General features: G+C 45.8%; 25 protein-coding genes and 2 long non-coding RNA genes across 121 annotated transcripts; 15 read left to right on the plus strand and 12 right to left on the minus strand.

The window, feature by feature from the left end:
* The first annotated feature begins 60,370 nt into the window (after positions 1-60,370).
* LOC107320879 (interleukin-20 receptor subunit beta) lies at positions 60,371-69,463 on the plus strand. Of its 2 annotated transcripts, none has more exons than XM_015877164.3 (7): positions 60,371-60,431; positions 63,330-63,465; positions 64,139-64,329; positions 66,943-67,067; positions 67,926-68,076; positions 68,531-68,676; positions 69,338-69,463. In XM_015877164.3, exons 1-7 carry the CDS (start codon positions 60,374-60,376, stop codon positions 69,461-69,463), a joined length of 933 nt encoding a protein of 310 aa, XP_015732650.2. In that variant the 5' UTR covers positions 60,371-60,373. The 2 variants fall into 2 exon arrangements, with proteins under 2 accessions (XP_015732650.2, XP_085370427.1); XM_085514301.1 differs by having other exon boundaries at positions 63,339-63,465.
* A 12,296-nt stretch (positions 69,464-81,759) lies between these two features.
* Positions 81,760-130,987, plus strand: GSG1L (GSG1 like). Its single transcript, XM_015877310.3, is given in 8 exon segments — positions 81,760-82,570; positions 97,593-97,640; positions 111,744-111,896; positions 114,363-114,474; positions 117,937-118,104; positions 128,874-129,025; positions 129,028-129,475; positions 130,152-130,987. Coding segments are annotated over 8 exon segments (1,794 nt in total). The 5' UTR covers positions 81,760-82,269; the 3' UTR covers positions 130,564-130,987.
* On the minus strand, positions 99,205-117,942 carry LOC107320940 (uncharacterized). Its single transcript, XR_014933931.1, has 7 exons — positions 117,122-117,942; positions 114,043-116,067; positions 113,309-113,390; positions 112,924-112,998; positions 111,687-111,914; positions 111,100-111,206; positions 99,205-107,640 (listed from the first exon to the last, which is right to left on the minus strand). It is a non-coding gene; the product is annotated as an uncharacterized LOC107320940 (long non-coding RNA).
* A 6,803-nt stretch (positions 130,988-137,790) lies between the features above and the next one.
* Positions 137,791-179,863, minus strand: KATNIP (katanin interacting protein). 19 transcript variants are annotated; one of them, XM_085514254.1, is made up of 26 exons: positions 179,640-179,863; positions 178,436-178,512; positions 177,305-177,474; positions 176,014-176,096; positions 175,447-175,581; positions 173,407-173,668; positions 171,299-171,370; positions 170,109-170,272; positions 168,670-168,779; positions 168,138-168,252; positions 167,222-167,428; positions 165,666-165,803; positions 162,705-163,578; positions 158,165-158,899; positions 157,422-157,630; positions 156,380-156,455; positions 153,392-153,569; positions 151,433-151,598; positions 147,540-147,697; positions 147,243-147,307; positions 146,113-146,223; positions 144,700-144,839; positions 142,841-142,942; positions 142,107-142,264; positions 140,595-140,683; positions 137,791-139,040 (listed from the first exon to the last, which is right to left on the minus strand). In XM_085514254.1, exons 2-26 carry the CDS (start codon positions 178,495-178,497, stop codon positions 138,985-138,987), a joined length of 4,635 nt encoding a protein of 1,544 aa, XP_085370380.1. In that variant the 5' UTR covers positions 178,498-178,512; positions 179,640-179,863; the 3' UTR covers positions 137,791-138,984. The 19 variants fall into 19 exon arrangements, 18 of the variants coding, with proteins under 18 accessions (XP_085370380.1, XP_085370377.1, XP_015732784.2 ...); XM_085514251.1 differs by having other exon boundaries at positions 171,221-171,370; XM_015877298.2 differs by having other exon boundaries at positions 171,221-171,370; positions 179,654-179,861.
* A 29-nt stretch (positions 179,864-179,892) lies between these two features.
* GTF3C1 (general transcription factor IIIC subunit 1) lies at positions 179,893-205,177 on the plus strand. Of its 7 annotated transcripts, none has more exons than XM_015877290.3 (37): positions 179,893-180,128; positions 180,203-180,412; positions 180,766-180,942; positions 181,970-182,113; positions 182,697-182,793; positions 183,367-183,490; positions 183,755-183,910; positions 184,621-184,736; positions 185,855-186,179; positions 186,432-186,643; positions 187,368-187,507; positions 187,736-187,889; positions 188,323-188,426; positions 189,717-189,898; positions 190,131-190,391; positions 190,953-191,098; positions 191,531-191,628; positions 192,371-192,467; positions 192,596-192,773; positions 193,530-193,659; positions 193,999-194,134; positions 194,475-194,556; positions 195,120-195,305; positions 196,772-196,932; positions 197,068-197,210; positions 197,787-197,868; positions 198,318-198,430; positions 198,794-198,856; positions 199,119-199,212; positions 199,389-199,561; positions 199,715-199,999; positions 200,459-200,712; positions 201,765-202,051; positions 202,578-203,229; positions 204,260-204,299; positions 204,597-204,789; positions 204,878-205,177. In XM_015877290.3, exons 1-37 carry the CDS (start codon positions 179,908-179,910, stop codon positions 205,097-205,099), a joined length of 6,438 nt encoding a protein of 2,145 aa, XP_015732776.2. In that variant the 5' UTR covers positions 179,893-179,907; the 3' UTR covers positions 205,100-205,177. The 7 variants fall into 7 exon arrangements, 6 of the variants coding, with proteins under 6 accessions (XP_015732776.2, XP_015732779.2, XP_015732778.2 ...); XM_015877293.3 differs by having other exon boundaries at positions 196,775-196,932; XM_015877292.3 differs by having other exon boundaries at positions 187,371-187,507.
* A 157-nt stretch (positions 205,178-205,334) lies between these two features.
* On the minus strand, positions 205,335-205,935 carry POLR3K (RNA polymerase III subunit K). Its single transcript, XM_085514300.1, has 3 exons — positions 205,813-205,935; positions 205,645-205,732; positions 205,335-205,549 (listed from the first exon to the last, which is right to left on the minus strand). Exons 1-3 carry the CDS (start codon positions 205,921-205,923, stop codon positions 205,422-205,424), a joined length of 327 nt encoding a protein of 108 aa, XP_085370426.1. The 5' UTR covers positions 205,924-205,935; the 3' UTR covers positions 205,335-205,421.
* Positions 205,936-205,948: 13 nt separating this feature from the next.
* Positions 205,949-208,487, plus strand: SNRNP25 (small nuclear ribonucleoprotein U11/U12 subunit 25). 3 transcript variants are annotated; one of them, XM_085514296.1, is made up of 6 exons: positions 205,949-206,060; positions 206,316-206,406; positions 206,481-206,586; positions 206,661-206,735; positions 207,406-207,468; positions 208,278-208,487. In XM_085514296.1, exons 1-5 carry the CDS (start codon positions 205,953-205,955, stop codon positions 207,458-207,460), a joined length of 435 nt encoding a protein of 144 aa, XP_085370422.1. In that variant the 5' UTR covers positions 205,949-205,952; the 3' UTR covers positions 207,461-207,468; positions 208,278-208,487. The 3 variants fall into 3 exon arrangements, with proteins under 3 accessions (XP_085370422.1, XP_085370424.1, XP_085370423.1); XM_085514298.1 differs by having other exon boundaries at positions 206,661-206,690; XM_085514297.1 differs by having other exon boundaries at positions 206,316-206,400.
* Positions 208,488-208,583: 96 nt separating this feature from the next.
* On the minus strand, positions 208,584-261,970 carry RHBDF1 (rhomboid 5 homolog 1). Of its 11 annotated transcripts, XM_085514265.1 has the most exons (20): positions 226,869-236,237; positions 226,586-226,754; positions 225,104-225,239; positions 223,272-223,402; positions 222,208-222,312; positions 220,061-220,274; positions 218,339-218,545; positions 217,539-217,661; positions 217,261-217,421; positions 215,140-215,391; positions 214,508-214,619; positions 213,631-213,705; positions 213,010-213,171; positions 212,797-212,897; positions 212,212-212,275; positions 211,783-211,877; positions 210,912-210,987; positions 210,537-210,637; positions 210,112-210,265; positions 208,584-209,342 (listed from the first exon to the last, which is right to left on the minus strand). In XM_085514265.1, the coding sequence occupies exons 3-20, from the start codon at positions 225,215-225,217 to the stop codon at positions 208,923-208,925; spliced, it is 2,667 nt and encodes an 888-aa protein (XP_085370391.1). In that variant the 5' UTR covers positions 225,218-225,239; positions 226,586-226,754; positions 226,869-236,237; the 3' UTR covers positions 208,584-208,922. The 11 variants fall into 11 exon arrangements, with proteins under 11 accessions (XP_085370391.1, XP_085370393.1, XP_085370389.1 ...); XM_085514267.1 differs by lacking the exons at positions 226,586-226,754; positions 226,869-236,237 and adding an exon at positions 261,832-261,970 and having other exon boundaries at positions 222,208-222,309; XM_085514263.1 differs by lacking the exons at positions 226,586-226,754; positions 226,869-236,237 and adding an exon at positions 261,832-261,970.
* On the plus strand, positions 253,605-260,315 carry MPG (N-methylpurine DNA glycosylase). Of its 4 annotated transcripts, none has more exons than XM_015877320.3 (4): positions 253,605-253,726; positions 255,018-255,249; positions 256,356-256,560; positions 259,804-260,315. In XM_015877320.3, exons 2-4 carry the CDS (start codon positions 255,022-255,024, stop codon positions 260,196-260,198), a joined length of 828 nt encoding a protein of 275 aa, XP_015732806.2. In that variant the 5' UTR covers positions 253,605-253,726; positions 255,018-255,021; the 3' UTR covers positions 260,199-260,315. The 4 variants fall into 4 exon arrangements, with proteins under 4 accessions (XP_015732806.2, XP_015732805.2, XP_015732803.2 ...); XM_015877319.3 differs by having other exon boundaries at positions 253,691-254,023; XM_015877317.3 differs by having other exon boundaries at positions 253,691-253,917.
* Positions 256,517-291,122, minus strand: NPRL3 (NPR3 like, GATOR1 complex subunit). 29 transcript variants are annotated; one of them, XR_014933922.1, is made up of 16 exons: positions 290,939-291,122; positions 289,967-290,036; positions 286,686-286,724; positions 284,216-284,345; positions 281,400-281,474; positions 278,904-279,057; positions 278,033-278,114; positions 273,516-273,653; positions 272,867-273,023; positions 270,403-270,532; positions 268,986-269,120; positions 268,460-268,605; positions 264,944-265,133; positions 263,998-264,190; positions 262,030-262,246; positions 256,517-256,891 (listed from the first exon to the last, which is right to left on the minus strand). XR_014933922.1 is itself a non-coding variant. In XM_085514277.1 (15 exons), the coding sequence occupies exons 1-15, from the start codon at positions 291,054-291,056 to the stop codon at positions 262,081-262,083; spliced, it is 1,923 nt and encodes a 640-aa protein (XP_085370403.1). In that variant the 5' UTR covers positions 291,057-291,122; the 3' UTR covers positions 261,546-262,080. The 29 variants fall into 29 exon arrangements, 21 of the variants coding, with proteins under 21 accessions (XP_085370403.1, XP_085370404.1, XP_015732800.2 ...); XR_014933921.1 differs by lacking the exon at positions 256,517-256,891 and adding an exon at positions 258,041-258,624; XR_014933920.1 differs by lacking the exon at positions 256,517-256,891 and adding an exon at positions 261,546-261,924.
* Positions 276,047-285,470, plus strand: LOC146758708 (uncharacterized). The gene is made up of 3 exons (XR_014933932.1): positions 276,047-277,029; positions 277,369-277,447; positions 284,863-285,470. It is a non-coding gene; the product is annotated as an uncharacterized LOC146758708 (long non-coding RNA).
* Positions 291,123-294,081: 2,959 nt separating the features above from the next.
* LOC107320994 (hemoglobin subunit pi) lies at positions 294,082-295,461 on the plus strand. Its single transcript, XM_015877449.3, has 3 exons — positions 294,082-294,231; positions 294,689-294,893; positions 295,189-295,461. Exons 1-3 carry the CDS (start codon positions 294,137-294,139, stop codon positions 295,315-295,317), a joined length of 429 nt encoding a protein of 142 aa, XP_015732935.1. The 5' UTR covers positions 294,082-294,136; the 3' UTR covers positions 295,318-295,461.
* Positions 295,462-297,315: 1,854 nt separating this feature from the next.
* On the plus strand, positions 297,316-298,266 carry LOC107320986 (hemoglobin subunit alpha-D). Its single transcript, XM_015877437.2, has 3 exons — positions 297,316-297,453; positions 297,602-297,806; positions 298,091-298,266. Exons 1-3 carry the CDS (start codon positions 297,362-297,364, stop codon positions 298,217-298,219), a joined length of 426 nt encoding a protein of 141 aa, XP_015732923.1. The 5' UTR covers positions 297,316-297,361; the 3' UTR covers positions 298,220-298,266.
* A 1,908-nt stretch (positions 298,267-300,174) lies between these two features.
* Positions 300,175-300,983, plus strand: LOC107320982 (hemoglobin subunit alpha-A). The gene is made up of 3 exons (XM_015877433.2): positions 300,175-300,309; positions 300,450-300,654; positions 300,756-300,983. Exons 1-3 carry the CDS (start codon positions 300,215-300,217, stop codon positions 300,882-300,884), a joined length of 429 nt encoding a protein of 142 aa, XP_015732919.2. The 5' UTR covers positions 300,175-300,214; the 3' UTR covers positions 300,885-300,983.
* Positions 300,984-305,571: 4,588 nt separating this feature from the next.
* On the plus strand, positions 305,572-320,713 carry PGAP6 (post-GPI attachment to proteins 6). 10 transcript variants are annotated; one of them, XM_085514275.1, is made up of 15 exons: positions 305,572-305,732; positions 308,625-308,968; positions 309,313-309,490; positions 309,583-310,021; positions 310,510-310,717; positions 310,808-310,941; positions 311,322-311,587; positions 312,162-312,472; positions 313,247-313,340; positions 314,232-314,355; positions 315,115-315,251; positions 316,462-316,640; positions 317,106-317,252; positions 317,688-317,804; positions 318,200-320,713. In XM_085514275.1, exons 6-15 carry the CDS (start codon positions 310,832-310,834, stop codon positions 318,494-318,496), a joined length of 1,782 nt encoding a protein of 593 aa, XP_085370401.1. In that variant the 5' UTR covers positions 305,572-305,732; positions 308,625-308,968; positions 309,313-309,490; positions 309,583-310,021; positions 310,510-310,717; positions 310,808-310,831; the 3' UTR covers positions 318,497-320,713. The 10 variants fall into 10 exon arrangements, 7 of the variants coding, with proteins under 7 accessions (XP_085370401.1, XP_085370397.1, XP_085370398.1 ...); XM_085514271.1 differs by having other exon boundaries at positions 309,583-309,900; XR_014933917.1 differs by lacking the exons at positions 308,625-308,968; positions 309,583-310,021 and adding an exon at positions 317,449-317,564 and having other exon boundaries at positions 318,200-318,214.
* Positions 320,714-320,856: 143 nt separating this feature from the next.
* MRPL28 (mitochondrial ribosomal protein L28) lies at positions 320,857-323,077 on the plus strand. Its single transcript, XM_015877352.2, has 5 exons — positions 320,857-321,170; positions 321,271-321,423; positions 321,943-322,077; positions 322,447-322,533; positions 322,665-323,077. Exons 1-5 carry the CDS (start codon positions 320,883-320,885, stop codon positions 322,758-322,760), a joined length of 759 nt encoding a protein of 252 aa, XP_015732838.1. The 5' UTR covers positions 320,857-320,882; the 3' UTR covers positions 322,761-323,077.
* Positions 323,078-326,952: 3,875 nt separating this feature from the next.
* On the plus strand, positions 326,953-390,365 carry AXIN1 (axin 1). 7 transcript variants are annotated; one of them, XM_032447557.2, is made up of 11 exons: positions 326,953-327,077; positions 330,212-330,322; positions 336,319-337,281; positions 365,147-365,287; positions 371,237-371,333; positions 377,075-377,212; positions 381,088-381,641; positions 383,602-383,778; positions 384,571-384,816; positions 389,259-389,426; positions 389,913-390,365. In XM_032447557.2, the coding sequence occupies exons 3-11, from the start codon at positions 336,404-336,406 to the stop codon at positions 390,037-390,039; spliced, it is 2,526 nt and encodes an 841-aa protein (XP_032303448.2). In that variant the 5' UTR covers positions 326,953-327,077; positions 330,212-330,322; positions 336,319-336,403; the 3' UTR covers positions 390,040-390,365. The 7 variants fall into 7 exon arrangements, with proteins under 7 accessions (XP_032303448.2, XP_085370428.1, XP_085370431.1 ...); XM_085514302.1 differs by lacking the exons at positions 326,953-327,077; positions 330,212-330,322 and adding an exon at positions 334,393-334,698 and having other exon boundaries at positions 336,316-337,281; XM_085514305.1 differs by lacking the exons at positions 326,953-327,077; positions 330,212-330,322 and adding an exon at positions 334,393-334,698.
* A 2,183-nt stretch (positions 390,366-392,548) lies between these two features.
* PDIA2 (protein disulfide isomerase family A member 2) lies at positions 392,549-395,446 on the minus strand. Its single transcript, XM_015877447.3, has 11 exons — positions 395,154-395,446; positions 394,640-394,846; positions 394,344-394,477; positions 394,138-394,275; positions 393,957-394,073; positions 393,757-393,882; positions 393,487-393,681; positions 393,292-393,412; positions 392,972-393,153; positions 392,784-392,870; positions 392,549-392,668 (listed from the first exon to the last, which is right to left on the minus strand). The coding sequence occupies exons 1-11, from the start codon at positions 395,389-395,391 to the stop codon at positions 392,594-392,596; spliced, it is 1,620 nt and encodes a 539-aa protein (XP_015732933.2). The 5' UTR covers positions 395,392-395,446; the 3' UTR covers positions 392,549-392,593.
* A 140-nt stretch (positions 395,447-395,586) lies between these two features.
* ARHGDIG (Rho GDP dissociation inhibitor gamma) lies at positions 395,587-398,581 on the minus strand. Its single transcript, XM_015877446.3, has 6 exons — positions 398,249-398,581; positions 397,326-397,511; positions 396,645-396,728; positions 396,447-396,523; positions 396,147-396,210; positions 395,587-396,070 (listed from the first exon to the last, which is right to left on the minus strand). Exons 1-6 carry the CDS (start codon positions 398,529-398,531, stop codon positions 395,871-395,873), a joined length of 894 nt encoding a protein of 297 aa, XP_015732932.2. The 5' UTR covers positions 398,532-398,581; the 3' UTR covers positions 395,587-395,870.
* A 597-nt stretch (positions 398,582-399,178) lies between these two features.
* RGS11 (regulator of G protein signaling 11) lies at positions 399,179-403,127 on the plus strand. 4 transcript variants are annotated; one of them, XR_014933933.1, is made up of 18 exons: positions 399,179-399,328; positions 399,508-399,604; positions 399,882-399,932; positions 400,014-400,120; positions 400,204-400,255; positions 400,324-400,382; positions 400,532-400,608; positions 400,698-400,779; positions 400,873-400,941; positions 401,159-401,190; positions 401,286-401,315; positions 401,390-401,451; positions 401,603-401,716; positions 401,829-401,944; positions 402,213-402,300; positions 402,403-402,541; positions 402,601-402,683; positions 402,824-403,127. XR_014933933.1 is itself a non-coding variant. In XM_015877358.3 (17 exons), the coding sequence occupies exons 1-17, from the start codon at positions 399,266-399,268 to the stop codon at positions 402,954-402,956; spliced, it is 1,416 nt and encodes a 471-aa protein (XP_015732844.2). In that variant the 5' UTR covers positions 399,180-399,265; the 3' UTR covers positions 402,957-403,127. The 4 variants fall into 4 exon arrangements, 3 of the variants coding, with proteins under 3 accessions (XP_085370433.1, XP_015732844.2, XP_085370434.1); XM_015877358.3 differs by lacking the exon at positions 401,159-401,190 and having other exon boundaries at positions 399,180-399,328; positions 401,292-401,315; XM_085514307.1 differs by lacking the exon at positions 401,159-401,190 and having other exon boundaries at positions 401,292-401,315; positions 402,403-402,683.
* A 220-nt stretch (positions 403,128-403,347) lies between these two features.
* On the minus strand, positions 403,348-404,355 carry LOC146758709 (uncharacterized). Its single transcript, XM_085514314.1, has 2 exons — positions 404,209-404,355; positions 403,348-403,777 (listed from the first exon to the last, which is right to left on the minus strand). The coding sequence occupies exons 1-2, from the start codon at positions 404,320-404,322 to the stop codon at positions 403,412-403,414; spliced, it is 480 nt and encodes a 159-aa protein (XP_085370440.1). The 5' UTR covers positions 404,323-404,355; the 3' UTR covers positions 403,348-403,411.
* A 13-nt stretch (positions 404,356-404,368) lies between these two features.
* FAM234A (family with sequence similarity 234 member A) lies at positions 404,369-422,269 on the minus strand. Of its 3 annotated transcripts, none has more exons than XM_015877357.2 (12): positions 422,240-422,269; positions 416,532-416,842; positions 415,339-415,455; positions 414,855-415,037; positions 411,177-411,307; positions 409,689-409,818; positions 409,099-409,237; positions 408,569-408,709; positions 408,269-408,347; positions 407,685-407,837; positions 406,727-406,829; positions 404,369-406,588 (listed from the first exon to the last, which is right to left on the minus strand). In XM_015877357.2, exons 2-12 carry the CDS (start codon positions 416,794-416,796, stop codon positions 406,377-406,379), a joined length of 1,653 nt encoding a protein of 550 aa, XP_015732843.1. In that variant the 5' UTR covers positions 416,797-416,842; positions 422,240-422,269; the 3' UTR covers positions 404,369-406,376. The 3 variants fall into 3 exon arrangements, with proteins under 3 accessions (XP_015732843.1, XP_032303434.1, XP_085370432.1); XM_032447543.2 differs by lacking the exon at positions 422,240-422,269 and adding an exon at positions 418,206-418,770; XM_085514306.1 differs by lacking the exon at positions 422,240-422,269 and adding an exon at positions 417,900-418,151.
* Positions 422,270-422,853: 584 nt separating this feature from the next.
* LUC7L (LUC7 like) lies at positions 422,854-437,185 on the minus strand. Of its 6 annotated transcripts, XM_085514310.1 has the most exons (12): positions 437,022-437,185; positions 436,535-436,605; positions 435,302-436,015; positions 433,369-433,492; positions 431,279-431,377; positions 430,527-430,637; positions 429,727-429,870; positions 429,149-429,325; positions 428,846-428,934; positions 426,677-426,706; positions 425,641-425,805; positions 422,854-423,231 (listed from the first exon to the last, which is right to left on the minus strand). In XM_085514310.1, the coding sequence occupies exons 4-12, from the start codon at positions 433,405-433,407 to the stop codon at positions 423,090-423,092; spliced, it is 996 nt and encodes a 331-aa protein (XP_085370436.1). In that variant the 5' UTR covers positions 433,408-433,492; positions 435,302-436,015; positions 436,535-436,605; positions 437,022-437,185; the 3' UTR covers positions 422,854-423,089. The 6 variants fall into 6 exon arrangements, with proteins under 6 accessions (XP_085370436.1, XP_015732846.1, XP_085370437.1 ...); XM_015877360.3 differs by lacking the exons at positions 433,369-433,492; positions 436,535-436,605 and adding an exon at positions 424,547-424,608 and having other exon boundaries at positions 435,302-435,396; XM_085514311.1 differs by lacking the exon at positions 436,535-436,605 and having other exon boundaries at positions 433,369-433,621; positions 435,302-435,396.
* A 2,048-nt stretch (positions 437,186-439,233) lies between these two features.
* On the plus strand, positions 439,234-441,534 carry PERCC1 (proline and glutamate rich with coiled coil 1). 2 transcript variants are annotated; one of them, XM_085514313.1, is made up of 3 exons: positions 439,234-439,536; positions 439,661-439,762; positions 440,635-441,534. In XM_085514313.1, the coding sequence occupies exons 2-3, from the start codon at positions 439,737-439,739 to the stop codon at positions 441,416-441,418; spliced, it is 810 nt and encodes a 269-aa protein (XP_085370439.1). In that variant the 5' UTR covers positions 439,234-439,536; positions 439,661-439,736; the 3' UTR covers positions 441,419-441,534. The 2 variants fall into 2 exon arrangements, with proteins under 2 accessions (XP_085370439.1, XP_015732722.1); XM_015877236.3 differs by having other exon boundaries at positions 439,234-439,762.
* A 675-nt stretch (positions 441,535-442,209) lies between these two features.
* CLCN7 (Cl-/H+ antiporter 7) lies at positions 442,210-458,131 on the minus strand. The gene is made up of 25 exons (XM_015877423.3): positions 457,946-458,131; positions 454,172-454,243; positions 453,252-453,323; positions 453,022-453,087; positions 452,312-452,444; positions 451,916-452,025; positions 451,097-451,177; positions 450,844-450,906; positions 450,659-450,742; positions 450,271-450,364; positions 449,632-449,696; positions 449,039-449,155; positions 448,694-448,748; positions 448,227-448,287; positions 447,479-447,617; positions 446,999-447,092; positions 445,857-446,026; positions 445,465-445,516; positions 444,872-444,999; positions 444,575-444,660; positions 444,236-444,368; positions 444,082-444,141; positions 443,726-443,902; positions 443,542-443,622; positions 442,210-443,449 (listed from the first exon to the last, which is right to left on the minus strand). Exons 1-25 carry the CDS (start codon positions 458,072-458,074, stop codon positions 443,363-443,365), a joined length of 2,409 nt encoding a protein of 802 aa, XP_015732909.1. The 5' UTR covers positions 458,075-458,131; the 3' UTR covers positions 442,210-443,362.
* A 399-nt stretch (positions 458,132-458,530) lies between these two features.
* Positions 458,531-462,686, plus strand: ECI1 (enoyl-CoA delta isomerase 1). Its single transcript, XM_015877434.3, has 7 exons — positions 458,531-458,592; positions 459,238-459,366; positions 459,768-459,895; positions 459,973-460,119; positions 461,011-461,132; positions 461,380-461,558; positions 462,181-462,686. The coding sequence occupies exons 1-7, from the start codon at positions 458,547-458,549 to the stop codon at positions 462,345-462,347; spliced, it is 918 nt and encodes a 305-aa protein (XP_015732920.1). The 5' UTR covers positions 458,531-458,546; the 3' UTR covers positions 462,348-462,686.
* Positions 462,293-465,971, minus strand: LOC107320985 (deoxyribonuclease-1-like 2). The gene is made up of 8 exons (XM_085514776.1): positions 465,825-465,971; positions 465,440-465,528; positions 464,492-464,575; positions 464,234-464,334; positions 464,016-464,128; positions 463,711-463,865; positions 463,522-463,618; positions 462,293-462,985 (listed from the first exon to the last, which is right to left on the minus strand). Exons 1-8 carry the CDS (start codon positions 465,969-465,971, stop codon positions 462,935-462,937), a joined length of 837 nt encoding a protein of 278 aa, XP_085370902.1. The 3' UTR covers positions 462,293-462,934.
* Between the last annotated feature and the right edge of the window lie 1,951 nt (positions 465,972-467,922).

The following is a 467,922-nucleotide window of genomic DNA, read 5'->3' on the forward strand; positions in this document are numbered from 1 at the left end:
CTGACATGGTTGTGAGGATGAAGCAATGATGTGTCACTGAATTCCTCCATGTGGAAAAAATGGCATCCATTGACATTCATCAACACTCGCTGAATTTTTAAGGAGAATGAAAAGTGGCTGTGAGTGCAGCGAGGTGGTGGATGGTGCATTTCAGCAGTAGGTCACCTCTTACAATACAGAAAATAGGTTTACCAAGACTTGCTTCTAGTTGCCTATACTGGCTTGGAATCATGAGCTATATTTAGGAATATAAAGAAAAGAAATAAAATCTGTGTTTGCATTATTAAAACAACAACCACCACCACCCTACTTGCTGTCTTATAATTAATATGGAAATCTAAAAGCCATACAAGTGGAGTATTGGCTGGCTTGGGAATTTCTGAGACAGATATATCCTCTTCTTCCAGGAAAGCTTTCTGCTTCTTAATCTATTTCTGGCACTGTATCTGAAAATAATATTTCTAAAGGAAATGCAGATTTGCTCTGTCTATTGAAAATGCATCATTTTTTTTTTTGCACCACATTCAAAACAATGAAAGAGCTGGAAGCTGAAAACGGTTCTTCAACTCCATAATATAAGCCTAAAAAGAAACACTTAAGTGTATAACATTCTCATTTACAATTAAAAATGCATTTTGCCAAGTGAAAATAACAAGGAACTAAATAGACATCATATCCAAATTGTTCCTCAGAGAGGCAAGAAAATATAACTACGTCACTGAATATTACAGATTCCCCCACCTCAGAAGTTAACAAATGAACTCATTTGCTTTACAAAAACTTAAATTGCCTTTTTGTTCAAATGGACGCAACAGATGAGTCAAACAATGGCAAAGTGTAGCCCAACCACCCCTAGGTCTTGAATTTCTAGTTTCAGTGCAGAAGCAGGCACCAGAGGCAATATCACAGACAGAAAAACATTACTAACTAAAGTTCCATAGTTACTCCAACTGCATTCTTGTAATGTTTAATGGGATCTGATTATTACTGAGAGGTTTTCTGCAGTAATACCACATGCAATGTTTTCATCAGCTGCCCTTCCTCTTGCCCATGTATGCAAACCAGCAGTGCCGAATTAAAATGAACAAATGCGCAATTTGTTTTCACGCTGCAGTTGATAATTTGCATCACAAAAGTGGTAGATATCTCAAAAATTCCTCTCCACATCTAGCACTGAAAATTTTCTTTGTCACTATCTTTGAAGACTAATCTCACCACCAACACCTTTACTGGAAGTTCTCCCAGTAGCTCTCACACAGTAGACAGGTATATTAAAAACAATGAATAAGTTAAATTTTAATGATCATTTTCCAAGGCGTATTTAAAATGCATGATTTCAATAGTCATGTCTATTAAATCAAAAATAGTGCAACATTTCATTGACGTGAGCTATGGGCACCTCTCAAAATAGAAACTTCTGCAGTTGAATTTACCGTATCTCCATAGGACAAACTAAACACTGTTAAGCATTTCCTTGAGTCAAGATCGTGAACGCATAAAGAAACTGAGCGGCATAACTGCTTCCAATATGTTTTTCTGATGGTATATTCCAGCAAAAAAGGTATAATAGTGCATGCATCTTCCATTTCTTTACAAGTAGATATGCAAGAAGATGTAAGATCAAAACACAATCCTTACTAGATCTGGAAAGTCCATAGCTGTGATTAAACAAGGATGCTACTACTAGGGAATAACATGGTTTGCTTGAAAGGCATATAACATAGGCCAAAACTGCCTCTGTAATTCTTCCAAATGTTATCAAGTAACACTTTTCATTAACATTTTTTGCTGAAGGATGACAAGCCAACCTAGACAGAGAAAACCTTTTGGCTTTGCTATTCCCAAAATAATACTATTCCACAAGAACACCGATCTGCACCTGATGTGTTTACAGAATGAACAGATGATTGGATACCCTACAAAAAAGAACAAGAATAGTTCTTTGAAGAAGCAGATGAGGTAGGCCACATGTGATGACAAAAAGGGTTTTAAAATGCAAATAATTATGTTTGCCATTTGGGAAACCCTTCCTCTGTGCATAATAACGAGTTCACGTATAAATCACATTTAGAAATACTTACGATGAAACTCCTATTCAAAATAAAACAGACAAATGTCTTCAACTTAATGAAATCGCACTGTAAATTATTTCCAAGAACATTCCAATGTCAAAGTAACTCACTTAATTATCCATTATCATAGAAATGTAGACATAATGTTAATTAAAATGGAGGGGCAAAACCATTTCCATTTTTTATTAAGATCCATTGGCCTCTTGAACAGCTATTAGCCTTGCTGCCAGGGTGAGGTGTAGGACAAAAGTTGCCCTGGTGGGTAGACCGTTGCACGCCAATTTCAACAGCTTAGGGACTGCAATGTCATAATGAGAGGCAATTGAAAGACTATCTGCAAGCCATTTGTATTGACAGCACACAGGAAGCTTTTCTGTGACAACCATTATTTCTGCAGTGTATTTTGCAGCTGCAGCACAGTCACCTCTAACAATGAGAAGAATTATCCATGCCTATAGCTGAGAATACAAATACACCTGCGTAGTGTTGGCCGTTGGAAGTGACATTCTGCAAACAAAATCTTCCAGCAATACACTCGTCTTAGTTAGAACTTTGTCAGATTAATTACAGTGTTTGCACACTCCATTATTTGTTTTAGGACTGGATTATCATATGGTGTAGGAAGTTTTACCTTCAGGGGGTGAGCAGTGTAGCTGAAGGAGAATGAAAGGCCTGCGTGCCTTAGAACGTGCTTTCCATATTCTGGTTCAAGTCAGCCACTTGGAGGAAAGAAGTTGGCAAATTGGGGAAACTTCTACATTCCCTTGTATCTGCACATTTCATCACAGTTCCAAAGGAGATGTTCTCTTCATGTGACTGGCACCACTATTAAAATATCACTAGTATTAAGTCGGGTTTATTGTCTACTTCTTTCACATTCAGGGCACAATCACAGACAACAGAAAGTTTCACTGAAGTGCATGAATGTTTCCAAATTGTTTTTATAATCCTCTCTCACACGGCCAACTAACCTGCCACACTTGAAGAAGTTTGGTGTGCCGCCGGCCCTTTCTGAATGCCTCAGCCTTTTCATTTTTTAATCAGAATTACTCTTGAACATTATGTGACTAAAGATTTGGAAGAAAAACAACCAACCAACCACTATCCTTCTGATTACTCCATAGTAAGCGTTATTTTGCCATTTTTCCAGTTCTGAAACACCAGCTTTCCCTACCCTGTATGAGACGTTTGCGTGGCATTTTATCTCTAATAATCTACTTAATCACATCTCAAGTTTTCTTAAAATACTCTGTGTTTAGGTGCCTGTATTGCAGAGTTTCTGTTTCTATGGTTACCCGCACAGTCCACGTTTCAGAACTGCCACAGAAAGACAATGATAAAAATGAGCCAACTTAGCATAATACAAGTCCCTGCACATCTAACATTTTCTCCTCCTTTCATGCCTCCTCCTGCACTTTGTAAAGCTCTCTCAGATCTCTCGCCATACACAGCCTTTCAAGGAAGGCAAACACCTCTTTTACTGAAAATGCCCAATTACTGACAAATTTCTTGCCTCCCCCCAAGTAACTTTTCAACTCCTGTATACCTCTAATGATGAGGTGTAACGGTTACTATAGCAACATTGCTCTAGTAATAAATAACACAATCATGCTTCTTATTCCTTTCAACAAATTAAAAAAAAAATAGAGAGAGAGCACACTCTGGATTAATGGCATAATTTACTTAGAAGTTTCCATAGATCATTATTTATATTCAAAACCCTCAGCTTGTTTTGGTTCAGCATATTCTCTGCATAATCAGGACTACATGAAATAAACAAGATATTCTTATTGCAATGGTGTTACCGCCTCATTTGTCTCGAGAATGCCTCAAGTGACAGTCCTGAATTCAGGTAAAAACATGCTACATGTCTTGAGGTCAACAGTAGGTTTTCATGGCTCTGAGCTCCCTTGTGACTTGGACAGGAGCTACCATCAACCCCAGGCCTTGTCCCTGCAAACAGGATAGCAAAACTGAAAAACCAGTTGTTATGAGCTCTGTATTGGGCAGTGCTTGCATGGAGAGCCAGATCTCTCCAATACATGATCACATTACAAGAGCAGTCTACGTTGCAAGTATGCTACCAGTGGCATCTCCTAAGGGAAAGAAAGAACTCCACGAAGCACAGTTCTGAGCAATTCTTATCTGCTGCTAGATCCATGGCCCTTTGTGATCACTTTAGTAAATGCACAATGAATTTCTGATCTTACATAAATTGGAAAACATCCAGCTAGCCTAACCATCCACAAAAGACTGCCCTCTGTTATTATACCTGCACTGGCACTATGAGGTTCTGCTGATTGCCTACCAGCCCCCTTCCAGTCAGGTCCCTTCTGCAGCAAGAGCAGCCTCGAAGGTCTCCTGGGGACAGGTCTGGGACTGGGATTTTTCACCCAGCAAATTCACAGGCACACTGACACACATGAATTGGTGTATGCACAGCTGGGAAAGCCTTGGGGGAATCTGAGGCTGTTTTACAACTCCCAGTATGACAGCTCCAGTAGCGGTTAGTCATTTGGTTCGCTGTGCAGGCCCCAGGCACTTCAGTCAATCATTCAGTCCAACTCCCCCAAACGCTCCATTTCTCTCCCACAGGCAGCAGCTGGGGAATTCCTGACCACACAAAGAACTGGGGGCTTGAGAGCTTTTAGTGCACACACAGCAATAACCCCAATGCCCAGCTGCCCCTTTCTGCCCCTATAGGACCAACCTCAGTTTGTCCTTGTACATCACTCTGTCTAAATACCATGGCTCCTGACACATTTCCAAAAAGCAAAATTTAAATAGAACATGTATACTGGACACAACACATAGCTTTTTGATAGCATTTAACTGAAATTTAGTTTAGAAGGATATTTACTGTAGTATCTCAAAGTAATAATAAATGGAGATTATACCAGAAATCACAGATGTACTTTGGATCGCCACATAAGAATCATCAGTTATTATGCAATCAAGGCTATTATCTATAGGCTATAATCACCTTACTGGTGGTGCAAATTGTACAAGATGGACACTGCTCACATTCTACTCTTGCAGGAATTCTGATTATTATGGGTTTGTTGTTGTTTGCTTTTTAAAGTTTGTCTGCATTTGTCTTGTCAGCTTTAATCACTCTTAATCCTGTGACAAGAGGTGAGTTTCACCCTAAGGCCAACTCAGGGTCCATGAAAAAAAAAAAATGCTACTGCTTTTATGCATAAGAGAGTGCGTGTACTGACATCAGATTCACTATGGTCAAATAACTACTGCACTTTCCAAATATCAAGCTTTTTTCACAAAAAAAAAGCAATGAACAATTAGCTAATCTCATACACACCTTCTAAGAAGACCAGGTGTAAAGGTCTGTTTGTATAGCTTTCTACAACAAATCCTCTCTGCCTATACATACAGCAATAGACTAAAAAAGAATAATCACATTAAGACCATGAATAAACACTACAGACAGCCACATTAAAACCACTGAGGATTCTGCAATGAGCACTTTGTGATGAACGATCATAGACTGAACACAACCATCAACTGAATGCAATCACATACTGAATAAAACACCTTGGCCTTGGTTGTTCAGCCCTAGATTGCAATGAAGGACTGAAAAAGGGTCCCATGGTGATTCAATTGGGTCTGCTGCTCATAGCAAACAATGCAAGGACATTAGAACAATTCTGGAAAGCATGAAAAAACCTTTTCTGTGTACTGAAATTACAATCCACTGGAAGGCTGCCTATAATATGAAAGTGAAAAATGCATGCCACTGTGGGAAGAAAGGAAGTTGTGAACATCAATGAGAGACAAGGACAGTTGAACTGAAACTCATGGGTAAGCAGCTCACCCTGAAACATGTTGGTGTTACAGAGGCAACCTGACAACAATGAGAAAATGCTGATGTAAAATTGGCTGCCAAAGACTGACAGGAGAAAATGTCTGCCAGCCTGGGAGCTCAGCCAGCAGGTATGTTCTTCTCCTGGTGTTTAAGAACTCAGTCCAGGAACTAGGGATGTCCTTCTCATTGACTTATTTGGCACCCTGAGAAATGGAGATGTCCTAAAAGTACCATCAATAAGAGCAAAACAAGATATGAAGAACAATATACTGTTAAGAGTAGAATCAGTTTGGGGAAATAAAGTTTAAGAAAATAAGAATAAGAAAATAAGAAACTAAAACAACTATCCTCTTTGGTGATTGGTTTGCAATAATGATTTTATAAATATACAGATGCACATAGATGTACATATAAACTATTATAAGTACATTCTTGATAACTATAACCCATCATTAGTGTATCTGGTGTAACAGTATTGATAGTTGCAATGCACAGTAAGTACATTCGCTGTCATACTATTATTGGTAAGTTTTGTTGGACCTATAATACTGTTGTTGCTGTAACACTGATTTTTACTATCTCTAATTGCTGCTACTATTAAATAGCACTGTACTCTTAATATCCTGGTAATATCTATAATAGCTTGCTATTCAGCTAGACTCAAATCATTCTATTCAAGAAGAGAACACTTGAAAGGACAGTATATACCATTTGCTTGCAGCAAAAGAAAAGTCTGATCAAAATCAACACATAAATAAAAGGCAGGAGTAACAAATGAGCGCTGCACAATTTCAGTCCTTGTTAAAGCACTCCAAAACTGAATTTCAGGCTGATGCTTTTTTTACAAGAGACAAAAGAAAAATGCTCACTTTTGGCGTATTAAAGCAACTCTACATTAAAAAATAAAAAACAAACAGAAATTGCAGAAATGCTACAACCGAAGTCTTTGCCAGTTTTTATACTCATGGTCAGAACTAGATCAACAAATGTCCTAAAGCTAAGACAAACAAGAGTAACCCAATGACAAAAGACAAGTTATAAAAAATACACAGATTGTTGAAGAAACGGAAAACACATGAGCTTCCATGTCTAATTCCAAACATCCTACTTCTGCTTGTAAAGAAGATAAATAAGCAAGATAGCGGCTGGAAAACTTTGATATGACTTAATATTGCTGCAGATCAGATATCAGTGTTTAAGGAACTTTAAGTAGATTCGGAGCTAATGCAAGTAACTCTGGGCTTCCTTCTGAAATACATAAAGCTTATAATATAACCTGTAGTATTAGGAAGGAAATAGATCTGGAAATGCACTGAAAGTTTTTACTGTGGAGTATCCAGGTATTGCATACTATCAACAGAGCCCATGTAAAATGCCCTCAGTCATTATTTACGTAGCTCACACAAAGCGTACAAGACACAGAAACAGTCTCCAAAATTGCTTAATTACGCCTGTTAAAATGCTCTGATACATGAAATGACCTCCGTTAATTCAGTTATTACAAAAAAAAAAAATCCAACAGGATTACACAAAGAATGATGTTTTTAGAAATGTGATATTTCATAAGTAGATGCACAGACTCTACAGTAGGAATTTCAGTGCATCTGCACAGTTGTATTCTTGAATATTCTGATTCATATTTCATCATTTTCAGCTTTTTCATTTTCAGTTATAATTACAGAAACTTCCACAAAACACTGCATCTAAGTAATTCTTGTAGCTCCCAAGTTTCCACTACTTGTGTCCTAAATGTATAACCAAGCATAAAATCTCTACAATATTGAGATGTCCTTCAAGGGCAAAGCAGTTTTCCTCTAGACCACAAATAGTAGAAATTATCTGCTTATTGGGCAAAAATATAATTCCTTGTGCAAATGCCAACAGCAGTCATATTTTTGTTCATGATGAAGAACAGCTAAAAACAATTATGATTTATTTCATATTAGCAGTGAAAATAAACAGTCTGGTATTAATGAAATGGGAAAACAGAATCGTGTAATTGCAATTAGCACGTAGAAAGCCATTTCCATTTGTTTACATAAACACGTTTCCCTGCCCCCCTTTTCAGCTAATCCTTAAATCCAACTTTAAATGATTAAAAGAAAGAAAAAAAAAATGCAGCTCCTATGAGGGTATGCTGTAGGAATCTTTGTTTAAATTCTGCCTGAGCTACAATAACTGCTCCCAAAGCACCGCTGTATTTTCTATCAAGACCTCTTCAGATAAAACAATCCCACTGAGATGCAGCATTATGCTTCTAGAAGCATTCGGTCAGCAGAAACAACAACAATCTACGTAAGTCTCAACCCAGCAGAAAGCAGCCTTGGCAAAACCAACCCCACCTCTGGGGACTCTGCTTCATTGACAGCTGCAGGATTTCTCCCTTTTATATCACACAAGGCCAAGGCACCACGACAGGGCATTGCTCCAAGGACACACAAACTGCTTGGCAATGACTCATATGGAAATTCTCTTGCAGAAGACAAGAACTCATTGACCCCCCGACTTTGTGTAGAAAGGTGCGGCTCTAGAACAACAAGCTCAGGGAAGGAGGGATGGTAAGATGTTCTACTGCCAGAACACCAGGAGAGCAATTTGCCCATGAACATCTCACTGACATGAGGGGGGATTTTCATTTGATTAAATTTACCAGGTCTGTTCCTGCCTGCAACAAAGAAAGGTTTGTTTTAGAGAAACTAAAAAGCAGTGGCAGGATTTGTTGGAAACTCTAAAAGAATGCAAATGCAGTGAGGGTACTTCTCTCAAAAAGCAATAGAGAGTTTATCTTCCCAAGTAATGTGTGATAGAACTCTGCTTTCCAGGAAGGGGCTGAATGTCTCCCTGCTATCGGGAATGCTCAACAAATTCTATGAATTCACCATTCATTCTACAATTCTATAAAACTCCACATTTTGCTTTGATTCCATGTGTAGCTTTGTTTTATATGTTAAACTGTTTTTATCTCAATACATGAGTTTTCTCACTTTCTTCTAGTTCTGTTCCCCATCCTTCTGGCAGGGAGTGAGCAAGTACCTGGTTGATGTTCAGCTGCCTACTGGTGTTAACCCACAGCAGTCTTTTTTGGCATCCAGAGGCTCAAAGGGTTTGATATAACAGCAAATTTAATTAGAGTGTGCTAAACCAAATTTATAGCTATTATGTCTGTTTAGCTTCTAACTGGCAGGCTCATGTGTTTGCTTGCCTTACTGTATATTAGTGTCTATTGCTTGTTAGTGGCAGCTTTTTGCTTTTGCTGTTTGCTGTGCTCCTTATCATCTTGCTCTGCTATGCCTGGGAACATTTTGATAACTGCAGTGGGATGTGCATGGTCTGGCAGATGGTCAGAGTATTTCTGCTGATCCTGTTCTACTCTACAGGATTCCACCATGAGAACTTGAGTTGAATAGAGTCCAACCTGCGGATAAATCCACAGGAGAACAGGTACACCCCAAAGCATGGCCACAGCTCCATCCACGCTGCCTCGGTTAGAAAGGTAATGTCTACTGGCCCAACCACACATCAGCATTTAAAGGCACAAGAGTGCAGGGAAACGCTATCATTAATGAAACAGTAGATAATAAAAATACTATCTTTTAAAGAATATCCAAACTTGGTTTTAACACTGCTACCAATAAATATCTTTCTGTAGCCTTTCCTGGGTGACCATCCCAAACAACAAATCACATTTACAATTTCAAAACTTACACTTTTCCTAAAATGAATTCCTTAAGTTTCAACTCCCTGTCAGCAGCTTTTGTGATTTTTTTTTCCCCTAGCAGAATGTAAAAACTCCATTAGCAAAGTTTTGTTCACGATGCGAGTTCTCATAATTTGTGATCCCATAACCTTCTCCTGGTTAACCTCATCAGACTGTGCTCCCAGAACGTCTCACTACAATTGAAATTGAAGGGTAATTTAAGTTGGTTGAAAGTAATTACATGAGTTAGTCAGATCCATCGTGCTAACAAGCCACTTTGTATGGAAAGTCCTGTGGCATCACTAATGACCACAAGCCCTCAAGGTCTCTCAGTTTTTACTTTAAAGAGGGCTTTGAGTAGAGCAGCACCCCTGTGAACTTCGCTGAGACACAGGTATAGTAGTCTCTAATTTTGTAACAAAAAGTCAGCTTTCTTTTTCTCACTTTATTTTTGACTTTGCCAGGAGCACTTGGCTGATACTCCTTTCTCTTCAGCCTGTGAAACTTTTAGCTGTGGAGCTGCGTGCATGTTAAAAAAAAGTGCAGTTGAACTAAATGATGACATACTCAATACTGTAACGCTGAAATTAGTGTAGTTTGATATTACATTTGTATCTTTGCACCATGCCCCATCACAACACTGCAATCCCTATATTCTGAGCTGCTCTTGTAACAGTGCATTGTTCCACACTTACTGACACTATGGATGAGTTCTGTTCTGATTCTGTGTGGAAAGGAACAAAAAAAATGTAACTTGTCTTGTGCTCACTGCCTGTGCCAAAGCAGTGCAAAAGACAGGAACATAAGGTTCCCAATTTAGAAGGGAGAGACAACCTATCACAATAAATTAGGTTATGTGCTTGTATTCCCAATTTAGAGAATCTAGATCAAATCCTCCAAATCCAAGAAGCAGTTTGGGTGAGCTATAATAATAAATAATGGATGCATTGGTTTTAAGAAATCTTATGCACTTAAAGCAAGAGAAATTTTGGCGCTGTACTCTGATAGCTTTCCTGGGTGAAGTCTGCAGCCTCTATTCCATAAATCAATTTACTAACAACGACTTCTGTCCCTGCTGTTTCAATCTATGTGGAAAAAGATAAAGACTAAACAATCTTTAGATACTCTTCAATATTCAGGATACAAAACTGTCTTCTCTTTTCTTAAGCTATTTAGTTAAATTATATATTCCCACCTCTTGAAATGTAAATTTGAAACACACATAAAAAAAAAAAGTCATCAGCTGTAGCCCTTTCTCTGTAATCTCTGCTGTGAGCTTCCTCCCACCACAGCCAGGGAGTGTGCCACGAAACCACAGTTCATCTCTGAACCTTCACAAGTACCCAACTTCTACTGAGACTGCTGAGAAATAGCTGTGGGAAGTTAAATAGAGAAGCAAGAAAGGTAAACATTAGAGATGCAGAGGTAGATATGGGACTTTTAGGGCAGAATCAAAGACTCGATTCAATGGGGAAAACATCAGCATATAATAAGATCCCAACAGGGCAAAGAAATTAAAAAAGAAAATATGAAGAGCAGTGAAGAGCAGTCAGTTGAGTCAGGTGATCACATGTGTTGGTACCATCAGTTTCAACTGACCTTATGGAAAATAACAACTTGGCAATGCAGAGCTGTGTGTGGAGGCCAAGCATTCCTCTCCCAGATGATGTTTGTTGAGAAAGCAAAGACCCTTCAGGTGCCTTAGGATGTTAATTATTACACTAATAGCTCATTATATTCTGCCCAGATTTTGTGTGCTAGTCAGAAAATAATTGCTTTATAATTTCAAGCGTTGTATACCATGCTTCACTTTGAACCTGTTTGAAGTAGCCTACGCAAATAAAGCCCAGAAGTGAGGGGGAACACAGTGTGTCTCATTCAAGTGACTGGATTTATTGAGAGCAGATAAAAGACACTTTTTCTTCACCTACATCTTAAATCTTAAAAAAGTTTTTACTCCAAGTTTCACTTTCAGTATAAAATATGCCCTTGTGGAAGCTGTTACAAATGTCAACACTTTAAGGAGCAGGAATTTATGGTGGCATTGAATTTTAATGGCACTATAAATGTCTATAGTAATGGTGATATATCTGTAGCAATAAATTGCTATGGAGAAATATAAAAATAAATGTGAGATAAAAGATTGTGTATAAAATATGTTTTTACATACTCTTTAATGATTAAAAATCATAGGAAACTAGAGGTTATAAATCACTGAAAACTGCAGTTATATTTTACATGCTGTTTTCCACATATAACATAGAGATACTATTCTTTGGTCAGAAAGGCATTAACTTTAATGAGGACGGTCCAGGTGATTTTTTTGTTATTGACTTGAACAAAACTTACTGACATTAAGGACCATGGAAATAGTGATATGAATGACCCTCATCACCAAAACCATGCCTGCTATGAAAAACAAAGTTATAAATAGTTGGTAATTCTTCCTGCCTGCTCCCTTCCACCACCCACCTTCCCATTATTCACTCTCATCTCATTCTAGCTGAAAATAAAATGTTCACAGGACAAAGGTATAGGCACGAAATGATGAAAAGAAAACATTAAAACAAGAAATACATGCAGAATATACAGATTTTTTTCTGTGTACCTCAAAAGTAGCACTGGATACAATGAATGATCAGTCTGCACCTCCATTAATTCACTGCCTTAAAACCTTTACGTCCTTCATTTATTTTCTTAAAATGGGGGCAGCTGGAAGTTATGAAGTAGTTTCTTGACAGTCACTGATGCCGACATCAATAAAATCTACAACTCCAGGAGTGTCAATGGAAAAAATAAGAGCCAAACATTGCTTGGTAAGGGAAGAATATTAGATCGGCAAAGCAAACAACTGGAATCCCAATAAATGCTCCAGGCTGAGGAAAGGAGGTGGGGAGGGAGAAGCAACTTGATAGGTTTTGTCTTATTTTTACGTACACTACAATGACTTGATGCAAGAAACTGGCTTAGAGAAAAACTGTAGTAGTTTTTCCTAAGAATTCATTGAAGTCTGAGAGATGGAAAAACAATCTGGAAGATTGAACAGCATTGGTGTAATTTATGTGCACAAAGAATTGTGATGACTGGGTAGAACTGAGTCCATGTATTTTACTTATTTCAGACAAGGAGAGTTGAGGTAGGAAGTGATACTGGGATATCAACAGTTGCAACAGAACACATTTTAAACCATGAGTTTTAAAACCCATTATGTTTACCTTTCCTTCATTCTGAGGGAAAACAAAAAACAAAAAAATCAAAGGCTAATAGTATTAATGAGTTGCTTATCAGCAACATTTCTGTCTACCTTAATCAAAACTTAAGTGAACAATTATTAGACTAGATGTTGCCAGCTAAATAAATAGCTGCAAATGAAAAGTCTATAACCTGACACAGTATTGTCAGCTGTTGCCATGCACAGGGTTTCAAAAATCACTGTAAAGGGTGTTCCTGCCATGCTGGAATCAGGACTACAATGCTGAAGTTGTAAAATTTTGGAGTAGGAACTCTGCTTACTTCATGTTATTATAACAGCTCCCTACGTGCAAGTGAATTCTGCAGGTACCTACGGATGTTCATGGAAAAATAGTTGCCAGAAAACAGCAGGCTTCAGAGCAGAAAGATGTGTGAAGGTCTCCCAAGAGCAGATAAGCTCCAGAGATTAGTAATGTTGCTGGACCTGCAAGAGCTGATAAACTGAGAACACCAAGCATCTGCCAAAACTGCCCAAGGCCACCAGTATACACTAGCATCAACAACAGATTGTACAGCTTGGACCATGTCCAAGACAGTGGCAGCTATATGCAAGCAAAGGCAACAAGATTATACATGCATCTGATGGAACAAAGGATGCTCTGAGGGACTTTCTGAACACCTACTTGCAAGCCACTGGCATGACATTGGTCTGATCCTCTGCTTTTTGAGTATCCAGCTGGTACTGGAATCCCAGCTGCAGCTCCAACCAGGCAGCTGTGAATGACTGCACATGTGTCTACCTGTCTGTCTGCAGGAATAGGTAAATACACTGTGAGAGCTGATACCTGCTATTAATAATTACAGCTTAAAGCTGTTAACTGCTTAATCAATAAAAGGTGTTCTAAAGACCTCAGCTGCAATTTTTGTCTCCTCTTGTCTCAATCTGCTGTCAAGGAAAAGAGACAATACAGCAATATAGCACTAAGAAACCTCTGTATAAACTGTGTGGGACTGGGGTAGGATCCTGAAAAACACTGTCAGGGCTCCCTAGAATTTTATTCAATATTTTTGAGGACTGATTTAATTTTAAGGAAATAAGGAAAGCTGTGCTAAGTGCTTTTTAAAATCCCATCTTCTTGTTTCTATCTCTAAAAATTGAGATGAAAGTTGTGAAGACTTTCAACCAGCACATAAGAGGGTCAGCGTCAACAGGGAAAGCAATGCTGACCTAAGATGTACAAAGATACCAATTACAAATGCAGAAAGAAAATAAAATAGAGGTTCAAAGAAAAGTAAGTTTTCTAGCAAATCAAGCTTTTCAAACTATCTAGTAAAGAAAATTTGAGGACTTATCTGTGATACTGACTATAAATTACTGTTATTTGCACTGCATATTCTTGATTCATATACTGCCATCTGGTATCACATTCCTTCTGAAACTTGATTGCATTAGAAAGAGTACAGTACATGTAAAGCTACATACTCATTTTCCACATCAATCCCTTTGCTTCTTGTGCCTCAATTCTTTTCCATCCCTTGCAAAAAAAAAGGAATGCAACCATGTCACTTCAAGACTCATGCAAGGAAGACATCTGCAGAAAGTTATCACTGTGCATTTCATTGTCCTGTACATTATCAGTGATACTCAGGCATACGATGAGAATCAACGCTACACACTCTCTGGGGATATGCTGAAGTGGAAAGCAAGGAAGAAAGGTCACCCTTTGCCTGCTCTGCCTTCTGCTTCTCAGCTTTCAGAAAACTGGTGTGGCTTTCCTGCTTCCATGAGACATCTCTGAACTTGTCAGTGGATGTATTCCTTATATAAAAATATAACCTAAAGAGTCTGTTTTTCGCTTTTGTTTTTACAATACTGTGTGAAACACCTGAACTTTTTCCCTCATTTTATTATCATCTTTGGCCATTACTTTAATTAACATTAAACAGGAGTTTGACAGTGCTCTTGCAGTTGCTAGAAAGAAGTGCTCAGCAGCAGAATCCCAATCAGCTCTAAAGAAATGCCTGTACATGTATTTGCATGAAGAGAAGACCAGATATATTTTTCACTGATTGCCAGTTTCTCTCTTAATTTGGACAGACATGTTCTACATTTGTCATATTTCACCTCCATTCTACGTTAGCCGGTGCTTCACAAAGGAAAAAGGTCAAGCCTCCACACTGTCCACTCGCTTTTAAAAAGGCAAAATTACTGCCCTCTATGCTGTTCAAGTTATTAAAATCCTGGCAAGAATCCCCAGGGAAGAACGAGCCCTATTCTATATGAACAGGTAGGTGCCAATTTAGCCAGGCTGACTTCCTAAAATTACTGCTTGTACAACCTAAGCCAAAAAAGGGACATAAAACATAAATAAGAAAACTATGTACAGTTTTCAACATGTTCAATTCAAAACTGATATTGGATTCCAAACTTCCAGAAAACAACTGGCACAGATACATGCTTTATCACTTTTGTCAATCCCATCTTATTCTACACAACCTTAAATTAGTTAACCAATATTCAGTTGCCTCATGCTCAAGCATTTACTCTGGCAAAACAACAGCACAGAAGAAAGCTTTGAGCAATAATATCTCATGGCTGGATGAAGAGGTATCTGCAGAAAGACGTTCTCCTACAAGAACCCATAAGGTTTTCAATTTGGAAAACATTCCCAGATGAAGCTTTCCCTTTCAGTCTAATTAGCAAAAGGAAGTATCTTTCTCATCAGTTACGCTGCAGACTCAAAATATATAAAGTGACCCATTTGATGACAGTTGTTATAATTTCTGTGGTACTCGCACAGCATAAGAGTTCTACGGATGCCTGCCCTAAGATCTGCATTTATAGAACACCATCTGGTACTTCACACAGATCAAGTTTTGTGATTACCGCCATACCACAAAGGCCTTGTCTCCCTAAATATAGGAATATCAGAATTATCCACAGTTATTCATCTGTTACACTGAGCTCCCACTGATTTGTGATTTTTTGTTATTGTTTTCTTAAAATGTATTCACAGTGTAAAATTTCACCATTTCAAGGCACTGTTTGATCACAACTATATATGGATGCTTTTGGACTGCCGCTTTCAGCAGTGTCTGAAATAGAAATTCCTAAGCTGCAATTTGAAAATTGAATTTTTTTGGAGGGCACGTGACCAAAGCACATCACCACCATCAGCATTTGCAGTTCTGTCACAGACTAACACGTGCTCTGGGTCAGAAGTCACAGAGACATCAAAATACTGACTTGGAGAAAGACTGCCATGCTCCTTTCTCTACTGTACACAGATATAACTGAAGCACCTCTGAAAAGGCTTCAGAAAAGAAATTCTAGATGAAGCCTAAAGTTCTAATTAACACTGAGAAGCTGTTAGGAACAGTGTATTGGCAGGACTGACATAGACTGGAGAGGATAACTAAGCATGCTGTGCTGGTACAGCCATGAGATCTCTCTTAGCTTAGTGATAGGTAAGTATTTATGTACTTATGTCTCAGTGTATGTAGTTGTATCTGTGATTCAATTATAGCTAAGAAATGTGGGTGGTTGTTTTTTTTGTTGTTGTTGTTTTTTGTTGTTTTTTTTTTTTAACTACTCATAGCTGAACACTATTATTCCCATTTTATTCTTTAAAAGTATTCTAAGAATTTAGTCTGGTATATTGAAGAATACATTACTGCCAAAGTATAATGATCTGCCTTTAGATTTTTTTTCTTTCAACACCAATTTTAAAGTCAATTTCTCTATTCTCTGTAGGCTAGTAAAGCTTCTCCTCAGCTTTAAGATAACAATCTACACTGGAAATGATATTCAAGTTTTATCTGGTACTGTGCTGGTCAAACTAATGCACTCCAGGTATTAACATCAGAATGTGACCGACCAGATATGCAGGGGTGGAATGATGGACAAGGGTCTCATGCCCATAGAGTTCAAGGAATAGCACAGGTTGTGGCTGACCACGGAGAACAGCAATGGAAGTCACCATTATACTGTGACATAGCTGCATACTGCAATTGCTATATTGTGCTTGTAGAGGAATTTCCATACCTTGCTGTATCACTTTTCTAAGTCATAACCATTTACAATATCAAGTACCTTTCACTAAGTCCATCACACCCCCCACATATGGAATACCTAAAAGAACCCCATCAGACTGCATAGATGCTTGCACAGGATAACACTGTTTCCTTCCATTAACCTTTCCGCAAGAACAACCTGAGTACTCATTGAAGAATAAAGAGCTAAGGGATTAACAGCTTCCAAATCATGCAAGTACGGAAAGGTTACGCTGCAATAGTCTCTGACCAACCTAGATACAAGAATTGCAATTATCCACATATGTTTGCTCACGTGTGCTTATCTGAGAAAAATGGAGAAAAGTTAAGTGTGAATGAGGGGGTGATATGCATAACAGAAGGTTCACATGCATGACATTTTGCCTTTAACCTACAAGCCACAGAAAAGAGTAAGCAGTAGGTAGGAATACACATTGAAAATGAAGCACATAAAGAAGGAAATATGGTACTATGTTTTAAAGGAGGACAAAGTAGAAAGCTTTGGTGATTAAAATATAACAGCGAGAGAGGCATGATTGAAATAACACAATGAGATTACTTAAAACAATTAGAAATCGCCCCAGTACTACAGCCATTGTTTTGAAGTCTGCTGATGCTTACATGAGGTCTACAACACTGTGCCCCTACTCACTGTGCTATACTACATAGCATAACTGATATCAAACATGAACCAGAAACCAAAATGCAATTAAACAGAACTACGATCTGCAGGATTCAGTCACTGCTGCCTACCAAGTTTCCAGCATACAGAAAGATTTGTAATAATTACATACACATCTCATATTCTCCCACTGCAATACATTCACGAGGGTGGCACACAGCCCTAATCCAACCTGAAGAGACTACATAACCCATCTGATGTTTGATCCCATAGCTGGGAGCAGATGCCCACTACTGGATGGGTGTGAGGGGGATATGGAATCCCTCTCATAAACCCCCGCCTCCAAAGGAACAATCCACCCAGTCCAGCATTCTGCCTCTGATGATTTCTGATAACTGCTTCCAAAGCAAAGCACTTCATTAGGCTTTTACTTAAGCCTAATTATTTAAAAAGTTTTCAGGTTCCCTTCAAATGAAGATTAGTTAATAACCTTATTCTCAAGAGTTATTAAGGTTTTTGTAGGCCTTGGTAATTCACATGTTAGTATTAAAATCTGGTTAATTCTGGCAGCCAGCCGAGGCCAGGCAAACAGCAGTCTCACAAGGAATGACTGTGAAGCCTTTGCTGACATTAAGACTCCAAGAGCTGACCTAGCACCAAACAGCACATTATTACATCATTTATATCTACTATCCACTCCTCTTCTGGTGACTCCCTGGAGTCGCACAGTGCCTGTGCAAAGCCCTCTGTGATAGCAAACTGAAAGGAAGATGATGCATTCCTGCCTGCAAAAACAAGGAGCCTATTTATGTTACTGACTCATTTCAGTTCTCTAAAAATTCCTTCCAGCAAGATGATTGAGTTACATAATATAAAACCCCAGAAGTCAGCAAAGTAAATTCAGCTTTGTTTAGAATAGATCTCTTTGAAAATCACTTCCCAGATGAGACAGCACCATCCCCAAAAATATCTTTTTAAAGCACCTTTTTATGATAACAAAAATAAAACCCACCTCAAAAAGCCTCAACCAAAAATTAAAATAATTTAAAAAAACACAATTAAACATTCTACCAACATCTGTTTGCTGAATATTCAGATATTATTTGCACTACTCGCATTTTTTTAAATATTATTCCTCCCGAAAAGTTGCAAAGACCATCTAATCATTGAAGTACGGAAATACACTTATATGCATGATAGCTAACAAACACTGGAATCCTTCATTTTAAAGTTAGTCATTTAAAATTTCTATTTTTCTTCCATAACCACTACCTTGGTATTCAGTGCTAAACTACAAATGACCCAGAACAGCTTTGAAAGCAAACCGCAGATGGTGCCCCTTGACTTGCTTACACAAGAGACAGAGTTTGAGGTCAACTTACATAAGTTACTGGCACATTCAGGATCAGACTCCAATTTGTTTTCTGCAAGTTTAATGACTAAACTATTGTAAAATTTTATGCTTAAGCACCAAGACAACAGTTTTCAGGCTCACTGACTTCACAAACAGTAGTGTTCTCACTTTGCTGCACGTTACTATAAATCTGCTTATTATAAGCTGGGTTCCTAAACTGAAATTGAGCGAGAACATTTTCTATTCTTTAAACCTACAATTTTGTTTTTAATCAACTTTTATGTAAGAAAAGAAAGCAACTTCTCAAATTTTCCTTAAAAAAAAATGTTATGTTTACATGAGTGTCTTCCTCATTCCTGGAAGACCGGGCTGGCCATATACATCTCTTTTCTCTCAGACTATTAGCCAATAGATTATTAGTAATCTTAGATTTTGAAATGGTTACTCTTTAGATAACGATGACCATGAGAATAAAACTGCATTCATTAGTCTGTTCTTGTCAATCAGAGCTGGTTTTAATCCATTGCACATTTAAGCATCTTTGATTTTCTTCTCTCCAACAAATTCTAAACATAATCATGGAAACAGAATAATCAAGATTGCCGTTTAATACTGAATTCTTCTGATTATTTTTCAGGAAATGATCTTCTTAATTCAGAAAGAAAGTAAAACTCATCATTGCACAACTTCTCTCGATGCTAACCCTCTCCCTGAGCCTAAACCTACTATTACCTGAGTTAGAAAGTGCCTGCTCTGATGCTGCCCACATAACAAAAATGTTCACAGCCAACTTCTCTTGACAGCCTGCACTTCCCTTGGTAGATCCTAAGGTGACTCAAGGGTTTGACTGTATGCAGTAGATGTCAAGGAAAGAAAGTAATCCATCACAGATATCGATCGCTGCTCCAGCTGCTACACTTTCCATTCCAGAGATGGATTTCCACAGAAATGTGAAATCAAAACACAAAATCCAAAAACTGCACTAGGATTTTAAGATCTTGTGGAATGTATTTACTTAAATCTGTGGATGGAGACTTAAAAGCCCTAGATAAAGGAAAAACCAGACAAACAAGCAAGTAGACAAACAACAAAAACATGAAAAATCAATTAAAGAACAAATTAAAAACCAATCTGTTACTATCTACATTTTTACTATAGAATTCTTCAGGCCTGGGGGCTTATTTGACTCTTGTTTCTCAGTACAAACAGACTGTGTTCCATCCCAAACCCAATGGCTATTTTGATCCACAGTCTATGTTTTCTATAGAAAAACTGCCTTGGCCCAGACCTAGGAAACCTGCTGTAGGTTCGAGTGCCCCAACATCACCACACCATTTTAGCATGCCAGGCCATTAAGCTGTTTGTAACTAAGAAATAAGGCGCTATAAGACACACACCTCCTTTTAACTGGATAGTGAGATCAGAACAGCACAAAAGGGCTGTGCTTTACAATAAAATGCCAGTCGGTCCCTCAGATCACAGTGCTTGCTTCCCTACATAGGAGCAGAACGTCCTGGCTTCATAAGGAGACATACTTTTGGCTCTAGTCTCTCCCTTCAGCAACAGACACAAAAACCACTGTGGTGGCTCATTTGTTTTGCTCTAGCTTAGCCTACCTGAGGATTTCAGTCTCTCTGACCTTGCCCAGGTCACTTAATACTTTCCCTCATAGTGAGAACTAAAGGCTGCCACCACGGTAACCCAAATCTCAGGCAGAAACCATGGCAACAGGATCATCCTTCAGGCACACTACCTGAAACACTCAGCACAATTTCAAAATATTCCATTTGAAATAAACCCCTTTCAAGCATTTCAACTTCCTGACGCTCATTCCTTCAAATTATTACAATACAGATTTTCAATATGGTCTCCGGTTCCTGTAAGAACTTCAAAGGATAAATTCTCCAAAGCAGTTGACCAGTTTTCTTGATACATCAAAGAACAGTTAGAAGAATCTGCCCTAAACTTCCCTGGAAACAAAGGTACATAAGAATTTCCATCTATCCAGCTGTGGATGCTCTTCTGAGTCTTTTCTGTTAGTTCCTACTTTACTGCAGGACACTACAGGAAATACCAGTTATGCAGCGGAACCAAAGTGAAGAAAACACAGCAAGAAAAAGCCTTTTCACACCGACCAGCTCCTTCCAGTTTCATTAATTTTAACATCATTTGTAGCAAAAACAAGTGCAAGAATTTCAGAGTTATGATTTTCATGTGATGCTTTTCCTTTAAGCAACCAGTAATCAAGAGGAAAAAGTAGCCTTCCTCTTCAAGCTTTCCTGCAGGCTCTGCAGTAATTAATTAGAGATCTGCCTATGTTTTATCAGGCGTCTATAAGAGAATGTAGGGATCACAGTGTGTTATGTCTTGTGGATCTCAGAACCCTAACAGAGTCATACAGAGGTTTTCTAATTAAAATGTGTGGTGAGACGTGTACACAGCCATAGCAGCAAGTGGGACAGGGGGAACAATATTGGCTAGAGCTGGGTTAGCTAATTTGCAGCAATCTAGTAACCATATATTCAAACACAAAGATCATTTATATAAATGTAAGCAGTCCATTAAACATAACGGAAGGAACAGTATAATTTAGTGATTTTTTTAAAATACAGAATACTGTGAGAGTTCTCAGTAACTTAATGCCAGATAGTTTTTAAAGGTATTTAATTGCCTGAGTTGCACTGAATTATTACAGAACAGCTTGCCAGTAGGAGATGACTTATGCTAATGATAGTTGGTATACACTTTTAAGAGAGTTTCTTTCACAAAATAATTCTTAAAAATCTCTAACGTTACTGTCAATATTTTATTATCCACATAAATGTCAAATCTTATTCTGAATCGTTAATTTGTTGGCACCAAACTTCTGGGAAGCAGCAAGACATGTTAATTATGCATTGCATACTATTTCTCTTAATCAGTTACAACCTTGCTTCTAAGTTAATGTCCTTGATTCTTTATATTGTTAGAAAGGGTACACCAAAGCACACCACCTCATTGCCTGCTATTTGTTTAAAAAGTATTTCTCCCATTGTGTCTCTATTTTTTCTTGATATACTAAATAAAGAGTAAGGGAGTATCTCTAGATCAGCTGTTCTTGCCCTTGTAGGAGACTAACTTCCCAACTATTAACCATGAAAAACACACAGCAGAACAAACAGGTGCAGGAAATTCCTGAGGCACAATGAAGCCAAATTCTTGGCATAGATAATAAAGGAGCTAACCAAGAACACTGCCCTCCTGGGCTTGTTCCTTGCAAAGAAAGAGTCTCATCACCACGAGTCAAGTGACTGACGGCCGCCTTGGCCATAGTGACCATGAAGTGACCAAATCTTTGCTGTTGGGTGCCAGTGAAAATCTAACCCCCAAGATGGGGAGATATGGTATGTATACACTCACCAAAAGCATTAGCAAAATGCACTTTGACTGTGACCTGGAGCTTCAGAAGTACAACTCCAAATGCCAGCTCAAGCCACAGAAAAGCACTTATGTAAAGGATCTCATTGGTATGGATAGCACAAAGGATTCTTCTCAGTTGAAAGATAATTTTCAAAAATGTTTCTTCTTCTGAGCTTTACACAATTCCCTACTCTAAAAACGACTGCAATTTGACTCCTTTAACAGGCCTGCCAGTGCTGCTGCAGCCAACAACAGGAAATTATTGGGATTGCTTTATTCGCCTTGCACCATGGGCTCCTCCTATCCATGCTGCATGCTGACTGCACCAATAGTGCATCCTGAGAAGCTCAAACAGTATCTGAATAGACTGACCTATATATACACAAGCCTACTGGGGGCTAAAAATCTCCCCTCCCTTCACTTTTGGAATGACATTATTATATGCATTTGAGCTCTTTTTAGATCAAATTTATCTGCAGGTAAACACAAAACAAACCTGATGAATCTCCTGCAAATAAGGCATTTCAAGCAAAAATAAATAGAATTTGCAATCTGACAGGTAAGCTCTTTTGCTCAAGTTCTGAAGCTGTTATTACGGTTGGAAAAACAGTTATACAGACTGTTCAGAAATTCACCTTGCTCTACTGCCCATCCAATATCTTATTTCTCTGATGGATTCTCATTTCAATGTAATCATATTCCCAGTAAAAACTGAGTAGTGCTGGAATGGAAGATTTGACACAAGTTATTCGGTTCAAAATATATGAAACAATATTAAACCTGGCCATAGGGCTTTTCAAGAGGGGGAAGGGAACATCTGCTTGGCTTGCATTTAAAATACATTCCATGTGAAATTTTGATTTTATAGAAAATATTCTTGCTGATCCCTTTGCTGCTTCTTCCCATAGTAAACACGATCATGGGGAAACTTGAGGCTTATTTGAAATCCTTAAAGGTAATTAAAGCTGAGACAGTTCAAGAAAAAAAAAAAGAAGTTTCCTAAGTAGAAATGGTTCACCAATGGTTCCCCTGTGCCCAAGGGAAGTTTTAATTAAGAGTCACAGGAAAATAATCTGCAAGAAACAAAACCAAGGTGGGCGCCTAAGTCTCAAGCAGATAAGCAATAAATATTCAACAACAAAATTTGCTGTGGTTTTGTTCATTTTTAACACTTACTGGAAAAAAATCTGTTCCCTTGTCTTCATCCTCCTGACAGCTCCTTGGCAATACAACTGTTTGCCCAGAACTGGAGCTGGAAATATCATGGTATACATTTGTATGGCTTTTCTTCTGTAGTGTATACTGAGCAAGGCACCCTGTGCTGTGTATTTTCACCACTGTCATTTCCTTTGGAAGGAGGAAGGATTCCTAAAGGAGAATTTACTGAAATATTCTGAAGCAACGAAACCCAAAATAAGCATGATTTTCATCCTAGAAGTAAGATTTTACTACTCCCCTTTATTTTTTCCTGTCTCCACAGCAATTTTGAGTCTTAACAGAAGGGCAACTCCACTTATAATTCAGACATTTCTAGATAAAATAAGCAGAGAATCAGTTCTTCCTACAGCGAACGCTGAATTGTGCTATTATCCTACACACGGCAGGTGCCAATTTTCTACAAAATCATGAAGTGTCATAATTATAAGCAGAATTACTTGTTAAAATTCAAGAAGCAGATAAATAACAAATGGGAATGTTGATTATCCAACAGACACATAAAGAAGATAATATCTGCATCCGATGAAACCGGCATATTATTTTTGCTCTATGGGGCAAGATGTATTTCTTCAAAATGGAGGGGTTGCTTTAGAACTTTTAAAAACATTATTTTAAGTATTTAATTTAATTGTTTCTCAGCATTCCTGTATAAGTATTTTTCCCGTGAAATGTTTACAGATACCGTCATTAAATCTTTGGAAACTGAAAAACAAATCGATGCTGCAACCACTTATTCTTGTTAGCTATGATTTGAGAAACCTAAGAGAAAGAGGCAGTGCCCAAATGTGGCTCTCCCATACTATCTTATTTATCTTCTTAGCTTTTCTCCTTAACTTTTCCCCTTTCGTCAGAAAGACCTGATTCCAAACCCACCTTTATGGGGTGAAACTGATACACCCAGCCAAAAATACTGGAAACAAGGTAAGTGTGGCTGAGCTCAAAACCTGCTCCTGCCTCTTCCCTGCTGTAACCATTGTCTTTCTCTGGATTCTCCTATTATCTTTAGCAGTGGTGTGGCCCGATTTGCCTTCTGCCTAGAACACACTGTGCTGTTGAATTCACCCCCCCTTCCCCCTTTTTTTAATGGGAACTTAGTTTCTACTGTAACTTCCTATTAGCCTCAAATTCCATTGCAGTCAGTCCTAGTAAGCTTTCTTCCCTTTGTATTACTTATAGGTGGTATTAATGCAGTCTACATCCCTTATTCTGATAAGGTCATTTCCTTAGCATCAACTAGAAAAAGCAACTCCTAGAATACAACACAACTGCAAAAAATCATACTGCATATAACATCACAGCTTCTCCTGATCCACCGCTCTGCTCTCTGAAGCCACAGTACACATAGGGCATCATTAATATGCTATTTTCGACATGACCATGGCTAAGAGGTGAAAAAGTTATTCATCACCATCAGTTTAATGCAGTGAGATGAAGATTTTGACAGAATGATATTTTCACTGCAAGAGAGGAAGTGCTTAGATGTCCGTATAAGGGCCACAAATGTTAGAACTTGAAAAAGCAGCAATGTACAAATCCTCTACAGGATTTTAACCATCTTGTCTGAAAGCAAACATTAACATGTTTACAGAAATAAATGTTAAGCTAACTTGAAACCAGATGCAAGCTCATCGATTCACAGATACAAATCACGTCACAGCGGAGAAGAACAGCAGTTCACTTCCCTGCTTCTGCTGCAGGCAGTCGGATGCTCTCAGAGAGCTCTGCACGATCTGCCTTTGGGATGCACGCCCCCTACGTCCTTAATTACAGAGTATCACTCTCACGGAGGAAGCCTTCCCAAACACTCTAAGTAGGAAATTGTTTTAATCCTCTATTAGGTTGCAAAAGAACTCAGAAGGCATACATCACTCCGAGCTGAAAAACCTCAGCTTTTAAGTTGTTAAAATAACATTCCAGCTCATTTTGTGCAGCCATGTTCTGCAAAACAAACAAACTGCAAGAGTCGAGCAGAGAAAGAGACACTCTTTGATCATATTTGCATCATTTTAAATGACTGGCCATACATTTAACCCACAAAAACTCCAAAACTACATTTCTCATTATGCAGGCACCTGTAAGGAAGCATTCTAAGCAGCTCCCTTTTAACCACAGATGGATAACCAATACTGAATAAGCAACACACATCACGAAGATGAGCACTCAGCTGTAACAGTAAAAACTGGAAACAGTGGATAAAGGAAGTTTCTGCTCTATCAGAGCTGATACATTAATGAGGCAATTATAGCCCATGGCAGGAGGGTTGGAACTAGATGATCTCTAACATCTCATCCAACCCAAACCATTCTATGATTCTATAAATATTAAATAAGTGTAACTATTCTAACTATTAAACACTGACAAAGCTCCAGGTGAATTACAACCAAGAAATCTGTAGTAAATTGGCAAGGGGAAAAGGAAAGCCCACAGCAGGTCTCTGATAAATTACTCAGGATGGAAGGGACTGTAAGAGTGGACAATCAGAAGGAAAGGCATAACCTTCAGGAGATGCCATTAGCATCCAAGCTGCAGCAGATGTTACCTTCTGCTTTCATATGAATATTCAGATTTCATATACACCAGGCTGCTGATTGCACTGCATATTACGTCCTTACCTTCACCAATAAAGCCTATAGTGATAATTTTAGCAAAGTTGTTACCCGATGACTTTCAAATAAAATGAAAAGCATATTTGGATATAAACTTTTTTTTTTTGCCAAAGTTAAATACATCCCAGCTAAAGTGAAATTAACCTTCAAGTGGTACTCGAGTTACAGTAAACCAAAAGGCTACATAGAAGGTTAGATATACTGTAGTTTAATTAGGTTACAATAATTCACCTCATTAATCTTCTAAGAAACAATAACCACAACAGTTAAACACTGTAATTAATAAAACCTATTTCAAGCCTTATTTTATTCTTATACCCAGTATTTTCAAGTGCAAATAACCAAAAGGCGAACAAAGCATCAAGCATCAAGTTCCCTGAATAGGGATGTAACAAACATCCTCACCCCTTCAACACATGATAGGAGAGAAACAATGAAAGCACTGCTGACGCTCCTCATTCAACTACAGTTTTCAAATTAAGATAAATAATCTTAAGCTTTGCTTACTTTGATTTTAGGATTTTTTTGTTCATAATAAACTTACAAAAAGGTTGTGTCCTCATAGAATGCAATAGAACAGAATCAAAGTGTTGAGAAAGTCAAGCTGAAATATGTAAGCGTTGCAATGAACAAAACTCATTCATTTGTAACATTTTTCCATTAAAACAATGGAGTAAGTACTGAAGTTCAAATGATACATGGCTGTTTCCTTGAAGATGATTTTCTGTACATCTGATAAACCATAAGCACAATAAAATTCACCTCAGGCAGAACAAGCACATTTTTGCTGAGTGATCTTGGAAATATACAGTGTATATATAAGGATTAGTTATCAAGGTGAATGAATTTAATATATCTAGTTGCTTGGATATCATTACCATCCTTTATATGCTTCCAGCATCTTAAGCACAACAAGAACAACAGACTGTGAAACAAAGAGGTCTCCAGCACTGCCAAGTGAATACAGAGAAAACATCCCATCATAGACACTACACTAGGAGAGAATTTCCTGCGCACCATTGTACAAACAGTGTTTCTTGATGTAATCCACCTAGTTTCATGTCTTTAAGTTTAAAACTACTAATTATAGTATTTAGGATTTGTGTGAGAGCTGACCAAGAACAAGATATTATCACAGTTTGTTACATTCATTCTGCTGACACCTAGAGGATCCCTTACACACAAAGTTTAAAGCAAACAAAAATGCAGCGCAGGATTTCAAGTGTGTGTGATGGAGTCCCTGGTTCTTGCCAGGGAACCCACAGAATGGTGATGCACCTTTTGCTCTATTGATCTGGGGAAGGTTCTGAGCCCCCATGCTAGTTCCAAGGCAAGCTACAAGAAATACTTCAGAGTTGTAAGAACAATCATGGCAATACTGCCCATTGAAAATAGAAGACTTATAAAACGCTCTACACGTTGGATGCCCATTGTTCTAATACATGGTCACACGGGTTACAGGAACTATCAGAAAGCACGTCGGAATCGTTTTAAGCCAGGACAGGGGAGGTTTAGGTTGGATATTAGAAGGAAGTTTTTCACTCAGAGGGTAGTGACACACTGGAACAGGTTGCCCAAGGAGGCTGTGGATGCCCCATCCCTGCAGGCATTCAAGGCCAGGCTGGATGTGGCTCTGGGCAGCCTGGTCTGGTGGTTGAACGACCCTGCACACAGCAGGAGGGTTGGAACGAGGTAAGCATTGTGGTCCTTTTCAACCCAGGCCATTCTGTGATTCTATGATTCTATTTAACAAACACTGCTTTAACAAAAATCTTTTTCCCTTGGAAGCCAACATTGTAGGAGCTCCTTTCAGATGCTGTAATAGAAAGAAAGGGAAAAAAAAGTCTAACATCACATTCCCGTTAACCCCAAAGTGTTCTTGCTCTGCCTATTATCACTGAAACCTTTAGAAACACCACTATATCATAAAGGCTGTCTTATTTCTTCCCAAAAGACAATCACATAGCAAGATCTCTAATAAAAAAGGAAAAGATTAATTGGAGAGCTGCCTTCAGAGACCAAATGTTCCAGACCTGACAGTTTTATAATGTAAGTAATTAGGGCAACATTATGAGTTATGTTATCAGAGCCAGCAGTACGATCAGCAATTGTTTGTATTTCAGGGTCTATTCACAAGTACAGTATACAGAAAGAGCACTAAAGGCAGAAGAAGCAGATGTTGATGGAATAGAGCTGACTTCTCAGCTGAGTGCTGTTCACCCCCTGCAAATGCCTTCAGTGAACGTATCTTCATTAAAAGAAATTTAATCTTGAACAAAACCAAGAAAGCTGTTGCCTATCAATGCAGTCTGTACAAGTAACAAACACTGCGCTTCTGCAGATGTCGGAGCAAGTCGAATCCTTTTCTAAAGCAGAAATTATAGATGAAAAATAGCAGTTCGGGGAGAAAAAACAACAGTCATTTGCACTAACCTCTGCTCATTTCTTCAGCTGAATCTGAGCTGTGCTTTTGTGCTAAGCAACTGTTCCTTCTGTGGGGGAATGCACATGGCTCCTCCTCTAGGCTAAGGGCCTACAGAACAACAGCTGGAAAGATACAAGAGCCCAAACTCCCCAGCCTGAAAGAGCCTTTCAATCCATACTGGCAATCATCAAATGCATCAGGATTACAGATGTAGCAAAAACATGGGGTTATTATTAAAAAAAATCATAACTGTTACACATTATTTGTCCACCAACCTATTAAAACATTTTCATATATCAGATTCCAAATCACACACAAATTTCTACAAGTGCATACTGTGCTTTCCTACAGCAAGAGTTAACACACCAACACAGATGGAAGTAACTTAAGTGAGTTAACCTGGGCTGGAGCACTCGGTGTGCAACCAGTGTGTTGGTGGCAGTGGTACATCCACAAAAGCACTGAGAAAGAAAGAGATCATTCCTTCTCATATACAGCTGAAAAGTTTAAAAGCTCAATTTTCATTTAACTTCATAGTTCTCAAAAATCTCTTGTCATATTATCCACTTTTACTGATGATGTCCCATTGGCATTAAGGATTTTTATCTGTAAATACTTTTGATGAGACGTAAGAATCAGGGTCAAGACTACAATTAAAAATAAAACATCCCCAAGCCTGTCGAAAATTCTGCTTTATATCTGATTCTCTTATTCCTGTGATACGCAACAATGATGAGAAAATGCATTTAGAAACCTAATCTTAGTCTTTTTTAGTCTTAAAGGGGAAAAATGTGTGAAACGTTCTTGCTGCATTCTCATTTCCTATGGAGGGGGGGGAGGGAAACTACCCATAGTTTTGGATATCACAGGTGAAACAAGAATGTATCTTTCCATTTGAAATATCTGCTTTGGCCTCATTATTTCTCATATCTCAAAATTCAGCTGAAGAAGCGTTATAATTCCAGAGAGACAACAAGAAAGCACAGAAATAATCCCTTATGGGAAAATCGCAACTACCTGAAAAGTAGCTAATTTAAGTTCATCTGGCAGTTAACGATCCAAAATGAAAACAGTATTGAGTTTTCAACTTTGCTTTCCACTTGCTGAAAACTCCAGAGACAATTAAAGCAATGCAAGTTTCAATTATTAAGACTTTTTCTTTCTTGTAGAATATTCCAGTCAAAATGGTGATATAAACAAACTCCTTGGGAAAATACATCTTGAATGAAGAAATTCTACAAAAACTGTATTTTAAGTTATTCCTTTGTTATAAGAACCATTCTTTATAATCTTATGAATAACTGGAGGAATACACTGGGGAAATAAAAGGTATGCTTTATTTTGCAGGAGTAAAGTAGGAGCCAGTGGCTTCAGGCTGAGTAGAGGTGAGAGATAGACTTGTGGTGACTTGAAAGTAATGTTAATACTCTGATCTATGCCTGCATAAGAAGCTCAACTTTGACTAAAGCCACTAAAGAAGACACGGAAGTAGATAAATGTCTTTTTTACAACACGTATACAAAATTTCTTCAAAAAATGATGGAAAGTGAATGGTTCCTGAGCATCTAGTCCTATGCAACTGCTTCAATCCTTGTAATATAAACGGAAAAATATAAAGGCAATATGCATCACACCAACAACGCAAGAAGTAAAGTCGTGTTCCATAGCTGAACTGGAGGTTTAGAATAGTTTAAACAGCGAAAAGTAAATAAAGAAGCAACAATTCATCTCAAAGGAATATTACTGTAACCACTGAGTAATAACTAGCACCAATCTTTATCAGTATGCAAAGAAACCAGATCTGTTTTGCTTCCAGAGCAGCTCTCAGGATAAAACGATAAGAAAGTGGTACACATTATAATAAATCACACACAAAACTCCCTGTTTGTTTCAATGAATATCTTCCCTCTGGAGGCACAGAACGCAGAGATTCTTCCTGAGAATGAAGAAAGAACTCTGTTTAACTTATATTTCCGCTGATGCATTGCGCCCTCGGAGCGTATTCAGTTGAAAAAGTAAGAAGGTTTCCGTTTACAGAAGTTTTGTCAAAATGATTACAGAACTTGTCATAGAACAATTTATATAACAAAACTGTGTTATTTTCCTTTTATGGTCCCCTTGACATTTTAGTTCTTTCGCTGCTTCCCAGTTCCTGTTTTCACAGGAGTGGCATTGTTTCCTCTGATAAATAACAAATAAGAAAAAAAATCACAGGCATCTGTGCCTGTATGAAAAGCCAGTGCCATTAACTGCTTTGTGCTTCTATGCATAAACACACACACATAGAAGAAATAAATGAAATAACAGAAGGAAGAAAACATTTCTGAGGCGTTTTTAAAGTAGTTTCCTAAATAAAGAAAATCTTTCATAAAGGAGTGATTAAGTCCAAGATGCCCTGGTCTGCAAGAAAGATGACTACAGAAGTCTGAAGTGCAGTGCAGAAGGCACAGGGCGGCTCATATTGAATCTCCTTTCCCAGGGTGAGAGCTAAGGATCATAAAAGGAAGCCAAGCTGTGGCTCCTGATACAGCAAAAATAAGCAAAACTAGAAGTTTACACAGATGAACAACAGGCTGAACCATCAATGGTTTCTGAAGACATTAAGACTGTATTTGGCTCTGAAAATTGACAAGCTACAAGGGATTGGAGCATTGTGGCTACCCTCCTTCCACCTTTCTTTGGAAGGATAACAAGTGTATGTCCTTTTCTTATACCACCCCTTAATTATATAAAGGCCACTCTTCATCATCATCTCAGAACACTACATTAGGTGCACTGTTTAACAGACTCTATATTACCTTCCCCATTCTTCTGCAACAGCAACTGAAATAGGAAGTCTTCAGTTGCAGTACACAAGCTGCTAGGGACAATGATTTAAATCAGGGCCCCATTGGGTTAAAACCCATCAAAAATTGAGTACCGACTACAATAACGCTCAGCCAGATTTTCCACTAGTTGCAATAAAGAAGAGTTTCTTTCATAAAATGATCCACAGATCAGTCTGGAGATACAGACTGTTGTTTATAATGATCATTTCTAACAGGACATGAAGCAACACAATACATTGTGAAAATGAGTAGTTTAAACAGTGCCATAGACCCTTTGCCATTAAAAAAGTAAGCTGTTAAATCAAGCTATGACAGCTGGAAAGGGAGTTAAGAATTCAATATAAATATTTTTTCTATGAAAAATAATACTAAATGAATATTAAAAAATAATGTAAATGCTTGCAGTCACCTCAAGAAAACCCTGCAAACTGCTCAGATGCTGTAAGATGCTCAAAGTGTAGTTTCTTTACATATTAACGGGCAGCATGTCTCACAGAAGTACTAACCACACTACAAAACTGCAGCCTGTCAGACTAAAGGGAACCTCAGGGGATATGCATCCTGCAGTGCCTGCAAGATGAGTTACTCACTGTCTCAGCAGGTTTAAAGAAATGAAACCAATCTTGGAAATATCCTGATGGAACATTTAGCACCTGACCCAAGGGATGCTACTGGCAGTTCACCTTTTGCAAGAGAACCGAAGAGGAGCTGGCTTCCCCAGCCTGTCAGCCAGACTGGCCTCTCATGCTGTTCTCCCAGTCTGTCTCATTTATCTTTTGCCTTCAGAGAGAAGAGAATGAAATAGTTGGCTTCCACAATCTACCATTTTGTGCTCCTTACAGACGCGCAGCTGTAGAACAACATAGCTTGGAGGACACCACCAGAAATAGTCCACTCCAACCTTCTATGAGCAGAGGTAGTCAGAGCACTGTGTTCTGACCTGTCATGGGCCCAGTGGATGTTTGGCCATCTCCAAGAACTGCATGTCCATCCTGCTCCCTCCCCCTACACTGCCTCAGCAGCCTGGTCTAGTTTCCAAACACCTTTTTTCGTACTTGGATTATTTATTGCATATATGCCAACAGAACAAGCAAACTGGAAACTTCATTTCTACGTGTACTTTTATTTTCAGAAAAGCTATTTTTCCATTACCCGCTTCTGTTGAGATTCCTTATCCTCTTCTGTAATTGCAAAAATCCTCAGTATGTGCAGCAAACTCCCCAGTTACAATTATTTTTAACTAGCTTTCAGTACCCTGTCGAATCTAACAGCTTAACAGCTTCAATTGCACTTTTTGAACTTCCTGTCCCTATAAAAAACAGGCACTTCTTAAAAGGACTTCCAGTTTAATATAACCTGGGTTGCAATGCCAGAAGGATTACTTAAATCATTGAAATTTATTTTTAAGTCATTGTGGATTTGATCACGTAGCTGAAGAGGCTTTACTCAGTATTGTAATAAGACACACCATGCCACACAGGTCTTTTACACATCAGAAAGTTTAGAAAAACAGCAGCTGTAGGGCAGGCTGATTATAGCTCAGTTTTTTTGGACTGTGGGTTTAAGACTCTAATATCACAGTTTCACATGTTTCTATTTAACCAAATATTCTAAGGGTCAAGATTAAGCCATCCCTCGGTCTCTAAATCTGAAAGTAAGAATGAGGATAAATAATGGAACAGTTTATCAGATTTATCATGTTACCAGCATCTACTCCACCAGGCAGTCAAATCACCTGGCAGGAATTTTCAGGGTTCCAGAGGAGAGCTTTGCTCATTTTGCAGCAAACACAAAAGAGAAAAAACAACAAAATATAGATACAAGGAACAGTGTTCCTTGAAGTACAAGACGGGAAAGCATGAGGAATGTACAGTACAGGAAGACTATATGATGCATGCATTCAGGAGCTGATAGAAAAGATTCTTAAATGATTAAACAGCCAACACCAACGGGAAGTCCAAGAGAACTGACTGCCCAAGTCTGTTTCTAAGCCAAGACATACTGATGTTTCTCTAAGAACATATTTTTGTGTTGACAGAAGGTTGTCAGTCTCACATCACGTCAAAAGTATATGTGATACTTAAACCACAATCAGATCAGTAACCACAAAGTCCAGTACAACAGGTTATCCCTATTCACATGTAAAAATCCTTTCATAAAGGTAATATTTACTAACAGCGATCATCCTCATTCCTTCAAGCAAAGGGAATTTAATAGCCTACTTGATAAAATGAGATTTTACTGCACTTTTTTTTTTTTTAGATTTGTAATCATCAGCTGTAGTATTTCTTAAAGCTAATAATGGACCAATCAATTTCCTCCTTTGTGATAATTCAACATATTAAGCACAATCCCAGAAGGAAATTACCTCAATGAATAATAGGTCAAAATAATGCAACACATTTGAGCTTATATTCTTGCTGATGGATTTAATACCAGTCTTTAGGAAATGATAATGTTGTTCTGAAGATGAATCTACTCGTAACTGACAACTACAACAAATGATTTATTTTCAAAGCAGCGATTTATGAGGGCCAGATGAAAGATGATAAAAAGTTAATAAAAGTTTGAAAACATTACGGGACTGAAAGCAGAGCATCGATATCTGAATCTCCAATCAAGAAAGTAATGTCCTCGTTGTTTTCTTTCTAGAGCTCTGTCTCTCAGAGCTGCAATGTTACATTATCCAGCTCATGCGGCTCCAATTTTTCCTGTCTTGGTTTTCTCCTGTGTGAGATTATGAAATTCATTTATCTTAACCCTGTAGAATGCTGTAGCTGTAGACACAACACATGCTGCTATCAAAGAAACACAGTGCAGTGGAAAGCTTTCTGATATATTTATTAGCTGTTTAGTGTTACTTTATTAGACAGAAAAGATAAACTCAGACATAGAAAATCTCCAAGGATTCACTTAAAATTGATTGAAGTGTGTTATTGCAATGAACTCTTAAAAATGTAGTTTATTTTCACCACAGGGAAATATCCCCAAGTCTCAACATTTCAGTTATCTACCAAAAAGGGATACAAACCAAATCCTGACTCTAATAACATATTCCATATCCACCCTATTCAATTTTGATACGGAAATCCTACGAAGTTCTCATGAGAAGGCCTCAGTAACAATATGAACCCAGTCCAACTTCTTCCAGATCACAAAAATCTCACTCACCAGGAGTGCTTCAAACAATAGGACCACTATGCTTATATTTCAGGGCTACGTGGACAGTGATCAGCACCTACCAGCAGAAATGTCTGAGTGATTTTTTTTTTTTAATTCCTGGACCCCTGATAGAGGTCACACACACAGAATCACAGAATTACCCGGGTTGGAAGGGACCTCAAGGATCATGTAGTTCCAACCCCCCTGCCTAGCAGGGCCACCAAACATACGCCTTTACTAGATCAGGTTGCCCAGGGCCCCGTCCAACCTGGCCTTGAACACCTCCAAGGACGGGGCATCCACAACCTCACTGGGCAGCCTGTTCCAGGACCTAACCACTCTTCTAGTAAAGAACTTTCCCCTAACATCCAACCTAAATCTTCCCTCCTTCAACTTAAAACCATTTCCCCTAGTCCTGCTATTATCAGCCCTTTCGAAGAGTTTACTCCCTTCCTGGGAGTAAGTTCCCTTCAGGTACTGAAAGGCTGCAATGAGGTCAATAGTTCATAGTCAATGATAAGGCTTTTAATGCATGCAAATTTGAAAGGCATGATGCATTTAATAATCCCTCATCTGAGTAAGCTGTAAAGATGCCAGCAGGAGAAATAATTAATTTACATTAATAGCTCTCAGTGTGGTTTGCTGTAGTGCCTAAGTCAAAAAAAAAAAACCAAAAAAACTCTGAAGAGCTCGAAGTAAGAGTTCACTCTGCAACAACTATTTGCATTTTGATTCTCTGAAAACCTATAAGTGCATAATTAACAGAGAGCAAGATGCGCCAACAGCAAACTATAGTAACATCATAATTTGCCAAAGAGTGGCAAAAATTGCTCTTCATAGGCACCGAGTTTACAATTAGAGAATAATTTCACAGAGAGTCCCCATTATTTTGCATGATGGCAACTGATGGATCATTCTCATAAGGTGATTTTTGAAGTAAAAATAGTGATGGAATAATTGTATCACAATAAATTGCATTAAATTGAATACATATATTGTAAAGCAACATTATCCTTGTGAACTTTATGCCTTTCTAAAATCACTTAAAAGAATTCTTACATGGAAACGTGGTTAACACCTAGAATAGTCATTAACTCCCAGTTACAAATGTTTAATCTCTAAATTTCATTTGGTTCACACTTTCCTCACTCCACACTCTGCTTTGTGTAGTTATCCATAAGGAAGCAGTCTGTACAAAAGCACCTCTAGAATAACAGTGTATAAGTGCCTCACGCTCTAGTATAAAGCAATAGCATGTGTGCCCTCCACTGGTCTGCTTTTGGGTGAACCTACATGTCTTACATAGTCCTTTTCAGGCTCATTAGCACTCATAAAGCTAATCCTACAGTAACTACAATAAAGATATTACTCATATTGCTTGAACCTCAACTAATGATATTACTCCAGTGTTTCAGATGAAATAGTGATTATTGGGAAATATATTTCTTACAATTTGGTATCAGTTTTGAAACAGCAACTAAACAAGACAGCATTTAATAAGGCTTCTTGCCCAGACAAGATGCATTAGTATTAAATAATTAAATATTTTTCCACTGAAATCTAAGAGTCTAATTCTAATCAACATTTCAAGATTAAAATATTGTAAACATTCCGCAAGAAATCTACATTTGTAATCAGGATCAACATTTTCTCCTGACAAAGATAATTACAATAACACAGAGCCTATCTATTGACACAAGTTTTACAGAAGCAACCATAAATATTTGTTTAACACACCGCCTAATTTTGAGCCAAGTTGAGTGATGATTTACCTTAAAATTCCCAACCTTCTAATATTAATAGAATAACATGAAATTAAGCATTTAATTCAGATAACAACATTCCACTGCAGCATGAGAACACATTTCCTAATTTTGATTCTCCATATGGCAGGCTTTGTCTTGATTTCCAGTATGCAATGTTACATAGAAGTCATTGTATCAGACACTATTTCCAGAAGATGGATATTTGATATTATCTAGCACACAGCAGCAGCAGCCAGCGAGATAAATGGATGCATTTGGTAGTTGCTTTCTAATGAAAACAATATGCTCACATGCTTTTTAAAATCATCACGGTTGCAGAAGGCTGAATTACATTTTCCTACCTATGGTAAATATTATCTTAATGGGATATAGAGTTCAAGTGAAATCAGTGGGATGCAAGTTAAAGATGTGACAAGAGATAGGGTCAGGGTTAGGTAGGTTGCTCTTCAGGTACATATTGACATATTCATTCATGGGAAAAAATGTTGCTAAGCAACAATTTCTTCTCCATTTGAGTAGCTGAGTCTTTTTACAATATTCCTAGAAAACCATCTCTGAAGCACTGCAATTGTGTCAATGTCAATGGAGCCATTTTTATCTAAGAGCAATGAATGTAACAGCATGAAGCTTCTTCACAAATCTCTCTCACTACTCTTCCACTTATAATACATACATCTTTTGAATTGCCTGAATTCAAGCTTTACTTTTCCTCTTGTTGGCCCTGGCCATCACACTGTCCCTGCTGGATTAGCAGAATTTCTTTATAGATGTTGTTGAAGGCAACAACCAGTTCTTCTCGGGCAGCTGAACATAAACTAACACAGATCATTTCTTATATTCCTTACTTCTACCCATAATTTTGCAGGACACGACTAATTCCTTTTGTGCTACTCTGTACAGATTTCAGCACGGTCATGTTTTTCATAAAATAACTGTCACTAATGCAAGATGCATATACAGTTTTTCTAAATCACAACTTCCTTTCCTTGCAGATCAATAAGTTACTGTCTGTGACAACAAATGCTTTATAAATATTCACTAAGATATACAATAGGGAATTGACTCGATTCAACAATCTTGCAGTATGATGAAATAAGAAGAGAATCTTAAATCATATGCAGGTAAAAATTAGGGTTTTTTAAACACAAAGTAGAGTACATTACCAGATGCCTGATTGTACTGCTTAAGGAAAGTGTACAAACAAAAACAAATTACAATTCCATAGTCTTTTGACTATCATGTCCTATAATTACTTCATATTACTCAGGTAATGCTAAATACAGACATGAGAAACCTCGAAACTTCTTAACTTTGCTTAGCTATTTCACTCGTTATTCTGCTGCAATATTTGCAGCACCTATCTCATGCACTGCTGTACATCATAGAATACCCTGAGTCTGAAGGGACCCATAAGATGTTCCAGTCTGAGTCACACAGCCAGGGAGTTTCAGGCAAATGGAACTTTCATCATTCATATCATTAGTGTTAGAGCTAAGGTCTTAGATGAGAATTCCAAAGGACTTCAGCAAAGCTCTATAAATGCAGCAATAAACTTCATCATTTCCATTTCATTCACACAAAACCTAGCTTATTTTTCAAGTGTTCCTAGAATTCAATTCTAGATTCAGTCTAACCAAACTACTTCTGCTCCCAACCACTCTTAAATAAAATATTTACAAGCGGAAGTGCATATGTTGTTTCTAGTCATTCTACAGTTGCCTAATCAGAAGTTAATTGCATCCTCAGTCAGGACACCTCAGTTTCGTACCACTAATTTACCTCAATTATTCAAATAGAATTTAACTGATTTCTAAAGCATTACTCAAATGCAAATGCAGCTCAAGCCTGATGTTTTCCTTCTGCAAAAGAAAAAAAAAAAATCTCAGACTGTTTTTGATTTGCATGACTTTGTGAGGACTTTTCTTTGTTATGAATGATGGCAACAAATTTTTAGCATACTTAATAAAATGGGTGCAGTTTTTTTGTTGTTGCTTTTTTTTTTTTTTTAAACACTTCAGAATCAAAGGTAGCTCAGTACTGTCTGCAGGGCTTGCTAATGGCACCATCTTTCCTTCCTAGTGGTTTACAATCTTTGCAAGTTACGTGATAATTTTTCTGGTGGAAAGGAAACCCCCGTAGAGCAAATTTAAGTGGCCATGAATATGGTTAATGTAGTTTTTAATCATATATGCCTCACACCAGCTTGCAGATCAGTTTGAAAACCGTTACTCAGAAACTCAGCAGCAAGCAACATGGAATTCCAACTCTCCTGGAAAAAAAAAAAAAAAAAATAGCAATATTCAGGTGGAAGCCAACACCAGCATCCAGCTCAGTCAATGACTGGGTAAACTCCATTAAGTTGATTTTGCTTCATCATGCCAAAATTGCCATTTGTGAAATGAGGGTAATTCACAGAACATGCGAAGTCCTTGGGGTGAAAAGCACTGAAAAGGAGACATATCCTACTATTGATGAATTAGATGTGGCAACAGATCTTTGAAAACAAAATTTCAAACATCCAAAACTTTCTCTAGAAACTGCATCCCATTCACCGGGATTTGCATTAGCACTTTGATAACAAGCCCATCAAACTGTGCATTTCTTTAGAGGGAACAAAGAACAGCTTGTCTCCACAGTCTATTATAATTACCACCAAACTGCACTGGAAACTTGGCAGTTTTGAATTTCATAACACCCATGACTGACATCCCTAATTAATACTATTGTTTTTCTCCTCTGGCTGAATTTTCTGAGTGCCAACATGCATAGCATACACAATAAACAGACATTAAAGAAAATAACATCAATGTTAATCCCTAGCACAAATACATCAAATGCCTCAGTGAAGTGCACTGAAAAGGACAGCATTCCTATAAATAATGGATCGTTGCAGTCTGATAATCTTTACCCTCCTACGCTAATAAGATGATAATCTTTCTCCTCCTGTGTCCTTGCCTTTGAATTTCAGTGCAGCATTGGCTAAAGTGCACTACCAGCTCATCTTGTCACATTGCTTTGAAATCTGAAAATGAACAAACCTTTCAAAAGGGGGAACGAAAACGGTCTAATGACAAACAGTCAAAGGAGCAAAATGCTCTGCGTGTTAATTCTTTATTAATCCTGATGCCAATTTCTTCTTTTTGCTTCTGCACTCCTCAGTAGTTCTAAGGCCAGAAAAATTCACATGGATTTGTATTTGGTTCATGCTAGCTCACTGTGGGCACATCTCTGATGAGCAGTAGAGCTCAGAGATCTCCAGGGTATCCCAAAGTAACTCCAGAAGCAGAATTAGCATATTTGAATACAACATCAACACCCAGCTGACAACTGCCCACACATCATTTATCAGGAGAGCTGGTTTCCATTTCTGCATAGCTCTGTACTGAACAACGTGGACATTACAGCATTATTAAGAATATTAATAGCTACTGATTTCAGAGCCAGAGACTGTATGGTGAGATAGCAAATGGATTCTTACTGGTGAAAGCTTATTAGTAAATGTTGTATTGACGCGGCCTTGCAAACTGGCCCCTGAAAACATTCAGGTGGAACCTAGAGCACCCTTCAAGCACATGAAATCCCCAGATTGGATGAAACAAATTCACCTTGACGAGATTCGGACATCACTGTGGTGACCTTAACAATCCAAACCACACAGCAGAGACCCTAAAGAACATACAGTATATGTCAATCAAAAATACCTAAATTGCAATTCCCTAAACAAGAACTGTATCAACAGCCACTATCAGCATAAAGAAACACAATGATGTTACACATATGTGCTCTTCTAAATTGGACAGCTTTCCCATGCCAGATCCCCCAGTAAAATAAACCTGCTAGAATTTTCATACATAAATCTCTCTGAAGTCATGATCGTAAGAGGGAAATACTCTCTTAACTATCGTGAACAAAAATGGACTTTTAAGCACTTAAGCTACGGTCCCTAAGCCCATACTTAAGTGTTGGAGTATGGAAGGATGCATGGAAATCTGTGCTTTTTGACTCTGCAGACTGCTTTTGAATTTCTCACTTGTGAGAACCAACAAAAACAAGAAATGAACAGTGTGATCTGCAAGCCAGATTCAGAAATGGATGCAACTGTCAGAGTCTGTTCCTCAGTACTTTTCAGCGAAACTAATGTATGTCTGATTGACTGCAAAATCTGTTCTTCTGGAGATTGAGTAGAAAATGTTTTTTCTAGCCCATGAATATGTTAAAAATACCAGAATTGCAGTAAAATGTCAATTCTCAATGCACTGAGTCATTGGATAGCTTTGATATGCTTTGGACTTAAATTTCCATTTTGTCTTTAAAACGTCTAAATTGAAGTTTTAAAATAGAATAATTAAATCAAGATGAGAAGCATGCCATTTGAAAGTATATGGAAAGTACCGTAAATGCTTCTACAACTTCAGATTTTTCTTTACTTTAGATGTTAGGAGTTGGGATAAGGACAAGATTGAGACTGCCGATAATCGAGAATTTAAGTTCTGCAAGTTACTTTTTGTTTAAATGACCTCACAACATTTCAAAATGCATTCTAATTTCACTTTTAAGTCACGTGGGAAAGCAAGGAGTGCCACATACACTTAATCCTAACAACTGAGTTATTGATAACCTTGCTAACATCCAGCAAGGTGCCTATCTACGGATTTTGTCTTGAACACATTTATTACAAGGTTATTCAGTTGGTAATTCTTTCTTTCTTTGAACACAACATTCAAAGTTCAAAAGCTGGTGTGTGTCACATGTCTTTTTTCACCTGTAATGTCCTCTTCATCAAAGTCCGCAAAGAGCTCGGAAGAGGCTGCAGTCTCCTGGTAGCCTTGTGTTTCATGTTGTGTGGTTTAAAAGAAATGCTTTTATCAGGGAAAGTGTCACAAAATGTCTTTATGAAGCCCTTCAAGTTCTCTGCTTTAGTATCAATACAGTCCTAGAAACATCAGCTTGAATATTTCTCTTTTAAAGCCTTGACAGGCTTGAGCACATGGCAGTTCTACTGACTTAGTTTTACCCTTTTCACCTCGTGACACTTTCTACCCTTACATCTCTCTCAATATTGCCACATCCACAGCCCCATTTTTGGCAAATTTCTCTGAAAAAAAACTCAGTGCTGTTGACAGCAACCTCTCTTCTTATTTTATTAGATATGTACTTCCAGGAGGCAGAGACAAATTGTCCCTTAAGCTGTCTATGGTGACTGGATCAAAAGAAGAATGACAGACATGACACCAGGGACAAAAACATTTTCATCAGGTTCTAGGATAAACATCTGTAATTCAAAAGTGTTTGTTTGGTTTGGTTGTTAAATAGAAACCCAAACTCCACACCCCAGGCTATTGGCTATAGGTCTTGAAGTCATCGAAATGGCAAATTCTAATATACGTATCTGACTGACATACTTACAGATAACTACAGCACAGGGACGAGCACCCTTATGCAGGGACACTGCAAACAAAATCACCAGCAGAAAGCAATGAAGCATTAAAAAAAAAAATACATTCCTCCTGATGAGCATTGCCATAACTGCCTCATCTCAGTCTCACCCACCCCTGCAAGCACTGTTCGTACATTGAGGTGTAATTCACAACAATTTACAGATGCTTGCCTTATCAGTTTAGCTTCAAATAGATAATTTGAGCATATTTTTTCCCACTGCAGAAAAACTGTAGTATTTCTGAACACAGAAGACTTGCAACCAATCCAAGCTCACTCTGCAGTCTAAAGGAAACAAAACAAAACCCAGGAAAATGATATAATGAGGGAATAACAAACTGTAGAAACCTAAACAATAACCGCAAAATTGTGCAAGTATGCATTGCTGCATCCACCCTTCAGGATAATTATGTCCCTTGGACACGGGAGCCATTATTTCATTTTTATTTTAGATCCAATGCTCCTGTGTGAATGTCAGTTAAGATAATGCAGGCTGATGGTCAGGTCTGAACTGTCATCGCTTTCAACAGCATTTCCCTCAGAAGGTTCCATTGTGTGATATGACAGTTCAACACTCTGCACTCATAATACTGGCGCTTTGGGGAAGGAATAGGCTTTTAAGAATTATCTATTTAATACATCCCTTTGAATGTAACTGTTCCATAAAACCTAGAGAGAATTGTGTTGATAGGGATCATTTTTTGTCTTCAACACTACTGAAATCAGTGCTGTCATAGGAATTCTAGTTCTTCATGGCTAAGCACAAGGAGAGTAACAGCAGTGCTCTCTCTTTTCATGAGAGGGGACCATTACACCCAAAGGGTTCTGCAGCTTGACTAATATGAAACAACGAAAAAAATTCATTCTTGAATTCAATATCACAAACAGAGATCAGTGACATACAGCTCCTACTGTCCATTTAGACAACTTAAACCTGTTAGGAACACCCTAATTAGGATTTTTCTTCTAAATGAACAACTTTGTGTGCAATCAACTGGATCACAGCCTCGATCTCTTTGTCACAATTGGCTTACTTCAGCACATCCTATTCCACAAAGACTTCAAGAGGCTTCAGCTCACTGCCTGTGCTGATGCACTGCAGTCCAACAGCACTTCAAAAGAGCACCATATTTAATTTACACCTACAAACATTAAAACAACCTTTTAAATTGAATTTGCGATACTCATCAATCCTAGAAAGTAGGGCAGTTATATTAAGGTACATAAACATCGATCCATCCCCACTCAGGAACCAGACTGCAAAGTTTTACCACTTGCTTTTCTTTTTCACAGTACATCTTAAAATACATCATAATATGGTAGAAACGCTTTGAAATTAACAAAATTTCTGCTCTCTTGCTCATGCATCGCCCAGTAAATAACCACAAATGGTTGTTAGCCTATTCAGTTTGTTAATGGGATCATGCCAAATTCAGAAAACATTGCAAATAATTATAACCCACAATTCAGCACCCCACCCATCCTCATCTTTTCTCAGTCTCTTTTATTCCTTTTGTTTTTCCCTCACTGATTGCCATCTGCTAGTTCAGATGTCATTTCCTGCCAGATGTTTCCATAAAAACCTCTATTAGTATCTAACAGATGAGAAAGCTATAGAATCTCAGAGTTGCACAGACTTCCAGAGTCCAAAATCCAGACTTTGGACATATAAGAGACTTAATGAGACCCAATTGCTCCTGATGTATTGGTTTACCCAATGATTATTTCTCACAAGTGAGGATTTCATCTGTTTGATTCTAACTGAAATGAGCAAGCCAGAAGTCTACTTTCAAAACTAGGTGTAGTAACAGAAAGATACTCAACCCTGCATCAAAGGAAGAAAATCAAAAAACGAACACAGAGGCTGCAGTCAGCCCATGCTAGTTCCTTCCATAGCTCCTTCCTTCCCAGGTATTACAGTATGGATGTGAGAATCAGAACATCTAGATAAAGAGAACAGCCAAAGATTCAAATGCAGGCAAACAAATGCATGCTCAAGAAAGTCAGCAGACTTGCTTAAGAACCAGATTTTACTCCATCCTGATAATAAGCCACAGCAAGGACATAAAACATCCCAGCAATAAAAACTGAGTTTATAGGAAAATTAGCATAACTAGAATTAAACAAGAGAGGAGTTGAATACAGAATTTCTCACAATAATCTATTTTAAACTGTCAGTCTTTTAACTTACAAATTACTGCAGAGCGTGGCCATGTAAGACACTACCTGACCAACCAGCCTTGCTCCATTACAACAACAGCTTTAATAAAGAAATGAAGTTTAAAGCGTCACCTTCCTCAGCATCTGAGAATACAGAGATAATTAAACCTGATTCTCTTCAAAGCATTCTACCTTCCTAATGAGGTCTAATGAATTCAGCACTGCAGATTTAACAACAGGTGTCTTTACGTTAGGACAGGCTGTACAGACACAAACAGCACCTGCAGTGCTTTTCCTCAAGAATGCTAAAAAAAAGGTTCCATAACTCCCTCCAAAAACAGCTACCTTGCCAAATACATAAATAAGTAAATAAGAGTATTAGGTAACATAAACAGCCCATCAGTGGGGCCTCAGCCCTAGCTCTCAAGTATCTGCATCTATCACAAGCACTGATGCACTCACACAACACACACGTGCTTCCCAGCTCTCGGTCTCCACTTGGACTGCTTGATACAGGTAGGTAGGATGGTTTTATCCCTTGTCCTGAGTCAGCATGAAGAGACTTCTTAGTAACTCCTAGATGGTGGTTTATTGAGAAATATAATGCTTCTCCTGGATCACAACAATGAGATTATCACACAACTTTCTCAGTATCACAAAGGAAGCCTGAGAAAGAATCAGAAACTGAACAGTACCTCAGGCCAGCCCTTAATCCCTGAGACCACGATGCTTTTTCCAGGCAAGTACAGGAGCTTCTTACTCTAAAAAGATCAAAACCAGAAACTCCCAAGGTCATTTCACGGACCTGCACTGACAGCTGATTCAACAGTGAAGAAAGTAATGATGGCAATACACAAGTTCAGTTACCACCAGCCTTTGTTGCCCATTTTTGCATGTTTAAATATCTACACAGTGAACTATACATTCTTGAGACTAAAACCTCCAATGTGGCTTAATATGCTACTAGAAGGTCTAATTTATGTTACAACATAGAAAACATTCTCTACTATAATAAACATGCTTGCACTCCAAATAACTCGCATAATTTATTTTTATGAAATTGTTTTCACCATAGATGGCAACAACTGGAAGAAAATAAGTATAACAAGTTCTCATCCAGAGTGACACACCTGAAATACCCAGACATCAGCCTCTTTCTCCCCACACACTCCTAACCCGAAGGCTCCCACTGGAGCTGTAGAAACACAATAAGCATCAATAGCATCATGGTCACTGTTCAGTTGCTGTGACACATTCCACTTGCAGCTTCAGGTTTGGAAGGTACAACGGCCGAGTGTGATTAATCAGAGTCTATTTGTTGCAGAAGCTAATGGAAGAAACAGTGCTAAGCATTTTTCAAAAATGAATAATAACCCAGGTACCTGGCACCTGCATGTGAAGTGAAGCATTGCAAACAAATGAGGAGTAATAGAGCTTACTAGGCATATAATGTTATTGTTTTATTAAAAAAAGTGCAGAATAGGCAAAGTAGAAGTAATCAACCTGAACACTTTCACCAACTAAATAACCTTTAAACTTTCTGAAGTCCTATGAAATAACATGATTGATTAGCATCTGCATGAGCCTGTAAAGGAGAACGGGACATTTATGTTGTGAAATTATATAAGAATTTTACTCACACCTTAACTCTGCAAAAAGGTAGACTATCATTCAACCACTAAACACTGAGTTAATTATTTTGATGGCCTCAATTTTGCTACTGTAAATTCATAAATTTCTCCTTCTTAGAACTTGAAATAAAGAATAGTTAAAATAAACTTTAAAGGAAACCAAAACTGGTGCATACACAGGTGGCAGGCTTACAACAGGACAGCGATACACTGCTTAGACAGGTGAGCATAACTGTATTTGATGGGTAAAAACGTTGCCAATTTGCTGACAGCTCATTTCTGTGGAGCCAGAAAGTTTATTCTGCCAATTGAATAAATCTCACACTAGAAACACACACACAAAAAAACAAACAAACAAAAAAAACCACTGAACATTACTGCTAGTTTCATAACTTCCTATTACTTTTCATTTCTCCTATGGATCCCTGTGAAATAAGATTACACACAGGCACTGCCTCCACCTGTAATCCTTCTGAGCTCAGAGACTTCCTCCTGATGCATCCTAACATATGGAAGGACTACAGGGAGTCTCTCCTATAGAAGTACTTTTGGTTTACCACTTGAAAAAGAACAGGAAAGATCCTGGTTACCAATTCCATCCATACACAATAAATCCAATTTTTAAAGGAGAATTAGTTCACAGTAGGGATGACAGAGCACCCCAAAAATAGGATTGCTAACAACATACTTAGAGTTCTGAACTACAGTCTCAAGACTTGAGAGTCTGATTCACTGATTTTTAGAATGTTAGAGTCAGAAAGTTGAGGGTTTGGGGTCAAGAAGTTATACAGAAGTAGAAACATAAAGTTCATACAATCACAGAATGGCTTGGGTTGGAAAGGACCTCAAAGATCATCAGGCTCTAAACCCCATACAGCATGCAGGGCTGCCAACCTCTGCATTTAATACCAGCCAGGGCTGCCATGGCTCCATCCAAGCCTTATACACCTCCAGGGACAGGGTATTGAATGATGTACTGAGGCCTAAGCATTGCGCATCATTGTTTATCCAAACAATGTTTATTGTATATCCAAATTTATCCTTATAGTGCTTATTTAAAGCACTAAATAAGGTTTTCCTAATGTCATTACTGTGACGATTACCATCCATTTTTCACACTTACAAAAATCATTCCTGAAATTTAAGAATGAATTGAACTCCCCCCACTATAATTAATTACTCCACACCCAATTGGAGGAAGTTGCATATTTTTCCCCCAACTCCACACGTGCAAATTAGCAGTTTAATTCTGCTTCTTTTCCTCTTCTATTGGAAATTTGCATTAGCAAACCCCATAGCGTCAGGATGATAAAATAACTGCTCCTGGCCTTCTCAGTTTATAAAGCAAGTTCTACCATACTGCATCTCATCCTCAAGATTAGGAAAGTGGCTGCTTTTGAGTTTTGAAGGAACTCCAGGGAAAAGACAGGATGGTTTAAAAAAATAATTGCTATGGTTTAACAAGCACAGGCAAACTTTCTGCTGGTCACAAATAAAGCTTCTGTGTGGGTATGAGACAGCAGGGGTCAGCGGGGCTGCAGTCCATCAAATAAGCATTTGAGAGAAAATCTCTATGCAGAGTGAAAGAGTAAACTGCTAAGGATATATTTAATAACCATATATTTCTGTTTGAGAAACTTTTGGTCTTTGTTAAACATCTCTTGACAGGGAGAGAAGAGAAATAGTGACTGTTGTTCCCTGCTCTACAGCTGTGAGCCTTTCATGGTGAGATTCCATAAATGATATAATGACGAGTCCTACTATTTAACATACAGTTTTTTCTCTTCATTTTTGATATGCTACACTTAAACACCAACAATACTGGAACATTCTGTAGCACCACTTCCATAGCATATATTACTGCAAAACATTAGAAATAGTGGCTCAAGCCTATATCAATACATTGAAGTGTTCTGTATACCACTAGAAACCTCTGTGAAAAAAGAAAACATTGGCTTTGAGATCCAACATTCAACTCCCCACACACAAAATACTGTGAAGCCAGTTCACTACACATATAGGTACACCCTTTGTGTTAGTGAGATTAAGAAGCCCCTAACTACAACACAGAACATTGAATTGATTACTTTTTATTATTAATCTTCCCACCTTCACATATTTGAACATCTTAACCTATAAATAAATGCAGCACTAAAGAAATATAATATTCATCTTCTCTCTGCAGTCAAGAATCAAAATCCAGTTGTGCTAAACTCCAAAAAAATCCATATAGTTCATCACCCTGAGCTGCTTATTATGCAAAGTTACAATGACACTGGTAAAACATAGGGAGAAAAAGCAGATTAACAAGCAAATTGCTCTGAACAGAGACTCCAGCAGCAGATACATTACATTTTAACATCATATCCCACACCTCATAATTAATTCATTGTGTTATCCAGAAATTCAGTAACCCTTTCTATATGTTGACACACCTTCAGAGAACAAAGTAGAACAAAGTCTCTGTGTAAGAACATGTTTCCAGAACCAGACTTCAGCAATGACTGAAGAGGAAAAGTGAAGGTGCACCGACTAAAGAGCTCCTAAGAACTCTCAATAAGGATGATATTGGATGCAAATTAAGGCATAACTGTCCTTCCTGAAAACCATTTAGTTTCTGCAGGCTGGGATTCACTTTCCTCAGCACATTCTCCCCTTGCATTTAAAAAGCCACCCTCTGTAATTACAGACGCTCTTACTCGCACAAATCTGGAGCTGCACATTTTTAATATGGCATTATTTCCTCTTCTAAAAATGCTAATTTATTTTAGATAAATAGCATTCTTGTGTCACATGTCAATTCATTCTGCAGGAAATAAAAGAAACCAAAGAAAACAATCAGTGCACGTACTTTTACTACAATAATATTAAATTGCACCTTCTGAAAAGCTTTGATTGTTTCCTTACCATGACCTTTTGCCTTTTTGAATTGCTAATTCCATTAATGGATTCATTCTGCTCTGAAATTTGCATCATGGAAATTACCAGCCTTAACAAGGTCCCTCCATGTACAACACAGTTTGCATATTTTTGTTACAAAGGTTGCACTTCTACATTGGAAAACAGTAGGATGCCTCGAAAAGGTAAGAACATAAGAAGTTACATTAGGGTCAATGGTATAACATAGTGCTTGTTAATTTTTATTATGTATTTGATTTTTAAGGCAACATGAAGTCCTGAATCTCCAGCTCCCCATCACAGTCAGGGCCACCAACCTCTGCATTTAATACCTGCCCAGGCTGCCCAGGGCCCCATCCAACCCAGCCTTAAACACCTCCAAGGACGGGACATCCACAGCCTCACTGGGCAGCTATTCCAGCACCTCACCATTCTCATAGTAATGAGCTTCACCCTGACATCCAACCTAAACCTTCCATCCATAAACTTAAAGCCACTTCCCCTCACTTTACTGTTATCTACCTTTTCAAAGAGTTGACTCCCCTCCTGTTTATAGACTCCCTAAATATGATCAGACCCTATTCTTTCTTTTTCTATTTTATGTCCAATTTCTTTGCACTTATTCCAGTAACTCAATTTACTGGTGCACAAGAAGGTGTTTTTCTCTTTCAGGATAGTACAGAAACAGGAATTGTCATTATTAACAGATCTTCCTTCTGCTGAGGCAATGTTCTATATTCAAAGCGGCTTCTTTCCTACCTTTATCACAGATACCCTCTGCCAGATAAAAGAGCTGCAAAAATTCATCCTGATGAAACACCACAAAATACGTTTTACGCCATTGCTGGTCTCTCTGGTAAGCATATTTCTAACACAGTATTTGGCTTTATAATGCAAAACAAGAGGAAAACATAATACTACCACTGTCAACCAATGTCCTTCATTTAATCTATCAGAAGTGAAATCTAATACCAAAAGTAGTCTAGAAAAACTGCTACTGGCTAATGATGATGGTCAAACTTCGGCTCAAAGCATCTCTCTGAACAAAGATTGGGAACTAAGACTTCCAGTAAAGTATCACTAGATGGCATCTCGTCATCGCACTTCAAACTGAGTTCATTACTGTTTTGTCATGAAGGAATGACAGTTGTGAACACAAAAAGTCCTGAAGACATTTCAATTCACTGTAACTCTTGAAATACTGTCTTCACTGCTGCGCTCTATGTATTGTTCTACTGCGAGTCACTTAGAATTGAAGAAGATCCATATTCACAGGTTGCTCATCAACACACATACATGAAAGTTCGCAAAATCATGAATGTGAAAAGGACTTTTCTTTTCAAACCTGTACTTAAAATACAATCTTACATCGTGAATCCACTGAACAGTTCCCTCCTGTATGCTTGCCAAATTCCAGTATGTAGAACAACCAAACATCAAGTTAAGAACTTAAAAATCAAGAGCAAACGGTTTCATGATATCAGAAGATTCCTGCACAGTGTACTTTCCCCTTCTCTCCTGTGCAGAAGCCTTTCCAAACAGCGTGTGATGATTTTTAATGAGTAGTTCTGGTTTGGGTTTCTTTCAGTTTTATGTCTGTCCCTGATAGTGACAAATCTTAATATCTTATTAAGCTTTCATTTGTTCCTCTTCTTTTTTTTCCCCCTTTTTATTTCTCTTTTGTTTTCCACAGAAAAGGCTCTAAGATGCATTTAGTGTTACAGAAACCCAAAATTTCAATCTATTTTTCCCCCCACACACCGTTATCTTCAGCTAATAGATATCTTTCCCCAAAGAAGCAATATAGATAAGGTAACTTCAGGTAGCTAGCACATTTCTATTCCGATCACAGGCAGCAATTCTTGCAGCAATTTTATTTCTCAGCAAAAATCATTATTGTCCCTATTGAATTACCCTGAAGAGTCTTATTTTACGCACAATATCTTTTCTCAGCATTTCTTGATTAAGAACATTCTTACCAAATATCAATATATAGGCACGAATTTTAAGAGATGGAGACTGGGGATAAAGCAAAATCCTCTTAGTAAGATGCAAACCTTTATATAAGCTACAAATTTTACAATACCTTCGAGTACGAAACCATGAAGAGTACATCACTTGGAGAAAGCATATAAGGCATAAAAGAAAAAAAAACATTACAGAAGCCAAGCCCAAGTACACACCTCTAGAGTCTGGCAGTTAGTAGCTTAATCATCTCCATAAGCTTCCCAACAGCCATATTTTCTTAGCTCCACAGTCATAACTGATCACTTTATGAGACTTAACAGCCAAAGACTTTTAAAGACAAACTCAGCTTCCATACATACTGGATTGTTTATCTATTAAGTAGCTATACCTATCAAGAAACACCATATTGGATAGGTCTAATTCACCACCGAGCTCCCACCGTAGGTAGTTCTGCATCACTAACTTCAGTGATTCCAGTGAAGTCTCCATTTCATAACAGAGAAGTGAATTCATTGTACAAGCTTTAGCTGTATAAGATTCCCATACAGGTTCTGTCATCAAGAGCAGTAGAAGCTCTTGAATTAAGAATTAGGCCTGGAAATCAGCCTTTCAAGCTTTGGAACTGGGAAATTACTCAATAATTTGTTCTCAGCTCCATTTGAATTCTTATCTGTCAACTGTCCTTTTATTACCACATTGTTCTGTAAGTAATGATCACGTACCACACTTGAAATATCTTTGTGCTCCCTCTCATCCATCACAACAAACAATTTTCCAAGCAATGAGAGAGAAAGTGTGATTTCAAGAGAGATTTGCTCAACACTTAACTCATTATTTTTGATGCCATGATTGTGTGGCATCAGAAACATCATGGCAATTACGAAGCTCCTTTGTCTTTCCATCACACCCCTTCTCATCAAATCCAAGCGTGGTGCTCAAATCTACCTTTAAATCAATGATTAGCAAAAAAGCAGAATTAAAAGTTTGTACACTATTGAGGCTTAAGTGAGGCAACTGAAATTCTGTTTTATAGATACTTACTGAGGACATCTTACAAGCAACAGCAACCAAAAGATTAAATCACGAAGTAAAAAAAACAGCAGACCTTCCAGGTTTAATATGGCCAAGAAATACTATAAAACCATCCTCCTTTCCCTTCTCTCCGTCTTTTTAGAGGGAAGAAAGATATATTCAATTTAAAATGACAGATGTCTAATGAGACTTGTCCTGCACTTGTAATCAGATCGTATTCTCTGTTAGAAAAATACATTCAGATGAAAAATACACCACAAACAACTACTTTAAAAGGTTTGCTTTCCACAGACACAAACCCAATTTCAATGCTAACACAATAAGCCACAGGAGTTTCAAAAAGAACAAGCCTTTGCCTCTCACAATATTATTTTAAAGCTCATCAGATGTTAGCCTCTATGAAAAAGGCTGTAACTTTCCAGTTGCTGTGAAAGCTTACCAAAGCAGTTCTAGTCAGAAGATCAGATCAGAAGGACTTACTGAAATAAGCTATTTTTCTATACTACTTCTGATGCCACAGTATTTAAATTCATTTTCCAACTTACATACATTATGCCCACAAATAGGAAAAAAATACCCTTGCCAAAAACAGCTTCAGTATTTCTTAAGAACAAAAAAGAGAACAAGGAACACTGAATTTCTTTTCAAGCAAACAGTGGCATTACTGTTGCGAACTCTATGGTCTCGCACACCACCGAATTTGTCTCAGCTTCTGCTTTTTAATTCCCTATCTATCCTCAGTAGGGGACATCATTACCAAATGGAATGTGGGGAGCAGGTTTGTACCTGCAACACATCCTGCAACTTATTCAGATACCCCCCTCCTCAGCACAACAGCAAGACACAACCTGAAGCCATGTCTGTATTTAATGATGCTGACAGTAGCACACCAGACAACCTGATAGAGCTGTCAGTGAACTTAGATTTCATGACTCAAATCAGTGTTATTCTGTTCAGTAAAACAGATCTTGGCTATAATATTAAGCGAATTCGACAGCCAATTCACTTTTCTACATCCCACGTTTGTACCCAAAAAGGAACTTCAAGTCTACAGTGCCTCAAACTTGCAGTGTGTTTCACATTCATAATACTCTCATCAGCTGTAATAAACCAGGGCACACTGAACCAGATAAGACTATGTAAACTAGATAAAACTAGCAAAGACAAAGGTGATTTTTAGGGAGACAGAATTCCAGGGCCAAAATTAACCTGAGCCTGCTAACTGGGGCTGGAGTCCCTTCCCCAGCAGAGCCAGACACCTGGCCTGGACCCACCAGGGTCTGCCAAACACCAATCTCCTCCTCTCCTCTCAGCAAAGCTGAGATAATTGCTCATTCTCTACAGCTGCATTAATAGCATTCAGGTGCAGATTTCTGATGGCCAAAGAGATTAATTCCCCCACTCACAACCCGAGGCTGATCACAATGGTTTTCATGTATGTGACGCTTTCCTATACACTATTCAAAACAAAGCAAAAAAAAAAAGAAAAAGTGGATTTGCATTCACATTTGCTCTCATGCAATATGAGATAATAATAGCTCATACGTTCAAGGCCTGCAAAGTATCAGGCCACCAACAAATCACTTAGCTATACGCTTGCTTAGGAATCTGCAGGAAATGGAAATAATTCTGTTTCAGCATTGCAGTATCCATGATTGCACAATAAAAACTCTCTCACACACACACAGAATTAGAGTTAATGATCCTTTTGGTGCTTTCTACAGGTAATTCCTTGTAGTTCCATATTTTCATGAACATCTGTATTGGAAATTATTTCTATTTGGCACTCAAAGTTGGAATTGCATCAGCCATTTACAGGCTATTACCGAGGCCAACTGTGTTACAACAGGCATCTATGCTGCCGACACATCTGTTGTAACCAAAGTTGTAGACTTCCCTCTGCACTTAAAGGAATGGTGAAAAAGCATTAAAACACTCTCCATACACAATTCCTCCCCATTCTTCCAGATGAAAGTTACAAGTGAACGCCAGCTTGCAGCCATTACTATCCACTCTTCTGCCTTCCATGTGAGAAACAGATTTCAGTAGTCTTCCCCCATGTTAGAAATCTTAGCAGCTCCCCAGGGGATGAAGAGAGTCAATGCAAGTAAGATGCTTCTCTTTCTTCCCCTCTTTGGAACACTACCACTTCCAGCAATTTATTTGACTGACTGTGCCTTCCATTACCATGTAAATTGTTTCAGGCTGAAGGAAAAAAAGTATTAATCTCCCCTCAGTAAGTCATAAAATAAAGAAATCAATTTCAAGGTCAATTTAGTCTAAATAACACCTGCTGCCCTTTTTGTAACATGCAGACTCCTCTGAAACACTAACTTACTGTCTATAAAGGCATCAATATGTGATGTTTCACATAAATCAAGGTAACACATACACAGGATAGACTATTTTAACCATACATCTGAGGCTTAAGAGAGATTCAGAACAGATCACTTGTCATCACAGAACTTCCAACATACGCATGAAGCTCTTGTGTGAATAAGGGTCTGAATTTGCAAGAAACTCCACTTTTCTAAGACCTTCCTGACCCTTCACAGCCCTCCTTTGAGCACTCGCTTGTGGTTTTGTTTTACACTGAGATGCCCAAAACCACACACAGCAATCAAGGTGAGGATGCAGCAGCACAAAATGGAGCAGGACAACAACACCGAAAGCATTTGAATTGTTCCTTTCATTTTTTGTTTCATCACTACCTCACCTCTCCAGCGTGTTTCCATGAAGAAACTTAGCAATGGGAACTCGGGCTCACAAAAACAAACAGAAAGTCATTCTGAACAGATCAGGAGGTGTCACAGCCCGCAATTGCAAAGGCTGCAGGCTGTGCAATATCAGCCACAGTTGCTCTCCCACTGCCTTCAATTCCTGTTCTTCAACTACAGCCCAGTAGCAGTTTTTCTAGTGAAGGCTTTTAAACACAAACACTGCAGGATATTCCAGGTGGGTAAATCAGTGCAGGAACTGCTGTGCGTTCAAGTTGAAAATAAAAACATCTGGAAATTTAAATACTAAATAATCACAGATACAAGCACTAAGATTGTGATGTACTACATTAACTGTTTATCTCTTAAGTAGAATCACTTTAGGTTTACGGAGGCAGAAGCTTTCCACAACCTGTGAGTCTACCAGGGACATTTATCCAGGAGAGATAAAGGCAATCAGGAATAGAACCAGTAGAGTAATCATAGTCATAGCTGGAGTCTCATGCATACCAGCAGCTCACCCTCACACTGCAGTAGCCAGTAAGTAACTCCACATAGCTTGGAAAATCAGTGCTGCCCTTGGATATAGGTAACATTAACAGGCAGACTTCCAAAATTTCAGGTCAGTTTAGATAAGAAATAAACTTTCCCTTTGTGTAATGCTCAGGAACGCAGCTTGGCAGCAGTTCTACAGAAAATCCCATCAAACAGCCTATCCAGCAATTCTTGGTTTGCCCCAACTCAAAAAAAATACCATGCCAGGAGCCCTATAAAAACATACACCATAGCACTCCATCACTAGAACATACCATCAGGTATTACTGAACTCACAAACAGTCAAACAATTTCTATAACAAAACTTAAAGAGAAAGCAATACATCCCAACAAGTTTTCCAAGCGTGTAAAGAATTCCTTTATATCCTGCTCACAAAGGAGTCAAATTTGTCAACAGATTCTTAGCAATATCAGACAAGCCAATAGTCATAGACAGAAAAAAGCAATGAACTCACCCAACTGGTGACAGGGATCTCCAGCCACACAGCACTACCCCCAAGAAACAACCAACGTCCACATGATGCTCTCTTCTCTGTGGCTGACCCTTATATAAGCCATGGGGGGCTCCAACCTGGGCCTACCCCCTTCTGGTCACCTGGGAAGCACAGGTGCAAACCATCTGCCTTTGCTCCCTGGCCCAGCCACAGTGCTTCCCCAGGTGCTCAATCACCACTTCAGCCATTACCTAACACTTCACCTACATTTTATGACATGATTTTTGGTCAATTAAGTAGTTAAATTCAAACACATGTGCAGTTAGAGATGAACTGGTTGGTTTCTTTTGCATTCCCTTTTTTTTCTATTATAAATTCAATAAAACAGTGAAAAACTACAATCCCTGCACTGTTGGCACATCACTGTGAAGGCCAACCAACAGGCACACCACTTTTCTTCTGTTTAGTAAGCTATCAACGCATGAACTTCAGGAACTTCAGGAACATTTGGATAAAAATAACAGCTACAGAATAAAACTACCTTGACAAGTACAATCCTGATTCCAGCCTCAGCCGATAAAAAGCCATCTCAATAAGAACCTCCAAGCTACACAGATAATTAGTGTTCAATCCACCTGGCGATGTATTGGTTTTTGCAGACACTGAAACAACCATATGGGTTCTGGGGACCAAGGAAGGCTTTTTGTGCAGGTCTCTAAACTTCCATTGGCTCACACAGTACTACATGAAGATGTTGAACTTGAGCCCTCTCAGGATACACAGTTAAGTAGCTGCTGAAAGAAGCTCCAAAACATTTAGAAAAGGAAAAGCTGCAACATAACCAAGCTCACTGCAGAGACACAAACAGCTGAATCACATACAACTAATTAGATCAAAAGCAGTTCTCACAGACAAAACAAGATGGGGTAGTTGGATTAGGACTAAGCAGTGATTGTGCACACTCTGAACAACCCTAGTAGGTGGAAACAACAGCTGACTTTCGTAAGCATAAACAAAAGAAAGCAGAAGAAATGACTTCGATCATTGAAATTTCCCATCTACAAAAAGCAAACCAGAAATTCAGTCTATCCACAGCCTGATCAATGAGACATATTGTAAACAATAAAGGAGAAAGAAGTCAAAATCAAACCAATAAAATATTTCTCGCTGGCACGTGATCCATGTCTACTGTGTGCACAGAATAGCTACTAAAAAGCCCTCAGGAGGAAAACACAAACACACTGAGTACTAATGAGGAATTTCACAGTCTGCCATTATATGTTTATTTAAATTTCAGGGTAGCATGCATGCTACTATGGGAAGAGGTAGAATAAAAGGTCAATAACACCAGGAAATAATAATCTAATGGATAATAATTTGTATATTAAGCAAATATTATTTTAAAATGTTTCCTCAAGTCAGTGACTGTTTAACTCTGCCCAGAGTCAGAGTGCAGATAGGATAATTCTCCTTTTCTGCAACAGTAAACCACCAGATGGGATTGCCAGCTATTTGCCTACTGTTATAACTGTGGCACGAACACCAGAAACAATGGGGACAATGCAGGTATTCCCTAGTCCTTCAAATACCAAAATTCATTCTGTTGTTGGAACTTATGTTGAAACACTATTCATCTATTTTATAAGGTGCTGGAGAGACCCACAAATGGAATTTGCCTTATTTCTGCCTCATGCCAGAGCACTATTGGATCAGGGACACTGTCCTACATCTGTTCAATTTCCTTCTGTCTATACTGAGCTTGGTAAGAAAGCATGTCCAAATGAGACACTGAAACACTTCATCTTTTTTTTTCTCATTTAAGTGGGAAAGAGGTTTTCCTTCACTTTTTGCCCAGATCAAAATGTCTGTGAAAGTGTCTTTTCAAACCAGCTCTAATTGTAACTCACTACATGGCGCCTGCATTTAAAGCATCTTGAAATTTCTGAAAGCTTCTATGGGAACGTTTTATGCACTTTGCCTGGTGCAGGCATCAAAATAGGATGAAATCATTCATTAAAGAGGAGAAAGTCAAAAACAACCATAACACCAAGAAAGTGAAAACAGATCCACAATGTTCAGTAACTTCAGTCAACTCAGTTGACTAATAAAGACATGAGCAGGGCACGTGAAGCTTCTTTCACTCAGGTTCCTGTTCAATGATGGGACAAAATATAGGAGCCCTGCAGCAAAATTATCCCGACTTAAATGATCTCAATCTGTTCTCTATCGATTTTTCTTACATAGCAGTAAGTTTTGATTAACTTTAGTAATAGCAGTGACTGCTTCAGAATGTCTTGAATTGATCAGACATAAGGATTTCCTATTAAGCAGAAATTAAAGACATATTTCTTCCGGTATCACAATTAAAAAGTGCCTCCTTCTTTGCAAAGGTATAAATGAAAAAAACCTCAGTGCTGCACTACCCATTTTGTTGACTTGGAAGGTCATCAGGACATGTGTTCCAAATGGGTGATCTAAACACAATGATCATTTTTTCTCCATCAATATATTCGCACCAGTGTCCTTTGTAGCTTCCATGGCTCATCTTGTTACAGGTACCAGAAGTTACCACACTTGTAGGAAGTGGAAACTACATAAGAGTAACAAGAACCCAACACATCAAACTAGAAACATATGGGCAAGGCTTTGGGAATAAAAGGTACCACAGGATGCTTCAGTGCGGCATTACTGTGTCAAATAAGCATCTTCAAAAAGCATTTTGTCAATCTGATATGCATCAAACTATCTAATAGGAAATATTTTACCTCTTTGGAATTGTAAATTTTGGCTGATGCTGCAAATCTACACTTTTTTTTTTTTTTTTTTTTTTTTTTTTTTCAGGAGAAAATAGCTCATCATCCTGTTTTTTCGTTCTGTAGCTGCTCGATGCTCTTACCTATATTCATTTTTTTTCTCTATGATGGATAACAAAATCAGAAGCCAAAGGTATTCCTGGGGCAGGACACAGCTTCCCTAAAAAGAAAAAGAAATACAAAAAATATGCACAACATCCATTTAGATGCACATAATTATACAGAAGTTCATTTACACCACAGGAGATCCTGTGACTTACAGTTTTTGCTTTGCACAAGATACTCTTGCTCTCCCCATATGTTATTATGGAAGGTTTATCATCAATATTAAACTTTAATTCCCCCAAAGCAGTGCATTAACAGATTCATAAACTTTAACACCTTCAGCTTTGTGCCATCCTCACTATATGTTGAACACAGTTGTTAAGCGGCAGTTCCATGCTTTTCTGTAGATCTTTTTCATAATAAAGAGATTTCAGAAATATTTCAAAAAGCACATTTTGATACACTCTATTTTCCCTAATTTTAAATGTCTGTCATGTAGAAAATTGAGTTTTATGGTTTTAAAGGTAAAAACGAAGAATGCAGACCCCTTGCTCTCACAGTTCATTCTTTTCAAAGCATTTTTCTAATCATACATGGAACTTTCAATGCATTCATTATTTACTGCTTTCCCCTGAAGCCTGCTTTCAAGTTCACAAATAATTATTTGTTTTTATGCTTTTTCATGATTTAAAAGTCATCTTAATGATGGGAGACATTTTCCATTAAAGATCATTCCACTATTGCAAATGCTGTAAATACTTCTAAGAGGAAGATACTTGTTATAAGAATCCCCTTACGCTTCTCATTCGTGCTAAGGTATTGGGAAGAGGAAATAAGATGTCTTATCAAGAAGCTAATTAGCATGATGGCACATAATTAAGGAAAGAGACTTAAAAAAAAAAAAGAAAAAAGAAAAAAAAAGGAAATTAATTTACTGCAGATTGTTGAAAGAAAAGAGATGAAGACAGAAGAGTAAGATAGAAAGGGGAATAAGGAGCCTGCTTCCACTAGAAAATCAATTCAAGAGCTAATATTGCAGAAGAACTAAATGCAGACTTCATCTCTGCCATGGACTCCCAATATATGCAGTATTTAGGTAGTGCACAGTGGGAACATTGATTGAACCTGAAGGCTTTTTCATGTTACGTCATCATAGGCAGCACATTTATAATGGGGGGGGGGAAATAAAATAGATACTCCCAAAAGAAAAATCAGCACTAAAAATCATCTGTCAGAATTGTTACTGATCTTTCCTTATACAGAAGCAAGCAGGGGGAAATCAGAGATTATCAGGAGAGCTTCCAAACTTGCTTTTGTCATTCGCTATAGACACAGACTACAACAGCAACAGATAACAGACTTTTTATAAGTAAAGCATTAATTCGGCATATAATGTATTTCATTTGGCTTCTGTTGCTTAGAATTGGTTCAGTCCTCAACAACAGCTGGCTGACACAGAGAGAAAAAAACATATCTGGGATAGCAGCATAGAGGGGCTGAATCAGTGTTCAAATTCTCTGCATTTTATTTAGCTTCTGCTGCCATCTACAGTAGCCGTCGCCAACCTGCACCAAGGGCTGGTACAGCAGTGAGAGGAACAAGATAAACCTTCAGCCTAGTAACAAGCTGAGCTAGAAAGAACAGAGGTACTTCAGTTAACAGTCACTGAGGAGCCTAAGGAGTTCTCTTTGTAGATAGCATCTCTCAGTTCATTCACAGCTGCTCTGTAAATGAGTTAACTCATCTGCATAGCACACAGATGAAAGCACAGACCTCATCAGTCCATGTACATCAACACAGCAGTGGGGCTGCCTATGAAGTGATGAAAGTTTTAATTTCTCTTGGTAAGACTGGTACATGGGTAACCATGTGGAATATGGTGGGCACTGGAAGATGGGAAAACCTTGGGATTCCTACACCGAATAACACCCTGCTCAGCACAGCCCAATGCAGCTGCCTTCAAAATACCATTGGAAGATAAAACAGAGAACAAACCTCCTTCCTGCCAACCCACAGGTTGTGCAAAGCTTACAGCCATGCCTCACTGTGGGAAGCACTGGGAAACTTTCCAGGTACTTGAAAGCATCTGGATTTACCCAACTTGGAGGCTGAGCATATACAGCTGTATAAGCTACAGAGAAATAGCCAGTTAATCCCATCTCCTCCTCACAGTGAGATTTAATGCACATAATCACTGGGTGAAACTGTGCTACGCTGTCTAGGTGAGTGGTTGCAGGGACCTGTAAAGAAATGCTGGCACCTAATCACCTGCCCCTCCCTTGACTACACCCTCACAAAGCATGCACGTGTGCCTTCAGCATGGGCTCAGGCAGGCAGAGAAGCAGTGTCTGCAACACTCCCCAGTTCACCATGTCTTGCACAGGCACGGCTCTCCATCTGGGAAGGGAAAATTCTGAGCTGCATACCTGGGTGTGAATGTGGGAAAAAGGCAGCAGGCGTGAGCAAAATGCCACTAAAACTCATCTGCTTCGTCCTCTGCACTCTGATTGCATCCAGTCTCACAGGTAAACCTCTGAAACAGCTTCAGTTGACAGAAGCCAAATGACCAAGGGGTTGTGAGGAACTAAAAGTCTTTTGTCCTTCTGTCAAACCTGTCTCTGCAAAGCAACGCAGCATGCTGTCAGATGACCCTGAATTTTAATTACTAGAAGTAAATGAAAAAGAAGTCCATATATTTTACGTTCTACAAGGCGATAATTTAAGGGGACGTTTCAAAGTGAAGGAAATTGATGTATTAATACTGTGCTTGCCTTTGCTTTTTGCTGCTCCGTGAGAAGCTGTACAAGTCCTCTTTAACTGCTATTATCTCTGAGCACAGGGGAACACACTGCCTGTAGTGTGGATGCAGGGTCAGGGAGTTAGAAAGTTTTAATTACTGGCTCAATTATGTTCACTGAGAGTCTCCTTTGCCCTGGAAGATGGTTGTGCATTTTTCAATTTGCTTCTCCAAGTAGATGCTTGTCTCCAAGCACATCACCTAGATACGCTTGGTCTCCTAATTACACTTCAGTGCTCTTGCAATGGTCAGTACTCCAGAAAGGAAGCACAACTTGCAGGTGTGCTGATTTTGCTCAGTGATGTCTTCCAAAACTTCCTTCTTTGCTCCTGAATTCAAGTTCTCTGCCAGAAAAGGTAATTTTACAGCTTGCTTGGCCAGCAGAACACTTTGAACTGTTATTTATAATTCTCAGTTGCTTAATATGGAAACCTCAGCTCCACATTGTGTGTTCTCTGCAGGTTTATTCTGCAGAATAAGGAGGATTGTGACAAATCTGATGTCTGGATGTGGACGTCTGTCCAAAAGTACCTTGTTTTGAAAGACTAGCCTGCCTTTTCCTATAAAGCTTTTGTGTTTGTTATTGCTATTTGCAGCTACTTGCTATTGGTATTGCTTGTGAATACAAAATCAAATGGAAGCAGTAAGCAGCCCAAGGCTAACAGCTCTCTGGATCCTGCTGGCTGTATCTGCCCAGTTGTCTCCTGTGCACTGTGTGGCTGCTCTTTATTTTCCCTTACAATAACTAAAGATAATGGAATATGTTAGTACTGACACAGCATACTTCACTGTTCATACTTCGTGCCTTCTCTATACTGCCTGCAATCATCTTTCCTCCCACTTTTAAATGTATTTGTTTACAGGCTTCACTGTGCCAATATAAGAACAATCACAGATTTGGTCAACAAAATAGTAACACAGTGTAGCAAGGTAAGTGCAGTCTGGAAATGAAGATTGGTCTCAATTAGACAAAAAAATAGTTTAAGGGCCAACAAAAGGTTCCATTCCCATTCCATCCCAATTGAGATCAATTCTCTCCTTGTAAAATTCTTTCCTAGTATATAGTAGGAAGGAGTTCCATATCTCTGAATGCAATACATTATATATCCCCAGTGCAAACCACCTCTGTTCAGACCTGGATCAACATTGCATGTGTGAGTCATAGGGAAAATCTGGTGCCTGGTCATGTAATTAAAGTTTGTTATGTAATTCACACACCTAGATATTCCAACTAGAGAAATTCACATGGGAGAGTACAAGGAATAGTAGGAGCAAACAGCCTAAGTGTCAGGAAGCACAGAGAATTGAACAAGAGACCAAACAAGTCTCTGAGCTGCAAAGTGAAAGGCAATAAAGACAGTCAAGAAAAGAAACAAAAAAATCTGTTGGTTTTTGTTGTTGTTGATGATGATGAGACGTGTCTTGTCTGTAGTACAGAGCCCCAACCAGACAGAAGTGACAGAACTGCTGATAGAGCAGGCAGCAAGTCTTTCACTATCTGAATGGCAAGGAAGAAATCATCTCATCCCAGAGATCTCTGTCATTCAGTTTAAAGAAAGGCCAAGCATTATCTCAACAGATTCAAAGCATCACAAACATCTTGCAAAGTATCACATCATAAGCTACGAATATGGGGAATATTATAAGGGGGAAAATGTGTTTTTCCAGTGCTTTAAAGAATAATCACCATGTAAACATTGCTTGTGGACTTGTCAACTCGGTTTTGATCTTGGGTAGAACAACTGACATTAACTGGTTAGCTTTATAATCACAGCTTTTAAGAGGCACCCTTTATTGCAAGTTATATTAAAATTTAAAAATAAGAAATTAAAAGGGAAAATAAAAAGGGAAACACTTACAAGGGAAGCCATTTTCTTGGGACTGGAAAACAGCAGAGCAGGGATACGACCATTCTTATCATGCTATGAAGGGCGTACCCATGGGGAAGCCTTCCTCTTGTGCTCTTGTCCAAACTCTGGTAGGGATTTTACATTAAGATAAAAGGATAAGTGAAAGGATAAAATCTATCAACTGTGTGGTAGGCATCATCCCAAACTTAGGCTTTGCTGGAGAAACATTTTAACTTCATTAGTCCTTTAAATAAGTTTATCCAAGAACTTAATGAGGTAATTTGATTACAGCCTACAAGCATTTACGTTATTAGAATCCTGAAACATGAAAAAATTCTGTACTAAAGCCAGAATCTTCAAATGTCCAGTCCAGCCAAGCCTGGAAATAAATTGTACATTTCTAACCATGATGGGAATTGTTCATTGGAACAGACTGTCGAGCATAACGGAGTATCTGTTATTTGGCTTCATTAAAATAAATTGGATAGCTTTCTAAAAGCTTTGCCTTTTCTCACTATTTTATTTATATATTTAAAACCTCTGAAATAACAAAAAAAGACATGCTTTGCCTTTCTGTGAGCAGTGGCAGCTAAGTGCTCTGCCGCTTGCTCTTTAGTTGTCATTCCTCTTTGTAAAATGCCTTCAAAGACTTAAATGACAGTGTCAAAATGCAGAGTATTCCTGATGCAAAGCACAGTATTGCACAATTCTTTTACTTTTTTTTTTTCCAGTACATTCATATGTGGTTTTTTTTCTTTGTTTCATTTTTTTCCTAGGACTTTTAGGTGAAGATGCTCCACTGCCAGCACCTCACAATATCTCTATTCTTTCTACCAACATGAAACATTTCCTAATGTGGAGTCCTGTGATCGGCCAGGGAGAAACTGTGAGATACTCTGTTGAGTTTCAGGGGTAACTTCTGTTTAGTTTTCATTATGATTTTTTTTTTTCCTTCTTTGCTTTTTGTCACCAATTACAATCCCACACTGCTTGGATTTCATGGATACTGCTCAGTTCACAAGTGTAGAAATTTGATGCTCCAGCACTGTTAATAGTGAGTTGGAAGAATACTCACATTTGGCCTAATTCTGAGATTATTTACAGACCAGGCTTTACCAACTGCATAATCCAAGGCACTAACCCCATAGTTGAAAACTGCCTCTGCCTAAAGAATTAGGAAGATTAGCAGAAGTTTGTTTAGAAAAGGAAAGAGAAAAGGCTTAATTTTTTTTCAGTGTTATTCCTTTAAACATAGTATATACATTTATTTTTCTACAGGAAACATAAGAAATTCTGATGGAACTCAAGCTGTGACTCGTGTCATAGTTTGGCCTTTGAAATGTGATTCACCAGGGATGATCAAGTGACTGGGCAGCATCTGAGGCATCAACTCTGGGTTGCTATTCCCACTTCCCACAGTATTGTGGGAAAGTATTGTGATGCTTTTGGCTGATGAACAAGCTGAGTCTGGGTGAATTTCTCTAATTATGAAACCATTTCATACTGGTTTCATAAACTCCCAATAATCAACCTACTGTATTCCAGTACTGGTCAGAATGCTGCCTCTTTGCTTTCTTTTCACCAGGGAGTATGAACGAGAGTACGCTAATGAGAGCTGGATCCCCATCTGTGAGTGTTCCCTCATCACAGTCACCGTATGTAACATCACAGAGGATATCTCAGCCACCGTGGCCTATAACCTGCGTGTAAGGGCAGACAATGGTGCTCAAAGATCAGAGTGGGGCACCCTGAAAGGTTTCTTCATTCGAAACACAAGTAAGTCCTGACATCTGTGTTAAGCTGCACCAGTTACGTTCATTTCTTGATGTCTGATAATAAGGGTCAGCTCTCACGCATGTCTGTGTATTGTGCATGTGACTTGAAGCCCATAAATGCACAGAGCACATCCTACTTCTTAACTCTTCTCATGCTTAGTTGGGACGTTTCACTCCTAGACTGCCATGTTATGATATTGGATATCATTCCCTCCATAGGCATGGCAATATTTACCAGGGCTTAAATTTCAAGGGCTTCAAAGAAAGCTAAGACTCCAGGCATTTCTCTTAGCAGGCTGGCCAGTCCTGCTGATGATTTCAAGGAGTACTGATCAACAGGGGTTGTTGTCAATGCTCTACCTAATCCGTTTAGCCTAGTCATTTTTAGGGTCCAGAACCTGATCCTAGAGAAGCAGATACTCTAGAAAACACCCACGTCTGCTTTGTGCTGCCATGGAAATCCAGCTCCCTTCAAGCCACAATTATTTCCAACCATGCTGTCAGATGAAACTGCCTGTCTGAAGCCAGAGCTGACCTTAAACATTCATGGATCACTGGAAGTTACTGCCTCACGAGTGAGCAGCCCTCACCCACAGAGAGCACTGAGTCAAAGCAGCACCCTTAGAAATACCACATGAAATACCGAGTGCGTCTGTTTGTGTAGTAGCGATTTCAAGGTGATGCTTTGGATGACAAATCTTTCCCTTTTCCACTTTAGCACAGAATTGAGTGCAGTCCACGCTGTCAAGCAGAGACAGAGGGAGGATATTCCTTAGCTTAATTCTATGGACAAGAACAGCAGCTTCCTCACTTTTCTTGCTATTCCTTTTCCCAAGCAGATCTCAGAACGGAGCAGTCTTTTTATCAGGGGATAAATTACGATTTTGACACAGCACCTGCAGTTGGCATCAGATCTTTTCTAGTTATTAGAAATGAGATACTAATGTGCCAGAGATTGCATTTATCCTGAGATTCGAACTGTTCACGCACTGGTAGTTATACAGCTTCCTTCTTCAGTTCAATCAAAACTCCCCATCTAACATGTTTAAAAGCTAGCTAATATAATTGGAAAATCTGTTCTTTTGTCATGCCCTGACTGATAGAGTGGATTATCTCACAAGTGGTCAGGAAGGATAATAATCAGGCTTCTGAGGGTTTCTACAGCTTTGATCATAATGCAACAGACCTCCAGCATTCAAGGACCTTACAGTTTTCCACAGCAAATTGTCAGGTCCACAGCAGATTATCAGACAGAAGTTGCTTCAAACAATTCAGGATTTCAGATTAGCCCCATCAGTCTGCTCTTGACTGGAGCATCTTCCCTTTCTGTAAGCAGCTCTGCCTCATCAGCTCTTGCCAGCTCTAGCATTGCTGAAGGACTCATGGCAGACAATGGATGACCTTTATAAAGTCCAGAATTTTTCATTTCCCAAACTGCTGGAGCCATCAGCATCTCCCAAGATTTGAACTGTATATTCATATATTCATCTGTTAATACCCAATATTATTTTTAACCTCAGAATGGCGTTCCTTTTTTCCTCGAGACATCATCATGTTAAGCATGTTATCAGCTTTTAAAAGTACAAAGTGGTTTTCTAAGCCTCACTTTTGTGGCACATTAATCATAAACATACTCTCATTTCATATTTTCATATTGTTCAGTATCAACAGCAATTCACTTTGTGCAAGAGCAAATTATATTAAGAACATCTCTTTTGTATGTTCTGTATGCTCTACTTCCCTTCTTGAAAGCAAGAGGGCTGAAACCAATTTCAGCTACAACAGAGTGGTAAGGAATGGCGTAGGTAAGTAGTGCAAACATGATCCTTGTATTCCCTTGATTCCAAACTCATGAATGTACAGTGCATAGTTTCATCCATGCTTCATTGATTCTGATTGTTCCTCACAGCAGAATCCCAGACCAAACCAAGCTTTGAATATGAAAGTAAGCATTAAGCACATCACCAACAGATTTACTCGCACACTGGCTACAAAAACACATCACAGCAGGCAGCAGGTCATCAGCTCACCAAAGTCCTTCTAGAAGTGTGCAGATACTGAAACATAATAAAGATTCATGTGAACAGATTATCCTAGAGCTTTAGTTGCCTTCTTTTCCACCTATGAATAACTGCCAAAATTCACATGAAGGAGCTGTGGTTTCACAGCTCCTGCTCTGTGTGCTAGCACTAAGCTAATACCCAAAAGCAGAACTGGCCTAGCATGGTGTCTCAACTTCTGGTTGCCCAGCTGGTTCTGCTGCTGATCACATGGGACCCTCAGGCCAGATGCTTCATCCACTGGAGTAAATTCAAAACCTTTCAAGCCTATGCAAGTCTGCTATTGCCAAATTCCCATTGACAATGCCAGTCACAGACCCCCCTCCTACTCAAAATCTGCTGCAAAATCTAGACAAGCTGGTAAGCAGGGCAGAGAGGTTTCTCCCCCATTGAAGAAAGCAGCTATTATTCCAGATAATTGTTAGTGTGCTGACGGAGGTAGCTGGAGGACAGCCACAGCAGGAGCTTCTCCTTTTCCTAACTGGGCCCAAGCAGACTTTTTTTTTGGAAGATTTACTTCTGATGTGGTAACTCTGCTCTCTCTCCTTTGGCAGCTTCCCTGACCCCACCTCTGATGAAGGTCATAGCAGATGGGTATCATTTATTAGTGGAGCTGGAAGACATGGGACCTACCTTTCAGTTCCGCGTCTTCTACTGGGAGAAGAGCCAGGAGAGCAGGGTGAGTTTACCCTTGGATTTTGGCATGAAAAAAAGAGCCCATGTGTCTTAGAGCAAAAGCATAAAAACACTTAAAAACAGGCACTGTTTTTCAAGTTCAAGCTGCTGCTGCAAGGCTGGAGCACCTGCCTGGTGTCAGCATGTGCCATACTCCTCTGCACTGCAGGCTGGTGCTTTACTATTCCACAGCTGTTAGCTTAATGGGCTTTTGAAATGGATTTCCTTCCTTTTTGGAAATCCAAGTAAATTGGTCAAACCAAGTCCACGGGTTAGAGAGAATCCTACAGGCTCGTGTCTCATTTCCTTTCGCAAATGAAACGCTAACTCTTTGATATATATGATATTAATGACCTAAACATTAATTCCAAGCTTCACAATAGCTTCTACCAACTGAACTGTCACCAACACCAGGTTTACTGCTCAGTACACATCCAGATCTCTACCAGGTTTCTTTTCATTTTTGACTAATTATCACATAGGATATGCCTGATACGAGCCCTGCTGGCTCCCCTACCATATCATGCTAGAACAGGCAGGATCCTGGCACCTCCAGAATGACTTAAGACCCCATATCAAACTGAGAAGTAGGTCATGGGCTAGTGTTGTGGCTGACCACCATCAATAAGCTCATGGCTCTTCCTTTATGCCCTTCCTACTCTTCCAAGCATGAGTGATCTGCACTCCACTGTACTTCTTTTTCTATCTCTTCCTATCCAGGCAATCCTCTCTGACACCACCTGTTTCTGTTATTCTCCTCTTTTCTCCCAGAAATGTCAGGGCTGGCATCACATTAGAACTCCTGCCCTCATTTAGGTCCTAGTCCAACATTCTGATGTTGTCTTTTCTGGGCCTATGGCAGATGCAACAGAAGATGGTGAAGGAGGTCAGCTCTGCAATTCATCTGGCCACCATGGAGGCAGCAGCTGAATATTGTGTAAAAGCCCAGACGTACGTTGAGACGATCAACAGAAGCAGTAGCTTCAGCCAAACACAGTGTGTGAGGGCACAAGGTAACAGCCAGCCTTCTCTCATCTTCCAGTCTTGTAGTCATGCCCAATAGGATACAACAGCATTTATTTGGTTTGCAGCCAGTAATTCAAGGTCAGGCTGGACCAGGAGGCTGGATTAGGCTCTGAGCAACCTGACGAGATGCAGATGTCCCTATTCATTTGCAGGGGAGTTGAACTAGATGACCTTTAAGGATCTCTTCCAACTCAAATAATTGTATGATTCTGTGATCTATGGTTTCCTGTCTCGTTTGTAAACGTGCCACCCATTTGTTCTCCAAGGAAGGTTTGGAGTGCAGCCCCCCTATAGTAGCATGGGTATCCCTCCATGGATCATGGTGACAAAAAAAATCTCACCAGGGTGTGTTGGAATGGCAGCCACAGAGGGCTGAGCCTGATTGTGTTGAGTAGTTTGTTCTCATGAGCTGAAAAATTTCATTGCTTCTCTTGTTTGTAGGCAGCGGATCCATGTGGCTCATCACTGTCCTTATGTCCTGTGCTGGCTTTGCTGCGGCTGCCTTGACTCTGCCTTTCCTTGTCTGGAAAACAAGGAAAATCTTCCAGTATTCCTGCTGCCCCATTGCAGTCCTGCCTGATGCACTGGTGACGTTTTCACTTTGTTTCCAGGGCGCTGGATATTCACAGAATCATGGGGCAGGCAGAAAAAGCAGACACATAGATAGGAAGACTTGCTTTTCACATTGCAATGAAGAGTAGGAATTTAGGAGAAAGAGCAAGCACATCTTTCAACATAGCTTCATAAACCGGCAGCAAAGAGTTCATGTGATCAGACAGCTGAGCTGTAGGATCAGGCAGCCCACATGGGGTGGCTTTTACGGCTGCCACTGCCTTCTGCTTAGAGCACTGAACAGGGACGGTGCTCCTGCTTCTTGTAGGGAAGCAGCTTGGGAAGCATGGACTGACCAGCCGTTCCTCAAGCAAAACAGCTGTGTCATTGGCAACACAGCTCCATGTCCTCTGGTACCAGCAATGAGCTCTTAATTCCTTGTTGAGGAGCATCCAGTAATCAAAAACACCTTCTTCTCTTCCTCATGCAGGAGGAGTATATTTAAGTCAGTAGCTTAAATGTGCTTAAATTCTTAGGTGAGAATGTAAGGCAGCATCTTTTGTGGTCGTGATCTGAGCCCCAAGACTCCAGCTGGTTGCAGCAGGCAGGATGAGAGGAGGCCTATGGGGGAAGGCAGAAGTAAGAGACCAGGCTCATCAGTCTGAGGGGGTTTGAATGAGTGAATTTGCTTTACAGAAAGTACCAGAGCTCCCCACCCAGCTGATACTGCAAAGGAGGGAAGAAGCTGAGGAATGTGATCTGATGGTGCACGTGATCCCCTCAGAAGAGGTTCTCTGCCTATGGATTCAAGAAACACTTTAGAGTATCCTATAAAAAAATCTTCTGCAGACCAGGCAGAATGTGCTTCAGTGTCTACAGAGTGCCAGCAAGCAACGTTGTTCTTTTTGTGCCAAGCCTGCTGCAAGGAAGCATTCTGTATGAACACATGGCTGGCCCTCATCCTCTTCCTAACTTCATTCATCTAGAGAAAAGCCAGAAACGGCCACAGGTGACAGCTGCCAGTTTCTGTACTTCTCCTTCATATCCATACCTATGAGCACACATAGGTTAACTCATGTTTCCTTCGCAGTCACATCGATGGTCCCAAGGCAAAGCCCACACTTCAGCTACAACAGAGCAATGTATGTAGAGCTCAGTACAGAGCCCCAAACCACTTCACTGTCAGTAATTTTGCCTCAGATGTTTGTGTTTTTTAATGAAATGAACCTTCCAGGAAGAGTTCCTTGCACAGCTAAAAGAGGTGAAATGAACAGAGATAAAATGCTATCGGGGCTGCAGGCCCAAAGATAGGAGATGAGAATTGGTTCCATGTGACAGATACTGACATATGATGCCATAGAGGAGAAAGGTAGTTAAGGATGAGTTGTTTAAGTGGGAGGTGACTGGAGCTGAAAAATCAGGGGGAAAAGTAGACTCAAGAAAAGGGGAAAAGAAACAGAAAGAGGGATAGAAAGATACAAAGATCATGCAGTCAGGGCCATGTGGGGTGCATGCTGGGCAGCCCCATGGTTCAGCAACACAGCTGAAGCTGCTGACTGCACTGTGCACAGCAAACCTGATTCTGTGGCCAGGAGGGCTGGGGGGATCAACAGGAATGCTTACATAGAGGGGAATATCAGGAAGGATGAATCAAGCATCCCAGCATGACCACATCACTGCCTATTTCAGACCTGATGACACCATTTTGTTCCAGATAGCTTATTATCATTTCCACCTTCAGGAAGGAAATCTAAAAAGTGAAAGTCCTGCTAAACAGAAATAAGATACAGGTGTTTTTTTTTCACATATACTGCAGCTATGGCTGTTACTGCAAGGATAAATGGTTTAACACCTGCTCAGCAGAGACTTATGCTGGGAGGGCACGGGAAGGCTTTGATCTGGAGAGATGCTTTTACAACTACCAGCGGAACAAATGCAACCATAGCAGAGCTTTTCCTCGCCTCGACTTTCATTCTTGCAATGTCAGCTAAGGCCACCCGGTGGCATTAAAGCACCACGAGAACAGCAGAACCGAAGGATCTGAGCTCTGCGTTCCCTACCAGCTTCTGTCTGGACTAGGCAAGAATCTGGCCACTAGGAGTTAAGTCACCATTCGGTTGGTGATGGGTGCATAGCAGAATGTAGGATAAGAAAATCTGTGCTAGCCTGAGCACTGGCTCAGTGTGATGCTCAGGTTATCGCTAATTAATTGGGAAATGATGAGTTGCAAGCACATACATAACAGCAGCTCCAGACAACTGTCGCTGCAAGTCTTTGCTGCCTGAGCTGAGCTGGGGGCTGCAGCAGGGGACAAGCAGCTGGGTGATGTGGGGAGCGATGGGCAAGGAGGGAAGTCAGCATGTAACTGGTGTGGGCTCTTCATCAAACATCTCCTCGAATGGCTTTGCCCAGATCCGTCTTACAGGCAGTGACCTTGGTGGTAAAGCTGGTTTAGTGAGCTCCCAGCGCTTCACATCTGTCCTGATTTTATTTCCATGGGTTTGGATCGTTCAGCATCTTGGTTCCCAGTGTGCCTCACAGTGGTGTTCCCATAAAAGAAATTGTCCTGTTGCTTGTCCAGCCCGTGGCTGTTATCTGAAAAGCCTTAGCATTTCCTCCTATCTCTTCCCCCTCCTACACAGTTGCATTACAGCACTACAAGCCACCGCTAAGGGAAACAGGGGGAAAAAAAAGCAGGAAAAGGCTTTGTTAATTTGGACAGGAATGGCTTCAGAAAATTATTTAAATGCATATTTCCCAGCAGCATATTAAGCATAGCGAATATGTTTCTTTCTCATTGCAATAACAGATTTTATGACCTTCCCCACTGCCAGTAAAGTGGTTGAACAATTGCACAAAAATACCCAGGCAATTTTCAAAGATGCATCTGAAAAGAAAAGAATCTGACAGCAGAGAGACAGGAAGGAACTGTTTACGTGTTGCTGCCATCTTAGCAAGACTGTGCTCCGTTTACATCAGGATGTGCCTGTTTGTGTCTGTGGAGACGTGAAACTAAATCTGAGATGCTGATTGAAAGAGTCTGGAAAGTTTCCAGCTCTGAAGTACACGCTGCATTTTGCTGTGCCTGAAAATTAGGGGATAGAACAAAAGCAATTGTTTTGCCATCCCCACATGTAGAATCACAGTGGCACCACATTAAGGAGCTGCCATCAGTCACTCCTGCCATTCACTACCATGCACTGAAAGAGTTAACTGTGCCTTAGCAGTCATGGCAACGGCTGCCTTTGATAACTGATTTTGCTCCCACGACCATAATGCCACATTTCAGAGACAGGATCAGACAAGTAATCGCAGCAAAAAGCCGTGATGAACTTTGTTTGTTCCCAATGGGGTGGTGGTAAGTGATTCCATTTCTTTCTAAATACACATTTCTTTGCTACTCTCCTCATAAAGTGTCACATGGAAATCAAGTACAAACTTGCATCACCTTGTCACCGCATTTGGTTCTTAAGCTGCATATAACCTGTGGGATGCAATTCCTCCATACAGCCTTTCCCTGCAGACTTTCTAAGAGCGGAACAGAAGAAATGTCCATCAGATCTTTTATCAAAGAAAAACCATCCAGTCCATGGAACACAGGTCAGCACAACATGCTGATTACATGAACTTTTAGAAGGGTTACATGATATGATTCGATTGACAAGTAGATGAGAAATTCAGTTACCTGATCCATAACACTACCTGCCTGGAATACAGTCTAATTTTTCCTCTAAGTATATTTCCCTAGAAGTACATTATTGCTGGCAATTCTTAAGGGCTGCTGACATTAATAAACAACCCAGCATTTGAGTCTCCCCTTGAGATCTTTAATTTGATAAATTGTCATTTTCTTTATAAGGAAAAAGAAACCAAGATCACTGCTTTTTCAGGACTATAAATTGATTCCAGTTTCCTGGGAAGGTGATATACTGCAAATGGAGCACTACAGAGATCAAAAACATTTAATGTTGCGTGTAAAGATGTTTATTATTTAAAGACTTTTCTACATAAGTCTACTGCTATCAGAACACAACTGCAGAAACAATATACAGCTCAGTTCAGACCCACTGTGGGCTTCTCAATAAAATGAACTATGAAAGTACACAAAAGTCTCTATATCCAAGTATAAGCAGACTTAAAAGATGGGAAGGTTAAGTGAAATTGTGCAAATAAATACTGCACACAGAGCTCTAATTTGGTTTCCTTCATTCTATGGGCTGTAAGTCAGCTCTTAGTTCAGAAGTGGCTATTTCTGAGAGTTCGTGCTCCTGATTCACTGACGGTCACAGACACACATGTACAGCTGAGGATATGCTCCCACAGCACAGACCAGCAGGTGGGCATCCTGCTCCCCTCTGTCCACAGGAAGAGAGGAGTGGGTCCAGACACATGGAATAATCAACAGCAGTGAATGAGGGCTAGGACACGAGCTCAAATGCAGTTTCCTGCAGGAGGGAGATGGGTAATAAGCCTCATCACAGCTCTCTCACACAATCTGACCACAGGAAACATAGGTGCACCACATCAGAACTGGCTTGGACACAAGCCCATGACCTACTGATTCCACATGTTCGCAGCCTCCTTTATAAGCAAGCTGAAGTCTTCATTTTCCCTTAGAACATAAACAGCATTTGATATTTTATTTTTCCAAGACACAAATCTCTACAATATCCTTTGATTTACTAGAAATCTGAATCAAGGGAACTGCCCTAACTGACCAGTTTGGGATGAACACACATACAGTTCACCAGGGGTTGGCCTCAGGTCTACAACACTGCTACCACCAGCCAACCTCACATGGCATGGCATTTTAAGTGAACAAAAACAGGCTCAGCACCCATGATAGAAATAAAGAACAAAATACTGGACATTGTTGTGTTGACTTCAAGCAATGGTATCACGGGAACATTAGGTAGTTTATTAAAAACAAGAGGGAAGGGAAAAACAAAAGGAAAACCTTAGCAAATAGATTGAGGCCTTTTTAAAGACACAGAGACTTAAAGTGTATTCTACCTGTCAGAAAACCTTAATAAGAACAGAGGAAACTTGTCATGGTGAAATAGCAAGGTGAGGGAAGATGATAGAAGCGACAAGGCACCCTTCAGAAACCTGAAGTCATGTCCAAGTGAGAAAAAAGGAGGGATCCCAATTTCTGTCTGATTAAAAGTAAACACACAATAAATCAAGATAAAAAGAATTTGAGATACATCTTCTTAAAAACAACTAAACTAATAATAAATCCTTTTCCAATTACATTAGAAATGGGATGCTTGCCAAGTAGTCTACAGGGCCAACAGATGGTGGTGTTAACACGCAGCTCTCAGAGGAGTTAGAACAAAGAACTCATAGACTATCCCAAGCTGGAAGAGACCCATATGGATCATAGAGTCTAAATCCTGGCTGCACACAGGACCATCCAAAAAGCAGACCATATGACTGAGAGTGTTGTCTAGATACTTCTTTAACTCTTAACAAACACAGTGCTATGACTCTAGGGAGACTATTCCATACCCAGATTGACCACCCTCTCAGTGAAGGATCTTCTATGATAACTGAGAGGTCTCAACAACACTGGTCAATTCTGACTACCCTGAAACAAGTCCTGTCAGGCTCCATGGATTTCTACACGTCCAGGTAGAGCAGCAAATCCCACACAGCCCTCTTGCTCAGGGCACCTGGTGTTCCAGAGCCCATCACTGGTGTTGAAGACAGAGGCAAAGAAGGCATCAAACATCTCTGCTCTGTGTTTCTATTTGTAAGGTGACCATTCACATCAATGGAAATCATTCGCCCTGGTCCCCCTTTTGTTGTTACATTTAATAGCAGACAAGGAAACTGGACCTTCTAACAACTTTGTTAGCTGCCAAGAACTTTACTAAGGTTTCTGTGCTGAATCTGTACGCCTGAAAACACAGGATTACCTTTCACGAGTGGGTGTGCATGGATTGTTTGTTCATTAGGAAGAAAATTAATAAATTGCACAATCTTGAAAGTATTCAGTCTGAGTTACAGCATGTGGGTGGGATATTTGAGTACTAGCTGTGGTGCATGGCTCCTCATGTGATCTCAGGAGAATTTAGGCTGTGACAGAACTCAGAAGGTCTTTAATCCAACCTCCTGCTCATAGCCCGGCCAACTGCTGTCAGTGCAAGCTGCTCAGGGCTTTATTCATTCTAGGCTTGGACATCTCTAGACATACAGACTGCAAAACCTCTCTCAGCAAATGCTCACCTTCATGTCCTCCCAGTGAAAAAAGTGACTCCTTGTCACTCACCCCTTGTATTATTTTGGCCATAATACTGAACTTATTGAGGCCCAGTAGTTCCACTATAGGAAAGATACATTTAGTTAACTCCATGTTAGCGGGGAGCTTAGGGTTGGATTAAATGACCTCCAGAGATTCATTCCAATTAAAAATATTCTGCAGTTCGCTTTTGGCAGAGCTAATTTAATTGAATGCTCTTATGTCTCTATCAAATTATGCAGTCTATTTTGTTTCATGGGAATTATATTAACAAATGGAGAATAACAGACTTCTGTGAAACCTGAATAATACAGAGCCTCCTAGGAGAGCATATCGTGGAGAAATGGGGATCTCTTCAAAGATGCACATGGCTTTAAAGGCCAAGCAGACAGGTGGCCTGAATTCAGACATTCCAGGAAACAGAACTGAAAGGATTTTTCCTGACACAAAACTCAATGGAGGAAGAGGTGACAAAGAACTTAGTTGGGATCAGCTGTGAGCCCACAACTTCTACCCCAGGATCCCAAGCTGTACAGACAGATCTGCTACTGCTGAGCTTTTTCCCCCTCCCACAAGCTTCACTCTCAAGTTCCCAGAAGATTTAATGCATTTTTCTTTTGAACATTTGCTCTTTCATTTTGCACCCCTGCTGAGGTCACAGAGTTCATATAGTCCTGTGAAAGTGGACTTTGATACAAACCAGCTTAATCTCTATAGTTTTTCCTCATATTGTGGTCTTCAAACCTATCTTCCGCTTTTTAGATGTATAACCTCTATCTGCTGTGCTTTCATTCTTTTAAATAGCATCCTGTTTGTCCTCCAGGTTGCTCATATATCTCATCCCTCCTGCTGCTATCCAGGCAGGTGGATGGCTAACGTTTTTCCTTCTCTTTGCCAAGTTTTGGTCCTGACTCTCTCTCCTGCCACCTGGTACTACTTCATCGTTAATTTCTACATTGTTCTCATCATATCACTGTATTTGATACTACTCCCAATACTGTACCAAACTAAACCACTTTAGCATATGTCTCTCACCATCACTGTATGTTATGTTGGAATAGCCTTATCCAGGCCTTCTCAGCTTCTCATACTCGTACAATTTGGCATTTTCATAGCTACTACTTCAGAGGCATTTGCTTTTCTTCCAAAGCACTGTGATATATTGTTGTCTGCCAGGCACAAGCTTTCTGCGCATCAGTCTGTCATCCTCCCATTGACCTATTCCCTTCCACTTGGAACAGTTATGCAACTATATAGCTCTTCCACAAAGACATATTTTTTTTTCCTCTCTGTTTTGCATTTACTACCAATCTCTTGGTTTTTTCTTTTGTTGTTTTACCTTCCTCTGCCTTCCCAGAGGGAAAGACTTCTGCTCAAATTGAGATTTGGCACTGAAACGTTTAAAATCTGCTTGCTGAATGAATAAATTTGTTATGTTCTAAAGCTCCTGTCTCAACATAAACCGCAGCCTCTGCATTCAACCTGACCATCCTGATGACCCATTGCTGCCGTGCTTAGCACTTAGCTTCAGGATAACTACCCAGCTCCCATTTGTCTCTGAGCCAGTGCCACTACTTGGGATCATGACCACAGCCTCAGCGCTCCCAATCCATTGGTTTGGAATAGCCCTACATATCCTAACTGAATCGTGAGCCAGTGTTGACTTAGTGTTCTACCATATAAAGGATACGCGTAAATCACATCAGAGTCAAAACAAGAACCTGGTTTTAGTCAACAAACACTTTCTGCCATCCATTTTCTTTCCCTCAAAAACTCATAGGACAAAGTTGGTTTGTACACCTCCATATCTTCATTACTGCTGCACATTCATAATCCCATTTCCTTCATCAACAGCAGCACAGTGAAGTAGCTAGGAAGATGTATATGCTATAGCATATTCCCTTCTTTACAGCACACGGTAACAAGCAGCAATTAAGTAACATTAATGCATTCCAAATACAAATCTAATTCGAACAAATTTGCCCTTTTTAAATCTTATTGCCAAATCATGTCCTACCATTGGTCCTTAGAAGCACTCAAATTACATCTGATAAGTTCTTTGTGATAAAAAGATCAGGGAAAGCATCATCAGAAATATCAATAACATATGTAGAAGAAGTTGACTCACCCAACCAGCAATGAGAGTCTGTCCAGCTGTCGAACACACCTTCCCAGCAAAACAGCCTTCACCTAAAAGACATTTTCTCTTTGGAAGCTAGTCCTTAAATGAGCCCAGGGAAGGGTGACCCTTCCCCTCTGGTGGGAAGCACCGGTGAATTGAATGCACCTGTGCTCCCTGGACCAGCCACCTTCTTCACCTGGTGTTCAATCATCAGTTCAGGCCATGACGTAACAGTTCCCCTACATGCACTGGTAAATCACAGTGCATGGCCATATGGATGAATTCTAGTTATGGCAATAAAATACAAAGATACATGATTAAACAACATTGTTGTTCTTCCCACAAATGCTATCAAATGTACATGCCAGACAGAGTCAGAAAACTACATCATTTAAACTTTTTAGCTTCTGTCCATAAAAATATATTGATAATAATAATAATAAAGTACTTGAAATAAGAAATGGAAGAGTTCTGGGGGCAACTATTTTGTGAGGCCAAGGAGTCTATGAATATTGGAAGGCTTAATACCTGCCAATAAGGCTTGGATGTGCAAGAATGCTTCTTTAATTTTAGCAGTGAAGAACATGAATTCTGCTTCAAGAGTTCCGCTTAAGTAAGCCTGTAACTTCTTGTAATAATTTAAACACGTCTGAGCAAAGCTAGCATTGGAGAAGTTACAAAAATTAGTTAAATGTTTATCTTACCCAATCTAACTGCCAGCATCTTGATTGTGAGGAAACAATACTTGTAATTCAAACACAGTAGGATTTATAATTCGGGGTCAGAAATGGATAACAAAGTCTCTTGCAGCAAATTAAAGAATGAAAGATGTAGCTGGGAAGCAAGCATGCTTTATGTTGGAAATATTTCTTCTGAGGATGAAGAAAGGCTTCCTTTTTACCCAGTAAGTATGAGATCAAAATATCTATGAATCAATTTAACAAAAGGTGTAACTCAAGAAATGGAGGGATATAAAATTACTCAGTGTGACATAGAGTAGGAGTGCATCTTTGCACTGGTCTGTTTTGGAGGATTTCACCCTGGTCACAGCTCCAACCCAAACCCAGCCATGTCTAGTCCCTTTTTATGAGGCAACTGTTGGCATCAACTTTCAGCTCTACTCAGTGCCATAACAAAGCACTTGGAACAGATAATCACTACAGCTGCATTGACACTGCTCTGTTGTAGCTCTACTTGTGCCACCTGCAGTACCACAACCTGAGGCTGCCCAGCCTGTTTTCTGCCAAATTGCTCAGTAATGTGAAAGCTGCCTGCTCTGGGGAATGAATACAGAAGCTGCAGCCCTCCTAATTTCCAGCATGCTTCTACGTGGTGTCTGGCTGCCCTGGCTTTGGGACTGATGCTGGTAAACCTGTCCGGTTCAACCAAATGCAGCATGATTTGCATTGCTGTGTCATTGTGTGCTGATGTCTTTGTGCATAGTCTACTTCTTCTAAACCTGAAACACAAGCAGAGGCACATTATGAAATGACAACGTGGATGTGCTACCATGCAAACACATCCTCCAATGAAAGAGGGTAAGAAATAATCTGCTCTCTGACCTCAAGGAGATCTCTGGGGAAAACGGTGCCAAGACATTCCATATGACAATTTTTTTCAGGAGAAAGCATGCTTTTAGATCTAATCTTGGTGGTTAAAATACCTATACTTTGCTATGTCTTACCTACTGAATCAAGGTAATTGTAGTTGGAAAGCAATAAAAAAAAACCCTGTTGATTATACTGTTTGTTTTTTTATGAGACCTTTCTGTTGAGACTTCTGAAGGTCTTTGCTAATATAATGTCAGAAAAGATTTTTATCTGCTCAGATCAGGAAAAAGTTCCTGAGCAGCTTTGTTGGGCTTGACTCAGTGCCACAAAGTGCACGAGAGACACATCCTTAGTGAAAAGTCAAAAGTTAAACTGAAGACTATGATAACTCATTTTGCCACAGTAAAACAGCAAGAAAAGGATGAATTATTCTGATATCTAGGCTAAAGGAAGAAAATCCTGTCTGGAAAAGGAGAATTTGATGCAGAGGAAAAGAGATCAGCTACTTGGAGGGGTCCATCCCAAGGTGGAAAGAAGTGAGAAGCCCAGTCCAGTGACTGCTGAAAAAGATATTTACAAACACATGGGAAAAGCTCAGGAGGATGGACCTGTAAGAAATGAGAAGCTGATGAAAAGCTGTAGCTTCTTTCAACTATTGATTTAGAAACAGCATATAATCCCATGTAGTTGACAGTGCTAAACTAAACTAAGCACGTCAAGCACCTCCCACCCCCCAACTTCATTAGGGGACCCAAAAGTCCTCTTATTCTATTGAATGTTTCTTTTTTTTCAACTAGTGAAAAACATCCTCACTGAAACATTTCCTTTGCAAACACTATGATTAATTTAAATTCCCTGCAAAATTCTTTTTGTGCTCAAGAAAATACTAAGCAATAACAATTTGCACTGTAGGAAATAGTAAAGCAAAAGGAAGATATCTATTACTCACAAAGGCAGTTGTACTTACAACATCTGATAAGAACTATTGCTGCAAAAAGGATTTTTAAAGTTCTTGTGGCCACAATATAAAAACTACTTCTCCATAGCATTCAAACCCTTCTGCTTTACTATGCAAGATAATACCACATAAATACAATTTAATCCAGGCATCTGAACTGCTTTCTGTAACATATGTATGACCTTTCCATTTTTATACACACCAGATCTGATAAACAGAGATTATATAAAGAGGAATCATTTGAGCTTTACTGCGTGAGTGTAGCAAAGATTGTTTTCCCCTTTTTTTAGGCGATCCTAACATCCAGTGGAGTCTAACAATTAGTGAGGAACTGACTTCTGTCAGTGGTTGGAAGGTTCCCTGACTGTGAGCATGCTTTACTTTGTGCCGAATACTTCCAATTCTCAAGGCTTTAAAAGCTCTGTATCACAAATCACAAAAGAAACCAAACCTCTTCTTTATTTTGATTTCCTTTTTTTTTCTTCCATACTGTCCCTGTGTTTCTTCTCAGCGGACCCGTCTGCCCAAAACAAGAAAAAAGGTGAGAAACAGAAATATCTGCTAGGATTAAGAGTAAAAACAAAATCTTGAAAGCATTTAGAACAAAAGTTACCACAGTAAACCAAACTCTTGGATGCCCAGTTCCCTGGGAGAAGAAACAGCGTCCAAAAGTTGATGCTGGGATCAGAAAACACAGGTGATAGAGCAGCAGACAGAGGAGATTGGTGAGAAAAGGTCTGTAAGGATGTGTGTTCACACTTGGAAAAGTGTGATGAGTCAGGTGCTGACAACCACTTGGAAGATAATCCTGCAGAGCACTAGCTATCCCATGAAGGTGTGCTGTCAAACTTTAAGGTACACTGTTTCCCTAAGCAGCTGGCATGTCTTAGAATGCAGAAATGTCTAAATTCATTGCTAAGTGAAATGCCCCGTAATATAAAAATAATTGAAGTAATAATCCTGCGGTCATCTAAATAACCATCATTTGTATTTCTTACATGCAGTTGATAATAATGTTGATTATTTGGCTTTGTGATGACATACTCAAAGGGCTGGAGGGGCACGGTGCAATTATCATACCATCACAGAACTGTTAAGGTTGGAAAAGACCACTAAGATCAACCCCATCCCAACATGTCCCTCATTGCCACGCACCCTTCTGAACACCTCTAGGGATGATGACTCCACCACCTCTCTGGGCACAACTTAAGGCCATCACATCTCATCCTACCAGTTACCCAGGAGCACAAACCAACCCCCACCTCACCACAGCCTCCTTTCAGGAGTTGTAGGGAGCAATAACATCTCCCATGAGCTCCCTGAAGACTAAACAACCCCATTCCCTCAGCTGCTCCCCATCAGACTTGTGCTCCAGGCACCTCATAGCACCACTGCCCATCTCTGGGCACACTCCAGGGCCTCAGTGTCTTTCTTGAAGTGAGGGTCCCAAAATTACCACTGCACAGAAGCACTCCTCCAGCACAGGACACTGAAATAAAAGAAGATCTGGTGCTGAGGAAGCAGTTGTAGATGACAAGATGGCAAGAGAGGGCAAAGCGAAGTCCGCTAAGGCAAGGAATTATCTGCTCTACCAAGCATTACCTTTGCAGATTTGACGTCATAACTGTTCTCACAGAGCAGCATCTCTTAAGGACTTCCTACATTATTTTTAAGAGAACAAGGCTGGAGCCCAGTGATTCTGTATAAAGGACCCCCCAGGGTCCTTGCAGGGTGGAAGGAAGGGTCACTCAATCCAAAGACCAGCAAGTAAATGCAAACTTCCTCACCACAGATAATTGTGCTCATCTATGGAGCACACAAAAACAGCATGACAAACATCACCAGCCTCAGTGCTTGGGTACAGGGTCTGTGCCCTATGCACACAGACCATGCTCACAGCACATCAACCAGCAGCGTCCTACAGACCCATTTCACTTGGTATTGTGACAGACATCACTTCTACTTATTACATACTTTAAAATTCGAATTCCTCTGGGGCTTTGATGACCTCCAGAGCAAACCCTGATAGACAGAGAATTACACTGCCATACCCATAGCAAAATCAGCCTTTCAATTTGTTCCTCATCAGCTTAGAATAGAAAAGCCAAAGCATTATTCCATCCCCTCCTTCTCCCGGTCACATCCCTGCCAGGCTGGTACACGACCAACGCATTTCGCAGCCACACTGATCCCTTTGGGAAGGAAGGTGTGACTCTGCCCCAGTCCTGCTCAGCCGTCAGCATGATGCAGTCTCCTCCGAGGGATGCTCAGGAGCGCGGTGGCACAGCATCTGTCCCTGTCGCCCGGCTCCTGCTGAGCATCCCCTGTCTCTCCGTGCTGGAAGAGAACAGCGAGTCCTGCAGCCTGCAGGTGTCTCCCAGCAGAGGAAGCTGCAGAGCCCCTGGGGATCATGTGTGGTACCCGAGCAGATGTTGACTTGCTCTCGGTGCTCTTGGTGAGACAGACCCTCTCTGATCCTCTCACTGCCTGCAAGAGGACGGCCGCACTCCGGCGCCTGCAGCTGCTCCTTTAACATACAAAGGCAGGATTTCAAGTGAAGAGAAGAATGGGAGTCTGGCTGCAGCGTTTCCTTCGCTGCTACAACAGCAGATTGGAAGAAACTGAGAGTTTCGGTGCCTGGAAAACTGGATTCTGAATCGTGAGAGGCTTTGAAACACCACCCCCGCCCCCCAAATAAAACAAAAACCTTTGACTTCTTCTCTCAGCAGGAGGGGGAGGGAGGGCGGATTTACCATGAAGACAAATCGAAGATGCAGAGCCCTGCTAGCAGTGAGTCTGAATCTGATGGCTCTCCTCTTCTCTACAACAGCTTTTATCACGACCCACTGGTGTGAGGGCACGCAGAGGGTCCCCAAGCCGAGCTGTGGGAAAGAGAAGAAGACAAACTGCCTCAACTACAGTGGGAATGAGACTGCCAATGAGACAAACCAGAATGTGGTTCATTACAGCTGGGAGACGGGAGATGACCGCTTCCTTTTCAGGTATTTCCATACTGGGATCTGGTACTCCTGTGAGGAAAATATCAACGCTGCTGGTAAGTGTAAAACAACTTCCTTCCAGCTTGTGTTGTTTTGTGTTTGGCTCAGTGTAATGAACACACAGACAAGCTGTTCTGTGCTGTAGCTAACACAGATTTTGCCCTGCAGAGAGAGGCAGAATTTTAACAGTTGTTCGTTGAAACACAACCTGTTCCAAACGAGAGCAGAAATTTGCTTGTTTACCTGCTGGCTGATGCAGGGTCTAAGCTTTGTGTGCTATCCCCCTTAGCGGGCACTGCAGCTGGGCACTGCTCAGAGCTTCGCCTCCCAGAGCTGCTCCATGCAGCGCACTAAAGGCACCGGCTGTTAGTTGTTATGGAGATTCTGACATTTACCCTATCGGATTGAGATTGCCCCCTAAATAACCCAAAGGGCAGTGGTCTGAATGACGGGAAAAGCGCAGCGCTCCCGATTTTTATCAGGCTGTAGCCTAGAGTTCCTCTTTTCTAAGTAAATGAGCGCTCGGATCCTTCCTGGTGTCTAGATTATACACGGTATATACTGGAGCAGAGAAAAGGTAGTTAAAGGGCAGAACTGGGCACAGAAAAGCTCATTTCTGTTGGCTGCTCAGCCATTTACTTACTGAGAACCACTAGAGAAGACGGCTTCAGTTTATCAGTGAATTCATTTCCCTTTCTGTACCCTGGAATTTACCAACAAATAAAACACTGGAGGATGGATGGAAGGCAGTCCTGCTTCCAGAGTTCTCAAAGCTCACATCCAGACTCGGATGTGAAGGAGCTGTCCTGCCATTACCCAAAGAGTGAATCAAGAGCAGCTCACCACTGTGGGGAGAGGAGAACAGCACATCATCCCATCACTACCCTGTGAGCATCTGCTATACAGCGGGGCAAACTTAGTGAGCAGCTCACAGTCCACTTCATCCCAAGGCGATGGTGAACACTCACTGGTAGTTTGGGGTTAGCACTTCAAGTTGGCCATTACAACTCAATTTGATGTAAGAAAAAAGAAGCTGAGGAACTCCAGCCTTCAGAGTGTCAACAAGTGACCCCATGCTAAAATAAGAGCACCAAAGTAACCCTTTTGGCATTATGGGGAGGGGGGGGGAAGAAAAAGGAACATTTTTCTTATGGATTTGGAAATAAACTCAGGCCACAGCAGACTATGTGAGTAGTTTAAGATCCCCCAACATTATAAGCATCTTGTTGTTTTTATATCACAGACAAACATGCCTGATTCCTTGCGGATATTGCAAGCTTTCCAAGCCAAGCTTTATGTTTAGCATAACCTGTGACAATGGGGCTCTAATCTGAAACCTGAATTATCTGTGGGCAAAGAGAAATATGGTGATCAGTTCTGTGTTGAGTAAACAAAGCCATGCTGTAGTGAGTGATTTTAGGAGGTGGCTGAAAGCCAGCTTTAGAAAGTTGTGGTGAAAGCAGGAGAGAGGTTTGTTTCTCCTCTCCAGCACACCACCACAGCAGCCTCATCATGGATGTTTTATCTTACTTATAACACTAACTTGGTGAAAAGAACTTTTCAACTAGCAGATAAGGAGCAGGCAACCTTTAGAATCCAACCAGGTATAAGGTTATGTTGGCTTAGACAAACAGTTGCTTTGTTTGGGTTTTACAATAGATTTTCTGGTAAAGACAGGAACGGTGTGATGGACACAGATCTGAATTTGGCCCATAAGAGTGTCAACACATGAAAGGTCTTCATCCAGACTTAGTGGTCTCGGCCTGTGGTCATTGCTTATACATACAGTCCCTCTGCTCAATACATCTGCAAGTAAACAATTCCATAGGTTTACTGCACTGCTCACAGTACATTTTTTGACCACAGTTCTGTAAGTATTGCAAGTCACCATGTCATCAATAAACACCCTTGGATGCCAGGAGAATGCCAAGAATATGCCACTTATCATACAGAAAATCGTAGTATTAAATCCATCCAAATCAGTACCTAAAAGGCACCACATACTTCTGATACTGTTTTTCTTAAAGCTTTACAAACACAATACTGAAAGTGACTGCATAGGAAATTTATCAACCCCTAATCATCTTTGAGGTCCTTTGCTGGACTCTCTCTGGAACTTCCCTGTCTTTCTTGAACCGAAGTGCATAGGACACAGTGCTCCAGTACGGCTTCACCATGGCAGAGCAGAGGGGGAGGATTACCCCCTCAACCTGCTGGCCACGCTCTTTTTAATGCACTCCAGGATATCATTGGCCTTCCTGGACACAAGAACACACTGTTGACTCATGGTCAACCTGTTGTCCATCAGTAAACCCAAGTTGTTCTCTGCAGAACTCCTCTTCAGCAGAACTCTCTCAGCCTCTTATCAGAAGGTTCAATTCCAGTCAGTTCTCCATCCAATTCTTGGTCTTTCTGAATGGCAAGATGTCCAAGATTCTCACACAATCCACATACTGAATGCATAATTACCAGCATATTCCATTTAGCCGAAGTGCTGTTCCTAACAGGTCTTGTATGTCTACTGTGCTGCTAACAGTGTTATCCAGTGTCTTGGAGACCCTTCACCCCATGTTTCAATAACACTATACACTAAGAACTGTTCTGAACAACCTACATGGGACATTCTCATAAACATAATGCTTGCTTAACAGTCTTCTTTTAGCCCACTTTTGATGTCATCAACAGCCACTAGCTAGGCAGAGTCCTTTCAGTAACCGCTCCATAACTTTACACCAGTCAGTATACAGTACATATGGCCACAGACTACAGGGAGTACCATCCCTACAGCTCCTAACCTTTCCCTGAACACTCACTGCAGATGTCTGAATGAATCCCACCGGCAGTGCCAGTAATTGTCTGTGTTGTTGTGATACCGTCAAAACAAAAATGGTTTGAGTTTCTTTCCACTGCTTATTCAAAACATCTGCTTAAATTCCAGATGTAGGGCTGCAAAAACATGCCTGTATGGAGACCAGCAAAGTGAGCCCTCCTCTCGTTCCTAGGTTTCACTAACATCTCTAACAGATGTTGAATGTTTGTGATTATTTCTGAAATATTTTGTGAACATAAAGTTTATTTTTATCCAGCATCCTCAGGTCTGCTACAGAATCTGAAAAACATTTTGGACCTGAGAAATAACATTTTTGAATTCTCTCTGGGAAAAGAGGCACTTGAGCAGATATATCCCTCCTGTAGTTGAATCCTGTAACTACTTAGCACAGCTTCTGACTCAAAAGTATGCTGAATTCCAACCTCCTTGAAGGAGGATGGTGGTTCTCCTTTCCAGAGTGGGTTCAATGCTTTGGATACCAAACAAGTGAAGAAAACTGTATTTCTAGTCTTGTTTTGCATTACTGGAATCCTATTTCAAAAGCAAGATGTGTTGTGCCACCAGATATCCATTAGCACTCTTCAAAGAGTAAATCATTGAACGGTTTGTGTTGGGATCATCTACTTCTAATCCCGCTGCCACAAATAGGGTTACCAGCAACTCTACAAGACATGAGATCAGGCTGCCCAGGACCCCATCCAGACTTGAACACCACCAGGGCTGGAGCACAGGAGAGTAGAACTGACCTGATATACAAAGATGCATCAAAGTGGACCACAAATATAGCCACTAAAAGCATAGAATCCCATCTGCGGAAGGAGCCAGAGAAATGGAGAGGGGCATCCTGCAGTATTGAATAAATCTGTAACATATGAAGACAAAAGCTCGCCATACATTTTTGCAGCATGAAGTATAGAAACAGCACTGCTTCACCCTTCTCTCTCCAACAACATGATAATAAGAATATGTGACTCACCATAGGCAGCTGTCCAGGGCAAAAGTACCTGTGAATAAATAATTAAAAAGCAAGGGGAATTGGGAAATCTTATTGCATTATGAAAAATGTAATATAATTGGTATAACTGAAACCTGGTGGGTCTATTCACAACTGGAACGTAAAAATTGCTAGTTACAAATTGCTTAGGAAGGAAAGAGTGGGTAAAAGAAATTGAGGAGGTTTAGCTTTGTATTAAAGAGATAATTTCCAGCGATAGAGGAACTGAACTCAGGGGGCACAGATAGTTTCCATCTGAGAATGCTGAAATAATTGGCACATGAAAATGCAGTTTTGGTAGTAATAATCTTTCATGAATCTTCACATTTCTGTATTCAGAGAGGAAGATGGGTAAAAATAATAGAGACCACCTGACTCGGCAACATTAGGACAGGTTTTAGGGAAAGCAGTCAGTACAAGGCAACAACTGGATACCGTCAAAGGTGCAATTTTATCTAAGGTAGAACTAGACAAGAGTAATGTACTAGAGCCAGCCTCTGTGGATTTTCACAAAGCATCTGATGGAATGTCCCACTGAAAATTCTTCATAGAGCTGCAGACTGCAGAGGGAATGGTAACAGCAGGTTGCTAGGTATCCACATATTTCCACAGTGGAAAACAGCCAGAGCCTCTTCAAACTGGAGAAAAAGCACAAAGCACAGAGAACTATAACAGTGATATTGATGGGGAATGACAGGGTTCAAACAAAAAATATCATTGACTTCTTCTACAATTTAAGAACGAGAGGCATAACAGATAAATAGAAATATTTCCTTCTAAAGAGTACCCTGCCATAGAATGATGTGAAGGTGAAAACTGAGGACTGCAAGCTGAGGCAATTAATATAAAAAGAGCAAAGAACACAGTGGAGATCAGATACATCAAGCAGTCCTCAGGTTTGGTCTTGAGACTGATTTGATTATAGCTGAGATTAGCAATCTACAGAAAAGAACCAGAGACACAATTAACATCATCCAGTTTCTTTAAATAAAAGTAAAACAGAAATCAAAACCAATGCAAAACCCACAGCAAACCAATGGACATTAACAAAGCAGGTGTATGTGCCTCTACTGATCAACATCATCATTACAGTCAATAGAGAGTAATGAATACTTTGAGGGGAGGTTTCAGTCTTCCTGGAGTGGGATGAACAAAGCCCTGTGATGACCTGTTCTCCTCACTGGCCAGAAAAGGAATCTGTCCAAGAAGTTGCCATTCTAACATGGGAATCTTAATCTGAAGTGAACAATCTTACTTTAAACGCACTCCTCACATACGCTGTGTCACAAAGTCTGATATTATATTGCTGTTACAAAGATTTATCTCCATAACTAAAAACATGAGCTGACATCACAGAGCAGTAAGAATAGTATTGAAGTAAATAAATCTAAAAGCATAAATTATGCAGTTCTGTGAGGTCACAAGAACTCAACGGTAGGGAAAAAGAAACAAGATGTGGGCCAGCATTTGTCTGCGAGGTGGCCGCCAGCTGCCAGAGTGCTTCAATAGAAAGTAAAAGTGTTATTCTGTGGATGAATCAGCAGCACTGTGCATTTGGTTAACACCATGAATTGTTAGGGTAAGAAAAGGGGAGTGCAGAATAGATGCACTGTGGGATTTCTAAGGTAGTTGAGAAGAGAATTTCCTTCAAGACAAGAAAAGAAAGAAGCTGTCCTCTTTAGCAGAACAAATCAAATATCAAGAGGGGCTATAATAGTACCATATAAACACATATACATATATATATATTCAAATATTGACGTAATAATGTGATTTAAGTTACTTATCACTGAGAAGAAACATGAAGATGCAAGGAGGGGCTCTCAGAAACAGAGTGCCTGGAATTCACCGCCACAGAGGGCAGTGTGAGCAAAGGAAATGACTGAAATAGTGATAGTTTTAAATTTGCAGAAAGAGCCGTGTGACAAAAGAGCAATGTTTCTGGCACGAGGAAGCTTGGAGTGAATCCTGCATAACTGATTTGTTGGTATCTTGAGGAGGTTTGAAAGAAGCCATCTTGGTCTGACTGCCTTTTGTCACACTATGTTTATATTGTATTAAATTATATAGCATCCATGCTTCAGGGTTTCCACTGGTCATTGGTAGGAGCCAAGAAAAAATAGCTGCTGGCTTGATGCACATCGTATTTTCTGGAGGGTTTTATGCCTTCTCTAAAGCATCAGAAATTGGCTACAGATGGAGATTGTGCAAGGGTGCTTTGCTGCTCTCCACATTATTACAGCTTCTCAGAATCTAATTGGTATGTCTGTTCATACACTGAACATTAAATTGATGATCTAATTTGCTATCAGAAGAGAAACCTCCTCCAGGTTAGATAACAAGGATGGTAATGGATTTTTGCCTTCTTTTAGAACAAGGGGAAAGGTCCATTTCAGGAAAGCACCTGCGACTCCTATTAACAAATGCTGAGGTTTTGCTTGTAAGGTAGGATTATGCTGGCCATAGGAATTTAACCGGTGTAATAGGAGTCCTCATAATGATTCTTGTTCTTCTTTCCCTCTTGTACATAACAGCTGTGGTTTCTGGGGTCATTGCTTTATTACAGACCTTCAGGTTTCTGTACAGTAATGGGGATGTTTTGTGGGAATTCTGGATTTGAGGTCCTCCTGATCCTGCTATACACAGGATAGCTGTATAAACATGTATCATAAATTGTGAATATAAAGATGAGGCTAGCACGGTAAATGCTGAGACTGGCAATAAAGCAAAGGGACAAGGCAAGGCACCAATCCTACCTTGCTAAATTTCTCCATCTCACAAACAAAAACTACAAACTACATCACTTTCTCCTTGAATGAGTCCATCCTCCCATCCTCGGACACTTACCCCATCAGTCTTAAAGAAGCTGTCTAGTTGCTTGTAGATGGAATAAACTTCAAAGAATTAGAAGATAAACAAACAGGTCCCATATAATATATAATTGAGACTGTTACCTCAGTAACAGTTACTGCAAAATATGATCAGATGCATTCAAGACTACAGATCAGATGGAATATCAATCACCACAATATCCTCCTGGATTTAAACTACACCATACTAATTCCTGATTTTAAGTTTTCCCTTATGTGGAATTAGCGGAGCTAAAATAGGTAAAATTAAAAATTGACTTACCTGACAGATCTCAAAGAAAGGAATTATCAGGGAGTAGGGTCACTTCTAGCATGATCCCCTGTTAATCATGCTTTGCTGTAATGTTATTCAGTATTCTTGTTGGTAATCTAAATGGTAATATAAATCTTCACTGATCTAACTTGCCAATGACTTAAAGACTACAGACGGTAGCAAATAATGAGAAGCAGATGTTTTTACTGTGGAATGACATGGCCTGTATGAATAATCACAGTCAAGCAAAAATTTACTTTAAGCTGTTCCACCTTGCACTTGGCTGCCTCATGGGGCACAGGGAGAGAAGGGCATAAGCCACGCTTACTGGGAATCGGGTTCATTCCACTATGTTCAGACTCATTAGATTTAGAGACAAAAACACCATATCATACTGTCACTCAGACTGATTTCATTCTGCGTTATCTGACCAGACCAAAGAATGTTAAATGAATTAATGCAACCCCTCTTTGCTTCCTGTGCTTTTAGTAGATACTTTAAAAGTTTAGAAAGCAAGCTAACAAAAAAGAATGATGTACTTTAAGCCTTTTAAATCACAACTCTCTTTACAGGATCAATTACTTAATCTGTCAAGGAAAGGCTTCATCTGGAGATGGTGTCTAGATGCAGGACTCCAACATATGCTAAGTTTGAGGAGGAGAAGGCGACTCCTTCCAGGATAGCGAGGCCTTGCAGAGAGATCCTGACAAAAGTAAGGGCTGGGCAATCACCAAGTGTAGGTCCCTTCCAAATTAGGATACTCTCTGGTTCTTTCTAGTGACTCATGTTCACAGCAACATGCCATGCCTTGCCATTGTAGTAACACTCTGTTCTGAATCTGTCCTTTCCTCCATTTTTAGCGCACATTAGCTTTTGATGTTTTCATTTTCTGAAGTAATCCTAACCGTGAAACAGAGTTTCCTTCTTTGCTCTCAGAGACTTTCATCTCTGCTTGCTCTGCTTATGCATTTCTGTGGCTAGGGCACAGATCCAATACGAATACTCTGGCTGGGCGTTATCTGGAGAGAAGTGCTGGCACGGTTAAAAGAGGATCCATGCTGACCCACAGCTACTAATTGGAAAGAGTGGAAGATACTCCTTTGATCTTTCCTAATCACCAGCCTGAAGGGAACTGCTAATGCAGTCACATAAGAAACTGTAGAAGACATCATGCATATATATACAGTGAGGTATATATCAGCTACATTTTCTGTCAGAAGCATTATTTCTGGTCATCCACGGTTTCCTGGAAACCTGATAGTCCCCCAGATAATGGACTCCCTGATAACTAGCACGTTTTGGCATATTTACATTAGCAAGATTACTCTTCACAGCACTTACTCACAAATGACAGCAAACGGGAAGCGGACAAAATGGCAGCTTTGCGCCCTGAGGTCCCCACAGAGCCAGTGAGTAGGAAACAACTCTGCTTTCCCATTAGCTGTCTGGAATGGCACCTTAGCATCTGGAAAGAGATGAGTTTTGTAGAGCCATTGAGGTTTCAAGCTAAGTGCAATGTTTCTGATCACAAAGGGTCAAAGTCGTCACCTCTGCAATGGACAGGTACAAATTCTCATCTTTCCATTCTTTGGTTTGAATCAAAACCATGCCCGATTTCATGCTTTCCATCTGATAAAGTCAGGTCTAACTTGAGATCAGAATCACTGAAAGCCTCTCTTGGCACCATTGTGCTCTCAAGTTCTGTTTTTCATCTACTCAAATTATGCCCATCTATATGCGTGTACACAAAGGGCCCATCAACCCATTGGGCCTTACAAAGATAGTCAGATGAGACTTGTGACTTCCATGTGTTTCAATTAGACGTGAGCATGATGAAGCAGCTTTCTTTCAGCAACTGTGAAGGATTTTCCCATCAGTCAGGGTTTTTGGTGCAGAAAACACAGTTGCCATGGCACACAGTCTGACTTAGCACAGCACGCTGTATGTTCCCTGTTCCACCTGCACCCAGTGCCCCTGCACAGCCATCTGCTGCTCCAAAGAAGAGAAAGGGAAACTGCAGCGTGCACATGCCCTCTCTGATAAGACTATTAGCATTTCATTTTGAATATGGGAATTGAGGGGGAAAAAAATGCATGACTGAAATGAGAAAAGCAGAAAGCTTAAAGAAGTGGTCTTCTGCTATAAAAGGTAGGAAGGTTTAAGAGTTTGAGTTCATTGAAAGAAACAGAAATGAGAATTGGAGCAAATTCCCACATTACTTGGAAGCAAGAGAAATGTTGACGGGCAACAGCTATAAATGAAAGCTGATGGAGTGGTAGAAAACAGTTATTTGCATAGCTCAATACATATTTGAGTGCAACTCTGTAAAAACTGGTTTGTTTTCCAGCAGAAAATATTGTTCCAGCAAAATCAACACTGTTCACAGTTGGCTTTGGAGATTAAGGCTTGATTTTCATTACGGGGGAAAAAAAGCCAGTTAAGTGCTTTGTCTGGGATAAGTTTAATCAAAATTGCAACGTTTCACTTGTTAATTAACCCGATAAACTCAGTTTCAGTGAGCTCATTAACCTATATTTTTCCTCATGTAGTATTTTAATTGACAGAAGTAGAGATGCAATCCTCATCCACTCCTTCAGACTCCTGGAGGGCTACCTCATTTTTTCAGATACACACAATGATTTCACTCTCCATAGACGACGTGGAATCTTGTTAAAATCACACAGCTCCAGATATAGTTGGAGAGACAAAGGCCTGCTAGGGCCTATTGGGAAAAAAAGGGACCTTGTCTTTCATAGGCTGGGAGCCAACGTATTTCTAAAAGGGAATGCTGTTCAAATGAAATTTAATCATTTAACAAAACTGTACTCCTGAGCTCATGAAATTTTATGCAGGGTAAGTGAACACAGACAGCTTTTTCTTGCTTTTTTTTTCCCCCCTAAGAGTTCTAATGGAGCTCCTCCATTCACCCAGAGTTACTACATTTGTCTTAAAGACAAATTATTTATCAGAATATTTTGAAACAGCATAGTTGGAAGACAAACCAGTTAGGATTTTACAGAATTGCTTTTTATATTATTGCCTTAATTGTTAATGAGGCATTTAGCGCTGACCTCTAAAGAGAGAAAGAACAAAGGACTAATAAATGTGATCCAGGATAACAACTTCTGGTCCTTGCTACTGCAACAGGTGCATTATACTCTCAGCATATTGGCACAAAGCCTGTGTTTTTTTCTGTGTGTTTTCTGCCCTCTTCCTGATTTCTAGCTCAAACCATCAGTTTATATTCTGAAGTGTATCCTGGACCAGTTCAGCCACTGTTGCATTGACCTGAAGACAGTGACTGAAACTGTGACAGGGGAGGGTAGAAATCTGAACTCTCCATCTGTGGAGTGGGAAAGGAATGAACAAACCAGACATTTTAGGGAACTCACAGAAGAAAAAGTGCATCTGTATGCTATAGTTTAGATGCAATCTACGTGCACAGCTGCATCTCCAGCTGTTTTATATAGCTGTGCACTTGCTGTCTAGTGTCTACCAATTCCCTACAGAAGGATCTCAACCTGAGCTGTTGCACTGTGCCAGTGACAAGATGTGCACAGCATAAAGGGAAAAGCAGCGCACTGCCATGAAGCTGATATACAGTGCAGTCCTGATGGCTCTGGAGGCCCTTGCTTTTCTTAATTTTCTGGCAGGGTTGAATTGTTAGGATTTGGAATAGCCACTTCCCTTTTTTCCTGAAGTGATTTGATTTCTCAGACATAAGAAAAATTTTTATTACAATTATTTGCTGGAAGCTCCAGAATTCTGACTGCATTAGGAGCAGGAGAAGGCAAAGAACTGTAGAAAGATCATGGGGCTCACCTTGCAAGTTAGACAGAGAGATCATCTGATGCTGCCATAACTCTCTCTCATTCCCTGAGGCCAGCACTTCTTACCATACACCAATTCCTCAGAACAGAAGCCCAAAGCCAAGCTTTCTACAGTAGAAACCACTGAGGAGCTGACAATCATTTGACTTCTGCGCTACGGGTGCTTGCACAGCTATAGAGCCATGAAATGGGAAAAGTTCCGATGAGCCTGTGTGAGAAAATGCTGTGTGTGCTCCTGGGAACCAGAAGCTGAGCCCAGGGGACTTAAAGACCCAGGGGATTTCTCCCCTCTTGCCTGTTTGCCACTTCCCAGTTCAGGCTGAGCAGGTACTCAAGATGCAAGTTCACACATACGTGTACACGCATACAAAGGCCTGTGTGATGCTTACCTTCTGGCCACGCAGACCAATGCAGAGAGCAGACCCATAGCAGCACCCACAGAAACATGAGCAGCACTCCACCAACTTCTTTTCCTCACCATCTGAGCAAGTGTCAAGGTCACTGCCGATAAACTGCCCACTCCTCTCTGTAGACACACAAGCACATCATACCACTGGCTTCAGATACTGTCATGGGCTCTAGGTCTGTTGTCAATACCAAGACCTCAGGATGCTCATCCAGGTACCAGCTCAGACTGTGGGTATTTCCAGATATATCTTCTAGTCTCTGCCTGGTTCATTCTGAAGATCCCTACTAAATTACAAATACATGCATATCTGCACAATTCAGTAATATTAACTGGAGAAAAACACAAATTTATTGTGTTCAGTTGCTAGTACCTAGACCTGTAGGTCATTATGACCTCCTAAAGAAGTCCAGATAGACACAAGTGAGCCTGTGCACAGCCAGCATGATTAGGGTGGAATGCATTTGCCAGGGCTTGCACAGATGGCATCACAGATTTCTACCTCATCCTTAGGAAGCCGTAGGAGGAGTTGGAACCATGTAGTTTCCCTCCTGTTGATGTTTGGGTAGTCAGTCTTTTATCCTCAACCTGCAGCAACTCCCTGAGCTCCAGAGAGCTTCACATACCATGCAGCAGTGTTGAAGCCAAGTTGCACCTCCTCCATCTATGCAAGAGAGTTATGTACAGGAGAGACCACTCCTTGGCTTTCCTGTCTGTTGGAATCACTGAGACAAGATGGGTGAGGACTATTAAGGGAAGGAACCTTAGACAATATTCTTGTCGCAGCACTAAATGACAGCCTTTTCTGTATTCTCCAAAGACTCTGCAGGACCTAGTTATTAGGTGACGATGCATCTGGAAAAGGGCGGCACAGCAGGATAAACTCTGCAAAGTCTAAAATTAAACTTAAGAGGGCTTAAGAGATCGGTTATACAAGATATCCCAAAATAACTTAGAATAAATCCTAAGAGGAGCAGTGAAAACACTGCTGACATACTCAGTTCTCAGATAGATGCACGTCTGCATGTCCAAGCACAAACAGTCTATAAATGCCACTGGTGGTTACCTCTGAAAATGGAGGAAGGAACTCCTATGTCTAGAGACAGGAACAAGAGAGGGAAGAGTCCTTGATCGAGAACTTCTTACGTAGCTCTGAGCATAACCTCTAGCACTAAGGCCATCACAATCTGGAAATTAGCAGCTGAAAGTAAAGTTACCTCATCCTCCATGCTTTTCTTTTCTCAGTCCCCTGTCTGCCACCAGTCTTTGCATCATGGCCCCAAAAGGCCTTTTTCTGATCATTCCAGCATTTTCTGTCCTTGCTTTTTAAGCCTGAGGCCTTTTCACAGAATGTTTTCCATTCATTGTTGGCTTTCTTGGGGTAACATGGGGGCGAGTCAGGTATTTGTTAAAGGCTTCCAGTAATACAGCTTCAGGTTCACTGCAGCCTTGGGAGAGCCATGACTCAGAGAAGTCAGGTTAAGATAATATTGAAATAAAATTAATAGATTACGTCTGAAAACAAACAAAAAAAATGCAGATCCATATGGCCAGAATGAAAAATCCAGCTTAATCTGCTTATATCAAATTCAAATCTAAAGGTCATTCTCCCTATATTAACTTGATATCAGCGCATCCCTGACAGACGTCATGCCTTATCACGCAGACTGACTGAGAATGATTCCTACTCACAGCACAGTATCTTTTATAGCCCGCCTGCTTGCCTGAATTTCTTGATCAGGTTCCTAAGAACACCATGCGTGAAAAAAACTTGAAGGAGCCGGTCTTGCTCATGTCTCTACAAATATAGAAAGAATGGCTACAAAGAGAAGCTAGAGGAGTTCCAGTTGGAAGCACTTCTCCAGAAGCTGCAGCCCTGGGAGGTATATACAGAAGGTATATCACCATTCATCAGGTCAGATAAAGTCAGAGGTGAGCTGATCTGGCCCCAGAAATAGTCCTACTCTGAGCACAAGGCTGAAAGGAGACCAAAGTCCTGTCAACACAGAGCTTCTGAGATGCTGTGGTTTCTGTGATACACCGAGTATCTTTCAGACTGTTTCATAGCAAAATTTGTTCACCTGACATTCCCTCTGTTCAGATACGGACCTCTTTTGGAAATAGAGATGTTGCTTCGATAAGTTGTTTTCTTTTCTAGACTGTCCTTTTAACGCATGGATTCACAGAGGACAAGTCCTTCGCTCAGACACAGGGTTACAGAAATGTTCATTTCAATACCAAGTATTCTTTTGTAGTGGCTCACATTTCCTCAGTCTTTTAACTGTGCAACAAGAATTAAAGAAAACTAATAAAAAACTTTAGCTGTCTTTCCATAAATTCAAGTCTGAATGGGCAAAATACATTCTTCTCCATTACCTGTAGCAGGCATGCCATGCTCTGATTACTCAGGAGAGAGCAGGTAAGTTACTGGCCACTTTGTAATGCATCTTATTGAAAAAAACACAGTTATTCATTGGACGGATGCACCAAAGCACAGGAATTATTTTATAATTTCTTCAATTGCCTGAAGAAATAAAGAAGAAAAAAGTCAAAGCATCCGTCTTGAAGATACATTTTGCTGAGGTAGAGTCCTAAAGAGAGAAGGTTTAATTTACAGTGATAAATGGATGAGGCAGCCACAAGGCAGAGGGAGTGACACAGGGCTGTGAGGCTGTCACGGCAACACATTAGCCTGCTTTATAATAATGGGTCTTAAAAGACTTGAAAATGCTATGCAATATTTTTTAGCTTGCTTTGTGCCTTTGTCTTTCATACCCACATTTCATACCTAAATCAGGGCCTGATCCATCCCATTTGGAAGACTGGGGTGAGTGAAGCTTAAATGTCTGCACCCAGGTAGCCAGAGCTGGATGAATCCCTTTGTTCAGTCCTCCCAAAAGATGAAGTTCTCCATCTCTCCAGTGAATAGTCCTGAATGTCAGATTCTTGTAGAAAATGACTGCTTCTTCGCTTTCTGCTGTAATATCAAGTGCCCAACCAGAATTCCATGTTGATTCTGAAAGTATTTAATGACAGGCTGCTAACAACATGAGTCTACTAATGTCTACAAGTAGGATCAGCAGGATTTTTGCTCTGCTTAGTCTGTTCCCTGAGAACATGCTTTTATGGTATGGCCTATAAAATGAATTCAGCCATTCTCTGCTCACTCACTTTCTCCCTTCAGAGAAGAATATGTTGCTCGTGGCACTGAGAAAGTGCAGCTGCAGCGTGAATATTGGTCCCCATTCAAGTGAGCCAAGTGTGTCCCCTCAAGTTGGTTCCTCAAGTCTGTTGGAATCAAATCTATCAACATCCTTCAAAACGTAGCATGGAAAAGTCGTCCAAATGAATTCAAATTCCAAATAAGTTTCTTTATCCTTAAGTAATTATACAGAACTCTGGCTGTTTGGCTGGAGTCTTAGCTGAAAATACTATGACTGGGACTCAAAACTTGCTGTTGATGGTGGTGGTGTTTCTTTTCTTTGATAGACAGCTTTAGATAAGCATTATAAAACTGATTATTTTTAGATAACAGCTACCTATCATATGCAGAATCTGCGGAGTCCTGCTCATCCATGCTTGTAAATGACAGTCCAGTGTTGGTGAGCTGTGAATGATGTGGCTCCTTCTCTGCTATCAAGTAGTTTTCTCTTGATAAAAGGCACAGGAACATCCTTTTTTCAGAACCAAAACCTAGATGGGCTTTTTCATACACTTCATCAAAGGTGACTCCTGCCTTGTGAGGAGGGCCAGTAAACGTCTGCTCTGTGGCTGAGAACAAGTGGTGGTCCATAGAGTCTCAGGTGGGAGTGATGGCAGGAACACCAGCCAGAAAGAGGAGGCAGAGCAAAACCAAACACCTTCTGTCTCCTAAAATAATCCTTTTCTTTTAAAGGTGAAAAATGCCGAAGTTTTATTGACCTTGCTCCGGCTTCTGAAAAAGGTAAGACAATACAGTTAAGGCTTCTTCCCTTTTTTACAAATTGTGCCAGTACTGTTTCTTGTCATACTTCAGTGCCAGGGGAAACATTACTTCCTAAGCACACAAGAACTTACATGTCATCCAGATTACTTTCAGCTGAGGGGTTAAGACAGCTGTTTACTCAGTTCCTGCAGACCTGTCATTCCTCTGATGCATTCCTTTCTCATTCAGCTGTTTGGTGGGGTGTTTTTTTTTCCAAGTAAATTAAGATTTATATTGTAATACAGACATTTCCCTGCTTCCTTTAGTAAGGAAGGACACACTGCATAGTTTCCTCAGGCCATGGAGACATTTATAGTCAGAAAATTGCAGTGACACTTACTTTCAGGTCCCAAATGTCTCTTTGTGAGGGGGAACCACGTAGCTGCTTGTGTGACCCAGCATCAAGGAAAGAAGAGCGGGGGAAATAATCAGGTGCAAAGAAAGGGCAGGCTGCAAAGCTTTCCTTTACCCCTGTACCAGAGGTGCACAACCCCCATAGCAATTTAATCCATATTTCCCAATTCATCATCAGAAACATAAAACAAAAGGTAGAATTCAATTAACTAACAAGTTGGGCAGCTGAGCACATCCTGCTTCCAGCTCAAGACTGAGCACTCTGCCCACAGAGGCGCACGACCCTTGTGCTGCCCTCCGTGCTCAGAATGAATTAATGGAGAATCTAAAAGATGAGGAAACTCACATTTGTACAGAGGAGCAACACCATTTTTTAGGTCACATGAGACAGACCCAAAGCCTTTTGAGCAGATGGTACCTTCATGAAGTCTGACAGAGGCAGAGAGGGGTGTAAGGAACAATTGATCTCAGTCTGAATTGCTGATCAGCTGGACAGCTTGAAAGACGAGGACGATTTCTGTTAATAAACTAGTGGGGCATTCAGTGAGAGAAATACTAACAGCCTCTATGAAGGTCACTGTAAGCAAACTTGAACATATTATGCACAAAGGGAACAACAAGCCTGGGATTACTAACACTGATGAGCTGTGAGCTAAACCTTATGTACAGAAATGTGACCTTGGGACTGAATAGATTTGAAACCACAAACTCCACACTGTAAAGGGCAAAACGCAAACTGGATGTTAGGAATCCCAAGGAAAGGGTCTGAGAACAGAGCAGAGAATATCCTGTTGCAGATTGACCACACATGACCAAGAGCCTCTCCCATATACAGAACACACAGAGGTATTTCTTTTCACTTCTAGTCCAGTTCACAGAATGGCAGCAAGAGTTCTAGAAAGTTCTGTACAAGAAAGACTAAGATCCTTTAGCCTGAAGGAGAGAAATGTGGATTTGAGACAAGCACAGCCCGTCTGTTAGAAAGGCACGAGGATGGTTTTGTGCTTTATCCATTTTCTGTGCAAGTTCATTACAGTTCATAATGCCTCACCCACACTCATTCCAAAACAGCACTTAGTACTTTAAGTTGGTATTTTTTTGGTGGTGCTAAATGCTGTCAGCAATTTTTTTTCCATAAGTACTTTTAGAGTTGCTGCGTGGTGCCAGTGTATATTTCTAGGCTGTTTCATTTTTCGTTTCTGAAGCAGTCAAGCTCTTCTGGGGCAGTTTTAGTGAAGAAAAATATTGTTGTTTCTGAAGCTTTTCTGTGCAGTTCTATGACACGTTCACAGAAGGGGGAATGCTCAGCTGGAGCCTGATTTCTTCACCATCAGCCTTGTACTGTCCTGAGATACTTACACCACACGTGGAAAGAAAGCAGTGGCAGTGATGCCCAGCTGACTTTCACTGCAAATTATTTAACTTATAGACCTATTCTGTTCCTTCGTAAATAGAAAGAACTTCCAACTCCTTTAATTTCTTCATCCTGTCACTCAGCATTGATCTTGTGAGTATCCCTTGTGCTGTTATAATATTCCAACAGAAATCTGCATTTTAACATGTATCGCTCAAGCAAGCAATGAAGTTATTCAGAGCAGATGATTGCAGAGAGAGATGATTTCCCAATTCCAAAGTGAAAACCTGTTTAGGAAAGGTATATAGCTGGATAACTGTGCTCAGCTGCTGGCAAGGGGCAGGAGACAGATTTCCCCACTTCTGGAGCACTTAGAAACCTGCATACAACTCCAGGTTCTTGTGGTGTTGACTGGGTCTGTGCTCAGGGCAGAAGCTTGCAGCTATTCAGTAGCACCTGGTGCTGGGACAGATACTTGATTCCTCTTCAAGTAATTGAGATATGATAAAAATGCAGCAAATATATAGAAACTGAGAATCTTTTTCTGAGCTCAGTTGTACTAATATGCTTTGGTTTTCACAGAACATTGTGTAACTGGGAACACAACTTGTCTTTACAATGAGACTTCTGCTTACTCATTTTCTTTACACATTCTTAGCATCTATCACCACTAAAAAGTGGTTGTTCAAGGCTTTTTTATTATCCAAAATGTCTCTAGGTATGCATGCTCAATTACTGCAGCTGGGGACTCAGCTTTCCAGAGTTTTCTTTCAAGTTGGCTTTCCCTGCTCCAAATCAGGCCTGTGTCTCACCAACTTCTCAGCTAAGTACAGGTTGTTGGAGTCTGTCAAAACACCTCCAAAGCACATCATCTCTCACTTTGAAGGCAAGCTAGAAGGAAGCCTAAGTACAGACTTAGTCTGGTTGTATAACAAGTTTTTCTACAGCCCATCACCAATTAGCAACAAGTCACAGTAAAACCCCATCAGAATATTTACAACCTTTTTAACAGAGAAAAGTTGATCACTGAAACATTTACAGTAAACTAAATTTAAAACTACGTGCTGGGGCCCAGGTGCAGATCTTACATTCATAAATGAAAACCTGTTTCTTATTTCACCCTTAAAACATAAGGATCCACGATTTAGAGCTCCCTATCTTTAGTCTGCTTATGCAGAACTGGATATAGTGTTTCTGTTCAGCTATTACAGCTTTTGTATATATTGCACCTACTAAAAGGAGGCAGATCTGAGCAGCAAGATTTGGGGCCAACAGACCCACAGTGTGGTATAAATAAACATTTCCAACCTACAGTAGGAGAGCCCTTCCCTGCTCTAAAGACAGCTGCCAACAATCTGTCAGAATCCTGTAAGCCTAACATTGAATTTATTAGCTATTGCTGGTTGTTAGTGCTAAATCTGCTTAACAAAATCAGCTTTGTGATGGCAGATCTAATGAGAAAAAAATATATTTTCCGTGTGCACATTTATTATGACATTATTCATTCACTAATGGTGAAGGAAGGTAGGATAATAGGTTACCAACTAGGTTACTTTGGACTTTTAAAGGGCTCTCACTGAGCAGTTGGTTTTGGGTCCCATGCAGCCTTCTATTTTCTAAATCTCATTACAGAAATGAGTAATAAGATGGCAAGTATTTCCAAAAGGAGCTGGAAGAAAGCTGCCACCTGAGCTTTAAGTCCTGGATTGTTCCTGGAATTCTCTCAACAAAGCAAATCAAAAGTTCATTCTTGCTGATTATTTTGACATCAAAAAGGGGTAGCTGGTTTAGTAAGGGGTGCTGATCTGTTACTGAAAAACACATCCAGTTTTTAGCTACTTGGTTCATCTTTTAATGTTCCTCCCAGCCATTCCTCTGCCTACGGGCTACTCAAGACCTCACTTGTTCAACACAGCTTGCTTTTCATCAGGCACCTGCCACAATGTCCACCCAGCACACTGGGCTGCAACACACTCCATAATACTCCCTTTCTCATCAGCCATTCTGGGCTCACCTCCTAACTGCCCTCTCCCATCCCTGTAGATCTGACCTCATGAATGACACACAATTACACACAAATACAGGCCTGTTCCTCCCCATGCATAAAACTGTGTGGAAGTTTGAACTCCCTCAGCCTTCTCTAAATAACATAAATGTCAGCCATCAACCACAATGACAGTGAGGGCAGAAGGAGAATGAGGTGCTCCAACCTGATGAGTCCTGTTGGGAAGCTGCTTCAGGAGCAAGCTGAAAGATCATTGTGCTCAACAAGCTCAAAACTGAGATGGTTGCACCCACATAGGGCGAGATTCACACGTGGGATTCACAGGACAATCTCTTTACAAGGATGGTACAATTTAAACTACTTTAGTGTTCTGTAAAAACTCACTTGCTTCAAACGTCAAATCCATGGAACAATCCCCACAAAAAATAACAGCAGGTCATGGGCAACTGCCTGCACAGCACTGCTTTTTACTTATCCATGGGGAAATTCACGTGCATAAAGTAAACAAGGCCTTTTAGACACCGTGAAAATTGAGGCAGCATAAAATCTTACAGAAGGAAAATGTTCATTGCTGGTGAGTATTTAACGCTCAAAAATGTTACAGGGGACTTTTTAAATTATAGACTACACTGGCAGAGATAGAAAACGACTCCTGTATGTCCTCTACACAGCTCACAATGATGCATCCTGCAGAGATGAAAAATAAAAGTCTGTGCTGTCTGAAAAGTAGCTGGCAAAACTAGGATGACAAACAAGAAGTAAATAAAGTCTCACCTAAACAAAGCACAGGGAAAAAAAGAGAAAGCTTAGCTAAATCTATACATGCTTTTAAGCCAGCGCTACAATAGCGGCTAATGAGAAGGAAAACGAGATGCCTGATTTTAATGGGTACTGACATAACTGGTGTATCAGAAATTTGACAAGAGAAAGATAACTAGAAGGACAGTAATGTCATGGCACTGATTGCACTGAAAGTCAAAGCAGATGTCTTGTGCTAAAGCTGAACAAGAACAACAAGGTAAAACCATTAACAATCTCTGTAGATTATTCCATGCTCAGACTAAAAGCACAGAATTAAAGACGCAATCACCCATTGGGTTGGCTGTCAACAGCGGGGTCAAATTTGGGAGCAGGGATGGGATGAGGACAAGCAAGAAAATATCAGGGGAAAACTTCAAAACTCTGCACACAGGCTGAGAAAACATCCCTCTAGATATGATGCACAGACTAAAATTTGAAGAAACTTAATGAACACGGAGAAAGGAGTTGAGAAACTTGTAACTCTTTGCTTTTTTCCTGAGCAGAGAACTTAGTTCAAAGTGTTACCAGGAGATGCTTCACATCTGTGACTAATAAACACACATTTAGCATCCTTGCTAAAGCAGCAAGTGAAATAAAATAAAATAAAGCCTTGGGAAGGAGAGGATGTAATAAAACCAAGAGCTGATGAAAAGAAACCAATGGATCAGCTAAAACCTCTCCATGGGCAATGACACAGGAGCCACTGCTCTCCCACACAGACAAAACTGCTTGAGAAAATGGACAAGCAGCTTATTGCTGATAATGGGCTGTTCATGGCACTGAAAAAAAAAAAAGGAATTGCAGGAAAATGAGATTGCAATTACTGAGAAAGAGATCGACAGATAATATTCTATGTTGATAAATGCAAATAATCCTACCTTTACATATACAGTGATGGGTTCTGAATTAGCTTTAACCACTCAGGATAGAGTTCTTGGGCTGGTGACAGACACTTGTATGAAAACATCAATTCACTGCTCTGCAGAGCTTAAGAAAAGATGAAAAGAAACATTAGGATCCCTGTAGGAAATAAAGAACAAAACAAAAAAGATCTCCCTAACACCACATGTATTCATGATGTACCACCCACAGCACTCTGTGTGCTCTTCGCATCCCTCCCTTGCCACCCCCAGCTCAAAAAAGGATATAATAACATTTAAAGAAACAGAGAGGAGAATGACAGCTATACTCCAAGATAAGGAATGCTCTTTTGCACAGGATGGACAACACAAAGCAAATTTCAGGCTGGAAAACAGATAAATGATATTCAGAACAGCCAGGATATAATAAAAAACCAACACAATTTTTTGGTGATGTACCGTGTCACTGATAAAAAAGAGGTCAGCTTTTCTATAAGGGCTTCAAATGCCCAGAGACCTCTATGCAGTGAAAAGAAATGACTGGTTTCCCTTCAGGAATTGTACGCATTACCAAACAGTTCCTGTTGTCTTCTGATATATTTCACTTTTGGCTTACGTTGGTTTTAATAGAACTGTAACAGAGTGTATATATGTATGCACTCATGCAAACCAGTACCTGAGCACTCGTATTAAGAGAGTTAAACACAGAGGAGGAAAAAATATGTTACTTACCCTGTTACCTATCTTTTATCAGTGGGGTTTTTTGTTTGGTTGGGTTTTTGTACACATCTGTTATGAATCATTAGTTATATTTAAAAGCCGAGCAAATACACAAAGATGAAACCATGCTTAAGAGCAGAATTCCAGCTACATTTGCATCAGGAAGCAGTAAGCTTGCTTTTCATGCTGATAATGCAAAAGGTCTGGAGAATATTGCTTCTTGGCTGTGGGGAATGCTAGCTGCAAGGTCTGAGCATAATTCATCCCTCAGCCCAGTACTGAGAAGTACACGACCAGGCCTGAACTGCAGCTCTACAGAGGGAACATTTGGCCAAAATACACTCATCAATGCTTACAGGACAATCCTGATTTAGAGTATTTTTCATGATATTTCACATTATGTTACTCAACTGAGAACACACGGTAGGAAAAAGAATATAGAATCAAGATATTCCACAGTCAGTTCAATGTCACGTACAGGATTAAATGTCAAGTCAAAGCCACAAAAAGATACAGAAACCACATCAGCATGCCAAAGAGAATCTTTTTGTTTAGCTCACAGCAAAACCTCGCCTTTCAAAACAGAGAAACCCACGAAGAACCACAGCTAGACAAAACAGCTGGCATTTCTTCTATCAGCTACACAGATCCCAGCGATTACATTTGTCAAATGGTCTTTCATGTTCTGAGAATGCAGTCTCTTCTCTGAGAGCTTTTTTGACTGCCTTAGTTGCTTTACAAGAGCAGATAGTTTCAGATACCTCCGATGGCTCTTAGGATTATGAAGCTTTATTTGCTTTGGAGGGGAGTTTTACTTAGTTTTGAGGTCTGTCTCTCTCCTTCCACTTTTTCTACACCGCAGCACATGAGGAGCAGGCAGATGGTCTGATATTATGGGACTGCATTAACCAACAGATGGACTGACTGCTCAGAGCTGAGTCCCTATGCCAGCCACAACAGCATGCTCAAGGTTTATTCCTTCCACCAATTTTTATCGATCATTCCAACATTTCTGGCTTTTAATTCCAGTCTTGAAGCAGCAGACGTGAGCAAATGACTCAAACCATCAGAAAGCAAATGGAAGAGAAAGCATGAGATTTACACGACCAATTTAAGATTACATTAACGCTTTTCCCAAACAAGACATACAACATGTCACAATCTGTACCTGTTTGTATATTTTTCCTCTCTTTTCTCTTGCAATGAATGTGAAGCAGAGTAATTAATGTGAGATTCAGGTGTCAGTTCCAACACCGCAGAAATTGAGTCTGGAAAAGCAGAGCTATGACAGAGTGCTTAGAAACACAGGGAGAACAAAACCCAGAGCAGATGAAACAAGAGAGAGGACCAGAAATGCAAAGAAAATATCACTTAAAACCTTAAAAATCAGAAGAGCAAGAAAACCACACATCCAGTAAATCTATGTAGCACTCACCAGAAAAGCAGGATCTATTCTATGAAGGGTGAAGGGGCTGTCAGCGCAGCAGCAGCATCGTGCTACTAGTTCTGGAATTGAATATTAAAGAAAATAATGTTAAAGAAATAACTAGATTTCCACAGCGTGGCAGACACTTTGCTCAGTCTGTTTCTATCACATAGAGTCTTTTTGTCATATGCAGTGTGATGTCAAAAACATACTGCTTGTATCAGAAACTTCCAGACAGATCAAGTTTGAGTTGACAGAGGAGTGATTTGAGATGATGTCACATCATAGCTCAGAAGAATTCCTTCTGACTGTCAGAGCAGATGTTTAGCACTGAATTACAAGGAACCTAGTAAGTATAAAGGTTTTTAAGATTTCTTTAGCTGTCCTCACACTGGCTCAGTATTATGACTTGCACAGGGACAGCGTGGCACACTGTCGCAGCTCAAATGAGGCCACTTTGGTCAGATCCTTGAATCCATCAACCAGGAGAGCAGCTCTACCATTAGAACAGCTGGTGAGCAGTAACCACACTCCACCTTCAGTTCAAGGCAGAGGCAGGAGCTGTTTCCAAGGAGGCTAAAATCCCACTGCAATGTCCTGAATATAGTTTACTACAATAAGGAAGCTGTGTTTCTGTTGGAAAAGGCCCACAGGAATCAATACAGACTCTGGTCCACAGCTCCATGCACATCACTTGTGGAATAGCATGCATTCAGGAAGCAGTGCCACCAGTGTGGCAGGTAGCACACATTTCCAAGCCACCAGCCAAAATATATGATATATCTCCATGCACACAATTACTGCCTGCACCACGTATAACACAGTTAACGTGACTCAGCAGCCTCCTTCAGGAATAGCAGTGAGATTTTCCCAGAAGAGATTCTTTACGAGCAAACAGCTCATGTTTATGGATTAAAAATGCTTTGAACTCTTAACAGCAATTCCTCTGTCAGCCGCCTCTTCAGTGTTGCCTTGAGAACAAGCACTAATATTGGATCTTTGACAGTCAATTTCATGACCTGACCACCTGGAGAAACAGGCCAGGATGGGATTTCAATATCGTTATTTCATCCAGAGACAGGCCTTACAATCTGGCATCGGAAACTGTTGGCACAAGGAGCTGGCATCACAAATCAACGTTCTGAGTTTCCAGCAAGCATATTATCACACACACTGAGCATGGTTGTATATGCATGTGAGAGAAGGCATAGATGTGTTTTTATACTCTTTAGAACTGGTTTTATTCTCAAAAGCAGAGCAGTAGATGAAATTATGCAACTTCATGGTTCTATAAACAGAGGCAAAGGCTTCTTTATCAGCACAGTCTCATTCAGACAGCACTAAACTCTGGCTATTTCAGCTCCAATTGCAAACAAGTCTGGAAATGGCTTTACTAAATCAAGACAGCCAGGAATCATCTTTGCATCCTGTAAGGAAAAAGCACCAAAGTGCACAACAATAACTTCTTCACTTTCTTGAGGTCAGTTTAACCAGAGCTCTCTCATACAAAAGGAGCAGTCACAACTGTTGCCTGTTTTTTAGGACAGGAAATTGCACAGGGTTTGAACAAAGAGTACTCGATGCTTTGATTTGTATTCAGAGTACTCTGAACAGCCCTTAGTTTTTCTTTCTCCAAATGAAAAAAGCCAGATGCAAACCACCAGAACACCCTACAAAGACAGAAGCAGTTACTGCAGTTTCATCTTCAGTTGGGTATTGCAAAGCCTAAACCTGCTCAAAACTTCAAGAAGTCATTGACCACACTGTTCTTCGAGCTGCTTAATCAGGAATTCACCAAAACATGGTCTGATGCTCGGAGTTCTAAGTACAATTTCTGTGACATTTTTCAGGATTCCTTTTTCAAAGGAAGCTCAACATTGAAAACTTCTGATTCAGGATGCTCCTTGCTGAGAGGTAATAGTGTGTTCATTTACAGTGCCTTGCCTGGCGCTCAGGGTTGACATACTTGACTTTATTCAAGTTATATGAAGAATTTTTCAACCTTGAGGCTCATTACAGTCTGAGGTAAAGCCTCTTTATCTCACTGTCAAGAATAAATTCTGCTTGCCTCATTTTTCCATTCCAGAACAGCCTGCAGCATCCTTTTGTTAGCATGTTGTCACTGTGCAGTTACACTCAACACAATCACCACTTTTGAAGATACACACTTAGTATCTATGAATCTATTTGATACTGCCCTCCACTATCTGACAGAAGAACAAGAGACTGATCTTGTCAGATGGTTATGATGTACTCGAGTTCCTCAAGTTTCAGCACTCCTGTGAATAACAATTATCTTGTCACAATGAACAGGATGTTCACCGCGTTTACAGTTGCAAGAAAATACATTTCCTTGGCACCCAATACTGCTGATTCAGAGGCTGAGTCCTTTTCTGGGATGATCTGAAAGGTGGAATTCAGTTCTGTGGGGAGACAGCACTGGTGATTTTCATCAGGACCTGCACAAAGACAACACACTATTAAGGAAACAGTAGTGCAATGCTCAGGGATGCACTAACATCCTAAGAATCTCTAAACAACAACAATCCCACCTGCAAAATATCCCCACACAACACATAGAATGGGAGCAAAGAGCCAAAGTGACCCACAATACACAGATTTCTATCATAGCCAGCTACACTGTTGAGGATGCAATAGGCTTGTTAGTGTAGAGACACCTAGGGGAAAAAAATGGCAAAATAAGGCATATCAGAACAGCAGGTGTTGATGGTAATGAGATTACTAAGTCATCAAAATCCTCCTATCTACATGTAGCTTCTCATGACACCATGCTGGGAGACACAGGACAGCAAGTAAATTGTGATGTGTAATAGAGACATAACAGGGAGACAGACTGCTGTCAGCTCCTGTCTGAGACAAGAACGTAGCACATTGCTGATAACCTGCTAAAAGCCCAGAAGGTGTGAGGTGGACTTGACAGGCAACATCCCTCTCACCCAATATCATTTCAGGGAATCCTGGAAAAACTGTCTGAATACATTTTGCTTGTGAGAATGCACGTATGGGAGTGAAAGGAAAGCAGTTTTGCTTTAATTTTGTTTTAAAGTAGAAAACCATTCTTTGCTAGGAGGTCTCACATTGCTGCCACAGCACTGCAAGGTGAGCAGGGATGACACACTGCCTGACTAATGCTGCACCTTTCCACTGTTACAAGGAAAGTCCTTGGCTTAACACACACATCTTCAGTAAGCTCTGTACATGAGCTCATGGCAACGCTCCGTTGTCACATAACAGCTAGTTTAGTGAAGAAGCAAACTGAAAGCATACACAGCACAAAGACCAAATGTTGAGAGATAGAATACAAACACTCAGGTGAAGGCCATACAGATAGGAGACTCCTAATGAATCCTTTCAGTGCATCACAGTCACCAACATACAGTGCTGTGCAGTACCACACTGACCTGAGCAGAATTTCAGCTCCCTTTTATGCCTCTGTGGCTGTTAGTGCTGTGCTAAATGCCGTGTCCCTGTGTGCTGGGCCCTTCTATAGAGATAAACTGCTTCTCTGTAGTTTCCCATCATTTCTCAAACTCATTACGTTTGTGTCCACAGCACCCAGTTTCAAACACCTTTTCCTAGGTGGGCAATGGGTAGCTTACGTGCAGTTTACATACTTGAAGTAAACTCCAGAAGCCATAATGTAGGAATCCTGATATAACCACATTGGCTTCCCTATCTTCTTAAAGCAATTGGCTCAGATGACTTCTTGATATTTTTATTGAAGCTTGACTTTCTCTCCTACTCCTTGTAAGCTGCTTCAGATGGCTTATTTAATAGCATGAGGTTGAAGCATAGCAATGATGTACAAATATTAATGAATGAATTGCCTGTGCTACTGGTAGACATTCTGGAAGCTTAGAAAACCTCCAAGCTCTTGGTTTCTTTGGGCAGAATAAAATTTACAGGCTGAAAGGTGAATGAATGACAACTGCAGTTCATCATTTGGAACAGGGTGTTGAGGTTGATAAGCCTTGCACTGGAAGCTGGGGAGGAAGCAATAGCAATCAGGCTGGAGAGAGACAGAGCTGAAAGAATCACCAGAACTTTGAAGGTGAAGTTAGTATTTCTGGTTGTATATAACTCTGAACAAAACAGACAATGGGTGGCATGTTTTATTTACCAAATAAATCTGGGTCTGGCTCTCAGGTGAAAATAACTTTTTCATCTGCTCAGGAAATGAATCATGATTACTTTATAAGCTTACATCAAACAATGTTCAGCATCAGGACTTAGTATTGAAGCCTCTTCAATTCCCAGAACACCCAATCTCAAATCTGCGTTTAATTTGGAAGTGAGCCAGAGATTGTTATAATGATACAGTGATATGGGAGGCAGATTGAAGCACTTTTCTTAGAAACATCCATGTTACCAATACTAGTAAGCACTAATATTACAGTGGTGTTGGGAGATGCTGTGCTTGGCACTGTTCTATGCAGCACAAGGAGATTTACTTTTAATGTCCTGGAAAGATGCTGAAGATAATAAGAGCAAATGCAGGCATATGACTATTCAAGAGACCTGAGTCTGTGCAGGGTGAGGGTAGGGGTCACATGTGGAAGAAAAAAAAGAAATCTTGCAAGAAGAAGGGTTGAAACAAGGGGACAGATGACACATCCAGTAAAGTAGAGGACAGAGCCATACCTCAGCCTTGAACTGCAGTCACTGCTACAGCACTACCCTGGTCTGTATGTACCTGCAGTGGGTATCCCCAGAAGTTAAAAAGGGGAATAAACAAACATTGGGTCAGATGTACTTTGTGTTATTCTATCAAGGTTTGGTGGAGGAATTTATGAATTTGAACTAATTAGTCAGGGCTTTCTGCTGCCTCAGGTTACAATTAGGTTTACATAATCTGATCCATTCCAACTCGAAGCATTTCACCATTTCCCTGTTACAGAAACTTATGGTTTTAAGAAAATGAGGTAAAATCTCTCCTTAATCCTGCTGTATCTCAGAACAATACCTTGGCTCTCTCTCTCCTATTTCTTTTCAGAGAAGTGTTGCCAGTTGCCTTGATACCAAATTGACTAATAGACATGAAAGAAACAGCTGTTTGCTGTTGATAGATGCAATACTACGCAAAGGCAGCTGTAAACAAACCTTTTAATTTATTACACTATCTCTGTAGCACTGCTTAAGAGCTCAAAAGATCAGACATGGTGACAACTAATCACACATATGAATCAGATGCAGTTTCTCAGAGAAAATGTGAGCTGGGATCATCCTGGTCACTAACTTACTCAAATATTTGATAAAAGTGAGACTTAGGTATCTGATTCACTAAGCTCAACTACGTATTATTACCATACATGTTCTTACAGTGAGGAGAAAGTGTATAAATAGAAGTGCATTCTTTAGTAGTCTCTATGGTTACAACTAGCATTTTTCTAATATTCACCATTGTCTTCAAATGCTTAATTTTCCATGTTTCAATTGCTGAGGCTGAAATTTTCCATCACCGCTCTTTGTTTCCAGGTGGATTCACTAGCAGTTACACTAGCAAATGTACAGAAGAATTCTAGTAGGTCCTTAATGCTGAAACAGCAATTGGGAATCTGGCAGGGACTTACTATTATCGTCTGTTACCATCCTCTCGAATTTACCCCATGGCTTGCTGCCTTTTAAAGACTCAGCAAATCCTGCCAGAGGCTTTGTGCTGAAACTTCCAAATGTAACACCTAAAAAAACTGCATCAGCCTCACATGGCCACTACCAAAATGCAGCCAGAACCACGTATCTGTGGACAACCCCAAGGAGCTACAAAACAAGGTTCAAAATGGGGCACATCAACTCTTCCCTTCATCTGCAGGGCTGTACCTAAGGGCTGAGAACACAGAAGGCTACACAATTATTATGATTATTACCTGCAGGTCTTCAAATAAATACACTGCACATACCTGGCTCCACCCTTCCAGTATTCTGACAGCTTTCATGTTCATCCCAGCAGGCAGATAGATGAGTGGATCTCCAAAAACTCACAGCAGTGCAATCATTCTGCAAGACACTAACTTGTGTGAAAGGGAATTTCTAAGAATAAAGCCCAAGACAAGCCTGTAATATGTATTTTAAAACCTGGACAGGACATTTTCTTTGAACAGCCTTGCCAAAGAGAGGTATCCAAGACTGGACATCTCCCACCAACCATACTCTTAAATTATGTGTGCCATCACGACCATGCATGCTAGATTCTGCTTATTTAAGTCATGATGTAGTGGGGGGGGGGGGGGGAAATAGACTCTATATCCTACGCTTTGGGTCACAGGAGTCAAGATACTCTAGTTACACCTAAAGAGGTTCTCTAGCCAAGCCGGGATCCTACACAACAGCTTGTTTTTAATCTGACATTTTTATCACCCTTCTGTTCTTCAGATCCTCATTCATCACCTTTTACTATTTCTCAGAGTTTTGGTGGTTGTTAACTAAATTTAAGCTTTTTGAATATCCAATTACTGCTTTTCCTGATTTTCCTAATAGTTTTTATTACCTTTGATCTCATGGAAGTATTTAGCAAGTGACCAGTTGCTCCTCTTGTACATTGCAGGTGTCCTGTGGTTGTCAGTAGTATCTGAGGTGTTATACATCATGCTGTTAGTCGTCGGATTCAGCCTTATGTGCCTCGAGCTCTTTCATTCAAGCAGTGTAATAGATGGGCTCAAGTTAAATGCCTTTGCTGCTGTCTTCACTGTGCTTTCAGGTATGAGTGTTCCTTTCCCTTGTTGCCATAAGAAACAGGACAAATCCAAATGCTAAAACTTTGAAGGGATAAAAACTAGGGGCTACAAGACTCTTTTATCCCCACTGAAAGATCATATTTTCACTGCAAATTGGGAGGCTCTGACCAGGGAGAAGTAAAAAATAAAAAGCAGAGTCCTGATTTTACAATGGCAATGCAGTAATTAGCCTCTCCCATACTCTGCCCAGCCACTTCCAGAGCCTCAACCTCCATTTTCAGCAACATCACTTGGATAATGCAATAGGAAATGAGGAATCTATTGTGTTGAAAACTATTTTCTTTTTCCCCCCATGTCAATCCTAAGAGCATATGAAGTCTTGACACTCCAAACCAAAGAAGGATGTTTATCTTGTTCTTTAGCAAAACTGAGAATGAAAAGGATTCCACAGTAATCACACTTAGGAGAAATCCCAAGAGTAAGTTTGGGACATGTATATCCTTCAGAACAACTGGTTCAGACTGTTTTCATGCCCTGTCTGTACTTGGAGCCTCTCAGTGTATGAACTTAAGGAATTCACTTGTCAAAAAGTTATCAGATCTTACCATGTAATGAAGGTCCATTTCACTTCTATGCTGGCTCAGATCTCCCCTTCCCAGGATTTACACAAGCAACCAGCCACAGGTGGCTTTGGTGAGCACACATGGATGGACTTCTTTGGCAGAAAGAACTTCTGAATTAAGAGGATTTTGTTCTGCTGCGTTTCAAGCTGGAAGACATTATAACATGCGGTGCACATATCTGTGAAAGAGTGTCAATCTTCAGGGACTGCCTCAAACTGAAATACAGTTAGTGATATAAAGCTTTGATCAGAAGTGAATCTGACAGTACAAAAAAAAAGTCTGCTAAAAACTACCAAAGAATGATTTTCTGGTTCAGATGTTGCTCCCAACCCTCTTCCCATTAGGCAGAAGAAGTAATAAGTAATAAGTGCCAGCTTCAATTTCATCCCTGTGTTCCAGCAGTCCTTGTTCACGACCTCCTACTCACCTGAGTCAATGGACTGTCATCTTGGCCTCCCACTCAGCAAACGGGCTGAACATTGCTGAAACATCCATCTAAATTCTTTAGGAAAGAAAAAACAGAACAGCCTTGCCAAAGTTAGTCCTGGCTGTGTCAAACCTCCTGATGACTCTGACTGACAATGACATGCCTCAGGGTAGTCTGTAATATTTTATCAAGGCTGAAAAGCTACCGGCAGAAGTAATAGGAACAGCAAAGCACAAAATTTAACATCAATGTCATAACCATCAGCTGGAGAAAAAAAACATTTACTTAAGTATAACAAACTCCCAGTGAATTCTGGAAATTAAATGTAGCCAGAGACAAGGAAGGTGTGCAGCAGCCTCCCACCCTGCTGAATTCTCAGTTTTACCTGTGGGATCTGCTCTTTCCTCCTCCTGACTACCCGGTGTGTCACACTGACATCAAGCAGCTGAGCAATTCCCTCCAGTTTCCTGTAATAAAATATCTCCGTTCAGCCTGTGCAGCAGTTTGTAGCAAATATGAATGTTATCTTACTGAAGGTCCTGCAACAGAAACACATCATTCCCCTGGCTTCCTCCCCCAGAATTGCCCTACATCATCCACATGTGTGAGACTAATGAAGTGCTTTCAATTCTGGAAGTAAGCAGGAGTTTAAAAAGAGTCAAAATTTGGGTCTAGGGGAGAGAAAAATGGGATCTGCCACCTGGGGGAAAGGCAAGAATGAAAAAAACATGGATGGTCAGAGACAAGAGGTGATTTCAGTTATAGAGCAAAGCGTAATGCACCCTGTTGGGGCAGAACATCCATATTTCAAAGCACCTGGAACTGGTGTTGCAGCACGGTGTGCTTTGAAACATCTATAGGAAAATGGACAATCCTGCCTTACTCTTATCTCAGCAAAATACAGTTGTGCCATAAAGCAAGTATCATCAGAAGCATTCCTGTGATCATCTCACCACACGTTACTAAGAATGCCGTTAACTTTCTTGTGCAGCATCCAAGTGCTTTATATGTGCACAAATTTACATATCTATCAATTATTCAGCTAAAACATAGTTCTGTTTGGAACCGACGCATCCACCCCAGCACTGCCTACAAAAGCATCTCTTCCTGTTCTCTTACCTGAGGCCTGTCTGAGTCGGGCTGTGAGATGCCTTGTGGGTGGTAAACCCTTGTTGTGCAGCAGTGAGGTTGGTGGTGATGCTGATTGTGCCATATTTTCTTCAGCGGTTTTCTTTCTTTAACATTTCTCTTAATTGAGGATTCAGTATGATGTAAAATAGCGAGCTCTCAGTCACACCTTTCCTCTGCACACACCTCCACAGTACAACAGGAGGCATGAAAACGCAGCAAAGCCTGCAGTGGAGCTTTCAGAGCACTTCCAGCAGTAGCTGGAGCTGTAAAAAAAAACCATTTCAGCTGTTCTGCTCTCATCTTCTCAGGTCTCTTGGGGATGGTGGCACACATGATGTATACTCAAGTGTTCCAAGTGACAGTCAGCCTCGGGCCAGAAGACTGGAGGCCACATTCATGGGACTACGGATGGTCCTTCTGGTAAGTGTCACCACCCTCTTAATATCTTTTCATTTCTGACTTGCTCCATCAGTCTGTTGGGAGATTGTACGTATCATCTCCAATTGCTGGGAACACGCATGTGAATTTCCAGCTGCCAAAACACTGCGAGCAAAACTCCACCATAGCCATGCTATCACCGAAGTGTTAGAGGACAGTTATCAGTAACTGTGCAGCAGCAGCTGTGCATATCAGCAGGTACATAGCATTTCTAAATAAACAGCAGCCACAATTACCAACGCAGATTGAGCACTCTCATTAAAGTTCAATTTAGGTACATAATTATTGTGGCATTCCAAAGAGTTTTAGAGGGTTTTTTTTGTTGTTGTTGTTTACAATTAATGTCTCCGTTGAAACATACAGTGCAGTTTTTAACACAGCTGCAGAGGAATGCATAGTGCTCCTGGCACCATGGTCATTCCCTTTGAGTCAAGGGGAGGCTTGGGGCAACAGACATTTAGGAGAAGTATTGTTATATATGTACATACAAATGGCTTGGTCAAGAGATACCAACTGCATTCCATCATCTGCAAATTTCTAAGAAGCTTGATAAGAAAAGGAGAACGTGGAGAATAAAAAGACAAACACTGCAAACAACATCCACATCCCTCCAGAAGCATCAGCCTCTTTGTGCAGCTAATGGGGAAAATACTTCAGCTTTTCTTTCATTTCTCAATATATTGCGTCAGTTTAATTCCATCTCAAAGCTCAGACGACGATCTTTGCAAGCACCAATAAATGAATACAAATACATCTTATGCACAGCACTGCAGGGAGTTATTAGTCTCTCCTTCTCTCCTCACTAGACTAGGCTTTATGAGAGGAGTTATCAACATTTTAGTAACATATCATTAAATATAAGCAACATTATTTTAAAAGACCACCTTATTATCTGTACTAATGGTAAATACTCATAATTGCATACGATTTTATAAGCTCATAATTGTATTTATAGGTGTTTATAACATACGTAATAATAATAATTGTATATTTATTAATATAATTAAATAGTAATGCCTGCTATCTGGTTTTAGTCATCTATTTCATGATTTACCATGAAACTAAAAATTCACAAGGTTGCTAAACGTCTTGCATGACAAATCAGTCATTAGATTATTCTCTTTCATTTCATGCAAGACAAGAGATGCCGTGCCATCAGAGGCTCCTGGCCCCTGTATGGCATCCTGCTAGACCCACCTGCTAGAGCACAGAGAAATGCAACAGCACTGGAAGGAGTGCCAGGGATCAGCGCCATGGCTAAGAGCCAAAGGGCACCAATGGAGATCCAGGCTGTCATTCATTTTCCGTGTAACAATGGGAAAACTATTTTTGCCATAACTCTATTCCCACTCTATCAAATGGGGATGATAATCACACCTTCCAAAATGAGGAGTAGTTGCTTGTGATCTGCTCAGGTGTCACAGGGTTCGCAGTGCAGCCTTTGGTCCATGTTACTTTACCCCATTTTCCCAAGCCTTTGGCAAAGCCTGGCACAAGTCAGGAGCGGAGCAGGGTGTCCCTCCAGGCAGTGAATTTCAGAAGGCCAGAGGATCAATGGACGTCCAAGCTTGGCCCCTCCAGAAAGAAAACAAATGCCCAAGTGGGAGCAGTTTGAGTCACAAGCCAAGCACAGCCCTAAGCTGAGCCACCAGAGGCAGTGCAGATGCAGTCACACCACGCTTGATCCACAGCTGGCTTGGAAGCACTGCTGCTAAAGAGGTCTCCAGTAAGGTAGGATGCATCTCAGCGCTCTTTACACTTAAAAATTAAATTTAACCAGCATCCACCATAGAGGCTGAAATATATCAGTCCAAATTGGCTTATGATGATGATTTGCTGAATGCCAAATGTGAGGTCACAGTCTTCGTTCTGCATTTCCTCCCCTGAACTCTTCAGTATTTGTGAGTTAATAATTAGAAATTATCACAAGCCTTCAAGAAAACAATGTCTCCATATATTATTCACCAGGCACTAAGCAGGCACAGTGAAGCGTGTGGTTTCAGCTGGCTTCTTCCTTGATATCAATTAGGAGACCAGCTGGAAATGTTTGGGGATGTCGGTGCTTCTCCACCAGCTGTATGAAGACACTTGCAAGGCTTCCCTGTGCCTGGACACACACAGCACAAGTTTCCTTCCCACTTCTTGACCCAACCACAGGAAACCTAACAGAGCTTCATCCCCCTGGGGTTCTCTGCACTTCTCATTTGGTTGCATCTGGCAGACAGGTTCAAAAATCCCAAGGAAAAGGCTGCCTCTACACACTTCATTGCCACAGGAGTCCCTAAAGGACTGTTGTTATGCACTGAATTTTGAAGTCACTGAAACGAGCCATTTCTGTTTACTTGAACCATTTTTTCAGTCCATGAATAAGCGTTCTTTGCTTAATTTTCAACAAAGAACTGTTTCCTTGTCTGCAGAATATTTGCAGAATGGGAAAACAGTTCATGCTGAGGGCTCTGTTTATAATGTTTATTTATGAGGTAATGCTATTGTGCTATGTTTTTCCTATCCTGCATAATTTATAACAGTGTTAAAATTGGTTATAGAAAACCTGCTCCTTTCTTTCATCTTAAGTGTGTAGCTGACAGATGATTAAGTTAGTTAAGAAGTCAGTGTGAACAACACATACCTGGAGCTGATGGGCTGAATGCAAGGTCCAGGGGAGTCTGAACACAGATAATTTCTGCAAACAAAAGAAGTTCTTCATGCTGGGAGCCCCATGCTAAGGTTGCTGCTCCAGCCTGGCACTGCCACAGTCACTTTATTTCCACTTCCTTCTCCTGCTGTCTCCCCATGCTCCTGGTTATCACTTGCATATGCACAGCATGGGCTGCCTGAGGCTGGCTAGCACCATCTGCATGCTTGGGTCATGGCCCTCAGGTTGGGGCTCTCCACAAAATGGAAGTGCTGTCTCCCACTCTGGTTGGGCTTCCAGAGACTGGATGTAAGCCAGGAATACTAGAAGTGACCCTGAAACAGAAAAAAAAACATAAAGAGATTAATCTGATGAAGGTAAAATGGATTAGAAGCCACCCATGAAGTTGTGTTGGTAGTCAGTCTCCCAAGGATGCTCTCTGAGGTATTACAGTTTTCTGCACAGCTCCTTCCAGGAATTCCATACTGCATTTAGCACTCTCCTGCTAGGATCTGAAACACCACAAAGGGAAATCAAGACATGCTGGGCTCCTGTCAGAGTGCCCAGAGTGTTAAGATTAGCACTCTTCCATACGGTTCCCCATGGGATTGAAGCTGTGCCCAGCCCTTAGCTAAGCCCACATGCCCAAGAACGTGCCAGAAGTCTCTGGAGGTAAGATGAGGAGCACGGGTTTGTCACTGCTGACTTACCTGCCTGGTCACATCCTGTGTATGTGTGTCTCTTGGCTTCAGAAATATAACGTGAGCTACTGTCTTAACCCAGCTGTCTGCTGGTTTCTCTCTCCACAGTCTGGCGTGGGGTTCTTTCACCTGCTGCATGGCGGCCTCCGTTACTACCTTGAACTCTTACACTAAGACTGTCATTGAGTTCAGACACAAGCGCAAAATCTTTGAGCAGGGCTTTCGAGAAGAACAGAACTTCCTAGACCAGGAAGCCATCAAGTACTTCAGAGAAAGGTCAGTGCAGACAGTCTCTCGGTCAGTGGAGGCTTTCATGGATTTTGCTAGTCTCAGAAAATCCAGGCACGTGGGCAAAGTCTCAGAGATACTTGGTGAAGATGCGTGTTAAAGAGTCAAAAGATCCTACATGGTCTGGTTTTCTTAAGTTTTGTGATGTCCCAGTGCCTGCCTGGTCCCCTCTACTCATTAAGACACAAGACTGACCAGTCCTTACAATATGCATCTGACTAACAGAAATTCATACAAAGCTATACCAGATATTCCTACCCTGAAAAAGGTGAAACTTGGGTGGGGGGGTTGGGAGGGTATAGCAAATGTTACTGCTGTCCTCTCTCAGAGCATGTAATGGGTCATGCCTTAAAATCCCTAATAGCTGCTGAGATATATTCTAGTCACCACTGGAGTTGCCACCTTCCATACTCACATGCTGCAACTCATCCTGAACTCCTCCTCACAAGATCGTGCATCTGTCACATTGCAGTGCTATGCTCCTCTGCAGAAACACCCGCATTTCCACCCACGCTGCTGCCAGGGTCCTGGATTCACTCCAGATCTTGGCTGGGCTCTGAAAGCCCACAAATGCTCCTTTGCTCTGTCTCTGAGCACAGCCTGCCCCTATGTACTGCCCACCCCACACTGCTGTCTCTGCACACTGAGCCCATCGGTACACACTGCACACACCTACAGACCTGGGTGGCTCTTCAAAGCCAACTGGCTCTGACCACAGAGATCTAAGTTCCATATTCAGCTCTTTTCTTGACCAGTGTGACATGAGGAGAGCTAGCAGCAACACTTCTCACAGGCATTTCCACGTACGCACTGCTCTTCACCTTCACATACATGACTGGCCTCTCATGCACTCTTTGGCTTCCTATGCGATTCCATGTTTGGTCCATGACACACTAATCATGTCTTCCACTTCCCCTGTTATTCTGTATACACAAAATCTTTCCCCATACACATATACACACCTATCAGCAGCAGCCTTCACCTCACTGCTTGCTCATCACAACCATCTGTGACATACATCATTCTCCTTCCCAAAGAACACTCTGGTCAGTCTGCTGTCAGCCAAGCCCTGTGCCCTGGATCACCATTACCCAGCTTGCTTATCTTGCTTCTATCAGTGCAGTCAGTCACACCTCGTGCTCATCTCTGGTGGGGTTGTGCCTGAGAATACAGCCCACATGAGCCACTAAAGCAATTCCACTTGCTGGAAGCAGATCAACCACTGTGGAGGGTGCTGACATATGTCATATAACTGTTTATTACCTATAGAATAATTATTCAGTAAAAAGCATAGAAAAGAACTCAGACTGTAGGATCCCTCTGAAGGCCACTGGGGGTTCATGACTAGGACATGTCTGACCTCAGACAACAGGAAGGTGTGAGAGGCTCTTTAGGAGACCTTCATGGAACAAGGAGCTGCTAAGTTCAGAGAATCCTCACCAAAAACCTATTGCTGGAAGCAACACATAGAAGTAATTTGGGTAAAGCACACCTAATGAGCATTTGTTCTTCTTCTGACCAAAGCAGCAGCTTCTCAGAAGTGGAAGAACATTGCTGGGAAGCTTTGAGGAGACAGGAAACCTGGTAGGATCAGACATCTCAGTAGCAAATCCAGGAATTCTCCTAAGCAGGAAGAATGAGAGACTTTGCTGCTTATACCATTGCTTTGGCTAGTCAGCCTTAAATAGTCTGTGCCGATACAATTGTTCCTCTGTCAAATTCTATGTTCTCACTCTGCCTTTCAAACAATCTTAGAAGAAACGACCCAACCAACCATGACTTCCTTAATTTTGCATTCAGAGGTCAGGCAATTAACTTTTAAAAACTCTTTGCATGGAATGATACACTCAGAGGGAAGGGGAAGTGGTCACCATGTGCCTTAGGGGAACACCAAGCGAGGGGAAAATGGTCAGCAGAATAACTGAAGGGAGAACTTGAGGTGTGAGACCAGCAGGATCATAAACAACAGAGTGTGTTTTGTTGTATTGAGAGATGCTGAGGAAACTTGATAAAGTATCATCACTGCCATTTCTGGAACAGCAACAATAGATATGAATTGCACAGAGAACTGTAACCCTTTTCATCCCACACCTGCATTGTGTGGTTGGACTTTGATTCTTCCTGCATTCACACCAACACACCAGATGAACAGGTCTTGGTCCACAGTGGCAGTGAGCTGAATGCAGCACCACAGGTTTGTTTCACTTCTCTTCGAAGCGAGGTTTCATTTTGCTTATGCAGCTAATAGGACACATAGACAAGAAAAGAGAGGTGCTTCCTTAGCCTGTATAAATCCACACATTTGTTAACTCTCCTTTTATATACTGGCACTCAAAACAAGCTCCATACTAGGCAACAAATATAGGAGCAGTCTGTTCCTTGTGGTTGCTCTGTGTACTGATCAGGGATGCCCTGAATTTCATGCTCTTGTCTCTACCACTTGCTCTATTGCAGGACAGTATATTTAGCTCACTTCTTCCATCTTCCTTGCTCATTTTGAGTCTGTGTGAACAATTCACTTGTCGCTCATCCTCCACTCATGTGTGGCACACACAGCATGGCATGTTTCCAAAGTGAAATCACACACCACATGCTGCAGCAGACAATTAAAGGTCCTTCAATGGACACCCTGAAATGAAGCTGCTTCTTTTCGTAATATTGCCAAACACACACATTTGCATGGCATCCATCCTCCTCCCATCCATGGTAGGGAGACATACACACCCAGACCACGCACACAGCCCTCAGTTTAGCTGTCACCTCTCATGTAGAATGAACATCTCTGCCACATCCCCACTCATACTGCAGCATCACCTCACAGACCCCTCCACAAACCCATCTCAGCTGCTGATGCTTTACAATTCTGTACTGGTAATTACAGCATTCTTGCAATGTTTTTAATTAGCAAGTTGTTGATACTTGAGCTCCTATTTCCTGTCAACTAATGTGCTTCATGATTACGATGTTTGTTTGGTTTGTTTTTTTTTTTGCATTACAACTGTTGTATCTGAATACGTAACAAGAAGTCCAGAGACAGCATTACCATGGAATCATCCCAGAGATCTAGAGCTGGGCAGCAATACAGGCATTTGTTTGTTATCTAAATGCTAGAGCACTGTCAGTCAGCGCCTGCACTGTGACCAAGGTGTACTGTGAATGCAGCAGTGCTGCAGCACCAATTAGCAGCACAGTGTTTCTGGATTCTTTATGTCACCAGGGAAGTGCCAGCGGCTCCAGCAAGGACGTGACTTCCTTTAGCTTTGATCTTCCTTTGCATAAGTAGAAATTAACTTAGATTCTCCCTTCCTTCCTGGGCATATATCCAGGCATATTTTTCCTTCCCTCCTACTCCTGCATCTCCATGTTCCTTTTCGAACCTTATAAATAAAGCCCTCCAGTCCTTCTCCCTTCCATTTGTGCATATCATTCCCCTCTTCCTCGCATGTTTCTCTGCCTCAGTTCATATTCAGCACCCACCGTACACACACAGCTAGCCCCCACATTGAACTGACTCAGTGCAATGGGCAGTTTGCTAAGAGTAAATTATTTTTCCATTAAAGTTAAGACTTTAACTTTAGTCTCCACAGCTACAATTCATCATTTGGGAGACAGGAACAAAACAAGAGTTATCCCCATTTAATCTTGGGGTCCCTTCCAACCCAATGTTGTAATTCCATGATGATTTGTTGGAACATATGTTTATAGGCCCCTGCTCCCAGATATGAAATCTGTATTACAAAAGTTAACAGCATCACTGTATTGCATTTGATTTTTACCACATGTAACTGCATCACCTTCTCAAAAGGACTCCCTTAAACACTAACATAAGAATCACCAGCAACACATGAGATGAAAGAGCTGCGATGTTCCCTTGAGAGCCCCTAACTCAAGAAGCATGCACACATGGGATAAGACACATCAACATGTGGCTCGTGGCCCTGACACCTGATCGACCTCAGCTATGATCAACACAACACAGATCTTTAAAGCTCCAATGGAGGAAGATTAGAGGCAAGGGAACAATAGATGCTTTTAGGTGAGAGTATGGGAGAACTGGAATTTAGGGTGAAGGATAGGGGATTCAAGTGGGTTCTTCATGGAGTGGCAAAAGGGCCCCAGTCAGACACCCAACCTTCTGCTCCTGTGAAGCACTGTAAATTTCACTTACTACTGACCAGAGCCAACATACAAATTTATCAAGTAAACCTGGAAGGTTCAGCCTTCCACATTTAATTCATTCATAGCACTGGATGTGCCAACTTGCAGCTGTCCATCAACACCATCTGTGGCACTGAGCTGGTCTCACAGTATTTTTTCTTGCTATCTGAGCCCTTATTCTGATCTGCAAAACCAATGAAACTTCAGACAGATGCTGCTGGTGACATTCTAACTTGAGCTGAGCACAAACAGACACTGATTCCAGTGCAGAAATTTCATCTCTGCAGGGCTAGAAAATGCAGTTCTGGAATATTAGGAGTAGTTTGAAACAGATGTCAGAACCAAAACTGCTACTGCAGAAGTAATAAATCAGAACTGCTCCTCACTCTGAGAATCAGAACTCGTCCAGTCATCATTTATAGGTGCTATTTTTTCCTTTTTGTTCATTTCTTTCATGCACTTTAATCAGACCTTTCTTTCTCTGACTTCATTGTACTCGCATAAAAACGCTGTCCAAAGATATGCTCATCTCCTGCTCTGATTTCTAACTGGGCTGCCTACATATGTCAGCAAGTTTTAAGCTACTGACCTACAGCACCTCCCTCTTACACTGTCAGTATCTTTTCCTATGAACATCAGTAAGAATTTCAAATCTAGCTATTCACCTTTGATTAGCACACAAGGATAAGTGTAATGCTCTGCCTTAGATTTACACTGCGCTTCATTCTGCAGCACAGAAAGGTTTACCTGCAGAGCTGTTCCCTCTGGAAAATTACCCACACTAGCATTTAAATGGTGTAGCACTAGCAACCTATCCACTTCCAACACACACACACAATGCTGTTAGCCCCTGACCCTTAGGTGCATCCTAAAAAGTAAAAGAATGGCACAGAAGCAGCCCTGAGCCCCTCGTTTCTATTCCCCATGGCCTCTTTACATAAGCTTTCCCCAGAAAGGTGCAAAGCCAATGAAACTGAGTCCTTCCTGAGACCATTACAATCTCCATAGTGGGCCTGGCTGGCTTTAGATGGGGGAGCCCAGGTATGTTGCCCCCTTATTTTGACCCTTCTAATCCTTCCACTTCTGTACATTTGGGAGCAGCTTTTGTTTCTGTTAAAGGTGCTACTTCTATATTCTCTTTTCCAGGACTGAGGAGGAGAGGGCTGAGGCTGGGGACCTGAGGTTACAGTGCCTCCATAGCTGCTCCCCAAATAGTAAGTGACCATGGCTCTGGATACACCCAATGCACAATGGCTTGTACTGTCCCCACACCTGGTTTCTTGGGGTTGAGAACAAGGTTTGGAGTAGGAAGGCTCTGTAAACAGAGGTTCGTAACTTCACCAGACAGTGCTGCCCAAACAATAATCAACTAGTATGTGAACAGAACAAAATCCCCAAGGATTCAGTTTAAGATGTATCTATACCCTGTAATTTTATGCTGTCTCAAGAAGCTGTGATTTCATAGCAGTTTAAAAATATGCTATAATTTACACCTGTATAGCTTTCATTATCACTATCCTTTTTCATCTATATTTATCACAAATTCATGATGATGCATGCTATTGAATATAAAAGTGATTGAAAGCAGCTTTGATAGACAATAACACTAGTATAATAAATGCCTATTTCTTTTTCCTTTTGCACTTCTATTAATCTTTATTCCAAAGATTGTTATGCTTTTATCCAGCATCTTACCTTAAGCTCCAGGAATCAGTGGTTCAATGCAGGGAGCAATATTGGTGGATGATTTCTGTCCTCCTCTGAATATTATATTTTGCCTTTACCCCCCAAGGAAAGATGTGCTGTGTCTCCATCAATTTCCTTACAAAGAAAGCAAGTGATTCTTCATACAGCAGAAGGGAGAGTTGGGGAAGTGACTTGCTTAGCAGAGCTCTAAGATTAACTCTGCACCAATAAAAATTGGAAACCTCGTGGCATTTTGCTGCTCCTGAGATGCACATCTCACCCACATACAGAAGCTAGGTGTTCACAACCCTCGTTAATTGATGGTGCTGCTTTGTATCAGACCTGCTGGAACAGCTCCCCGGGTGTTCCCCATACAGGCGCTCTCTCAAGCTTGTTTTGCCATCAGCACAGTTGCTAACTCTTGCTCCTTAAGATATCATGACAGTTGTAAACCTCCCCATACACAGACCCACATCCTTCATTTCTGGACTGAAAAAGTCCATTGGCATGAAATTAATGAGTCATATTTCTTAAGAAAATTACCTACCAAGCTACAAAGTAGTGCTCAAACATGCTTATTTCATTAAGAAGACTGTCCAAAGATGGGTTGGTTTTGTTTTCCGTTTTGATTTTTATAAAGAACAAATAACAAGCCTTTATCTCGTTAGGTGTTCCAAAGGGAATAGAACCAACTGGTTCTATGCCCAGTCCTGACCCAGTGCTTCTATTACAGGACACACAGCTACCTCAGTAGGTGTACTGACAGCTCTCTAAAAGCAAAATGCATGTGAGATGTCAGGCACCCCAATCATCTGTTGTGCTTCACTCAATGTGATCATGCCAGTGTCCTGAACTACAGCCAATTACTACTCAAAGCAAACATGAAAAATTACATTTACTGCTGCTGCTATTGCTTAATACTTGAAAGGCAGCATTATACACAATGCTAAAAGAAAAATAACCAGTTAACCAGACAATGCTGTGCTCTTATTTGTAAAGATCATTACAGCATTTCAGTTAAAAGAGACACAGAACAGAGCAAAACCCAGATAGAAAGGTTGATAGATGTGAAATCCAGTCAGAAACTCTTTTGTTTTCTGTCAGTCATCACACTCTGCTAATATAGGAGTAGATCCAACATCATTCCCAAGCCACTAAAAGTTCCCTTTCTTTCCTCCTTCTACCTTACCCTCAAGTATTTCCCCAGAACATCCCAGTTCCCTGTTTCTGAGTGATATTTCAGGATAATCTTCAGACTCGCTCCTTCCTTTGATTAGCAGCAATGCTTTTTCTTTTTTTCCTCCCCAAAGTGCATCCTTCTGGTTACTAATGAGTTGCAGATATCCAGTCAAGCTCATTATATTAGCTGCATAAGAAGTACCATGCAACATTGCAGCAAAGGCATCAGTGATGAGGCTTGCAACCACCTTGAGATAAGCAAGCATCGTAATTTCCACCGATAGACAGACAGGCAGCAATGAGACAACATCTCCAGTGTCACAACCTTCACACAAAGGTTGTCCTGCCCCAGTAGAACAGAAAGGGGTAGAACCAGGAGTTATTTCCTGCTGTTCCCTTGGTATTCCCTTGCCAGCTGGCCTCACTTAGAAGTGCTCCAAGGCTGTACTTATTTGGACCAAACAGCATATTAAGAACATTCACACATTCTCAGATCCCATTCTTTCTCCTGTCCTTACAGGATGACAAAACAGAACATCTGGTCCTTCTTGAGAGATAAGGGCTTTTACTGAGTGCCATTGTAGAGCAAAACACTAGAGCATATACATAAAACATCGAAAGGACAAGGCTGAGCAGTGGCAGAAGGCAAACAGCCACTGGACAGGAGACTTCAGAAGAGAATATTAAGGGCTAAGAGGAGCCCACGAGCTGTGCAGTAGCACAAAGTGCTTCTAGCAGCCCAGGCTGTGGCAGGAGCTGAGGCTGCCCTGCTGGTGGGGCTAGAACTTTGGAAAAGTGGCCATCAGCTGTTTATTTCTCAGAAGCTCTGAAGAGCCTTGATCAGGGTAGTGCAATAGTCAGTCTTGAGAACTACACATTAAACCACGTAATGTCCAGCACAACACTATAGCTTTCCTTTAACAGGGTTTAACTTTTCCAGAGCTGGGCTAGGAAATGTTGGGGAGTTCATCTGTAAGCTGGTATCCTCTCCCAGATCTGCTTCCTCTGCAAACATTCAGCGCTGGCACTTACTCATCTAAGCATCCCCAGTCATGTCTTGTTCATAACAAGCTTACTCTTCCTACTGCAAATGTCTATACACTCTCAGTTGCCTGTTTTGACCTTCCAAGTCTCAACTTTCCCTGTCAGATGCACAGTCGCTATACAAAAAAAAAGATAGTTTCACATCAGAATATTTTGTTGTTTGCACCAAAAAAATGCTCGCTGTTATCACACTCCAGGCATCACCTATACCTGACTTCTGACATCTCTGTGCTCGCTCTACTTCCACTCTCTCCTTCAGCCTTCCCCCAAATCACTGGGCATTAAAACAAACAAGCCTGCTGCTCGGGGACTGCAGGGAAGGTAGGTGAGGTACAGAGAGCAGAGGTAGGACATGGAATAGGAAGAGGCAGGAGAGATGGACATGGAGGACAAGGAGGGGTCTGTATGCTGCCAGATCTGGAGAGGAGTCAGGTAGCTCAGAAAAGCCACAAGCTTAGCAGGAGGGAGGATATTTTCCATTTTACTGCTCACTGCTTGTGATTGAAAGCCTTGGTTGTTATTCGAGGCAGATTAACCCAGGGTCCAGAACAGCACCTTTGCTTGTAGAAAACTGAAAGCCTGTTCAAAATGAAATTGGCATTTAAAAACAATACATATATATATATACACACACACAATCCTGTTACTGTTTTGTCAGTGTGGGCATTTTAAGAGGGTCACTTGACTGATAGAAAGCCTTGAAAAAAGCTGTTTGTTCTCCTACCACCACCCTGCAGGCATGGTCCCAGGGTCCACCCCACAGCTCTTCCACCATCCTCCCACCCCAGCTATTTGCCGTAAGCTTTGCACAACCAGCTTCACCATACAGCAAACTGTCATTTCTTTCCTACTCAAATAAGGCCACCAGAACTCTACATTGAAAATATGATAGAAACGATTCACTAGAATCTGTTGCTTTTCCTTAGTTGCGAGAGCCACAGAAGGAAGACAGTGCTGGGTTCACAGGAAACTTTAGTACATCTCCAAATTCAGTGCTGCAAGAAGTACATTGCACAAGCTCAGCTGGAGAGGGCAAGGCACAGACGGCAGGCAAGGTCACTTTAACAACAGGGAACATGCTTGATATGCTGAGCAGCACAGGGCTGGGAAAAGGCAGACAACAAGGGCTTGATGCGTTTGAAATGTTGCTCAAAGTTGAGTCAAGGATTATCCTTGTGGAGGCACATGACAGCTGCAATCACCCTCCTATTTCATGTCAGCATTGATTTCAGCTCCGAGTCCTGCAATTGTTCCTGTAATGTATTCAGTTCATAGTGATTCACTACATGAAAAAAAATTCCCCTCTGATAAAGCACTATGGTTACAGATCTATGATTTGGGCTTGCTGTGCTGAAAGCAAAGGGAATTTCACTCCTGTCTTTAGACAAACCCATGTCCACTAGGAAGCTCCCAAGTTAGAGCTCTCAGTTCTGTCCTCATTTGCCTCTGCCAAAATTCAGACTGACATTTTGCTACAACAAGCTTCAGATTTCTTCCCAAGCCGTGATTCTGTTTCCGTGATCAGCACGATGATAAATGCAAATTCAGTCCCCCTGTTCAGCACTGTGGCCAGGAGAAGTTGAAGGATATCAAAGTAAAAATAAGGGATAGTTTATAATACTTGCTCTTTCCTGCAGTGCTCCAGCAAAAGGAGCTATAGCTTCTTGTAGAAATACCCATGATATTAGTTGCAAAACTTGTTTTCTGCTTAAATATTATCTTCCCATAAATGGGCCACCACCTGCAGTTAATGCAGGACTTAAAAGAAAAAAAGAACAAAAAGCAGAAGAAAAAAAGAACAAAGATAAAAATCAAAGAATATCCCAAGTTGGAAGGGACCCATAAAGTCCAACCAGCCCCATCCAACACTGCTAAAGATGAGATGAAGTATTTCGGGCCATATAGGTGCCCAAACAGCATTTCAACTACAGTGCATGTTGTATTTCTCATAATGTGTAGGCAAAGGTTGCTGTTCATTCCATGTTCAGACAGTTTTACACCATATTTGAGGACAAATACACAACAAAGGAAGCTGCAGCACGTATCTCAGTCAGCTTAAAACAACTTCTGCTATTTTCAGAATAAGTTTCTTACACGTATTTTCTGATCACGGGGTTTCGTAGTGAAGAAAGTAAAGAGTCAGTGACCTGAATCAAAGCCATGAGTCAACACATTCAAAAAACCTGTCCTGGAGTCTATTCTGTAAAATGACTGGAATTATCCTTTGAACTCACAGCATTGTCACAGTTGCTGTGTATATCATATTTCAGCTGTAGATCCCTTTAGAGCTGAATAAAGCATGAAAGTATTAACTCCAAAGTTGGGAGATCTTCAGAGGCGTCTTTCTCAACCCCCTCAGAAAACAAGTGGAGCAGTGTAGAAAAATCCAGACCTCTTTGAAAGCACCTGAGAACACTGATGTGCCAGTGATTACTCTGATGATAGCTGACGATAGCTTAGCTGGCACCCAGGAGGAACTGGTCCTGAATTTACGTGCCTTATTCTTAAACACTCACAAAACTCTTGGTTATCAGAAACAAAGAGTTTTATACTGAGATGAGAAGCAAATCAGGCTATGGGAAAATGTGGCTATGGGAAATAGATCTAAGACTGTCTTAAAACAGAACTGAAATTGCTCAAAGCTATTAGCCCTGTCCAGATGAAAAAGTGTGGTTTTTGTCTTTCCTCAGGGCTTCACAACACCCAGCTCTGAATGTCACTAGCACACAGAGGAACAGGAGTGACCATAATGCTCAGAAAATACCCCCATTTGCTATGTCAAGCTCCTCTAGCAACATATCAAGCAGCTCTTCACTTTCATCAGAACCAACTTGCCAGATCTCCACGTTCAGGATCAAGCCCAGCTGGACATTGTTTCCATCTCTAGGTTGGCCCCAGGAGAATCACCAAGCCCTCAACCATTTGAGCAAAGAAAGAAAAGCTTAGCAATATCATGTTCCAGCCAACTCAGTACAAGGACTCCTCCAGCATCTTGCCCAGCCAGCCCCAGGCTCAGTCTAACACCCAGCTCAGCCAAGCCTCAGCAATACTCGGACTCCTCTCCAGCCAGTCCAGGGACCAATGCTGCTTCCTTCTATGCCCTCTGTCCTCAAATAGCACACAGCTTGGAAGCTTCAACATCAGATTACACATTGACCCCAACCAGGAAAAGCACAAGGCCTCCAACAACGACTCCTGAAGACGGTTCCCAATCTCCTGGCTCTTCTAAAACTGGATTAAGAACTATAGGAAAGGGGTTTCAATCACATCTGGAAGATCCTGATCATGAAAGGTACGTATCCAGACTACATACGTTTAAGTCCTCAAATGATTATCAAACAATTTAAATATATTTTATATTTACATGTTTCCAGTGTTTGTTTTCCTGTTTTCCTGTAATTACCCTATACCCCCCTTCTACTATATCCTGTGAAAAGACCATATTTTCCATTCATTTATTTAGCTGGCTGGACATGAATGAAGATTGTCACCCTCAGCTCTTTGCACAGAGCATTTTAAACATGGCCTCATTTCCTTTCAAATGAGAAACCATCTCTCCCCACATTACTCACAGCCACCTAGGAAGCAAAACCATCATGATACAGCTCAGTGATGGTGGCATCATTACAGCTGAGCCATAGAAACATTAAGGTAGGAAAAGATTTCTCAGCTCACCAAATCCAACCCCAGCCCATCCTACCATGCTCAGTGACCACATCCCAACATTACTGGAACACCATCCAGGGATGGTGACTCCCCCATCTCTTTGGGCAGCCCCTGCAGTAGCATAGAAAATACATTGCTCTTAGAAAGTCTGAGAAACAAGGGCTGGAGATGGCACTCAGTGACATAGCAGGTGCCTCCCATCCCAAACCTCGGGTTCCATACTCTGGCCCCATACAAGTCAGACTGATTTCACCCCACTGAGCCATCCAGTTGCACACCGTGTCCACCACTTCTCTTGGCAGGAGATTTGTAACCACAGAGGAATTCCAAGCCATGGAGAAAGAACTAGAAGATGTAAAAGACGAACTGAAATGCTTGAAGTGGAAAGTGAGACACATTGGTGAGACTGTGCAGCCCCTGGCAGAAGACAGCAAGCGCTACAATGGCTACACACTGACAGAGCTCAAGGCAATGGTGCAGTCTGAAGAAGATCCTTACAAAGCTGCACACAAAATCCTGACTGCACTATTCAGTGATGTGTACTTGCTGCAGCACTCGGTCACCGAACAGGCAAGCAACACCAGACCTCTGCCCAGGCCCAAAATAGACCCAGAGTTGTACACAGTGTATTGTGACATTCTGAAAAGCATATTCCCTGGAATTAGCAGCCAGACCTTGAGGGAACAGACACAACACATGCAGAAAAGCACCTAGAAATAAGTGCGATAACATCAGAGTGCACAAAACCTTCTGCAAAGTGGGAAATCCCTTATGACTTTTGAGCACTGGACTGTGGTGCATTCAACTGGTTGAGTCTATCCCTTCCAGGAACGAATCATCTCTAACACCTTGGTGAGCTCTGAGCCCTTCACATCACCTGATGAGACAGGGTGGGAAGACGTTCTGCATACTTACCATATTTTAGACAAAAAAATTGCCCCCTTAGTGTCTCTTTCTATACGTGGATGTTTCCTTGTTTCCAGCAACTACAAATGCTGCCAAAAGAATTGAAACAAGGCATCGTGTGCTCAAGCAAGGGCCTCCCTAACCCCAAACAGACCTACCAACCAACCAGCATCTGGGTAGTTTCTATTTTCTAGACTATATCATTCATTAAATGACATTACTTGTTAGAAAACTGTACTTGTCCTTTTTTTTTTTTTTTTGGTCTAAAAATACTTTGCATATAAAAAAAATCAATCAACAAACACCATTTTAATACACACTGGGATGGAACATGAGCCATGTAGCAAACCACCTCCTATGCACAGCAACATCCTGGGTTACATGGGAAAAAAACCCAGGCACAGAAACCTGGTCTCCACTGTAGATAGTTGGTGAGTCAACACATAAAAGCGTGCAGGAAGTCCTTATGTCAGTTCATGCATGATAGAAGAAGGCAATCAGACACACAAGGAGAAATCAGTCTGCAAATCCATGTTGTGTTCCATCCTCTTCTCCATTAAACTACGTAACAATGTTTTTTCCCCACTTAGTAAATGCTTTCAAGTCTGAAGTGCCAATACTGAACTAAATAATTTTTCTATCCTTTCTTAACTATAGACATTACATTTGCTATTCTCCAGCCATACCCAGACTCAGAGATTCATTAGTATTACCCTTACCTAAGCAGCACACTCTGTTATGCATTCATCCCTATGTGCAACCTGAGGACCTGAGAGTACTGCACACACAGCTTAGACCAAAAGCCTGCCTTCCCCTGTGTCCTTCTCTAGGAGCCTGGTCAGAACCATGAGGACACGAATACTGTTCTCAGCCCTGGGCAATCTTTTATTTGCACTGATTGATTGAGTTAATTAAGCAATCTATTAATATTCATCATGCTATAGCTCAGTAGAGTTCAGTTGGCAGAACAGATCCTACAGAAGATAACTTATGCTACAGAGAAGTTCCTGATCCACGCTGCTTACAAAGTCAGAGAATAATTTAGGCCTCTGGTTGACTGCTGGAGGTCAGCAGGTCCAGTTGCTCTATCAGACAGTATTTTATAAAAGAAACTAAGTTATAAAAGATACGCTGCAAAAAGTAAGCTGTAAAACTTCATTTAAACAGTTATAGAACCAACCTGTACTGGAGCCGCTGGTAGATCAGGTTCACAATAGGAAATCCCAAGGAGTTCTATTCTTCCATAAGCACTGCACCGGGAGATCACCAAGGTGTAGAAACCTCATCTACATCTGCATCAATGAATAAGGAAGATAAATGGCGAAGTTCCTGCGACACTGTTTTGAAGGGCTGCTTACCATGGTTAGATCACGCACTGCTGATTCACTTTGTAGACTTCTCATGAATATTTCTAATGCATAATTACAGTCAAATTTGGTCATTAAATCATACATTTTATGACCTCATGCTTACACCTTTGTTCTGTTAATAATAATACCCCTGCATAATGTGAATGCTTTCCGCAAAGTCCAACAGCCCTTCTGGTTTATGGTTTAAAATATAGCAGAACTAGTTCTAGGGAATGTCAGCTTCTTTAATATTCATTATCAGCATCATCTTTCCTGAAATACGAGTCACAGTGCTCGGGCAGCACCATTCATTACCATTAATCCCTTCTCCGTTCTGCTCTCCTTATGTGATCTCTATGCATTTACATACCTACCTCCCTTTGCACAATCCAGTACAACCTGACTTCAGTAACTTTCACATTGAACCCACCATCTCTGCTTCCCAAGGTGAAACCATCTCTGGAGATCTCTTTCCATTTCTTCTGTTCATGAATTCCTACAGGGGATTATTTTTCACTATGAAAAATACCACCTGCACTGGGGCCTGACACACATCCAACCGGTAGAAGGGCTATGGAGGGAAACAAGATCTGAAGGACCTCAGACACAAGGACAGGATACACACCGATGTATCCAGGTATCCCACTGAGAAATGCAGATGATCCTGATTTCTTGCAGATTTATTGTGAAAAGTGCTTTTTTTTTTTTTTCTTTTCAGTGTCCCAAAGAGAGTGATTAAAATACATATCAATGTCTTGCTGGGTCAGTAGGTTTTGATCAGATTCCCATTTTTGTATTAATATTCAGATACATTACCATCCCAGAGAGATGAATAATAGAAGCTATTTCGTTCCTCTGACAATATTAAACATAATGAATAGGCTTACAACCATCCCGCATCTTTCTCCATGAATTCTGACCGCAGATAGATCTCCTGTTGGTAATGGAAATGTCACTTTGATTCATCTGTTCGCCAACCAATCCTTACCAAATAATTTCCAGTATATAGCAAGCGATCCAAAAACGCTATTTTGGAAACAAGCCAGAAAGTGACGTTCATTGTAGATTACATTTTACCACTGTTTAGGCTTAAAACGTTTCAGGGAGCTTTGCTGCTTACTTTCTTCTTAGCAGCGACTCCAGTAGAGCACAAGAGAGATAGATCATAAGACTTCTGCTAATTTGCAAATCTAAAATTATCATTGGAAGACCGAATTTATTATCTTACAGCTAGATGATGACAGAAGAGATGACCTTTCTGTGGTGCCAGATGTCTTATCCATGCTGACCAAGGCCTTTAATCAGTGAGAGAAAGTATAAATTACCATGTGTCGCGGGGAAAAAAAGCATGCTATTCATAGCCAAGTATTAAAGCAGGCTGCCCAGAGAGGCTGTGCAGTCTCCATTCCTAGAAGCTTTCAGGGCTGAATGGGATGCAGCCCCGTGTGACCCATCTGATCTCCCAGCTGTCCCAGCTTTGAGCAGTACATTGGACTGGGGATATCTGAAGGTCCCTTCCAGCCTCAATTACTCTGATTTTGTGACAGTGTCACACCTGACTTCAGCTTTGCGTTGCTTTTCTAAAAGGCTGAGGGTTCTGTGCCAACGTTCAAGACCATGTGCAGACTTTTAGGAATGTAAATGTTGAATGAATTCACATATATTTTGTGTGTGTGTGTGTGTGTGTGTGTGCAAATTCCTTACATCCTCAAAAAAAACCTCAAAAATATTTTTGTAACAAATACTGTTCCTACTATGCAACCAGACGAAAGGATTTACATTCTACATGACCCCCATCAGCAGGATTAAAACTAAATACATAGCAAATTTAATGATGCGTATGTATGCGTGACTCCCACAGAGATGAGATTCTGCCTATGCTACTTACACAGAGAGCTTTACACCAACAAACAGCAAACATCAGTATGACTGCGTATAGAAAAAGACTGTAATAGTCTAAGACGCAGGATGGAAAACGACCATTAAAAACAACTTCAGCATTCCCCTAACCCCATTTCCATACAATTACCAGCTATCAGAACAAAGGTCTTCTCAATCACTCTCAAAGCTCACCGAGAGCTTTCCTCTGGAACACACGTGATAACTCCTACACAGCACCCTGATGGTAAGAATGTGCTACACTGGGTCGGATGGGTTCCACCTTGCCCAGTATCATGTCTCTAAGCCAGATGGTTAGAAGAAAACACAAGAATTAAGCAGCACGTATATTTTTAACTAAGGATCTTCCTACATTCAAACATTTTTAAACTCGGGAACTAAGAAAGCATCTATTATACATTAATGATTCCAGTAGATTGCTGTTTGTTGGGTGTCCTCACAAAGCTGTCAACTTTTAGCAACAGTAAGCATCTGTTGGTAAAGGCATCCTCAGCCATCTGCTAAATAAGGACTCAATCTTCCATGTTCCAAAGCTGATCCCTACTCAGCATTAGAAGAGAGAACAAACAACCCATCACTCTGCCCATCCGTTTTCAGACTGCCACATCACCCTTCTTCCCATGCAGTGTTGACAGTCAACATCTTAAAAGCCTGTAAGGTCCATCCTGGCAAAGATAACTATCTAACATTAATGATTTCAAAAGGTTTAAAGTTGTGCAATTGCAGAAAGAGGCCCAAAAAGTTTGCAATGAAAAGGAGCACATAGGTATGAATAACAGGCACTACACTCGTGAGCAAGCAGGGATGGCAGTCATCGGTGTCTGATCTTAGCTCAGCTTTGCTGGCTGACTCCTGTCAACCCTCTGTAAGGCTGTACTGGTGCTGCCTCAGCCCCCATCCTCTTTGAACACTCTTCTTGCTCAAGATGAAAGTTCTTTTCTCAGTAACTGACAACAATGTCTGTCCTGGCTGCCCCCTCACATTGCTATCAGGCAGAAGAGAAATCTCAGTGAAAAAGATGAAAGGGCTCAACTGCTCTCGGTTCATTACCTTTACAGCAGGGACCATCTCTTCTCCCATACATAACGCTCCTCTTGAAGAGACACTTCCAGGAGAAACCTTCAGCCAGGGCAGCTTTTGTTGTCCCCTATCCTTATGCCCACCACTCACGTTTTCTGTGTGAGCCTTCTCTATGACTTGGAAGTCTGTTCAGCCTCTAACACTCAGCAGGGTTCATGCTCTCAGGTGACAGCAGCTGAGCCTCAGCCTCTTCCCATTCCTTTCAATGGCAGTGAAACAGCAGCTAGATACAAAACCTGAAATAAAGCATCTCTCTTTAGAACTGCACATGCTGCCTCTTCCAGGGCCAGAATTCCTACAGGTAGGAACTAGCTTCTTTGATGAGATGGCTATTTCTTATTTCTGAGTTTCTTAAGCATTCTCTGATATTCCCCACCTGAGCATGCCTAGTCCATTATGCTGAACTTTTAAACAAAACATTGGGAAATGCTTTTTCCAGTTCAAACTCAATGAGCTGAGGAATACTCTGAAACAACAGCTCACATATAAGAAAAAGCAGGAAAATACTTGTATCTTTTTCTCTCCCTAGGTTTAATTTCCCCCAGAATCTCTGTTTTCTTGGGAAAACTACACAAAATCTACACGTGCTGATTTATTTTAAGTCTAGTGAAGTAATAAACAGCCAAACTGAGTTTAGTTGCACATAACAGACCTTGTGGGTGTCAGAACCTGAAAGGCAAGACTTCACTGAACAATTTGGACCTTCCAGGAAAAATGAACAACCAGCATACCTGGAGAAAGTTGCTAGCAGATCAGGAGGCCGTTTTTCTCCTGATCAGAGTTAAAGCAGTGAGCTCTAAGTGCAGAACCAAGCACCACTGGAAGTAGTCCTATTGCGCTGCTGGTTATTGGAATGGTCAGTCCTCTCCTTCAGCTGCTATGAAACAGAACACTAGAGCCCAGTCAGGTAGAAGGCCTGTAGCTTATTCCTCTCCTCCTCCCCTTTTCCAGTAATTTTTAGGTCAGTAAGAAGGAAGTTGAAATTCGCAAATATTTCCTTTTATGCCTGGGCCTGAACACTGCAGCACTTCCTAGGGTCCTGAGGCAGAGTGAATGGAGCTGATGCTGTTAGACAGGGGTGGAAAATTGATCTCTTCCCAGCAAGATTTAGAGGCCAGTCAGACAGGAAATTACTCCAGATGGGCACTCTGTCCCCATCTCTCAGCTCTTCCTGCAGCTAGGAGATTCACTCTATAATTGCTTTTTTAGTCCACATTTTATCCTCAGCTGACAGAATTCCATTAGGGTGATACAAGCTGCGTGATAAAGGGATGTTTGTGTCTCACATGGGCTGTAAGTCATTTCTCAGCAAACAAGCAAACAGTCACAGAAATGGGTAAAGAGACCACTGAGCCAGGAGCCCTTCCTTCTTCTTTTGATCTGAATACAAAGACCACAGCATTCAAATGGAAGCAAACACTCCTGCAGTATGTTCCATTCCCCACTGCTTCCCTCTCTTCTCTCTGGAGGAGAGGCATCAGTGTCAGCCCACTCCACTGCTCGTTTAGGGACTCGCTAACATACCAAAACCTGGTAAAATCTCCACAGGATCAGGAAATCTTGCAGAAAACAGAACCAACTAAGCAGAATGCAGCAGCATAGTTTCATGACCAGCTTCTCATGGAACTCCTCCAGTTTCATCCTCCAAGATGAGGATGACTCTCCTGACTCAGTAATACAGGAGCTTCCATGTATCACGTGTTATCTCTTACACTGTATGCTTCGTTGCTTGCTCCCCTGCTCACAGATGGGTGCTTCTCAGCCACAGAAATGAAAAATCTACTGTATTACACCAGAAAAAGAAAGGCAGAAATTAGAAAACAAGTTGCAAGCCTTCTAAGGCATCTTTGGTTTCAGATTTCATTTCCGACTGATTAAAATATGTTTTTACAAATCAAAAACTATGCAGCACGACATTTATTTCCTCACAGATTATTCCTTTATCTTCTGCCCCTGAGTGGGACAAACTCACCATTTTGATCTAATCCCTGGGAAGCCACTATATGCAGGTAAAAAGACAGCAGCTACAGCTCAGAGGTTTGTGAGTACGCTCTGAAACTGATCTGGGCTGAAGTTTAATAATTCCTATTCAAGAACTCAACCAAAGTTCTTGTTAACTGTCCTGTTTCCTTTGTCATGCTTTAGATAATGTGGAAAGATGTGTTACTGCTGCTTGAGAACTGCTTTTGCTGGGTTTCTGACATTACTTGACACTGGCTAAGGTACTTCACACGAGGATTTTCTTAATAGCATGCATACTCTTCTTTTCCCTCCTTAGATGCTTCTCTCAAAAAATCGTACCTGTAACAAGTTAAAAATAAGTGAAAAATAATCATTATTTCCCCCCAATTCGCTATGGAGACAATTCTTGTAGTTGGAATACATAGGACTGATTAGGACACTAAAACATCTTTGTTACATAAAGGGTCATCATAACTCATCAGGAGGGCAAATGCTGCAATTTCCTACACTATAGCGACAAATGAAGTAGCTTTAAAGCATTACACCACTTTCTACATATGACTACCCAGGATCAAGGACTTCACCAGGCCTCACCTTAGTGCCATACATCATCCCAGAGCAAACTTTCCTTTCAGCCAGTGATACTGTAGAGGAGAATGTTCCACAACTTCATCTTTTTGAAATATTTCAAAGAAATTCACCCTCTTTTCATTCTGTAGCAATTATGGGGAAAGAAGCACCAGTATTGCAAGATGTCCACAAGTTTAATAACTAGTATGAATGCCATTATGGCCAACAGACACTTATGCGAAGCCAGCTATTTACCGAAAGCAAAGCTCCTAAGCAAGCTTTGTGAAAATGTCTTTTATTCCTATGCTTCTTTTTAGCATGAGCACTTGTCATGCTAATAACAATACCAACAATTAAATTCCATAACAAAGTCTACTTATATTATAAACAAATCAGTATCTATTTTACATATAGAAGTGTTTTTCATTTAGTACAAAACTCCATTGATACAGAGAAATTCAGTATTGCTAACTTTGGTCTTAGCTAACAACAGCTAAGTATTTTGTAAGCAAATACACAAGCTACTGCAGCTCCTGACCTGGTACAGCAAGTGAAGGAGCTGTATCAGGAGCTGCAATAGTATGTATGTATCTTTGTTTCACACAAAAAAGCATTTCAGAGCTTCCATTGTGAAAACAATGAATAAGTTCTAAATGAGAAAGGAAGAATGTTCTATGAGATCTTATACGAGATTTACAGGTTGTCACCACTGACAAATATTCACTGAAAAGCATATTTGCATAGCTACAAATCCTGAAGCACAATTATTTGGTTAGAATTTCTGGTTAGATGGCCAGATGTCCAGGATACTCAGTGTTTTTAAAATGCCATTTGCTCCTTACCATCTGCTCATTAAAATGCCTTTACCACTCCTCAAAAGGGATAGTACAATGCTGGCAGCAGAGCTGGTTGGTGCAGCCCAGAGAGATGGCCTCCTTGTTTCACAAAACCAAATGCAGGCTGTAGCGAAGGGCAGAGAGACTCTGAAGGATGTATAGAGTGCCAGTGTTTTTTCTTTTTTTTGCTTTTACATAGTAGTGAAACAATGGAAGAAATCACTTTTTCACTGGAAAAAGAAAAAAAGGTAAGTGAAAGCCAAAGCTTACTCATTAAAGCCCAATAAACCCACTTTTCTGATCTGTCATTGCAGATAATGACAAGAAAAGAACCAGAAAACTAAACAGTTCATGCTTCAAATTTCATTACTGAAGGAAGTTTCCCTGTAGCAAAGATAACTTCCTCTCATAAGACAGGAGGTGGTTCAGCAGCAAGCATGGAGTAAATTCCATTTGGATGATAAGTCATCTAGCTCTCCAAGATGCAAGTGTCCAGAGCTGGATGTATTCAGGACTTCACAGTCAAGCCCTTGTTATCTTTTCCTCCTCTGCAGTCCTTTTTCACATAGACAGGTTTTTGGACGCAAAGCTGTTAAGGAAAATTGAGTGCTGTTTTAAAAATGCTCCTACATCAACAACAAAGTCACAGACTAAAAAGAGCAAGAAACGTTCTCATTTCTATTTCCATTCCAGAACGAAGATTGCACTTTTCAGTACCATATCCTACACTGACAGCAAGCAATGCCAACTACTTCCTTATAGAAAGAAAGATCTCAGAGTGCCAGACTGCAGGACAGCAAACAACTAAATCAGAGCAAGGAAGTAACTCTATAATAATCTGCTACTCCATCTTGCAATGGACATAGAGGAGCATTCACATGACATGCACAAGTTTCTGTCCACAGAAAGGTACCCAGAAAGAAGGCAGTAGCTGAACTGGATCATACAGGCACTGACTGCTGTTCCATTTCAGACCAAAGCATAACACTTGCTTTTTCTTGTGGTTCATCCTTCCCTTGACATTTCAATTTATTATTTTACATGAACAATATGGCTTCAGAGACTGTGTACATCACAGGTGTGGGATTATATTTAGAGAACAGTATGGATATAGAAGAAGATGTATAATAAAGAATGAGCCAACAAGAGGAGGTAGAAAAGCAAAATCTGAAAGCAACGATGGCATAATTCATTCCATCTCCCAATAAAGAAGATGGACTGACTCCAAAGAGACAAAAACTTTTTTCCTCCATGATACAGGGCACGTCTGCACTGCAACTCAAGTTGTCATTACAACAAGTAGAGAGGTGTGTAGGATAATTTTGACACAGATAGTGCTAATGTATTAATACTCAAGCTATATTTGCACAGGTAATGGCATTTGAAATCCTTCTCCTACAGAAGTGTTATTAAAAGCCATCAAATAATTTCTGTAGCACTTTCCAGATAAATGAACTAGAGAAATTGTCATGCTCAGGGAAGAAAAACAATCATGAATATACCAGCTTGGCTGAGAATATGTAACGTATTTAGGGAGCTATCCTGAGGATTTTACAGAGAATGACTGGGACACTTCAGACTATAAATACAATCTACTGTCTCTCTTTGGGAAAAAGAAAACAAACAGGCTGTCTTTTTAATTATCACTTGTAAGAGAGAAGAGACCATCAAGACAGACATCTGGGATCTTCATCCCAGTTTCATATATTGTGATTTTGGATTTGCTCGAGGAGTAACAAGCAGGTAATTCTGAGACTTGCACACACTCTCAAAAGCTGCTTATAAGGCCGGTGGGGATGCAACAAGCTTATTACTCCAAAAGCTATCTTTGGACCTGAACAATCACATGAGTTATAAATTGATCTTGAGTCAGTTTCTTTCCTGAAGACCTCTGCATTTGTATTGGTATGAGCTATGATTACACGCCACGTAAACCTTTGACTGATCCAATCCACTTTCAGATTTAGGTAAAGAATAAAAATTAAGAGCATGATAGTCCACGTTTGCTTTCCTAAGGAAGAACAAAATTAAAAGAGAGGTGCATATCTCACTTCTTTTCCCAGCTTGGTCAATAACTATGTTTACTATTCATTCTGCTCATGTTCCACAAAAGCAGAAGAAAACTGTAGAAGACAGAACTAACCTGGATCAGCCACAACCTGCTTCTTTTTGCTGTTGGTGACGATCTGATTTTCATTCATCATTCGTACATCCTGATCTCCCACGTGATTGCTGAGAAAGATTAAAGTCAGTACAATAACCAAAATAATCATTTTGAAAAGTTACAAGATTTACAGAAAAAGGTTATCAAATAAGTTACTCAGTTCAGGAGTCAAAATACACAGGTGTGCCTATGAACCATATGTGTGTATATAATATGAAACTACCTAAAAAGGAAAGGCATTCTGCATCTACCTGAAGTATTTTTTGCCAGTCTAATGAGTGGTGTAGGTTGCAGCAGGCACATTTTCAAATAACATCATATTCACTCTACAATTTCCTTGCCTGCCTACACAGTTTGAACCACATTAACCAAAGTGAGATTTTACAGTACAAAGAGTCTAAAAGCCCTACATTGAACTTCACACTGTTTTGTAATGTTGATATAGCAATTATTCATGAAAAATTTATGAACTAAACAATATTCATTTGCTGTGACGAGTTTTGTTTGCAGGCCACATAATTTTATTACTTCTTTATGAGAAAGAAATTATTAAAACCAAAGTTAAACTCATTACAGAGGAAGCCGTGAGCTGAACTGAAAGTTAAAGAAAATACCCATCAGACAAAAAGTCTTATATTTAGTAAGATGTGTCTTCTGCTGCCAAAGAACCCCCGCCATTCAGTGGGTTAGAATGAGACAGAAAGGGAATAGAAGACAGACAAAAACCAAGCACAGGAATTCTAGAAGGGAAGACTGCATGATTTTTACTGGAAAACAGAATCTGCAGTATATATGACCAATAAGGAAACCTCCCAAGACTAAACCAACTGATCTACGCATTATAAGAGTACGTGCAAAGGAAGTCGCATGGAACAGCTCTACAATTACAGCTGAAGTTACCCTGCTTCCAGCAAAACAACTTTCCTCACACAAAGATGTTGCACTGAATAAAGTAGATGCTCATTTCTCCTTCTCCCTTCAGCATCCCCCTGAAAAAATTCTCAAAACTCTTCTTTTCAATCCACTCTTTTGCTTGAAAAACCATCTACCTCCAAATTTCACCATGACAACACAGCTTCTTGTAAAAAATAAAACGTAAGCCAGTACCTTCAAACTGTAATTACCTATTTCAACATCTGACAGTACCAGCAGCCAACAGCCAGTCCTTTGGAAAAATCATAGGAAATCCCTATAAACAAATTCTAAGTCAGGCAGGCTTGTATTCCTTCCACTTATTTTTAAATTATCTGATATTATTCTGAAGTAACTGTTTGCATTTCTGAATGCAAAACTGTCACCTTTCCTTCAAGTGATGCACGTTTAAGACATTGTTTTCAACTGTGCGATGTACAAAAACACTTATTTCTAGAAGAGTTCCATTTTTCAGTTTTTCCATCTCATTTAAAATATATTTGTCTAATATTTGATGCTTTTTCACATGAAAACATTTTCCGAAAGCAAGACAATTCCAGTCAAGATATACTCACATACCTAATTACAGTTCTCTTCTGATGGCCAATCTTCTCATCATCCGTAAAGAGAATGGTATGATATGGAACTACTGGATCACAGGTGGGTAGGATGCCTGAAGCCACATGGTTCACCATATCCAGAATCCCATTATACACAAGCAGGTCATCCACCAGAAGCTACAAATAAAAAATAAATAATAAAAGAAATCTTGGAATCAGGTGCTGCTTTCAATGGTCCTTTCAGTCAATTAACTAGAAATCATTTCAGACTGATTGTCTCACAACTCCAGTCCTCAGTTTAGCTTCTGTCTCTAAAACTTGAATTCCTCTCCTCCCATCTCGTCTTCTCACTGATGTTGCTAAAGAAGTTTCCAAGTAGGTAATTAAAAATGTATTTCATGCTTTACATAATTACCCTTCTATCAACTGGAGTAAATCACTCTGAGATTTAGGAATCTCATCTCACTTCAGCTGTCTAAAACTTGGGTTTTCAGTTTGAACTGGTTGTTACAGACCTGCTCCACAGTCAGTGGAGAAAAGAAAGCATTATTCTGTTAAACCTGTTATCTGAAAAACTGTTCTTTCCTTGGACAAGAAACAAAGGACTATGACTAGCACAGGTTAAACATTTTAATATTACAAACAGGGTTAATGCAATGAATACTATCCATTCAGACCATATAAAAAATCACACATCAGTAAACTGTGAAAAAGTACAGCAAAAGATACAAGATGCAGACAAAAATTACTCACACCAAATTCCTTCACACCTCTTTGAGGGGTTTTGGCATAATTCCACAACTTGATCACTGACACAGTAGTAGGCACATCAAAAATAACATATACTCTATTCACCTGTAAGAGAATTCATTTACATTTTAAAGGATAAATCCCCCAAAGAAAAAAATGAATCTCACATGCATCTCAAATTGACCTGTGTTTGAAGAGATATAGCTATAGGGCAGATAACTGATGCTAAGGACTTAAATTCAGCTATCATTCTTGCTGATAATTCACAGGTATTACTCTTCTCCACAGTTGCTCTCTCAAATGTACATATAACTCATCAGAAGATGATATTTGCATCTGAGCTTGTTGTCTTGGACTGCTAATCAGTTAGGGAAGGAGCACAGCAATACTCTTAATGAGTATTACATCAACAAAATACAGATGTGCTTCAGCATGAGACAAGCTGGCACATGAATGGAATGCACCTTATTTGCAATGCTAGCATTCATTCCTCCCATAACCCTAACAAAGCTCTATCAGAAATCCTGCTGCTTCTGTGAGGTACACAAACAACTCTCTTGATGCTTGCCAAACAACTATTGCTTGAGATATTGCTCATTTACTTGTACTGAAGACGGAGAGGCAGATGTGATCAATGGAACTGCCTGCATCTCTTCTTTCCCAGAAGAAAATCTGGGTTATGATGCCCCGTGACAATTGTTGGTGTCATAAATAATGAAAAACTTGATGGAAAATCCATTCAAGCAAATAAATAAAATGACAATCAGTGACAGGGTGACAAAGAATTCTAACCACGTTTACATTAGTAATAAATCTGCAAAAGACAAAAATACTTCAATGTTAGAAAAGAAAAGAAAGTCTATTATATACAACTTCCTTAAGGCCTTCAAATTTTCCAGTAAAGCAGAATTTATGCAGCTTTTAAGCAACTGGGATGTCTCCAAGTAGTCCAGCTTTGCAACAAAACCATGGAATATGGCACAACTATATGGACCTTGAAAGGTATCATTTGTTACAGTTTAAGGATAGAATGCAAACAGTCAGTACTCACAATTAAAATTTTAATCTTAACTATACCCAATGCGTTACAACATGAATTATTTTCAAAATTGACTTCCTTGCTTTTAATACTCCAATTAAAAACTGCAACATACGCTAGTAAAGGTTTTTCCAATGCAGTAAGGTGCAGAATATCACACACCTCAGCTTTACATTTTGTCACTTGCATTCGTTTCCTAGACTAGAAAATGGGTTATGAATCTTAATGACACCCAAATCAAGTCCATGGAAAAAAAATGTCCACCCAGAAATGAAGTCAAAACTCATCTATGTTTATCTCCTTTCTGTATTTAGATATTTTGTACCCATTATTTTATACATGCTGCTCCTAGAAGAGCTCGATCACTTGGAGCCTTAGCTTACAAAATACAAAGTAGTCTCATCTAATTTATGAATTTAAATTCAAGATAGCTTAAAAAAAAACCTACTGTAAAGGAAACATACTCTTTTTATAAGAACCGATTTAAGACCCCAGTTCATTCCCACCTGACAGGTCTTCACTGCACAACACACAGATTAAACTCCTTTATCAGTAATTTTTTCACTGTAACTGAGCACACTGTAAATTCTTCTCCTATTGCTCCATGGAAATACAAGGGCTTTACAAAGCTGGGAAACATATCTGTACTGTTGTGTTCTGTGCAGTAAAGAGAAAGCTGAATAAAGAGAACTCCATCTGACAAGCAGTCATTTAGCATAGCTTACTAATATCAAATTGACCTCAAAATTACGTATTCTTTCCCATTACACTTCTAGCCACATCTGTACACATCGATAGACTGGGATGCTAAGGGAAAACGTACCAAACCAGGAAGAAGTGGTGCAAGCCACATATGTCTGCCATCAGTTGTGTTATTTACTCTGTCAATGAGTTTGTCTGGAGTTCGGATATCTCCAGATACATCTTCTAAAATGTTGACACTATCTGGAAAAGCAGCAATATCTGGAAAAAATCATTTCAGTTTAAATAACCAAAAAGCACATTTCCAAAATCCCATTTTTAAGAGTTCGTGCCTCTTCCTTCACATTCCATGAGCAAGTACCCTCCAGTACAGCAGTAAAAGTTATCGAATACTGCCAGTGCTTTATTTAAGATAGCTGAAGAACTTGAGAGCATATTTTTAAAAGCAGGAAAGCCCTTATACACATCCTGGAATACGAGATTGTGTCTAAAATAGGAAGAAATTAACTAGCAGCATTTCATTTATTTTAAAGCCCACTTTTATGACTGCATCAATAAAGTTCCCTTATCACTAAGAAGCATCACCTAGGGAATTTTTTGTGCAGTTGTGGAAACTCATATGAAACATATCTTAATGCCCCTGTAGACAACAGTCACCTTTCTGACCAGTTTTTTTTCCTTCACTTCCTCAATGCTTGTGATAAAAATTCACTGTCTAAAATAACGCCTTCTTTCATTTCTTCAAGAGGGTAAGATTAAGCCTTCCAGTGAAAAGGCTTTCTAGAAAAGATTTTTTCCATAAGGAAATGTTATGCTTAAAAATATATATACATCAAAGGCACATATAGAAATATGGATGAATAGCATTGTCTTTAGAATTGTAGGACCCGACCAATCCAGTTTGAAGAACAATAACTCTCCCTTGTTTTGCCTTCTTAGAGACTAAAATCTGTATGTACTTAAAAAGAATTCAAGAAACGACACAGATGATTCAGCAGCTTAGGAAAAGCTTGCTTCAGACTTGGAAGCTGAATTACCACATTTAGTACAGCACTTAGACAAATGTACTTTCTGGGATCCTGATATATCTAGGAGACACCGCTGTACAAGCAGAAACAGATGTCGATTCCAAACTTACTGAATTAGCTTTACCTAGCATTGTATTGTACTGTAAAGACATAGAATATAAGCTAAGTTAACGATCCCTGCTCTTAAAAATAATCTGTTAACACTTTTCAATTTCCAAATGTTTCTTCTCCATTACACTTTCATCACGCACCATACAAACTATGGATAAAAATATCACTCAGAAAAGAGCTTTTTCTTTTTTCATCGTGATTTCTATTAATTAAACAATGAGGATCCCTTGAGACACACAATTCACACAGCATCCATGCCTTTTACACTTAGTTTAGCTGATACAGAAGACTGAAGTTCAACTCTTCAGTAATTCTGATTACTATGAATCTTTCAAATGTGTCCTGCATTCCCTCTACTGGTTACCCGTGAGCACTGAATCAAACTCAAAGGATACTGTTCTCAGTTAATATGATTTGGTCTCCATGTTCATCAAACAACTCCAGACCAGTCAAACCAATGTAGTATGGATCTCCCCAACTTGTTAGAAGCTGAAACTGGAAAATAACTAAAATGGAAGGAACTATTAAGGAAAATTTGATGCTGATACTCTCTGAATAAGCAACATTAGACAAGAAGCCTGTCATTTCTGTTACTGATAGTACTCACACAAAAATGAGGCTCTAGAGTTGAAACAACTCTACATGTTGTTCACGTGTATGTGTGCTCATATAACATCTTCAGCTGCCAGAAAAATACATAATTATTTATGAGTGCACATCCTATCTCCCCATTCTGCTTATTAATGCCACAGCTCCTATCCAGAGCCTTTATCACCTTCCTGTGTTTTCTGAACATGCCTTTGCTCTGTTTTGAATTACACAAATGATAATTGGACAGAAAATGTGTCCTTTAACTGAATGGCAGAGAATATAAGAGTGTGTGCTGTTTGTTTTTCTACTGAAATACCTATTTTTATCTCAGAAAAGACACTGATTTTCATGAAACTGTCAGGAACTTAGTAATGCTGAGATCTCATTGACTCCAAACATGGTTAGGACAGCCTAATGGATTTAAGAGGGCTGTCAGGTAGATGGATGGCACAGCAGTAAGTATTACCACAGAAGGCTGTGCTTATTTAGGAAAACATAAGATTAAAGAGCCAGAAACATTAAGAAAAATAGCAAAATATTACACAGTTCTAGTCAACACAGTATTAATAAAGATGTAAAATGAAACAAATTTCAAAGAACAGCACTGAGAACATTTAAAGATATACAAAAATACAGACGATTACTAGCTTTGATAGCCTGGCAGGATACCATGCTAATGGGCTTCTAGGCTTTCATGGATTCTATAAGGTGTGAAGAAGAGCTACTAGAGCATCTGACTACACACCTTCATATACTTTGTTTCATTTATTTATTCTTAAGTCATAATTAACAAATGCCTTTCTCATCATATTCATCGTGTCTCATTCATTTCTTATAGCATGAGAAGTCGTTGTATTCAGAACTACTGGAATTCATAACTACATTATATAGAATACCTCAGTTATACACTATACAAGAAAATGACACAGGATACAACCACATGGCATGAGTGGTGCTTCATAGTCCATACTAGCTTGTTCCATTTTCTTTGAACCAGTCCTGCCAAAATAACCATGACAAATTAGTTTATTTACATACTCTTGGATCCTTAAGAACAGAATAAAAAACCTAAAGACACCACACACACCTTTCCCCTCCAGTCGCAGATTGTCTTCTGATCTCAACAAAACAATCCATTTCATCCAAGTGTCTCATACAGATTTGGTTCAACAGAGAATACAAATACTGAACAAATAAGAGCAGTTCAGACTGTAAAAACATCCTACTTTACCTCTTTTGTACCCTGTTCATCAGTTGGGGCTGCAGATAATCAAGGAAGAGAATTTCTTGGGCAAAGTCAAAGTGGCAGTTGCCTGGTCCCTTGCGGATGAGAAAGCCCTCTGGTGGGGAGATGTTGTGACCATCCAGCATTACATGGACTACCTTGGCCTTGTTTAAAAAAAAAAAAAATAATTATAACATAAATCCAATGCACCTGCATTCATTTCAGAGGCTTCAATAATTGTTCCTGTAATCTTGCAGTATTTAATCCATTCCTCTACAGTGTAACATCCTTCGGCAAAAGGAAGCCCAGATCAGCAGAACCCAGCCTGCAACCCAGTGCAATTCAATGCATTGCAGCTGACACAAGCTATTGAGATTGATGCAAGTGGCAGAGCTTAGTATTTTGGAGGGGAAAAAAATGGTAAAAAAACAGAATACAAATGATTGGAAGAGCTCCTTCAATTATTGCACCCCTCGAGATGTCAGTAATCTGAAGATCTGTGGGCTGAAGGAAAACACATATAAAGAGTCTAAAGAATCAGCCTTTAAGTCAGCATACATTGCACAGGTGATTTGCTCATCATCCACCTGAATGCAACAGTACATCAGGCCTGACTGCTCAACCCTGGCTGAAGAGATCACATAACCTAGTGACATCTTAAGAGGTCACCTTTTCTATCTCTACCATGTTCATAGAAAATTTCTATTCCACCATTCTATTCATCTGTGTGGCAGGCAGAACCTGGACTATTCCAGGATCATGCCAACTCATCTATCAAGCAGTGCTGTATATAACCTAAGGGCATATGAATAAAGAAAAGGTACCTCCACCAGGCAAAAAAAGATCGAGTCGCAACCATGTCACAGATGTGTGTGCATCTGACATAAACTCTGAAGATTAAACCAAATAATTCAGGCATCCTTGATCAAAAGATGAAGGAGTTCAGGCCCCTTCATCCTCCCCCATTAACACCATCTGGGGCCGTATGCAGGATCACAGTCACATAACAATTCAATCATGCAGCAACAATTATCACTGCATTTTGCCCTAAGGTATGTTAAATATAGTCTCATGTTAATCAAAAGTATTGCACTGAGTATGTCACTAATTACTGCTTAAGGAAGGAATAATACCTGGAAAATGGAACAGGATAGCCTTATAACTGCCCCTACGATCACAGCCTGCTGATTAATGGACTGAATGAGAATAGATTCATTTAGCTAGCAAAAAAGACTTAATTTAGTCTAAAGGTAATGTGAGTCAGTTCTGTCATCTTGGGATTTAATACTTACTGATGAATATATGATTATTTTAGAATAGTTTTGTATGGAAATATGTAGTTCTCATGATCTGTTATTAGTATTTTTTTATTAAAACATAAGCAATATTTACTTTTAGATGTCAATCTGAGAACAACTTAACACTTCAGGCTTCCTATAAAGCCTGATCTTCATGAAAAGCTTTCATATTTTTTCAATTTGCCCTCAAGTTTTTTAGACAATTACCATTTCAGTGAGTCACTTGTGCAATAAGCAAGAAGTAAATCTGTTTCAGAAGGTTTTTGTTTTGAGGTTTATTTTTTTGGTACATTCTGTTGGTATTTTGTTTGTTTACAAAAGCATTCCTCAATTTGAAAACTTGAGGTACTGGACTGTGCAAGGTGCTTGCTTCACTTCCAAAGAGGATGAAGATAAATTAGGAGTGAAAGCAGCAAGCAGAGGGAAACAACTATTGCACGTTTCATCTTTAATAAGCTTGGGAGCAAATAAAGGAAATACACTTTTTGTATAAGAAATTCTTCTGCGTGGTACTTCCTAGCTGAATCAAGCTGCCAGACTAGGTAGAAGAATTGAAAAATCCACTGGAATACACTTCAGTTTAGAGAACATGTACTGAATGGGAAGTCTGGAGACTTAGAGATAAAATCTTACCTATTACACCACAGCTGCTTATATTTATGTGCCCTTTACAGCCCTCATTTCTAAGTAATTTTCATCATCTGAGGAGGCACTCAACCATCACACATAGCATTTTACAAATCACATAACAAAGCTTTCATAAGGTAATTTTTCATAGAGCTGGAAACAGCATACAAGCCTTCATTTTGACAGTTTACTGCCATTACCCTTTCATACTAAAGCTGAGAATAGAATTCACCAGTCTACAGCTGCCTAGCAAATCATTATATCTCATGTCCAGAGACCATTTCTTAGAAGAACGGCAATACTTCAAAAAACAGATGACATGATACCCTGGGTCCATGGCCTTAAACCTCTTAACTGTGGCCCAGCAGATATCCCACATCTTCAGTTTTTCAAGTACCTTATTTTACTCATTCTTTTACAGGATTGCACCTAACTGCTGGACTTAGAGATGTGCTACCTGATCAGACTCGCCTACATTGCAAAATAAACTGTAAAAATACACCTTTCTTCTTGTCTTGGTTTGTCTCCAAAGACCAAATTGCATTTTAAATAGCCAAGTCCTTGAAATGTTTTAGCTTCTTTAATAGCTGAGACACAAACATACACTCAGAAACTTGATTTAGTTTGACAACTCATGCAAAAACATTTCTCCCCCCTGTTCTGCCTTGGAAAGGCCTGCTCTTATAACAGGAAGGCAAAATATCCCCCATCACTACACCAGCTGTTCTTCATACTGCATTATGCACACAGAATCACAGTAAGATATAAATCAGAAGGGACTCCCTGCATGTCTCCAGTCACAACTCCTACTCAGAGCAGAGAAGCCTGCAAAGTTATGTTGTTCTGGGTCTCTCAAATTGATTCATCCCATCGCCACATGCTGCCCCAGTACCATATCACTCTCAAGAGGATAAAGAGGAAAAAAAGCCTTTTCTTTAAGCCCAATCATATGACAACATATTTGTTACTATCTAAAAATCATAACATCCTTAGAGTTGGAAGGGATCTCTGCAGGCGATTTAGTCCAACTCCCCTGCAATGAATAGGGACAGCACAACTAGGTCAGTTTACCCAGGGCCTTATCCAGCCTCACCTTGAAAGTCTCCAGGGATGAGGCATCAACCACATCTCTGTGGACAACCTGCTGCAGTGCCTCACCAACCTCACTGTAAAATCTTTTCCTTATATTCAAAATAAATCTGCCCTCCACATGCTTGAAACCGTATCCACTTATTCTATTACCACAGACCCTGCTAAAGAGTCTGTCCTCTTCTTTCTTCTAGCTGCTCTGTAGTTACTGAAAGGCTGCCATCAGGTCACTGCACTGCATGCCTGTAGACATGGTTTCCCAATGCATGTTTAAGGAATTTTCATTATATTCCTGATTTTATGAAGACTTACCAAATCTCTATTTATGTTACCAAATGCTACTAGTTCAGTAAATAGCTCAATAGCACTAACAGTCAATTTACTAGATATTAATTTTCTTTTAAGTGGCAGACTTCAGAAAAGCAAGATGCTAAAACCAAAGGATCCCCACAGTCAGAGAAAACACAAGTTTATAATACACAGACACTGCTTTCTTCACCTTATCTACAGCAGATTGCTGTTGAAATGCCTTTTGTTCCATCATTCCTCATGCTGCAGGAAATAAAGAATCACATGGGAGGCTTAAATACTGGATAGTGAGAGAATACCACTTTGGAATCATAGATCTTGAAAATAATATGTGCTACTACGTGTCTCTTAGAAAAATCATCAGTGAAGTTTTCTTTAAACTGTCTCTGGCTTTTTTTCAATATTTGCTGTTTGTGGAGACAGAAATGCATTACACCTGCCACAAAACTCAGACTCAGACAATCTAGAAAGATTTATGGTGTTCCATTAAGGCAGCTATATTCATTTATCACAGTACCAATTTTCCGATGCACTGCTGTATATTTTTGCTGGCAGTGCTCCTTTTCTTTTACTTACCCCTCTATAGGTATCCTCTGGAGATTTATTATAGTTCCAGAAACGAAGCCCTGCAATACTTTCACTTTTATCAAAATGGATTGTGAGTAGATGATTCTCTCCAAAAGAGAAAGGAATGAGCCACATATGGTCATCCTCAGCTGTAATATTAGTCCCATCTATTAACCTACAAGGAGAAAAATCCATTAGCAACAGAAAGGAGAAGCCTGATTTTCTCATGAAAACAGGTGTTTTACTAGGTGTCAATTTTCTTCTTATTCCCACTTACCAATTCCATTATTATACCTATGTGCATGCAACTAAAAAGCACATTAAACATAAAAAGTAATACAGAACTGTTGAATTAAAGATGGAGTGGCTGGGGGGAACAACATTTTCTTTAGTTGGCTCTGTTTGAAGAAAAACAGAAAAAACCCTTTGGTTTTCTTCCCTGAGTAAACAAGCAGAGAGAAACTCATTTGGTACCTCTACCAAAATCACTAAAGGCAAAATTCTCAGTCCCAGACATTTTACAGCTTATTAATATAGACCCAAGCCTAAACTAGTTTATCTGGCAGTTGACAGCATATTACTATGCAAATGCAGCTACACTGAGAACGACTGAGATGGTAGCTGGACGGCCCAGAGATGGAATAGAATTCTGCCACCATCCTACAACACAGCCATGTCTTCTCATAACAGCAGACCTTACCCTGACTAGATAAATCCTATTCCATTATTTCCCCATTCTAGAATCTGCCTTCAACCACAAAGTATGATATACAAAGAATAAAGGAGAAGATGATTCAATTGCCCCACTGTAATGACTTTTGTACATTACCTTATATGCATACTGTTTTAAAGTGTAATAGAAGAATGAGCACCAGATTTGGCTGTTTCTTAGAGAAACAGATATGAATAATGAGTCTTTCACAGAGGAATCAATTAGAGAGCCCATAAGAAATAGACAGAAAACTTGACTTAGTCCTGTAGTCAATACTACACAGGACCCATTCCAAAAGCTACAACTGAAGAGCACTAAAGTTACTCAACATGCTTACAGAAATATGAAAAGCCAAAGAAATTAAGCCCCCATGTCTTATGCTCCAAAAGGCTCTGAAGTAAAAAAAAAGAAGTCTGGCAAAAAAGAAAAAAAAAAAGCAAGAAAATAAAATCATTACATGCATTACATGCAGAAGAGAGAATATTATGGATTAGGTAATGGAAACATAGAACAAATCTAACTCACTTATTAGGAAAGACATAAGAAAAAGCAAGGACTTAATTTTTTTAAATCCAAATAGAAGCCAGCTTGGCTTAGTGGTAGGAGAAAGGAAGTTTACTACAAGCCATCATTCACCAAAAGTCATGATCAAACAAACTAAATCAACAGGATCCTCAGCTCTGGAAGGCTAGATGTATATGCACATGCCAAGAACGAACACGTGGGCTAGCAAGCAAAAGGCACCATAAATAAAATCCATCTACCATATCAGGAGCAGAAAGCCTGCCAGAAATCTGTAGGATCAACAGATGTCTGGGCTGTAAAAGGAGCACCAGAGAAGACACAAGGAAAGTCAAATGAATTCTTTGCATCTGGGTCCTTCAAAGCCTCTCCAGGCTCCACCACCAGGGCCTTTCCATCATGGGGGTTCTCATGGGAAGGTTTCTTTGATCTTGATGCCTACAGAGGAGATTTTTCTGTACATTTCATGATTTGAGGAAGCTTATTTGCCAGTGCATAAAACTTCATTAAAATTATAAAAACAAAAGCTGCAGAATTATTAGAGAGCAGCACCTATACCTGCTATTGTCTAATACATTCTCACTCTTTGCTAACTTGAAAGTTTTCCTTGCAATTATCCAAAATGTTGCATAAATACTACTACATATGCATAGACAGATGCTACAGAACATACAAAAAAAACATCTGCAGAAATTACTTGTAATTCTACCTATTCTAACCCCTTTGCTACTTACTTTTCTAATGTTCTAGAATCTCCTGCATACTCTGGAAGATCGTTTAAGTCTCGGGGTGAAGCAGAAATCTGTTCTGTACTTATTTTTAATGCTTGGCCATTCTTTCCTATCACCTCCAGTCCAGTCAGTCCAAGGTAATGAGGATCTCCCCAAGTCATGGTAAAATTCAGTTGCAAGCCTATGTAAAAGAATATACATACAATATACATATATACATACATGCATACTAGTTCAAAGTATGGGGCCAAATCTTCAAAACTCAGTAATCAGTATCAACTAGAAGACACTCACTGGTACAGAGCAGATAAAAAAAAAAGAAACCAAAGAAGCAGAATAACAATGCAACAGTGCTACTTACAAATCCACAACTCATCAAACACTTCAAAAGCTGCTCTTCATGCCATGAGGTAATACAGAATACCTCACAAGAATATGGATAAAAGCACAGAAAAATGCTGTAAGTGTTTACCTATGTTGTTGGGGGCAGAAGGTTTCTCTTATTACTCCTAAGTGAGCCAGCAACTTAGCAATTTGTTCTGAGTGGGGTCTGTCACTGCCATTAGCAACGCTATTGGATCTACTTACTCTCCGCTCTGTGACCCACTAATGCACCAAGTCCAACTGCTCATACACTGGTACAAACAAGAGCTCACAGCCTGCATCTGAACCCACTTAATTCAAGGATCAGACGTAATTAGCACTGGCCAGCCACATGACCTCACTATCCTAAATAAAGCAAATAGAGTGTGGTAGATAATACATGCATAGCTGTTTTCTAGTGACTGAGTATATTCAAGGCTGCCTACTTGCCAACAGTTTGAATTCAAGCCAAAATTCATTCCATTCCGTACTCTACTGTCCAATCAATTACTATTTTCTATCACACAACTTCTAATGAGCTAAATATTTATTCTATACTCCATATATACACTACATATGTGCAGTTCCCAAGAACTAACACCATGTGCATTTTGTTTAAGTAACTGTATATCCTGCATTTGGGTAATTCCTGGTTTTACTCACCTACCTCCACATAATAGCACAGGAACTGTCATAAATCTGTGTTAGATCTTTAGTGGGCTGCTGACATCTTGTTCACTTGTAACTATACTGCTCCCAATCAACCATGTTATCAAGTGTCTCATTACTCAGATTGCAGAGTGACAGTAATTCAATAATACATCTAAAGTAGTGACATGACAGATTTTGAGATTATGCAGAAACAGAGAGCCTTCAGACTAATAGGTGTTATCTGTTATCTTTTGCCATCTAGGTGACTATGCAGACTTATCTAAAATCGGTCTCTGATAAATCCCATCAGTAGATTGCTTAGAGAACACCAATTCATGGTTAAGCTGAAAGAAGTGATGAAGTCAGTGCATTAAATATAATAGTAAGCCATACATCCAAACTGTACAACATGGAAGTATTTTAATGGCACAGCAATGCTGAAAAACAGCACTGTTGATTTGCCTGCATATCCAGAAATTAAATCAGAAATATTGCACCAACACAAAACATTATTTTCAGGCCCACCAGTTTCATACTTCCCAAATATAATTAACATACACAGATACAACAAGTAATATTCCAGTCTGATCAGGTCCCATAAAAATTCACCAGTGTAAATTTAAAATGTTTCATTTAATACATTAAAAGTAGCCTGGAAAGAATCAAGTTGGACAATGTCTAATGAAGCACCGATAGTTACGATGCACTGTAAAACAAACAGCACTAGAGCTATTCAGCCATCCAGCCCAATTACCTATAAACAGCGGAAGCAATTTGCAGGAGACTGCCTACACATAAATTCACTTGGGTGTTGAGATCTCTATATTTGCAAGGACACTAAGAAATAAATAGTTTTATTAACTGACAAGCTTGGAACCATGGCGACATTGATATTGCTGCTATTCCCAAGGCCATTTCTTATTATAGAAATACATAACAGTTCTCAGGCAAAAATATCTTGATATATTATCTAAAAGTCCTGCCCATTAGATCAGGTCTCCCAGGAGCCATCCAGTGAAGATGTGAATGCCTCCAGGCCCTCAGATCTCAAAAACTCTGTCAATCCCCGTGTCAACCTGTCATCAGGGTGAAAGGGAAGCTTCCCTTTAACCACGGTTCAGTCCTTCTCCAGCTCTTTCCCTTCAAGAACTCAGTGGAAGTCAGGACTTCATTTGGTAGAAACAAGTTAGCCCAGTCATCTGGTTAACAATATGTTGCCAGAGTAAGAGACTACATCTGCTGAGCTTTGAATTGCACCCTCACTATCTTCTTTACCCACATTGAGAAATGGGAAGAGGAAATGGCAACTTGTAAATCTAAACTGATGACACACGTGCTCATCCACATTTTATAGATGAATACACTTCATAAATTATAGGAATAGTTCATAGATACGTGGCTGAACAACAGTATTGTGTGTATTTACACAGAGTACATCACAGGTTGCCATGCCCAACGGGCCAATTTCTCCCCTGCTGGGTCAAAGGAGAAGGAATTGGTACTTCTGAGCTATTCAGAGGCACTCTGGAAAATAGTCTGAAGTCCCAGAAAGGGTGGGATTTTACTTGAATACTATCAACAAACCAGATACTTTCAGTACAGATGCAACATTCTGGTCTAGTTTCACTCTAAGGTTTCTATTGTCAATCTGATCTGAGAAAAATCAGTCTAAATAAATATGTAGGATTGGAAGAGAATTACTTGGTAATGGACACAGCTACCACAAATCCCATTCAAGGACGAGGCAAATGGCTAGTGTTATTTTCTAAGATTAAATGCCATCTGTTACAATACAGTGTGCTAGATTCCACAGTAAAAAAAAAAAGCAACTTCTGCTTAAATACTCAATTACTCTTCTTTATTCCAGACCTGACATCTGCCACAAAGGTCTGTGCAAACAACAAATCAGATCCTCCTTGACAACTTTAGTGGGGGTAGGGAGTAGCATATGCAAAAAGTGAAAAAGAGCAAACTTACACTTTCCAGTAAATACTCCTGGTTCCTTGGGTGTACAAGCAGAGAGAGAATCTGGCAGAATTACTTGCTTTTGAACCTAAAAACAAACCAAGAGGTACAATGAACATGCAGATCACGTACATTTTAGAGACATACTACCTATATATTCCTGTTCATTCACGTGGGATTTTCTGTCTCCAATAAAACCATATACTGCAACACAAAACCCACAAAAGATGGAGAAACTCAGCTACTGAGGGTACCTTCTCACAAAGCACTCACTCCCATCTTTGAAGCCTCATGCCTTTTTCTCAAAGCAACTTTCAAAGACCAATCTGGTAATTAAAATTTCAAACTATTGAATATCAAGATCTGAGGACCTAGTAAAGTTAATGGTTTTCTTAATCCCTCTCTTGCAGATCATGAAAGGTGGCTTATCACCTCTTTTTCTCCTTACTCCTCATTTCTTGGCCACACAGTTCCCTCCATTCCATTACTATCCACTATCTTTTCTTTTAAATTTAGCCTAATTTCCTACTATTTCAACACTCCTTTTTAACACTGACCACCTCAGATGTTTTATTTCAGGAGAAAGAAATAAGCAAGTGCATACTCTGTATGGAAAATAGGGAAAAAATAAATCTTTGGAGTGACAGGGAACAGAGCTACTCATTACACAAATAAATGTATGATAAAAATCACTGAGAGTGATATAAATCTTCAGGAGTACCTAAACAAAAAAAGGAAAAAAAGGAAAAAAGAAAGAAACCCCTATGTTCTCTGCTCTAGTTAAAAATATATATCCACACACACACAGTCCCATAAAGCCTTCCTGGTAGTCTCATTAACCAGAGAAAGCAAACTGTGGAAGAATCTCTGGGCTTGAAAAATTCCCATGAATTATTAAGCTGATGGAGAAAAAAAAAAAATATCTTCAAAACACAGATAGCTTTATTAGTTCTTCTACAGAGCTCTGCACCACCACGGAAATCAGCGCCTCCTATTTCCATAACATGTTTCAGAAAGACACATTTCTAAGAGTTCTGAGTGCAGAGACCCCTACCTGTTGATCCTCTGTTCTTAACCCTGCTTGTGTAAAAGGTCTTTCATCTCCATCCCCATCAGCAGTTGTTGGCCTCTTCAGCTCTTCTTCATATCTCAGAGAGCTGACATTCTCCATTTCTCCATCGTACGTCTCATCATAGCAGTATATAGCTTCAAGAATATCATCATCAGTACTGAACAGGATTGTATCCCCAAAATGCTCTGGAGCTGAAGGCAACATATGGAATTAAGTTGAGAAGCTATGCAGAATATTTAGAGTACTAAAAAAAGCCTAATCAGTCCTTACATTTAATCTACAGCAGTGTTTAAAGATAATATATGGAATAGATACTGATTACTGATACAGTTACATCCAATTTCAACCTTAAATGCCTAGCAGACAAAACAAAAAAACCCAGTCAAATTTCAAGTACATTTAAAAGATGAGGAAAAACTCTAAAAATATCATTTGTGAAAACCAAAAACCTGAAACTTATATCTAGTGACTATCCGAGATTACTGAAATAAGATCTTGTTTATAAGATGTTATTATGAATAAAAATCAGCTCAATATACTACTAAAATTCACAGTATCTTCAGAAAATGCATTAGATGGTTCTGCACTACATTTTAAAATTAAAAGGATTAAGCACAATATAAAAGTCCCAAAGTGCACTGAAGAGAAGAGAGATAAACAAGATAAATGTATTTGTTTATACTGTACTGCTGCTTCCACAAAGAAAGGAAGAAATGATAGCATACCTCCAGACAAGGTTCCTGAAGCTTTAGCAATTTCGCCTTTAAAGATGCATTGTTCATCTAACATCATTATAATGTCTTTCACACCCCTAAAAGAGTGTATGCGAGATTTGTTATAATTCCAAATCCTAATCATAGCTACTTGACAGGGATTCACAAAGTCAATAAAGATAAAGTGAGGTTTTCCAGGGGTAAATGGCGCTAGCCAGAGATGCATATCATCCTGTGTCCGATTTACCCCATCAATTAGATTGGTTACTACTCTGGGATCTTTGCCATAAGCTGGTAAAATATTTATATCAGGTGGTTCAGCTGTTATTTTTGATATCTGAACAGGCTCTCCTTTAGAACTAAAAACTTCGATTCCATTAAGACCAACATAATGCCTGTCTCCCCATGTTGTTCGAATGTCTATTACCAAGTGCTGTCCATAAGGTAAAACGGGTATTTTAAAATCATTTCCATCATGTGCCTCCACAGGATTTTCTTCTTCTCGCCTTTTTAGTAGTGTTTGTGCTCCCTCTTTTCTCACGAGGTGATATTCTCCAGGTCGGCTGATTTTCTGCTGATGGAGAAACTCATCAAAGATATCCCCTTGAAAATCCATGTTAGAGATTCGGCCACGATGGGAGTAATTAAACTTTACCAAGGAGTTCCAGGACTCCTGCAGAGTGTGTTCTTGTTCATTGTGCCACTTTGTTCTAGAGATGCCAACTTCCTTGATAGACAAGTCCTCATCTGAAAATAACATAACATATGCATTTAACACACAGACACAACTGGAAGCAAAACACAACAATAGACATTCCAGAACCATGCAGGTCACATTCATGTTCCCCTGACTATAAAATTGTGCTATATTAGCACTTCTGTATAGCTTCCCTATTATAAAGGCTATGTCACAACTGCCTTTTCCATTTCAACATAATGAAAATAATCACTTGAATATTAAAGAGCAACACACAGCAATAAACAACACTACAGTTTTAGACTGGCAATTCTTGACTTCAAGAAACTCACCATTATGCAAACCTCTTAATTTAAGACCTTCAACAACAGTAAGGTGCAGATGGGGGATAACCATGGATTTCATAGGAATATGATGGGAGCAACACAGTGGAGCCATGTAGGAGCAGTGCTCTCCTTGTGATCCCACCAAGGAGCTGCTTAATTTCCATCTCAGCACAATTGAGAGCAGACAATTATGATTTTCAATGAAGTTGTCCTTTCTGTATTTATTTATTTAACAAATAAATGAAGAAAAGCAAATGTAGTACTGAACAATTACAGGCCCATGGGCTAGATTTCATTTCTGTACAAAGTCCTTCAGCGTGCAGTAAAACAAATGGTTTTCAAGAATAAATGCCAATTGCAATAAAATGCAAAATAACGTTTTCCCAGAGGACTTTTTAACACTAATTTTTAACTTTGTTTTTTAGAATCACTGGGAAAGAAGCAATGTTCCTAATCTGTCTATGGCCAATAATCATTTACACAGGGGACAACTGAGGTTAAAAATAAGAATACTAAAGCAGATGGGAAACTACCTGAAAGAGCATTGTGTTCCATATGCATAAGCATGAAAGCCTGGAGACCAACCTGGCCACCCTCCCCCACGCCACAAGTGAACTACAAATGGGAAGCAAATTTCAGAGAGTGAATTCAGAGAACACTGATCATTTACAAATCCCTTTTTCTTGTTGAAATCTATACCTGTACATCTACTCCTAGGCTGGGTGATCATAAACAGTTCTTCCCAGATTCTCAGAACTTAAAAGAAGATATCCTATATTTCTTTACCAGTTTGAAATAGCAAAGCTTGAAAATTTCAGGATAGGGAACTACAGAAGTTTATTTTAAATCTATTGGCTTGTCTTGATTTGTTTTTGGGTTCTTTTTTTAACATTAAGCACTCCAAGCACTGCAGAGATCACAGCTTCTACAAGAGTTCAAAGGGAGCGATATTCAATGCGAGGTTAATAAGTCTGTTGGCTATATTAAAGAGCAACACCAGGAAAAGAGGAGCTCTGAAAAGAAAGCAGAGGTTAATGGCTGAAGATCTACAGGGTCTACCATTCCTTTTAGCACCTAAAATATATTGCTTGTATTGGAACCTTGTGAACATGACACAGAATTCCTGCCATCAACTTTGATAAAGAATATCCACTTGCAGATGTCAGGCATCCCTAATCTTCTGCATGCCTGATTGTGTGATGGATGTCATCCAAAGGAGTCCAGAAATAACAACCCCACTAACATGCATCTCCCTTGTGAGCTTTGGACAAGTGCCTTCAATCACCAAATCTCGTGTCCTACTTCTGCCAGCAATACACACCATGCAATTCCTCTCAGAACTTCAGTAAACTACATTCTGGGGGCAACACAAGCTTGAAAACAACATTTTTCCTCTTCTCTCCTCTGTTGTATTAATCTCATGCCTATTCCCTGCAGCTAAAAATAGCAATCATCTTTCCAAGCTGCAATCACACGCTTCATTTCCCAAATCATTTTAAATGCTCTCTTCTGTTCCACTTTGCAATCAACTTTCCTGAAAACGGATGATCAGAACAGCAGTTTTCCAACTGAAGTCTCACAAGTGCCTATGCTGAGATATTAACATTTCCCTAACTAGCAGAAAAGCCTATACTGATACATCCTTCGAGTGCCTCACTATAATCATGCCTGCGTCACACCAGCACTTCATAGTCAATCTGTGATCAGCTACTCAGCCAGGATCCTTCTCTTCCTCAATCATTTGCAACTGATGATTACTCAGCTTACAACTTAATTCTCTATTAGTCCCCAAATGACCTCGCAAGCAGCACTTCTGCACTGCATTCCACCCCTATTACTGCAGTCCTCAAGTTCATCTTGCTGTGCAGTTCTTCAATCCTCTCAACTCATAACACCCCAAATTATGTTATTCGCAAATTTTATCAACATACTTTTATCATTTGCTTTGCACATTGAAGCAGTTACTGAAGATAAAAATGTATGTTTTTATAGCAACAGTAACTCAAGCCAACTGTGCCAGCATGTGCTATTTCTAATTTCCATTTTTCTCATTATTCCTCATTGAACGACCAAAGAAGAGCTGTGATGTTGTGTATGGGTGCGTGCAGCAATCTCCCCATCGCATGCTTCTGTTGGGAAACTGAAGTTGCCATAGCCCTGTGAGAGTTGAAATTCACCACTCTTAAGGAAACATGTAAAGCCATTTCGCTACTGTTAATGCTCTCTGGAAATGAATTTTTGTCCCAAACATACAGTAGGGAGAACAAAAGTTGCAAGATGGGATTTTCCCCTGGGACAACCACATGTTGAGGGTTTTCCTGTCATTCCTCAGTATTAGTTTTCCACTTATTTTAGGCATCAAAACGAAGATTAAAAGAGAACATAATACAGTGCGAGGGGCTTTCTGTGCCATCTTGAGATACAGACAAATCTTTTAATGCAGGGAAATCTCTCATTCTACATTGTTACAGGATCCTCTGTTAAATTATATGTTTTAAGAGCTTCCATTACAAGTAGGTTTTAACTCCTTTAAATCAGATCTTGCATTAAGTAAAGGATATTGAAAAGATAAAACATACCCTAGAATTAGATGAACAGCACAGTAACAAAGAAATGAAAGATTTAGGCCTATCAAGCTCCATCAAATATAGAGCTGCATAACATGGTTCATGGATTAGCCTATATATAGCATACCTGCCCATGTCACAGAGAGGAAACTGAGAATCCAGGAACATAAGCTTGGTTAAAACACTGAGACTGAGAACAACAACAAAAATCAGTGTTTTTTTTATCCCCTTCTTTAAATACACACCTGAGCAAAACTGCAAACACAGAAAGCTGCAGCTATCTCTGGAAAGTCAGTTAAAAGAAAAATAACCTGTTTCCTGCTTACATAGCAAAACGTGTTTCTAGCAAAACATTTTTCCTCCTTTCAATATGACTTCACCAGACATTCTGCTTCTAGAGTCCCAAGAATGAGAGACAGCACATGATACCCAAAGTTGATACATTCTTGGACTTCTGGATCACAATTCTCAGATTAAACTATCTCAATGAATTCTTGGTTCTCTCAGTATCCAATTTCTGTATACATAAAATGGAGAGAGATTTGTGGACAAAGGAAATGAAAGGAGTAGTAATAGTAAAAGTTCCTGTAGACAGCATATATTCTCACTGAGAAAGACAGAAACCTAACTACAATCTTCAGCCCAGAAAAGCTCAGGGGCATTTTATTGACATGTATAAATACCTTGTGGGAGTGAGTGAACTCGATGGAGCCAAGTTCTCTTCAGCAACAAATTAAAAACCATGAAACTCGATGTTAAAATAGGAAAGAGCCTTTACAGTGAGGGCAGTCAAACACTGAACCACCAACACAGTTCTGGATAATCTGTTTCAGCTCACTGTTTAAGCAAGGGGGGTTAACAAGATGATGTCAAGAGGTATCTTCCAACCAAAATGATTTTGTGCTTCTGCAAAATAAAAAAATACCGGCCCTTATACTAAGGTTGCTATTATGAGCTCTTACCTTTGAGTGCTGAATCCCTTTTAAGATTTATGGTGTTTAATCCCTGCTTTCTTACACTTCTCCTTCCACTTGCTGGGTACTCCATGCTGCAGCCATGCTTGTTAGAAAGTTGCTCTGAAATATCTAAGCCAACATCACTGTCCTTTCTGGTCAGCATTTGAGATCTCACATCACCATTTGCATTCCTACTACTCAATCTTCCCAGCTCATTTCTGTGACATTTGGCATCTTCATTAGTCAGATCAGGGAATTTTTTTATTACATCCGAGTCTGCTTGACATTTCAAGCCTAAACAATGTTCTGAAGCAAGCCAGGAAGGCTTCTGCTTACCAGAACTATCTTGAAGATTCTCTCTTCCTTGGGAAGATGAGTGTAACCAAGAAGGAATTGCACTTGCAGAATCAGACAATTTTCGTCCTGTAAGTTTTTCCATTTGCCCACTCAAAGGAAGCTCATCATCAGACTGATCACGATCAATAACCTCTCCTACTGTCACACTTTCTATTGTATCTTTTATACAAATGTGAGATGGCAACACTTCTAGATCATCCTCTAACTCGGATAAGTTTTCCTTAGTCAAGTTGACTGTGTTCACCTTATCCTCAAGATGATTTTCTTCTGGCAGAGATTTTGAGCTTATTGGTGTATGGTTTGTCTGTAAACATTCAAAATGCAGGTCCACTTCATCTGTCACTGCAGTTGCATTTTCTTCTTTACTGTCATATGAAGAACAGCTAATATCCTGCTTGCATTCTGTAAGGTCAATCGTAGTGCCAAGGTCAATGACATCTCCACAGGCTCTTTCCAATTCACCATCAAATACAAGGTTCTCATCAACATATAATTTCACCTTCTTTGCTCCAACATCAAGGTCCTGGAAAAATAAAGGTACGGGTATTTCAAATAAGCTGTTCAAGTATTAGATATCACTGTTCTGATGAAAACAATAAAAAGCTCATATCAGTAACACGCTTATAACCACTTCTTAAATGAAAAGCTCAAATAAGTATAAACTACTCTGGGATTTTTAAGAATGTATTTAAGAAGATCAACCATGCTGCTACACACGACTACAAATCATTCTGGCTGACATCTAGGAAATAAACACATTTAGAAAAGCTTGAGCAAAGACACCTAGGTTAAATATAGTTATTCTGGATCAAGATGTAAATTCCAGAGGTAGATTTTGCTTCAGTGTCTTTAAGAATCACCACTTATTTATCACATACACTACAGAGTGAACAGTTACCCACCTGATTTAAGGACTTACAGAAATACAAGGCTGGAAAGGATATTAAAATTCTCATTCACCTCCTAGCACTTAAGGAAGTAAAATAACCAATACCTTAGCAAATAAATCTGTTTTTAATAGTTTTCAAATAAGACAACTTTATGCCTTGATAGCCTATTTAAACACTTAACTAGCCTTATAAATAAAAGGCCTTTATGTCAGACAGCTCCATAAGATTGTTTTCTGTGGCACCCATTGAAAGCCTGATTTTATTATTCACTTGAACCTGGAATTAATGTACTCTGTTCTGCCCTTCTGAGCTTTGAGTTGCTTACTGATCAGTCCTGGGGAAAAACCTCCAAAAAAATATTTTTTTTCTACTTTCCAATTCAAAATTTAAAGCTCAAATATTTTCAACTGAACACAAATAGTGGCCTGAATTATTCTTCCACCTGTTTTTTTGAAGTAGTAGATGGGCACCTCTCCCTTATGTGGTTTCTGAGGTAAGGTTTGGCAAAAACGAGTACCCCAAAAGAGGATACAATACAGCTCAAGACTTACATTAGCAGAAATAAAACATATCTAATCACATTTTAGTTTTTGTTATTTCTCAGACAATATTTCCTCATGAAAATTATAGAATTATGCAGAACTGCTTTGTATTATTCTTTCACATACGAATGATGTATATTTAGACCATGCATACTGCAGGACTGCTGCTGAAGTGTGGGGTATGCTCCTAATGGATCTTACAATTTGCTTTATAGAGGTTTATTAAAAAAATCATTGCCTTGCAATACGCAAATATGTTCCTGCATATTTCCCATATTACACTCAATAGGCTCAGTAACAAATTCATACTATTACCTCCAAAACCAGCAGTCCCTTTCACAGCCTCTGTGATGAAAAATTATGTAGCCTACATTTTAATAGTAAAAAGCTGTTACAACTCCAGAAAATGAACATACATCATGTTATAGTAAACTTCTTTAAGCTGCTCATTCCACAGCCATTTCTGTATGTATAAATTACCATATATGCTTATATAAGAACATAGATGAGAAGAAAACCAGAGAGTTAAAGCCTCTTATTGATAATCCAGAGCAGCAAATCCTCTTGGATTCAGTACCTGGGTTGTTGTTTTTATTTTTTTTTTTCCTCCTCAACACTGCAGTGTACAAACAAGAATAATTTCCATGGTAACATTCAAACACACAAACAGGAGACCATCTGCCATCAGATGTCTCTCTAGTAACATCAGATCACTGGTTATTTTATGTACACGTAGTTAGTGGACTTCTTAATTAAAATAATAACTCCTGAACTGATCAACATTCAGCTTGTTTATACCTATATACACAAGCAACCAAGCATTTTTGTTTAAATATATAGTGATAAAAACTACAAATGCTGAACACTAAAATGCACTTACCCTGCTGTCTCTTTATTTCTCAGTAGAGGACTACCTGACAGAAGATGCAACCCTTTTATTGGGCTTGTAAAACATACATAAATGTTAACACTGCCAATGAACAGGTTAACATTTACATCTACTTCCAACAATCAGCAACAGAAGCAGAAATGTACAGTAGACATGGGCACCTCCACACTCCATATTTTATCAGAGAAAACACCTACTTTTATTTTATACTTCAGAGTAAAGATCAAACTGCAGTTTGTATAGAAAAAGGAGAGCACACATACAAAGGAGGTGAGAAAAGATTACTTACACTACTTGTTCTGCTGTAATTCCAAATCTTGATCTTGGATACACCAAAGTCATGGGATCGGGTGGGATTGCGGATAATAAAGTAAAGTTGGATGGGTGGATGGAAAGGGCACATCCAAGGGACGCGTTCCTTCCTGGTCTAAAAACACATACAAGCAGATTGTCACCAATCCTCTTTCCTCTGAAACAGGATATTTTGATTGATTTACCATCCCACAGGAAAAAAAAAAAATCAATTAGAAAAGTAATCATATAATAAAATCAGCTATATTAAAAGCAAAGCATTAACCTCATTCCCAAACAATAAATCTGACTCTCCAGCCTGGAAGACAGCTCACAACCTGACAATTAGATAAAGGTCAGCTGCTTGCTATCCCAGAGAGACATCTGCACGCTCACAAATGACAGGCAGTCTGCCATGCTTTGTAACTGCAGGGTCAATGCAAGCCCAGTTTATTTTAATCAAATTAATCAGCTTTGCAAGCGCTAAAGGGGATCACTGAGCAGAATGGACACTGTCTAATCATTTCACAATTTCTTAAGAGTGCTTATGCTCCTATCTTACCATCTAACAAGGGAAATCTTACCAATTTTATTTCACCGCCTCTATCTCCTGCAGTCTTTACAGACAACTAATTTCACTTGCAGATCTATTCCTTAGAGCTACGTTTAGGATTCATGATAGAATAGAGCTTTGAACACAGATTTTACAGACAATTGGTTATGGTAGGCATAGACAGTTTAAAGTACCAAGTAAGCTCAGGACATTGCTAAAAAGTGCTGTCTATTCATGTTTAGAAGAAAAAAAGTAGAAGTACATGGCAGAGAAGAAAGGAGTTTTGGAATCGAAACACTGAATGTGAGTATACCTGACACCAAGTGTTAGCCAACTGCAGAAATAAATGAGGGCAAAACAAATACACATGCAAGCAAAGTTTTGGTGATCTCAGATTAGTAGATACATTTCCACTCATTCTGTTTTCAAGGATTCACAGAACATACACAGTGTACATTAAGTTTGTCTTTTGTTGAAATCAACCTGTCTACTCATTCTTCCATGGTCCTTCTCTAGGTAAAAGCATAACAAGGGAACAGATGCAAAGAAGTGAATTCCAGTCTTGAGTTTACTGAGACTTTCACTAAACATCTGAAACAAGAAGGTAGCAGTGATACTCCTATGCCTTCAGATCACAAGAACTAATTAATTTAACAGCAGACACACTTTGAGAATGTGAAATTCCCTATCCTTAAGGCTGTGATTTCTTTTCCTGCAAATACCATAATTACAACAGCCTAAAAAAATGTGTTCCTTCACTCAAGACAATATCAAAGTATTAACACATAAAACACACAGTTAAACACACCTGTCTCCAGTTGCTCAGTTAATAAAGTCGACCAAATTAATCAAATTATAAAACATAACTGAATAGAAACATCTTGGATGTGAAAACTGGACTTGTTAGTTCAAAATGCAATCATGCAACCAAACAAGAAACTTTGTGATGGAATAGTAAACATTAAAAACAGAAGTTGACATATCCAGGACTGTCATCTTACATTTAAGTTCTTATTGACCAAGCAGCACAAATCCCCCGGGTAGTCAGCATTTCGAACATCCACATCGTGAGGAGACACAAATATCTTTTTGTTGTATAAATCAAAGAATTCCACCTCTCTCAAGCCAATGTTTATTGGATTTCCCCAGTTAGAAAGAAGCTCCACAGTCACATAAATGGCATCACGTACTTCCATGTTTGTTGTCATCTGGACCCAAGTGAAATACAGTGTACATGTAAGTGACAACAATAAAATCTGCAGCAATATAAAGACTGTTAAGACTACAGTCATATCAGTTCAGAAGAAAAACGCCTGTAAATTCAGAGCACAAGCTTCCTGATATTTGATGTCTTGGCTCCCAAGAGCCCAAACAGCAAAAACAGCAACACAACTTTTACATCTCTTTGCCAATAAGTTCAAGAGAATCAGACCACAAGGAAACAAGTAGGAGAGGAAATTTACATAAGATCTCTGAAATCAACTTTTGCTGAAACATCTGGGCTTTCTCACACACTAGATGATTCACCTTGATGATTAATAAAGGATCTTTATCTTTACTAACAAATAAGCACCTGTTTTAATATGAAAATTGTTTAGGTGTATTAAAAGCATGAATTAGCAGAAACCACTAAACTAAAACAGGACTTCAATCAAGAAGCATGTAATACAGAAACAGCTGTAGCAGTAATTATGGGCTAAAGAGGTTCCATTATGCTCTGTTCTTCTTCAAAGACTACAAGAATTAAATTGTATAAAGAACCTACCTATAAGACAGACTTGCTTTCTTACATCTTCAAGAAGGCTGTAATCTATGAAGGTGATAAATTCTCTTACCCTGCCACAAGGTAATGCTGACCATTCAATACATTTGTATTTCAATAGTACTTGGAGTTATAGCGCATATATATATACAGACCTTCTCTGTCAAAACACAATCTGCTTCCAATTTTTCATCAGATAGGAGCATGCCATTATCACAGGTAGAAGTGCTCTCAGTCTCCTGAAGAAATTCCAGAAGTTTCTCCTGTTGTCTGAAACACATGTTCTTTTGTATTTCCTTTTAATTCTTCCATTTTTGAGAAATGGTTTTGTTGGTGTGAAGGTGACAGAATGAACCCATACACCCCACAGAACAACTTAGGTACCCCATGTTGAACAACAGCTGTCACAACATCCCACACCAGATAAACACAGTCTGTTTAAAAGACCACACTCCAGTTCTCTGCTAGATATGAGGCAGTTTGAGAAAGTAATTCAAAATAATATGAGTAGAGGTAATATAAACTATTGGCAGTTCCCTGATTAACAGCTACTGGTCTAAGGCTAGAGCCCTCTCCGTGTATTTGCCAATACTTGCCCTTGGGTATTTAAAGACCATCAGACAAAGTAGTGCTCGGTACGGAAAAAATATCCCCTTAGATAGGAAGTTAGAGAGGAAATAGATATACCTGTTTCCAAAAGGACAAGTGCTCTCTACATCTTTTGTGACAGCAGTCTTTGCCTGGCTTTTTTTTGAAGGTTCAACCATTGCAGAGAGAACAGATGAAACAGAGAACATCTAAGTAAGAAAGAAAAAACCACAAACATTTCATTCACATCATTTTCTATATACCAGTGAGATCAGTCTGCACCTCCAGAATAGATGAGTTCGGGCTAACTTCTGGGCTCTGCTAACCTTAGTTAATCTGTATCTCTATGAACAGAGTTAAGCAGAATTGGTCTTAATTTGCAATGAAAGGGCTGAGCTTGATCTCCTATGTGCAACAAAGGGTAAAATAAAAGCATTCTGTAACAACTATATGTGTATACAGAATATAACTATATATATACACACATATATATTAAAATACACTATGTATATGTACCAAATGTTATTAATATGCCTATAATATTATGGTTTTGGTAGGACACAGAGCTAGCCAAGGCATTGACACAGTTCTGCCTGGACTTTCTCATTTCCCCTCCTCCAATGAAGGAGCATGAAGATTTTTAACCCCCCCCCCCCCCCCCCAAAAAAAAAATCTCAGTTTTATTAAAATAAAATCAGATATTCTTCATTTTTTGGAAATACAAAACTGTCATAGCAAATGAACACAGGAGGTGTTCAGGGCCAGGTTGGATGGGGCCCTGGGCAACCTGGTCTGTTATTAAATGTGGAGGTTGGTGACCATGCCTTCTGTGGGGGCAGTGGAGTTTGATGATCCTCGAGGTCCCTTCCAACCCAAGCCATTCTGTAATTCAATTACGTAAGGGATAAAAACCAACAGAGGAAAAGTCCTGTCATTTTTTATGACAAAACAAATTCTCTCCCTGTTTGCATCCCACCTTCTAAGCACATCTGCACAAATCCGATTTTTAACTTAAAAGGGAACAATGGCCTGACCTGAAGGGAGTAGACTTTTTTAATTTCCTTGTTTATAAAGTTTTTAATTGCTTTTAAATGTGCTTATTGGAGATAAAAGATATACACACACTGCACATGCTGAGCATGTATTATTAACAAGAAACTGTGCTCGTATTAACAAATATAGTAAGATGGTAGGAAATATTGGCAAGGAAATCACATATCTTGTTTAAGAAGCTTTCAGAATGAAAATGGCTCAAATGGGCCTACAGCTGAGCACTTGACTGTGTAGACATATCACAGGAGTGAGCTATCAGTTGCTCAGTGATCCCTGAAAGCAAGAGAAAGCTGTGGGGTGGTATCCAAGGAGCCAGATTTAAAAAACAAACACCCACACCCTATGGAAGTAATACAAATCCAATTACAATTGAGATATCACTGTTTATTCTACAATTGTGTAAGAATTAACTATTATAATTCGTGTTCAAGGAAACCCTCTTTTCTCCTTATTGAAGAAACACTTGTTTTTCTTTCTTGCCATACCTTTTGAGGGCTTGTGGAAACTGGCTGGCTTTGCAAATCTCTCTGCAAGGCTTCATTTTCAATTTGCATAGCTTTAACCACAGCTGAAACAGAGAGTTCAGAGTCCTTTTCACACTCATTCTTTCGAGCTGCTGAAAGTGGTCTTTCTGGTCGACTTAATGGTCCTGCCATGAAAAAGCACAAAGGAATAGCCATTTGTACAGACAAACAAGCATGGAATATTCAACAGCACACATCTGAAACATCCAATTCTGTTACTAGTACAGTGCTACATTAACTAAACAGTAACGAACTAAAGCAAGGTTAAACTGTTCCAATTTGTTTTTACATCTACCCTAAACAACAGATGAAACTGCATCACAAAAGAAGCAAAACTGAAAAACGACAAATGGGATTTTTATGCATTAAAAATGTAGTTGATTTGTTCAGACATTTACTGGGAATGCTTTGCAACAGCTAACTGAAATAAAAGTACATATAATTTCAGTCCACCAACATTTTTCAATGTAACTGGAGTATTCAGCTATTCTGGGAAATCATAAGATTCTTCTGGTAAAAATCAAGAGAGTCAGACATTGCTACTTGCAGCATAAGATAGGTGACCTTATGAACTTGTGCCCATCTTCCCAAACATGACAGAAAAACAGAAGCATCACAGCCTGGAAAAAAGTTTAAAGGAGAGGAGACTTAAAATCTAAAAGCATCAACTTTGGCCATGGGAAATTTCAGTTCCTCTCTTGCTACAGATGCATTGTGTTCAAAGCTTTCAACTAAGCATGATTTCCTGATCTTAAGACTCCTCTGCTAATGCCATAAAGAACAGAAATCCATCAGAGAAATGGAAAGGAGCAAATATAAGGACCAAAACGAGAGGAGGAAATCTTATGGTATAGAAGCAAAAAGAGAAGAAAGTTAACAAAGACACAGCACAGACTCAAGTGTACAAGCTCTGGATTTTTTCCTCACAATCCTACTTAAGCCAGAATTCTTGAAGAGCTAAATAATAATAATGGGTTAGAAAACGTATCATAATGACAGATGAAATTACACCTGAATCAGATTGGAAAACAAAATCATTAACATCTTTACTGACATATATTCATATTCCTTACTATGGCAAATTCCTTCCTGCCTGTCTGGCTGCAAGGACTCAGCAGAGAGTGGTCGATTGATTTTATTTTTTACCACACCTGGTCTGACAGGAATGTACATTTCAGCATTATCTTTTCTTTTGGCTGAAAGAACTCGCACTGGCTTCAATTCTGTAAGATAAGGAAACAGAAAAATCAACTTCAGAGATCATCAGAAGTAGCAAGACAGGAATTATTATTGTACCTTAAATGCTAACGTTTTGCCACTTTAATTATGCTGGCATAGGTAAAATGATAACCACCATCTTCCTTTCCTTTTACTGATGCAGTTCTATATTCTATTCATATGCATAGCCTCAACCAACTTAGTGATGAAATACATCACCATAAGGTAGGTCAGGTCATTAGACCAATGTATCTTAACAGGGGCGGGTATTTCCAAGCACTGCTGACCAGAAGAGCAAAAATAAGCAAGAAACCCTGAGTCACTCGTTAATGCAGTTGTGTCAAAATTATTCCTGAAGCATAGACTAAAAGGAAATGATCATTCAGTTCATAGAAGTACTTATCTGCTCTTACTTCTGGGGGTGAGGGGATAAGCCACGTACTCACGTTCTCACTGCCACCACATCCCTTACTCCCTTAATTACAGGACAGATGAAGAGAGAAGCAGCTATAGTAAGCCTAACCTCACTATGATACAATGCCAGGGGAAAAGAAAAAGCTTAGCCTGATGTTGTTTCTCTGAGACAAGCCAAAGGAGTTTCAGAAGGAAAGCCAACCTGAGAAAAGGATGTCAGATAGTAGAAATGAAGAGAGATTACGAAGAAAATGGGTGAAGACAGGAGTTAGACACCAGCACAAGTTTTAGGTGGCATTGCTAAGGAGCTATTTTTCTGCTGCAGTAGAAAGCAAATATCTGTGCTAACAAGAACAAAGAACCATCAAGTGAAACAATCGGCGTTAACGAGGATGCAATAGAAGATATGAATTTCTGAGTGAGAAACTATGATTTTTAATCAGTGGAAAAGGTAGCTGAGAAGAACTGAAATACTATTGAGTAAAGCTCATCCCCAGGCAGTACCCAGAAGTCATCCACAGAAGTGCTAGGTCTAGTGCTGTATAAGTGCAGGCTGGGTGACTGAGTCATTCACTGTGGTTTATGTGATTACACCAAAGCTGGACCTAAAGCCTGTCTACCACACAGTCAGCAGTGTTGTGCTTCTGCCTTCTGTATCAGAAGCAAGCACATTTATCTGTCAAAACCAGTTAAGTCTCCCTGCATATTACTATCAATACAAAATAATACAGATACCAGTTGGATGGTGGTTATTTTTTCCCCATCTCAAACCTGAAAACTGAACACCTGGGGCCTATCAGAGGGGTTGAAACTTGTTACTAAATTCTTGAGGGAACAGCTAGCCCAGGAAGCTGGAGCCCCAGCTGAAAGCTGATGTAGCTGTCAACACTGAGAAGCTGTATGTGCCTACAACCTCAATTGTCTCCTAGCAAACAGCATAGCAAATCCCAGTGTACAGCTCCCTTGGGTATAACAGCATCCCTAATGGGTCAGAACAAATAACCAGCTGTGGTAAGATCTTTTCTCTGACAGCAGTGAGCAGCAGAAGCACACGGAAAATATGAAATATACAGTGCATTCTTCATGAGGTTGAAGTCTGCATTTAATTCAAACTATAATGAACTTGCTAGCTAGTAATTTGTAACATCTACTAATTAAGCCACTACTGTATTTGAACTTCTAAACATCCCATGGCAATAATTTTTTGTATTTATACATAAAGAAACTATAGGATGCCTATCCATGTATACAAACAATGTTGTACTCGTGAATTTAATTATATTCAGGCCTGACACAGACCCTGGAACTACAAGAAGGTTGTTTCTTGTAGCTTACTAAATTCCAAATGCACTTTAAGAAGAATTATTTCTATAAGGACATACAGTAAAAGGGCTGCCCTTTTACGGCAAAAACACAAACTTGGTTTGCTCTTTACCAAGGAAGGAGGTGATTAGAATGCACGATTATTAAAAAGAAGCAAGGACATTATCCAGGTATGACACCTTTCCAGCACATAACTGTGAACATTGGTATTGCAAATTATGGTTCAGATTTGTACTGATTATCTTTGAGAGCATTGCTTCTAAGATGTATCAAAGAACTTTAATAATGTACAACAGAGGCTTACTACTTTGATCCTGCTTGTACTCCGATGCATTAGAGGCACCAGAAACCAGGCTAGAGCATCTTCCAGTATCCTGGCTTTCAGAAGCTTCTTTCTGCATAGATCCACTGCTCTGCAACTGAAGGCTTGCAAAGCTTGTAATTGTTTCTTCAGCAGGAGATGGTTCTGAAAACAATTCCTCTTCAATGAAGTCATAATCCTCACTAGAAGATTCTTCTTCCATCTTTTCCTCTTCTACACTGAGTTGCAAACTGCTTTTCAGCTTCTGACACAATTCAGACAAAAAAATCTGTCAGGAAAACTCAAATATTTATTTTAAAATAAACCCACGTGGCTGCCTTTTCCTCTGAGATATCAGATGGTGCTAAAAATACTCAGATTTCCATGTTATATTTTCACTTCCCTGGTGAGGACATTTAAAGAAAAAAACATCCTACATCTCCTGTGTTTCTTCTCATTAGAAGCCCTTGCAGGAAAATTCTATAGACCAAGAAATAAGGAGGTGAAGGAGCCTTGGCACAGGCTGCCCACAGGCTGTGGGATCCCCTCCCTGGAGGTCTTCAAGATCTGCCTGGATGTGGGCACCCTGCTGGGAGCAGAGGGACCCTGAGGTCCTTTTCACCATCAACTACTCTGTGATTCTGCAACAGTAACTCCTTTGTACGTAACTTAACGTATGGCAATGCTCCTGTAGACATCTATACTTGAAGAGCAAAAGCAACAGTAGAAAAGACTTACAGTCCAGTGAATTGAGCTTCCAGGTTGTGAAGAAATTTAATTAGACCCGTTGTAACAAGATTTCATGCTAAAAATTCAACTATTAATTTACTACTGAATAAACTGCCCAGCTTCACTCAGCAAATGCCATAAACAGCATAGAAAATGCTGAAGAGCCTTTCATTTTTATGACTGTCAAAGGAAAAGATCTTGTCTATCCTAAATCTATTTTTCCTACTGTTGCTGATACCACTTTGAGAGAAGTAAGCAAACTGCAGGAGTAAAATAAAACTCAGAGCTATCTTAGACACAAATGAACTGTGACAGCGTACATTTAGTGTGTAATGAAAGCTGCACGCTGCTCTCCTGTTACAGATTAGCCTTGTTAGGAAAACCACATTGACAGAAACATACTACAAAGAGAAAGCAAATTCAGGTTCAAGAAAGGGTCTACAAACAACCTCAAGCTTGATACTGAGCATGTCTTAATGACAGGCAAAGCTAATATTTCTATTTGACAGGGAATCTTATGAGTTTGCTTTTAAGTTTAAAACATCACAGCAGCTGCATTGTAAGACAGTTCAGAGAACAAAGTTCAGCTTCAGGAATGCCAAACATATTTCCAGCTGGGATATAAAAAAAACTGGGTTTTGTCTCAATATTAAATTTAAAAGCCTGTTACTTACACAAAGAATTATAAAAACCTGTCACTGAAAGCAAGTTACGGCTTTGCAGAGTAGCAAGTAAAATCGTAAGCCCAAAAGCAATACAGAAAATGTAGAAATGCAGGATAATGGAAGTAGCCTGCTTTTCTATAATTCCACTGGAATACAAACACATGGAATACACATACGCTCCACCAATGTATTTAAGACATGTCTAACTTAAATATAAAGGTTTAAAAACATCGAGAGACTCGGGAGCTTTTACAATGCAACTTGCTCTATTCAAATCTTCTGTTACAGGAGCTTTGAATTCCCAGTTCATAAAATTAACTTTCACTTCTTAAATACTGTGTTACTTCCCATTCCAAATATAGTCAGCTTAGCAATTTCTGGACTAAAAACAGTTGCTCGTTTTCCATGACAGCATGTGCTGGGCCAGGGCACACAGAGAGGAAAGGCAAGGGGGTAGTGGAAGGAGAAGGCGGCCACAGAGGTAATGGATTTAATTGTTTGCTAATTAGGATGATAGTTGATTTAGTACAAACAACTTAACCAGTAACAATAATCCATGGGATACATCAAAATGAAAGCTGATATTGAACCTCTGAAAACACAAGCTAGGGAAACACACTTGAAATTCATCAGCAACTGCTAATTGTACCTGAGAGTAATGGAGAGGATCATCACTATTTCTCTCCATGCTCACACTTTCATAAGGTTCAAAATCCTCAGAGTACTCAAGAGGAGGTTTAATGCAGAGTTTGGTTCCTCTTTCTGTTTTAATCTCCACAGCTTTCTGTTAAAACATGCAAAATAATTTGTTGTTTTTTTTCTTGCTATCAGCAATACAATAGTCAATAAACATATTTCCCATAATAGCTAAGTAAAGCAATCTCTTCCTCAGCTGTTCCATGGAGGAGATCACATCCAGCACATGGCTTATGTCTGGCATCAGAGTGGAGAGAAAAAAAGATGGGAAAAGGGACATAGCAATCAACAAAGCAGATACAGTTAAACCCCTTAAAGCACAGAAATATAAAGAAGTGTTTGCAGAATAGCCTCAAGGGGAAGGCTCTAAAGTTTGCTCAGGAAACTGGCACACTTGGGTGCCTCCTTGAAATACCTCTGTACTAATGGAAAACAAACACATGGGCAACAAACAAGAGGAGTTACAAGACTGTGTCATAAGAAACAGTTCAAAGATGCTTTACTTCAAGCTGTTTCTTACCTGAAGCCATCCTTTGCGCTGTATTTTGCTTGGTGCAGTCTGTGTACTGTGCACTTCCAATTCACTTGCTTTTAGCTGAGATGCTGTTCCAGAAAACGAAGGCAAGAATTAGAGGACAAAAGAGAAATACAGTATTTAAGGATACACATAACCATTACTCCCCTTCAGCTGAGGAGAAAAGGGCATGATTCTGATACAAGAACAGGAATAACAATTAGAAAGGCATTCCAAACACTGGCTGGTTGTGTACTAGTGACAAGAGTGCTGAATCTCTTTAGGGATTACTACTACTGTGTGTTCAAGACAATAAATTGTCTTGACAAAAAGACATTCATTGATATGAAAGTACTAAAGTATGTTCTAGCATAGATACACACCTTTCTGACTTCTACCTGGGTAGAGAGTAAGGCATCTTCAGAAACTGAAGGCAGACTGATAAGCAAGGTCCTAGTGAACAGCAGATGTTATACTGAATTTACAAAGGAAGTTTGAGCATTTACTCTCAAACTAAGGAAACAAGTAACTGGCAGATTAAATAGAATGCACTACACATTTAACATATTGTGAAGAGAAGTATTCTTCACGTACAAGTCAGACTAAGGAAAAATCATTGATTTTTTAAGGTAACAAAGTGTCATAATCTAAAGTGTGTGGTCAAGAAGAACAAAGAGTCCTTACACTGGAAGTGGTCCCAATGAAGGAATGGATCTTTCAGAAGATGCTTTGACTAAGACACAGAGACCTACATCCTGCAGGTCACATCAACAACCCCAACAGAGCAAGGACATAATCAACACTCTCAATACCATCCTAAATAAAGGCATCTCATTTCCTAAGTCCAAGACAGATTTACAGCTTCCATTTCTTTTCAGAGAAGAAAAACAGCTGATGCAAAACCTTTCTTCTTTAAGCCATAATTTAATGGTCATCTTAAGCCAGCAGGAACTTGTACAACCAATAAAAGCAGCAGTCTTCCTACCAAGGTCATAGAACCAAAGACAGATTTACACTGGAAGGGACCTCTGGAGGTCACTTAGTGCAACTTCAATTCAAAGCAGGGCTTACTTCAAAATTACATCAGTTGGCTCATCCCAGCCCTCATTGCCACATCTCCTCTGAGAGGCTGGACAACACCTACATCCATCTATCCAGTGAATGGTTCAAAAAAAAACTTGCTAACAGTAAATTTTAACTGAGGAAAAAGTCTGAGAAGTAATTTCAATGATCAAATTACAGTTCTGATAAGTAAATACTTTAAATAGTTCTAGACTGCCCTCTCAGTATAACTTACCATTTGTCGTGATAGTCTGTGACTCATTTTTGAAGTAACCAAATGGGTGGATTTTTTTGCAGTACTTTCTCAGCTCCGAATTTGCTCCATTCATATACAGAGAAAACCCCTGCTCTAACTGCTCCAGTTTGATTTGTGTAGGATCCTTTCTTCTCAAATTTTTCAGGAGCCTGAAGTAAAAAGAATAGTAACTCATCTGTCCGCAATACATATACAGGTGAAGTTAGCAATAAATGCAAAGAGAGCACAACAGAGTTATAAGTAACAATTCAGGATATAACTTCCATGATCTACATTCTACAAAGCCTGTATGAGTACTGATATCATGTGATTTAAGCCTAATTAAGTGTTCCCCTTCTAAGACTCCCACTAGATTGTTTATCATTTCACTTTTCTCCCACCCATTTGGCATTCTATATGCTTAAACTTTCTTCTTGAGAACTTTTGAGAGCTTTGATTAGGAACTTAGAAACCTTAAAACCATTGAGCTCCTCACAAAACAACAACAAAAAAACCTAGGGCAGGAATCTGAATCATAACTTCCAGTTCCCACCTGCTTAGGCATTGTTTGCACCTCCCTCCCAGTACACAATAGACACCACTGATATCTCAACTCAATATGCTGACTTCTGAATTAAAGTTCTCTTTGTGGTCTCAAGGTTACCTCAGCTGCTTCAATCAAGTCACACCAAGTCAGGTGTTGCAACACAGCAAGCCAAATTTCACATTACAACCAAGTTTTTTAACTAATATTCATCACTGTTCATATTTGATACTATGTGCTACAATCAGAAGGATTAATACAACAGAAAGGCAATACAGGAGTGTGACAGTAAAGGGACTAAGTAAATGGAACAGTGTTACAAAGGAAAATTGCTCACTTACCTCTGAAGATCTAGGGTAACAGGGAAAAGTCCACAAAGTAGGGATCTTCAACCAGAGATCCTTCCCCAATGGCAGTAACCACTTAAATGAAGTCTAACAAAGGTGCAGCCAGGCTCCACCTCTTCTGGTCACACATCTGAATTGCCTTCACCTGGGTTCCCAGGTGCTCAACCAGTGGTTCAGTCTGTGACTCAACAGTTACCATACATTTATCACGTACTCAATGAGAGTAGGAACAGTGCTTACCGGTTTCTCTGTTGAAGTGCTATTAAATATTCATCATGTTTTTCATCAAAGTTAGTCACCATGTCCTTAATATAAAGCTGAAAAGAAAAGAGTTGTCAATGTGAATAAATTATTCACTATAGAATATTACTGGTTCAGCACCCTCCATAGCCATGAAAGCTCTAAGCTGAAAGAAGCTCCTCTTTCAACAAACTATAAGACAAGTTGTGTAACAAGCTTCCAGATGAACAGTAAATACACTGGTTGCTTTTCTCAGACTATCAAAACTAGGAGACTGATGCTACAAGCCAGGAACTTACACTCATTTGAAAGGACCATATCACTTGCCCTATTCACAATGAAGCAAAGTTGCTCCTTACGGTTGTTCAACAACAAGAAGCAAAGATTTTACAGGTAGACCAATAACCATATACAGAAAGAAAAGCTGAACTTACCCCATTAGTGAAAGGGCTCTCTGCCTACACAAGACTCCTCAGAAAGTGATCCAGGTCCAAAAAAAGAACAAACTTCAGTGGCTGCCCCTTATGTAAGTTCGAGGGGGGTTGGGCAGCCACATCCCTTCACCAGGTGCTCAATCACCAGTTCAAGCTGGGAACTAACAGTTCCCCAACGTCATTCCTGCGCTGGTACCATTCACAGGGTCGGTTAAATCTAAGACTTATGTACTTTAGAGCCAGTACACATTTAAAAATGTATAAATTGAAGATTTTAACCTTACTTGCCTTTCAGGAAACGTGAACATCTCCCACTCTGTATTCCAGAGTTGCTGCTTGTATGGGAAATCAGTAATCACAGCCTGAACCTCTGATTAATCAGCTGAGGCAAGTGTGGGGTCAGCTATGGGAGCACAGGTGAGTTAATTGAGCTGTGCTCCCAGAAGGGATGGAGCTCGATCCACCTCCTCTAGATCTCATTTAAGGGCTGACCACCACTAAGGCAGCATCTCTTGGAGATTGTTTTTAGGTAGAGATTGCCTTAGTGGTTCCCAGCAGACTGAAGGCTTTCATATGGATGAGTTATTCCTGTAAATAACCTTTTGGATATTTACAACCATCTTTTCATTATTGTCACTGTACGCTGCTACGAGTTGTGACAGAGTGCTCTCATATACTTATATATATATATACACTGAGAAGTTAAAATTTGTTGCTAAAACATTTACTTCCTTATCAAAAACACTGGAACTTAATACTTTAGCTCTTACCAATTGCACTGTACCTGTTACAACACCACTCCCGTACCTCCACCAAGGCACAATGTTAGAGCTGGGTAGAGGAAAAGGGCTCGAATTCGGGCCCAGCCGTCCACACAAAGCCAAGGGACAGAGCCCCACTGCTCCCAGCACCCTCGGAGCCGGGTAACACCAGACCAGGCCTCGCTTCCACCGTCGTGTTTTTGCGTTGCCTTGGTTATGGTCGCAGTTCTGACATCAGTTCCTGTGCGCCGCTGCAGGAAGCGAACGGAGCCGGAGCATGGAGGCGCTATGGGCGCTGCTGGACGAGGTGTCTCTGGAAGGGTTGGATGGTATCACTATAGGAACGCTATGGCAGCGCCTCGCTGCTCGCACGCCGCCATTCCCGCTGCCTTTAGAGCCTGCTACGAGGCAGCTGTTGTGGGCAACGCTCAGCTGCCAGCCTGATCTCCGCTTCTATCTGCTACCGAGGGCGAGGCCGCCTCTCCGCCTTATCGACCGGTGAGCTGAGCCCCATCCTCGCCCCGCATCCTTCCCCTCAGCCCCCGGTGATGTGTTGGATGCTCTCATTGCAGGTATGAGGAGATCGATGTGGAGACGGGGATACTAGAAACCAAGAGGGATCCGCTGCCGTTGGAAGATATATACCCTGTCCACATGATTCTGGATGATAAAGATGGTCTGCAGGGCTCCTGTCAGTACTTTAAAGAGAGGGTGGATATCACGGATCAGATAAGGAGGAAGGACTTGCAGCCTTGCTGTACCTACACAGAAGCTGTTGAAAAGTGAGTGAAATCCAGCGTTAAGGAATGTTTAACTTAGTTTTCAAACTGTGGTTGTTTTAAGTCCAGCTTTGAAAAGTATTATGAAGAACGGTGGGCTTGGGGGGAATGTGACTGATCTCTATGTTCTTATGGATTTAAGTTCCATATGAATACGAGGAAGAACTTTGTTACTAGAACTGCCCAGAAAGGGGAATCTCCTTCTCTGGAGATACTCGATCCTACCTGGACTTCTTCCTGTGTAGTTTACAGCACGAAACCTGCTTTAGCAGGGAGTTGGGACTCAATAACAACCAGAAGTCCTTTCCAACCTCTCTGATTCTGTAATAATCTTTTGTTTCATTTCCTTCTGTTAGATGGGGAGAGAAGCTGGTCATCGTGGCTTCCCAGGACCAACGCTACAGAGCCCTGATAGGCTGGGAGGGGGATCCCGACTTAAAGCTCCCTGATTTCTCTTACTGCATCTTGGAGCGTCTGGGCCGTGCCAGGTGGCAAGGAGAGCTCCAGAGAGATCTTCACTGTGAAGCTTTCAAGTACTTTTATATTTTTCTCTATTAAATTAAATTGAATGAATTTCTACTGACTGCTTAGAACATTCTGTATTGCTGTGTACTGATTAAGCTTGTATCTGTATTGGTAGCATCCTTACTAATGGGATGGACTGTTTGCTTCTTGGGACCTCTTTTGTAATTTTGATGACAAGAATGACAGCAAGGCTCTCAAGTGTGTCCAAAGATGGGCAACAAGGCTGTGAGGTGTCTGGAGCTCAGGTCCTATGGGGAGTGAATGAGGGAATGGAATTGTTCCACCTGGAGAAGAGGAGATACAGGGAAGACCTTATTGCTCTCTCCAGTTCCCTGAAAGGAGGTTGTAGCGAGGTGGGGATAATCAGCCAAGATCATTCGTTGTTTCAGTGACAGAATAGCTAGATGATACTGTAAGTTCTGTGTAGGGAAGTTCAGACATTGAGAGGTCATTCCTTTCTGTGAGTTGGGTACCTACAAACTGGGATCAAATCATTGCTGTGACAGCAGGAATGCATTGTTTTTCATAGATTGTACTCCAAAACTTGCTTTTTGCATATAGTTCAGAGATAGGTTAGAAAAGTCGTCTTTCTCTAACATTTTGCAAAGTGCTACATTTTGCATTCTGTTTCATTTCCAATTCTACAAGTATTGTATATACGGATATGAACCTATTTCCCTATTCTTGCTCTGGCACAAATGTAGGTTGTGATGCATTAAGCTGTATGCCTAAGATTCTTTTTTAACTTCTAATTAAGAGCTATTCTAAAAAGCTTGGCTTTAGGGGGCTTGTTTATTATCCCTTAGAATTTACAACAATGTGTTCAGTTCTCTTTCCTGGGGGACTGCATATTATTCTCCTATAATTCTCATCTATAATTCTGGAACAGCAACAAAACCTGAATCCCCAAATGGTCTCCTATTGTACGGCCACTCTTATTTTTTCCTGGTCACTGAATAAACCAAAAGTTTTTAGAGAAAAAGTGGTATAAAATGCTTTGTACAGTCCATAGATAACTTGCATTCTTTTCTTTAGAGTGGATGCTGGAAAAATTCACTATCACCGAAGAGTATTGGACAGAAATGGTCTCATAACAATGCAGTCTCATGTGGTAAGACTGCCGAGTGGAGGACAGCAGCACTCAATTCTTCTGCTTCTGACTCGCTTTCATACTGACAGGTACGTGCCGCAGACATGTTTAAAGCATGTCCTGGGTAGGCTGTCACCTTTTACTATGACGAATGTTTGTACTGTGTTCACCAAACCATCGCAGTTCCCCAGTATTGACTGTTCTCATTTTCATTATTAACTCCTCTTGAAGATGCTGGACTCCCCTTTGAACTCTGAAAAATGGTCTTCCTGGTGCCTGTCACTTGCCTACACAACTCTTCTCATTATAGCTTGAATCCATCTGTTAATTTTAAGTGTTCTCACTTGAAGCAATGGAAGAACGCTTCACAGAATCACAGAATTATCAAGGTTGGAAAAGATCTGGAAGATCATCTAGTCCAACCATTACCATTACTTCCCATCTAAATCATATTTCTCAACACAACATCCAAATGCTTCTTGAACACTCCCATAGTCGGTGACTCCACCACCTCCCTGAGCAGTGCATTCCAATGCCTGACTACCCTTTCCAAGAAGTAATACTTCCTAATGTCCAGAACAGCGAACCTCCTCTAATAGCTAACATTTTAGAATGTTGTAACTTGTGCTTATAATGTGATATGTAATATGGCAATTCTCTTATCTCGTTTAGGAGGAGTAGATACGATGTTCTGATGGAGAAGCTTTCCAGTATGCTGAGTGCTCGTCCACAACAGATAGATACATTAGGAAACTTGAGGGAAGAACTGGTGAGATTTCATTATTATTGTTATATGTAGAATATGGATGACTCGTATCAAAGGCAGTAAAAGTTGTGTAGTATTTTGTGGTAGGATATCAAACACAGGATCTTAAATGTTCATTGAATTAAAAATCTCTTTGCTCTATTGCTGCTGTTTTGCTCTAGATCAAGTTGCTGTCACTGCTTGCTGTAAGGAAGAATTTCTGTTCAGTCCACAGCTTCAGAAAAGTTTTTTCACAGTAATAGACTTTTTTTTGTATAGTCAGTCGATGTACTTGTGCATTTCCTTATAGTTGATTGCTTCTACTTGAGCATAAGGCAGAAGGGACTGAGCAAGTTTTTAACGCCCTTTCTTGCTATCCTAACACAAAGTACTGTTTCAAAACAGTCAATATGATGAATGTCCTTGATACTAATCACCAAGAGGATAGAGGCTTACGATAGCAAAGGCTATAAAATTAGAGAACTCCTTGGTCTTTTTCTTTTTTTTCCATTGTGAAGATCATCAGGTATTTCTATGGAATTCCTGGAATTCAGAGTTCTGTCCTGCATTGCTTTTTGTCATTTCTTTTTGCATTAGGGTCTCTGTGAGAGAATTTTCAAACGTCTCTATCAATATATGATGAATGCTGGCCTAGCCAAGGTAATATCCATCCCACTGCAAGAAATACAACCCAATGGAGGGCCTTACAAGACAAAGAAAGGTAACCGAGCCATATTTTGCTTTCCTGTGGTGTAATTTGTAGTGACAGTCAGCCCTTAAATGAAATTGCAGAGAGGTGCAGTCAGTCTCCACTCCTTCCAGTCTCACAGGTGAACTTCTTACAGCCCTAAAGTTATCATAGCCATGAATGTTTGGAGCACGTCAGGAATGCTTTTGACAGGTTCATATATGGGGAAAAGCTGTTGCAAACATTTTCCTAGAAATAAGCAGTTGTCTTTGGTCCTTTCTTCCCCTATGTCCGCAGGTACCGACGTCATGGTTCGTTGCCTTAAATTACTGAAAGAATTTCGGAAGAAAATGCAAGGTTATCACGATGATGATAAAGAAGAGATCATAAAAGTTGTTCAGCCTGTGGATATTGTTTGTGAAAGGGATATGCTCACCCAGGCTTATGAGCTAAGTAGGTGGAGTAGAATATTTTCGTGTGCGAAACAGTTTATCTGTCGCTTTTACAAAGACTAACAGAAGTGTTTCCTTGATTGGCTTAATCCTGGAGTACAAAAGGTTCTTAATTTCATATTAAGCTAAATTACAGTATTGTGTGCTAAGGCTTTTAAAGCATCACAGATATGACATGTTGAAGATTTTTCCCATTGCCTTTGTATTCCTTATATTTATAAAAGAAAATTATGGTGTTGTTTTTTTAATTGGAAGTTTGATGCTTTCTGTGCATTGATGTGTTTATTTTTTTAATGGAAAAGAACGTTATGTTCTGTTCAGACTGGAGCTGTGGGCTTCCTGTAGGTGGTGGGCAGTCATGTCATCTCTTTGTGTCTCAGTTGTCTATGTATCAGAGGAGAATACCTCCTACATCACTCTTGCTTTTAATACAAAACTTCGATCTTGAACCTCACTCTACAGGGATGCTGCATTGCATTTCATGACAGTGTTTGACTGTATTTTGTATATGCCTTTGAAAATTACATACTTTCTAGCAGTGACTGTTAAGGATTTTGATCTGATATATGTTTCAAAATCAGGTAGCTCTTAAGTTTGCCTCAGTAATGGTTATTGTGAACAAATATGAGCATATATACAGATGTATGTGTATACAATTGGGCTGGAGTATTTCTATGATGTATTTTCTGTTTTTTCTTTTGTCTGAAACAGTTGAAAGTAGAGGAACCAAAGGGATTTCTCAGGCAGAACTTCGGTTGGCTATGAATGTGGGGAAGCTGGAATCAAGGATGCTCTGTCGTCTTCTGGAGAGGTACAAAGTTGTCAAAGTAAGGTTAAAATAAAATAATTTCAATACTTACTGAAACTGAAAGTTTAACTGTGGTCACTGTAGTAATACGTTACTAAAACCCGGCACCACGGGGCAGATATAGCCTCCAAAAAGTGTCAGGGCAGACAAATGGGCCTTTACCACTCGAGTACACTTACTGTAATCCCTGGTAACCTACTGGTATTTGGGGACCTGCATTTTCTGGAATACTTTTTAGAGGTGAACATAAATGTCTCACTCTAAATAGTAAAAAAATAAGCCAAAAATGCTATGAGACAGCCTCTGTTTTGCAAGATGGGCTGCTTTCCTTGTCTTTACCATAGGGTTTTGTCAGAGATCCTGTGTACATTTAAAATCATCAGTCAACTTAACTTACATATTTAAACAGCATTAATTCTGTAAGAAATCTGAACAAAAAATACCCTTCCCTCCCTGTATGGAGATTGTGGTAATTAAACTCCTTATTTCCAAATATTTCAAGTTTTTTCTCATTTAATCAGGAGTGTGACTTATAGATGAACAAATTCCTGCATGCAAACACCCACTGCTTTCCACAAGGGCAGGATAATTGCCATCTTCTGTCAGCAGGGAATTGTTTGCTAAGCTCTTGTCATTTACTAAGAAGTTCTGTAGAACAAAAAACAAATGAACAATGTAAATCATAGCACACTTTCTAAACAAACTGCAAAGAAATCTTCCCTCATTGATGGTTCATTTGGGTTTCCTGATGCTTTAAAACACCTGGTGTGGTAGAATAGCAGCAGTTCTACCTAAAACTGATTAATTCTGTTAACTACTACATTGTAGAATGACCTCCTGAAAAAAGATTGATTTCTGTGCTAACTACATAAGAGTTTTTCTCCTCTACAATTTTATTCATCCCACATATTTTAGATATTTCATTCTAATATACGGATAACATAAATGTTTTCTTCAAACAGTGTCTCTTTTGGTTTCTCTATGTGAATGTTAGTCAATATTCTTGTTATTTAGGAGGAAAAAAAAAGCTAAAAATGACATGTTTTGATATAAGTTAGAAAAATTATCCAACACTGGAATAGAAACTGCAAGAATGGAAAAGTAAGTAGTGAAATACAGTTCCAACTTTTTTCATAGGGTTTTATGGAAGATGAAGGTCGGCAAAGGACAACAAAGTATATTTCATACATTTTTGCAGAGGAGAGTGATTTAAACCGTCAGTTTGAGAGAGAGAAGGCTAGGAGTGAGCAGTTAGCTACATTTACTTTGGCTCAAGTGCCAGAAGATTCCCCACCACTAGAAGATGCTTTCTCTGCAGAAGAAGACACTTTGGTCTCAGAGTCTGATAACGAAGAAGTAGTGAAGTATGGCAAGAGGAGAAAAAAAGGTCAGAAGGCCAATTCAGGTTCTCCAATGAAATTAAGTTTCCAAGATCCCGTTCATCAGTCAACACCAGCTAAAGGTAGGTCTTAGTTTTGATACATGCAAAAAGCACTGCATTTTTCTTAAGGATCATTCTATTAAGAAAAGAAGGGGAAAAAAAAGTTATTACAATCAAACTGCAGCTTTCAGCAGAGTAGAACAGCATGTGAAAAACATAGCAGAATGCTTTTAAGTACAGTAACACGTGTGAATGGGGGGGAAGGCATTTTATAGAGAGCTGAACATACAGAGGAAACTGAGAGTGTAACAAGACTGTTTGCTTTTAAACCAGGCTCAAAGCCAGCAGCTCTGAAGTCCTTGGGGAAGAAGCTGCCTTCCCCTCCAGTTCTTGAAGAACCTGATGAAGTCCCAGACAACTTTCCAGGGGAGAATTCTACTTTGGAAGCTGTAAAGCAGGAATCCAGTCTTTCTACCTGTCCTCCCATCACTGATGAAGATGGAGACACGGCTGTGATTGAGGAGGTCAGACTTGAAGATCCTAAGGTAAGATTGCAGGTCTTAATGTTTTCCTTTTAGTTTAGCTGTTTGAGCAAAGTCCTGCATGTTCACAACAAGACTACCAGATATGGATTGTCTTTTTAAATTCATTTATAGGATTTGTTATTTTCTCTTTTAAATTTCATTTCAGAGCATATTTGTATCTTCCTTGCATTATAGTTAATACGATAAAATTACTCCAGCATGTAGGAAGGGAGATGCCCAAAATACCATTCTGGGTTAGTCCCCTGGGATTCTACAATTTACTCTGTTGACTTAGTATGTCCTATTGCCTGATGTCTGCTGGCCCACACAAGTAATGTGTGTTATCTGGTTTGTCTCCTCTTAAGGAGGAACACATGGGCCTCAGCATAAACATTGTGTAGCCTTGCTGGTGAGCAAGAGAAACCTTTTTGAGAGACAGGACCTGTTGGCTTGGACTCAGCACTACACCAGTGCAGTTACCAGCCCTCTAGGCCGAAACTTTCAAATGAATTTGGCTCAGAATATAGAACAGGCAGGCAAAGCAAATCTAACTGCATGGAAGTCTTGGTTTCTGCTTTAGCTCCATACCTGTGAAGGAGAGATAAAAGAAAATCCCCAACTGACTTTTTTTTAATAAGAACATCAAAACCCTGAATGGCTGAGATGCTACTATATGATAAAACAGCATCAGGCTAATAACATTTAATAGCTCATGTGAAATATTTGTGTCCATACTGTGCACTAGAAGATGTGTGACCAAAAGAAGGAAAAGCGTTCCAGGGCTGCAGCAGCAGAGAGATCTCATGAGACATACAGGCTGCTGAAGCGCCGGAATCTCATTGTGGAAGCTGTGCGAAACCTCCGGCTGATTGAAAGCTTGTTCACGTGAGTGATGGAAAGCAGCATGGCTGGGCTTGATGTGCTGTGGTAGCATAAGCAGTCCCATGTGCCTCTTCTCTTGTTGGCTTTTCTCGTCCCTCGTAGTAGTATATGCAGTAAGGATGCAGACATTGCAACAGGGAGGGGGTAGGGAGGAGATCAGAATTAAACTGAAACTTAAAAATGAGTAATCTGTTTAGAAGCTTAAAATACCATGTTTTTTACATCTTGTAGGCTTCAGAAAATGGTCATGGATCAAGAGAAGCAAGAAGGTGTCTCCACTAAATGCTGCAAGAAATCCATCATCCGATTGGTACAGAAGCTTTCACAAGAAGGACTCCTCCGAATCTATCGTACCACAGTCATTCAGGATGGCATTAGTAAAAAGGTGACTGCTCAAATCCTGGTGACAGAAGCAGCTTTTCTCACAACCTTTTTATTTACCAATGTATTTTGGGCCTTTTTACTGATAAATACAAGGAGAACTTTACTTTTTTTTTTGTAGAAGAACCCACAAGTGAGCTGCCCTTTTGGGAAGTGTCCCAAATTTAGCTACCATGAAAACCAGATTATTGGTTACTTTCAATTATTGTACTGCAGTTAATCATGATGAGTCCCCAGGTCTGGATCTCTGCATTTCCCTTCTGAGAGGTTCTGTTGCTTGTCTCTCCCTGCACTGTCAGGCTACAGCACAATTATATTCTATCTCATTTTGACAACAAAGAGCATATGAGAAACTTTAGGTCAGATTCTGAGTTAAAACATAGAAAAGCTAGTATCTCCATAAACCTCTCTTACTTGTTCTCTTCTGCCTTGAACAGGCAGAGTTTGTTGTCCATCCTTCAGTGAGTCCTAGTGATCCACTTGTACGAAGTGCCATTGAGCAGGTGCGTTTCCGGATCTCCAATTCAAGCACAGCAAGCAGGCAAGTTCCACTGATCATCTGTATGATTTCAGGGGAAACTGGCTTATTACAACTGGTTCTTTCAAAAACATGGAGAGGAAATAAATACAAATTAAGAGCTATTAGCCTTCTCTTTAACAGCAGAGAAATCAATGCACAAAGATGAAGCAAGGTGCTGAATATTTCCCAAAGACAGGGAAGAAGAGGAACTGAACATGAATCCCTTGTCTTATCTTCAAGTTCTTGGTTTTTTTGTCCTCATTTTGCTTCACAATTCAGGGAGACTTGTTCTGCATGGTATCATGTACTCGAGGTTTTGTCCTTCACAGAGGGTGGGACTTTGCTATGGGCAGCACTAAGCTTCTTAATTGTATGTCTTTAGGTTAGTAGTGGATTTGGGACCTAGGTTAAGCCTATAATTTTGGTGCAGTATTTAGAGGAAACTCAGAGCTCACTTCGACAACAGGCAGAAATATGGGAATTGTAGAGATGAATGATGAAGAAATCCCCACTCTGTTTCATTTGGGATTTAATCAGAGAGCATAAGCTTCACGACTTTAGACATATGGCATAAAAGAAGGAATATGACTCATAATGCTATAATGGGGTGGAAAACACAATAGTAATGGTGGAGTGGCAGTCATAGGCTGCTGCAAGCAAGAATAAGCCTAAGTGCAGCAAGCATAGATAAAGAAACAAAGGAAGAAAATTCACTTAACTTTGGAAGGCCTCAGGTAGGCAGGGATCTCCAGTGAGAAACCGTCACCTCCACTGCCAACCCTTAAATGAGGGCTGGGAAGGGGTGGATCCTGGCTCCAGCCCTTCTGGTTATTCGACTGCATTGCTTGCACCTGAGCTCCCCTGGGTTGGCCCTGCCTTCCCTCCAGGTGTTCCACCACTGCTTCAGGCCATGACTTAGCACTTCCACTACAAGTGAGTAGCCTCATAAGGAGACTGTTTTTCTAAGATGATATTCCAGTCCATTATTTAGGAGCTGTTGATGCATTCTCACATGAAAATCACCTTTACTTTATGACTGAAAAGATTAAAATAAAAGAAGAAATTTCATATCAAGAGAGAATAGTATTGTGCATGTTAAATTACACCACCCAGCTTATCTTTTCAAATAAGCCCATAAAAGGGCCTCTTTTTCTATCAAAGTACTTTTATTCAGAGTAAGTGTTCAAGACAGTCTTTTGCAAAGAAACATTCATTTCTTTTGATTACCAGCTGCAGTGATGCTATCTCTTTTCAACCGAAGCAGACAATCATATCTTAGTTTTAACAAAGTGCTGTATGGTTTCAATACAGGGTTAAAGTTCCCCAAACACCATCATCCCAGGACCATGGAAATGAAGAAAACGTCAGGCAAGAGGCATTTCCTGAGTCAGGAGATACACAAGAAAACTCACGTAAAGATGAAAATAGTCGGGCAGATAAAACTGATGAAAAAATGGGCATAACACAACTAAAGAATTATCGCCCTGTTACAGGTACATCAGACTTTTTGTTTGCTGTCATCTTCCACTTTTCTATTTATTATTAATGAACTGATTCAGATGTTGGGCACTCCTAAGATAGAAGTAGTTGGGTTTTTTTTCTTCTCTCATAGAGATGCCTTTGATGTTCCATCTTACCTTCCAGTTTTCTTCACATCAGGGGTAGCTATTTCTGCTGTTTTAATTCACTTTTTAATTCTCTTTGGTCCTTGATCTTTCCTCCCAGTTCCAGGACTCGGGCGTTCTCTTGGCTTTCTTCCCAAAATGCCCCGTTTAAAAATAGTCCACATGTTTCTCTGGTACTTAATTTATGGGCACCCTTTAAGTGGAACAGATGGAAAAAGAAGTGATGGTAAGAAACAAGGCAGCAAACAAAAGCAGAGTGTGAATGAAGCCCAGGCAGATGGAGCCACACAAATCACGAGATCTGTGACAAATCCTGAAGTTGCTGCACAGGATTCAGAAGTAGAATTGTCTAATCAAACAGGTAAGAAGTGACCTACCCTGACGTTACTACAGGCTTTGTCAAGGTTCTGTGTAGCATTTCCGTAACCATTTGGCAATATGATTTCAATGACAACACATTCTGTTTCTTATACAAAAAGAAACTGTCATACAGGATGCGTGTCTTCCAAAGGGAAAACAGGTATTAGAGATGGTTGATAAGCTGTTTTTCATGCTGCTGGTTACAGAAAAAGAATTGGATTGGATATTTAGATCTTTAATGTACTCGAAGGATAGTTAAGTGTTGGAACAGATTATACTGGGAATTTATTGTAGTAGTAGCTTTCAGGCATCTTCTAAAGTGTCTACAAGCAAAGAAACAAGAGTAGACTTACTGCTAATAGGCTTAAATATGCTTTTCAAGAGTCCTTCCCAACAGTGAAAAATATAAAAGTCCACTTCAAAAAAGGATGAAAAAATGCAGGAAATTGGCTACCTGAATATTGCATAACAATGAACTGCCTGAAGTTTTCTACCAGTAAAATTACGAGTGCAAGAATTGTGTTCACACTGAATGAATCTAAGCCAATTGTCTTGTCCCTAGTGTATGTGGATGACACATCGTGGATGCGCTACGTCCCTCCTCTGCCACTTCACAGAGAGTTTGGATTTGGATGGGCTCTTGTTAGTGACATTCTTATCTGCTTGCCTCTCTCACTCTTTGTTCAGATAGTGCAAGTGAGCTACAAGGTATGTTGCTTTGTTTTCATGTTGTTTCATAGTTGGTTTAATTTAAAGTCTGATAATTCAGCTGTACCTACGCGCAGTTACAGGTGTCATCTTAGGCTGTGTTAACAAAACTAGCCATTACAAAGTAGAAATTTTAGTTCTTTATAGTCTCATTTCCAAAAAAGCTGTTTGAAGAGCCGTGTGAGAAATACGGTTCTGAGTTACATATAGCTGTGTAACACTGCATGTTCTGGATCTTGTATTTTGCAAAGAGCTTTCTGTAGTCCAACCGAATCTTCCATCTGATAGATTCAAATGGATAATGTTTAACCATTTCACAAAAGCAGTAACCTTTGCATAAAAAATATTTGAATAAACAGCTCTGATATCAAAGCTTGATACTTTAAAGGGCAGTTATCTTTCATACTTTGATTAACTAACGAATAATTTTAGGTGGATGGTCTGGAAGAGTTTTTAAACGATCCAGTAAAAAAGCACACACTGATCAGATTCCTGCCAATGTCAGTCCGACAGCAGCTTCTCTACAGAAGGTAAGCAGAAGAGTCAAAGAAAATGGCTCTAGGGAGGAAACAAGTGATTGGCTGTTTTCTCAGTTATTTCCTGTTTGTGTCAAAGAGAACTTTGTTACTCAAGACAAGGATCATCAATCTTCTAGGGGTAGTGTGCCAAACTATTTTTCTCTCCCAAATAGAAGGTAATAAGAAACTAATAAATGGCATTCATGCATGCTGTCAGGCAGTGTTTGAGAACTGGGAGGCACTGTCCTTCATAACTCATCAGCAGGGTGTTATTTCTGTTCAAAACACACTCCTCACTGCTGTGGAATTCAAAATTTAATAGAGTCTAAATGATGCTGTCCTTCATAAATCTTTTAAAAGGTGCCACATTACTTAGCTCATGCCTCTCGTACACAGCATTCAGTTTCTGCTTATGGGCTCTCACTGACGTGTCTGCCATTGTTTGCCATTCCTCATCTAGAAGGTTCAGAAATAGAGGTTGGGTTGCAGGTTAACAGGGGAAGCATCGCTGAAGGAAACTGATTTGAGTACGTGGAATTAATAGCGCTATTAGTTTCAAAGCATATTTGTTAACACAGAATCAGAATCACACAGAATCATTAAAGTTGGAAACATCAGTTTCCTGAGGAAATCGTGGCCAAAGGCATGGATTTGGATGGTTGGAGACTTGTACATTTCCCAAGTCCGCAGGCACATCATCTGGTTGTTTCTGTCTTCATGTCTGCTAATTGTAATGCTTCTTACATTGCTGCAGGAGGTACATCTTCACAGTGGTAGAAAACCTTCAAAGGTTGTGTTATATGGGATTGATACAGTTTGGCCCAACAGAGAAGTTTCAAGAGAAAGATCAGGTAATCTGAAAAGACTGAGATAACTCTAGTCATTCCTAATTCCTAAACTACAGTAAATGCTGTGTTCTGTACTTTATGCTATTTCATTGATCTCTTTCTATCAGCCTGAAACATGCTGTATTTAACAGGTGTTTGTGTATATGAAGAGAAACGCTGTGATTGTAGATACCACCACCTGTGACCCCCACTATAACTTGGCTCAAAGCAGCCGCCCATTTGAGAGACGTTTGCATGTCCTGAACACTATGCAGGATGTGGAGAACTTCTGGTTTGATCTGCAGTGTGTCTGCCTTAACACACCATTGGGTATGGTATTACTCTACCTTCTTACTGCCTTTGCTGTTTATTCTACTTATACCACAGTTCCTGTTTTTCCTTAATACAGGATCTGTTTTGTAATTGCCAGTGCTTTGTTCTCTTGGCTGCTCCCTTGCTGCACTAAAGAAAGCTGCAACTTGGAGTTCTATCCTTTTAACTCCATTGAAGTTGACAACTACAAACTCTACACTTAGAATTTTCAGAGCTGCAGTAGAAGAAAAACTATTGCAGTTATATTAGAAGAAACAAATTTGGTAACAGCCCCATTAGATTTCAGTCCAGCTATAAAAAAAAAACAACCCTTATTGAAAATAGTAGTCAGAATCCTCCACTGGTTCAAACAGAGCTTTCTCTTGCTTATAAACATGTTGCTAAACCTTCTAGCAAACAGCCTGAGTTGGCTGGGAAGCAAAGGGAGTTTTACACCTTTCTTTTTCAGAGTTGATTTTCACGCTTGGTCCTTCTTCAGTAGGATATACAGCTACAGCAGGTGTACCTTAAACGTAATGGTGGGAAGAGGTTCTGCTCCTGATGACACCATGAATTAGTTTAGTGCGTTGTACTCAGAGTTAGTTGGGGCACTATGGGCTCTGCAAGAAGTTGGCAGGTGTTATTGAGAAGCAGTACAAACATGTGTTGTTGGGTCCATTGGTAAGAGCAGAACTTTGCCATAGCAGAGCAGATGAAAGTTGGATTGAAGCCTAACTGATCATCCTAATAGGCAAAACCATTTGTTGTTTGTAGGAGTCGTCCGCTGCACTCGTTCAAAGAAAAGTAATCCTCAGGAGGAGGAGGCTGCCCTAGCAATGGAGCAACAGTCAGCAGTGGATAAGCACAATCTGGAAAGGAAGTGTGCCATGTTGGAATATACCACGTATGTCTGCTTTGTGCTTGTGTCACTGATAACAAGGAACTTGTCCATCAAACGGGTATTTACGTTACCAGCCCACTTTTTAGCATATTACATGGTAACAGATCTCTTGCAATGGGATATCTTGGTTTTTGTCTGGAAGTGACTTCAACACCAGAGTTTGGGTTTAATTAATGGTGTAATGCTTTTACTTCTGGAAGAGAGTTAAAGGAGGGAGCATCTTTTTCTCCCCTTCTTTCCCAGCCTGAGGGAAGGTAAGAGGAGAGCTCTGTACATGACTTGGGGAACCCTTTCTCAGCTGCTTTTACCAAATAATCACTGTTTTGCTACTCTTTCTCTTAGAGGCAGCCGAGAAGTGGTTGATGATGGAACTATCCCTGGGGATGGGCTGGGAGCTGCAGGTCTGGATTCCAGCTTTTATGGGCATTTAAAACGCAATTGGATCTGGACAAGCTACATCATCAATAAATCTAAGAAGGTACTATCTCACACTTTAGGGATTGTTGTGGATTTTTGTTCACGTAAGGATTGAGACCTCCTGTGTGTTACTACTCCCTCTTAAAGACTTTAAGCTCCCTAATAATTATATTAAGTGATGTACTGAAATTCAAACCTTCATAATCAAGTGGTCACTTTAGAATTTCAGAGCCATTCAAACACATGGCAGTACAAAGACAAATGAATCCTTCACTGTAGCTGTAGGTCTTTTTGTGGTTTACACTGAAAACTTTTAATTTATACTCCTCAAAGGAACTATTTGTAGTGATAACGCTCTGCATTCCTTTTGCATATCACATTTAAAAGATGTATTGTTCTAGGAAAATAATGTTTCTGAGAACAGACTGACAGTGAGACTCCAAACCTTCCTGACCAAACACCCTCTTCCACTCAGTACTGGAGGTAAGGTGGTGATGCTGGTGGGGCTGTAATGTGCTGTAGCTGGTGTTGACTTTATCACACCCCATATGAATTACATGGGTTATTTTCATTTCCTTGCAGTAACGCAGGATGCTCCTGGGACATTATAATTGATTAGTAAATAATTCCCTTTTCTGTTAATGAATATCAGGAACAGTATTTTATTTTGTCTTGTAATTTCTGATGTGCAGTTCGCAGATCATCCAGAGGGACTCAGAAGGAAAATGTACTGTTAAAATTGCATAGCTTTATATCTATGTTAAGTAGGAAGAAATGCTTCGGGTTGAATATAAAAGCTCAGTTCAGTTCCCTTGTGGTTTTGCACTGTACTGGAGACTTAATAATCACTTGATAATTCCGTATTTAAGTGATTTTATTCTATGTAAGCTGCTAAGAACTGCCATGAAATACCATGGTGACTGAAAAGGACAAGTTGGAAAGAGCTTTGGCCTTTAATTACAGAGAAGCTGGCACTTGCTTTTTATACCTTAGTATCGGAGAATGTAATTACTATGAAGATCAATTACCTTCACGTATCTTCTCAGGTAATAAAATAAACATTTTGGGAGAACCAAAGGTAGGACCTGAATCTGTTGTTCAGAAAAAGGAATGTATTGAAATAAGTCAAGAAGCTACACAGGATCGAAACAAACGAGTGAGAGGTGGAAAGAACCAAAAGAGGAAGAGACTTAAGAAAGACACAGGAAAGACAACAAAGAAGAAGAAGAAAGGTAAGTAACCAGCACATACTGTGAGGAGGAAGCATTCTTTTCAATGCCTCTGCCTAATGTAGTTTCCTTTAGTAAAGCTGATGTGACATTGTGCAAAACGGAGATTTACTGGCCAGCCCTCTGGTCTGTCACTTCTGGAGAAGAGGTTCAGTTGTGCAGCAGCTTGCTGTAGCTGTTAACCCATGTGTGAATCCCGATTGTACTACTGTAAATGCTAAAGAAATTGTAATTGTGCCTCAAGCAGATGAACAATTCAGCAATATCTTCAGGCAGCTGGCTTAGAGTATCATACCATTAAGAACCTTTAAGTAATCAGTTTGCTACCTAAAGGCTTGTTTTCTCATTTCTGGACAAGGTATTTATGCATTTACTTCCTTGACTGCTGCTGTGTAGTTCTTCCTGACTTGTTTTGAGTTTTCATTCTTACAGGCTCAACTTTGGAATTGTTCCTAGCCCTATAATCCTCATTGTCCTCATAGGAATTCACATCCAGACAGATAAACATTATTTAATCCACTGCATGTCTGTGCATATCTAGACTGTTCCTTGTTTCTGAGCTTGTATCTCACAATAAGCTCCCCTGATACAATCAGGTTTTTGCTTTTGAATGACAGAAGCGAGACTGACAGAGCAGTACAAGAAGAAAGAAACAAAGCAAAGATTGTAGTTAACAAAATTTCTTCCTATCAGACATTCTATCTTACTTTAATCTTAATGAGAAAAGACAGCACCAGTAGAGAAAGCTCTGTTATTGTCTGAATTGGCTGGGAAGCTATTGCTGAGAACTGAAAGCCTGGCTGTTGCTTTTCCACTCTCATCCTAGTCATGGTGAGAACCTTTTCCTTCTGCAACTTGAAAATCCTTGTTAGGTCATGCTTATAGTGCCAAGATCCATTGTTTTGACCTTCTTCAATATAAAATACAGTTGTAATGTTTCAGGTTACTACTCAGGCGTCTTTTGAAGGCCAGTTATTCTGTTTCCTATTCTCAAGCAGCACCCAGTCCTAAAAAAAATTCAGTGTAAATTAAAACAAAACTAGATCTGGAGAAAGAAAATTGTTGTTCTTCTGCTCAAAGCACCCGCTTGTTGTACAAGTTGTACGTTATAACCATTTACCATGCATGCACCAGTTAAGTCCTGTGGAATTCTTTAACCCATTTTTCCCATGATTTAAGCTGATTTTTCAAAGCAGTGAGGGCATATTTAGCCCAGTTATCCTCTAGTTTTGGTTTTTGTCCTTGGAGCTGCACATAAGCCTTTATATTGAAGGCATTCAAGGCCAGGCTGGATGTGGCTCAGGGCAACCTGGTCTGGTGATTGGCAGCCCTGCCCACAGCAAGGGGGGGTGAAACAAGATGGTCTTTAAGGTCCTTTTCAACTCAGGCCATTCTATGATTGCCTGTGATAGGAGTTTGAATTCACTGAAATACGCAGTGCTGAGTTAATTGTCTTTTTCTTGATTTAGTAGAAGAAAAATCTGTAGAAAAAAGCAAAAAGCTGCGCTACCATGATGAAGCTGACCAGAGTGCCCTGCAGAGAATGACGCGTCTGCGTGTCACCTGGACAGTGCAAGAAGATGTCTTGCTCATGCTGTGCCGAATTGCAAGTCATGTGCTAAATGCAAAGGTATTCCCCAGCATCTCTATTTAATGTCTGCGTACTGAACACATTTCTTTGGTGCTTGGAAATCTTCTGGTTCTAACCATCGCTTGCGTCCATAAAAGCTGAAGTTTAACTCTGAATGTTTTTTGCTATTTGTAGGTAAAAGGGCCCTTTGTTCCATGGCAAGTAGTTCGGGATATCATGCATGCCAGTTTTGAGGAGTCTCTGGATAAAACTTCCCGTTCTGTTGGACGAAGAGCTCGTTACATCGTCAGAAATCCCCAGACCTACCTTAACTACAAGTAAGGTTTCTCTCTACATCCCCAGTATGAGCTAAATTCTCCTGAAATTAAGGGCAATGCTCCTCCCATATATATGCCTTGTTTCATGGGACTATAAACTCCTAATTTTCTGCACGCAACGTGCTAACAAATCTGTCCTTTCATTGGGAAAGGTTTATCAAAGGCGTAAAGAATAGTGCAAGAAATATCACGTGGCTCTATGAATCCATCGCGCACTTGCATGTTCAGAGTTCTGCACACCTCTGCTCTTAGCTGATGCTCTGTTTGCTCTTTCCTCTCCCATAACTTCCAAAAATGATGCAGAAAAATCGGAGATAAATGAAAGGTACAGTCAGGTGGAAATGGATTCTGTAAAAAGATTGGCCGAGGAAACCTATTTGTGTGGCTTACATTTACATGTCAGTAGTGAAGTAGTAAAATGAGCAGTTGGTTTGATTGCACTGACAGTGATGGGATGTTGACAAGTTAGGCGGACTATTTCCATTTGTTCTGTTTATCAACTGAAGTTATTTTCTCTGAGCAGTATCAAATTGAGAAAGCTTCGACCAGTGACACCTTCAATTTTATCTACTGCAGAGTTTGCCTTGCTGAGGTTTACCAAGATAAAGCCCTCATTGACGAGTTCATGAATAGAGAAAATAACTATGAAGAACCACAGGTAGGAGGGAAACAATCCAAAAGGTCACAGAGAAATAGCTCATGTTACTGAGTACTTGCACTGTTTCAATTACTGTGATTTGTTTTCTTATCTCTCCCTTGTACTCTTTACTACGCTTAAAAATAGCATCATTGTAAAAGTGCAGCATCATTCCTGTTTTTGCAGTGAGATGGACATAGACAGCCTTCCAAAGGCACATCAACAGGAGGCATGTTTTATGAGGTTCAATTTGATTAGTCAAAAGTTTTGAGCTTCTAATGGCTGAAATCAACCTCAACTTCAAGTTGAAAAGCTGTTACACACTTTTGTCTCCTGAACTGTTTTTTTCTGACTTGTTAATTCAACTCTTTGCTATTTCTACATTTACATTTACGAGCACTTTAGAAGTAGAGCATCTTACCCCGCTCTGAGGAATGGAGGTTGATAACGTTTTTCTCTTGCTTTTGAAGGTTTGTGCAGCAGAGTTCAAGCAGTTTGTGGAAAGGCTGAAAGTGAAATTCAGTTCAACTCTGGGGAACCCCAAATTGGAGATTCCTGATACTTTGCAGGAACTCTTTGCCAGGTATTTTATTGATGGTGGCTTTGGCTCTACATGGGCAAACAGTGTGAGCAGTTCAGTGCAGACCTGTGCATGATTTACACCCTCTCCTACCCTTGTGTGTTACAGAAGTGCTGTAGGTTGTAACTGCAAGTCCTGAATCTCAATGTGTATAATGCTGTGCTGTCTCTTGTGTATGTATTTTTTTTCTCTGACACACTGAGAGCTGTTGGAGCAGTATTGTTTCAGTACTTCCCTTATTGGCAGTTGCAGTGGTCAACTTCTGCATTTCACAGTCAGTGTAAAATGAAGATCATCTTATGACAGAGATCAGCACAAGGCATGTTGGTTTACTTCTGTTACAGGGCTGTCTTTTCCCTTGACTAGGTTTCGAGTTCTGGCAATTGGAGAAGACACAAACCAAACCACAAAGGAAGACAGTCTTAATAGGTGAGGAACAGCAATACCATTGTTTTCCATTATGACTCCAAAGTTGTCAGCCCTCACATCTATGAAAGACTGTAATGCCATAATATGATGGAAAGTACAGCAATAATAGCAGGGTGGCACAATCCTAGCCTACAGCAAATAAGAATAAGACCCAATACAGCAGCCATCGAGGCTTCTTGTGCTAATGTAACAGTCTCATACCTCATGCACAGAAATCATCATGATTAAAACCATTGTTCTTTTTCTTGCTTTTTTCTTTCAGTGTCTATGATATTCACTACTTGGTGCTACAGAATCTTATGCAGAGCACTTTGGCACTCTCAAATAACCAGATGAAATATTGCCAGTCAATTCAGGTACAAAATCTCAACCACTCCTGGTCATAAAATAAATAAATGAGTTAAATGAATTTATTATGTATCGTTTACTTTCTGGCTTGTAGCTCCATGTTTAGTTAATATAAACCTCAAGTAAGTAAGACCTAACAGTGGATTCAGAGCTAGTGCTGCCTTTCACGTTGGTGTTTTTGCAGACGTTTCGGTTGTACCGCGAGTACCGGGATGACATTCTGGTGAAGGCTTTCCTGGAGTGCCAGAAGAGAAGCCTGGTCAACCGTCGTCGGTTAAACCATACACTGGGCCCAAAGAAAAGCCGGGCTCTGCCTTTTGTAGCCATGTCCTACCAGCTGTCCCAGAGTTACTACAGGTGGGTGTCAGATCGCTCTGTGTGCGTGAGCAAATAGAACATGCATGGGAGGGAGAGTATACATGAAGTGTGTGTAGCAAAGAACCTGACTGTCACAACTGAAGCTGAAGAGCTGCCAGATTTGTGCTCTGATTTTTGTTTGTTTCCCCACAGAGTTTTTACCTGGCGGTTTCCCAGTACAGTTTGCACAGAGTCCTTTCAGTTCCTCCAGAAGCTCAAGGATATGGGAAAATCCGACCAGCCAGACAGCTTCTTGTTCAAAGATCAAGAAAGCAAAGCATCAGAAGACATGATTACATTTCCTATTGATGGACCTGGTGGTCACTGCGTGGCAATGCTTTCCCTGTTCTCCTTGGGACTTGTATCTGTGAACGTGAAAATCCCAGAGCAGATAGTTGTGGTGGACAGCACTATGGTGGAAAATGAAGTGATAAAAAGGTAAACAGTGCTACTTTTATTAACAGATGAAGTGTTTATTCTGCAATGCTTTCTCCTTTTCTCCATTAAAAATAAATCCTGCTGTATGTGACAGACACATCTCACGTCTGTCCTGCATGGGACCTTTGCTGACTCAGCCTTTGTGCTCTGACAGGCGTTCCCTCATGATGAAGCCTCTGAACTGGAGAGTTTCAGCACTGTCAGCTATTTTGGGCTCCTCTGAAGATGTTTAAAAGAAGAGAATATTTTCTTCTCTGCAGACCTTTGCTGCATTTTGCTTTCTGTCAGTGCTTGCTCTCAGTGCTGTAACTCAGCCTGCAGTGCATTCTGCAGCTGCTGGTGACTTAAGTGCTGGGATGCAGAACAGCACACGCTTTGGCTTTGCTCAGTGTAATGAGTCACTGTCTTATTTTGAGGGGGAGGAAAAAGCACCAAACAAAATGTCTCTGTTTGCCATAGTTTGGGAAAAGACGGACTTGAGGAGGAGGAAGAGGAGGAGGAGGACTTAGATGACAGCTCTGGAGGCAAACGGAAGATAGAAGTGAAAGCTCATCAAGCATCTCATACCAATTACTTACTGATGAGAGGCTACTACGCTCCTGGAATTGTCAGCACACGTAACCTGAGTCCCAGTGACAACATCGTGGTCAATTCCTGCCAGGTGCAGGTGAAGCTGCGCTGTACACCACTCCCAGGAAGACTCGGCTCTCCAGGTTGGTTTCTGTTTGGCCTGATGTGCACAGATGTGTTGGAGCAGGACAGGGGGTTCCTCAGCTCATGAGTTTTCTGATTTGAACAAAGCCTCTTTTCTCCTTTGCTTTTCCTTCTCCAGGAAGTTTTCCAGTCCCTATACATAACTTAAAATAATATCCCATGTTACATCCAGGCTTTCACGTGTGTAAAGAGGAGGGGAAAAAAGCCTTCCATAGTTAGATATCCATAGTGACATAGTGGGATGGTTCTGTCCCTGTCTGTTCCTATTATTATTATTGTGATAGAGATAAAATAGAAATTATTTCTCCTATCTCTGTTACCATGCATGGCTCCCAGGTCTGCTAACGGCTCCTTACAGTCGTTCTCATTTTTCCTTGGCTGTCAAAGAAGTGCAGCTGTCTCATAAGTGCCTGTCAGTGCATGATGTAAGGGCAGCCTGCAGATAAAAGGGCAGAGAGCAGATAACACTGCCAAAACTGACCTCTAATTATCCAGGGTGGAATGAAAGGTCTTAAGCTGCTTCAGCTTCTGAATACTCTGTATAATATTCAGTATTGGGGAAGGAGTTTTGACACAGTGGTGGGCCTGTCCCCAGACACACACAATGTACATACTGAGGCATTGTGAATTTGTCTGTCTCACATTTGGCCAACAGCTTTGCCATGGATCAGCTGTTTCAGATTTTTCAATAGGATCTTCCATAGCCTTGCCTTTCCTTAGGCTGTTCAGTCCAAGATGATTCCCTCATTAACTTAAAGCTCAGCTGGCCCAGAGACAGGGAATGCCAGCAAGTTGCGCCGCCTTCCAGTGATACTTCACTTTGATAAGAGATAAACCTCCTTAAAGCAGCCTGCTCTGCTTCTACAGGTTTTGTCAGCCACAAATATGTGAGAAGGAAGGAAGCTGCAGTAATGAACGTGGAAAGCTGAGCTCTGTTTTTAATCAGCGTGATCCAGAACACCTCTAATCTATCTGTCTGAATATCTATCTTTGTGTTGCATGGTAACAGTGCATCACTGCTTAACTATTTGTTTATCATTTGATTTTTCAGCTTCTTCTCAGCTTGAGAACATGGCTGTGGGAGTCTCGTCCCTTCCCGAAACTTTTACCAGGCTGATAAAAATCCAAGAAGAGAATTATAACGTGGATTCATTTCTTCGTGAGTGCACAGAACGCTACGGCTACAACCCCAGAGATGTAGCTGCTGTTCTAGAGATCCGTAATGCAATAGAGGCTGCTTCCCACTTTGGGGTTTGCAAAGCTGAGCTGGGCAAACAGTTCTGCAGCTACGAAGAGGACGAACCTGCACGTACTAGGAACCTGCAGCAATACATTCAGGTGGTTTAACAGCACCTTTCCATATGTCCATATGTTAATATAATAACATATTTCCGTATGTTAATGTCTGCATGTCTGACATTCCCCTCCAACAGAACAGTCTCTTAAGCTGCGTGTTGTATTTGCTAATACAAATTGAACAAAGCTATTCCTGTTAGGCAGGAGTTAACATAGCAATAGTCTGATAGCAGTCTTGCCTCATAGTTAGGAAGGCCAAAAATTAAAGCAACACTTAATCCAAGATAAGAATTAACTTTTTCCAAAGCCCACAGATACCAGCAAGTCACCTTTGGAGGGGAAGCACTCTTTCCCAGTTACATTTTAAATTAATTTAAGCTGAACAAAAATGTTTAGGGCTGTAATTTCAGTGAAGTTTAAGGGATACAATGGAGCGTAAAACTGAATATCCCGCTAATTAGTCTTTCTTTGCTGCTAGTTAAGAGATGGCAGTTTCACAGTGCTTGGCTGTATTGACATTTATCCAGTGTTAATTATCCTGAGATAATTCTTGTTTTGTTTTCCACAGGACCTGATTGAAATGCAGCAGGTTTTAGAAGTAGGAGGCAATAGTGTAAGACTGGTTGCAATTGTGTTTGCCAAGCCATGGCTGTTGCATACAGTGTGTCCGATGGATAAACCAGAAGATTCTGGTCAGCAGTGTGCAGACACAGCCCTCTCAGAGGTACAACAGGACTGTCTGCTGTCTGCAGCAAAGCAGGGAGAGGAATGTTCAGGAGAGGAGGAGCAGCTGGGAGAAGATACAGACCATCCCAGTGATGGAGAACCCCCAAGGAAGAGATGCAGGACTGAAAATGATGGCATTCAAGAGGGTGACCAGCTCTGCCAGCGTTTGCAGAGCGGTTTGCTAAGTGTAAATGAGGGTAACTTGGATGCAGGTATAACTGATCCTGTTACAGTGAAGGAGTCGTTCATCCCAGATGGGGAAACCGGGTCCCTGGAAGGGCAGACAGAAAATACAGCTGGAGGCCCTTCAGCCACTGTTAATGTGGATGTGCCCAAGGATCAAGATAAGCCACATTCTGAGGACAAACAGCTTGAAGTAGGGAATGACGATCTCAGCCCTGAGCACAACAAGCACATCCTTAGCCTTGAACACTCTGCCACAGAACAGCATGATGATGTTTCTGATTTACAGGAGAACCCAGAGGTCTCTAAAGGTATGTCAGAATGTTCTGCATCCAGGGAATAGTACCTGGCTCATCCTCACCACCCAACCATGTAGTGTTTTATAAGCACTTACTAGATGAAGCTGTGCCACTGAGAGAGGTTTTCATTACAGACACAACAGCATTACACTAATTGGTCTGGAAGGTATTGGAAGTGTCAGATACATCAAAGATTCCTTCCTGTGCCTGTTCCTGGAATGTCTGTGACTAGTCCAGGAATGTGTTTTCCTTAAAAACCCATTTCTGTGTCCTTTAATCTTCTCCAAAGACATACTTAGAGATGAATTTTCCCATCTCTGGCTTCAGTCCAAAGGCTTGACATCTTTAAATCAAGAAAACACAGCACTACGTATGCTTTAACTAGAATGCCCATGACTAAAAGCCATGAAGTCATTAAACCACTCACCAGAATGCAGCTCATGCCAGTGAGAAGATTAATAGCCTAATTTGCGACCCAATCTCACTTCATTTTCCCATCCTTTGTACTGCCAGTTTTCTTTTTTAACAGCTAATAATCCTTGCCAGTATTTACACCGAGTCGCTTGTTGGAGATTTTCTTCTAGTTTCATTTCTGTCAGCTCCGATTTCAGACTGAATCACACAGTGTGACGTTTGGCCACAGTCTGCCCTTACCCTACGTTTACAGCCAGACTGCCATGCCAATGAGGTGTAACCAATGGGTGTAGAGCCTTCCTGCAGGACATCACCTCAGGGCTGCCTAAATGGCATAGACTTCATGAGTTTCATGTTAAGTATTACTGTGTGGACTGAACGTCTACCTGTGTGTAACACAGAGGGGATAAAAACGTAGCCCTTAGTAAGCACAGGGTTCTTACCTGCAATCTCATGTTTGCATTCTCAAGCCCTGAGCTACTCAGCCATCCCAGCACAGCAGCCTGGTTCTGTTATTTCCTAGCACAAGCTGTTGCCTTTTGCAGTTTAACCACCTGTTAATTAACATCCACCAAAGAGTTTGGGCTAATTAACTTCAAAACTGCATGTTTTTGTTTTTTCTTTGCAGGCAGTTCTGTGCCCGGTCTGTCCCATACAGCTGCAGATGGGTGAGTAACAGAGATGGCTGCAGTGACTGAATGCTCTGCACAGACACAGTCATTTCAGTGTCCTGTCTGAGAGCTGTTGCTGCATGTTGCACATTGAAGTTAAGCCTTGGGCAACTAATGGAGGGTATTAGGGCTACTGTGCATGAGGAGGTAAAGCAAAGCTCAGGGCAGCAGTGGTGTCCTGAGCCCTGGAGATATTTAAGAGGCACGTGGTCATGGCACTGAGGGATATGGGGTCCATCAGGTGCAGGGCTGCATCCAGGAGCTGGCAGAGCTGATTGAAACTGTATTTTGCAGGGTCTGTGAGAACGTCTGCTTCATTGGGAGACCGTGGAGGATTGTGGATGGGAACCTGAACAAACCTGTGTGTAAAGGGATGATGGAAGCTGTGCTGTATCACATCATGACAAAGCCAGGCATAACAGAAGGGATGTTGCTGCAGCATTACACCGGGATACTGCAGCCTGTTGCTGTGCTGGAGATCCTGCAGGTGTGTGAATAAGGAGCTCTGTGACCTCAGGCTGTTTCAGCTCCTGAACTTTGTTTTGTTTAAGCTGAAACGTGGTTTCTCTCTGCAGGGTCTGGAAGCTCTTGGTTGCATCAGAAAGTTCCATATGAAGAAAGCATCCCCAGTGTCCCTCTTCTCTCAGCCCCTTGTAGCAGAGCAGCTGCACAGCCCCAAACTGAGCGAGGCCTGTGCAGCGTATTATGAGCCCACCGTGGACTGCACCCTGCGCATGGGGGGGGTGTTCCCTACTGAAATGAACTGGAACAAATGGGTTCAGGTTCTCCACGTGTAGAAGGTGTGAAGCCGGACCTTACCCATTGGGTTTACCCTTTAGGTGGTGAGGTGGATTAAATGCTGTCACTTTGTTGCCCTCTGGTGTTGCGTTCTGGTTCTAAAGGAAGGGTTTTTTATCCTTTTTTTGATACTTTTGTATATATTTTGTATATATATATATATATATATATATATTGTATATATTTGAGGTGAGAATGTTAATGGCAAAGCCATGGGACCAGTGCAACTCATTCTGCAGATAGAGCTCCATCACCGTGTTTATTGACAGAGGGGGGGGGGTCCCAGCGGCCCTCATTGGTTTTAGGGGTTAAGGTGGAGGTTCAGTCACGCCAGCGATGCCCGCACTGCGCGTTGCAGCACTTATAGAACGTGGTCATGGGTTCGTCGGCCGAACGGGTCTGGATCTGCATGAAGTAGGCGCGGGGATGCTCGCACTTGGGGCACGGCTCTGCGGGGAGATGCGGGGGGGGGGGCTGAGACCCAAACAACCAAGCAACACCCCCCCCCCCCCCCCCCAATGCAGCCCACCCTATCGCCCCTTACCTGCGGTGGAATCCACGTTCTCCCAAGCTGCAGCCCCTCCCAGCACATCATCCACCTCCTTCAGCCGTGGGTATTTCCTGCTGCTCACCTGCGGGCACAGCGCTCAGCACCGCCCGCTTTGTGCCCCCATAACCCCCCCCAGCCCACCCGTCCCCCATCTCCGTGTACCTTCCTCGTCACGTTCCGCACATACGGGCAGGTTGTGCAGGCGAAGCGGTGACATCTCGGCCCTTCTTCGGCCACCAACACGTTCCCGCAAGCCGGGCAGAAAAGCAACATATTGTCGGATCCGCCTCTTCCGGCTGGATATGGCGGAGGCCGAGGAGGAGCTGGCTCACGCCGACGTGCTCGAGCTGTTCCAGGCGGCGCTGGAGCGGATCGTGCAGGATCCGCTGCTCAGTGACCTACCGCCGCAGGTCGGACGGGGCTGGGGGGGGGATGATGGGGGTGGGTGGTGGTGGGTGATGGGGTGGGTGATGGGGGTGGGTGATGATGGGGGGGGGTTGATGGGGGGTGGGTGATGGGGGGGGTGATGGGGGGGTGATGGGGGTGGGTGATATGGGAGTGGGTGATGGGGGTGGGTAATGGGGGGTGGGTGATGGGGTGGATGGGGGTTAATGCGGCTCGGTGATGCGGCTCGGTGCAGCTGAGCCCCGCGGTGCCGCCCGCAGGTGACGCTGGAGGAGATCGGCTCCCAAGTGGCGCTGGAGCACGGTCAGGCCATGACGGTGCGAGTCTGCAAGGCGGACGGAGAGTGTATGCGTGAGTGCTGCGGGGCTGGGAACAGAGCGGGGCGGTGCGGGGCGGTGCGGGCAGTGAGCCGGGTGTCCCCGCAGCGGTGGTGGTGGTGCAGAACGCAACGGTGCTGGACCTAAAGAAGGCGCTGCGACGGCATGTGCAGCTCCGGCAGGCACGGAGGGGCGGCGTGCAGCATCTCAGCTGGTGAGAGGCACCGCAACGCGGCACTGAGCGATAACCCGCAACGAGACACCGCTCACAGCGCTGCTGTCCCGCAGGAAATACATCTGGAGGACCTACCACCTCACGTACGGAGGGGAGAAGCTGGCGGATGACAGGAAGAAGTTGAGAGAGTGAGAGCAAATGGGATCCTGGGCTCCATCAGGAGAGGGGTGGTCAGCAGGGATAGGGAGGTGATTGTACCTCTCTATTCGTCTCTTGTGAGGACCCATCTGTTGTACTGTGTCCATCTGTTGTACAATGTCCAAAAGACATGGAGATTCTGGAAAGGGTCCAGAGGAGGGACAGGAAGATGATCAGGGGCTGGAGCATCTCCCCTATGAGGACAGGCTGAGGGAGCTGGGTTTGTTCAGCTTGGAGAAGAGAAGGTTGCGGGGTGACCTCATTGCAGCCTTTCAATACCTGAAGGGAACTTACACCCAGGAGGGGAGTAAACTCTTGGAAAGGGCTGACAATAGCAGGACATGGGGAAATGGTTTTAAGTTAAAAGAGGGAAGATTTAGGTTGGATGTTAGGGGGAAGTTGTTCACTAGGAGAGTGGTTAGGCCCTGGAACAGGCTGCCCAGGGAGGTTGTGGATGCCCCGTCCTTGGAGGTGTTCAAGACCAGGTTGGACGGGGCCATGGGCAACCTGATCTAGTAAATGTGTATGTTTGGTGGCCCTGCCAGGCAGGGGGGTTGGAGGGATCCGAAGGGATGCGGCTCAGCAGGAGGAGGGAGAACACATAGAGATGGCAGGTTGTGGTTAGAGGAGAACTGGCCCTAACAACACAACTCCATTCAGGTACGGCATCAGGAACAGGGATGAGGTCAGCTTCATCAAGAAACTCCGCAAGTGACCTGTCAGGTAAGTCCTGAATGCCCATTATGAATAACTGCTCTTCAGCTTTGCCTTCCCAGGGGCTCAGCACTCAGCCTTATAACACAGAGCAGCTCTGTGAGCCTTTCTGTGTGTTGGGGCTCTCAGCCTGGCTCTGCCCCATGTCCACATCCTGGCTGTGTTGCTTGTGCACCTCTCAGGGCAGGGAATGGTGGTTCAAACCACATTGGGAGCAGCTGACAGTGGTGCATCCCTAGCCTTGGTGTGCATTTTAGGCTCTGAATTTGCTCCTGCAGTGCCCTGAGGTTCATTAAATGCAGTGATCCTCTCTTTACCCTTTTGATTGCTTCTAGGACCTTGCTTCTAGGCTTCATGGAACTCTGGAAATCCAGTGTCCAGGAAGACAAGGTCTCTGTGCTAGCAGTGATTGATTGCCATCACGCAGTTCATTTGATCCTCCTGTATATCTTATTTTCACTTTACCCAAGCGACTGTTCTCCCTCTTTGCTCTTAACACTCCTCATTTGGGTGTTCCTCATTGGGTGTATTCTGAGCCCCAAGCAGTTGCTGAGAGCAATGCTAATTGCATCCTTTCCAGCTGTTCTGTTCAGTGGCTCCAGCTGGCTGGGTTAAATCATCACTGTGTGACCACAGAGGCTTTCATTCTCTTTCAGTGCTATCATACCTGCAGCACCCAGTGCAATATGACACGTGCTATAATAGCAAAGCTCTGCTTCACCCCACGGGGCTCTGGATGAGCCCCCATACTGCGGTGATAACAGAGCCCAGTATGCAGTTAACACTGCTATTCCCAAGTATTTCTTTGTCTCTAACAGGTAGAACAGAGACTCCAGCCCTGCCAGGACCAGGTGAGGGATTCAGCGCTCCCCAAGGGGAAGAGGTTGAAAGATTTCACAGAGAAGCAGACCCCAGTTGAACAGATGCTCTGACATGTTTCGTTTGTGCTGTTCAAAACGTCTGCCTCTGAGCTGGACGCAGAATGTGCTTTTTGTAATTAAAGAGACTCGTTTTCTGAGGCTTTTAAAGCTCTTATTTCCATCTGTAAATGTGTGTCGGGGTACGCTGGGTGCTAAAAGATAGAACAGCATCGGTGACATAAAGCAACAAACATAGCCACAGACTATGCGAAACAATTAGCAGTAGCTAAAACGCTACCTTTCCGTTTAATCACCACCTTAGCAGTAGTCAATAACTCTAGTTAAAAATGTAGTATTGAAACTAGTGTAATAAAAATAACGGCAGCAGAAGAGGTTCAATACAATTGAACAAGGCACCAACGTTCTGTTCAGAGTCTTCTGATAAGGCAAACCACGCCTGCTGAGTGCTAGAGACCGTTTCAATTCACCACAGCCCTGGTTAGAAGTGTCATTAGATTAGAAGCTTCGTCCACGTGGAACTAGCACAGCAAATGCAAAGACAGCCCATCTCCAGTGCCCGCTCGAGGAGCTGGTCTTTGCCTTTCAGTGAAGCTGTGCATCCAGGTCGTATTTCTCGCAGAATTTGTCCGTGAATGGGATACAAGTGAGGAACTCGCACCACTCGCACTTGATGGGGTAGAAATAGAATAGAATCACAAGTCCTGAGAAGAGCGCGATGAAGATGAGCTGGAAAACAATAATTTGGCATCGCTTCCTATACAGATCGAACTTCCCAAAGCTAATGTAGGGCAGGAAGGCAAAGGAGAGGAAAAAACCGCTGATGAATCCTGAAATGTGAGCAAAATTATCGATCCAAGGCAGGAGGCCAAAGGCAAAAAGAAAGAGCACCACAGCCAGCAGCTTGAAGAAAGCCCTCCACGGCCGGGCCAGGATTTGCCAACTCTGGAAGAGCTCCACAAAGAGACAAGCCAGAATTCCAAACTGGGATCCTGCAGGGCCAACCTGCAGAAGAACAACAGTACAGGTAACAACAGGCACAACACAGCAGCCTGGCTTCTGCAACCAGCTCCATTAGGGTTATTTCATCTCCCTGTTCAGTGTTATTTGAGATTGAGATGCTGCAGCCCAATACTTCATCCTGATAATGATTTTCAAGGCCTGGTCTGACACGAGGATTGGTGTTAGGTGTGAGCTCACCAGAACAGATGTTCTATTTAAGGAGGATGAATCTGGTTGAACTACCAGAGGGTGGATCCTTAGAGGCAATCTCCTTGATCCCTTCACCCACCACACGCTTTTCTTTACTGAAGGATGTGAAGGGCGGTCCTCTAGGTCCTACCATGCAGACTTCTAAGGTGAAGCTGGGCAGTCACACAGGGTTTCTCCAACTGTGCAATGTGGGCAGGGATGGTCTGTGGGAATGGCAAGCTTTGCTCTCACTTTATGCCTGCCTGAGTGTGGAGGGACTGACACCAGCTTCAGAGCTGAATTAGAACCTGCACGTGGCTGGAATCACTCCTATCTCATGTTGTGAGAGGCAGCCCTCAGGTTGCAGCCAGAATGGGTCAGTCACTTGGAAAGCCTACCAGAGTGCTGTGGGGGATGTTACTGCTCAGCACCTAAATGACGGTGTGGTGCTGACTGCTAGCTACAAATCTGAACAACACAAATACTGCAAAGATAAGTGCAGCTCTGATTTTTGTGCCAGAGAGGCACAGCATGTAGGGGCTTGTATTGAAGCTGCCAAGATATCAGTGTGTAGGAGACCCACCTCTGCTCTGTAGGGTAGAAATATTGCACTGGCAAGGTTCCCAGTGATGCCGCTGAGCAGGTAGATGATAGAGATGCGATGCCATCCTGCCAGCTTCTCCAGGTCCCGTAGGATCGTCATTTGGAAACAGACTGAAACCAGACAGTGCAGGATCCTGCCAAGTTCAGAGTACAGGAGCTGAAGCAGCATCCACCGAATTCCCCACAGTGCTTGTCGTTCTTTGCTGTCTTCTTTGAGCCTTGTTGAAAGCACCTGGCGCAGCCCATGCCTCTAATATCCCTCCCAGCAAACTCAGCCTGGTAAGCCTCAGCAGGGACAACAGCTCAGCTCCACAATGCTGTCCCGAGGGCAGAAACTGCTAGAACCACCCTCATACAACCCCATGGTTCCCTCCCAGACAATGGAAGCTTTGCACCTACACTTACCCAGCGTGTAGGAAAAGTGAGAGCCAGAGACGGTAGAACTGGTCAGGGACTTCTGGATTTAGGAAAGGGAGGAGTCCACAAACATCATCCATGCAGTGAACCTAGGACAGCAAAATGGGGGCTGTGGGGTGTGCCATCCAACCCACTGGGCACAGCCAAATATCAGAGCCACAGCAGAGGCTGCAGCTAGCTCTGAAAAAGAAATTCTCCACTTCTCTGCTATACCAAGTTCCAGCCCCTTCCTCCAGCACCATTTCATGTGTCCCCACCCATTACTTACAGTAGCATTACGCCCTTATTCATCACCCCAACACATGAACAACATTGGAACAGAAATGAGAAAGATGGCCATACAAACCATGACTCCACACCTACCTGAGAGCAAAGTGTTGCTTCCTCATGGAAATAGCCCCGCATAAATTCACAATACTCCCGGGAAGTTATTTCACACCTGGAAGAGGCACAGTAATCAAAAGAAGGAACAAGTTGCACATAAAAGACGTGGTGAATCATCCTGTGCCCTCCCTGGCCACTAATACCTCAACCCAAATCTGTCTACGGGGCATTCAGCAGCCCCTGACATGCTACAGAGCATGTGCAACAAAGGTTCCAAAACAAGTAATATAAAACAGCTACTTACAGCTGAGAATGAAACACTGGAGGTTGGGGAATTTATGGCTCTGGGCTTGTGGAGCCCTGTGCCTCAGACACTGACAGAACAGAAAGTGGGGCCAAGTGTCCTGCCATGACTTTCAGGGACAGTAGCACTGATCTTCCTCCCTGGCAGGGGAGCCCCAGCCCAAGCACTAAGTAACTACTCAAAACTGAGGAGCAACATGAAGAACAGCATCCTCCTTGGCAAACCCAAATCAGATAATTTCCTTTTGGAATGCACACAGAGGCCAGGCTGGGGTCAGTGTAGCCTGTTAGGAACAAGCTGGTCATTCCAAGGAAAAAGAACTGAATTCTCCAAGAGATACATTTAATCCCCAGGGCTCCAAATCCCATTAAACTGCAAGATCAGTTGAATAGACACCCTGCCACATCTAACTCAAGCTGCCTTTCCAGAGTCCTGCTCTGCATGGGAAACCCATCAGGGCTCCCTGCCAGACTCCCCTCCCTAGCACTGCTCTGGGCTGCACACAGGAAGGACAAGGAGGAAAATGGCCGTGTCTACAACCTTAAAACAGCCCTCTGTTTCTCACCCCAATGCCCAGCCCCTCTCCGCACAGATTAAACTCATTACCTTCCTTTGGTCCCAATGCAGCAGGGCCTGCCTGTAATCACACAGTCCATGTGAAGGTGGTTTGTGTAATTCCCAGCACTGTTTTTTGTGCAGATCTGGAAAATGACAACAGGCTGCAGTCAGAGATCCATGGTTTGGCTCGCTGCCTGGGTAAGGTCAGAATAGTCACTCAGGAGGAAGCCAGTCCCACAGACACAGCCTCCCAAGGCTTTCTTCAAATGGTAAGATGGTACCTGACACCCCCATCTGCCTGGGCTGCTGGAGCCCAAACCAATGCCTCCTCCCTGCCAAGTAACTAAAACAGCCCCTAGATGGAGTAAGTATCCATCATCCTATTACCCTGGCAGGGTTTAGGGCTTTATCTGGTACAGTAGGAATTTTTGTTGTTGGATGGCTTCAGGAGGCTTCTGTGCCACCAGTGATGCTCACCGGCCATTTGGTGATGTCATCTGGCCACTCGTGTGGCTCCATCGAGGCTGGCTGCTCACACACCCTGCAGCAACAGGAAGCAAAGATCACCCAGAGAAATGACTTTTCCTAGCGCACCACACTGTCCCTGCTCCCAGGCTACACTCCCATAGGTCCCCTCTGTCCCTGGCAAGGAGCTGGTCACACACTACTTCAGGTCAGCCAAGGCTGTGCTGATCAAAGCTACAGCTTGCTTCCCACAACCAGAGATCACAGCATCAGCTGGCAAAGAGCACGCAGCTGCTCAACAACATAACAGAACTCCAGACATGGACCTTCTGCTGGTTTCAGCCCTCCCTCAGACTGTGGTGGCCAAGGGTAAAGGTGGCTGCCAGGGCTTTGCAGGAGAGCTGTGCTGGGAATGTAGCTGCTATCCCATGGGAAAGCTCCCATGTTGCCTCAGCTCCCCTGCCACCACAAGGGCAGGTAAGGACACTGCTATGCACACACCCTGCAATGAACTGGCCTGGGACCCCATGCCTCTGACCTGACTGTCACAGCTGCCCTGGTGTCCCTAGGATGGCAGGTGGGCTAGGAAGGACCTACCTGGGGTCCTGATGACAAACAGACCCAAACTGCCTCTTGTTTCCTGCCAGCATTGGTGTGCTGGAGTGGTGGGGCCACTTCACCCACACAGCAAGGGTGGACTGCAAGAGAAGGGAGAGGAGAAGTGTCATTGTGAGTCCTAGGGCAGGAGAAAGCATCAACAGAAGTGGCCCTGAGCCTGCAGTAACAGCAGGAAAGGGACACCAGACTCACTGAGCACTCCTCCTCTGAAGTCTGTACACAACCGGACTTGTCATTTCGCACACAGCATGCTGAGTGCTTCTCCTTCTCACGCTTGGCCTTAATGAAGCTGTGCACTTGCTGGTCCTGCCTCATGCATGGTGAGAACTTGGCCCCCAGGTGGATCAGGGCCTCCTGGGTGAGAGATGGAAAAGCTCACATCAGTCAAGATGAACACAAGGACTGCCCAGGGCAGAGCAGAGCGGGAAGAATAGCAAAGGGTACCCCCAGCAGGGCCAGAAACAAGTCCTGCATGATGATGTTCAAAATACATCAGGCATATTCTCAGTATTTGCCTCAAATAAGCAAGCTCAAAACAAGAGCTCAAAACATTTCCTCTGGCCTTGTGCTTGGCTTAATAGAACCATGTGCAAGAAGGAGTGTCAAGGCCCATCCCCAGCTCCCAGCAAACCATTCTGCAGGGCAGTTGGGGCAGGAGCAGCACTGCACCCTGCCAAGGACAGTAGAGCCCTGTGAGAAGCCCAGCTGATGAGATCTACTAGCACCAGGCTCCAAGCAGTGGAGGGCCCAGGTCCCTGGGGTGATCTGGCTGCTGTACACTACCCACTGCCAGCCCCAGATGGTAACACTCACTGAACTGGGGCCGATCCAGAAGTTTTCCTGCTGAACATACTTGACATTTTCATAAACCCCTCTGTTTCGCAAAACCTGAAAGGAGAAGAAGCAAAAGTACCATGAGCAAATGGCAGGGACTGGTGAAAACAGCTCCCAGAAGGAGCAGAAATCCCCCCAGTAGGTGACTGGATACACAGCTCTCTCAAACTGGTCTTTTGTAGGAGGGCAGATCTGGGCACCTTTATTTAAAGGTTTCTGTGAATATGTCCATCTGGCTGAGATCCTGTATAAAGCTTCACACAGCTGAGCAACACAAGCAGCAGCTGTCAGCCACACAAGTCCAGATGCTGGTGACAGCTTTGTGAAAGCCATCAGACTTGTAGGTGTGAAGTAACCCCGGGCATCCCCCTGCTTGGAGCAGGAGTATGGTGCTACAGAGACATGCACCTCAGAGAGACCTCTGACAACATGTGGGAAGGCTACAAGTAGCTTCAAGATCAGCTCACAAAGTCAGACAGGTCTGTTTTGTTCCTGGCACGAAGCAAAATCTCGCAGCTGTTACAAAAACTTAACTGAGGTTTGAAATATTTCCCTGCCATGAACATCTTCCAGGTCCCCACCAGGAGGGGAACAAGTTGCTCAAAAGGTCTCTCAACACAGCCACAACTAAAACCTGTCAGGAGCCCACCATGCTTTGTGCCAAAGCACCTGATAGAGCTCAATGTCAAGAGCAACTTGACTGCAGGAGGGGAAGCAAGCAGCACTTGGGCTCACAGACGCTGTAGGCAGGACCTGGGCACCTGGTGTCCAGCCAACAAGGCCCTCAGTGGCCATTGTGCTGAGAGCTATGACTCAGTCACACTCCAAGTCAGGCAAGTCAGGGTGATTTACTTACCGAATCAACAGTTTCATGTTGTGAGAACCCCACAGGGGCAATGCCATAGATGCACACAGCAAGGATGGTGATGAGTGAATGCACAAAGGTGACCCAGTATGTGAAGAAGGGCCTGGATGGAGAGAAAGGGGAAAGATTTGAGGCAGAAATGCAGGTATAGAATCATAGAATCACAAGGTTGGAAAGTTCCTACAAGATCCTATCACCATTACTACCCACTAAGCTAGTAAACTGTATCTTGTAGCATCTACTCTCATGTTACATCTACTCACAGAGCAAGGACAAAAGCTGCTTTCTTTCCCTAGGAACCCTGGGGACAGGACTAAGATCACCTAGGGCATACATGATTGGAGGCAATAATCTTGTTAGCAGACAGCCTCTGCTCTCCCCTAAACACCAGGCAAGGCACTTTTTGCCAAGAAAAGCATCCACAAATACAAAAGCCTAATGCCAAAATGTGTAATGCATCCGAAATACCAAGTTTATGGAAACAATCAGAGGCAAGAATACCTGAGCCTCCATGTTTATCACAGGACAGCAGGGAAGAGATGCAGATACCCACCAGGAGGAGCAGGGGGTGCTCCTAGTGCCTGGTGTTTTACTGAGACCCCAGCATTAACTGCAGCTCTCACCTGTGATCATCCATGTCCTCAATCTGCCGCTTCACATAGCTGTCAATGCGCTTGCGATAGGTACGGTTTGTCAGCTTCCCCACCATCCCCAGGCCGTACGGCCGCTTCTCCTTGGCAAAAAGCTTCCTGACGGGGACGGCGATGCGCTGGCCACGCTTCTGTGGGCTGACGCTCACCACCTCCTGCCGCAAGCGGACTTTGGGCTGTGCCAGGCCTCCATCCTTCTGCTTCCTCCAGCCTCGCTCCAGTGGGCTGGAATAAAAAGTGGAACAGCAATGGTTTCCTTCTCCATGGCACAGTAACAGGGAGCAGCCCTTCTCTGGTGCTTGGTGGCAGCAGACCTCGTGCCTGTCCCACCGTACCCAAGCTGAGCAACAGCGATAGGCAGACAAGGTGCTCTGAAGTAGAAGTTGCATTTCCAAATGTTACAATGCCCCAGCAAAAAAAAAAAAGCACTGGACTACATGCAGAAGGTGGCACAAGGCAGGTGCCAAACTGAACCCCACTCCTGAGATGCTCTCAGAGCTTTAGAATTGTCAGCAATGGGTTAAAATGGGGAGAGTGGAGCTGGGTGTCACTGAGCATCTCATTCTGGTGAGACACAGCTTCCAGCCTCCCAGCACTGACACTGCAGTAGGGACCAAGAACAGCATCCTGTGGCTGTGACCACCTCTAGCAACTTCAACTTTAGCCTTAACTCTTTTCTGATCCAAAATGAATGGAGAGAGATGGAAGCCATGGGCTACATCATCCTCAGCATCTTCAGCGTCAGCTGTCTTATTAGGCAGCTAACACTCATACACATCTACTTCTTCCACTGTTTCATTCCCCTCACTCCATTCTCTTCTATGAAATGGAAGCACCGTTTAGCCCCACAGTGGAAATCCCAACCCTTGAAGCCCTTTAATGTGTTTAGACTGGCAAGTCCTCAGCCAGTTAACAGAAACACTCTGTGGCTTCCTAAGTGACCATCTTTGCACAAAGACAGTGGTTGTCAAAAGTGGTCACTGAAACCACATTTTTTTCTGAAACCAGAAACCAGAGTGTCTTGGAGAAGTTAAGAGAGCTCTGAAGTATGGACAAGCAATAGGATGAGGTTTAAGTGGTTTCTGTATAATGGACATGCTATTTCCCAGTATTTTCATGCTGGACTATCAGCCTATCCCAAAATAAACACCTGGCCACCTAGAAGGACAACTGACTGCAATTGTGATAGCGGTTTTCTAAGTGGGAAAGGGATGTAGATTTGAGAAAATCCAAATGGAGTCAAGAAGACTGAGACCATCTCAGTGGAGAGACAACAAGCTCCCACCATTTGCTCCTTCCACTTCTGTTAAGACTGAGTCAAGTTCTTGGAAACACTTGAAGGGAAAACTCCAACACAGCAAGATGGGCTGTGAGCAGCAGAACCACAACAAGGACCTCCCTGTCTGCTATACGTTCACACCCAGCACTACTCTCTGCTGGGGTGAGCTGCCAGCTAAGTCAGAGCTAACTCGGAAACGACATGGAGCAATTACTCAGTACTAGTTACTCAGGTGGAAAAAATCTAGGCACACAGTACAGTACCACCCACATATTTGCAGGGCTTTCAGCATCAGTGCCACACCTTTCTCTGGTTTCAAGTGAGGAATGTAGCTCAGCTTGACACTCAGCCATGCTTCACTTCACTCCTCTCAACAGTTCCTGGAGACTGTGGCAATGGCAACAGCCTTCTTACCTTTGCCGTATTCTCCACAGCTGAAGGCTGGGTCTCCAGCATCCTCACAGCTGACTTAAAGTGTCTTTTGTTTCCCAATGCTATGATACAGCCTCAAAAATGCATCACATCAGGAAGCTGCTGGAGAGGTGGCCTCGCAGTCACCTTTCAGGGGTTGCAGGGGCAGGAGGACTCTCATCCAGAACATCAAGAGAAGCACACAGGGCTTAAAGAAATCCCATCGCTGCTCTGCTCCAAACACCCATGGCTCTAAGATCCCAACTTCCCTCATGAAGGAGCAATGGTCCTGCCCCAGCAGCTGCCCAGCACCAAAGAATCAACTCTGAATGGGCAGGCCACCATCTGAATGGGCAGGCCACCATCCTATGTTAGGCTTTGGCACCTTACAAGAAAATACTTACAGTAGCAAGTGGCTTCTTTCAAGCTCATTTTTGTCCAAGGCACCTCCTGTGAGATCCGTCTGATCTAGAGGTTTCACTTCAGTATCTTTGACCGCAGCTTCTGATGGCGACTCAAACACCTCATCCGGGTAAGTAGAGAGCTCCTCATGAAGGACTCCTTCCTGGGCAAAGACACAGAAGTCCCATCAGAAGGAGGAGGCATCACATTTGAGACACCAGCACCACACAGCCCCGCCAGAGCTACAGTCTTGCAAAGTCTCTGGAGTCCTGCCCCTCACCCGAGCAAAGAAAGAAGTGTCGAGCTCATCTGGAAAATCCACTGTATCTTCCTCCATGAAACTTGCTGGGGTGAAGCTGCGCCGCTGAGCCCTCCTCAGTGTGCTGTCCTTCACAGAGCGACCCTGCAGACAGACACAGTGGTATCAAGTCACTGCCAGACACCCCAGCCCCAGGTCCACACAGTGTCACCCTGGCCTGCACACAGGGAGCCCAAGCGCTGACCCTGTCACACTGAGCCATCAAGCACAACAGTCCTACTGATGTGCTGCACCTTCCAGGTGACGAGTCCCAGTGCTACCCCACTTCTTGATCCACATGAAGGTTTGTAACATGCTCCATCATTGTAGAATGATGTCAGACTGAACTGCAGACACAGAGCAAAAGGATCACCCTAACACGACCCTTTTGAGACCCAGAAAAGAGCCTTGCATAGTAAGAGGCTCAGGCACTTCTACTCTGCCATGAGCACTACAGATAAACCGCCCAGAGGTCCCAGCTTAACCAGACCTGCTGGAACCTTTTAAGGCTGCTGGCTGTGGGAATCAAAGCTCCAAGGCTGATAAATGGCAAGCAAAGTCTATACCACAAACCAGCCAGCATCCTTGCTTCTTGCACATTCTGTCTGCTAGACAAACAGCTAAAATAAGAGAGGACATGTCCTGGTTTCTTCTCTTCCACCACTGCTCTCCTCCACTCTCTCTACTCACAGGAAGTGCTTCTCCCTACAAAAGATAGCTCCTTCCCTCCCACTCCTCTTCCAGGGCAGGGCCACATCCTGCTGCCCTCCCACATACGGTACCTTCACCAAAGCTGCAGCTGCTCGGAAGCTCATTTTGGCAACAGATTCCCGTTTCCGCCGTCGCGGGAGGCGATTGAAGCCTGAGCGTGAGCTGGTGAAGGAGCAGAGTGACGTGGCACCTGGCGTGATGGGAGTGTGGGGGATGCTGTAGCCATCATTGTCGTCAGCCATTCGGAAAGCTCGGCCGCGGGCCAAAGGGTCTATGATCTGCCAGAGAAGAAGCCCATCAGTATGTACAGCCACCCCGCAATACCTGCCTACCAAGCTCTCCTCCTTTCAAGACTCCATCATCTCCCGCTTGAGACCAGGACAGTGGCCAATCAAGTACCAGACTGAAAGAAACACCGATCAATTCTACATAAGGGAGATAGGAAATAACTTGCTGTAAAGATAAAGTTCTGAGTTCCAAGGTCAAGTCCTCAAAGCCCTCCTCATTTATTTTGTTTGTCATTGTTTTGGGTTATTTTGTTTTTGTTGGTATTGATTACTTTCATCCAGAACATTTCTGATATTCACATGACAGCTTCAAACCTCCTTCAGCCCTTTCTAAGCTCTTGGATTCATTCACCTTCTGTGACACAGAAGTCTGCAGTCAGAGAACGTGATATCTGATCAGGACTTGGAGAAATCCCTCAATAGAGCCAGGCCCTTTCAAAAGCTAGTTTCCTTTCTGTTGGTGTGCAGCTCTGGATTTAAACAGTATCCTGGTGGAGCTTAACTGTATATTTACATCTGTTTCTGTTAATCCTAACAGCTGGATAAAGCAGGCAAGCTTCCAGGAGCTACAAGCCCTTCTCTGGGACTCTTCAGACCAAAGCTGCCAAACACACGAATCAACCTAATGAAAACACTGCCTTCAGCTACAAACCTTTCCTCTGTCCTTACATCATCACAGCTGTGGTTTCTTTATGACTTCTGTGCTTTATCCTAATGTTTTATGAGCCTTTTTTAATCCACAGTTGCACACTCAATAGGAAGCTTTATGGAGTTACACCTACTGAAACCAAGTTCAGATTGAATGTAGTCCACATAGAGCCCAACAACATTTCTCAGTATCCTATGACCAAAGCATTCAACAAGGTGAGACTGGATTGAAAGACAAGATATTCTCCTGTTTCAGCAGTGCAGCCAGGCTTTGGGTCACAGATCAATTTGCTTTGGAAGGAATTGATTTCACACTTACCCACGGTGGTGTTCACCGATGCCCTAATATTGTATGGATTAAGGTGCTGAGTGGAGCAAGGAGTCTTTCCTTTGCTGGAATATTATGGGTTACTTCTAAAGTGCTGGTAACTGGACACCCCAAAGTCCTTATCTGCAGGGCTGCTCTCAACCCATTCATCACCCAGTCCTTATTGACACAGAGGAGTGCCCCAGCTCAGGTACAGCACCTTGTATTTGGCCTTGCTGGACCTCATGAGGTTCACATGAGACTACTCCTAAAGACTGTCAAAGTCCCTCTGAATGGCATCTAGCATATCAACTTCACTGCTCTGCTTGGTGTCATCTACAAACTTGCAGAGTTCGCATTCAACCCCACTATGTCACTGATTAAGATATTAAGTAGTACCAGTCCCAGTACAGACTCAATAGACATCACATTGAGTCACTGACTGTAACTCTTTAGAAAAGACACATTTAGGCAGAACTAAGCCCACAAATGGGTTAAAAATGGTGAAGACGCCATGCAGGATGGCCTTGACTCTGTCCCACGCTACTCACCTTCTGCATGCCCAGTTGGCAGGGCCCAACATAAAGCGGAGGGGGGGTTTCTGTGCTTGTTAGGGAAATATTGTCCTGACTGGGCAAGTCCATTTCCCGGATGACCTGAGGTTTCAGCTTCCCATACCGCAGGCTGCAGTGGCGAAGGCTCTTTCTCTGCCATTTCTGTGTAGCATCACTGTCTTTGCTTACTCCAAACCAGTCAGCTGTGCCTCTAAAAAATGCCAGCATATATGTAAGCAGGAACATTGTGTTTGCTCAGATTATCCAAATGAAAAGATCAAACCCACAGTGGTCACTTCCAGCCAATCCCAATCCAAACATAGGCAGAACTTTCCCCCACGAGCATCTCAGAGCCTGTTCTCAGCCAGTTTTAGCAACCTGACAGGTTCTGGTCAGAAACATTTAAGCATCAACAGCACTCTTTTCCCTCTTAGTGAAATGATTTTTTTTGTCATCTCTAAAAGGCACTGACAGAAAACACTTACCATCTTCAGGCCAGCTCTAGGTTCCCATTGTGGGGCTGCAGTTTTTCTCTGTAGCTTTTCCCAGTGGCCAACAGAATTCATTGTTCTCTCTCAGCCTCCCACCACACTCCCAGAATATCCCCAATATCTCCATCTCATGCTGCAGGATTCCCATCCTGCTCACAAGTAACATTAATGGCAAATGCTTGCTGTGGTTCTGCCCTCTCCTGATGCAGGCACACACAGCTCTGAGCTGTTGGTGGCAGAAGCAGGAGCACAAGGCTGCAGCCACAAAGCAGGTTTGCTGCCAAAAGTGGCTGCTGTTGTGGAAGAGCATTGGGTCAGTAGCAAAACACTAAGGAAGGCAGAGGGACAGGTGTAAGTTAGGCTAACAGCCTTCAAATACTTCAGGAGAAGCTTAAGATCATCAAGAGCCCTGCCAGCCCTTTCCCCCTGTGGCTAATCCTGCATCAGAAGATGGTGAGTTGCATCAGCCTACAGCTGGCCCAGGTGTTGAAACCTGAAAACCCTTCCAAGCCAAACCCAAAAACCTCACCTCAGGCCACTGCTCACAGGTAGGATTTCCAGCTGCTGAGAAGGAAGACCTCACAAATCACAAAGGGAGCATCAAAACATACACCAACGTAAAAAGAGGGTTACATCTAGAAGTAAGTCACACTGGTGAACTGAGTCAGAGCACCAGAGACAGGAAACTAAATCCTGTGTTTTGTTTATTGCACCCTGCAGAACAAAGATACATATCATCAACCAGCAACTGAAGATGTCCTGCCACTATGTAAAAAGACGCAAATTCAAAGCAGGCTTTCCAACTCACACCTGCAAATGCAAACCACCAACCATTGCCAAAAGCACTGTTATTCTCCCAGAGACCCAGAACAGGCCCTCCAGCAGGCACAAACTCAAGCGAGCCATTGCCAGATTGCCGGCCTTACCTGCCCTTCCTGAGCCAAACTGAATTCTCCTGCTAGGCACTGGGTGCCACCCCTCAGAGAAGGGGCTATGCAGGTCTCAAAGCACTGCTCTGCTCTCACTGACCCACAGCAATCTTTGTCTCAGCTCAGAGTGGTCAGAGCCCGGCCTGCAACACCTGAACCAAGCCCACAGACAGGCGCAATGCACCAGCTGTGCAGATGTGCAGGTACAACACATCACAAAACAACAGGACATCGTCGGGAAAGGGTGGATGCTATATTGAATTCACCAGCTCTGCGTTTCATTCAAACCACATGTTTGGTGCAGCTTTCTCTCTTTCCTCTTCTGCTCCAAGAAGGCCTTGGGACCAAGATATGCGTATTTCACATGTCGCATTAAAGCTAGCAAGGACAGGCTGCACAGCGGCTGCCCCAGAGCAATACTGCAGTTATGGTGAACACCAGGAGATTGTCAGCTTGTTAGGAAAAACAGAAAGAAGTGAGGCTGGAGAGTGGGCAGTTTGTTAGTCCCATGCTACTTATTGACAGCTGCCTACATATTTAGTAGGAGTGACCATTGTTTTCTGTTAGATGCACACGGGGACTTTCTCACTCCCATCCATTTGCAGGCCTCCTGGTCAGGCCTTGGAAGGCAACGTGGTCTCAGCAACAGCCAGAATCGGTGCAGTTCACAATAGCCCTTGCACACACATGCAGGGGTGGGTTGCACACTTAGTTCTACCAGTACCTGAAAAATGATCGGGGCAGGGATTGCCGCTTTCTCAGGGAACTCCTGCCCACCCGGTTCCCCTGAGCAGGCAGGGTCTGACTCCTTTGAAACCGTACCTGTCTGCTGCAAAGAAAAGAAAGCTGAATGGAAAGAGCCCACTGTGCTGTGGAGGCAGGCAGCAACCTATGTCTAACATTTCCCCATCTCTTTACTTAACCTCATCAGCGGCAATTGTGCCACAGTGCATGTGACAGCAGGATCCAGGAGGTTGCTGAATTCCATTCGTGCATCTGCATCTCTTTACTGCACACCTACCTCTGCTGTTCACAGCACTGGTTTTTAGGCTATCCTCAGTGCTTTCCAATTCCCCGTCTTTGTTTCTGATCCATTTATTTCATGCTTTTATTGCTAGTTTCATGTCTCGCACATTTCCTGCAATTCAGCCTCTCTCAGTCTCAGTCTGCTGCACCTGCCTTCCTACCTGCATTCCACAGTGCTCTGCAAAAACCATGTACAAGCTGCAATTCCTCCTGGACAGAGTTTTGGCCACTCTTCATGTTGTACAACAGCCTGCACGAGAAAACTCTGCACTGCAGAATGGCATCAACCCCCTGCACTGAGGGTTACAAAACTGCAACCCAGACCATTAGACACAGGCATTGATGCTGCCACCAGCTGGTTCCCAGCTCTGCCATTACAGGACAAACAGGCATGGAGGACACGACACAGGTCTGTCAGTGCACCAGTCATATGTGCTTGCCCATGGCCTTGATGCTAAGTAGGACACTGGCATCTCCCTTGGTATCCAGGAGCTTCACCATCACTGTACAGCACTTCTTTGCTCACTGCAGCTCCATGTGCCCTGTCCATAAGGACTTAGAAGGGAGAAGGCTGCCCTGGCCCTTCCATACAGTGCTTCTTATCAAGGCTCCTGCAGCATTCTCCCAGGATATCTCCTCTCTGCCTATTTTGACAGCATGCCTTAAAGTGCCAGGGAATAGGAGAATGAGAAGACCACAAAAAAAGGATGGCAATGGATGGCAGAATCCACTAAACCAGGCTCCAGGAGCTCAGCAGCTCACCTCTTGATGGTCTGGGTGATTGAGGTCTGTCGTTGTAGCACCGGTCTCCTCACTTCATGAGGCAAGGAGGGCACGCGGCTGTTGTCAGCAGGCATGCTCACACTTCGTAGAAAGGCCTGGCGTCTTGTTGGCTGCAAAGGAAAGCAGAAGGGGAGTCAGCATTCTTAGAACTATGATCTACAGGGCCAGCCAGGGTGTGAACCACTTAGTCAGCAGCACAACAAACCCCTTTGCCCCCAGCCCAAGCCACAAGCTGGGTGCATGCAGCTGAGTGGCAAACTCAGCCTAACAAGGACTGAGTTCATGACTGGCTAATGTGAAGAAACAGGACTGGATTTGCAGAACAGAGCAGTCAGCACTTGGACTTGGCATCTGCAGAGGCTTTTTTTTTTTGCTTAGTTTCAGTGCAGACTGGCTCTAGCCTAGCCCACAGACTGATGTCCATCTGTAGACGGGTGTGTTAGAGGAGCTCCTGCATCCTTCTGGCTTTTTTTCTAGCCAGAAGGAACAGAGATCACAAGCTCCTAGACCACTGCACAATGTAAAGTAAAGTACACAAAGCAGGGCCAAGTGAAATTAGCTTTATAAATAGCTCTGCATTTGCGCTAAAAGACTCTGAGAGCCGTGGGTGGGTCTGTTCTGCAGTTGCTGCCTGGCACAGGCTAAGCAAGCTGGAAAAGCCACATCAGCTTTGTTCATAACCTAATTGTCTGCATGCACTCAGGTCTGAAAGCTCCTAGCACCTCCTGGCTGAATGTCACCTGCCAAACCTGACACAGATCACCAGACTGCTCTCAGCCCAACCTACTTAACCACCCCAAGGCTTCTCTGCATGAATTTTTCATTAGCTTGGCAGATACCATCCCCTTTCTAAAACACAGACTGAGCAGATTACCTCTCTGCTTCACTTGCCAGTGAACCGACTGCTTCTCTGGTCAGACACTATCTCTAATTGCTTGGAACTCCAGTTCTTCTAGCCAGAGAGATAAAAACATTCAGTAATCATAATTTTTATTCTTTTTCTTAAGTTTTAACATAAAACAATGCCTGGACACTCAGAATTTAATCCACAAGAGCCTGCATGCACTCCCATGCACTGGGCTTTCAGAGAACATTACCTATGCCAACTATCATTGTTAGTACAGTGCCTCTCCAGAACAAGCCTAGTTGGATTTAGAGATTTCAGGTAAGAGAACATCCATCTAAGCATTTTGCCACTGAAGTAGAGATTCCTGTTATTCCTCCTATTCCCAGCAGAAACATGGGTGTTTTACTCCTGCTTTGCGAAGTCACAAATAAACTATCACTTCATCTCTATTCCACCGCTCTTCAATAACACTTATTTCTCTTCACATGTGAATTTCTTGCACTCATGTTATTAACAACTTTGTGTTGCCAGTAACTGTTCTTTCTTTGCTGTTACTGATGACAGCCTGTCATTATCTTGGCTAGTCGTAAGTCAAATTAATTCCCTGCTCGTTTCAGCAGGAACTCTAGCACTTTCAGGTTAGTGTTTCTATAGAAGCCCTTCACTTCTTCAGTTCCTTTAAGGAATTCTTACTTGGATCCCTCACTCCCACATCCACCTTCTACACAAGGCCGCTTTCACAGTCCTCGAACCCAAACAGCCACATCCACTGATCTAAAAAGTGAAACACACTTCAGACCCTCCCTCCAAATCCCCTTCCAGGTGCAGCCTGTTACTGATCCTAATGACCTGTCACACACAACACCACCTTTCTCTTGGCCAGGGCTGCTGCAGACCATCACAGAGGCAAGCTGTCAGCACAGCAGGGCTCTGCACACCCCCTGCATCACTGCAGTCTCCATACCTGCACTGGCTCTTCTGGCACCGGCATGGGTACAGGCACTGGGATGTCCAATTTTAGCCATGGCGGCTTCTTCCGCTGTAAACTGCTTGTGCTGTCATGCCGTGCCTCCGACATCGTCCCACGTTTGTCTTCAGGCCTAGGAGAGGGGAGAGATCACATCTGAGAAAGGGTCAGACACATCCCTGATGCAGCACATGCTGTAGGGCCAGGCTGACTGCCCTCCTCCTGGCTGCCATTCCCAGACCTGAGCCTTGCACAGGACAACTTCCAAGGGTTGGCGAGGGCTGGGGGACATCACAGCCACAAGTTTCAGAGTTACACTCCATTAAGATCTTCTGGGACTACTGTAAAATCCAGATTCCAGAAGAAACAGTCACAATTATCTCTTAATTAGATCTGGAGCCAGTCCAACCAGCTAAGTAACTGCAGTGCTAAAAGCTGCTGACCTCCCTCTAAAAACAGCCTGTGACTCACACAGGCTCCCTTGCCCACCCAAAGCCAAGCAGCACCATTTCCCTACTAACTGCTATTTGGGAATTAGCAAGCGGCCACTTATAACCGCTTCTTCTAATCTCCTTTAAATGTAATCATTTTCCAGAAATACAGCATAGCACAGAGTGCGGCACGAGCATCAGTTCAGCATTAATGCCAGTCCTCTAAGAGTGGTTTTCATACATTAATAATGATGATGTGGTACTTAAAGAAAGCTGAGTTATAGAAACACCGAAGCAACCAGAGGGACTCCTTGCCCATTCTGCGACCTCTCTGCCTTCTCTGGCAGCAGGACTGAGACTGTGCTACTTCTCCAGGCTGTGAGAGCAATGACTTTGCTGCACATGCTAAAGAAACAGTTAGGAAAACTGATGTCACTGAAGGAATGAGATCACAGACCTCCACAAGTGCTTTCTAACCTAAGCTATTCCACAAGCACGTATTTCTTTCTTCCTTCCCTAACACATGCACAATAGCAGGCTCGCAGTGGGAAGCACACGTGCTGAATGGGCCAACAGATCCAATTCCTTCCCAGCTTTCTTGAGCTGCCCCAGACCACAGATCCCACAGGAGACAAAAACCAGCAGGGTGTCAGCCTTATCCTCTCCCCAAAGCAAACAGATGGAACAAGCATCCCGGTAACTTTGCAAATACACTCAATTTGAGAGGGAGCAAAAGAAAGCTAAGCACTGTTATAGTGTTGACACAACTTATTCTGAATGCAAGTGATCTAAAATGCAAGGTAGGAATTCTTCCTTGAGCGTGCACAGGGTCAGAGCGGCAGTGAGACCTCTGTCTGTCCTCAGAGACATCCAGCAATCAGCTAAACAAGGCTCTGAGCAGTGCAGCACACAAACCAGACAGTCTGCAAGGGTCTTTCCAGGCTAAATTAGGCTCTGGTTCTCTGACACCGCCTGCCTTCTGTGGCACTGCTACCACCTCCCCACCCAACTGCTCAGGAAAGGGAGCCACACAAACACTGAGGCTTACCAGTGCAAATGGTACGTGGTGGAGATGGGGAGCAGGTCAACAAAAGGGAGAGGAGAGTGACCTGGATTGGGTTAGGAGAGGAGAATCTCATCTAAAAGCGGGTGACGACCAGCTGCAAGCACAGTCACACAGGCTGGGCTGGCTGCCAGGAGAGCAGGGCTCAGCTGAGCTGGAACGAGGGGAAGGGAAGACTCAGCTGGAGGTGGATGAAGGTTTGGGTTTCAGCAAATACCACAGGCCCCCAAAAGTCTGGGAATTCATAATCTGGCCTGTACAGACTTACCCTTTGTACACACACCACCATCCCGCATGCACAGAAGCAGTGCCTCACAACAAAAGGTCACAATTCCTTACTTTGCTCCATTTATAGCTGCAGAGGTGACTAAAAGCATCTATTCCAACTTCCTACGTGATGCAGATAGCAAAGATATTAGGAGGGCTCCTGCCTGCTCCCGTGCACTTCTGAAGGCCCAAGCATCACCTAGAAGAGCAACAAAGCAAGCAAACACCTCAGTGCCAGGCAACAAAACACTGAGTTGCACACTAAACCCATGACTATTTTCAAGGGGTGTTCCAGGACACAGTATCCATGTACTTAATCACATCAGTAGGCTCGGTTTCAAAGCTGATTGCATTGACACATATATCATTTGAATGACCATTCAAATATCCTCAATCCCTGCTTCTCAGTACTGCCCGAATCAGTATTTTCAAGAGATCACTGACAGCAGCAGGATAGGATCATACACAGTATAGCCATGCAAGGTCAGGCCAAGTGTCTGCCTAAATCCAGTATCTCATTACTAGAGGTTGCCTGGCAATCAGTACAGAGCACAGGATCACTTGACACTCGTATCTCCCAGGACAGAGTCACTGTATGAGCTATGAATAACTCAGAGACTTATTGTGCCAGAGACGTCTTTGCATTTAACCATTTTCTGTTTTCATCTTTATGTCCATGCAATGATGGATAAACTCCCTTTAGAAACCAATGCAATCTTTGATTGCAGCCTTTTAGTACTCATAACTGCCAGTGGCAGAGCAGAAACACATGCTGTATGATGAGCTGTACTCCTCAGATTGTCCTTAAACCTGATACTTCCTGCATTCACTTGATGCCTCACTTCTTGGACCAGATGAGCAAATAGATTTTCCCTGCCCCTCTTCTTCACTCCAGTCCTGGCTGTACAGATCTGTTCCAGGCCCATCTTACCATCCTCTTTGCACACACATTAGGATATCCTACAGGGTAAGACAGAAGCTTGGGGGCTCAGAAGCAGCTGGAAGGAGGCAGAAGGGCTCTATACCTGCCTGCACTGCTGGCAGTGCTCGCACATTCCCTGTCCTGGCTGAGGCAGGCAGCAGGATTCTGAGCTGAAAGGCAGCAAAGAAGTCAGGATCCTCGATATGCTTCCAGACAGCAGCCAGGGAGGCAGCAGGATTGTCATGGCCCCATCTAGCAGGAGGAAGGCAGGGAGTCTGAGGAGAAGCGGAGCAGCGGGGTGTCAGCCTCAGTGCTGCCAATAACATCATCTAACATGGATCAGACCCAACTAGTAACGAGGATTATCTCAAACACCAGGCGCAAGCCAGACCTTTAAAACAAGCCAGATGGAGGGCTGAGGGCAGGCAGGGACGGAGTAGGCAGAACAGGCTCATGACCCTGCGTGCTGGGGGAATGCTGTTGAGAGACCAGCACCTCCCAGGCTTTGGCTGAGAGCTGCATTACATCCCACACCAAGAAACCCCTTTGGAAATAAAGCAAGAGCATCAACCCCATCCTGGTGGGGGATCTCTCCTGCATTCCTTACCACCGAGTTCAGAAGAGATGCTGTGGCCCAAGGGGCAGATTTACCCCAATGAGCCACCTCCAAGTGTTCCACCAGCACAAATCTAATCCTATCCGAAAGTAAACCACTACTTGTTGATCTGACATCCCAAAGAGGCTCAGAATTGCAGATAAGCTCTGAGCAACCTGAGACAGGAAGGGTAGGACCCGCCTGTTCAGTGATTGCTCACCATGATATCAGCTTAGCTGAAACATCAAACCAGGCATGAGCCTTTGTGCCTCCCGAAACACCTCCCCTCTAGAACAGCTTTCACACGGGCTCCAATGGAACCATCCACCATCTCCCTCCCAGGAACATACGCTGTCTCTATGCACTGACCCAGTGGTAGCTCTGAGTGCCCTCAGGGAGTCAGAAAAACGGGTGTATTCATCCTGAGACAATGTGGGGCAAGCTAACAACACAGCCCACAAAACAACCAGGGAGCAGGAAGCAGCTGTAATCATGGGACACAAAGTGAGGGACAACTCATGCTGATGTCAGACCCTAAGAGGAGGAGGACAGCAGATCCAAGGTTCCTCTGAGCAACTAATTTCCCTGATTTTCAGAAGATGCGAATCGTGATGGAAACCAACTAAAAATGAGCTCCTAGGGGCTTTCAAAGCAGCAGGACATGAGGGGCACCCAGGTCTGATGCCCTCATATGGAAGAGGTGAAAAAGAGCTCAAAAAGTTCTCCAGATTTCTGCCATTGCCTTCTAGAACTGTGTCTGTTCTTCTCCATAAACAGGTTAGAAGATGACTCCAGCTGCAATCTGCAAACAGTCCCGCAGGCAGCAGGCTCTCATCTTCCAGGTCCTTCAGTTCCAGCAGACAAAAGGCAGAGTGGAGTCAGCACACAGAAGTAAACACTAAAATTCCAGCTCTGAAGACACCACAGCCACTCGCAGGAGAAACGAGCCAACAGCAGCAGTGTCCCCATCTGCTGTGCTGTCCCCTTCTCATGCTGGCACAACCACCCCTGCAGCTGCCTGGTGCAGAAACCAACCCACATCACTCAGCAAAGAAATAGGTTCGTTCCAGCCCAGGTTTCTTCCCTGCTCCAAGTCACCACGTGGCTCCATGAACACTTGTGGCAGTGCAAGAAGAGGGGAAGCAGCAGGAGCAGCTGCAGCCAGATGATGGAACTGCTTTTCCAGGCAGCACAGTTTGAATTGATTGTGAAAACATGGCCAAAAACTCACATTTGTAGCACTGTGGGAAGCTTGCAGTTATCACAAGGGGGAGGTGGTCGGTTCTGCATCTCTTGAGGCCTAAATTATTTTCTCAGTGCAGGTGCTGAGTGCAGCAGGAATGAAGTACTACTGTTTCACCAGAGGCAGAGTGAATTTTTTGCTGGAGTCGTTGGATAGGAAAACAACTCCATGGGCCTCTCCAGAGCTGACAGCCAAGCCTCACACACGGAGAGCTTCCACAGAAGGGCTTCCAAGCTTCCCTTGCTAACCTAAGGCCAGCAGCACCAGCAAGAGCAGCCAAGTACAGCAGACGGGGCAGAAGCACCACCTTTCCCATTCTCCTGCAGCATGTGTGTCCCAGATGACAGAAGAACACTCGTGGCACTATGCAGTGTGTGCCTCAGAGGCCAGGCACAGCCCAGATAGTGAGCAGCAGGCACTCAGATCCATCTCTGAGATGAAGCCCAACACAGAGCTATCCACAGCCTACCCTGAAAGCAGCAAGGGGAGCAGTGAGCATAAAACACAAAGAGGAGGGAGCAGCAGGAAGCTTTCTGGAGCACTCTGGTGTCTTCATCCTGTTTGTATTTCTCCATGAACACACCCTGAAGCTTTGCATAGGGAACGCTAGCCTGGCATGTCATGCGACAGCCACATTCCTGCTGCCACATCCTCATGCCTTGCTCAGAGCACACTGCTTATGGGCTGCAGCTGGGCACAGGCTGATAGCAGGACTGCCTAATAGCTCCAGCAACAGCACATTGAGCACTGTAGCTGGGCAGCTGGCAGTGAGCAGCACCTCCCTTCCCTGGTGAATGACCACTGCCTGCTCCTCCAAATGGAGCTGGCTTTCACCTAGATCCACCACCAGCCCCCAGACATGTCTCTGTATGCTTATACAGGACACCAGGATACTGCTGCTGGTCCAGTGCCACACTGCACGCAGCCAGACTGGATAACAGTGTAATCACATTAACAACCCAAGTATTAACAAATTCAATTATAAATAACCGACTGCCAACACTGGAAGTTTATGTAGAGGAAGGTTCATCTAAACAAGCCTTGTTCTTGCAGCCTTCCTAAAGGTGCCTACACTGGGGCAGCAGAGCCCTGTGTTCCCCAACAGCAGCACAGCAGGCTCCTGGGACTGTGTTCTTCAGCGTCACTGGAGCTCACTGATAACAAAGAAGCAGGAAAGAGTGATCACAGAAACTATTTTAGTACGCATTTAGCTCACTGCAAAAGCTCGATGGGGCTCCAGAAGACACTGCACTGGTTTGCATTAGTAGCACAAGGGATGCACAGAGAGGGACTGGCTCACCCACTGATACCATGGGCACATTCACTGCCTCGATGATGCAGGTTCAAATAAGGTTTTGTCAGCACAGCCATAACCCCATATTAGAAAGTAAAGGATAACAAGGTCCTATCACTGTGTTTCAACAAAGGTATCCTTTTTCATTGAAATTCTGCATTTGTAACTTTGGTTTTCTAGCAGCCTGCACATTCATTGCAAGTACTGCAACTCAGAACACAAGGAAAGCTAAGAACGAGGCACCAGAATGAATTTCAAGGCGGAGAGATCTCTGGCTCTGGCTGTTTTTGGAATGGCTGCTGCCCATGCACCAACCTCAGCACTAAAAGCAGCTAAGAATCACTATTTGTTGAGCTAAATAAAAATATCTCACTGGCAAATGAGATCAAAACTGCCGCAGATGACAACATTTCCTATGGAAAGTTACATAGATCCACAATGAATGGCAACCTGAAACAAAAGTCTTAGAGGAAATAACAAACGCAGAAGCCACTGGAAGACATTGTATATTCAGGAGGGATGGAAGCAGCAGCATCTGAGCCATTCGGGCCATTTCTTTACACGTTCCTTTGAAATGCAGTGCATCCTCACTCAGCATCACACATCTGCTTTCTCCAATGTGACAGGAGCTCTGTTCCCCTGAATACAACTAAAAGAATAAGCCTACAAGCACCAGCAATGTCCACAGCAGCAAGGGCTGCTCTTCTTGTAAAAGGAGATGCTCCTGTTGCTCCGATTTCTACTCTTGCTGGGGCTCAGCAGCTGGCCATCCATCTTCTCTTTCCTTGTCTAATGGGAAAGCAATTGTGGGAAGAGCTTGTCTTGCTCTGCAGGTGTGGGCTCGTGTAACTCACAGAGCAAAGAAAAACGATCAACTTTGTTTCAAGAAGAAGATAAAAAAGTGAAACATTTTTACAACGTAAGGTCTAGTCTGAATGAATGGCACTTCCTGCCCCACAGCTCCCTGGGATCTAACAGTCCCAGGGCAGCCAGTGAAAGGGAAGGCATGCTCACATCTTTTGGCACCACAACTCGGAGCCAGCTGTCTTCTGCAGCTCACTTTAAGGCACTGATCTTTGCATTCAAGTGAGGGAGAAACGTACCTGTTTTCTATGGGGCAACAGCACCCGAAACACAGAGGCTGCATTCACCAACCCCAGACATCCGAGTCCCCAAGGTTTTAACATTCAAGCTGCTACAACTTGCATGAAGTTAAAGCTGAGTGAGCGCCAGACCTGCAGTACAGTAAAAGCAGCATCTTGTGCAGCTTCAGGATGACCTCATCCAGACTGCTCCTTCTAAAAGGAAAACCTTCCAAGCAGACACTGCTGCTGACCAGCAGAGCAAGGGGCTGCCTTGCAGAGAAGTGGAAACAGGAAGGGGGAGGAGGCAGCTAGGTAGGCGACCCAGAAAAGGCATGATCAGGCATGTCTTCTGATCTCTTCTCCCCTGGGAGGACTTCTGAGATCACTGAGAAGTTAAATTTCCTTTAATAATCACAGTTTTGGAGATGCTGATTACTAAAGCCCAGAACCTTTGAGGATGTACCTTCAGGTATTGCTCAGGTCTATATTGCAATAGGTCTAATGTTTCTGCAGCACACACGAAATAGCTTCGACTGAGTTTGAAACAAACAGTGCATCTATATAGCTGAACAACAAGCCCAAAAGGCAGTTTTAGCCTTATGTCAATTTGGTATTTACTGTCCCTACTGCAAACAGAGCACACGAGCAATAAACTTGCACTACATAACATCGGGGGGCTCAACAGCTGAAGTTGATATGAAGAATAAACTCTGCTTCTACCATACAGCAAACAGCCACTGTTTGTTATTCATAAGGATTTGACCAGAGTTTGGGTGAAAAAACTCTTCTACTGATTTGTTCTTTGTGGTATCACCTCAACACTTGGGCTTTTTTGTTCTTTTTTGTTTTAAAGAAAGGAAAACCCTCTTCCTCATTCTTACACCAGCACGGATTGCTGCAAGTATCAAAGTATCAGGGACGTGAGGGGCTCTGCATCCCAATGCAAGTTGTGATCCACACATTGAATCTGTTCAAGGCTCTTCAGGAACACGACCATGAGAAATAGTGCTTAATAGATCCACTCACTTCCAAGGTGAAATCTTGCCTGTTGCCTCCCTCACCTCTGGGGTCTGACTGCTGCAAGAGCTGGGAACATCCTTCCTAAATGCTCTTCTGTCACTTGCATGGTGGGTGCTGGCCTGAGAGAGGAGTTACTGAACACTAACAGACTGAGCAACAAGTCCTAACATCCATTCAATCTGCTGGTTCTACTTTCCAGGAGCACCAGGATATTTTACCCACGAGCCAGACACAATAATTGCTATTAAATCCAGGTTGCAGCTCCCACAACGCAAGTTGTAGCTAGAGAGGATGCAACACAACTCTGTGAGCTGGCAGGCAATGCACACATTCCATGGGTTACCTAAAACAACAAGTATATACCCAGCAGCAGGGAGGCAACCTTACGGTAACAGTGCCAGATCTGCACAGTTCCTGTCTGCTTCATTCCAACCAGATGATGACAAAGTTACACAAAAGGGTCTGGCACCTCCTCGGTTGAAAAGAAACTAATCAACATCTGAGCTCAGAGGGGGAAAAAAAGGAATCTATCCTCAAGTTTTAAGTATTTCTACTGAAACAACGGTGACAGGCAGGTGGCTGTGGGAATTAATAAGCATTGAGTTTGGTCTCAAGTAAGGGTCAGCAGCACACCGGGTGCCAGCCCTGTCGCTGGGTGCACTGAATAGGAAAGGAAAAGAGCCCTGGACTCTTGCTCATGTTGCCCATCTCAGACCCTCAGCACTAACTGGGCAATGTGCTCACTCCACAGAAAGATCCAATACACTGAATGGAATCAAATCTTTACTATTTATATCTAAGCATGCGGGCTCTGTGCCCGAAATAAACTGTCCTATCATGCTACACTCAGCAGACCCTGCCTGGTTCAGGGCAACATGCTGGGACTTGCTGGCTACTCTCCGGGGCTGGATTCCAGAGGAACAGGATGGATGATCCCAAAAGGAATTCCTATTCCTGCCTGGCGCTCACTCTCATAGCAGCACTTTCAGTCCCCATTGCAGACATGGAAGGTGCTGCTGGCCAGACCCAGTGACAGGAGCTGTTCCCCTCCATGGGGCATCACCCTCAGAGCCAACCTGCCCAGGGAAGAGATGATGCAGACCAGACTCTGGGCCCATAGCCCAGCTGAGGCCCACCCCGCACAGAGCAAGGTGTTGCTCAGCCCTGGGCCACGGCTTTCCCCAGAACCTGAAAAGCCTGTTTGTAGGCAGATCTCCTCCAAGTGGATTGCTTAAAAAAAAAAAAAAAAAAAGGCCTGTCATGGGAAGTCCCAGAGCAGAACGAGTTCTGTGGGAGTTGCTTTTACACTGCCCAGTGTTAACCTCCTTTCATGGGAACAACGGGCTGCAGCGGGCACAGTGCTGACACATGGCTGTACCAGAGCTGCTCTGCCAGGAAGCTTGGGACAAGGAGCTCAGGGACAGCAGCAGAGCTCGCCCTTCTCTCTCCAGCCCAAATCAGGCCCCCTTACCCAGCACAGGGATGGCAGAGCCCTCTTGGCCATGGAAAGACCTCAGTTGCAATGAGGGTCCCTGTGCAGAGCAGCAGGAGGGGGAAATGCTGTGAGAGGATAAATTCTGTGAGATAGCTGTGAGCAACAGACTGGACGGACAAGAAGCAAACAAGCCACAAGGCCTCTCTTGAAGCCCTTGAAGGAAGGAAGCACCTAAAAGCTCATCTCTTCTTTCCAACTATATCAACAGATACAACACAGCTTATCACCTCCTCTTGCAAACATTGCATCACAGAGATACGTTGCTTTCCGGCTCTTCTATTTCCACACACGGAGCAAAGACCTGATTCTCCTTCCCAGGGTCCACACCCCAGCCAGCCCCAAGTGGGCCCTTCTAGCTCTGTATTTATTGTCTTTGTATCAGCATTACCACAGCAAAAACATGGTGTTCTCTCCTCAGCCCATGCTTTGTTTCAAAGCACCTTCAGATCCCTTCCTCTGGCTTTTGCCCCTCATCCCTTCCCATTACGTATGGCTTTTTTTTTCCTTTACTGCAGAATGCACAGCTTTCTTCCCAGAGGAAACCAGCAGCCAAGGGGACAAAAACAGGAAGAAAAGAACCAACTTCCTGCTTGTTGGAGATATCCCCAACCAACACCACCACAAACCCAACCTGCGAGAGCACGAGCAGTCAGCACCGCATAGAACATCATAGAACACTGGGCAACCCTCATCTGTGCCCCTGCCACCAATTGAGTTACACGATAGGAAAGCACAAGACAAAAAGCACTCAGGGGGCCCTTTGGTGCACCATTACATGGGTGTGTTTCAAGGGGGAAAGAGGACGAGTGGCTTTCTGAGTAGTCCAAAAGGACTTGGCACTGAGGGTGCAATTCTGCATGAGCTTCAGCCAGCACCACGCTGTGATTCCCTCGTTTCAGCGAGGAAAAAAAAAATTAACGTGGGACTGAACGCGGAGGAAAACTCACATACAGAAACCACGAACCCTGCTCAGCTCACGAGGCAGCTGCCCAACGACCAGTGCCAGCGCCAGGGGAGCAGTGGGTGGGAACGCATGGCAAGATGGGGCTGGGAAAAGCCTTTCAAGCATGGACCCGGCTCAACTGAAACGAGCCATAAACATGCTCCTTTTACTGCAGCCAAACTCGTCAGGGTCACCTGGTCCCCACATCACCGCTGCAGACCCTGTCACTCCCGGTCCTAAAGGCTGATCGGGTCCCGTGCCGCAGCTCCTGCCGAGATCTGACGGGACAGGGCTGTCCCTGCGGCACCGGAACGAGCCGAGGATCCTCAGCATTCCGAGGCCGACAGCTACACCCGAGGACGCTCCAGTGCCCGTTTGAGAGACGCCAGCCGAGGGCTGAGGACGAGATGCCCGGTCCCAGCGCTCGGGACAGCGCTCGGAGCCAGCACCTGAGCCTTCTCCCACCGGCCGTTCGAGACGCACGGAGCCCGGGGGGAGCCCGGGGGGTTCCCGCAGGGCCGGGCCGGGCGGTGCCGCCAGCAGGGGGCTGCCGAGCCGCGGAGGAGTCGGCGGGGCCGCGGAGCGGGACGGATCCCACGACTCACGTGCGCAGCGGGGCCGTGGCAGCGCCCCTCGCCCGACGCCCCCCGCCCCGCCGCCCCCCTGCCCCGCACTCACCGAGAAGGCGGGGAAGCGCCTCGGCGAGCAGCCGGACTCGGGCCGCCCCAGTGCGGCTAAGGGACCGCCGCCGCGGAGCACGGCCCGAGCAGGGCGCGGAGACTCCTCCCCCGTGCCAGGGGCCGGCCGGCCGGGCACGCCATTCACAGCCCCGGCATGCAAATGGCCGCTGGGCGCCGCGCCGGGCTCCGCGCTGTGCGCCCCGACGAGGAGCTGCGAGCGCACGGGGCCGCGGGGCGCATCCCGCACAGCCGCCGCCTGACTCACGGCGCTGGAATGCGCCGCGCCGGGCGGAAGCGGCCGGTCCTCGGCCCCCGCCCGTGGCCCCCGAAGTGCGGAGGCCGCCCCCATCCCGATCCCCGCCTCGATCCGTCGCGGCCGGTTGCGGCCCGGACCCACGGGGCGGCGGCTCGGAGCCCATCCCGGGGCGGTAACCCCTACCCGGCGCCGAGCTCAGCTGCGCGGTACCGCGGTGCCGTCAGAAAAGCCTGTCCCGTTACTTCCGAGCCTTCCCGGCCGTGCCCGGGAGGTGAGGAGTTTATCCCCGACGGGCATTTGCAGAACCCAAAGCCAGGAGCTGGGCAGTTTGCATTAGTGCCGGCAATGCTCAGACCACAGCCGGCCTTCAGGGTCCCACCATCACCCCTGGGAGCCCTCGAGGCTTCCCCAGCACAGGTGCATGCTGCTGGCCCCTAGAGTGCTGATCTCAGCCCCCTTTCTTTCTTGCCATTGCACTGTCCTTGTCCTCCCTGCTTCATTTTCCTGCCTCTCCTGCCCCTCCGTTATTCCTGCGTTTCCCATCATGTCCTTCACGTTCTCCCCCAGCCGTTTGGTTCGTGTATCATCCCTTCCCCAAGCTGTTTCTTTTCTCCTGGCCCAACCATTCCCCCTCCTGCATGGCAGGCTCCATATCACTGCTCAGCCTTTGTCCTGGGGCTGCTGCTGACGATTTCTCCATCCGGCCTCTGCAGAGCATTGCTCAGCATGCATTGCTCACACCGAGCTTTGATAGATCCCCATCACACACTCCCATAAGGCCAGCAGCATGTATGTCCATCTTCATCCAGTCCCAAAACCACAGCTCCATATGGTTTTTATATCAGAAATCACTGGTGGGAGCATCCTTTGCTATACTGCCACCTCCGTCATGCGAGGGTGATGAAGACAAGTGGGAGAACTGCGTGTGCTGGGAGCTCAGCACTGCTTCACTCAGCAGCCCCCAGGGAGCCCTTGACAAGGTGGAAACCAAATTCCATGCAGAACCCCAATTGTCCACAGGGCTCCATGAAAATTAACAGCCACAAATTGATTTCATATGTTTCTACCACACAAACAAGGAGAAGGAGCGCCCAGTAATGTAAGAGAGATGAACTTGCAGGCCCTTCAGAAGGAATGTACTGGAGGCAGAGCTGCTCTGACCCACCCCTGCTCTCAGCCTCCTGCCAACAGCGGGTGTGTTTTGTGAGGAAAACAAAGTTCTTGCAATGAAACGTGATTTCTCACTCCTATCCAACACCATTGTAGCCCTCCACACCACTCCAAGCTAAGGTGTTCCTCCTTCACCACGTTACATCTTAACAGCCCGAAACACATGGAATGAGGTGATGTAAAGGCAGATTCTGGCAGCAACAATCAACCTGTGGTCATGACATGAGACACGTGCATAGGATGTGTGGGCACAGAACAGGCTCCAAGGGGCAGTGGTCATAGATGGTGCTCTCAGACATGGGGTTTGGGTGATCCCGTGTGGGTCCAGGAGCTGATAAATGTATTTTCATCTCTGTTCATTGAGTGTCACTCCCAAGGAAGGCCTTAGGAGGTTCCCCTCCAAACCTGGTAGGTGGTGGGGTGGGTTGGCCCCAAGATGCAAGGCTATTCTCCATCCCTCTCCAGCAGCTCTGAGGATGGTTCCCTTGGCAATGAGATGGGATATCAGGTGTTAGTGGTGTTTCACATGAATAAATCAGAGTCACTATGAGCACAAAGCTGGTCATAGCCACCCTGACCATGGCCCTCTTGGTTGATGCACTGCAGAGCCATGTAATGATCAGAGCCAGCACGGTCCCTTTTCCATCACCTTTCTATAGCCTCTGTGTACTGCCCAGCAGCTCTGTGAGGACAGCTGGGACACGTCAGGAGCATAGAGGTCTATTTTTATCTGTATCACTAGTTATCTAGACAGATGGTTTGATTTTGTCCTGCTTTATTCAGTGTTTGGGCCAAAAAGAGTATCCCAGTATACGGCAAGCGCAGCTGAGAGTATTGGGTTGCAGCCTTCAAGGGGAAAACAGAGCTCCCCTGGCCCCCTGGAAGCACACCAGCTTCACAGTGCCTCCTGTGCTGACATGAAGCAGCAGCACAGCCCTGGCAGCTGGCCTAGCACGGAGGGAAGAGGTCCAGAACAGCCTGGGATTTCTCACGGGGAGGATTAATAACACAGAAACCCAAGCAAAGTCCCATGGACTTTCAAATGCAGGTGGCCTGGTCAGGAGCCAGAGAGGAAAGTGCCAGGAGCTTGAGGACAGGGATTCCCCTTGGAGAATGCTTTGGACATGCAGCCCCTTGTCAGGTTCCTGGGCACCCACATTAGGTTGGGTTTTCAGCTCGAGCCAGGAAGGGTTCTTGTATCCAATGCACTGGGAAGATCCCATAGCCAGCAGAAGTGGGACTGGTACTGTGGGATCTGCTCACCAGGGCTATTGCAGTAATTGTCCCCTGCTCATCCTTGCTACATGCAGCTGGTATTGCTTTCTGCCACAGCCTCACTTTGGGAGCACACTCAACCTTCACTTCAACACCATCACCAAGGATTTGGCAGGTGGTTGGACTGGAGGTGAGAACATAATTCAGGCACTGGTGACCTGATGGCCAAGGCACGCTTGGCACTAAAAGACTGAAGAAAATAAAGCGTGACTAATGGGTGATGGCAGACCCAAGTGACTGCAGCACCTTCCCACCCCACTCCTGGTACCTGCAGATATGCAACAGCAGGGGTTCTGACTGGCAAAAAAAGAATATTGACACTCTCTAGAATGCAAAGTAAATAGCACTAAAGGCCACTAACGAGCAGCTGCGTCACAACGTGAATTTCTTACAATCCATTCAATTTACATTAAGTTCAAAAAACTAACGTTGGGCTGAAAGGGCTTTTGAAGCCTCTGTCACCCTCAGGCACAAGCAAATATTGCCAACACCGTTATGTTTGATCGCGATGTGGCAACAAGGGGCAGGGAAGTGGATCCAGGTTGGCAATTTCACACAGCTCACACACAAAGTGATGGGTGTGTTTGGGGCTGAGCTGGTGGGGCTGCACACAGCAGGGACTGGAGCTGATCCAGGCATTAAGGTCCAGGGAAGAGCCCTCAGAATGAAGCCAAGTCCCGTTGTCCTGGACCAGGAAAACTCATTCACATTTGAAGCACGTTCAATGAGTCCACGTGGGATGTGGGGAACAAAACCAGAGTTCTCCTTGAAGACAAGGTGGGTGAGGAGGCAAAATGTTGACAGTGTGGGAAGCTGGTGGTCTCCCCGACCGCTTACAGCCACAGGAGCTGCTGCCCAGCAGGAGCATGAAGAAATCACATCAAAACTCAACCCAGGCATTTCCTGCCCCCAATTAATTGCAATTGATGATTCCTAGTTCTGGCTGCGGGAAATGTGTGTGTTTTCAGTGGCAAAAGGAGGTGGAGGAGTGGAAATAATATAAAACTATGATTTCAGTGCCAGCCCTTACAGAAATATTTATTTTGAACTGCATTTCGCCCAGAAAAGCCTTTCAGATCAAAAGGGCAATTTTCACGTTGGTCAACCACTGGGGGAACTGGCAAAAATAATATAGGAAAAAAAAGCACGTGTGAGGAAGGCCATTATATCCAAAATATTTAGGAAATACCACTTAGTAAAGTAACTCCCTTCTCCACAGTTTACCCCACAGCATCAAAAATAACAGAGTCTTTAACATATATGCGTAAAGAGAACATACACGTGTGCATATATGTTTCACAGGAGGGAAGAAAAATGTGATGGGGAAAGCAAGATGAAACGCCTTAAATGTCTGCTATGTAGATTCCTATCATTTCCCAATCCACTGCTGGCAGGAGATTCAATCATATTGCTCCTGAATTTAGAAAGCAGACAGATTTATTCTGGAGGCACACAAGGGCTCTTACAGAGCAGTCAAATAGGGAGCATGTTCACTGAGCCCGCAATCAAACCTTGCTATCACAGTGCATGAACATAAGAAGCAGAATTCAAGTGGCACAAATTCCCTCGGAGTTAATGATTTGTAATTCTGGAGTGCCTCCATCTGAAATGGTGACCTTCATGTCCAACTTCTGCTAAAGACTTGAGTGTGAAGAACCTCCTGAGCCAAAGTAACAGGGCTTTGTAGGAATCTTTGGGCATAAGCAAATTGGAGACAAAATAGGAGGCTGAAATTTCAAAGTGAAATCCTTTTCTTCTATTTCTGCAACGTAGCTTAGATCCTGCCTTCAACAATAGCCAACTTAACCAGATACACAGTAGTGAGTTAGACTTAAGGAGCAATATTTAATGTAAACTCTATTTCAGACAATCCTGTTTCATGGATTCTGGCCTAAACTGATGGATCCCTGTGCTTCCCAGCCAGTAGGAAAAGGTACAACTGGAAAGGACCCTTTCCTGGTCCTTTATTAGTTTGGTCTCTCCACTAAACTAAGTTGTAATGGGAACCAAAGAAAAAGGAGGCAGCTAGCTAACCAGGGGAAGGCAAGCAAAGAATGAGAATTCTTAAGCTGAAAAAGACAACAACAGAGCTGAGTAGAAATCTTGACTCCTACCCAAGACTTCTGCATATACTACATATTATTATAAACATTTATTTCAGGAAGTCTTCACTTGGAGCAGATGAGCCCAGTGGAATGATCCCAGTGGAGTGGTTTAGCACCAACCAGCCTACAAGTATCCATGCTGCTTGTTTATCCTCCCCTAACAATCTGGCACACAAAGCATTCTGAAGTCATACAGAGCTTCCTACTGCACTAGGACTTGTGAAACCCCAAAGCCAGTCATTCAGAAAAGTCCCAAGTTGCTGTGTGTAATATGTTTGGGTTTATGTGTGACCAAGAGGTCTACTCAGAGCCTTGGCTAAGGCAGACCAGCTGCTCCAGAGACTTACTTTAACTGAGCATGACGATCATACCAGTAAATATGGTCAAAGAGTCAGGCAGAAAACAAAGACAATCAGGCCAACCTCCTAAATTCCTAATTGCTACAAAGCCCCAGGATTTCAAGCTGACCACAAAAAGCCTGTACAAAATGTCTGAGTCTTTCAAAAACTAAACCCCAAAACACCAAGGTGTTGACACCTTGTGTTAAAAAGTGCGTTTTTAATGTAACCTACAGAAACATCTGAAAAACTGGGTGGGGAATTGTTTCAGAAAAGGGCAAAGCCTTCCAGACTGCTCCCTCCCAAGATCTCTCAGTGCTGTGGATGAGAAGGAAGCTGTTTTACTGGTATCCCAGCACAATCCCCACAGGTCACACTTGATTCTCTGGGGAAGGACGAGTTTGCAACTTTGCTGCCCCAATCTGAGTCCTGCAGCAGATGGGTTGTGCCCTCTGTGTATCTTTCCAGCAGTGGGGCCTTTCCTGGGTTCTCATGTCTATTTGGATTGCAGCCCTCGGTGCTAGCAAGTGAAAGAAGCTGCTCACTGTCTCGATCCTATTCTCCCCCAAAATAAAGCCTTGCAGGAAAGGGAAGGGATCATTCCATTTCTTAAAGGGCAGCTGACTCCCCTCTAAATGGCCACATTCTTGTCCCACTTGCAGAGTGCAGCTGGTGCCAAACTTGGTCACAAAGACGTATTCACGGCTTTTTCCTTCCTACACATTCAGGAGTTGAAAGCCAGTTTGGTACAAACTCTCCAAAATGACTTATTCAGCAGCTGCTCGCCAGCTTCCTGTTTGCAAAGCAGTGGAGCTGGAGCCAGGGCACGAGCCCATACACTGTGCAGGCTGCCATTGGGAGACCCTGCCCCTTGGACAGTCCTCAGGCCATAGATCTTGCCAGCCACCATTGGTGGTGCTTGGTTTCGGCTCAGGCCCCATCACCACACTGGATTTTTCACCTTTGCTTTTGGTTTCATCACCAAATTTGCTCTTTCTTGAGGTTGCAGCTCCCTGGGACAAGTTCCAGCTGTAATGAGGATCTTTCTGGCAGTAAATAATTCCTGCTGTCTCCAAGGGAATGAAGCAAATACTCAGCCTCAAGCTACTGAGCACTGAGGGCAGCCAGCTCCTACCCTTGCCAACAGCCATGGAAGCTATTATTCTCCCTGGGATCAAGAGACTGAATGTCTTGTCTGAAAACCTACAGGAAAACATTATGGGAAAAAGGACAAAGCTATCCCTCAGCTCTTAGGTTCATTTATAGCGGGGAGATTAGGCAAAATGGATGAGCTTTGCACAAAGTTTAACATAGTGCCATCTTTGCGCTGGCTCCTCCCTGGTACCCGCTCACCTCCATCACACTTTGGGAAGTGCAGAGATGTCAGGCTGTAGGACTGCCCAGGTGCTTTTCAGTGGTGGGCTGATAGCTCCCAGGACTGGCTTGGGACGGCAGGGTGTCCCTGTTTTGGGGACACCATTGGTTAAGCAAGGAGAAAAAACCCTCGGTCTGTGTGAGGAAGGTGAACAGCTCATGGGAAAACCAGTGTCTGCTGTGAGTGTGTTGGCTGTGGCTCCTGTTTGCAGGGGGAGGTAACCACAAGGTTTTCTCAAGGGTAGCTTTGGGTTATGTGGGTTCTTCACCATCTGAGGCTTTAGCATGACTGCCAGCAACATGGTTTCTTCTCTCCAGCTTCCTACATGGCCTTCTGCTGGAAAATGCATGTATGAGTCTGCAATTCCCACATCCATGTTTGCTGCTCAGGTTACAGGGGAGAACTGAGAGCATCTTCAAGTCCACTGACATCTCTGGTAAATGACTTGCCTCAAACTAGAGACAGCCTTCCTAAGAGCATGGCACAGCCTATGGGAAAGGATCCTTTTGCTACCAGATATAGGTGTGTTTCTTCTAAAGCGCCATTACCATTACAGCTCACTTCTTATAACCAAGCAAGCTTCATGGCTGCCAAGATGGTGATGTGAGGCAGCAAGACTGCATCAGCAGCCCCACATTCCTTCACAGCTGTACACACTGGAAGCTCAGGCTGTCATCAGATGGAATTACTTTCTCAGCAGCATGCTGATACTCTGACTAAAAAGCTGGTACAACAGATGCACTTATGATCATTCATTGCAGGTCAGTGGTAAATGAGCTCCCAAGGAGACCATTCCTGTCCTTTGAGTGTTTGCCCTTTCAGCTGTGGTTATTTGTACATGAATGAAAGTGGTCGCACCTGACCCTGGCTGTGGGCCATAAACATTGCTCCGTCGCCCCCAAGAAATACAGAGACCTTTGAAGGTCAAGAGCTTTCTTGGTATTTTGGTGGTGAGAGAACCTAGAGTTTGGCACCTTTCTGTATATAGGATAAAGGTCTTCCTCAGAACTGAGGTGTGCAGTTACAATGGTACCAAGAAAAGAGATGGCATGGAGGAATGGTGAGCTTCCTCATGGCTGTGGAAACGTCCCAGAGAGTTTGGCCATAAATCAAGAAAGTCTGCAATGAATTTCTAGCTTTCGTAAGTACATCCTGCATGTGCACATGTATGCAATTACACATGGTCAGAGAGCCAGCATCAGAGCAGTGAAAAGAAAACTAAGACCTTGATCTAAAAGCCAGAGGAATCATGAGATCTTCATAGCGTTAAGTCAGACTGAGGAGTCAAATGATCTCTTCTGGATTTGAAATCTATGATTGTATCACACACACTCTAGGCCAGCTGTTAGTTACGCAGAATTAGCTGGAAGTTCTGTTGGAAGGACAGGGAAACAGCCCCATGAAGCACAACCCTTTTGGAGCATCTTTGCAGGGCCAATAACAGCAGCACTCTGCATCCCTGTGCAATCCCTGCTCACACCTTTCCTTAAAGAGCTCCCAACCTGGAAATTAGTTCTGAGGGCAGCCCCCTACCCTATGGATCTGACCACACAGACTCCATGGCAGTGATGGTGCTGGAGGATCCCACAGATGCTGCCACATGCACTCAGCTGCATGACCTGCCTGTGGGAGTGCACCAGACCGTACTCTGCCACAGTGCAGTCCTGTGATGAGGATCAGAAGTGACTCTAGAAGGAGCAACAATTGCTGCCAAGGGTGGATTAGAGCAGGAACGAGGAGGGATTTGGCAGCTCAGACACTAGAGATGAAGGATATGGGTGTAGCAGGCATGGAGCCGAGGCACGTCGGTGCTCACGTCTTTCAGACAGTGCACAGATGGCACCACTGGGACCTGAGCTCTCCTGGCCAGCCTCCATCCAGCGTCTCCCCTTCTTCTCCCTGAGCTGTTTGTGCTCTCCCTTCTGCTCAGCTTTCTCTTGACCCTGCAGCTGTCTGGCTCAGAGCCACCCAAGCCTGGGCATCCTCTGGTTCGGGTCTCCTAGCCTGGGATATGGGAGCAATTACAGTCCTCTTCGGTTGCAAGGTGTGGATCTCTACTTTCTGGAAATGGGCCTATCCACATCAACATCCTTTCCATGTGATTGCCATGGAGAACACAACAAATGTTTTTGTGCCATTAAACACAGCTTAAGATTGAATCTAGCTGCAGCTGGACTTGTTGATTAACAGAAGTACCTTGATGCCTTGTTCAGCTGATCCACAGGGTAAGGCTCTGGGTGCCAAGCTGTGCTATGAGTAGATACAGCTGGTACTGATTCTAAATGGCTGTTTCCAAGGAAAAGTGCCGCTGTTTCCAAAAGAAGCAATGTAAATTCTCAGGGATCTTTGGGCCTGAAAGAAACATTTAAGGAAGTTTGAAGGACAGGAGGATTCAGCACAGCACTGGGTCTAGGAGCCCTTCCACACTAGGGAGCTTGCAAGGCAGACAGAACGTGACATCTGGTGCTGCTGACTCAGGCTCAGCAATTGTAAGGTCACAATATCTCATATATTTTTGTTGCACGCAATCACACCAAAGCAGCCCTCTGCTTTGGCACGCCATAGGTGAGTGGTGCTGTAAGCGAGACCAGTTTTCCATGGTATGTTATATATATTCTTACAGCCTTTGATTCAGCTGAAAGGATGTTCCACCCTGGGGCTGGGCAATTACAAATTTAGCAGCTAGAGTTATATGTCCATAAATGTTTTTGTGGTAACATTTCTCACTGCATCTGGGAAAAGCCCAAACAGGAAATCTCAGGTAGAAATGGGAAACGAAACCTCAATTTGAGTCATCAGTCATATGGTAGAGTCAGGATTGGATTTAGCCTCTGCACAAAGGAGCTTCTCTCTGGCAGGACTTCTAGAAATAGAAGCAGCAATTTCTTCTAGTTTCCTGGAAATCTTGCATTTGAACTTGCTTTTAATTATCCTGCTGGAAAATGAATAAAATCTGACCTACTTTTGAGCAAGAGAGCCACTGGAATCAGAGTCTCAAAATAAGCTTGAGCATAGATGTTCCCTTAGTGCCCACTGAAGCCGGTTGTTTGATACGATGAGATAATGCTTCTGTGGAAGCATTTCAAAGAAGGAGTTTCTGTAACTGGAGCTTCAAATAAAATTATCTGCCTTGTTCGGAGCTAAAGAGTCCGTATTAATACTGAAAGGCAGTTGTGTTTTCTGTTTAAAGCTGGAGCTTGTCATAAATAATAAAAAAAAATCATAACCCTGGTAACCAAACTGATGAGAAGCCACTGCTCACAGTGAAGTCAGACCCTGAAGTCAGCTCTCACAAGCAGTTGCTTTGCTGGCCTTTCGAAAACAACTCTTTACAAATGTGTGATTGGGAATTTGCCAGGCTGCTCCAGATACGTCCCCAGAGGTCCAGATGGTATCAGCAGACATGGAAAACAAAATATGTCATTCTTAAGTAAGATAGCTGACGTCCTGCCTTGCCGTAAAATACTGTCATTGTGTTGGTGTTGTTTGAGTGCATAACCCTTGGATTTACAGCCCTTTGCAAACAGAGGGTGCTGTGCTAAGCAGGAGGGATGTGTGCAGGGCTGCATGTGTCCGTGTGTTGAACCACAGTGCAATGCACCAGGGTACCCAAGCAGTCCCGTCCAGCTGGAGGAGGTGAGAAGCACCATCCAAACCATCCCCATGATTTTCTTTAGCTTTAACAGCCAAAACACTGTTCTTAAGAAATCCAAGCAGCCACGTAGCAAAGGGAGAACCTTGGGAGAGTCCCTCATAACCTTTGCCTCAGTCTCTCAGCAGGGTAATACTGAGAGCTGTCCTATAAACACAAGCGTCTGAAATTTGCTGTTTGCTTTGGGTAAAGAATTCCAGAGAATTAGGAAAAGTTGCCATTCAGTTTCACAATGAGGAGCAGACCGTCGGTAATTCCTACTGAAAGGAAATTCCATCACATTTGGAAACTAATTTTGGAAAACAGAAATATTTCCATCTGTTTGGGGGTGGGAGGCAATATATGTCCTACACAGATCACTATCCCCAGCGTGGCTCTGAGCACCAGGGGTTCACCTGGAGGAGTTAAATACAAACGTAAAGCTGTTGATAGGGTTACTTAGGCCTGGATGCCTGGTAAAGATGCCTGTCCTCAGATGTGAAATGCACTCTGGATTCTTCTTGGGAATTTGCTCTAGTTTGACCAACCTTGGAGAGAAGGGCCCATCACTGAGCTATAACGTGTCTGCCATGTTGAGAGGAGAACAACTCGTTGGGAAGGTGAGGAATCTGAGTTTCTCCAGAGATTATTCACTAGCTATATTTAGCCTGTATCATATGTTCGAAACACAACTTTAAAATCATCCTAGAGCAGCCAAGTGAAATACCGTAATAACCCTGAAAATGGGGTTAGTGGATTTAATGGCTAACAATAACATTTCTAGCAATAACATTAAACCAGAGGCACTAACTGCCACGCTTCTTGGCACAAGATGAATACCAGGAGGGTCAGGAAATAATCTGCTACAACTGATGGAAGCTCACAAGTCTCTTGTTCTGCTCAGCAGAAGCACTGTCATTAACCACTGTGAGTGATGGGTGTCCGAAGTCACTTGAATACACACTGTCAAACTGTAGAAACAAACTATATTTACAGCAGCTTCTATATTTATGAGTATCACTGCAGTAAGTCTCATAAATTATCCAGCAAACCAGTGATTATGGCTAATGGGAAGGAGGCCAGTGGCTTAGTGCCCAGAGTTGCATGGGAATCCTGGGCTCCTTCTCAGCTTGCTCTGGGACCCGGAAGGAGCAGCACTAAGTCCTCCCTGATTCCCTCTGTGCCTTGGTGTTGAGCAACCTCAGCTCAGCAGAGCGATGTGAACCTGTAACTATAACACAATGGTGAGCCCGATCCACATTTCTTTCTCCTGGGTGATGTAGTGTGAGCTCGTACCAGGGTCATGCTTGCCCAAAGCCCAAAGCCCAACTCCAGTCATTTTATTGACACAAGGAGGAATTATGGAATTCTGACTTAACTCTGAAGTATCTTTGGTTACCCCATATCACGGCACGTTTGTTAAGACTACAGCTGACTAACCCACAATTCCAGTAGAGACACAGTGGCAAGTTTTATATGAAGGTTTAACTAGCACAGCCCATAACACAGAGCAATGAATGCCCAGCTCCTGCTGCACATACAGAGAGAAAACAGGTAAGTAGGAAAAAGCCATGAGCTAAGTAAACGTGATAAATTTTCAGGAAGTAGGAACAAATAAATTGGGAGCTATTAGCTATTTTGAAGCCATTCCTATTTTGTCAGTGCATATTTATGTTGGCTCTGTGTTCCTAACTTTCCAGTAAAAACTCTGTTTCTCACCATGTGACAACATAGCTTAACACACAGCCAAAAGCAATCCATATTCCAACTAAAGCACCATCGATGTACATGCTGTACGTACAGAAAATCTCCATTATGGCTGCTTGGAGAAGGGGGAAATGTTTCAGATCACTGCGTCCAGTGATACATATCTTAACCAGCTCCAGGACTAAGCCTGAAGGGAGTACATATGTTCCACTATGAGGGCACACTATGCTCCCAATTGCAGTTCTTGCGTGTCGTTCTTTGGCCACCCCTGACAACAGAAGGGTGAACAGATGTGGAAGAATCAGATGCAGTGTGTTAGTTAACCCCGCTGTTCAATGAGCATCAAGGCCTTTAGTTATGGTAGGTGTGCTTCAGAGGATTGCTGGTTTTGGTATAACCACCCCAGACTGTATAGAATGACAGGAGGATTTGGCATCAGTTATTTAATCCTGGTTACCCACACAAGTCCATCTGAAAGCTGGAAGTGCTGAAGAGTGGGAGCCCCTCCACCATCTGTGCCAGGTTCCAACTTCTTCATTCTTCTTTCAAAGCCCATTAGAAACCCTTACAGAGAGTTTTTCTCTCATACTGCCAGAAGTTCCTCCTTGTCAGTATAGACGAATTACCACCCAAACAGGGTAAGATCCCTTAGCAACGGGACTTTTTTCATTAATAATTAAACTACACTGGGATTTTCCCAACAGGATTTGATTGGTCTTTTTCTTTTTTTGGTCAGTGTCTGATTTTTCTTTTTTCTTTTAAAATCCCTTAAGTAAAAGCCACAGCAAAGCTGCAGCACAGACCACTCCTCACTGAAGCAGATGTTAAAACAGAGAGAACGCTGCAGAAAGCTTTAGTGATTTACATTCAAAAGCAAACTTCACCTATATTGCAGTTATGCCCTGGGTCTGCTTCTTTTTTTTCTCCTGGGAATATCCGAGTTCCCATCTCTTCCAAAAAAATAGGCATTTGTTTGCAGTGACAGCACTTGGAACTGGGACGCTAAGTCCAATGCCAACTAAAGAATTGATATGCAGAGGGTGCACCCCACTGCTTTCCAGTTCCTTGAGTTCTCACCCCAGAGCCTGCGCACCACTGCAGGCAATAATCACAGCAAACCTATGGCATTTCTTTCAGATTTGACAGTTCAAGAGCCTTCTTAAGAAAGAAAAAACAAACAAACAACAATAAAAAGACACCTCAGAGAGAAGCTGGAGATCTTTCCTATTTTGGTTGCTCCCTGAGCAGTGACATAAAGCACAATTAAATAGGCTTCCATGTCTGATTTCCCTTTTTTTTCTCCACAAAAGCCTCCATCTCCTCCTGAGGATCTCATCATGCCCTCAGCTCCCCTGCTCCCCCACTTCCACCACCCCATATCCTACCTGCCCCCATAGGCAGCATGGGACAGGAGGGTGGGCAGTACCACCATGCTGAATAACAGTGCAGGGAATTGCTGAGCACTTTCCTTTTCTTTTTCTAATGTGGCAGGGAGGGAGACGGCATTCTAGATCTGTACCCACTGCCCAGAAACTGGGTGTCATAAAATCTATGGGAACTCAGTCTGCAGATTTCAAAAAGGAAGGATACTTGTATTAATGTAATGTGAGTGCATTAGGATTTCTTACCCTGGGAAAGGTTTAAAGGGAGATGAATAGTCACAATTACTACCTTTGAAAGGCAAAACCTATGAGAGGAGGATCTCTGGTTCTTGTTTGGCATATAAGCCTTGAGAAGAGCCTCTCTTATGCAGCATTTAGAACCTCTTATTTTTGTATCTACTGGGACAGCAGCTGGAGTTACCAAACATTTAACTTAACGTTGTTTTACACTTAAGACAGAGCTCATCTTTTTGCTGCTAGCACTGCTATGCGGGCAGCACACCCTTTCTCAGATCAAGGGCTACATACAAACAGCTCTGGTCAATGATTATCCCTTGCAAAAAGCCTGCGACATCGTCCCTCCGGTCACCTGTTTACATCCCAAATGTTCTCAAGTTCTGCTATTTCAAGCTTAACTCTTCTGACCTTAGTCAACGATATTCAATCCAAGCCCTCTTTCCTATATCCTGCAAGGCAAACAACTTCAGGTCAGTTTTAGCAACCAGCGCTATGTCATGCCTGTGGTCAATGACTAAATATGCCCACGCCTACGTCTCCTAAATCTGGATGTCTGTGATAGCAACCAGCAGGGTCTGGCTGGGCAGCTCCGTTTCACTAAAGATGTTTTAGGGTGTTTTTGCTCTTGAACATTTTCTTTCACCTTCAGACCATCGCCTGGATGATTTTTGACTTATTAGGTGGGATCAACAAAGCAAGATAAGCAAAACCATTGTGACTCCTACAGAATGCCTCTACAAGCAGATGAGTCAGATAACAACTCCACGAAGCAGAAGATACCATCTGCCTCCAACGGTGCAAAGTACAAACACTTACAGACGGTACAAAACCAGGTCAGATTGTCATATTTCTCCTAAATACCTCACAGACTCAGCAGGTTGCGGCTCAGAGACTTCCTGGGTTGGAGATGGTGTGTCTGTGTTTAATACGCCTGAACAGACCTTCCTACCAACCATTTACTCAAACAGTTCTTGAGCCCATACAACTTTCTGTATCCATAATGCCCTATGTGAATAGGCTGCTCAATTTACATGTGAACTCTTTCTTTTTGACCCTGCTCTTTCCATTTCAGTCTTTGTTCACTGTCCCCAGGACAGTGAGAGGCTGAGTCTCATTCAAGGGGTGAGCACCTGGTTTTGTTTGGAAAATGCTCTGTTATTAACCCAGGAGAGGAAATAGGAGAAGACCATTCTTCATTCCAGCACACTCACACAATACAAACATCACCTTTGCAAAGTTCCCTTTGGTGGATACCAATGTGTGTAACGAGATGATTCCCTCCACCTTTTCGGTATTTAAAGGGGTAAAGGATTACTCCTCCAAAAAGAAATGTTCAGAAGCAGCTCAGCTGCATCTTAATTTGTACGTTTTTCATCTCATGAGACAGTGCTAAAACTTACCTGAACTGCTACACGCCACTGCATGCTGACATTGCACAGGGTGCAGAAAAAGTGTTATTCAGTTTGTTACCCTGACCTCAGCTCTGCTGATGCGTCTCATTTGTTCCTGCTACTCCTCTTACTGCTCCAGCCTATGCATTCCAAAGGTGATCTGCTCCAGGGATTACAGACATGCCTCAGTGCTTTCACACAGGCAGGCAGCTCCGCACCACTACACCGCTCTCACACTTCCTCCCCTCAGCAGAACCAGTTCAAGGAGCTGGTTTATGAACAAGGCTGCAAGTTACTGTACTGGCACAGTGGAGGAAGCTGCTCTGCAGGACAGAGGCAAGAATAAGTGCCTGGAGGCAAAGAGCATTGGAAGTGGCATTTTCTCTGCCCTCTAAGCAGATGGGCAGTGCTGGAGGTGGCTGGTAGCTCTTAGGCTTGCAAAGCTCTGACTTTACATACATACATGTATACATATGTACACAGTCCATTCCCTCTATATACTTATTCTGTTCCAACTGATTTCTAAGTCACGCTTGCAGTACAACTTGATTCAGGCAACTGAATAAACCCTTCTTTAACACCTTTGGAAAAGAAAATGCAGCTTTCAGAAAAGGCTGCTGGCTTGTGGCAGCTCCATCTCACGCCTCCCAACAACCAACCAGTTCATTTGACCCTTTGGTCTCTGTATCCAGCTTCCTACAAGTCCTGCCCCATGCAGCTGGGAAAGATCCCAGGCACATCTGTCCTTACGACACCACCAAAACCCAGCAGACTGGCCTGCTTGCTTGTTTTTGTTCTATTTGTTTCTCTGCATCGAGTGATCCCATAAAGCAAAACATTTTTGTCATGTCAGAGAACCAAAATGTCCCGTATCCAAAACAAAAACAGAGACCCAATAGAATCCATTAATATGTTACTAAATAAGACTTGCCTGCCCTCTCTGGCCCAGAGCTGAGGTTCCCAGGAGTTCTGTTAATAATCTGTTTTCCCATTACACGCAATGCACTTGCTAGGATTCGTTGCACTCCGAGCATGAAGTGGGTGGAATGGCATCCATCATGGATGTCACCAAATTTAGAATAAAACATACACATCTGCTTACATAACAAGTTGAATGGGCCTGGTTCACAGAACTAGATATTTGATCCATGGCTTAGCTTGGGTGTGGGAGATACCAAAGTGGCTATAAGCCTTTCTCCCATCCAGTAGCTGGATAGCTCTGGTACTAATTTGAGGACCATGTGTACATACCTCTAACAGACACTGGCTGGGAATAGCTCCCAACAAGACACACTGGGAATTGAAGCAAAGCAGGCAGCAGCAGCCAAGACAGGATGTCACAGGAGGCCAGGAATGGATGTCATATAATGCCTATGCTGTTTGGAACCTCTTCCTCCACAGGAATTCTTCAATAGGTGTCCTATTAAATATGGCAGCTGTCTCGCAAATCCTGGTGAGTCGTCTCCAATAGCCAGATTTTCTAACAACGGATTCCAAGTCATTCCTTTCAAGGAAGACATAAAAAATGCTTTTGCCCAACAGAGGGGGAAACTTCAATCTTCCCATTAATGTTCCCAAACTAATCAGCCTTTCCAGGAGGCTATTTTAGGTGTTGATTCTGTAATAGTGAAGTTATTGGACAAATGAAGAGCATGGCATATGCTGTAGCTTTGAGTAATTCACATTCCTAAGGTGCTAAAAGCCTGAAATACTTCCTCTGGGCATGAAATAGATCTGCCATCAAAGAAGCCAGCATTCCTGACAGCGCCTGTCCCACAGACTCCCATAGGAGAAAGTCTGCAGAGCTGAACTGGTCTGACCCCAGGAAGTCCTTTCCACATCTCTCATTCTTGCCTCGTTTCGCCTTGAGTTTTCAGGATTTGCTGAAGGGCTGATCTGATGACTGGCTGTCTCTCTTTCCGTACACATTCTTGGCCTTCCTTCTTAGATTAACACCACATTAAAGCTGGGATGTTAACCATGTGAGTGAAGGGGTCCAAAATGCTAACAAAGCCCTTCTGGAGAATTCACTCATTCAACACTGCTTACGTGTGTTGTTGTTTTGGTTTTTTTTTAAGATCTCCTGATTTCTTTGCTAATAACACAAGAAACTGCTTTCAGACTGAAGCAAAGTGCAGCCAGAAAATAGCATTTCTCCAAGGAATCCTAACTATTGCGAGCTTCTCTGCATCCATTTTAGCAGAATGAAGTTCTGTCGAGATCTCCAATTAAAACATTCATAACTCGGTGTGCCTATTTTCTTCCCTTTCTTGGACCACTGACAAGACTGAAGAAAATAAAGCAAACACAGAGAGTTCCATGGAGAGCTTTGGATGTAGTAACAGCTGTAAGTGAACCAAGTAAAAATCAACCCAGCAACCTGAGGGATAACTACATTATCTCTATGGAGAATCTTCTGCCTTGCACTCGTTCAGGGAGCTGAGGGAAGGATTAACGCGGCCCTCTGTAAAGTCGGCTTGTTTTCATCGCAAAGTACATTCACTCCTTGATTTTATTCATATGAAAGCACAGTGTGCTGGTGAGGGGATGTTCAAACAGAGCCAAAAACCCACAGAATGCTTCACAATGGAATAAAAGCCACTATACGATCGTCCTCACATACAGGCCGCAGAAGCCTGAGGCCTAGCCGGGAGGCGGCGCCCCGCTGCAGCCCGCCCCGATACAGGCCCGGCCCAGCGGCGGCGGAGCGGCCCGGTAGGTTCGTGTACGGCTCGGCTGGGCCGCCTGCAGGCCGCAGTGAGGCCTGGCCCTGCGGGGTGAGGGTTATTAACCTTGTCCTTGTAACCCGGGTGGGTCTGAACGGGTGTCGGTGGGCTGGGTATAAACGCGTCCTGCGGTGTGATAGCGGTGTGATGCTGCTGGGCTTCTTTGTGCAGGATGGAATGGTAAATGCGCCGGGGTGTCTCATAGAAAAGGCTGTGAGGTCTCACCCCGCTGTCTGTGTGGTTATCAGTGCTGTTTGTTTCCACGTAACAGGGCTGGGTGAGGGAGGTAAGTGGCTTCTTGTGATGTTTTTAAGTTAGCACAAAGTGAAAGCTGTAGTGCAGAATTTGACATAGAGCTGGCAGTTCTGTGGCAAGTCTGTAACACCACTGAGTTATTTATTGCAATACAGAATGCAGGTGTTGCAGTAAAATAGCTGCAGCCAAATCTAGATGTATTCTCAGTGCTTAATCCATCACTCCCAGCTCCCACATCGTGCCATTAGCCAGCAGAGATTTCCAAAGAGCTGTATTGAATAACTTTGTTCCTGCTTAACAAGCATAAGGACTGCGGCACAGAAAGACACACAAACTTCTTGAAGCCAATGTATTGGTAACAAACCTCAAAGAACAGTTTCAGGTTCTGCAGTTGTCACAGATACACGCTGTAGTCTGCAACACACTGTTCTTTATCTCCTTGGTAGGTGAGCTGAAGCCTTACTTTGTGGAGATCTTTGTACAGGTATTTGTGTAGTGACACTATAGATCAGGCATCTCCCAGCTCCTGTGTTCTCTGTCCCACAGAGGTTTGGATTCTTACCCATTATATCACTATTTGAAATGATTGATATGTCACTTCTGTGAACTTTCTGAACCAGCACAACTTAAGAAGTGTTTTCGTATTCTCTTTTGTCTGCTTAATGGATGGTTTACGTTCTCAGTATAGAGGAGATGGTACAGATTTACCTTTGCTTCCAAATTTCCTAACCTAACAGTTCGCAAACATATTTTTACTGCTATGTGGACCGGAGTTTATTGTTATCTTAAGCCTTTAAAAGATGAAAGCTCAAACTGCAGCATTCTGTTTGCATGTCAGTAGAGCCCAATATTTGCCTGACCTGACATAGATCCAGCTGGATGTGTCTGCTGCTCCTGTGGTCTGTCTCATCAATAATACCTTCCAGAACCTTTATAGAGGGATGCGTAAAAATAAGAACTTGTGGAAATGAATTGTTTTAAAATAATCTTTACATTTCCAAATATGTTTTGCATCTGTTTCCTAGAACTATGCCAAGAAAAAGAAAGCTGTTGGCTCAATTAAGCGCCCTCCAAAGCAACTCCAGCAGCCCTCCTTCTGATGCATTGAAGAACACGACCAGCACTCCTGATGGGAACTCTTCTCCAAAGAGCAGCAAATATTTTGCAACAGAGAAAAAACAGCCACAACCTTCCCAACTCCAAGCAGATTTCTTCAACCAACCTTGTATAAGCCTGGCCAAATCCTTCCTGGGACAGGTAAGACTTAGCAGCAGCATTAACTAGTACATGCTCCGCCACAGTAATAATTCAGTGTAAAGGGATGATGATGGTTTTTCTTTGCAGTTTGCCTCCAGGGCTTTGCTATTTTAGGAATGCTGTTCTCATTATTTTTCTTGTAAAATTCTGGTTAAATTGAAGACTGGTTATTAAATCTATTTTGGATGTAGTCACAAAGGTAATGTTTTAGGTTTAATTTACTGTCACACTTCAGAATTTGTTTATTTTCTGTGGAGTTTCTCTTTTTTTTTCTGATTTACTGAAATACACGTCGCTGTTTGTGGTTCGAAGGTTGTTTAAGGCCAATTATTTTCCTTTCAGGTACTCTGTTGTTTGTTTTAGGCTCCTGCTTTTCCCACTGGAAAGTAATGCTATGCAGCCAGAAGCATTTCCTTCTCAACCTCCATTGGATTATATTGTGATGCTGATAGCATGGCCTTTCTTGACTGATACCCACTGTCACATTGTACAGACATATTTTGTTCTCATCTGGCAGTTCAGCAGCCTGCTTGAAACTTTCTTTTATGCTGGCTCGTATGCTCTAAAAGTTTGATCTGCCTTCTATTTCTGCAGTTCTACATAACTTGGGATTACCTGTAGACAGTGATGCTGGATTTATTTTAGGTCTTTCTCAACCTCTTATACATCAAATGTATTTTCTCTTTATAGACATCCTGCTAGAAGTTTGCCTTTCCTGCTTTGAATTCTGGCTGTCTCTATTAAGTTCTTAACAAAGCTTCCTTGCTTGATGTAGTTTCCCCTTTTTGCTAATAAGAAATACTGTAACAGATTATTTTGGGACCTTAATGCTTGTGGAAGGACACCAAGTTTTATGCTTCATAGCCATGATATAAAGTTATTTTTCAGCGCTGAGTCTTTGGTGAAGAGTTCAGATCTGTTTGGTCCAGACAGTAGAGATTGGAATAGCTCATGGTTGCTTACAAACTGCATTCAGAGAGTGAGAGGAGAGTGGGCAGTGCCGTAAAGGCCCTTTTTGCTCATGGCTGTGCTTCTGGAAGCCTTGTGCTCTGGTTATTTTGCCCATGGGGCTGTTGCTAACTGATACCCTCTGCCCTCTGTTTCAGATTCTAGTTCGCAAACTTCCCGACGGCAGGGAACTCTGGGGGAGGATTGTTGAAACAGAAGCTTATCTGGGTGGGGAAGATGAAGCTTCTCATTCAAAAGGTGGGAAGCAAACTCAACGGAACGCAGCCATGTTCATGAAACCAGGAACTCTATACGTATATCAGATCTATGGAATTTATTTCTGCGTGAACGTTTCCAGCCAAGGTGAGTTAAGGCCAAAGAACATTCGGTGTCTATGTGTTAGCTTCAAACAATGTGAGCAGGGCCCATCTCTGGCTACACGGCCAGGTGGGATTTTGGTTCCAGCTGTGAATTCAGATGCAGAAATAAAGATCAAGGACTGGAAGGGAATCTCTATAAGTTGGTGCCTTCAATTTGGATGACCTGAGCTGCTGCCTTATCCATGTGATGTGGTGCACTGTGTTCCTTCAGGCTGGTGGTGTAGAAAGAAACTTGTGGTCTACTGAGAGTCTAAACCTCGGTGTCCACTGTCATGACAAGAAAGTCTTCTGTCTCCTGCCTTTATCCCCAGAAACTAAATGCCAAGGAAAACAAAAAGGTCTAAGATGTCTGAGCATTATTATCTGAGCTGCTACAGAAGCTTTTTAGCTGCTTTGGTTAATTGGATACCTTGAAATTGCAGTATGTGTTTCTTAAACACTGATTTTGTCAGAAAAATCTCAAAAGATTCTTTTCCACCATTTTCAAGATACAGCATGTTGTATATTCCATAGCAGAAAGCGTTGTGACATTGACCATTAACCCTCTGGTTTTGGCCTTTGGATAGTAGCCAAGCAGAAAAACAGTGCCAGGTAATAGTGTGGGGGAAGAGCCTGCCTTCCTAAGTGGAAGTCTGGAGTCTGATGGATGAACACGTGTGAACTGCATTACTGTGTCTCTGCCAAAGCTGTTCAGATAACGAAAGCAGAATGGTTCTTTGTTCAGAAAGGGGCTCTTAGTGTTTGAAATACTGGGAAATAATAAAGGGAGGAAGGGAGAATCTTTGTGTACATCACTGAGGTAATGCTGAGTCGCAGGGGGGTTTTCCATGAGCTTCCTGTTGCTGCTGGGAGCCATGTGCTGTATCTCTACATTGCTTTGTGGAGAAATCCTCAATGACAGCAAAATATACCCAATGTCTCTCAGTGCTCGAGTCCCACAGCACATCTTGGCACTGGCAGCTGAATCATCTTAGTACAGAGAGGCTTCCCAAGAGCTGAGAGGCACACTGGGCTTCCCTCACTTCAGGAAGGCAGTAAATGCTGGTTGAGCTTCTCCTTGACTTTGCTGTGGTTTTTCTCTCGTGTGTTTGCCAATGTGAGCTGCCAGACCTGAAGTAATCTCTTGTAAAATGGGGATCCCGGTGATTCTGTACCCAGGCGTGGGGTCACACAGCGGGGATCCCAGACCGGGACTTTGAAGGCGGCGCTTTGGGAGCTGTGAGTCAGATGGGTGGAGAGAGGAGCAAATTTTCTTCTCCCCAGCAGCCAAAAGCTGTTTCCAAGAGTGAGAACTGGAGTCAGTCCAGGAAGGAGAAGTGAGCAGCACAGCGCGGGTGTGGGACTTCCTTATCACTCTGTGATTCCTGGCTGCCCTGGGACAGAACCAGGCTCTTGTTGTTAGATCCCAGCTTTTAGCCTTACATGGAGCAGCTCTGTAAGGCGTGGGAGGGCAGTGTGTGATGTTTCTGGGCTTGGGCACAAGACAGGCACTCCTGCCAACAGCAGTGTCTGTGTCAGGCAGCTGCTAAAGGCAGGTAGTCCTGGGTGTAAGCAGAGCAGGCTGCACAGAGATGGCTGCAGCATCCTGGCAGATGAGCCAGAAGGATGCAGCTGCTGTTTAGTAGTAAAAATAAAACTGATGTGCAAGCACACTCAGGAGGTCCCAAACATCCACCACCTATGGAGGAGTGAGCAGAGAAGGCAGTAGCTCATTGTGGCATCCCTAAGCTCCTGTCTTCCCTCTGGAGGTCTTGCTCTCAGTCTCATCCGTGCTAAGAGTTGGAAAGCTTTCTAGTGGAAAAGCTCACAGAGCAGCCAGGGACAAATGCCAGGTGCCCTGCTACTGCTGCGTGGGGGTCTGGGAGTGCTGCAGCTGCTCTCAGCATGTGCCTTTATTCACATCAGCTCACAAGGACACACTTGAATTCAAGTGCCCGCAGTTCCCACTTGCATTTGTGATGGATGAGGGCTGGAGTGTAACCAGGCGTTCCTCAGAGTCTCACAGTCGGTGCTGGTGAGCGAGAGCATCCCAATGTGAAGGATATTTCTATGTGCACGGATGTAAAGCAGAATTAGGACATGGGGGATGTTCTTAAAAATCTAAAAGGACCTTTGAGCTCTAAGTCACTGTAGCAGCTTTTGGCTGCCAGATTAGCTTCATTCCCTTCCTTAGCACAGGGAGTGCCTGCAAACAGATTGCGGACAGCTGCTGGAAGTGAGTGTTTCATGGAAGGCCGGGGGGCTCTGTGCAGTGCAAGGCAAGGGGCACACTTGGTAACAGCAAGAGATTGGGCTGTCAGTGTGTGTGAGCTGGGTGCAGCTTGTTGTGGCACTTGTACAAGACAGGAGAGGGATCTATTCTGGGACATTGAGGTCCCTGGGGACCTGCTGGGCTTAAGAGCCTTTGCCAGGCTTGAATTTAGCTCCAGATGTTGGAGGTTGGAGAGAGAAAGGAAATCCTTGCAGAGCAGCATCCTCAGTGCTGAGGCGGAGGGGAGGAATGCAGTGGGCGGCCCCACACAACAGGCACTGTGTGGGGCAGCACACAGGCTGCATTGCCAGGCCCTCATTGCACCCACTCAGGGTCAGACGACGACCTTCCCTGCTCTCTGATGGAAAATACTGGAGGAATATTTCTGTCCCACTCAGGCTGGAAATCCTCCCTGCAGGGGATTTTCTCTGCTCAGAGCTGCATCTTTGCTTCAACCTCACTAAAATGAGTGGGAGCAGCTACACGCCAGCAGTCCTCATCCAGCCCAGCTCTGCCTCGTTCTGTTGGCAGCATCTGGACTTCTTTCTCCTCTCATTTGCTGGCTGGAGACTTTATCATCAGAGTTTATTATAAATCCACTGGGTTTGGGAGCAGCTTTGGATAGTTATGCCAAAACTGAACCATATGTGTGTTTATTCTTGCAGTGATATAAAAAAAAAGCCTCTTGCCCTCTGGCAAGCCTTGGAGCTGCAGCTTGGCCTGGGAACATCAGGAAGTAGGGCTGGGTGAGGGCAGATGAACCAAGGACACGGAGCTGTGGGATGCTGGGCATTCAGCATAGGGAAATGAGTGCATTGACCACAGGTAGCAGCCTGAGGGAAGCACAGGCCCTGTGGCTGAATGCTGCAGGCAACTCCTTGCTCTATCAGGGGCAGGGAATGGAACTGAAGAGCTTCTGCTGAGTTGTTCCTTCCAAACAAACCTGTACTAACACCTGGCTCTTTTTCTGCACAGGAGAAGGGGCTGCAGTCTTACTCCGCTCTCTGGAGCCTCTCCAGGGTTTAGATGTGATGAGGGAACTGCGCAGCACATCAAGGAAAGGACCTGCAAAGCCACTGAAGGACTGGCAGCTGTGTAATGGGCCCTCCAAGCTCTGCCAGGCATTTGGGATCGATAAGGCTTTTGACCAAAGGGACCTGACTCAAGATGCAGCCATCTGGATGGTACCTGGACAGGAGCTGCCTGGGGAGCAGGACGTGGTAGCCACAGCCAGGATTGGTATTGGGAACAGAGGAGAATGGTCACAGAAACCTCTCAGGTTTTATTTACGGGGAAATAAATTTGTGAGTGTTGTAGACAAGAAAATGGAGCGAGAGATGACAGCAATGGAACCCATCTCTTGCAGCTGATGAATCTTGCAGGTGTGCCACCAACCAGGACTTGAGCTGTGCTCTCTAGGAGAGCCTCAAGCCATGTTGGGGCAGCAGGAAGGGCAGGTTTTTAACAATAAACATAACTTTATCACAGCAAGGTGGAATTTTATTCATGGGGCAGACGGGCATGAATCTCCCAGCCAGAAATGAGGTTGGATTGGAGCACTGAAAGCCACTTTCTCCCTTGTGAATGGATCCAGGCTCTGGTAAGGTGGATGACTAGTGAAAGCTCATTGCTTTGACCTGCTGTGCTGCTCTTTCTGTTGGCCCCAGGAGAGGCCAGAACACTTGGATTCTTCAGTGGAAAGCCACAAGAGTGGGTGGCAATAGGGCTGACAGAAAGAAAGAGAGCTGGGTTTGATCGGACTGGAGATGAGGAGGAGAAAGAAGAATCCTGCTGCTGACTACAGCTGCCTGGTGGGAGGGTGCAGAGAAGGCAGAGCCAGAGTTTTGTCAGGGACAGGATGAGATGTAATGGGCACAAGCTAGAAAACAGGAAATTCTCATTAGCTGTATGGAAAACAGTTTCACCATGAGGGTGGTCAAATGCTGGAACTGGGAGCAATCAGACCTCCATGAGACGAGCTCCTGAGTGACCTGATGTAACGCATTTTCTCTGAGCAGAATTTGGACAGAAGACCTCTAGAAACCCCATCCAACCTACACCATCCTATAAAATCCAGTGGGTTTTTTTTGCGTTGTTTATTTTTCCAGCTGCTTTTGGGACCAGTTCAAAGCTTCCAAGTGTGGGAGCCTGACCATAGAGAAAGAACCAACGCTGAGATCTCTGCCTTGCAGCTCTTTCTGCAGAGCTATAACCTGCCATGAGGTACAGGAGGAGGGAAAAAATAGGATTCAGGGGAGAATCCATAGAATTGTAGCCATGCTGGCAGCTTGCCCTGCACGTGTGGCACCAAGCCCTGCAGCTGGGCCTAACAGTTGCTTGGATCTCACTGTACCACATCAAGAGGTGGAGCCATGCACATCCCTGTACCTTGTTTTTCATCCAGACAGCTTTAAAGCAGGTCAGCTCCCTACTCTGCTTCCCTGCAGCCATAGTGGGGAGGGCACAGAGCAACAAAACAGGCCCCAGAGTGACGAGCATGACTGTCATTAGTCTGCAGCTTTGGGGAACTGAAACAAAGCTGCACCTGCAGCAAAGCCAGCCAGGTTCAGTCCTCAGAGCCAACCAAATTCCTCCCACCACAATTAAAAACAGACCTGCAAATCGGCCAACAAATGGGCTGCCTGCTGACAGCAATTACAGACACTCTGTAATAAGGGTTCTGGGGACAGGAAAGCTGTAACAAGGCAAGCAAATCATTTTCATTCATGACACTGTTTACTTGTGATCCTTCGCAGTCCTATTTATACCCCCACTGCTTCCAGATAACAGCAATCAGTCAGAATTAATTCCTCAGTAGCCAGGAGTGCTCCCCTAAAAGCCAGGCCAACTTCACTCTGCCTTTAAGCAGAGGACAAGCAGTGGGGTCAGGCTGCTTGTGAGCGGTGCCTGCTGCTACGTGGTGGTGGAAAGCAGGGAAAGCATCTCTGGTGCAAAGCATCCACCCGCACTCAGTAACACTCCAAAGTCACGGACCACTCTCACCTATCCCAGTAGCCCCAGTGAAGGAGTTACACCAGGGAAGGTCTGCGGGACAGCAGCTCCTGTGATGTGAGTGTGGCATGGAACGAATCCAGGCTGGGAAGGAGAACTGAGCTGTCACACATGGAGAAGGGGTGAAACAGAGGCACAGCAGCGGAGAGCTGCTCCGTGTGCTGAGAAGGAACTGGGTTCATCCCTTACTTCTTAGGCATCTTGTAGGACATCAACAACGCGGCAGGTTTCCACCATCAGTCATTTCAAGAGGGACTGAAAAACTGAGATGACCGGATCTTCGTGGCTGGTCACCACCAACACGCTGCGGAACTTGTCGAACAGCATCAGCAGCTGCGAGCGCCGCATGTTCTCGTTGTACATGATCTCCTCCAAATGGTGTCGGCCTCGGAAGTAGTGAAGCAGCCTGAAGGAAGGAGAGCAAGGAAGGTGTGGGCTAAAAGCAAATGCATGCAGCAAGAACTGATACTGGCACCATCGAGCTGGCTTTGAATTCTGCTTCAGTGTTGTGAGGGTTAATGCAGCCAATGCTGGAGCCAAGCTCCCATATTCCTCAATTCCCCCTTAAGGTTTCTGCTTGCAAACACTGTTGTGCATAGCAATGGACAGACACAAGTCCCTTCTGTGCCATCTGTTTAATGAATACCAGGAGTTCAGAGACACAGGCACGCAAAAATGTATCAGGCTGAACTTTACTGCCATGCTGAAAATAGACCATCCCTTTGTGCACACAGAACTATACTTGGAAGGTCAGTTACAGTATATTTAGTGCACTAACTATGCATTTATAGCAGGAATTTGTTCCGGGAGGCAGCTGATCCAGCACAGCTATTTGCTGTAGCACAGCCCTCATTAGGTGCTGCTCCTGAAGATGAAGCAGAAAGCAGAGCTGATGCAGTAACCTTTGCTGGGGTAATGAGGAGGATCAGCTCATTCGCTGCATCTGCAATTATTTACACTCTCATTAAGAGCCACAGGTTTACCCAGCCACTCACCTCAGATGGTTCACAGCACACACAGACCCACCAAGTTACACTGCCTCATAAAGTCACAAGTAACCGAGAGCATCTTGCATTAGCATTTCTATTTTTATACTTAGCATCCTACCCGCAGGGCTGCTTTGTTTATTCTACCTTCTCTCTTCCTCGCTGTTGACTTAAGAATGAGGTACAGTCATCAGTTCAATCTACAGCGGAATGGAAATTCAGGCTGCAGATGCCCAGGATGGCTCTGTTAAAGAACCCAATGCATGGGCAATCTGCAAAGCAAACATCATTATGGCAGCTGCCTGCTTACCGAGCCAATTTGCTGAAGAAACTGAAGTCATTTTTGGCATCTGCAATTCAAAAGCTTTCACGCTGCTGTTTCACCCAGATGAAGAGGTGACAGGGAAGCAATCATGAGATCCTTTCCTCTCTCCAGGATAATTAACAACCTGCGTTGCCATTAAACCATCCTGGTGTCCCCACAGAGTTTATTTAAAATAGCAGCGGTTATGATTCTGTTTTTCTTTCTCTTTGTCACAGGTTTTGTAACCGCTTCTCCTCTAATGAAGAACAAACATTTCAAAGTCCTCAAGTGGTCCAAGTGCTGCCACTCGAGCAGAGAATATCCTCCCAATAGTTTACAGAAGGTGGAGGAGTTGCCTACCCAGCAGCACCACAGAGCTCTGCACAAACACCTGAACTGAGCTGAGGTCGACTTACCTCCGATGCTTTTTTTCTTTGTCTCCTATTTGTACATAGTTTACAAATCTTAAAATAAGTAACAGCTGTCTTAGAAATACTAACAGACACTAAATGACAGCACCGGCACCACTAGGACTTTGCTTTGGATGCTTAGAATTCTGCTCTCAAGCTGGGCAATTATGTCTACCATGTGTGAACACAGTGAAACTGGAAGGCACAAAGTGAAGGCCCTGTTGTCCAACCACACGTCCTGATGCTCCTTCACCACCCAGAACTCTGTTGTGACACATGTATTAGTTTTAGTTGAGAAGTGCTGTGTGCATATGAAACAGGTACATGAAACAAAACCAAAATCATTTGTCTTCCAAAATCCCAAGCTAATGGTGTTTGCTAAGAGCCCACACCTTTCTGTCCATAAAACAGCAAGGATAGGGATGAAAGGTCACGCTCTGCACTCCCTGTTTCCTACCTTGCAAACATGCGAAGATCTTCTGGATTTTGGGCAGCGGGGACATTGAGGATCGCTTCCCGCTCGTGTTCCAACAAGCTTGCCAGGAGATTCTCTGTCATCCTTTTATTCAGGGGTGAGTCCCCGCCAGGTATCAACTCAGCGCTGGAATTATCCATGCTGGGACTTGTCAGAGTCATGTCATCACTGCTAGCTATCAGGGGAAGAAAAGAGACACAGAATTTCTATGTTGCTCGGCATAACGAAGTAAAGATGAACATTTCAGGCCATATCCATGCAGTCTTTCCAAACAGTCCCCTCAGATTTGTAGAACAAAGAAAGTGGGTCTGGAAACGTTATGTGTAACTGCAGTTTGTGATATGACAACAGAGGGGTTTTCTCAATGGGAAAGTAAAGCGTTTCAACAATGCCATCAATTTATGTGGAAAACTCTACTTCTGGAGACTATAAACAGTCCATAAAGTATCTGAAAAGAAACTTCCCAGCCAGCTCTGCTGGAACACCATGAAGTGGTAACACAAAAAGCCTAACAACTCGGAAGATGGAAGCATGCAGAAAACAAGGCCAAGAAGCAATATCCTCTTGTGATGGAGCCAAAACAAGCAGATTGCAGACTTATCAGACTCATGTTCCAAGAGTTCTGCCCTAATTCATCAGCTGCATAAAGCTGCAGGTTGTACAGAGAATCTCTCCCACTATCCAACCTCAGTGTTGTCTGGCATTCTGAGAACGCTGCTCATAGCAGCACGGGCAGGCGCATCCTGGGATTTCAGCACTATCTCATCCAGCAATACCAGCTCTATGCTGAAGAAGGGCTGGTATTCACTAGCAAGCACCCCAGCAAAGACCAGTTATCTTACTGCTAAGACCTGTCACCCTCAGCACAGCTAAGAGGAGGGCCAGAAGTGGGCTGCAGTCTGAACAGCAGAGTAAAGGTGGCTCGTACTTGGAGAACCAAAGCTAAGAGCATTGGGGGTGCTTAAACTTCGGCCTCCAACTCTGGCGGTGAAGGGCATGTCTTCATCCTGGGCACGGAATTCCTCCTCGTTCGGGGGCACCATCAGACAGACGTACGTGTGGAGCTGGATGAGGAGCCGGTGTTGGAGCATCCATATCACCATTTGAATGAGCTGAGTCTGCAGAGTGAGAAATAAGGTATTAAGTGCTGTGAAATGAAATATGGGAGAAAAAGCAATGGTCAAAGCCTAAGAAATCACAAGGAGAAATGCTTTCCAAGACACAGAACAGCTTCACATCTTTTCTGAACCATTAGCCTGCACTTCCCATCACAATAAGGTGACAACTCAATAGCCAAGGTGCTGGGATCAGTTTGGGGGCCCATGACAGTCAGAAATCTCCATAGGCTTGACCCAAAGCAGTCACATTAAAGCCCAGTTTCTCCTACGAAGCCACAGAGAAGGCAGGGAGGCAGGACAGAGCCGGCATACTGTCACCTATTTGTTCACCATGTCTCTGCATTATGATATATGCACAAGGCACCTTGCTTTCCATGGTGTGGATGGGCAAAAGTGAGAGTGCCCAGAAATGAGCCTCATGTTAAACCAACATGCAGAGCACCTCTGTATTGCTAAACAACTGCACAGGGTGGGATGATGGAGAGGCATCTGTAGGTTCTTGGCATGGCCTCCATTCAGGAGTTTCAGAGAAGCATTCAAAAGCCATTATCGTGTCTGAATTTCTGCACTAAAAGCCTTTTCATTTGAGTACAGGCAACCCTTCCCGTAGCTAACAGCTCTGAAAACACTGATTCACTGACAAAAGCTGTTTGGGGATTTCATAGCAACCAGCACTGTTTTGGTGACAGACAAGCAGAATGAGCTCAGTCAGAGAAGGAAGCCATAGCTCCGCTGCATTCATCATCAGGAGAGCGGCCAAATCTCAATAAAAGCCCCAAACTGAAGTTCATCAGCCCACATCATTTTCCTTTTTCCATAAGTCATTTCATGTTCAATTCCTCCTTTGCCATCGAATCACAAAGGCAGCATCTCCTGCCTGCAGATAAACCCACACCCCCTTTGCAGGGATTAATACTTTTTGAGGCTGAACGGATTTTAATCTTAAAACATATTATCCGGGATCGCCTTCAAACACTTCTTTTCCAGAAAAGGCATAATTCATCTTCTACGTTTAAAAGAAAATGTACAGAAGAGGAAAGTTGGCACGAGATAACAAGGAGTTTGCGTATCGTTCTGCTAACATCTGAAATCAGCCTGGAGGAAAGACGAGGCCGACTGCTCAAAACCTTCCAGATGGATGCAGGGAAAGATTGTCCCATACGTTTCATGTAAATCTCTGACCTGCTGGCGTCACAACGGATCAAAAGGGGTCTGACACTTCATGGGACAAATCACAGCAGTTCAAGGAGACAGCAGGAGAGATGCTGCCAGGATTGCCATCACTTGGGTGACTTTGTGAATCACAAAACCAGCTACTCTTCCTCACTACAGCTCCATGTGCTTGGAAAGTCTTTTCCACCACCCTAATATTTCACCCAGAGGGTGAAGTGCCTTTTCCAGGTTCAAACACTTCTTACCAAAAGCAGCAAGAGTGTTCACAGATGAGATCTAGAAAGGGCTTTGCTAACACACTCTGCTGCCTGTTCTTCTGGACACAGACACAATTTACATCCATTCTCCATCTGCTCCTCTTAAGCTTTGATGGATCTCTCAGACAGGTGTGTAGGAGGGCAGGCTGCCCCATGCCAACTGCAGTGCTGTCTGCTGGCTTATCTCCATGCTTGGGCTCAGTCCACTCAACTTGCTGGTCTCTCCTAAAGCCAAGAAGAGCTGGGAGTAACTTTGCAGGGTAGGGCATGCTCCACCCCCACTACCACCCCACTGAGACATCAGCACTGCAGGAAGCCACAGCCCTATGAGGCCAATACATCATCACCGTGATGGAAATACAAAAGGAGACTGATTTCATTGTTTAATTCAGCCCTCAATCCTCAATTTCATCCACACCCATCTCTCTCCCCCTGTGATTCCTCTCTCCAGTCTGGGCTGAGGGGTTCCCATCTGGGAGCAGTGGGTCTGTTCCCACTGGCACAGATCATCCACCCTGTTCCTCACCCCCACCGTGGCACAGCAGACATGCTGTCACACACAACACAATACAGGGCACTGCCAACAATGCACTGCTTTGTGCTTACTGACCAAAGCAGATAAGACGGGCACTCTTATGTCAGCCCATCTGGGCTGGGAGAGACCCAGGTCCTGCAGGGGCAGGATCCAGCACTCGTTGTTCTTGTCCCTCTGGGAATCAAGGGGAGCTTTTGTAAAGCTGCTCTGTATGTGTTAAATAAAATGCATTTCTTACAAAGATTCTTTAAAGCTGTTTCTTTCCCAGGCCTAAAAAGCTAAAGAAAATGCCCAGAAAACGGGGACTGGCAACATGCTCAGGAAAGGGAAGAGAGAATGGCACCATGGGATCACTCCGATCTCAGCCTGGTGTCAGTATGTGACAGCTCTGAATTCCACCAAATCAGCTTAACTGTTCTCTCTATTTAGATGTAGAACACCCTATATTTTCTTAACTTGCCACACGATAAACCCTGTTTTTATGCTCTTTCATACTTCTGCCAGCAAAAGCTCCTGTGACTCTTAACGCCTTCCAGACATCCACTCAGCATCTGCATGCAGCTCTCCTCCCACTCCCATCCTCTGACATACACTGTTTTCCACTGTGCTGCTACACAAAGCACAGCACGTTTTCCATGCACAGCAAAGGCCTCCTGTGCTGCAGCCTTACTCCAGCGCTGTGGCCAGACTTGGTCCATGCAGTGCTTCCTTATCACCCACCTCTTTTGACAAAGAGCATCTACAAATGTACAGCCTGATTCAGACTATATTCAGATCCGTTTTTGAAAAGGGAATTTGAATTATACCCTCAGTGAAATCTGTAGTCTTAGATAAGCTGAAAATGGACCTAAGCTCAAAGCTCAGAGCTCCCCGCTTCTTTTAGCTAATGCTGCTACAATGATAAAAGCAATCGGAGCTTATCAGCAAGGAAGGGAACAAGAAGCTGGTAATTCTGCAAGCAATTCTGTGCAAATTGGAGGGGCAGATTCTCAGCAGCAGAGCTTGTCATAGTCTTTAGAAATCACTTTGTTCTACGGCAGGAGAAAACAGAATGACCCTAAACAGGAAGGTGAGCGCCAGAAGTTTTCAGATGAAATACTAAGCTGCTTGCTGAGACCCTCTGCTTCCATATGTAACCTCAAACCTTCCCTTCTTGGGGTCAGGAGAAAGGACATGCCATGATTTTTCTTTATTCCAGTAAAAACATTACAAGGGAATATGAGTGTTTCCCAGCCACATCAGCTCATGAGATCCAGTACCAGCAGCATGTGATACACGGGCTGTTCAGGACACAGTCTGAGGTGGAGGGGATTGCTGGAAATCCAGGTGACACTTCTCAGCGTTGCTAACAGACAACTCACCACTGGGACAAAAGGGACATCACATCTGCTTTCCTCACTCACATCCCCAGCTGCAGAAGTGCCTCCCTCATTCAGCACCAGCCCTGGAGCTGCTGATCCTCCCCTGAGAGAATTCCACCTGCTAACCTGGCAGGGAACCAGCGTGGCTGAAATGAGTTATATGAATAGAGTCGAGCTGGGTAGAAGCCAGAGCTCCAGCACAAAGGGAGGGAAAGGAGAATTGCGTGTGCACGTACTGAGAGTGGAAAGGGAAAAGAGGGCAGCCACCACCTCTCAGCAGCACCAAGGTTTCATTAGAGCAGCTGAGCTGCAGTCACAGGCTCAGTGCCACATTGCACAAAGTCCAACAACTTTGCAAATATGAGCACGAGATCACAGATAACAGACATAAAACCACTGCAGAGATCAACTGCAATGTACAATTTGTCATCCCAGGCAAGAAAAGAGGTCAAGAAGATGGGACCCAGGAAAGCTCCTGTCTTGTGCACAGGACACAGCTGAGAGCACAGGCAATGCTGATGGATACCTCTGCCTGGACACATCCCCTGCTTGACAGACAGATGCTCATCCAGAAGGGAATGCCAGAAGGAAGGAAGCCAATCCCAGGCTAAAGCCAACAATCCAGTTCGATGGGATGGGAGCCATGAGACCTCAACAGCTACTGCGGACAATACAGCCCTTCCCAGTGCACTGACCTTCCGAACTACAGGCAGCACTCAGCAGGATGAATGGCACAAGATATGGCCACCAGTTAAATTCTTCAAAGCTTTTTAAGAGAAAAGGGCAAAAGAAAACAGCAAAAAAAATCCACTCCTATGTACAGAGAATAAAATTACAGTGAAAGGTCCAAACTTCGTTCATTTTTTCAAAGGCAAAGCAAACATAATTTGACAGCATTTACAGTTCAGAGTGCAGCATATTTTATTGCTGCACAGCAGAAAAAAAACCCAAACGCCCACATTTGATCAGATTAATCACTCTATCGACTAGATCTCTGTTAATTATAGTTAACTACAATTGGAGCCTGACCACTCCTGGACAGGAATTAGATTCATCTCTTTTAAAATGCTGGTTCCTAATATAACAATACTGCATAGGTAAATCAAAGCAGAGGAAAGTACTTTTCCTACATGAATGTGGAAACAAAACCATCTAAAAGCCCTTTCCAGACCGCACTCCTCCAAGAACAGGCATGCTTGCCTTCATGGGAAAGAAGTATGTGGCAGAGATTCGTTATGTGTTTTAAACCAAGTGAAGATATCTGAGAACAACCCAAAGTATCGATGGAGAAATACTAGAGCAAGTCATTAATCATAAATGGGCTACTGAGAGTAAGAACGCCTCCCAAAGCTACTGCAGCTACAATAGAATTAATGCTCCCATTTTCCAGACACAGATTCGTATGTAATACAGCAAAATGCTGCCAGGACAGCAGGCGCTGCTCTCCCCCACCTCCAAAGATGGCAGCTGACCAGTACATACTACTGGGATTAGAAGCTTCATAAATAATTATCTCTGATCTTAATCTCTGCCAGCCTGTAATTACAACAAATTCTTCTCCCATAATTGTGTCTGTGCGCTTAATTGATGTTAATCTTCTAGGTGTCTGAATTGTGACTAATTTCATATAAACACAGCAAGTCATCAAAGCACAAAGGCTAGCAGCGCTTGGAGGCACCCCAATGAAACCTGCCCAGGCTCCCTTTGCCACAGTGAGCTGTGCTCAGGGGTCTCATTTTCTTCACCTGGGAGCTTTGACAGTCCCCACAGCCTTTTGGTACGTGGATATGAAACAACAAATTATGTCTAGAAACACATCAAGAGGTGAATTCTACAAGAGCAAGTTCCTAACCGGGTACACTAGAAGCAGACCCAGTCCTTGTTCTCATTGGTAGGGCAATGACCCAGTGCCCAAACAGCTCCTTCATGCTCCCCCATCTCACCTCCTGCACAGGCGGCACAAGGGGGTTCTTGAACTCTGAGAGTGACACTGGGAGGGAGAACTTGGAGAGCATCGACGGCAGATTGTGGCCCCGGAACTGACAGGAAAATGCATCTGCCAGTGGAGAGTAACTGCAAAAGAGAAGCAGAGCAGAAATCAGTTAGTTTTATATTGCTGGTCAGTGTAGTATTTATCTGCTTAAGCATTGCAGAAGTGGGAATTCCCAAATGAAACATCTAGAAACACATTAAGGGTAATTTATGGCATGTTGCTTCTTGCTTTAAGTAACCAAGCAGTGTATGTATTTTCACGCTGGCACTGAATTCAGCTTCACTGTATTATTCAAGGTGTTGAGGGAATCCAAAAGAGACAAATAAAAGTGACAGAATGTGTAAATCCAGGCTGTCTGTGATCAAAGGAGCAGGGACTGTGTGGCTGGGAGATGAATGGGGATGGGCAGCATGTAAGCACATCTTCAAACACACACACGCAGCTGCAGACGGGGCTGCTCTCCCTGCTGGAGCAGAAGAAGAAAAGCAGTACTGCTGATTACAAGTGTGGGAGAGGCAAGTTAAATATTAGGAAAACTGTCTTCAAGAACAGCATTGCCATTTATGACAGAGGCACAGCTGATCCTGAGTGACCTCCAGGTCTCTTTCAGACCTATTTTTATACCTCCATCCCATAAGTTTTGACCTAAAACTATTTTCCTACAGCAGAATTCCAACACAAACTATATAAACACCTCAATATCCAGCACCGAAAGGGCTGTCGGTCTTCAGCAAAGTCCAAGTACCCACTGAAGCTTCCACACCTTCTCTGTCATTGCCACTGACTTTTTGCAGCCTAACTGCATTACTTTCTGCCTACTAAAAAGCATAGGAGTATGAAATGCCATCACGTGAACGTGATGTTACTCCCTGCACCAAACCCTGACGTGGCTTTGCAATTTCAAGCACATGGAATGGTTCGTGCACTGCACAACTGCTATACCAAGAGATGTCCCATACAGCAACCAGTAAGACAGGGAAGGAAAAGGTCTCTGCACTTGTAACCTCTTTCTTAATACAACCATTCATCTTCCTTCTACTTACAGACAGACACTGGCATTTGGTGAAAGCATGTAGACATTATTCTCACACAGCGGATAAATAATAATTGCTTTTCCCCAGTAAACGAGATGTGCAGCAAGCTGGAAAACCTGCACCGAGGAAACAGGGAAGAATTAGGAGAGCAAAAAAGCAAAACTCAGGCTCTGAGCAACAGTTACATACAGTGACAGAAGAATCATGTCGGATGACTGCAAAGTCTTGTTGGAACTAAATGAGAGCGAAACATTCCGTCCTCTCACGCTGCCTTCAGAGTGTGTTTGGGGTTTAATACAACACATGGCACTTCAAAAAGCATCTGACAAGGTTATTAATCTCCAGAGGTTTGCATCGCATTTCTAAGCAACTTAAACATTTCCTGTCTCAAAGGAATCCCTTCAAACTGTATTAATAGGCGTTTAGTTGCATTTCATGCACCAACAACCTATTTCTGTTTATGCACAAAATGCACTTAAGGTTATGCATGAGAAATAAAATGAACCAGCCTCTACTATGACACAAACATAAAGGAAACAAAATGGTCTTTTTACTGCTTGGAGGTATTTCGGTAATGGGTTACACAAAGCATTTTAATATGTTTAAAAAGGTCAGTGGTTGTTACAGGCTCTGGAAGAGCCACATAAGTAGCATCTAGGAGACATAAAATCCAGCCCATATCATTAGACGTATTTAACTTTGCTTTTTTTGTGGAGAACAGAACCGCAGACAAGCAGGGAATTTCCAGAGTTCATCCCACAGCTGTAGAATGCCAAGTAACACCACAACCACTGCCAGGAGACCTGCACATCTTAATACAGAACAGGACAAGAGAGGGCATTGACTCTGACCCAGAGCAACTGAGACAACCAGCCACGCTCTCCCTTGTCATGCTGAGCACAAGACACATCCCTAGGTCTGAATCAGCCCTTAGCAAGGCTGAATAGCTCTCCCCGCTGCAGTAGCCAACACAAGCACTATATCCCATTGGATATGAACAACAGTTTTTCACTCATGCTGGTGAAATGCTGGACTGGGGCCCAGAGAGGGTATGGGATCTCCATCACTGGAACTATTCTGAATTCAGACAAACGTGTTCCTGAGCAGCCTGCTTTCGTGGACTTGCTCTGAGCAATGGTGTGGGTTAGGGACCTCCAGGCTGCCCCACCACCCCACAGCAATTAATGATTCGGACATGGATGCACAGTTACTACACCACTGATCTTTGTCTCTCCAGTCTTCCCCACACTTTAAGGCTCGAGAGTTCTGTTCACATGGAAAGAACTGGCATCTCATACACCACAGAAGCACAGTGGCACATAGGGAGAAAATGCCTCATGAATTCAAAGAATTTCAACTACTGCTTACAGATCCCCATACCTGCAGCAATGCTAAGTCAGCATCCTGAGCCAGCTGCTGTAGATTCTTCACAGCAGAGGTAGTTTTAATTACTCTCACCAGGGCAGGAGAGCAGTCCAAGGGGAGCTCATTAAGCAATGACTTCTCATCATTTAGAAGTAATAAGGCATGGTAAGGCCTGCAGAAAAAAAGAAGGGAATACATTTGTTCAGTAAACTGCAGCTTCTCCTGAAGGTGTAGCTATTCCCAGGCTGGGATACCCAGTCAATCTACTGGTAAAACGAACCTCTTAACATCTTTTTGCTGTAAGCAGATTTAGAGTAAGCCTATTTTTATTTTACAAGATAAGATGTTCCCCATTAAGAGGGGAGAGAGGGCCGTATGATAACTGGATGCTCCAGTGACTGCAGATAAAAATGATGGCTCCGTGTTGGCACACAATTAATCCCAGAGAATTAGACAGAAAAGAACTCATTTGCATGACTGAAATATAGAATGAAATAGAAGAGGAAAAAAAAAGAAGCAGGAGCTGGTTACTTCTGCGGGTATGAAGCTGTAAACAGAGAGCAAGAAATAAGATATCAAGGGGCCCAGGATCTCTCCCCTGTAAAAGTAAAATCAGTCCTGAGTCAACAGATTGAAATGGACATTCTGAAGGACTTGCTCTTACCTGATAGATTTCAGGCTTCTCTCAATCGCTTCTGGGGGAATAAAATTTGTTGCAACATAATGGATTTTATGAGGCAGGCAGAAGCTCACTTCCAGCCAGTTGTTGATATGTAACCGGACCACTCCTGTTGTACAGAGACTATAATAGGAAGAAAAAAACACATACAGCATTTAGAGTGTATAGCAAATGAAAACAGTGGTCCAGATTCATTCCTGCACGTGAGTCACATCAGGACAAGAAAGGAGTGAATGTACCACATCCACCCCCAGGCTGGCTGAGGCCAAGCTGCCTCCTGGCTGTGAGGGCTCATCTACCTTGTACTCACAGAGCACTGTGCCCTACGAGGCTTTGGGGCAACCTGCAAGGCTTCTTGCCACTGATCTGCAGCTCCCTCTGCTATTAATGCTGCAGAAGTATCTCAAGAGAGAGCGGTTACTTGAAGGTCTACTGCAAGGCCCCTACAATAGAAAACACACTCACAGGGCTCGCTTTGGGTTGTGAGACGTCCAGATACTTCAGTGATGAACAGAATTGAGTCAGAAGCACTTCAGAGGAATGGAAACAGGAGTCTCTGAATCTAAGCAAGAAATGAAGCATACCCAGATAGGCACCTACAGCTACTGGAAAACGAGCACATGTAGGGAGGATAACAAGGCACTGAGCAACACCTTACAAATCTTTACAACACTCCCAGCCTGTCAACATGAGACATGCCTGGGGTCAGCTTTGGTAGAGGCAGTGGGACTGAGCAGGGGAGAGGAGACAAAGCTGAGCTTCATTCCTTCTGTGGGGAGAGAGGAACAAACACAAACTTGCAAATCAATCCTTAAACAACAGCCAACTTTGTTTTTCCAACTGGAAAGCTGAATTTCTCAGCATGCCTCCAGGCTGTTGTCCTCAGAGATGCATATCAGAGTGTATCAGAGCTCAGTGAAAACTGCATGAATTCACATCTCATCCTGAGAAGCAAGGCCAGCCTCCCCCAGCACCAGCCCCTAAGGACACACTGCCTGGGATCTGTCACAAGGAGTTTGCATGTAGGTCTGTCATACACATAGACCTTAACAGGCTGTGTTTTCAGGCAGAAAGGAACCTCCATCTCCTTCCAGATGTCCTCTGGTTTTAGAGTTTGTTCTAAAAGGCTTTTTTTTTTCCTAAACAATATTTTAATGTTTGCACTCTGAAAATTCCAGTCTAAATTTCAAGCAAAACAATGCAGACAATGCTTTGTAAAGCAGCAGCCATGGTTTTGTTCTCAAATCCCACACTGAACGCTAAGAGGTATTTATTTGTCAAGGTGCAAAAGGAATAAGCACTGCACATGCCTTCCTCTCCCTTAAGAATGCACTGAAGAGATGAACCTGCTCTCCCTGGTGCTGCCATCTCCCACCTGGTCAGAGCTCTGGGCCCTGAAGCAAAGCACGGCGAACACCTCCCTATCTCTTGCATTAAATGCTGCAAGTCCATTAGCGCTGCTTATCCCACCGGGTGTACACAGCTGACAGAGAAAGATGGATTATCTTAAATACATCCACATAAAGGGCAACCTGAAGCAGTAGTTATCCATTCACTCCAAACACTCACAAAAGAAAACATGACAAAAAATCCATGAATGATTGACACGATGTAAAAGCCAGAGGGGCTGTTAAAGCAGATGACCAAATAATGGCAGCACAAAGCACTTGCAGGGATGTTTTCACAGCGAAGCTGAACGTTTGGGAAACAGAAATAAGTGCAGTTGGCTCCTTTCATTCTCTGGCCCATGTGCACAAAGGCAGAAGCTTTAATTATATAATTACCCTCTCCGCAGCATAATTTTGTCTGTAGTGCATTATACAACAATAGCTTAAAATTAAAGACAAGAATAAAAGCAGATTTTGAGTTCTGATCTTGAATTTAATTCCATTTTTCTACATTCGCATTCAATTGCAAGCCTTCGTTATAGCTTTCTATAGTGGCTTCTCCTCCACCCCTCCCTCCTTGAGGTGAAAATAATTTAATAATCTGGCTTAGAATAAGCAGTGACCTCCAGCAACAACGGGCAGGACGGCACCTGGCCAGTCACAGGCAAACAGCTACACCACCATATATGCAAGGATTTGTGAAGCATGAAATACAGAGACACAGGAAGCACACTGGGATTGAGTCCTGATAGCTGGGGCTGCTCAGCTGGAAGAGGCTCAGGAGATCCCAGCAGTGACGCAAATACCTGAAGGCTGTTTACCTCACGTTTATTACTGTACAACCATCTGTACCGAATTCCATCTGCTGTTTTATCAAGAACTTTACTGGCATTCAGTAGCAGTAAGCCCTGGGAGATGGAGAATGAGCCTAGGAGGAGCAAAGTTCAAAAAGAAACAGAAAGAACCAGGGCAGCCACGGAGCCCCTTATCAGAGGATGCTGTGCTCATTAAATATTTACTTTGGCTCGCAGGAGAGAGGACTGAATTCGGGAAGTGAGATCAGCTGAAGGCTCTGGAATATACAGAAATCACCTCCAGAGCTGCCAGCTGCAGGAAGCTGGGGAATATTGGATACAGCATCACTGCTCCTTTGGTCTATTCTTATGCTCTGCCCAGATCAGCGGCTGTGAGCTGCTGCCCCAAAATGGGAATCTAAAGTTCCCCAATACTCAGCACGATTCCAGCCTTCTCTGTACAACTATCATCCATCACTCTTTGTTCTATGACAGTGCTGGAGCGTGGGAGGAGGAAAGATGAAGAAAGATTCCCAAATCAGTTTTCTGAACTGATTGAAGAGAAACATTCTAGTTTTAGCCCTTAAGAGTCAAAAGGCCCCAAGAAGTCATGCGGATTGTCTCTAAATTACCACTTTAATAACACTCGGTTCCTACAGTGGCAGCAGTGTTATAGTCCAGATGACCTGGAATTGCTTTCTGCTTTATAAACTATGGGTGTTTCATTCAAAATGCAAAGGACGTGTTGAATTACAAAAAGATTCACACGCTTGTGGTTCTGCATAAACCCACCTTACTAAGAGATGTGTTGGATCTTGCCTGAAATACCTCAGCACCATCTACAGGAAAGCAAGGGCTAGGCAGCGCTTCTGGTGCAACTGGGGTAATTCAAGAAGCCTTTTGTCTGGAATTCCAACAACACCATCCAGCAACACAGCCGACTGAGATGCAAAGCCATTTTATACTTTTACTAATGGCTTATTTCTTACTTTTGCTCGTGACAGCGCTGTGCAAAGCAGTGTCAAAATATGCCACGCATCCCCTCTCACCCACCCACACTGCCTACATGAGAGACACTGCTTTATATTACCTCTGGGAGCCAGCACTAATGTGTGCTTTGCTATGTACTCTCTGCTCCTCGTTTCGTGGAAGGGCAGCAGTAATACACCCCATGTATTACTCACATAGTCACAGCTACATGCCACAAGATGTCACTGTGTCACTAAAATGTTTGGAAACGAGATAAGGAACTGCCTAGTCACCAGGACACGGCCTGAGAGGAGCAGAACAAAGTAAAAAGCAGGTGAAAAGTTTCAGGTAAGAACTACAGGCTACACAAAGAGTGCTTTATGCTAACAGATGTTGTGAGAGTTGCACTGAACAATAAAGAAACACGCTGAAATTCAGAGTTCTTGAACTCAGTGTAAAAACATCTTATTAAAGCTTTGTTAAATTATTTAGGTTCTCAGTGCCTTCCCTTTGTATAAGGGCAACTGCATCCTAGGGAAGCTTAAGAGTTGCTCTGAGATAATGCAGAGCTCCACAGTCAAAGAAGGAACTCAACTGCATTTTGCCTAGGCCCAGACATACACCCACATCAAGGGGCACATCTTTCTGCCCACCAAACCCTTCTGTTCTCTGTCCTTATTTCCCCAGATGCATTTCCTGAATGAAACTGTCTGCTCAGCATGGGGAGTCAGCACTGACATGCTGCTGGAGGAGGATGCTGGGGGAGGTAGGTGCCCAACTCCTGCTGAAACCCAGCCTTTAATCCACACTTCTTTGAAATCCTCGCCAGAGCCTTTAATCCAGTCAAGTGACAGCATGTTGTACTTTCCATTCTGCTGAAAGTCTCACAGTCTAATCCAAATTCTCAGTCCAGACATGCACAGTGTAGCCAAATGAAGGCAAGGCCGTATCTGACATTGCCATCAGTGCTTGATGGAGCGTTTTTCCCTTACCTGCTTGTTTTGAGCACTTTCTACAGAGATAAGACATTCATTTTTTGACACTTTCCAATTCTACAATTTGTTTGTAATTAAATGCCTCTATTCTGAAGAGGAAAATAATTTTTAAAGCTGAGACAGACAACCAACTGTTTAGAAACATAAAATACCCAAAGAGACACCATGGTGATGTTTAGGAGAGCAATTCTGCAACCATTTCACCTGACAGGAAGCCTTCACATCGTTCTTCCTGGTCTAAACACAAATTTCAGTGGATCAGCATCATGAGGAGATGGATAAGCTCCTAAGGAACAGAGCCGAGAGGTTTCAGTGAGAAGCAGTGTACTATGAACTATGAAGGAAATGCTACTTACCTGTCATAAGTCTCTTTGAGATCTCTGGCCAGTTTGCACTTGGGCAGGATGTGATGAAAAGGTGACTGTGGCCCTTCCGTAGCTATGGGACATTCCAAAACAAGAAAGCACATGATTGATTTCAAAGCAGAAACAATTTCCTCTTCCCCCCCTTGGCACAAACCAGCACCTTAGGCACAAAATCCCTACCTTCTTAATTCACACTTCTATTTCAAAGCTTTTAAGATAATCCAAATTAAGCGTCAAGATAATAACAGTGAATTAATGTCAGCTCCTCCTGAAGCTCAGCTCAGTTAAACACACATACTCATGAACTTGACAAGCAATGATATTAAATGGTTTTGTTTTTATACATACCAGTTTTAATTTTCAACACTTGCAGCAAGAAGTATCAGAGTTCACCTTAGACTGTGCTTACTATTGTAGTTAATTGTTATAAAGCACGGTCAATAAAAATGCTGTGTAATTTAATCTGTTGGCCACGTAAACAGGTAAAATTTCCACGTGAGAAGCCTGGTTACTTGGAATACAACATTAGCACACGCCAGGCTTGCTCTAGGTTGAGTGAAGCAGCACCACGTGAGTTCTTCCATCTCAGCCTGACAGGCAAATTCAGACATTCAGTGAACGCTCTCCAGTGATTGCTCTGAACTAAGCTAGTAAGGAAATCAGCCAAACTACCTCATTTTTTTTCACCTCTGCATACGAATTGTGATCTTGGATGAGGCAAAATGGAGTCAGAAGCTGTCAGAACGCTAAAGGGCTCCAAAAAAGCACATCCTGATCCCAGCCACAAAAGGCTCCATCAGCACTTTCCTGTAAAAATACTCCTGACAAACATATTCCCGTCCAATCTAAGCTCAGTACTCACTTTCTGACATGGCAGACACTTCATCCTGAATAGCCAAGATGAGTTTGGCCTCCCTGGTCAGGTACTGGCAGCGGTGCTCCTCGTGCTGCAAGACGATGGCGATCCGACGGGAAAGGTTGTGTAGGCAGTTTATCACTGATGGATCTGCATTGGCCTACGGGCAACACAGAAACTGGTCGGTCAATCAGCCACAATCACACTTGTGGAACCAAAGTGATGGATAAGTAATCATAAGTAATCAAAGTAACCAGCAGATAATATGGTCAGTCTTTGGCAAATGGCATAAAAAAAAGGAATTTGCTATGAGAGCAAAAAAGCTGTCAGATATTCACAGGTAAGGAAGAGCAGGATGAGGAATTTCTAAGGTTTTCTTTACACGACAAATTAACACAGTGTTTGGAGTGTGTGACTCAAAGCTGGTTTATTTTTTCCAGTTGTTACTGGGCCTTTTGGTAGCAGAGAAACCAAAGAACTCAGTTTTAAACAGCGAGAGAAGAAAATGTCAAGTTATATGAAAAGAAGGAACAGTATAGAATCACAGAATGGGCTGGAAAGGGACCTCAAGGATCATCACGTTTCAAGCCCTGTGCCACAGGCAGGGCTGCCAACCAGTAGATCATGTACTAGAACAGGCTGACCAGGGTCCCACTCGACCTGGCTTTAAACACCTCCAGGGATACCTCCAGGGTATCCACAGCCCCTCTGGGCAGCCTGTTCCAGCACCTCACCACTCCCTTAGCAAACAACTTCCCCCTGACACCCAAGCTAAATCTCCCTTTAGTTTAAAACCCTTCCCCCATTTCCTAAACATCACGATATTCAGCTGAGTGCACTGGGAGTGTAGGGACAGCACTGCCTTCAACATCACCCATTTCTACTGCGGTTCCCTTACATACTGACAAGACACATGCTGATTTTATTAGAAACACCAACACATGATCAACACTTTGATCCAAAGCAGAATGAATGTGGATTTACATTCCAAAGTGTTTCACGAATGTGGCTTGTTACAAACACTATATTTGTGCCAGTCCCCTTTGTGCTGGAAATATCTATCACGTAAGGACAGCTGACAAGGGGGGACTTGGTAGCTCTAGTCAGGGAGTGCACAGCACACAGCTGCCTCGTGTTTGTTAAGATATTTAGAGGAATTTACAGTTCTTGCAAGTGATAACTTGGCATGCAAACCAGCAAACCATGAGTTGACATTTTTGAATTCAGCTGTTCTTGCTGAGTCACGACACGTTGTGGCCCTGAAGCTTAAGGCAGCAGGATCGGTGCTGATTAAAGCTCTTGGGACTTTGCCTGCCGTCTGCCTGCTGCAGATGGACTCTCCTCTTTATCTCTGAATACCTCCACCCACACTTAGCAGTGCCCACATTTCCACTTGCTTTACGCACAGCAAAAACTTGACAGCTCTCTATTTAGTATGAGTGCCTTATTTGGTGAATCCCATTCACTGCTGCATTAAACACATAACTACATCAGTATCCTCACACTGCCAACACACAAAAAAAGCAAGTTTTCCCTATAACCACTAAACCAACATTGAAATAAACACACATCAGCTGAAGTCTTCATTACACCTCACCAAGCCATGGCAATGCTGTGAGTGAAGCAGCATTGTTTTCAACACTCAACGTGCATAAAATTAAGTGTTTGCATGTCCAGTCACTTACTTACATCCAAAGTAGGATGCTTTACTTGAAGATCAAGACTTTTGAAGCCAATGTCTCTTCAATTGTGAAATATAAAATCAGCTTCTGTACAAACTTAGCACCTCCTAACCTAACCATATCCCACAGCACAACATAATTTGCATCATTTGACAAAGCTAAGTGCCTAGTTTGACAAAGCTAAGTCCATAGACTCGATTGTCTGTTATTCAACAGCAAGCTGCAGCTAACCAAAGCCATGGCAAGGCCTTAACTCACAAGGCTGGGTCACAAGTTGCACAGAGCCACAAAGGCCCAGCAACGTGCTAGTGCATTACAATGGATCTAGACCTATTCTGGGCAGAAGGAAAACAGAGAACAGCATCTGGCACACAGCACAGTAAGACACAGGCTGCCTTTAAACACAGCTAATTTGTACAGGCTTCAATGCCACTGTCAGAAAAATCACAGCAGGTTACCATTTTACAAATCACAAATGAAAAGACATAAGCAAGATTTGCAACAGAGGTCATATATAATTTGCAAAGCGATATCTTGCAAACCTCTGACTATTTAAAACAAAACAAGCAATAAACCAGCTCTAAGAGTATGTCCTGAAGAGAACAACTGTGCTTGAGCTATATAGAGCACCGGGCTGGAAACATTTCCCACTTCTCAGTGTCATATTCTACACTGTTTAGTTTTGTTGTTTGAAATGAAATCCTCCAAGTGAAATCAGGCACTGAATGTTTTAAAAGAGACTGCTGGAACATGAGCCCACTGAGTTCTGTTACACAGCTGAGGTGCATCCCACTCCACGGTGACAAGGGACAGTCCTTACCCTTAGGGCAAACACAACATTGAAGAGGATCATGGTGGGCATCTCTCTCTTTGGTGAAGGATCCGTTTTGGATACCTGAAAAAGATTAAGAAGAAATTCCATAGGCTTGTGTGCTTTGGAACCAGTAACAAAGGGAGAAAAAAGAGAGAAAGGAAGAAAAAACGAAACCAGAAAAGCCTAAATCAGTCAAATAAGAGTTTGCTGAGAGGGCAGACAAACCAAATTACAACATCAAAAAATGACTTGCAAAAAATAAAAGTGTGTTGTTGTTTTTATTAAAGTATCACAGTTGTTCTACATTTTCCAAGAAGCTGATAAAGCATTTTGGTCAGAGCAATAGGAGTGTGTATCAGTTACAATAGGAATCTTGGAGATGTCTTGTATTGCATCTTAGCACCATTAGGGGCCTACACAGAGACTGTCATATACTGTTAGCACAGAAAACTTCTCACCCCTGTCCACATCTATTTCTCTCTTCTTAAAAGGCCCCCTAAAGCTTCCATTTGGGCTGCATCATGATTAAAACCATTGCTTTCATCTGAACAACTATGCTGTAGAACTGCCCTATTCGATCACACATACTATCACAGAGGGTTGGTTTACATTCCTGCAGGATCTCAAACACATTCTCCATACCCCCCTCCATATTCTTTCTGCTTCCAAGCGTCATAATCCTTAACACATGCACAGGATTTCTTTTGGGGAGGGCCTGAGGAAGTCAAGCCAAACAAGCTGAATTTGCACATCCAGTCCTAACCCCTCTCAATGGGCTGAGCACCACCACAAGATGGAGCACAAAATCCAGAGCCCATTCCTGCCTTCCCAAAGATCCCGATGAACATCCAGTCCACCCTGAAGTGAAAACAACCTGAGCAGTCACCTAACCTAATATTCTGTCTCTACCCAACAAATGTTCTCCCAGCATTAATGTGGTGCTGACAAAGGGCAAAGGCAGTAGTACAAACACCAAGGAAATTCAAACCAGAGACTGTCAGGCTACTCCACTCACTGCTTCTGCACCATAGAGAATGAAAGAAACAATCTAGCTTCTTCCTAACTGCCAAAAGGTCCCCGATTTAGACCTAAAAGAAGCAGCAGATATGGCTGCCACATCCAGGACATTCTGGAAGCTAGAAAGTTCTAGGGTGCCTGCTGGGGTGATAAGACACACCCAAGAAGAAGATCCTCCTAGAAGCAACAAGAAGGTGTTTCCAGCACTCTGTCGTGTTGTTTATTTACCCAGATGCAATTTCATTTAGACAAATTGGAAACGAAGAGAAATTTCATGCAATTATGATAAAAGTGACTACAAAGCAGAGAGAATGTATAACATGTGGTGAACGAATGCAAATATGACTTTTCAAATTCATTCAGATTCACAACACCACATTTAGGAAGCTGTGCCTTCTGGATAACATTGGCAAAACAAATGAATCTGGTAGTGTGAGAGAGCAGGGCGCTGCTGTCAGGGCCCTGAGGGCACCAAAAGGTCTCAATGACATTGACCAGCACCACTTGCGTCCCCACCTCAGCCCATGGCCCAGGAGCCATGCTTAGGCTCAGTCTGGGGCCTTCAATCGCTGTGTGCATATCCTCAGCCCCATCTAAGGATGGCCCTTGGAACTATGTTGTGGTAGCTCCTCTCCTGGATGGACCCCACCAAGTATATGGCAGCCTCATCCTCCAGCCCTGCCTCCGGCTCCATCTCCCTTTGCTCCTGGCTGGGCTCCCTGGAAGGACCCAGGGCATCCTGAGGGGCTGGTGACAGATCCTGACCACTGTGGTCAGACCCACACCTCTGTGTCCCATATGGGGAGGGTTAACATCTTCTTGTCTCTCTATTAACACCATATTATTAGTTGTATGAGCCTGAGCTAGAACCATGAATGCCAGAACAAGAAGTACCTTGCAAACCTGCTTCAGCTACCAGCACAATTTTTGTGCCCTAGGGTAAGTGGGCACTGCTGTCCTAAGCACAGACTGGGCTTTCTGAAGTACTTGCACAGCTTGGGGGCACTTGAACTCTATCTTCCAAAGCATCTTAAACCTTTGAGCACTGAGCCTCAATGATACTCAGTCACATTTCCTGTAGGCTCACGAATGAGTTTCGGAAGTGGAACACCAGCAGCTTTTGATGCTTGATGCCAGCTTCTTACTAGGATGAAAGTAGTCCTACAGCAATCCGATCCTCTAAATATCAAGCAGCAGTTGCCAACAATCTGTTTGCGCCTCTAATTATAGATAGAAAGGATGACAGAATTGGCAAGCAGATCTTTGCCTGAAAAAAAAACTGAACGGTTTTGTAAATTTGATGAAAAATGAGATGAAAGCAGTTCAGTGGTACAGATTAGTGTTGTATTCAGAAATTACCAAAGCCCACTTCATTTTTCACAGTCTGTCAGGAAGAAAGAATAGGGAAGGGATTATTTTCCATATAGAACCATGCAAATTCTTTCTTAGAGTTAAGCAGGGCCTTCTCCATAAGCTGGGTGGCAATTGCTTTCATTCCAGTCAGCTAAAACATGGGCCCAAACATGCAACAACCAGCATCATAAGAAACATGTGTTTTGAGGTGGGTTGCTTAATGCTACTTCTCTTTACCCACACTGCTTTTCTTAAGTAACCGGATGGGCTTTTCTGGGAACCACTGGCTCAGCTTCCTCAGTTTGCCAGTCATTGTGGTTATCTGGAAATACATACAGACAGCTCCAAGGGTTGTGAAGAATCAGAGATCAGGAAGGAGCAGGATCAAAAGAGAACATATCCATTCTGAATGTTAAGTCCCCTAACTAAGATATACAGATCTCTTACCATACCTGCCCAAGGGCATGCTGAAGCAACGTAGGGTGGCCAACAAAGCGAACGTTATCAATCTTCAGCTCAAATTTTTTGCCACACATATCTGACTTTGTAGCCAAAATGGTTGCCAGGATGACATCTGAAAACCTTGGAGAGCAGAAACAGAAGTTATGGCAGCTGTCAATAAACACACCTCTCAAACGTTCCTCCGGACACAGATTTACTTAATTTGTAAGGGTTTTTTTTAATGTTGTGTCTAAATTACTGTACCTGGAGTACCCCAATTATGGAAAATTAAGAATCCCTTAATTATATCTTTCCGATCATCACAATTATCAAACACGAAGCATTCAAGACAAAGACTGCAGGGTCATGCTTATTTAAGTACATGCTCAGCAAAATACATTGGAAAGATTAGATGCAGTTTGTTTAAATATCAAAACAGCTCGAGTTAGCCATTGCCTGGATTTAGCTGCAGGTTAATGAACTTACTAAGCAACTACATACCAAAACAGCCTGTCACTCAAGCACAACAAAGACCTTTAAGCCACCCACTGCGACAGAGGGGAAGGCAAGACAGAGCTGATTCAAATAAAAGATATATATATTCTACGCTTGTCCCTCCTTTTCAAACCTAACCTCATGAAAGTACTTCACTTAACAGATCTCAGGCTGCAGTCAAATGCCCGGTGGGACCCTTTTGAGACCCATGGCATCACCTGGGCTCATGTGCTGTGCTGAACCAAGACAAAGTCATGGCAGAGGGCCCTCCTAGGTGCCCACCATGCTGCAGTGGGATTGTGTTACTCCAGAACTGTGGTGGGAAGAACACAGCCGTGAAATAGGAAGGCAAGTATCTACAAGGAGTCTGCCAAATAAAATACATCCACAGCTGCAAAACTGGGTCAGAACTGCAATGCGATAGGGAAGGAGTCTGCAACTACTTTCTCATGACTACACAACATTGGCCTGGTCTTTAAAAATACTCCTTTTCCTCAGGGCATCCCCTGAGACAGCAGAGCTCAAACTCATAGGAAAGAGGACCTCAGTGAGCTGCCAGGGAACCTCTTTGTTACAGGATGGGTGCAGTGTAAGGTTTGAGATTAGCAATGCCCTTTCCTCGTCTGATTTCTCTGACTCCCATTTTACCAAATGAATATCAAGCCAGCTCCTGATGAGACCAGCTTTTTTAATCATGGCAATATTTATTTCAGTTTCTTTATTTACACTCACGACGTGTGCCCCTGTCAAACCACCCCCTGCACCGTGCAGGTATCCAAGATAACATGGTATATCACTCAGAGAAAAGGGCAGACATGGGTGTGTTCCACACCCACCTTATCTCCCGGCCACAAACAGGCCCTCAGTGACCACAGAAGTAGTCAATGTACCACATTCCTGGTTTACTCTGAGTGAGTTATGGTGCATTGCAGAAACTGAGACAAATAGACAAGTTTTTTGTGTGTATCCACTTGCATATGACCCAGGGGCTATTGTTTCATCAGACCTACATACACTGAAGATGTAGGATAACACAGGGCCTTTCTGAGCAGTCAAAGCCTCTGACACTTGTAAAGTCATCCTGATCATAGTTGACTGCTGGAAAGGGCAGCTCCATATAAGCTTCCAAATCTCTGTCTGCTGTGCTCCAAACAGGATGCCCAGCACAGCTGAGAGCTAGCAGAGAGAAGGGGATACAGGGCACAGACCCCTGGGGCACTGAGCTAAAGCTCCTCGGCCACTGAACTGGGCTGGGTTGAACAACACATTGAGCTGGTAAAGAAAAGGTAACACTTCGTCAGGCTGGACCTGGCTTGGCAGTCCTTGGTGATCACATTTGAAATAGGAAAGAACTGACAGGTTGCAGGGGTTCTACCTGATGGCACCTCCAGAGCAACCTGGACTCCAGATACATCTTTACACAACACAAGGACTAGAAATGTATTTTAACACTTTTGGGCCCTTGGCAGAGACAAGCCCTTTTCTCTCTGTGTGTTCAGGAAGGGGCTTGAAGGCAGTTGTCAATTCAGCTTAGAAGGGCACCAGGAAGGAGCAGCTGCTCATAAACAGCTCTGCAACGAGCTCTGCATAATTATTGTGAGATTATAAATAGTTCAGTCACTCATCTGCACTTTTCGGTCATTGCTTGTCAGAAGGCAATTTGCTTCAGGGCTCCTCGCTGGAATAACTACAAGGCTAAGGCTATTCTTGTTGCGCTCTTGGAGGATCACAACTTTTCTCAGTGCATAGAAGGGACAGTACCACACTCTGGTTACCCTACAGAAAGCACAGAAGTGTTAGTAGGACCTCTGTAATTATCCTAGCATTAACTGTTAGCAATACGTTTCCTACAGACATTGTGATTTAGCACATAATTGCCTCATCATTTGGCGTCAAGTAGAAACCAGAAACAAAGCACACTGACAGGATGGTGAGAAAAGAAAGCCATTCTAGACAGAGGTGGTTGTTGAGAACATTTGTTCTTACCCTGAAACCAATTGCTCATCAGTTAGAGGACATTGGTCTCTGAAATGGGAACATGGCCATAAACACAAAACAAAAACATAAAACGACAGAAAATAAATGACCAAGTACATAAAATACAAACAAAACAAAACAAAAAAAGAGAAAAAGATCATGTTAAAAACCAGGAGGATCTACTAAGAGTTAAACTCCTGTAAAGAAAACGATAAGTATCGAGAAAAGGCACAAGTTAATGGTAGGGGAGCTGCTGGGATGTGCTGCAGGTTGAGGTTGGTGGCATTTCAGTTCTCTCAGCAATGCTATGACAATGTGTCCCCACAACCTGCTGCACGTATGGAATTGCATTCATTAAACTCATGTTTACAGACAAACAAACACATAAACAACAACAAAATAACAGAAGAGGTTCCACTCGGATTTAAAGCAGATCCCAAAAGTCGGTTTGTTTCCTAGAGCATCGCCAGTGGTTTAAAAGGCTTTTAAAAGATTTACGCTGCCCACTGTAGAAACGGGAGATCAAATGGAAACCTCCAACAATTACTTAATGCGGGAGACAGCTGATTTCCACTGGTCATGTTGAGAAGGTAGAACAACCCTAGAGGATAAACCATACAAAGAGGGTGATATTACAGAAAGGGATGGATGGGTGACCGGAAAGGAAGAGGATTACAGAAAGGAAGGCTTTCAGAACAAATAACAAGGAGAACACTGAGGTCCAGTGAAAGAGGGACAGAGGATATAGAAACATTACCACAGGAGAAAGACTGTTTGTTAGAAAGGGACATTCACGTCCTTGTTTCATTAGCTTGGGTTTCTGTAACAAAAGTATTTGGCCAATTGATGACATCAATGCTGCAAAGCTTGATAAATCTCTTTGGTTAAGTCAGTTGTGCCACTGAAAAATACATTATCTGGTGCAACACGTTTCTTGCTTTATGTGCATCTGCACTAGAATTTTTGCTATTGTATCCCCTCAAAAACAAACAAAAGACATTTCAAACCCATTTAACAAAGCTTTATCTTCTGGTTCCAACAGAGCTAATGCACAACTTCACGTTTTTTGGAGGAAAAAAAAGAGACTGGCAAGCATCTGCAATAGCTCTGAGGGGTATTTATTATTGGGATAGCACTCAGATCTGAAGGATGTTTTTGAAGACAGCAAATTAGGGAAGTATGAGAAGAGGCCAGAATGGAGGAATAAAAGATCTGTGTTCAAAAGACTTGGAGTTACAACTCTGTGGAATAGAAATCAGTACAGCCAATACACACCAGTAACCTGGAGGTAGGACTTCATGAATAGGCTGCAATTTTCTTTAAGTAACAAAGCAAATGAACGCCAGGAAATTCATGTCTGAGGGATTCAAGAAATTCAATTCTACGTACAAAGATGGAAATGGAGAGTTATGGCACCTAACCTGATGTTATTTTCTGGAGCCGTAAAGAAATACTTCCAGCTCAGCTGCTCCACAAGAGATCTGCTCACAAGTAACCAATCTGGCTTCCAACAGATTAAAATGTCATTAAGTCTAGTGAAAAAAACAAACTACTTCTTGCCTAATGTGAATTATCAGCACTCAGTTTATCTGTACTCAGTGTCTAAAGAGCTTTGGTAATTTCTTCTACTTGCAGGTGCTGCTGAAGAGAAGGATTTTTAGCTGTTGCATTAAACGCACCTGCAAGCTTCCCTTCTACATCCCTGTGAGAGAAGACAGCTTTTTCAGTGCATTCACAGCACTGTGAATATGGGGTAGGAGCTTTTTTCATAACAAAAGTGAAGCAAAAACAGTTTTGAAAGACGCTTTGAATTTCTGAATGCAAACACACAGCTGTGTGAGCAACAAGGTGCTTCTCCCATCGCCCCTGTACCTGTGTGGCAGCTACTGTCACATCCATAGGGGATAATACTAAGGCATGTCTTGATAACAGACCTGTGTTGGTGAACACCTCGATGTCAGGTACATAAATATAAGGCTTATAAACCCCAGTAACCTCAAAAAACCACGAGGTGCATATGGTGCAGGGTGGATTTGCATGTATTGCTGTGTAAGACTGCACAAACAGCAACTGCTTTTCTCTGAAGGCCATTGCTACAGAGGGGGATTTCTTAGTATTCTTTCACTCAGTGCTTTGGAGTAGCCCAGATCCACTTGGTGGAGTGTCAAAAAACTGATACTTTGTGCTTAGGGAACTCAGCTCCCTAAAAGCTCAATAGCTAATATCTGACCCAAGAGACTGGAAGGCCTCAGCCCCTTATTCCTGCACACTGCTACAATAAAACCATCTAACTCTTTGTTTAAGGCAGATTACATGTCAGGACGTTCAACCCACTCAAAACTACTTTCAGTAAAACACTGAACTGAGCAGTTGTCTCACCTGACCATAATTTGAGTGATAAAATCTCTGCTTCTATCACGGCAGTTACCAACGGTGCATCATCCACAAGCACAGCTCTGCATTGCGTGTTTTGTCCAACCTCCCTACATGGCAGAGGCAGCAAGAATCGCTATGAGAAAGAAGCTGGCACACTGTCATAAATCTCTCTAGGGAAATACTAGAGCCAAGTGAACAGCAACCAACAAAACCCCTGAGATAACCAGCAAACATTCACTGAGCCCTCCCAGGGTGCGTACTCAGCGCTGTTCAAAGGACAGTCTGAAGTGCCATTCAACAGATAGCAAACTTAAGAAACACATTTGGGTCTTGCTTCAGTTGTGCACTGTACCACACTGTGTTCCATGGAGATAAGACACAACGCTGCAATTGAAGGTTTCAAAAATACCAGATGTAATTGACACAAATGGCCTCAAGGAAGATGTGTTACTTCTGTTATACTGTTTTCATAAGGTGATAGTCCTAGAAAAATGTATGAACTTAATGAAGTTACTGCCAGGGTTGGCTTTAATTTCGGTGAAACTGTTCTTAGGCAGACTTAAGAACCAGCCTATGTTTTGCTACATGAGCTAAAGAACATGAGGCAACTGTGTAAGATGGCCAGTTACAGGGAGGATTAATGCTCCTGGTTCTCAAGGACAAGCACTGCCTTTCCAGCCAGCACAACTTACCTGAGCTACGCTTTGCCCAGAATACAGCAGACTCACCAGCATTCACTCATGAGACATTTCCCATTACCAAACACTGAATTTCTCCCAGTTTGGTATTACAATATCCCTTTGCGGGTCTCCTGTGCACTACAAGATCTTACCTACTGAACTAGCGGTACGAAAAAAGGAGGCCATCTCCTCCTTGGTTTTAAAGTCAGACAAGGAGAATCATTTTCTCCCTACCTGGAGTCCCCATCTTGGTCCTCTGAGGTGTCACCAGAGCTATTCACCGCGTATCGACTCCGTGGTTTATCTGAGGCAAAGAATAAAGACAGTTTCCTCAGGGAGCAATCTGACAGTGTACAGTAAGGTGCTGGGTTTTGGCTTTTTTCATCAGTGATCTGAGCAATGATGGAGCTGTGGGTGTCCCTGTTCATTTCGGGGGAGTTGGACTGTAAGGCCTTTAAAGGTCCATTCCAATTCAAATGATTCTGTGATATATGGCAGCTGGCAAATGGAAAACAACCTCAGCACAGGATAACAGACCGAGATCCCATACAGGGCTCACCTATCATGTGCCTCTCATCATCACCTTGCTATGTTCTCAGTGCCCAAACTCTAAATGTTCCTAGACACCATGAAACTGAAAACTGATTCTAACACTGGTGACAGGTCAGGTTTTTAAGCGGTGATGCTGTAATTGATGCTGTAATCCCACAGTACTGACCATGCTAAGCCCTCCCAAGCCCACTCTGGCTGTTCAGCAACGCATAGCAAAGTGCAGGACAGAAACACCAGGGCTGGCTACACATGTGGACACAGCTTCACATCAGTCACTGCAAACCCAAAGCAGGGCTGTGCAGAATGGATAGAACTCATAGAGCATCCCAAACAGGATGGGACCATCAGGGAATCAGTCCAACTCTTGGCTCCATAAAGGACCATCCAAACCCAAACCTGATGCCTGAGAGTGAGGTCCTAATGCTCCTTAAGGGGCCGTGCCTACAGGGGGCTCAAGTGGACCCTCAGAAGTGCAAGGCAGGAAGGTGTCTGCTCCGGGCTGGACAGCAATCAGGGTGCATGGGACAGCAGCAACCCAAGGCATGGCCACACAGGGCTGTATGACTGAGGGGACAACGGGGCACCAAGAGACCTAATAAGGCCACGTAGGGGCTGTGAGGACACGGGGCGGCCCCGGGCCCGGCGCTCACTTACTGGCCTGTGCGGCGGGATGCTCGGCGCCGCGCTGGAAGGGGAAGCGGAAAAGCAGCTTGTTGCCTCGGCTGCCCGAGCTCACAAGGATAACGCTGATGGGGCTGGTGCTCTCGCCCATAACGCAGCTCACAACGAGCACCGGGCTGAACAACAGTGGGGATCCGCATGGAAAGCGGTCCGACTCGCTTCCGCTTCCGTGCCTCCTCCGCCGCCGGTTCCCGTAGCCGAGCGGCGGGGCGGAGCTGCGGGCACGGCGATGGGGGACAGCCGGTGTTCAGGGCTCGGTGTCCCGGTACAGCGCCGTGCCCCAGCACAGCCCGCTGCCCTCCGTGCCTCCCAGCACCTTGCAGTGCAGCCCTACAACCTTTCACATCCCCCAGTATCCTTTGGTCACTTTGAGCCCAGTCTCACAGATCACAGAATGACCCGGGTTGGAAGGAACCTCAAGGATCATGTAGTTCAAACCCCCCTGCCTGGCAGGGCCACCAAACATACACCTTTACTAGATCAGGTTGCCCAGGAGACCCCATAGATCCCCATAGAGACCCCATAGACCCCATAGATCCCCATAGAGACCCCATAGATCTCCATAGAGACACCATAGATCTCCATAGAGACACCATAGACCCCATAGATCCCCATAGAGACCCCATAGATCCCCATAGAGACCTCATCGATCCCCATAGAGACCCCATAGATCAGGTTGCCCATGGCCCCGTCCAACCTGGCCTTGAACACCTCCAAGGATGGGGCATCCACAACCTCCCTGCGCAGCCTGTTCCAGGGCCTGACCACTCTCCTAGTAAAGAACTTCCCCCTAACATCCAACCTAAATCTTCCCTCTTTAAACTTAAAACCATTTCCTCGTGTCCTGCTATTGTCAGCCCTTTCCAAGAGTTTACTCCCCTCCTGGGGAGTCTCCTTTGGTCACTTGGATTCATTCATTGAATACAACTCCAGAACTTACAAGCTGTGTTCCCTTGGCAGCCCTTTAGGACTCATTCATCTTATTGTGTGTCCAGCTGAGATCAGAAAACTGTCAGTAATTATGTCAGAGGATGGCATGGGTTTTTTTTCACATAAATTTGTACGTATTTGATAGCAATATTGAGATATTTGAATGCTCTGAGATATCCCCACTCTGGATTTTTCTCTGCAAGATTCTTCCCTTGGACTTCAAGCAGAGATGGGTGGTTGGGGACTGGAAGGGAGATGAGCACCCGCTGTGAGGGCTTAATCTGCACAGCCATTCTCTGCCAGGCAGGTGATAACAATTGGAGCAAGAGAAGCTGTCATTGAGGGGGGGGGGGGGGGAGTTGTTGGTGAGTGATTAAAGAGCAGCCACGTTATCACAGCAGAGCATTCATCGTGCCCCAGTGCTCCGCTAGAATCCCCCCAGTGTGTCTGCTTCCAAGCAGAACTTCATGCCCTTCAATAAGAAAATGGCCTAGAATCTCCCTGTGTGTCTGCTTCCAAGCAGAACTTCATGCCCTTCAATAAGAAAATGGCAGGTATGTTTGTCATTTCCAGCTCTTGGAGATGAGTTAAAGCAAAGCTCTTTGAGCGCTAGTAGGAAATGAAGGAATAAAGCCAGGATATAGATTCTGCTTTTAAGTTTTCCAAACCTTAATGCACCCAAACTCTTCAGAGAGTCCCCTGAGAGAGAGGGGACTCCTGCACAGAGCAAAGGAGCACATGCTCTAGGAGAATGAATCCAAATTCAATAAAGATTTCAGGTTCATACACAAAACAACAAGCCTCCAGTGCAGGCATCACCCTGATCTTCATGCCTACATAGAGACCTTAATCCTCCAGTCGTGGAGGATGGCTCTTCAGGTTAAATAGTTGGCAGCAAAATAGGAAGGAGTATTGCTGGCATCTGCCTGGCTGTATCTGAGTCACCAGGACTTCCCTCAAGCACTGTCAGCAGGGTTTGGAGCACAGCCACGCAGTGGGCGATGTAAGAGGCAGTGCTTTCAGAAGGAGACAACAACAGCATTATTGACAAAGTATTTTCCTATTGGAAACTGCACGTGTTTTTTAAATGCATGGTAATGAGAGATGATAGTTTCTCTCAGTTCCTCCATCCATTTAAGCTCTGTAAATTGAATACAACATTTTCCCGTGTAAAGTGTTTAGTGCCTGTTGTGTCAGCAGGGCAGCCACATCTGGAGCACATTGCCTGCTGGTAGTGCTGTGAAACACAAACACATCTTGATAAGGAATCTGGCTTATACGTATCAACCTGCTCAGCACAAGCATGCAGTGCTGTCTGGGAGAAGAACATGATCTGATACCTGCCCGTGCCATCAGCTTTCTGTGCACTGCTTCTGAGGTTTAATGGGGTGGCAGAGGGACTCGCCTCTGCTTCATGTGCTGGCACAATATTCCCCAAGCATTGGTAGCAACCGTCTCCAGCTGGGTGTTTCCTTGATACTCTGCCCGCTTAGCTGTGATTACAGACCTGTGCTGGCCTTTCCTTTACTCATTCAGCCCTTCACCCATCACGTGTCCATGCACTGAAGGCACAAAGAGGTCCCTAACTCTTTACAAGAGGCCAGTAAATGCCTGACAGTGCTGGAACATGTGCCAAAATCTCCACTGTTTTCCACAGAATCAGGGTCTCCCCCTCATCCCGACCCTGAGCTGTACTGCACATATCCCATCTGTCCCTAACACTACCTAGGAAGTACTGAATATGCAATACTAGGCCATATATTGGCCATGTGTATTGGAGTTATTATGATATGGCCCAGAAAGACCCAGTCTGGTGTGCGCATCTGTGAAACAAAATAACAAATACAAATTCTTGACTAAGTTTATTAGTTTACTCAAAATCCACTTAACGACACGTCCTAATCCTCCATCACTAGAATATTCCAGCACTATCTCTCTGTTCATATGTGCCTGGTCAATTTTTTCAGGCCACGCGGCCAATCCGTGTTAAGAAACAAGAAGCTGATAACACCAGCAAACCAGGAGGCCAATGCACTGACCCTTACCGAAATGGGCTTTGTTTCACAGGGAGATAAGGGTCTCCCACCTCCATGGGTGGGCCCCTGGAGTGACCAATGAGTGTGGACAGACGTCCAAGGCCCGCTCTACTCTTCCTCTTTATAACCAGGGCTGCGAGGGCACTTAGCACAACCTGCTCTGGGTGTTCACTGAAGGGAGCCTGAGCCAACACTCTCCTGCACAATGACACTGACCCAAGCTGAGAAGGCTGCCGTGACCACCATCTGGGCAAAGGTGGCTACCCAGATTGAGGCCATTGGGGTGGAATCACTGGAGAGGTAAGTGACCCACAGCACCCACCCAGAGGGTGCCTGCTCTGACTTTGTTGTTACGATGCATCTTGTTTTTTGAGTGAGGCTCGTACAGTCGTGTTAGGATTGATGAGAACTGCATGATGAGCTGTGTGTATTTTAACATGAAGGTTGTTTTTTTTTTCCCCTAAATTCTACTAAGTTCTGATAGATGGCTTCAAAATTTTACAGCAAAAGAAGTTTTTTTAACCATTCTAGTCTATAATTCTAGTTATCTGCCCATTATAGTAATTGAGAAGAATTCAAAGCTAGGAGCCCTAAAGAGAAATTCAAAGTTGTTCAGACTCGGTGTCCTTAAATAGGGTTATCACTACTAGCAAATGAACTTAAACAGCTGGGACTCCAAGTACCACTCATACCAATCCTTGTTCATTCAGCTTATAGCTTTTCCACTGCTAAACTTTGTTGTTTTATTCTCTTTCAGGCTTTTTGCCAGCTACCCTCAGACGAAAACCTACTTCCCTCACTTTGATCTCAGCCAAGGCTCAGTTCAGCTTCGTGGTCACGGCTCCAAGGTCCTGAATGCCATTGGGGAAGCCGTGAAGAACATCGATGATATTAGAGGTGCTTTGGCCAAACTCAGCGAGCTGCATGCTTACATCCTTAGGGTGGACCCAGTGAACTTCAAGGTGAGTGGGCACATTTTCATGGGTGAAAACTACCAGTCACAGAACTAGAGGCCACAGGTCATTTAGATTAATGGGAGCTTGATCCCTGACTGTGTGGTACAGCCTCACGTTGCTGCTGGCTCCCCAGCTGATTTATAACCTAACACTGGACCTTCTAGCAAACCATCTGGTTCAGTTTAAGCTGTTACCTGGTTGGGACATGGATTTTTTTCACTCTGGAGCATGTTGCAGACTCTTAGATTGGTATCTGTTACTGATTACAATGGATTTCATCTTCTTTTTCTTTCCATTTCAGCTTCTTTCCCACTGTATCCTGTGCTCCGTGGCTGCCCGCTATCCCAATGATTTCACCCCAGAAGTTCATGCTGCATGGGACAAGTTTCTGGCCGGCATCTCCTCTGTTCTGACTGAGAAGTACAGATAAATGGCTTCCACACTGTGTTAGGGGCTTGCACCCACGGCACGCAACAGCTGCCAAGTTCTGGGGTATTCTTCCTATGCAGTCCCCTCTATTCCCCTATGCAGAGGCTCGGCCATCTGCAGACCGCAATAAATAATTCAACTGTGATCTATGGTCTCTGTGCTTTCATCTTTCGTATTCCACCTGCACCTTAGTGTTCATCAGTGTGTTTGGAAACCACTAAGTAATACAGAGGGGAAAATACTAAGCTGTGTAAGTTCACATACACAATGAGTATAACATACTGCTAAGCAGAAGCCCAGCACAGGTTAGAACCTGTGACTATTACTGCTCACAGTTCAGAAGCTACATCAACCAAATGTAAAGCTGATCAGGAAACGTTCTTTTACCCTGCTAGGATAATGAACAGACCCAGACTTCTCATTTAGACTCTCCAAAATCCAGCACAGCCTGCTCTGAACAACAGCTGCATTGCCAAATGGTGTGATGTGCACGGAGCAATGCTGTGTATTGACTGTGTGTGCTCTTCTCCAAAGGGTCTGGACAAGGTGAACTCCTTAGGCTATCACACCTGCTTAGTCCCACTTGTTTGGTAAAGGGACCCTCCCCTCAGCTTGACATTTCCTATATTTATATCAGGAACTTTGTGTGCTTTTGAAATTTGGGATGTCTAATGGCCCCTGGAGATCAATAATGGTATTTTACATTCCCCTGAGGGTAATGCACAGACCTTCCATGCCTCTTGGCCAATACCCCAGATCCCAGCTGATAAAAAATACGTGAATTTCTTTGTTTGCATCCTTGCTTCCCCTTCCAAAGTATGTCCAAGACTTTACAGTGGTACACATCACCTGTTCACACACACACGAAACACCTGGAGTGTTAAAGCAGCTTGAGATTCAGAAGCTCCTCCTTTGTTTGTTGGTGTGTTCTCTACCTAAGTGATCCACGTGTTATGGGCAGGCCAATAACTGTGATATCATCCTGTGCATCTTGGGAGGTGTCTGTGTCTAAGGGCAGAGTGAGCCCTTAATTCCAGCTTAATTTACTGAGCCATATCCCTGCTCTTCCAGTGAGATCCTTACCAAGTTACCCTCACTGCACATGCAGGTTTTGACATGAAAAGATGTGTGCAAAGCCTCAAGAAAACAAGAATGAATTGGCACATAAAGCTGCAGTGCTCGTCTTGTTTAAAAAATGTAAGCACTGTATTTGGGCAAGGGGAAGATTGATAAGATGTGGAAGTTTTAAACCACTGACCTGATCTAAATCTGCTGATGTTAAGCAGGGCACCTTCTGTGAGCAGTACGTTTTTAAAGCATCCTATATTAGTGGGTCTCAGGGTAAACTGAATGCTTAAATCAATGATTTACAATGTAGGTCGGCATTCCTAAGCTCAAATTTGTATCAGTGATTTCATGCAAAGGCTCAGTGAGGGATATGACAGATCCCAACCATTGCATGCCCTATGGGATGTCCTATCTTATGGAGAGCAGCAGGAGAACACACTGGGATGGAAAAAAGGCAACAAGTCCAAGCCTCATGAGCAAGCAGGTGTGGACTTTGGATAGACCAGGTACCAAAAAAAGGAGGTTCTTCCTCACCCAGGTTTCTCTGGGCTGCTGCAGAAAGATGATGGGAGTACACAGAGAGCAAAGGAGGCACAGGATGGGAGCAAACCCAGGGGCTTTTTGTTTGCAGAGTGGCTGCCAACTGCAGGGTGCAGCCTTGATATATGCCTTCCCCCAGCCCATTGAGGGGCTGCCTGGGGTCCCCTTTGCATGCAGTGCAGAGGGCTGACCCAGTTGGCAGAGCAGGGTAGGACAGGGCAGGCAGGACAGCAGTGCCCCCTCAGGGCCCCCTCTGTGGGTGTCAGGGCCCCCCAAGGCACCGCCGCTCCCTGCTCCCCACATTGCACAGCCACGGCCCCTCCATGTGGATAAGATAAGGCCGGGGCGGGTGTACAGGGAGCTATAAGAGGTCGGCCCTACAGGCTCCTCCACCACACATTGCTACCAGCCACCAGCCCGCCCCACCAGCTGCCACCATGCTGACTGCCGAGGACAAGAAGCTCATCCAGCAGGCCTGGGAGAAGGCATCTTCCCACCAGGAGGACTTCGGAGCTGAGGCTCTGCTTAGGTGCGAGCCAGGCCCAGGGACACCTGGTGGGATGGGAATTGGGGAGTGGGAGCCAAGGGGTGCGGGTCAGGTCCTGGAGTGCTGGGTTGTATGGGCTGGGATAGGGGGAAATGTGGGGCAGCAGAGCTGACCAGCCTCGTTCCGGCAGGATGTTCACCGCCTACCCACAGACCAAGACGTACTTCCCACACTTCGATCTCTCACCCGGCTCTGATCAGATCCGTGGCCATGGCAAGAAGGTGTTGGCTGCCCTGGGCAACGCCGTGAAGAACATTGACAACCTCAGCCAGGCCATGTCTGAGCTCAGCAACCTGCATGCCTACAACCTGCGTGTTGATCCTGTCAACTTCAAGGCAAGCAAATGCTTGGGTCTGGGGGTCCTGGGGGTCCTCAGGTCAGGGGGTCCTGGGGTTACAGGGTCCTGGAGGTCTTGGGGTCAGGGTCTCCTAGAGTAAAGGTCTTGGGTCGGGGGGTTCTGGAGCCCTGGGTTCTAGAGGTCCCTGGGTTCCTGGGAGCTGGGATCCTGGGGGCCAAGAGCTGGAGGCAAGGGGTGCTACCAGAGCCATGATGGGGGACAGATTGGGGCTGAGAGCCCTCCACCCAGAGCAAGGGTACTGAGCCTCTGTTTGCCTTGCAGTTGTTGTCGCAGTGCATCCAGGTGGTGCTGGCTGCACACATGGGCAAAGACTACAGCCCTGAGGTGCATGCTGCCTTCGACAAGTTCCTGTCTGCCGTGGCTGCTGTGCTGGCTGAGAAGTACAGATGAGCCAACATCTACAACTTCAAGTCTTCAATAAAGACACCATTGCTGCAGCACTGTGTCCATGTGTGTGGGTCTGGGGACAGGGTGGGCTGGGCACAGGGGTCCAGGGTGGGCTGGGGCAAACTCAATGGTTCCCTGCACCCCTTGGGAGGGAGGGAGGAAGGAAGCTGCCAGCAGGTCTGGCATGGGGCCTGGATGGTTAAACTGAAGCTGGTAGCAGGACTCTGAGGACATAGCTCAGTCTGCACCTTCCCATGCCTGCAAACCTACTTGGGGTGGGTGAAGCCAAATGTGTTTTCTTTGAACCCCTTGAATGATTTTCCATGGGAAAAGGATTGACATCTCCTGGCAATATCAGCATGGCTGTTTAGGACTTGACTGGGAAGCTGTGGGAGCTAAATGCCCGCATGGATTCTGTAGGCAACAAAACAAGTTCATAGAATGAAAAAAATCCACTGTAAACCACGAAGTACAAACACCTTTCATAGCCTGAAGTCCCTGAGCCTCAGCTCTCTAGCAGCTGCCTGAGAAGGGCCCTTCCACTCCTGCCCTGGGTGCCTGCTTTTCCCATGCCATCTGGAGGGGGTGGAAATGTCACAGGCAGAGCTGTAGTCCAACACAAGGCTGCTGCTTTTACATCATTGGCTTTAGATCTGAGAGAGATCATGGGTTATAAGATAGTAAACTAGCCCTGGGTTTGCTCTGTGCTTTGACAGGGGGTCCCCATGCTATGCCCTGCTCCTGTGAGCACACTCCCAAACATGCAGTGCTTTTCCTCCATACTCCAAAGCACTGTCTACATTTCAGCATGTCTGTGTTCATTTACACCCAGTTATTCCCATGCCTTCAGTTTGAGGAGCTCTCCTTCCTTTGCAGTTTGCCCCACTGACGTGTGCATGGGCAGCAGACACACACAGCCTCCCCAGCATCTGCTTCCCAGAAGAGCAGCCCCCCTCCTCCACTCTTCCCCTCCTCCCGTGCTCTGACATGGTGCCAGGTCAAGCTAATCTCCCCCAGACACAAATGATAAGAACCGCTGGAAATGGAGGAAACACGGGTGTAAACTGTCCCCCCCCCCCCGCGCCAGCTCTCGAACCTACTGGAACCACTGCAACCTTTTTCACCTTTCCAGCCCTCCTTATCTACCTCATCCTCCTCACCTTCACCACTCAGGACATGCAGAGCTCACTGGGGGCCTCCCTGGCCATACATTCCCCCCTTCCCCTGCTGTGAGCTCCTGCAGGACAGTGCCTGCATCAGGATCTGGCATTGACCCCACGGCTCTGCTGTTTGCCCCATTTCCAGCACACAGGGCCACCCCATTCCCCCACAGCAGCAAGGATTGGGACAGAGGGAGCTCTGGGGTCTGTTTGCAAAGGGATGCAGCTGTGGGTGAGGGAGCAGGACATGAAGATGCATTGGGGTGCGCTGGTGTGAGGAGCGCAGAAGGAATGAGAGCAGAAGGGTGAAGTGAGAATGAGTGGTGGTGTGCAGGGGCTACATTGCAAAGTGGTGTGTAGGGGCAGTGCATGTACTGGGGCAGTTTGCATGTGTTCATAGCCTGTGCTGGAGAGGTCAGGGGCAAGTGCTCCTGAACCTACAGATTCCATATTGCTATCCCCTCTACTCTGCCTGCTCCTCCTGGGCAGAACACATCCCTTCTGGCCTTCTGAGGGACCCTTTGTTGGCACCTCAGCCCTAATCCCACGCAGACCCTAACCTCAACCCATGCTGGTGCAGACACTAACCCTAATCCTAACCCTAACATGCCATCATCACACTGCCCCAACCCTAGCATCGAGCCCAAGCTCATGCTGGGGACCAACCCCCCCAGCCTGTGCAGTATCGTGGGTGGGGCAGGACAGCAGCCCTGCCTGGATGGGGTCCAGAATCTATGGGGCGGGCTGGGGGGGCGGGCTATGGCCAGCACAGTATATAAGGCCAACAGCAGACTGCAGGGGCACCCGTGCTGGGGGCTGCCAACGCGGAGGTGCAACCATGGTGCTGTCCGCTGCTGACAAGACCAACGTCAAGGGCATCTTCGCCAAAATCGCCGGCCATGCTGAGGAGTATGGAGCCGAGGCCCTGGACAGGTAGGTGTCCTCTCATCTCCATCTGCCTCTCTCCTGTCTGTCCCTGATCCTTTTCCCATCCTCAGCTGTCCGTGTCCCATCCCTCCCTGTCTTACCCGTCCCCTCCTGCCCTGCTGGCCCTGACTCACTGTGCTCCACAGGATGTTCACCACCTACCCCCAGACCAAGACCTACTTCCCCCACTTTGATGTGTCACACGGCTCCGCTCAGATCAAGGGGCACGGCAAGAAGGTAGCGGCTGCCTTGGTCGAGGCTGCCAACCACATTGATGACATCGCAGGCACCCTCTCCAAGCTCAGCGACCTCCATGCCCAGAAGCTCCGCGTGGATCCTGTCAACTTCAAAGTGAGTGTCTGGGAAGGGGGGCAACCCACCCTGCCCCTGCTGCAGCCCTTTCTTGGGCCATGTGGCCACCCCTCTCCTCACCCTCTCCTTTTGCCTTGCAGCTCCTGGGCCAATGCTTCCTGGTGGTGGTGGCCATCCACCACCCTGCTGCCCTGACCCCGGAGGTCCATGCTTCCCTGGACAAGTTCTTGTGCGCTGTGGGCACCGTGCTGACCGCCAAGTACCGTTAAGATGGCACGGCGGGTAGAGCTGGGGGGCAACCCACCACCAACCCTCCAACAGAGAGCAGCCAAATGAGATGAAATAAAATCTGTTGCATTTGTGCTCCAGCTCTGGTGTCCTGCTCTGGTTGCTGCCTGTGGGGAGGGAGTGGGAGGGATCTGCTCTGGGGCTCCATGCAGCTGAACTGCGGGCCCCAGGGCCAGGTGGGTGTGCGGAGGATATGAGCTCAAGTGGTGGTGTCTGGATGATGCTTAGATGATGTTTGGATGATGTTTGGGTGGTGTTTGGGTGGTGGTGCCCAGAAGACAGATGCATTTCTGCTGTCTGTGGGCATGAATGGAGCTCTTACAGGTGCTGGTGGACAGGGAGGCTTTATGGAGAGTGGTTCTTGAGGGCTCCCAACAGCTCCAACCCATCCTGAGCTTCCCAGCAGAGCCACATACCCATGTTGGGATCCCATGCACTCCTTACCCCATGAAGCCTAAACTGTAGGGAAACAGATCTCATTCAGAAAGGGCTTGCAGGAGGTGGGGAACAGTTCCCAGCATCTGTCACCATCTGTGTGGTGACACAGCAAGGACAAGCTGAGGACCTTCTGCACTGGGGCAGCTTTCTATGCAGGTCTACGGACTGTGGCCCTCATAGGACTTCTCTGCTTCCATCTCCTGACACCTTGCTGTGTGCCACCCATGGGGGTCCCAGGGTGCACCAAGCAGGCAGAAGGGTTGGGGAAGACCACAGCACTCCAATAGGAACCACCAGCACCTGGGGATCAGTTCGTGCTCTTTGGGCTGTGAACCTCATCAGGGCAGGGGGATGAGCACGGGTGGTGAAGCGGTGCTGGGTGCTGTGTATGGCCCCCAGCTCTTATCACAGCCAGCAGCAGGGCTGGGGATGGCCATAGCCAGTGGGGGCTGCAGGTAGCTGATAAAGAGCTGCACGGGCTCTCCTCCAGCCCACGGGTGTGGTGAGGGACGTGGACAGCAGATAGCCCTGGGGGGGTAAAACCTGCCAGGTGCTGAGTAACTGCAGCCTGTCCCTGCCAGGGATCTTAATGCAGAGATGGAGGTTTGAGAAAGCCCCAGGCCGGCCAGCACAGAAAAAAAACCCAGCATGAATCCAACCTGGGGTTACCACAGGTCCCCTCATTCCTTGCCACATGTACCATATAAATGAGTTCAGATGGAGGGATGGTCTCCAGTGACCATCAGGGACCAGTGCTCACAGGCGACTCCAGAGAGCTTCCAGCCCTCAAAAGTTCCTCCTATAAATCACCAGCCTCAGGTGCCACAAATCCACCAGGCCGTGCTCCAGTCTCCCACCTCACACCATCCAGACACATCTATGGGCATTGCTTCCCACAGCAGAGAGCCTCTGCTCCGGGGGAGCACAGGGAGCAGGGGCACGGTGCAGGCAGGGCATGCATGGCACTGGGAACTGGTGTGCCAAGCACTGGTAAGAGCCAGTGTCAAATCCTGCATAGATCTGGTCTGCTCCAAACCCTGCTGCAGGAGATCCTTGCAGTCCTGAGATTGGCAAAGGCAGTGCTTGTACAAGTGGGGTGAAGCTGCATGTAAAGGAATGCATGTCCTCCAGCCTGGAGCTGAAGCAAGAAATGGCAGCGTATATGCAGCATATCTGTGTGTGTGCATGAAAAGTGTCAGGAGCAATGCAGGGGGATGATGTGTGCCACGTTTTGCTGCTGTCCCTGCTGCCTCTGCCAGACCTCTGCCTCCAGTTGCTCTCACACCTTGCTATGACCTCAGGTAGGACTCAGCAGGGCCAGTGTTTTAGAGGAGACAGTGTCTGGCTCTGTCTGGCTAAAGAATGCCATGCTGCAAACAGCTGAGTGTTTTGTCCCAGCTACTTGTCCCTGCTGCCACAAGATGGAGGCCTCAAGCCGTGGTGCCTTTATCAGAGCCAGCCAGCTCAGCTTTGAGTCAGAGCCTCCAGCATTGGCCAGGATGAGCTCCTGAACACCTTGGGGTGCTGGCGCAGGCTTGAAGGGTGCATGGAACCCCATGCTGTTTAAGGGGCCAGATCCACTGCCAGGAGGGTCTGCACCACCAGCTAGGCAGGGCTGGATACGGTGTGGGAACAGGAACCCTGCCCAGGCCCCTCACCCTCTTCCTACAGTCACAGAATTACAGAATCACAGCATGGTCGGGTTGGAAGGGACCTTAGAGCCCCCAGATCCAGCCCTGATGTGAGATCCTTTTGCTAGAGAGATGAGGGAGAATATCACCTGTTTACAAAAGGTTCTTCTGTGTTTGCATCTGACATGGGCATTCAGCAGGCCAATAGCAAAACCCATTAGGGGTGCAACCTATAGGTCTTTTGCTGAAAACATCCTGTCAAAGCAGCTTGTTTGCCTCAGGTTTGGCTAGTTTTTCTTTCCTAAATGTCAGCCTTTCCATACTGAAATGCTCCCTGATATATCCAAACCATTTTTAACCCAATGCTTGGGGTTGCTCACAGCTCTTCCAGCTCAAACCCATCTGAGGTTTTAATAAGTGTATTCTCTATTACAACACATAAGTTATTGATGAAGGAACAGTGAATAATGATGTTGAACCAAGAACTGGAATCTGTCACAGAAGGAAAACAGACTCATCTGAAATGATTCATTCTTGGCAATAGCAATGCTTATTACTCATCTCTTACTTCAATTAAAAGTCCCACTGTTAGTTGTGAGTTTAAGTTGACTGCCTTATAGTTCCCTGGTTTCCACTTTTTACCCTTTTTTATTCTGCAACCCCATCACCCTCTGCCATTTCTCAAAGATTCAGATGGAGTGAAATGGCTTCAATCAGTTGCTGAGGTAAAGGGGAATTTTTTCAGGCAGTCTGGAAACACCAAAGTGATTGAACTATACTTTAATCCACTCTTTTCAGGATCCATCTACCTTAAGTCCTTTATCAAAAATGACATTTTAGTGAAGGCTGACTCTATTTTCTCTCTTCTGTGAGTACTTTTCCTGTCTCTGCTGCGTCAACACCTTCCCCAGGGGATGTTTTCTATTTAGGCTTTAAGACCCTTGTGACTTTTTGTCTTGGTCTTTTGATCATGTCCCTGTGTGCTCAGTATTCCTTCACCATAATGTCAATTTTGATGGAGGACTTAAAGTATTTTCTCTCCTTCCTTTCATGAAAACAGAGACTGCTCCCAGTGGAGCAGCTACATCAAGCAGCAGCTGCACGGGTCCCTAGAGAGAACAGGGCTGATAAAAACAAGCATTACCAGAACTTAAAACATTGTCTGTGTTTCGCTGCCATCACAAAAAGTTTAATGCCACAGACAATATCTTAGAAAAACTTTCTGCTCAGCTCCTTCTGGTCATCAGATCCAGCCAGGTTTCCACTGTGGCTTTGCCACTAGCTACCCTTTTCAGTGAAGAAACAGCACTTTTCTGTCATTCCTGCTGGATGTTGTCCACTAAGGATTGATCTGATTCTCAGTACAGAGTAGACATGCAGACACGTCTTCCTACCACACAGCAGCCACCTGAGATGATCTGAATGTGCTTAGGGACACAGAGAACATAAGAAATGCCCCTGCTGGACCTGATGGTTGGTTCATCTCACCCAGCGCTGTGTTCAGCAATAGGAGATGGCACTGGGGAGCACACAAGCCTCGCCATTTTAGCTTGTGCTCCTCCAACACCTGCATCAGCAGTTGATGATTTCATACAGTAAGTTCCTGCATGTTGCCTTCAGCATCTCTTTATTGACCTGTTGTTCATGAATTTACTCACCCGTTTATAAACCTGCTGACCCCATTTGTTTCTACAGCCTCCCATGGCAGCAGGTTCCAGAAGTTCATTCTCCCTCCCTGCCTCACATGAAGTCCCTTTTATCCATTTCAGACCAATCTATTGGGACTCATTGATGGCCTCTAATTCCAGTACTGCAGAATCCAGTGAGCATCAGATCCATATCCCCTTATGACTGTGTAAAGTAGGCCATTTCTGTGCCCTCTCCTGACAAACCCAGTCTTTCCAGACCATCATCATCCTGCAGCTCCCCATGCCCATCTCATTTGCCATCTCAATTGATCTGAGCTCTCTATCTGCGTGCACTGTGTCCATAGATTTAGAGGCCAGAACTGCACAGCCATCCTAAGAACCAACTGGTTCCTGGCCAACCAAATGTGGAGCTCCCAGAGCAAAGCAAGAAAGGCAAACCTGCAGTGAATCTGATGCATGGGAAAAGCCCTGAGACACTGCTGGATTGCATTACCCACACACTACAATGGAAAACCTTTCCTCACTCTCCCTCAATGAAGGAATAAAGTCTGATATTTCCATCTTGAATTGAAATCTACAGCTCTCAGATTTTTGACCCACGTCCCTGAGATGCAGTTCTTCACTGTCATCTTCCTTCCCAGATCCCTTATCACTGTGATTTCACTTAGGCAACGAGCTGCAAGGCAGACACAACACAGCCAGGCTGGAGCTGGAGCTGGATGGAGGTTTCCCACCCAGCTCTGCCTTTTTAACTGCTTGTACCAGAACCAGACAAACAGGGCTATGGGAGCAGGCTGTGTCACCCCGAGGGTCGTCCCCACGATGAGGGCCGCCCCCTGCTCCCTGACGGCCACCGAGACCCCCCTGGGCCCGGCTCAGCTCCGTGGTTGCCGGTTGTCCCGGGGGCGGAGCGGGGCGGAGCGGCGGAAGCGGGAGGTGGCGGAGACGGCGACGGCGGCGATGATGGCGCTGCGGGGCGGGCGGCGGGCGGCGATGCCGGGATAGAGCGGGGCGGCCATGGCACGGGGAGCCGGCCCGGCGCTACCGCTGCTACTACCGATACTGCAGCTCCTGGTGCTGCCCGAGGGCCGAGGAAACCGAACCGGGGCCGGTAAGTGCGGGCTGGGGGGGGGGGCGGCCGTGATGGAGCCTCGCATCCCTCTGCGGCTGCATCGTGGCGAAGTTTATTGTGGGCAATGAGTGGGCAATGGATGGACTGAAGGGCTGCAGCACATCTCTATGGAGGCAGGTTTGTTATGTCCGGAGAAGAGAAGGCTCTGGGCAGACCTCAGTGTTTCCTCCCAGTGTTTGAAGGGAGCTTGTAAGCAAGAGATGGACCGGATTTTTACGTGGCTTGATAGTGATCGGAGAAGGGGGAATGGCTTTAAACTGAAAGTGAAGAGACTTAGGTAAGATTTTAGGAAGGATTTATTTACTCAGAGTCATTGAGACCTTGGAACTGCTGTCCAGTGAGCTGTGGGTGCCCCATACTGGGATGCATAGAGGGTCAGTCATTGGGACCCTGCATAGTGTGAGGGGAAGCCAGCCCACAGCATAGGGGTTGGAACCGAATGATCCTTAATGTCCTCTCCATCCCAAGCCATCCTATGACTCTTAAGGTTTTCCCCTCTTTGTGTAGCAGTGGTGGTTGTTTTGTTCATCAGGCGATGGGCAGGAAGCAGTTGCAATGGTTTTGAAGGTTCAAGGGCTGATCCTTGTGGCCGTGAGCCTGAAGCTTCTGCTGTGTGCATGGCAGGGGCTCTGCTGTGCTATCCAAGGGCTGTACCTTGTCCTGAGAAGCATGTTTGCTCTCTTCGCCCTGATGTGGAGGTAGGTGTATGTAACTGTGGTTATCAGCTGCTGAGAGTGGTTCCCATGCTTCAGATAGACACAGACTGCTCAGGGAGCTGCTGGCGCCAGGGTGAGATGTCACTTTGCTCCAGGCCAACCCTGCTCTGGCATCCTGCTGGGTGGGTTCCCAGCCCTCAGGTACCTCCACTGTGTTCAAGGTGTGATATTGGGTTCTTCTTGGCGTCATCCTGCCAATTCAGGTGAATTCCTCATTGGATATGAGAACTGTTAAGGATCAGATCCTCCTGAGAGGAGTGAGGAGTCTTGGGATACATCAAAATGTGGTTTTGACATGGGTTACATTATAAATAGCACACAAAAAGCCTGCCACAGTCATCCCTTGTCTTGAGTCAGACTGGTCGCTGTCTGTGTAGCTGTACTCAGGGTTCTCAGTCTTTATGTCCCTTTGGAACTGCTGCTTGACCTGAGCTCTGCACAGGGTTGAGCCTGCTGGCTTGTGAAGTGCTGGCTCTTATGAAGCCCCAGAGATATTTGCATCTGCTCTGAAACCCAGACCTCGTCCTTCTCATGGGGAGCTCTGAAACCAGCGGTCAAAATGTCTAGAAGCAGAATGAGATAATCTTTGGATGAACAAATCCAAGCTGTCGCAGGTGGTTCTTTATTCAGACATTCAAAGAATGTGTCTCCTCTGTGCATCTGTGATTCTCCTCATATTTTGTTTGTCTTCTTCAATTTTTTCCTGCTTTTTGCATCCTGTGTTTGAAACTATTAGAAGGAGGCTCTTGTTCAGCATCAAATTATGTTGTTTCCATCCTTTCCCACAGGGATTTCACAACTGCCCTGTTCAGTTCAAAGAGCTCTGAGCATTGCTGGATGGTCAGGTCTGACTCCCAAGGTGTTGCTGTGCTTCTGAAGAATGTGCAGAACAGGGTAGAAACAGGCACATACAGAGCACAGCAGTATTCAGATGCACACTCAATGCAAATAGGGAGCAGGAGCACATGCCTCACTTGCACATGACCCGTCTTTCTGGCTTTTCTTTATTAATAATCTATTATATCTTCATGTAGCATTTCCTTCTCAAACCAGGTGAAGTGGGAATCAACTCATCTTGTTTCCTGGATGCCCAGCATAGCAAAACCTGGGAGTGGAGCTGTGGCCCTGGTAGGTTCTTTCCAAGCAGAGCTGTGTATTTGGACTTTGTCCACACTGCTGTACTGCAGGCTCATGTGCTCACATTGTCAGCTGTCACACAGCTCTGTGCCATTCCCTTGGGCTGTAACTGCAGCTCACCTCAGTCAATATAACTGACCCATCCTTAATGTGACCCATGCTTGACTTCTTAATTCTGCAGACTGACAGCCCTCTGCTCCTCCCTACAACACCTCATAAGTTATTCTTCTTCTTCTGTGGCCCCTTGAAGGTGAGGAGCTGCTGATGGGTGCTGTTGGCCATGCAGAGTGTGGCTGGAGAGCTGAAGCGGGTTTTTGCTGGGTGCTGGTGGAACAGTTCATCTCTGATCAGTCTGTCCAGTGTGAGCTTTGGGCAGGACCACGGCTGTCCAGGCTTTACTACTCTGTCTTTGTCTACCCTTGGCTTGTGCTGGCACCCAAATGTCACCATGGACATCCAGCAATGAATACGCTGTGTGTATGCAGTGCCACTGGGTGCAAAGAAGCTGCTGATTAAAGGCTTCTCTTTTCTGTAGTTCCTATGCGTGAAATAAGACTGGGTTTGTAGGAGAGCACAGCTGATTTCCTGCCTCCACTCATGACTGTGGGAGCCCGTACTGTACTGCCATCACATCTGTGTTTGCTTGAAGGGTCCCTTCAGTGGTATTTGCTCTTTACTGTCCCAAAGAGTGACCTAACCCTGACCTGAGGACAGTAGCTGGAGTTTGTGCTGCCCTGTACTGGGGTACAACCAATCCTGGTCCCCTCATTTGGCCCTGGGTGGGCTCTGATGCAGGACATCAGCTGGGGTGGCTGTGTGTGTTCTGCTGGCACCTTTTCCCTGGAGAGTAAATCCTCCTGTTGGTTTATTCTTTGACAGCAGTGAAAGCTGCGTGGCTGGTATTTCTTGCTTTCCTATTTCCTCCTTTCTCAGTTGGGTTTGCAATGTGCCTGTAGGCTTTAGCTTGGTCATTTGCCAAGAAATTAAACCCGTTATGACTATTCCTGTCTCTTTGCAGTGCCGTGTGTTCAGGTCAGCATGTATCCTGCTCTGGGGCATGAATCGTATTTCCTGCTCGGATTAGTTTCCTCTTGGCACCATGTACAACCCAAGGCTCTGCTCCTGCCTGAGGAATGCTTTTTTTTCCTCTTTTTCTGGCACCTCACTGAAACTCAGCTGTGTCCTGCGTGTTTCCACATGACCCTGAGCAGCATGAGATGAAGACAAGCTACGCACCACTTGCTGCTTTATTGTCTGATCAAATAGTGCTTCTGAATCTGGGAGCTACCACAGTGTCTCTCCATTTCACAAAATTCCAGAGTAGAAAAGGAGCATCAGGGAGGGCTGAGTAGAGATATGAAGGTAAATTCTTTACCTTGCTGGCTGAGAGGAACCTCATTTGCTGGTGGACAAAATGACTTTGTCTCCATTCCCGGTGCAGTTTTGCCCTGTTCCCAATCCTGATATTACATTTCTTTTCTGACCATGACAGCAGTGTAGTTCTGCATGTAGAATGACCAGCAGCCTGGGAGTGATCTGTAAGCATAACTGGGCAGAGGGATGGATGGAGGCTCTCGTTAGTCCTATGGCACTTTCATTGAATGACTGTCCAGTGACATTAAAACTCTTGTATGCACCCATGGGTGTCTGTAGCAGTGCAGCCTGCTCCCAGCCACCCAGCAGCTGCTGTGCTCTCTCCCTTTTAGGCTCCCTGTTTGTCTCCGAGTACTTCTCACAGAGTGCACAGAGATTGTCCTTCTACAGCTGGTATGGGAACGCCAAGGTCTTCCACTTCCACGTGCCAGAAGATACCGTGCTGCTTCGCTGGCTTCTGCAGGCATCCAGGGGGAAAGAACCTGAGTGCACCAGCATGGAGGTCACAGTGTATGTATGTCCCCTCACCAGTGCCTGCACATGCAGCCTTTCTTATCTTTTCTTTGTCCTTGTCACTCATGACTGGAGTTGTTTGTTCGCAGGAGGCTGTGAATTCATTCGCCGGTTGGAGCAAACATCATTTCTGAATGTTACACTAGCATTGAATCTGTGGTTTTTAACCTGTTGGAGCATTTCATGTTACCAGCGGATCAAGGAGCTATCAAATGCAGTGTCTAAGAAAGGCCTTAGAAACACTGGAGAGAGCTTCACAGTGAGGCTGTTGTTGCTCTTCAGAAACAAATGTGTTCCTGGACCTTTCTGTACCTGTCAGGATCCTGTGCATGTTACCAGAGGATGTGGCAGAACTGCAAAGGTCTTAAGAGGATCCAAAGCAATTGTGCTGTCTGCATCCCAGAAAGGTTAAATAAACGCCTCCTGTGTTATGTAGCTGCCTACTTTTCTGGTAGTTCAAATTTTGAGATGCTTATCTTGAAAGCAGAAGCACTTTTGTTCTGAAGTCAGTCACAGAGGCCTTCCTAGGTGAGCGTGTTTTAATCTGTCTGCCCTCCTTAGGGGAGGAAATAGGGAAGATGCAGATCTTAGCTATAAAAAGAAAGCTCTTAATTGACGGTTTAGCCTAGCAGGCTATACAGGGAATTTGCTGATGGTTGCTTTTAAAAAAGGAAAGGGGAAGAAAAAAAAAGAAAGCAGTTTTGTGATTGGGGCTTAACCTAAGTAAGTGTTACGGAAATTTGCTTTCAGGCTTGATGGAATGATGTAAATCCTTATCTTAATAAGCAGCCAAGTTAAATCAATCTCTGAATAAGTCCAAGATAAGGTAACGCCAGCCAGTCCTCACCAAATGAAAATGATGGCTCTGTGCTCCACTTAAAATGTGGGTTATTTCGAGCCTGCACCCTCTCTGATCTCAGGCCAACTGGGGTATCTATTCACGAGTTCATATTCCCGTTCATCTTGCACGTGTATTTACATCCCGTGATTTATTTGGATTCTGGTTTCTCTTGCAGGCACTTTCGCTATGGAGCTCCTCCTGTAATTAACCCACTGGGCACTCATTTTCCTGCAAACGCAACCGTCCGTCCTTCCTATAACATCAGTATCACTCTGAGCAGCGCTGTGCAAAACACCACCTTTGTGAACATCACCACCCCTGCTGCAGGAGACTGGTTCATTGCTGCACATCTCCCTGAGGCTGCTGGCAGAATTGAAGTGAAGGTAAGGGCTCTGATGAACATCTCGTACAGCCAGCATACACTGTCCAGTGTGTCTTGCCACATCTGACCGGTCTGCTCTCCCCTCCTGCAGGGTTTCTCCACTCCATGCACCTATATGTTTCAGGCAGATATGTTTGTGCTTAGACTCACTGATATGCCTGTTCTGGAGCCTGGTGTTGCCATGCCACAAACCATCGTCTCACCTGCTAAGCCACTGCATGTCAAGTGAGTGAGAGCAGCGGCTGGAAACACTTGGGGCTGTCTGTGGGAGGGTCAGATTTCTCACTGGTGCTGCTTGGGGTAAGCCACTGTTGTTTCCATGCTGGGCTGGACTCTGGATCTCGAGGGCCTTTAACCAGCTTCATGTGGCAGGCTGATGAGGTCTGTGTGGGCACAGCATATGAGGGCCCTTCTCTGACTCTTTGCAGGTAGACCTAACGCTTGGCTATGGGAATTTGTTAGCTTCTAGAGACCCCTCTCCTGGGAATGGTATTCACAACACAAATCAGGGCATTCTGATTCTTGTCACAAAGCCTCTGGGACTCTGTGGTGGGCTGTGGCTGCCCTTTGTTCAGAGTACAAGTTGCTGGTTCCTCTTCCTGCAGGGTTTTTGTTCCCAAATACACTGCCAGAATGTGGTTTGAGCTGCGAAGCTGTGTGACAAGTGAGCGGAAACCATGTGCTGTGCGGGTGGTGCTGGGCTCCATCACACTGCCACAGTCCTTCCAGAGGATCGTCACCTGCACAGGGAATGTGAACTGCAGTGTAAGCCTGGAATCACTGCCCTGGGAGAAGTGGTTGCAAATCATGGTGGAGAGTCTTGGTACTGCCAATGCCACTGTGTCATTGGAGATGCTGGCTTCTTTCACAGGTGAGCTTCCATCTTCATGTGGGAGAGAGACCAGAGAGAATTTTGTGTCTGCTGTGTCTCTTGTGCCTTTGTGTGAATGGCTTAATGTGTTGTGTTCCCCAGCATGCTTTTTGCCTGGATATAATCTCGAGGGCTAAGATCTGATTGTTGCTTAGGGGTTAAAAGAGTAGGCTCCAGTATTCACCCAAGGATGAATCAGGATGTTTGAGAAAGCAGTGTCTGGTTTAATGTTAATGAACATTCCCTGTCTGCTGGGTACACTGATGTGTTACGATACTATGTATTATCCCTTCTCCAGTTCCTCTGCTTCCCAGCTGTTTCTCAGCAGCTCCAGAATATTGTCATTCACTTTACCATTTGTCTGGCTTTTGTCAGTGTCCCAAATTTGAACACTGATTCTAGGGTCTCCCTGGTAAAGTCGGTGCCTTTCAGGATCAGAGTAAATTCTGAAGTGCCTGAACCAACTAAAATACCCCACAGTTTGTGCTATAACATGAAGGTCTGAAGTTACCGGGGCCCTGTTGGGGTGCTAGTCCTGATTGTGCTGATTCCTCTCCCTTTCTCTGCTTAACAGATTGTAGACCGGGAAGTACCAGTTCATTCCTTAACTTCAGCAGTCTAAACCAGAGCCAGGCTGGTTCTGGATCAGGGAGTCCCACTCCATCTACAGGAATGGTTTTACGCAACACTTCTGACCAGAGGAGCTTCTGCCTCCAGAATCAGCCTGTTGTTCGTGAGGACCTGGATGTGGTGTCTGTGCGGTACAGGCTCTTGAATGGTCCCAGTGTAGCCGTGTACTCCATCTCCCCAACCCTCCTCCTCCTCAACTTGAACAGTGGCATGGATAGTGGGGGTTCCCTTGTGGTGAATCTCCTGCTTAACAAGGTGCAGTAGGCTTCTTCATGTGATTGTCTTCTCTTTGCAGTGCTTGACCCTGTCCCAGCTCTTGGGTAAATTCAAGGGGTTGTAGGTACCAGTGGAACTATTTTCCTTTCTTTCTTGATGCTGCAAGGCACTCTTGTCCTGTTTTAGATACTAGTGTCATTTACTGCTTGCCAGTTCCAATTCAAATGCTCCAGCTCACTGGAATGTGATGGCAGAGGAAATGGAGATGCAGCTGCTTTCCATCTCCTCCGTGGAAGCCTAGAGCCTTGTTGCCAGGAGAGCAGACTGATAGGGAAACCCAGGGATTTCCTATCTGAGTCACTGATTCCCGAACTCCTATGGTGGCACTTACAAATTAGTTCTCTGAAAGTGTGTCTAGGAAGCTTGTTGTAAGGGCTTGTTAATGCTTTCCTGAGAGCTGGAGCACAGCTCAGCCCTGATGTCAGTCTGCCTCCTATTTCTACCACCATGGATTTGTGCTGAAGTGATGTGCTGGTGTAAATATTCCATCTGAGAGGCATTTCCAGCCATTCAGTCTCCCCAATAAACTTTTTTCCTGTGCCTTTCAGCACAAAAAATATAATGCAGTGACAGGGCAGGGTGAGGTGAATACAGGTTGGTCCAGAAAGAGCTGGGGAATTGATGGATGACTTTGATCAGCGGGTTTTAGAATCACCTGCTGCTCCCATAGATTGTGAGCAGTGTGGGAGATTAATAGGGTGTGGGGGGTGGCGTTGAGTTGCTCTGATGTGGGATGTTTTTCTGTTTACACAGACGTCACTGAGCCAGGCCAATGCCACTGTGGTTGCATGTGTGAGTGCTGCTTCGCCGGTGCTGTCTCTCAATTCCACGCAGAACTGCAGCACAGGTATGAGAGCCACTGACAGCCACCACCAGCTCAACTATGGAATCTCAGGACTAAGCTTTTAGACCTTTGCTTTTAGGAGGTGCTAACTGACTCAAGTCCTTTGTGTGGTGTTTTGGGCAAGATTATTTTGGCACAAGCTCTCCTAAGGCCTTCATCACTCAGTGCTGGCAAATGCCCTGAAGTATAAGAGTGCAGATGCTAGTCTGGAACCAGGAGCCAGGCTCCATCAATTAAACCATAACAGTATTTAGCAACTGAGTCTCTTCCAGCCTTGTTGGCAGGTTTGAGGCTAGTCAGGGCCTTGTTGGTGTGCAGTGAAGCTGAACTCTGTGTTGGAGGACTAGAATCATAGAATCATATCAGGATCACAGGATGGCCTGGGTTGAAAAGGACCACAATGATCATCCAGTTCCAACCCCCTGCTGTGTACAGGGCTGACAACCAGCAGCCCAGGCTGCCCAGAGCCACATCCAGCCTGGCCTTGAATGCCTGCAGAGATGGGGCATCCACAGCCTCCTTGGGCAACCTGTTCCAGTGCGTCACCACCCTCTGAGTGAAAAACTTCCTCCCAGTATCTAAACTAAACCTCCCCTGTCAGTTTAAAACGATTCCCCCTTGTCCACCCATCTAAACAGCCATGCTCCCTCCTGTTTATATGCTCTTTTCAAATATTGGAAGGCCACAATGAGACTTCCCCAGAGGCAAGTAAACAAGCTTTTCCACTTTTCTTGTGCTGTCCAGGCAGGTTCTTTCAACACCCCAGGGCCCTGTGAGGATGGGGTTAAGGAGCAGTAGGAATATCTGATCTCTGTGCAGCTGATCTCAGCCAAGGATTGCTGCAGGCCTTTCTCCCCAAGTTCTGGCATATCACAGCACTCTCTTCTCTTCAAGCTTTCTTCCAGGGCTACCCTCTGAGTCTGAGCACGTCCTCTGCGGAAGCAATGCTGATTGTCCTGTACCCACAGACAGATGACTGGTTCCTTTCCTTACAGCTCATCTGCCTGAAGGGCCAGAGGTGAGTCTGGTGTGTTATCCAGCCTTGAGGCTGAGACAAAGCACTGTACCTCCTGGTCCTGCTGCCCTTGTCTCACTTAAGCAAAACCAAATGCCTCCCACTGTCCTGCCTTCTGCTGCAGGCTCAATACATGTGGTAGCAGTAAAGCAGTGAATACAGAGAGGAAGAAAAGAGATGAGTGGCAGTGCTGCTCTCTGATAAGCCCTCAAGCAGCTTGTCTGGTGCTGACCTGCTGTGTCTCACGCTGACTGCATGAGGGTGGCAGAGTCTGCTTGGATGAGCTTTCCCAGATGCGTGCTGAGGTGATAAATAGGAGAGAGCAGTGTTGTAAATCAGAGTGCTGTTACTTCCTCAAGGGGTCTTTGAAACGTGCACAGTTGCTCTCATAATACAGCAGTTTGCCTTCCTGGTGATTCATCTGTGTAAGGAGCCAAGCATGCTCTGCGTAATGGCGCTGGCAATTGCTGGGTCTGAGGACCACTCATGAGAATCTGAGACTGTTACAGTAGTTTGTAGAAGAGTTGAGGCCTGCCTGTACTTTGGTTGGCAGTCTGAGTGGAGAAGGATTCTCTGCTGGGAGCAATGAAGCAGATCCACAGCTGGTTGTGGTGTGAGGGTCCCTCTGCTGAAATAAGAGTGGGAGCAGCCTGATGGCAGGGCACAGTGAGGCCGAGAGCCTTCAGAACCCCTGAAGCAGTACTCCTGTGGCACAAGGGTGTCCAGAATGGCCAGGGTGCCAACAGCCTGTTCTCATTGCAGTGAATGTAACACCGCAGAAGCCAAAGTGACCGTCATAGCATACCTCACCCCCTGCTTCAATGACTGTGGGCCGTATGGACAGTGCAGCCTCCTGAGAAGACACGGCTACCTCTATGCTGGCTGCAGCTGTAAAGCTGGTGAGTGCGTTTTCCTAGGAGGCCACGTCCTTCCATTTTGTTGTTTAAATAGCGGAGCCGGGACTGTCACAGCTGTCACAAACAACCTGCAATCACAGTGCCTGCCCAAAGTGCCCTCTGTACCTGTGGTGCACTCTATGGGCAGCGTCCTGATTTCCCTGAGGAGTGTCAGATTCTGGGAAGCGCCCATAGGGAACAGTGAATCAAAGACAACTTTCAGCTGAATAGTAGTTTTACTTCCAGCTTTGAGTCCCCGATGGCCTTGAGAGGTGCTTCTGAGCATCCCCAAAGAGATCAGGATGCTGGCAGGGCTGCCTGAAAGTGTCAGCATCAGAGCCTGTGTCTCTCAGGGCAGTTTATTACGTAGTGTCCTGGTACAGGATGTGATGAGACAGGCTGGCAATCTCCGTGATTTGCTGTGGTGCTCTGTCTCATGCCAAGAGTCAGGATGCAAGCCAACACTTATGCTTAGAGGTGCCCCTGGAGGAGGCACATTTGTGTCAGCTGCTAATTATAATGAGATGAGAGAACTGGGCGGGAGTCACTAGCTTAGGGAAGATGATAGCTGTTCTGTGCCTGGATGGATCCTTGTATCTGTTCTTAGCAGAAGGGCAAGGTGAAACGTGGTTCACTGCTGCTTTGGACCTGATCCAGGACGCCATTGCTTTCTTCTGCAGTTCTGCTTCTAGGCTTGGACTGTGACAGAAAACGACATCCTAATTTCCTCAAAGAGTGCCATGTTCTGGGAAGCATACAGCACCCCAGGGGAGATGAGGAATCAGGCTGAGGACAGCTTTCTGCTGAATCACTTGGAGCAAAATGCCCCAACTGAATATTCATGACCCAGAAATAAACTGAAAGAGAGCAGCCTCCTGTGGGCTCCGCAGGGACAGCAGGGGGAAGGGGACAGAGCTGCTGGGTTTGTTTCTCGTGGCACTGTTATGGGATGGATTCTACTCTTAACTCTTCTTGTTGACTGTAAAGTGCCTGTATGTACCAGGCTGCCCTGTGAGTGAGCTTTCTCCAAAAGGAGGGCATGAGCATCTTAATCTCGAGTAAGAAAGTAATTTTAACCATTTAAGTGGCTGACAGAGCGTATTGGCAAGCAGGGCTGCGGCAGCAGAGCTCATTAGACAGCAATTGCAAACATCAAAACAATTAAAGTCAGCTGCTTAGTGTAAATACTGTTTGGGTCCTCTCTGCTCTGCAGGTTGGAGCGGCTGGAGCTGCACAGATGATACCAAGGCCCAGTCTGTTGGTGCACAGAACCTGGCCACCCTCCTGCTCACGCTGAGTAACCTCATGTTCCTGCCGGCAATAGTGGTTGCTGTTTATCGATACTACCTGGTGGAGGCCTCTGTCTACACCTACACCATGTTCTTCTCCACGGTAGGAATTAACTTTTATCGAGTCCCCTGCCAGTTCCCCCTTAGCATCAGGAATTTGGGGAGCACTTAGTCCAGTGCTTGCTGAGTTGGACTAAAGGCTTTGGTGGAGCAGTCCATCCTGGAGCTCCACAAGTTCCTTCTAGGATCATTGGACATACACCTCCATGGACATGTCCTGCCCCTTCAGAGCTTGGATGAAGTGTTATTTGAACTGGATTCTTCCAGCCGTGCTGCAGGTGCTCCCATTTGGGAGCAGACCCCAGGGAACTGAGATGGGAACACAGCACAATGCTGGGAGGGTTCAGAGTGATGGCTGCTCTCCAGCTGCTTTCCGCAATGCTGTGCTGGTTTAGTGGAGATTCCTGGGGATGCTGCCAGGAGGGATCCTAGCTCCCATTCTTCTGCTCCTTAACATAAAGCTGTGTGGTGGTGCTGGATTCAAGTTAGCCTTTGTTTTTTCTTCCAGTTCTACCATGCATGTGACCAGCCAGGCATCGCTGTGATGTGCATTATGGACTATGACACACTACAGTACTGTGACTTTCTGGGCTCTGTGGTGTCCATCTGGGTGACGATCTTGTGCATGTCCCGGGTGAAGAAGATTCTGAAATACGTGAGTGCAGGATTTCATTGTGGGTATTGTACTGCAGGGCCAGGCGTGAGCTGGCCGAGCCACAGGTGGCCATGCTGTGCCCTCTTGTGGCAGCACTTCGGTAGCACGGCACATTCAGCAGCTCCTCTGCTGCTTGCAAGGTTCCCTACATAGCTAATGTATTTTTAATTTTTAATCCAGTGTTGTTTTATCCTAGGACTTTGCACTGCGAACCTGAATGCTTGTTAGTAGGTACCGGGCCCTGAAGGGGCTGAGGTGAAAGATTTGTGCATCCTCTAGTTTCTCCTTCTAAAAGTGGTGCTCCTGAATCATGTGTGTATGTAGGGCTGGGCCAACCAGGAGATAAAATTCTCCCTGTCTTAGGCCTTTGGCATGGCCAGCTGTGCACTGGCAGAGGACGAGCTGCTGATGTTGGTGGTGTTGTCTCATTTATAGGTTCTTTTTGTCCTGGGGTCACTGCTAATCGCCATGTCCCTGCAGCTGGACCGCAGAGGGGTGTGGAACATGATGGGTCCCTGCCTGTTTGCCCTTGCCATCATGATCTCAGCATGGGTAAGTAATGACAGGCAGATAACCTACTGCCCTTTGCACCTCTCCAGAGAAAATGGTGGCAGAGCAGGCTCTGGATGGCAGCCCATCCAAACACAGCCCTGATTTTCTTGAAACACCCTGTTGACAGAGTGCAGGGCAAGGAATTTACCTTCCATCCTTCCAGTATCTCAGAAATGATGATAATGGCTGGAGTGTCATGCCAGAATGGTTGGTTGTTGCCTATGCCCTGGACAGGAACTGTGGCATCAGCACTACCCTCTGCCTGCTGGCTTTTGGTGCCACACCTGGATATGGGCTCTTGCACATGAGCCCAAGATGGATGGAGATTTAATGTTTCCAGAGGTATACACTCTTGCTGTGAAGACTTTAACCCTTCTGTTCCTTCACACCTCCAGGTTTACCATGGAGTGAAGCGCAGGCACTGTTACCCCTCCTCGTGGAAGCGATGGGTTTTCTACCTCCTCCCAGGGATCACCTTGGCTTTCATCGCCATCTCAGTATACGCGTTCATGGAAACCAATGAGAACTATTACTACACTCACAGCATCTGGCACGTGCTGGTGGCTGGAAGTGTTGCTTTCCTGCTTCCACCTCGGGACAAGCATAAGAAGCCCTGGGCCTGGTCACAGAAGCTCACGTGTCGCTATCAGATCTGCCAGAATGACCGTGAGGAGCTCTACGCTGTCACCTGAACTGCTTGGCTCCACGTCCCAGAGGTGAAGGGCTGGTAAGGTTGCTCTTTACCAGGCCAGGCTGGGCTGCCCCTCTGTAGCACACTGGCTATCTTCTTGTGTGCTCTTTCACTGGGGCAGCACAGATATCTAGACTGGATTTAAAGATGAAGACGGTGGGCTTGTCTTGTGAAGGCAAGTTTGAGGCCCCCTCCGCTTTTCTGCTGGGATGGGGTAGGCTCTTCATGGTTCCAAATCAAGGAGCAGTCTGCCCACCACCTCCCCCATGGCCCTGGGGGAAATTGCCAACCCTTCTTCCCTTCCTACTGTATCGATAAGACTTGGGCTCAGCCCGTGCTGCCCTGGAGCCAGATGCTGCAGGGCTCTTCCCTGCACTCGCTCTCTTAGCAGAGGTCTGTGGGACAGAGATTTCCCCTGATATCCTGCAATCAGAATTTGCTTTATCAAGAGAAGAACAGGCTTATTCTGCCCCTGACCTAGAGGTAGATGCTTTTGGGTGCTCTTGGTGCTAAAAGGGAGGGAGCTGATCTCAGCATGCCCTGGGTCATTGATTGCTATATCCTACGTGAGTCTAGAGCCCCTCTCTGTGAAACAGGTGATGCTGCTCTTACCTAGTCCTGATTCTAGAGGGGATGAACAGGACCTGAACTTGGGCCCTAACTTCAGGATCAGACTTGCCAAGAATGTGGAAAGAAATGTGGGCATATGCAAGAGCATCAGAAGCATCTGTCTCTGAACTGTGAAACACACAGCAGAACGAGTTTAGTCTTAGTTTTCCTTTTGTCCCTCTTAGTTCATCTGGAAGGAGACAGGCAATTGTACTGTTCCCCTTCCTCTCTTCATGTTCAGGTATTTGCTGTCTTCCTTTCTTTTGTGGGTGCAGGAGCTCTGCCCAGCTAACGTAGGTGGCAGCGTCCCTCAGGACTCCAGTGTGGTTGGTGATGGGCTGTGACACTTCACTTGCAAATTAAATTAGTGACACTACCCCCAGTTCCTGCACCTTTAGACAGCAAGATTTCACTCTGTATCTGTATTGGGGTCAACCTGTGCTGAGCTGGAACTCAGGGCTCTGGAGCAGCTCCAGTCCTGCAGTCATCTGAGCACAGCATGGTCTTACAGCAGACTTATTAACATGTGCTTTGAAGGGGTGCTGCACCCAGCACCTTTCCTGTGCTTGCATACAGCATCACATTGGAGCTGTGCCACCCCTGTGCTTGGCCAGGCTGTGTGTGCTGCAGTCACGGCTGCTCCCAGCCCATTGGCAACATCCCAGTCCCTCCATGAGCTCCCAAGGCAGCTTTAATCACCTTGGGTTCATCAGTCTCACCTCAGCCTTATTGGAGGGCACTCAGACATAAGAAAGCAAGATCAGAAACAGAACTGGCAACTAGGAAAGTACTCTTTGCCCATCCTTATTATATAGACAAGGGCTCAAATACACGGTTAATCCACGGTTCCCTGTTTATTCCAGCCGCAGAGGATGGCTGAGGGAGAGCAGTTAGGACTGTACAAAGGTCTCAAGTCTAGTATAGAAAGAAGATAGTTCAGATGCCGATGTCCGTGTGTTTCTGTTGCAGCCTGTGGTTTGCTGCAAGCTGACTGATGTCCATACAACTGTATGTTGTATGTTGTATGACCATGTAATCGCTGCATATCCTCCCACTCTGGGATCAAACACATGTGTGCTAATGGGGAAGATGAAGGTTCATATGGTGCTGTGTGCACTGCTCAGAGCCGCCCTGCAAACCCAGCAACCCTTTGGGGGAGGAAAGAGCTATTAACAAGGATAACACTTCCAAGCTTATAGGAAACATTGCTTTCCTTGCCAGCATCCTGCACTTTAACTCCTTGCCATTCATCTCATCTTTACCTAATGGATCTGCCTGTTAATCCATCCTCTGCCTGTTAATCCATCCTCTGCCTTGGCACAGGGGCAGGAGCAGCCCCAGCCCGGTCTCGTTCCGTCCGTGTTCGGTGCCGCACCGAGAATGAAGCAATAAATCAATACATCAATAAACCCCCTCCGGTTTGGGGGGGTGGGGGGGGTGGGTGGGGGTTGGGTCTGTATTTTGGGTTAAATCGGAGGAAATTCGGTTCGTTTTGGGTTTGTTTTGTTGGTTTATTGTTTGTTTTTTTCCTCCTGTGATTATTTTATACGGTCAATTTGGAAGCTTCTGATTTTATAACGTAATAAATGTGACGGTGTTGGAGGGCAAACTCAAACCGTGGTCTTACTGTATACAGCAAGGGGGGGGGGGGTGAGGAACGCAATCGCGGATTGACCCTCACCGGCCACCGTCACCTTCAGCCAACGGAAGCCGTCCCACCTTCCGCTTCCGCCCACGTGTGCTACCGGGACCGGAAGCGGAAGTTAACGGCGGCGGCCATGCCGCTGCACAAGGTCCCGCCGCGGTTATGGCCGACGCTGCGGCTGCAGGAAGGGATCTGTGCCCGTCTCCCCGCTCACTTCCTGGCTCAGCTACAGGACGACACTCCGCCCACCCCCGTTCATTGGCGGCCTCTGGGCGTGCGGTACCGGCGGAACCCGCGAACCGGGGAACGGGAGCGTGTGCAGGACGTGCCGGTACCGGTGTACCTACCCAGGGCCGCACACGAGGGGCTGTGGGGCGGAGAGGGATGGATCCGAGGCTTCCGATATGCCAACAACGATAAGGTCAGAACCACGTTACCCGCTGCACAAAGGGCACGGTTCGGTTCGGTTCAGCCCAACCCGGTTCGGTTCGGTTCGGTTCTGACCGCCGTCCCGCCCTCAGCTCTCCACTCGGGTACCGAAGATCTGGAAGCCTCAGCTGTTCGAACGTCGGTTTTACAGCGAGATCCTGGATGCGGAGCTGACCATCACCGTCACCATGAGAACGTTGGATCTCATCGATCAGGCCTATGGCTTCGACTTCTACATCCTCAAGGTAAAGCGAGGGGAAATGGTTTGAAGTGAAAAGAGGGAAGATTTAGGTTGGATGTGAGGGGGAAGTTCTTCACTAGGAGAGTGGTTAGACCCTGGAACAGGCTGCACAGGGAGGTTGTGGATGCCCCGTCCTTGGAGGTGTTCAGGGCCAGGTTGGACGGGGCCATGGGCAACCTGATCTATGGGGTCTCTATGGGGATCTATGGGGGCTCTATGGGGTCTCTAAGGGGATCTATGGGGGCTCTATGGGGTCTATGGGGTCTCCTGGGCAACCTGATGTAGTTAATGTGTATGTTTGGTGGCCCTGCTAGACAGGGGGGTTGGAGCTACATGATCCTTGAGGTCCCTTCCAACCCGGGTCATTCTGTGATTCTGTGACTCACCGGCTGCACTCAGTGTTACCGGATCCACCTGCCGGGCTCCGGGGGCTCCTGTGCCATGTAGAGCCCAGCCCGCTCTGACTCAGCTCCATGTCCTGTACCTGCTTCTCTATGTGGTGTCATTTCCTTTCTCTCCCCAGACCCCTAAAGCCGACATGTGCTCCAAGTTGGGGATGGATTTGAAGCGAACGATGCTCCTACGACTCGCACGGAAGGATCCCAAGCTGCATCCTAACGACCCAGCCAGGAGAGAGGCAATATATCACAAGTACCGGGTGCGTGCTGGGCTCTGCTGCTCCCAGTCCTTGCTCTGGTTCTAAACACATCTCCCAGCTGTTTCTCATCTCCCTGTATGTTGCTGTCGTTTCTTTACTGGCCAGTTAGGAAAACAAACGCTTCTTTTTGATGTGAATCTGCACTAAGAGCTGGTAGGAACACACAGTGCCCACAGCAGGCAGGAGTTTAGCGAGGATTCCAGGCTGCCTGAATGCCACTGTTTGACTTGGTGTGATGATGGGCACTGAGATAGAAACCACTGACATCCACAGCCTGTGCTGAGAAGCAGCTATAGAACCATTCAGAAGAGAAGCAGAGCAGTTGATACGATGGTGTCATTATACCTCCTGTTTTTCTTTTTATTGCAGGAATTTGTGATTCCGGAAGAAGAAGCTGAATGGGTTGGTTTGAGTTTAGAAGAAGCAATAGAAAAACAGAGGCTTCTAGAAAAGAAGGTGAGTTTCTGAGGCAGCGCTGTCCTGCAAACACAGAGATATCTGAGCTGTGTTGGGCTGCGCATTAAGTTGATCTGAGTAAAGGAAATAACACTCCAGAATTCCAAAGCAGCTGAATCTCTTTGTTTCAGGACCCCGTCCCACTATTCAAGGTCTACGCTGAGGAACTCGTCAACCAGCTGAAAGAACAGGCACTTAAGGAGAAAGAGAAGGAAAGAAATGCGTAGAGCAGACTCCTGCTGCAGATGAAGCTGTGGGGTGCAGGAAGCCATTTATGAGCCACGCTTGTGAAAGAGGCAACGCAATGAGCACGATGGGGAACGTGTTGCAGTTATCAGCATCTAATGATGGCAGCCTGAATCCAACTGAGGAATTATCCTTGTTGGCTGAGGAAAGGTTTTCTGTCCTGTGGCCTCTGAAAGCGTTACTGTAAGACTGACTTGATGCTTCTGCCTGTGCGAGTGGTTGATTGCTGTTTGGTTTGATCCTGATATAAAATGAAATGTTATGTATCTTGAGAATGTCAGTAAACTTCTCTCTGATACTCACTGGTCATTATTGTGTGGTGTATCCTAGATCAGTCCACAGGTCTGTTCTGCAGAGAGGAGAAGACTGTGCCCTGAAAGCACGAGCTCAGACCATCCTGCAGCCAATACAGCTTACAGCCAGTACAACTTACAGCCAGTACAACCATCCTGCTGGCCATACAACTTACTCTAACCCTGTGGCTTCCAATGCTATTTTCTGTTTGAAGATGTTGGTTTTTCCATCTTAGATCTTCAAAAATGTTATTAAAATGGATGTTCAGCCTTCGCTGCTGTCTGGAGATGAGTGTAGCATGGCTGTGCTGCCCCTGGCTGTGCTGTGTGGGAGCAGGAGGCTCAGCACTGCAGGGGACAGATTGGATGGCAGAAGCTGGGGTGTTTCCAGCCTGTTTGCCTGTCCCAACTCTGGCAAGTCCAGGTTCCCAAGAGCAAACATACACAGAAGGTCACATTTGCCTAATGAATGATTTCTTAGCTAGGCCAACACAATGGCATTTGCTTAACTTCTCCCTCTCCTGCAACTGAGCTGAGTGGGAAGCTGCTGCCCAGCTCCTCCAGGGACTCTGACACTCTGCCCTCATTAGAGATAATTAGCTGGGACAAGTTCTTCATTGACAGCTCTGCTCATCATTAGGGCTAGCACAGCTCATGCATTTTAATGTGGCTCCGAGCAAAGCTGCTGCCAGTGGCTCTGACCCTCCATCACCATGCTCGAACGTGCTGATTCCATTTGGGATGGTTGGGAGGGCAGGTAGCAGCTCTTTCTTACCTTGAGCCTGGGTTGTAGGTATAAAAAGTGATCTTCCTGTCCCGTGGTGCCCATATCCCTCAGGGGAGAGCTTTGGTCATCCCCAGCTGCAGTGCTGCCAGCACTGTCCTTGGAGGCTCCTCTGTTCCTGGATTTGCCATCTTAGGAAGGAGGAGGGAAGCAGGAATAATGGGAAAGTTCAGCCAGATGCAGGGAGACCTCCCATTCCACTGGGGCAGAGCTAATGCTGGCTCTGTGAAATACATTAGGAGCTGCTCTGTGGTGAGAGGTTAGAGGCATCATCCTGCCTCAGTATGGCTGAGTGGGTTCTGCACTCTGCAGTTATCAAGGAGCCCAGGCTTTGCAGTTCTGCCTTCCCAAGCCAGGGCTGGTGCCTTGAAACCACGACTGAATTTTTGCCTCTTTCACTTGTGGTTCCCAGCAAATCATGGACACTGATCTGAGAACTTGCATGAGGTGAAGGCTGCATTCCTCCACCAACTGAGCCATTTAAATTAATGAATTCAATAGGATTTTACTTGTAAATTCCAAGCAAACCCATCTGTGCTTTAATGGCCAGTGATGCTGTGGGAGCTCTTAATAAAAGCAGCAGTTCTGTGTTGGAAGGACAGAGATGGAGAAGTGGCAGCATCTCCATGTCTGAGATGTTCAGAACAGCAGGGCCAGGCCCTGGGTAACCTGTTCCAGCATCTGTGGGCTGTGAGACCAGGCTGGGCCCAGCAGTGAGCCCTGCAACCCTCCATCACAAAGCGGCTTCCAGCTCCTGCTGCCTCCTGGCTGCAGGGCTCAAGGCAGGGGATGGCTGCCTCCACCTGCGGCTGCTGTGTGGAGGACACGGCTGGGGCAGGAGGGCTGTGGGGCAGTGCAGGTCCATCCATGAGGGCTTTTGCTTCAGCGTGCTCTGCCATTCTACGTGCATCTCCATCACTCACCTTCCCTAGGCAGCTGTTGCCATGGCAATGCTTTACGTGCTGCTGTTTCAGTCCAGCTAGAGCACAGGAGATGCCTTTGGGGAGATGGGAGCTTGTGCTCAGCCTGCAGGGCACCCTCAGGTGTCCCATCACTGCGGGCCCTGCAGGACCCATCGCCCTGGGGCTGGTGGTCCAAGGCAGAGGCAGCAGGGTGATGGGAAGCACCGGGAAGATGCAGCTCCTGCACTGTGGGCTCTTCCAAAGCCAAATCTGAGCTGTTGGATACAACCCCTGAGAGCACACAAAAGCACAGACGGGCAGGTAGAGCATCTGCCTCCCATCTTTAATACATCACATTGTGAGGCACAAGCAGTGCACCAGGCACTGGGGCTGAGCACGGCTGTGCTCCTGGCCCTGCCCTCACCACCTCCATATTATATTATATTATTCCATATTTGCTTTGTGCTTTGTTTCCTGAAGCAGCTCTATGTGATGGGGAGAAGCGGTGGGTCCCCATGGGGATGTTCAGGGGGCTGGAAGGTGCCTCCTGTGGCAGCAGTGCTGGCAGTGTGGCATGGGGAGCTGCAGCGGGCACAGCAGGGCTGGTGTTGGCTGTGGGCAGGCAGAGCTCTGGCTGCTCTGAGCCAGGAGTTACTATGGGAACCGACAGAGGATGCTCAGAGGGTGCAGAGGGCAGAGATGCTGGTATGGCTTCGTGGTATTGGTACCTGCAGCCACGCAGAGCATCAAGCCTTCAGTTGGTGCCCATGCTTTGCTCAAAGCCACCTGTGGCCATGCAGTGAGCTGGCACCGAGCTGGGGCTGCAGCAGTGGGATCTGTGTGCGGCTCATTGCTCTGCTTGGTTCTCGGCTCTGCTGGGGCTGAGCTGCACGCTGAACCGGGGCCAGCAGCATCCTGCGTGCAGCTGGACGGAGTGTTTGTGTAAGCAGAGCCTGCCCGGCTGTACCAACAGCCGCCTGTTTGTCCATGTGTGGGTGGTGAGAGCCCTGACGTCAATGGCTGCCTTTCATCTCCCCCGCATGGCCGGGCTCCCCTCGAGCAGCAGGACGGTGTGCCCGACTCACCGGCACCGGCTGAGCTGTGCAGCAGCGCCTGCCCCACACAGCAGACAGGGCTGGGAGCATTGAAGGCATGGCTGCTCTCCTTTGTGCCCTGAGCCCATGCAGCAATGGTACAGGGACAGGTCTGAAACCTCGGGGGGTCCACAGCTACAAACAGGCTCCCCATCCGACCATGTGCATTTCCTTTTTGATTCTCAGTCAGATGATTCTCTCTTCTTCCCTGCATCCCATACACAGACGTCATTCCATGTGCCTACAAGGGCTGGAGGACACAGGGAAGAGGAAGGGAGCGGTGTTTTGCCCAGTTCTGCAGTGTAAGACCATCCCTACAGACCAGCATGGCCCCACAGCTGCAATCCCAATGCACTCCACACAGGGTGCCATGAGGTGCAGTTGCTCTCCATGCAGCTCCCCTTGTTGTGGAGCTGTTCAGAGAAGAGGAGAGGGAGGGAGACCTTACAGGGGAAACCTTACAGCTCTCCACGCCTGAAAAGAGGCTGCAATGAGGTGGGAGTTGGGCTCTGCTTCTGGGTAACACTGATAGGATGAAAGGTGTTGGCCTCAAGCTGCGCCTGGGCACTTCAGGTTGAGTGTTAGGAAACGTTCTTTCTCCCATCCTCCCCATTGCTTCCCCAACTGGACAGAGCCATGTGAAGGTTGGCTGTGCTTTGGAGGAGCCCCAACACTGAGGAGCACAAGGATGATGATGATGAGGGCTGCACTGTGGTGCTGGTTAACCCTACATGGAGTCATTGTGCAGCTGGTGGGGAGCAGCTGGCCCGGGGGAGGCAGCGCTGTCTGCAACAGCGTTCAAAGAGTTTTGCTTAAGTGTTGCCGCTCTTCAGGGCTTCCTCCAAAAAATAAAAAAATAAATATATGTCTATATGTAAAAAGGGAGAGAAAAAGAAGATAAATCTTTCCATGCTGGATGAAAGCGGCCTGTCTTGACTATTTACCCAGCAATTATAAGTAAATCGGTGGTGCCTAAAGGGGCTGGTTGCCATAGTTACAATAGGATTGGAAGGACCATCATTTGGTCCTGGCCGCAGCCAATCAGGCTGAGAAGCCAAAGCTGCAATATAAAGTAAAGATTCCCATCTTCCAGCCACACAGTTGCCAAGAAAGGGAAATAGGTTCAAGAGTGTTGGAAAGTGCTCCGGACAGCAAGCAGGGCGGCTGCTCCCGTCATGGCGGACTGCGAAAACCCAGCCGGCGCGCGACGCAGCGGGGCAGGCAGGTGAGAAATCCCAACGCTCCCCATCTCCCCGCTCATTGTTCTCCTTCACCACGGCCCCCGCCGCCCCACCCCATCCGCGGCCACCACCGACCCCCTCACCCAGCCCCAAAACCCACAATGAAACCCCCCTTCGGGCGAGAGACAAAGAGATCCGTGCGGAAAAACGCTCCACCATTCTCCCCAAATTGTGATCGTAGGCCTTTCAAATCAAATTTCGCAAAGCAGCTTCATCAAAGGCCCCCAGCTGGGAGACACAAGCCCCATATTCCTGCCGCCCACACGGCCCCCCCAGGCCTTGGATGGTGCGACAATCGCACACAAAGTCAGCGCGGCTCGAGAAGTGTGTGTGCAAGAAAAGGGGGGAAGAAAAGAGAAAAAAGCGAGAGCGAGAAAGAGCGGTGCCTAAATTGATCATAGTCTCCAAATCTCATTACTCGAGACTTCTGAGGACGGATATTTCCAAAGGCTGCTATTAAAGACTTGTAAATGGAGCCCCTTTATGAGATCAAAGCCCAAGGGCCGGGCGCGGGGCGTGCGGTGGCTGTTGTGGCGGTGGCGGAGGGGCGAGCGGAGCCGCAGGATGCTGGGGGAGCCTTCCTCCCCTGCTGCTTCTGCCCTCCATGTTTCCAGTGTCGCTGCTGCCGCTGCGTGACCCATCTTGCAATGGATACTGCAAACGTGATGTCGGGCAGAGCCGAACGCCGCCCCAGCTCCTGGAGATGGGTGAACTCCACCACCCGCAGCACCGGGGATGGAGAGAGAGTTCCCAAAGTCAAGCAGGTCCCTTCCAAAATGTCATAGTAATAAATGAGCTTATTCCAGTCGGGACCTCTCGGGACACCTTGGACTACAGATCAGCTAACGGCGTGGGGCGCTGGCTCCATGGGGCCGTCCTGGCCTCGGGTCTTCTCCGTTGGGTCTCTTTTCCTCCCCAAGTCGCGGCACCTCGCTGCCTTGCTGGCCATGGGCAGAAGGGCCGAGGACAAAGGGAGGTGGACAGAAGTTGTACGACTTTCTCTTCCCACCGCCTCCCTTCAGATAAGATTTCTGTTGTCGGTGACACATTCAGCTCCGGGCAGCATTCCCAGCACCGGCACCACCAGCAGGCAGGCGCCCCATCATATTCATGGAAAGCAAACTCACAGATGGTAAAATAACAGAGTCGTGTAGGTTTCAAAGAGTCCTTCTATGTCAATTGTTATATTATTAGGTAAACTCTAAGAAGAAAATCTTTTAATCCACTGTGGCTAATCCAGTCCACTTTTGTTGGCCAGGACATATTCAGCATCAACAAAAGGCTCTGGCCGACGAACACCGGCATACATAATGTATTTATAACTCTGGGAGCTGGCTGGGCTGCTCCCAGAAAGAGACACTCCTCGGGCCCTCAGCAGGGGCCAGAGCGGAGGATTTGCCCGACTTTTATCAGTTTTATTTTCATTTCAAAGAACCCGACCGATATTTTCACTGTGTCGCTTACCAGGCGAGGCACGAAGAGGGCAGGGACGTTCCTGGCTCCAGCCAGTCCCTCAGCCCGGACCTGCTGGGATCTGCACCCTTCATCTCCCTCTGTGTCCTGGGCAGCACAGGGATGGCTGGGCTTGAGGAAATGCATCCATGCACCAGGCAGGGAGCATGGGGCTCTGAGGTGCCCGGAGTGCCGGATGGGACAGGGAGCAGCACCGTGCTTTCTGGGAGGATGGAGAGCTTCAGTGACACAGGCAGGTCTGTATATCCCGTATTTCACACCCAGCTCCTCTGCCATGTGCTGGAGACAGGGAGAGCTGCAGCAGTGCTCCAGGACAGGCTGTGGGGTGCTGTCCCCATGGGGATGGGCTGTGGGAGCAAAGGGGCCACCAGGAGATGTTGGCTGGGCACTGCTAAGGTGGCTGCCCCCAGAACGGCAATCCTGGTGCCCTGGGATCTACATGGACTTTGCTTGGAAGGCATCATCACTCTGGGAATGGAGGGATCACCGTCCTGCAGGACAGGGGATATCAGTAATGCCATAGAACTGCTGCACCAAGCAGGGGAAGGCTGGGAGGTGTGCAGGAAGGGAGGTGGAGTGAGGCACAGGGACAGACTGTGTCCTCATACAATGGGGAAGCTGCTGCCATATGAAGATGCAAAGCCCAAGGTCTGCAAAGTTTGGTGTTGTGTATCCACCACCACGTTTCCTCATGCTTCAGACAATTGTAACTGTAAGAATCAGGATGAAACATAACCTGAGGCCTGATTCACTCACATTTGTCTGCCCCGGGCTCTGCTGTCTCCTACAGCCCTGCCGGAGTCCAGCACAGGGGCCTTCTCCATCAACTTCTCCATCAACTCTTGTCCCCCATAATATGTCCCATGCAAACCAGAACTCACTCTTCCCTGCCTGAAAGGTGTGAAGCGGTGAGGAAAACCACTTTGAATGAGAAACAAGGGGCAGCCACCCACTGAAACATGGTCAGTACACGTTGCTTAGTGAAAACTCTTTGCTGGTTCACTCAGAACAACAGGAGTGCTGACCCTCCAGGGTGGGTGAGCCAGGAGCATGGGACAAGTACTTGTGCTTTAGGCTGAGCTGCTGATGGGGATCGTATCAAAGCATTCCGGTTGTAGGCTGTAGGACAGACATCAAGGCGTTGCAGAGTGCTGAGCTTGCTTTTGCCAGCTGGGCCAGTGACCACATCTAAGCCTAAGATCTTTCATAACATTGCGAAACAGATCCACAAGAGTGGAGCAACCGATATTTCCAGCAGCGCTCTTGACATCAGCTTTTCCCTACACCGCCAACCAACTGATCGGGATCATTGATGGATGGATAAAAGAGATGCACCTCTCCTGTCAGGATCAAACACCTTGAATGGGCATGGGCTGCTCTAGGGCAACCCTGACAGCAGGGCTCAGCTGTCCCAGTGCAGCATCACTGAGCTGTCAGCTCAGCCCTGTGCTCCTGCCTGAAGGTGGTGGCTGATACACACTCACCTTGTCCCATCCTGTTGTGGAGGCAGACAGCAGCCACAGCCCAGGAGCAGCAGCCACAAAGGGACAGCAAGCAAGGATCCCAGGATCCCAACCTCCTGGCCAGCCCTGGGGCATTCCTGTGTCCCTCACAGGGGACAAGCTGACATTTTTTCTCTCTGCAGAGCAGCAATGCTGGGACACACGGAGGCTGCATCCCATCCACGGCCACCCGAGAGGAGCACAGAGCATGGAGCAGCAGGCCTGGGGACACAGACCCGAGATGGATCCCACAGGTGGGTGTGGGAAGGTGTGTTGGACTGGGATGTCACCTGGGGGTGCCTCCCTTTGCTGGCCACAGCAGCTTCTAATACGTACCATGTCCTGCTTTACATGGGCAAGGTGGTCAAACCTGAGCAAAAACTGGGAGATTTGGTGGCAGAAAGATGGGAAGAAAGCCCAGGAGGTACTACTTGAGGCAGTTAGTCCAGGGATGCATCGAGAAAAGCTCATCCAAACCAATGGGTGTTACTGCAGCCAAAGGCAAAGGAACCAGAGGTAGGAAAGCTGCTATTAGCCATTACTATTACTAGTTATTACTCTCACTACAGAGGTGTAGAAGCAAGCAGGAGAGAGCTGCCAGTGAGCTGCTGTGCTCTCCCTGGTCAGATAGGAGATGTTCTGGATTCCTGGTCCTCTGTGCAGCTTATTTAGCCAAAATTAGGGACTGTGGACTCGTGTGGTCTTTATAAAATAACAATAATAAGAAGAAAGCAGTATCTGAGCAAAAAGGCTGGTGATAGGGGGAGAGTAACCCCAGGGCAGCATAGGGGTGGCCCAAACATTCACCCAGTGTGCATCACAAGGAGGCAGAGCTCAGCCCTGCCTGAGAGGAGGTGGCTGCTGCATAGAGTCCTGAACTCCATTTGGTCAGTGGTTTGTCTCCAGTTCTGTAACTGGGAGCCAAACTGGGCTGGAACAAGCGTTTTTCTGCCTCATCCCTTTTGCCCAGCACTGGAGGCAAATTCAAGCTGAGGAATTTGGGTGTGTTCATCTCTCCCAAGGGCAGTGAATTGAAACAAGGTGGGATGCACAGACACCCCGCAGAACCTGCACTGCGAGCCACAGGGTGAGAACCAGAGAGCAGCTCCTGCTGCACTGCAGATGCCTTTGGGGAACTTCAACTGTTAGTGATGGGCTCATAGCCCACATCTACCCTGACACAGCTGCATGGGGTATCCTCACTGTGGCAGTGGGCAGGACTTCCAGCCCCCATCCCAGCTGTACACAGGCCCACTCCTCACCCTTTGCTCTCACATCAGCTGTGTCTGTGGCTCTGGGTGTTCTCCACATCACAGCAGTCAGCTGAGGTCTTTGGTGTGCCTGGCCCCAGTTCTGAGGTGACCCAGCTCCCTTTAGTGCCATGATGCTGATATTTCTTTCTTGACAGCCAGCATTTCTTCCCCCTCCTGCTCTGTAGGTGTCATTTTGCCAGTGGTCCAGGAGCTAAAAATGTCCTCTCCCATCCATTTCTTGCATCCTTTAATCCTGTTTCTTAGCAGCCCTCTTTTCCAATGTTTATGCAGCCAAGCCATCTCTTACCTCTTAAATGAATGGGCATGGGTACAGGATGAGGTAAGCAGAGGAGAGCTGCTCCTCACCTCCAATAGGGATCATTTAAGATCTCTGTGTCCCGGTCTCTCAGGCTTTCCAGTCACCCAAGAGGCCCACAGGGCTTTCAGCTCAATCCTCAATGATCTCTGCTGGGAGCCCATGGTTCCCCCAGCCCTTCTTATCAGGCAGCCCTGACCACCACACTCCACAGGCACCCACAACACAACCAAACAGGATCTGTGTCCCATATTTTTTTTTTATAAAACCTAAATTTGGGATCAGCTTTGACCTGCTTTGAGCCTTTTAAATTACAGCCAAAGGTTGAACAGCACCATCTAGTGCACTCTGTCCCAACAGTGCCTGCACTGGAGGGACACCGACCCTCACACTTGCACCAACCGCGGCAGGGCTCTGCCATTAGAAGTGTGCATGGCCTTTACCCTTTCAGACACAGGGGAAGCAAAGGAAGTCCTGGATGATCCCGCAGTCTGATTCCTCTCAAGGGACACTTGATTTTCACTCATTTGATATCCACAAGTGAATCCAAAGTTGGTAATTTTGGCCATAGGCGAAACGTAGGGACTGGGCTCCTTCGTGTGGGCGAAGCAACATGTGAAAAGCAGCGAGGTGACTCCAGAGGGAGCCCATGGCTCTCACTATTCTGAGAAACACGAAATGAAAGAGGGAGAGCTTGGCATGAGCCCGGAGGGTATTCACCATACAGCTCGCAGAGAGGTGGCTGCCTGGCTACACCTTACCTGCCTTGTAGGCAGCCTGAGGATCTGATCCTGCTGTGGATGCAATGAACAGCTGGGGGCAGAGATTTCCCTCCTGAATTTCTCAGAAAAGCAACATCCTGATGGGCTGCACAGCCCTTCCCTCAGCAGGGTCTCCATGCGATGAACCCTCTGCACAATGCCAGCACAGCCAGCCAGCTCCATGGAGCCAGGAGATAAGGAAAGAAACCAGATTAGGACTTTGCTGTGATCACACCATAGCATGACCAGCAGTGTGTGGCACTGTGTGCTGTCAGCCCATGTTAACAAGGAGGAGGATCTCTGCAATGAGAGGCAACCTCTGCCTGTAGGGCTGCTGCAGTGCCATCAGGCCTTCATCATGATGCTGTAGTGCACGCAGACAGCAGCGTGCAGGCTTTCTTCCAAAAGCACAGCAGCTGCAAAGGCTGTAGCAAGAATTTAGGTGTAATGGAAGAGAATGTTTGAGGAGGAAAACACAGGGCAGCCAAGGCAGCCTGACCCTTAGCTGCAGCTCCCACATGGCACCCCCAGGGCTCTGCTATTCCTGCTCTGTTTTCCTTCCTCCCAATGAATCCTTTGCAGGCTGCAGGTTGCAGTGAGATGCAGCACTGTATGAACTCTCTGCTCCTTGGAGGCGTCGTTTTGCAGCTGCTCACATCCAACCACCTTTTATTTGCCTGGATTCAGCTTATAGAGTTTTCTGCAGCTGTCTTGACCTCGTCCGTGTCTCCTGCCCCCCTCATTTCTCCAGCCCTTGCATTTTTCTCAGCGGGGTTTTTTAATCTATTTCAAGACCATTGATGAAAATGCTGAATAGCACCGGGCTTCACATCAAACCCTGCGGACACCCACTGAGCGTGCTCCCATTCTGCAAGGATTCCCCATTGATGCCTGTGGGTTTGCCAGCTCGCAGCCCCTTTAAGGTGTCCCTCTTGATGTTGTGTTGTGCTAATTTTTAATCAGGACACTATATGGATTAAGTCACATGCCTGAACAGAGTCCAGGTCTGTTATTTCTATGCCATAACCTTTATCAGCCAAACTTGTAATCTCTTCAAAGGATGACATCAGAGTTTGACAAGAGCTATTTTCCAGCAGCCAAGCTGATTGCATTAATTATATTCCCATCCTTTAATTCTTTACCAGCTGAATCCCACATCAGCTTTTCTATTCTTACGCCTGAGATCAGCGTTGCACTGTTACATGTAAATCAGCTTTCGGCATCAAGAGCCTGAGGACCAGCACCATCCTGCTGGGCTCTGACCACACTCACTTTGCAGGGCAGAACCTGCTGTGTTTCTTTATAGGACCACTCTTGCTTGGCCCCTGCATGCATTAACCCCTTTCATCTCTTTGCAGTGTCACCCAGCTCTGGATATGGATAGGACACATTCCCCCCCATCCCTCTTTCAGGTCTCCATGTTGTTTCCCCCATCTCAACCCGTGCAGTGCCACCTCTTGGCGAGCTCCTTTATTTCTCATTGCTGCAGAACTCAGCTCAGAGGAGCAGGAGGCAGCAGCTCTTTGAATACGGCTCTGTTTGCTAAGGCCAGAGGTAGAGCAGCTCTCCACATCCCTCCATCCTTTGCCTCACATCTCCATGTTTATGATTAGTGCTCAAATAAGTACATGGCACGGCTCAGCAGCCGGAGGGTCGTGCTGGAACCCTGCACTGCACGAGCACCTCCTGCCCATCCGCAGAGCTCTTATGGCTTTATTTTGCCCATCTTATGGCTTTATTTTGCCCATCTTATGGCTTTATTTTGCCCAGAAGAAAATAAAGAGAGGCAGCAAATATACCGTGCCCTCAGCTATACGGATACAGCAGCATCAACCACCCCAACTCCCGGCTCTCCATAGCAAACACCGGCCGAGCCCCTCGCGTCGCCTCCCCCGTTCCGGGCCGTTCTCGGTCCCGCTCCGCCCCCGATGCCGCTCGGCCGGGCCCGCAGTACCGGGTGGGGGCGCGGGGGGCGCGGCTGAGCCGCTCTCCCCGTCGCTGCGAGGCAGCGTTGCAGGCGGAGCGGAGCGGGGTTCGCTGCTCTCCGTGTCGCCGCCAGAGCTCAGCGGCCGCGGCCATGGGCGTCCCGGGCCGCCCGCTTTGTGCCGCCCCGCCCGCCGCTCCGGCCCGACGCTGTTGAGCCGCATGGGCCGGGCCCTGCAACGCCGCTGCTCCGTGCGGGTGAGTGAGTGAGTGAGCGGGCGGGGAAGGCGGCCCCGAGCCCAGGCCCTGCGACGAGGCCGCGCCGGAGGCCGCCGCCGTGCGGGTGGAGCGGGGCCGCACCGAGCGCCGCCGAGCCGGTACTAGGCCGCCACGGGAGCGGCTGGGAGGGGTGGGGGGGAACGGGGGCGGCTCCCCGAAGTTGCTCGGGGGCGGCGGGGCGGATGGAGCCCGAGCACGTCGGGGTAGAACCGGGGCAGCGCCGCTTCCCGCGGAGCTCAGGGGCCTTGGGCCGAGTCCGGCGGGGAACTTTGAGCCGGCGGCGGGTCGGGAACGGGGAACGGGCCCGTAAAGGGACCACGATCCGGATCGCGGCACAATGAGCGCCCTGCCTCGTGTGCCCGATGCACCACGGCGGATCCGACCCCGCAGCGACTGTCCCGGGGGTTCGGGTCGGGAAGGTGGGAGCACACGGGGGTAAAATGACACACAGCAGGAGATACGGCCCCGTTCGGCGGTACCGAGATGGGCTCGGTGTGTCTGCGGGCTCCGTGCGGCTCAGCCCGGCTGTGGGTGACAGCGGGCTCGCTCTTAGGGCAGAGCAGGTACAGCAGCTCCCATCCCGCTGCTCACACACAGGTGGGATGTAAGGACCGACCCAGCGGTGGGTTTCGGTTCAGCTGAGAAGGGGGGAAAAAAGGCAGAACATCCAAAAGATTCGTCCATGTGGGTGCGGTGAGCTCGGCTGAAATCCCCGCTGTATCTTCGTGTGCGATTGATTTAACCCGGTGCGAGGAGCTGTGTCGGGCAGCTGGTGCTTCGTGCTGCTCGGGGTTCGGTAAGACACAACTTGTGCTGCTTGCAGGTGCCAGTCCAGCTGCTTTGAAATGATGGTTACGGCGTTAGCAGGGAAAGTGGCAGCCCAGGGATTGTCTGGTGCTTTCCCCTCCCTCCCCACACCTCCCATCCTCCATGTTGGCTCTCTACCTTCTTTTAAAACACTGTGTTTGATCACATCTCCTTGTAGAGGCGATCTTCTCATCTTCCTTTATTGAGCTGGGTTCAGCACGCTGTCGTTAGCTCCAATGAACCTTTTTTTCAATGAGAAATGATGCCAGACCCAAAGCCCTGACCTGCCATGACCGTTTAAAGCAATAATGTTGTTCACGTGCCCAGAGTTTTGGGGTCAGTGATGGATTTGGAGTCCCTTAGAGCAAGGTGAACCAGTTGTGCCTCTGAAATGCAGAGGGGAATGTCATGCCTGTATGTCAGTGAGTGTACAGAAGACACCTGTGTTTGGTTAAGGTGTAATCTCAGTTTCGCTACCAGCAGAATGTTCTCTTAGAATATTTGTCACAAACATGGCCTTAAATTCCTTTTTGAGGGTGAGGATTTGCTAGGTTGGTAGCCAGATAGAAACATACTGCCTTGATTTGACTTGGTGCATGTGCTGGCCAGTTAGGCTCAGCAGAGAGGTTAATGTAGAAGTGAATGTGTGTCTTGTGGGCTATCCATCTCTTGGACATGGGGTATATCACATCCCAGTCCTGAGAGCTGCCCATAGTGTGGGGCTGGGGGCTGTGAGCCTGGCACCCGTGGTACTGGTTGTGCTGGATATGAAGTATTGAGATCTTCTTTGTCGTTTTTAGAATAAGAGGATTTAATACAGTAATCGGGGAGGGCAAAATTAGTAGCTTGTAGCCTGAGAATGTTTATTCACAGTGATGCTTAATGGTTTTCTCTCTTATCTGTTTCAGCAGAACGAACGTGTTCACCTTGGAGATACAGATATTGGTGATCTGAGATTTTGGCTCTTCCCCAGCTGTTCAAGCAAGCACCAGAAAGATGAATATCCAGGGGAAGGGCTTCCCTCTGGACCTGGGAGGAAGCTTCACTGAAGATGCTCCAAGGCCACCGGTCCCTGGTGAGGAGGGTGAGCTTGTGTCCACAGATCCAAGGCCAGTCAGCCACGGTTTCTACTCCAGTAAAAGCGATGTTGTTAGAAATGAGACCTCCACCGCGACGCCGCGACGCTCCGATTTGGATTTGGGGTATGAACCTGAGGGGAGTGCTTCGCCAACTCCACCCTACCTGAAATGGGCCGAGTCGCTGCACTCCTTGCTCGATGATCAAGATGGCATCAATCTCTTCAGGACTTTCCTGAAACAGGAGGACTGTGCGGATCTGCTGGACTTCTGGTTTGCCTGCAGTGGCTTCAGGAAGCTGGAGCCCTGTGTGTCCAATGAGGAAAAAAGACTCAAACTGGCAAAAGCCATTTACAAAAAGTACATTCTCGACAACAACGGCATTGTGTCCCGGCAGATCAAACCAGCCACAAAAAGCTTCATAAAAGACTGTGTCATGAAACTGCAGATTGACCCTGACATGTTTGACCAGGCCCAAACTGAGATTCAATGCATGATAGAAGACAATACCTACCCTTTGTTCCTTAAGTCGGATATTTATTTGGAATACACAAGGACAGGTGGGGAAAGTCCTAAAATTTACAGCGATCCGAGCTCAGGGTCTGGGACAGGTAAAGGGCTGCCTGGTTATCTGCCTACTCTGAATGAGGACGAGGAGTGGAAATGTGACCAAGACACCGAGCCTGAGGCCAGCAGGGACTCGGCGCCCTCAAGCAGGCTCACCCAGAAGCTGCTTTTGGAGACTGCAACCCAACGTGCCACCTCAACCCGGCGGTACAGCGAGGGCAGGGAGTTCAGGTATGTGAGTGTCCCAGCTGGGCCCTTCTTTGGGGGCCTCTAGGTGCCCCTGGGGGCTGCTGTGAGGTTGGAGTTGCTGGGAAGTGGGGGATGTTTGACAGCTGGAAGTGCTTGGGGCTGGTCGAGCATCAGCATGGGACAGTGTCACATGGGTGTTATGCTGAAACACAGCTTTACTTGAATGTAGTGAGTTATTTGAAGGGTGTCTTTGGCTGTTCCTGTCCAGTTCCCCCAAATCACCTCTACGATCTGTTCTTTGCTGTGAGGAAATGCTGCTGGGTGTAGGTAGGAGGCGGTGGACGGTGCAGAGCTGTGGGCAGCCCCAGTCTGCACAGAGCGAGCAGAGAGCTGCGGTGTCAGGCTGGCCTGTAGCCTGCAGTGACGGAAGGTCAGTGTTCAGTTACATGAGTGCAGATGAGTACAGCTAGTGGTAAAACCCCTTGTAAATATACAAGGAAATGGTGATGAGCCACAACTAGAGGCTGCAGGAAGCTTGCGGGAAATACCCTAACGTCTGTAATGTGTATATGGGTCAAATGGGGTTCATGATGCTCCCTGTAAGTGCTATTGCTTTGCAGTCAAGATTTCTGATAGTGGATTCCAGCCAAACCCAGTTCAAATTATTCCGCAGCTTTTCTCCTCATCGCAATATTTGATTTTCTGCTCTAGAGGAGTTGCCCAGTTTTTCAGCCTGTGCTTTTCTTTTGGTCCCCCACCCATTCCCAACCAACACGCGTTTTGAAACTTGCTGAGAGCTCAGTTAAAATTCCAGACAATTAACTTAGCAGGGAGTTCTCTGGGATCAATAAGCGCGTGTGTGTGTAACCCCTGCTGAATCAACACAACGCAGCCAGACACACATTCCTCCTCCTTTAAAATAAAATCTCCTTGTTTTAAGACCTCCATAGGCTGAGATCTGTCACTCTCTGATGGTTACAAAATGAAGTAGCTGAACTGTCCTCATGGAAGCTGCATTTCTTTGCTTCCTCTCCCCACGCCATCCCTTTATGCTGGCAGCTGGACGTGCATCCCGCCCTTCACAAGGTCTCAGCGCCTTTTAGATAGCAAAGTGTTCTCATTTTGATTCCTGTTTTCCAACAGATTTTGAGGAGGGGGTTTTGCATGTGAAACTCAGGAAGAAAAACAAGAGGAATCGGTGTGAACTCGTGCTGTTTTAATCAGGAGTCTGAGAAACAGAACCCCTGAGTCCTGGGACTTTCTCATGGAGTTAATAAAAACCTTGAGTGTTTCTTGCAGTGGGTTTTCCCCCAGTGCTGGGTACTGACTGGATTGGACTAGAAAAGTCCACAATTGAAGTGTCTTTTTATGTAAGTAAGAATGGCTTATGACTGGCAATGACTTGCTCCAGTTGAGTTTAGTTTCTGTTCTAGAGCAGGTAGTGAAAACCTGCATGAAAGCTGCATTCTTCAGGTCCTGCTTCAGAAAAAGTGCTGTTTATGCATTACCTGAATGTGTTCGTGCCAAACTCTAAACGGTTCAGAAATACATTGTGAAATAGAAATATTTTGGGGTGGCGTTCCTCAACCTCGTGCATTTTCTGACTAGATTGGAACAACCCAAAATAACTCTTTACCTGGGGGATGGAGGTCAGGAGAAACGTGCTGCTGTTAATTTGTTGTGTCTGACAGCCTGTCATTGTGGCTGCAGACACTCCATTGACCTGCTGGGTCCGGAGGCAGGGATATGTTTACTGTTCTCACCAGAGCAGGAGTCATTTTGGAGCCTGGAGTAAGTAACTGAAAATGAGTGATGATTTATTTGAAGTGCTGGTCTGTCGGAGGCTGTAATGTCTGGAGCATCTCCATGGAAGATGGGTGCTGCTCAGTAGGGTGATCTATGCATTTTGTTCTGCTGAGATCCTAATTTAGGAGTCTGATTGTTGGTCTCTGTGCAAGCCTTTGTGGCTGAAATAGCTTGCTTCCTGAACACTGCATCGAAATAGCTGCCTCCAACAGACTGCTTTTCAAACAGCGGCATCTTAACGTGCAAACATTTCTGCTTTCTCCTGCCTTGGAAGCTGGTGGAGCTGCGTGCAGCAGGGAGAGATCCTTGTGCCATGGTTGGAAGGCTGAGTCTGTCCTGATTTGGTTTGAATGTTTCTACAGGCTTCTTTTTTTTTTCCTTTGTGGAAGAATCTCTCGTCTCTGTTGTTGAGGGAATGTTGCAATAAGCTGTTTTGCGTTAGAGCTGAAGGCCTGTTTAATCTTCACAAGATTTAACGTCTATTCCTTGGCTTCCATGGAAACTCTAAATAAAGAGGAATCCGACCAGATGCGATAGGAGCGTGTCTCTGGTAGCCAGGGAGCATCTTGAATTGGCTCCAGTTCTTTTTGCAGCAGCAGGTTTGTAAATCTTAATGCCTTATTTCTGTGCCCACGAGTGCAAAAGGCAACGCACTGTTAGTGCTGGGCAAGTGTGCCAGTGTATGTGTATGTGGGAATATCCCAAAGCAAAAAGCACTGCTGTTACCCACTGCTTCTTTGTACGCATAGGAAAAGGCCAATAGTCATTATAGTTAGGCTCCTGCAAATTAATTGGACATTGGTTATGGATCAGTGAACTTCAAAGAGGGCAACCCCTGAAGATCTCAGGCATTAACTCTCAGCTTCCGAAACCGACACTAACGTGGTTGTGAGCGCAGCTAAATCTTTCATTAACCTTCTTCTGACACACCAGGACTGGGGTTTTCAGATATGAGGAGCAGAAATTACAGCCGTGCCTTAGAACTGCCCTGCAGCCCAGTGTTCGAGCACTCCTGCAAAACAGATGGGTCCCTTCTGTCATCTCTTCAGCTCTGCATCAGAAAGGTTTCCCCATCCCCTCCCAGGGCTTTGGGGAGCAGCACTCGCAAGCTCTGCCTTTGCTTTCCATGGTGGAAATGGAGCAGCTCTCCCCAGGACACTGCTTGTTCTTCATAACATGGTGCTGAGCAAGAGGAGCAGCAGCTGTAGCGGGATGCAACACCTCTAGTCCGAGACTCATCCCAAACCTCAGTGAGTAATGCTGCATTGCAAGAGAGAGGAGCAGCAGGGCCTGGTTCAGGTGTGGGATCTCTGCTGTGTGGGTTACATCAGCAGGCTGACAGTCACAGGTTTGGCCTGCATCAGGAAGGAGCTGAAATTTAGCTGGCAGACTTGATTTTGAGGCTTGCTGCTTCATTAACAATTAAATATTAAATTGCACACTTCTAAGTGAAAACGATGCGGTGAAGGAGTTGGTGTTAATTGTGCTGAGTGAGCAGAAGGCTGGAGATGTGCAGTCACAGCAGTTGGTGCAGAACAGTCTGAATGCAGCAATCCATGTTTGCATTGCTGTCTTACCAGCGCTGCCTTGAGCTGAAGAATCAGCACGTGTGTCTGTGAGCTGAGCCACTGGAGCTTCAGGAGGGACCATTTGCTTTGTATGAGGCTGTTCGTTATTGTTGTACCTGTATATAACAGCAGAAGAAAAGCGTTGGCCTCAGTCTGGTAGCGTGGAGCTTGGGTTGGCACCAAGGGTGGGTGCATCTGACCCAGAGGTGTCTCATTCAAGCACTGTCAGCATCCACAGAATGGAAGGTGGAACTCTGGATAGGATATTGGATGTGTTTAGTAGGGGAAGTAACCAGAAGTGCTGCCCATCACCTCTGCCTGATTCAAATGGCATCTCTGCTTGCTTGCTCTGTCCTTTATTCCCTTTTGCCTCTTTAATCTCTCTTGGTGCCGTGCGTCATATTCGTTCTGTTTAGGTAACACTGCTAGTGCTCCAGTGGTATCTCCTTTATAAGCAATGCTGCAGTTGGCCTGGAAACACACACAGGAGTGTCTGTTTCTTAACATATTTACATTTTCAGTGGCTTGGGACGAGACTACCAGAGAAACTACCTTTATTCCTGTCTGCAAGAACAGAATGATCAGGCAGCAGCAATTCTCCTGTACCATGGGCAGAAGGGCTGGCAATGACTGTGTGTGACTTGAAGTACCAGCTAATGGCTTGGCTTCAATTAAAACTTCTGGGCCTGTAGCACCACTTGTAATCATTACAGTCCACAACAAGGTGCAGAGCAGTGGCTGTACCCAAATTGAGGTGAGTTGCAGTGGAATAGTTTGGGTTCTGCACTGTTCTTGTGCTGTGATGGGGGAGGCAGGGTCTGATGCTGATAGCAGTGGGTGCTCTTGTTGTGACTCCCGGGCTCTATGGTTTACAAGGCAAAGATGGCTTGTGTTTTTGCAATACGTTGTTAAGCTGATGAAACTTCTGCATGGAAATGCTTACATTAACAGCATAAAGTATTGATACTGTCATTCGCCAAGTCTTAAAATGGATTTTAATTGAAGAAGAATGCCTTTTATGCCCGTAGCTTTACCTCCGCACAAATCAAGATGAAGAAGTGTTGTCGTTGTTATATGCTTATGGATCAGTGTTGGTATTGGCCCCCTGGGATGGTGTCTCCATTACCTCTTTACCCGGCACTCTGGAGCTTTATGTTTTAAGAGTTTCTTTGTTGAAGCTATAATGGATTAATCCCTTGAATAATTAGTTACTATTGGATGTTTTAAAAATGACTGCCTCTTGGATTTGTTCTCTTTAATGGCGCTAGATTTATAGTCCTTTCTTTAATAATCCTGGGTTTATTAACAATTGGGACAGAGTGTGAAATCCTGTTATGCTGAGCTTTCTTGGTGGGAAAAGAGTAGAGGAGGACACAGGAGTGCTGGGGGAGCACATGCTGGTCTCACATCATGGTGGAGCTTCTCATCTATCCCACTGAAGCTCTGGGGCTATAGAAAGTGCCCCCAGAAATAAGAGCTGCAGAGAAACCTGCTTTCAGCCATGACCGTATGCGCAGAGCAGAAAATTGCAGTATAACGTCTCAGAACAGAGGTACTCGTATCCTAAATCAGTTCCTGGAAATATCATTGGATTATTAGGCTCATCCTCAAATCCATTAAGCAAATTACAGTTAATCAGTCAAATAAAAGAAGAAAGATCTTTAGCGAGGCCCTGCCTTTTGAGCCGCGTGGAGAAGCTGCAGTAATATTTTAATTTTCCGTCTGTCAGTGAATGTATTCAATCATTTCACTTCCTCGTGGAGGACTGGAAATTAGAAACTGAGGTTAATTATCTGCATTAAATGAAATATGTGAAGACCACAAAAGCGAAAACCTTCACAATTCGGTATGGTGCGTTAAGCTGGGCAGGCTGCTTCAGAAAGAGAGGGGTGATTTTTTTTTTCCCTTGTTTTGTTCTGATTGAAGGGTTTTAGTCACAGTAATTGAAATGATTAAAAAGTCAAATTGCTCGCGAGTGTAATTGGGAGCATCTCTGAAAGGATGTGGCGCTGGGTTAGAGCTGCAGCAGCGGGTGAAGGGTTTGAATGGCCTCAATGGGCCTTGGGGGACCTTGTTGGGTTTGGGGGGACCTTGTTGGACCATGCTGGAACCCTGGGGTTATTTGCTTGTCAGAAGGCACCCAAAGGTTTCCTTTCGTTGTGTATTTCAAGTGTTTCTCCTTGAGTCACGCTCAGAAATGGAATCACAGCAGGTTATGCTTGTGCGTGAAAGCAAAGCCCTCATTACTCACAGGTTTCGTGCAAGGTCTTCTCTGTTGTAAGACAGCGATGAATTTAAGTAGAAGTGCTGTAGTTTTAAGTCAGATTATCCAAATTCTATAAATCCTACGTGGAAATTGGATTTTACCTTTGAAGACTCCAGAGTGCAATTTTCTGGTAAGATCTGGAGTTCTTTGGTCCTGTGGCCCCTGAGATACAGCTGCCTTCACAGTAACAGCTTTTAGAATGTGTTCAGCTTGTTTTGATCAAAAACATTCAGAGGTGGGAAAAAAGCTCTGTAAAATGTTCCACTGAAGTGGTCAGCGTTAGGACCCCATTAGTCCCTGCACTGAACTCTAAAGCTAATGACCAGAACCTATTGGGTTTTCTTTTTCCTTCCTGTCCCAGTATCTTCCACCTTCCCTGTGCCATCATCTGTCCACTCCCTCTTTGCACTTTCCTTTTTGGTTTCTCTTGTTTCTATAGGCTTAGTTCTTTGTCATTTTGTCTTCTTGCTGCGTTCACATCACTGCTCTTGGCTGGAAGAAGCAGAGCAGTATTGTGGGAAGATGGAATCGCCTTCTTTTTCCCCAGCAATCCACACTTAGAGCGATTTAGCTCTACTGCAAAGCCATGCCTTTAGCATTCAACAGATTTACCCTTTTGAATCGTAAATTTTGGTCTTTTTCTTGGCTGGCAATCAGCTTCACAGACTGGGAGAGACTTATCTGGAAAAGTGGCTTCCTTGTTCTGCAGTTGCTGCCAGCCCCGTGCGTGCGCTGCCTTTGAGAGCTCCGGCCAGCACATCTATTCCTGTGGGGTTGGTTTTCTGATGGCTGAGGACCTCACTGAGCTTTCATAAGGGAAGTGCAACTCAGCCAAGTGCAGCAGAGCTCCTGGGAATTGCCATTTAGGGTGCAGGATGGGATGTGCTGTGGCTGCATCCTGCTGCAGCGCCTGAATTTGGGTAGTGTTGCCCTGGATGTGCTTCGTGGAGATAAAAGCTGTAAAACAGTTTGGCACCAGGCATGCAAATGGATGCTGAGACGAAGTGATTGTTGCCCTCGAGGATCCCAAAAGAGGAATCAACAAATAGAAATTATTCTATTAGCAGGGGCAAAGTTCACAGGTTAACCATCATGTCAAAGCAATGAAATGAAGCCTTGATCTCCCGCACAAGGGCTTTATTGTGCATAAAGAAGAGTGCCCAAGCAAAGACATCAAGTTCTTGCGCTGTAATATCGCAGTGTCTCGAAGAAAAGGAAGCTCTTTACAGGCACCAGCTTCATTCCTGCTTCAAAAGATTGTAAAACGTGACCTCAGAACCTTCTTGCTCTCCTTATGACCAGGCTTGGGTTGTATTTCCCCAATTCAATTTAATTTAATTTTATTTTTTAAATAAAAAGTTCGGATCTTTTGCTAAGAAGGCTTGTCTTTGTACTTCTAACTCAGTCCATGTGACTGTCATAACATTTATTTCCTTAGGAAATGAAAAATGTTCCTTCATGAGCAAAGCCACGTAGTGAAGCTGACGGGCTCAGGTACATGCAGTGTTGCAGCCATCACCCCTCACTGCTTGGCTGCTTGGTCCTGCTCTCTACCATGGAAAGAAAAAGCAAAGGACTTCTTCTCTCTTGTGGAAGTGTTTGTATTTAATGCATCTTTGAAGGGCTGCTCACTCAGGATCTAACTTTGTTTTCCTCTCTTGGGAAGAGCTGCTTTGAGAAGGCTCGCTCTTCAAGATGGGCCAGCGCGAGGAAGAATGCACAAGCTGGGAACAAGATGGAAATGGGCGGCAAAGGATGCGTGGATGTGTCACCTTAGTGGGGGATTTGTCACACCATAAAACAGCACTGTGGTTTTTGCCTCCAGGTGTGTGCAGGGAAGTCTGTGGCCTGGGGTGCTGTGAGCGCTGCTGCTGTTGAAGGCAGAGCATCCTGCTGGCTCTGCCCGTATCCTTGCCTGTTGGCTTTGGTTCTTCTTAGGGTAGGCTGGAGAAGCCTGCTCCGTCTGATCCTCCTTCTGGAGAGAGGGAGCTTTCCAGATGGGCCTGGGAAGAACTTTCCTTTTGTAATCCTTGAGATAACAGGTCACGCAGCTTCACCCAGTGATTCTTGCACAATAACTTGTGGTCAGGCTGAAGTGTCTATTTTAGAAAGGCATCCAAGTGAAGGGAGGTCATGCAGCATTTTTGTTACCCATGCCTGTGGTTACTTACTCTCACTGTTAGCAGTTTGTTCCTTAATGTTCCCTTCAGGTTTTTTGCAGCCAGAATTTTTCACAGCTCCCACTTCCAGCTTTCAATCTAGCTTTGCACCATGATACCTTTGCATATTTGGAGAAGCCTGCTGAATGGGTGTGAGCGCTCTCCCAAAGTGGCAGAAGCTTTGTTATGGAAGGCCCTCGGGTTTTATGAGACTTTTCAACCCTCCAGTCGACTATTAAACAAGCTGTAGCTTGTCACGGTTGACAAACCTTACGGCTGGTCTCAGACCTAACCTACCAGTTTAAAAGGCTGTATTCTTTTGTGTGCAGGTTTCTGGGTGGGGACCGTTGGCTTCGGAGAGAAATTAATTTGTGGCCTTTTTTTCCCCCTCTTGCTTAAAATACGTTTAGTTTTCTGTTAGCTGTCCTGTCGCTACCAAACACCAGGAGGAAATGGCAGCCTGTGGTTTAGGACAGTGGATGGGAACGTGTGTAAGTGCAAAAAAAAATAATTAACAAATCAGCTGCGTGGTTGGCAACGGAAGGTAAAGTGTAGGAAGGTTTGTAGAATGATTCATCCATAATTATTCAAAAACAAGTTGAATTTATTCTTAAGCTTTGGAGAAGAGTTCTTGCAAACCTGGCATTTGCCGCCTGTGATGTTTATACACCTGAGTAAATGCCTGTCTCAGCACTTTGTTGGTGTCGAGGGCTCCAGATCTAAATCCCTTTAGAGGTGAATGCAGCACACCTTTGTCTGTGCCAGGGCTCCTGCCTTTAAAGTGCAGGATGGTGAGGTCCAACCGGTCGTAGGGGTGGCTGCTGCGGACAGGCCGGGTGCTGAGCGCTGCTCTGGAGCTGCTTCATGCACATTTGCTCTCTGTGGGTTTATTGTATGGTCTGTGTGGGATGCAGAGACTGCCTGCACCTTCCACATGGATTTTGGGAGTGTTGGAGCGTATATTCCTTGTGGCACAGCACTGCAGCTGCTGGTGCTACCTGCCCAACCAGGGCACAAGTTGATATTGTATTTTCAGCCCTCAGTTTTCCAAGGAAGCCGGCCTGCACCGAGAGGCCTTTTTCAAACGCTTCCCTTGCTCTGTGATTGCCAAGCAGTTGGAAACACGCTGTGCTGAACTGGCTGAAATCCGTTTGTGGCGGTTGTTGTTTTTGTGCTGGCGGCTCGCCGCCCCGATAAGCATCCACAGGGCAGGGCTGCTCGGGGCCGGGAGGGCAGCGCTCCACGCTCAGCCCTGGCCGCAGTGGGCGTCACTGCAGAGCAATGCTTGGGCTTTGGGCTTTCGTCACACCCAGGGTGCATTTTCCTCTTGCCATAGGCCCACTGCAGCCACACTGCTTTTCCCTGCAGAGCAGCGTGCTGGGCCTGCTGCAGCCCCAGCCTGGCTGCGTGCATCTGCAGTTTTAGGCAAGAGCTCAAGCAGGCTTTTCTGATCCTGCAGCAGCCTTGGCAGAGCAGCCAGCCGGCCCCAGCTTGATCTATTTTCCTTTCTTGATGCGGAGGTTGAGCTCCCCTCATCAGGAGCCGACTGCCCCTTGCAAATATCACTGCCTTGTGTTTGGCACACCCAGGGCTGCGTGACGTGGCTGGTTGGAGCTGTAATAAGAGAGTTGATATCTCACCAGTCTTAAAGCGAAGATGCTGGCCTTCTGATCCTGCAGTGCCTTTACATGAGTCTTCCCCATGCTCAGAAGGGTGGATGCATCCCACAGCTCCATCCTCCTCCTCCAAAGTAAGATAGATCTGAGAGTCAGCATTTGCTTGGACTCAGCGACTGGGCTTTGGTCCCTGATGGTGATGCCCTGAGTCAGCTCTGTGAGGATTGCTGTCTTTATCACCTTGTGTAGGTTCTTCTGTTTGGAGCTGTCAACCACATTGCCAGTGGTCAGGCTACAAACAGCCCTTTTTCCTTGTTAACTGCTGTCTGTGGCTTGGCACCAGTGATGCCAGAAACCCTCCCAAGTAGCCCATCTTGGGCTGTGGACTTGGGTGTAGTGTGGTATGGAGCAGGATAATCCTCTCATTTCCCAGCTGTGGAAATCATCTTGAAGCCTGAACTGAAGAAGTAGGGAGGGACTGGAGCCAAACCTCCTGTTCCAGCTGGGACAGTAATGGCAGGAACACCTATTGTCCACAATAGCTGGGGTTGTGCAGCCTGGACAGGAGAAGGCTTTGGGGAGACCTCACTGTGGCCTTCCAGTACTTAAAGGGGTCTCCATCCCACCATCTACATAAAGGGGTATCCATCCCACCTCCAGCTTCCCATGTGGACTAAGCAAGCACGCATCCTTTCCTGGATAGAATCACATGAAACTTGTCCTCTTTTAAGCACATTGTTGGCTTTCCTTGCGTTAATCCTCCCTCCTTTCTTTCCCATTGGTCTCTCTGAGGCGAGATCAGAAAAGGCTGTTCAGTACCTCACTGCAGCTGCTGAGAGCTTCACTTCTCTCAATGCTGTCGGTAAGAACGTGGGCCACGGCCACCCTGCGTGGTGCTGACAGCCATCATGCCTCAAGCAGGACGCTGTGCTGCTCTGGTCCTTGGAGGTCCCTTCCGACACTTGTGTGATTCTGGTTCTTAAATAACAGCCAGGCACATCCTCGTCTGTCACATGCATGTCCCGAGGACTTCATCAGCCTTTACGCAGCAATTAGCCCTGCAGAACCGTGTACTCTTATAGCTGAAGTAATGGCACTAACAGCTGTGTAAGTGGTGGCCAGGAGACAGGGAGCCACTGCTGGAAGGAATCATGGGGTAATAGGAGAGCTGTGCTGTGTGCTGGTAGTGCTGTTCCAGCAACCACGTGAGCAAAGAGGACTTTTTATTTCCACAGCAAAAACCTGCACTGAAAGTGAGGAATGAAGCTGCCATGCTGTAACAATCACCTTTGCTGGATCATAGCCTTGTCAGCCTCTGCTCCTCTAGGGGGTCTTCTGAAATCTCCCATCTAAAAGGTTAAGCTGTAAAAATGAGAAAGGCATGTTTCCTTTCCTCTGTCGTTCAGTTTGCTGTTTGATCTCCGTTCTCATGCACTGACTGCGTGGGAGCTGCAGTATTGGGTTACAAACAGAGCGGGTGACCATTCCTTTTAAAAACTGCAAGGCTTGATTAAAATAGAGCGATGGGAATTGATGATTATTCTTTTTGTCATTGCTTGGATTGAGTATATACGTGAGGATCCTCTGGTATCTCTTTAAATATCAGATGTGAAGTCTGTTCTGCATTGGGAGGCCGTGCATCTCAGCCCAGCACAGTGCAGGGAGGAATGAGCTGGGTGCTGCTTTGGGTATCTGCACTGATACATCCCAGGAACAAGTGCAGATAGGGAAATATGTCATCTTTGTAAATGGCTCGAAATGACCTGCAATTTGTTGGGAGTTACCGTTTCTAAGTGCTTATTGCATCTGTAGATATTTGAGGAAGCTTTTGATTATCCCGGGCTTATAAAATGTAATTGGCTATTTCTTAATTGTTGTCCTCTGTGAAGTATAATTACCCACGACGTAGAGCTTTTTATTTATCGATGCCGCAAACAGGAAATCAGGAGTGTCTGATAGAGGTGAGTTTGGGACTCCACCATAGCCTGAAACTGAATCAGGTGACCTGTTAGGAGCCCGCTGTCCTGCTCAGCCTTCAAAGAACCCAGAAACCTCCATTCCCGGAGATCCCTGCTCTCATTGATGTGTACCTGGGTGCAGACAGCTTGAGTGGGCTGTGCCAGATGTGGCTGTCGGGATCTGAAGCTCCACCTTAGCCCAAAGCATTGGGGGCTGCTCCCCACATCCTGCTCACTGCTGGGAGCTGATATTGTGCTGTGCCTTGGGGACTGTAGGCTGTAATGAGGATGGACACGTCCCCATCTGGGGTTGTACCCTCTGTGTGAGGGTGGAAGGGAGCATTAATAGCGTTCATTCCTGGCTGGAGCCCTGTGCCAGGACACTGCTCCCACACCTGAGGGCTTCCAGGACATGTTCTGGTGTGTGTGTATTCCTTAAACGCAGTCTGCAGGTTTAAATATCCACCTTATTGTGTCTTTAGAGCATGAATTAAAAGCACGAACCGCTCGAGAGTCTCCCGCAGAAACGTGTGGCCAATTCCGAAAATAGCAATGCCAGTTTCCTTTGAGGAACCACCTAAAAACAAAACCTTAAAATAACCCCCCCCTTTTCTGCTCAGCTCCCTCTCCGCAAACACCCGGCCGTTGGGTTTTATTTTTGCTCTTTTGATGGCAGGCAATGAGTCACTCACCCAACAGAGCGCCCATTGACGGCAATGGGCCGCTGCATTGTTGGGGCTGGGCAGGGCTAGGCAGGCTTGGGCACCTCTCAGCAGCCCTGCAGATCAAAGGTGATGAGTCAGTCTGCAGAAAGGCGAAGGGCCCAAATTAATTAATCTCGTTGGGTTTGTTTGTTGTTGTGTTTTTGTTGTTGTTGTCGGTGGTTTATTTAAACCCTGTTTTTAGGTAGCGGTAGGGGCACATATTCACATGCCAGCACGCGTTGGTGCAAGCTGAATTTTCTTGTGCCTCTTGAGCTGCCCTGGTGGGAACTCAGCCCGGCCTTTGATCTTTGCCAGGGGACAGAGGTGCCAGCCTGCCTCTGCCCTGATAGCTGTGTTCCCACTGTGCCTGGGCAGGAGAGGGGAGGAGCAGGGGAGCTGCTGCTGGGGCAGGCAGGAGCCACGAGGTGCAGCCATGCTGCCTGACCAGCAGCTTTCCTCCTATATTTCTGGCTCCGTTCCCCAGCGTGGCTGGCTGCCAAAGGTGAGAGAACCACATCCACAAAGCCCACAGCTTCCAACACTGAGCTTTATCTGTGAATCAGGCCTCAAAGGCTGTGAGCACGAAGGGCAGCACCGACATCCCACACCCAGTGCTGGATTTCTCAGGGCTTGTCCCATCCCCCAGGGTTGCAGTGGGCACTGAAGGCCTCAAACTCGATGTCGGTCTATTAAATGCAGGTGCCGCACACTTTGATACCTCGGGCCATTCCGCCCCAAGCGTTCTTCAGGTGCTGGGGAAACATGTGTTCACCTCCCAGCTCACCAGGCACGAGAAGCCGGGCCAATTTTCAGCATAACGCACAATCTCAACTATTTTATTGCTTAATTTAGGCCATAAAGTCCCTTTGATGTGTTGTGTAATGCAACGTTCATTCTGAAAAAGTGGGTGGAGTAGCTTTATGGTATTATAAAAATAAATAAAATGCCTGGCAGGATTTTGAAACCACATGGTCATTCCTCCTCTATCCACAGATAAGTTGATTGTTGAGAGAGAAATCTTGCTTAATATCTAACTTTGGGTGATTTATTTCTCCAGAGCCCTTTCATCTCCAGCATGTATTGGGTTATCTGTGACTTCTAATCTGATTGTTTTAAGCGTGATCAAAGAAACCGAGAGAATGCACTTTATTTTCCCACTGTATGAATAGAATGTTGTTTGTACAGTGCATTACATCACCTGTTCCTGCTGTTCCTGAATTGTGCACCAAATGTTTGTGGTATAAATAGAATACATAATGGACTTTGTAGGGGGTGATGAAATTTGTTCCACTTGCTGAGTAAAACAGAGTTAACTAAATGAACGCTTTCTTCACACCCAGCTCTACCTCGACACACACCAACGTGGGCTGGAAATGTTTGGAATAACTCTTGTGTGGAGCACTGAGGTGGAATTAGGAACCGCTTCGAAAAGCTGTAGGAGACTGCGGGGCAGGCAGGGAGATTCCTGCCATTGGAATTGCTGGCATTCTTTCCAGGCTATGCAAAGAAAGATTTTGGCCCTCAGTAGCAGTGGCAGCGCTGTTGTAATCCGCGATGCTCTCAGGGTTTGGAGGCAGGTTCTGCAGGGAGGTGGTTGCCTCTCTCGGGTGGGTGATTCTGTCGGGTTTGCTCAGTCTCTGAGCTCACAGCTCTCATTCCTGATGGAGGCCTCCAAAGATGGGCCTGGGAACCGTGTCTGATCCTAAAAATCCCAAATTCAAGGGAGGATGTTTGTTTTCTGGCATATCCTAATGCTTCACCGCCATGTAGCCTCGGTGTTCTGCAGAGGACAGCTGTCTTTGGCAGCTGGACCACATCTCTTCCTGCTAACCTCTCCCATCCTCTGGAGGGGCACCCATCAGCTTTTTCCCTCTAATTATCTAATTGATTAATATATTTAACTTGGAACATTTGTTCTCAGCCTGTCTTTTCTTTGCCTTTCAGTTTTGTTTCTTCGTTTGCAGACCAGCAGAGTAATCTGTGGGGCTGAGAGCTTGCAGCTTGCTTGTTTTTCCAAGCTGTATCTGTTGGCCTGGAAAAAAAAAGAAAAGAAAAACAACACCTCTCCTTTCTGACCTTGTCTTGACACACCTACAGGCCCTCATGAATATCCCACCCTGGGTAAATAGCTCATGTTTTTATTCCGAGGAGAGCTGCCGTGTACCAAAGGGTCAGGTATAAGCAATGGGGAGATAAGTGGCGGCTTTATCTTAAGCGATTTCTCCTTAGGGTTTTTCTTTTTCCAGTCTCTAGCTGGTTTGGAAGTTCTTCTCGTGCAGCTTATGGTCACCATCAAGAACACTAAACTGGAGCAAGTTTGCTCCTTGCTGCAGCTGTTGTCATGTGTAGGATGGAGGATTCTCGTATGAGAGCAAGCTAAGCCACTCTGCAATTTCTTTGCAGTGAGTTATAGGAAAATGGGTTTGTGTTTCCCCCTTGAAAGCTGTGCAAGGACCAGCATGGGACTGACTGAGTCTTTACAAGTTCCCCAACTGAGTGCTAAGTGATGGGAACAGCAGCACAGTTCTCTGGTGTTCTATCTCAAGCCTGCTGCTGCTGGTCGAGGTGGTGATACAGAGATTCGCAGGCAGCATCACATTGCTTGCCTCAAGGACATATTGCAAAGGTTGCCTGAGCTTAAGCACTACTCACTTATTGTTTGCACAGTGGTTGTGTTTGGAGGTCCGCTCTCTCTAAACTGCAGGGAGGGAATGTTATAATTTCCATTAGGGTGCGGGTTTTTCCAGCCCTGGAGGAGCTGAGTCTTGCTGAAGGTTCAGCTGCATTTTGCTGTGGTTTGCCATGTCCATCTGCAGCTGCCAGGATGCCTCTCTGTCTGATGCTGTGGGGCAGAAGGAGTCTGGATTCTCATCTGCATTGTGGCTTGGTGCAGCAATGAGCAGAACTCGGTTTATGGCTGTTTTATTGCTGGCATGGCAGATCCCAGAGGGTTCCAGTTGGGCTCAGTAGACTCAGGGACACTGAGCAGCACTGGAACAAATGCATCTGCTTGATCTCTCATTGGGATATCACAGTTCATCTGTGTAGTTCTATTTCCGGAACAGAAAGCTGTATTTCAGTTTGATAAGCTACTATTTCTTTTTCCCAGACTCTTATTCAAAAGTGCTTAACAAGTTGCTTCAAAAGCAGCCAGAGGTGTGAATTACAGCTGATGTAATTAATTCGTGTTTGTGAGCCTGGCCCCCTGCAGTCTGGGTGGTGTTTGTAGGGCTGGCGGTTAGGAAGAACAAAAGTCTAATCTTGGAGAAGATTAGGAATCCTTTGACAAGGGTTAAGCCGGGGTTCCTCTGCTTTAGCATTTTCCTGGTGTCCTGTGGCAAATGTGTAATTTTAGCCATCATTGCAGGCTGTTCCTCACGCTGTATTTAAAGCTGTGCCTTCTCTGCTCACCTACTCAGCTGTTTTGCAAAACAAGTCTTAAGAGGAGGGCAACTCTGAGTCCTAAAGATGCTGCAGGGATCCCTGTTATAAGGACATTCAGTGCCAGAGCCCACTGCACAGCTTTCAGAGCTTGTCCTTCCCAAGCCCTGCATTCACTGCCGCTGGCTCCATTCTGTCCCTTCTCTTCTGCTCATCTGTTCTCATCTCCCCCACCCTGGGTTAGCCAAGCAGCATAAATACCGTGCATGAGCCGGACATGGCTGGAAATGAAACAAGGAAGGAGGCGGACAGGCAGCAGGCAGCCTCAGAGGGGGAGACCAGCCTTGCCTTTAATGCGTGCAGAGCCCTTGGAGCTCTGAGCCCCAGCCCTGCTGGAGCAGGATTTATGTCCCAGCACACTTGCAGCCAACGTGTTGTGGCAAGCTTCCCCAAGCAGCAGTTTCCACTTTTCCTCTTTGGTGTCTATTGTTTTGTTATTTGGGGAACTGGAATCCATGAGCAAATCTGAAACATGGTTAGCATTAAGCACTGACGCAACGTGGTTTTTTTTTTTCCTTTCAGATTGGTCTCAATCTCAGCACATCTTCCCCTGATCAGCTTAAGGGGTCTGTTGGGTGCTGAAAAACCATCCAGGGTGGTTGTAGCAGTGTTGCAAAGTTCTGGCTTGGGCTAAAGCGTGCAAACAGTCATTGATCACGAGTGAGTTTCCAAAAGAGGAGGAGGCTGGATGGGTGCTGATGGTTTTGATTTAGCCATTTAATGAACAGCATCAGGAATACGTTACATTCTCAATTATTTTCATTTTAATCTAATGTGTTAATAACGTGAGGCTCTTCAGATGAAAATATATTTCCAAGCCGCTTGTAGTATTTGCTAGCGTAGTAAGTTGAAGACATATGTGAAAGGAAGGGCCATCTGATGAACTGCTATTGTTCTCTTAATTCAGCCCACCCCATTCGGGCCACTCTGCATGAATGGCTTTGTCTTCACTAATAAAATTATGCTGTGTTCCCTGCAACACATGTTCTGCATGTCCCAGCTAGTCAGCAGCAGTAAAACTTCATTTTATAGCTTTATAATGTTACCTTCTCAATTATGGCTTCTTTTAGAGACAGCGGTGCTTCCAGGGCTGACCTTGGCACAGCATTTAAGAGCTGCCATAGCCCTGTGCTTCTGGCTCGCCTCCCTCCCTTCTTTTGGTGCTGTGTGCTCATGCTTCCTGCGTGGCTTGTCAACAGGAACATGCACTTTGTCACCTATAGGGTGCTGCAGTGGTAAATTCCATGTTGGAAGAGAGCGAGCAACGTGTTCTGTGGTCTGCATCCTTTGCATTCTGTCTGGAACGCTTGGCTGAACCCAAGGTGCATTGTGGCTGGCTTGGTGACAGACCGAGTGTGGCTGTGGCTCTGCTGCTCCTGGAGCCTGGGAGAGCTGCGAGCAGCCTGATGGGTTCTTTGGGCAGTCCATGAGAGGAAGAGATGGATGAAAAGCGACCTTCTGGCTTGGCATAGCAGCACAGAGGGTGCTGCGAGCAGCAGCTGGCTGGCTGTGGTCCTCAGGAACCGCTGCCGAGCTGGGAATCAGCATGCACAGCAGTTCTCCCCTTCCTTGGCACATTGTCTTTGATGGGCTGTATGGTGGAGGGGATTAGACCAAGTTCTTAGGGGAGGAGAATAGCCAGCAGGGGATGGCTGGTCATTTTTGTTCCTTTTGTGGCAGCAAACAATCTCTCCCTTACTACTCAGAGGGGCTCGCGAGCCTTTGTAATGTTTATTAGGCTGAAAGATTTGGAGACCTCTGGTCTAGATAGCTCTCCAACTGAGAAGGGGAATTTAGGCACTTGTGATAGTGTAGCCAAAGAAATTACAATAAATATTTGGGGGATTTTAGTGTTTGGCTTTCTTCAAGAATGGTTTAACAGAATGAAATCTTCAGTGGGAAGGCTGGAAGTCCAGCCGAAATGACAGAGATGTGCCTGGGTTGGCGTTGGCACATCTTCCCCACTTCAGGGATTAGGAGTTGTGTAATAGCAGCATAATGATCTGCAGAATTGGCTCATTGAAACTTCAGCTGCTTTTGTTTAGGAGATGGACTTCAAATCTGAAAGTGGGTCAAAATCTTTTCTTGCTCTTGAACTAAAAGTTCCAAATGCTTTGGAGGTCTGTTTGAGCAGAGCTCCACCAGCTCTGCTTGGCTGAATTTCAGCCAGGTGGATGGCGTTGGGGCTGGTAGTGCTCATCACTTGGAAAAGTGGCATTGCGGAATCAGACAAGGTTTTGCAGGACCTGATGATCACCAGCAAGTCCTTCTGCAGTTAATTTGCTCTAAAATGGATGTTCGCGGCCCTTTCATCTTCTAGGGATGGCTGCGGTCAGGGAAATCTGCAGGTATTTCTTTGTCCTGAGGAATCCCTTAACTTCTCCCAGAGAATAAACCATGACAGCTTTTGGCTCACTTATTCAGATGTGAATTGTACATCATGGATATGTAGAGTTCCGAAAGATCCATCCTACAATGAGAACTGCTGGTGAATACTCTTTTCCGTGGCTGGGACAAGGTGCTGGCAGCAGAAGCACAAGCCGAGCATCTCTGCAGTCCCATCATGTCATGCAAGAGTCTCACAGCTGTAAATGCAGGTTCGCAGGCTCAGACATTGATGTCACAAGCTGCTGCATGTTTTGATTAATTCAGCTGCGTTTTCACACACAGGTTTGGGGCCGGTTGCTTTCATCAACTTTGCGATCAGAATTGATGCCGAGGATGTTATGACTCACGTTGCAGTCTCACACTTGTAGTTTTGAAGGGGCAGTTAATAGCGATATTAAAATATCACTCATTTACTCTATAGGCGGAGCTGGCAGCAGTCGTGGTTGCCTAACACTTCCCATTATATAAAGCTTTGTCGTAGTTGCTCATATCTTTATCAGACTTATGTTTGGTATTCTTCCACGCTGAGATTCTGCCTAAGGCTGAATTACTTTGGCAAATTTGAGCAAAAATAGAGGAGGAGGAAATTACATTGTTTTGCTCGTGTCAGACTCTTACAATTTACTTTCCATTGATAACCATCCAACTTTCCTCTTTGAAGCAGGCATGTACCATTTGGCAAGTGGGTTGCTGGGGGGTGGGGTTGGCATGGCGGCGTGAACATACCTTTTGCTGTCCGTGTGAGAAACCACCCAAATTTGGCTAAACTCTTAAGCTTTAGAAAATTGCACAAGCTCTGTTGTAGGTTCTGGCAGTGAGATTCTCTGAGAAGCAAACGTGAGATGGTCGTGGCTGAGACTTTAGAGACTGAGATCTGCAGTTCCTGTTGCTGCAGCTTGTGATTCTGGAGGCTGCTCCTTGCTGGTTGAACCAGCTCTCCAATTCTCTAGGAAAGGAACTCAGAAAAAAATATAAGAAGAAACAGCAGCAGCAACAAAAACCAGCTTTGGGAGGGGGGATGGACTGGGGACATGGTAAAGAGAGCAAGATCCTCCAGCAGTTAGCAAGAGGGAATGTTGGAACATGGAAAGGGGCTTTCCAATGCTCCCAGGAGTTTTCAGGTGCTGTAGCTGGGGGGTTCATCTTCAACCTCAGTTCTATGCCTTTATGCAGGAGGCAAAGCTCCCCTGGTGTGCTGTATCTGCATGCCTGTCACTTTGTATCCTCTCATCAAGAAATGTAACCCACTAATCTCAGCGGATTCTTAGGGTAGAATTCTCTTGTGTGCAAATAAATTGCAGGTAAGATAGGAGAAACCCTGTTCATCTCTGAGTGAGGAAGTCTGTGAACTGATCTTAACTGCTGTTGAACCCATAAAACTAACTGGGAGAGAGGTGCTGGGAATGTTTGTCCCACGTAGACACAGGACACTGAGTCTTATGCAAGGTGCCATCACATGGAATTTCATGACTTTTTTCTCCTCTTGTAGCTGTTTGTTGATGTGTGTGATCACAGACATTCTCTTTAGGATGCTTGCTTGGTTCAGTGAGTGGGATGGCAGGTGCTATGGGAGCTAATGGAGGAGGGGTAGGAAGGAAAGTGTACCAGGCTCCTGTGTTACCTCTTGCTTTGTTGAAAGAAGTGCTTAGAGTTTGATCACCTGGGCTTGTGTCTTTAAGAAATTGAGGTTAAAAAGCCATACAGCTGGCTTTTATCTGGACAGTGGCTAACTTATTTGGAACAAACAAAACAGCTTGCTTGCATTGTTGCTTATTTTTCCTAAACAGAACTGTCAACTGGTTTTAATTGCATAAAGATATGTAGGAATGGAATGAGAGTTCAAACAGCTCTTTTACAGCACTTTAAATGGACATAGTACTTCATATATATCCCCACAATAATGCATACCAGATGAAAGGATATTGTGGAATTTGTGTAATAAAGGTAAAAGCTCATATATCTGCCTGTTCTAATGGCAGAGAAGTAAAACAGAAGAATTCTACAAGGCCAAAATAACAACAAACCTCAGCATAGTTCCTAAAGGGAGGTTTTGCTTGCTGTAAAGTACATACAGAAATAGCAAACATGACTTCCCTGTGCGGTGGTTTAACACTGTAATGGGATGGAGTGCGTATCAGCCTTCGATGGCTTACCTAGTGCTCTCATTGAAGCTGAAGGTATTTGCCATGCTTTGGAGCAGAGGTGCCTAACAAAGCTCCTTACAATTGAGGTGTATTCCTTAACTAAGCATTGCTAACAGACCTGTGCTGGCTGCCTTCAGGCACATCTCAGGCATTCTTACAGCTGAATTTAGATCTGTTTGTAAATGTACAGCTACCAGAAATCAGAAACTGAACCTTCTGATTTCATTCATCATTTAAAAATGTGACCTGTTGTGATCTCAATGCAGCCATATATCCTTTGGCTTCCAGGTTCCAGTTAAGGGACTGTCCCAAAGCTGCAGCCAGGACTGAATTCTGCACCATCTAACAAAGAATTACTTTAGTCTTTACTTAAAAGGAAGACTCGCTAACAGCTGTGTGCCTGTTTCCCAGGGTACAGTAGTAAATCATTTGCTGTCAGTCTGCTAAACTCTTTAAAAACAAAAAATTAAAAAGGATGTGTAGAAAGGGCAAGATCCTTTTTAATGGTCTCTGTCTCCCTCAGACCCAGTTTCTCTGTGTTTTGTTCCTTCTGGTTGTTTCTGTACAGTTCACCAAGGGCCCATCTCTGCTGTCGCTCCCTGATGGCCCCTGTCAAGGCTGGTACCAAAGACTTTGCCTCAGCCACCACGTTATACGTGTCAGGTCAGACCAAGGGGAGAAAGGAGCATCAGATTGCCAGCTCCCAGTGGAGACCAGAAGGCTGAGTTTTGATTTATGTGCTTACTGTGATGCTGATGGCTCTTGAGAGTCAAGCAGTAAATGACAGAGGAGGTTAAACACCTTTTGCAGCTTGCCAGTATTTTGCTGTTGATACAGCTTGCCGCTTGTTGGTGTGATCCAACAAGGTTCTTTTAACAGCCACCTCTGCCAGGTCTCACCGGCCCTCCAGGTTTCTGGTTTTGTTTTCAGCTTAATCTGGACGTTGGTCCCCAGCTCATTCTATGTGAAGTGACCCAGTGATGCAAGGAAGAAGTTTAACGTCAACATTGCAATTCATTTTTATCAAATGGAACCCACTTGAGTTGCGTATCTACCCCTTTCATTTCAGCCATCAGCAACACCACTGCTTTGATTTGAGTACCAGGAAATCCATCCCTGGAAGCAATCTGGACTGCACATTGCATTTCTGGTTTTCATTCCCTCCCAGAAAGCTCCAGTGGTGTAAAGAGGAGCAGAGCCAGGACTGCCCGGTCTGCCCTTTGGTTCCATAGGCTCCAGTTCCCCAGTGTGGCCCACACACCTGTGTGCACAGAGCAACACCATCCCCTGTTCTGGAGTGCATAAGAGCCTTTGTAGGTGCAGATGAAGGAGAGGAAACTCTCTGAAGTCTTTAGCCAAAGCTGGATGTTTTGTTCCCATCCAAAAACTTACTCATCCTGCAAGCTCTGGTCTTAAGTTTCTGAGCTTACAGAGAAATCTGCTCATAATTTATCTTGTAAGGCCTTTCTTGTTGAGCAGAAGTGTTGGCAAGGAGCAGCCGAGGCGCTGGAGAATCCCCAGTTACGCCTGGTTCTACCAGGCCTCCTCAGATCTTTCTTTGGAACGTGTCGAGAAGAGGAAATACTTTCCATTTCAGAGAAGCGTGGACAAACAATGTTGCTTCAGACGGGGAAGAAAAGCGGCAGACAGAATTATAGCGCTGGATCCTGCCGGCCAAAAGCATGCTCTCTTCTTTATTCAATAATTCCTGGAACACAGTGTTCTTATTGTATTCCTCCTGCCTGGCCCTGGCTCGGTCGGGGCGGCCCTGACTGGCGGCCTGGCTCGTCTCCTGGCTCTGGATGTGGGAGCCCAAGGAGTGCCACACATGCCCCCGGAGCAGCCCTATCCCTCATGTGATGCTGGGTAGATGTGTGTGCTGAAAACCTGGAGCAGGTCAGAAAGGTCCCCTCTGCCTGGAAAACAAAGTGCTTGCTTGCCTGCTTTAGTCATTAAGTAAATTTGTGGTTTGGTCGAGATGAAAAATAATGTAGAAAAGCTGTTGAAATCCCGGGATTAATTTGATAGCTTGCAGGCGGTGGTGCTTCTAAGCGGAGCCGCTGCCTTCTTTAGGTTATGAGCAGACCCTGGTACAGCCCTGCGCTTCCCCATCCCCTCAGAGAAAGGCTTTTGGAAGCCATTTGCTGCACCCAGGTCCCAGCTGAGCCCATGGAGCAGATGTGGGGTGCTATGGGGTGGGATGCACCCTCTGTACCATAGTCCTTGGGAGCAGTGTGTCCTTGGTAGGTCAGAAGGGGTTCTGAGTTGGAAACTCTGGTCTTGGTTTTGTAGTTATGCTTTAATACAAAGCAATAATTACTGAAGGTCCCCATAAAATAATCTCAGCGTACTCCTGAAATGGAATTGAATGCCTTAGGAAGAAAGAGAAGAGCTCTTATCTGTCCTTTGAGTTAAGTTTTTATTTATTTCCCTTCTTCCTCCGGCGTGGGAGGATGAATAAGCGCGGAAGGAGATATAGATTTGCAAAGGCAAGGAGTGCTAAAGAGCGTCGGTTTTTTTCATTGGCTTTTAAAAGCCAGACTGTAATCATAAATTCCCTGATAGCTGGAGCATGCAGGAGTCATCTTTAAGCCTACAAGTGACGGGCTGCTGTTGCTTTTCAAACTTCAGATTTCGTTTTTTTTTTCTTCCATAAGACAGAACTTTGATCTGGTTTCTTTGTAATGCTCTACAGAGCGCTTGGGCTGCCGCGCTCGCAGGCTGCAGAGCTAGAAGTGAACTTTCTTGGTGAGAGCCATCTGGAGACCTCAAAGAACAGATTAACTTGTCCAGAATTGATGTGATCTTTGAAGAAGCTGCCCTTGCTTAGAACACATGTGATTAGCTTGACATTGGCAGTGGCGAAGTTCAAATGCACGGCAGCATCTGAGTGCCCATGGTAATTGGGAAGAGTTTTAAGTGGAGGAACCCTGAGGATTTGCAATCAAATTATCAGCTAAATCCCCTATTTTAACCTCCTGACTGGGCTTTGTGTCTTTAGAGCAGGTTAAATCCCATCAGGAGTGAAGGTTTTAGCATTACATCTTCACAGGAGTTTTGTTCTAAGGTTTAAAACACGCAAGTGAAGATTTAGTGGAGAACGCTGTGAATGCTTTGGGTGTTTCTAATAGTTTTATACCCAGGATGGAGCAAAGTTTGGTGATGGTTGATGATACGATGGGTTGGAAACTGAAACGTGAGGTGGACCAGCAGTGTATGCTGAAGTTGTTTGTTTCAGCTCATATATTATAAGCTAACATGATCACCTCTTAATTTGATTGGCCAGCTTTGATAATGAAATGTGGTATTGAATGAAGGATGTCCCTGTTAGCCACTTGTTGGTGGAGGTAAACATAGGAATGGAGCAGCCCCAGCCTCTCTTCTCACTTCATTGGAAGCTCTGAAGCCTGATTGTGTTCACGTTCATCCTGTGTGCTGGTCTTGGTTTGAGGAGCAAGATTGGAAGTGTTTGAAGTCAGTACATTGGGCAGCTTGATCTTGCAAGAGACCATGGCAGAGGTGTGGGTTGGATGGTCTTAAAAGGTCCTTTCCAACCCAAACCATTCTGTGATTCTGCCAAATAAAGGGCTATGCAAAATAAACTCTGAACAGAGAGGAGGAAACATGAAGGAAATGCTTACTCGTTTTCTGCAAGGTTTGGCCCCTGTCAGTGGCAGTGGAATTGACAGTGATCAGTGGAGAGCTGATGTATGAAAAGCAAAGGCAGCGTTCGGGCTGACTTAGTTGGGTCACTCTGATCTTTGTTAGAACTGTTCCTCATGCGATGGCTTTGAAGGCTGAACAACTGAGAGCTGCAGAGGAGAAAGGCTTTATTTCTGCAACGTGTGAAATGTTACATGTTAATTCTAAAAAAGTTCATTGCACTGCTGGTCTAAAACGAATTCAGAAGTCTGCAGGAATTTTTGTGAAGTCTAACTTTAAATGCTCACCTTTCCTTTTATTGCCCTTATCAGCACATAGAGCTCGGTATGTGAAGTTTTTAGCTGACATTTCAAAACTCTCCGAGTGTGTCTGTATCCCTTTTAAAGCAGCCTCCCCTCCCAGATCAGAAGTGACCAGTTTTTTGTTAGACTCCATGTTCCTTTAATGTTTTCCTGCTAATAGATGTTGAAAGCGTTCTTCAGAGGCACAGCACAAAACATTCAAATAGTGATATGAGCCAGCTGAAGAGAGTTGTCAGGGAGAGGGAACATTAAGAGAAGGATTGAATACAGATGGATTCCTCAAAAGTAATGTAACCTGTTATGATTGCTTTGAAATCTTATACCCTTTCCATGTACTTACGCTTACCGAAAGTTTACATTTGCATTGATGTATTAGAGGCAGAGCTAAAATGGAAGTAATCCCTGTTGTATACATGCTTAAGTGTGTAATTTTAGCTAAATACAACAGTCATGACCAAACTCTTCCCTGCGTTCTCAGTGGAAGAACCACAGCCCTGTGCATTGCTGTGCCTCCATGTCCCGGCTGCTGAATGGCGGAGCGCCATGAGGCACCCATCTGCTTGCTGTTACAACCTGAATTCCTCCAGCCCTCTCAGCCTCGTACCCAATAACTCTTAAAACGCTTTGTGCTGCTGGAGGGGAGGGAGGGCAGCCTTCCTGCAGCCCAACAGAACCAGTCTCTCAGCTGCAGCACTGGTTGTTTCCTGGTGAGGAGGCTCAGAGCCCCTGGGCCTGCTCCTGTGCATGTGCCTGTCTGCTCTGCTGCACCCCAGGGCTCTGCCCTGCAGGAGGCTGTGAGAAAGGAGCTGTGTATTGATAGAATTGTAGAATCAGGTTGGAAAAGTCCTCTAGGATCAATCACCACATCCAACCGTTAGCAAGCACTGCCAAACCTGCCACTAAACCATGTCCCTGAGCACCACATCTTCGTGTCTTTTAAACACCTCCAGGGATGGTGACTCAACTGCTGCCCTGGGCTGCCTGTTCCAAGGCTTCACAACCCTCTCAGTGAAGAATTTTTTCCTAATATCCTTCATAAACATCACGTGAAGCAACTTGAGGCCATTTCCTGTTGTCCTATTGCTTATTGCACGAGAGACCGACATCCACCTCAGTTCAGCTTCCTTTTTGAGGTAGTTTTAGAGAGAAATTAGGCCTCCCCTGCACACCTTGTCCATCTCAGTGTGTAGAAGCATTGCCTTATCAGCAGGGCTGCTCTGGGTTGGTAGGAGGTGTGTTCTTTCCCTTTTAAGTGATCAGCGGATACAAAGGAGAAATTGATTGATCTATGCATTTTATTTTGTATATCACAGTGCTTTCTTAATATACTGCTAGAATAATCCATGCTGCTTCCAGAGACGCCTGACAAAAGGTCCACTAGAAGTTGGTGTTCTATTTTAATTGGGTTATCCAAAAAGCATCCTTCTCTTTGCCCGCAGGGAAGGCCTGACCTATCCATCATTCTCACTTCAATTTAAGAGGTTTTATCTGCCTCCATCATGCAACTGTCATATCGGATTTGACAGGAGGGATACACGGCGTAGCTTTCCTTTAATATTCAGAACTGACCATTATGCAGGTGGAGAGCTGCTGAATGGGTGGTGGAAGGTTTTCACTTATTATATTTTGCTTTTTAGGGCAAGCTTGTTCAAATTACTTCCAGCCTTAAATATTTGCCCTAGAAATCTGCTTGGAAATCTGATGGATATAGAAATAAGGTTGCATCAGTGCACATTTGAAGTGACAGTCAGAAAGTTTGTGTGCTAGAAAAAGTCCGTGGTGACTCAACATCCCAGTGCACAGGTAGGTGTTCAAACACTGCCAGCTCTGTGCTACAGCAGAATGGCAGAACCTCACAAGATTCCCTTTGCCTCAAACAGTGGTGATAATTGTGATAAACCTCAAGTGACTCAGTTTTGGATGCTCTTTACTCTGCTTCTATGCTGAGCTCCGTCATCTAAGGAGAAGTAGCTTGGAGTTCTTGTTTTGTGGCGAGCAAAATGTTGGTTTTCTCTTTGTGAGAACAGGGGTGAAATAGCTTCTAACTGACATGATAATGACAATTTCTATTGTCAAACAATAGAAATATATATCTTTTGTGACCTATGAACACACTGGTGGCCATGACCCCTTATATTATAAGGAAAATCGTGTTTCTGATTCCAGGAGCAAAAGGGCAGGGTGAATAGAAACTATTCACACTAACAGTGTGAAAGCTACAGCCCTGTCTGACTCAGTTCTAAATTGCTTTGGTAATGCTTCCATCCACGTACCCTAAATCCCGTAATACTCATAAATCATTCTGAAAACCTCTACCTCAAATGAGTTGTCTGCAAGTCTCTGCTCATTTAGTGGCCAATGCAATGAGATCAGGTGATGATCAATATCCTAATGATGGTTATCGTATGTTCATACTTATAAAAATATGCCAGAACTGATGACTTGTCTCTTTGCCGGTGTCTTCCTCACCTCCAGTCCTTCCATCTGTGTGTTTCTCACGGTTTGGTTTGGGTTTTTTTTTTGGTCTTATCTAAAGGTAAACTCATCAGGGCAGTGACTTTGGTTTTGCCTGTAGGACTTTGACCTCTGCGGTACAGCTGGAAAAGCTTTTCACAGCAGAATTGGGAAGCACAGGCCACGTGGAAGCCTTCCCTCCCTGGAGGGCTTTGCTCAAGGTCCATCACAAGCCACATCAATTGGGTGCATGTTGCTGAGTCTCTAAATGACAGATCATGCTCAATGTGGTGACCTGGAATAAAACGTTCCTCTGATTTTCAGCTCTCGTAACAGCTTGGAAAACTGCAGCATGCATAGACTTCAGGATGTCTGTTCTTCATGCAGCGGTGCAGGCAGGGCGAGTGGGGGATTAAATGCTGCTGCTGTGCCCGTGTGAACATTTCAGCTTGTTTCTTTATCCACCAAATGGCAAAGAGACTTGCAGTGACAATAAGATTCCCGTGTGACATGGCTGATCTGACGTGCGCTAGAGCTGGAGGCGTGTTGGTAGCTGTAGCTTTCCTTTGCCAGTGGCAATCAGTGCAAAGGAACCGTTTGCTTTGTTGTTTCACAGGTTTCTTCGCCATGAGTGCAGGTCTCCTTCCAAGGAAGGAACTCGCTCCTCAAGGTAGCTCATGCAGATGCTCTCTCACCCAGCCATTTTGTTTAAGGAAGTTGGCTTGTTTGCAGATGTACTTGAATAACCTGCCTGCAGGACAAGGCCTGGTGCTGTGTACAAAGTAGCCTCTGTAGATTCATGGCTAGAATCTCCATTGGAAAAGCCAGTGCTATTAGACGGTCCTTGCTAGTGGAATTTGCAAGTGTTTGATGTACCCCAGTGTGACATTTGAGGTTGGCTGCAGGTTCCACTTTGCAAGCAACTGCCGTTTCTGACTTTAATTCCCTGCCTTGGCAAACATGTTAGAGTGAAGTAAGGAAGGATGTGAAAGCAAACATTAAATCAGTGAGTCATGCTTACCTTGGAAGAGTAGAAAGAATCCTACTTTTACTAAGAAAGATAATGTCTCATAATCTAGAAATTGCTTTTAGATGTCCTGCCATGCTCATAAAATGTCAATGCTAAGCAGTTATCCAATGGATGCAATAAATCCTGATGTGAATTGGACTTCTGCCATGCAGTCTTGTTCCCTCTCTCTCTTCAGCTCTAAAAGTATCATCTTCCTTAGTTCATGAATTCCCTTTTGCTTCCAGCTATGAGTCATATTGTTCATGGTTTTATCAGTGCGACTTAGTATGACAACACAGCTTATTCTGTAGTGTGTCACCAATGCTGGGGCTCTAAGACAGAACCCTTCCACACAGTGATGCAGAGAACACAGCAGAGTGGGGTCAAGGTTGTGTCCCTTTAATTTGACACTTCCATTTTTTCTTCCAGGCATGGGTCATGGAGAGAACCTGTTAACCCTTACTATGTCAACACGGGATATGCCATGGCACCAGCCACCAGTGCCAACGACAGCGAGCAGCAGAGCATGTCCAGTGATGCAGATACGATGTCGCTGACAGACAGCAGCATGTAAGTAACTTGAATCTGATGTGACAATAAACGGGAGAATGGGAGTGTTGGGTTTTATTTAGTGCTGGTGCTGTTGTTGTGTTAGTCTGACATTACAACATGTGGTGTTGGGCACAATATCTGACTAGACCAAGGTCACGATCATTCCAGCTTTCTTTCAAGTGGAGCAGTTTTGTCACCGTGCTGGCTACACAGCCTTGCTGTTCCTGGGAACATCTGCAACATCAAATGATTTAAGTGAGCTAAAACAAATGAGGTAGGAGTTCTGACAGTGTTTCTTGCCAAGTGCAAATAGATGTGAGCTCTCTTTGAGTTCCTCTTCAGGTTCCTCCTTGTTAGGATGAATCAGATGGCAACCCCATCAAGACTGCTCTTTTTCATGTCTTTTATCTTTTCAAAGTTCCCACTTGCTCCTGAAAACCGCAGCATTTGGGTGGCTGATTACTGGGGTGGGGGGTAGGGGGTGGTGGAAAAAAGGATGCATTAAGAATTCCAGTGTGTTTTGCTGGAATACAGCTCGGGAAACTCCTCATTCTTCTTATCCAAAGCTAAGACAGAACTTCATTTTAATTGTACCTCTGTGTACTCTCGTTTAGTATAATGAATCGCAGGGCAAACCTGGATTTGGGATAGGTACTTACAACTGATGGGACCTTGGGCTCAAATCCAGGTTCCTCACTGCAAAATTATAGTGCTGCCCTCACTGCTTTATGCCTTGCTCATGCCTAGAAGCAGCTTTTCCATCAAAGCACATTGTAAAAGTTAAACAAGGAAGTATCACATTATTTCTTTAAGTCTACGTAATAGAAAGATTAAGTTGACTGAGGAGCTTTTGAAGACAGGAGATGTTGACTAAGACTCTCTAGCTGGGCTATAGGATGTCAGTAAAAGTGTACTCTAAAAGAAGAGAGCTCTGGCATATGGGAAGTTGTTCATCCAGAGCTGACAGAGGATCCTGTCAGCTCTGCAAGCATATGCCAGCAGGGCTGTGCTGGATTTGCTGCTTGCGTGTGTTGAGGTGACAGAATCAGTCTTGGAGTTCAGGTAGGATCTTTTACATCATAATTCCAATCCAGGATGTGCTTTGCTACCTGTTGGTTTGTTACCACAGATTTGGAAGCTATCCACCTGTGCATGTCATGGCAAGATGGTAAAGGCTGGTGCATTAGTAGCTCATCCTCAGTTGCGTACTTTACAAGTGAAATGATCTCTGTGTGGCTTTGATGGTTCAGGAACGTTTAAAAACTGAAAATGATGAATCTCCACATCATAGTTAGGCCTTACCTGCCTATAGGAGCCTGCTTCCACTGCCACAGATTTAAAACTAAGCTGTCTGGGGAGCTACAAGGTGTTATCATCTCATTGCCAGACATACAACACAAAACTTCATAAAAGTACGTAGGGATCCAGGCCATCTGTATGACATTATCCACCTGTAAAAGTCTAGTGGTGCAGAGACTGAGGACAATGCGCGTGCCATATGCTGTGCGAATAGAGCAGCATCTGCCATTCCCTTTTGTAATGAAATTGCCAAAATTTTCACATCTGTGTCACAAATACCTGAAAATCCTGATAGTTCTGCCTCCGGGGAGCCAGCAACTGTAAGTTAACCTGAGAGATTCATCACAAAACTGGAGTTTCCAGAGTGAAAGTATTCATCTCTGCCCTGTTAGCAACAGACTTTTGACTCCTTGAAGGGGATCAGCTTTGCAGGACTCGAGATACTGCCCATCAAGGTACAGCAATTCCCAGCTGCCCTTGCTTAGTACAGTGAGCCAGTCAGTCTGCAGCATGGCTGCTGACTCTAAGGATTGCTGGCAGAGTGACCTGCCACCCTCACCCCTTATCTGTGTCGTATTGCAAAATGAAGGATGCAGACCTTGGCTGAAGTAGCACAGGAGGCAAAGAATGCTACTGGGACAGAGAACTGTAGAGGACCACTAATTTAAAGGGTCAGTTTAATACAGATACAGCTGTCTTGTCACATACTTTTGTGATTCTTCTTAGTCATTAATTTATTTGGAGGACTACTCTGAAGCTAGCAGGGGTCATGTAACTTTGTTATCAGAAGAGACAGATGTAAGAGCTCTTCAAAACTAATTAGCTTTTAGCACTTCCTTTTCCGCTGGTCCATTGGGCTCATGGGGTTGCACTAATAGTTATATCTGCTGTAGGTTGTGATCATTTATGCCCAAGCTCTTCACCCACCTAATTTTTATTTCAGTAACCATAATTTCTTTCTCTCACAGGCAGAATAATTTCTGTTTAACCATCCCGTGCTTCTTTATTCTTTGTTCCTTTTTCCTTAAGGCATTTTATCCCTTCTGCGCCCACCATAGGCTGCTTCTATGACTTTAATCATCACCAGTGTATGTACTGCCTTCTGCTATTAACTAACCCAATCACACAGTGGTTCCTTTTAAGTAAGTCTCAAAAATCATAAGGGTATATCTGCGATCCTTTTGTGCATCTCAATCTGAATGCATGCAGATTTACCCCCAGATTGGGGTTCTGGACACAAGGCCTTGATTTTTGATTTGCAGAGACTGTCTGCATTGAATATTTGCCCTTTGTTTCCAAATTTTGTAACAGTTTCACTTAATATTGCTGAACCTGTCTGCCTTCTGAATTTCAAAGGAATTTTTGCAGAATTGCTCAAGGCAGCAGAAATGAAGAACAACCAGATTCAAGTTAGAGAGGGGACTCCTGCTGCTTGACAAGACTTGCATGTCGTGGTGCTTTGAATTTAGGTCTCCTCTAAGGAAAACGGCAATAAAAGCTTCGTTTGATGATGAACAAGCTTCTGCTCTATGTATGCTGTTTACATATAGCAGTCAAGCTCAATAATGAAGAATCTAGCTTGTGCTCACGGGCATTGTGTGGATGGCGTGTGATCCCAAGTGGAAGCCTCTGTGACCCAACATCACAAGAGAACATGTCTGGTCAATGATGATGCAGACAAGGGATAATTGAGGGGCACCCCAGTGTGCTAACAGTAAACTGGGGCAGCACACAGGCTCACAGAGAGCACGGCCTGGTGCCTAGGTGTGATCTTCCACTGCTAGCTGGGTCAGGGCAGAGGAGAAGGCTAATGCATGCCATGCACTGTGCATTCCTTTGCTTTGGTATACTGTGGTTGCCAGCAGCTCCTTTCCAAGCTTTGATATCCTACTGATCATGGCAAAACAGGTTTTGGAAGTGTGAATTCCCCACAGGCTGCATGCACTGCTATAGAAAACTACTAGCAGAAAACCTGAGTGATGCTCTCTGGACTTCTGAGCTGGGGCAGAAGCAAGGACAGGACACTGCATGTGAACAGCATCTTTCCGAAGGAGCAAGCATGGCAGTGTCCTGGAACGTTATGGGATGGTGGTTACTCCTTCAGAACGCCTTGCATATGAAGTGTGATTCAATGACTGCTCTTTGGCCAAAATGCCTGGTGGTTTTCCCATCGTGTTTTTTGATATGAGAAAGGTCCCTCGGTGCAGGGGTGATTTACTAAGAGTAATTGGTAACAAACATCAGCTTCTCTGTGGGTTTGCGTCCTGTCTTTCCTGTGGCCAGTGATCTGGGCTGAACTTGAGTTGTGCTATATAACAGCTGTTTAATTTAAAAGATCCAAGACAAGGATTTCCAACTTGATAATGCAGTGGTTGGATGTGGAGAGCAGCAAAGAAGGCACTGGCGAATAACATCCCACTGCAGAGCACCAGCAGATCCTCTGCCCATCAGTTTGGACAGGAGAGGCAGCCACTGCATTTCCAGGGTAGCAAATAATTCTTGATCACTACTTAAGTTATAGAAACACTCTTATTCCTCTCACTGCATCTTAGCACGGAGCTTTCTGCTGCTAAAGAAAATCACACGATGAAACAAGTGAAAACAGCTTGGGAAAGTTTTCTTTTAAGAGTAGATGTGCTCTAAAAAAGTTGTGATTTTTATATATATAAATATATATATCTATATATTATTTCTCTATCTATAGAAAATATCTCAAAGTAAGCTACCTGACAAAAGGAAAACAAAAGTACGGTATTGCTTTTCCTTGCTTTTCCCCCATCTATTGAATAAGGTTTTGTTGGGATAAAATTAAAGTGCTTATCTTTGAATTTGCTTCCTCTGGTTGAGTTGGCACAGTACATTGAACGAAGGAATGTTCCAAGTTCAGAGGTGGCATTGGGGAATCTAGTTAAAATGACATCAAAGGCAGCACAGCAGGGCTGAACATGTGTTTGAAGCCGGATAGATTAGAGGCCATTATCAGCCTTTCGCTACTGTGCTCTGAACAAAAGTCGCTCTTTCCGCTGGGACTGCTGCTGGGGAGAATTAAAAGAGAGAAAGAAAGAGAAAAAGAAAGGAAGAAAAAGGCAGAAAAAAAAAAGGCAAGAAAGAAAAATTGCACCTTCTAATATAATGCTGCCCTTCCCTGAAGGTCTGTGTGGTTGTAGTGGGTGAGCTGTGTTCTGTGCCCTGGGTTGTGTGGCTGAAATGCTTATTGATTCTGGCCAGCAATGGTTCATGTCATGGCACAGCAAAAGCTTGGCTGGTATAACACGTCACACCTTTTGTTCCCATCCGTTCTGGAAAAAGCTGTGCCTCGCTGCGATGGAGCTGCTTAACCGTCGTGACTCTCAGTTATTCCTCAAATGGAGGTTCATCATTAAAGAAAATGAAGCTTTCTAATGAAAGCTATCACCATCGCCTGTTGTTATAGCAACGCTCGGGAAAATTGCTCTTCTCGGTGGCGTGTCATTGACGGGGCACAGCGGAGGTGATGCTCCAAGATGTGCTCTTCCTCCTCCTGCATTACCTGAGACCGGCAGCCAGGGCTGCAATTAGCCCAGCTCATTTTCTCTTTGGTCATTTGTCTTCTTACTCGGAAGCTCTTGTCATTAATCATAGGTTTTATTTTCTTTTAACGCGTTTAATTTCTGCGGCATTGCAGTCGTTGAATAAGCAAAAGCTGTAAATTAAAAGAGGAGCATTCCAAATTGCTGAGCTCTAAGGTAGCATTTGGTTTTGCACTAGCTGATTTTTCTCAGCATAACCCCGTTTCGTTAGGATGTGAGCCATTTCCTTATCTCATAACTGAGCTCCACTTCAGTTGCATTCCTCTCATCCCGTGACGGTTTCAATGCTAAAAACAAAAATGCAGTTCTTTTTTTTTCCTTCCCTGAAGCTGTACTTGGTCAGTGCTGCTTTGCCACCAGCAGTGCTTCACCCAGCACCGGCCGCTGGGAGCCCTTCTCAGCACACACAGCTGGAAGCCAGCCCCAGCTGCTGGCATTCATGGGGCAGAGCTTGCTGCCACCATCATCAGCTTCCCCACAGAGCCCACAGTCACCCGCTCCTCCAGCAAGGGCATGGACCAGAGCAGGGCCTGCGTGCTGCTGCCCAGGGCCCTCCTCCCTTCCTCCAACCTCCTTTATGGCCAGCATTAGGTTATTTCACCCAATAATCATAGAATCATTAAGGTGGAAAAGACCTCCAAATGGTCCCCAGGTCCAACCCCACTATGCCCACTGATCATCCTCAGTGCCATATCCCCACAGTTCTGGTGACCCCCATGGATGGTGACTCCCCCACCTTCCTGGGTCACAGTGCCACTGCATCACCTCCTTCTGAGAAGGAGTGTCTCCTAATACCCAACCTGAACCTCACCAGCACAACTTGAGGCCACCACCTCTCATAGAAAGCAACCAGCTATAAAGGTGCCAAGATGCAGTCCAGGTCCTGCTTGCTACCAATGGCAGTGGTTGCAGGAGCCCTGCCTTGCTCTGCTCCTGGCAAATGCTACCCAAGCCCACAGCATTATCCCTCATGCCCTCCTTCACCTACCCTTTCTCAAGCATAAGAAGTTTCTTACCTGCCATCCCATGAATATTGCGTGATGAAGACCATCTCATGAAGGGCACTAAAGCAGGGTGTGTTGTTGCTTTGTTCTTGCAGAGATGGGATCCCACCGTACAGACTCCGGAAACAGCATCGCAGAGAGATGCAAGAAAGTGCCAAAGCAAATGGACGTGTGCCACTACCTCACATTCCTGTAAGTAGCTCTGTCTCCTTCTGCAGAGGTAAATATGCAAAGTATGTGAGATCTCTAGCTTGCATCGCTCTGCTTGCTCAAGTGTCAGTTTAACCTTCCTTTTGGGGCTGGAAATCATGGTGCTGAAATGGTGTGGGAGGGGAAGGAAGGTTTGGTAGCTTTCTGCCAAACTCAGCATCCAGGGGTGCCCAAAACACAACATTTTTCGTAGAGCTCTGTCTGCGGCCAGTTGTTTCTCCAGGACAAGAATGGAAGCACAGGCAGGCTGGGGTGGCTGCTTACAAAGAGATGATATGCCTCTGAGGGAGCTGGGCATGTCTGGGAGGTGGAGAATGCTGCAGGGCACGAAGGCTGATGTAGCTCTCAGCCAAGGTCAGCTGGGGAGAAATGAATCAATCCCAAGCAGTATTTTTGCAGTGGGCAGCAAAAGGGAGCCCTGATGTGCTCTCTGCAAAGCCTGCCTGGCTGTGCAAGGTGGGGAAGCAAGGAAAGTGCAGCCATAAATAAGCTTCCCAATTACTTCAGGTAAGCAACTGCTTTTGGAAGATGAGGATAACTGTTAGGGCTCTGCAGCACCATCTGCAGCTCTGCTTATTATTTTCTTTCTGTGAGAAGTTATAGGTGACATTTAATATTTAGCAGGGAATAAAGGTGCTTCTTTCCCCTTTGGACAGCTGGACTGCAGCACAAAACAAATTGGAAGGGAAAAAAAAAAAAGAAAGCCCTCCATCTGCTTTTTCCAGAAGTGCCTTCAAACTTGACACAGCTGTTCTCATCCTGCCTGCTCAAAGCAGCGCCGTGCAAGCAGAAAAGACACCCTTGTTTTAATCTGATTAGAAAAAAAAGGAAAAAAAAAACAGAAAACACCACTCTTTGTTGGTTTCTTTTTTTCCCCCCCCTCTTTAAAATTAGATTATTTTCCTTAGATTTAAGAGGGTCTCCTGTGCTTTGATCAGCGGGCTGACAATAAAAGCCCTGGCTGTGGGCGCTCACCAGCCATCCTTGCTCAGCCACCTCTCTTTTCACACAGTTGCTCTCGCAGTGTGGCCGCTCTTGAAAAGGCTGGCTGGGTGCCTCTCTCTTTCACTTGATGCTGTTTTTACTGTAAGCATTGCTTTGTTAGAGTGGAAGTTTGAAAGCTCGGCCTTTATTTTTGTTGTTGTTGTTGTTGCCGTTACTGAACAGTGGGAACTACTGAGTGAATATTCCCTGACTTCAAAGCTTGTCAGCGGCTTTACCTTTTGGGTAAAAATAATAGTGGCTTTCTGTTGATGTGTGCACTGGCAGTGCCTCAATGAACTGCAGGTTATAAGCTCGGAGTATGGAGCATTAAATATGTATAGTGAGCTGTGCTTTAACGAACTTCCATCTGCCAAACATTTCTTTTGTTAAAATGAATAAGTGTCATTCCAGCAGCAGTTCCTTGCAGGCTAATTAGTTTTACTTAGCATTAAATTTTATCGACCTTATTGGGAACCAGTTAAAAGGGGAGGAGGGGGAAAACAAGGTTTAAATTGGCCACCTGCTGCTTATAAATTTATATATTATCCTACTTATCTACACGGTCCTTTAGAATTACATATTCCTTCTAAAGTACATACACGCGCTTCACAAGGATTTTTCTGCGCAATGTTCAGAGTTCCCATTGGATTCTGTGCTGTAATTTTAAGTCCCATCTTGGTGCATATTTATATGGGAGCGGAGGACTGGGAAGTCAAGTTAGTTCTAGTATTTCTGCAGGGAATAAAAGTTTAGTTCAGACACTCTGGCACCTCCTGCCAGCCAATTACTGACACGGAATTGGCATTGACTTCAGAGGGGCACTGCTCTGCCCTCGCTTATCAATCAGCCAAGAAAGGAGATGGTAATTAGACAATATGTTTTGACAACACCAGTGTGAAATGTTATGAAGTTAGTGTTTGAAAATACCTCTAACTGCAAGTTTATTGAATTAACTGTGGCCAATTAGCAAAGAGCCATGCAAATGTTTCTTCAAATGTTGCTTTCTAAAGCTGGTACTTAGGATATTGTGCAGCCCGTGGCTGAGCAGCCTCTGTGAGGTGCCTGGACCTGGAGGTTAGTATGATTTTAAACATGAAGCAGTGACTAAATTGCAGCCTTTGGGTGAAGGTCTTTATGAACTCAGTCTAACCAGGATAGCCAGAATCCATGCTGCAGAGTTGGCTTGCAGAATGCATGCCGTGTTTTCCTACTGAGGGTAGAGAACCTCCAGAAAGTCATTTTAGAAGTCCATCAGAGACCTTAACTGTTCCCTTTCAAACGAGTTATGGGGCTATTATGCAAAATCCTGAAAGAACTTAATATTGCTTTTAATAGCAGCATACTTAGTTAGATCCAGGAGCTATAAACCGTTGTTCATAGGAGATTGCCTGCAGCCATGCAGCCTCCAACCAGAGAAGACGTGTGTTAGTCATGTAGGATTCCTCACTGCGCAGCTGGAGATCTTAGTGAGTGGATGGCTGTGTTCTTCATGTTCCATACTTAAAAACACTCAGAGTTTGGAAAAACTGTGTTTACTGAAATGACTCTCTGCCCAGGAATGCAGTGGGTGAAGGTTTCTAGCAAGACCTTTGCTTTGTGCCTCTCCCAGGAGCCTATTGCATAGTGGGCACGTGTTGCTTTTCTTGTGGTTTTTCCTCCTTGCTCTTGGATTTGAGCAAAGTCTTGGAGCAGCAAGGAAGAAAAAGGCAGATAAGGTACCAGAGAAAGAGGGGTAAACACCCAGAGGACATAGGGTCTTTCCTGTGCTGTTGTACTGTATTTACCTTGGCTCTGGCATTCCTCAGTTCCCAGGTCAGGGTGGTAGATAGTCTTTTCTCCTGGGCAAAGTCAGAAGAATCCAACCTCAAACATAACGACTTGGGATTCCTTTTTTTGCGTGTGTTTTCCTGCACAGGTAAAGCAGTTTGTGATGTTTTTGCTCCAGCTTGTTCATCTGGTGGGAGCTTTCCTGTCCTGCCCCACAGTCAAGGAAGCACATTGCAGTGTTCCCTGCAAGGGGAGGAAAAGCTCAGCTTTCCAGAAGGGTCACCATGCCCAGAGGTGATGCTAGAGTAGATGCTGAAATCCAGCTATTCATAAGCTCTGCCACAAATGTTTCTGGTAGGGACCTTTTGTCCTTTAAGAACGTATCTCAGTACAGTACATTGAGTTGGGAAACAGGGATTCAAAAGCTCTTGTTTTCTTGAGTTCTCTAGCCAGCCATCTCTGTTTCATCTCCAAGACTGACTTTTGATCAAACACTGGCAACTCGAGCATCATGGTGGCATCAAGCCTGTATAAGAAATAGGAGATTTACACAGAATTCTGTGGCCCAGTCAGATCTGTCAGAAGTGGTTTAGCCCAACCCATGGGTCCCTGGGGCTGATTAAAGACCACTCCCCAATGATGACACTGGAAAAATCATTTCATCTTAATGCAATGGGATTTTATTCTTCCCAGGGGGAACCTGCCAGCCCCAGTGAGATTCTTCCCTTTCAGCTTTTTCATATGTAGATCACAGTAAAGCCAGTGCCCCTGTGATGAGGCTGAAAAGGTGGCAACAACTCAGCAGGGAGGAAAGAGTGAGGAAGGGCAGAGTAACAACAAAGAGCACGAAACATCAGAGGTCCTGGCTTCTAACCTTGTAGCCAAATGTGTGGTTCCTTGCCTGAGATTCCATTCAACTCCACTCTAGGAAGCACAGCCAGGCAGAGCTGGGGTGACAGACCAGTTGGATGTTTCAGATGCACAACTTGGTCCTCAAACCACAGTTTGAGAAGGTAAAATCCATCAAAACCCAAGACTTGCCTCAACCTCACAGAGCGAAATCTGTGTAACTCCCACTCCATCAGCTCCAAGAAAAGACAGAGGAAATGTGACAGCAGCTGCTAATTGAGGCTACTGGGGAGCTTCTGTATCTACTGCTGATTCTTCCCAAAGATACCAGAGCTGCAGACAATCGGTGTGTCAAGGGTAAAGGACAGTGTTCTGATGATAGGTGCCCCAAGAAATCCTCCCTCACAGCTGTCACTAGGAAAGATTCCTTCATCCAAAACAATTCAAGCTATTTCTTTCTTGCCAGCCCATCTGGCATTCAGCCTCCCGGCCATTGTTCTCTGTAACCTCCCCAGCTCAGCGTGGTTTGGTTCTGGACAGACTTCATCTGAACTAGTGGCATTAAATAAAAGTAGATAGATAATTAAATAAAGCATTAGATAAAACAAAGTTATTTAGAAAGAACTGCTTCCTTTCTGGATTGTTGACCCAAAATGGCCAGAGATCTCATTCTGGTCCAGACTGGAGGGCTGTATCCTCCAAAAGCAGCGGGTGTTGGAGCAGCCAGCTCTTGGAGAATGCTGCACCCTTTACTTGGAACAAAGGCATTTGGAGCCCTTCTGATTTTAGAACAATAAAGAGCTTATTTATGGCTCCCTGGGCAGGGCTCTGTGTGCTTACGGGGAGACAGAGGCAGGTTCAAAGTCCTGAGGCTCCTGTGGGTCCTTCTGCAGGCACAGACTCAGCCTGGCTGGGTTTTCATGGAGTGGAGCATGTCTCCTTTCCCAAGTCAGGCCTGTTGTTTGATAAAAGTTTCAATTCCTTTGTTGTGGTAAGCCTTTTGAAGCAGATCAGTGCAGTGTATGCTTGCTGTCCAAGGAGAAAGAGTCCTCAGCAGTGGTCTGTATTGTTTCAGCACAGGGAATTTGCATTTCTTTTTTCCCAGTACTGTTAGTTTTGGGAGACGTCTGAGTTGCTCATCGTTTGAGCTAGGAATAAAAGCGGACCCATGGGAATGTTCAGAGCATCATACTGCTTGCTGGCTTCCTGCAGGTCACCATTACGGGTGCCTACCAGAACAACATTGGGCTCATGGTGTGCTCTTCATCTATAGCAAAGTGAGGTTTATTTCTGATAAATTACACTTGGATGGACAAGGGCAAGGACAGCCTCCTGGTGGGGACTGCATCCTTCACATCACCTAGGCTGATATGGGACCTCTGTGAGCTGTTGTGCTGAGTGAAAACCTGCAGAATAAGGTAGTGTGTTTTGCAGATACAGCAGTTTATCAAAGAGAAAGGAAAAAGAGTTCACTGTAAAGGTTCTTAGACACAATTATTTTCATTCAGTCACTTCCAGGCTTTGAGAGAATGCGGATAAATGTGCTGAAGCATGACATAAAATACCAAAGTGGAACTATCTCAAGCTCCCTAGATAAACTAGTGACCTTGAATGTCTTCAGATATTCATTATAATGAGTTGGAGCTTTAGCCTCCTGCACTGGTCTTCATGCTGACTCAGGGTAAATTTGGGTGGTCTCTAATTCTCTTTTAAGGACTCCAAGCCTGATGTCTGTTTCTGGTGCTGCATTTGTTCTTTTGGTATGAGACAGGCTTGTCTATATGTCCTTTTCCCACCATTTGAGACCAGGATATTCATGTTGACCTTTTGTAATTTTAAGGATTATTACTGCATATGTCCCCGAATGGAGTCTGATTCCAAAAGATCTTACTACTTTTGGCTCCAGGGCAGCTTTGCCTGTGTGAGGGGGTATACGGAGCTGGTACCAGACAGTGAGCTCATGAGCTTCCAACTGATCAGTCCCAAGCCTCACCCCTGTGTCTGCCAGCTTGTCTTCCCTGGGCTCCCATTGGGACAACTGGCATTTCCAATTATTTGTGCCTCCAGGATAAATGTGTGATTTTCATGCACCTTTTGCTAACCACACTGTGTTTTCCCTCCAGCGTACATATCGAATGCCAAAGGATATCCATGTCGAACCAGAAAAGTTTGCTGCAGAACTGATCAATCGTTTGGAAGAAGTACAGAAGGAACGTGAAGCAGAGGAGAAACTGGAGGAGCGCCTTAAACGTGTTCGAGCGGTTAGTGATCTCCTTGTCTCTTGTACCAACCCAGGGATGTTTGCTTAATGCACATGACTGGAATTTCTCAGCTGCCATGAAAGCAACCTGGTTGACTACATTTATCACCTGCATGGGGCTTCTGCAGGCTCCCTACATCAGGTGCAGCATCCAAAATTCTTCTCTTGGGCAGAGAAATGCAGGGATTCCACACAGATGGCTGGGGAAGCCCAACCTATGGCACTGTGTGCTGGAGGCCCTGGTACTGATGGAGCCCTTCGAAACCTGAGTATTTGGTAGATGAACCAAAAGCTTTTAGCTCCTCAACAAGCTCCACAAGGGAGAGAATGAGGGATTGGCAGTCCAATTGTGAGACACCCTGTCAGCAGTACTGACACCTTATCTTTTCTTCTGATGTACTGCATCTCACAGGTAGGTACAGATCCTGTGTGTTTAGGTGTTTATCTTGTGCTGGAGACACAGGGACTTTTCAGAGGGCATCATAGTGTTATTGAATACCACAAATGTCATATGACTACAGCCCTGTGGGAAGAAGTTATGGGACTCCACAGTTAATAGCTGCTGTAGCCTTGAGGCAAAGGCTGTGTGCTGTGCACCCTGCAGCTCTCCTTAAAGCAGAGGTGTTCCTGTCTATCTCAGCAAGCTCTGTGCTTTTAGAGAAGTTGAGTGTCTGTGGCAGACCCTTCAAGCTCATTATTTTTAAATACTCATTGATAGTTTTTGGTGTTAATCTAGTATCTCTTTAAACAGAAAAGGCACAATAGGGCTGTGGTATTGATTTAAATCACATTTTTCCAGTGTAAGAAGTGAGGATGCAGGGTAACCTTTGAGCTGCATTTCATTGCCAAGCGTTGTCCATCAGACTCGCTGCACTGCTGTGTTCAGCATCCAGCCAGAAACACACCAGCAAGGTTCTATTTTGTCATTAGGCTCCTGCTCTTTAGGAATTGGTCTGTTTTCTTTACCATACATATTGCTTTCTAGACAAAGCCAATATGACCAGCAGCATTTCCTATTCATAGTCCTCCTCCTCCCATAGCTACATTGCTGCCCCCAGCAGTGCCCAGCTACGTTAGCCCTGCTCTCTACCACCCTGAAGAAGTTGCCAGTAGCAATACCATAAAATCAGCAAATGCCTATGCCAGAGGATAAATTTAAGTCTGTCTAAACATATTTTTGTGTGACTTAATCTATTTTTAATCCCCAGCCTCCCACTATTGCTATGTATTAAACCTCTTTGCTGTCTACAGAATATATTTCATTGACTGGCTGGCATTTAGCATTAACCATTCAGGAAAAACTCAGAGTAAGCAACTGTAGTTTTTTTAGGTCAGTACTTTGGGTGCAAGAGCTGCTGGAATCAGCAAGAGGAGAGCTTGGATCCTCAGAGATCACAGTCCTGAGCACTAGGACTACAGGGTGACCTCTTACTGGTTCTGCATGGCTCATTGCACAGGGGAAACCATACGGCATTACTCACACTGGGCAGTTATCAGCTTAGCAGAGAAGCTGGAAATATTTTGCAAAAGCTTCAAAAAAAAGGTTTCTCCACCCCATACTGGGCTGCCTGCAGGTTCCCTTTCAAAGCCACATCATACAGCAGCATCTGAAAGAGATACCTGATAGAGAACCAGATGTCTTCTGCTGGAAAAAAATAATAGGATTGTTTTTTTAAAGAAAACAACAAACCTAAAAGCTCTGAATTTGTTAATTATGTTGAGCAGGTGCAGGAGGTGATGGGAGGATGCTGCCTTGTTACTTTCTCAGCTGTATGGGAGCTGCAGGACTGCCTCCCAACCCAGTGAGTTTCAAATATGCCAAGTGCAGGAGAAGTAAAACCATTGCTGAGATGCTCAATATTTGAGTGTAAAACGTTGTCTGAGTAGAGGGAAAATGCACTTTGTTTGAAGATATGAATGCACTCCTGTGCTAGGTGAGCTATTTCAGCCTGGCAGCCTGCAGGTGGGACTGGGAGATGTGGGGAGATGTGAAAGCAAGATATTGCTTATCCATAGCTCAGCAGTGCCTGTTCAGCCTCCCGGCTCCAAGGGAAGGACTCAGGCTGGGCTGTAGAGTAAAAATAGCTCAGCAGGCAGTCGGCAAAGTCGAAGCATCCGTCTCACTGTCGCTGGCTGTGCAAGCTGGCAGAGGATGTGCCTGCCGGTACCACGTCCCCCAAGCACCACCTAGTGGCTGTGCCACCTGAGGCTGCCCGGCATGGGCTGCAGGCAGCAGGGACCTGCATAGGGCACAGCCCTGGGCAGGAGTGGAGGCTGGTCCTCCTGGCTCCTCATGTTTGTGTGCAGCAGGCCCAGAAGTGCCAGGTGAGGGGCTGACTTGTGCCCAGTGCAGCTGCACTGAGCTCCTGGTTGTCTGGGGGAAGCCAACTTCCCAGAGCTTGGTGAAACAGATGAGCTGAGACAGGGCACAGTGAGACAATGCATCCCTCCCCTTCCCTTAGCCCACCCTGACCTCAGTCCTTGAGCAGAACAATGTGGGTACCAGCCCTAAAAGCCTCCAAAGTATCAAGTGTGTGGCTGTGTTATCATAACCTGCTCATAGTCATTTAACCCAGCATTATGGGTTTAGGCTGCACATACTCTGTCTTGTTCCTAAACCAGCTGTGCAGAGATGGGGTTTTACAGGCTGCAGTGTTGTCACTGGAGATGAAAGGTGCTCCTGAAGGTTTTAAGAGCAGTCTGTGAGATGTGGGCTGTCTCCTGTGGAAATGGGTATCACGTCAGCCTGAGCTGCAGATCTGCAGAGTGACCTGCTGTCATTCGAGTCACTGTAACACGACTGCTGTGCTGTGGGATCGGCCTTGTTCCGAGGTGTTTGCACAACAGCCCGTTTCTGATCCCTGCCACATGGTGAGGCGGGTCTGAACAACTTTTGAAGTAGGTTCATATTGCAGAGAGAGGGGAATGTAAAGAGAAAACATTTGCAGTTCTCTGCCATGCTCCACACCTGATTCATCTGCTGGGACTCAGTCTGTGGCATGCTTTTGCTCTGGGCAGCCCTGCTCTGGCTGCTCCTACCAGCTCTGAGCTCACCATGCTGCTCAGAGGGCTGGGCAGCAGCGTGGCCCCCTGGAGGAGCTGCTGGCAGAGGGCACAGCAGGCGCCCACATCTTCGGTGCTTTCAAAGGCTGCCATTGTCCTTGGCTGAGTTCTGAACCCCCAGGTGTGACGTGGGGAGGAAGTCTGTTATTTGCTTTCTCGCACTGTGGTTGGCAGCTGAGACTTTGAAGCTGAATAGCAAGTGATGGATGGGGACATCCGACAGGCAGAGCTGGTGGAAGGCAGTGTTTTCCAGCAGATGCACTTATCTGGCAGGGCAGAGATACCACACGCTGCAAATGATTCTCTGCTCCAAAGGAAGAAAAGAGAGCGGGATTAAAGCACTTGCTGGAATCCTACTTATGTAATTTTTAACAAATAAGAAGCCTGTTTTCCAATGAAGAAACTTCATAAATATTTGAGTTTATGTTGGAGCATAAAATCGTTTGTCAGCATCAAAACTGTGGCTGTCAGCACGGAGGAGTTTTATTCTTCCTGGCACAGCTGTAAGAGCCACTAACAGCAGCGTGTCCGAGGCTGCTGTGGGCCATGAGAGCAAGCAGGCAGTTACAGCCATTTCTTTATCTGCGTGGAGGGTTTGGCTGCAGTGTCAGTGGCTGCAGGAAGGTGCCACAGCCTGGGGCAGGGCTCCAAAGAAGGGAACATCTCTATGTTGAACATATTCACAACATGGCTGGCCAAAGCCAAGGGTGACCCATCCGAGTGTTGGTAACAGTCGTGCTGTGAGCAGGAAGACCCCCACAGACTTCTTCTGCCTCCTTGCTGTCATTATAATTGTCCTCTTGTTTCTTGCAGGAAGAAGAAGGCGAGGATGCAGATATCTCTTCTGGTCCTTCAGTCCTTAGCCACAAGATGCCTTCCGCCCAACCCTTTCATCACTTTGCCCCTCGCTACTCCGATATGGGCTGTGCTGGGATGCAGATGAGAGATGCACATGAAGAAAACCCAGAAAGCATCCTGGATGAACACGTGCAACGTGTGATGAAAACACCAGGCTGTCAGTCTCCAGGCCCCGGCCGCCATTCTCCCAAGCCACGGTCTCCAGAAAGTGGCCACTTAGGGAAGCTGTCAGGGACACTTGGAACGATTCCTCCAGGGCACGGCAAACACACAACGAAATCAGGAATGAAACTGGATGCAGCTAACTTATACCACCATAAACATGTCTACCACCACATCCATCACCACAGCATGATGAAACCAAAAGAGCAAATTGAGGCCGAGGCCACTCAGAGAGTGCAGAACAGCTTTGCTTGGAATGTAGATTCACATAACTATGCAACAAAGTCAAGAAACTACTCTGAAAACTTGGGCATGGCCCCTGTCCCCATGGACTCTTTAGGCTACAGGTGAGTAGGGCAGCAGGGTGGCTGGGCCATATTTTCTTACAGGACGTGGCTTAAGGGCCTCCCACTGCGCTTCCTTTCAGAAATGAATATGCTTCCTAACAGCACTTAAAATCTCTGTGACCTGGTGGTGAAATCCTCTAACCAGGATTTTTAATGGCCTTGGCTATAAAGTAGCACTTCTCCTTAAAGCAGCAGAGGTGCTGGGGCTTCCCTGTGCTTTGGGAGGTGATAAAAGTAGGGCTGTGTCTCGGGATCTGGGTAACAGAAACCAGGTTCTTAAGCTGTTTATGAGAGAACAAAAAGGTTCAACTTTTTGCAAGGCCTGTTTTATTCACCAGAAGGTTTCCTTTCTCTTTCTGGCTAAGCAGTGGATGTTCTGGTGCTGCTGTGGCCTGCTATCCCAAGGGGACATTCTCCCTGACAGGGGCTTCTTTAGATGCAGTTCAGGATTCAGCCGGCTTTCTGGGCTGCAGTGAACACTGCTCATGTTCAGTTTTGCAATGACCACCCAATTCCTCCATCTTCTATCTGTGTGCTGAATGGAGAGGGTGAAGCTCATTCTCTGCAGCAGCAGGTTTTGCTAGTCCTGTGTTTGCATTACTGCAAAGGTGAGGCTCAGGGCTACCTTGAATAATGAATGCTGATTGTAAGTGTGGAGAAACTGCAGTGCAGAGCTCACTAGCTCCTTGAGGTGTGTTGTCTGGGAGCAGTGTACTGGGGGTAGGATATTTAGTGAAGACAGGCAGCCAGATCAATGTGTAGGAGCAACTTTATGGGGTGGGAGGAGGGAGGCAGAGCGCAGGGGCAGCTGAAGCAAACTGCTTTCCAGGCAGATGGGGAGGAAGGGCCCCCACGTCTGCCCAGCTTCCATAGGAAAAGGGCTAAGATATGGCTGGGTTGGTTCTACAGAGCATGCCATGCTGGATCAACCCAAAGCCCCATCTAAGTACAGAGCTTCTCTCTAGCACTGTCTGCAACACATGCTTAAAGGAAATGTCAGAGGGTGCATTCAGAGCTGTCCTTTCTTTAGCACAAACTCCCAGTTCCTGACTCTCCCCAGGGTAGGAGCCTCGTAAGAGAAGAGTTCACATCTGAACAGTCTTGTTCTTTTTTCTGTCAGTGCTAATGAGCATACAGAAGTAAAGCAGGTGGGTGATCAGGATGCGGGGGTGGCCGGTAGAACTGCTGGCTATGGCAATGACAGGCCAGCACTGTGCAGCCCCATGAGCATGTAGCTGCCTGGCTGCACTGCTGGGCAAATGGGCAGCACGTTGCCAAGGAGGGATGGGATAATTGTAGTGATGTGCTATAGCCATAAACATAGCCAGGGCCTTTCCATAACTGCCTGGTTTCAGTCTATCTGCAGTCTGATGGGACTGTATTACCCAGGTTGGTGACAGCCTGCAGAAGGCTGTCTGCATTAAAAATGTTTTAGTACAATATGAAGCCTCAGTTCAAGTGGTGGTGAGAAACAAGTGCTTGGCATGGCAGAACGGCAGGAGGGGATTTGGGGTGCTAGTGAACCTGTAAGGAGGTGTGGAGATGGCACAGGAAGGGCTCTGAGTAAGAGCAGTGATCTGTCACAGAGAGGCAGCCAATGGATTGCAGCACCAGGCTGATCCTCATGCTCTGAGCCTGTTAATCATGTTGGAGCAGAGAACTGAGGGTTGAACACAATCCTTTATGTGGCAGGAGATCTGCTGGGCTTTTTGCTGCATTGCCATGGCTTGTTTGCCAGATGCATTCCATGTTTTGCATGTGGGACTGGGAGCCTGATGTGCCTCAGGCCAACCAGCCTTGCCCTGAGCCTTAGCCATGGCACAGTTGGTTGAGCTGTAGTAGAACCAAGCAGACCCTGGCAGGGCTGAACGTGTCCAAGAGAGACGTGTCCATCCTCTGCCACTGTCTGTGGAGGTTTGGCTTAGGCAAAGCGCTAATGTCTCAAGCTTTGTTCTTGCAGTGGGAAAGCAAGTCTGCTCTCAAAAAGAAATATTAAGAAGACCGATTCAGGGAAAAGTGATGGTGCCAACTATGAGATGCCAGGATCTCCTGAAGACGTGGAGAGAAACCAGAAGATCCTTCAGTGGATCATAGAAGGAGAGAAGGAGATCAGCAGGCATAAGAAAACAAACCATGGGTAAGGGCTGGTAGAGTGAGGAGTCTTCATGCTATCCTATTGTATCCCCTGCGTAAGGCATATGTAGGCTGTGCAGTGGTCTGCCTTGTTCCTGGAGGTCTTGGGAAGACAAGCATCCACCAGGCACAAGGGTTAAGGTCCTTTGGAGACTGAGGATTGCTTGGGAGCTTTAAGCATAAAATTCATTTACTTTCCTGAAGAATGAATTGTGGTGGTGGGAGGAGGTTGAAGCCTCAGAGGAATCTCACAAATTGCTGCTGTGGGTACAGAATGGATAATGAGGCACACAGTAGGCAGTGTTTTTGCTTTAGGCACTTTCTGTACATAAACAGCTGTCAGTTGTGCAAAGTGTTGATAGAAATGTAGGTCCTGCTGCACTGAAGCCATTGGTCCAGAGTTAGCAGTTTAAGAGGGCTCAGGTAAGGAGAACTGGGTTGCCCAGCGTTTGGGCTTGTTGAGAGCATCCTCTGGACAGTTTTTTGCCTTGTTTCACAATAGTAGCTGAGATAGGTTGCTCTGCAGGCAGCTGGGGCCGTGCCAGAGCCATGGGCAGTGCCGCAGGGGTTGGCAAGGATGAGCACAGTGCTGCAACATCCACTGCCCATCAGTGGCTCACAGCCTGGCAGTGCACATCAGGGCATCTTCTGGTGGATCCTGCTGAGCAAATTTGATCCATCATTGATCTGCCTTCTGCTGGGTTTGTTTCTATTGTGCATTTCATGGTATCATCTGGACGTGCACGTGTGCAGAGTGACTCAGCAGCCTGTGTAAAACCTTTGTATTTGTGTGTAGCTCTTCAGGTGCTAAGAAGCAGCTGTCCCACGACATGGTCCGACCCCTCTCCATTGAGCGGCCTGTTGCAGTGCATCCGTGGGTCAGTGCCCAGCTCCGGAACGTCGTCCAGCCTTCACATCCTTTCATCCAAGATCCTACCATGCCACCCAACCCAGCACCCAACCCACTCACCCAGTTGGAAGAAGCTCGCAGGAGGTTGGAGGAGGAGGAAAAGAGAGCTGGAAAACTCCCACTGAAACAAAGGTATGGCCATGGGGTCTGAGTATGCATGGGAGAAAAGGGGGGAGGCTGCTCTGTGGCTGGGGTGCCACGGGAGGTGCTGTGCTCCAGTTTCCAGCACTTACTGAGTGGAGGCACCTGCAGAGAGGTCAGGGAAGCCTCCTCATTCTCTCTGACATGGCTTTGGACAGGCAAATGCCACAAGCTGCCTTAAGGCCTGGGCTTGAGTTTTGTGGATTGGAAGTCTGGAAATGTTCTGAATGAGCCTGGGCAGGTGGAGCCTGTTTAGAAATAGCATGAGAGGGAAGAGCGCTCTTTGCAGAACTAGTCAGCCTCAGGTTTGCTGTACTCACCTCATCTTCACCAGCACACTTGTGGTTCGTTCACACACTGGTTGCAGAGTTCTTGGTTGGTGCAGTGGCAAAATTCAGCAGAATGCAGCAAAATTAAGGGCAGAAGAATATGTATGTGCTCTTTATCTACATCTCATTCAATCTTCCAGCAAAGGAAGCTCGTGGCAGCTCAGGGGGAGCGCTGCACACTGCTGCAGCAGTATTGTTCTCTGCATGCCTGTATCCAAGTCACTGCAGCTTCCTGTGACTCAGCTCAATGCCTGTTGCAGAGCTAATTCTTCTGCTCCCGTATTATCTTTCAGGGAGGATTAGTTGCAAGGCACACAGAGCTCTCAGATGAAAAACATTTTGGAAGTGCTTGATAATTACTGTTAAGAACTAAAAGCACTTTGACCATTAAAAACCTTTCACAATGGGAATTGCTTGTAGTCACTTCATTGCTTTATAGCTGTGTTCTGAAAACTCTAAACTTTGGAGTCTGACATTCAGAAACATGAGTGTAATTTAAAGAACAAGCTCCTCTAATTGCTGAGCTGCAATTATTTGTGCTTGCAGTGGTCATGTAGCAGACTTCTGCATATTTATATCAGAGCATTGATTGGAAGCTAAATAATTAGAGGGCTCTCCCACGTCAGCTTGGGCCAGGCTTATTTGATCTAACTTTCACTTGGTGTAATTGGATAAGGTTTATTTGTGGAGTCATTTATAGTCATATTCAATTCATACACCTTCCCAAGAAACGTCTAGGTGCAGATGCACACTTGGGAAACACCAGCCTGGGCTTTATGCATGTGTCTTGAATACTCTAATAACAACTTGGCAGCTTTTGTAGAAACCCCATGGCGTTGTGGTATGTGCCCTTCAGACCAGCAGGAGAACAGGCTGAGCCACGCTGGGCTGTTCTGCTTTCACACTTGTGCTGCCTCCTCACAGTGTTTGAGGCTGGGCCATTGATCTTTGGGAGCCTATGAAAGCTGAAGTGTCCAGTGCTGGCTGACCTGACCTCTTGTGCCCATTGTGTTGGTGGAGAGCCTTGTCCCGGTGGTTGCTTGCCTGTGCAGCCAGTTTTTGAGCCATTTTCTGTAGCTCACTGTCACAGTGCGCATGTTTCCAGCTGGAAGAAGTAATTAGTAGCAGCTCTGCAGAGAAAAGATTTTCGTAAGCAGCAAAAGAATTTTCTAGACTCTCCAGCAAAAATGTTAGCGTGAGCTTGGTTTGGAATTAGTTTGATTGGGCCAGGCCTGGAAGAGGGGCAGAGCTGGATGCTGGGACACCTCCTGAGGTAACATCTGCTGGCTGTATTTCAGGCTTTCCACAGCTCTTTGGCCCCAGGGCTGGGATGGAGCAAACCTCCCCTGTGCTGGGCATGGCAGCATCACAGCTGGGCTGTGTCTGTGCTCTGACACAGGCTGAGTTAGTGCTGGTCATAGAACCATAGAATCACAGCATGGTTGGGTTGGAAGAGACCTTACAGCCCCCCCCCCCCCCCCCAGTCCCACCCCTGCCATGATCTGGCTGCCTCCCCAGCTCAGGGCTCCTTGGGCAGGGTAAGGTGCAGTAAGGCAGTCAGCACTGCATTTATCTTGCTGGGTAACATTTCCTGCTTGTGACAAACTTTGCAAAGGGAGCTGAGGCCAGAAGAAGGAACAGAGAGTTAATTGTGTGTGTTCATGGAGAGGGTACACTGCAGACCCAGGGGATGGGTGCAGATGGAGGCTCCAATGAGGCAGGGTTCAGGCGTGCTGTGATGGAGCAGCACACTCAGCAGGGGCCCATCTGGGTTAGAAGTGGCCTCAGGAGGTTTCTGGGCGATGATGGCAGCAGAGATGGTTGTGTTGTCATGTTCTCAGGGGAGGAATGTCTGGAAAACTGTGTTGTCAATGATTTCTTATTCATCATCCCTGCTTCAGTTTGCTAGAGATCTGGGGACGTGTGTGTATTCTGTGATGCTTTAAAGGGTGATGTTCCTTCCTGCAAGGAGGTACCAAACCTTTGGCTCTTGTTCCATCACTGGTGGCCTCCTGGGGTCCTGTCAGAAAGAACCAGGCGGCTCTTTCTCCCTCACATGCTTTCCAGAAGCCACACGGTCCCCACAGCCCCTTTCTGAGCCTGGGGAAGAGGAGCACAGCAGCCAGTCTGAGGTGGCTGCAAAGCAGCTTTTCAGGCACAAATTACACAGTGGGAGGAGGAAGGCTCCCAGCCATTGGCACAATCCTGCTCTGGCTTTATCATGGCAGAGCTGGGGAGCTCGAGGTGTTGGTTGTGACAGTCCTGCCTCCCCCCCCAGTGACCAAGGAGCTGCCCTCCAGCAGCCTAAGCACCATGCTGCATGCACAGCGTGTGTCATTGCATCCCCACCAGCCTCCATGCCAGCTCCCCTGGGCACCAGCAGCTCTCTCATAGTCATGACTCGTTTCCAGCAGCATTAAGAGAAGCTGAGGGACTCTGAGGTTTTCCAAACCCCTTCAATTAACTCCTGGCTCACAGGATGCACAGAATTTGCCTGAATTTATGACCCGTTTTTCCTTTAAATACATGATTTTATTTTTTATTTTTCCAGAGGATGATTCAATTCCTTAATGTTTTTCTGCCTAAAGGGCATCCTGTGCTTTGATACGGGGATGGCTTCTAAGAGCCGTGCTGGCACAAGGAGCTCCATCACCTCTTGGGATGCTGCAGTTTCTCCAATGGTCTCCAGAGCAGAGCAGGCACCAGGAGCATTGGGAGCTGAACTTTAGACCTCTCATGGCTTTAGAAAGAGGTGACAGAGTTCTCCCTGGTCTTGTTTTGCAGTGCCAATGTTATTGTGGACGTGCCATTACAAAGGTGCTGTGACTGTATTTAAAGGTTGAGGTCACAGCCATTTCCAACACTGCCATTAGCTCATGTGCTTGGCGTATTCTGCTCTTATAGCAACTTTCCAGTCCTATAAATACAAAATCATCCTTTTTTTTTCTCCTTTTTTTTCCCCTTTTACCCCGTGTGCCTTTTAAATGATTTTAAAGCTGCCAGATCTGTTTTATGTGATTCTGAAAGAGAAGGCTGCCTCTGGCTGAGACCACACTTGCCAAGCAATGCATTTGTGTAGGCTGCTCAAATGTTTGTGCAGCATTTACAGCGCCCCAGATGAAAGGCTCCACACAAGTGCAAAGTGCCCTTATTTTGATTGTTGCTACTTTTGTCTGACTCTGAAAATGAGGCGAGGACTGGGCTGACACTTTCAATCTGTTGATGGCACCAAGTAGCAAATGCCAGTGTGTGGGCTGGAGGGAAGGAGCAGACCGACATCCCGACAGGCAGGAAGGTGTGAGAGGTTCCAGGTCTGCTCGCTGGAGGTTTGAGGATGGTGTCTGCCTTCCAAAATCCAGCCTGCAGCCCAGCCAGGCCTTGCATGATGGAGCAGGACAGGATGGGATGAGCAGCAAAGCACACAGGGTTTGGCACATTCCAGAGCTGCACATGGGAACTCCAAATGCTTCACAAAAGGAGTTGCTAGCTGATATGGATGGCACTTTCTTCTCCTTGTCTATGATATGAAGGCTTCTCCTGCAGACTGAGCCCTGGGAGCCATCACCGAAGCACTGCTTGTACTGAGGTCCAGGTAGCAAGCCTTGAAGCCTGAAGCCCAAGCACAGTGGTGCACACCGGTGGTGACACTGGTTGGCTGCAGTGGGTGTGTGATGCTCTGCCTTGCCCTGCCCAAACCAATTGCTCTCAGAGTTCAGTGCTGCAGGAAAGCCACTTCAAAGCCTGTCCCTGGGATGGGTTTCTGCAGCATGAAGGGGCTGAGTTGGAACCTGTGCCCTCTTCCTCCTGTCTATGAGCTGGCCTCCATCCAGCCTTTCCAAGTGCTGTTCACCAGCCTGAGTGCACAGATGTATGCCAAGAAAGGTGGTCAGAGTAAAAGATGTTTCCTGAGGGCCCTGAGTGTTACTTTGGCACCTCCATACAGAAAGGCTCCAGTTCTCTGCAGATAAATGAAGGTCTGGACCTGCATCCCCTGCCTGGGCAGCCCCTCACCCCAACCAGCACCCAGTGCTGCCGATGATGCTGAGTCTGTGCCGAGCACCATAAGCCGATACTCAGGACATTGCTTGTGATTTTGTACAACAGGTTGAAGCCCCAGAAGAGACCGGGCAGCGGAGCATCCCAGCCGTGTGAGAACATCGTGGTCGCTTATTACTTCTGTGGAGAGCCCATCCCGTATCGCACCCTCGTCAAAGGGCGCGTGGTGACACTGGGACAGTTCAAGGAGCTGCTGACCAAGAAAGGGAACTACAGGTAAGGGCTGTTCGCCACTTGCAGTGTGGTGCCAGCAGACTGTCAGCACCCCCTGGCAGCTGCTACCACCAGGATGTTGATCCTGTCAAGGCAAAGGAGGTAGGTCAGGGGAGCTCCTGGGGTTCTCAGCAGCCTTGCAGGGTTGTGGCAGCATCTGGTTGCCAATGGACATTCCTTTCACTTAGAAAAGTAAGTCCCAAAGTGAGCCAGGAATCTACTTTTTAAATAAGGGTAGAACTCAGACTTGCATCTGGAGTCCTACCTCCAGAAATATCCTGCATCACAGTTTGCTCCTCAACATGCCTGCTTGCATTCTGATTACCCTCACTAGGAGAGGGCAGGGGTGGATGCCAGCCTCCATGTCTGCTGGGGCTGCTCCCATTCATTGTGAGCTCACAGCCACAGCTGCCCCCCATGTTTGGGTATCACTGTGATGTCCCACGTGGCCCTTAACCCCTCTGTGTCCCCGTGTTCCTTCCCTTTCAGGTATTACTTTAAGAAAGTGAGTGATGAGTTTGACTGCGGTGTGGTCTTCGAGGAGGTGCGGGAGGACGACACCATCCTGCCCATCTTCGAAGAGAAGATCATTGGGAAGGTGGAGAAGATTGATTAGGCTCCAAGGCTGCAGGAAAGGACTGTGAAAGACTCTGGGACTGGAGGAGAAGGTCTGGGGCAGACGCTGGCGGTGCTACTCCAGGAGGTGCTGGGCGAGCCCACGGTGCAGCCCACTCTGTGCCAGGACCTGGGCAAGCTCTGTTGTGCCATGGGAAGTCGTTTCACCCCCACAAACCTGCCAGTGGGAGCCTGGGCTCCCTCTCCATACCGAATATAAGTGTAATGTAGCATTGTACAGTGCATTAGAAAGTGTAAAATGAACTTGTTTACTAAAGCTGCATATTTTTGATATATTGTAATAAAAGGAAAATATTTCCAATGTCACAGTGCTCTTATGTAAATGTAAAAACACGCAGGTACTGCAGAACGCACCCAAAGTGTACAGCCATCCATCAGACTCCGTGTGGTCCTCGCTTTCACAGCCCCCCTTCCCTACCCCCTCAGTGTGGATGGCTCTGAGCAATGCTGGGCTGGGGTGCACCCAGCCGACAAGCTGCTGTCCCTGCTGCTGTGGAAGTCACTGCTGCACTCCAGAGTGGCCCCCACTGAAGATTATTGAGCCACTCTGAACGAGTTGGGCTCTCGCCTCCCTGGCAGTCGCAGCTATTGGACCTGGTAGGGGTGGTTTTCCTCCTGAGCTTTCTTGTGACCAAGTGAATCCCCAAGGGAAAGGGAGGGTGGGTGCCAGTTCTTGGTGCTGCAGGCTTCCTGTGGTGCCTTCCACCAGGGCAGGGCTGTGGGCCACCAGTGAGGGTCAGCTGCTGCTCAGCACTGCGGGGCTGGACACTGGCATCCCATGCCCTGTGCTTGTCCCCCACGTGTGCCTGCTCTTGGGGCAGACGTTCCCTCCTGGAGGTTGCTGCAGCCCCAATGAAGGGCTGGCAGCTGTGTGCAGACCCCAGTGCCAAGGCTGGGCTTTGCTCAGGGGAGTTGCCTTAGGAGAGGGGTAGTACAGGGAGGAAACCAATGAGACACTTCCAGTCTGAGGACAGAAACCATCATGTTATGAATCCGGTGTCTTCTGTCAGGTTCTGTCTCTGGGGAAGCAGTGTGAGGGGTCCCCAGCCAGCAGCAAAGGAGCTGAGGGGCTGTTGTACAGCCAGGTCCCCCGAATGCTGCAGTCACTGTAAGGGGCAACTACTGGGGTGCAGATGGGTCTGATCTCAGCTCCACCTGCCCTCAGCCCTGCCCTTCCCACCAGCCCAGGCTGTGCTCTGTACCCCAGCAGCCGCAGCCCTGCACCAGCCATTGGGCAAACCCTGTGCCCACAGCTCCAGCTCCTCGGGGGTCCCACATCAGCACTCACCCTGCCTGCCCACATGCCCCATTGCTCACTGCTGTTGCAGCACATTGGGGCACAACCCAGCTGCCTGCAGTGGTTCGGTGTGGGGACAACTCAGCCTCTTGTACACGTCACCGAGTGCCTTTAAACACGGTTCTGTGACTTGCCTACCACTATGTGAAGTCCAGCAAAATCTGCAATCGTTTTCAACCAGGGAACAGTGTTACGAGCGTCTTTTCCTCCCTCTTTTTTAAGTTCTGCTGGTGTTGTGTCTGGTGAGGTTGTTACCATGCCTGGGATTTCCGTCTCCCCCTTATTTTTCTCAGGGGGTTCCCTGTAAATATGTACATTTGCTGAGCGCAGCATCCTCCAGCGGCCGTGCAGCCCTGCTGGTGTCTCCTGTGCATCCTCATGTGCTGACTTGTACAATGATCTTTTCAAAGGTACTTGGATAAAATGAAATAAAGCCCCACATCCCGGTGCCTTCTGGTTTCTTCCTTCCCCGCGGAGCAGACGTGGGAGCGGGCTGAGAATGGGAGCAGGCAGAAGGGGTGCCCAGGGCCGTGGGCACACAAATGGGGCTGCCCACAGGGTGGGCATGGGGGTCCCAGAGCCATTGCTTATGGCTGGAGAGCAGCAGCTCAGGGGGGAGGGGATGGTGCTGGGGACTGAGACTGTGAGCCAGGCATTGGAAAGGCTCCAGAGGGCTCTTAGAGCCCCATTTGGGGCTACTCCTGCCTTCCCAGGGTGTGAAAGCAGCTCCTGGGACTGGAACCCTGGCGCAGCTCTGCATTATTGCAGCCCAGGTGTGAGGCAGGAGGCCTTGGGGCCATGAAGCTGAAAGCCTTCTGTGGTTCCTTCATCCCCAACACCCTGACAGCCCCATGCCTGGAGCAGCACAAGGGCCAACCTGGGCTGCCTGCAGCACTCTGACACTGCAGGGACAGAAGGATGAGAATCACAGTGTGCCCAGGGCTGTGTTGGGTCCAGCATCACAGGAAGGCAAAGGCAGCACCCCCTCCATGGGAATGCTCAGTGCCATGGGTGCCTGAGGCCAAGCTGACCATGGGACCGACTGCCCTGCACACCCCAGTGGGCTCAACCCCCATCGAGGCACCCACCAGCTGCACCGTGTCCCCAGGAGGCCAAGCAGGCAGCATTCAGTGCCACGTGCCCCCCAGCGGGGGCTGTCAGCTGCATCCCACAGACACAGACAGAGCCCGCATCATTTCCAGGGTCATTTATAATGCCCACTGCAGCAGGACAGGACTCACAGCTCCTCCCGGGCTTCGGCTGTACCGGATGGGCTCGGTGACTCTGTGCTGTTCTCTGGGGCCATGGACACCTGCAGAAGGTGATGGTGAGACAGGGATGGACGTGTCCTGTCTCCATCCCACGTGTCCTGCAGGGTCTGTGCCCTGGGTGGCAGCCCCTGCCCAGGGATGGGGCACCTCTCTCACCGTGGGTGGCTCCTCCGGCAGCTTCCCTCCATTCTCCAGGAACTTGGAGAAGGTCTCCACATCTCGGGCACTTCGATATTCAACCATCTGGAGCCAGGGGACAGGAGGAGGACACAGGGTGACATCTGAGCCTGACCTTCCCCAGGTGCTGGCAGCGCCAGGGACTCCCCACACCTGTCCCTGCCCACCTTCCTGCCCGGCCCAGCAGGGAAGTAGTGCAGTGTTGGGTATCCGCTGATGGTGATGTTCTCCAGCTCGTTGGCTGTGGCATCCATCTCAGCAATGACAATGTCCTCGTGGTCCTTGTAGCGCTCGCCCAGCTCCTCCCAGGCAGCCGCCATCTCCTGGCAGTGGGTGCACCATGGAGCATCTGTGTGACGGGCACAGGGCTGGAGGTCACAGCCAGGCTGGGGGCACCGGGGGTAGGCGAGGGGTGGGGATGCAGGAGAGGTCATGGAGAGGGGCTCAGCCCCACGATGCGGCTCAGGAACAGGACTTCAGCACTTACAGAACTTCACAAAGACGTTCTTGGTCTCATCAAATGCCACCTGCTCAAAGGTCTTCCCCACCAGCACTTTAACGGGCCGCGTGTTCCAGTCCTCGGGGGGCTCTGCACTCAGCAGCTGGGGCTGTGGGGACAGCAGGGATGTTCTGCTGGGACCTGTTTGGGGCCAGGTTCAGATCCAGGCTCCCATCTGCTCACCTTCACCTTCCCATCCAGCACTGCCCGCACAAAGTCACGTATGGCCGTGGCTGAGAAGGCGTCCGCCTCCATGCGGTACTTGCGGTTGTTCTCCATCTTGATGAAGCGCAGTGTGGGCGCATCACTGGGATTCAGACCAAAGAAGTGCAAAACAGAGGCACCGTACCCGTCCACATCCACCACCACGAAGAGCACCTAGAGGGGGAGATGGGCAGTGCTGAGGCTGTGGTCCCCCAGGTCCCATCCTTGCTTGCCATGGGATCACCTCACCTCACCCCGGAAGGCGCTGGCGGCCGCACGGAACTCATCCCGCAGTGCCTGCTGCTCAGCTACAGAGGTGTTGAGGAAGAGCAGCATGTGGTTGGGGATCTTGGCCCCAAAGATCTGTCCGGAGGTCTGCAAGGCAGAAGGAGAGTGAGAGGCCAGGCACCCTGCAGCCACACCAGGGTTGGGGAGGGCAGCAGCCGAACCTCATTCAAGAAGTCCATCACCAACTGCAGGCTGTGCACGCGGAGCAGCCGCGTCATCTCGGCCACATTCAGGCCCTGCTCCGGGTCCACGGGGAAATCCGTCCTCTCCTCATCGAACTGCCAGGTGTGGGACAGTGAGCACCAGGCCCCGCCGCAGCCCCACCACCCCAACCCCACTCACCTTCTTGAAGAGGCAGACGGTGTCGGCCGACAGCCCGTACGCCTTGAACAGCTCATCCGCCTCGGCCACTCCAAACACCACCTCCACCACCTCCTCAGCCACCTCGTAGAACGCCCGCGCCGCCGCACTGTGCAGGTCCTGCATGGTTCCACCATCAGCACCGCCATTCCAACAGCACAGCACAGCCCTGCCCGGCCCCAGCCCACCTTGAAGAAGCCCACGGCCGCGATGTCCTGCGCTCTGATGAAGGCGGCAGCGGTGTCGGCGTCATGCAGCAGCGTGGCGCTGGGCCCGGCACGGCGCTGCATCCACAGCACCATGCCCTCGGCGTCCATGCGGCCTGAGCACAGAGCGGGGCTGCCACTGCCACTACGGCCATCACAGCCACCACCACCCCTGGGCACATCACCACCAGCACCTGCTGCTGTCAGGATGCCATCACCCCTTCACCATCACCCTCCCACCCACCCCATGCCCCTGCAGTGCCCCCGCGCAGCCCTACCGCTGTAGGCCACAGGGTGGGTGCGATTGCCGTCACGGAAGAGTTTGAGCGTGGGGAAGGCCTGGATGTGGAACTCAGAGCTCAGGTTTGTCTGCGTCACGGCGTCCACCTTGCCCAGCCGCGCCACCTCCGATCCGTTCCTCAGCAATGCGGCCGCACGGGCGAACTCAGGGGCCAGGCGGCGACAGTGCCCACACCACGGAGCGTCTGTGCAGGGCCCGGGGTCAGCACAGCACGGCCAAGGGGGGTGTCCCCAACCCGGGGGTGTCCCCAGCCCAGAGGTGAGGCTGAGGGCACCTAATGGCACACGTGAGCTGCCATGCCCCATGTCTCAAATCCTTCTGCCATAAGGTTCATATCCCTGCTGTGCACCCCAACCCAGGACCTTTCCTCCCTCCCTGCTCCACCTCTCAAGCCCAGCACCCCTCTGCCAACCCCTGTCCTTCAGGCCCTCACGTTGCATCTCACACCCCCCAGCCCTGCTCTGCCCCCCACGTTCCCCACGAGCACTCACAGAACTCCACCAGCAGCAGCCGGTGCTCGCGCAGGGCACGGGCGAAGTTGTGCTCATGGAGCACCAGGACACCGTCCTCCTCCTCCAGCTCATCCGACAGCACCTCATCCTCTTCATCCCCCTCCTCCTCCTCGGTCGCCATCACCTCCCCATCCTCCTCCCCACCCTCAGCCCCCCACACCCGCCCCAGCCAGGCCAGTGACAGCAGCAGCACCCACAGCACCGCGCCGCCCCGCATGGCGCCGTCCCACTGCCAAAGCCTTCGCAAGGGGAGAGGGGCAGATAAGGGCAGTGGGGCGGGAGGTGCTGGGCCGTGGGAGCTCGTGGCCCTCCGCTACTGGCTGCCAGCACAGAGATAAGGCAGGGAGCAGGTGGCGGATTTCCAGACACACGTCCCCACAGCGGGACGGGGCCAGGGGACACGGACACGGCATAAGAGACACGTCTGTAGGGTTTAATGGCGATGGAGGAGCGGAGCCCACGGCCGGGCGCAGCTCATTGCAGTGCACAGCGATGGAGGTGCCGCGAGGACGAGTCGGGCGTCGGTATCAAAAAAAAACGGCGATTAAAAATAACTTTGGTTGCCAAGACCACGACCGCGGGCGCCCGCTTTGCTAAGGGACCCCCCCACCTTCCCATCGGTGGGGCGGCGCGGGCGGCAGGGGGTCCCCAGGCGGCAGGGGGGGGATCCCCGCAATGGTGGGACCTGGGGGGGTCTCAGTCCTCCCAGCCCTTCCGTATGCACAGGCCCCACTCCCAGGCCAGGTGCTCCGTCTTGTCGTCGTCAGTGACCAGCGAGCGCACGCGGTAGGAGCCACGCGCCAGCCGACCCCGCGGCACCTCCTCGGCCGGCGTCACCACCTCGTACTCCTCAGCCCTCGGCGCGTAGCTGCCCACCATGAAGACATCACGGTCCACTGGGTGAGAGGGTGAGAGGGGTTTGGGTGAGCAGGGCGGGGGGTTCTGCCCCATCCCACCCCTGACCCCACTCACCCGGCCGGCCGCAGCGATATGTCAGGTGCCGACACTTCAGCCCGCAGACGATCTCCCTGTTCACCTGCGGGGCACAAAGGGGCTGTGAGCGGCTGCGCATGGTGGGCTGGGAGGGACACCCACCCTACAGCCACCACAACGCACTGCCATGCGGATCCTGATGGGCACTGAGCAGGGCCAAGGGTGGCACGTGGCCTGGTGGTGGCAGTGATGCAGTGTGGGTCCTCAGGTGGACAGGGACCCCCAGAGAGGCACAGAGCCCTCAGGTGGGTGTCAGGTGCCCACGGAGCAGGGCCTTACCTTGAAGGACACCTTCACCCTGTAGTCCACCCCCTCCTTCAGCACGAAGGGACGGCTCTGCAGCACCTCCAGGTCTCCTGTGGGGGGCAGATGGCCCCGTCAGCATGGCACCCATCAGCATGGCACCCATCAGCATGGCACCCATCCTCCTCCTCTTCCTCCTCCTCCCTTCCACCACCGAGAACGTGCAGCACTCACCCGTCAGGTCCATGGTGATGGGCCCCGGCGCCTGCTCACACATCAGGGTCAGCTTTGTCACCTGCACGTTGGGCACGTTGGCATCTGGAGACAAGTGATGCAACGTGGCCCTTACCCATGGGGTTGGCACCTCAGGCCGCAGAGCAGGAGGGTTGGGGGCTCCTGGGGAGGATGACCATGTGCCCCAATGGGCCGCACAGAGCAGCCAGAGGACAATGGGCTCCGTGCAACAGGGAACCTCAGCTCAGCCCAAACCCTTTGTGGATGAGCCCATGTTAAAAGCCCCGTGGCACAGCTCAGCCCACCAAGGCACAAGGGCAGCCCCTGGCTGTGGGGGGGGCTCAGCGCTGACATCCCCCCCGCGGCCGCTCGCTCCATCTCTGCCATCCCAATGAATTCCCCGGTCCCTCGTAACCGTTCCTATGGCAACTGCAGCGGTGATCCTGTAACCACAGCAACCGGGGTCCCCGGGCAGCGTTACCCACAGCAGGGGATGCCGGGGTCTCCCTGCATTGGGGTGGGCGCAGGCAGCGCCCGCGGGTGACGCATTAGGGCCGTGCCCTCCCCATGGGGATGCCTCAGGGATGGGGACAGCGCTGCTCCCTGCTCCTGCTGAGGCTGCATCGCCTGGTGTGACGTGTCGGGGTGTTGTGTGTGTGGGGTACCCAGCCCCAGCCTTACCCACGGCCACGGGGATGTTGCCCAGCAGCGTCTGCTTGTACTTCTGCAGGCTCTCATCCCCCGGGTCCAGCTCCTGGATCTCCCTCAGGCTTTTCTTCTCCGGCGTCTTGTACGCCAGGGCCACGTCGGCATCTTCCTCCTCCTCCTCCAGCGACAGCATCACCCCCTCCTTGTCAGCCATGATGTCTGCGGGTCACAGGCAGTGGCAGCGCAGGGACACCCCGGGGAGCCCCATACCCCAGAGATACACCAGCACTGCCGGGCTGGGGGAGATGAGCTCAGATGGATGCGGGTGATGGTCCCCAAGCTGCCATGCTGCAGCTCGTGCTTCCCCCCTGCTCGGGGCCGTGGTGATGCCACCGGGCTGCGTGTCCCCAGGGCCCGGTGGCAGAACGGAGCCCAGAGGCGGAGCCGCCGGCTGCATTAACGCACAGCCGTGCAGCGAGATGAGCCGTGGTGCTGCGTGGTGCGGCTCGGGGTGCGTTTGCAGCCCGCAGCGCCCTTCGTGCACGGTCACCGTGGGGGGGGGGGGGCATCCCCACCGCCGGCTGCAGGCACGGCCACAAAGCCACGGGGTGATGGTCCGATGGTGGGCGCACACAGGGCGGGGGACACGAGGGCCCATCCACCGCATCGTGCCCGACTCCAGGAGCCCACGCTACACGCGGGGCCCCGCACATCACCCCGGGCACGTCTCCAAGCCCCAGCAGAAGGCTGAGTCCCCGCACATCGCGGTACCGCACCGGGATGCAGCGCCGGGTGCTGACCGGGATGGGCGCTGCGGGGCTCCCCGTGCTCTGCCCCACCTGTTGTTGTCGCTGCGGGGTCGATGCTCGGCCCGCTCCGTTACCCCCCCCCCCCCCAACCCTCTCCGAGCACCCGGCGCTGCCCCCCGCCCTCCCGGCCGCCCCTCGGCCGCTCACCTCGGTAGCACAACGTCAGCCACAGCAGCTCCAGCAGCTGCCCGCCGGCCTCGCACACGTCCAGGCCGAGCATGGCCGGGCCGCGCCGGGCCCCCGGGGGGGGGGGGGGGCTGTGCAGGGGGAGAGGGGTCCCGCGGCTCCGCTCCCGGTGCCCGCTGCGCTCTCCCCGCTGCTCTCGGCGCGGCCCGGCGGGGCGGCGGTGGTTCCCGCAGACGCGGCGGCTCCGCTGCCCGCCCCCGCCCGCCCCCGCCCCTCGTTGCCGGGCGGCTCCAGCCCCGCTCATGGGCGGTGTGACTGCAGTGAGCTCATCCGCCGCCCGCACCGCGCCTGTCCGCACTGCCCGCACCGCGTGCTCTGCCCGCAGCCACCGCACATCGTTAACCGAGCGGCAACGGGAGATCGGGGCGTATCCTGAACCGCCGGAGCTCGGCCCCGTGTCCTCAGCGCACCCGGAGCTCAGCCCGCACCCCGCGACTCCTGCCCTGAATGCATCCCGCACACACAGCCCGTGTGCATCTGTACACACACCCCATACACACCCCGTGTACCTCCTGCTTACACACAGCCCGCATATCCCGAATAGCCCTGAGTACACACACCCCGCACACAGACCATACACAGCCCATACACACACCCCGCACACACCCCGCACACAGCCCATACACCTCCTGCACACACACACCCCGCACACCCCGTCGCTCCCCGCCCGCCGCCCCTCGATGCGCTCCGGGCCCCGACGGCTGCTCCCGGCCCCGCACTGCCCCGCACAGCCCCTTATTGCCCCTTATTGCCCCTTATTGCCCCGCACTGCCCCTTATTGCCCCTTATTGCCCCTTATTGCCCCTTATTGCCCCTTATTGCCCCGCACAGCCCCGGGGGGCACCGTGCGGGCAGCGGAGCCGCTGCAGCCGCGAGGGGGAGCGCGGGGCGGACGGTCGGGGCGGGGCGGGGCGGGGTCGGGGCCGGGTAAAGCCGCAGCCCCGGGCGGAGCGGTGCGGTGCGGGACGAGCACCCGCTATGACCATCGGAGGTCCCCGCGGCTGCGGGCAGCCCCGCCTGCAGATGCCGTGCCTGGGCAAGGTGAGCCGGCACCGGGCGTGTGCGGGGCAGGGAGCGGGACAGGGGAACCGCACCGACCGTCGGGGTCCGCGGGGAAGAAGTGAGGCTGCCCCGGCCCGGAGCCAGCTCTGCCGGTCGTCCCCGCTCCCCGCGCCCCCTCTCTCTCCGCCGTGGCTCTGAGCGCTGCCGGTGCCCCGCAGATGGAGCGGATGATCGTCAGCATGCAGGACCCGGACATGGGCATCAAGATGAGGAACCAGAGGCTGCTCATCACCGTCATCCCCCATGCCATGACAGGTGGGATGTCGGGTCCGGGGCGACGCGAGGGTGGGGAGGGGAGCGGTGCCACCCGCACGGGTCTGAGCGGTGCACGGGGACGACCCTCGGGTGGCACAACACAGCGGGCAGCTCCCGGCAATCAGAAATGGGCTCAGAACCGCAGCTGGGAGCGATAGAACCGCAGCTGGGAGCGATGCTGAGCCGGCCGGGCGCTCCCTGGGGCTGGGGGCTCTGCCCCGTAACCCCGCGTGCCCCCTGGCACCGCATCGCATCCCAGCGCTGCCACGATCCGCAGGGAACGACATCGTGGAGTGGCTCATCCAGAAGTTCGGCATCTCGGAGGAGGGTGAGTTGAGTGCCCGGGGAGGGGCGGGGGTGTCCCGGTGGGTCACGGAGCCGCCCAGCAGCCCCCGCTGCCCCCACCCAGAGTCGCTGCACCTCGGTAACCTGATCGTGAGGCACGGCTACATCTACCCGCTCCGGGACCCCCGCAGCCTGGTGCTGCGAGCCGATGAGTCGCCGTACCGCTTCCAGGTGGGTGCCCCCCCTGTGCTCACGATCCCGGTACCGACCCCACAGCACCGCGGTGCCGCTCAGCCCGGCCCCTTTCCCCACAGACCCCGTACTTCTGGACCAGCACCAAGTGGCCGGCCACCGAGCTGGACTATGGTAGGTGCCCACCAGCTGAGACCCCACAGTGGGTCCCTGCCCCGCTGAGCGGCTCCATCCCTCTGCAGCCATTTACCTGGCCAAGAAGAACATCCGCAAGCAGGGCGACCTGATCGAGCACGAGAAGGTGAGCGGTGCCTGTGATGAGCTGTGGGGCCTCAGCTCACCTGTGGGGGTGCAATAAGGGTGCTGCTCCCGTGCTGGAACAGCAATAGGACTCAGGGCAGGGCAAGGGTGCGGGTGCCACGCTGTGCCCACCTGGCTGCTGCCCCCCAGGACAACTACAACCTCCTGCACAAGAGGATCAACCACACGTGGGACTTCGTGGTCATGCAGGCACGGGAGCAGCTGCGGTGAGTGTGAGGACACGATGGGGATGGCAATGGGATGGCAATGGGACCCAAGGTGCCTGCCAACCCCACAACCTCTTCTGCACGGACAGGGCAGCCAAGCAGCGGCGGAAGGGTGACCGCATTGTCATCGACTGCCAGGAGCAGGCGTACTGGCTCGTCAACCGGCCCCCGGTGAGGACAGGCTGAGAGGGACACAGTCCCTGCTGGCACTGCGGCTGGGTGGATGTTCATTGAGGGTCCCCCAACACGTTGCTCTTGTTGCAGCCAGGAGCTCCCAACGTGCTGGAGCAGGGCCCCGAGCGCAGGAACTGCCACACAACCCGCGTGCAGCTGGTGAGCAGGGCTGAGCCCTGTTAGCCCATCTAAAGTCCTTGTGTCCCATTGCCCCCACTGCCGTGGCTGAGCAGGGAGGGCTGTGCCGGTGCTCTAATCCCTGCAGCTGCCCCATTCTGTGCACTGTGGCACCCCGGGCCCCGCAGCCACCAGCCCTCCTTCCTAACTGCTGTTTTCTCTTCTCTCCTCCATGTGCCGTGTCATCTGCCCACGTAAGTGTCACCAGCCCGGGGCTGCAGGGGGCAGGAGGTCGGGTTTATGCTGGGTCTTTTCAGTGGGGTAAAGGCTCAAGGGATACACAGAGAACCCCTGAGCCCTCACCCAGCCCTGCACATCTCTTCCAGGCCAAGAACATGGACTACTACAAGCGGGAGGTGAGTGGGGTGTGGGGCGGCTGTGGGGCTGCTGCATGGCACAGAGCCCTCACCTGTGCCCATGGCTGGCCCAGATCGAGTACTGCAGGAAGGCCATGGCCAGGACCAGGGTGAAATCCTCCATCTGCCTCGAAGGGTGAGCTCCATCCTACAGCAGGCTGGCAGCCCCTCTCAGCATGTGCCTGATGGTGATGGGCAGAGCTGAGGCCATTGCAGAGCCCACAAGTGCACCCCCTCCCCTTGCTGTCCATCTGAGCCATGGTGGGCAGTGGGATCATTCCCCGCAGGTACCTCAAGTTCAACGAGCAGTACGTGCCCCACGACCCCATCATGTCGGGCTGCCTACCCAGCAACCCCTGGATCACCGACGACACCACCTACTGGGCTATGAATGCCCCCACGTAAGGACCCCTGGGGGCCACCAGCCCCGGGATGGGTGCAGGGAAAGGACAGAGGCAGCCCTGCAGTGGGGGGTGCCTGCAGCCCCCAGCCCTTCCCACGTGCTGCCCATAGGGTGACGACCCCCACGAAGCTGCGGGTGGAACGTTGGGGCTTCAACTTCAGTGAGCTCCTGATGGACCCGCTGGGCCGCACACAGCTCCTCGAGTTCCTCAAGAAGGAGTTTAGTGGTGAGTGAGCCTGATTTGCTCCATGCTTTGCAGCTCTGCCTCGCTGTAGGGCCCAGCTGGGAACTGGGGAGTGTTATCACATGGGTGGTGTCCAGCATCGTGTCCTCTCCAGCACCACATCCCCATTCCAGCACCATATCCCTTCTCCAGCACAACGTCCCCATCCTAGTGCCGGGTCCCTCTCTGAACACCATGTCCCTTCCCCAACACCATGTCCCCATCTCAACACTGTGTCCCCATCCCAACACCACTCTATCCCCTTCCTCAGCTGAGAATCTGAGCTTCTGGGAGGCGTGTGAGGAGCTGCGCTATGGGGAGCAGTCCCGTATCAATGAGATCGTGGACTCCATCTACCAGTGAGTGCCATGCAGTGGCAGGGCTGGGTCCTTGGGTCCAGCCCTCCATCCCAGCGTGAGTCCAGGCCATGCTGGGTGCTGGTCACTGGGTCTGATCCCCAGGCAGTTCCTGGCACCTGGAGCCACGCGCTGGGTGAACATTGACAGCAAAACCATGGAGCGGACACTGGAGGGCATCAAGACGCCCCACCGCTACGTGATGGACGACGCACAGATGCACATCTACATGCTGATGAAGAAGGTGGGTACGGGGTGGGCAGTGCTGGGACACAGCCTGGGGCTGATGCTCCGCTCCCCCAGGACTCCTACCCGCGCTTCCTCAAGTCGGAGCTCTACAGGAACCTGCTGGCTGAGGCCGTCATCCCTCCGGAAACCAAGAAGCGGTGAGGGCAGCGCTGGGACCCCGCGGTGCTGAGGGTCCCCGCGGTGCTGAGGGTCCCCGCGGTGCTGAGGGTCCCCGCAGTGCTGAGGGTCCCCGCGGTGCTGAGGGTCCCTGCAGTGCTCAGCCCTGCTCTGCCTGCAGGGTGTTCCCCTTCATGCGCAAGCAGCGACACTCCAGCCCCAGCCCAGCCTTGCTCCTGCCCGCGGGGGACACTGAGGCCAAAGGCGAAGAGAAGAGCAGGAGTCCTGCAGCCGTGCCCGAGGAGGAGAGCTGAGCCCTGCACAGCACCCAGCCCACAGCAGCACTGATGGAGAGAAGCCATACAACCCCAGCAGACCCCACTCACTGCACCCAGCTCCTTCCTACCCCAGAGGGAGCTGGAACCCGGCCTGACCCATGGGACCAACACAAGATACACAGAAATAAAGGATCCCAGGGGGAAAGAGCTGTGGATCTCATGGTGTTGAGCATCCCTGCATACACCCTCAGCAGCTGCATGTATCCCCCATGTGCAGCAGGCACCTGGAACTGGGCTGGGTGCAGTGGGATGGCAACAAGTGAGTGTTGAAGAGGCCCCATGGGCTGGCAGGGCAGGCAGGGATGGTGGCTGGCAGCTGAGCTGCTCTGCCTGTCCACCAGCCGTTAATCTGAGCAGAGCCCGAGGATCTCACGCAGGATTATTCTCTTTCCCAGAGCTGAGCCCCAGCTGTGGGGGATTAATAGTGGCCGTTACATAAACATGAGGGGGGCTCGTGCCCTCTGGCACTCGGCCTCGGAGCTGAGCACAACTGCAGGGCAGCACAGGGTCATCCCCAGCCCATGAAGGACCAAGGGGGGGCAGCCTGCACCGTGACTACTAAGAGCTGTGCAGATGTGCAGGATGACAAACCCTTCCCTGCTGCAGATGTCAGAAGCCCCATCACAAAGTGGCTGCTCACGGCTCAGCTCGGTGCTGGGGAAGCTGCAGGAGCCTCGGTGGTGGGATGGAGCCTGGGACCTCAGTGCTGGCAGCCACGGGGCGGTGACAGATGGTGCCACGCTCCAGGAGACACTGTGAGCTGCACGGCTTCCTCTGGCTTGATCCAAATCCAAGCCCTGGAGAGAGATTTTCATGCTGATGGACTGCAGCAGGAATCTGGGGTGTAAAAGCAGGTCAGCGAGTCCCAGGCAGGGGGAAGGGACAGCCCAGCTCCGTTACCTAACTGCTTTTGTAAGGTCCAGCATCCACACTGCTGTAGCAGGAGAGCTGGGGGTCTGCAGTGCCAGCACAGAGGGGCACATTTGCAAAGACCCCCCCACAAAGCAGCTGTAAGGGGCCAAGTGGCCCTTTTTCTCAGCATCACAGTGCTTCTCTCTGCCAGGAAGGAGGAGCAACTGCTTCAGTATCAGCTCACGCTCTTCCTGAGCACCTCTGGCCTGACACTAGTACAGCCGGCTGGGTTGGCACATCCCAGCTGCTCCCTGGGGTTACACAGTGCTCAGGGTAAGCAGGACCACCAGGACAAAGGGGAGATACAGGCACCCACCTCCACAGGGTAAAGCCAAGCTGCAAGTACAGGAGCATCACCAGGACACCGGATCCCTCCCAAAGTGTTTTCTGCCTTTGTGAAGTCACACGAAGGGCTGCCAAAATTCTCCATTCCTGCATAACTTCAGTTGGCAGCAACAACAGAAGCAGGGCCACCATTTACAAACAATGCAAAAGAGGATTTATTGAAACCAGTACAGTTAGACCAAGTCCTATACAGCACGATTTGCAATAAGTTAAAGAACCAAACAGTCTTAGTGTTAAAAAAACACACTAATGCATAACACAGTGATCTAATGCCATCATCACCCATCTGAGTTATTGAATCAAGGCACGAAGTCATTCATTAAATACTGCAGAAAACAATTACACGGGGAAAGAAGCTGGAAAAAGGACTCGTTAAGAAGGCGCTGGTTTGGCACTGATTCATTTAGTCGAGCTGCCACAGGGAACCTCTGGGTCTCCAATGGATTTGGAAACACAAATGGAAAACTTAAAGCCAGAAAAGCCCCCAGGAGCTGAAAACCCAGCATTCCTAAGGGGCGTTCAGTGTTACCTACTGGAAAAGTCAGGTCTGAGATGGGAGCTGAGGATGAAGGACAATGTCATTACAATGAGATACAGCCCAGGCACGTTGCTCCCACCCACAGAATGGCAGTGGGACACAACCTGCAGCACTCAGCCCTGGGTCATGGTGTGGACTCATCCTTTGGGCAGCCCCAGGGCCGCCTGACAGCAGCAACAGGTGCCCACTCCGAGCACTAAACAAAGAGCTTCCTAAGGGTGCAAACTCCATCATGCCAAGCTGTGTGTTTTCTGCCCACCTTCTTCTCAGCAACCAAATGGACACCAGTGTATGAACAGTGGTTGTGTCTCAGTGCAGCTGGTGCAGGGACAGCAGATTTCAGGACCGTGCAGCCTACGGTCCAGGCTGTGCACACTGCTTCTGCAGCCTGCACTGGTGCCCACCAAAGCACACACCTCCCCATGAAGAAGCCTCCAAGTGAGACATCACCTCCACACAGCAACCAACTCTCTGGGGACATCTCTTCATCTCAGGGCAAGGAGGCAGCACAGAGCTCCCCATGGACAGACAGCTCCTGTAGTCTCACCAAGTGGCTCGTGTCTGTCTTGCAACATGCCCACCTCATAGCAGAGAGGACCATGCTCAGATGGGCACCACAGCAGCTGCAAAGGCTGCAGGAGCATTTGCAGGACAGCTGGCATTGCCACTTGGGAACAGGATTCCCAGGACCAGCAAGCCAAGCTCCCAGGAAAGGTTAAAGTGCAATTCCACTATTAAAAAATGGCCTAGATCCCCTTGCACCTTGAAACCAAGAGGAGAGGTGGTGTCCGTACCTGCAGGGACCAGTCAGCCCAGGCTCATGGTGGTTTTCACGTCCCCTGTAAACACAATGGGGTGAGGGGAATGATGGTGCATAAGTCAGGTAGGAGACCAGCTCCCTTTCGGTGTCATCAGTGCTACACAGCCTGGCTGGAAAGGAAGCAGCACAGAAAACACACTTCGCCTTGTGACTGCAGGGAGAGGCACATGGGGCTGTTCTTAGGAGAAAAGGTCATTTTCTAAGTAGAATGACACTTCAACCTGCATTCTGAAGGCCCAGGTAAGACTTAGCCCACTCACAGGGCTGGAGTCTAGCACTACACATACCCACTACTGAAGCAGGGGCCCAAATTCAGGAGGGGGTAACTGTAAATCAGCCTGCAGCCAAGCACCTCTCTGGCAGCCAGGAGAGCTGACTCAGAAAGGAAACCTAACACCACACACAGAAGCTCCACTTCTCATGCAAGCACCCAAGAAACAACCAGTGCAGGCATTCCCAGCAAGCACGTTTCCCTCCATCTACAGGCTGAGCCAGCACAGTTCAGTGGGCACAAAAAGGAGGGGAAAGCCCTCATCCCTGAGCTCACGACACTTCAGCGGTGGCTGAGCACTGAAGCCCCATCAGCTCTGGCAATGGATGCACTGGCAGCTGCTCCCTCACCCTGGGCATACCCAGGCAGAGGGGTTGCTTCCCTGCCAGCCACGCTTTGGTTTGCAGATCGAGAAAGGCAGCTTCCCATTTGAATCCACGATCTGGGTTTGCTAAGAGCACTGCTGCAGAGGAGAGGCAGCCTGAAGACTCTCCTGGTCTCCTGGCCAGCTCACACTCTGCTGTGGTACCGCATCCTATAGAGGCGGTCACGGATGTACTGCTCACTGTCCACAGCCACCTGGCTCAGCCAGATCACCCTGCTCTCAGAGACGTCCTCCTTCAGCTTACGCTTCATCAGAGACACCAGCCCTGGCTCCTCACCGGGTTGAGGTCCCCTCAACAGCACATAGCAGGCGTGACGGCTGCGCTCGAACAGCGTGGCTGTAACAGAGAAGAAGGAACAGCCCAGCATAAGATGTCTGCCATGAGCCCAACCCCACACATCCAGCAGTCCTGGAGGCAGCAGCAGGTTCTTCCTCCTGCAGCTCCTCGCTGAAGGGCCGAAGGGGGAGAACTTACCATTGAAGGCAATTATCTGATCAGTGCTGTTGCGGAGCTCCAATAGGACATTAGTGTAGGAAGGATGGAAAAGATAAAGCTTCTGTAGAGGATCTGTTGATATCTGAAACCAACAGGACACGCTCAGAACAGTTATTCCAAATACCCGGCTTAGCCATTCCTTCCTGTTCAACTGAGTGCATCCAGTTGGATATCTGTGCATGGCCAACATATCCCATCTGATGCCACCAGCACCAGTGCTGGGATTTCACTGACTGCTTGGTGCCTTACTCCCCAGCCCAACCTTCCTGCAAACAACAAGTCTGTCTGCTGTGTGCAGAAGACAGATTACCCCAGGGCTGACAGACTCAGCAAGAAAAGCACAGGAAGTTCAGCTGGTGTTCAGGCATCCTCCAGGACATAAACTGTCACTAACACTGCCAGCCGCTGCTCCAGCAGGGCTCAGTCACACAGCTGAGCAACACATCAGGGCTGTCAGACTGCCTCAGAGCACAGAGAGGATATTAATGTGGCCACGAGACATCACTGCGTGCAGTACTGCTGCAGAGGCTCCAGGTCAAACAGCAGCAGATTCAGAGGCACTAAGCCAGCAGCCTCTCAACTCAAATACAGCAGCACACTGAGGCAAGACTATGGGCGATCCAGTGCCTTTGCTCACACAGACAAGAAGACCATTTTCTCTATGCAGCCAGACTGAGGATGATGAACGTTGCTGGTGCCAACTGCTAGCAGGGACACTGCCATGGACACTATGAGGACCCAGTACAGACAAGACCCCATTCCTGCTGCATGCAGACTGGACTGATCAGAGACATGTGGATACCCCACACCCTGCACAGAATGATGCAGTGTTAGTGGAATACAAGGATCTGAATGTGAGCACTGGGGAAACGGGGTGGGTCCAGACAATTCTGACTCTGAGCATTGAAAAAAGCAACCATTCAGCAGCACTACTCACCGTTTCATTTCCTGCTACTTGGTATTCACCCCAGATGAGGAAGGTTGACCGGTGATCAGCAGTAGAAAGTGTAGCTGGCTGGGGGCTCTCTGCTCTAGAGTTCAGCTTCAGGTCCCATTGGACTGCTCCAGATCCACCCTCCACAATCATAACCTGGCAGGGAAGAAAGAAAAGGAACACGTATCAAAGAGCTCTATGAGCCATGAGTAAGAGGTCAAGTCAGCTGCCTCTACCCCACACTGTCTAAAGGAGCAAGTATCTGACGCGTGGGAAGACGAGGAGACACTTGAAGCTGAGCTTCTACTTGATCACAGAGCTGAGAGACCTGGGGTGGACCACGTTAGAGTGAAGTCACAAGTCTTGCAAGTTATTTCAAGGGGTTCAAAGCTCTGTCATTGGAGTCACTTGCTGAGAATTAAAGTGTCTGGGCTGCTACTGGGCTTCAGTAGCTTCTTAAAAGAGATCCTTTCCCAGCCTAAAGCCTTCTAAAATCAGCTGGAGGCAGCACATCATACCTCGACAAAATGTCTGCTTGAGCTGAGACATGCAGAGAAAAAGGAAGTTAAAAGGAAGAGCTTTCAAACCTTTTTCCTGTTGGGTCCGATCTCACTCTCAAGGACAACATCAAGAACATCAGGTTTGTAGTACCCAAGCAGTGGCTCACTAAGAGAAAGGAAGAGAAAGGACAGATCACAACACAGCCTAACAGCTTGTGAATACCCTGTTCTTTCAGAGCAGCTTCTGTCCTCACAAAAAAGAACCAACAAAAGACTCAACTGCTACAACGCAGGCCTTTATGTTTCAAACAAAAATATAACACCTGCCAGGCTCACTGCTGCTGGAAGCCTGGGAATGGCACACAGAATCCACACAGGTAACGTTACCTCATGACACGGGACACGTTGAGGGTCCACAATGTCTGCAGATTCTGTGCACTGATCAGCGTGGTCATCTCTGAGCTCACAACCAGGATGTTCTCCCTCGATCTGCCAGGAATTTTTGCCAGGTAACGTATGTCTCCAGTGCTGAACAGGAACAGAACATGGATTATGCTTCCTAGACTGGGAACGCTGGTTCTTGGTGGTCTTTGTTTTGGGAGGGACTCCTTTAAGCTTTTTTTTTCCCCCTGCACTTTAACAGTCAGAGATTCATCCTAGCAGGCAGGGAAGTCAAGCAGGGCTGGGAGCTGAAGCACCAGGTCCTGCAGTTGAACTCCTGGATGAGTTCAGAGTTACAAGTCATGCTCCAATCAAACACACATGCAAAATCCCAACCTGCTTCCCCTCCTTTACTGTGAAATCCTGACAAAGCCACCAATACCAGCCCCCTCCCCAGGTATGGGCAGTCAGGGCAGAACAAAGGCAGGAACACCAGAACCCTCCAACCCACCAGCAGCCAAGATCCAATACCAAACCTGAGAGGGATCAGGCGGTGTGTGGTGTGATCGACGTTCTTCTCCCACTGAGGATCTTGCTCAAGGCCAGGAAGCTTAATTTCCATCCCAGTTGCTGCACTGTAGAGATCTTTCAGGGAATATGCGTAGATAGAGTTGGCTACACAAAGAAAGAAGGGCAAAAACAAGAGAGAAAAGTTATCCCGTGCTTGCTCTGAGTGCTACGAATTTCCTGATCATGTCTGAAGTGGATGAGCAATGAATTGCATTTTTAGGGCTTACAGCAAAAAGCTGCAGCAACATTTTGAGACTGAAACCTGCTTGTGAACACTTTTAGCACCGTATCTGTTCACAACCCATGAGTTCCACAGGAATCACTTGCTATGCATATGACTGCTTAAAACCTACATTCCTTCAAATGAAATTACTGCAGTATGTAATGAACTTCAGTTCCAGCAAAAGTCCCTCCTTCTCTTGACCTCAAATACCTCCCGCTCCGTGAACATGACACAGATTTGAGAATGTAAAACACTGTTGCCAACAGCTCTTCAATAATTAACACTTCACAGTTACAATCATTCTTTCAGACTCAGTCCTACACACGACTGTACCTGTATAGAAAAGGAAGTAGTGGGAGGAGCCTGGGCTCAGCATGATGTAACGAGCTTCCCCATCCACATTCAGGCTTCCAGTGGAGCCGATCTGTTGGCCACTTTTTCCTGAATGGATGAAGGTCTTAATCTACACAGGGATGGGATTCAAAATAAAGAGGGGTTAAAATTGCATCACTTTGAATACAGCGTTCTCACACCGTGTTCTCTCACAGTGCCTGCAGGAAACACTGTGCAGACCAGCCAGCACAGCTGCTTCTGTCCTTGCAGGCCTGCCAAAAGCAGGGGGACCCAAGTTCTTGCCACAGAGTAGCTCTGCTACTATTTTTAGTGCCCTAAAATCATCCTCCTAAAGCTGTTGTGAGTTCACAGAGACTGAAAATAAAAGAAGCTGCCAGATTTCTTTATATTCTCTTAGCGCAGGGATCAGAGCAACAGAATCCACACAACACTTCACCCAAGAGAAAAAAGGGTAGAGTCAAGCTGAAACTTAAAAGAGTGGGCAAGAGGTGTGATCTGGGGGAAGCACAGCACACTAAGACTGAGAAACAGCTCTGCTGTTTCAGGAAACAGGAGTACAACATCACATTCTACTTCAGCCCTTGGCAGCAACAAAGTTAGGAACCTTAAGGACTGAATGCCCTTTCTGAAGGGGCTGCCTTTCCCAGCTGCAGAGCTGCCCTCAAGCTCCCCACACTTTGTGCCATTTCTCAATGCACAATGTACTTTTACTTGAGTTGAGAGTGCCTGCCAAGTCCCAAGGGAGGGAGGGAAGGGTTTCGTACCAAAACAACCAGAAAGGATAAATAGAAAACAAATCATACAGCAATTCTGCAGAACAGAGACTACTTTCAAACATGTCCTAAGATTAGAAAAACAAAAGTCTTGAGATAACTGGGATAGGAAAAGCAACAGGAAAGGAAACAGAAATGTAGGAGTTGGAGAGGATAGAATTTCTGATGACTCTGGCAACAACAATGCCTCAGATGGCAGAACTCAGTCTGCTCACAGTGCTCTGGTGTGTGAACCCAAGTCAGAACTAATCAGCACAGCGACAGCAGGAAGAGAACTGAGCAAAGCAAGCAAAGCACAGCCACAGAAGGTACCAGGAAGACCAGTGGTTGTACAGAGGCAGTGGCTGCCAGACACACTTTGATCCAGGAGCCAAACCTGTCAGGCTGTTTGTTTCCACTTTTCTGAGCATGGTCCTAGAAAACTGCAAGCTCATCTTGCCTTGGTGCTCTCCATACGCAGCCTGAGAGGAACACAGACTGAAAAGAGAGACTGGTTCCTGCCTGGTTTGCTTCTTAAGCCATAGAACACTTGCACTGATTTGGGAGTATATTTGCAGGGTGGGAAAGAACCTTCCCCAAACACAATTAGAGGCCTCTGGGAACTTCCTCTGCAGACTGCAGGACTGAAACAAGCAGCATTCCTGCCATGCCCTGCCCAGGTCACAGGGCTCAGCATAACTTCACAGTGACCTACCTTATCTCCTGTAGCAATAAAGATTATCAGGTCCTGAACTCCATCACCATCCACATCTGGAATCACTGACAAGGGAGTCAGCACAGTATAATTAGCTCCAAAGTCATCAGACTGTCTCCACTGAACTTCCCCTAGAAGAGAATTATTGGGAAATGTTCACTAAAAAGCACTTTAGGTTGAAAGGCTTTCAAACACTCTTGTTCCTCAAAGCACTTTGCAGCAGTCACTCACAGACAGCCCATCAGCCCTGCAAGGCAGCCACAATTATGCTCATCATGGGGTATTTCTGCATTTCAAATGAGACCCAGAATCCACAATTCCAGCCCTTACTGGAAAGCAATTCCAGCTGCCTGCATAAAGGCTCAAGTCCATCAGTCAGGCACAAAGAACAGCTTCAATGCCCCAGGTTAACACATTTTCCTTTGTGTTCACTGCACGGAAAATCCTTTCCAGCTATCTATAAACTTCATTCTGTGTACTTAAATTTGAGCAGGCATTCTAAGACCATAAAGAAGCTGAATTCTGATCGCAGCGTTTATGGCTGCTCCCAGCAGCACGTTTTACAGCAACCTGACTCCTGCAGATGCTCCTGGAGCAGTCAGAACTCAGCTCGCACCCTTCCTCTCTCCCTGGTTGGAAGAGCACAGCTCTTCAGACAGTTCTGTCCGTCAGCTGCTTGTCAGTGCAGGTAGCACAGCTTTGGCTTCACTCAGCTGCACCCTGCCCAGGGCTGCTGGAGACCTTCCAGACACTGACAAGGGGAATTTGCAGCAGTATTTGCTGAGAGACTGCTGCAGTTCTGTGCTTTTTAATCTTTTCTTTTGAAGGAAGACTTCAGTGCCTAACTGGGTCTGGCTCTGAGGGGAAACCCTTAACCAGCCCCTTCAACTGCATCCCATGCAGCCACGCTCGGTTCAGGAATGCAAAGAAACCATGTTCTTTGCAGGCAGTCACACTGAGGGGCCAAGGAATGACTGCCCCACGTTGCCTGCAGTCAGAGATTGCCTGAAATTCCTCCATAGCTTTTACTGAAATACTGGGGGGGAAAAAAAGTAGAACGGCATGGATTTGTTGCAATAACAGCAGATATGAAGTAGAAAAATGCCCCTAAGGAAATAAGGGGAAGGCAAACAATTTCACCCCTCAAAAACAAACAGAAAACAAAAGAACCCCAAGCAGGCAAAATTACAGAGAGTTTACGTTTTAAATAACTATATCAGTATAGCTGCAGTGCAGTCCAAAGCTCCATCAGTAGATCAGGCTGCTGAAACTCACATTTTGATGCGTAATGCTCAATTCTTTGCTGGTTAGACAGTGAAAAGAGATATAGAGAAAGGTGTTTTACTCCCTTGAAAAAGTCTGATTTAACAAACTCATGGTGGTAAGTGAGACAGCTTCAACACAAAGGGATTAAGGAGCTTACATGGTCTAACACAGCCCCCAAGGAGCACAAACTGTGAATCCAACCCCACCTTGCTCTGTTAATAAGAGACCTGACTGCTCTACCAGACAGGCAGAGCGTTGTGATGCTCCCTCACAGTCCAGGATCACAGCAAAAGCACAGCAATGTAAGCCAACAAGACAAGTGCTTAGACAGTAAATCCAGCCTGGGTGAAGGGTTTTGTTTTGGTCTGGAAAGAATAAAATGAGGACTTCAGAACTTCCATGGCTGAATTCAGCCCTCACCCCAAGGAACTGCAAAGGGAAGAAGCAGAACTGCTTGCTCCATTCTGGATGAATGCACACCCCAGCACTGTGCTTTCCCAGCTCACACATGGCCTGAGATGAAGGCAGGCTGCTTGCACTGAGCACTGTCAGACCTCCCTGCCGTGTCCTTGCCCGCTTGTTTACTGAACACCTTTGAGTTCCCAGCCCTCTGCACACAGCAGATATGTAGAAAGACAAAAGAACCACGGAGCAATGAAGAACTGTGACGGGAAACAACCATTGGTTGTGAAGTTGTGAGTGATAAGCAGAAAAACAGACTTTCTTCTCCTTGTCACAATGTTCTTCTGGCTGAAGAGCCTTGGTTTATTCCATGGTTTCTTCCACTGAAGAGATATCACCAGACCCACTCCCAGGGCTCATACACAGGTAAAGGCAGAAGGTGCCACCATCCACCCACCCCTGTTCTTCCTCTGGGTGCTGCTTTCAGCCATGGTAGAGGCAGAATATCCAACTACACAGACCTTTGGTTTGGGACAGCTAATTTTAAGCTCCCATTTCCAGACTGCTCGTTTTACCTTCACACACAGGAATGTTAAGCATCCCACACAAACAGAAGCACACAAATACCTATGCCTTCCTTCTTGTTTGCTCATGTCACTTGTGCTGGCAACAAATCAAGCAAGATATAATACAATCTGAATTGACAGAAGGGCACTGGCTTTATCAAACCTACATCAGTCACTCTGAGATAATCTGCCTACCTCTCCTTCAACCTTCCTACAGGCAGAGATTGAAGGCAGAGGTCCCTGGAATCTCACCAACCCATCATGATGATGAATCATTAACAGCTAATGACTGATCTGGCTACTGGTTTTAGTATGTGATGAAAGTCAGACTTCACCACTTGAAATACACTTAACATGATATTTTATTCCTACCTGTCTTCCTAACCCATAGCAAAAGCCAACTGCATGAAGAAGCTGCTTTTGACCTTCTTAAGGCCACAGCAAGAAGGTACTGAATATGTCAACTGTTGGAGTATTCATTTTTGTATCAGAAGCAATTTTTCACCTCTTGCTTTCAATTTATCTGCAGAATGTTTTCCTACCAGGTTGCTCCTGCAACTTGTGGCTAAGCCCAGCTGTCTCTCTACATACATGTGCTATTTCTTTATGGCTGACTCCAGTTACAAGGCTTTGGCTCAGCAGCCACCTTTCTACGCTTTGACCTAAAAGCAACTACTTCATTAACGTCTATAAATAACCTGTGCTAAAGCCTGTTGATGAGGAAAATGGTGCTAATTATCTCAGTTACTGCAGAAGCTTTCCAGCTGACTGTGTGTGCATATGCCGTTCCAGCTACATTGGAAATTAAACGCTTTGATAGCTTTTTCCTCAGATCTCTTAGAGCTTTATTTCTTGCAATTTCCCTCTCCCAGTATTTGAAAAATAGGGAGCAAGGGGTGCAATATCAGATACAGAGGACAGGATCCCACGCATGCTTCCACAGAGAGAGCACGTCTTTGAAACAGTGACCCCCAAAATGGAAATAGATCTCAGTCTTCCTCAGAAAGGAAAGTTCAAGGCACAACAGACTTTTTCCTACAGAAGTACAGGCATTTTTTATCCTCCCTTCAATTTTAGGCAAGAAGATGAAGAGTGACTGAGAAACTTGTTCACAAATGACTGAGAAACAGCACTGGTTTGTGTCCAGCCCACAAGAGCATCAAGTAACATTCACAACTGTGGGCTGCTTCTCCTGTTTTATAAGTTGTTCTCATAATACAGCATCTGGCACAAAATACCACAACAGAGTCCAGCCCTTGGAACGGAGGACAAGCAGTTCTCAAGGGCTCAGCCAATGACTCTGGCAAGGCTTTTAAGATGATAAACACTCCATGTACATCATCCATGTCACCTCGTGATGTCACATCAGTGTTCCCAAGGTGTGACAGCCACCAGGTGAGGAATGAAAGTAGTGCTGTTCCCTGTTATTTTGCCTGCCACCCACCTGTCTGCTGGTCAACTGCAGTCAGTGACACCGGTTGCCCCACCAGAAGGCAGCCTGGGGCCCCTCCAAGCTGCGTGATGCCGCACTGCATCCATTCCACCTCCGTGGCAGCAGGTCTCTCCCAGAGCACTCTGCCATTCGTGCCGGACACGGCAGTGATGAAAGCACATGGAGAAGGCAGACCTGCAGGGAAGATGCATCAGAGGGAGTATGAGCCCTTCCCACATCTGCTACACTGCAGCACCAGAACGCTGTGCCTTGCCCCATGCCACCCCCACCCTGTTTTCTCTCTCAGAACCACTGTCTTTCCCCTTATCTCCACTTCAGTGCTTCAAATTTAATGACACGGAGGAGAATTGACACTATGGACATTACTTCAATGCCAGCACCCACCTCAGGACATCAGCCACAGCAGCCCCATTAATACTAACTAAAAGAAGGAACAACCCTTGCTACAAGGCCCTTCTGTTTCAGAATCAGCTACCTTCATCCAAACAGGAGCTGTTGAAGCTGCTGCTGCCATTGCTGGCTTTGAAAGCAAAGATGACATCTTGCACTTTGTCCTTGTTCACATCTTCTATAACAAGAAACCGGTAAGCCACTGTAAAAGAGACCAGAAGTCAGGCACTGGTGAGGACTGTCTCAGCCACCAGCTCAGCTGGCCGCAGCAAAGCACACATTCCCAGAGACCCACTCACTGCCTCCAGCTCTGACTGTGCAACATCAGGACAAATTGGCTTTTGTAATAACAAAACAACATGAGAAAAAAAAAAAAGGCATCTACATGAGCACTAAGCACTGAAGTCAGTGCCAAAGGATAATTTGTTTTCATTTGTCATCCCCTGGAGGATTTGTCTCTTTTTATAGCCAGGCATCCAGAATTTGAACTATGTCTAACAAAAAACAACTCTGGTCTTGGGGTGGGGTTGCTATTCCCAAAATATGGGGGGGCAGGGGGGACCAAAACAGTCCCAAATATATCATCTTTCTCACTTTCAGCTAAAAGCAGCCATATAAATCTCAAAGTAGCAGAACTTTGGATTTAGGCATTAAAGCATAAAGTTCAGTCCCTGCTGGGGAGCACTATCTCTGCAGCTACAGCTTAACCAGCACATAATCACCACACACAAGATTAAAGGAAAGGACTGACAGAAGTGGATGCTGAGTCACCAAGGAGCAGCTCCCAGGTTAGAGAGCTGATGAAAACAACTATAACTTTGCACAGCTAATAAAGTAACAAGATGCAATTACTCTTCTCCCCTTCCTGTCAGCCACAGAGAAAAGCTGGAAAGTCGTGCTGATAGAGAAAGGATGTCTAACGATCCCCAAACCGAAGCTCAAACTTCATGGGAGCACTTCACAGACCAAACTGCAGCAGAGATTTATTCCTAGGCACCCTTCCCCATTATTTGCCAAGTAAGACCAGTCTGTGAGCTCATTAGTGCTTCAGAGCAGCATTTAATTTCTCTATTAGATCCTGTAAACACCTCCTGGAAAAACACTCCAATTATGATGGGCCATTGCTTATCCAGGTCAGGTGTTCACAGCCCTCACTCCCAAGAGCAGCACCCCTGCAGGCCCAGCTCCAGATCGGCCTTAGGTAGAGTTCAGCAATTCCAATCCATAACACATAAGGGAACGGGACCCAAGGTAATTATTCTGCTACAGCAAGCTCACCTGCACTGTCATAGTTTCGGAGCCACGTTCTCTCTGAAACAGGCCTCTCTGGGCAAGGAATGATAAAGGAGAAGGCAAACACAATGATGAGACACAAGAATAATGAGACGAAGAAGGCAGCAGTGCGCCAGCGGGACAGCCGAGACAGCTGCGACGACGGCTTGATGATAATTCTCCTCTCAACAGAGTTCTCATGGTTCTCTTGAGCTTTCACGTCCTCTGTCTTCAGAGGGTGGATCTCAGCTTCTGAGTCTTTGTTATCCATTGCAGCTCACTCATAGGTATATTCAGACAACCTTCTTCTCCTTCACCTGTAACAATGGGAAGAAGAGTTAAAGCAGATTTCGGAATGAAGCAAGAAATGACCAAGTGTTCTGTCACTACCTGATATTCAGGATGGAGACATCTAACAGAGGCAACAGGTCACTGTGCTGTCACACAGCTGGATAACAAGCACCTCAGACACTGGAGATCTACACAGAGCAGCGGGGGGAGATGGGGACACACAGAAACAGCACCACTTATTCTTTACAGGAGGCAATGAGCTCTGCTAGACCCAGAGCAAGGACCAAGCAGGCTATGGGTTCTATGCTGAATGGTTTGGCTGCTCCTGCAGGTCCTCCTGGTGAAGAACAGAAGGCTTCCTGCAACTGAAAAGCCTTCTGTGTACGGCAGCCTGACACCAGGCGGGACAGGTGAAAGGAAACACTTGTGGCTCTCATTTCCCAGCACAGAGATGTGCCTTGGTGTAATGAGCACCTGAGCTTCCCCAGGAGAAACAAACGTCAACATATTCTGCTGCGTAGGAATAGAACAAAGCTATTGAGCAGCATCCCCAGTGAGTGCTGCAGCCCAGCCCTACAGCAGGCAGGAGAGCAAACACTTTCCTCTTTGTGGGAAAACGAATGCATATATTCAGATTAAAAATGGGCACATTTGGTTACATCGCAGTGGAAGAAGAGCTAACGTTAGCATTACCCGCAACAATAACAAACAATATCATAGATAGTTTTCAGGCCTCTCTCAGCCAGCGCTTCTTTAAAAACAAAAATAGCAGAGGAAAGAAAGAACACCACATTCCAGCAGCCTTGGAAAAAGCTGCACGACCGTGTCATAAGAAGTTCTATCTGAGCAAATAAACATGACAGCCCAGCCAACTTTCCATGACTGCACCGCCACAGCAACGTGCCCAAATCGCCCGACTCGACAATTGACTTCCCCAGCAGAAAAGAACTTCAAGTCAGCAGTGGTGTGAGCTCAGAGCCCTCCGGCTTCCAGCTCCAATAAGGAGGGGCTCAATGTTGTAGGGCTGCAGAGATCCCAGGAGGAAATGGAGCAGCGAGGAGTGACTCCAGGAATAGCCCTCACCTCACCAGGGCGGCTCACACAGGCATCCAGGGGTAGAGGCAACAGGATGGAGCACAGAGGAGCAAAGGAGTGGGGAAAAGCAGCTCAGCACAGGAGAGCTGAGCTTTCAGGGCTGTAGCTATGAAGCACTTGTATCCAAGCACTCTGGCATTTATTCTGCTACAGCACATCAAGTACAAGATCTCGCTCCAGGCAATTGAATCCAGGCTGCAAAACACCATGCAAATCCAATGAAATCAATAATGTAGAAGCCGTATCCTCCTCCAGAGCCCTCATTCCAAAGACCTCATCTGCCCTTCCCAGCACCTGAGAGAACTCCTTGAGGCCGTCAGATCCCAACCTGCTGCAGCACACAGCGGGCACCCGGCAATGGCAGGATGAGAGGGGAAGGAGAGAAAGAGCAGTGGGTTTGGCTGTGGCAGCAATGAGCAGAGCATTGCTTTGCTGGCACCAAAGGGAGCCGGCCCATCAATGGGGTCAAGGTACGAGGCCACAGCCACGGGCTGAGCAAATGATTTACTGGAATGGAGCAACAGCAGCTTCTGCCATTGTGGTGCTGGTGGAGAGGGCAGGAGTTGGTGAGGTGATCTCCAAGTACTGAGCTGGGAGCAGCAGCCTTCCCTCCTCAGCACTGCGGTGATGCTGCTGGGTCACAGCTTGAATCAGCCCCTGAGAACAGTGCTGCCCATGAGGCAGGAAGCCATTAAGCTGCCAGGGCACAGCAGAGTGCTTCTAACACCTGGGACTCCTCCTGCAAACAGCGTGCGATGAAACGGGGCTGCTTCTCAGACCCAAATGGACACCATCATCCTAATGCTGCTCTGAAGGCTCACTTCTGTGAGGCGTCACAAGCCACACCACTGTCATCCAGACTGGGATGAGAACAAGAGAAAAAAGGTAGTAATTATACTGCCAGCCCCAGCAATTCCCCTTCTATTGCAGCAGCGACCCCAGGAGCCGCTGATTACAAAGAGCTCTCCGTGCTTTTAAAGCAGTTCCTTTCTCTCTTCTTTCAGCATCTGAACACTGCCCTTCGCTCCCCTGCCAGAGCATATGGAGGGTCAGAACAATGACCACAAGGGTTCAAACAATGCAGGAAATCCCATTGCCCGCAGTGCCAAAGGACGTGCTGGCAGCACATGAAACAGTCTGATCTGTGAGCAACAAAGCTGTCTGGTAATCAGTTTAATTGGAGACAAGCAGAAAACGATAGTGTGCGTTTCAGATGACTTTTCTGTCCTCTAGCAGCCGACATTTTGTCTCCCATTGGTAAAGGGCACAAAATATACATCCCTGGGGGGGGGGTTGATGCACCCAAAGCTTGCAATGAAATAGACAGCAACGTGCTGCTGCAGATTAACACTGCTGCATGTACTGGGTCTGATGGCTCTGCTCAGGTCCTGGACGCCTCACCTGATGATGCTGCATGAAAAGGACTTCCTAGGAAAGGAAATAATTGCACAACATAGCTGATAATTACAAATAATTACAAGCAGCACCAGGGAGGCGCTCTCTGAGCTCTGAAGGCTGCTTGCTCCTGCAGCACAGCAAGGGCAGCTGTCCCCACTCCAAGCAGAGGAACCAAACAAACCCCTTTCCTGTCCCACAGAACAAACAGGGCTCCCCAGTGTAACTCACCTCCATGGGGCACTGACTCTCCTCTTGTACAGCACAGCTTGGCAGATTTGATCTGCATTAAACCAGTGCAACTTGTGCAGCAAGGTGCCAAGCTGCAGCCAAACCAAAGGGACAAACCATCATTACCAATCAGCTGGTGCAGAGAACTGCACAAAGTCAGCTGTATGATAACAGGAGCCATTTAAGTGTATGGTGTGATGGAAGGTTTCACTCATTTTCCACCCATAAAATGCCCAAGCAAGGTCCTAAATGCAGCAATCTCACAAGATAGTGATTCTGTGATAGTGCTTCTTCCTGGAAACTTTCTAGCAATATTATCACACCCAGGTCTGACACTCAGTGTGTTCACATCTTTCATAGAATGATGGGGTCAGATTGAGACTGGTCCTTTTAGGAACACAGATACAGTATTTGCATTAAAGGTTTATTTGTTTCAAACACCCTACAAGCTCCTGTCAGCCAAACAGCTGAATCCCCACCCTGTAATCCCTGGTGACAAAACAGCTCCCAAACATTGCCCTGCATTAAGATGCAACATCCCCACTGGGGCTGCCACCTACAAGCTGACTGCGGTGTGATGTGAGCTCACTGGGCACTCACCTGCTGCTACACAAAGTCAGTGCATCATTTATTGGGTCCCTTTATTGCAGTCCTACTTACATTAGCATCCAACCAAGAGGAATTAACACTTCAGATTTCCCCTGAGCGAGATGTTTCCTCTCTGAATACACTCAGGCTGCACTCTGAAGCGTACAGTCCTATGGGGTCATCTGCAGCCCATATCTCTTCCTTGACAAAGCCACAGCCCTGGCATAACACAGAGCTGCCACAAACTGACTTCTGGCTCTGGGGGCACCTCCTGTGATCCTTATGGCCTTGGTAAGGATGCAGTCTGCAACCCAGAGTTGGAAGGGATCTCTGAAAGCCATCTAGTCCCACTCCCCTGCAATGCACAGGGACAGCACAGCTAAATCAGTCTGCCCAGAGCCTGATATGTCCTGAAAGCCTCCAGGGATGAGGCATCAACCACATCACTGGGCAACCTGCTGCAGTGCCTCACCAACCTCACTGTGGTCCTTATATCCAACAGAAATCCACCCTCTTTGTAGTACCAACACATCAAAGCTACGTGGAACAGGTTACGTCAGTGATAATAACCAAGCAACAGAAACACAAGCAGTTTATCAGCACCCAGGTATCAAAGCCACCCAACTGCTGCAGATCCCATGTGAGCCTGTGGGGTCAGCCCCAACCCACTGCAGATATAGCCTGTATCAGAGCCTCAGTGACAGCCTGGAGTCCAGCTCCCCGGGCTGCCCCTTTGCTGGAGCCTGTGACGGGCATCACCCCCAGCACGGCATAGATCCCCCCCAGCACGGCATAGATCCCCCCCCAGCACGGCATAGATCCCCCCCAGCACGGCATAGATCCCCCCCCAGCACGGCATAGATCCCCCCCAGCACGGCATAGATCCCCCCCCAGCACGGCATAGATCCCCCCCCAGCACGGCATAGATCCCCCCCCAGCACGGCATAGATCCCCCCCAGCACGGCACAGATCCCCCAGCACGGCATAGATCCCCCAGCACGGCATAGATCCCCCCAGCACGGCATAGATCCCCCCAGCACGGCATAGATCCCCCCCAGCACGGCATAGATCCCCCCCAGCACGGCATAGATCCCCCCCAGCACGGCACAGATCCCCCCCAGCACGGCACAGATCCCCCCCAGCACGGCACAGATCCCCCCCAGCACGGCACAGATCCCCCCCAGCACGGCACAGATCCCCCCCAGCACGGCACAGATCCCCCCCAGCACGGCACAGATCCCCCCCAGCACGGCACAGATCCCCCAGCACGGCATAGATCCCCCCCAGCACGGCATAGATCCCCCCAGCACGGCATAGATCCCCCAAGCACGGCATAGATCCCCCCAGCACGGCATAGATCCCCCAGCACGGCATAGATCCCCCCCCAGCACGGCATAGATCCCCCCCAGCACGGCATAGATCCCCCCCCAGCACGGCATAGATCCCCCAGCACGGCATAGATCCCCCCCCAGCACGGCATAGATCCCCCCAGCACGGCATAGATCCCCCCAGCACGGCATAGATCCCCCCAGCACGGCACAGATCCCCCCCAGCACGGCATAGATCCCCCCCAGCACGGCATAGATCCCCCCAGCATGGCACAGATCCCCCCCAGCACGGCACAGATCCCCCCCAGCACGGCATAGATCCCCCAGCACGGCATAGATCCCCCCCAGCACGGCATAGATCCCCCCAGCATGGCATAGAACCCCCCCAGCACGGCACAGATCCCCCAGCACGGCATAGATCCCCCCCAGCACGGCATAGATCCCCCCAGCACGGCATAGATCCCCCCCAGCACGGCATAGATCCCCCCCAGCACGGCATAGATCCCCCCAGCACGGCATAGAACCCCCCAGCACGGCATAGATCCCCCCAGCACGGCATAGATCCCCCCCAGCACGGCATAGATCCCCCCCAGCACGGCATAGATCCCCCCCAGCACGGCATAGATCCCCCAGCACGGCATAGAACCCCCCCAGCACGGCATAGAACCCCCCCAGCACGGCATAGATCCCCCAAGCACGGCATAGATCCCCCCAGCACGGCATAGAACCCCCCAGCACGGCATAGATCCCCCCAGGCTCATCCTACAGGCCCAGCTCCGCACTCACCGCGCCGCCATCACCGTCATTTCCGCCTCCGTTCCCCGCACGGCGCCGGCCGGATGTAACGTCAAAAGGCGGAAGCGGAACAAGGTGAAGCGGAAGAAGAAGCGGAAGAGCGGTGCGAGGAGGAAACACGTGTCTTTAATACGGGTACAGAGCGGTCAGTACCGACACCAGCCTCCCTGATGGCAAAGAAAGGCAGAACTCCGGGTATGGGATGAAGCCCCACACACAGCGCAGCAGCCGCTCCAACTTGGGCTGTTCTGCAGCACTAAGTCAGAAAAACCCACTGTTGATCCCATCCACATCACAAAGATCAACAGCTGACAGAGGGTCAAACTGCACCCGGCACAGCAAGGCGACTCTGGAGGTGTAAGAATGAAGTGGTTGAACACTAAAAAGCTTTTCGATTTACCATGTACAAGCAAAGAATTGACATGAATCCAATCAGAAGCAGCGCTTACTGCTGTTCTCAAGTACCAGCTGTGTAAAGGGGCAGGGAGATCTCTTGTTAAAGGGCTGAAGTGTTAACAAATAGCAGCGTAGGTACCCAACCACAGCACTACCTCTACTGCCATGTCCATTGCAGCAGCACAAACACAGCGCGTGAACCGCCCACCTGCATTGAAAAGGAGCCATCAGATTTATTTTATTCCTACTAAACCAAAATCCTGTTAAACAGTACGGGAATGGGGGGGGGGGGGGGTGTCTCTACAAACTCACAGCTATCAGCCAAACAATAAAAAGTCAGAACTACAAAAGATGAGTCGTATTCAGTAAATATAAATGGGGAAATTTCGGCTTTGTGTAGAATGTTTATCGGACTATTTACAGTGCAACACCGATCGTTTTGAGTTCAGATCTCGCCAGCTTCTCTCTCCTCTGATCTCTTGGAACGAGATTTGCCATTGGTGCTCTCGTGCCGCCTCTCAGAAGAGCTCTTCTCTTTCCTCTCTCTGTCTCGTGACTTCTCTCTTGAAGATCGATCCCTAGAAGATCTGAAGTACAAAGCAAACCATCACTATATGCTTCACGGCTGAAAGAATCTACACGAAATGCACATCAAAATGGCAAAATCTTTGCTAATGGGGCCGTGCTGTAACAGGTTTCTTACAAAAGTGTGCCTGGGTCCTGCAGTGTCAGGAGTAGTGATGCCCCAGGTGCAAACTCTGGTCCCTCTACAAGCTTTTATGGAATACAACACAGTTCTGCAGTGCTGACTGCACTGTGCAGCCTCTGTCAGTCCCTCAAGGTGTTCCCTGGGCCCCTTCTTAGTTTACTGCACCATACTATAAAGCACTTCTAATCTTTTTCTCATCACTGTTTGTGTCTTTTACAGTGTGTTCTGCTTATGCTCTAAGCCAGTGGCCTTCTGTTCAACTGCTTTAAATGCCAGCTGTATTCATCCTTCAGATTCAAAGGCTTGCTCAGTCCTGGGCTTTTGTCACTTTGCACTTGATAAGCACCATCTTTAACATCCTGGGTTCAAAGTCAGGATGGCAGAGATTTTTATTCAGAAACCACAACAAGGACAAATCTGTTCACAGTCTGCCCAAATGAGAGCTACAGATTTTCAGTGGCTCTTCGCTGTGTCAGCCCACTCAGAATTAAACAGAGGGTTTCATACTAGATCCCATTTTAGAAGGCTTTTATGCTTTATGTTTCATGCCAACTGTATATCAATCAATCAACTTATCAATGAGGTGCTGGCCCGTAGCTGACTCAAGCAGCCCATACTCCTTCAGAATTAGGCAGAGGCTTTCAAGACCCTGCACAGCACAGCGTATTCTAGAACTCGGTACTCAGGTCTCTCTGCAGTCATAAGCAGAAGACCTGGCAGGTACCTTATGGATTCCAGCTTCCACTCACGTTGATTCTAATGTTTGGAACTATTGCACAGATATATCAAAATCTTACAGCCCTCTGTATCACACATGTCACCTTCACTGCCTTAGATTGTGCCATTTAACCACAAGACAGGAGACAACACAAGTCTGTCTGATCTGATCAACTCTTATCCCATCCCCATGCTGCCTGTTGCCAATAGCTCTCTTACCCTCAAACCTCCAGATCCTGTGATGGGCTCGAAGTGAGACTTCAGACCAGCAGAACCAAAATATACATTCCATTAATTCTCAGAGTGAAAACAGAAGCTGCACTTTCAAGGTATCTCATCCACTTTTTGTTTCTTAAATTGTCTCACCTCTCCCCAGTTCTCAGTAATTTTGTGGAGTTATGTCAGTGAGCCAAATCCTCCTACAGCCTCAACAGGCTGATCTGAATGTGTTCAAGGTTTTCAAAGCAATCCCTTACCTGCTCTTTAGTAATAGTTATTACAGGGTCTTCCTCACTTCCTAATTGTCCAACCTTCTTTTCTTTTTTTTTCCATGTTCAAGACAGATTTAAAAAAGGACTTTAGTATCTCAGCCATTGGAGAATCAACAGTATTTACAACCCCCCTCCCCCTCAGTTATTAACAGACACATCTTTTTCAGATTGTTATTCCCCTCCCATTCATCAGGTACCTTTAAAACCTGTTCTCACCCTTTAGTTCAAGCAACACAATACACAACAGTAGGTTTGTTTCTACTGGTGGTCCCTAATCAGATGAGATACTGCTGAAGAACTCCCCTATTAACTGATAGCACTAAAATAAAGGCTAGATCTAACTTCAGCAAACACCCGGTCATATACTTGCTCCCGGGTTTAGAAAGGTTGCAGGGAAATGCAATGTTTCATTTCAGTCTTGCTAATACAACTACATATACAGGCTGGCTTCATCTTTCCTCCAACAGAGTGGGTGTTTTGCTAAGTCTCAGGAGAGACTTAAAGCCATTTTTCAGACTATAGGATTTCTCTTTGGTGACAGCAGAATGGTACGCTCCTCCTTTCTCCTTCCCTCAAGATTTCTAATAACTGTCTCTCAACCTGCATTCTTGTTACCCTAACAGAAGACTTCCCTTAGTTCCCACACCATACACTTCTATTTCCCATGCCACTGAGAGCAAGAAGGTGGGAAGCAGAAGACAACCACAGAAATGTAATGCCAACACTGCCTCCATTACTTGTCATTTATACACCTGGGGAGGCTGTGTGAGCACCAGCAGGCCTTTGAGCTGCTGCTTATGCAGGAAAACCAGCAGTTTCTCAAGGCTCAGCAATGCAGATCAGAGAATGACAGTACTATCTCCTAGACTCTGCTCTTAAGCTGAGACTTCACTGTACAGTTAATGCTCTCATGTGAAAGCATCTACAAACTGCCCCTGGGAAATACTGCTTTGGCTCAGGAACCATAAGCACCCAGCTTGAGAAAGTGGTAGTAGTCCTGCCCACTCTAAGGGATCAGAGGTTGCTCACTTATGTCGGGGACTCCCCTTTTCAGAAGCACTTGTATGAGGAATACATACTTGTGTTTGGAACTCCTGTCTCTGGACCCCCGGCGGTGACCTCTGCTGTGGCTGCGGGAGCGGCTCCGGTGGCGTCTGTGTCGGTCTCGGGACCTGGAGCGGGACTTCCGCCGCTCACGGGAAGCCGACCTGGAGCGCCTTCGCCTCCTGTCCCGCGAGCGTGATCTGAAGAGGGCACAGACTGCCTCAGATTCAAGAGATAGGCCAGTGCATCGCATCTGTACACCTGCACCCATCCCTCAGACATTCCAGAGTCACACAAGTCCAGAGCATCAGCCCTCACCCCCATCCCTGCCAACACAGAGGCAAATCACCCACAGGGTGAAGAGCCTTTCCTGGGCTGACGCTACCAACAAAACACCAAAGGGTAAATTCAAGTTGCTGGGAAGCTTATGAAAATCACTCCCACCACTGATGTGTTGATGCCTAGAGCACAGCTTACCACCAGTGATACAGGCCTCACTTTGGCTGAAGAAGTTAGTTATATGTGACATTGCCATAACCTCAATGGCAGCCTGCCAAAGAGAGCATCCCCCTAATGAAAACACTGTACTTTCAAAGCAGATTTGTTTCCATCTGCACTAAAAACCAAATAAAGGGTGCCAACATATATGTAGAAAGGTAGAGAAGATCTCGAGGTGCATGATTGCTTACAGAATGTTGTCATACCATTAAGGCAAAGTCTTCACAGGGATGGGAGCTTTAATAACAAATATCTGTATTTTTGCATGTGAGGTATTACATATAATGGGTACGTTTCATACTTTAGAACTATCAAAGTACATGAGACATTTATTAGCAAAGATACTGAGTGCATTCTTAGGCTGGTAGTGCAGAGCACATCGCTCCCTTTCTCTGGCTGGGCTAACCTACACCTGACTTCAGCTGCACAGTACTACAGAATGGCCCAAGCAGAAGTTCCCACTTCTTTCAGGGAGCACAATGAAAAGACTGAGGCACAGCATCAATTCCATTTACAAGACCTCAGTGACAAGATGAAAACACAAACAGGTAGTTGGGAGAGCTGCACACTCACCTTCGACGATCTCTATTTCTCGATCCAGACCTAAAAGGAAGAGGAGAGTTAAGTGAGAGAAGGCATGGCATGGTTTTTATGTTTCTTTTACCCACATGAGCTTCAGTTCTGGGGGGAGGAGGTGGGACTTGTCAAAAAAGCAAAGAACAGGACAGCAGCACCAGTTCCACACAGAGCTTGTTGGGACAGCTCACTGACTCCACAAAGAGCTTTCTAGCAAAGCAGGAAGGATTTACCAACCAATCCCACTCTATTAATACAGTATTACAGTGCACCTTTCTAACTTCACATTTACCCTCTGTGGTCTAAAGTCAGCTAGGTGAACACTGTCGTGAAAAAGTGCCACTCTCCAGCAGTGTGGAGGCACTGAACAGCGTTCTCACTTTGGTTCCTTAGAGGTGGCTGCACATTTAAGAAATAAATGGTTTTAATAAAGGAAAAACACAGTGTTCTCTCCCTAATCATGAGGATTTAACAAACATTCAGTGGAAATTTCCATCAATTATTTTTTTCCTGCTGAGGAAAGATGAACTAGGAAGAAAAAAAAAGAGGAAGCAAAAGTGAATAACTGTTACTGAGGAGTACAGAGATACATAGGAAATTCTTCACCCCAGATCATATAAATCCAATTGTGAAGAACCATCCAGGCTTCATTTATTCTCACATCTCCGTGGCATGTTCAGCTTAACAGCGTGCCAGCTCCCCAGAGAATTACAGTCTGAAGAGATCACCGAGTCACCAGCAACACCAAATGACACAGGACTGTATTTACCACTATGGGTGACAATCCAGTTCACTCATTCCTCTATGGAAATCAGTTTATTTGACAGACCAATTAAGTTACAGTTTCGCAAGCCCATCTACAGGCTTCCATGACGTGACACAGTGCCTGTAAGTCACCAAGACTTCTCAAAGTCAAGTGGTATTGTTCCCCTTACTGGTTAACACCACTGAGATACTGCACATGAAGGCAGGGCAATAAGAGTTACAAAGGAACATGTTTTAAGTGGTTCTTTAAGTATCAAGTTCTGCTTGAGAAGCAGTCTCTTAAGTCAGTTGAAGTCATTGATGTGTTTTTGATGGAGAAACACCCCCGTAAGCATGGCAATACACAGCACCCAGAGGAGCAGGTACTTAGAAATCAAGAAATCTGAGCTCTCATCCCAACAACCACTGGGAGAACTATCTTCCTTCCTTGGGTCAAGTTCTCATTTTGAAGAAGAAAACAATCTGACCTCCTCTATACTTTACTCCTGGCTCCACTATGTGGTTTTCTTTACCATCTGAATTGAAGAGTACAGAGATGTCTCCACACAGAGTGAGGTCAAAGGCTGGCCACAGTCTTTAAGTAGTGCAAAATACCAAACCAGCAAGAGCTCAGACCCTAGGCCAACTCAACACAGTTCTTGATCTGACATCAGGCAATCCACACCAAGAGGGAACCTTTATGAAACACCCTAACTAGGGAATGCACAACAATTTGGGGCTTACACCAAGCCACACACCACAGGAAAACAAGCTGCCTCAGTTCTGGTATTTGTTTGCAAGCATTTCCAGAAACGTATACCCAGAGGCACACTGTGGTCATGCACCTCAAGCATCTTGCAGCCAGATGGCTGAAACACTCTTCAGCTGACATCAGAAAAGAGCTCTCCACAGGCAGTAAGGTGGCTTTTTGGATTCACAAAGTACAAGACTGTAAGGAGAAACATACCAAGTTACTGGGGAAGTGCTGTAACAAGAACAGCAACATTCCTACTCAGCCACTTCCTTTGCACAACCAGTGCAAATAACCACCCTCTTCACACCACATTGTTTAACTGAATCATTTACGCACATGGAAGAATTAGTTTTTCCAGTTTAGCTGGCAAGAGGCTTGTCAAGAGAATACCAACGGTGAAGCCATTCTGTATGGGAACTGTTGAGTCACAGCCTGAACCACTGATTGAGCACCTGGGGAAAGGATCTGGACAGCCCTGGGAGCACAGGTGAAGGCAACTCAGCTGTGTGATGGAAGGGGCAGAGCCTGGCTGTGCCTCTCTCAGACCCCATTTAAGGGCTGACTGCGATGGATGCAGCAACAGCTGCTGCTTTCCTGTGGTATTCAGAACTAAGAAATCAGATTATTTCAAAACCAGCTTCACAAAGCAGTTACCAGCTTTCACTTACCGCCTGCCCATTCTCTCCTCTCGTTCCCTTTCTTCTCTCCGTCTCAAACGATCCTGGTTTCTCTTCTCTTGCTTTTCTGCCACTGTTTTCTAGGAAAAAAGTTCACACAGTATTTCAATACAGTAGAATATCAGAAAGATCTGCAAGGAGTTTACTCAGGTGGTAAGTCAAAGTTTCAGGGGTTCTGACATCAGAAATTTCTGGACTTACATAGGCATTCTGCAAAGAATTCTGTACGAACTTAATGTATGTACTGAATGCCTTTAGAACTATAAGGAGAAGGTTTAAAACAGACAAGATTACCCTCAGCTGATCCAGTTTCTCACGAATCTGAATAAAACCCAAGTGTAATTTGCCTCCAAAGTGGTCAGCAAGACGCCGGTCGTTGTCATGGAGACCAAGATATGCTGAACAGACTTCACACACACGCAGCTTTTGCTGTTGGAAGCTGGATGCAGGCATTGAATTTCGGTATTCTTCCTGAAGGGGGACAAAAAGAACACCAGGCACATGTCAGCTGTGACCCTGCTGGGAAAGTCCTGCAAAGAACTGCCCCGATGCTTTCAAGGATCGTGAAAAGCACCCTCAGTACAAAAGAGGTAGCACGCAAAACACTGTGAGCACAGCTAACCTGACATTCTATCCTTGCAGGTAGATGAACAATCACCAAATATTTCAGGAGAACAACTACCACCTCCCCAGTCATCTCTTCACCAGGTACGAATTTCTACAAAGCTTTTCTTCACCTATCACACTGGACTGCCAGCTGCTTGCAATGTGTCAACATTGCTGACATTGAAAGAGGAACCACCCAGGTGTCTGTCACAGACTCAGGCTAATTCAATCGCCTACTACCCGTCGCAGGACAAGCAAGGCCATACCTCTGCCTCTTTCTTTTTTGCTCGGACTTTTTCCACTTCCATCAGGATCTTCTGAGACTCATCAACATTCCCTTCAGCTCCCAGCTGTTCAGCTTTAGCTAGGAGTTTTCCAATGTCTTCGTTCAGTTCATGTACCTTCTCTGCCTAAAGAAAACAGTTGGTTTTTGGTTTTTTTTCTTTGTAAAACCAAAATCTTGCAAAAGGCTGCATGACAACTCCTTTTTCTCTTAAAAAAAACTAAATCCATCCACTGTTTTGTATTAGCTGTTATTAGAAGACAACCATAAGAAGTCTCAATAAAAAAAGGATTGGTGTGCCCAGTACAGGCAGTGCAGTCATAGGCAGACAGCGAAGGGAGACAATGTACATGGACAGGATATCACTGGCTTAGCTGCAAACAGTGGTGTATTCCTGGCTTACAGGACAGTACAGACACCACAAACCCAGCTTCAGAAATGTTTTGTATTGTCCCAGTGAAAGAAGTTCCCAAAGAGGGAAACACTTGCTACGTGGAAAGACAATTACAGGATGGATTTAATATTTTAAGCTGCCATATGCACGCTGAATAAGAGGGAAAACCTATATATTTCATAGCTGTGATTAAGCAACATATTTTAGAGGTGATGTTCTACATTACTATGGCCCTTGGAACCAAGAAGTTTATTACAAGAACAGCCAGAGCAGTATTTGAAGATGATGACTTGAATTCACAAAGTCTTTATTGAGCGTATTGAGCAACAACAGAACATCAATGCTCTTGCACAGACTTTCAGAACAAAGGTTAAATGAGAGGACTATACCTTCGCAGATACTTCAGCACTGATCTCTTCCTGTGTCTCAGCCAGGCGCTTCTTGGCCAGCTCTGTTCTCCTGTCACACTCCGCAATGAAGGATTCCAGGTGATCCATAGCCTGTATATGCAAAGAACTATGAATTGAGATGCTCTTTGTGTCACACCTACAGCCAGCAGCTAGGGGGTGCAATCCACAACAATACAATGCACAACCAACCTCAAAAATGGATGCCTTGAGAAAACACAAAGGACGCTTTGCAGAAGGAGTAAAATTTGACCCCTGCCCCTAAATCTGTCATCTACAGCTTTGCACTGCAATTTCCAGTGTGTGAGAAACATACAAACATAGAAAGCACCGCATGAAACGGGAAGGCAAAATGTTCTTCTGCTTGATTTGTTTCACCACAGAAAGTTAAATGTGGCTAAAAGCAAAATCACTGAGCAAAAAGCTTGCAACATTCATTCTCCTCCTGGAACGGGCTACCAGGTTACAACGTCCTGCTACAGAGCAGCAGGTGTGGGATGCAAGGAATGCCCAAAGAGCCTCCCATCTAGCTGCGCTGGTTTGGTTACAAGAGTCATCATTAATTTTACAATTTAAAGCCAGCATCAAGGTGATGTTTGGGAAGGGGGAGGCTGTTTTTGCCAGATCTAATAACATGGTTAGCTGAATCACCCACTAAGTTCTATGGTTCAGCCAATGACTTCATGAGGCAGTTTCTATAAAAACTAACAAAAAAGAAAAATCCCCATACTTACATCCAGCTCAAAAAAAAGGTCTCTCTCTTTACTTGCAATCTCATAATCTGCTCTCAGTGCCAAGTCATGGATCTTTGTACACTCTCCTAGGTCCATTCTCTGTTTAAAAGGAAAATGTATGTTAGAAAGCTTTATTATGGCAACAAGCTGAAAATATGTAACACTTGACAAGTTTATCATACCAAAGTAAAACTTCTTTGGGAAGGAGAGCTTTCTCTTAACCTGCCAGTAACAGAACTGGACAGAAGAATCACATTTGCTAGAATCACTTCTTTAGGAGTCCTTCCGACAATATCAAAGCACCTCACATACTATAAGTCCAGACCTACCCCTGCTTCAGGTCACAGCATGCCTTAGAAATTACTGGGAGGGAGCTGGGAAGGCACAGCAAGCTACAGCAGGAGTTACTTCAACAGAAACCAACTACAAACACCTCCTGTTTAGGAGCTACAGCACAGCAAACACTCAGCTGTGTATGCACATAAAAGCACATCTGTATCAGAAAGAGCCTTGAAAGCATACTGAAAGATGGTAAACCATAGAACACTTCCTAGCAAGGGCAAAGGGATTTACACTAAGGAGGGGTACAGCCAGTAGGAAAGCACAACTCCATGCTCAGATACAGCAGATCCTAACTCTGCAGTTAACCCTTCCTGCTTTCAGCTGCTGCTGAGACTTTAAACCCACCAATTCAAAGCTAATTCCTGTGCATAAGGTCATTTTGGTGTCTCTATCTAATTACAGTCTCCATGAGAGCATCTCCTCTCCTGGAAAATCCTGACTTGCATGCTGCTGTTCACTTCCATTGCAGATAATACTATTTAAATCTGTTGGTTTCTCCCCAAGTCTAGCAGCTAATGGCCAAATAACTGAATTATGCTCTCAAAACGTGGAAATTGCATTTGTATGTTACCAATATGTAAAGGAGAACATTTCTCTATTCTTAAAATAGAAAAAGAACATGCCATTTTTGAAAGTCAAAACAACTAAAGGCCTGAGTGTGGGCCACAGGGAGCAGCACAAGGAGCAGGGTTCACTCACAAGGAACATCTCAGCAGCACTCCTCTCCCAGCTATCAGCATCAAGGAGAAAAACCTACAAAGAACTGCAGGAAAAGCTTAATACAACCCCACTGGAATCAGCACAGAACCCAGAGCATCACTCCAAAGTAAAGCTGGAGTTTGCCAAGGACACGTTATGAAGCAGTGAGTTCCAACAGCAGCAATGGATTTGCTGAGAATGAAGCAAAGCCATCAAAGAAAGCTCCACCAGGTAACTCTTGGTCAGTAGTTACCTGTTATTAAATATAACAATTCAAAATGACTTGTCACTATTTGGTCTCACTCATTTTGCTCATATTTATCAAAAACAGGAGGCACTGACAGCAGACACTGCATTCAGGAACTGTGTTGTGAGCTCTAATGGTGGGAAATTAATGCCTACAAAAAAACACAGTTGTTCCAGTACTTTCAGAACTTAATAATGTTCATCTTCAGGCAAAACTGTTGAGGAAATGCTGAAGAGCTACTGGAATTTTACCGTAAGAAAAACTTAGTACAACATCAGAGCATTATATGACTTAATTTTTTTATTCTTATTATTCTACTGCAATCTCTTTACAGTATAGGGAGAAAGAGCAACACTCCACACGGTTGTTACAGATCATAGGTTATCTCATCTGAATTCTTCTGGCAAGCTTAGTCACTCACTCTGATTAAGAGAAGGAGCTCCAGCAGAAGGCTTCAGAAGAGCCACTGTGTTCTGTGTTCCTCTCACTCTTTGTTAAAAGGCAGCGAGTCTCTTCATCTCTTCTGCTAGGGAGAATCTCCAGGTCTCATTGGCATACAAACCTCAAGTTTTCCTTCAGATCCTTTGATGTGATCTCTATGCGTGGAGACTTCCTCATGTATCACTCACCTCAGGTAAGATCACTAGCCTTTCTGTTTCAAAGACTCCTTGTCTCATCAGGGAGGCCTGGCACCAAATACTCATACTTTCCAGCAGGGATTGTGACTTGCTCCAATCAATACCCACAGCTGGTCTGTCACACAGGTACTTAAGATCATGTCTCACTGAGCACTGCTACTAACCAGATCCAGATCCCTGCTCATCTCCAACCAGCATCCCATTCAGAAACAGCTGCATACACGAAGGATGGAGAAGTAACAGTGCTTCCAGGGTGCATCACAATTGTTACCAGAAAGCTTGAAACACCTGTTGGAAGTTGCCAAGATGATCTGAGGTCCTGATTTCTTCAATAACACACATCCAGAGATGACCAGTTAAGGCTGATTCACCCATGCAGTTCCTTCATTACCAGAGCACCATAAGATGCCAGTAAACCTGTTTGGATGCACAATGAAAACCTGCCTGATTCATTCTGTTCTGGCAGAGCTGACAGCTGAACTGTAGATCCTGTTCCAGACCTGGCATGTTCTCTCCAAACAGACCTGTGGCACCGATGCATTTTCTTGCTCCCAAGAATCTATTGTTAGCGGTGCACAGAGCTCCTCAGCCACCTCAAGGCCACCACAACATCATTTGTGTGATCCACAACAACACCTGAGCAGCAACAGCCCTCCTTGTTCCTGGGTGCTTCTCCAACCCAAGGCATTCAGAATGCACTTAATACCTCAGGCTTCCTCTGTGCCTTGTCACCAGCTGCAACAGTGTCTCACACTGCTTCATTCAACCCCTTCAAATCACCACCAACTTTCTGTTGGAAAAACGTCAAAAGAGATGGAAGGCACCACATGTCTTCAAACAACATCTAGGCTCCAAAAGCCCGTTGTAGAGTCTCACATTCAAAAAACTATATCCTAACCCACCTTGGTTCAAAAACTGGAAGTGAGCAGAAGTGATTTCAGAAGCTTGAAAAGTCTGAAACAGAAGTGAGGTGACACGGAAGCTCATGCTGCGATGGAAAATACATCTGAGCTTCCAAATTTGGCCCTGCATCCCTGAGGACACTTTGAAAACACAAATATTAGTGATCCACTCTTCCTGACTTGCTCTGCAGCAACAGCCATTTAGAAGCTGAAGTCTGCCTCAGTGCTTGGTAAAGCTCTCTCTGTTAGCACTGCCATGCCACCCTGCCATTACAGTGGTATAATGCCAGCCCTTCCCTCTGCTGGGAACCCACGTGTCAAACCCCAGCTTGTGAAATAACACAATAAAGTCCTATAAACAAGGAGTGCAGTTAAAAAAAATCTGGTTAAGTGGATGGACAACATAAAAAGTCACAGCATTTAGAGACAAACAGCGTTATTCATCTCCATCCTGCAATTAAGTAACACAGTAATTACCAAAGTCGTATACTGTTTTCTTTTGAAAGCTGGATTCTTACTCCACAAGATCTCGTTGTTACCACGTCACCTCCTGCTCTCACAGAGAACATCTGAGCCAATCCTCTGAACCTTGGCCAGCTGTATCCCCAGAGGGCACCAGTGAAGGAAGCTGTCCCAACTGTTTGAAACCAGTCAGGCAGAGCAACATACTACTCACACCAACAAACTAAAGACAAAGCTGGCCTGAACTGTAACCTGCCATTATATGCTCACCCTTTATGATTAAAAAGCTGAAATCCCACTGGGAGAATACCACCTGGTTTAAAAAAGGAGACTAAAAGCTCTGAGGATTGAGGGTTACTGCAGCTGAAGATGCAGTGAGCTGCAGCACCCTGGACAGCAAGCTGGCTCCTGTAGGCCACGATCCCGTGACCCCCACAGGACAAGCTTCACATCCTAACCACCATAAGCTGTCAAAACAGAAATAACCTTGCAACCTCCCATCGATTGTGATAGAAAAAGCAGTGTGAATGAATTCAGAATACACCTGACTATTGTGGATCCAAAGACAGCATGGAAACTGAAATGAAAATTGCTGGCTATCCCTGGTGTAAGGGAAATCTGATGTTTTCCAGGCTGCATCTCCTCAAAGGTACTTTGGGTGGCACAGAGGAGCCCTTGAGAGCTGTGCCAACGTTTGCCTTACCAAAATTCCTTATTCCAAAGGAATACTTACTGTTCCTGCCAGGATATCATGAGGACAGCAATCCAGGAGGTGGCTCTTGCAGACACGATCGTCTGTAAACTTCACCCTTTGCCTGGTTTCATCTCCTGAAATTCATTTGTGGTTTTAAATAAGGAGACATTAGAATACCGATAAGGAACAGAAATGTCAGCATGATCATTTCAATATGCAGATTAAAATACTTGGTGCTCCCCAGAATTACTTGGAGGGTGACAGGATAATCTGAAAAACTCATAATTGGCAGCAAATACCATTTTTGCATTTATTCATTGTACACCATGTTAAACACAGTGTTGGAAAGCCAAGTAACGTCCAAAGCCTGTCATCCATATAAAGAGACTGCACAGCCCAAAGAGGAAAAGGAGACAGACAGTCGGCTCAGAGCCAACACTTTTGGTTGTTCTATCCCCCCTTTTATTTTGCCATAACGAAAGGGCAGGAGATACTGGAACCCAAGCAAGCAGAGGGCCATGAATCACAACATAAGGCTGTGCTGGGCAGTTGGGTTTGGTTTTATACTTTTATAAGCAACTTCTATTTGCTAATCTGATGATTAAGACATCGGTCCATTTGGTCTCAATACCAAGTCTGCAGCGTGTTTTCCAAGGCCGTGAAATGCTGCATCTCGTAGGTCTCGGCCCGGAGCACGTAGCGTAGTTCCCACCCTCCTCCCGCCCTCAGGAGACATTTTACATTCAGGAGCCACTTAAACAAGACAATATCAGAAAAGCAGAAAATAAAATAAAATAAAATAAAATAATAAAAAAAAGAAACAAAGTTAGTCAATACACACTGCGAGCTCCAACATATACTATACCCATCTGCATTCTTCAAGACCTCAGCTGCAGAATTTTATGCCCACTGTTGAAAAGTTTTAAAGGAAAAGCTTTCTTGCCCACACCTGCAGTAAGGAAGTCAGGGGAACGATACATGAAAGTAAAGGCAAAGTGGTAATGGAACGTGACAATTTTAAAGCGAAGCTGTGTATACATGACACAGGCGTGTCATCATAGGAATAGGGTTTGCAAGCATCCAGGAATTGTGTCTATTCCAAATGGTTTTTCTTGCTTTCTAAGCTACGCTTTTAAAGTTACTGCTGGGGAGGGGGGAAAAAAAGAAAAAGCAAACACTTTTTTGGGGTTTTTTTTTCTTTTTTCTTTTCTTTTTTGTTTTTTTTTCTTTTAATTTTTGTTATAACAGCTTTAAAAATCGGTTGTGACTCACGGCTCGATGAACATGAGGCTTTTCTGCAACTCCCTTGCAGATTGATGTAGGCAGGCAAAGATACACTGAACCTTTATGAATAAAATAGAGGGGCCACCATTGTTCAGTTTGTATGAAATAAAATATATGGGAAGCAATTCAACAGCAACTCAACACACACAAAAAAATAAAAGAGAGAGAGAAAGGCACTTCATTCACTTAACGAAACAAAGTGCAAAAGGACCTGAGCAAACCCCGCTACGAGGCGGGTATTGGAGAGCTCGGGCCCACACGAACCGCATTAAGGCCGGACCGTAAGGCCGGACAGTACGACCTACCTACGGCTCCGACCCGACGGGGCTCGGCGGGGCAGGGCGATGCGGCCCACCCCACACACACACCCCGCGGATCCACACAGCGACAGCCCGTAGGCCGCGGGTGGAGCCGGACCGGGCCCCGCTGGGCAGCCAGGCCGCGGATCCTGCAGGCCCCGCCCGCCCCTACTCACCGTCCCGGGCCGTGCCCATCAGCTGGTCCAGCAGGGCCCGCATCTGCGCCTGAGCCGACATGGCGGCTACGGGGCTGCGGGACGGACGGAGGAGGAGGAGGAAGGAGAGCGGCGGCGGCGGCGGCGGCTTCAACCGCGGCTCCGGGCTCGGCCTCGGCGGCGGCGACGCACGACGGGCGCTGGGCGGAAGCGGCCCCTCCCGGCGGCGCGGAGCATGACGGGATGTGTAGTCCTGAGAGGGTCGGGAGGGAGTATGGACCGGGCCGAGCCGGGCTGGGCGGGACCAGAGTGGGCCAGGACCTGGAAATGCCTGACAGGACGGGATGTGCCAGTCCATGATGGGCCGTGCTGAGTTATGTTGGACCACTGCGTCATACACTGAACCTGGACTGTACCAGGCCATACTGACTCATGCTGGACCACTGGGTCATACACTGAACGAGCTGTACCAGGCCGTGCTGAGCCATGTTGGACCACTGCGTCATACAATGAACCTGAGCTGTACCAGGCCGTGCTGGGCTGTACCAGGCCAGGCTGTGCCAATCCCTGATGGGCCATACTGAGTTATGTTGGACCACTGCGTCATACACTGAACCTGGACTGGTACCAGGCCATACTGAGCCATGTTGGACCCTTTCATCTCGCACCAACCTGTGCCAGGCCTCACTGAGCTGCACTGTGCTGTGCCAGGCTCTACCAGGACAAACGAGGCCAGGTTGGGCCTCACCAACCCCTGTTGTTTCAGGCAGGGCTGTGCCAGTCCATCAGGCAGCACTGAGAACTGCCAGCTCTGCCATACCAACCCATGTCAGGCTGTGCTGAGCTGTGTCAGACCCTTTGTAGCTGCACCAACATGAGCCAGGCCCTTCTGTGCCATATCAAGCCCAGTCAGGCTGTGTTGGAGCAAGCCCTGCCTGGCTGTGCCAATCCCTGCCCAGCCATACTGAGCAATGCCAGGTTGTGCTGTACCAACCTGTGCCAGGCTGTGCTGAACCATGTCAGGCCCCTTTGAGCTGTACCAACCTGTATGTGGGATTCCCCTGCAAGGAGTGATGAAGAAAGGGAATGGCTTCATTGTGTGAAAGGTGGAAAACAGGACTAGGCAAAGGTCTGGTTACGGTTTTCTGCCTGGAAATCCTGTTTACCCTTTTGGTGCATGGCCTGCAGTGGTTGTGTCGCTGGGGAACAGATAAACCTGGCTCTGTCCCTTCCAGCCATGGAGGCTAATGCCAACGCTGTGCCAAGCTGTGCCAGGCTGTGCATCACAGGCAGCAGTGGCAGTGGGTGACATCAGGTGGCAGATCGAAGGCTGCCCGTGGCTTATCAGCTCCTGCTGGCCGTGTTTGCCCAGCAGTGCCTGGGCGGGACCTGCTGCCCCCCCCCCCAGGGCTGCCAACAGGAGTGTGTGGGGAGGGATGGCAGCACGGTGGGGCACGGCTGGAGCTGAGATCCCAGCTTGGTCCTCACATGCAGGGTGGGGTGGGTGATGGCCATACCCAGGATGGCACCATCCTCAGCAGCACGGGGGGAGAGTTCACCCCAGGGTACAGAGCCAGGTCAGGAGCTGTTGTCAGCCCCCAAGGTAGGGGCAGGACAGCTCTAGAGCAGGGTCTGCCCATCCCCAAGCCCATGGTGTCACACCTGAGAACCCAGCAAGGGCTACAGCAGAGGGGACAGGACTGAGTCAGACCAATGGTCTTTCCATGTGTGTTCTCTGGCTGTCACCTGTGGGTCCCCCAGCTCTCCCATGTCCCCTGTCTGTGCTCTGCACCCCTCTGGATGGCCACACCATCATGTCCCAGTGCTGGAACAGAAATGGCACAGCAGGACCACAGCCTTCTCCAGACATCAGCTGCTCTGTTGTCATTGCTGCTTCCCTGTTCCTGCATGGACCAACAAAGTTCCACACCACAGGGGGGACATAGGGTATCCCAGCACCCTGTCTGCAGTGACAGTGCCACCACCTATGTGCCGCCCCTGCCCTGGGGCCGTCCTAGTTCTCCCCACAACAGCATCCTCCTCTCTGCATCCTTCACTGCCCAACAGAGACTGCAGCCCCAGCTCCCAGAGTACCTTTCCTGCTGTGTCCTGACACCCCAAAAAGTCCAACCCCCATCCCAGGGCTGGTACCGAAGCCCCACACCCATCTCGGGGTCTGCAGGGATCATGGGGCTGCAGATGGGGATCTGGAGCTGCACGGGGGGGGGTGAGCAGCACCGTGGGACCCCTCAGAGGCTGCAGCCAGGAGGGTTCACCCAGCACAGGCACAGCTCTGTTTGCACAGGCAGCTCTCGATAAGCACCGTGTTCTTCAGAAGATCCCTACTCCAGGAGTCAAAATAGCGTGAAATTTAATTTTACGCCTATTTGACAAAGCTTGATTTTACCTCCAATCAGCGGGGAGATAAGAGCCCTCGCTACAAGTGTGTGGGCAGTTTGGCAGCTGGGGCTGCCGATTTAATAGGTGAATCTACAGGAACAACACTTGAAAATCCCCTGGCGAGTGAGCCATTAAGGTGAGCCCTGCCTTCCGTCCCCGCGTCCCTCCCCGCGCCGCTCTCCCGTTGCTGGGTGCTAAAGCAAACCCTGGCTCTGTTTACCGAGTCTACTATTACAATACGGCTACCAAATATTTGCCAGCCGTCAGCTCGCCTCTCCGCTATAAATACTTCAAGCTCAGGTGGAGGGACAGCGAGGGGGAACGACGAGGGAGCCTATGCATGGCCGGGCAGCAGCACCGAGGTGAGTGCCGACCTAGCTGGGCTGAGCCAGGGCACTGCAGGAGATGCGGCACCGGGCAATGCAATGCAATACAATGCAATGCAATGCAATGCAATGCAGCCCTGCCGCTCTGCTCTCACTGCTTCCTAGAAGTGAGCATCTCTGCTGGGGTGTGCGTAGCCCCAGGAGCTGAGCCCATCATTTGTCTGTGATGGGGAATGGGGCATGTGGCTGAGAGTGCCCTGCGGGGAGCATAGAGGGGCTCAGCTGTGGCCAGAGCCCACAGAAGCAGTTCAGAAAGGGGCCAGGTTTATCCCCTAATAGGGAAACTTTTAGGGTCCTTGTATGGACTGGGTATGGCGCTCGGCATCCTGGTGGTGCAGCCCATGGGGTGCAGTGCTGTGCCCAGGGTGGGAGGTGCTCAGCGCCATTCACCACCACACTGAGCCCTGGGGTAACAGGGAACTTCCAGGGGAACAGTAACCTTACAATGCAGCTCAGGGCATATCTGTGCAGCTCCATGTCCTGCAATGTGGAAGGGATACCCCTACTGCTCTGCAGTTAGTGAGGACACCCCTGCTGCCCCTCATCCCATGGATCAGTGGGGACACCCCCACTGTTCTGTGCCCCTTGGATCAGTGGGGACATCCCCGCTGTTCTGTGTCTCATGGATCATTGGGGACATCCCCACTGTTCTGTGCCCCTTGGATCAGGGAGATGTCCCTGTTGCCCCCATCCCAGGGACAGAGGTACATCTCCACAGCCCCATGCCGGCCATGGCGCGGTGTGACACAGCTCTGTGGTGCCTCAGGGTGAAGCACCGCAGCAGAGCAGCAGGACAGGGTGGGGGTATGGGGTTGTGTGCCACCCTCACACCATATCCCTGCCTGCAGGGTGAGCCCAGGCCCCGGGGTGTCCCTTTGTACCAACATGGCTGCTGGCGTCATCCGGCCGCTGGCTGAGCTGCGGTTGCCCTCACCCTTCCCTCACGGCCTTCTCCTGCCTGCACACCCCGAGCCCGACTTCCCCGACCTCTCTGAGGAGGATGACGAAGAAGAGGAGGAAGAGGATGAAGAGGAGGCAGCAGAGGAGAGCACTGCCTGCAGCGGACCAGAGCCGGTTGGCCCCAGTACTGCAGAGACCACACTGCGGCTCCTGCGCTTCTCAGAGCTCATCAGCTGCGACATCCAGCGGTACTTCGGGCAGCGGGGCCGGGAGGAGGCTGCTGGGGGCCATAACGTGCCTGAGGACTGCAGCTCGCCCCATAGCTCACCCCACAACGCCAGCATGGGGCACACAGCACGGGGTGGCCGGGCGCAGCCGGAGGTGGCACTCAGTGGCCATGGGGCTGCACACAGGTTGGGGCCGCTGGCTGAGCTCTTTGAGTATGGTGTGCATCGCTGCCTGGCGCCGCGGGTGGCCAGCGGGAAGACACAGCGGCTGGAGAGGAAATATGGCCACATCACCCCCATGCACAGGAGGAAACTGCCACCCTCCTTTTGGAGGGAGCCGGGTCCGGGCCCTGGCAGCCTCCTGCACACCGGCACCCCTGATTTCAGTGACCTGCTGGCCCACTGGACGGTGGAGCCAGGGCCAGAGCTGCCAGGCAGTGGGAGAGAGCTGCCACCTGTGCCGGGCCATACAGGGCTGGAGACTGAGCCCTACAGTGGGTTGTGACCCACTGCAACCCAACGTGCTGCTCAGTTAATGAGCAGCCCACAGGCAATGGGACAGCAGGAGGTGGTGGGTCAGAGCTGGTAACAGGATGAGTGAATAAATGACTCCCGCAGGCATGAGCACGTGCAGTGTCCTTCACCGTGGTATCCCCAGCCCTGGGTGACAAAAGGCTGCAGCACAGCACCCCTCAGCACGGCCGCTGGCTCCAGGAAGAGGAGGAGGGACACGCAGTGGCTGGAGGAGCATAGTCTGTGTTTGCTCGGCGGGCCCATCGTAGTGGATCCCATCCCCTTATCTCAGCTGTGCCGGGGCAAAGGGCAACATGGGGCCTCACAAAACACTCGACTGCCAGCCAGGGATAGACTGCAGCCTGAGCAGGGGGGACTCAGCAGCACCATATGGACCCAGGACCGCTGTGCTGCCAGCAAGCAGGAGCCAGGCTGGAGGACAGGGCAGCACAACAACCCTTCCCCTTCTCCATGGCCTCCTAGCTGCTGCTGGAACCCAGCCCTGTTACCAGGGTCCAGCCAAGGCATCCCCCCCTTAATTACAGTTCCTCTTTGTTGGCCTTGAAAGGGAAAAGCACCCAGGAAGATGTTCTGGGCACCCATCCCTGCCAGGGGGTGGTGACATGCAGCACTCCCCCCATACAGCACCCCAAACCCATGGCATCCCCAGGCAGAGCAATGCTCACATCCCCGAGCACCATCCCCAGGGTTAGGGTTCAACTACTGGGACCTGAGCTCCAGCACCAGGAGATGGAAGGAAGCACGAGACAGGCACTGCTGGAATAAAAGTACAAATGGGGTTTATTTCAGCACAGAAGTGAGTGGAAGCCCACAGGTACCAGCGTTCCTCTGCCCTGTACAACTCCCAGCCCACAGCACAGCACAGGGTGCTGCCACTGCAGGGAATGGTGCAGTGCAAGGAGCAGGGATAGGGCCAGCACCTGCAGTGATAGTGGCAAAGGAAGGCAGAAGAGGAGGAGGAGTTACACCAGGGGGATGTGAGGGCTGGAAACTCTCCTCCTCACCCAGAGTGAAGCAGACTGGTCCCCCTATGACCCAGCCCAGCAGGAACCAGGCTACTGCGCCAGTCTGGACCAAACTGTAGCAAGTACAGAAACACAGCTGAGGAAACTTCGGACCCAGAATCACTAGAGCAGCACTTCTGGGACTTGGATGAGAGCAGGAGTCAGAGGGGACCACATTCCAGGACCACCACCCCCCAAGGAAAAGGGGGGTTCTCCTCTTCCCCCATCCCCACCTAGAGCCCAAGACATAGCAACACTATCTATCCCTCACCCCTTGCTCTTAGGGGCAAAGCAGCTGAGGGAACCAAGAAAGAGATGGAAGCAGCAGCTGCTGAACCACAGGAGCCCTTTTATTGCACAGCAGGGCAGGGAACTCCTCCAGCCAGAGGAGCAGAATTGCAGGAGTGTGGCACAGGGCTCACCCCAACAGTTGGCGACAGCATAGGGAGAAGGGACAGGGCCTTTGAAGCAAGAGGAGCCCCACCACCTCCCATCCCCATAGGGGGTGCTCAGGCAGGGCCAGACCCAGGGTGGCAGCAGAGACAGAGGGCAGACACTGTGGCAGAGCGACTGGGCCCAGCTCAGCAGGGTACGTCAGCTCCCCTGGGCATGCTCCTACCTTCACCCAACCCATGGTGAGCCTATGCAAGGAGCTAACAGAGCCAACCGTGTATTTTGATCCCTCAGGGAAGCAGAGGAAGGAGCGAGGAAGAGGAGAAGAAGAGGCAGCAGACTGGAGAAGGCAGCAACACACAGAGAGCCAGGGCAGCATGGCTGGGTCAGTGCTCCAGGCACTGCAGTGTCTCCTCCACAAGCCAGCCCCGTCCTCTCCCTGCCTCCACCAAAACAGGATCCTGGTCTCAGAGGGGTTGGGGGCCAGCGCACAACTCCGCTGGGTAGTTCTGCCCCCATCACGTCTGTGCCAGCGACAGCTCCTCCAGTCCCTCCTTCCCCAGGCGGTACCTGGCGAGGTCTTTGCGGGTGACCATGCCCACCACCTGCCAGGGAAGGGACAGAGTTAAGCCCCACAACTAGTGAACAGAATGTGGGGACAACAGCAGCGTCCCCATGGGTTGCCCCAGGGCCTCACCTCGTTGTGATTATTCACAACCACCAAGTGCCGGAGGCCCAGGGCTCGGAAAAGCTTGAATACCCGCGGCAGAGACGCCTCCTGCAAGGCAGAGCAGGGCCATGGGAGACACAGTGTGCCCAGCTGACCCCCAGCGTGGTGGGTTCCATAGGGACAGGGGTGCAGAGGGGCCCGGAGCTGTTACCTGTGGCACAGTGTAGGGCGAGGGGTTCATGAACTCGCTCAGATCAATCATGCACTCACGCTCATCCTGGGAGACGTGGATGGACTGGATGGGGGGGAAGCGGGGATAAGCATCCCGGAAATCCTTCAGCTTCAGCCGCCGCTGCACCAGGCTCAGGTTGGCCCTTTCCACAAAAACCTGGGGAGGAACGAGACCCCTCAGGGACCACCCCACGATGCTCATTGGAACACTCAGCCCCACAGCCCCAGGGCACCCACACAGGCAGGGAGGGAAGAGGCCAGAAGCGTGGGGTAGGCAGAGCTTCTGGAGAGGAGCACACAGCTCCCTGACCCCTGAGGTGGTTTGTGTGCACTCACCTTGTGCTTCAGCAGGACGATGAGCTGGGAGCGCAGGATCAAACCCCGCAGCCCGGCCACCTGCAACAGAGCACCCAGCATGAGGCAGGGCTGGTTGAGACAGCAACAGCCACGATCCCGCACCACTATTGCACAGACAACCCCCAGAGCCCACCTGTGTGGTGTTGGGGTTGCTCTCCACCACTGGGAAGCCATTGTGGTTGGAGGAGGTGTCACTGAGGATGTCCACGACGGTGCCCACCCGCTCGATCCTCCGCAGGCAAGTGACGGGTGTGCTCATCACTTCCCTGCAGGGAAGGGTTGGTGTGAAACAGCTAGATGGCAGCACACCCCAAATCCACCCCAAGGCGCACAGCTCTCAGCCCTGACCCGTCCTGTCCCCACAGTGTGGGGGACAAGGGAATGGACATCACACTGCTGGGGAAGGGGCTGGGCTGGCAGCAGCATGACGCCAGGACTGCCCCCAGAGGTGCCAAATCCTCGGTCCATATACCTGGCTGTGAGCGAGTGGGACGTCACCGGGGCCTCCCAGTGCAGGAAGGGCACACTCTGCAGCTGGATGTGCATGTCGTAGAGACCCTGCAAGAAGAATTGTGCCAGCAGAAGACATGTCAAAGGGGTACAGGCAGGCAGCAGCTCCTCTCCGCATCAAGCCCCAGGGTCTCCTCCCAAGGCTCTACAGCAGCACCAGTCCTCACCTACAGCTTCCCCTAGCTCTGCAGTACCCCAAATCCTCATGCACAGCCTCCTACCCAGTCTCAAGCTCACAGTGAGTGCATCCAGTCCTCACCTCCACAAAGTAATCTCCCACAATCTTTGCCGTCATCAACACCAACATGATGGGGAATCCGTAGGTGACGTTGCCTGTTGCCTCCATCATGATGACGGTGAGACTCAGTGTCATCCGCACTATCCCACCTGCAAGAAGCACCCAGGTGGACCAGGGGCTCAGGGGAGAAAACCCAAGACCCCTCAGTTTCCACACAGCAACCCAGGACACTCACATAGGCACCACATCCAACTGACCCAGGGACACTGCTCCCCTCTGCTGGTTTTGCAGGCAGGAGCCAGCCACCCACACGGTGACAGGGCTTCAGGGCAGGTTTGGGGAAGTCAGAGCTCCCAGACCCAAATTAGACTGCAGCCCCTCCAGCCCCAGGAGCTGCCCTGGACAAGCCCAGCCCACATTTTTGCCACATTACTTCCAGCACTTGGTAGTGCTGTGAAGAAGCCAACAGCCAGGCTGGGTTTTAATCTGGCAGTACAGGCTGCATTTCAACTAGAGGGAAAAAAGCTGCATCAGAGAAACAGAGAGCATTTTTTCCTCATGCCACAAGTTGAATGTGGCCAGGACTCCCAGATGAGGGCAACTCAGCAACTCACCTAACTGTGCAGCAGCTCCCATCAGGGCGTACTTCCCAGGGTCAGCCCAGATCTGAGCACAGGAGAGAGAAGGGACCAAGTGAGCTGTTGGCTCCAGGGCACACAAGATATAATGAGCAGTGTCCCGGTCCCAAACCCCACCTCTGAAGAAGCAGAGCATGCCAGAAGCTGCCTGCACAGCCCATATGTCAACAGGGCTCTGTCAGGGTAAAGAAAAAGCCCAGATGCTGCTAAGGAGAACATCAAGTGAGGAATCAAACCACCCCACACTTCTCCAGACCACTGTGCCAGGCTCTCAGCCAGCTCCATGCCCACTGCCTGCACGCACAGCCAGGTCAGCAGCAAAGGAAGACAGTGAGGAGCTGCACCACCCCTTCTCATCAAGCACTCACTGAGCCCTTGGTCAGGTAGGACAGGGAGATGCCAAACAGCCGTCCCCAGGCAGCACCAATCAGCAGGGAAGGGATGAAGACGCCTGCAGACACTGTGAGGCCATACGTCCAGCAGGCCAGGAAGAAATACATCAAGGTGAACATGCCCAGTGTCATGGGGTTGTAGGAACCTGGGATGGGAAGAGAGCACAGAATCAGTACCAGCCCCACAGCCTGAAGGGCACCACAGCCATGGGAGAGCAGCCAGCAGCCCCTCCTGCAGGGCAACATGATGAACTCTGCAAAGCCCTGAGGGACCAACAGCATTGGAGGACAAGGTCTGGTGGGCAGAGGCACTGGTGAACTGGTCCCAAAAGAGCTGGGAGATCAAGGCAGCAACCCCAGGGGAGCAAAGCACACTTTATCATTACATGGGGTCCAAAGGAAATAAGAGCTGAAGTCTAAAAACCAGATTTCATTTTTCACACAAATCCAAACTCCAAAATCCACCTCCACAACCTACCCAGAAGGTGAAGTAATTCAGGGGCAAGAGGCCCTGCCAAGGAAGAAACCAGCCAGAGATATTTCCAGGATGGACTCCAGGGACCAAGCAAGGGTCAGATCCGCTCCCACACAGATCAGAATGACAGCTTGCAAACAGGCACAGACAGAACTGATTCCTTGTTTGCATGCATCCCTGAGGGCAGAGCCCTTCGGCTGAGCTCACGGTGCCTCCAAACACAGCACCCACCCCTCCTGCCCTCCGCTGCAGCAAAGGAACTGACGTCTCCTTGGGTAGCAGGGAAAGGAGCAGCTTTGCTGTCAAGATCCGAGTTTGCTTGTTGGTAGAAAGACCACTGATCACTGCTACACCTATCACAGCACTGTGTCCTGCAGCAAGCACAAGGCTCAGAGCAGATCTGCCTTTAAGTGCACGGCCACAGCACAGGAACACCAGCACCTTCTGTTTGCAGCACTGCATGGGTACTCAGGAGCTGGTAACCACAACAGCCACTGTCTATAGTCCCATACAGCGCTTTGCTGGACCCCACATTAATCATACCTCACCCCATCCCACAGGCAACAACAGAACAGGTCAGCCACTATGCCACACATTCTGTCCTGCTCTGATCTTCAAGGAAGCATTCACTTTGCACACAAACCTGGAGGGTCATGGAAGAGGTTGACAACACTCTTCTCAGGTGTGTTGAAGAAGGCAGTTGCCATGGAGTTGTACTCTCCATCAGCACAGAAAAGCTGAAAGGGAAGGAAAGAGTTAGAAGTGGCAGCTGTGGGCTGCCCCATAGCAGGGCAAGCTGCCATGCTTGAGTTGTGTGCAGAGGTGGGGACTTCACACAGCAAGTACACCAATGTCACAGCACTTCCATCCAGCTACTGTGCTGCTGGTGACAGAGACTTGTGCAAAGCAACACTACAGCCCAGGTGGAGCTCACATCTCTGAGATGAATGTTATGGCAAAGAGTCCAGGGCAAACTCAAGGTCTCCAGCTCCACCCAGAGCAGAAGGCAGTGGCTGCAGGAGAACCAGCAAGGCCCAGGGCCACAAACTCCAGCAGGGTCTCACTCCCCTGCTCAGCCTCAGGGCAGCCCTCACCCCAGGTGTAGCTCACCAGCATGTCCTACCTGCAGAGGATAGGCCACTGAGCTCCCCTGGATGGGCTGGCAGTCTCGGGAGCAGTAAATCATGACAAAGCCCACAGCTGCTGTCACTGCCGCAACCAGCATGGCCTCAATCACCTGGAGGCAAGGCCTGTGGATGTACCTGAAAGGGAACAGAGCAGTAAGCCCAGCTCCGCCCCAGCAGCACCCAAGGGTGCCAATGGCGAGACTCAGCAAGTCTTACAGGCTGCAGGGAATGGAAGGCTGTGCCAGGAGAGAGAGGGCAGCAGAGAGCCAAGCCCAGTGAGGTTCACCCCAGGAGGAGTGATGCCCTGGGAGATGCTGCAGACCCTTCACCAGCTTTGCTGCTGCCACAGATCACCCCCCTCTGACATCCCAAGGCTGGTTCTGGGGTTTGAAATGCTGGTGGCAAGTACGGCTGTGCCAGAGCAGGCTCTGATGTGGTCCAGCAGCAATCTGTCGTTGCTCTCATGTAGCAATCATGTCTTACACAGTACTTGCACTTGTTTGAGCAGCCAGGTCACTAAGGATAAATACTTAGCAGGATCACAGCAAAGGTGGGATGCTGTGGGTCAAAGCCGTGGGTGCAGGCAGCAAGGGGCACGTAGCATCTTTATCTGTCAGCTTCCAGGGGCTGCTGTTGTTATGCATGAGGTTACAGCCTGGCTTTGGCTGGGAACATCACAACCAGGAAGCACAGAAGATGTCAGCCAACCCATTTGAATTACCTTGGCTACCCACGAGCTCTTACCTGATCCGGAACATTGTTAACCAGTAATTCAGGGCATTGAACAGAGCCCCCAGGATCCCACCTGAGAGCAGAAAGGAGGGAAGAGTCAGCACACGAGTCTCAGGTTCTGCTACGGCCACACAAGACCCAAGAGAAAAAGGGAAGCTCAGAGAGACAACGATGACACACTCAGCATGACTGGCTGCCTCAGGACACACAGCAGCACGGGGCTGTCCATGACTGCAACATTCCGACCCCTCAGAGCTCTTTGCAGGATACAGATTACATGGTCTCTCCTTTGCAACAAGGGTGAGGGCTGGCCCTGGATCCTGCTCTCACCCCCGTAAATTCCACAAACAGCCTCTGCTTTTGAGTTAATGGATTTTCCACCTCCCCCCACGAAAGTAGATCCTGAAGCTTTTTTAGGCCCAGACAGAACAGAGGGAATTATTCATAATAATTGGATCAAAAGAGCAGTGCTCCCTTACCAACCACTCCCATAAAGATGAAGATAGGAATTTCCTGGATCGTGTATCCCATTTTCTGCAAACAAGAGACAGGTTTCAGATCTTCTGGACATTTGACTGCCAGTCACTGTCTGTCTGAAGCAGCATGAGCCTGAGCCAGTGGGCAGCTCCTAGAGCAGCCCCAGGATGTGGCCTGAACACTCCTTAGCACCCAGACCCAGCAGTGGCTGCAGGAACACCTTCGGCTCACACTGGTGGAGCTGGGATCCAGCCAGACCCCAGAGCCTGTCCCAGGCAACATTTTAAGAGAGTCCCAGAACCCCTGAGCTGCTTCTAACTGCCCCAGCAGAAGAATCTGTGGCGTACCTCGGTATCAAACCTGCCAAAATTGATGAGCCCAGGGCTGGACAGATCCCAAGCATTGCCGTGGTAAACACTCAGGACAGAGTTCAGAGTGAACGTGGAGATCATGGAGGCAAAGAACTAGAAAGAGATACAGCATAGAGTTACTGCTGGACAGATCCAGCCCAGCTTCTTCCATGCTATCCTAAAATATCCCCCAATGGACTTGACACCCAGGATGTGCTGGGGACAAGTGGTCACATTCCCCATGGCAGCACTCTGGGCAGGTTACACCAAGCATGGGCTCACTCCTCCTCTCACTCCTCCACTGCCCTGTGGCAGCTCCTTTGAAAAAGGGGTCAACAGCTGCAGGAAATGAGACCTCACACTCAGCCAGACTCAAATTCAGCCCCTGGGGGCTAAAAGGGGATTTGGGATGCTCTGATCCCTGCCATGCATTACATGGCTGCCAAGGGCAAGGATGAAAAGAGGCACACAGCTGTGGGGCACAGAGCCTCAGGACACAGGGGAAACGATGATGCCTCAGTGCCAGCACACCCTGTGTTAACTGGATTAAGGCCTGCTTTAATTTACTGCTTCTGCTTTGCAGCACTTACGATTCTCCATGTCAAGAACTGGTTCCAGAAGGAAGCTCCTTCCTCTAAGCTGAAGAGGACACCCCCTGCAAGTGCAAGACACAAACATCTTCACAACAGGCAGGTGCCACAGACTCTCACCTCTCAGCATCAGCCAAGGCAGCCAAATCCACCCCAGCTCACATGTCCCACAGCTCCCAGGATCAAGCAAAGGGACCAGCCAAGCCCAACAGGCTTGATGTACTGCTTGCAGCAAAGCCCCTTCACTGCCTCCCCTTCATCCCAGGGAAGCAACATTTAGGATCAGAGACAGGTAACCACCTCCTCTCTTCCCAAGATGGGCACAGCATGGCAGGACAGCTTAGAGGAGTGGCAGGCACTTTTCAGGAAGGCTCATGGCACAACCACAGAGCAGCCACAGTTTCCCATGTCAATCCTGGAACTGGCAGAGGTCGGCAGCACACCAGACTGGGTTGCTTATAGATTCCCACCATGCAACACCCAACCTCTGGGCTTCATAGCAAGCATCTGAGCCTGGAACTAAATGCAGGGCTCTCCCAGCCCAGGCTCCTGCAGTGCCCCACACAGATCCCTGAAGACAAGACCAGCCCCCTGACAGATGCGTGCAGCACTGCTCAGCATCTGAGCTGAGACACATACCCACAGGTGCACCAAATGCCGCAGAGACGCCAGCAGCAGCTCCAGCTGAGACAAAGTCCCTTTTTTCTGTGTCTCTGCGGAAGTACTCAAAGATCTGAAATACCAAAGTGAAGGTAGGTTCAGGCATGGCCAAAGGCATGAGATCAAAGAAGACACAGATATAACCCCTTGCAACCAGCAGAACCCCCACAGAGCTGTTTTGGGCACCATCAGCAGCACAGGATGGAATTCAGGTGGCATCTATAGCTCTCTCCCTCTCACTGGGCACCTTCCCCAGAGGACTCAGAGCTGCACCAGCCCACAACTTAGGCTCTGACACCAGGGAGGGCAGCCAGGCTGAGCACAGAGCACACTGCCTGCAGCAGAACTCCTTGCCCTGAGCACCAACCTTGAAGTCTCTCTTCAAAGACGTGGATCTTCCCTGGGAGATGCCAGCAGCAATCACAGCTCCAGAGTGAATCATCGGTCCTTCCTGTGGGCAGGAGAGTGGAGTCAGACCATGGAAGGAAGAACCGCTAGAGCCAGCAGATAACAACATGCCAGGAGCATAACAGAGAGCTTTGTGCACATCACCTTCCCAACAGCCAGGCCGCCGACCACTGAGAGGATGACCCCACAGACTTTGATCACCAGGGTCTGCAAGAAAGAACAAGAGACACAGCACATCATGAGGGTGACAGGAGCACCCCAGGCTGCTGCAGCAAGTCCAGCTCCATTGCTGCCACAGCACAAACAGTCCTGTGTCCCTATGACACAGGAATGAAGCGTGTTTGCTCCAGCCCAGCCCATGCAGTAGGCAATCATCCCATGAGCTCCCACTTCTTACCTTGAGGCGGACAACATGTGGGATCTTCACACCATTGAGGTAGCATTTAATCTGGGGAATGCCACTGCCAGCTGCAACAGGCTGTGAGGAACAGGAAGGTGGCAGTAACTATCACATACAGGATGGAGACTGGGGACATGCTGGCCACCTTACCCTGTCCCTAAACACAGGCTATGCCAAGCACATCCTTGAGGAGACTCAAAGCTTATTTACAAGCTCTTGAAAGGCACCTGCTGTGCCCCCTCAGACACACTGCCCCATAGGGCAAACAGATACAGTCAGCAAGTTCTAGGGGAACATAAGGGCGTCCCCTGCAGAAGGCTCATGGTTGGTGGCCAGGGAAAGCTTTGCCAGAGAGCAAGGGCAAAGCAACAGGGAGACTGCTGCTGACCTGCAGGGGGTCACTGCCCTTCTCAGCCACAACCTGCCCCCCCGACATCACCAGGCAGCCGCCAGTTTCTGGCTTTTCCTCTTGAGTGTGTCTTGGAGCACCTAACCTGCCAGTTCACCTCAGATGCTCACCAACATGCAAAGCAAAGAGGCTGAGCCCAGTTCAGGGCTTGCATGAACTGACAGTTTGCAAGAGCTGCACCTGCATCTAAGACTGAAGCATGCTCTTCTGCCACCTCCCCCACCCCAGGCTGCAGGAGCTGCAAATGAAGGGCAGCACTTCCTGACAGCCTGAAATCTGAGGAGAAACCTTACAGCAGATGTTTCCAGTCAACACCAAGACACTGGGCTTCAAAGGTCCAACTCAGCAGGAACACATCTGATGGATGTTACAGGAGTACCCCACACAGGCAGCCTCCAAACCCTCACCTCTATAAAAGCAACGATAACAGAGCCCACCATCACCACACTGGCATTCAGAATGGCCCAGAGTAACAGAGAGAAAGACAGGCCCCCTTTCTCTGTGAACTTGTCGATGTCTGTGGAGGAGGATCAAGGAAAAGCTGCAATCAGCTCAGGAATATCCCTCCCACCATCACAAAGCATCACCATGGAGCTCCTGGGGCTGGGGTGTGCAGAGTGCATTGATTGAAGCCCTCGGATGCAGGCAGAGCCCTCAGAGCAGTGCTGAGAGCAGCAGGACCTGTGCACTAAGCCTAGGAGCAAGCTGCCCTCTCCTCCAACATCCTTGTTGCCACCAAGAGCAAAGGACACAGATCCAGTAGCTCCTGCCTGGCTGGAGGCCTCAGCTCCATGCAAGGATACTGTCCTTCACCACACGGTACTTCAGCCCAGCCAGGTTCTCCACTACGATGTCAATGAAGCAGGCGACGAGGCCAGTGAGGATGCCAATCATGGCACAAATGACCCAGCGCTTGATTTCCACTGTCCGGAAGGCCTGACAGACAAACAAGCAGCCATCAGAAACTACTGCTTCCCAACCGCACATCCACAGCCCCCAGTGTGCATCAAGATGGGCTCCAGCCCACCTGGCCACCTTCCCAATCAAATCCCAACCCTCTTTATCCCCTGCTTGGCATAGGACTGTAAAGCCTGACCTATCTCAAGGCAGCCCCCAGTGCTGTTGTCCCTCTGAGGGATCTCTAGTTAAAAGAGAAGCTTTCCCATCTTGCCTGCCTCCATCAAGGCTCTCAGCACACTCTCCTGCTCTATCTTTTGTTCTAGCTCCCAAAGCCCCCAAGGTAGGGCCTTCCCCACTGCAACTGTTCCATGTATCTCCACCCAGTCCAGCAATATCACCACATCACCCAGGCGAGCTTCTCATCCCTCCCTTGTGCCACACTGGGGTCTTGCAAAACTGGCCACTCTACCCATTGCAAACTGGTGGATTCCCATCAGACCACACAGCTCAAGCACTGCTGCTGAGCACCACATTCCCCTGGCACGGAGGGAGCAGTGGTTGAATGGTGTCAGTGTGTAGCAACAATGGATAACCAGGTCATGGCAGCGCTCACCGCATGGTTTATCCTCCTTTCCTCTTCCAGAAACAGCTGGTTTTCACTGTTGTCATAGTCCAGGCTCTAGCTCAGAGAAGAGAGATGCTGTTAGTGTCTAATGCTGAGGAAGACCCCTACGCCAAGGGAGGGCCAATCTGAGACCCTCACTCAAGAGCTCTCTGCCGCCCATGCCTCACAGAGGGCAGCTGGCAGCAGCAGAGCTGAGGAAGAAAAAGGGACAGACATACCTCATACTTGAGTGACAGGAGCTTCTCATTGTGGGGGATCTCATTGGGATACGGCCGGGGGAGCTCTGTTTCCTGTGAGACATGATGTGCAGGTTGACAGGGCCCCTGTTTGCCTCCCTGAGGGCAACCAGCAACTGACACAGAAGCACTCATGCCATAACGCTGGCTTGGTGTTGGTTTTACTGCATGAACACCCAGAAAGCACAGAAAGGACCGCAGGGAGAGCAGTCTTAGTGCTCAGGATCCAGGTCACTTTCCCACTGGTCAGCATGTGCAGATTTAAGTCAGCTCAGACCCCAAGCAGGATGTGTCCCATGGGAAGCCACAAGTACAGCAGAGCAGGGACCAGGCAGGCAGAGGTTCTGCTCAGCCAGCACCAAACTGCCATTTCAATAAATCAGAGCAGCTCTGTGTCCCCAGTGGAGGTCAACGTTTCACCTCGACGGGAAATTCCTTTGGCCTAAAGCAAGGAGCTATTTTAAGCAGGTCTGGGTTTTTGAGTAGAAACTAAATTCTGTCTCAAAATGCCTTTGATCACGCAAGCTTCTCCCAGCTCTGACTTAGGGCATTTACTGGGGTTGCAGGAGGGGCCCCACTGGTATCACATGCCCTTCTTCCAGTCCTGCATTGCAGCTACATACAGAACTGGGCCAGCCTTTCCTCCAAAACACCGCATTAAAACATGCTACAGCAACACAGTCACAAGTGTTCCAGCTGGAACCAGCAACAGAAATGCCTCTCAATCACTGCAGCACTCAAGACCCAAGGATGGCCACGCAGGAGCCCTCGTGTGACAAGCAGGACAGAGGAGAAAGGGCAGCACTCATGGTGTCCCATGGCCAACCCTGCTGCCATGGGAGCATCCCCGTGGGTTATTTCACAGCAGGGAAGCAGTCACAGCCCCTCTCAGTGCCACTCACCAGCTCACGGATGTCCTCATTAAGATCCACATTGCTCAGCTGCCCAGGGCGCAGGAAGGACGAAGGAGTGAACTACAAAGAGAAAGAAGAACGAAGTCAGTTCCTGAATGCACCACCACCAGATGGCCCAGCTGGTGCCAAATGCACACAGCACAACCTCAGGCCCAGGGATGACCAATGGCACTTTTTGTTCCTCCACCTGCTCTGCAGCAGGGCTCCCAGACAGGGAGATGAGCACATCAGCACATTCACTTCCCTCAAAACCCTCAGTGCACTGGGCACAGCACAGTGCCCAGGCTGGCTGCCAGCACGGCGTGCACCAGCAGAGACACCAGCACTGCTCAGCAGCACCCAGAACAGTGCCAGGAAGGTTCTCCTTTCTCTGGTGAGCCCTTGGGCTTGTTACGAACAGCACAATTGCACAACACAGGGGTCTGGGGATTTTTCTGGGCCAAGGCTGGCTTGGGCTCAGGCTGAACCAGCCATGCAGTGCACACAGAGCCCCAGCAGCAGCAAGTGAGCTGCCCTCACCCGCTGCTGTTGTGAAACATGGGGACATGCAAGGGCGTGAGAGCAGCGCTGCTGCTAAGAACAACCCAAACACCATTTCTCAACATCCACATCTTCCCCTCTGCAGCCTCACCCCTCTGACAGCCCTGCTCCCAAACAGCTGAAGGACCAGAGAATAAAGGAGCACTGGAGAGCAATAGGAGGATCCCAGCAGGGCAGCCCCTCTCTGCAGGGCCCTGCAAGCTGCAGATCCTAGATGGAGCCCCTCCTGCTTTAATCCCCATAGATCCCGCCTGGAACGCGCAGGCCAGAGCAGCAGGAGCCATGCACGTCACTGCAGTGAAGAATACCCCTTTGTGTTTGCAGCCTGACCTATTTTCCCTTTTCCCCATCTGCTCCACACTCTCATTTACTCCCTGACCTGGGGGTGGGCTTTGTCCCCACTTCCCAAACCCGCTCAGCACCAGCACAACTCCTATGAGGGAGGTAGACCAACACTGTCACCCTGCAGGGACACATGAGAGCAGGGGGAGCTTATGTAGGCACCAGCCAGCTCCCCAAGGGATTATAGAGCACTGGAACACAAACAAGAAAGGAAAAGGAATTGCAGTCAGACCTGAAGCTGAACTCTGTGTTACATTTGAAAACATCTTGCTTGTATAACACAGAGTCCCTGCCCAGCTCGCCCTGAGTCCTGGCAGCGGGCAGCACTCAGATGAGCTGAGCACACTTAGAGCACAGCTGGCTCCATCCTGCCAGCACAGGGATCACATGCTGGAAGAACAGGAAAAGGCTTTTTCCATCAGCACCCATTTTCCATATGAGGAATGGGGAAAATGGGACGACTGGGCGCAGACAGAGGGTTATCTGTGCACAGCTCAGCCCAGGCAGCATGACCCCAGCCTGGATGCTTGCCAAGCACACCATGCTGTTCCCAGGCACATATGATGTCTGTGTGACTGCAGTGCATTTATTCCCCTACAACAGCACACACTGTTGTCAGAACCCAGAAGATGCAGATGGACCATCAGCTCTCCTGTCCCATCCCCCATGGGGACACCTGGGACCTTCCCACCAGCAGAGGATGGGCAATGCCACCCAGCCCTCAGCAGTCCCATTGGCTCAGGGAGATCTTCATGCTGTCCCAGTGACCTGATAACGGGTTACAGAGGAGATAAGGCCACACATCCCTCAAAGCCCTATATCCATAGGGTCAGGAAGCAGCAGAGTTACAGCAAGAGAATGACTGCTTAGGGAAAGCCCATCACAGCAGTGCTGTGTCCCAGAGCAGCGGTCACAGCACAACACTGGTTTGTGAATAGAGGAACAACTTCAAACAAGGCTATCTAGAACAGCCATAGAGCAAACACTGCCTTGTGTACACAGCAGCCTTTTAGTGCCTTGCTAACTGGACTCCAAAGAACCACAAATAGAGCATTTGCTCTGCAGCCCATCTGCAGGCAGCAAGGCCATCCCTGCAGGACATCACTACACCCACAGCCACCCCCCAGAAACACAGTGCCCTCCCATAAGCAGTTCCCTTATCATCACTCTGCTCCTCGCTAACAAGCTCTGAATGCACGTGGCTTTGTTATCAGTGAGATAAAGCGCCTTGCACAAACCACACCAGGAGCCTGCACTGCATAAGCAAGAGGTAGGAAGGAAGATGGTTTTCAGCCTCCAGGATGCTCCTGGCCCTGCTCTAGGGTGGAAAAAGATGAGTCCTGCTCTCCATGCCATGACACCAGGCAGCTCACTGTAATACATGGGGGAATATGAGCAGTCCCATAGGCTGACAAGCCTCTGCCCACCCTCAGGAACATAAGCACTGCACAGGTCTCAAAGCCAAAGCACAGTAGCACGCATACAGAATGCATCTGCAAGGGACAGGAAAATATATATATATATATTTTTTAAATACCTTAAGCTAATGATGGGATTTGGCTGCTCTTACTGAGATCATACACCCACCTTTCAGTATGAAAATCAATATGTTACATGCAACTTGAAAAGGTGGGAGGAAGGCAACCCACACCTTGGGGCACGCGATGCTCAGAGGTGCAGACAGCACTTTGCATTGCAGCACAGCCAGGTGCTGATGGATGAAGGCTGATCCACTGTGCTCAGCTCTTCCCAAGCCAGCAAACCCCAAAACAGAGCCCAAGCACATCCCTGCAGCACAGCTCTGTCAGCAGGGACACACATATTGAAACTAGCAGCACTCTCACCTCCCACCCACCAGCTCTCATTCACTCACCGAAGGTAGCTGGGGAACCACAGACCCGTATTTCCTTTTGTCACTTTAAAATCACTTTCATTTCCATTAAAAGAATGTACAAGAAAAGGAAGAAGCCCCATTGGGTGCCATTCTGTTGTATTATCATGACCACAGATAGTCTCCCATGACAAAAACAGCTTCACCCTCCACCAAAGCGGTGCCTCCACTTCTCAGCACCCCCTGCCTGGTACCGTGCTGTCATAGCACCAGCTGGTTCCTATTGGTGTAACCTGGACACAGACAGTGATGGGGATCTGAGGACACTGCCAGAGCCCTGCTCTGCTCCTCACATACATATATGGCTGTGATAGCAATATATATATATATATATATAGCAATACAGAGCCACAAAGGGCCCTGCTGAGTTGTACGGCGTTAAGGTCACAGGCCAAAGCCTTCCATCCATACTGAAAGCTCCCTGCAGACCTCCCATAGGAGATTCCCCATCTCCGTGCTCATTCAGCCCCTCTCCCACCCGGTGCTCACCCCGCAGCGCTCCATGGATCCGCTCCGGCCCAAAGCACAACCTGAACCCTCTGAGCATCACACAGAACCTTATTGCAGGATGACATGAACTGCTCCAAAGCGACTCACACAGAATCACACAATGACCCGGGTTGGAAGGGACCTCAAGGATCATGTAGTTCCAACCCCCCTGTCTAGCAGGGCCACCAAACATACACCTTTACTAGATCAGGTTGCCCAGGAGACCCCATAAATCCCCATAGAGACCCCACAGATCTCCCATAGATCCCCATAGAGACCCCATGGAGACCCCACAGACCCCATAGAGACCCCACAGATCCCCAGAGATCCCCATAGAGACCCCACAGATCCCCATAGAGACCCCACAGATCCCCATAGAGACCCCCATAGAGACCCACAGAGACCCCACAGATCCCCATAGAGACCCCACAGATCCCCATTGATCCCCATAGAGACCCCACAGATCCCCATAGATCCCCATGGGCCCAACCCCGCCTCACCTGCCGGGCACCCCCCGCCGCACCGGGCCCGGTGCCGTTGAGCAGCGGGGTGGTCTCCCCCGCACGATCGTCCTCGTCGTCGCGGGGGTCTCGGCCGGACCACGACACCTTCTTGGCGACGTTGGCCATGCGGGGCGGCTGCGCTGCACGGCGGCCCCCGCCTCACCGGCCGGTCATGTGACACTCACCGGTATCACGTGAGCACTACGTCAACACGGCGCGACTGTCACTCCCTGGGGCACTATGGGAGTTGTAGTTCCAGGCTTTCACAGAGCGGGGCGGCCATAGTGGGCACGGGTGGGGAGGGGGGAACCCATAGAGCAGCGTGGGGGGGAGGGCTGGGGCCTATAGAGCAATGCAGGGCTGTAATTCACACCGCCCACCACTAGGGGGCAGCACTTCGGTGCAGCGAGAGGGCGGAGCTTGAGAGACAAGGGGCGTGGTTATGAGAAAATGGGCGTGGCTTAAGCACGGGGCCGTGGCTTAAAGACAGCGGGACTCACTCTTAGTGGGCGTGGTTTAACCTAAAGTGGGCGTGGCTTAAAGCACAGTGGGCGTGGCTTGTAGCTCCATCTGCGTCCGCTTGACCGTCCCGGACAACATGGCGGCCGTAGCGGTGATGGTGGCCCGGCGGGTCGCTCGCTCAGGTGCGTCCATCACGGCTGGGAGATCCCGGTGTGTCCCCCTGCAGGACCCCACGGGGGTCTCCTATTACCCCACGTCTCGTTTCTGTCCATCATAGGTTACACGGTTCCCCTCTTTGTGGGTCGGGTTCCTCCGTGTCCCCCACGTGTCCTCTTGTTGTCTCGTGTCTCCTTGTTATGGGGCAGGGTGTCCCCATATCCCCCATAGAGCTCAGTGTGTCCCCATAGAGCTCAGTGTGTCCCCATATCCCCCCATAGAGCTCAGTATGTCCCCATAGAGCTCAGTGTGTCCCCATATCCCCCATAGAGCTCAGTGTGTCCCCATATCCCCCATAGAGCTCAGTGTGTCCCCATAGCCCCCCATAGAGCTCGGTGTGTCCCCATAGCCCCCCATAGAGCTCAGTGTGTCCCCATATCCCCCATAGAGCTCAGTGTGTCCCCATATCCCCCCATAGAGCTCAGTGTGTCCCCATAGCCCCCCATAGAGCTCGGTGTGTCCCCATAGCCCCCCATAGAGCTCAGTGTGTCTCCATATCCCCCATAGAGTTCAGTGTGTCACCATATCCCCATAGAGTTCAGTGTGTCACCATATCCCCCCATAGAGCTCAATGTGTCCCTCTGTCCCTCTCCCTTCCCCCTGTCCCCCAGGTATACTGTTTCCCTACAGCAGCCCACAGCTTTGGGGCCGAGCTGCCCTGCAGCCCCCCGTCCTCCTGCCCACCCAGCGCCGCACCTTCAGCAACAACAAGATCCTGGTGGAGCTGGACACGAGCTCAGGTACAGTGTCACCTCACCCCACAGAGCCCCCCCAGCTTCTATGGGGTCCCTGCTTTGTAGCTGTCCTCCATGGAGCAGCTGTGGGGGTTTCTGTGCCCTGGGAGCCAGGAGTGGCTGTCACAGGGCTGTGTTGTGCTTGATGTTTCCCAAGGTCTCCATAGGCTTTTGGGACCCCCCTGTTGGCCTGCCCTGGGCTCAGAGCCTTGGGAGGGTCTCTAGGGCAGGGCTCTGGGAGGGGTGGGGGGCTGGAGGCCTTCAGAAGAATTAGGAGAGGAAAGAGAGATCTGAGCAGAGTGGGAAAGCAAGAAGGCAGATAGAATTCTGAGCACAATGGATGTTGTGAGTGGTGTGTGCTGCTCTGCCGTGGGGTTTCTGATGCCTCTGTGGTCACCACGGCTCAGGTGTAGCCACAATGAAGTTCAAGAGCCCTCCAGTCAACAGCCTCAGCCTGGACTTCCTCACCGAGTTCTGCATAAGCCTGGAGAAGCTGGAGAACGACCGGGCCTGCCGGGCTCTGATCATCACCTCGGTACGTGCTGCCCTGTGATAGCAATGTGTTTCAGGGCGCATTGCCTCGCAGTGATATTTGGATTATCTTGGTTCCAGGCCATCCCCAGGATCTTCTCATCAGGCCTGGACATCATGGAGATGTTTGGGAAGAGCACAGAGCACTACGCTGAGTTCTGGAGAGCTGTGCAGGAGATGTGGCTCCGGCTGTACGGCTCCAGCATGGTGACAGTGGCTGCAATCAATGCAAGTCCTTCACAGCTGATTTCCTGGCTGCTCTGTGTGTTTTGCTGCTTGCTGTGCAATGTCGTCATTGCGTGTGCAGGGCCAGCCCCCAAACCAGTCTTGTCACTGTGTTGGGATGTGTGGGTCTGTGATGAGACTCATGGGAGTTGCCTGAGCTTGTTTGCCTGGCTGTTGTACTGCATTTGTAGCTGGAGGGGAGGAGATTGGGAGGGAGCTGTGCAGCACTGCAAATAATTGGCCTCTGCCCTTTGGACAGCAGTGCTTTGGGAGCTGGGCAGTGCAGCACATTCTTAACATATTGCTTTCTGTCTGGTTTGTTTTCCTCCTGCCAGAATTATGGGCCAGCAGGGAATGCACTTTGAATTGCATTTTACCCGCTCAGTGTCTTGTTTTCATCCTTCAGTGCAATATTGCTTTAGCAGCTCGTGGCTCTGTGTCTGTCTTTCAAGATAGCTGGGTCTCTGACCAGCTTCCCACAGGCATCTTGTGCAGGGTTAAGCAGGCACTGAACTGTGGCTGAGATTGCAGTTTTGTAGATGGCATTGAGGGTCACAGGCTCATAAGAAAATGCCATAACAAATCTCTGCAGGTTTTGCAACCCAGGCAGTGTTTACTCTGCAGCTGTCTATGAACTAAAGAGCGAAACTCAATGGGAGCAGAGCAGTTACTTAAACTTCTAGAAACAAATAGAAACTAAAATGTAAGGCTAGAATTTAGCAGAATCTTTAGTGGCAGTTTTGAGTCAGTCTCTCCTTGGGGAGACATCTGTGTTATCCTTGGCAGCTCTGTCACTGTCTTCTCTGTTCTCAACCTGCTGCTGCAGATGCACAGTGCAATCATAGCTGGAGCATGGGGGCTGACCTGAACTCACTGCTTCCTTCTCCTTGCCAGGGATCCAGCCCAGCTGGAGGATGTCTCATTGCCTTGTCGTGTGACTACAGAATCATGGTGGAGAACCCCAAATACGTCATTGGTTTGAATGAAGCCCAGCTGGGCATTGTGGCTCCCTTCTGGTATGCCAGTGTCTTTCATGTCTAGTGTCACAGAGAGGTCCCTGCAAAGAGATGACAGAGGTTTTAGTATATTTTAATTGACCACTGAGATGTAGATTTGCATCCTTCTTGGCAGAGTTCTTGGTAATTGCAGCTGGAGGGTGCAGTGCCTGATCTGCAGTCTATACTGAAATCAGTGCTAGGGAGCATGCTTTGCTGTGGGTTCGTGCTGTGCACCTGCAAAAGCTTTTCCTGCCATCTCTCGTAGGTTTAAGGACACATTTGTGAACACTGTGGGACACCGAGTTGCTGAACGCTCCCTCCAGCTGGGCTTGCTGCACCCTGTGACCGAGGCCCACCAGATTGGCCTTGTGGACGAGGTGGTGCCAGAGGAGAAGCTGCAGGAGAAGGCTGCGGCTGTTGTGGCTCAGTGGCTGGCTCTGCCTGGTAAGGGAGGAACCTGCTGCTGCCTCCAGGACAGCAACAGGACACGGGAGTAAGGCTGTATGGGAAGGACAGGAGCTGAGGCTGGTGTGTGAAGCTTCCATTTGAAGTGAAGGTGTGAATGGTGGGAAGTGTTATTCATGACCATAAGTCAGAGCCAGCAAGGGCTTGTCTGGTTGGAGATGTCCATAGTATGTAGGTGCTAAAGCAATTTTGGGTCCTCAGTATGTGGGATTTTCATTGTTATAATGTATGTGCAGCATCATGCAGCAGATTAACAGCTGCATGGCTGTGCATGGTGTGTGTGGCCAGATGTGCTGAAGGCCTCAGTCAGCTCCAGCAGGCAGCACAGGGAGGAAGAAGGTGCACTACTCCTCCTATTGTGTCCCAGTAAATCAGTCATTTCCACAGTGGATTAGAGATCAGAATTTATTGCATGAGAATGTATCCAGGTCAGGTTCCAGGCGGTTGAGCTCTCCTACACCTTTTTCCTTCTGTTCTAAAGAGCCCTTCAGAGTGTGCTGCCTCTGCTTTGGAGGTAGCAGCACATGATGATAGTGAGCAAGAGCTGGTTGCTACCAGCAGAGACCATGCACGCTCTGCATCCTCACTGTCCTCTCCACAGACCATGCCCGTCAGCTCACCAAGTCCATGATGAGGAAGGCAGTGCTGGACCACATGCTGGCTCACCGGGAGGAAGACATTCAGAACTTTGTCAAGTTCATATCGAAAGACTCCATCCAGAAGTCACTTTCAATGTACATGGAGATGCTGAAGAAGAAGAAGAGCTGAGCAGCCAGCGGAGACCTGGCCCCAGGAGCTTTAGTGACCCTCTGAAGCACTGCATTACTTGTACTCTCACAGTGAAGCTGTCTGCAGTGTGAGTGGTGGGTGAGATGCTGCCTGCTCCGTGGCCACCACAACCTCCCCCTCCTTTTAGTCCCCATCGAGTGCCTGTCACCACTGCTGCCTTCCTGAGAGCGGAGAGAGCTGTTGGCTCAGCTCACCCAAGGAACAGAGCAACTTGGCAACACTATGGCTCGAGCCTCCACATCCTCGGGTATCTTCCCTCCTGTCCAGCAACTAATTGTGAAAGTGCTGTTTGTCAGTAAAGCCTTTGATGAGGTGGGATACGAGTGCTTTGTTCCCAAGCATGTCTGCAGTCACTGCTTGCTTCCTTGCTCCTGGTGGACTGGGAGGGCTCTGCCACAAGCCATGGGGTGGGGGTTTGGGCACAGGCGGTGCCTGGCTGCAGCTCTTCTCCGGAGCAGGCTCAGGAGCATCCCACACACAGGGCTCATGGATGGGACTGCAGAGTGCATCTTCATGGGGATGGTGGGAGCTGGAGCTGGGTCGTCGTGTGTGGCAGCAGGAAGAACTCAAGCCATCAGCTTCACCTCGACGGGGTAATGGTCGCTGACTGCCAGGGCCTGCAGGAAGACAGGAGGCAGTGAGGTGTAACACCAGGGTTGTGTGAGCCCTGTACTTCAATGCTGACTGCAGCTACGTGAAGCAGTAGTGTTGGGGCCCTTGGGGTGGCTGTCACCACTATGTGGGACCCTTGTGACTGCTGGATGTGGATGGGATGCCCCCAGCCTTGGAGTCATGGAATTCTGCCCCTGCTATGCTCATTCCTGCCCATGAAAGCCTCAGAAACTCCCCATTCATCTCTGTCCCCACAGGGATGGGCAGTGACCCCAAATCCCCCTCATATGTTGTTCCATGGATCCCTACCACATTGGCTGTCTGCAGGGGGCAGCTGTGTGCCTTAGGTGAGGGCTGCAGGCTCAGGAGTGCAGCAGCCACATGGCTGGGACCACGCTGCCTAATCCCAAATAATCCCGAACATTGGCAGCCCCGTGGTGCCAGGTTGTCTTTGCTGCACCTGGGGCAGCTCAGCTTTGCTGTTCCAAACAGCTTTGTGCACAGCAGCCACCCTGAGTCCTGGCTTACGATCCCTGCTCACCTCTTCCTGCTCCAGCTGGAAAGCACGCTGGAAATTGTACACGGTGGCTGAGTTTGGCACGATGCTCCGCTTCAGTTTGGATCCACACACCACAATCCTGCATGGGAACAGCACATAGTGGGCACTGCTCCCACCTCACCTGCGGGGTCCTGTGGCACGGAGCTATGGCACCTCCATGGCAGCACCCACCTGTCATAGGCACAGTCCGACTTCCCCACGGTGGTGTCGGCGCTGTCGGGGATCAGCCACTTGAAGACATCACTGCTGCGCAGGCGGATGGAGGCCCAGTCACTCTGCTTCACGTAGCTGCAGTCAGCATTGAAGTCCCCCAGGAACACGATGTTCTGCAGAAAGGGCCACGTGGGGGCTGTCAGCAAGGCTGATTCCAGCTCTCCACCCCCAGAGCCTGGCACTGACCCCAGCTCTGTGGCCATCCCTCCCTGCCCTAGAAGGAATCAGGGTCAGAGCAGGGACGGTGCTGCTGGGGCACTCACATCTGTCCCCCACTTATTGACCACAGCCAGGTAGACATCATAGAGCGCATCGATCTCAGCAACAGCATCATGCGGGGCTGAGTGCAGGGGGACCATCACAAACTCCTCCGCCTCTGTGGGGAGAAGAACATCAGCCTGTGTATCCACAGCCCAGCGGCCACCTCCTGCTGTCACCCATCCTCATTCAGACTGAGGGTCCCCTGCCCCACGCTGCTCACTGCTGTGGGGTGCTGACACCCTGAGGACGAATGGCTCCCGGCTGAACACGTCCTGTGGGTCCTCGTACTGATATGTGTCCACCACTGACACGACGTCCGTCCTGTGGGATGAAGGGACAGTGACCCCAGGCTCAGCATGGCCCCTGGCTCAGCCCTGCTGTGATGGCTTTGGTGTCCTGAACTCCAGCCAGTGACAAGGGAGCCCCGTGTCCCCTCTGCAGCACCCCAAAGAGGACAGCAGTGCTCCCACCCCGTTACCTGTAGAGGAAGAGGTACATCTCCTTGTAGTTGTCCCGTCCCAGGGGCCCGCTGATCTCATAGTCATATGGGGATGAGGACACACTGCAGGGATGCAAATGGAGGACAGTGGCACAGCTGGCACAGCCCTGAGGTGTCCTTAGCTCTGCCACCTCCATGGGCACAGCAGCCCTGAACCATCCACCGTGCCCAGCCATGGACTCCATTCTCCCTGCACACCAGCAGGGTGCAGGTCTGACCCTGCCAACCATTTCTCTTCAGGGATGCTCTCCATCTTCATTTTGCATCTAAGCTAAATGAGGTTAATTGGTGGCCTGGGGGCTGCAGGGCCTGGCATCACTCTTGCTGCCACGTTTGCTTTGCAGGGATGCTGGGGGGATCAAAGGGGTGAGGACATGGGTTGGGCATACCTGCTGGGGAGCATTCATCTCAACCACAGCCTCACTCAGTCCCACCAAAGACCCCCATCCCTGTGGCACCCTTATCTGTGCAGAGCTCTGTACCTCACTGCACAGCCACCTCCACCACTCCACGTCTGTTTTGGGGCTGATTCATCACATTTGGCCAGATTTAGCCCCAGCCGTGTAGTCCCACCTTGCACCCTTCATCCCCAGCCTCAGCTTTCCCATGTCCCCTTGTATTTTCCAAATTCAATGTGCCAGAGCTGTAGTTCCTTTCAGCTTTCATGAGGGTTTTGCCCCTGTGCCCCCAGGGTGATGCACTGCATGGCACCCAGCAGGCTCCAGGCTGCCTGCAGGCGTCTCAGCTGCTCCTTCCCATTTCCTTCTGCGAAGCTACAACAATTTCCTCTTAATTCCCCTTCCAGAAAACAAACTGTCTTTCAACAGCATTTCTTTTGTTTGCCTTTTATTGCTCAAGCAGCTTCATTTTCCCTGCCCAATGCCAGCATTTTAACCCCAATGGCTTCAGCCCCAGCCCCACTCCTACCTGTTGAGCTGCTCCAGGAGCTCGGTGACGGCGCTGAGGTCGGAGTCACGCACCTCCTGCACCAGCACAACGTCATAGCGGCGCAGGATCTGCAGTGGTGATGGTGAGAATAAGCCTGGCACTGTGCTGGGTGCTGGGGTGGTGAGCAGGGATGGGGCCACCCAGCATTGGGTCACCCCACAGTGTCATACAAGCCCATCAATGCCAAGGCAGATGTCCCCATAGGGACTCACCCCATGGTCCTCCCATCAAAGTGGGGACATCCCTGGCACTGGGAAAATGTCCCAGCAACAGCCATGTCCCCGAGCAGCTCCAGCTGTATTTAAGCTCTGTCCCTGCACACAGCCCATCCCCATATGCTCCACGCAGCACTGGTTGTACTCACATTGATGATGACACCTGCCACGCTCTCATCAGACATCTTGCTGTCCCCGAATGACTGGATGTTGAAGGCACCAATGCGCAGCGTGGCGGTGGCTGGGCACAGGAGAGCCATGCTCAGCAGGGACAGTGCCAGCACCACAGTCCCCATTCTGCCAGGAGGGATTCTGAGCCACAGGATGCAATGACAGGAGCCAGGCTTTATTCTGGGCTTGGAAATAGGCTTCACATATGAGGATAGAGTGAAAAAATCCACTTAGGTCGTTCCCAGCTGCTGTGCCCTGGAGTGTACCAAGCCAGCAGGTGGGCTGCCACCAATTCCAGAGGAAGATGAAGCACGTTCTGCCTAGGAGCATTTCTACCCATCACTTGTGAGCTCTGGGAGCTCCCAGCCCTGCTCTCCATGAAGCTCTTCTGCTCCCATTGCAGGCTCCTTCCCTCTCCACCTGCACCCCAGAATGTTTGTATCCTTTTTGCTTTCAGTCCCCTCCTGACCCTACACTGCTATTCTGCATCTTTAAACACAGCCAAAGATCCCCATCACCATCTCTTCCATGCTGCTCCCTGAAGCCGGTTGCTTTCTGTGCTGGGATTGCACCATTCATCAAGCTTGGAAGGTGCAGAAGCTACTCCTAGATCCAGCAGAACCTGGTTCCTCCAGTTCCATGGATGAACCACAGCGATTGCCCACAACACAGCTACCCTGGCTCCCAGCCCATCACATCGCAGTCCTGAGCCCCAGCTCCATCCTTACCGTGTGAGCACGCAGCACCTCTGCCCTGCCGGTGGCAGGAGGGCTGTTTTATTCCCAGCTGAGACGCTGGAAAATCAGGATGAGTCGGACACCCCCGTGGGTGTTTTGGCACAGGTTTGGGCTCCTTCCTACATTGGGAAACCAAAACCCGCACAGGGGCAGGGTGGGGCCAGCGTCAGCATCTCTGTGCTCAGCACCATGAAGGGGCTGGGGAGCAGTGGGAGCAGTGGGGCAGCCCAGTGGGGCAGCCCTATGGGGCTGGGGGTTTGGGGGGGCTCAAGGGGCACATCTGGGGTGGTCAGCTGGCAGTGCCCCCAGCCCAGTGCTATGCCATGTGGGGGGCAGGTGGCTGGAGGGGATGGCCTTAATGCAGATGATTCAGACACGTAATTAGAAGGAATAGGAGGAAACGGCAGGGCATTCAGGTCAAGCCGGTTGGATCCTCAATGACATGGTGAGCCTCTGTGCAAGGGCTGAGCCACAAAAGCCTGGAGCAGCCGCAGTGGTCATCCAGAATCATCCCACTGGTCACCCTGAGAAACCCTGCTGATGGCCTCAAGCAGCTCCTTTGGTCACCCAAAGCAGTTCCATTGGTTGCACGGAACAGCCCTGCTCATGACTCCAAGCAGCCCAGGGCACAGTGTCAACCTGTTCCCACTGATGGGTTTCAACATGGCTGGGACCACGTCCTAGATTCCCCATGCACACAGAGCACCCCAGGAGGTCAGGGGACAGAGTTGTCACTTAGGGAGGTGACCTTTCTTCCTGCTGGGGCTCGTCAGGCTGTTGCACACACCGCTGGCATGGCATCCTCACCACCAGTCATGGGGTGAGCCCGGTGTCCTCAGACGCATCTTTGCATTCCTGCAGGATTGCTAAGCTCAGGCTTTGCACCATCCCTGCAGGCAGAGTGCAGCCCAGTTCCTTTGGGAGAAGCATTTCCTCCTTCTCCTTTGGGACCGATGCCCCAAGGCATGACCCTCCCTTGCAGTGGGACTGTTGGGGCATGCAGAGTCCCACAGGGCATGAAACATCCAGGTGGGACCCTTCACCCACAGGCACTGAAACCCTCAGGAGGGCACCGAAACCCTGGGAAGGCACCGAAACACCTGGGGAGGCACTGAAACCCCTGAGAAGACACAGAAACCCCTGGGAAAGCACCGCACCGCTGCATGGGAGCTGACTCACACCCTCCACCACCCACCACCATCATCACCAGCACCCATCAGACACCCTGCAGCCAGGAGGGCTCCAGCCCCCATGAGATGTAGGAAAAGCTGCCTGCATCCCGTGACTCAGATAGAGTGACAGGTCCTGCCTGAACCCTCCCAGGCCTTTCTCAGCATCC

Source organism: Coturnix japonica, chromosome 13 (assembly GCF_054131305.1).
Source record: "Coturnix japonica strain WE chromosome 13, WE-NBRP24, whole genome shotgun sequence".
Taxonomy (NCBI): domain Eukaryota; kingdom Metazoa; phylum Chordata; class Aves; order Galliformes; family Phasianidae; genus Coturnix; species Coturnix japonica.

Bases quoted from the DNA above. Each gene is read 5' to 3' on its own strand.
- FAM234A (XM_015877357.2), bottom strand. From the start codon at position 416,796: ATGGATAACAAAGACTCAGAAGCTGAGATCCACCCTCTGAAGACAGAG. The intron at 415,038-415,338 runs GTAGCTGATTCT...TCTTCCCTGCAG, and splicing joins CAGCTCCTGTTTGGATGAAG to GTCTGCCTTCTCCATGTGCT. The intron at 409,238-409,688 runs GTACAGTCGTGT...TTCTTTGTGTAG, and splicing joins CTACTTCCTTTTCTATACAG to CCAACTCTATCTACGCATAT.
- ECI1 (XM_015877434.3), top strand. From the start codon at position 458,547: ATGGCGGCCGTAGCGGTGATGGTGGCCCGGCGGGTCGCTCGCTCAG. The intron at 458,593-459,237 runs GTGCGTCCATCA...CCTGTCCCCCAG, and splicing joins CCGGCGGGTCGCTCGCTCAG to GTATACTGTTTCCCTACAGC. The intron at 459,896-459,972 runs GTACGTGCTGCC...TCTTGGTTCCAG, and splicing joins GGGCTCTGATCATCACCTCG to GCCATCCCCAGGATCTTCTC.
- ARHGDIG (XM_015877446.3), bottom strand. From the start codon at position 398,531: ATGAGCGGGGCTGGAGCCGCCCGGCAACGAGGGGCGGGGGCGGGCGGG. The intron at 397,512-398,248 runs GTGAGCGGCCGA...TGTGACCCGCAG, and splicing joins GCTGACGTTGTGCTACCGAG to ACATCATGGCTGACAAGGAG. The intron at 396,729-397,325 runs GTAAGGCTGGGG...ACTTGTCTCCAG, and splicing joins CAACATCCCCGTGGCCGTGG to ATGCCAACGTGCCCAACGTG.
- PERCC1 (XM_015877236.3), top strand. From the start codon at position 439,737: ATGCATGGCCGGGCAGCAGCACCGAG. The intron at 439,763-440,634 runs GTGAGTGCCGAC...CCCTGCCTGCAG, and splicing joins GGCCGGGCAGCAGCACCGAG to GGTGAGCCCAGGCCCCGGGG.
- MRPL28 (XM_015877352.2), top strand. From the start codon at position 320,883: ATGCCGCTGCACAAGGTCCCGCCGCGGTTATGGCCGACGCTGCGGCTG. The intron at 321,171-321,270 runs GTCAGAACCACG...TCCCGCCCTCAG, and splicing joins GATATGCCAACAACGATAAG to CTCTCCACTCGGGTACCGAA. The intron at 322,534-322,664 runs GTGAGTTTCTGA...TCTTTGTTTCAG, and splicing joins AGAGGCTTCTAGAAAAGAAG to GACCCCGTCCCACTATTCAA.
- RGS11 (XM_085514307.1), top strand. From the start codon at position 399,266: ATGACCATCGGAGGTCCCCGCGGCTGCGGGCAGCCCCGCCTGCAGATG. The intron at 400,780-400,872 runs GTGAGGACAGGC...CTCTTGTTGCAG, and splicing joins GGCTCGTCAACCGGCCCCCG to CCAGGAGCTCCCAACGTGCT. The intron at 401,452-401,602 runs GTGAGCTCCATC...CATTCCCCGCAG, and splicing joins TCCTCCATCTGCCTCGAAGG to GTACCTCAAGTTCAACGAGC.
- LOC107320986 (XM_015877437.2), top strand. From the start codon at position 297,362: ATGCTGACTGCCGAGGACAAGAAGCTCATCCAGCAGGCCTGGGAGAAG. The intron at 297,454-297,601 runs GTGCGAGCCAGG...TCGTTCCGGCAG, and splicing joins GGAGCTGAGGCTCTGCTTAG to GATGTTCACCGCCTACCCAC. The intron at 297,807-298,090 runs GCAAGCAAATGC...TTTGCCTTGCAG, and splicing joins TTGATCCTGTCAACTTCAAG to TTGTTGTCGCAGTGCATCCA.
- GTF3C1 (XM_015877290.3), top strand. From the start codon at position 179,908: ATGGAGGCGCTATGGGCGCTGCTGGACGAGGTGTCTCTGGAAGGGTTG. The intron at 193,660-193,998 runs GTATGTCTGCTT...TCTTTCTCTTAG, and splicing joins GCCATGTTGGAATATACCAC to AGGCAGCCGAGAAGTGGTTG. The intron at 198,431-198,793 runs GTATTTTATTGA...TCCCTTGACTAG, and splicing joins TTGCAGGAACTCTTTGCCAG to GTTTCGAGTTCTGGCAATTG.
- CLCN7 (XM_015877423.3), bottom strand. From the start codon at position 458,074: ATGGCCAACGTCGCCAAGAAGGTGTCGTGGTCCGGCCGAGACCCCCGC. The intron at 451,178-451,915 runs GTGAGGGTTTGG...TGTTCCTCACAG, and splicing joins TTATCGTTGCTTTTATAGAG to CCTGTTGCAGCTGGCAGTGG. The intron at 445,000-445,464 runs GTGAGTTGCTGA...TGCTTCTTGCAG, and splicing joins GGGAGCTGCTGCACAGTTAG to GTGGGATAGTGCGGATGACA.
- LUC7L (XM_015877359.2), bottom strand. From the start codon at position 437,082: ATGTCGGCTCAGGCGCAGATGCGGGCCCTGCTGGACCAGCTGATGGGC. The intron at 430,638-431,278 runs GTAAGTATGGGG...TTGCATATACAG, and splicing joins ACCTTTTTTTTGAGCTGGAT to GCTATGGATCACCTGGAATC. The intron at 426,707-428,845 runs GTAAGTGAAAGC...TCTTCCTTTTAG, and splicing joins GAGGAGAGAATGGGCAGGCG to GTCTGGATCGAGAAATAGAG.
- LOC146758709 (XM_085514314.1), bottom strand. From the start codon at position 404,322: ATGGAGAATTTTGGCAGCCCTTCGTGTGACTTCACAAAGGCAGAAAAC. The intron at 403,778-404,208 runs GTGGGTGCCTGT...ATCTCTCTCCAG, and splicing joins CTTGGCTTTACCCTGTGGAG to GGCTTGGATTTGGATCAAGC.
- NPRL3 (XM_085514277.1), bottom strand. From the start codon at position 291,056: ATGGGCGAGAGCACCAGCCCCATCAGCGTTATCCTTGTGAGCTCGGGC. The intron at 273,024-273,515 runs GTAAGAGCAAGT...TTTTTTCTGCAG, and splicing joins AGAAGCCTGAAATCTATCAG to GCCTTACCATGCCTTATTAC. The intron at 265,134-268,459 runs GTGAGTTGTCTG...CTCACTCTGCAG, and splicing joins ATGTCCCTTTTGTCCCAGTG to ACTCAGCTCATTCAAATGGT.
- MPG (XM_015877320.3), top strand. From the start codon at position 255,022: ATGCCAAGAAAAAGAAAGCTGTTGGCTCAATTAAGCGCCCTCCAAAGC. The intron at 255,250-256,355 runs GTAAGACTTAGC...CCTCTGTTTCAG, and splicing joins CCAAATCCTTCCTGGGACAG to ATTCTAGTTCGCAAACTTCC. The intron at 256,561-259,803 runs GTGAGTTAAGGC...TTTTCTGCACAG, and splicing joins CGTGAACGTTTCCAGCCAAG to GAGAAGGGGCTGCAGTCTTA.
- LOC107320994 (XM_015877449.3), top strand. From the start codon at position 294,137: ATGACACTGACCCAAGCTGAGAAGGCTGCCGTGACCACCATCTGGGCA. The intron at 294,232-294,688 runs GTAAGTGACCCA...ATTCTCTTTCAG, and splicing joins GGGGTGGAATCACTGGAGAG to GCTTTTTGCCAGCTACCCTC. The intron at 294,894-295,188 runs GTGAGTGGGCAC...TTTCCATTTCAG, and splicing joins TGGACCCAGTGAACTTCAAG to CTTCTTTCCCACTGTATCCT.
- PGAP6 (XM_015877349.3), top strand. From the start codon at position 305,639: ATGGCACGGGGAGCCGGCCCGGCGCTACCGCTGCTACTACCGATACTG. The intron at 310,718-310,807 runs GTAAGGGCTCTG...CCCCTCCTGCAG, and splicing joins CTGGCAGAATTGAAGTGAAG to GGTTTCTCCACTCCATGCAC. The intron at 316,641-317,105 runs GTAGGAATTAAC...TTTTTCTTCCAG, and splicing joins ACACCATGTTCTTCTCCACG to TTCTACCATGCATGTGACCA.
- PDIA2 (XM_015877447.3), bottom strand. From the start codon at position 395,391: ATGCGGGGCGGCGCGGTGCTGTGGGTGCTGCTGCTGTCACTGGCCTGG. The intron at 394,847-395,153 runs GTGAGTGCTCGT...GGCCCTGCACAG, and splicing joins GCTGCTGCTGGTGGAGTTCT to ACGCTCCGTGGTGTGGGCAC. The intron at 392,669-392,783 runs GTGAGAGAGGTG...CACCTTCTGCAG, and splicing joins TGCCGGAGGAGCCACCCACG to GTGTCCATGGCCCCAGAGAA.
- RHBDF1 (XM_085514263.1), bottom strand. From the start codon at position 225,217: ATGTCGGAGGCACGGCATGACAGCACAAGCAGTTTACAGCGGAAGAAG. The intron at 217,662-218,338 runs GTACCGTATGTG...GTCTGTCTGCAG, and splicing joins CAGCTGCAGCTTTGGTGAAG to GGTCGCTCTGTGAAGGACAG. The intron at 215,392-217,260 runs GTAAGTATTTTC...TTTTTATTCCAG, and splicing joins GAAAGAAGCCACTTGCTACT to CCCACTGGAGCGAGGCTGGA.
- SNRNP25 (XM_085514296.1), top strand. From the start codon at position 205,953: ATGGCGGAGGCCGAGGAGGAGCTGGCTCACGCCGACGTGCTCGAGCTG. The intron at 206,061-206,315 runs GTCGGACGGGGC...TGCCGCCCGCAG, and splicing joins TCAGTGACCTACCGCCGCAG to GTGACGCTGGAGGAGATCGG. The intron at 206,407-206,480 runs GTGAGTGCTGCG...GTGTCCCCGCAG, and splicing joins GGCGGACGGAGAGTGTATGC to CGGTGGTGGTGGTGCAGAAC.
- LOC107320982 (XM_015877433.2), top strand. From the start codon at position 300,215: ATGGTGCTGTCCGCTGCTGACAAGACCAACGTCAAGGGCATCTTCGCC. The intron at 300,310-300,449 runs GTAGGTGTCCTC...TGTGCTCCACAG, and splicing joins GGAGCCGAGGCCCTGGACAG to GATGTTCACCACCTACCCCC. The intron at 300,655-300,755 runs GTGAGTGTCTGG...TTTGCCTTGCAG, and splicing joins TGGATCCTGTCAACTTCAAA to CTCCTGGGCCAATGCTTCCT.
- LOC107320879 (XM_015877164.3), top strand. From the start codon at position 60,374: ATGCCACTAAAACTCATCTGCTTCGTCCTCTGCACTCTGATTGCATCC. The intron at 60,432-63,329 runs GTAAACCTCTGA...TTTTTTTCCTAG, and splicing joins GATTGCATCCAGTCTCACAG to GACTTTTAGGTGAAGATGCT. The intron at 67,068-67,925 runs GTGAGTTTACCC...GGCCTATGGCAG, and splicing joins AGAAGAGCCAGGAGAGCAGG to ATGCAACAGAAGATGGTGAA.
- POLR3K (XM_085514300.1), bottom strand. From the start codon at position 205,923: ATGTTGCTTTTCTGCCCGGCTTGCGGGAACGTGTTGGTGGCCGAAGAA. The intron at 205,733-205,812 runs GTACACGGAGAT...CTGTGCCCGCAG, and splicing joins TGCGGAACGTGACGAGGAAG to GTGAGCAGCAGGAAATACCC. The intron at 205,550-205,644 runs GTAAGGGGCGAT...ATCTCCCCGCAG, and splicing joins GAACGTGGATTCCACCGCAG to AGCCGTGCCCCAAGTGCGAG.
- AXIN1 (XM_032447557.2), top strand. From the start codon at position 336,404: ATGAATATCCAGGGGAAGGGCTTCCCTCTGGACCTGGGAGGAAGCTTC. The intron at 383,779-384,570 runs GTAAGGGCTGGT...ATTTGTGTGTAG, and splicing joins CATAAGAAAACAAACCATGG to CTCTTCAGGTGCTAAGAAGC. The intron at 389,427-389,912 runs GTAAGGGCTGTT...CTTCCCTTTCAG, and splicing joins ACCAAGAAAGGGAACTACAG to GTATTACTTTAAGAAAGTGA.
- LOC107320985 (XM_085514776.1), bottom strand. From the start codon at position 465,971: ATGGGGACTGTGGTGCTGGCACTGTCCCTGCTGAGCATGGCTCTCCTG. The intron at 465,529-465,824 runs GTGAGTACAACC...TCACCACTGCAG, and splicing joins TGGCAGGTGTCATCATCAAT to ATCCTGCGCCGCTATGACGT. The intron at 463,619-463,710 runs GTGGGTGCTGCC...GTTCCCATGCAG, and splicing joins TCGGACTGTGCCTATGACAG to GATTGTGGTGTGTGGATCCA.
- KATNIP (XM_015877296.2), bottom strand. From the start codon at position 178,497: ATGGTGACTAACTTTGATGAAAAACATGATGAATATTTAATAGCACTT. The intron at 142,265-142,840 runs GTGAGTAATTTT...TTTTATTTGTAG, and splicing joins GAGGTGTGAAGGAATTTGGT to CTTCTGGTGGATGACCTGCT. The intron at 139,041-140,594 runs GTTAGTTCTGTC...TTTCCTTAACAG, and splicing joins GCAGGTTGTGGCTGATCCAG to CTTTGCGTCCAAAAACCTGT.